Genomic DNA, 575044 nt, shown 5'->3' on the forward strand with positions numbered 1-575044 from the left:
TGTCCAGGGGTGCCTTTCCCAGCCAGCGCCCTCTCCTGGCTGTGGGAAGTGTCGCAGTGACTTTGCCTCAGTTTCCCCCCACCATGCCAACAGCTATTTGGCCCTGTGCCAGGTAGCTTCCATTTCTGACTCCAGCTCTCTGGCCAAGTCATGTATTGTCTCTCCCCTTTTGGGACAATAAAACGTCTGATAGACCAGGAGTCCTAGCAAAAGGTGGATAATTGCAGGGCCCTGCAGAGTCCTGACCCCTTTGCTTCAAGGCATTTTACTATCACCTTTCTGGGAGATGGTAATGGAACCCAGACTCTTCCATGCCCTTGGGTTCTAGCCCAGGGACCCTGCATTACTCAGCTGGGACCAGCTCCTCACCATTGCTTGCTTTTTTCCTGGGCTGCTTCCTACCTCACCTCTCCTGTAGGCCTTTTCTAGACTCACATTCTCTGATTCTCCCTCACTGGAAGTCCAACATGCTGGACAGCTTCCTGTCAGTCTACTGCTGAAGGAGTCTTCTCTCCTAGTCCCTCAGTTTGTCCCTCCCCTCTAATCTGCAGCCTTCTTATCCCCCAGCTGTTGCTGGCCCAGAAATTAACTGCAGCTGAGGAGATAGCCAGCCAACCTGATAACCCCTGCATGGGCCATGGTAGAACAGGGTCTATACACCCCTGGCAGAGGTGTAATAGTTTTAACCCAGTAAAGGCAATGGAAGCTACGTGGAAGCCTGTAACATTGAAATATGTGCTTTCCTTCCTATATTATGCCCAATATGCTACATATAGTTGTAACATATGCTTACATCTTTTATTCCTCTTGTACAGATACACTAGAATACATGCAAGGAGGCGGAAGATGCGTGTCCACTATTTAATCTGGATTTGGATTCACTTCTCCTTTGGCGAGTCTGAATTTCATTACCCATGTCAGGAAATCTGCCTTTGCAAAGAAGGGGCCAAGTTTGTGAACTGCTCTGGAGTCAATGTGACTGACAACCTCATCTTCCCACCTGAGACTGAGCACTTGGATTTGTCCATCAGTAACCTGTATTCTGTTCCAAGCAAAGTTCTGAGATCCCTGTGGAAGTTACAAGTTCTACTTCTGAGTGGGAACTACATCACCGAAGTTGGAGAGAGAGCATTTAGCTCTTTAGAGAGACTCCAGAAGCTTGATATCCATAGAAACGAGATTACAGTGCTTGGAAGCAGTTTTTCCACAGGGCTCACCTCTCTCAGAGAGCTGAATTTGTCCTATAATAGGCTCCAGGAACTATATTACAGGAACTTCCAGCATTTTGAGAACCTTCAGAAGCTCAGCTTCCAATATAACAACATCTCCTCCATAGAAATGGGAGCCTTCCGGAGTCTGACCCGCTTGAGGCAGCTTCATCTTCAAAATAATCACCTCTTGAACCTCCACAATGGGGTCTTCTCCATGCTGCAGCATTTAGAGTTTCTGAACTTGGAGGGCAACAGGATAAAGACGATTTCTCCTGGGGTCTTTACATCCTTGAATAGCCTAACGGTACTTAACTTGGTGCACAATGAAATTGAACATATCCGATTCAAAACCTTCCTAACAATCCAGACCCCTGGGACACACATCTTGCTCTCCTACAACCCGTGGATCTGCGACTGTGACCTGCAGAGAGTCTTTGCAAAGCTGCACAGTGTCAAGCGGCTGATCTTGGATGACTACGACAACATGACATGCATGGAGCCGCAAGTCCTGAGAAACCTGTCCCTGTCATCAGTGGACACCCAGCTCTGCGTCGCAGAGACTGTGACGGTTCTCGTCATTACCTTCACAGTGTTCATTACTGTGGTGGCAGCTATTGTGATGGCTGAGAGGAACAGGAAGAAAAGGACAGGCAAGCACTGGAGTGAGGACAGTGACATCTCTTACGAATCACAAGACTGAGCTTGCTATCAGGGCCTTTCTCCAAAACTTTTATTACTTGAACATGTAATAAGCAATCTAGGTCAGACTTTGCGGTTTCTTTTGGAGGATGGTTATGAGAAAACATTGGTGGCTGTAGCCTGAGCTCTGTCCTGCCAGATGGTGAAGAACCTCACCTGAAAGGAAGGCAAAAGTTTGAAACAACTTCCTCAGAAGGGACTTGTTGGACAGGTTGTTTCTGCCCCCGGAGACATGCCTGCTGCTTGTTCCTTGTGATTTTAGCACAAGCTCCATGACACCAGAGGGTCTGTACTGAATCTTCCACTACAGTGAAAAGAACAAAACTTAACTGCCAATTATAGAGATAACCTCAAAGTTAAAAATCACATCCGATAGTTAAAGAAAGAAGTTCTTGCCTTGCTACTGAGTCATGTCACTGCAGATTATTAAAATAGAGTGTCCTCTCCAGAGCCTTCTATATCTCTTTACCTCTCGTCTTCCTTGCCTTGCTCTACACCCACAGTGCTCAAGAAGACTATGCCCTATATGATTGTGATTTGCATCAAACTATTGCAGGTGATTGCAACTCACCTCCCACAATTCTCTTGCAACTCCCCTATCCTCTGGAGGTGTGGCAAGAGGTGAGCATTTGGCAAGGTAATCCAAAACCGAAAATCCAAAACCAAATGGAATCAGGGTCTGAATCATTCCACCCAGAGACTCTCTCTCCCTCATGGGATTCTGTGTGGTGAGTAGTGTGAGGCTATCAAGCAGATGACACAACATTCATCACCCTCGTTTGTAAGACCGCTCATGCCAACAGTAATTCTTAGTGGGACCAGGTGGGGAAGGGAATATCTTTTATTGCACCAACTTCTGTTGGTGAAGGAGACAATCTTTCAAGCTACACAGAGCTCTTCTTCGGGTCTTTGTCTCTCTAATATCCTGGGACCGACACAGCTGCAACAACACTGGAAAAAAAATTCTTATCACAACCAAATGGACCTGAATCTCACTTTTATTTCTTGGACTGTAAAGGGTTCCTGTTTCTAGATAAATTTGCATAAAAAACATTGAGATATTTCAAAGAATGCCAGACTTCCATTCCACCTTATCCCCCCCCCCCCGCATTCCCCTCCTTCCCTCCTCTGCCTATTCATGTATGTCTTCCCCTATTTTGTTACTGGTACCACCACCCTAGCACGTTATGCATATATAGGATTGTCTGGTCTTGCAATTTCAATGAGTTGTAAAATTGCATAGATATGTAATTCTCTTGGCGGTCCTGTGAAGCATGCAGTATTTGGGAATTTACACAAGCTGTAAATTGTATAAATTTGTACTTTTCATTGTCTGTTTCTCTAAGAAAATTAATCATCATAAAAAACCCTACCAGGGTGAATTTGAAAATCTCGTTGATTGTTTTCACCAGTTCTGCTGTTTCCCTGTTGCATTTGACTCAGCCTCGACAGTGAAAGTGGACTGATGTGCTTCTCTGTTTTCATTTTCTGGTCCAGGTTCTTATCTGGGGCTGAGAACTAGGCGTAGTTTTGCGGGAGGACACAAAGGCCACCTTGGAACCTCCCAATCTTGGAATCACTCAGCACCAGTGCATATTAGAGCAGTCTTCAGGCAGCTCTGTTGTTCACTGGCTACACACAGCCTCCAGGCCTTGTTCTGGTAGCACAGGATACAAAGACACCCCAATTATAACCCCTTTCCTCCAGCCATGCCCCTACACTATCTGTAGGGAGGGGATGGTGTCAAAGCCACTACACAAGTGGAGACCCTCTGTCTAGGCACTAGGTATGCAAGCTTTGGGGCAGCTTTGGGCCTCAAGAACATTGCAAACTTGCCTTAAAACAAGGCAGGATTTGGCAACTTTCTTTAGTTAGTCTCACTTTCTAGTGACCGTATACCAGCCCAATGCTGCTCTGTTTCAGTTTCCAACACTGCAGGAGAATAGTTGGTTACAAATGCTGCTGCTTATTTTTAATTATTTATTTATTCAGGAAGTTTCAAGGGGTTTATTACCAGAGAAAACTCTCCAGTCTCTACTTTGTACCTCTGATCTCTATTCTTAGTGAGCAGAAATCACTCCACTCTGAGATGGATGCTGCAGACCATTGAGCATGCTCAGTAAGAATATAGGATTTCTTTTAAAAAAGTGTCCCGGCAAAGAGCCAAGTGGGTGTGGCTCAGCAGAACCACAGCTCTGAGGTGAAGGACATCAGTGAGCATGTGCAAGATTGGCAAGTATTGAACATGTGCAGTAAGGTGACAGAGAGGTCCATCAGCTAAGCCTCTAACTGGTCAGAACCCACTCAGACCAGTCACAGCTTGTTTTAAAGGTCAGACCTGTCAATCAGAATTCTGAGGTAATGGTCAAGACTGAGCATGTGCAAGTGAGGTAACTAGCTAGGAATAGGAATCTATATAAAGAAAGAGCTACAATGTAGCATAAAAGGCCAGCTGCCAGCAGCATTTTTGGAGTCCAGAAGCTGCATCTGAGAGGCAGAGAGCCATGCAGGGAGAGCTGGTAAGCCAGGAAGAGAAGCCAAAGAAAAACGGCTGCAGAGTGAGAAAAGAAAGCTGGAGTGGAGCAGAACTGCCTGACCAGGCGCTGAACAGCAGCAGCAATAATTTGATTTTTAAAGGAAAGCAGCAACAAATTTATAGATTAAGCTTAATAATATTCTTTTAGTTATCATTTTAGTATATGTACAGTTTAGGTTAGTTTATTGTAGTATTTCATATGTATGTGCATGAAATGTGTCTGTGTGTTTTAATTGTTTTTTATCTATGTAAACTTTAAAGCAATTTAAGATCTGCTGTCAGCCATTTGTTGCAAACTGGCCACTTGCAACAATTTGCTTCACTTAATATATTTGAACTTCGTGCTATTGTAGTATAAGTGCTCTTTAACATGCAATAAGGGATTTGTGTCTCTGGAATTTTGTGCCTTATTTAGGATTTTTAGGATACATGATATTAGGGATTATTAGTTACTTTAATAAAAAGATACCTTGTTCTGGAAGGATTATTGCCTGTGTCAATTACTTTATCAGAAGGTTATATCCATGTCCTTTAGCATTTCCTTAGCAACCCCGGGAACTTTGACCTCGGGAAGAACAGATTAAGGGGGCAATAGGCAGGTTAGTGTAGCTGTGCCCCAAAACTCACTTTTCAGGGTAACAGGTTTACAGTTCCTTGCCACGTAAGTATCAGAGACAAGAGAATCATTACAAGGGTGAGCAATTTGTTTAGAGAACCGTTCTGCACTAATCTTATCATCAGATCTCTGTACTTAACCGAGTGTTCGCATTTACAGAGTGAATTTCTTTTCACTACCCACGACATTTGTTTCTGGTGATTTTGTTAAATGGAGTGAAAGCTCCGATTACACATATTTAACAAACCAGGGACATCTATCAAATGTTAATACTCACACAAATTGGACTGGTATGCTGCATTTTTTTTTTTTTTTTTTTGCACATGAGTGTATCAATCTCTGCAGACAACCTTCCTAACAAAAAAATGTTTGTATATGACCGGGATGGGGTATCCAGACCCCACACTGGAGAAGAAGGGGTTAAGGAGCTGCTGTGGCACACCTGGCCCCACCCCACTGCAAAGCCTGAACAGGCTGTAGGAGGATCTTAAAAAGGAGGAGGCAGAGCAGCTCCATGGCAAGCAGACAGGGGAGGTGAGCTGACTTGTGTGCTGAGTTCCTGGGAAGGAGCACTACAGGGGCTCTTGTTGCCTGAAGCGTGGTGCTACTGACCTGACCAAGCCTGCAAAGGAAGGACCGGTGACATTTGCAAGGTCAGAAACTTTGTATGTGTTCAGTTATTTACTCTACCCCTTGGGAAGAGAGAGCACTGGTAGGAAGTGAGCCAAGGAAGCAGCTGCATAATACACCAAGGTGCAGCACTCAGCCGCCTACCATTGGGCCCTGGATGGGAATGTGGTGAAAAGGTTTGGCCTGGGCTTCCCTACCAACCCCTAAAGAGGGGACAACAACAGAAATCTATCCCTTGGCAGGGACCACTCTGAAGGTAGAAGGGTCCCGATGCCAAGATGTGGACCCAAAGGGGATGCTGTCAAGCCTTTGCTGACTTCTAAAGACCTTGCCATGCATGACTTGGCCAGAGGCCTATGCCACTAAAAGGATATCTCCACCACAGGGTGGAGATATAGTGAGAAAGGGGAACTCCCTAGTGGAATACAACTTGCCACACCCCTGCCTGACCACTAGGTGACACTGGCAGGGAGTGTTCCCCTTCACGATGACGCTCTGGAAAAAGGATCTGGAGAGACAAATTACACCAGAGGAAAGGGGTTTGATCTGGAAAAGAGGACTAGCAACCTCACTCTGTAGCACAATTAAATAAAATTTCTTTAAGATACTATATCAAGGGTACCTGCCAGGTTAAAACCAGTCACATTAAAAAAAAATGCAGAGATTGAAGGGGGATAAGTGTTAGAGAAACTGGGGTAAAGGAGGAGATTTTTATGCAGATATAGTGGATGTGTCCAGACATCAGAGGGTATTTGAACTGTAATTCAGAGTCAAGTATCACAAATGGTTGGGTATTTATTACCAAATGATTCTTTGGTAATCCTCCTGGGGCTTCCTAGCTAAGATGGTCACACAGAAGGAAATGAAGAATTAGTCACTCATCTGCTAGTCAGCATCTCATTGGAAAAAGATAAATAGTCCAACTCTAAAGGAATGGCTCAAAAATATGGGAGGTTGTTTTGGAAAAATTAACACACCCATTATGTACCCAGAAAAATAGACAGAGTACAGGTAGACACTTAGATATTTGATTACCATTTATTCTATAAATACCTATTCCTGATTTTATTGTTTTTACATTCCTGAAAACATTCCTGTTCATATTAGGCTTTGTAACTAATCCACCTTCTTAGCAAAATCTAAACTTAGTGCCTGAGTTGCTTGATGGTGACACTTCTTGTCTTTTTCAGAATTATTTCATTTAAGGTATCCTACGCTCCTTCAGACTCAACCCAAACTTGTTTTCAGGCCAATCCCCGTGGGCATTACAAAGCTGATATATTTTTATAAGTGTTTCATGCTGCAAACGAAGTATGGGTAGCATGGCCAAGTGAATGAGCCTTTGCAAAATTGCACTTTGTGTGCATGTGCTGTAACAAAAGTGACTGCTCGAGACATAGTTATAGACTTGGGACTAAATTTTTAGCTGGTGCAAATTAAATAATAGCACTGTTTACAGCAGTGCCTCAGGATCCTAGTTTCAAACCCTGCTCTCCACGGTGCTTGAGAAGCAGTGTTGACTATTACACCACACCAGTTCACCAGACTGACAGAATTCACAGACTTGGGTGGGCCAGCTTCCAGGGCTCCAAAACCTGCTTCCTGATTGGCCACACAGTCTTGACCCTCATTGGCTGGTGACCATGTATAAACTTCCTGCTTCTGCTCTGGCCTTGTCTGAGCACCAAGCTGCTGCTGGCTCTTACTTGGAGCCTGCTTTGGTGCTTCACCTGACCCTGGCAGTTGGCTTGCTGTGCCTTCCCTTGGGCTCAGGGATCTTCTGGCTGTCAGACCTCTTGCATGAACTCCAACCATGGATCTGGACTGCCGTGTGACTCACCTGACTCCTGGGCATTACACGATGACTTCAGTGGAGGCAGCTCACTGACACTAGCTGCAGATCTGACCCCTGAACTCTCAGGGCATGTCTTTCCAGCAGAGTTAACCTGAATGACCTACTCTGGAGTTACTCCTCTTGACTTAGCCTAGCACAAGTGAGAGCAGCCGCACCGTAAAATAAACCGTGAGCTGCTGTGTCCATACTGGCATTACAGTCTTTCTTGTACGGCATAAGATTTATGGGGGCTCATCCCCTGGTTCTTAGCCCTGCAGCAAGCTGAGCATCTGTATGCATTCTTTCTTGTCTGTTCTCTCTGGGCATGGGGGGGAATTGTGGGAAGGCAGAGGAGGACTCAGCTGATGCTAGAGTACATCCACGGTACAGATGTCAGCAGTTAATAAGCTGCGCTCGTTCAGCTTTTAACCTATACCCCCTCAGCCAACTCAAGCTGAATTTGTATGTGTGGATGGGACTCAAGTTAAGGGCAGCCCTTGTGTTATAACTCAAGTTAACTCTGCAGTGAAGACAAGCCCTAAATCCAGGTAATTGCATTTTCTAGGGGATTCTTTTCTCAAAACCATGAAACTCTGTTAGATCACATCCTGCATGTAAAGCCACAGAGTTCCCCCCAACCCTATTTTTCTCCTTTGTTTCCCCAGACATCAAATCCAGTGGGTGCTGAGGCTTAAAGCTTAAATGTTTGTAAGTGCTTTGAGACTCATGGATAGACAGCATTTTACATATGCAAAATGGTATTAATATGATTCATAGCGACAGTCAGACTAAGGTTTGTCTACAGAGGGAAACTGAATAACTATAACAGACTGGTTGCTGTGTGTGTGTAATGATTGTGCATAAGGAGTCCAGATATGGCTGATGCTGCATAACTAGGTTTCCCCAAAGCGTTGCATCTTAGATGGCCACTCACAAATGCAAGCAAGAGCAAGGAATGAACAAGAAGCATTAGTACATCAGCTAAATTATGACTTAATTGTCATCAGAGAAACTTGGTGGAATAAATCTCATGATTGTAATAGTCGTTCAGAAGTGTATAGTTCATTCAGGAAGGACACACAGAGCAAAAAGGAAGAAGTATATTATACATCAAGAATAGATATATTTGTTCTGAGATCTAGAAGAAGGTGAGAGGTAAACCACTTGAAAGTCTCTGGGTGAAGATGAAGGGGGAAAAAACAGGGCTGATGTCATGGTAGAGTCTAGTATAGACAACTAAATCAGAAAGAGGAGGCATTTCTAGAACAAACAATAAAAATACCCAAAACACAAGACCTGGTAGTAAGGGGGGAATTTACTATCCCGATATCTGTTGGAAAAGTAATAGGGCAAAACACAAAATTTCCAGTATGTCCTTGGAGTGCACTGGGGACTATTTTTTGTTTCAGAAAGTCCCTCGGTCTAACCAGGCAGTCAGCCATTTTACACCAGATTCTGACCAGCGTGGGGGAATTGGTCGTGAATCTAAAGCTGAAAAGGGGATTTGAGTGAGAGTGATCATGAAATGATAGATTTGAGGATTCAAAGGAAAGAAAAGAGCAAAAGCAGCAGAATAAGGACAATGGACCTCAAAAATGCAGATTTTGACAAAGTCATAGCTGGTAGGTCATGTCCCAGGGAAGAAAATCTAAGGCATAAAGGAGGTCAGGAGAGCCGGCAGTTTCTCAAGGAGACAATACTAAAGGCACAACTCCAAACTATCCCAATGCAAAGGGAAGATTGGAAGAATAGTAAGAGGTCAATATGGCTCCATCAGAAGCTCTTTAATAACCTGAAAATGCAAAGGAAATCCTACAAAGAGTGGAAACATGGACAACTTGCTAAGGAGTACAATAGCACAAGCATATAGGGACAAAATGAAAAAAGCTAAGGGTTACACCCTAGTGAGGGATATAAAAGGCAATAAGCAGAGGTTCTCTAAATAAGAATGCAAAAAAAGTAGGAGAAGACACAGAGATTGATATTTGGTTTAGAATGTGCAGTAAAACAAAAAGAAGAGAATAGTGAGACTACAAGATTTGAAAGAAAGGTACACAGTAGTTCCCTGAAGGTATATTTTCAATCATATAATGAGAACAAGCAACTAGATTCCTGCATCTTGCAATAATATCTTCCAGAATAATTTTCAGTCTAAAAAACACCTCAAAGATGACTAAAAAATGAGTTTGCTTTAATCACACTAGTTTGCAGCAACTATATTTTACATGATTGAATCTCTCTCTAATGGTTGTAATTTCCCCCTAAAACTGAATAATATTGTATTGTTTTATTTAACATGAGAATGATAAATGCATGTTAACAAACTAAAGATAATTTTAAATGTTATCAGAAGATACAGTTTACAAACAGTTTATCTCTTTGTGTTTGTAACAATCACTGATAAGTAAAATTAACCCTGAAACATTAACAGGAAGAAATTGGCAAACACTGTCTTAGAAATTTAACTTCAATCCATAGTAAAATAATGTAAAAAAATGAGAGAAAATTCACCAAACACTAAAGGGTAATGGGAACCATGAGCAATAACTAGCATAGGTTTCTAAAGAACAAATCTTGCCAGGTAAGCTTATTTTCTATTTGTAATACACTTACAAATTGGAGGTGGCTCTAAGAAATGTCATAAATCTATTCGAGGTACTTTTATTTCTCTCCCATTATTATAGTTTTAAGCATCTCCACACATTTAAGCATCCGGGCGCACAGATATGCTTCCTTGCCCCAGGCAATAAAATGCCTAGTTACGGTTTCTGACATCAACCACCCTGTCCAGGTGTAGCAGGGTGGAGCTAACTGAAAGGGGTGTCTGGCTCCAGGTCTTCTGGCCCTGAAAGGGGCAGGCTGCCCTGTTACAGGATCCTATAAGTCCATAGCTCACCTTTCAACAACTCACTGTTCTCACCTTGTTATCTATTCATCTCGCATTATTGGCTGTGTGTTCTGGGATTCCATTTAATTTTAATTTATATGGTACTATGAGTAAAGTTGTGTAGAAGCTTGGACATCCCCATCCTACTTGACTATATTGCATCTCAACTTATTATTCATTTATTGTAGCTTTAGACATTCTATCCATTCAAGTCATTCTAAGGTCATTGCAAGGAAAAACCCCTGTGTTCTTCAGCACTGATACTGGAGGATAAATATGGATGTAGTCATAACAGAAAATCCAGCACCTGGAAATAAGCTCCCCTTTCTGCTTTTCAGCATAGAGAGCTTTATGTAATACCTTAAGACATTGTAATTTAAATGTTGATTTGAGTCACGCTTAGCTTTTAGCCATGGAATTTTCAATCAGTGCAACCTAAGCTGAACCTCATTTCCCTTAGTTTAAATGAGCCACAGCTGTGTTGCTATTGCATAGATTATCAGTGACTACACATCAGTGACTACACTAAATTGCCTTCCTTCCTTCCCTTCATATTTTAATCATTTAAATGCAAGTACAACAAACAGATGTGATTAAATGCCTGACATCTATTTAGGAGTACATTTTCTATATTGTGTACACCATGGGCTGCTTTTCTTCATATTGCTTATTTTGGGGATGGAGAGTCTTTTACTTTATTGGAAGTGTTGCATACAGCCACGAATATTACTAACTGGCCCTCTGGAAGATTCTCCCAACATGCTCTTGGCCTACTGGCATTTCAATCCAGGACCCTCACTATGTTCTGTCAATGCAATTCAATCGCAATCTGAAGTGGTTGCTGCTCTTCCAGTGACCCATTTCCACAGAACTCTCCCAATGCACTGCAGCCCTGATTTTCAGTGCTCCCTATTAGTTCAGCCCTTTGTCTCCAGAAAATGCTTCCAAAAGACTACAGACCCGATCTGTTGCACCTCATGTTACTCCGCTCCTATGTCACTCCACTGCTCTGCCAATGTATTTCAGTCTTGTCCCCTGCATTTTCTGCTACTCTAGTTCAGGGATTGTGTCAAAGTATTAGTGAATCTATGAATAAAGAACAAAATATGACAACTTCAGCACCGCTGGTATCTATCTCCTCATGGAGTGATGCTTTTGGCCCCTCCAAGTCTTATCAGATCTGCTAGGCATAGCTAATGAATGCATCTTACTTATAAGGAGTTTTAATTCTTTTTTGAGCTCTTTTATGTAAGGGGAGAATAGGGCTACCTTAGCTAATTCCTTTGATTCTGGCTGAGACTTCTTTCCAAAGCAACTGTGACACTTGCTCCCATTGACTTCAGTGGGGTTTGGATTGAAGCCCAGCAGAGATTATGTGCATGTTCATAGACAAGGGGGACTCCACTTGGATTCATTTGAGGATTCCTTCTCTCTGAGATGCTGAAGATGATAAATCTTAAGAGGAAATAGAGCTGTGAGAATAGCTGATTTTTCAAATAAAATGTTTCTGGTCAAATCAAACTGAAATGTTTTCGGAGAACCAAAATATTTAAAAAAACATTTTGGGTTGAACAAAACACTTCATTGTATTCTTGAGCTTTTAAAATTTTTTAAATGAAATTCCATACATTTTCTAAACAAAAAGGTGTTTCAAACTGAAAAGTCAAAACCTTTTCATTTTTTGAAAATGAAACATTTTAGATTTTTTTTTCTAATTTCTTTTGGGGAGGGTGGGGATTGACTGAAGCAAATTTGACATGAATTCACTAAATGTTTTGGTTGCCCCAAATCTGCATTTTTTTTCAGTGAGGGGATTAATATTCTGGCCAAAAAATTTGCCCAGCTCTAATGAAAAAGACATGGGCCACAAGGCAGAATTAGGAGAATTGACAACACAGGATGCAAGGCAGTGGAGAATCGAGACCAAACTTTTCCTTTTCTCTCCACTTCAATCATACTGAACACTTTTTGTTTAAAAGAGGGTCTAATAAGATCATGAGCCACCAAACAGAGGTACACATAAGCATAGGAAGAATGTTTTAATAGCAGGACACTGGCCTATGACTCGGGATAACCTGCCTTAAATTCCTGGTTCAGCCACAGGCTTTCTCCATTAAGTTGGGCCAGTCACTTCATCTGCTCGCTGCAACAGTTCCCCATCTGTAAAATGGGGATACCACTTTTCTCCCTTGCAGGGGTGCTGTGAGGATTAAATCTTTCAATGCTCAGGTGCTTTGCTGATGAGAACCAGATAAACACCTACATAGCTAGGAGAGAAAATACTGCCTTACCTGTGAATCTTCTTTCTAGGACACTCCATGTCAGTCTTCCTAGTGGACATTCCCTGTCTCCATAGCAACTGGAGGCTGACCAGATCTTTGCTCAGAGCCTGGGCTTAGACCCACCCCTCAGAAGGAATGCCCCAGCAGAGCGAGAGCTTCCAAAGCTGAAAGATACTAACTATAGATGGGTTGAAAAGCGCTATTCAATTTAAGCCCTTTGCAGCAGAACTTTGACATGAAATTTAGGGATTTCCTGGAGGAACACCCTCTTCCGTTTCAAACTAAATTAACAAATGAGGAATTGCCAGAAAATTCACAGGTAATTCAGACGTTTTCCCTTTCCCAGTCCCTTCCGTGTCAGCCTGTCATTGAAGTAGGATATACAAAGCAGTAAACCATCTTTACGGAGGAAGGGTTCAAATTACCCATGTAGAGTGGAAAAGGAATTTAAAGGTTACTGGGACGGCACATTCTGTAAACACCCTCCTAGCAAACGCTGCATCAGCATGGGTAAGGATATCAATAGAAGGCCCTGTAGTATCAAGCTGTGACCTAGGGACCACTTGGTGCCAACTGGCAAAGGGCACAAGGGGTGCCAAGGGTTTTACAGGAATCCCCTGGGCCAAATATATACTTAATAGTTCAGTGGCATGTGAGGTCTCTACCAAGAGCCAGTAGCCCTCTGGTTGTCATAATCATTGTGAAATGTATGTACAAATAATTTTCAGTATAGATACATGACTCCTTAAATGTTATGTTCTCAAGGTGTTGGAGTTAAGGCAAGTCACTAGGAGATGGCAGGGCAGCCTGGGCCCTGCCACTCCACCGAGCTCTGGCCCAGAGCCCTGTGAGAAGCAACAGTGTCTGACACCCCAGCGTGCCTTAAGGCAGCCTCCCTGGGCCTCTTCCTACCCCTCACTACCCCACCAAAGTCTTAAAGTTTGACACAGTAACAAAAGAAAACGGGAATAACTGAACCTTCAGCCCCTCTGAGTGCAGCAGGCAGGCTGTTTCTCCCCAGGAAAGGCTTCTGTAGTGTCTTTCTTCAGGAGCTTTCAGGGTAGGTCTCTCTCCCTGCATTGTCAGCCCTCTTCTGAGCTGTCTGACTCCCTTTGAAGCTCCATCTCTAGCTGGACCATGTTCTGCAGGTGGGGCTGGGTGGCCTGCCTTGTCCCAGAGTTGCCCCTTAAGCCCTTTGGTTCCAGTGTGGGGTTTATAAACCTCATCACACCTCGGATAGGAGGGACTCCTTTCCACATGGCTGGTCCAGGTGTTGGTCGTGCTTAGGATTCTGAAGCTTCTTGTATTGGGTTCAGTCAACTCTCTTGAGCATGATCAGTTCAGTTTATATACCCTTGTTTCAGGTCTCATAACAGGGAGGCCACTCTCTTATTCCTATTGGACACATGCCAAGTGAGTGATTTGGTTTTGAGCTCTTTCTTTGCTGCTTTCATTGATATCCAGTAGATGGTGATGCTGTACAACAAATGTCTTCAATCCTTTTCTTATCAGAGGCTTTTTAAATTCAATTCATTTCAAGGACTATAATTCATTATTGGCCCCTCCTAGCAATTGGGATCCTCCCTTTTAAACAATTTCTCTAAATATCCCAAAGCTATCCCCTGATTCATATCCTTTTACATTTTTTCTTCCTTCGGCCAGACAATTCCAATCTCTTCTAGAATGCAACAATTATTTACAATAAAAAGCAACAAAATCCTTATCGCCTACATTTCGAGGACATACTCCATACATTCTTTGATTGTACATAAACATTTCACATTTATTTAGGACTTACCAAGAACAAGAGACATCATTCACATATAGAAGGCTGTGGGTCTGACTCAAGGCAAAGAAATGTGAAGCTTCTAATTTGGGGTGAAAGATTATCCATGGTATACTTGATTTACAAGGAAAACGATGTATTGTTGGGGTGAAAACGTGGTTTGGGTTTCCTGGGGAAACTGGCAGTTAGCCCAATTTGACCTTCAACATCTACATTTTTGGTTTGCTTAACTTTCAGCTTCCCCACATATCTCTAGATCCACTCCATGTGCAATTTGCATAGGAAAGCAGGGTCTGACCCTGGCTTGGCAATTTGAAGTTCTTTTTAGCTAGGATGGGAAGGAAAATAAGAGATTCTTGCCAAGGTGATTAACAACACTTTCATTTAGCCATTTTAGTTTCTATTCTTGGGACGAGGACCACCTGGTCTTGGCTGATCTATGGGTCCTTAGACAAAGTGTCTCACCTGAGGTGAACCATTTTATTGTTTTCATGGTTGAATCCTATTTTAGGTGAAAGAGAGGTGGACAGCTTTCTAATTTCCGAGGGCCAGAAGGAACCATTCAAAGCATAGTGGTCCCATATATCCTTTAGCCAGCACAATTCTTGCTTTGTATCCACACATGAGACCCACTAGCCTAAGAGCTGAGTCAAAGATTTTATCCTAGAAGAGGTATGCTAATGTTCGGCAAATCATAATTCCATCTGATCGTCTGATTTTTGCTCCAGGGAGACTGTACACCATTCTGTTGCCCTTGTGACCTTCGCTGAATTCGCTGTCCATTCTCCTTAATATGGAGTCACTGATGACAATTGCTTGCCTTCTTAGGATGGTCTGCTGCTTGCTTCATACCAAAAGGATGCTCGCATGCTAGCTGGGAATGCAGCTTTGCTGCAAGCCTGTTCAACCATCTCAGCATGGACCTCACCCACACCCCGGTGGACTGCTTTGCCTTTGCCCCTGCAGCCTGCCTGGTGAGTGTGTGGGCGGATTGTCTGCCACGTCTGAGTGGGGAGAGGAGGAGAGGCACTGTCCTTCAACCCCAAAGGAAAATCCCATGAAGCCCTGGAGTCTGCTGTGCTCACTGCTTGGAGGCAGATGAGTGTGGGGAGTCCTTCCTGAGGGATGGCACTAAGCCCAGTCTCAGAGCCAAGGGCTGGCCTTCCTCCAGTTGTCATGGAGATGGGAAACACCTCACTGTGTACAGTGTCTGGCATGGAGGGGCCTGAGAGTGGCCCTTGTCCAGGTGATAACATTCCTGTTGTAATATAGTGTTTCTGCATTTTGCTTCCTATGTATATCTAGTGTGAGTGGTGGTAGTGGACAGTTAGGAGGGTTGGGCCCATTCTCAGTTCTGCCACCGATTCACTGGAGGAGCAGAAGCCCTATGACTCGGTTTCCCTGGCTATAAAACAGGTATGTTCCTACTTACTTTACCGAGTGTTGTGAGGTTTCATTAATTAACATATGTAAAGCACTTTGGAATTCTTGAAAAAATTGTTACATGAATGCAATTATTAGTATTAAGATCATTGTTAATATAGATACTCCAGATCCAACAGTTATGCTAAAAAGGGCTTTAAACCTCCTTGAAAAATTGTGGTAAAAGAAACAAAAACATTCTAAGCAAATTACTTGTACATAACAGGAGTAACCATTTTAACAGGTACTGCAGCATTACAAAGAGGAAAAATCCCATATTCATAGAATCATAGAATATCAGGGTTGGAAGGGACCTCAAGAGGTCATATAGTCCAACCTCCTGCTCAAAGCAGGACCAATTCCCAACTAAATCATCCCAGCCAGGGCTTTGTCAAGCCGGGACTTAAAAACCTCCAAGGAAGGAGACTCCACCACCTCCCTAGGTAACGCATTCCAGTGTTTCACCACCCTCCTAGTGAAATAGTTTTTCCTAATATCCAACCTGGACCTCCCCCACTGCAACTTGAGACCATTGCTCCTTGTTCTGTCATCTGCCACTACTGAGAACAGCTGAGCTCCATCCTGTTTGGAACCCCCCTTCAGGTAGTTGAAGGCTGCTATCAAATCCCCCCTCATTCTTCTCTTCTGGAGACTAAACAATCCCAGTTCCCTCAGCCTCTCCTCATAAGTCATGTGCTCCAGACCCCTAATCATTTTTGTTGCCCTTCGTTGGACTCTTTCCAATTTCTCCACATCCTTCTTGTAGTGTGGGGCCCAAAACTGGACACAGTATTCCAGATGAGGCCTCACCAATGTCGAATAAAGGGGAACGATCACGTTCCTCGATCTGCTGGCAATGCCCCTACTTATACAGCCCAAAATGCCGTTAGCCTTCTTGGCAACAAGAGCACACTGTTGACTCATATCCAGCTTCTCGTCCACTGTGACCCCTAGATCCTTTTCTGCAGAACTGCTACCTAGCCATTCGGTCCCTAGTCTGTAGCAGTGCATGGGATTCTTCCGTCCTAAGTGCAGGACTCTGCACTTGTCCTTGTTGAACCTCATCAGGTTTTTTTTGGCCCAATCCTCTAATTTGTCTAAGTCCCTCTGTATCTGATCCCTACCCTCTAGTGTATCTACCACGCCTCCTAGTTTAGTGTCATCTGCAAACTTGCTGAGAGTGCAGTCCACACCATCCTCCAGATCATTAATAAAGATATTAAACAAAACCGGCCCCAGGACTGACCCTTGGGGCACTCCGCTTGAAACCGGCTGCCAACTAGACATGGAGCCATTGATCACTACCCGTTGAACCCGACGATCTAGCCAGCTTTCTATCCACCTTACAGTCCATTCATCCAGCCCATACTTCTTTAACTTGGCGGCAAGAATACTGTGGGAGACCGTATCAAAAGCTTTGCTAAAGTCAAGGAATAACACATCCACTACTTTCCCCTCATCCACAGAGCCAGTTATCTCATCATAGAAGGCAATAAGGTTAGTCAGGCACGACTTCCCCTTCGTGAATCCATGCTGACTGTTCCTGATCACTTTCCTCTCCTCTAAATGTTTCATAATTGATTCCTTGAGGACCTGCTCCATGATTTTTCCAGGGACTGAGGTGAGGCTGACTGGCCTGAGGTTCCCCGGATCCTCCTTCTTCCCTTTTTTAAAGATGGGCACTACATTAGCCTTTTTCCAGTCATCCAGGACCTCCCCCAATCGCCATGAGTTTTCAAAAATAATGGCTAATGGCTCTGCAATCTCACCCGCCAACTCCTTTAGCACCCTCGGATGCAGCGCATCCGGCCCCATGGACTTGTGCACGTCTAGTTTTTCTAAATAGTCCCGAACCACTTCTTTCTCCACAGAGGGTTGGTCACCTTCTCCCCATGCTGTACTACCCAGTGCAGCAATCTGGGAGCTGATCTTGTTCGTGAAGACAGAGGCAAAAAAATCATTGAGTACATTAGCTTTTTCCACATCCTCGGTCACTAGGTTGCCTCCCTCATTCAGTAAGGGGCCCACACTTTCCTTGATTTTCTTCTTGTTGCTAACATACCTGAAGAAACCCTTCTTGTTACTCTTAACATCTCTTGCTAACTGCAACTCCAAGTGTGATTTGGCCTTCCTGATTTCACTCCTGCATGCCTGAGCAATATTTTTATACTCCTCCCTAGTCATTTGTCCAATCTTCCACTTCTTGTAAGCTTCTTTTTTGCGTTTAAGGTCAGCAAGGATTTCACTGTTTAGCCAAGCTGGTCGCCTGCCATATTTACTATTCTTTCTACACATCAGGATGGTTTGTTCCTGCAACCGCAATAAGGATTCTTTAAAATACAGCCAGTTCTCCTGGACCCCTTTTCCCTTCATGTTATTCTCCCAGGGGATCCTGCCCATCTGTTCCCTAAGGGAGTCAAAGTCTGCTTTTCTGAAGTCCAGGGTCCGTATTCTGCTGCTCTCCTTTCTTCCTTGTGTCAGGATCCTGAACTTGACCATCTCATGGTCACTACCTCCCAGGTTCCCATCCACATTTGCTTCCCCTACTAATTCTTCCCTGTTTGTGAGCAGCAGGTCAAGAAAAGCTCTGCCCCTAGTTGGTTCCTCCAGCACTTGCACCAGGAAATTGTCCCCTACACTTTCCAAAAACTTCCTGGATTGTCTGTGCACCGCTGTATTGCTCTCCCAGCAGATATCAGGGTGATTAAAGTCTCCCATGAGAACCAGGGCCTGTGATCTAGCATCTTCTGCTAGTTGCCAGAAGAAAGCCTCGTCCACCTCATCCCCCTGGTCTGGTGGTCTATAGCAGACTCCAACCACGACATCACCCTTGTTGCTCACACTTCTCAACTTTATCCAGAGACTCTCAGGTTTTTCTGCAGTTTCATACCGGAGCTCTGAGCAGTCATACTCCTCTCTTACATACAACGCAACTCCCCCACCTTTTCTGCCCTGCCTGTCCTTCCTGAACAGTTTATATCCATCCATGACAGTACTCCAGTCATGTGAGTTATCCCACCAAGTCTCTGTTATTCCAATCACATCATAGTTCCCTGACTGTGCCAGGACTTCCAGTTCTCCCTGCTTGTTTCTCAGGCTTCTTGCATTTGTGTATAGGCACTTAAGATAACTCATCGATCGTCCCCCTTTCTCAGTATGAGACAGGAGTTCTCCCCTCTTGCGCTCTCCTGCTCGTGCTTCCTCCCAGGATCCCATTTCCCCACTTACCTCAGGGCTTTGGTCTCCTTCCCCCGGTGAACCTAGTTTAAAGCCCTCCTCACTAGGTTAGCCAGCCTGCTGGCGAAGATGCTCTTCCCTCTCTTCGTTAGGTGGAGCCCGTCTCTGCCTAGCACTCCTCCTTCTTGGAACACCATCCCATGGTCGAAGAATCCAAAGCCTTCTCTCCGACACCACCTGCGTAGCCATTCGTTGACTTCCACGATTTGACTGTCTCTACCCCGGCCTTTTCCTTGCACAGGGAGGATGGACGAGAACACCACTTGTGCCTCAAACTCCTTTATCCTTCTTCCCAGAGCCACGTAGTCTGCAGTGATCCGCTCAAGGTCATTCTTGGCAGTATCATTGGTGCCTAATATTGAGCCTAATAACTTATTATGATTAAAGCATCTTCCAGAAATGCATTTGGTCTTGATTTGAAGACATCAAGAGAGACAAGAATCCACCACTTCCCTTGGTAGTTTAAGTTTTGCATCCCTCTTACTGAACCATTCCCAGTAGCTATTGCCAGCTCCGAGGGGCAGAGTTAAGGTTACATTGCAAGGTTGGCATACACCTTAACTTTGTATTTTCTGGTTTTCAGACGTTTTTAAGTTTACTCACTCTCCACATTTTGGAAGGGCACAAGACACCACTGTGCAACCTGAGCTCTGCGCAAACAAAGTTTGAGGGCATTTTCTATGGCTGCAGCTGGGGTTGAATGGCTACAGCATGTCTCCTTGAGTCGCCCAGTTACTATGACAACAGAGTGCCTGGAAACCCTCTTGCTGCACATGTACATTTGACTCCGTTTGGTTCACACCGACCGAGAGTGACAAACTTTACCCTTAATAACTTTTTCACTATGGCTTCTCCAAGGGAACTGTGGGGGACCATGCAGTAGTTGAAGTACACCCTGAATGACTGAGATCAATGTGGGAAGGATCAAAGCCGTAGCTAGAGCCCCAGGTGTGTGCAAAACACAAAACAAAATTTTTAAGAAGGAGATGATTTTGTAAAATGCTGTTTTCTTGGAGGGGCTGCACCTCAGGAACCCCTTGCTCAAATGACCCCAAATTTGGATCACTAACCCTAGCCAGCACCCCAATGAGGCATGGCAAATTTCAAGCCAATCCACTTCAGCATGTGGCTTGTAGAGCACTTAGAATAGTCCACATTTAAAAAGGTAGCAAACCTCAACCTTAACTGCAACAGAGCTGGTACTCTGCTATAGTATGGTAGGGATGGGGAGGATTGGAATGAAAGTGTGAATTATAGAATCATAGAGACTAACACATTTATTTGAGCATAAGCTTCCGTGGGCTACAGCCCACTTCTTCGGATGCATAGAATGGAACATATATTGAGGAGATACATATACACATACAGAGAGCATGAAAAGGTGAGAGTTGTCTTACCAACTCTGAGAGGCCAATTAAGTAAGAGAAAAAAAACTTTTGAAGTGATAATCAAGATAGCCCAGTACAGACAGTTTGATAAGAAGTGTGAGAATACTTACATGGGGAGATTGAATCTAAGTATTCTCACACTTCTTATCAAACTTCTTATCAAACTGTCTGTACTGGGCTATCTTGATTATCACTTCAAAAGTTTTTTTTCTCTTACTTAATTGGTCTTTTCATGCTCTCTGTATGTGTATATATATATCTCCTCAATATATGTTCCATTCTATGCATCTGAAGAAGTGGGCTGTAGCCCACGAAAGCTTATGCTCAAATAAATTTGTTAGTCTCTAAGGTGCCACAAGTACTCCTGTTCTTCAGACTAACACGGCTGCTACTCTGAAACCTGTCATAGAATCATAGAAGATTAGGGTTGGAAGAGGCCTCATGAGGTCATCTAGTCCAACACCCTGCTCAAAGCAGGACCAACCCCAACTAAATCATTCCAGCCAGGGCTTTGTCAAGCCAAGATTTAAAAATCTCTAAGGAAGGAGATTCCACCACCTCCCTAGGTAACCCATTCCAGTGCTTCACCACCCTCCTGGGTGAAATAGTGTTTCCTAATATCCAACCTGGACTTCCCCCACTGCAACTTGAGACCATTGCTCCTTGTTCTGTCACCTGGTACCACTGAGAACAGCCTAGCTCCATCCTCTTTGGAACCGCCCTTCAGGTAGTTGAAGGCTTCTATCAAATCGCCCCTCGCTTTTCTCTTCTGCAGACTAAATAAGCCCAGTTCCCTCAGCCTCTCCTCATAAGTCATGTGCCTCAGCCCCCTGATCATTTTTGTTGCCTTCCGCTGGACTCTCAATTTGTCCACATTCTCTCTGTAGGGGGGGGGGGGGGGGGCAAAATTTGATGCAATACTCCAGATGTGGCTTCACCAGTGTCGAATAGAGGGGAATAATCACTTCCCTCCATCTGCTAGCAATGCTTCTACTAATGCAGCCCAATATGCCATTAGTCTCCTTGGCAACAAAAGCACACTGCTGACTCATATCAGCTTCTCATTCACTGTAATCCCCAGGTCCTTTTCTGCAGAACTGCTGCTTAGCCAGTCAGTTCCCAGCCTATAGTAGTGCATGGGATTCTTCCGTCCTAAGTGCAGGACTCTGCACTTGTCCTTGTTGAACCTCATCAGATTTCTTATGACCCAATCCTCCAATTTGTCTAGGTCATTCTGGACCCTATCCCAAGCCTCCAGCCTATCTACCTCCCCCCAGCTTAGTGTCATCCGCGAATTTGCTGAGGGTGCAATCCATCCCATCATCCAGATCATTAATGAAGATGTTGAACAAAACCGGCCCCAGGACTGACCTCTGGGGCACTCCGCTTGATACCGGCTGCCAACTAGACTTCGAGCCGTTGATCACCACCCACTGAGCCCAACAATGTAGCCAGCTTTCTATCCACTTTATAGTCCATTCATCCAGTCCATACTTCTTTAAGTTGCTGGGAAGAATACCGTGGGAGACCGTATCAAAAGCTTTGCTAAAGTCAAGGTATATCATGTCCACCAGGCTGGCTAGTTTTATTCTGTCTTCTCGACAGTAAGTTGGCAGTACTGGTGGAAAATAGCCCACACTTTGTGGTCCTCCACCTCACAAAGGGGAATTCCCCTCATTCCAGCTATATAGTCTTGAAAGTCCTAAAATCCTTTAAGCCTCCCAATGCCCCCATGAGCTCTAGGCATTATCATTGCCATGATCCAGAAGCAAAGGGCCAAAGTGTAACTGACTTAGCCAAGGCCATGGAGCATATCGCGCCTCCCTTTGACTGTACTGAAGAGTAGGTTCAAAAACCATGAAAACCCGGAGAAAACAAAGGCCAAGAGTATCAGAGCCACCTGAGATGCCCAAATTCCATTAAAATCAATGGGAGCTGCACATCCTCTAGACCAGTGGTTCCCGAACTTTAACAACCTGTGAACCCCTTTCACTAAAATGTCAAGTCTCGCGAACCCCCTCCTAAAAATGAATATTTCCAGAGATTTTCTCCTTTACCTGAGTATAAATTATGAAAGTAGTGATAGTGGAAATATAAAAATTGTTTTTATGACATGCTTATTACTCAATATTTATTATTTATCATTACAGTATTTTTATTACATTATGAAAATGGCAACACACTTCCCAGATCTCACTTTCGTAGCTTATATCAAGGCGCCAATATTTCGTCAAGGAGTATCAGATGTGAAACAGCATGAAGGTATTTAAGAAGCCAACTCAAAGAATTCCTCCTACACAAGCAGTCAGGTCTTGAGCAGTCCATGCAAACAACACACGTTACAACAAAGCTTAAACTTGTTCTTCATAATAATTTAAAAAACAATACCAGCTGCCTATTTAATTTTAAAAACTGCAAAAACTTTCCACCTCCCTTTCCATTTCTTATAAGGAGTCTTGAAGTTTAAATCGCCTCAATGTGATAGAGATGCTTTCTTTGATCTGCTTAGCTCTTGGAAGTCCATGGGCTCCGGGCTGCTAGCCCCAGGCTGCTCGGGGTTCCTAGGGACAGCTCTGGCCGCCATTAGGAAACTTTTTCCCGAGAACCCCCTATAACATTTTGTGAACCCCCAGGGGTTCACAAACCCCAGTTTGGGAACCACTGCTCTAGACAGTTTTGAAAATCTCAGCCCCCTCCCCCTTAAAGTTGCACATTTTAAGTAGTTATCGCCTGGGATGGGATCAAAGCTTGAGGAGGGTTTTAATGCTGGGGCTCCATTCACTTCAGAAATGAATTCAGCCTCCACTTAGAGAGAATTTTCTCCCCTGAATTCATTCCAGTGGTAATGTCCTTTTGTTTAAATCTCTCCCTTCCAATAAATCAAAATGTTGGTAGTTGGCTACCGAACCCTGAGAGACTGAATTCCTGAAAAAAGAACAGGAGTACTTGTGGCACCTTAGAGACTAACAAATTTGTTAGAGCATAAGCTTTCGTGGACTACAGCCCACTTCTTCGGATCACAGATATATGCCATCATGTGCCAGCAATGCCCCTCTGCCATGTACATTGGCCAAACCGGACAGTCTCTACGCAAAAGAATTAATGGACACAAATTTGACATCAGGAATCATAATACTCAAAAACCAGTGGGAGAACACTTTAACTTGTCTGGTCATTCAATGACAGACCTGCGGGTGGCTATTTTACAACAGAAAAACTTCAAAAACAGACTCCAACGAGAGACTGCTGAGCTGGAATTGATATGCAAACTAGATACAATCAACTCAGGATTGTATAAGGACTGGGAATGGTTGAGCCATTACAAACGTTGAATCTATCTCCCCTTGTAAGTACTCTCACACTTCTTATCAAACTGTCTGTACTGGGCTAGCTTGATTATCACTTCAAAAGTTTTTTTCTCTTACTTAATTGGTTTCTCAGAGTTGGTAAGACAACTCCCACCTGTTTATGCTCTTTGTATGTGTGTATATATAGCTCCTCAATATATGTTTCACTCTATATGCATCTGAAGAAGTGGGCTGTAGTCCACGAAAGCTTATGCTCTAATAAATTTGTTAGTCTCTACGGTGCCACAAGTACTCCTGTTCTTTTTGCGGATACAGACTAACACGGCGGCTACTCTGAAACCTGAATTCCTGAACTGAATCACACCCAACAATGGGAGAGGAAAACAGATTAACGAGAAAGCTTTTAACTTGTTTTCAAAACAAATATTGACCTTGGATCATGTCAATTCAAACCACCCTCCTATTTTCTGCTCACTATGCTCACTTCCCCACCATTTAGTCCTGCTAGTGGAATTTTTTTAATCACCTTTTCCAGATATTTATCTGCCTTTGGCACCATTTTTCAGCCCGTTCTGACAACATAATATGGATCCTTTGCTTTTCAAAGAAACCATAGGAGTTTCTCTGGATGTACAATAAAAACAAGCTATAATTCATTGAACACATTCTCAAGGGCTTGGCTGATGGCCTAAAGTAAGTACACAACGTATTACGCAAACCTGCAATCCTAGACTTTGTATCACTAGGCAAGCAAAATAACACCTGCTTCTTTACTTGTTTTCTTATATTTAATCTTATTTTATTACTCTTTTATCTATTTTTACAAGCAGGTGAAGTGGTGAGACTTTAAAAATAAGTGGCATTTTTCTTCTAAGGTTCCCCAGGTGCTGAAAGGATGCATGCTGTCTCCTGCATTTCTGAATAAGCCCTTCAACATTATTATTATAATTAATTACTTGTATTACTGTAGGCGCCCTCGTAATAGACCGGGACAGCATTATGCTGGGTGCTATACAAACCCAGAACTAGAAGATGGCTCTTGCCGCAAGGAGCTTACAGTCTGGGGATATAGCTACACTTAAAACGCTGCTGCAGCTGCACCACTGTAGTGCTTCAGTGTAGACACTACCTACACCGACTGCAGGGCTTCTCCATCAGCATAGGTAATCCACCTCCCCAAGAGGTGGTAGCTAGGTCTAGCTAGACCTAGCACAGTCTACACCGGCTGTTAGGTTGGCATTGTGACGGTACCTCCAATAAGGCTTTATGGAAATATGCATATGAATGTATATATATATATAACATAACTAGAATGCGTTTTATACTACATATGCCATGTAACATATCTCTGTAAAGGTTATGATCTACTGAATCTATTAATCCTATTTGTATGCATGTATCATTTTTGTATTCAAAGTTATGAATATTGGCTGCATACTTGTTTGATTCTAAGTAGGCTGTAGTGAAGCAGTTGGTCAGCTTCCTGAGAAAAGACTATTCTCAGTAAGTGCCCAATCAGGAAACACTTAAGCCAACAATGAACTTGGAGACACCAATACACATCTGGGCTTTCCCAGGAATGTGGCTGGGCTGGTAAGGAACTCAGTCGTGCATGGACATGTGACTTGCCCAGGTGACTCCAAAACTCCATCTTGGAGCTGGACTTTACATAGGAGAGGGGAGGGGGTCTCCACCCACAAGAGAAAGTCTATTTAAGCCCGTGGGAGACCCCTCCATTTTGTCTTCAGCTGGCTAAAGAGAGAGCCTCTCCACCCCCAAGGATACCTGAAAGAAACTGGAACAAAGAACAGTGACTGCAAGGGGTGTGAGTGATTGCTGGACCCAGACTAAAAGGAGGTTAGTCTGTAAAAGGGAGCATTCTGGAACTGGTGAGATTATCTGTATTCAGTTTGATTAGACATAGATTTGCATGTTTTATTTTATTTTGCTTGGTGACTTACTTTTTCTGTTACTATTTGGAACCACTTAAATCCTACTTTCTGTATTTAATAAAATCACTTTTTACTTATTAATTAACTCAGAGTATCTGTTAATACCTGGCCGGGGGGGCGGGGGAACAGCTGTGCATATCTCTCTATCAGTGTTATAGAGGGCGAACAAGTTATGAGTTTACCCTGTATAAACTTATACAGGGTAAAATGGATTTATTTGGGTTAGACCGCACTGGGAGTTGGGCATCAGAGTGTTAAAGACAAGAACATTTCTACATTTCTGTTAGCTGCTTTCAGGTAAGCCTACAGCTGTTAGGGGACATGATTCAGACCTGGGTCTGGGTTTGGAGCAGGCTAGCGAGTCTGGCTCAAACCAGGCAGGGCACTGAAATCCTAAGCTGACGGGGCAGGAAGGCAGGGGCAGAAGTAGTCTTGGCACATCAGGTGGCAGCTCCCAAGGGGGGTTCTGTGATCCAACCCATCACAGGCAAAGCTATGTCTCTTGGGGTGTGGATGTAGCTGTACTGATGTAAGTTTCTTGTGTAGATCAGGCCTAGGTGTAGGATAAGAGACAACAGATGGATAGAGAGAGATTGGGGAGTACAGGGTAACAATGAGACACCACTAGTTAGCATGAAAGGCAGTGGTCTCAGCCTAACTGTTGTCAAGTGTTTAATAGACATAATGGAAAAGGAGAATTTTAAGAAGGGCTGTGGAGTAGGACAATAAGTTAATTTTGCACATGTTTAGAGGGAGAACTTCCCAAGCTTAAGGGCACTATGGGAGAAAGCACAAAGGGGCTTGTTTAAAAACTTAACAACTGGGCAATTATGACAGTCTGTACCCTTAAGTTTTACTAGCTGTAGTGAGGCCGTATTGGCAAACCGGGAAGTGGGCGGGCTTAGCCGCCCACTACTAAAAGCCCCTCCCCCAGCCTAGCGGGAGGGACCACTGAACCCAGTACCAAATGATTACGTGGGACAACCAATAAAAAAACAGGGAACAAGGTGACGGTCAAAGGTTCAAAATCAGGGAACCAAATGGGGACACCGAGCAGAGAACCCCGGACAGCGCCCACTGCTCCTCGAAGGTGGCAAGGGAGCCAGCGGACGCTGCCCAGTGAAACTCCGCACGGAGACGTGAAACCAAAGAGGTGTGAAAGTAGGCCCCACAGTCGCAAAGCACCCCCTCGTCCAACATCTTCTCCCTGGTATTATAGATGGTAAGTTTGGCCAGGGCCAGGAAGAGGTTGACGAGGAGGTCTCGCGACTTAGTGGGGCCATGGACAGGGTGTGCATAAATAAACAAGTGCGGGGAAAAATGTAGCCAGAACCTCAACAAGAGGTTCTGGAGAAGCCGGAAAAGGGGCTGCAGCCTGGCGCACTCAAGATAAGCGTGCGCCAGGGTCTCCCTAATGCCACAAAATGGGCAGGCCTCAGGAATAGGGGTGAACCGCGCCAAGTACACGCCCGTGCTCACGGCCCCATGAAGGAGCCGCCAACCAATGTCCCCGGCGGGCCTTGGAACTAAGGTGGAATAAAGGCTGGTCCACCGGGGCTCCTCACCCTCCACAGGTAACAGATAGTCCCTCCACTTGGTGTCGGGGCGGGACACGAGGGTGAGGTGATGCAACGTGTGAAGCACGAGCGCGTACAGATAGTACCTAGGCGCGGTTCGAAACTGGACCGGCTTCAAAGCGCGCAGCCGGCTCGGGTTATGGGAGCGGGAGAGCCGGGGGGGCTCATGGAACAGGGGCCCGAGAAGAAGGTCCGGAGGGCCCGGGGTGAGGGGTGGGCGGGGAACACCCTCCCGCAGGGCCCGCCACAGGAAGCTGAGAGCAGGAGGTGACAATGCAGCGCCCACCTCCTGGAGTACACGCAGAGGGGTCACGAGGGTGGAGAGCCCCATGCGCCGACCAAGCGCGCGGGGATCCACCCAGTCCCCTCTGGTGTAGTCCAGGAGGTCTCCGACCCTGGTGGTTTCCGCCAGGACCAACCTCCGGCTCACCGAGGGCGACTCCGCCACCTGCACACGAAGATCGGGATTGTGCAGCAGGGGCTCCGCGAGGAGATCCGCGCCCTCGGTGGCCACAATGGACCTGGTCGCCGAGAAAAGCTTCCAGGTCCGGAGAAGGTCCTGGTAGAAGACCGGCAGCTCCGAGAGGTCTCGCGGAAGACCTCTCGGATGAAGAAAAAGGAGCTGCCGGTCGTATCGGAGCCCTCGGAGGCGGCGGAGGAAGGCGTGCGCTAACGTGCTCCATGCCGGACTACCTTCACCATAAAGGAGCCTCTGCAGGGCCTGGAGGCGGAAGACATGGACCTTGCTACGAAGGCAGACCAGGCCCTGTCCCCCCTCCTCCAGGGGAAGACTCAGAACCCCCGCAGAGACCCAGTGCAGTCCAGGCCAGAAGAACTCCAGGGCTATCCTCTGGAGCCTGGCCAGGAGTCCCGGGGTCGGGCTCAGGGTGTTGAGCCGGTGCCAGAGCATGGACAGGACAAGCTGGTTCAGCACCAGCGCCCTCCCCCGCAGGGAGAGACACCGGAGCAGTCCCGTCCATCTCCGCAACCGCTCACGCACCCTGGCCTCCAAATCTAGCCAGTTCTCCGGCGGAGAGGGATGCGTGGCGGAAAGATAAACGCCCAGATAGAGCAGCGGGCCCGCGCTCCACCGAATGGCTTGAAGCGCGGGTGGGAGGGAGCCCGCCTGCCAACCGTCCCCGACCACCAGGCCAGAGCTCTTGGCCCAGTTGACCCGGGCGGAGGAGGCGGTCGAATAAACGGCCTGGCAGGCCTCCACCCGCACCAGATCCTCAGGGTCCTGGACCACGAGGAGCACGTCGTCGGCGTACGCCGACAGGACCAGCCGCAGCTCCGGCTCCCGGAGCACCAACCCTGCTAACCTCCGGCGGAGGAGGCAGAGGAAGGGCTCGATCGCCAGAGCGTACAGCTGGCCCGAGAGGGGGCACCCCTGCCGTACTCCCCGCCCAAAGCTGACCGGCTCGGTCAGGGTCCAGTTGAGCCTGACCAGACACTCCGCCTCAGCGTACAGCACCTGGAGAAAGCCCACAAACTGGGGCCCGAAGCCGAATGCCCGCAGAGTGCCCAGGAGGTACCCGTGGTCCATCCTGTCGAACGCCTTCTCCTGGTCCAGAGACAGGAGGGCGAACGACAGACCATCCCTACGCCCCAGCTCTAATAGGTCCCGGACCAAGTACAGGTTGTTAAAGATGCTCCGGCCCGGGACGGCGCAGGTCTGGTCGGGGTGGACCACGTCCGCCAGCACGGACCCCAGCCGCAGCGAGATGGCCTTCGCTACGACCTTATAGTCCGTGCTGAGGAGCGAGATGGGACGCCAGTTTCGTAAATCGCGGAGGTCCCCCTTCTTCGGCAACAGGGCGAGCACTGCTCGCCTGCACGAGAGAGGGAGGACCCCGCTCTGCAAGGACTCGGCCCAGACGGTGACGAGGTCTGGGCCGAGGACGTCCCAGAACACGCGGTAAAACTCCACGGTCAGCCCGTCCATGCCTGGAGATTTGTTAGTGGGCATGAGCCGGAGGGCCGCCGAGAACTCAGCCAGAGAAAGAGGCAGCTCCAGCCGGTCTCGGCCGCCCGCGCTGACCGTCGGGAGCTCGGTCCAGAGCACCCTGCAGGCCTCGGCGTCGGTCGGATCTGGGGAGAAAAGAGCGGCGTAGAAGGCCCTGGCCCTGCCACGCATCTCCTCCGGATCCGTGAGGGGGGCGCCGTCCTCCGCCAGGAGGCAGGTGACATGCTGTTTGGCCCCCCTCCGTTTCTCCAGAGAGTAGAAGAAGCGGGAGCCGCGATCCATCTCCCGAAGGAGACGGATGCGGGATCGAACAAACGCGCCCCGGGCCCGGTGGTCTTCCAGGGCCCGGAGCTCCTCCCGCTTCTCCCGGTACGCCGCGCGGAGGGGTGGATCCTCGGGGCCGGAGGCCAGACGCCTCTCCAGCTCCAAAACCTCCCGCTCCAACTGCCCTAACAACGCATCCCGCCGCCGGCTGGCGCCCCGGGTGTAGTTCCGGCAGAAGAGCCGCGCGCGGACCTTCCCCACATCCCACCACCGCCGCGCCGAGGGAAAGGCGCGTCGCTGCCCCCGCCAGGCCAGCCAGAACTCCCGGAAGGATGCCACGAAGCCCACGTCCTCCAGCAAACTATTATTAAAATGCCAATAGGCCGGCCCCGGCCGCTCGGAACTGAGAGAGGCCGTCACGGTCACCAGGTGGTGATCTGAGAACGGGGCCGGCCGGACGCTGGAGGCATGGGCCCGCGCCAGATGAAAACGGGACAAATAAATGCGGTCCAACCGGGAGTGGCGCGACCGGTCGTCCTCCACCCGGACATAGGTGAAGGTGGTGTCGTCGTCCGGGTGGTGGTCGCGCCAGACGTCCACCAGGGAGTGATGGTCTACGATCTCCCTGAGGACGCCCGCGGCTGCCTGGGAAGACTCAGGCCCGGAGCGGTCCCGGTCCTCGAGGGTGGTGTTAAAGTCCCCGCCCAGGACCAGGCACTCGCGAGAATCCAGAGTGCCGAGGAAGGCCGCCGCCCGCTGATAGAAAGGCACGCGTTCCGAGCCCGTGGTCGGGGCATAGACGTTGACCAAGTTCAGAACCAGCCCCTCCACACGGGCCCGGACGTGCAGCAGGCGGCCTGGCACGACCTCGGCGACCCCCAGCACCTCAGGCCGCAGCCCCAGGGAGAACAGGGTGGCCACTCCAGCCAAATGGGTGCTGAGGTGGCTAAAATAAACCCCGTCTCCCCACTCCAGCCGCCAGCTAGCCTCGACGGCCGGAGCCGTGTGGGTCTCCTGCAGGAAAATCACAGAGTACCCCCCCTCCCGAAGGAAGGAGAGCACCTGGCTCCTGCGGAAACCCACCCTACAGCCCCGGGTGTTCAACGACGCAAAGGTGGTAGCTGTCATACGGAGGGCTGGGGCAGATCCTCACGGGCGGAGGGATCATCGGCCCCCAGCGGGCCCCGCAAGATCCCGGTTTCGACTCCGAAGGTCAAAAGGGAGTCGCGGAATCTGCGGGCCCGCCGATAGGCCGCGATGTCCCGCCGACCGGACCCCCGCCCCTCCCCCAAAAGCGCCTTCACGGCCCGGAGGACGAGATGGAAGTCCCCCCAGCGCTGAAGGGCGAGCTGCACCTTACCCTGGGAACCACGGGAATCCGATAGAAAGAGGCTCAGCTCATCCCGCAGCGTGGAGGGGGAGGCAGCGGCCAAGCCGCCGCCATCCTCCGGCGGGGCCCCTGAAGGGTCCTCGCGGCCCACGGTGACGGACAAACAAGGGGCCGAGCTCCGGCGCTGCTGCGCTGGGCAGCCCGTCCCCATCCCCGGCAAAGGAGAGAGCGGCTGAGGGAACAACGCAGCCCCAACAGTAGCAGGAAGGGGAGACACGAAAACCGCCCCCTGAGGGTTGTCTGCAGGCAACGGAGATGCGACAACCCCGGGGGCGGCAGTAACACCAGAGGTGGCAAAAGGAGACACCTCGGGGACAGGATCTGGGGCAAGGGCGGGAGTAGGGGCGGGGCTCGAGACGGGAACAGGGACTTGGGCAGGAGAGGGGACAGGATCAGGGACGGGAACAGGAACGGGCTCCCCATCTCCCGCTGCCAAGCCGCTAGACTGCGGCTCCCCTCGGCCAAGGTCAGCATCCGAGGGGACGGAGGCAGCAGGGGCAGGGGAAGCCTCAGGGGCAGGAACGATGGAAGGGGCAGGATCGGGGATAGGAACCGGCCGCTCAGCAACGGCCGTCGCCCCGAGGGGCTCGGCGGCCGTGCACGAGATGGTAGTCGCGGCCGGGCTGGCGGGTAGGGCTAAGGGTTCTCCCAGGACTAAGTCGGGAGCGGCAGAGTGGGGCGAGGAACCGGGAGCAGGAGAAGGGGGCGGGACTAAGCCAGCACCCGGATCGGGGCCCGCTGGCAGAGGGTCGTCCTCCCCTTGGGTAACCGGGGTCAGACCCAGGGCCTCGATCTCATCGAAAATGGAGGCGAAAGCGGTCCCCTCGGCCCCGGCGACCTCCCCGCCAGTCACGGAGACAAAGGCCGCCCCGGCATCGGCGGCGGCGGCGGGGGGCACGGATGGAGCAAGGGCCGGGAGAACCGCTACGGAAGCCTCCTCAGGTGTGGGCTCAACAAAGGGGACAGAAGTTTCCCCAGCCACTGCCACGGCATCCACGGTCTCCATGGCCGGCACCTCCTGCTGGGCACCGTCCGGGGGCGCGGAAACAGAACTAACAACGTCGGCCCCCCGCGGCATCTTTCGGGGGGCCTGCTCTCCCTCCTCATCAGAGGGGAGGGAGAGAGCCCGCGACCTGCGGGCACCGCGCTTCCCCCGGACGGTCACCCAGCCCCCCGAGGTGGAAGAGGAGGTGGAGGGCCGGTCAGCAGGGGCAGGGCCAGAGGGCAAGGGCGATGGCTCCGGGGCTCGGGGCGGCAGGGTCGGAGGGACAGCAGGGGCGAGGGAAACCTCCCCCTGGGGCGGGCCCTTCCCCGCGGCCGGCGGAAGCCGCCCCGCCCTCTCCTCCACATGCCCCGCCGATCCAGGGTCGGCGACGGCAAGGCCCGCCCGCCCGGCCGTCTCCGCGGCCAGAGCGGGAACCGCGGCAGAAGGAGGAGGGGCGGCGGCAGCAGCAGTGTCCGAACCGCCAGGGTTGCCGGCGATGACAGGGCCGGCACCCTCCCGGGCCCCGGGGGTCTCGGACGCCCCTCCAGGCCGGGCCAGGGGACAGTCCCTCCGGACATGCCCCGGCGCCCGGCAGAGGAAGCACCGGGCCTCCCCCGTCGAATAGTGGACCCGATAATGGACCCCCCGGTAGGGCACCAGGAAGGACCCCTCGAGCGCCACTCCGGCACCCGCCGCCGGTGGCAGCTGAAGCTGGACCTGCCGGCGGAAAGACAGGATGTGCCGGAGGGCAGGGTCCTTACAGCCCAATGAGAGAGAGCTCAGAATGGAAATGGGCTTCCCCAGGGTGGAGAGGGCCGGCAACAGGGCGGCGTTGGGGAGGTAGGGCGGGACGGAGGTCAAGAGCACCCGTACGCCCAGGTCCTCCAGGGGTTCCAAGGGCACAAACACGCCTCCCACCGCCAGGCCTCGTTCCACCGCCTCCTGCGCAGCGGCCACCGACGCCAGGAAGAACACGGCCTTCCCGTACATCTTGGAGGCCGCCACGATGGCCGTAGGCCCCACCACCCTCGCCAAGGCCCGCACATAGGTCTCAATGTGGGGCGAGGCAGGCACCAAATGGCAACGGACGCCATGCCTCCTAGTCAGCGAGGGGAAGGGGCCGTGGTCACCAGGGACAGGCCCAAAGGCGGCGGTCGGGGCGGACGACGGGGCGGCACGCAAAGAGGCGGCGGCCACCTGGGCGTATGCTCTGGGGGCCGGAGGTGGAGCGCCACCAGAGCTGGTGGAAGGGACGGCAGGAGAGGGAGGGGCCGCGGCCGGTGTTGGGGCCGCAGCGGGGACCGTAGCCCTGCCCGCAGGAGGTCTGGCTCCACGGGCGGGGCCCTTGCCCTTCTTCCTCCCTTGGCCCTTCCTGCCGGTGGAGGGGGCAGCCGTGGCAGCGGCGGTATCCGGGACAGGGCCAGCCGAGGGGCCGGCCACTGGGGTGGGCGGGGACGACGGGGCAGGGGCAGGGGCAGGGGCAGAGTCCCCCGCCATCACAACCTGCAGCCGCTCCTCCCCTCTAGGCAAAAAACAACACAAAGGGGGGGGGGGTGAACAGTGCAAAAGGGGAGGGGGCAACAAAACGGGGGCACAAGCGCGCGCGGGGGGGGCGAAGGGGGGGGTGCACCGGAGCAGCGGCTCGGAAACAGAATGGAATGTCCAGCCAGCTGCAGCCCAAGGACAAGGAGGGGTAGGAGGAAAAACTCCAGCCAGCCGCAGCCCAAGGACAGGGCCGGGAACACAGCCAGCAGGCTAGGAACCGAGGGGGGGGGGAATGGGCACCAAACAAAATAAACCGAAGGGGCTCAAAAGGAGGGGGGTAGGGTAGGGCCAACTAATACAAAGGGGGCTACAGGGAGGGGACCCCACCAGCGAAACGTAGTTGGGGGGCAGGAGAAGTCCAGGGCGAAGGAAAAGGTGCACCCACAGCGTTCGCGAAGCGCAGGCTCCGCCGTTCACTGCTGCAAGTAAACAGTCCCGGACGATGGAAATGGCGGGGGGAGCAAACAGCCCTGCCGAGGGGCGAAAAGCAGGTCCAGGTGGCACGCGGGGCGGTGGAGGGGTTGTCGGCAGCTGTCGGCGGTGGGGGTGGTGGTAGAGGGGGAGTAGATGAACGAAGGGGGGGGCACCGCACCCCCCCCGCACCCCCTTCAACAGTCCGCTACGGGGGACGGGACAGCAGGATCCCAAGTCGACCTCGGAGCTTCCTGGCAAGCGACGGCTTCCAGTCCGAGGAATTACAAACGAGAGGCTCAGTACCGTCCACACTCCTAACGCGACTGGGGGCACCACCACCCCAGGAGCAAAGATGGCAAAGTCACTCAAAACACAGTCCTCAAACAACCCCCTCCACAATCTCCCGAACCAGGGACGCAGTCTCTTCGCACTCCGCGACGGAGGCAGCGGCTCCCACACAGGAACAGCAGCAGCAGCGAGCGGCAGTCAGCCGGCCGGGCAACCGGCCAGGCAGGCAAGCAAGCAGGCGGGTGGGCCCCCAGATGGTATCGGTGTTGGCGTTGGGGGGCCGATGCTTCTCCCTCCGGAGGCGAGGGCGAGGGGGGGGGCAGGCCGGCAAGGCCCCCCCCTCCGCACTCCTCACTCACGCACGCAGCAGCAGCAGCGGCAGCAAAAGCAGCAACAGCAGCAGCAGAAAGGGGCCAGGGAGGACGGAGGGAGAAGGGAGCACAGAAAACTCCAGCCGGCTCCCGACGGCCCCTGAGGGAGAGGAGCCTGAATTGGCACCCAAGTGGGCGGAGCCACCGCCACCTGTTCCCGCCCCCCGGAAGTCAAGGGGCGGGACAGGAAGTATAAGAGCCAGGCCCCAGCCCTCAGTTAGAGCCCAGCAGCCGGAGAGGCCAGACGTGCCGGTGCGAGCTCCGGCGAGACCAAGGCTTCCCAGAGCCAGGTACCCGGACACGGACGGACCGAGCTGCCCCAGAGCCAGATACCCGGACACCGACCGACCGGACCTCCCCAGAGCCAGGTACCCCGACGCGGATTGGCCAAGCCTTCCCCAAGCAAGGTACCCCGAGGTAGACTGGCCACCCTTGCCCCGAGCACGGTACCCCGAGGAGGGGCCCGAGCGCCCCCCTGACCGGAGACCGGAGGAGCAACCCGACCCGGACGACCCTCTGCGAAGTGAGGAACCCATGGTGTGGGACCCCGTTGCCGAGCCCAGCGGGGAGCAGGTACAAATGGAGGAGGAAATGGAAATCAGCCCGGGGGTAGCTGACCCCAGTCTAGCTACAACAGAGAGCGAACCCATGTTGGTGTGTTGCGGTCAGGACCCCACCAACACAGCGGCAGACTGACTGCCGCTCTTAGGGCCCCGGGCTGGGACACAGTGGAGTGGGTGGGCCTGTGTCCCCCCTGCCACCCCACTTAACGGGTGGCAGTCTCCCCCTCCAGCCAGCGCTCTGGCACCGCCACTGAGCTATTGCTTGCTGCCCTGAACGAGTGCTTGTTGCCCCACCCTGACTGAGGGTCTGGGGCGTCCCGAGTTTGTCCGTGCTCAGCTCCTGATACCCAGACCTGAACCCGAACCCCTGAACTTTTGTTTGTTGCCCCGCCCTGACTGAGGGCCTGGGCCTACTAACTTTGTCTGGGCTCAGCCTGAAGGAAGGTCCTGAGCCCCTGAACTATTGTTTGTTGCCCCGCCCTGACTGAGGGCCTGGGGCTACTAACCCTGCCTGGGCTCAGCCTGAAGGAAGGTCCTGAGCCCCCTGGACTATTGTTTGTTGCCCCGCCCTGATTGAGGGCCGGGCCTGAACCCCTGACTTTACTGCTCAGCCTGAAGGAAGGTTCTGAGCCCCCTGGACTATTGTGTGCTGCCCCGCCCTGATTGAGGGCCGGGCCTGAACTCCTGACTTTACTGCTCAGCCTGAAGGAAGGTTCTGAGCGCCCTGGACTATTGGGGGTTGCCCTCCCCTGAATAAGGGCCTGGGACGTCCTGAGTTTGTCAGGGCGCAGCTCCGGATCCACGGAGCTGAGCGCCCGAACTACTGTTTATTGCCCCGCCCTGAGCTAGCGCGGGGGCTTGACTGACTTTGTAATCCCCAGCTCCGGCAGTGAGGACCGGAGCCCGGGCCTGAGTTACTGCCGGACCCTGACGGAGAGCAGGAGCTCATTGCAGAGGCCGTGTACCTTTGGCCTAGTCCCTGCCAGAGGGGCGGAACCCTGAGACCGATCCAGGCCGTGTAGTGAGGCGGCCTGGGCCCCCGACGGCCCCTGAGAGGGCCCGACCCCCGCACCGGACGTTTACACGTGGCGCCCAACGTGGGGCCTCCTGCCTAGCATGTGGGCACGAGCCCTAGACACCGGTGAGAAGGGGGCAATGGGGGAGAGACCTCCCGCAAGGGAGGGGGATTTACCCCAGCTCCTGACCCGCATGACCGAGAGTCAGGAGCAACAACAGGCGGCCCCGGTGCGATACCAGCAGGAGTACCAGGCCGCCCACCTGCAGCAGCAGCAGCAACTCATAGAGCAGCTGGGGGCCCAACAACGGCAGCTGATCGCGGACCTGGTTACCCAACAGCAGGATTTCCAGCAGAAGTGTATCCAGCAGCTTGCCGCGGCCCTAGTCCGCCCGGGGGATCCCCTGTCCGGGGTCGCCCCAGGGGCCCCGCGACCCAGCCCCCCAGTACGGTTGACGAAGATGGGACCCGAGGATGACCCCGAGGCTTTCCTCGTGACCTTTGAGAGGGTGGCTATTGTGGCCGGCTGGGTCCCGGAGCAGTGGGCCACCATCCTGGCCCCCTACCTAACGGGGACTGCCCAGACGGTCTACCGAGGCCTGTCGGTAGAGGCGGCCAGGGACTACAACCTAGTGAAGGCCGCTATTCTGGACGCCCTGGACGTAAGCCCCGAGACCTACCGACGACGGTTCAGGGGCCTGGCCTACTCCCCGGGGGCCCGCCCGCGGATGGTGGCTCAGGAGCTACGAGAGACCTGTCGAAAGTGGCTACAACCTGAGCGCCGGACAGCGGAGGAACTGATGGAGCAGGTGGTTCTGGAGCAATTTACGCAGGTACTCCCGCCAAGGGGAAGATCCTGGGTCCTCCGCCACCGGCCGACGACGGTCTCTGCGGCCGTCACGTTAATGGAAGACTTCCTTGCGGCGGAGGTCCCGGCGGGGGCCGCTGGTCGGGCGGTCCCGGTTCGCACGGAGCACCCCAACCCAGAAAAGAGGGGGCCGCCCTCCCGGGCAGCCCCGAGTGCTCCCGCCCGTAGCATGGAGGGCCGGGCTCGGGTGGCCGCACCCTCCGGGAGGCTCACACGGACCCCGGCAGGCCCCGCCGGGGGATACCGTCGGACCCCCCCCGTGGATGACCCCGGGGCTCGGCCGCAGCTAGAGCGAGCCACGGTGGGACCCTGCTTCTCCTGCGGAAGGTATGGCCATTTGCAGCGGGAGTGCCCGGAACGGGGGTGTGCATTTGGCCAAGTCTATTCAGGAGAAGGCCGTGCCCGACGTCCACAGGGGACCAAGATCACCGTGCCCGTGGCTGTTGACGGCCGCCAAGCGATGGCCCTCCTCGACTCAGGCTGTGGCCAAACGCTGGTCTGCCAGGCCCTCGGCCCACCAGCGGACGACCACCTGGCGAAGATTCCCCTGCAGTGTATACACGGGGATGTGCGACGCTACCCCAGCACGCGGGCCCAACTAACCATCGATGGGGTCACCCGGCAGATGACGGTGGGGCTGGCGCCCCGGTTGGCATACCCGATGATCCTGGGGCGGGACTGGCCCACCTTTAACGCCGTTTTACGCCGCCGGCTCGAGGGTAACCCGCAGGCCACGCCAGCGTTGGGAGGGGAGTCCCCGGGGACTGAGGACGACGAGATAGACAACCCCGTCCCCGCCAATCCCCCGGGGGGGCGAGAAGACCCTCCTCGGGGGGGGGGACTCCTCGGCGCCCACAGATTTCTGCCGGGACCAACGGGCCGACCCCACCCTCAGACGGGCCTACGAACAGCTGGCCTCCGTAGACGGGACTATTCTTGACCCCCAGCGTGCGGCGCAGTGGCCGCATTTTGAGTTACGACAAGAACGCCTGTACCGCGTGGAGAAGGACCCCCGTACGGGGGACATCCGGACACAGCTTCTCGTGCCGCGGTGTCACCGCCGGGCGGTCATGAAACTGGCCCACGACGTCCCGGCGGCGGGGCACCTCGGGCATGACAAAACGCTGGCCAGGATTTTGGGGCGTTTCTTCTGGCCCGGGGTATATCAAGACGTAAAGGACAATTGCAAGTCATGTCCAGAGTGCCAGTTGGCCGCCCCTGCCCAGACCCCTAAGGCACCCTTGGTGCCGATGCCTCTTATGGAAACCCCCTTCGAACGCGTGGCCGTGGACCTGGTGGGGCCCCTCCCGAAGAGCAGCGCAGGGTTCCAATACATCTTAGTAATGATGGACTATGCCACCAGGTTCCCTGAAGCCGTTCCTCTCCGGAACATCTCGGCCCGCACCATTGCTATGGAACTGGTCAAGATCTTCGCCCGCGTCGGACTGCCCCGGGAGCTACTCACGGATCAAGGGACCAATTTTACATCCCGGCTGCTCAAGCAAGTCTGTGAGATCCTAGGGGTCAAGCAACTCCGCACCTCCATCTATCACCCCCAGACCGATGGACTAGTGGAAAGGTTCAACCGGACGCTGAAAGGGATGCTGCGTCGGTTTCCCCCGGAAGACCTTCGCCAGTGGGACCAGCTCCTTCCACCCTTGCTTCTGGCAATACGAGAGGTTCCCCAGGCATCGACTAAGTTCTCCCCTTTTGAATTGTTATATGGGCGACGACCCCGGGGCCTGCTGGATCTCATGAGGGAGACCTGGGAACAGGCTCCTTCCCCGGCCCAGGGTCTCCTGCAGTATGTGCTGCAACTACAGGAGCGTCTAAGGCAGGCGGGGGATCTGGCACGGGAAAATTTAAAAGCCGCCCAGGACACACAAGCCCAGACGTATAATCGAGGGGCACAGACTCGGGACTTCCAACCGGGTGACCGGGTATTACTCCTCCTCCCGTCCAGTGAGTCGAAGATCCTGGCCCGGTGGCAGGGGCCCTATGAGGTAGTCAGGAAAGTGGGCCCGGTCACGTATGAAATAAATCAGCCGGACCGGAGGAAGAAGAACCAACGCTACCACGTCAACCTCCTGAAGCCCTGGAAAGAGCGAGAAGGGCTGTTGATCAACCCCTACCCGCCCGAACCGGAACTGGGACCCCAGGTTCCCCTTTCCGGGGACACCGAGGAACCCCAGCTCGGGGAGAACTTAACCGAGGAACAGCTCCGCCAGACTCGGTGCCTCCTCCAAGCCTTCTCCCACACTTTCACGGACCAGCCGGGACACACCTCCCTCGTACACCATCGGATCCAAACAGAACCCGGGGTGGTGATACGGGGGACGACCCGGCCCCTGCCCTACCATAGGAGACAGGTCGTGGAGAAGGAGGTGCGGGCGATGTTGGATCTAGGGGTGATAGAGCCATCCCAGAGCGAGTGGCGTAGCCCCGTGGTGTTGGTGCCTAAACCCGACGGGTCACAGCGGTTCTGCATTGACTTCCGCCGCGTCAACGCCATCTCCAAATTTGATGCCTATCCCATGCCTCGGATAGATGAGCTGTTGGCCCGCCTGGGAGGGGCCCGCTACATCACCACCCTGGACCTGAGTAAGGGCTACTGGCAGATCCCCCTAGAGCCCGCCTCCCGTGAGAAGACTGCCTTTGCCACCCCCACAGGTCTCTATCAGTTCACCAGGATGCCCTTCGGCCTCCACGGGGCCCCGGCCACCTTTCAGCGCCTGATGGACCGCCTCCTCCAGCCCCATCAAGAATACGCGGCCGCGTATTTAGACGACGTTGTCATCTATAGTCCGCAATGGGAGACCCACCTGGAGAGAGTCGCAGCCGTCCTGAGATCCCTGCGGGAGGCCGGCTTAACCGCCAATCCAAAAAAATGCCGCATCGGCTGGCAAGAGACTAAGTACCTGGGGTATGCTATCGGGCATGGGCAGGTAAAACCCCTGATCGGGAAGGTCCAGGCAATTGCAAACTGCCCCCCGCCAACCACAAAGCGCCAGGTGCGGCAATTCCTAGGCTTGGCCGGATATTATCGGCGGTTCATCCCCCAGTTCGCGGCAATCGCAGCCCCCTTAACGGGGCTCCTAACAAAGGACAGCCCACGGCAGGTGATCTGGACTACCGAGTGCGACAGGGCCTTTCGGACTCTTAAGAAGTGCCTCTGCAGCGAGCCGGTCTTGTATAGCCCCGATTTTAACCTGCCATTTGTCTTGCAGACAGACGCCTCGGAAGTGGGACTCGGGGCGGTCTTATCCCAAGACGTAGGGGGCGAGGAACATCCCGTCCTATACATTAGCCGGAAACTGTTCCCACGCGAAAAGAACTATGCGGTGGTCGAGAAAGAGGCCCTAGCCGTGAAGTGGGCTTGTGAAGCTCTCCGCTATTACATCCTGGGAGTCCCCTTCACCCTAGTCACCGACCACTCCGCCCTTCAGTGGTTAGGCCGCATGAAGGACCACAACATGCGGCTGCAACGATGGTACCTGGCGCTCCAGCCGTTTGCTTTCACGGTCCGCCATCGGGCTGGTAAGGAGCACGCAAACGCGGATTTCCTTTCCCGGTTGGGGGGTGTGGAATGGGCTGGCCCCGCTGCACGGGAACCAGCCTTGGGGGGGGGGTCGTGTAGTGAGGCGGCCTGGGCCCCGACGGCCCCTGAGGGAGAGGAGCCTGAATTGGCACCCAAGTGGGCGGAGCCACCGCCACCTGTTCCCGCCCCCCGGAAGTCAAGGGGCGGGACAGGAAGTATAAGAGCCAGGCCCCAGCCCTCAGTTAGAGCCCAGCAGCCGGAGAGGCCAGACGTGCCGGTGCGAGCTCCGGCGAGACCAAGGCTTCCCAGAGCCAGGTACCCGGACACGGACGGACCGAGCTGCCCCAGAGCCAGATACCCGGACACCGACCGACCGGACCTCCCCAGAGCCAGGTACCCCGACGCGGATTGGCCAAGCCTTCCCCAAGCAAGGTACCCCGAGGTAGACTGGCCACCCTTGCCCCGAGCACGGTACCCCGAGGAGGGGCCCGAGCGCCCCCCTGACCGGAGACCGGAGGAGCAACCCGACCCGGACGACCCTCTGCGAAGTGAGGAACCCATGGTGTGGGACCCCGTTGCCGAGCCCAGCGGGGAGCAGGTACAAATGGAGGAGGAAATGGAAATCAGCCCGGGGGTAGCTGACCCCAGTCTAGCTACAACAGAGAGCGAACCCATGTTGGTGTGTTGCGGTCAGGACCCCACCAACACAGCGGCAGACTGACTGCCGCTCTTAGGGCCCCGGGCTGGGACACAGTGGAGTGGGTGGGCCTGTGTCCCCCCTGCCACCCCACTTAACGGGTGGCAGTCTCCCCCTCCAGCCAGCGCTCTGGCACCGCCACTGAGCTATTGCTTGCTGCCCTGAACGAGTGCTTGTTGCCCCACCCTGACTGAGGGTCTGGGGCGTCCCGAGTTTGTCCGTGCTCAGCTCCTGATACCCAGACCTGAACCCGAACCCCTGAACTTTTGTTTGTTGCCCCGCCCTGACTGAGGGCCTGGGCCTACTAACTTTGTCTGGGCTCAGCCTGAAGGAAGGTCCTGAGCCCCTGAACTATTGTTTGTTGCCCCGCCCTGACTGAGGGCCTGGGGCTACTAACCCTGCCTGGGCTCAGCCTGAAGGAAGGTCCTGAGCCCCCTGGACTATTGTGTGCTGCCCCGCCCTGATTGAGGGCCGGGCCTGAACCCCTGACTTTACTGCTCAGCCTGAAGGAAGGTCCTGAGCCCCCTGGACTATTGTTTGTTGCCCCGCCCTGATTGAGGGCCGGGCCTGAACCCCTGACTTTACTGCTCAGCCTGAAGGAAGGTTCTGAGCCCCCTGGACTATTGTGTGCTGCCCCGCCCTGATTGAGGGCCGGGCCTGAACTCCTGACTTTACTGCTCAGCCTGAAGGAAGGTTCTGAGCGCCCTGGACTATTGGGGGTTGCCCTCCCCTGAATAAGGGCCTGGGACGTCCTGAGTTTGTCAGGGCGCAGCTCCGGATCCACGGAGCTGAGCGCCCGAACTACTGTTTATTGCCCCGCCCTGAGCTAGCGCGGGGGCTTGACTGACTTTGTAATCCCCAGCTCCGGCAGTGAGGACCGGAGCCCGGGCCTGAGTTACTGCCGGACCCTGACGGAGAGCAGGAGCTCATTGCAGAGGCCGTGTACCTTTGGCCTAGTCCCTGCCAGAGGGGCGGAACCCTGAGACCGATCCAGGCCGTGTAGTGAGGCGGCCTGGGCCCCCGACGGCCCCTGAGAGGGCCCGACCCCCGCACCGGACGTTTACACTAGCCTATTGTAAACTTTGTACAAAGTATGCCTTCTGAGGTATCATTTGAAAGCTCGTAATTTGCTGAACATTATTGTCCTGGTAAATATGTATGGCAACATTGTATGTAAAGTTATAAAGATTCTACTGTATGACTTTACTGAGACATGCTCCAAGTTTAGAAAAGCAGGCACAAACCAGTTCCTCAGAGACAAAAGGCAAACTGATGCTTCAGCCAGGTATCAGCATAATCAAATGGACTATCGCCTGGGTAAGTGTCCATTTTGTGGCAGGAAGAAGGGTGTGAGCAAGAAATTTACATCTCGGCCGTGGAACAGCTGGAGATTCCCATGCAAACAGGCTGGCTGCCACCAGAACCCCAACTGGAGATGATTCTCAGAGGAGGAAGAGGCATAAAAATGAGGAACAGAGGCCCCAAATCACCCCTCTCCTCCCTTTCTCTCTACCCATGACACCCATGACTAATGAACAAGAAAAGGAACGGAACATTGAATTGGGGGAGGGGTCCAACAATGCAAAAGAACATGTGGTGAGAGACTTTTGTTTTGAATTCACTTTGCTTGTTAAGTTAGGTATTTGTTCGTGTTTTATCTTTTATTTATTTGTAACCAATTCTGATTTTTTATGTCTCATTACTTGTAATCACTTAAAATATTTCTATTTTATCTAAACATATGTGTGTTTGAAGTGTGTGGGAAGCTCCATTTGAGATACCAAGGTATGTGCATATTGTTTTCTATTAATGAAATGATGGACTTTCTATGAGCTTGTTCAGGAAGATACTGGGCAATACAAGCAGCACATTTCTGAGGACAAATTTAGGACTGGGAATTTTCTGGTGTCACTCTGAAATATAATTCAGGAGTGGCTGGATAAAAGCACTCCTATAACTCAGCTAGAATAATTTACATGCTAGAGGCTGGGTGTGAGAAGGCCAGGAGTGGTTGTTCTCACAGCAAAGCAGTATAAATGGCACTCCAGGTTGTAGAATTGAGGGGACATTGCTGTCCATCAGTCCAGATTGTACCCTGGGGAATGTCACAGTGATGACTATCATAGGATGAATGAAGGTAGGAGTTGACATTTGAGATGAATGAGAAATGATAGATAGGGTGAGGATAGGCCTTGAAAGTGAAGACAAGTAGCTTATGTTTGATAGGCAAGGAGGAGCTTGTTGAGGGTGACGGGGCACTTCCTTAAGAGTCTTCTACAGACAATCCCAAAGAAAACTATAGCAGCCTTAACCTGCATGCACTAGATTCACACTAAAAATACATATGCTGTTAAAGGAGGTGGGAGAGGACCATGTTTTTTTTTTTTTTTTTTAATGCAGTTGGGGGGTGAGGGGGCTGCTTTTTTCTTGTTACTTTAGGAATATCAAATCATGACTTGCACATGCCCTTGCAGGGTCATAAGAACTGGGGTGTCAGCTCTTGCAACCACTAATCGATTTACGTGGGTGTTGAATCAAGATCTTTCCTTCCAGCTATGTCAGGTTCAGTTAAACAGTCTGAATAACAATCACTCCCCCGCTTCGTTAACCAGGTTTCATTTGTATGGCAGCCGATACCTATCTAGGCACTTAGGCGGCCCTTATCACCGTAGTACCCGAGTGTAGAGCCCTGCAAATCTGCCGATATCTGCACACCATGTTTGCAGATTGTGGATTGGATGTGGATACAAATTTTATATCCATGCAGAGCTCTACCTGAGCACTTCACAGTCATCAATAGATTTTATCCTCACAACACCCCTGTGAGGTAGGAAAGTATTATCCTCATTGCACAGATGGGGAACTGAGAATGGAGAGGCTAAGGGGGGATATTTGCAAAGGTCTGAATCAGTTATGTACCCAACTCCCAGTAACTTTCAATGGGCATTCGGTGCCTAACTGTCCTCCGTGCCTTTGGAAATCTCTCCCAAGTAAGCACCAAGAAAGTATGTGGCTGACCCAAACACACATCTCCTGAGTCGCAGTCCTGGGCCGAGTCCACTAGACAACACTTCCTCCCATTTTTTGATTTCAGGATTTTGATAATCTTGTCACTTTCCCAGTTGTCCAAGTCTTCCGGGCCGGGAGAGACCTAAGGTCCCCATCCTGCAAGGGTTCACTACATGGACAGAGCAGTGTGATTGCATGGAGACCCAGTAGAGTCATGGGAGTTCTGCATTGCGGTCCACCTGAGCAGAGGTTATTGCAAGATGAGGACCCAGGCATTGTAAATGCCAGAAGGGAATTCACTAAAAGAAATAGTTTAATGAGGTTATTAATAAATAACTACTTGGTTCAATTCCATTACACGCTCCTGGTATCCTTCTTCTTGGGGAAGAAGACAACCTGGGGAACTATAGACCAGTCAGCCTAATTTCAATACCTGGAAAGATACTCGAACCATCAATATTAAATGGCCAATTTGTAAGCACCTAAATGATCAGGGGGTGGGGGGAGGGATAGCTCAAGTGGTTTGAGTATTGGCCTGCTAAACCTAGGGTTCTGAGTTCAATCCTTGAGGGGGCCACTTAAGAATCTGGGGCAAAATCAGTACTTGGTCCTGCTAGTGAAGGCAGGGGACTGGACTCAATGACCTTTCAAGATGGGATATCTCCATTAATTTAATTTTTTTTTTTTTAATCATGGGGTTCTAAGGAATAGCCAGCATGGATTTTTCAAGAACAAACCATGCCAACCAACCTAATTTCCTTCTTTGACAGGGTTACAAGCCTAGCAGATAGGAAGGAAGCAGTAGACGTGATATATGGTTATTTTTTGTAAGGCTTCTGAGACAGTCCCATGTGACATTCTCATAAGCAAACTAGGGAAATGTGGTCTAGATGAAATAATATAACATGGGTGCACAGCTGATTGAAAGACTGAACTCAGAGAGTAGTTCTTGAGGGTTCACTGTGAAACCGGAGCATATCTAGTGGGATCCCACAGGGGTCACTCCTGGGTCCAGTATTAGTCAATATTTTCATTACTGACTTGGATAATGGAGTGGAAAGCATGCTTATAAAATCTGAGAATGACACCAAGCTGAGAGGGACGGAAGCACTTTGGAGGACACGATTAGAATTCAAAATGACCCTGACAAATTAAAGAATTAGTCTGACCAGTCAGACCAATCAGCTTAATTTTGTTACCGGGAAAGATAATGGAGCAAATAATCAAAAAATCAATTTGTAAGCACCTAGAAGATAGGTGATAAATAACAGTCAACATGGATTAGTCAAAGAACAAATCATGTTAAACCAACTTAATATCCTTCTTTGACAGGATAACAAGCCTTGTAATATAACTCGACTTTAGCCTAAGGCTTTTGATACCATCTCACATGACCTGCTCATAAACAAACTAGGGAACTATCACTTAGATGAACCTACTATAAGGTGGGTGCATAACTGGTTGGAAAAGCATACTCAAAGAGCCACTCAACGCTTCACAGTCAAGCTGGAAGGGGATATTAAGTGGGGTCCCTCAGGAATCTGTCCAGGTCTACTCAATATCTTCATAAATGATTTGTATAATGGCATGGAGAATACACTTATAAATCTGCAGATGATACCAAGCTGGGAGGGGTTGCAAGCACTTTAGAAGACAGGATTAGAATTCAAAATGATCTTGACAAACTGGTAAAATAGTCTGAAATAAATGCAATGAAATTCAGTAAGGACAAATGCAAAGTACTACACTTAGGAAGGAATAATCAGTTGCACAAATACATAGTGGGAAATAACCACCTAGGCAGAAGTACTGCAGAAATGGATCTGGCTGTTAGCATGAATCATAAACTAAACATGAGTCACACGGCCCTTCCTGTTTTAATTTCAAACTTACTTCTCCGGGGAAGCTCAGCTCAGATGCAGCATCTAGTTTGTCAATGAAATTCCTGGGCTTTATCCCCATTTATGCTATGACCCCTTCACACTGCTCTGGCAGTATATTGGGGACTTTAAGTGGGAGTAAATTACACCTGCACCCACTTCAAAGCATTGTAACACCACCAAAATGGTGTAAAGGGGGTTTAGAGTAAAGGAAAATTAAACCTCTTTTGGTTTTTTTGTCCTGTTTTGTATGTCATTTGGTCATTAAGACAAAGAGATCAAGGTGGCCAAGATCAGTGTCAGAATGCAATGTATACTTAAAGACACATTTCAGAGTGGTAGCCGTGTTAGTCTGTATCAGCAAAAACAACGAGGAGTCCTTGTGGCACCTTAGAGACTAAATTTAGGTCCATCTGGACCCATGGAAAAGAAGTCCTTGAGGAATTCCACCAGGATTTCCACAATTTCCATCCCACCATCAACCTCAGCCTGGACCAGTCCACACCAGAGATCCACTTCCTGGACACTACACTGCAAATAAGCGATGGTCACATAAACACCACCCAATACCGGAAACCTACTGACCGCTATACTTACCTACATGCCTCCAGCTTTCATCCAGACCACATCACATGATCTGTTGTCTACAGCCAAGCTCTAAGATACAACCGCATTTGCGCCAATCCCTCAGACAAACACCTACAGAAACTCTATCAAGCATTCTTAAAACTACAATACCTACCTGCTGAAGTGAAGAAACAGATTGACAGAGCCAGAAGGGTACCCAGAAGTCACCTACTACAGGACAGGCCCAACAAAGAAAGTAACAGAACGCCACTAGCTGTCACCTTCAGCCCCCAACTAAAACCTCTCCAGCGCATCAACAAGGATCTGCTACCTATCCTGAAGGATGATCCCTCACTCTCACAGACCTTGGGAGACAGTTCAGTCCTCGCTTACAGACAGCCCCCCAACCTGAAGCAAATACTCACCAGCAACTACACACCACACAACAAAAAACACGAACCCAGGAACCTATCCCTGCAACAAACCCTGTTGCCAACTTTGTCCTCATATCTATTCAAGGGACACCATCATAGGACCTAACCATATCAGCCACACCATCAGGGGCTCGTTCACCTGCACATCTACCAATGTGATATATGCCATCATGTTCCAGCAATGCCCCTCTGCCATGTACATTGGCCAAACCACAGAGTCTCTACACAAAAGAATAAATGGACACAAATGAGATGTCAAGAATTATAACATTCAAAAACCAGTCGGAGAGCACTTCAATCTCCCTGGACACTCAATAACAGACTTAAAAGTGGCAATTCTTCAACAAAAAAAACTTGCAGGCACAGGCGGCTTCATTGGAGGATGGATTTTTTCCAAGGCTTTGAGGAAACGCCGCATGACCGGGTGTGCAAACACCAAGCACCCAGCCGCTTTTGGGTGGAATGCAGAAATGGCTGCGAGGTGAACCTTAAGGGATCCAAAAGCTAGGTGCTGGTCCTTCAAGAACATCAGGTAGTCCAGGATGCATGGGATTGAAGCCTGGAGTGGGGGCACCTGCCACTGAGCGCACCAACAGGAAAACCTTTTCCATTTAGCTTCATAAGTAAGTCTAGTCGAAGGCTTGTGACTTTGCAGGAGCACCTGCCTTACTGAGACCGAACAGGCATGCTCAGCCTGGTTCAACCACGGATCCTCCAGACCATGATGTGGAGTGACTGAAGGTCCGGGTGTAGGAGACGACCATGGTTCTGCAAGATGAGGTCAGGGCTGAGAGGTAGATGTAGGGGAGCCCAAATTGACAGGTCCAGCAGGATAGGGTACCAACACTGGCGCGGCCAGGCAGGGGCCACCAGTATGACGTTCGCCTTGTCCCGGGGGACCTTGAGGAGCACCTTGTGGACCAGCGGGAATGGCAAGAAGGCATAAAGTAGTTGGTCCGACCACGTGATCAGGAAGGCATCTGTGATTGAGCCCAGGCTATGACCCCGGAAGGAGCAGAACGCTGGGAACTTCTTGTTGGTCTGCGAAGTGAACAAGTCGATTCGGGGAAACCCCCAGATGCGGAAAACAGAGTGAATGATGTCCGGGCGAATCGACCATTCATGCGTGAGGAAACGCCTGCTCAAGCTGTCCGCCAGGACGTTCTGGACACCTGGCAGGTATGAGGCTTGAAGGGTGATGGAGTGGGCTAAACAGAATTCCCACAGAAGAAGGGCTTCTTGGCAGAGCGGTGATGACCAGGCTCCGGCCTGTTTGTTCAGATAGGACATGGCTGTGGTGTTGTCTGTTAGGACTGCTACACAATGGTCTTGTAAGTGGGGAAGGAACGCTTGGCACGCAAGGCAAATCGCCCTGAGCTCCTTGGTATTGATGTGCAGGGACAGCTCGTTTTCGTGCCATAAACCCTGTGTTGTCAGGGCAGATGCATCTGTAACCAGGGTCAGGGTGGGTTGAAGGGGATGGAACGGGACCCTGGCACCCACCATATGGGGATCCAGCCACCAACGTAGGGAGTCAAGTGTGTGTCTTGGAACTGTGAGCACCATATCTAGATTGTCATGGCCTGGTCGATATACCAACGCTAGCCACGTCTGGAGAGGCCTGAGTCTTAGCCTGGTGTGTTGCAGCACCTAGGTGCAGGATGCCATGTGACCCAGCAACCTGAGACACTGCCTTGCTGTGGTGGTGGGAAACCTGCAGAGGTTGGTGATTATGTTTGCTAGAGCCAGGTGCCGGGCCTCCGGGAGGAAAGCCCGCGCTTGGTTTGCATCCAGGACTGCCCCGATGAACTCTATTGTCTGGGTAGGGGAGAGGACAGATTTGCTGACATTCAGCATGATGCCCAAGCGACTGAACATGTCCATGACCAATTGCACTTGAGACTGGACTTGTTGGTGAGACCGGCCCCGTATAAGCCAGTAGTCAAAGTACGGGAAGACGTGCATGTGACATCAGCAAAGGAAAGCTGCCATGACCACCATGCACTTGGTGAAGATGTGGGGGGCTGTGCACAAGCCAAATGGGAAGGCTGTGAACTGATAATGCATCTTGTTCACCATGAAACTGAGAGAGCGTCTGTGGGGCGGGGTAATTGAAATGTGAAAGTACACGTCTTTCATATCGAGGGCAATGTACCAGTCTCCCGGATCCAGTGGGGGGATAACTGTGGCCAAGGAGACCATGCAGAACTTCAGGTTGACAATGTGCTTGTTGAGCTCCCTGAGGTCCAGGATGGGCCTAGGCCTCCTTTTGTCTTGGGGGCGAGGAAGTAGCGGGAGTAGAACCCCTTGCCCCTGAGCTCTCGAGGCACTTCCTCCACTGCCCCTAGGGCAAGGAGGGACTGAACCTCCTGGATGAGGAGTTGCTCGTGAGAAGGGTCCCTGAAGAGGGACAGGGAAGGGGGGTGGGAGGGTGGTGTGGAACGGAAATGGATAGAATATCCCGCTGTACCGTGCGAAGGACCTAATGGTCCAATGTAATAAGGGACCAGGCATGGTAGAAACGGGATAGACAGTTTAGAAAAGGATAACTGTCCGGGATGTGACCTGGTAGTCAGTCCTTGAACGTACCTTCAAAAGGGGTGCTTAGGGCCCGGAGGTGGCTTGGATTGCCCTTGACCCTGCCCGGGGGGGACACGTGATGGTCTACACCGAGGGTACCTGCATCTCCAATGGGAGAAGTCCTGTCTGGGTCTAGGTGGGAAGGGGCGTTGTTGGGTGGTCTGGGGCTTAAATGGCTTCCTTTGGTTAGCCGGGGTATGCATGCCCAAGGATTTAATAGTGTTTCTTGTGTCCTTCAGGGTATGCAGGCGGGAATCGGTTTGCTCCGCAAACAGGCCCTGGCCATCAAAGGGGAGATCCTGGATGGTGTGCTGCACCTCAGGCGAAAGTCCCGATGACTGGACCAGGTGTTTCGACGCATGGCGATGCCGGATGCCAGAGTGCGCGCAGTTGCGTCCGCAGTATTGAGGGAACCCTGGAGGAAGGTTCGAGCTACCAACTTGCCCTCCTCAGCATTAGCCCCCAGTTCTGTATGAGCCTCCGCTGGGAGAAGGTCTTGGAACGGGAGGGTCGCAGACCACGAGTTGAAGTTGTATCTACTGAGGGTCGCAAGCTGGTTCGCAATCCGTAACGAAAGGCCACCAGTAGAATAAACTTTTCTTCTGAAAAGGTCCAGCCACTTGGCGTCCTTTGATTTGGGGGCGGGCCCTTGTAGGCCCTGCCTCTCTTTTGCGTTCACCGTGTCTACCACAAGTGAACATGGGGCGGGGTGGGTAAAAAGGTATTCGTATCCCCTGGTGGGGACAAAGTACTTTCTTTCCACCCCTTTGGCTATGGGGGGGATGGAGGCCAGAGTTTGCCAGAGAGCTTTGGCATTGGTTTGGATGGTTTTGTTCATGGGGAGGGCCATCCTGGAAGGCCTTTCTGGGTCTGAGATATCCACCATAGGATCTTCCTCCTCCACAACCTCCTCAACTTGGAGGTTCATATTTAGGGCTATGCACCTAAGTACTCTAAAGTACATCGGGGGTGGGGCAGATGTGGACATGCCAGCCACGGTCTTGTCAGGGGAAGACAAGGATGACGTCACCGAGAAAGCCAGATCGGAAGTGGCCCCTTGGTCTGCTGTGGCTAATTCTTCCTGGTGTAGCCTCTACCACAGGGGCTGACTCCACGGGTTGCTCCGGGTCTGGAGGAGGGCGGCTGAGGGCGCCTGATCATTTCGATGCGTGGGCAATGGAAGGGGCGCCCTGGGCCTGATGAATGTCTGGGGAATGTCTGAAGCCCCTGAAGCTCTCCCCGATCTACTGGAAGGGGATTGGGAGCGTGATGGCCAAGGGGGAGCGGTGTGCGAATGGAGCGTGGGGGACACCGAGTCCCTTGACAGACGAGGATCGTACGGTGATCAGTGTCATAATGCTGACCGCAACCGGTGCCGTGTTGAAGAGCGGTGCTGCAATGGAGACTGATGTTGCACCAGGGAGCAGTGCCGCGATGGAGACTGGTGCCGTGCCGGTGACCAGTGCCACGATGGAGACTGGTGCCGCACCAGGGAGCGGTGCCACGATGGAGCATGGTGCCGCGTCGGGGAGTGGTGCCAGGAAGAGGATCGGTGACAAGTCGTGGGTCGGTGCTGTGGCGACAGCTGGTGCAGGGATCGGTGCCCTAAACGATGACGATCCAAATGGTGCCGCGAGGTTGCCGAGCACGATCTGGATCTCGAGTGGGACCATGTTCTGGCAGTCGACGGCGACCTCGAGCGTGAGCGGCTCCGAAGGTCGGGGCTGTGGGACCAGCGCCATCAGTCTAACCGGTGTCGTGAGTCAGCCCGGTATGTGGAGCGGTGCCAGGACTCCAAATGACGCCGGGACTCAGAGTGGCGTGGAGATGCTGGTCTGGGAGCTGACAATCCGAACATCGCTGGTTTACCCCTAGACGGTACCGGGACTTTGGCCGGAGCCAGCGCTTGAATCGTCGACACCGGTGCCGTCATTTCGATGAGCCCTCTGGCGGCCTTGAAGGTGTCTGGAGTAGAAGGCAATGTAACCTCCTCCACTTGTAGGGGCCCTTGTGGCGCAGGACTGTGGCGCAGGACTGGCTTGAGGATGGTGACAGATGGGGATCATTCACTCCTGTCAGAATTTCCTACCCCTGTGAAATCTCAATGTAAAATATGAATGAAAAAGATTATTCTAATTTAGAAAATGTTATTACTGTAACAGGGTGTTAATACAAGAACATTTACATTTACATTTCAACAGTATTTCAAAAACAAGCATCTGAACATATTTCTAGAAATGGAATTATTTACATTTATTTATTCTTCCCTCAAATCTATATTGAAGTTTAACTTCTCGACATAGCATCATTTGTATTTCAACAGTGTCATTTCAGGAAATCCAAAATATTTATCCTAATAAAATAATTATTAGAAACTATCAGACAGGGTTGTTCAGTTACAATGTACATGTGTCATAAACATCACAACTACACACGTGTGCAATTTCTTTCTTTCTTTCTTTCTTTCTTGTCTTGATTGGTTCTCTCTAGCAGGCCGGGCACACACACCCACCTCCTGTGCTACATCTTTGAAAATTAATGGGTGAAAAAATGACAGAATTAATTAAACAATATATTTCAGTTAACGCATACAAGATTATAAAATAGTCTTTGAACTTCTGTCAGCATTAATTCATGTGATTTTTAACTTTCTAGCTACATATAATCGGTAATCAAGACATGACCCTTCTTTTCTTGTTCTGACATCAGTTAACAAAACATGGTCCCAAACCTCAAATGCTATCTTCCAATATAAAGAAATCACTTCTACAATATCTTTTTTTTTAGTTTATTTTTCTTTAGAAATATTATTTGCAGGCAATGTACTGTCAGTGTCCACTGTTGACTTCAATGGACTGCCGGGATCTTCATGTTCTTGGTTCTAAGGATGCAACAAATGTAGTTTGGTAAAAAAAAAAAATAGAGAAGGGGGTGTATTCCTTTACTGAATCATCCCAAATTAACTTAATTGTATTAAAGATGCTGGCACTTAATGGCACAAAACATGAAATTTGGTGAAGCTTTATTGGAAAACCTTTCTTCTCAGCCATAAATCCGTCGAAAGGGTGATATTTTTGTTGTCATGTGAGGTTTAGAGTACAAAGAAAATAAAGTTGCTCCAGGAAATTCATCACATTTCCTCTGGGTTCCATTACAAAAGTGATTTTCCTCCTGCTGGTAATAGCTCACTTTAATTGAATTGTCTCGTTAAAATTGGTAAGGCAATCCCCATCTTTTCATGGGTTCATCTTTTCTGGGTTCTCTGTCCACCATCTTCTTGACTGCTCTGTAAAAATAGTGACTGATTGGTCTAATTGCTTGAAATTAGCAATTGAACCTAATTTCTTGAAGAGCTGCCTGAGCAGAGTATGAGAGGAGGCGCATCGCATGGCATCGCTAGGACTACTTTTGGTTTTAAACGTGATGCGGTATGAACATTTTCAATGTAATAATTCAGTTTTGAAAATGTATTTGTCCCCCAAACGTACCTTCATTATTTGAAAATAAATACCCTAAAATTACCTTGTGATGGATTCATTTGTGGTTTTATCCAGTCTGCTGGTGTCTAGGTCACATGGGCTGCTGAAGCGGTGTGTTTTTCCCAGATTTTAACACAGGGAAATGTTAATCTAAAAATAGATAATTTTCCCTGAGATTTCCTTCAGAAATATCTGTGTTCCTTTCCCTGTTTCTCACAGAATTACGTGTAATTACTATGGTTCTCCTTCAAGTGCTTGCTCATATCTATTCCAGTTAGGTGTGTGCGTGCGCCGCGTGCACTGATGTTGGAAACTTTTTCCCTAGCAGCTACCCGTTGGGCCGGCTGGGGAGCTCCCTGGAGTGGCGCCTATATGGCGCTCTATATAAGACCTTGCCGGCCCGACCCCCCTTCAGTTCCTTCTTACCGCCTGTGACGGTTATTGGAACAGTGGTCTCTTGTTATCAAGTGCTCCACTAATCCCTAGCTTCTCTTATGTGAATAGTTACCTGTGTTAGTTAATTGTTGATAGTTATCTTAGTATTAAGTGTAGTTTAGTAGTTGGGGGCAGTTCCGCCCTTCAACGACTGCCCTGTGGGGCTCAGGGGCCTTCCCAGGGCTTCAAACCCTGCAGTTCTTGTAACAAGCCCATGCCCACGGGCGATCCCCACGACTCCTGCCTTAGGTGTCTCGGGGAGGGCCATCAGGCTGACAAGCGTAAGATCTGCAAAGCGTTCAAGCCCCAAACAAGAAAAGAGAGGGCAATCCACCTCAAGCAACTCCTCATGGAGTCCGCATTGCGTCCCTCCCAAGACAAGGGACCAAGCGCCTCAGTGCGCAGTGCTCCCCCAACGGTACCGGCCACGGCATCACAAAAGATCCCATGCCCGCCTCGGGACTGACGATCTCCCGGGCTCCAAAGGTGTCCACCCCGGCACCGCTCCTACTCCCCGGTCGCTCGAAAAAAGCAAGCCTTGGGAGGACCCTCAATTAGGCCTGAAGCAGTCACTGCAGCCCCAACTGAGCAAACTTTGGACCAGGCCTCTAAACCTGACAAAGCCTGACAAAGCCTCACCTTTCCCCATCTGTCAACATCTGCTACCCCTGGGTCAGGGGACGGGGAAAGGTGAGGGCAGCAAAACCCACTCGCTGTCTGGCAGTATTTCTGACCATCATCACCCTGTGCCAGGGGTGGAGCAAACACAGGGGGAGTGGGGAAAAGCTGTCTGGGCTCTTTCCAGCAAGTGAGTCCTGTGACGGGTTGGATCACAGAACCCCCCTTGGGAGCTGCCAACTGATGTGCCAAGACTACCTCTGCTCCTGCTTTTCCTGCCAGCTCGGGACCCCAGCACCCTGTGTTATTGAGCCAGACTCACCCATCTGCTCCAACACAGACCCAGGGTCTGAACCACGTGCCCCAAAGCTGCAGACTTAACTGAAAGCAGCTAACAGAAGTGTTCCTGTCTTTAACACGCAGATGCCCAACTCCCAGTGGGGTCTAAACCCAAATAAATCTGTTTTACCCTGTATAAAGCCTATTATACCGGGTATGCTCATAAATTGTTCGCCCTCTATAACACTGATAGAGAGAGATGCACAGCTGTTTGCCCCCCCCCCCCGTATTAATACATACTCTGGGTTAATAAGTAAAAAGTGATTTTATTAAATACAGAAAGTAGGATTTAAGTGGTTCCAAGTAGTGACAGACAGAACAAAGTGAATTACCAAGTAAAATAAAATAAAAAACATGCAAATCTAAGCCTAATACAGTAATACAACTGAATATAGATAAAATCTCACCCTTACAGATGTTTCAGTAAGTTTCTTTTCTCAGACTGGACACCTTCCTAGTCTGGGCCCAATCCTTTCCCCGGTACAGCCCTTGTTCCAGCTCAGGTGGTAGCTAGGGGATTCCTCATGATGGCTCTCCTCTCGGAATCCTTTGTCGCCCTGGCTTCCCACCCCTCCTCACTGGAAAAGCACCAGGTTAAAGATGGATTCCAGTTCAGGTGACATGATCACATGTCACTGTGAGACCCTAAACCTTCATTCCTCCCAGCCTGACTCACAGGAAGGCTGCCTGCAAAGAAAGCCATCCACAGTCAATTGTCCTGGTTGATGGGAGCCATCAAGATTCCAAACCACCATTAATGGCCCACACTTTGCATAACTACAATAGGCCCTCAGAGTTATATTTCATATTTCTAGTTTCAGATACAAGAGTGGTACATTTATACAATAGGATGATCACACTCAGATTATAAGTTTTGTAATGATACCTTACAAGAGACCTTTTGCATGAAGCATATTCCAGTTACATTATATTCACTCATTAGCATATATTTATAAAATCATATAGACTGCAACATCATAGGTCCCATTCACCCAGCCTGGGCAAGGGTTGCCGGGTGTCTGGTTTTTGACTGGAACCTCCAGTTGAAAAGGGAAACTGGCAGTATCTGGTCAGCGCAAAAAGTCCAGTTGCCTGCAGTAACCGGCCCCCATTACAGGGGGGCAGGAAGAGCCGCAGCGCTGGGAGGGGCCAGTCTGTGCCGCGGGGGACCAGCCTGAGCTGGGACTGGGCAGATTATCAGGGGAGCCGCGTTTTTACCCAGAGCATTGACACCAGGGTGGAAACAAGGGTGGAGTGTCCCGGAGAAGGTGTCGGTGAAAGTGAAGAGATGGGACCTGTCAATCACATTGTAAAATGAGACCTCGCCCGCCTCATAGTCCAGGAAAATCCCCACCCACCAGGGCCTGACGCTCACAGGGAGGGGGGTCCTGTGGTAGGTGCAGGCCTCGTATTTCCCATTCCACAGCCGCACGGTCCAGTATCCATTCCCAGGTGTGTATGTGACCTGACCCTTCCTGCTCCCAGATTCCCTACAAACCCCCAGGTCCCAGCCAGGCTTGTCTCCCACCTCCACCTCCCAGTAACGCCGCCCGCCCGTGAACCCCTCAGTGCCCAGGACACAGGCACTACAATCAAATCTCTCAGGGTTGTTGGGCAGATCCTGGCGTTTGTCTCCGTATCTCACACGTTTCCGATCCTCAGACAGGACAAGGTGGGGATTCGCCATGTTGGGATCCAGAGTCACGTCCACTGTGGAGAGAGTCACAGAGTCAGAGCCAGGGGCAGGGGCCGGTCACTGGGATCAAAGGGAAATTAACCTGCTTCTCTGTTTATCGCTGTGCGGGGGGAGGGGGGGCAGTGGGGAGGGGGAAGGGGACAAGCTGATGTTAGAGAGGAAAGGGCAAAGGGAGGCAGGGGGAGGGGCAGGCACAAGGGCAAGGGGGGGGACAAGGGAAGAGGGGCACCAGGAGGACGGGATGGGGGAAGGGAAAAGCAGGTTGCAGGGGGTGGGGGGAGGGGTGGGTGCCAGGGCAGAAGACGGGGCAGACCCCAGGGGCACAGGGAAGGGGGGACACCAGGGGCACTGTAGGGGTGTGAGGGAATGGGGGGAGCTCCAATGGGGCAGGCACTGGGAAGGCAGGGGGGTACTAGGAGGGGCTGGCACCAGGGAAAAGGAGGGGCAGGAGAAGGCTCAGGTGACAAGGGGAGGGAGAGGGGTGAGGGGCAGGACGGGTGCCAGAGGGCCATACGGGGCAAGGGGTGGGGCAGACCCCAGGGGGCAGCAGGGGAGCGAGAGAAGGGGCAGTCATCAAGGGGGAGAGGGGCATGAGGGGTGGGTGCCAGGAGGACAGGGGGGTGAGGGCAGTCACCAGGAGGCAGAGGGGGCAATGGTAGAGATGGGCCTCAGGGGGGCAGAGGAGGAGTGAAGGGAGGGGCTGGCACCAGGGCACTGGAGGGGGGTGAGGGGTGCAGGTATCAGGAAGGCAGAGGGGGCGACAGGTCGGATGGGAGGAGAAATAAGGGGAAGGTGGCGGAGGGGGGTATAAAGGAAGGGACAGGCACCAAGGGTGGGGGAAACGAAGGGGCTTGTGCCAGAGGGTGAGGGGAGAATGGGGCCGGGGCAGGCACTGGCAGGACAGAGTGGGGGAGAGGTGGGCACTGGGAGGCAGGGGTGTGGCCTGGGATGGGTCGGGCACTGGGGCAAATGAAGGGTGAGGGAAGGGTGGTCATCAGTGGGTGGGAGGGCAAGGGAAGGGGTGTGTGACATGGGGCTAGAGGGGCACGAGGGGAGGGATGAAATCCAGGGGGCAGAGGGGGCGAGCAGATGGACAGGCAGCCATGGGGCAGGTGCCGGGGGACAGTGGTGCGGCGTGGAGTGGGGTTGGCACTGTGGCCAACAAGGGGCAAGAAGAGGTATTGGGTGTAGAGGGGTGGGCAAGAGAAGAGGTGGGTGCCAGAGGGGCAGGGGGAGGGGCAGGTGCTGGGGGCAGAAGGGAAAAGGACGGGGCAGGCAAAGGGAGGGAAGGGGGAGGGGAGCAGTGGGTGCTAGGAGCAGGATGATGTGAGGGCAGGGTAGGCACCAGGAAGGCAGGGAATGGGGGAAGTCATGGGTGATGGGGGCAGAGGATGGTGGCGGGGGGGACCAGGGTGGAAGTGGGGGAGGGGAGCAGCAGGTGCTGGGGGCAGTGGCAGTGAGGGAAGGGGCAGGCACCAGGAGGGTGCAGGGGGAAAGGGCAGGTGACAGGGGGATTGAGGGGGGTGAGCAGAGGGGCAGACACAAGGAGGGCTAGGGGGAGGGGTTGGCACCAGGGAACAGAGAAGGGCAAGGAGAGAGGCAGAGCAGATGGGTAGAGGGAGGTGTTAGGAAAGGGGTTGGGAAGGGGCAGGAGCCAGAGGGTCGGAGTGGGGCTAGAGGAGGGGTGGGCACAGGGGGCAAGGGAAGGGGCGGGTGCTGGGGGGCAAAGTGGGGCTAGAGGAGGGATGGGCACAGGGGGGCGAGGGAAAGGGCGGGAGCCGGGGGGCAGAGTGGGGCTTGAGGATGGGTGGACACAGGGGGGCAAAGGAAGGGGCAGGGGAAGGGGCAGGTGCCGGGGGGCAGAGAGGATGCGAAGAGGGGCATGTGCCAGAAGCACGGAGGGGAGTGAGAAGTGCAGGAGGAGGTGGGTGGAAGATGGGGTGGGCACTAGGGGCAGATGGGGTGTGGGGGGAGCTGGGATTCGTGAGCAGAGGGGGACAGGGGAAAGCAGCGGCCAGGGAGCAGGGGAGTGAAGTGATGGGTGGGCACCAGGTGCAGAGTGTTTGGAAGGGGGACAGGTGCCAGCCCAGGAGGGCAGGGTGAGAAGGGGGGTGGGTTCCAGGGGGCAGAGGTAGGTGGAGGGCAGGGGGCATGTGACGAAGTGTGTGGAGAGGGGCCCATGGGAGCAGACAGAGGGGAAGGGAAGGGGTGGGACAAAGTGGAGCCAGAAGCAGGGGCCAGGTGGGCACAGAGGCTGAGGGAAGGGGAAGGGAGGGGCAGGAGCTGGGGCCAGAGGGCGATGAGGAGATTGGCAGGTGCCAGGGGGCAGAGAGGGGGAAAGTGGGCCGGCCTGCATCCCTGTTGCTTTGGGGCCGTGTGTGGTTGGTTTGTTGCTAAGAGCAGGTCGGTGCTGTCCCCACACACACTGGCCGGGCAGCCCTGCCCCAGGGGTGGAGCTGGGACTCTCCATGGCAGCCGGCCCCACCTTCCAGCCAGGCAAACCCCACAGCCGGCCCCTCCCCTCGTCCAGCCCAGTCCCTCCCCCAGGCCAGGGGAAGTGGATCTGGGCTGGGCTCCTGGGTGGGGCAGGACAGTGGGGGGATGGGCAGGGGGGATGCTTGGAGGTGTAACTGGGTAATGGAGGGAACAGGGGCCATTACTAATGGGGCCGGGGCAGTGGGGAGGGATGGGGCATTTCCCCACTTCCTGCCCCCACCCTCTGGGAGAAGTTGCCCCGGGGGCCAGTCCCAGTTCACACCCACGCAGCGCGTCTGCACTAGGGGTTTGCACTGGGGCACCGACATACCTGAGACACTGTCACCCCTCCCCTCCCTGGGGTTATGGGTCAGTCATTACAGGGTCACTGGGGCAGGAGAGCTGGGCTCTGGGCTCCCAGGTGGGGCCCGACCCACTGGCCTGCAGAGTCCTTCTCACTTCCACGCTCTGGCCCATGGCCATGTTTAGACACTGGAGGGGGGGGGGGGGGGGCTTCAGCAGGAGAGATTGAGGGACCCCACATCAGACACCTGGAGCCCAGCGGTTCCAGCCCTCACCTGGAGGGGGGAGGGGAGACCCACCTTCCTATTCCTGCCCCACAACACACGGGGGGGATTGGACCAGGGGCTCCCAGCTGAGGGTGCAGCCACTGGGCTAAAGGCTAGAAGGGAAGCGGCGGCACCTTCTGCTCATTGAAACCATTCAGGAAACTCAACATGGATTCGGAAATAGTTTCTGTCGACCCAAAATAGTTTTTTTGCAGAAAAATTGTATTTGCACCCAAATTTCCCACAGCTCCACTGCAAACCTGTCTGAGCAACTTAGGAGCCAAAAATCCCAGGGACTTGCAGTGATGACTGTCAACATCCCCAGCAACGCACAGTGACAGGCAGGCCGGGCTCAGGACATCAGCTATGAAACACTCCAGAACTGCCATTAAATTTGCCCTTGGTAGGAAAATTCCCCCCCCCCCCACCCTGCAGCCCCTGATCTCACCTAGGGTGACCAGACGTTCCGATTTTATCGGGACTGTCCCGATATTTGCTTCTTTGTCCCGGACTGGACAAAAAAGAAATGTTGCACTCCGCTCTGGCGCTCGTGCCCCCCCCCCCGGCTCCGCCCCCTCCTTGCCCCATTGGCTCCCTCCCCAAATCCCCACCCTGGCCCCGCCTCTTCCCCAACCACGCAGCATTCCTCCTCCCTCCCAGGCTTGCGGCATGGCAGCGTAACCCTGGGAGGGAGGGGGTGGCGGCAGTGCCTGGATCCTGGAGCTGGTGAGTCAGCTTCAGCACCCGGGCACCGGGTGGGCAAAGGGGGGCTGGCAAGGGAGGGAGACAGGGCGCTCAGCTGTGAACCCCCCCGCCATGCCAGAGGGCTTCTGCCCGGGCTGCTGCACCCGGGGCCGGGAGCGCAGCCTGGAGGCTGCTCCAGCCCTGCAGCCCACGGGCAGCACGGAGCACGGAGCGGGCAGGGGCCAGGTGGGCGGCACGGGGGCGTGGGCCGAATCCCTGCTGCTGCCAGGGAGCCCCGCGCCTCTCCCTCCCGCTCGCGGCTGCGGCTCCTTCCCAGCGGGAGAGAGGCAGAGCAGATGGGTAGAGGGAGGTGTTAGGAAAGGGGTTGGGAAGGGGCAGGAGCCAGAGGGTCGGAGTGGGGCTAGAGGAGGGGTGGGCACAGGGAGCAAGGGAAGGGGTGGGTGCCGGGGGGCAAAGTGGGGCTTGAGGAGGGGTGGACACCAGGGGGCAGCTCCGCGCTGCTCCCGCCCGGACCCACCGCGCCCCGCATATGCCCGTGGCGGGCCGGGGGGCGGGAGGCTCCGCTGGGAGGGCAGCGTGCGGGGCCGGGGCCTGCTAATGCCCCAGGCCCCTTTAAAACTCATTTTTTTGCTCCCCCCCCCTTTTTTTTTGCTCCGCCCCTGTCCCGATATTTTATACTACTTATCTGGTCACTCTAACCACAAATCAGGCTGCAAATGGAGACTCGGCTCCAGCCTGAACTCTCTGCCCAGAGCGATTTGTCCCGTGGACTCTGCGAGCGGCACAGACCCTCTGCAGCTGCACCTGGGCGTCTCCCAGCGTGGATAATGGTCACAGAGAACGTCTCAGAGCACGTCTCAGAGGTCCAGGTGTCTCCATCTAACAACTGCATCAGCCACGCTCTTGCTCTGATTAACCGGCCCTGGGTCAGACACTGGGAACTTTCACACCCAGACTCTGGAGTCACTTTGGGTTTGTTTACACAGCCCGCGGCAGCGAGTCCCAGAGCCGGGGAGACGGGGCTTGCGGGATCCCTCTCTGGCACTGAAAATAGCCGTGTAGATGTTCAGGCTCAGGCTGGAGCTTGGGCTCTGAAGCCCAGGATGGAGCCAGGTCTGCCCCTCCCAGCGCATGCGGGGACATTGTCTGTGTCCACGTTCCCTTCTCCCCATTCCTGGGACAGGGAGCAGCAGCCCCAGGGCCCCTCCCTTCACCCCAGGGCAGAGGAATGAGAGCCCTCGGCCTCCTGGGCAGTGGGGCCTCCAGCACCGATTCCTGGGTGAGTGTGAAAGTGTCTCCGCCCGGAGAGCACTGCGCACCTGGCAAATACCCAGATGTGCCCCTGGGACCAGCGGCTGGGACTGGTACTCACCCCCTCCCACCCGAGAGGAACGGGGGCCGTGGGGCAGCATCAGTGAGTTCAGAGCTGGGGGTACGAATGGGGGTTACACCCGGCTGCTGGAGCTCTGCGTATCGAGGGTACGAGGACGTCACAGCGACCGTGTGAGCCCCCCACCGTCCTGCCGACTTGGCTCAGCCCTGACCCCTGCTGGAACCTCTCCCTGGGGAGGAACCGTCCCTGCGGCCTGGTCAGGCCTGGGCCTCCCTGCGGAGATGGCCGGGGAAGCTGCCGTTAATGTGAGTGATGATGTGACCTCCTGTGAGCCTGGGCTGGGATCAGTGACTGGGGAGTGAACGGCCCCAGCTCCCCTCACTGCCCCCCTGAGCCAGCTGGTCCCCTGCTCCCGCAGTGACCATGGCCCTCAGCCTCCCCACTGTTACTGAGCTCTGTGGACAGGACCCCCTAACAGTTCCCATGTAACGGGCCTGGGCGCCCCCTCCCTGCCCGCTCTGTGCGGTAGGATACCACAGCGCTCATTGACCCCCGGACTACTGGTGCCGCAAGGTGTGTGCAGGTCCCCTGGGCTCACTGACCCCTGCTGGAGCTGCCCCTTCTCCCCGCCTGCACCAGGGCACACAGGGCCAGGCAGAAGGCTGGGTGCAAATGACGAGCAGAGTGCAGCCACCGCTGAGAGGCAGAAACGCTGCCGCGGAGGCAGATTTACTTGTCCGTGAGCATCACAATCTGGTTCTAAAAACACCTGCCCCTGCAGTGGGGCCAGGGCCTGCCTCACCCCAGAGCCATGGAGACACCGAACAGCTCTTAGCCCTTCCTGTTATTACAGATGGGAATTACAGCTTTCAGACCTTATGACATGCAACCCCTGCTGTTGGAAGGGGAGATCTGAGCAGTTTAAGGCCTATTAAGGTTAGATGAGATAATGTCTGTGAGGCACGACTCAGGTACCACCCTGGGAAGGTGAAGCCCAGGGGAAATAGTCTCTCGTTATTCAGCACTTCTCCAAAGAAAAGGAGCAGGGGGCTCCCAGGACAGATCACATTTCACAGCACAGTTACCTGCATATTGTCGGGCTTTCTCCCAACCTGAAATCAAGCCAATAGAGAGAAATGAGAACTCCCCTGAACACAGACTTGCTGAATAGAAAACAATCTCTAACAACGTTTATGATAAGAGAAAAATATATTATCTATACGGTAACTGTCAATTAGGGAAATGCGCATTTATTTACCTGCGTTTAGTAGGGCTCTTCTCCACTCTGCAACCAAACACAGACAGAGAGATGAGACCTCCCCTGCACACAGACACTCCGAACAGGAGACAATTTTGCAGCAAGGTTTATATTAGGAATAAAAGAAAACTTACTGAGTTCACCCTGCAGTGTCGCTAAAAGTAAAGCAAAGAGAAACACGTAAACACATGTTAAAAGAAAAAGGAGGCTATTCAGTAAGATCCCACACCACACAAACCAAACTGACTCTTAAGGAACATCTGCCCTGGGGGTGTATGAACCATGTTGTAAAGTCAGATTCCCCCTCCCCTCCCAATGCAATGAACAAAGGGAGCTTACTGTTCTCTTAGGGTTACCATATTTTAAGTGTCCAAAAAGAGGACACTCCATGGGCCCCACCCCAACTCCGCCCCTGCCCCGCCCCTGCCCCGCCCCCGCCCCAACTCTGCCCCCTCCCTTGGACGCTTCGCCCCCTGCCCCTCCACCTCCCCTGCTTCCCACGAACATTTGATTCGTGGGAAGCCTGAAGCAGCAGGCAAGCTGGGGCGGGGGGGGGGGGGGGGGGCACGGCTCTGGCCCCGGTGTCTGCTGCCCGGCTTGGCTCAGGCCCCGCACCGCCGGCCCCTGGACCAGACCGCGGCCGAGCAGCGCCTGGCCCCGCACCCCCGGCCGGCCCCAGCCCAGCTCCCGGCCAGCCCCTGGCCAGCCCCAGCCAGCTCCGGGCCCTGCACTGCCGGCTCCAGCCCCGGCCAAGCACCCCGGCCCCCGGCTCCGCACCGCCGGCCCCAGCCCAACCCCCGGCCAAACACAGCGGGCTCTGGGCCCCGCACCGCCGGCTCTGGGCCCGGCCCCCGTCCGAGCACACCACCGGCTCCGGCCCCGCACCGCCGGCCCCAGCCCCACACCGCCGGCCCTGGCGGCTCCGGCCGAGCACTGCCGGCCCCAGCAGCTCCGGCCCCCGGCCGACCACCGCCGGTCCCTCCCTCCCTATTTTCCCAGACATGTCTGGCTTTTTGGGATTTCTTCCCGGACGGAGATTTGAGGCCCAAAAAGCCGGACATGTCCGGGAAAATCCGGACGTATGGTAACCCTAGTTCTCTGCACCATGTGCCGCTGGAAGTGAACAACAAGAGAGGAGTGTTACAAGGCAGAAGATTTAACTTCAATTGTTGCAAATTCATAGGAGTCAATTTTCTACTGGTAGGAAGTAGAAAAAACACAGGGGCGCTCTACCGAGCTATTCCCACTGCTAGCGTTACACTGGGGACACTAGGGTTACCATACATCCAGATTTCCCTGGACATGTCCGGGTTTTTGGTCCTCAAATCGCCGTCCAGGGGGAATTCCCAAAAAGCTGAACATGTCCGGGAAAATAGGGAGGCATAAGCCAGGGTCTGCCCGGCCCCAGCACGATCCGCCGGGTCCGCAGGGCAGCCCAGCCGCCCCGGCTACATTGTAGCGAGCTCGGGCGGTGGGGCACAGATGCAGAAGGCAGCGGAGGGGCCGCTGCTGCCCCCGCAGGCCGGGCGGACCGCGCACCCCAGCCGAGCCTGCAGGACCACGGGGAGGCTGGGCCTAGCCAGCGGCTTGGGCTTCCCTCGTGGGCGGGTACTCCCGGCCACTGGGGGACCCTTCCTGCTGCCCCATCGCCCCACGTAGCTCAGAACCCGGCACCGCGGGAGCTGTTTCCAGCGGGGACAGACAGGCCAGGGAACGTGCTCGGCGGCGGCAGGAAGGAGGCTGTGGCGCGGGGTGGGGAGTGCGGCGTGTGCCAGGGAGTGCGGCGTGTGCCGGGGCTACAGGGACCCGCGCCGCCCCGGTTTCCGCTGAGCGTCCGAAGCCCCCGCCAGGTACAGGCTGCTGGGTGAGCGAGGGAGCAGGGCAGGCAGGGGCATAGAGGCGGGCGGCGCAGAGGCTGCAGGGCAAGGGGGGCGCAGGGGTCACAGAGGCTGGAGGGCATGGGGGGTGCAGAGACTGCAGGGCGAGTGGGGAGCAGAGGTCACAGAGGCTGCAGGGGCGGAGAGGGTGCAGGGGCTGCAGGGCGAGGAGGACCAGGGCAGGCAGGGGCAGGGAGTGCAGGGGCAGGGCAGGCGGTGGGGTGCAGAGGCTGCAGGGCGAGGAGGAGCAGGGCAGGCAGGGCCAGGGGGGCGCAGGGGCAGGGCCTGCAGGGGCGGGGGGTGTGCAGGGAAGCACTTAGCAACCCCCAACCAAGATCAGAGCGGGAGGGAGGAGGGGGAATGCGGGGTGCTCAGAGTAGGGTTACCATTCGTCCGGATTCCCCCGGACATGTCCGGATTTTTGAACTAAAAATAGTGTCCGGGGGGAATTTGTTAATGTCCGGACTTCCCTCCCCTTCCCCATGCAGAGCACATGCGGCTAACAGGGCAGCCGGATGGTGCCACTTACATGGGGCTCCGACAGCGAGAGAGAGTCCCTCCTCCCACTGCAGCAGAGCTCACTCCCTCCCTCCCTCCCTCCCTGCATTCGCCTCCGGCAGTCTGGAGCTCCTCCCCCGCTGCTGCCCAGCGTGCCGGGAGAACGGCTCAGACTCAGCAAGCTCCCAGAGAGACCTTAGGCGAACCAAAGGCCAACGACAAGGGAGCCAGGGGGTCAGAGAAGGGGCAGGGAGGTTCTGGAGGGGGCAGTCAAGAGACGGGGGGGGCGGGCGTTTGGGGGGGGCTTTCTGGGAGGTGTGTGGATAAGGTTTTGGGCAGTCAGGGTACGGGTAGGGGGTAGGGTCCTGGGGGGCAGTTAGGGTGGGGGGAGGGTCTTAGGAAGGGGCAGTTAGGGGATAAGGAACAGGGAGGCTTAATGGCTCTCTTAATGGCTCTCCATGCGTCTCTGGACCCTCTCAGCTGTCGGGCTTGGACGGAAACATTGCCTGAGGGTAGTGAGAGAATGGGTTATCGGTGAGGTGGGGGTGGGCGTGAGCCCGGTCAATAGGGGCAACCCCTACCAAGATCTGAGCCTTTTCTCACACGCTCGTTAGAGCTCGACATTATGCTGTTTGGGACCCCTCTTTGAGGAAAGCCTCTGGATTGCAAGTCCAACCGCTACCTCCTCGTGGTGAGAGTCGGTAACTGGCTTGGATAGCCAGGCGGATTGCGGAGGACGAACCCACATCCCACATTCAGTGGGGTGTGGGACGGGGTTGGGCAGCCTCATATGGTGCCACATGGATGCCCCCCTGGTAAGGGTAGTCTCCCCCAGGCACGGGTTAGTTTCCCCCTGGAAAGGGTAAGTTTCCCCCAGGTACGGGTTAGTTTCCCCCTGGAAAGGGTTAGTTTCCCCCTGAGAAGGGTAAATCTTTTAGCTATGGAAAAAAGTAATTTATATTTTTATACCGGATTGGCGCTGGACCGGGTTAATAACGCCCCCGCTGTTGGCTTTGATGCCCCGGCTGACAGTGTTAAATATATTAGGGGTGTGATCAGGGTCGCTGGACCAATGGATAAAATGGTGTGGACTATAATGAAGTCTCATGAGCATGAGAGTGAGAATCAAGTCCTCCCAGTGGAGTATGGAGAGGAGGTAGAGGAGAATGTTTGTGATGATCATGGTGAGGAGATTTTATCTATCTTACCGATGGTTTTTACAAGGGACACTTTTAATGATTTAACTATGGACAGTTTTAATCCAGATTTTAAGTATTTAAGTACATTTGATGATCCATATGTTAGGGAATCAAGTACAGATTTTAATAGGGATCGTAATAAGGATTTTAACAGTACTGGTAGTAATATAAATATATTAGAAAGTAGTTCGTGGAAGGATGGGGTTTTTTATTTAGAGTATCCCGTTGATAGTTTTAATTGTCCAATATGTCCCCAGATATTACCAACATTTGGTAAATGGGCCAAACACATTAATGTGGTTCATAAAAGTAAAGCCATACGAGTTGTATGTAGTAAATGTGGAAAATCTTCTCAATATCATAATATAGCTTGCCACTACCCCAGGTGCATACCCAAGAAGGCGGATACCCCAATGAAGAGCCATACGTGCTCGGTCTGTGGGCTTGGTTTTCATACTAGATCTGGATTGAGCCAACACTGTAGACATAGACACCCTACTGTGAGGAATGAGCAAAGAAAAGAAGATATGGCTGCTAAAAGTAAGATCAAAGAGGGATCGACTAGATCTCGTATATGGACTAAAGATGAGGTTGCGCAGCTTATACAGTTGGAAAGGAAATATATTGGGAAAAGGAATATAAATAAATGTATTGAGAGCGAGATGAGGACCAAAACGAATAAACAAATATCAGATAAAAGACGAGAATTAGCAAAGAAGAAGTTAGTGGTAACAGGAGATAGGGAGGAAGTGACTGAGGTAGAGGACATTAGAGTAAATATATTAGAAATTCCGCCCCCAAGAGAGAGGATTTTCCCACTAAAAGGACATCCAGAAGTGGATTTAGTGGAGAAAATATGTAAACGGGGAAAACAAAGTAGGGAGGGAAGAGAAATAATAAATAGTTTAGGGGAAATTGAAGGATTATTAAAGGAGGATTTAACAAAAGCTCTCGGATGGGCAGTGTTGGAAAAATTATGTTATTCATTAGTAGAGGGACAGGACCCTAGAAATGAAAGTCAAATAGAGTTGAGGAATAAAGGAAAAGGGAAGATTAGAAAGGAGGGGAGAAGGAAGCAATTTAATGCAATTAGGAGATATGCTACAAAGAAAGCTAAGTATAAATTCTATCAACAATTATTTGATAAGGATAGAAGAAGATTGACTCGCATTATAATGGGAGAGCCAGATAAGGCTAAGTGTGCTATCCCTATGAAAGAAATTGAGGAATACTATGTAAATATTTTGGGAACAATTGGACATGGTAATATGATAGGGTGGCCATCATCCACAGAGTATGCGGATAATGATATATTAATGAGTCCGATCTCTGTGGATGAGATTAGAATAGCTTTAACAGAAATAAGAAAAGATAGTGCTCCTGGCCCAGATAAAGTAAAAGTGAGCAATTTGTGGGATATTTTTAATTTAGACTCCTTAATACTTACAAAAATTTTTAATATATGGTTTCTAAATAGACAGGTACCAGATGAATTTAAGAAAAATAGAACGATTTTAATACCAAAGACACAAGATGAGGAGGAAATGAAGAAGTTAACATCTTGGAGACCATTGACAATTGGGTCAGTTTGGATTAGAATCTATACCAAAATATTAGCAAAAAGACTGGTGGAAACAGTTAAGATATGTTGTAGACAAAAAGGATTTATATCCGCCCCTGGGTGTGAGGAAAATATTGCTATATTAGATAATTTGATTAAAGGGGCTAAACGAAATGGGAATGAAATTGCAATAGTGTTCGTAGATCTGGCTAAAGCATTTGATTCTGTGGGACACGGACATATAATAGCCGGGTTGAGAAGATTTGGTATAGATGAACATTTTATAGATATTATTAGGGACCTTTATGATAATTGCACAACTAGGGTATGGGTGGGTGATGAAGCTACTGAGTCTATTTTAATTAGGAGGGGGGTCAAGCAGGGTGACCCGTTGTCCCCAATTTTGTTTAATATTGCTATGGATCCCCTTTTAACTAGATTAGAAGTAGAAGGAAGTGGTTTTTATGTTAAGGGTAATAGTGTCACGTCATTGGCTTTTGCCGATGATGTGGCAATTTTAAGTAGCTCATATAAAGGAATGATCAAAAATTTGGGTATCTTAGAGGAGTTTTGTAAAAATACTAATCTCTCTGTTAATGTGAAGAAAACGAAAGGCTTTCATATTTTAACTAAACATAAAACCTATGTAGTTAATCCTAAGGATAATTGGCAGATAGGGTCAGAGAAGATTGATTATGTTCAACCAGGGGATTTTGAAAAATATTTAGGGGCTAGAATAGATCCCTGGATAGGTGTAGGGGGACCGGTACTTAAAGAAAAATTGAAAGATTGGAGTGAGAATTTAATTAAGGCCCCATTAAAACCGGCCCAAAAAATATTAATTTTACAGACATACATCTTACCGAAGCTATTTTATAATCTTCTTTTAATAGAACCCCCTTTTAATCTTTTAGACGATCTTGATGTGTTAGTTAGAAAAATAGTTAAAGAGATTTTACATTTACCTCAGTGTATCACAGATGGGATATTTTATTCTAGAGGTAGGGATGGTGGTTTAGCTCTCACTAAGTTTAGTGTGCAAATCCCAAATATGTTAATTCGTAAATGGAGGAGACATATTGTCTCGAGAGATGATTGGATGGACCTATCTTATCTATATGCAGGAGAAAATCTTGTGGATAAAATATTGTCATTTAGTGCAGTAACATCTCATCCCAAGAAATGGAGGGAAGAGGAATTTTTAAGATGGTCGGAACTGAGATGTCAGGGAATAGGGATAAAATATTTTAAAAATGATTTAATTAGTAATTCGATTTTTAGAAACTCTAGTAAAGTTAAATCGTCAGCGTATATCGCAGCATTGCAGCTTAGGGCAAATATTTATCCTACTAGGGAGACATTAGCAAGAGGAAGAGGAGGTGTGAATGCTCTTTGTAGATGGTGCGGTAAAGTGCGGGAGACTGTTCCCCATATCTCAGGACAATGTTATAAGACTAAGAATGCTAGGATAAAAAGGCATAATAGAGTAGTGGCTGCAGTTGTAGATAAGGTTGGTAAATTAGGGTGGAAGGCAATGATAGAGCCCCATTTGATAAATAGTAAGGGTGAGTTAAGAAAGCCGGATATTATATTTATAAAAGGAGATACAGCAGTGGTGGTTGATGTTACAGTGCGATGGGAGGATAATGCCGGAAGTTTGGAACAAGCCCACAGTGAGAAGGTGGCTTATTATCTTGAGTTAGAGGAAGAAATTAAAAACTTAACGGGAGGTAAAAATATCCACTTCTTTGGTTTTGTGCTTGGGGCGCGTGGCAAGTGGAGTGAAGGTAATAATGATTTGTTACAATTATTGGGAATGGACAGAAGTAAAAATTTTAAGGAGAGTATATGTAGACTTGTTTTATATTCCACTATTGGTATGATGGCTATATTCAGTGACAGGTAAAGATCCCGGAGTTTCCATTCCGTGTATCTTGCCAAAACTAAATTTTAGCTATTTTGGTTTCCATGCTCTAAATTTTCAAATTTTTAATATTGTTTTGAACATTAACATATTTAGTGTTATTTAATATCTGTCCTTCAATAGAATGGTTTTAACTATATAATAAATACTTATTAATGGATGAAATTCCAATTTAAATTATTAGTTTATTTTTTTTTTTAACTACTGGATGTGGATGCGGACTGGCCGCGTATAGTAACCAGGAAAGGGCAGGTAGTCACGCCTGTACATAAATAGGGGGTGGGGTTCTGGAGGGCAGTTAGGAGCAGGGGTCCCAGGAGGGGGCAGTCAGGGGACAAGGAGCGGGGGGGGGGTTTGGGAGTTCTGGGGGGGGCTGTCAGGGGGCAGGGATGGGGAGAGGGATCGGAGCAGTCAGGGGACAGGGAGCAGAGGGGTTTAGATGGGTCGGGAGTTCTGGGGGGGGGCTGTCAGGGGGTGAGGAGTGGTTGGATGGGGCATGGGAGTCCCAGGGGTGTGTCTGGGGGTGGGGGTGTGGATAAGGGTTGGAGCAGTCAGGGCACAGGTAGTGGGTAGGGTCCTAGGTGGCCAGTTAGGATGGGGGAGGGTCTCAGGAGGGGGCAGTCAGGGGACAAGAGGCAGGGAAGCTTAGGTAGGGGGTGAAGTCTTGGGGGGGCAGTTAGGGGCAGGGGTCCCAGGAGGAGGCAGTCAGGGGACAAGGAGTGGGGGGGAGGGTTGGGAGTTCTGAGGGGGACGGGGCTAGGGCAGGACAGGGGCGTGGCTCCTCCCGTCCTCTTTTTTGCTTGCTGAAATATGGTAACCCTAGCTCAGAGGACGGGGCAGAGTTGGGGCAGGGACTTTGGGGAAGGGGTTGGAATGGGGGCAGGGAAGGGGCGGGGTTGGGGCAGGGCCAGGGCCCCTGTGGAGTGTCCTCTTTTTTCAGTGTTGAAATATGATAACCCTAGGGGACACACAAATGCTGAGTAAGTGGCTGTCTCCTTTCCCTTTTGGCTGAGTGAAGCGAGGCCTCAAATCAGCGAAGTGTGCTACCCTTTCATTAAAGATTTGCCACATAATTGTTGTGCTCCATGATCTAAACTCTCAGGGTGAGATTCTGTGCTCAGAACCTGCAGCCCAGGGGCACATGGGGCTCAGGCAGCTTTAAGGGCCCCCTCCCCCTCATATCCTCCTGATCCTGGGTGCTCTGGATGCCAAATCAGCCCCCGTTGTAACACCGGGCTCGTCTGTATGAGAAGGTTACACCAGGAAAAAGTAAGGTGGGAATTTGAACTGCTCTTGTTACATCTGTATAAGGCTCCATGTCAATACACACATTCCGTACTACCCTGTTTCCCCGAAAATAAGACATCCTCCGAAAATAAGGCCTACTTACAGTTTTGCCTCTCGTTGTAATATAAGGCATCCCCCCGATAATAAGACCTCCCCGATAATAAGGCATCCACCGATAATAAGGCATTTTTCATTTCTGAAAAATAAGACATCCCCTGAAAATAAGACCTAGCGCATCTTTGGGAGCAAAAATTAATATAAGACACTGTCTTATTTTCGGGGAAACAGGGTAAGAGTGAGTTTTTCCGGCCTAGTTTACGTAGTGTCAGAAACTGCTCCTGATTGCCATGGGAGCACTGAAAACTCAGGGGCGATGTCTGGGGGGGGGGAGGGGGCAGATTTCTCCGTGCTTCCTCCTGGCAGAGGAAGGTGTGTATGTGGGGGGGTGGGGAGTGGGGGGGGAAGAGCTGTGACCTGGATGCAGGAAGCCCTGATGTCACTTCTCGCTCCCTCCTCAGAGCCCCTAGGGGTGCACAGAGAAGCAGTGTTCGAGTGGGGGGAGCGAGCAGCAATGCCAGGTGCTCCATGCATTCAGGTCAGTTTCCCCACGTGGACACAGGAGGTAGAGGCAAAGGGGGCACAGTGCAGGGGTTAGGGACACAGGATGGGGGCAGGGGTTAGGGACACAGGAGGTAGGGAGCGAGGGGATTAGGGACATGAGGGCAGAGATTGGGGTGAAGGGGGCACAGTGCAGGGGTTGGGATGAAGGGGGGATGAGGAGCCCGGGGAGCCCATGGGGCCAGGAGCAATGGGGGGCACCCACAGGGACCAAGGAGTATGGGGGGAGCACCGTGCCCATGGGGGTCAGGGGCACTAAAATACAAGTTCATCCAGGGCGCCATTTTCCTTGCACTGTGGTCTGGCCCTGACACACCCGTCGTGTTCCCAGTCCCATCTCCCACACACCCCTACAATAGGGCTTGTGAGGGGGCCCTCAAAGGGCAGCCTGCAGCTGTTTTCTGCACAGCCTGCAGTGGAGGAATCTGCCCCCAGCTGGATCCAGACTCCTGGTGCCCTGTTACTCTGCTCTGGGCCTTTGAATGACATAACGGGGTTGAAGTGGAAGTGAAAAATCTCATGTATTAAATGTATTAAATGTGTCCAGCCTTTCTGGGTGTGGAGGGGACATTGAGCAAGTGACCTGGCTGTGACCAGTGCACCAGCCCAGGGAGATCTGCCTGAGTCTGCAGGCAGCGCTGTTGGCTGCTCACACTCAGCACAGTGGGGCTGGGATGCTGACACTAAAGCCTGGTTGACCATTAAATGGTCACCATTTGCAGTTACCTCTCCGCTGATCATTTCAGCAGAAACACCCAACTCGTGAGCTTCTCCCTCACAGCTGGATAAGGACAGGTACTGGTGAGGGGGGCAGTGGGGCAAGGGCAGATATTGGTGGGGAGGGAGGCGGGGACAGTGGGGCAGCTACTTGTCATCAAAGATTGCTGGGGTGAGGAACAGTGAATTCAGGCCCCTCCTTCTTCCATCCAAATACAGTGTGATCTCTGGTCATGCTAAAACAGGGAGGGGAGAGAAAGGGAGATACATTTTCCCTCCTTTCCCCAAGTACCAAATGCCTCCTGGTCCTGGATACCACACACATGTACACACACGCACACACACACACCCGCACTGGTCACCGAGGGTGAAAGCCTGCCGCTTCCCTCTTTACATGGCTGTAAAGGGGGGATCCCATGTGAGGGATCCTGTGAGACAGTGTTTAACAATCCCCAGCAATGACCCTGGCCCGGCCGGGCTAGGACTACTCAGGTCTGGGCTCAGGGTTCTAGGTCTGTAATTTCCATGGGGTTTCTTAGGACAAATGGCCCCTCCCCATTCAGAGCCCGTCTGGGTCAGCGCGAGCAGCCCTGAGCTCACTGCTGGGGCTCTGGTGCTGTTACGGAGACATTCCCCCTCACCCGTTCAAACACTAGCACCTTCTTTGTCATTGTTCCACCCCACAGGTGTTTTGCACTTTCTCCAGCACACACATTTACTCTCCCTCTCCCCTCCCTCCCCATCAGAATCATTTCTGTGCAAATCCCTTCCCACCACAATGCCAGCTGAAATGGGGGGGGCTCTGCTCATTTCCCACCCATCACCACCCCCCATTACTCTGCAGTGTCCCTGCTGCAGCCCACGCAGCTCCCGTAGCCGAAGCCGGAGCCATTTCTTCCCACTGGCCCTCCAGGCACAGCCATGTCCCCAGGGTGAGGGAGGGAATCCCTGTCCTGTGACGATCTTTGCACTGAGTCCCAGTCTCCCTCTGGCTTCATTCCAAATGTCCCCCCGCCTGGCAATCTCTAGTTGATGGATCCACCACATTTTGGGGAAACATTCTCATATAAACATTATCCCACCCCATTGGCCCCACACACTGACCTTGCTCACTTTCCAGTTCAGATCGCAGAGTCTCTGCGGGGAGAAAAGGGGGAAAGATGAGATTTCACACTGTTGTGTTTATGGGAACAACCCTAATGTCAGTTAATGTAACTGGCCCAGTCACTGACCTTTCTCGCTCTCTAGTTCAGATCGCAGCGTCTCGGGGGAGAAAAGGGGGAGAACACATGTTAATGGTAAAATTCCTATTGTTTAAGGCAGCTCTGCTGTAGGAGATCCCTGCACTCCCATCCCAGGCCAACTTCTAATCTTGTGGGACAGTGACACATGGGAACAGCTCCCGCTGGGGCCTGGGTAGATGGGGGTGCCCCAGCTAAGAATGGGGTGGAGCTGGATGCTCAGGTCAGCAGGAGCCAGGGAGGAGGGTGTGGATGGGCCCCTCCAGGCATCATCTCTAAGATCAGCTCTGTCCCGCTGGGAGCTCGTCCCTTTGGTGTGTCAGCCCTGGGGTACCAGCACTGCTGGAAATGGAGGTAGCATCATGTCTGCCAGTCACTGCTGAGCACAGCCTGAGCGAGACCATCTTGTGCCCGGTGTGAGCAGCATCTCAGACCAGCCGTGCAAGTCCTGAGTGCGTTTGTGTTATTACAGCAGCCTAGCCACACAGCTCACCAGTGCACTCTCTGCAAGGCCCAGGGAACAAGACAGTGACAGTTCACTGTTCTGATTGTTTAGTGTTTGGAAACGAGCCCAACCTAGCTCTCTCTGGGCACAGACAAATTTTATACACGACTCAAAATGAGCCACCTAAACATGGGCTCAGTTTTGCCAACTCTCATGATTTGGACATGAGTCTCATGGTAATGATCGTTTTCCTTAAAGCCCCAGATCCTGGAGTCAGGTGGAGATGTGAGGATTTCAGGCTTCCTTCTTAAAGAAAAAGTACTTTTCTAGCCCTTGTGGCTGTGGAGAAAGCTTCAAAATGTGACCCCAGTGCACCCTAAATGCTCAAAAAGCAGAAGGCAAATAAAACGAACCCCAAATCTGTTATTCTTACACAATCTCATGATTTCAAAAATCCAGAGATTGGCTTTAGTGAGCCTGACTCATGATTTTTGAACATTTGGGGTTGGCAGTCCTGTGGACTCAAGCCACATAGAGCCATGGGCTGACCCAGTTCACACCTGGTGCTGACAGTGTGTGTAGGTGACAGTTCTAAAGGTGCAGCACCCAGTTCCAGCGTTCACAAGTACACTGCACAGCTCCTCTCTGCCTCTCTGAATTACCTGCTTCCATCCCCACTGGGAAATCATTGTACCAGACATTCCCCTTCCCAGTCCTTCCAACACTGGGACATTTCTCCATACACTTCACAGCCCTTCAGGCAAGAAACCCTCCGGGTGGGACTTTCACAGCTGCCTTGGGGATTTTAAACAAACCTGAGTATTTAGACCCTTAAGGCAGCTTTGAAAACCCCAGCTTCCCTATGAAAGTACAGTTCAGTGAAGGGCAGTTCTGCCTATTGTGACTAGAGAAAAACCTACAGCTGAGCACTTATACTACACTAGAGAGTTCACTGCCCTGTTCCTGTAGCAGGATCTCAGGCTGAGCAAAGCTTAGGCCATGTCTACACGGCCACTTCCCAGCGCCGATGCACTGTCTACACAGCCACTTCCCAGCACCGGTGCACTGTCTACACGGCCACTTCCCAGCACCGGTGCACTGTCTACACGGCCACTTCCCAGCACCGGTGCACTGTCTACACGGCCACTTCCCAGCACCAGTGCACTATCTCGCTCAGGAGTGTGAAAAAACACCCCCTCCCCGCCCCCCCCCGAGCGATGCAAGTTTCTGTGCTGTAAAGTGGTAGTGTAGACAGTGCCCCAGCGCTGGGAGCAGCTACTCCCCTCGTGGGAGAGCTCTCTCCTAGCGCTGGAGCCGCAACTACTCGGCCACGTTGAAGTGCTGTTGCGGCAGCGCTTTAATGTCGGCAGTGAAGACATACATTAGCTATGCTCAGGGTAACCGCTAACATTTCCATTTGCACAACCACTACTTCACCCATCCACAGTTCCTGCTCACCTAGGTGGAGGAATGGGAGGTGGGAGCGGTTCATGCACAGACTGAAGGGCAGAATTGGGCCATAAGTACCCCCAGTCTCAGCTTTGTGTTCTGGTTTTCCTGCAAGCAGCCAAGTTACGTATGTCGGGCTCTTAGCCCCGCTCACTGAGCCCCACATGGGTGTTTCCATCTGAGCCAGGCTGATCCCCATGGAACAGTTCAGAGTCACATTCACCTGGGATCCTTGAGTGAGAGCTGAAGGGGGGGAACCACTTGACACTTCTCAGTTCACATGTGAAGTCATAATTTATCCAGCTCTCCCTTCACCCTCAGCCCGGCTCCCACTGCCTGAAACGCCTCCGAACATTTATCCCTGTATCTCTCTCATCAAGTCCCCCCACCCCCCTCCTTACTTCACCTTTCGCTCTGTGTTGCCCCCAGAAGCAGTAACTGGCCAGGGCAATGAGAACAGCCAGGAGAGCTGTAAGGACAGACAGGAGAGGCAGGATCAGATCCAGAGCCACCCTCCAGTGACTGACCCTCGGGAAAAACAGCTCTGCAAGAGAAAGTGCCATTGAGTTGGGAGCAAACACGCGCAGAACGAAGGCAGGACACCGACAGTGGTGACACCGTGACTAGTTAAAAGACTCTCACAGGGAAATATACAGGGAGATGTGGCTCCTGGGCACTTTATTATTAAGACAATGAAACTCCAACCTTTAGCCTGGTTACTGAACATGGTTAATTAATAGGAGGGGGAAAGGGAGAGGACTCTGCTATGCTACACCTACCTCCCACTGGCATAATTTCAAGCATTTCCTAGGCCGGGGTAGTCAGTAGGTGGACTGCGGGACAAATCTAGACTGCTGGAGGCTTTTAAATGGACCCCAAAATCTTTTTATTTCCTTATTATTGTCAATGTTTTATTTTTTTATTTTATTTTCTCGGAGTCTGGACCTTGACCAAGAAATCTGGACCTTGACAAAAAATAATCCATTACCTCTGCCCTAGGCTGCTCTAAGTGATCCCAGGGCTGCAGGCAGTGCAGACTGGCCTCAGAATCAGAGAGCTGTGACCAGCTGCCTGACACCCCCAACTCCCCTGTGCTCACTGGGGCTCAGCTTCATCGGAGAGTCTGGCCCAAAATACATTCATGCAGGATTTTAATACAAACAGAAGTTGAGACTGGAGATTCAGAGTAAAAATTCCTCCAGAGTCCTCTTCCCTGGCCCTGGGGCAATGGCTGACTAGAGGGTCCTTTGCTAAGTGATTAGTGGGGTGTATTGAAAACTGTGTAAAAATTACATGCTGACACTTGAAATCCTGAGGGATTTCTTGGTGCTGTTTGCAGGCTAAAGGGCTGTGTAGGAAGCGTGCATCTGGGTCCTCTGCAGTCAGTCTGCAAAAAGCCACCCTAGAGCAGGGCGGGGTGAGTTCTGGTTCTCTGCCTTAGGGAGCAGCCTGCTTTGTCTCTTTCTGTATTTGGCTGTGGTGTGTTACAGTTCTGGATTCTTAGAAATAAAGCAGGGTGACAGTGCAACCTTTCAGGAAGAGTGTTTATGTTTTGTCGTCAACTCTCGGTGTGTATGCCATGGACACAACAATCAGGTAATACTGCGCATAGCGTAGACTAACCAGTAGTGCAACACTGTGAGACCTCAGATGAATAGTGCTTTACAAATGCAACATTCTTATTATTATAGAGTGATGAAATATCCATTGTGTATTAACCAAGTTATGTGGTAGATAATAGTACATAAAATCTGAACCTTTTTTTCCCCCTAACAATTAAGAAGTTCTTGGGTAAGATTTTGTTTTTCCATACTTTGGGCCTGAACTTCCATTGCTGGTATTTTCAGATGTAATCTAAATAGCGATGCTCAGGCCATATCCAGGGCTCTCTTGTTCTAGTCAGGAAAAATGACTTCATTAGCCAGATATCCATAAATACTCAGCACCCAGCACCTCTCACTGAGAGCAGAGAATTCCCTTCACCACCCCATTGAGAACTGCGATGGTCACAGCACACAGAGAGCAGTGAGACACAAACATAAATGTTCTGTCTGGAAGGCTGCAGCGTAACACAACTTTATGTCTTAGAATCCAGAACCTTAACCCACAAGAACCCACAACAGAGAGGGGGGCAGCTCCCTAAGGCAGCGGGCACAACTCACCCCATCTTGCTTTACGTTGGCTTGTCTATGGGAACAGTTCGTGCGCGGCAGGCTGGGGTGTCAATCTACCTTGCACGCACTAGCCTGCTACACACTAACTGGCTGGGTGCACCCTGCTGCTGTACATGGAAAGTTCCCTGGTGCACGTTGCTCTGTTCCTGTTTCAAAGCAGGGTAGATCGAAGCGCGCTACGGAATTGTTAGTGCGTGTAGCAGGGTCCACACAGACAGTTAGTGTGCGGCAAGCTAGTGAGAGGCAGATTGACACCCCAGCCTGCTGTGAACTAACAAGCCCTGATTCTGTTCACACACTTTGCTACGGAGACCTCTACCCTGCAAACAGGACCTGGAACACCCCCACACATCCCCTCCCACACACACACACATCTTAAAGTGACAGCCAGCAATTCCAACACAGTCCTCACTACACCACAACAAAGGAGAATTCCCTCCCCCAGTCCCACTGAGAAGAGTGATGATTACTGGGTACTGAGCTGTTACGAAAATCTGGCCAATGGCATCCCAGCCTGCAAGGTGCTAAACACCCTCAGTTCCTACTGGAGTTGAAGACTACTTCTACACTGTAATTAGTACCAGCAGCTGGCCCGGGACAATTGACTCAGCCTCACTGGGCTCGGGCGAAGGGGCTGGTTAATTGCAATGGAGACGTTCGGGCTCAGGCTGAAGCTCAGACTCTGGGACCCTCCCACCGCACAGGGTTGTAGAGCCTGGTCTCCAGCCCAAGCGCAAATATCTACATCGCAATTCAACAGCCCCTCAGCCCGAGTCAGCTGGCACAGGCCACCAGTGCTTTTTCAATCGCAGTGTAGACATAACCAAAGACAGCTGAGGTTGTTCAGGACTTTTCAAGACGTGCTCAGCACCTTGAAGGTCCAGGCCCATACATAGGAGACACAATGATAAATACTCTCCGCCCATGTCTGCAGCATCTCAGCCCATCCATGTGCGGCACGGACGGGCACTGACCTGCTATGGAAATCGCTGACTCTCTCTCCTGGTCGAGTCGGGGGCTCCTGACACAGCAGGACACTTTCTGGTTAGACTCTTCTGTTAGTTCATTGAAACCAGTGCACATGTATGTGCAGACAAGCCTTAAATTAATTCGCTAATAAAAAACCTTGTTACAGGGGAGTTCGGGTTGCCTTGACAGGGCCTTGTACCCTTGCAGAATGCAGACGTGAGTAGCAGAAAACTGGTACCTCCATAAGAGCTGGGACTGGTGGTGCTGCTGCATCCCTGGCTGGAAGTGGGTCCATCACCTCCAGGATTTACAGTTTGGTTCAATGGCTCTCAGCACCCCCCACCATACACATTGTTCCAGCTCCCCTGGGTACCTCTGAAAGCCGGGAAACACGCTCAGCAAAACAGAAACCCAAACACTCAACAAGGAACTGCAGGGTTAAGGTCACACACCTCCCCCACCAGATCACACGTGGGGGGTTATTACTGACAAGCTAAACTGAAACCAAATTATCTTAACTGACACAAGAGTCTTGTACCTTAGCCAAAGGTGCGAATTCAAACGGATTTTATATTGCAGGGTCAATCTGTGGGCAGAGAGGCCCTTAGGCTGTTTGGAAATTTCACAGACCAGCCTAGAGAGGGGAAAGAACCAAGGAGAGACAGAGACGCGACGAGTGTCTGGAGCCTTCCCTGAGTGGGATTCTTGACCAGAAGAGCACAGGCTACGAGTCCTCTCCCAGCAGGGGCGTGACTCACAGGGCTTTGGTCCGACAGACTCACGGGAAATGCCCAAGAGCCACAGACAGGAACTGAGGTTAAAGGTCTAAGGTGAAAATTATATGTAATTCCCCACCTCACCCCCCGTGCTTCTCTTGCTGTTCCTTTTAAACAGTAGTAGCCAGTATTGGTTTGGTTCCTGCCAGAAGGGTGGAGCAGCTGTCCACTGACTCCAGCTAGTTGGGGACTAGCCGGTAAACAAAGGAAAAAGTCCATGAGCCCTCACAGCATGTTCAGTGGGGCATTTCCAAGGGTGGGGCCAATTCCACGGCCAAGTGTAAAGAAAACAGGTGCCAAACTCTTCAGTTCGGGCTAGTCTACACTCGACGCACGACAGCGGCATGGCTGGGCTGATGCAGCTGCGCCACTGTAGGGTGTCAGGTGAAGACGCTCTATGCCGGTGGGAGAGAGCTCTGCCGCCAGCATAATAACGCCACCTCCATGAGAGGCAGGAGCAGCTCTCCTGCTGACACAGTGCTGTCTTACATCGCTCAGGGGTGTGGGTTATTTACCCCTGAGTGACATAAGTTATAGTTTTCAGAGTGGTAGCCGTGTTAGTCTGTATCAGCAAAAACAAGGAGGAGCCCTTGTGGCACCTTAGAGACTAACAAATTTATTTGGGCATAAGCTTTCGTGGGCTAGAACCCACTTGGTCAGATGCATGGAGTGGAAAATACAGTAGGAAGATCTATAGAGCAGTATGTGAAAAGATGGGAGTTGCCTTACCAAGTGGGGAGGTCTAGACAAATCAATTAAAGTGGGTTATCATCAACAGGATGAAAAATCACTTTTGTAGTGGTAATCAGGGTGGCTTATGTCAAACAGTTGACAAGAAGGTGTGAGTAACAGTAGGGGCAAATTAGCATGGGGAAATTCGTTTTTTTTTTTAGTTCTTGTAGTGACTCATCCACTCCCAGTCTTCATTCAGGCCTAATGTGATGGTGTCCAGTTTGCAAATGAATTCCAGTTCTGCCGTTTCTCGCTGGAGTCTATTTTTGAAGTTTTGTTGTTGAAGAATTGCCACTTTAAATCTTTTATTGAGTGTCCAGGGAGGTTGAAGTGCTCTCTGACTGTTTTTTGAATGTTATGATTCCTGATGTCAGATTTGTGTCCATTTATTCTTTTGCAGAGAGACTGTCCGGTTTGGCCGATGTACATGGCAGAGGGGCATTCCTGGCACATGATGGCATATAGCACATTTATAAAAACTATTCACAGTGCTCCTCAGTTTCCCCATCACTCCCCCCCACACTCACAGCTTGGACAATGAGGGCTGGAGCTCCACACAGTTGTGAGGTTTTAACCTTTTTAACAATAAATAAATAAATAAAGGCAAAGGTTTTTAATGGGACAATGTTTTTATTCTGTGTAACTTTGCGAGTAACTGTACTGCCATGTGCAATGTCCTCACGACGACAGCTAACAGCGCATAGGAGAGAAGTGCGGGATCCATCCTCTCTCACTGCAGATGCTGTCGCGCGCTTGCAAAGACTGACAGTTGGAAAAACGGCGCAAAAGGAAGCCGGAAACCATTGGAGGGCTGGGACACAAAGCAGTGCATGACGGGACATTTCGCATGTCCCAGGATGCACTTCGCTCTGTTTCCGTCTTCCCACAACACCTAGCGACAGATGGTGTCACCACGCACTCTGGGATACACACTCACAGTGCATTGCTCATCCTGTCGACAATGGTGCCCCGAATGTGGACACGATCTGTCGACACAGGGAGCAAATGTAAACTCGTATTGGGGACATGTTTTGTCGATTTTTTTTGTGTTGACATTAGTTTCATTGACAAAACTTGCCAATGGAGGCAGCAGCATCATGTAACAAGCTTATCACTAACTCAGACCCAGGAGCCGCAGGGTTTCTAATTCCTGTTCTTTATTCTCCACACTTCTCCCAGCACCAGCCACAACAGCTCTCAGCTGCTTCATCTCCTTCCCCTCCATCTCAACCTCAGCTGCCGCCCTCATTGGGACAGGGACTTTCTGAGGCTGGAAGGAACCAGCCCCCAGCCAGCCCCCAACTCTGCACAGACTGTCTGGGAGAGGAGCTGGTGTTAACCCTTCGCTAGCCCTGGCTCTGTCTCCCCTGCCCCCCCTCCCCCCGGGCTGTGACCAGGGCCAGCTCCAGCATTTTTGCTGCCCCAAGCAGCAAAAAAAAAAAAAAAAAAAAAAAAAGCCGTGATCGGTGGCAGCTCTACCGCCTCCGCTTCCTTCTTCACTTCTTCGGCGGCAGGTCCTTCCCTCCGAGAGGGAGTGAGGGTCCCGCTGCCAAATTGCCACTGAAGAGCCGGACGTGCCGCCCCTTTCCGTTGGCCACCCCAAGCACCTGCTTCCTGCGCTGGTGCCTGGAGCCGGCCCTGGCTGTGACATGGGGGTGACTCACCGCAGGCCCTGCTGAGAGCAGCTGGAAGGAAACACCTCAGCCCAACCAAACAGGCTCCTCTGAGCGCAGGAAAGTGAAACTAACCCACAGCAGCTGGGTCCTGGGTGCCGAGGGGCCATGGCTGCCGGGGACCTGGCCGGGAGCTTCCAGCACGAAGTGACTTGCTCCGTCTGCCTGGAGTATTTCACAGACTCGGTGTCTATTGAGTGTGGGCACAACTTCTGGCGGGCCTGCATCAGCCAGTGCTGGGGGGAGCCGGAGCCAGACTTCTCCTGCCCCCAGTGCAGAGAAATGGCCCCGCAGAGAGACCTGCGGCCCAACAGGCAGCTGGGGAACCTGGTGGAGTTAGTGAAACGTCTGAGGCTGCAGGCGGGGCCAGAGCCCGAGGGGCAGCGAGTGTGTGAGAGGCACCAGGAGGCTCTGAAACTATTCTGCGAGGAGGATCAAACACCCATCTGCGTGGTTTGTGACAGACTCCGGGCTCACCGCGCTCACGTGGTGGTTCCCATCTAGGAGGCTGCCCAGGAGTACAGGGTAGGGAACAGTTATCTGCATGGCTGGGACAGCTTCTCTGCAGCTACAAAGCTCCCTGCGTGTGTCTGACCAGCCCTGGGTTAGAGCCAGGGAACTGTCTGATAATGAGATTGTTGTGCAGAGGGAATTTTTCATAATATTTTGGATGAATAGTATGTGCACCTCAGTGTCCCCTAGGTGGTGCATGTTTAACACCAACAAACCCTAGTTGTCGTCAGCAGGGATCAAAGCTGGGGACCTGTGGAGCTTAATGCATGAGCTAAAAGACCTGTTTCTCTTCTCCACGGCTGTGGGAGGCTAATACATCTTTAGCTGGTCTAGGTGCCACTAAAGGGGGACAGAGCGCCACACCAAGCAGGCATGGGTTACACATGGCTAAGGCTATGAGTTTTTCACAGAGGTTGCAGAAGCCACGGAATCCGTGACTTCCAGAGACCTCGGTGACTTCAGCTCGCAGCGGCTGGGAGCTGCAGACAGCTGGGGAGCTCCTGGCTGCCACGGGCGGTGCAGGCCCTCGGAGCAACCAGCGAGCCCCCACAGCTGCCCAGCCGCTGCGAGCGGTGTGGGGACCCTGCAGCTGAGCTCCCCATTTTGTCAGGGATATTTTTAGTAAAAGTCATGGACAGGTCACGGGCTTCCGTGAATTTTTCTTTATTGCCCGTGACCTGCCGTGACTTTTACTAAAAATATCTGTGACAAAATCTTAGCCTTACCCATGGTTAACTAGGTGAGGCGTGTTTACTTGTAGAGACCCAGAGATTCAGGCATGAGGGACAGCTGGCTGCCTTGGGTCCCATGCCCATGGAGTGTCCCAGAAGACAGTGGCCTGTAGGGCTACCATATGTCCGGATTTCCCCGGACATGTCCAGCTTTTCGGTCTATAAATAGCCGTTCGGGAGGGATTTTTAAAAATCTACAAATGTCCGGGATTTCCCCCCGGTCGGCTATTTATAGACAGAAAAGCGGCGGCCAAGCGCCGCTGGGCACCCAAAGCCCCTTCCCGGCTCCCCCCATCCCCTGCAGCCTTACCACTCCGTCCGGCCCCGCAGCTGTCTTCCCCCTCCTCCCCTCCCCTGAACGCTCCCCCAACCTGCTCCTCCCCCTCCCCTGCTTCCCGCCAATCAGATCTTCCCGGGAAGTCTGAAAAGAAGCAGGGGCAAGCGGGAGGCAGCAGCAGGTAAGCTGGGGCCGGGGGGTGCGAGAAGGAGAGCTCTGGGGAGGCGCGGCCCTGGCCGAGCAGCGCCCGGCGGCCCCAGTGGCTCCGGCCCAACTCGGGCCCCAGCGGTTCCGGCCCAGGTTCCGGCCCCAGCACTGCCGGCCCGGCTCCGGCCCCAGCACCCCCGGCCCGGGCCCGGCCCCAGCACCGCCGGCCCCGGTTCCGGCTGAGCGCGCCAGCCCAGCCCCAAGCCCCGCAACCCCGGCCGGAGCGCAGCCCGATTCCTGGGCTCTTTAAAGCCAGCCCAGGTCAGGGGACAGGGAGGGGGGGTTGGATGGGTCGGGAGTTGGGGGGGGGCTGTCAGGGGGACAGGGGTGTGGAGGGGGTCGAGGCAGGCAGGTAGCAGAGGGGGTTGGATGGGTCAGGAGTTCTGGGGGTACTGTCAGGGGGCGGGGAGCAGTTGGATAGGGCATGGGAGTCCCCGGGGGTCTGTCTGGGCGCGGGGGTGTGGATATGGGGTGGGGGTGTGGATAAGGGTTGGAGCAGTCAGGGGACAGGTAGGGTCGTAGGGGGTTCTCAGGAGGGGGCAGTCAGGGGACAAGAAGCAGGGCGGCTTAGATAGGGGTTGGGCTCCTAGGGGGCAGTTAGTGGCAGGGGTCCCAGGAGGGGGCAGTCAGGGGACAAGGAGTGGGGGGGAGTTGAGGGTTCTGAGGGGGGCAATCAGGGGGTGGGTAGTGGGAGGGAGTGGATGGGGGTGGGGCAGGGGCGGGGCTAGAGCGGGGCTCCTCCACCCCCAGTGTCCTCTTTTTTGCTTGTGGAAATATGGTAACCCTAGTGGCCTGGACATTTGGCCCCAAACAACAAATGACCATGGATGGCCTGTCCTCTGTGGGAAGCCAGCCAAGTGTGCCCAGCTGAAGGACAAAGGACTGGGGTGGGGTTCTAAGTGTGGGCTGCTGGAGGCAGGAGAGCAGCTTCTGCACCGGGACTACAGGGGGGTGTCAGAGGGCTCTGGGACCGACCCAGATGGACCTTTCTGTTCTCTGTGTTAACTAATAACTGTCTGCGCTGTGTTCCAGACATGTAAAAAACCAGGGAGAGTCAATTATTTTTTATTAAGGTCCAAATTTCTTGGTCAAGGCATAGTCAAGGTCCAGACTTCAGAGAAAATAATAAAAAAAATCAACAATCATGATAATAAATAAATACAAATATTTCAGGATCTGCTCAAAAGCATCAGGTGGTCCAGATTTAGCCTCGGTCTGCCTGTTGACTACCCCGGTAAATAAACCCCTCTGCTTTTACAATGCTGGTTGAGTCACTCCAGAGTAAGGAAGTGGGGGTACATGGCTCCCTTGGGGCGTACAAGTCTCCCTTGGGTGTCCAGCTCAGGTGGACTTGCTGACTTGAAGCAGGGGTGCTGAAGGCTCTGAGATTCAGAGTCAGGAGGCGGTGAAGCCAAGTGGCTTTCCTCATTGGAAAAAGTGTGACCCTAAGGGGATTGCCACACTAAAGAGCTCCTCCCAGGGGCTGTTCCAGAGCACTGGACCTATGGCAGTGAAACAGCCTGGAGATGATGGTACTGGGGAGGGACTGGGCCAGGCCCAGCAGCTCTTCCTGGGGAGTTATCTTGGAGCTGGGGTCACTTTTTCAGCGGTCTGGAGAAGGGGGACCTGCTCCCACCACCTTACTCTGCTCGGTGATGATGTTGTCGCTGGGCACAAACCAGTGACCCCAAACCAGCCCCCAGAGCCATTGTCTGTTTGCAGGAGCAAATCCTGAGCCTCCTGCAGCGTCTGCGGGAGGAGAGAGAAGAGCTCCTGGGACTGAAATCCGACTGGGACAAGAAGAGTGAGAGGCTCCTGGTAGGTGCCCTGCCCTGCCCGGCCGGTTTGCACAGGGGTGTCAGTGAGAGCAGCGGAGGATCTCTGCTGGTTGGGGTCTGGGCGGTGCAGAAGGTTAAAGGTTTCCAGGGTCGATGCAGGGAGACGGTTCAGGGTCATTTTAACCAGTGCGGGGCAGCGTCTGCTCTCAGGTGCCTGGTGTACATCAGAAGTGACCCCACCGAAGTCAGTGGGGTCAGGGTCAGATTCCTCTGGGACCCTGGGGTTAGTTCCCACTGGAGTAAAAGGGTTCACCCCAGGGTAGCTGGGAGCAGTCTCTGGCTCTCTAGTGCTGGGGGGTGGGGAGGGCAGGGGGAGAGGCCAGTAAAATGGCTGAGCAGGCAGGGATGTGGCAGGGGTCAGGGCGGAGCAGGGGGAGATTTGTGCTGATCCCAGGGTTTGAGTGTCAGACGTTCCAGTGAGGCCATTGGGTGGTTTGGGCAGCACCATTTGCCAAGGCCTGGTCTGCACTTCAACCTGTTGCTGGTACAGCGATCGGGGGGGCGGTGATTGATTGTAGGGGGGTTGGTGATTTTTGGTGACATTTTCATATTAGCAAAAGGCCTAGTGCAGACACAGTTACACTGGCAAAGGTATCGAATGAAACGCTCTGTGCAGCCCAGACAAGGCCTTGTACCATTTCCCATGACCCCCACTCACCCCGTGTCCCTGCCCTGCCCCTGCGTCTCTCTGCTCACCCCAGAGGCAGACGGAAGTGGAGCGGCAGCTGGTGGCGTCCGAGTGCGAGCGGCTGCGCCAGTTCCTGGCTGAACAAGAGCGCCTCCTGCTGGCCCGGCTGGACGAGGAGATGGGGACGAGGAGGGAGGAAAATGCCACCCACCTGGGTGAGGAGATTTCCCGCCTCAGCGCCCTGATCACGGAGCTGGAGGGGAAGTGTCAGCAGCCCCTGCTGGAACTGCTGCAGGTGAGACTGTGTCAGATGCACCCAGAGCCCAGTGTCGGGAGGGGACGGTCCCCAAGACCCTGTAAAGCTCAGTGCAGAGCGTGCGGCCGGGATATCTGCAGGGCCACGGGCTGCAAAGAGAGAGGAGCTCGGACTGTCGAGGAGGTGGGGGGAGGCTGGTGAAAGGCTGTTCCAGTCCCAGGGCTCAGCGCAGGAGGCCCGGCCGTCCCTGGAGGGCAGCGCTGCTCCCCCTAGCACAGCCCTTTAGTGCCGCCACCCCACTGGGGGAGCAGCGCGTGGGGCTGGGGCTGGGGCTGGGAGAGCAGAGTGACCCAGCTGGGCCATGGGCACTGACTCTCTGCTCTGTCTCTCCTTCCCCTCTAGGGTGTCAGAAGTGCCATGAGCAGGTACATCCAGGCTCCGTCTGCCCCTCATGCCCCGTCGGGCTGGGAAGAGACTCAGAGCCCAGGCTGCAGACCCAGTGCCCCAACTATGGGAGGGTCTCACCCTCTGGATCCAGCCCCCCTCCGTCCCCATTTCCCTGGGGCTGCAGCTGCTGTGTCTGTGTGACCCACCCAGGGGAGGGGATTGCCCTACAGCTCTGGCTGGAGACCCCTCCCTGGGACCAGGCTGGCTTGGGTGATTATTCATGGGGCTGGGGGCCTGTCACCCTGAGGGCCCAGCTGGGACCTGGCCCCAGCTCTGTCATGGCCCAAAGCCTGTCCCGTGTGATGGGGCCCAGGGGCCTGTGGGGAGAGAGCCGAGTGTCCCAGCCCAGGCCCGAGTGGGGCAGAGTCCCCGTCCCAGAGCCCCCCACCCCATGGGGAGTGACAGGCCCCTTGGAGGCTGAGAGGAGAAGCTGAGGAGAGTCTGGGCCTGGAGAATGGGCCCCTCTCTCAGCCCTGGGATCGGCCCCTCCAGGCCCTAGTGGGGACGTGGGACTGGCCGGGTGTGAGGGGAGCCGGGGCTGGCCCTGCCTGGGCTGGGTTTTCTCTCTGGATGGAGAGAGGCCCCCAGTCCCCAGGCCGGCCCTAAATTCCCTGGGCAGTAGAGGTCATGGCCCCGTTAGCCCTGCCTATGGTCCAGCTTCCACCCGCTCCCCGTCTGGCTCTGGGGGGCAGGAACTTAGGGCTGACGAGGGGGAAGAATAAACACACGTCTCTGCAGGGGCGAAAAGGCGACGTCACCGCATCCAGCGCCCGAGTTCCCTGAGGTGGAAAAGAGAATCCGGGATTTCCCACGAGAGAACAATCTCCAGGAGGCTGTTATGGGATTCCTGGGTAAGGGGCGCTGCTGGGGGTTTGTCTCTCATTGTATTGGAGCAGGGCAGGGGAAGGGATTTGGCCCAGCAGGTTGGGCCCATATTACTCGTGGATCGGAGCTTAATTCAGAGCACTGTGACTGCCCAGCTCAGAGGGGCCCAGATCCTGGGAGAGCCCTGGGGGTCCCAGCTTCCCTGGCTGCTCAGAGCAGAGCCCAAAGGGGAAGATTTCAGGAGAGCAGGATAATCATGAATCTGTGTGCCCAGCGCTGCCTCCCCCATTTGACAGCACTATATCGATACATCGAGATGTACACCCCATAAACAGAGACCCTCTTGCACAGCTGTGCCAAGACAGTAGAAAACCTGTTACAGGTCAAAAAGAGAGTGATTTGGCCGTCTCATGGACATCACCAGTTTTTCTAGTCACAAGGGAAGATAAAGTACACTGCTTTTGTGGGGTTGTTAGACAGCTAAATACTGTTACAAAAAACATACACCGCCAATCCTACAGATTGATGGTGTTCTGGACCAATTTGGGGGTGCTCAGGAATCCAGTACTCTGGATTTGCCCAGTGGATATTGCCAGGTTCTCTTACGGAAGTTCTGCATAAAGATAACCTTCACTATTGGGCTGCGTCATTATAGTTCAGTTCAGCTTTTTGGGATGACCCAGGGGCCTGCTGCCTCTCAGAGATTAATGACTTAAGCAGATGTTTCTTCTACTTGGATGGTATCATTGTGTACACCATCCAGCTGGATGGAGCATCCACAATGTCTATGAGCAGCATAGGAATGTCGACAGTTAGAACCAATGAGGCCACCATCTTCAGGGGAAGTTGTGAGTGGCAGTTGGGCCCAGAGTTTTGCAGGTATTTATGTGCCTAACTCCCTGACTGAGTAAAGGTCAGAGTAAAGGTTAATCCATACTGGTTAACCACCTGCTCATAGGGAAAAGCAGGAATTTATGCCCCATTTTAGACAAAACCTTAACCTTAACTGGAGTCGCCACCAGGCACCTCCATAATACTTTATGTCGCTTATATGGTTAACAACCCTTGGTCCTTCCTTTATTACCCGCCCGTGTTCATGGCAACAATGACATAAGTGCTGCAGTGTGACCTCACAATGCTGTGATTTGAACACTGGGTCAGTTGGCCCTTAGTGTCAGTTGCTTTTACTTGGACAGAAGGAGAGGCTGGGTATTGTGCTGGCTAAAGTCGATTTCAGATCCAAGATCTAATCTATTACGGAGGGGAAAAAAGTAAGTGGGCTTTCTTACTCCCCATGGCTTTCCTACCTCTGACCAACAGAGACCCACTTTGCTTAAATTCTGTTTGAAAAGGGTCACCAAATTAAATTAGTTTTTTTTTGGCCCAGAACCTCAAAGGTATTTAGGCACTTAACTCCCACTGAAATCCATGGGAGTTAGGAGCCTAACTCCCTGACTGAGTAAAGGTCAGAGTAAAGGTTAATCCATACTGGTTAACCACCTGCTCATAGGGAAAAGCAGGAATTTATGCCCCATTTTAGACAAAACCTTAACCTTAACTGGAGTCGCCACCAGGCACCTCCATAATACTTTATGTCGCTTATATGGTTAACAACTCTTGGTCCTTCCTTTATTACCCACCCGTGTTCATGGCAACAATGACATAAGTGCTGCAGTGTGACCTCACAATGCTGTGATTTGAACACTGGGTCAGTTGGCCCTCAGTGTCAGTTGCTTTTACTTGGACAGAAGGAGAGGCTGGGTATTGTGCTGGCTAAAGTCGATTTCAGATCCAAGATCTAATCTATTACTGAGGGGAAAAAAGTAAGTGGGCTTTCTTACTCCCCATGGCTGTCCTACCTCTGACCAACAGAGACCCACTTTGCTTAAATTCTGTTTGAAAAGGGTCACCAAATTAAATTCGTTTTTTTGGCCCAGAACCTCAAAGATATTTAGGCACTTAACTCCCACTGAAATCCATGGGAGTTAGGAGCCTAAATACCTTTGAGAATCTCTCATTTTATGTCTCTCTCGCTCTGGCATGAAAAGTGCCATCCTAACAGAATCCAGGAGGGAATCCAGCTGTCTAATCAGGGGCTACTTGTGCCCTACCTCTCTCTTACACTCAATTCTTTAGTTCAGCTGTAAAAATTGTGGCAGATAGGGAATAACTCCAGAGTTGATAAGGCTGCATGGTAAGGTTATATTTCATTAACACAGCAGGGACTTCCGGAGATCACTGAGATCCCTAGAAAGACTTGCCCCCTCTGGGAGTCTCTTCCTCTGATCCCTCTCTGGGACCCTGTTCTAGGATCTCACATAGGGCCCTTGTCCCTGAAGAGAATGGAGAATGGAGAATGAAAGGAAGTGGGTTCTGTTCCAGGCCTCCATTCATCTGTAGACGAGCTCCATACGCACAGACCCCAGAGGACACAATCAGGCAAGTCGCCCACTAACTTCAATGGGCTTGGATCAGGCCCAGATATAGGCCCAATAAAAAGATGGCTCCTGCTGTCCCTGCAGCAGAGTGTGGAAAGGAGAGGCTCTTTGCTGTGGTATTATTTCCTCCAGGTGCAGAATGGACAGTAGGGGATTTCCACTTCAGTTCCTGGAGATTTAGGGAAGCTGATCCCCATTCGGTGGCCTCACCCTCACAGCTGGCATGAGAGGCAGCAATTGGGCTCGAGACATGGCCCTTAAAATCTGCCTTCAAGTTGATTCTCCATAATTCTCCATCTTGGATGAAGAATAACATTTTCTTTCCCCACTGTGGCAGATCATTTTGGTTTTGCGCTGCCCATTTCAATGTTTAAAATTTTCCAGGATTAGGAAGGAATGAGGAGATACATATATATGCTCTTTAATGCTTTTGGGGGGGTGTCAAGGCTGCTTCCCCACTTTGAACTTTAGGGTACAAATGTGGGGGCCTGCATGAAGACTTCTAAGCTTAACTACCAGCTTAGATCTGGTCCGCTGCCACCATTCCCAAATGGATTCCCTTCCCTGGGAAGCCTTGAGAAACTCTTCACCAATTCCCTGGTGAATACAGATCCAAACCCCTTGGATCTTAAGGCAGGGAGAAATGAACCATTCCCCCTCCTTCTCCCACCAACTCCTTGTGAATACAGTTCCAACCCCCCTAGGATCTTAAAACAAGGAAAAATTAACCATCCCCCCTCCTTCCTTTCACCAACTCCTGGTGAATACAGATCCAACCCCCTTGGATCTAAAAACAAGGAAAAATCAATCAGGTTCTTAAAAAGAAGGCTTTTAATTAAAGAAAAAGGTAAAAATCATCTCTGTAAAATCAGTATGGAAAATAACTTTACAGGGTAATCAAACTTTAAGAGCTCAGAGGACCTCCCTCTAGCCTCAGGTTCAAAGTATAGCAAACAAAGATAAACACTCTAGTAAAAGGTACATTTACAAGTTGAGAAAACAAAGGAAAACTAACACGCCTTGCCTGGCTATTTACTTACAAGTTTGAAATAGGAGAGACTTGTTTAGAAAGATGTGGAGAACCTGGATTGATGTCTGGTCCCTCTCAGTCCCAAGAGCGAACAACTTCCCAAACAAAGAGCACAAACAAAAGCCTCCCACCCCCCAAGATTTGAAAGTATCTTGTCCCCTTATTGGTCCTTTGGGTCAGATGCCAGCCAGGTTACCTGAGCTTCTTAACCCTTTACAGGGAAAAGGATTTTGGAGTCTCTGGCCGGGAGGGATTTTATAGTACTGTACACAGGACAGCTGTTACCCTTCCCTTTATAGTTATGACAGGGTGCAATTCTCCCCCTGGCTGAGGGTCAGCAAAAAATCATGTACCTCTTACATCCCACTAAAATCCAGAGCCTTGGAGAGTGCAATGAAATTTTGCAATGAATGTGAAGAGCTGTAATTTTTCTTGCTGTCTCCAGTGGAGCACAAGCAGCGGCGGCTCCAGGCACCATCGCTCCAAGCGCGTACCTGGAGCGGCAAGCCGCGGGGGGTGCCCTGCCGGTCGCTGCGAGGGCGGCAGTCAGGCTGCCTTTGGCGGCGCGCCTGTGGGAGGTCCGCCGGTCCCGTGGATTTGGCGGTAATTCGGCGGCGGGTACGCCGAATCTGCGGGACCAGCGGACCTCCCGCAGGCGCACCGCCAAAGGCAGCCTGCCTACCGTGCTTGGGGCGGCAAAAAAGCAAGAGCCTCCCCTGAGCGCAAGCATGTAGATTAAAATTTAAATCTTTGACAGAGGATTTAAGTAATATTGGAGCACAATGTGATATTTTGAATACAGCTAAACTTTGTGTTGCCCACTAGACTAAGAAGTATATTGTGATATTGATTGATGACCATCAAGCATGTAATCTTAGCTTTGTGAACTTCTTTCTCCATCTTTCTTCATAGCTCAAGTATTGGAGGAAACCAATGATTGTGAAATTAGTTAAGAGTCCCAACTTCTAAAGCAAGTAAACTTCGGGCTTAAAATGTGTTGGGTTTTATGGGCCAGATCTTCAGCTGCTATAAATGGACAGCTCCATTGACTTGAATGAAGTATTCTGATTTCCAGCGGCTGCGGATCTGACTCAACAAATGTATTATTCAAATGAAATGCGTATGCGATGGACAGTGTTCAATGCGGGTTTTTTTAGAAGCACCATAACTGAATTTTGGGTTGGCAAATATTGTGATACATATATATTTGTTTGGATTTTTAGGTGCTTTATAATTCCACTCTTGGTGCCGTCATTGTGTCAGATTAGTTTTGTCGCCTCTTTTCTCTTTACAAACATTAACTAAGTAACCTTCCTCATCCCTGGGAGGTACAGAAGGGTCAGTATCATCCTTTTTTGGTACATGGGGAAACTGAGGCACGGGGCGGGAACGTGAGTTGCCCAGCATCACACAGTGAGTGAGTGGCAAAGCCAGGATGAGAAATCTATTTCTGGTTTCCTGTCCCATACTCAAACCATTAGACCACACTGCTTATCCTTTGCATAGTTTTGAGTATATTTATTGACTTTATTAAAACAACAAAGTTCCAAAAGGAACCCCCAAACCTTTGCTAATATACAATTTGAGTCGAGGATTTATTTCTGTATTTAAAAGAACTAGATTCATTACATCTGAGCATTTACATGCTAAAAAGGAAGGTAATTCTCAACTGAGGTTCTGGCACCAACCTTTAATCTGGCCCCAGCTACTTCTCATTTTGTAGAATCACAGAACTGTGGGGCTGGACGGCTCCTCAAGAAATCATCAAGTCCAGCCCCCTACCCTGAGGCAGGACCAAGAAGGGTGCGATTCCCTGCTTGAGAAGACATCCCTGCGCTAGCTGTCATCAAGCTAGCGTGTTAAATAGCAGCGTGGCTGCGACAGTTCAGGCAGTGGCTTGGGCTAGCCGCCGGAGTACGTACTCATAGGGTCCGGGTGGGGTTGTACTCGGGGTGGCTAGCCCCTCTCACCGCTGTCCATGCTATCCTTGCTACAGTGCTATTTTAGCAAGCCAGTGCGAATATGTGTATGCGAGCTGGGTATCACACCCCCAGCTGCAAGTGTAGAGATACACTTGGTGGGGGGATTGGCAGGGGGTGCAGGGTCCCAGGCCCAGATTCTCAGAGGTATTTAAGCTCCTAACTGCCATTGATTTCCATGGAAGTTAGGAAACTCCATACCTTTGAGGATCTGGGCCCCACTTCTCGGGCTCTGCTGTCTGTGGCTCACATTTTTAGCTGGAGGACGACGCACACATTCTCACTAGCTTCAGGCTGGAAATTGTCCCGCAGACAATAAGATCGACTGAAACAAAACTGGCCACCCTTCCTGACTTGTTGCAGAATGGACGTGCACAGCTTGCCAAGGGAGGAGAAGGAGGAGGATGCGGCTGCTGAGGGCACGTCCACCTTGGGAAGAGAGGAACATTCCAGTGGGAGTCAGCGTGAGCTGGAGCTGGCTCGAGAAGATACTCAAGATGGCCCAGCCAAGGTCGTTCCTAAGCAGAGTGGGCCCATCCTAAGGTGTCTAAAGCGAATCTGCCAAAAAGTGAAGAGAGGCAAGACGCGATATCCCCGAACTGTCACTACAGGTAAAAGGAAAGGCTAAGGATGCGCTAAGGGGTGGGAATGAAGGGAGGCAAACTCAGTCTCAACCCCCATGTGTTCAAAGATTTGCAGTGATCCCAAAGGCTCTTGGGTTTGTGTTCCACTTAGGGGAAACTGAAGACAAGGCACAGAGAGTGGTGGTGGGGGGGGAAACATGGAAAAAGTGGAGGAGGGGAGAACAAATAGATGTGGCCGCATGGCTTTGCTAGTGGGTGGACGGCGCTCTTCCATGGCTGAGTCTGCATGCAGCTCGAGGGCAGCCCTCTGTTCTGCACGGGGGGCAGAGATCACTGCTGGAGCTTGGCAAATAAATAATGAGCTAGCAGTAATCAGTCCCAGTACTAATCATCCCGGAATCTCCCAGAGACTGGAATGACAGGAGACAGTGTTCCTGAATCAGGACCAGTTTGGTAAATGCTGGATCTCCGTGAGGTCCTTCCATCCCCAGTGTGAACACAATACTTACAAGCCCTGATACAAACACTAGACCCGGGTGACGGTCAGACCCCTGTATTTCTAAGGCTCTCCAGCACTGGTGGAGGTGATGATGCCCCCAGAGCCTGTATTTCTCTGGGAACCTCTGGCTGCTGGAAGAGGAAGGGCAGTTTCTATTTCTCTCCACCACACACTGCTCTCCCTTCTCTTTCTACCCTTGTAGTGAAGTCATTGCTTGGAGCAGGCAGAACAATACAACACTAGGGATGACTGACTAGCCCAATACCTGGGTTGGAATGGGAGTCCTATTTCTGGATCCTAGAGCCTGGTTCTCATTACACTAAGGCCTCTTTCCACTGCTCTGGCAGGTACATCTCTCTCAGGAACCATAAGGAGGAATGGGGAGGGAGTAAAATGGGGCCTAGGTGTGGCCACGCCTCTGCACCCAGAAGTGTGCAAAGGAGACACCCCCACACACACTCTGGGCCCAGCTGGTGCCTCTCCACAATAGGGCCCTGCTCTTGGAGAGCCCGTAGGCATTACTGTAATAAAAATCTTAAATAACAGCTAGAGACTTACATTGTTTCTAAATGAAAGCTTAGATGCTGCAGAACAAAAAGGCATTAGAAAAAAGAAGCCAATATGCCAGGCCACCGCAGCCCATCCCACGCTGAGCCCTGGTTTAGTCCAGTCTAGTTTTAAATGTCTTTAGCCAACGTTTCTCAAACAGTGGGTCTTGACCCCAGATGATTACACAGAGCAATCAAGGGAGTCAGGAGGCATTGAAAATTGTATTATAACCTAAAGCAAAAATAATCTTGCTCCCCCACTCCCTGCACACCTTTACCCTTCAAGGTCAAATATTCTTGGCCAACCTCTCACAACACACGTGCAGGTGAATTCTGTAGGGCTAACGTTGTTAGCAATGACACATTTCTAACTCTTATAGTGAGTGTAAAGGCGAAATTCTTTGACTTTGAATAAGTGGCCAACCTGAAAACCACAGACTTAAGCAATGGGTCTTCCACCACTTCCCTTGGGAGGATGTTATCCTGGCTGTTCCACCCATCACGAGCTCCTAGCTGCTTTCCCATGCTGCTGACGGCGGCAAAGCAGGATATGTGAACTGAATCCTAATTGCAAGAGCATCAGCCAGTCCTATTCAGCCATATTTGGCTGGCTAATGTTCATGCTGTCGGACAAATCTATTATTTGGTTGGCCCTATACAGTACAGCGAGTCCTGGTATTTCTTTGGGTCTGTGTTCATTCATGTCCAATCGGAGAGCACAAGATATTTATTGTGTAATGAATCAATAACATTTATCCAAGAAATAAAGGGGGTAGAGGATGTGACTGGAGTCAGGAGAACTATCTTCTATTCCCAGCATTGCCAGTGACCTGCTGTTTGACTGAGCCAGTCACTTCACCTCCCTGTGCCATGGTTTCTCCGGCCATAAAAATGGTGGTAATAATACCGGCCCACCTTTAAAAGCCATTTGGAGATCCTCCACTGAAAAACTCCATAGAAGTGCAAAGGAGTCTCATTCTGGGTCTCTCTTATTTTGTTTTTGTTTTTTAAGGAATCCCCAATTTGATTCTGATTTTGATCACACCAATCTCTCTTGCTTTGAGAGTCAGTGGCTTATTTCACCAGCATCACAGTTTCCTTCACTTCTTCCCTGCTCAAGCAGGATATAGATGTCTAGCCCTATTCAAAACAAACGGTAGGAATCAAACCAATCAAGCCAACAAACAAAAGATAACCCTACCCAGAGCAGAGATATCTTACCCCAAAAAGGGAGATGTGCCAGTGACGCCAAGCTTTCCACTAGGAACTTCGCTATTGCTCATTGATTTTAGCTGGAAGAAGCCCAGATACCACGGTGATGGGCAGCAGTATACAACCCCAAGACAGACAGACCGTGTCCTTTCTTTGGTTTAAATGAACTGTCTTTTGGGCACCAATCAGTCCATGAATGAAACCTCAGGGTGCGTTCGTTCCCCTTTAACCAGCAATGGCAGTAATTTCTTTCTTTCTGTCATTCCTTCTTTCTTATTAGTCCCAGATATCTCGTGCATGGAGACTATTTGGGAGGCGGATGAAAGTGGACGTGAGCAGCATGGCTGTGCTATGGAGGGAGCCATGCTCTTGCTGGAATCATGGAGAAACACTGTTGACTACTTCAATAGTAACAAAGAGGTATAAACCTTCTCCATCTAATCTGTAAACTAGTGTCCTCTCACGCTGTCCGTCCCACCTGACCCAGCCTGGGACATCCCAGAAGGTTTATCACATAGGGTCTGACTTCTCTTCAAACCCTTTGCCTACAGCACTCAACCTTTCTTCTTTCACTTACTCCAGACAATCCAGCCTCTGGATGCTTTTCTCCTATTATACATATTAGGTGCCTTCTCCAGATACATCCCACAAACTCTTTGGTGATCTCATGCCCCGTTTGTCGGTGGTATCCTTGATTTGCAGGGATTTCCCACCACTCTGTGCTAGTTTCAGTAGATTCTTGCCCGGCTACTCCCCTGCCTCACACTATCCGTTGGACTCAAGGACGAGACATTTCCACCCAAGGTCTCCCCTGGCGACTGCTCCTCTCTCAGGGCTGGTGTAACCTGGGGGGGGATCGATCTAAGATACGCAACTTCAGCTTCGAGAATAGAGTAGCTGAAGTCGACATATCTTAGATCGATTTACCTCGGGTCCTCACAGCGCGGGATCGACGGCCGCGGCTCCCCCGTTGACTCCGCTTCCGCCTCTCGCTCTGGTGGAGTTTCGGAGTTGACAGAGAGCGCGTTCGGGGATTGATTTATCGCATCTAGACGAGACACGATAAATCGATCCTCGATAGATCGATTACTACCCGCCGATCCGGCAGGTAGTGAAGACGTACCCTTAGACCTTCACTGACAAAACAAATGGGTCCAGCTTTGTCGCTTATACACATGGTGTCAAGGCTGAATCCCTACTCTGGCACTTCGAGTGCAGAAGGTGGAGGCTGGCAAGGATTTAAAAAATCAATACTTGCCACTCCAGGCTTGTATTACACTCCCAAGGTTACAGCTTTTCTCTGACCTTGTCTTGGTAAACGCTGCCACCACCCAAATGCAAAAAAACCCCTTGGACCCAGGAAGGAGCACTTGGGAATTCTTCCCTGTGGGGTATCCTCAAGCCCTTTCAAATCCCGCCCCTCCCCCCCCGCCCCGGGGAAGTTCTGAGAAAGAAAACAAAGGAAATCTGCTGTTGCCACCAGCTAATTAAACAACAGGCACAAACCTCTTAGGACACCAAAAATCCAATTCTGTTCTTAAAAAAGGTAAATTTTGTTAAAAACTAAAAGGAAGAAAGTACATCTGGAACTTAGGCTTTTTGCTAGATCTTAAAAGAAAACAATTACAAAAATTAAGCATCAAGATAGCTCTCTTGAGGTTCAGCTTCAAGGTTACAAGCAAAACAAAAGTATCTGGGGTTAGCACAGAGGAGATCCACAAGCCAAAATAAAGAAATAAACCTGATCGCGTCTAGTTAAACATTCCCTGTCCAATGATTTTTCTCGGTATGGAAGATGAATTTTCATACCTGGTTCCAGCCTTACACAGAATTGCTGCTCCGAGTCCCGTCTCCAGAGAACAGACACAGACAAAGAGAAGTTTTTTCCCCATTTTAAAAAGTTTTAGCCCTCTGTCACGGAGTATTGGGGGACTCAGGGCCCTGCACCCCCGGCTCCCTGCGATTCACCATGACTCTCAGCCAGCCAGTAAAGCAGAAGGTTTATTTGGATGACAGGAATACAGTCCAAGACAGGTCTTGCAGGCACAGACAACAGGATCCCCCTCAGTTAAGTCCAGCTTGGGGTCCCAGGGCATCCCAGCCCACCCCCCTTTGGGGGGTCAGAGCCATCTCTGCCTCCCAGCCATCTCTCCAGCTCGCTTCCAGCCCTCTGCCTTCAGCGACCCCTCCCACAGCCTTTGTTCAGTTTCCCGGGCCCCGGAGTCACCTGGCCTCCAACCCCTTCCTGGGTTCTCATGTTACAAGCTCAGGTATGTTCCCTCGGGCAGACTCCCATCCCCCGATGCAGACCATCCTAGTCACACTCCCCTGTCAGCATTCACACACCCCAGCAAGAACAGTCCCAGTTCGTCACATCTCTCCCCCCTTCGAGACCGAACTGAGCAGGGTCACTTTAGCCAGTGACCTGGGGAAGTTCGAACCTACCCCCGTTCCCATGGATGCCCCCGCATCCCTCCCATTCTTTGGTGGGAATTACACCAGGCCCCTCCAGTTTCACGCCCCCCCTTAGGTCGGGGGTGCTTGATGGCACTCGCAGTTCGCATGTGGGAAGGTTTATGCGGCCTGTGCCCTTTTTCCACCCCCATACCTCTGGGGTTCCAACTAGGCTGTGGTCTTCTCCCAGCGCTCCAGTCTGGAGGTCTGTGCTTTGGGCTCTCTTGGTTTAGAGCCGCCCTTTTAACCTTGGCCACCCTCCGGAAAGGATCCTTTATGCTGGGCAAGGGTCCTAAAGCTGTTTTCCCCTTGTCCCAGGCCTTCCTCCCCCTCTGACAGGGGTCACAGGATCCGCAGTACTGTCGGACAGTAACAAAGACCCCAGGCCAGTAAAAGCTCCGTAGCAGCCTCTGCTGGGTACGCCAGGTTCCCTGGTGCCCTGAGAGGGGAATGTCATGGGCCCGGCACAGCAGCTGGCGGCGATACTTCTGGGGTACCACAAGCTGCCTCCTGATCCCCCCTGACTCCATTTTCCCTGGGGGAGCCCATTCTCGGTACAGGAACCCCTTCTCCCACAGGAAACTTTTCCGGCCACCTCGTCCCATGGTCTGTACCACATTGAGGTCGGCCAGGTCCCTTATCTTCCGCAAGGAGGGATCTCTCTGCAACTCGGCCTGGAACTCAGCAGCTGGGACAGGGATGGCCACCTGCTCTTTCTCGCCCGCTGGGTCTGAAGCTGCAGCCTCCCTGAGCCGTGTCCCTGGGCGCTCCCTCCCCACCAGGTTAGGGTCCTGTGCCTCAGGCAAGGCACCCCCCCCAAGGCCAGGGCGCAGTGCCCCTCGCCGGCTCTGACTGCGGGTCACAACCAGTGCCTTTTGGGGGTTGCTTGGCCAGTTCTCCAGGTCCCCCCCCCATCAATACCTCAGTGGGCAAATACGGGTGTACCCCCACATCCTTGGGGCCCTCCTTGGCCCCCCACTTCAGGTGTACCCTTGCCACGGGCACTTTGACTGGTGTTCCGCCCACCCCCGTTAGGGTCAGGTAGGTGTTGGGCACCACCTGATCTGGGGCCACCACCTCGGGCCGGGCCAGCGTCACCTCTGCGCCCGTATCCCAGTATCATTTGACCTTCCTCCCATCCACCTCCAGGGGAACAAGGTACTCTCTCCAGAGGGACAGCCCCGCGCCCACCGTATAAACCAAAAACCCTGAGTCTGGGGCATCCAGCCCCCTAGAGGAGCTGGCCTGGGGCCCTTCTCTCTCTTGAGCAGTTGATAAGCTGCCAGCCCCTCTTGCGTGAGAAGCCTGCCCCTCGTCCGTCTGGGCCTCTACCAAGTTAACCCTGTGCGGGTTCGGTCTGCTCAGTCTGTCCCTGAGCCTGGGGCACTGGGCCCGTATGTGGCCTTTTTGGCCACAGTGGTAGCAGCCCATGTCCCATGGGTCCCCCTGGGTGGGTCGGATGGTCCTGACGCCGGATGTTCCCCTCTGATGGGGTTTTCCTGTATTTTCCCACGGGGATGTCCCATGGTGACTCTCTCTCTGCGTTGTGGTGGGACTGTTCCTTTGGGACTCCTCCCTGTTATCTCCTGACTGGCTCTTTACAAACTCATCGGCCAGCCGGCCTGCATGTCGCGGGTTCTCTGGCTTTCTGTCCACCAACCACAGCCTCAGGTCGGATGGGCACCGCTCATACAGTTGCTCCAGTACCAGCAGTTTGACCAGGTCCTCCTTCGTCTGGGCCCCATCAGCCCACTTGCTGGCGTATCCTTCCATGCGGACGGCTAGTTGCAGATATGAGATCTCAGGGGTTTTATCCTGACTCCGGAACCTTTCCCGGTACATCTCAGGAGTCAGCCCAAACTCACGTAGCAGGGCCTTTTTGAATAGTTCGTAGTCCCCTTTCTCTGCCTCTTCCAGTTGGCGGTACAATGCCACGGCTTTGGGGTCCAGTAAGGGGGTAAGGACCCGGAGTCTGTCCGCGGGATCAACCCGGTGCAGCTCGCAGGCCGTCTCAAAGGCCTCCAGGAAGTCATCCATGTCCTCCCCCTCCTTGCGTGGGGCCAGGATGCACTTATCAAAGCTCCGTGCAGTCCTGGGTCCCCCCTCACTCACCGCAGCCGGGGGTTCGCTGCCCTTCAATCTCGCCATTTCCAGGTCATGCTGACGCTGTCTCTCATTCTCCTATCTCTGTCTCTCATTCTCCTCCCGTTCATGCTGACGCTGTCTCTCTTCACGCTGATGCTGTCTCTCTTCATGCTGTCTCTGTTGTTCACGATCCTCCAGCTCTCTCAGTTTTAGCTCTTTCTCCCATTCCAGCCAATTCCGCTCCACGGATGCCGAACGTCGCCGGGAGGATCCTCTGCTGGCCGGCGAGCTTCGCCGGGAGGGTCCCCTGCTGGCCGGGGGGGCCACGGCGCCTTCGGTATTTGCTGGGCTCCTCCCCACCCTTCCCCTAGGCATAGGAAGGAGGGGTCTCGGGAAGCCCTCAGCAGCCGGCTGACCACTCCCAGCTGGGACAGACACTGGTGCCTGCGCTGCATTTGCCAGGCTGCTTCCCTGAGACACAGGGATCAGTTCATTCGCGCGATCTTCCGCCTCCAGCCGGGCAATGAGCTGTTCTTTGGTGAGCCTCCCAATGCACAGCCCCCTCTGCTTGCACAGCTCCACCAGGTCGCTCTTAAGCCGCTTGGCATACATCTTCCTGCTGGCCACTCACCGGCCTGTGTGCTCACAGCTCCCCACAGTTCCCAGGGGGCCCCCTAGTGTGCCAGCCCTTCTCGAGGTCACCACCTCTCTGCCAGGGTCGAGCTGCAGACTCCGTCGCCCCTGGGACCACTCGCTGCGATCCCCCCGGGGGGACCCTGTTACTGCAAAAGTCCTTCTCGCTGGTCACACACTCCCAGGGGTAATAACCGTCTCTCTCTCACTCTTCAGCACGCCTGGTCCCCGTCAATCCCCCTTCGTTTTACTGCTCCCCAGTCACTTACTGCAGGAAGCGCCGTCCACGGGGTGCAGTAGATCCCGCCGCTGCCACCAGTTGTCACGGAGTATTGGGGGACTCAGGGCCCTGCACCCCCGGCTCCCTGCGATTCACCATGACTCTCAGCCAGCCAGTAAAGCAGAAGGTTTATTTGGATGACAGGAATACAGTCCAAGACAGGTCTTGCAGGCACAGACAACAGGATCCCCCTCAGTTAAGTCCAGCTTGGGGTCCCAGGGCATCCCAGCCCACCCCCCTTTGGGGGGTCAGAGCCATCTCTGCCTCCCAGCCATCTCTCCAGCTCACTTCCAGCCCTCTGCCTTCAGCGACCCCTCCCACAGCCTTTGTTCAGTTTCCCGGGCCCCGGAGTCACCTGGCCTCCAACCCCTTCCTGGGTTCTCATGTTACAAGCTCAGGTATGTTCCCTCGGGCAGACTCCCATCCCCCGATCCAGACCATCCTAGTCACCCTCCCCTGTCAGCATTCACACACCCCAGCAAGAACAGTCCCAGTTCGTCACACCCTCCCATTGGATCTTTTGGTCAGGTGCCCACTCCTTTTCCTTTAGCTGGGGAACTTTGTTAACCCTTTACAGGTAAAGCAAGCAGAGAACTGCCACCAAGAGGGACTTTATAGCTAACTGGCTGGCTGGGTGTTCATAAAAGGGAGCCCCCCCCCTTCATTTATTACACATGGTCACGCTACATCTGGCTACTTGTCCTACAGAAAACAGGCCCTGTGTGGAGTCCTCCACATGGAGTCCCATTGCTGTTCTGCTTGTTCTCCTTGATCCAACCCTTCTCTGAACAAGTAGCTCACACAGTCAGGTCCTACACAATCCAACATTCTGCTGGAAGCCATCAGAACCCTTCTTAGACTGTCAATTCTTGGGAGCCGGGCCTGTGTCTTCCTTTGTTTGCAGACAGAGCCCAGTATATTGTAGGTGCTGCCCGGATACATCATCATCCTCAACTCACCACGATTTCTGATCCTGACTATTCATTGCTCTGCAACATTGTTAATTTATCTACCAGGTGTTCCGTGTGGAGGGGTTTTGAATGAAGGTAGAATATTCTACCCGATGATGTTCTCTATCTAAATCCCTTTCACCCTGATATATATTTTTTCTCATTTTGGTTTAGGATTTCATTATGAAAAAAAGTTTCTTAAGACTCTTGTTTGTTCTCAGCAAGAGCATCGACTGGCATAACATGCCTGACTTTTTTATTCACAACTTTGCATCAGACACTGCCGGAGCCATAGTGGTGAGTAAATAATATACACAGGGTCCGTGTTGTTGGTTGGAAAAGATTGATGAACTGTGGAGAATACTTAGCTGCTAAACCCACGCTAGGGTCCATGGAATCTGGAGAGTTGTAAAGAACTTTGTTGTATACACTGAAGCAATTATTTCAGTGTGTAAAATTGAGGTCAGTGCTGATTGACTGGAAATATTAGTGTGAATGGACAGAGAGAGGATGCTAGTTGGTGGGAAGTAGGAGATGAGTGAACAGAGATGGATGAGGAAATGAGGGAGTGAATTTGTGGCTGGGTAGAAACAGATGAGATCCCTTTGGACAACACCACTGGCTGAGCAGCTTCATGATCTGGGAGCTCTTCCATCAGAAAGGAAGATCCTGGGTTTTGGCTGGGCTCCTTGTTACTTTTGGAATATCTGATGTTCTTTTAGCTGGGGATTTATTGGAGACTCCGGAGAAGCCTGTGGCTAATTTAGCCTTTTTTGAGGCCTCCAGAGTTAGCTGTGATGCCAGGGCTTTGTATAACCTCCTCAATGAATGTGTGAGGGAGTAGGACTGATGCTGGGAGCACTTGTGTCTCATTTACTATGTTTGCCCCTTTGTGACTTACAGGAGATGATTAAGAAAGAACCCCGGGACTCTCTCTCCAGCACCATACGGCTCCAGGCCATGGCCATCATTATCGAGCTGAGGTAACGTGACTTCTCATTTAACTGCCCAGCCTTCACACCTGGCTTCTCACTCCATGCTCGGTGGGACCAGAGTTGCCAATAGCAGTCCCTCACTTCGTGCCTTTTTCTCTTTAGATGCTGAGGACTCTTTGGGGAGGAGCTGGGGGACTATTGCATGGCTGACTGATGATTTTCTACCCAGTAACTTTGTAATCCTCTTTACTCCACATGTGATTCAAAGCCAAGAGTCTCTGCAGACATTTTGAGATGATTTTCTTTCTGGAGATGTCAGCTGAGTCATTTCCTTCACTCTCTTCTGTAGCGTTTCTGAGCCGGATTTACTATTCGGGTCACCAGTCCCTGCCCTCCCGTGCTTTTCCTGTATTCTGTTAATCTTTACCAGTGTCTTACTCTTCTACATTGTTACTGTTCACATGATCTTGTTCTCTTGTATAGTCCAGATGTCTTTTAGTCTCACGCTCCTTCAGCATAACCCTCAGTTCATTTCCTCACCATCTGATGCCTCCGTTACGCTTCAGCACCTCAAAGTCCAATCCAGGCTTCTTCCTTTTACCAGCAAAAAGCATGTGGTGAAGGCCATGGGCTCCCACCAGAGATGGGTCCTGCTGAGAACATTCCTCAAGAGCGTGTTTTCCCTGCCACTTCTAATGACATTGCAGGTGCAAGGAGTAATCAGGGGTATAAGCGGCCAGTACACAAAGGTAACTCAAGAATGGTTTCCTGTTACTTACTTTGGGCCCATATTGGTGATATGTGACTACACTGTCAGCAAAATTTCTCATGGAACACCATTGTGGAGTATCAGTTGGGGACTTTAGCCCCGGTGACGTGGCCCTGATCATTCGTCCCATGCATACAGCAAGTAGCTGCCACATTCCCAATTATGAAAATGATCCATCCGTTTTCAATTTACTAGGGAACTACTGGGGATCCCAATCTGGGTGGTGAAGCTAGAATGAGGCATGTGGAATGAGGAAAACGTACTTAGTGCTTGCCCCAGAAATGGGGCTGGCTATTGTTTGATCACTGACCGGGTATTTCTGGTGTGTGGCACCTCCCACAGCTAGGTCCTCTTGCATGAAAGGGCTGAATAAAGTTGGGGTCCTGCGGCACTCGATACAGCCACATTTTCAGCCTGAACTTTACTTTAGTCCCTACTTTTGACCTGCAATTATTTGCAGTTACACCTTAGCTCACGTGGGCACCTGAAATACCTGATTTGACACCTAAATCCAGTACTTTGGCATCAAAGTGATCAACTTGATGGGTGAAAAGACCAGTAGGAGCAAAGCTGCGGCTGCAAATTGTGGGTGTAAATATGGTGGCAAATCTTTAAACATCTGACCCGTACTGTCAGAGTTGCTAAAGCTTTCAGTGCCTGCGCTTTTTTAATTCTGAAAAGCCATTTATGGCCCTAAAGTTGAGGGGAGAGAAATTACAGACACTGGACCAAATTCACTACCAAAGTCAATAGAATTTAGAACACTTAATTTGCCTCACATCCCGCATGCTCAAATATGCTCTGTCTAACCAAATCATTGGAGTGAATAGTATCTAAGACCCAGAGGAGTAAAGGGCAAAGACACAGGGCCGGCGCAACCCATTAGGCGGTCGCTTAGGGTGCTACAATTTGGGGGGTGGTGACCACAGCGGTATTTCGGCGGCGGGACCTTCTGCCGCCTCTGTGGGGGGCGGCATTTCGGGGCGGGACCTTCCGCCGCCTAGGGCAGCAGAAAAGCTGGCGGCACTCCTGCAAAGACAAGGTGATATATTTATTAAAGTGATATTTATTTCTAATGTTAAAAAATCTCATTTCAACGTAGGACTTTCTTTTGCTATAACATTTTCCTTACTCTCTGGTAAGGGCTTTGCTGCATGTTATCTTCCCAAGGGAGGCATTGATGAATTCATTACATCAGGTTTGGGGGATGATTTGGAAGATCAATTATAAGAAAAGGGTCATTTATACTGCAGATGTCTTTCTGTTCTCAGTTTCCTTTGGTTTATAATGGAAATGAGGCAGGGATATAACGATGCATCTGGCTTTCTGGGTGATTGTCAAGAGCACAGCTTTGAATCACGGCAGGCCAATATCATTTGAAACATGAGGCTAGTTTTCTCGAGATTCCTGAAGGATTCACTGCCCAGAACAAATCTAAATACGGTTTCTCTTGTGCTCAGGGCACCCACATTATTGGATAAGTGAAGTAGCTAATTATTTAGCAACTATTTTGCACAAGATGTATGGGCCAGACCCTTCGCTGGTATGAATCCGTGTAGCTTCACGCCCTCTGATGGAGCTATGTCAATATGCACTCATTGAGGATCTGGCCTTATTTTTATAATTAAATATTGATTATTTAACTGAACTATAAATTCTATTGGTTTATGACTTGGAAGCCAGAAAGGACCATTAGATCATCTAACCCAGGGGTGGCCAACCTGAGCCTGAGAAGGAGCCAGAATTTACCAATGTACATTGCTGAAGATCCACAGTAATATGTCAGCAGCCCCTCATCAGCTCCCCCACCCCACTCCCAGCGCCTCCTGCCCTCTGGCAGCCCCGCTGATCAGCGCCTCCCCCTCCCTCTCTGCATGTCCCCATCAGCTGTTTGGTGGCGTGCAGGAGGCTCTGGACGGGAGGAGCGATGGCACGGCAGGCTCAGGGGATGAGGCGGGAAGGGGTGGAGTGGGGGCAGAGCCTGTGGCAGAGCCAGGGGTTGAGCAGTAAGCACCAGTAGCGTAGCTAGGGTGGAAGCAGGGCAGCGGCCGCTCCCCCACCGAGCACAAGTGGCGCCTTTTTCATTTTACTCACCCGGGAGCAGAAAAAAAAAGGCTCCACCTGCTGCGGCGCTTTTACTGACGGGGTGGCGCTCCGGGTCTTGGCGGTACTTCGGCGGCGGGACCTTCACTAGCTCCGGGTGTCTTCGGCGGCACTGAAGCTTCATCGCCGAAATGACGCCGAAGACCCGCAGAGCGAGTGAAGGTCCCGCCGCCGAGGTGCCACCGAAGACCCGCAGAGCGAGTGAAGGTCCCGCCGCCGAGGTGCCACCGAAGACCCTCAGAGCGAGTGAAGGTCCCGCCGCCGAGGTGCCACCGAAGACCCGCAGAGTGAGTGAAGGTCCCGCCGCTGAGGTGCCACCGAAGACCCGCAGAGAGAGTGAAGGTCCCGCCGCCGAAGTGCCGCCGAAGACCCACAGAGCGAGTGAAGGTCCCGCCGCCGAGGTGCCGCCGAAGACCCACAGAGCGAGTGAAGGTCCCGCCGCCAAGGTGCCGCCAAAGGCCTGGAGCGCCGCCCTGTCAGTAAAAGCACCGCAGCGGGTGGCGCCTTTTTTTTTCCACTGCTCCTTTTCCCTCCACCTGGCTACGCCCCTGATGAGCACCCCCGGGCACATTGGAACATTGGCGCCTGTAGCTCCAGCCCCGGAGTCGGTGCCTATACAAGGAGCCGCATATTAACTTCTGAACTCCGGAGCCACAGGTTGGCCACCCCTGATCTAGCCTGATTTCTTGTATAATACAGGCCAAAGAATTTCACCCTGTGATTCTTGCCTCAAGCCCATAAGATAAATTATTTGTATAATCCACAGCTCTGTGGCGCTGAGCATAACGGTTCCCCCTCCTTTCAGGTTCTCTTCATTGAAACATTGCAGACCCTCAACGAGATGCTCCAGAGTCTGATTTTAGAAAATCCAGTTCCGGCTGAGCTAGAGAGGATCTTGCAGGTAAACAGGATCTGGAGATGCCGGTTGGAGGATGGTAAGGTAGGGAAGAGGAACAGGAAAATCTTGTCAAGAGCTTGTGAGGGAAAGGAGAGTTAAGGAAAGAACGGAGTGCCCCATCTCCACAGGGTTCTCCTATTAGGGCATATGTGACAAGGTTCATGTAGCACGGGGGGAGTCTTCTATTTCCATCTGTGAGGTCTGACAATCTCCTCCATTGTTACCCTCAGTTTCTTTCCTGTCTCCAGGTGGCCCTTACATCACAGTGTCCTTTCCAAATGAGGACGTTATTCCCTTTACTGCCCATCATTGCCACTCCTGATGCAATTGGAGGGGTCGCTGCCAGGACTCTAGTCCCCCGTGAGGGCTGGCACCTGGCCTCCACAGAACTCCCAGCTCCAGCTGTCCCACAGTGAGAACCAATGGGTGCAATGGGAACCAAGACTGCCGCTAACTACAGAGCATGAGGGCTGGCCCAAAGTCTGCAATCATGAAAGAATAGAAGTTTTCCTCCAGCTGCTCTTATTTTGCTGAATGAAATGCTGGATTGTGTGGCTTGTCCAGAGAAGACTTGGCCCTTCCCTTCCTTACATAGGACCCAATCCTGCATCCATTAAAGTCTCGATCCAATGCTCATTGAAATCAAATGGGGACCTTTCCGTTGACTTCAATGGGCATTGGATCGGTCCTTAGATCAATGTCAAAACTTTCATTGACTTCAGCGGGTGTGTGACTGGGCCCTCAGAGAGAAATGCACTTTGCTTTCGTTCGAAGAGAAGAATTCCATGTGTATTTTGAGTCTGCACAAAGCAGACGCAGCCTGTATCTGTAAGAGTGAGATGATTCAGCCAGAATAAAGATTATCCTTTGGGGATCACTTGTATACACCCTTTCCCCCTGTTATTTTTAACCTCTCTTGTTTTTCCTGCAGCTCATGGACTCCTGGATGCAGTCCAGGGAAGCTTGCCGGCGGGAGAGGGCTGTATGGAGCAGCATACTGCTCCTAAACTTCGTGGCCACAGAAGTCAAACTGGATGTGAGTAACTCTTGACTTCTAGTGACCTGATTGCAAACTAGACCTACAGGGCACTCTCCCATGCCAGAGAAACTTCCTGCTTAGAAGTATGTTGATGGGCCCCACGGTGCAATGCTCCCTAATAGGCGGAGGAAAAACCGATCTCGTTGCTCGTCCATCATCCTGACTGAGATGGGTTGGCGTCTGATACACTTGGAAAATAAATCCAGTGCCCTGGAGGAATAGGCCACCTCTTTCCAATGCAGGAAAGGCAGCTAACAAGGGGCACAGGAAGAATGGGTTTTTCTATGGTTGGATCTAATGAATTTCAGAGAAAAGAGATTTCAAAATCCTAGAGACTGAATACATTTCATCCCCAGCTGGTTCTCTGTTTGCCTCCATTCCTCATCCTAGTACCATGGAATACTTTCCTCTTGTGGAGCTGCAGGAAGAGGCCTCTCCATTTCAGCCCACCTCAGCCGTTACAGATCATTATGATCCTGATCTTGCTCCCACTGACGTCTGTGGCAAAACTCCAGTGGACGTCTGGTGCGGGATCGAGCCCTATATTCTTCTTCTGGCTCCCAAGCCTCTTCTGAAGAGGGAGAGCTGAGGATCACGCTCCATTATAGAAAGGGACTGTGTGGATATAGACTCCTTGCCTAGAAGACACAGCCCGCTTTACCTGCAGTGGTAATGGATTCCTCCTCTCCTCTTTTGTACAATTAGGAGGCGTCTCCATTCACCAGGCTCGGACACCTGGTTGCAGTGCTGGGGATCCGCTGTGGGGATCCCGTCAAGGCGATCAGCTCAAAGGCAGCAGGGGCTGTTCATTACCTCGTCTCTATTGCGTGGCGCCAAAAGAGTAAGAGAAGCACTGATGAGCATCTGAATCCCCCTCCTGGGAGCTAAATGCTAGAGACTTTCCTCAGGCAAAGCTCCCGTTCAGGATAGTGCCTGAGGAAGAAGTAGAGCATCTGGCTCGGTATTTGTTCCTTTGAACAGAGTGCTGTTTTTTTTGTGGCTCTAGAAACAAGCGTCTGATAGTCATCCCGTAATTCTAGCCCTGACTTTCAAAGAAAGGAAAGGGGAGGGGGGGAATACAGAGAAAGGCAACACACGTTACCGCAAACTGAGACTGGTAGAGCTCATTCCGTCAGTGGGAATGGGAAGGGTCAGTGGGACATGATGACAGGGGATTCAACGCCATCAGACCAATTAGTTCAGTTCGAGATGCCTGTACCCCGAACGCCCCAGAACTTTGATAGCTGTTGGAAATCTGGATCCAAATCTGGGGCTCGATTCATGACTGTGTTAATCCACTTCTATGCCACTGAAGTGTTTTGGCTAGATTCCAGTCACCACTTGATAGAGCCACTTTACTCTGGGGGTCAAGGCCCTGATCCAGCACAACATTTACGCACATCTGTAACTTTCATCAGGCGAGTAGTCCCACGGAAGTCCCTGGGATTATTCATCTGCTTAGAATAATGTACGTGCTTAAATGCTTTCCTGGATCAGGGCCAAACAAAGGGCTTTGTTCAGTAAAGAGGGATGAGAGCAGAAGCCAGGAAGCAGAATGGGAAGTTAAGAGTGTTATTAACATGTATTTCAGTTGCACAGTTGGACAGAAAGAATGTGGAATGGACTGAACAGAGGAACAAGGAATTTCTGGCTGCCTGGAGCCCCACTGTGGTTTGCAACAGCCCCTCCAGGATCGCAGAGGTAATCACATCCTGGCACTAATGACCATTCTACATTGGTGTCAGTACAATACGGTATCGCACAGCTCCAAACTACTTCCTGTCCCTGGATCGCCCATCTCTATTGTGTATGGCTTACCCAAGAATTACAGCTCCTGCCCTTACTCATGGCTAGAAATGACATGCTCAGAAAGAAACAAGATGGGTGAGGTCCAATTTTTTTATTGGATCAACTTCTGTGGGTGAAAGAGACAAACTTTTGAGCCATACAGAGCTCTTCTTCAGACAGAGACAGAAGAGCTCTGTGTAGCTCAAAAGCTGGTCTCTCTCACTACCAGAAGTTGGTTCAATAAAAGATAGAACCTCACCCACCTTGTGTCTCTAATATCCTGGGACCGACACGGCTACAACAGTGAAGATAACAAATGCTCATAAAGAGTGATCTACTCTGTAGCAAGTGGTTCTCAACCTTTCCAGACCATTGTACCTGATTTCAGGCCCAGGTGGCGAGGTTCGGGCTTCAGCTTGAGCCCCGGGCGGTGGTAAGGTGGCCGGGTGCCCGGTTTTCGACCAGAAAATCTAGTAGAAAAGGGGATCTGATAGTGTCCGGTCAGATCTACTGACTGGACACCCAAAGTCCAGTTACTGCGGGTGAGGGAGGTGGGGAGGTGCCAGGTCATCACCCGCACCAGCCCCTACTCAACCGGGGCCGCCACCTACCCACATCATGCGGCTGCAGCTCCTAGCAGGCAAATTGCTCCTGACCTGGGCGGGGAAGAGGGAAAGAGCAGTGAGCAACAGTGGAAGGGGAGAAGAGGACCAAATTGGGGGCAGGGCCTCGGGGGGAAGAGGCAGGGCAGAAGAGGTCCAGCACTCCTGCATGAGTGTCCGGTTTTTAAATATTACAAAGTTGGCAAACCTAGGCAGTGGGCTTGGCTTGGGCTTCAGCTTCTGCATGTATCTTAGATTTGTGGGGGCCCTGCTTGCCACCGCCAATGGCGACCCTAAACTTGTGACCCCCCTAAACCCATCCCATGACCCCCCTGGGGGTTGCCACCCCCACATTGAGAAACACTGATATAGTAGATAGTATAAACAAGTCATTGTCTGTATGAAATGTTAGTTTGGACTGACTTTGCTAGTGCTTTTTATGTAGCCTGTTGTAAAACTAAGCAAATATCTAGATGAGTTGATGTACCCCCTGTACCCCCAGGGACGGCAAGTTATATGGGCCCATGGTGCCCGGGCTTGAGAAAATTCAGGGCCCAGGGGACCCGGCTCCACCAATGTTCGGGGCCGGGTCTCTCTCCCAGCCCCGCCTGCCGCCCCCACGCACCTCTCCCGGCCCCGGCTGCCACCCCCGCGCGCCTCCCCCAAGCGCCCCTGCCTTCCCTGGGCAGCGGGCGGCTGCCCCCTGCAGCTCCGCACTGTGCTCCCTCGCCAGCCGCTGCCGCAGCCGGCTACAAGGAAGCGGCGCCGGGGGCAGGCTGAGGCGGCTGCTGCGCCTGCGGAGGGAGGAGGGGAGGAGCGCATGGCAGCCCTCCCCCCCGCCCCCCGGCAGGAGACTCCGAGTCGACTCGGGGGAGGGGAGGGGGAGGCTTATCCTGGCTGGACCTCCTGAGCAACAGCCTGGTGGGGCTTGGATGAGTGTCGTGTTGGGGGTCGGTGAGGAGCCCCCACCCTTCCTCTCCCCCAGAGTTCTCTGCCGCCAGCAGGGAGAGGGCTGGGGGGAGTCCTCATCTCTGTCCCCCTGCCCCAGCCCAGGGTCAGCCTGCCTGCTGCACCCCAAACTCCTCATCCTTGGACCAGCTGCACGCCCCCTCCCACACCCAAACCCTCTATCCCAGCCCAGAGCCTGCACCCAGCACCCAAACTCCATCTCAGAGCCTGCACCTCTCCTGCACCCAAACTTCCTCCCAGAGCCTGCACCCCAAACCCCTCCCACACCCAGACTCCCTCCCAGAGCCCGCAGCCAGTCCTGCACCCCAGCCCCCTGCCTCAACCCAGAGCCTGCACCCAGCACCCAAACTCCATCTCAGAGCCTGCACCCCTCCCGCACCCAAACTTCCTCCCAGAGTCTGCACCCCAAACCCCCTCCCACACCCAGACTCCCTCCCAGAGCCTGTGCTCAAACTTCCTCCCAGAGCCTCCACCCCAAATCCCCTCCCGCACCCAGACTCCCTCCCAGAGCCCGCACTCAAACTTCCTCCCAGAGCTTGCACCCCAAACCCCCTCCTGCACCCAGACTCCCTCCCAGAGCCTGCACTCAAACTTCCTCCCAGAGCCTGCACCCCAAACCCCCTCCCACACCCAGACTCCCTCCCAGAGCCTGTGCTCAAACTTCCTCCCAAAGCCTCCACCCCAAACCACCTCCCGCTCCCAGACTCCCTCCCAGAGCCTTAGGCAGGTGTAGGGGGAGGCGGGACTTGGACCCATTCTGAGCAATGCCAAAAATTATACAAACCTGCCGCCCCTGTGTGTACCCCCAGGTGTATGCGTATCCCTGATTGAGAACCACTGCTCTAGCAGATGGGTTCCCAACCTGGGGGGCACAGCCACCCTGCCCTTTCCTTATTGCCAAATGGGACAGGGTCTTGGCTAGTTTGGAAGGGGACTCTGGGAGGGTCCTAGTATAGGAAAGGGAGTGTCCATATGGGTAAGGTTGAACGCCTGCTGCTCTAGTACTTTGGGTTGTTAGAAGCTGTCACAACTAGGTCTATACTATATAGGCTTGATCCAAAACCTATTGAAGCCAATGGAAGTCTTTCCATTGATTTCAATGGTCTTTGGGTCAGGCTGCAAGCCAGGAAGTATGGTGATGGTGTCGTAATCAGGACTTGGGTGCTGTATTTATGCTGGGATGTGTTGTAGGAGGGTATCACATACAGTCACAGTCAAAGACCGAGTACTGTAACAGTCATTACTAATATTACTACATGGATCCCGCAACTGCTGATCTTTTAATGGTGACCCTTGCACCTCGGATGCCTGAGAAGTAGGTGTCTGACACCACTAAATGCACATCCTGACGTGCACGGCAGCACTCCTAGGTTGGCCACTGTAATGGTTTAACTAGTCCTCTTGCCTCACTGTGAGTGATATGGTTTCTCAGCAGAAGCCTCATCAGCCACTGGGGCCCTGTAATAGAAAGGAGTAAAACAGAGCCCCTGAGAAGCTGGAGAGGACCTGCAACCCCCAGACAGGGCTTTCTCTGGGCTCCAGTAGTTATCAGCCCCCCATGGAATCAGGACGAGGCCTTTTGTAAATTACACTTTTCCCTGTATGCTTCAGCTCTTTGGAGTCTATTTCAACCCAAGAGAGAGGACAGATTTCATTCTGACTGTTATGGATGGCCTGACGAATCACTGCAACAATAACTGCCAGCCAACTGCAGAGGGATTGCTGTCTGCCATGGTGAACAGCGGTGGGACTAAGGTGGAGAAGGTATGGGGCGCTGCTGCTGAGATGGACAGAAACTAGAATTCCCAGTGCTGGGAACAGTGATACGTTCAGAGAGTTTAAGGCCAGAAGGAACCATCAGATCTTCTAGTCTGATTCCTCTATGTTGGAAAACATAATCCCAACTATACATACAAACGGAGGGGGTCTAAATCGGCTGTTACCACTCAAGGGTGGAGTCATCATGGACAATTCTCTGAAAACATCCACTCAGTGTGCAATGGCAGTCAAAAAGGCTACCAGAATGTTAGGAAGCATTAGGAAAGGGATAGATAATAAGACAGAAAATATCATATTGCCTCTGTATAAATCCATGGGATGCCCACACCTATAAATTCATGAATGGTGTGGAGAAAGTAAATAGGGAAGTTTTATTTATTCTTTCACACACACACACAGACACAGACACAGACACACACAAACCTGGGTTAATACAAACCTAAGGAAATATTTCTTCACACAACACAACTTGTAACTCATTGCCAGGGGATGTCGTGAAGGCCAAAAGTATAACCAGGTTCAAAAAAGAATTAGAGAAGTTCCTGGAGGACAGGTCCATCAATGGCTATTAGCCAAGGTGGTCAGGGGTGCAACACCGTGCACAGGGTGTCCCTACGCCTTCTGATTGAAACTGGGACTGGGTGACGGGATGGATCACTCGATAAATTGCCCTGTTCTGTTCATTTCTTCTGAAGCATCTGGCACCAGCAGAAGACAGGATACTGGGCTAGATGGACAATTGGTCTGACCCAGTATGGCCATTCTTATGTTACCCCTGTATTGTGCCTAGATAGGACTCATCTCCTTTGAGCCATTGATATGTGGTCTTTGCGACAATGCACCTTGTAAGGCTCTGAAATGAGCCCTGCCAATAATATAGGAAATTGTGACTTTTAGGCAAAACCTAGAGGCTAACTCTGATTCTCCAGGGATGCTGAGGTTCCCTCTTGCCCCAGCTGCAGGATGGGATGAGAGTCTTGTCCCGTCTCATCTGGTTCCCTCTCTCTCAGGCAGCAGACCTTGTGGCTGGGGTTTGCAGCCGGTTGGATTCAGTCCAGCAGCCCAGCACCAGGACCCTGATGAAGAAGTTAGTGGCCCTGCTGGCTGGCGAGGCGGAGCATCTGGACACAGTGATCTCATGCCTTCTGGACTACTCCTTCCCTACAGACAGGTACGAAATGCCTCCACTCTTCAGGCCTCGCGTGATCCTTTGAGGCCCTATATGAGAACCTCACCACTGAGCACATTGTTTGGTCTTACTAAGGCAAAGTATAAAGCACTGACTGTTGAGGACTGAATCTCCCCCCTCTACATGGGACAAATTACCTGCCCTCTCCTCCTGATGGCTCTTCTCTTTTCAGCCACAAACCACAGCGAGCGAAATCCGCCTGTCAGAGATTCCTCTCCCCCATTCCCTGAATGTGTCTCCCCATGTGCAAGGCAGGAGCTCTCATTCCCAGTCTCCCTCTCCCGGCCCCTGGGACTTGTTAGAGATCTGCCTGTGGGAGAGGTTCTCAAAAGCACAGTCCCCCACACCTACGGTCAGTGCTCATGGGTCCTGGAGCAGGGGGTGGATTTAAGTCTGTGTTCTTGAGTTCACTATCCCTTTGCTACTCCGGCTGGCAAGCGCAGAGCTCATTCCGCTGTTCTCCTTCATCTGAACGTACAGATAGTGAGCCTAGGTGGAACGTTTGCTGTCTGAAGCACATTTGTGTTTGGGCAGGAAAAGTTGAGCAACAGTGATTACGCAAAGCGTGGTTTTATGATGGATGATCCCAAGCGGTGAGTTCCAAAAACAATCCATATCAGCAGGGCCGGCTCCAGGCACCAGCAAAACAAGCAGGTGCTTGGGGCGGCACATTTCTAGGGGCGGCATTCTGGAACCGGCCATCATAGGTGCTGACTCCGGGGCATGGGGAAAAAGTGCCCCCGCCACCCCAGCTCGCCGCCCCAGCTTGCCTCTGCTCCGCCTCCACCTGCTTCCCTGAGTGCACCGCCACCGCTCTGCTTCTCCCCCCTCCCTCCCAGGCTTGCTGCGCGTGAAACAGCTGTTTTGCGCAGCAAGCCTGAGAGGGAGGGGGGAGAAGCAGAGCGGCAGCGCACCCATGGGAGCAGGCGGAGCGGAGGTGAGCTAGGGTGGGAGTTCGCGGGGCCCCCAGGAAGCAATGGGGGGGGGGAAATGTGGCACACCCGGGGGAGGAGGTGGGGCTGGGGATTTGGGGAAGGGGTTTGGAAGGGGTGGAGTTGGGGCGGGGCTGGGGGAGGGGAGCACGAAAAAAAAAGTGGGGGCGGCCAAAATTTTTTTTGCTTGAGGCGGCAAAAATCCTAGAGCCAGCCCTGCATATCAGAGGACTCCACTGAAACCCTCCCTCACACAGTTGTTGGCTGAGCGCTGCGGAGATCTGAGCCACGCTGCTGCATGCCCGCTCCCTTTTTTTTTTAAAGGGAATTTAATGCTGGTGAAAGGTGCCCCATTGACACCCTTGGATAATGAAGACCTCAGCTGCAGCCCAGGAAGTGACGATGAAGCTTCCTCCACACTGCCCCTAACAACACTCTGAGCTCATAGCTGGAGGGGCTGCCGACTAGGCAAGAAAGGCTCATTCAGCCTCCATGTCCCGTTCAATCCCTGAACCTACCAACAAGGGCCACGTATGGTGGTTGACTCTGTAATGTGGACAGCGTGCACTGGGCACTGGTCCAAGACCCTTAGTTCATTTCATATAGGACATCTGCTGCCAGAGAAGCTGTATTAGCCATTAGCCATCAGCCTCTCGGTATTAGCCATCAGCCAGTAACAGGTCGTGACCAATTGAGGCCAGATTCACACTGGCAGCCTTGAGCTGAAATGCTCCATATCCTGTGTCAGTGATTCTCAATCTGAGGTCCATGGAGTCCTTGTTCATGCTCCACATTGAATTGCACAAGCTCTGGGGACTGGACTGCTGGGCAGGGCGTTGGCTCCACAGGAGGATTTCTCTTACAAAGAGGTTACATTGGTGAAGAGGTTTAATAGCTTTTCTCCTAAGCCATCCAGTCCCTCATGTTGCCGTATTTCTGAATTTCTAGCAATGCGGCCGAGCTATGGCAGTTCCTATCTGCTGACCCGGCCCTCGGAGGACAGGTGATGGAGAACCTGGTTGTGAAGCTGCAGAGTCACCACAGCTCTGAGCACCAAGCCTCTCACACGTCTGCTGCCGTAAGTCACTGTTCGAACATCCATAGCCCCATAAAGTAAAATCTATCCTATGTCTCTGTCACACGGCACACTCACCGCCAACGCGCCTCCTCATGCCAGGACATGATGTTGCAGGGCTTATTCCACACTGGTGTCCCCTTGTCCAGCCTCCTGGTTCTGCAACACTCCGCAGGTTCCATGGTCTGGCCCTCTGGCCACGTCACCTCTTCCAGGGTTAACAGAAAAGTCCAATATGGGAAAACCCAACATGTAGTGGCCTCTGTGCCAGGCCCTCAGTCCCCATCTGAGCCTCATTATTCTTGGTTTCTTAGTCCTGAGGTCGGTACTTTGCCTCTTGCTGGGGAACCCAGACCTGACCTCTGCTCTGGGTTCCAGCCCATGGACCCCATGATAGGCTGCTAAGGACTGTTCCTTCAATCCCTCACCACTTCCCTGAGCTGCTCCTCCCTTTTTCCTGCTTGTTAGCAACTCCCAGGGGTCTGCAGCTTCTGCTTTTCCCGCCCTGGATTTGTGGCTCCTTGTGACTTCTTCCCACCCAACTTCTGAGGAGCTTCCTCAAAGCTGTTCCCAGCCTCCCTGGCAGCAGCTGGGCTGTGTTTCAAACAGTCCTTCTGGTTTCCCTCCATAAGATAGGAGTCCCTGCCCCCTAGCCTTCCTCCTGGAGGTGGCATTTACTTCAGGCAGTCCCTCCACCTCTCCTGCAGGCAGGACTCCCCCAGTCTCCTCCTTTATGCTGGGTTGTAAGTTAGCCAACTGTGGGGCCTTAGCCAGATTCTCCTGGTGGCCCTTTTTCCCCAGTCAGTCCTCAGGCTCAGAGGGTTCAGGCATAGGTGCTGGAACTGGGGGAACGGGGGTGCTGTAGCACCCCCTGGCTTGAAGCAGTTTCCATCATATACAGGGTTTACAGTTTGGTTCAATGGCTCTCAGCACCCCCACTACACAACGTGTGCCAGCACCCCTGGGTTCAGCCTTCTCCTGCTGGTGTTTTCTCTGCTAGGAGGGAGGAGGCAGCATGTATGCTGATCCCCTTCCTAAAGCTCATCCCAATTCACTGGGAGAGAGGGGAGTCCTGGCCCTCCCATTTTGCAAGGCTCCTGGTCCCAGGTCCTTACAGAAACATAACAGGAGTTCCTCCTGAACACGACTTATTCCTTGGACCACTTCTTCCCTACCAGTATTTCCCAGCTCCTTACGTATATCAGACATCTCAAAATCTGACAGGGCCACGCCACGTGACAAGGGTGGGCTGACCCCTAGCACCGCTACCTTTACAGGGACAGACTATCCCCTCCGTTTTGGGGCTACTCCATAATGTCCTGACAAACCCTTGGGGGAGGGTTCCATTCATCGCATCCATGTTGGAGCTCTGAGAAACCCCTGTGACACTGTCTGCCCTGGTGCCAGCTCAGGATAGGGTTGCAGGCTAATTCACTCAGATGCTAACAGAAATCAAAGAAGTCAAAAGCTATTGTAGTGTAATCAGGCAGTTCACTTGTGTGTTTGTTTAGTTCAAAGGAAAAGTTAAAGGAAACACTTATCTTTATAACCTGTTGATTGCTATTGTATTGTGTATATCCCTGTAATTAGTTAACCCTAGATCAAAAGTGTGCGTTGGTGTTAAAAGATGAGAATGAACTTGATGTGTAAAGTTTATGAAAACTAATGAAGGATTCTTGTTACATTACATTGGCATCGTGTATATCCCTGTAATTAAATTACCCATCAAACACAATTGGAGCCTTGGAAATGTAAATGAAGAAGACTGCTAACTTCAAAGCAAGGGCTACTGTGTTTGACAACGGGAATTCACAGACTAAATCTGAATTTCCTACTCATCAAAACCCACTTGGGTAAAGACACTGTTCAGATTGGTTTCTGGAAAAGCTATAGAATAGATGTCAAGGAATGATCCTGTATCTCTGACTGTTTGGACTCTTACAGGGAAGATGCCAAATGCAAAATGGAGATCCCCAGAAACATCTGGGTTCCTGAAAAGACTTTTAGGAAACCAAGAGATTACTACATCTCCGCTATCATTTGGGATTTACAAATTTTGACTCACCTGTTAATGTATTTTACCTGCTTTAACCTCTCAATAACTCTCATTTATTTTTCCTAGCTAATAAATCTTTAGTTAGTTTACTAGAGAATTGGCTGCCAGTGTTGTTTTTGGTGTGAGATCCAGAGTACCAATTGACCTAGGGTAAGTGACTGACCCTTTGGGGTTGGGAGTAACCTGATGTGGTGTGATTTTTGGTTTTAATAACCTTTAATCACAAAGTTCAGTTTGTCTGGGTGGCAAGATAGGCTGGAGTGTCTAAGGGGACTGTCTGTGGTAAGACTGTCCTTGGTAAAACTGGTACTGTAATCCAGGAATGCACAATTGTTACTGGCTTTGTGAAATCCAGTGATAGAATATACTACTAGTTTGGGGTGCCTGCCCTGTTTTATGGCAGTCTGATCTAAGATTGGCACTCACAGTGGTGAACCACTCCAGAGAGCGTGACAATTGGCATAGTCAGCACAGGAGTCACATGCCACAGGTCAATTGAGCTTAAAGATCATAACCCAACACTATTTAAAGTTTAAATTTGATATGGAGAGTTTTAAGGGTTAAAGATGAGTTACAATGGGTGAATCACAATCCTATGAGAGTCTTGACTCAAAAGAACTTGAAAAAGTATGTAAAGAAAGGGGGCTATCTGTTAAGAAGAAAGCCGCAGAACACGAACTGAGAGATTTGCTCATGGACTTTGACCAAAAAGCAGGGTCTCAGCCCCCCTATACCCCAGATGCAGAAGAAAAGGTCCCTCTGAGGCACTTGGAAGCCAAGGAACAATGCAAGCATGAAAGAATGACGGTGGAAGTCCAAATGAGGGAGAAGAAAGATGCCGAGGAAGCTGATGAAAGAGCCACTCTTCTCTTCATTAATTTATTCTCTCCCATTCTTAGTCCCATGAGGCATTACCCCCACCCCAAGCATGCTGTCTCTGCAGCCCCTGCAGGTCAGGAAGCTCTGCGAGATCCGAAATCAAAGCTAGGTCCCCTGTGTGGCAATGCAGCCTAGTGTCACCAGACTCCACAAGGCAAAGCCTTCAACCTGCCAGTGCCCGGCTTCCCCCGCCCTGCTGCTCGGGGCAGTTTAACTCGGTTTGTTTCTCCATGAATCAGGGGAGTTTCATAGCACAGAAGCAGGAAGTCCTGAGAACTGACGCAGGAGGGAGTAGGATTTCCAAGTAAGCTTGTGTCTGTCTTGTTCCCTCTTCAGGCCACATGCGCCCTCTATGAGATGATCTCGGTGAGCAAGTCCAGAGATGCCACAACCCGCCTCTATCCTCAGCTGCTAATGGCTCTTCTTGTCGAAATCCATTTCAGCCTGGGACAGAGCATACCAGGGGATAAAGTCTCTGGAAGGGAAAGCAGCCGGCAGAGCCTCCACACCAGGTACTGCGCCTACTGGAAAGTCAACGGTCTAATTACATGGACAGTCATAGAGAAGTCATAGTTCTCTTCTCCAGCTCTCATGTGGCCCCTGCAGGTTTTCCATAACTCTCTAATTCTGAGGGAGTTAGCAGGCTGGGCTTAGGTTGCAAGGGTGTCTCTCAGTGGTAAATGACATACCGACCAATGCACTGCAGAGGAAGTAAAAAGACTATCCCAGCAGCTATGGGGAGAAATTAGTGGGAGCCAATTTGCCAGTGTGTCAAAGGAATGTGGGTCCGACACTAAAGAGCGGAACTTCTCCTGTTCTGTGACATTGACATGCCCTAGTGCTGATGTGCAATTGTCTGTAGGATTTGCTCAGAACTCTTTCTCTTTCTTCATATTATTAAATTGTATTACAATAGTGCCTAGGAACCCCAGTCACGAACCTGTGCCTTCCTAATCTCTATTTAAACCATTGGTGTGTCTTTCCACACACAAGTGAATCCGTCACTCCCTGACAGACCTACCATGAGGGGGCTCCTGGCACTCAGTCACGCTGGTGTGTTGTTTGAATCTAGCTCTGCAGTGGAGGCTATAAAGATGCTGCTTCTCTGTGTTGGCTGCCGTTCCGAGCTGACTGTTATGGAGAAGGAGCAAGGCTGGATCCTCCTACAAAGTCCCCAAGATCACCTCCGTGGGGTGAGCCTGCTGGCCAGGTAATACACAAGCGTTTTCCATGCAGTCAGTCCTGCTAGTGGGGGCAATTCCAGAATGAAACATTCCTCACTTCTGGGCTGCCATGTGGCCCCAAGCTGACCCCTCACCCCCTTGTTGCAGAACGTGCTTCTTCCCTTACTAACAAAGGTATTTCTGCTTTGTGTCACAGAGCCATGGTGCACTATGCTTGCCCTGAGACCACAAGGATGCTGCTGGACCTAGTGATCCCGCTCCTCGACAGAGGTGATAAGAAACACAGGCTGACCATGATGGCCTTCTTTGTAGAAGTAAGTTTCATTAGCTGATGAGAACAATTGGGTCTTGTGTCCTAGATTAGTGAGCAACTCCTTAAATCAAGCCTTTGAGACTCATTATTGCGCTACATAAATGATGAGCTTTATTGGTCATGTCCACATTGCCAGGTGTCCATGCAGCACTGACTAGGCTCCCCCAGTCCTGTCCCAGCACGCTCAGTGTAAAATCTGAGATGGATCCTTTAGGGGATCATCGGTTGCTCCAAAATTGTAATCAGGAGCCTGATGGGAATATCCAAGAAACTAAGGTTCTGTAGAACAGCATCAGCCTGGACTCTCCCGAAGGGCAGCTGGGTCTCCTGTCGGCATCAGCCTTTCTGCAGGTCCATGAAAGGTTCCTCCCTGCGAAGTCACTAAGGAAAAGCAAAGGGGGGCATTGAGAGTGGGTATGGAGGAGAGAGGATCATGGTAAAAGCTCCCCCAGATGCAGGATCATTAGCTCTGAATGTGGTGAGCAATCTTTAACCTTCTCTATTGGATGGGTTAGTTAGAGGCACATCACCAGGAATGAGGTGGCTCTATAGTCCATCGCTAGGTTGTCCTCCCCATTTCCACAGGTTCTGTCTGGCTAGTTCCTATTGACAGTTTTCAGGGATTGTCTCCTCATCTAACTCATTAAGGGATGGGGTTTATTTCTCTCCTCACCAGGAGTCCAATCCTGGGCCCATTGAGATCAATGGCAAAACTTCCACTGACTTCAGTGGGGTCAGGATTTCAACTCAGGGGTTTGATTTCTCAGTCCCAGCTTTCGCGTTATCTCAGAGCGGCTTGTTCTGCTTCACAGGGTCATCACGAGGGGTTCGGCTGCTCTTGGCAAACCCCCAGATGCACAAGAGTCCGCCATACAAATGGTCACTGAACATTTTGTTGCCCTACATGTTCTCCTGGAGGGTAGAGCAGCTCTGCTAACGCCTCTGGCTGAGTCTAGTGCTAACAGCCAGGAAGTCAGTGGGAGGACTGGGTGTCACACACAAAGTGGGGCTGATGTATAGCAATGGACGGTACAACATGGAGGTTATGATGCCTCTCCACAGAACCGACACACAAAGTTTTCCGGTAAGCACCTGCTGCTGATTCGCTCTGTGTTGTTTTCAGCTTCTGCGTTACGAAGAGGCCAAGAAGCTCCCACATCCAGACACTTTGGACCGTCTCGAGGAGTGGACAAAACACCCCAGCCCAGTTTTCCGTTCACTTGGTCTAAGAGGACTCAGCATCCTGGCAACCCAACCAGGGAAGGTGAGAGCCCAGGCTTGGTTAACTGGAAAACGACGAGGTGGCTGTGACCCAGTGGACTGAGTTCTGGGCAGGCAGTGAGGCACAGTGTTCTGAGCCCACCTCTGCTGCTGGCTTGCTGACCCTCTCGGTGCCTCCATTTCCCCAGCAGGAACGGGGATCACAACGGCCCCTCAATGCAGATCTTTCCTCGGAGAGTATTTTAGATGGGATTTTACTGCTTGGATTTCAGGTGGACGTTATCATTCTCCTAGGGCTACCACACGTCCGGGTTTCCCCGGACATGTCCGGCTTTTCGCTCTTTAAATAGCCGTCTGGGAGGGGGGGGGGATTTCTAAAAATGTCCGGGATTTCCCCCCAGTCGGCTATTTATCGACCAAAAAGCGGCTGACAGGGCGGCCAAGCGCTGCTCGCATTGGGGCCTCGGCAGCCAAAGCCCCTTCCCAGCTCCCCCCATCCCCTGCAGCCGTAGCACGCCGCCTGGCAGCGCTGGGGGGTGGGGCTGTGCACCTATGAGGGAACGTGGCGGCGGGGCTGGCAGCGGCGGCCAGAGCCCCTCCCCCGCTTCCCCCCCTCCTCCACAGCCACAGCACGCCGCTCGGCAGCACTCGGGCGGGGCGGGGCGCTCCTTGGGGCGTGGAGCCAGACACCTGCTCTAAGCCGAGTGGCACGGTAAGGGGGCCGGGGAGTTGGAGAAGGGGGGCAGTCAGGGGACAGGGAGCGGGGGGGGGTTGGATGGGTCGGGGGTTCTGGGGGGGCTGTCAGGGGGTGGGAAGTGGGAGGGAGTGGCTAGGGGGCGGGGCTACCCCCCCATGGAGTGTCCTCTCTTTGAAAGTTCAGATATGGTAACCCTAATTCTCCCCCATGCAAATTACCCCAGCAGCATTCCTGTTCCTTCTTGGAGAGACCATTCCTGGTGCTGTCACAAAGGAAGCCCTTGATTGGTCTAAAGACCTTAGCGAGCACACAGGGCCCTGTCTCATCGCCCCCTCCAGTGGCAAGACCCAACATTGCAGCACTGCCTCAGTTTTCCCCTCCTCGGCTTGACTTCACAAATACCTCGTTCAATAACACCCTTATTCAGGCTCATTTATTAAGACAAACAAGCCTTTGAAGGCCAAAGATAAAACCCTCAGAATCAAACCTGACAATGTCCAACAGACTAAAAATTAGAAACTGGATCTTCTGCCATTACCACATCTCCTCTTCTGAGCTCACTCAACAAAGGTTCCACCCTGTCCTTAGTAAACATAAGAAAACTTAACTTTGGCCCCCTTCCTGGGCACCCCTTCTGCAAGCTTTTTGTCCCCAGGCTCTGCGGAGTTCTTTGTTCTCTTGGGGGAGGACTGCTTCCCATGGCTTCCTCCCTGGAGGCCCTTTTCCCCCATCAGATTCCCCCTGCCTTCCCTCCCAGGGTACTCTAGGAGCCACTCCCCCCTGCTCCTGCTTCCCCTTCCTTCCTGACAGCCCAAAATAGTTCTCTCCTCCTCCGCTGCATCTGATTAATGCATGGAGCTGGCTGGCCCCAAAGTCTCTGGCCCTGAGAGAGGCAGAGCACTCTCTTAAAGAGTGTTTGTGACCCTGCCCCCAAATGATATTTCAATGCCTTGCCTATCAGGTCCAAGTTTCTCAAACTTTGCAGAGGGTTCAGCTCTCACCTAGGACTCCCCATGGGCCAGGTTTGATTTTTTCCCCAAGTTTCACCCTTTGGGGGATTGTCTGCATGGGAAAAGAAGGTGGCTAGAAGTTTTCGTTTGTTTGTTTGTAAGTGGAAAAACTGTCCTACAGCAATCACCCCAGGAAAAAATCACAATTGACTGGGGAGACAGCATGGAACATTTTCATCCAAAAAGGGAATGTTTTTAGGAGCGTATCAAAAGGAGCAACTAGAATGGAAACTGTGTACCAGCCTTAACTATGGAGATTGCTGCCAGCATCTGCTATAATAATAATTAATAGCACGTAGAAAAGAGAGAAAAGCCCCGAAGCAAACCACAGCTTTGCCCACTCTACACCAGAACGACCCGGGACAGGGTTAGGATTCACTGATTGCCTCGTCAGGCATCCCCATCGATTCTAAAGCACCACGCCTCCGACTGTGGAGACGGAGCTTCTCTCTGACTTGGTGCCACGGGGTAGAATAAACACAGCCCTGGCACTGTGGCGTGTACTCACTGGAGGGCTGGGAGATCTGATGAGCCCCCCCATGTGTGTGTGTGTGTAGGTGGAACAAGTCAAGGCCCTGCTGCCTGCCATCCTTTGGGGTTCGGATGAGATGGATGATGGGAGTATTCTGGAGGCCATCTCAGCTGTTCAGAACCTTCTGCAGAGCCTGAATGGGAGTGAGCTCACCAGCGTGGCCAGGAAGCTAATCCCCTTATTCGATGCTGTAAGTCAGGGTCTCTTGACCTGCCCATCCCCAGCCAGGCAGTGTTGTGACTCTGGAGTCGTAGTGGTGGCATATCTGACCTGATCAGTTCCGAGCCATTGCCTGGGCCTCAGGCATTGGTGACACCTTGGTCTCTCGTGTTCTCTGTGTGTGGCATGCAACCGTTTGGTCTCCTGAGGACTGATATGCTTTAATCTAACTCAAGTTAACATGCTCAATGTAGTGGTCATGGGGTGAAATGTAATGTCCTGTGCTTTGGAGTCTAGATGAATGAATGACCCTTAAATGCTATGAAACGATGAAAGTGTTGAACCCATTAAAGAAACCCTCCAAAGAGCCCTTCACTGTGGATGGAGTCAGCACTTACAGGAGGCCTCCAAGGAAATTTAGGAACCACTGTCCTAACCTGTGTTGTCTGCCCCTCCACCCAAACCTTTCTGCAAATGGGTGCCCTCTTGGTGGGCAGACCATGGAGTTATTAGTCAGACTGGCCCCTATCTGTGGTTTGCATTGTGCCGAGCTCACCCTGTAAGGAGAGTGTGAAGCTCCCTCGGTGAGATCCCCTCATGGTTGTGTGTCCATCACAGGTGAGACCCCAGGTGCGCTCTGCTGCCATCATGCTCTTTACAGAGTTGCTTAACACAGTGAAGAGGAGGCAGAAGCCCCTGCTGCAGGAGGAAGTGACCCGCAGCCTGGTCCCACTGCTCCTTCACTTACAGGACGAGGACCCTGACGTGGGCAAGGTGAGTCCCGCTGCCATGTGCTCCCTGGTGCAGCAGGCCCTGACTGCTCCAGCTCTCCTGCTAGATCTGTCTCCAGAGCCGCCTCCCAAAAGTGAAAAATCTCAGTCCTACCCGCTTACCCAAGCAAGTTCCCTGGCCTTCAATGGACACACAAGTGGAGATGTTTTATGGCTCCCAGCAGCCACTTCCTAAGTCACTGAACTGCAGCCACCATGAAGATCAAACTCCCAGAGCCTCCACTAATAGGAACAAAGAGACACCAAGGGTCAGCAGGATACCATGTGACCCCCACATTCCTTTCCCTCATTGATCATTTCAGCTGGCTTTTCACTGCAGAGTGACCACAGATTCTAGCTCTTCTCATGATGCAAACTCTCCTTGTCCCATTTTGTGTTGCAGAGGTGTCAGAAAGCCTTGGCTGGGTGTTTTCAGCTCCTGGGATGGTCTTGTCCTAAGCAGATTAACAGCAAGAAGGCTTGGCACACCCATCTCCGGGTGGTGGACAAGATCTGCCAGCACTCTGTAAGTGAACAATCGGCTTCTCGTGAGTGCTGCTTCTAGATGTGGGACCGGAAACGTGTTCCCTCACTCACTGCTCTGATTGCATGTCTAGTACTAGCATACTGCACTCTGGCTTCCTCTTAGAAGCACCCAGCTCCCCCACTCCTCCCAGTGCCTGTCAGATCTGAACAGCCAGACCTGGCCAGGAGTTCAGTACGGAGGTGAAAGCTCACAACATAAAGAATCAGTTGATGGCAAAAATGCCTTCCCAATCCTGCAGGAAACTGGATGTCCCCATTTTTCACCTTACCCCAGCCCATTGGCCACTTCTGCACCGTATTTCCTATGCTCTGCACCCTCTCTAATGTCCTCCCCAGATGAAGCCCATACAACCAGGCTTCAGTGTTCTCTAGTGCCAGGCTCCAGCCCTGCAGTGCCAGCAGCTCAGACACCAGCAATGTGTCTGGTGACACTTTGAAATGGTCATTTAATGACTGCCTGGCATGTAGATGGTCGCCCCCAGGATACATGGAGATGAGAGCTGCATTCTTCCCACCCCTCCAAGCCAAGCAGCTACCTGGAGATGAAATCTCTCTTCTCCTCACCCTGCGGCCCCAGCAACAAGAAGCTTCTTTGGTTTCTATTCCTAGGTGCTGAAGCTCAAGAGCGTATCTGACATCTTGCTCCAATGTCTGGATCACCTCCAAAGCCCCCAGGCTCCAATACGACGGGCAGCAGCCATCTTTATCGGTAACCATGACTTTTCTTAAGCAACTTCTATCTGAGAGGTTGTCCCGTGTTCTGCTTGGAGGGCACTAGCAGCAAGAATTAACCCCCTGGGATCCTAATGTCTAGATTTCCTGCCCTTGAGGCAGTTGGGCTGGGGATTATATCAAAAGGCCTGGAGCAAATTACAACCCTACCCTCCAGCTCCACCGACTGGAATCCCTGTGGGACTGCAGCAATACCATAGCCATTGGCAATCAGGCTCTCTGTATCTTCCAAGACATGAGCTTCTTTGTCTTGGAGCTTGTGGACTTGTCTGATTATCCCAGGGACCACTTGAAAGCTGTTTTGCTTGTTGGAAAGACTGACATTTTTTAAAAGGTAGCCCCAGGGTAGGTGAAAACTCCTGCAAGATTCATTTCCATTGTACGTTCCAGGTTGCACTGTTCAAAGCTCAGAGCCCGCCATGGTCAGGCAAGAGAAGGAGCTGATACTTCAGTGTAAGTAGTTGCCACATGGCTGTGTTTGCATGTGGAAGGAGAGCTCATGCTCCTTGTAGAATATCAGGGTTGGAAGGGACCTCAGGAGATCACCTAATCCAACCCCCTGCTCAAAGCAGGACCAATCCCCAGATAGTGTTTGTTTGTTTGTTAAACCCCAGTTCCCTAAATGGCCCCCTCAAGGATTGAACTCACAACCCTGGGTTTAGCAGGCCAATGCTCGAACCACTGAGCTATCCCTCCCACTTGTGAACCAGTCTAAGAAAAGTGCAACTCCCCCGCAATGCTGCTGCATTGAGTTCAATTTAGACGTGGCCAGAGGTAGCTGTTGAGAGAGCCTGGACATCAGTCCCAGCTTTGTTTTCTCTGATGTCAGGCATCACTTCCATTTCCAGGTGCCAGAAGGTTTTACCAGGAGAAAGTAAATGCCAGGCAGGGTGAGAGGCCCTGGCATGTGGCAGGGAGATGGTGCTAAGGAGGTGGATGCCCCAGAATGCAGTGGAAGATGGTGCTGCCAAGGGCAGATGTCCCTGAGGACTTAAGCGGTTATCAGCTGGCGATGACACTGATAGCCCTGGTGGGTCCAGAGCATCTGGGAGGAGTTAGTTGCTGTGGAAGATCAGGGGCGGCTCCAGGCACCAGCACAGCAAGTGCGTACCTGGGACGGCAAGCCTCGGGGGGGGCGGCGTGCCAGTCGCCGTGAGGGCGGCAGTCAGGCAGCCTTCGGTGGCATGCCTTGGGGAGGACCGCCGGTCCCGCAGCTTCGGCGGCAATTCGGCAGCAGGTACGCTGAAGGCGCGGGACCGGCAGATCACCGACAGAAACGCCGCTGAATCTGCGTGACCAGCGGACCGCCCGCAGGCATGCCACCAAAGGCCGCCTGACTGCCGTGCTTGGGGTGGCAAAAAACATAGAGCCGCCCCTGTGGAAGATACAGAGGCCCATGGTGCAGGTGCTAGGGCATGCTAATACGATATGTGTTTTGACCTGAGCTTCCTCTCTCTGTCCCAGCTCTCAGTGACCTACAGCAAGATCCGGATTCCTCTGTCCGTGTCAGTGTCTCACGGGCCATTCAGCAAGTTCGGGATGGTGGCAGAAACCAGTCACCTCAGACCCTAGGAGCTAGATTCAGGAACCTGTTCTGCTGCTTGACTGGCCAGGAGGAGAGGGAAAATGCTCCTGACAGAGATCTCTTGGGTGGCCCGGACCTTTCCCAAAGCCACCGATGGGACTCAGGAGGGCCCTGAGTTCCCACAGAGAAGTTGGTGACTGGAGGAGGTCAGCTGAGCCACCACCCCAGCCCCGAAGCCAGTGCCTGCATGATCCTGTGGTAATTACCTGCATTGTTCCCCATGAGATGCAGGCAGCTGGGGATGAGTTTAAGTGACCCCAGTACTCAGCAGAATGACGGCTACTGGCTCCAGCTAAACAAAAAGGTGACAAGACTGTTAGTGTAAAACCAAGGGCATTTGCTCTCACGTCTCTGTCTTCCTTCCATAATGGAACGAGTTGCAAGATAGCTGGTTCATTACATCAGCCACGGCATTAATGACCTTTTCCCTTTCTTCTGATTAGCCTCCGATCCGAAGATGGAATGCTGGGCTAGATGGACCACTGGTCTGATCGAATATGGCTGTTCGTATGATCCAGGCCTCTAGTTCCCCTTGGACAGTTAAATAAAACCCTTCATCTCTCCATCCATTGACATTATATAATCTCACTTTTCTTTAGACACTTGGGCCAGCACTTTCAAACATGGATGTCAATAGTTAGATACCTAAATCCATACTTCTTCTTCAACGCTTAGCCGAACGGTCGGCCGTAGCAATTGTTCACCATTGATCCGTTCCTGTGCTTGACGGGCCGAGAGCCCAACGTCGGAATAGACTTGAGGCACCCATGTAATAGGGGGCCTGCCTTTGGGCTGCCTGCACCCCTTGATTGGTGGAATTGTCTCTCGGATGTTACGAGCCACTCAGAGAACGGCGTTCGCCGGAACATCTTGTGGCATACTCGCGACATGTCTGAAAAGCATAAGACGCCATCTGCGGACAATGGCCCCAGTAGTCTGTAGACCGGAGCGACCATAAACATCTGCTTTACAAATGAAGTCATTCCACTCTATGCCCAATATACAACGTTGGCATTTTATGTGGAAAGCCTCCAGCTTTGCCCACTCTGAGTGGCGCAGTCCCAATGTTTCGCAACCGTACAGCAGTACAGAGAGGATACAGCTCGATTAGATCCTGAACTTGGTTGTCGTGCCGAGATGATGTTGATTCCGTATTCATTGTAAACGACCCATGGCAGCGGCTGCAATGCCACACTCAGGCACCTAAATAAATGGCCTGACCTTTCTCAAATGCTGAATACCAAGAACTTCTCACTCGAATCTGCCGAAGCCGTGGCTGTTCAGCTCCTCTGAAAATCAATCCACTCGTTTAGATGCCTGAATATGAATGTTAGTGCCAGACTTTGGACAGTGACATAGGAAGACATTGGCCTGAGCCTATGCATGGACTCTCATTCTACAATCCAGCCCCTCAACAGATACATCCCAGCTTCTGACTGTGAGCCATCCAGCTACAATGGGGAGGCCTAGATGCTGTAAGTGAATTAACATGTAATGATAGATAGACAGATAGATAGATAGTATAAGCTATTCTTTCTACTATCTGCCGTACGGATTTGCTCTGTAGAGCTTGCTGTCCCTGTTACTCATGGGTATTTATGTTGCAGAGCCCCACATGAGAGAGGGAAGGATTTCAGGCCCAAGGCCCAAGTGGGGCAGGAAGAAGCACACGCTCACCTCAGTTGCCATCTTTGCTGAGGTAAGTTTTGTTGACTTGTTGAACTGAGATTGCAAAGCGTTGCTCAGTCCCATATTCTCACAACTGGCAGTGCCCCATATATATGTCTGGGGCACCTTGCAATCTCATTTTTCTCACTTCTCTGTCTTCCTTCCATAACAGGATGAGTTGCAAGACAGCTGGTTCATTACATCAGCCACGGCATTATTGACCTTTTCCCTTTCTTCTGATTAGCCTCCGATCTCTGATACATTCTTTGTGACCTTGTAGGAAGAGATGGAATCTGTGCATTAGCCCTCTCATGCTACGGAGCCACGAGAAGGTTTGACAGCAGAAGTAGATGCAGTGTGGACGAATCTACGAGGGACTAACAGGTTCATGCCATATAGCAGGCCTGCACAACATACGGCCCGCGGTGGCGTGCCTGCCCGTCAACAGGAGCCAGCAATGCGGGCGGCTGAGTCCAGCCCAATCAGAGCTGCGGTGGCGGGGCTTTCAGGTGCCCCCCCCGACCCGATGCCGGCGCAAGGATATTTTTGCGCCCTCGCGCGCCACCGGCCCCCCTGCCCCAAGCAGGACACGGGCACGGAGCCCTCGCGCGCTGCCGGCCCCACCCCCGCCCCAAGAGGGACACGGGGATGGAGCCCTCGCGTGCCGCCGCACCTCCACCCGCCCCCGCCCTAAGCGGGACACGGGGATGGAGCCCTCGCACGCTGCCACGCCTCCACCCCCCCTCGCCCCAAGCGGGACACGGGGATGAAGCCCACGTGCACCGCCGTGCCTCCACCCGCCCCCGCCCTAAGCGGGACACGGGGATGGAGCCCCCGCGCGCTGCCACGCCTCCACCACCCCCTGCGCCGCAAGCGGGACACGGGGATGAAGCCCACGTGCACCGCCGTGCCTCCACCCGCCCCCGCCCTAAGCGGGACACGGGGATGGAGCCCCCGCGCGCTGCCACGCCTCCACCACCCCCCGCACCGCAAGCGGGACACGGGGATGGAGCCCTCGCGCACCGCCGCGCCTCCACCCGCCCCAAGCCCCAAGTGGGACACGGGGATGGAGCCCTCGCGCGCTGCCACGCCTTCACCCGCCCCGGCCCCAAGCGGGACACGGGGATGGAGCCCTCGCGTGCCGCCACGCCTCCACCACCCCCCGTGCCCGAAGCGGGAAACGGGGATGGAGCCCTTCCGCGCCGCTGTGCCTCCACCCGCCCCCGCCCCAAGCGGGATACGGGGATGGAGCCCTCGCGTGCTGCCACGCCTCCACCCCCGCCACCCCAAACGGGACACGGGGATGGAGCCCTCGCGTGCCGCCATGCCTCCACCCCCCCCGCACCCCAAGCAGGACACGGGGATGGAGCCCTCGTGCGCCGCCGCGCCTCCACCCCCCCCGCCCCAAACGGGACACGGGGATGGAGCCCTCACGTGCCGCCATGCCTCAACCCCCCCCCCTCCCGCGCCCCAAGCGGGACACGGGGATGGAGCCCTAGCGCGCTGCCACGCCTCCACCCCCCCCGCACCCTAAGCAGGACACGGGGATGGAGCACTCGCGCGCCGCCGCGCCTCCACCCGGCCCTGCCCCCGCCGCAAGCGGGACACGGGAATGGAGCCCTCGCGCGCTGCCACGCCTCCACCCCCCCCGGCCCCAAGCGGGACACGGGGATGGAGCCCTCACGCGCCGCCGCGCCTCCACCCGCCCCCGGCCCCAAGCGGGACACGGAGCCCGCGCGTGCCGCTGCGCCTCCACACACCCCCGGCCCCAAGCGGGACACGGAACCCGCGCGCGCCGCTGCCCCTCCCCACTGCCCCAAGCGGGACACGGGCACGGAGCCCTCACCCCCCCCCAGCGGGACACAGGGCTCAGCCACCGCCCCCATCCTGAGCGCTTTTTGGCCCACCCCCCCGGGACTCCTGCCCCATCCAACCCCCCGTGTTCCTTGATGCCCCCCCCGGGACCCCTGCTCCATCCACCCCCTTCCCTGTCCCCTGACTGCCCTCCATCGCCCCATCCAACTCCTCTCCTAATTCCCCATCCAAACACCCCTTCTCCCTGTCCCCTGACCACCCTTGGAACCCCTGCCCTTGACTGCCTCCCACCACCCCATCCAACCGCTGCTCCTTCCTGACTGCCCCCCGGGACCCTTGCCCCCATTCAATCCCCCTGTTCCCTGCCATCTGACCGCCCCGACCCCTATCCACCCCTCCACCACCTCCCTGAACTCCCCTGCCCTCTATCCAACATCCCCTCCCTGCTCCCTTACCGCGCTACCTGGAGGTGGCTGGCGGCGCTACAGCTGCACCGCTGGGCTGGAGCCGGGCCACGCTGCCACCGCGCAGTGCCTGGAGCACCGGGTCAGTCTGAGTTTGCAGCCCCCCTGCTTCCCACGAATCAGCTGTTCGTGCAGGAAGCCTGGGAGGGCTGAGAAGCAAGCGGCGGCTTCGCACTCAGGCCTAGGGAGGCTGAGCGGAGGTGAGCTGGGGCGGAGAGCGGTTCCCCTGAGCGCCCCTCCCCCTGGGTTACCTGCTGTGGCGCGGACGGCTCCCCCCACCCTAGCTCACCTCTGCTCCGTCTCCGCCTCCCTGGGCTTGAGCGCGAAGCCGCCGCTTGCTTCTCTGCCCTCCCAGGCTTCCCGCGCGAACAGCTGATTCACGGGAAGCGGGGGGGGGGGAGAAGCGGGGCAGAGTGTTCAGAGGCAGAGGCGGAGCGGAGCTGAGCTGGGGCTGGGGAGCGGGGCGGAGAGTTGGAGCACCCATAGGGTCGGCTCCTAAGGCGCCACTTTTGGATAATGTGCTCAGGGGGAGCAGCCGCTCCCTCTGCTCCCCCCCAGCTACGGTCCTGAGCACTTCAACTTACCGGTTGTTAAATTTAGAAGCCCTTTTAGAACTGGTCCCGCACAGGACAACTGGTTCTAAAAGGGCTTCTAAATTTAACAACCGGTTCCCGCGAACCGGCTCCCGCTCACCACTGGAGACTCCCCTTGCCGCTCTCACCCTAGGAGCCAGAGACCTCCCAGCAGGGCTGGTGAGTGCGGCCAGGGAAGGGGGAAAGGTGTGGTGGAGTGAGTGTCTGGGAGGTGTGCGGGGAGTGCTGGGCTGTGAGGGTCTGGAGGATGCTGGGCAGTGGGGGAGGTTTGTGTGTTTTGGGGTGCTAGGCAGTGGGGGCTTGTTGGGGGGTGCTGGGCAGTGACAGAGATCTCTGTGTGTCAGGGCACTGGGGGTCTGTGTGGGGCATTGTTTAGTTGTGGTGGTGGGGCTGTGGGGAAGGGCACTAGGAGGGAGAGAGGAGAAATCTGTGTGTATTGGGAAACTAGCGAGTGGGGGGTTCTATGTGGGGTGCTGATGTGTATTAAGAGTTACCAGCTGGATTGAGGACTGATAGATTTGGACAGAGTTTATATTGAATGGGCAAATGAAAAAGATCGCAGGGAAAAACAGTAAGGTTAGTTTAGCAGTCTTTGACATTTCGACCAATAAAGAAATTAAAATGCATTTGTAATTACATATCTTATTCTTGGCTGATAATCATTTATTGATATTTTTTAGGAAAATTTTCAATTTAAAACACAAATTTTTGTTTTTCTTTTTTTTACTTATGATGTCTCTATCTGAAAACCCATATAAATTGACACAAATTGCAAATTAAAACTTTTTAAATGTATAAGCATTTTACTCACTTGGGCGCATTTGCCTCATGGCACACAAATTTGAACTCTGCTTCAAAAATTTGCACAGAAGAAATTTTTCTTTTACCTTAATTATACTATCTTAGGAGCCCGCTATAACATAGTACCAAGGTTCAATACAAAGTCATATAAAAGTTATACAAAAATGCATAATGCAGAGAGTTATCTACAACTGCATTGATTGACTGCTGTGTGCAGTAATATAGTGACCCCTGGACCTACAGGCTTCCACACGCCGTCAGTGCCTTGCTAGTGTGCCATGCGCCATGAGATATCTCTTCTCTTTGTGTGTGACTGTGAGTGTTTCCCTTGTGTGTGAATTTATTCAACAAAATCTTGAGCTTCATAATGGATACCATGAGTGAAAAGAAAAAGAGAAAAATAGAATCAGAGCACAGAGTTTTCAACACTGAATGGACGAATAAATACTTATGTACTATTTCCAAAGACAAAATACTGTGCTTCGTGTGTCGCAAAACGTTAGCCGTTCTGAAAGAATACAACCTTCGGTGGCACTTTGAAACTAAACATCCCAATCTCGCCAAATTGAGCCCAAATGAAAAAATAATGAAAGCAGCCAGTTTAGCGAAAAACCTTAGTAGAGAACAGCAAATTTTCAAGAAAGTGAGCACTGAGAACGATACAGTTACTAAAGTAAGCTTTAAAACAGGCCTGCACAACTCGTAAAACGGCAAGGGCCATATTACTCCAAAGAAAACAGCTGAGGGCCGAAACCCCCCGACCCCGCGGAAACACCCCCCCCCCAGCGCCACCGAGCCCCGCGGAAACAAACCCTCCTTCCCCAGCACCGCCCCGCCGAAACAGCTAAGGTTTGGGGGGGAGGGGGTGTGATACTTTATTAAGAATTTTTCAATTAAATCAAACAATTTTTTAAATTATTTTAATTTTTTTTATTAATCATGGAAAAATGAAAAACATCTGTTCCGTTGAAAGAAAACATTTGTACTTTTCATAATTACCTTGCAAATTTAATGTGAAATATTACATCTCTTTTCCGCAACAAGCTTGTCGCATTCGGGGGTCATATTTGAAGTGGATATTTTCATAATGTCTTCCAAATGGTCATCAGTCAGAGAAGAACGTTGCTTGTTTTTATTCATGTTCATGATGGAAAATGTTTGTTCACATATGTAAGTGCGTCCAAAAATGCTGAACGTTTTCAGTGCAACTTCATTGTCCAGACTTTTGTAGAAGTGCCGCAAGCTGCTTTCTCTGTGCTTATTTCGGTAAACTGCCGAACACTGAAGTTCAATAACCTCCAACTGCAAATCTAGTGGCACTTCCTCTGGATCCACAGAAAAGGGATCTTCAATCAGCTTCAACTGGACGTCTTCTTCTTTAGACAAAGTAAGTCTTCTGTCAAATTCTTCAATCAAAAGAATGATGTGCTTTGCATATTTTTCTCCTAACTCGGCGTGTTTGTGCTGAGGGATACACTGTGCACAAGTGGGAAAGTGACACATTTCACCTTTTGACAGCTGACTTCTGAAAAGTTTCAATTTCATTTTGAAAGCTTTCACTGCTGCACACATTTGAAAGATAAGTTGATTTTTTCCCTGAAGTTGAATGTTGAGATCATTCAGGTGTGCTGTAATATCACAAAAGAAAAAGAGATCTTGATTCCAGGACTCATTTTCAAGCTCTGGGAATTTTATTGGCCCATTTTCTAGGAATTTTGCTACCTCCTCTTTCAAAGCAACGAAACGCTGGAGCACTCTTCCTCGACTCAATCACCTCATTTCTGTATGGTAGATTAAGTCATTGCACTCGGTGTCTACCCCTTCAAGAAAGGCTCGAAATGTCCTATGTTTTAGTCCTCTAGAACGGATGTAGTTTACAATGGAAACTACCACTGACATTACATGCTCAAATTTTAAGACTTTGCTACAAAAAACCTGCTGATGTATAATGCAGTGATGTTTGGTTATTTCTCTCCCGATAAATTCTTCAAGAAGAGTAACTGCTCCAACATTTTTTTGGCACATAGCTGGAGCACCATCAGTACAAATGGCCACCAAGTTTGTGAAATCTAATCCCGACTTATCATTCATGCACTTTATCACTTCACTGGAGATTTCCTTTCCGGTTGTGCGACCCGTCATGGAGCACATGCCAGCAAGTTCTTCAGTAATTTCAAAGTTTTTATCAATACCTCTAATAAAAATAAGAAGTTGGGCGGTGTCTTTTAAATCAGTGCTTTCATCCATAGCTAGGGAGTAAAAGCAGAATTCACTGACTCTCTGCTTTAACTGATCACTTAAATTGGTAGAAATGTCAGCTATTCTTCTCTGTACAGTCATGCGTGATAGACTGACATTCTCAAATATTCCCCTCTTTTCTGGACATAACTCAGATACAGCAATCAACATACACTTTTTTAATAACTCACCTTCTGTGAAGCATTTCCCAGCAGCAGCAATTTCCTTAGAAATTTTAAAGCTTACTTTAGTAACTGTATTGTTCTCAGTGCTCACTTTCTTGAAAATTTGCTGTTCTCTACTAAGGTTTTTCGCTAAACTGGCTACTTTAATTATTTTTTCATTTGGGCTCAATTTGGCGAGATTGGGATGCTTAGTTTCAAAGTGCCACCGAACATTGTATTCTTTCGGAACGACGACCGTTTCGCGACACACGAGGCACAGTATTTTGTCTTTGGAAATAGTACATAAGTATTTATTCGTCCATTCAATGTTGAAAACTCTGTGCTCTGATTCTATTTTTCTCTTTTTCTTTTCACTCATGGTATCCATTATGAAGCTCAAGATTTTGTTGAATAAATTCACACACAAGGGAAACACTCACAGTCACACACAAAGAGAAGAGATATCTCACGGCGCATGGCACACTAACAAGGCACTGACGGTGTGTGGAAGCCTGTAGGTCCAGGGGTCACTATATTACTGCACACAGCAGTCAATCAATGCAGTTGTAGATAACTCTCTGCATTATGCATTTTTGTATAACTTTTATATGACTTTGTATTGAACCTTGGTACTATGTTATAGCGGGCTCCTAAGATAGTATAATTAAGGTAAAAGAAAAATTTCTTCTGTGCAAATTTTTGAAGCAGAGTTCAAATTTGTGTGCCATGAGGCAAATGCGCCCAAGTGAGTAAAATGCTTATACATTTAAAAAGTTTTAATTTGCAATTTGTGTCAATTTATATGGGTTTTCACTCCCTGCCAGTGCCCTTCCCCACAGCCCCACCACCACAACTAAACAATGCCCCACACAGACCCCCAGTGCCCTGACACACACAGATCTTTGAGTGGGAGTTCCATTGGAGGAGAAGGTACCTGTATTTGCGTCTGTCTTTGTATTGCTTGTATGTGTAGAGGCCTGTAGGAGCAGCATGCTGGGCGGGCAGCTGAGCCCTGATTGGGGGTGGAGCTTGGCTGAGGAGAGGGCCTATAAAAGCGGCCACCCAGCCAGGCAGCGGCAACAGCTGCAAGCAGCGGCACAGGAGGCAGCGAACAGGGCTGCTAACGGGAGTTTGAGTGGGAGTTCCATTGGAGGAGGTGGAAGGGGAGGCAGGAGGGCATGGTGCCCTGTGTGCTGTGTTTCCCCAGGTGCAGAGGGCACAGCTGAGCAGGCGGGCCCAGGCAACAGCAGCCATGAGCCAAGCCGCAGGTGACACAATGCAGATGATTGCATGCGGCAGCTGCGGTATGTACATGGTCCTAGCAGCGGTACCTGAACAGAGGTATGTGTGCATGAAATGCCGCCTAATAGAACTGCTGGAAGAAAAGATCCGAGGCTTGGAGATGCAGGTAGATACCCTGATAGAGTTTAGAAGGGGGTTCGAGCACCTGATGGAGCAAAGGCAAGTGGGGGCTGAAGGGGAATGCTCAGGGGCACAGGTGGTAGCAGGGGCTAAGACCTGTGACGGGCGAATGTCGGGGGGAGAACAAGGGCAGTGGAAGCATGTGACTGTGTTCCTTCACGTAGGAACAAATGATACGGCTAGGTTCTCGCTAGAGTAATCAAGGGAGATTATGCCAGGCTGGGGAAGACGCTTAAGGAATTCGAGGCTCAGATCATCTTCAGTGGGATTCTGCCTGTTCCTAGAGAAGGGCAGTAAAAGGGTGAAAGGATTGTGATGACAAATAGTTGGCTAAGGGAGTGGTGCTATAAAGAGGGCTTTGGGATGTATGGCCACTGGGAGGCTTTCGGGGACAGAAAACTGTTCTCACGGGACAGACTTCACCTGAGTAGGGAAGGAAATAGACTTCTGGGAGGGAGGCTGGCTCATCTCATCAAAAGAGCTTTAAACTAGGAATTTGGGGGAGACGGTTGGGAGATGTCCAGTTAATCTCCACACCAGATTATAACATTGAGAGGGAGGACAATGAGATAAGAACAGATACAGCCAAGGGGGAAGAGATTGGACATAAGGGGGGGGGTGGATACCAGACTAATGGGTCATACTAGCAGTACGGTGTCCATATCAAATGGGAGAACGAATGTGAGAGAGGCCAAAAGGCATAAATTAAGATGTTTATACACCAATGCGAGAAGCCTAGGTAACAAAATGGAGGAATTGGAGCTCCTGGTCCGAGAAATAAAACCGGATATCGTAGGAATAACTGAAACGTGGTGGAACAGTAGTCATGACTGGAGTACAGATATGGAAGGGTATGTGCTGTTTAGGAAAGACCGGATCAAAGGTAAAGGTGGGGGAGTAGCATTGTATGTCAATAATGAGGTAAACTGTAAAGAAATAATAAGTGATGGAATGGATAAGACTGAGTCTCTGGGCAATACTCACACTGGGTAAAAGAACTACTAGAGCCTCCCCTGGGATAGTGCTTGGGGTGTGCTATAGACCGCTGGGATCTAGCCTGGATATGGACAGAGAACTCATTAACGTTTTTAGGGAAGTAAATACTAATAGGAACTGTGTAATCATGGGAGACTTTAACTTCCCAGATATAGATTGGGGAACAAATGCTAGTAACAATAATAGGGCTCAGATTTTCCTAGACGTAATAGCTGATGAATTCCTTCATCAAGTAGTTGCTGAACCGACGAGGGGGGATGCCATTTTAGATTTGGTGCTGGTGAGTAGTGAGGACCTCGTTGAGGAAATGGTTGTAGGGGACAACCTTGGCTCAAGTGATCATGAGCTAATTCAGTTTGAACTAAATGGAAAGATTAACAGAATTAAATCGGAGACTAAGGTTTACGATTTCAAAAGGGCTAACTTTAATAAACTAAGGAGACTGGTTAGGGAAGTGGATTGGACTAACATATTTAGGATCTAAAGGTGGAAGGCGCCTGGGATTATTTCAAGTTGAAGTTGCAGGAGCTGTCAGAGGCATGTATCCCAAGAAAGGGAAAACGGTTCATAGGCAGGAGATTTAGACCGAGCTGGATGAGCAAGCATCTCAGAGGGGTCATTAAGAAAAAACAGGAAGGGTACAGGGAGTGGAAGAGGGGGGGATCAGCAAAGAAACCTACCTTATTGAGGTCAGAGCATGTAGAGATGGAGTGAGAAAAGCAAAAAGCCGAGTAGAGTTGGACCTTGCGAGGGGAATTAAAACCAATAGTAAGAGCTTTTATAGCCATATAAATAGGAAGAAAACAAAGAAAGAAGAAGTGGAACCGCTTAAGACTGTAGATGGAGTGGAGATTAAGGATAATCTAGGCATGGCACAATATCTAAATGAATATTTTACATCGGTATTTAATGAGGCTAATGAAAGGCTGAGGAATAGTAGAAGCGAGACGGATGGGAATAAAGGAGTGGGGATTGACATTACCGTATCCGAGGTAGAAGCCAAACTCGAACAGCTTAACGGGACTAAATCGGGCGGACCGGATGATCTTCATCCGAGAATATTAAAAGAACTGGCGTGGGAAATTGCAAGACCGTTAGCGATAATTTTTAATGAATCCATAAACTCGGGGGTGGTACCGTTTGACTGGAGAATAGCTAATGTGGTTCCTATTTTCAAGAAGGGGGGAAAAAGTGACCCGGGTAACTACAGGCCTGTTAATCTAACATCTGTAATATGCAAGGTCTTGGAAAAAATTTTGAAGGAGAAAGTAGTTAAGGACCTTGAGGTCAATGCCAATTGGGACAAATTACAACACGGTTTTACGAAAGGTAGATCGTGCCAAACCAACCTGATCTCCTTCTTTGAGAAAGTAACAGATTTTTTAGATAAAGGAAATGCAGTGGATCTAATATACCTCGATTTCAGTAAAGCGTTTGATACGGTACCGCATGAGGAATTATTGGTTAAATTGGAAAAGATGGGGATCGATATGAAAATCCAGAGGTGGATAAGGAACTGGTTAAAGGGGAGACTGCAGCGGGTCGTACTAAAAGGTGAACTGTCAGGTTGGAGGGAGGTTACCAGTGGAGTTCCTCAAGGTTCGGTTTTGGGTCCAATTTTATTTAATCTATTCATTACTGACCTCGGAACCAAATGTAGGAGTGGGCTGATAAAGTTTGCGGATGACACAAAGTTGGGAGGTATTGCCAATTCGGAGAAGGATCGGAATATCCTGCAGGGAGATTTGGATGACCTCGTAAACTGGAGTAATAGTAATAAGATGAAATTTAATAGTGAGAAGTGTAAGGTTATGCATTTAGGGATAACTAACAAGAATTTTAGTTATAAGCTGGGGACGCATCAGTTGGATGTAACGGAAGAGGAGAAGGACCTCGGAGTCCTGGTTGATCGCAGGATGATTATGAGTCGGCAATGTGATGTGGCCATGAAAAAAGCTAATGCTGTCTTGGGATGCATTAGGCGAGGTATTTCTAGTAGGGATAAGGAGGTGCTGGTTTCGTTATACAAGGCACTGGTGAGACCTCATTTGGAGTACTGTGTGCAGTTCTGGTCTCCCATGTTTAAAAAGGATGAAATCAAACTGGAACGGGTACAAAGAAGGGCCACTAGGATGATCCGAGGAATGGAAAATCTGTCGTATGAAAGGAGACTCGAGGAGCTCGGTTTGTTTACCTTAACCAAAAGAAGGCTGAGGGAGGATATGATTGCTCTCTTTAAATATATCAGAGGGATAAATACCAGGGAGGGAGAGGAATTATTTCAGCTCAGTACGAATGTGGACACTAGAACGAATGGATATAAACTGGCGGTCGGGAAGTTTAGGCTTGAAATTAGACGACGGTTTCTAACCATCAGAGGGGTGAAGTTTTGGAACAGCCTTCCAAGGGAAACAGTGGGGGCGAAAGACCACTCTGGCTTTAGATTAAGCTTGATAAATTTATGGAGGGGATGGTTTGATGGGATACAGTGATTTTAGTCAATAGGTCAATAACAATGGTCGATGGGATATTAAAAGTTACTACAGAGAACTTTTCCAGGAGGACTGGCTAGAGAATCTTGCCCGCATGCTCGGGGTTCAGCTAATCGCCATATTTGGGGTCAGGAAGGAATTTTCCTCCAGGGTAGATTGGCAGAGGCCCTGGAGGTTTTTCGCCTTCCTCTGCAGCATGGGGCAGGGGTCGCTTGCTGGAGGATTCTCAGCAACTTGAAGTCTTTAAATAATGATTTGGGGAGTTCAACAGCTAAGTCAAGGGAGAGAATTCTTCCAGGAGTGGGTGGGTCAGGTTTTGTGGCCCACATCATGCGGGAGGTCAGACTAGATGATCATAATGGTCCCTTCTGACCTTAGAGTCTATGAGTCTATGAGATCTCCCTCACTGCCCAGCACCCCCCAACAGACCCCCACTGCCTAGCACCCCAAAACACACAAACCTCCCCCACTGCCCAGCGCCCTCCACACCCTCACAGCCCAGCACTCCCCGCACACCTCCCAGACACTCACTCCACCACACCCTTCCCCCTTCCCTGGCCGCACTCACCAGCCCTGCTGGGAGGTCTCTGGCTCCTAGGGTGAGAGCGGCAAGGGGAGTCTCCATTGGTGAGCGGGAGCCGTTTCGCGGGAACCGGTTGTTAAATTTAGAAGCCCTTTTAGAACCAGTTGTCCTGCGCGGGACCGGTTCTAAAAGGGCTTCTAAATTTAACAACCGGTAAGTTGAAGTGCTCAGGACCATAGCTGGGGGGGAGCAGAGGGAGCGGCTGCTCCCCCTGAGCACATTATCCAAAAGTGGCGCCTTAGGAGCCGACCCCATGGGTGCTCCAGCTCTCCGCCCCGGTCCCCGGCCCCAGCTCACCTCCGCTCCGCCTCCGCCTCTGAACACTCCGCCCCGCTTCTCCCCCTCCCCCCCACTTCCCGCGAATCAGCTGTTCGCGCGGGAAGCCTGGGAGAGCAGAGAAGCAAGCGGTGGCTTCGCGCTCAAGCCCAGGGAGGCGGAGACGGAGCGGAGGTGAGCTGGGGTGGGGGGAGCCGTCCGCGCCACAACAGGTAACCCGGGGGGAGGGGCGCCCAGGTGAACCGCTCTCCGCCCCAGCTCACCTCCGCTCCGCCTCCCTGGGCCTGAGCGCGAAGCCGCCGCTTGCTTCTCAGCCCTCCCAGGCTTCCTGCACGAACAGCTGATTCGCGGGAAGCGGGGGGGCTGCAAGCTCAGACTGACTCAGTGCTCCAGGCACTGCGCGGTGGCAGCATGGCCCGGCTCCAGCAGAGCGGCGCGGCTGTAGCACCGCCAGCCACCTCCAGGCAGCGGGGTAAGGGAGCAGGGAGGGGGTATTGGATAGAGGGCAGGCGAGTTCAGGGGGGTGGTGGAGGGGTGGATAGGCGTCGGGGCGGTCAGATGGCAGGGAACAGGGGGATTGAATGGGGGCAAGGGTCCCGGGGGGCAGTCAGGAAGGAGCAAGGGTTGGATGGGGTGGTGGGAGGCAGTCAGGGGCAGGGGTTCCAAGGGTGGTCAGGGGACAGGGAGAAGGGGTGTTTGGATGGGGAATCAGGAGAGGAGTTGGATGGGGCGGTGGAGGGAAGTCAGGGGACAGGGAAGGGGGTGGATGGGGCAGGGGTCCTGGGGTGGGCATCAAGGAACGCGGGGGGTTGGATGGGGCAGGAGTCCCGGGGGGGCCAAAAAGCACTCAGGACGGGGGCGGTGGCTGAGCCCTGTGTCCCGCTGGGGGGGGGGGCGAGCGCTCCATGCCCGTGTCCTGCTTGGGGCAGTGAGGAGGGGCAGCAACGCGTGCGGGCTCCGTGTCCCGCTTGGGGCCTGGGGGGGGTGCGGGTGGAGGCGCGGCGGCGCGCGAGGGCTCCATCCCCGTGTCCCGCTTGGGGCGGGGGGGGGGGGCGGCAGCGCGCGAGCGGGGGGTGGGGGGGGGCCCGGCAGCGCGCAAGGGCTCCATGCCCGTGTCCCGCATTGCTGGCTCCTGTCGGCGGGCAGGCATGCCACCAGGAGCTGCCCCAGGAAGTGCCGCCACACCAGCCTCGGGACTTTGTGTGCGTGGGGTTTAGAATCCCCCCGCGGGCCGCACAGTGAGCCCCCACGCGCTGCATGCGGCCCGCGGGCTGTATGTTGTGCAGGCCTGGTCTTGTGGCATACTCGCGACATGTCTGAAAAGCATAAGACGCCGTCTGCGGACAATGGCCCCAGTAGTCTGTAGGCCGCAGCGACCATAAACATCTGCTTTACAAATGAAGTCATTCCACTCTATGCCCAATATACAACATTGGCATTTTATGTGGAAAGCCTCCAGCTTTGCCCACTCTGAGTGGCGCAGTCCCAATGTTTCGCAACCGTACAGCAGTACAGAGAGGATACAGCTCGATTAGATCCTGAACTTGGTTGTCGTGCCGAGATGATGTTGATTCCGTATTCATTGTAAATGACCCATGGCAGCGGCTGCAATGCCACACTCAGGCACCTAAATAAATGGCCTGACCTTTCTCAAATGCTGAATACCAAGAACTTCTCACTCGAATCTGCCGAAGCCGTGGCTGTTCAGCTCCTCTGAAAATCAATCCACTCGTTTAGATGCCTGAATATGAATGTTAGTGCCAGACTTTGGACAGTGACATAGGAAGACATTGGCCTGAGCCTATGCATGGACTCTCATTCTACAATCCAGCCCCTCAACAGATACATCCCAGCTTCTGACTGTGAGCCATCCAGCTACAATGGGGAGGCCTAGATGCTGTAAGTGAATTAACATGTAATGATAGATAGACAGATAGATAGATAGTATAAGCTATTCTTTCTACTATCTGCCGTACGGATTTGCTCTGTAGAGCTTGCTGTCCCTGTTACTCATGGGTATTTATGTTGCAGAGCCCCACATGAGAGAGGGAAGGATTTCAGGCCCAAGGCCCAAGTGGGGCAGGAAGAAGCACACGCTCACCGCAGTTGCCTTCTTTGCTGAGGTAAGTTTTGTTGACTTGTTGAACTGAGATTGCAGAGCGTTGCTCAGTCCCATATTCTCACAACTGGCAGTGCTCCGTATGTATGTCTGGGGCACCTTGCATCCTCATTTCTTGACCTGTAAGTGGGGTGGCCTGGGGTTTATGTAAAAGGCAGGGATTTTGTTGAAACCATAATCATCCAGATATTTCTGAGGAAATCCCTCTGGAACAGTGGAAATAGCGCAGCATTCGGCCATCAGTCCCTCGGTAATTTCCCAGATTGTGACTGCGTTTGATTTCCTGTGAGACGTCTTGAAAACTGCTCTCTTTGTTGAGAGGCTGAAACTCTGAAAGTTCGCCCTGGAGAATGTAAGCATTGACAGGAGAGCCATTGTGTTGATTCCCTAGGGCGCACTGTCCAGCACGCCGGCAGACAGACCCAGATCAGAAGGCCTGGACTTGGTACGTGAACGTAAGTAATATCCTTAGGTAAGTGCAGTGAGGAAGCAGAGGTCCCAGGGTGTGGGTCAAGGAGATGGCAATGGGGACGCAGAGGCCCTGTCATCTTCCAAAAAAGTAAGGCAGAAACTAGTCATGTAAGCCACTCACCAGAGGGTGGCGTTGATGCTCTGCCTCCCCTACATTTTTCTCCTCTTAGGTCCCTTTGCAGCGAATCAGATTATGTCCGGTCTCTGTGCCCATTGATGCAGTCTGAGTAGCAGGAGCCCTTCAGCCCCACGGTGACATGGGCTGTTATGTGTTTGAATGATTAATCCTTCCTCTTCCTATTCCAGGCCAGAAGGGCTGAGGTGCTGTTTCCCGAGGAGCTGTTCCAGGACTAGCGAGGTAAGCACAGACACGGGCCGTGCACTACAGCTCTAGGTACACCCAGGAGCGCCGCCAGCGTTTTTGCTGCCCTAGGTGGTGGAAGGTCCCGCCCCCGAAATGCCGCCTCCGACAGGCGGCAGAAGGTCCCGCCCCCAAAATACGGACGACAACGGGGGCAGCCGAAGATCCGGCCGCCGCGGTCGCCGCCCCCCAAATGTTAGTGCCCAAGGCAACCGCCTAGGTTGCCTAATGGGTTGTGCCGGGCCTGGGTACACCCCTATAACTCTAGAGGGGCAGGAAACGTGGTCCTTTCAGGTGGAAACGATGGTCGTTTTAATATGAGTGTCGAGTGTTTAGATGCAAGCTGGATGGCTAGAAACAGAGCTTGGAAGATCAATATATAGCTGAAGATCATTGCTTTTATTGTGTTTTTTTCCCCCTCTCATAGGAGCCTTTCCAAGCGTCACAGAAGTACGGGCCAGAGTTAACATGACATCTAGTTGTTTGTTGCATAATAAAGCTGCTGCTGATTTCCAAGTGTGTGCGGCCAACTTTCCTCACTGCGCACTAGGCTGCGTGTAGCCATGTGACTGAGATGTCGGCCTTCTCTTTTCTGGGCACTGCACCTTTAATAGTAGAGGAATCTTGCTGGCTGCCAGCATCCTGGCTAGGGTTCCCAGGTGTCCGGTTTTCGACCAGAACACCCGCTCGAAAAGGGACCCTGGCGGCTCCGGTCAGCACTGCTGCCTGGGCTGTCAAAAGTCTGGTTGGCGTGGGGCTGGCAGGCTCCCTACCTGGCTCCGCGCATCTCCCCGCAAGCAGCGACATGTCCCTTGGCTCCTAGATGGAGGGACGGCCGCAGCCCCATGCACAGCCCCCACCCCGAGCGCTGGTTCCGCATCTCCCATTGCCTGGGTGGAGACAGCGTGCAGAGCTGCCTGACTGCGCCTCCACCTAGGAGCCAAGGGACATGTCGCCTTTTCCCTAGAACCGGCTGAGGTAAACACCACCCGGAGCCCGCACTCCAAAACCCCTCCTGCACCCCAACCCCCTGACCCAGCTCTGAGCCCCCTCCTGCACCCAAGCTTGGGGATTGGTCCTGCTTTGAGCGGGGGGTTGCACTAGATGACCTCCTGAGGTCTCTCCCAACCCTGATATTCTATGACTCTATGATTCCCTCCCAGAGTCTGCACCCCCCCAACACCCCAACACCCTACCCCAGCCCTGAGCCTCCCCTGCACCCCAAGCCCCTCATCCCCAGCCCCACCCCAGAGCCCGCACCCCTAGCCGGAGCCTTCACCTCCCGCCACCGCATTCCAACTGCCTGTCCCAGCACTGAACCCCTTCCCCCACCCGTCATCCCCAGCCCCACCCCAGAGCCCACACCCCCAGCTGGAGCCCTAACCTCCTCCCGCACCCCAACCCCCTGCCCCAGCCTGGATCCACCTCCCACACCCGGAACCCCTCATTTCTGGCCCCAGTCCAGAACCTGCACCCCCACCCCAAAGCCCATGTCCCCTCCCACACCCCAACCCTCTACCTCAGCCCAGACCCCTCACACACTCCGAACCTCTCATCCCTGGCCCCACCCCAGAGCCCACACCCCCAGCCAAAGCCCTCACCCCCTCCCACTCCCCAACCACCTGCCCCAGCCCGGTGAAAATGAAGGAGTGGAGTGAGGGTGGAGGAGAGCGAGCGACAGAGGGCGGGGGGAATGGAGTGAGCGGGGCTGGGGCCTCGGAGACGGGGCGGGGCAGGGCCTCGGTGATGGGGTGGCAATGGAAGGGGCCTTGGAGAAGGGTTAGGGCAGGGGTGTTCGGTTTTGTGTGATTAGAAAGTCAGCAGCCCTAACGCTGACTTTCGGGGGCAGGGGGCAAAGCCGGGGGGGCCTGCTGTAGTCTGATCAATGGCTGGAGTTCCAAGTGGTGCCTGTTGGCTCACAGTGGAGCAAGTTCAGCCTTTCCTTTCGAAAACTCAGCCGGGCATTTTGAAGGAGAATCTCAGCTTTCTTCTTCCTTTCTTTCAAGTGAGTCGCTCTAGATTTTATGGCTGTGGGTAAATACTTGAAAATGTGAACTCCAAAGGCTCAAAAACCAGAGAGCAAATCATTTATTGATTTATTAACCTCATGATTTGGGGGGACATGACATGATTTTTGAACATGGGGTGTTGGCCCTACTGCCTCTGCGTCTAACCCTTGGCAGGGGGAAAGGTACTTTGTGGGTTGCCAATTTAGGTTGGACATATTCCTGAAGGTTTCATAACATGACATAATCCTTAATTAAAGATTAATCTTGAATTCATGGAGACACCAAGCCAATCCTGGAGGCTTGGCAACCCTACCTGCAGCACAAGCCGCCTTCTCTCAAGAAGAAACACCTACAAGCGATGTCCCCCAGCTCTGCCCACTCTGTTTTCTTGCTCCATTTTATCATTCTGTCTTCATCACAAATCACCCTTTCCCCTGCCCTGTGGGTCATTCTATCTGTTCCTCTTCCTTACGTGTCTCTCTCCCTCCATCTTTGTTCCTCGTTCTCTGGTCCCACCTGTTTCCTCCCTCCCTTGTTCTCTACCTCATCGTCTGCTTTGCCCACTCTTGATTCATCTCCTACCTAGAAATTTAGCCAGGAGAGTGGGGGTAACCCCCCAATTCTGGCAAAAAGTGGTGTGGGATCTTCAGCAACGAGCCCTGATTGGGATCTCAGTTTTACGGCTCCTCCGGCAGGTGGTCCAGCAGCAGAGCGCCCCCTAGCCCCACTGGCTCAGTATTGACACAAAGGACCTCCAGCTCCTGCATTCCAAGCAGTGCAGGCTGGAAGATTCATAGTTGGCCAGGGGGAAATCAGACCAAATCTGAGTGACATTTGATGAGGAGGTAAACAATCATGAGTTAAAAGGTCTTGCAAAAACAAATCCTCAGGTGCCCACAGATGCTCCTACACATTGGCATTCTCTGACTTCACGGCCTGCTCCTGTTCCTCCTCCTGTTCATGTGTAGATAAAAGCCTGAAACACTTGGAGAGCTTTAATTTTCTCTGCCCCATGCAGAGGTAACAGGATAAATGATCCACACCTCTGCTTACTCCTCTGTGGGGAAAACACACCTGTTCTGCCTTGCTCGAGCCGCAGGGTGACTCATGGGAATGCAAACGTTCTCACTGACCTCCCGAGAGCCACATCAAACACGGAGCCGTGGCAGGAAACAAACCTACCAGACTGTAGGTCACGGCAAGTTCGGCTCTGGACTGTATTTCACCTGCAAACTGTTAACAATACAGGCAGCTCCAGAGGGAGTGCCACCAAAACACCCCCGGTTCAGCTTTGTGTTGACAAGAGCAGCTAAGGACACGGACAATAACAGACCCAGAGCTAGGTTCTTGACACCACTGGTTCCCTAGGGCATAGGTTTCTGGCCCTATGCCCTTTGCAATTCAAATCTGTTGTTGTTATTATTTATTTGGATTTCAGTAGGACCTAACGGCCCCAGTCCACTGTGCCAGGTGCTGTATATCTGTTTGTTATTTATATTACCATACGATTTAGGCGCCCCAGACATGGACTAGCCCCCATTGTGCCAGGTGCTGCACAAACACAACACAAAAGACAATCCCTGCCATGAAGAGCTGACAATCTATCAATGGGATCAGTCTTCACACTGTGCACAGTCTCTTCACAAGCGCACAGTCAACCTGTGGAACTCCTTGCCAGAGGATGTTGTGAAGGCCAAAACTATAACAGGGTTCAAAAAAGAACTAGATAAATTCATGGAGGATTAGGGTTGCCACCCGGCCAGTCCACATTCCGGCTTGTGTGTCCAGGTGCCATTTGACAAGACCTGATATCTGGGTTTTTTGGATCTGGAGTGGAAGAGGTGGATCAGAGGGTGTGGTCTGGGAGAGAGGTTTATCTCACGGTGACACTAACACTTTTGACTGGCTGGCCAGGAAGTACCACCCCCTCATAGCTGAGGACTTCCTGAAACAATCAGAAACACAGATGGACTGGGGCTGCAATTGCTCTCCAACAGTCCCACCTCTGGGACCCACTTCTGGGATTCACAGCATGGCAGTCAGCACGTCCCAGAGCGCATGTGGGTGTCCAGCGCCATGGGGCTGGAATTCCACTCTTGCCCATCATAAATGCCAGCTGCCACGCTGCTGCTGGAGGGATTAGGAGCATTAGATCCCAGGCTGTGATTAGGTCGCTGACGTTCCTTTGTACAGACTAACACCTTTCACCTGGGATTCGGGGCAGGACTGCTAAGGGCGCAGCCGCAGAATGCGCCTGGTCCAGTGAAGCTGCCTGCAGAAAAGAGCATCTGAGTGGCAAGGAATGGCTTAACTGGGCAGGGTAAGGACGCGACAGGTGAAGCCTCTGGTATGGCACTCGAGGTGTATATGTTCTGTATGTGGCTCCTCCAATACATTACGTAAAGAAGAACCCCACTGACTAGACAGTGCCATATAGGCACAACCCTGCGCAGGGCAAATCCACTGCCCATAGGAGTATGAGGCCCAAAGCTTGCAGAGCTCCCCAGCCTGGGCCCACGGCTGTGCCCCACAGGAGGGTGCAGGGTGCCCTCCCCTCTGCTGCTCACCAGCTTTGTCTCTCCACTCCAGTCCTTTCACCACGGTGGTCAGTGTCCACAAGGCTACTAGCCGGGAGCAGACCCTGCACCCTCCAGCAGGCCTGTTTCAGGACGGCATCAATGTGCATTAGGTACCTTTAGTTCCCACCAGCGGGGTCTACACGGGCTGGCTAGAGTGCGACGTGCGAGTGCTGCACAACTCACACACCCCTAGAGCGGACTGCGGCGCCGTGTAGACAACCCCGTCGGTGCCTAAAGGGACAGTTAGGCACCTAAATCCAACAATTAGGCACCACTAGCATTCACAAAAGCCCACTCAGCTGCTACCCTGTAGGCACCTAAAGCCCCTAGGCATCTACTTTCCCACTGTTGAAGTCTGTGAGGCGCTTACACTTGGTGGTGGTGGCCCCTGCGCAATAGCCCAGGAATCAGAGCTCTCACCCGGATCCAAATCCCACCTCTGCCTGATGTGGGGCAGGGCCTCGAACCCTGCTCCCACCTCCCAGGAGAGTGCCCAGGCCCCTGGGGTCTCTCTCCTGGTGAAGCTGTTCCCAGTGGTGCAGAAGCAGGCTGCGGAGCCTGGCATAGCACTGGCCAATGCTCGGCTTTGGCGCCCGTCTCCCGCGGGGGAGTTGCTGCCGTGTTGTGCAGCAGATGCTCGGCTGTGACTTGGAGACGGGGCTGAAGATGCCTCACGCACTGGGCCCTACAGGCTCCAGCATCTGGTGGGCTCATACCCAAGGGACCAGTTAGGCTCTATGATACACACAGTAATTCCTATCTTGGCCTGTAGGGGGCAGTCCAGTAGAGGGGTACAGGATAACCCTGCCCCAGGGTGTTTCTCACGTCTGTTGCCTGGGGTGCCCCTTCCAGGCCGTCCCTATGTTAGAGGGCAGGTTTCCATGTCCGGGGCTCAGTCAAGCAGCCTGGTCTCATTGGGGCCTCACCTCATTCTCCTCCTGTCTAGCTGCAGCGGTTGGATCACATCTGTTATTGCAGGCAGCTCCCCCTGGGAGAGACCATTAGGCTGCAAGCCCCAAACTCCCACCCCATTGACGATGCACGACCTGCCCCAGGCCCTTTCCATGCAGAGACGTCCCTTCGCTGTGGTCAGAACACACTGCCCCCGTCCCAGGCTAATCCCTGGTGGCTGGGGCACTGCACTGCACCATTAGTTCACATTAGTGCCCCATTGAGAGACTTGAAGGGCACCTGCCTCTGTGCTCCTGCTGCAGCTTCTGCAGCCTCCTCTCCTGGCTGCATCCCCTTCCCTTCCTCTGCCTCCAGTTCCCAGGCTGCTGGACCCCTCACGCCCTCTGGCTCCCTAGTCCCCCTCCACTAGGCCGTCATAGCGCCTTCTAGAGGCTGAAATGAATCCCTGCCCCTCCAGGAACGACCCATGGTCTGTCCCTTGCCACCAGCCCGTTCTGAACCGCTACAATGGGCTCTGTGCAGTCAGGGGCGGCCCTAGGCGAGCTGCCAGGAACTGGCGCCCTAGGCAAACCATGCAATCGGCGCCCCCCACCCCCAAGGGCAGATCTAGGCTGAGGTTTTTGGTAAACTGGGAAAAATTTTGCCCCTTTTTTCCTTTTAATGTTTTTTAAGTGTTTGTTTGTTTTTTAAACAGAGACTTAATTATTCGGTTTGTCCATCCGTCCAACCAATGTTTCTGAGATCAGATAAAATAGAGACACACAATTTTCAGAATAGATTTGTACACGACAGCTAGATGATATTTCAATCCGATTTCAAATAAAAATGCATTAAAAATGTTAATTATCATTTTTATTATTACAAATCCAAAATCATCCATTACGCTATCCTGCTTTAACTGCCATTACCACCACATCCGTTATAGAAAGAAATAAGAAAACTCTGCAATGAACTTTAACCTGTATTTACAAAACACTCAGAATAAAAAACACTCTGTGCTCTTAAAACATGACTTTTCTTGCTTTAAGTTTTGAAAATTCAGTCACTGGTTCTTTTAGATCCAGTTTTCCAGCTCTTTCATGCTCTATTGACATTGTGGCAAGTCCAACAAGTCTCCACCATTGTCGAACACAGATATGTTTTTACCAATTTTAACTTTGAGAAGCCATGTTCCCCACTAGCTACGGAAACTGGCAAAGTTAAAAGAGCTATAAAAATGTTTGGAAAACTGTCTGAGTTTATTTTCACAAACAAACTTCAGGAGTGGAATGTTTCTTAAGTCGTCCGGAAAAAGCCTGAATGAAGCTCACTACAGAAATCTGTAGCATCAAAGTCTTCTGAATTTTCATGAGTCAATGCCAACACCAGTTTTATACAAAATTCTCTTCTCTGTTTTGCTGTTTTCTTTTGCAAGCTGTGGATATCATATAGAAAGCCAAATACTGACTCTAACTGCTGCATGTATTGAAATCTTTCATCAACTGAGTCAATAGCAGTATCAAGGACTGCGAAGTAGAAATTCACTTTGAACCTTTGTTTTGGATTCTGAATGGGTGTGTCTCGTCCTTCATACGAAAACTGCTGTTTCTTTTGCCGAATCAGAACCGGCTCTGCTTCAAATTCTGTCGGAAAGTCTATTTCTTCAGCAAGCTCAAGAGAATCTACCAGTGTTCTTTCGAACCCTTCATCACTTCTGAATTCCTCCAGAATATTTTTATTTTGCTGCAGTTTTTGAATAGCAGAATGTACGTTCAAGTTCTTTTCCTGAAGCTGCTTACTAGTGAGGTTAATCTCAAAAAGGATATTATACCACAAAATGAGTGAAAAGTCACAAATTTGAACTTGGAAAGACCATTTGCAAGAGCTTCTGCATCTGAACGTGCCATATTTCCGGATGATCCAATAAAGGTAGTATCATCAGAAAATTCAATTAGGGCATTATAAATGTTTCCAAGTTCATAGTGAAGAGGCTTCAAAGCATCAATGCGACTCTCCCATATTGTCTGACTAAGTGGCTTCACAGTTAGAGAATTCACATGGCGAGTCAGAATCTCCCAACGGCGTGTTCAGCCTGAGACAAACACATAAACACGTTGCACCAGGTCAAAGAAACTGCTTGCCTCCAAACAGCATCTAGCAGCATCATTGACAACCAAATTCAGAGAATGCGCACTGCAAGGAACGAAAAAGGCCCTAGGATTGATTTCCATCATTCTCCTTTGCACACCATTGTCTTTACCCTTCCTATTACTCACATTACCATAGCCTTGGCCACGTAAGTTTTCAACAGATAATGACATTGTTTCAAGCTCTTGTAGAATAGTTTCAGTCATAAATGCTCCAGTTGTCTCCTTCAGTGATACAAAACCCAAAAAATGTTCCTTTATGAGCACTTCAACATTATCTTCATCTGCAGACTTTTCCATATTCACAAAACGAATGATCATCGTCATTTGTTCAACATGACTCACATCTGGTGTACAGTCCAGTATTATTGAAAAGTATTTTGCAGAATGGGCAACTTCTACAATTTTATTTTTAATGGCATTTGCTAGGATTTGAATCAGTTCATTCTGCATATTTTTTCCTAAGTAATGAACCTGTGTTTCATGATTAGTTATTTTACGTAGATGCTCCTTCATGACTGGATCAAACAAAGCTAGGTATTCAACACATTTTTAAAAGTTTCCATTACCTGGAGTATATAATTTTTCATTTCTACCGCAGCTGCGGAATGCTACATTTTGCCCACCGAGAACTCTCACTAAAACTATCAGACGCTCTAATATTTGTTGCCAATATTCTTCTTTTTCCTTGATCACATGTAAATTTTCTTCATCGATAGTTTTCCTTTTTTCAATCATAATTCAAGTTCTTTCCAATTTTGAAAACATTCCAAATGTTCTGTATTTCTTTCATGTGAAGAGAGAATTGAAGATATATTTTTCCAGTCCTTTGAACCATTTTCAGTAAGTGATGTACCAATTGCTTGATTTCTAAACAACTTGCAGCAAAAGCAAAACACAGAGTTCTTCGCCACTGAATATTGTAACCAGTTTAGATTAATTTCTTCCCCATTATGAGTTTCCTCTTGTAATGCTGAGCAGAGAATTTTCTTTTATTTCCATCATTAGGTAAGGGAAATTCATGAACTTGTTCGGGTCCATGTTCCACAAGAATTTGCCGCATGCTGTCATTACATCTGGGCCATGAAGCTGGGTCCCCATACTGTAACTTGTTTGTAACGTCCTGATCCTTTCTTCCAGAATTCTACTTCATTTACTTCAATTTCTGCATGTGTCCGAAGGTGAATACATTTTTTCCACTTCCATATCAGTCTGATGCTGTGAGCTGCCTTCATCTAGAAGTAAGTTTCCATCATCTTGATGTTCCAAACTGCTTCCATGCGGATGTGAGATAACCTTCTCTCCAAGTAAAATTCCTTCATCTGCATGCTGGGAACTGCTTCCATCTTTATTTGGATTAAAGAGAAGATATTTCAGGAAGGATCCCTGCTGTTTTGCTTGGTCCTTTTCCTTCTCAGTCTTTTGTTTACGATACTCAGCTCCGGAGGGTTTTCTTTTTCCTCTTTCTGCCATGGGGCACTTGAATATTGTTATGTACTGTGCTCCCGACTGCAAGCCTTATAGTGTTAAGGATGGCTGTTGCACCACATGGTTGGTGATTTAAACCACATTGCAGCCATTCCAACATGTCTTTTCACTGCTTAAAGGTTCAATAATTAGTAACATACACTCACTTACCTATTAAAACAGTTAGTGACAGCGTTTACATGGAAACAAAATGACCTTTTTTGACGTTATAACCTGACACCAGTTGTTTGGAAAGTAATCCCCTTCCTCACGGTTACCCGCTTGGAGGGGGACGTCATCACTTTCGTAGTCTATTAAGCGTTAACGCTGTCACTTTTCTTTTATGGACCTTATTTATTACATGTGAACCAGTTATAACAAAGAAAAGTTCATAATTATACAGCCCGATAATAACGCTAAGATTTAATAACGCTTAAAGATACTCACATTTTGGATTTATAATGCTGAAAGACATTATTCTTTATTCTTTGGCACCAGGAAACACAATTTTCCACAGTATTCGCTCGATTCTTAACCACTTACCTGCGATGTGTGTTAAAATGACCGTTTGACATGTATCAACTCGTGATATCTCCGCTCTACATTCATTTCTGGCTATGCGACCTTGATGTATATTCGAGTTAGGTGTCACTAGCATTGTAGCTCTTGCCACTGGCGGATGTGTTTCATTATGGCTGAGTTATTGCTTATCAAAATTGCGGAGTGGGTCATCTTGACCCTACGTCGCAAATTGAAAAAAAAATCGCTAAAATATTATTTATTTTTGCAGTAAATAAAAGATTTGACATATTAATAAATTCTCAAAAATGTAGAGAAATTAATTATAATTCCTATTCCCTCTGTATGCACATGGGAATTGAAATAATGACATCTTCCTTATTTTATTTGTATTTTTTTCATCTTTTTCATTTTTTCCCCCTTTTATTTTTTTTTATTTGATTTTTTTCCTCGAATTTGGCACCCCATTTAACTTGGCACCCTAGGCGACCACCTAGTTCACCTATATGGACGGGCCATCCCTGCTTCCAATATATTAAGAAATATGTTAGAAAGAGGCCAATGATCAGTTGTTCTCCATGTCCACTGAAGGGAGGACAAGAAGTAATGAACCTGCAGCAAGGGAGATTTAAGTTAGATATTAGGAAAATTTAATAAGAGTTAAGCTCTGGAATAGGATTTCAAGGGAGGTCGTGGAATCCCCTTCACTGGAGGTTTTAAGAACAGGCTGGACAAACACCTGTCAGAAATACACCAGGGTTACTTGGTCCTGCCTCAGCGAAGGGGGCTGGACTGGATGACCTCTCAAGGTCCCTTCCAGGCCGATATTTCTGATTCTGTTGGGCTCTATTGTAAATGACTGGATAATTATAGTCACTTGAAAAAAAAACCAAGACCCATTTGTCTTGTAACCACCCATTTCGTTGTCACTTTATTTCATTCAATTAAAATTTTTGAAGAAAATCCATTCTATAAACACCTGCATTTTTAAGCACCAGAAAGGTCAGTGAGCCCCTGTCATTCTTACCCTCGCTAACCCATGACTTGAGACCTACTGCTACTCCAGCTTTTTTGCCACCCAGAGTGGCGAAGCCAAAAAAAAAAAAAAAAAAAAGATAAAGCTGCGATCGGCGGCACTTCAGCGGCAGCTCTACAATGCCGCTTCATTCTTCGGCGGTAATTCAGCGGCGGGTCCTTCCCTCCGAGAGGGAGAGAGGGACCCGCCGCCGAATTGCCGCCGAAGAACCGGATGTGCTGCTCCTTTCCATTGGCTGCCCCAAGCACCTGCTTCCTTTGCTGGTGCTTGGAGCCGGCCTTGCTGCTACGGGGCTACATTACAAGACTATGGGCTGGATCCTTAGGTGGTGGAAAGCGGTGTCGCTCCATTGACTTAACTAAAGCTATGGCAATTTATATCAGCTGAGAGTCTGGCCCCATGACCCCAGTGGAGTTACACGAGGGATGAATTCGACCCATAGGTTTAGTTTTACATAGAAGACTGGACTTCACACTTCTTTCCAGCTACAAGTTTCAACCTGCAGTCTACAAAAGCAATCAGCATTCCAGCACAGTTTAATAGTGTAATAAATGGGTTAGCGCATTCATGTGCACCACTGCCCTCTACTGGATGGAATCCAAACTACTCAACTTAAAATTTATTATTTCGGGGGTGCCATATTTACATACTACCTTATTAAAAAACGTTTTGGCCACTACCCTGATGCTATTATTTTTAGTAGGAAATGCTTCACTCATTCTGAAAAGGAATTAATTATTACCAATAAATACTGGAATCTTTCCTTACTTCTTGGCAATTTATTAATAAAATCAATTTGAACCCTGTGCCACGGCCCAAGCCTTCGTTGGTGCATCATGGGTTGCCAGTGCAGAGGACAAGCCTCGTCCTGAATGTACCGCACACAATTCCGCACCCATATTTTAATATTATTCTTTCCAGGGGTCGGCAACCTTTCAGAAGTGGTGTGCCGAGTCTTCATTTATTCACTCTGATTTAAGGTTTCACGTGCCAGTAATACATTTTAACATTTTTAGAAGGTCTCTTTCTATAAGTCTATAATATATAAACTAAACTATTGTTGTGTGTAAAGTAAATAAGGTTTTTAAAATGTTTAAGAAGCTTCATTTAAAATTCAATTAAAATGCAGAGCCCCCCGGACCGGTGGCCAGGACCCGGGCAGTGTGAGTGCCACTGAAAATCAGCTCACCTGCCACCTTTGGCACGCGTGCCGTAGGTTGCCTACCCCTGATTCATACACTCCCATTCTGCTACTTGTTTTAGCCTTTTTAAAGTCCCTTCCACTTTTTCATGCATAAACTGATGGGCTACATCAAGTAACTTCTGGTTTTTTGGAACATGGTTAGGGTGATTTGCAGTGCCATCTGTTGGCTCAGATGTGTCAGCACAGACATTGTCGGGCTATAGTATCTACCTGATTATTCCAGGCGGTTTTTATACCCGTTTCTTTACTGTGTGCCCTTGCATGTCGCCCCTTTAACTGTTTAGGGTTTTTTGTTACCCACTGGTAAATCTTTTTTTGAATATGCAATTTTTTTTTATTTGCTGCTTTTCACCTGTTCCTATACCAATGCTGTATCCAAAACTGTATTCCCTTCACACAAAAATCACTGTCAGCATAAATATATACGGGCTGTGGAGAATTTTCATATTGCCTTCAAACCTGATAAATTGTGTGAAGCTCGGCATGCTGAGCTGATCCATGATCTAAATGTCACTGAATGACTTCCTCTTCTAAGTTAATGGCAGCGTATTTTACACCCCTTTTCCTTTTTACTACCATTGCACTCCCATCAGTAAACCAGACGTGCTTTTCTTGACCCACAGTATCTAATTCTTCCAGTGGGGGGCCTCTACCAAGGCAATTCTTTGCTTCAGAGTGACCTCTGGACATTCATGTTGGGTTTTTTTTTATATTAGGGCATGTGTTACCATGTCCAGCTTGGACACTGTTTCTGTTGTCATCCCTGTTAACTAAAATAAGTGTTCATTGGGCCATTCGGGTGTTTGAGACTTTACCTCCCATTAATCTTCCTGATAAAATGTACTTTAGAGGACTGTGGGTGCTTTGAATAGTACTAGGGGCTGTTCCTGTAAGAGGCTGAAAAACTGGTACTGCCCATTTGTCCGCCCCGTGGCCTGTTCTGGTGGGCACAGGATGGCACCGTGAAGTGTTTGGTTCAGGGCCTTCAGCATTGACTGCAGGCTTTGGTACCACATCTCCGTCAGGTTTCCCACCTCCATGTCCTCGCAACTCCCAGGAAACTTTCTGCCAGGATAAAGGGGGAAAAGTGACTTCAGTAAGGCCTCACTGGGGCATAGGGGGACACACGTACACAGTAAAGAAAGACCCACTGCAACGAGTCTCAGAACCTGGGTTAACTACCTGGGATTGCGCTGCAGGGCTACATATGGCAGTGTAGACGTCCGGGCTTGGGCTAGAGCCTGGGCTCTGAAACCTGGCGACGGGGAGGGTCTCAGAGCCTGGGTCCGACCTGAGTCTGGATGTCTACACTGCTAGTTTTAGCCCTGCAGCACGAGCCTCAGTCAGTTGACTCGGACTCTGAGATCGCAGGTTATTTCACAATGCTTTGAGGGAACTTACAAGTCACACAGCATCACTGCTGCAAGCCAGGCCCTGCGGTCATGCTGGCTGATTAGCACCAGTGTACAACTTGTGCATATTGGTGAGATGGAATCAAAGTGCAGCTCCCAGATAACATAACATTGTGATGTCACCTTCCCCCGAAGGATCCCAGGGGGCTGGGGCCGGAGGGGGTAAATAGAGCCCACTGACAGTAACTGCCTCTTTAGGCCTGGTGGGACAGGAAGCTATTAGGGTTCAGCACAGCTGGAAGGATTTTCCCCCATCATGTCTCTGTCTCCCACTCTGCGCTACACCAAAGCTCTGGTGATCCCTCACCAGGTGGGAGCCTCGGCAGAGGTTCTCCTCGTATTTCTGTTCCCTGCTTTGCACCGCCCCTCTGGTAGCCACCCTGGGGACTTTCCCTCGGCCAAGAGTGACAAGCTACAGATCGGTCCCTTCCTTCCCCACCCGGGGGTCTAGCTTCAGCCTGCCTTCTGAAGGCCCCCGGAGCAGAGTGCAGCACAGAGGAGACCATCTGGCAAGGTCTACACCTCCATCCACATGGCCCCTGTAACTGGGTGATCACCAGTGCCGACAACACGCTCCCTTCATTGTGCTCCCAGCTGGGAGGGGCACCGTGGAAGACCCTGGTTAGACAGACGCGCTATCAGCCCCTGTCCATCATGTGCTGGGGCAGCCGGAGAGCAGTCATCCCTGGGGGCCTAACCCCATGTCAGGTAAGCCAGGGTAAATTCTTTGTACTTACACAGCATCTCCCATCCAAAGAGCGAGACAAAGGGGCCATGTGGTGTTGGCATCCGTTCCGTTGTGGAGATGGACAGGTACCGAGATCCCCAAGGTCACACAAGAAGTCACAGACGTCCACAGATAAGCTCCCTCAGGGCAGTCACCCTCAGAGAGGCCAGAGACCGAGTAGGCCTGCAGTGTGGGTAGCCCAATGGTGAGGTGGGGCGGAGGAGCTGGTCCCGTTGCTGCCTTCACAGGGCCTGTCCTGTGGACAGACAGAGGATGAGTCTCCAGGGCTGTCAATCAGGCACCATCATTTAGTTAAACTAAACATTAAAGTGGGAGAGCTCTCTGGGGCAGGTACCACCTTCTTGGTTCTGCGTCTGTACAGCGCCGAGCACAACGGGGCCCTGATCTTACACGGGGCCCCAGTTTAACCCATGCCATGTGTGGCTCTCTGCCCCTCTCTAGTGGCTCAGCCCCAGAGATTTCAGATGGTGCCACAGCCATTTTGCTAACGGATCTGTTCATTTCACTCAAGCAGTGGAGACTGACGCTCTTCGATTCAGAGCTTCAATCCCAGCAGACAACCTGCCCGGGACACTGTCACGCGAGGCACTGTTGTAATGCAACAAAGCAACCACCTGATCAAACCACCCGAGATTTCAGAAAAGCTTTCCGCTTGCTTAGGGGCTACGCTGTGAGTCTGCTCCGGTTCTAGCTGCTCCCCAGCCCGGAGCTGGTCTCTCCTTCCCAACATGTCGGGAAAGGATGTAAAAGTCAAACGAACCGAACAGTGACTCTGGGGAAAGGTGAGCCCCTGGCGTGAGTGGAGGTGCAGGGAAACCCTGAAATAAGGGGGGTGGAAGTGTGAACACAGGGGCCTTGTGGGAGGGGAATGGAGAGATGCCAGGAGCGCCTGGCGTGTGCAATACACTCATCCCACAGCAGCACCAAAGCGTGCGCCCCTCTAATTAAACTGCCCCCCAGAAACACTGCAGAGTGGGGCAGCGTTGGGCACTCAAAGCTCGAGCTAGGGAGTTAGTCACAGCTAATTGCCAGGGGTTGATCCTCCTTCCAACTACTGAGTGAGGCCGAACACCCTCGAGTCCCAAGGACTTGTGGAGCATGGAGGAAGCTCCCGGGATCAAGCCCGTGGTACTAATTGGGCCTAGCTGTGAGCTCAGCTGTAAGGAGTGAACGTTCCTACAACAGCACCACACCTACTGTAATAAATGTTGATGGGGAAAGGTGCAAAGGGAAGCCACAGAGAGGGAAGGAGTCCAAACAAAAAGGCCTGTTGATATAGCTCAGGGACTGTGTTAACGCCATGCCCCGTAACCAAGAGAAGGGTTGGACCGAAAATCAATGGACCAAAATTGGTGTGTCGGAAATTAGGTCTAATTGGTGAACAAATTCACGAGGGAAGAGCTGTTGACCCATTGCATCCTTCTGGGGTCCTCAAAAAAACCCAACACTTTTGGGAGGAGTGTGGGGGGGAGAGTCAAGAGGATGAAACTGGCTGCCAACAACCGCTGGCTGAGAGACCGGAGAACAGGAATGGAGTGAGATTCCCCATCACGGCTGCCACCCCCACCAGCTCCTGGGACCCAGAACCCACCATGACACTGTTAGGTCTTCATTGTCCTGATTCTCAGCAACGTCCCGACAGGGCCAGGCCAAGAGAAGGACCCAGACTCAGGCCACATCTACTCTACAGATCTGTATCGGGATCACTACATCACTCAGGGATGTGAAAAATCCACCCCCCTGAGTGACGCACTTCTACAGACCTAGCTCCTCGTGTAGACAGCGCGATATCGATGGGAGATCTTCTCCCGCCAACATAGCCACCGCCTCTCGGGGAGGTGGATTAACTACGCCACTGGGAGAAACTCACCTGTCGGTGTAGGAGCGTCTTCACGTAAGCGCTACAGCGGCGCAGCTGTGCCGACGCAGCGTTTGAAGTGTAGACCTGCCCTCAGTGCTGCAGGTTTTGATTTCAGCCCTGGGGCACAGCGTTCTGGCTGGCCAGGCAGTTGCGTGAGAGCAACGGGGGCCCAAGCAGTGCAGGCCCTTGTGCAGCTGCACAGGTCGCACAGACCCACGACGGTCACTGCTGCTCTGGCCGAGATTCCCCTCCACCACACAAGGTCTGTGCCGGTCAGCTGATCTGCACAGGATGGCCTTGCGGCTCAAGCGCAGCGCCAGGGCTCAGGAGATCTGGCTTCTATTCCCCGCGCTGCCACAGAATGTCCCAAAGCAAGTCCTGTAGCCGCACTCTGACTCAGTTTCCCCATCTGAGACCCAGGGATAACAATACTTCCCTGCCACGTAGGGGCACGGCGAGGCTTAATTCACTAAAGTTTTGGAAGCGCTTAGAGCTCCATCAGTGGTCAGGCCGAATTGAAGTGTGGTGTAAGCAGGTCTAACTCCTGCTCTACTGCAGAGGCTCACAATTGCTCTATTGCTGCATTGCAAGGAGATGGCTTTGGCAGATTACACCCGGGGGTGGGAGGTGCCAGCAGTTAAGGCCTCCTTTAACCCCCCGAGAAGTTTCACCTGCTCACGCGGATGCTGCAGCCCTTTGTTCCTTCCCAGACAAACGATGGCAGCTGCCCATTGTTCGGCCCCTCACCAAGGCTGTAGCACAGAGGTGGGCAAACTACACCCCGCGGGAACATCCTGCCCGCCCTTGAGCTCCTGGCCAGGGAGGCTACCCCCGGTCCCTTCCCCGCTGACCCCCCTCCCCCACAGCCACACCGCCGCAGCGTCCAGACATGCTGCTCTGAGAAGCATGGTAAGGAGGCCGAGGCCAGGGGGTTGGATAAGGGGCGGGGGATCCCGAGGGGAAGTCAGGGGACAGGGAGCAGGGGGCGGTTGGATGGGGCAGAGGTTCTGGGGGGCGGTCAGGGGATGGGGAACATGTGTGTGTGGGGGGTGTTGGATAAGCATGGGAGTCTCAGGGGGTGGGGATAGGGGTCAGGGGACGGGGAACAGGGGGGGTTGGATAGGTGTGGGGTCCCAGGGGGCCTGTCAGGGGGCGGAAGTGTGGATAGGGGGCGGGGCAGTCAGGGGACTGGAAGCAGGGGGGTTGGATGGGTGGAGAGTTCTGAGGGGGGCAGTCAGGGGGTGGGAAGTGGGAGGGGGTGGATAGGGGGCGGGGGCCAGGCTGTTTGGGGAGGCACAGCCTTCCCTACCCAGCCCTCCATATCATTTTGTAACCCCGATGTGGCCCTCGGGCCAAAAGGTTTACCCACCCCTGGTGTAGTAGAACATCTGGTGTGGTTATTAGTCATGTGAAAGTTACTAGTGACCCCCCCTTAACAGAGCAGCCTTTATGTCAACCAGTGGCCATTAGGGGGAAGCAGACACTTCAAGTACACAGTAGCCTGAACTTTTCAACTGTCTTCCCTTCAAGGCCTTAAGGTAGTTGGAGCTGGTCCCAAGCCGGTTTTCACTGACCAGATAGCAAAAGCACGGGTCTGACAACCACCAATCAAGTGTTAACACTGCAAGGACCTTTGTCTGAATGTGTATAAAGGATCTGTAAAATGTGTGTAGGACAGAGTTTTTGTACTAAGGTGCAAAGCTCTCCTTTCTTCTGCAGAATAAAGCAACTCTTCCTTATCCCTGTCTGGCTGTTATTGGTTCTCAGCTAGGTGGACCCGATATTTCGGTAACAGTCAGCACATGGCAACGCCCTCTCTCCTTCCCTCGCATCACTGGTACCCCATGTCCCAGCACTCAGGGGTCACAAGAGCCGAGGAACGACCGACACAGGGGGCTCAGCGCCTGCATTCGATCAGTGACCGGACAAAGGAAGGAACTGCCGAGCCCAGGCAGAGGTGGGACGCAGACAGTAGAGAAAGGGGAGGATGTCATGCAGCCAGGGCTCCTGAGGACTTGTTCCCTCTGCTTCCCCTGCCCCAGAGCTCAGCACCATCTGCACCATGCGTCCAACGTGCATCCACCAGCATCAATGGGAATCTGTCCTTCTCCCAGGCTGGCTAACATTTCAGCTCCTCCCTTACACGCAGACCAGAGACAATAAACACAGCTTTGGCTAACCATGCCCTGGCCTTGCAACAGCTGGTCAGCTCCTACTTAAAGGCTGGCTAAAGACATACTCTTGCCAAATAATCCATTTCACTGGATCCCATAAGTATTTAATGATGGTATTTTATTACAGATCACCTGGCGGGGCTGGCCCAAGGAGGCACTACAGGAATTCACAGGGCCTCATAATGCATTAACCAATGAGACGAATTACAGCATATTAAAGTCCATTTACAAATACAGCAGCAATGTCTATTATTAACGTAACAAGCCCCTAATAAGCAGCGACAGGTCAGTCCTGTTAGAAACAGTGGCAGGCAAACCTTGGATCTGGATTTTGCATTTGGCCGGGAGGTTCCAGCTGCAAACAGCAGCCCCATTGCTGGAGCAGGAGATTAGGCCTCAGTTTGCCCCTGACTCTGGTCCCATTGCCAAGGAAGGGAACCGAGCTGGCCCATAAGTTGTAAACATGTGCAGGGCCCCCAAGCTGCCCTTATGCTTAAGGTCCCCTCTGATCAATGCACTCACAGGGAGACAGACCCATCCACAGCAAGTGTCACTAATTATACTAGTGAATGCCCCTGCCCCGCCTGTTTGCTGAGGTGACACATCACATCTCTTTTACAAAGCGAGACCCAGGCACAAAGAGGCACTTGCCGCAGGTCAGAGACAGAGCATGTCCCACCCTGCCAAGGAACTGCCCCGCAGCAGCGCCGGTCAGATGGGCTCAGCTGAGCCCCCTTGGCGGTCTACGGCACTCAAGAGATGAAGGAGCAAAGCAGGAGGGGAACAGTAGGGGATTGCCAGGGGAGATGATCCACTCCAGGAAGTTTCACACCATCTGCATAATGAAGAGGCTGGAGAAGCCCTGGCCCAGGGGCTCCTATTCTAGTTTGGTAGCAATATTATTGCTTCCTGCGGGCTGCTGGTTTGCACCGACCCTGCAGGGAGGGAGCATTTGCCACAGTACCAGCTAACCCCTAATCTCTTTTGAAAAGCTCCATGTAAAAGGTCACTTCTCCCTGGCCAGCCTTCAGAGATGGGCAGAAGAGACCTTGGTTTAACATCTCATCGGAAGCATGCCATCTCTAAGGGCTTGTCTACATGGAGAAACTTACTGGTATAATCATACTCTACAGTTATACCCGTGAGCCATTTTTAAATGACTCGCGCTGGTGAAAGGGGTCATACGGCCCCTTCTGTAGATGGACGTTTGCTGCCCACAATAGAGGTAGCAGTAGACCTGTAACCATCCACCTGTAACCCCAGAACCAACTCGGCCCCGGACCTGCTGTGGCTGGGAGAGGGGCAGCCCAAACCCAGTCCCGGCTCAGACCTGCCGCGGCCAGGGGGGGCACCTATCCCATGGCCCCAGCCCCGGAGCTGCGGCGGGGAGAGGCGCCTCTCCCCACAGCCCAGGTGCTGCAGTGGGGAGAGAGAGCTGGGGGGAGTTCTCTCTCCGCGCCGTAGCCCCGGAGCACCCTTCTGCACCCAAAACCCCTCATCCCCGGTCCCACCCCAGAGTCCATACCCCCAGATGGAGCCTCCATCTCCTGCACCCAACCCTCTGCCCCAGCCCTGAGCCCCTCATCCCTGGCCCCACCTCAGAGCCCGCACCCCCAACCCACAGCCCTCACGCCCCAGCATCCCAACCCTCTGCCCCAGCCCATAGGCCCCTCCTACACTCCAAACCCCTCGGCCCCACCCCCACCAGATAAATTTTGTTATGTGCACCTATATGAAGATGATGTGTCACACATCACCTCCATATTCGTGCACGTAACAAACTTCATTCCGCGCATGGGAGGGAAAAATTAGAGGGAACGCTGGCCCTGTGTATAGAAACAATTTGGAGTTTGTGCCTGGCTCATAACAGACTGAGGTTGATACTCAAGCTCTTAAGACACCGCAGGACAGCTTGACACAGAGGCCACAGGCTCAAGCCCTGCTGCTGCTCACACGCTCGGGGTATCACGTGATAAGTGGTGGCCCTTCCAGGAAGCTCAGCTGAGCAGAGCTCTCAGCTCAGGATGAGCGTCCCCAGAGGGGGAGGTCTCTTAGCTCAAAGCCAGAGGCAATGTCAGAATTCTCTGTGGTCCAGCCGCTAGAGGGAGAGAGCCACACTCAGTGGTTTGAGCATTACCCCCCTAAACCCAGGGTTGTGAGTTCAATCCTTGAGGGGGGGCCACTTAGGGATCGGGGGCAAAAATCAGTACTTGGTCCTGCTAGTGAAGGCAGGGGGCTGGACTCAACGACCTTTTGAGGTCCCTTCCAGTGCTATGAGATAGGTATATCTCCATATATTATTATATTACTAAGCAAGCATGGACTGTTGACATACTCATGTGCCCCAGCCACACCCTAGAGGAACTACCAATCTCCCCACTGGCGGAAAGAGGACCAAGTTAGCCCCTGACTTCTTGGGATGGTTGTTGTGGCCTAGACCAAGGCCAAGTTTATTTCATAGCTGGCTGAGTAAGGCATCAGATGGTAACAACCATCAGCCAACTCCCAACACAGGCTGGGTTTGAACTGCTGCCCTAGAGCTGGGAGGAGCTGCAATTCACGACCAATCCCACAAGCTAACGAGTTCCCAGCTACACCTCTCTGAAAGGACAACAAGGCTGTGTAGTGACAACAGGGCTGGTGCACCTGAGCTTCCTGCCCGGGCCAGACACTGGCTTCTGCAGCTCTCCCAACAAAGGAAAGGATAATTGTCCCTACCCTGTTTCCCCGAAAATAAGACATCCTCCGAAAATAAGGCCTACTTACAGTTTTGCCTCTCGTTGTAATATAAGGCATCCCCCCGATAATAAGACCTCCCCGATAATAAGGCATCCACCGATAATAAGGCATTTTTCATTTCTGAAAAATAAGACATCCCCTGAAAATAAGACCTAGCGCATCTTTGGGAGCAAAAATTAATATAAGACACTGTCTTATTTTCGGGGAAACAGGGTATTATTCAGGGTCCTGCCTGGGGGCGGAGTTGAATACCTGCCCATGTCTCTCATGAATGCAGCAATTGTTCTGTCAGAGGGTAAACTGATATCTTGGGATGTCAACGGCTTAGTCACCTGCTAAGGAGCTGTATCTATACACTTGTCAGGCCTATTGTTGCAATCCCCTTTCTAATGCCTCAGTCAAAGTGAGGCCTGGTCTACACTACAGGGGTAGGTCACCGTAAGCTTCCTTGCGTCCACCGAGCTGTGGAAGTGTCTTCACTTAAATTCGGCTCCCGTTGATGTAAAGTGCCTCCCTACACCGATTTAGTAATGTCACCTCCCCGAGTGGTGTAGAGTCATGGTCAATGTCATTAGGTCGACACAGTGTCAGCGTAGAGCTGCCTAGGAAGGAGTACTGCGGAAAGGGATCTGGGCGTCATAGTGGATCACAAGCTGAGTCAACAGTGTAGCACTGTTGCAAAAAAAGCAAACATCATTCTGGGATGTATTAGCAGAAGTGTTGTAAGCAAGACATGAGAAGTAATTATTACACTCTGATTAGGCCTCAACTGGAGTATTGTGTCCAGTTCTGAGCACCACATTTCAGGAAGGATGTGGACAAATTGGAAAGAGTCCAGAGAAGAGGAACAAAAATTATTAAAGGTCTAGAAAACATGACCTATAACAGAAGATTGGAAAAATTGGGTTTGTTTAATCTGGAAAAGAGAAGACTGAAGCAATGGGCTTAAATTGCAGAAATGGTAGTTTAGGTTGGATATTAGGAAAAACTTCCTAACTGTCAGGGTGGTTAAGCAAATTGCCTAGTGAGGCTGTGGAATCTCCATCATTGGAGATTTTTAAGAGCAGGTTAGACAAACACCTGTCAGGAATGGTCTAGATAATTAGTCCTGCCACGAGTGCAGGGGATGGACTAGATGACCTCTCGAGGTCTCTTCCAGTTCTGTGATTCTTCAGGTCTTGGAAAAGTTTACAGGGAGAAATCATTAGCTGGCTGCAGGGTACAGGATAAAAACCCGATCGGATGTCCTGCTCTTCTTTGCATGGAACCATTTCAACTAAATGTTTGCTCGCTTAATCTTGAAAGCCCTTATTTCAGTGGATCTTGAATCTCCTACTTCATATGAACAGCCATAGTGGGCCAGACCAATGGTCTATCTAGTCCAGTGTCTTGCCTCTGACAGTGGCCAGTGCCAGGAATGAACAGAACAGGGCAATTATTGAGTGATCCATTCCCTGTTGTCCAGTCTCAGCTTCTGGCACTTGGACGTTTAGGGACATCCAGAACATGGGGTTGCATCCCTGATCATCTTGGCGAATAGCCATTGATGGGCCTATCCTCCAGGAACTTCTTTAATTCTTTTTTTAACCCAATTATACTTTTGGCCTTTACAATGTCCCCTGGAGGGAAGGAAAGGGGCTTTCAGAGGATGGATCTATGAGAGAGTTGTGGGTCCCACTTGACATAAGTAATAAAACATGGGGGAAGCCTTATTTCTTGGGAGACAGGATTAGGGAGGTAAATGAATCAGCAGGCTGGAAACAGAACATCTGGACTAGCTAAGATAAGGGGGACACCCAGGAAACCATTTATAATGGGCAAGATAATGGATAAGCTAAGCCTGGAACATAAGATGGGGTACAGAGTAAGTTGCGCATGGACAGTGCACACTGTACAGAGATTGGTTTCTGGAAAGTGACCGTGCCAATCCCAAAATGTGTGATTCAACATACAGTAAATGCCATATAACGTGTAATTATATATAAAGGAAGAGATTTGCTATGTAACTTTGGATGTGTGGTACGCCCTATGCACAGTCTCGGGAGCCCATCCGCAGGCCCTTGGGGCTGCATGCACGTTCCCAACCCCACATCATATTTACCCTTATGCCCAGCTTAGGGGGCCAGAGCAGAAAGGAGAGCCTGCCCCTAAGGTCCAGGCCTATGCCCATGGCAGTCACGGGGGTTGGCACTGATGACAGTGGGGACGCGGGAAAGTCCCATGCCCAAGAGCAATCGGAATAAGTAGGACTCATGTCACTCAGCTGATCACTTATCACTGCTGAGCCGTGAGAGGAAGTGACCACCCCTCCCCTCCAGCCTCGGCACCTACTTAGAGCCCTGCGCGGGACTAGTATAGAGCACTGCAGCGGGATTAAACAAAGTCCCACGCAGGGCTCTGCGCCAGCCCTTCTCAGCCCAGTGCGACCTTCGCGCTTCACCTGGGAGTGGAGAATTGACTTCATGTTCGTACATAGCACCAGGGCCTGGCAACAAGGGAGGCAAGAGGTGAGAAGCCAGTTACGCAGTTTTATTGTACTCAGCCCTGCCCACAGCATCTCTGGTGCTCTGCGCGCCCCACCTGCTCACTGGCTCAGCCGACGATGGGCGGGGGGGGAGCGTATTTAAGGGACTCGTGGTCTGTTCTGTCAGCACATTTGAGCCGGACCGGCGAGAGCAGCCACAGGGAGCGGCGTCTGTGTAACCGTCTCGTGCTGGTATCGTAGGCAGTTTTGTTTCGTAGCTGTAGTCTGCTTGCTAGGCTTGAAATAGTATTGCTCCTTGCAACACTTTCCCCAGCCATGGTGTGAATGTGTGTGTCTCAGTGTGGGAGTCTGTGAGTGTGGGTGTGGGTGTGTGGGGGGGTATGTGTGAGGGTGCATGCACCTGATACAATTATATAATTTAAAGATTCAAACGAAGGCAGTACAAGTGCTAATTGTATTGGAAGTTTGGAAGTTGCTGTTTTTAGCAAAGGGCGGGGGTGGGGGGAATTTTTTTTTAATTTTGAGGCAAATAAAATAGTTTTGTTTGATTTTGGGGTGTTTTTTAATATGTAACCCTTCTGCCCATCTAAGTTGGCAGCAACAAGGGCTGGGTTCTGTATCTAGGGGTTCCACTTCAATAACGCAATGCAAAACCGGCTCGAGCCCCCACCCAGTGACCTGGGACAATTACATACCACCCCCTGGGTGCCTCTAAGAGGCAATACTTCCCCTCTCGCAAGCACGGAGTCTGAGTGTAACAAAAAATGTTTAATAACATGAGGTAAACGACATCAGCATTAAATTGGAAAAAACACCACAAACAGGATTCATAACACAAACCTTGAGCAAAAAAAACCCACCCCAGCAAGTTGGGCTGTGTCCTTTCCCTTGGGTTCTTGAAACCAGCAACCCAAGGATCACCAAAGTCCCAAAAGTCCAACAACCCCAAAGTCTCTGTCCCTGGTCAGTGCAGCCCCAGAGTTCGGGGGGGAGGGGGGGCACACAAGGCGTTAAGGGGCACCTTACGTGATCCGAGGCCGACGGGGTTCCGCCGCAGCCTTCACCACGAGCCGCTCCACTCCACCAGCTGTCCCATGAGCTGCTCCCGCCGTCCCACAAACTGCTCTGGCAGCTGCTCCACTCTGCTCACCGACCTGTGAGCCGCTCAGCTCTGCTCCACTTCAGCCATCCCTTGGGCCGCTCCCACAAGGGTCCACTCTGCTCTGCTCGCTGCTCCTCCAGCCGCTCCGCTCTGCTCCACTCACCGACAACCGTCCCGCAAGGCTCCACTCTGCTAGCTGCTCTGCCAGCCACTTAGCATTATAGCTTCAGGCTCCCCCACTAATTAACACAGCCTCAGTGATCTCATCTCTTTTGTGATTTCAGCTCTTAGCAATTTCAGCTCATAGTAGGGGAGCCCCAGTACTAGTGCACCATTGGCCCAAAGTGAATTCAATTCAGCAGTCTGTAACTAGACTTCTAATAGAATCAAAGTTAGCTCTGATATTCAACAGTGGAGAGAGGAAATAGTGCAATTGGTGTTTCAACCCCTCAGACAGGGGCCCATACCATCAAATACAAATATCTATCCCCATCCTCTCTCTATTCATTGGGTTTTGTAACCCATGCCCCTTGTCAAGCAAGTGCTACTTAGGTAATGGTGAAGGACTCACTCAGTCCTTCTGTCATACAACAGGTTCACTGCCCTTGATTCACAGAATCAGGGTAACAAAACTTTATTCTTCCTGCCCCAATAACAAAGAAACTGGGGATCCCACACCAGCCAAAGTAACCACTTTCAGTTGCTGTTGTTTCATGCCAGGCGAGTGGGTGTGCCTATGCAAAGAAGATCAGCCCCTGGAGTTCTTTTCCACACTCGCCATAATTCACCACCAGATGTCAGGGTAGAGCTCATCCTGACTCTGCTTACAAATAAAAGCAAAGGAAATTGGGAAATGGGGGGCACCTAGATGCCATTCATGCACCCGAGGAGTTGGCGTTGCCCCCTTTGTGTCCCTAGCCCAGTGGTTAGGGTACCCACCTGGGAGACTTGCATTTGTTGTGGGTTTGCACCGGGTCTCTCCCGTCCCAGGTAGGGGCCGTAACCCAAAGACTACTGGGCATAAGGGGACACCAGCCTGCCTCACTTTTGTGAAAGGCACCTTGGTCGCCTTGTCAACGGAAATCAAAAAATCAAATGCTTTTGTTTTGCACATGTCCAAATGAACCGTATTGACATTTCCAAGATGTTTTTTTCATCCGGAACAATTAGTCAGAATCAACAAATTCACTAAGGTTCCCGTCAACTGGAATCTGCATTTTTCAATGGAAAAACAGTTTTGGCTAAAACATTTTGCCCAGCTCTAGGCCTGAGATCCGTACGTGCCACAGCTACTGAAATCAAAGGCAGCTGCACGCACAGAGGGGCTTAAACGAAACAAAAAATGGTGGAACTTTGCCACTTTCCCTTTATTCCCACAGCTCATATGTTCGATCCCTTTCTCCCAGCCTTCGTCTGTCTAGTCTGTTTAGACCCTAAACTCTTTGGGGCATGGTCTCTTAGACTGGGACTGTGCAGTGCCAGGCACGGGCGGGGCACTCTTGGCTGGTGCCTGGGCACTGCTGAAATGCCAAATGACAATCATATCTCACCTATTCCATGTCTACAGCAGCAGAACCATTTCTGCCAGAGCCAGCCATGCAGTCAGATTTCTGAGATTAGATCAGAGGGGTGTTGGCATGACAGTGGCCCCGGGGCAGTGCCATGTATGTACCAACCAGTGCCCACGGCTGTGCACAAACCACAATCTATCCCAGAGCTGCTGGCTGTGGCGAGGCCGGTCTGGACACAGCAGGGCTGCTAGCTGCTGCGCTGCAAGGAGCCTGGGGCACATGGTGCAACGGGCAATAGGAATGCCAGGCTGGCAGAGTGCGGTGGGCATTGCGTGGCAGCAGTGCCAGGCTGCACGGGATTGGCAGCAGGGGCATTAACTGCATGACGCCAAGAGGGTTGGACACACGGTGCTGCTCAGGTGCTCCAGGCTGGTAGCTCAGAGCCAATGCCCCGTTCCAAAAGGCAGAGAAGTACACGGCCCTGCTCCTGGGCGTTCCCGCAGCCGCTGTGTGAGTGGGCACGGGACAGGGCAGCATGGGGCCCCACAGGCCCGTGCTGCCCGAGCTGCCCCAGGCCCTTTGGAGCCAATGGCAGTTTTGCTGCGGGGATGTGGGCGCAGCTGGCTTTGCGGGTTTGCTGCTCCTGTTCCTTGCGCTGTGTATTCCAGCAGCCCCACGAGGCCCCAGCTGAGCTGAGTCCCTGGTGCTGGGCGCTGTACATGCACTGGGACAGGCCCTGCTCTGAAGAGCTGCTGCCCAAGGCAGACCAAGGTGGCAGGGGAAGTGCCCAAGGTCACCCAGCAGCTTGTGGCAGAGACAGGACGGGCGCCCAGGCTGCTGGCGCAGGGCACGTGGGTGCGGTGCCATCTCACGCTGGCCGCACCTCCCCTCGTCGTGCAGGTGGGGGTAGGGTGACTACCCATCCTGAACTGGGTGGGACAGTCCCGAAATGCAGAGGTCTAGTCCCGGTCCCGGGCTGAATGACTCCAGGACTGCATTTGTCCCGGATTCCCTGCAGCGCCGCTCCGTAGCTGCCTGAGGCTCAGGGGTGGTGCCAGCCTCTACCTGCGGGGAGAGAAGAAGGGGCTGAGGTGGGCGTTTGCCCCCCTCGCCATGAGGCCCTGCCCCTGCTCCTCCCCTTCCCCGGAAGCCCTGCCCCCTGCCCAGGAGCCGAGGAGCTGCCACCTGTCCTGGGCAGCATACCCCCAGGGGCGGGCACTCGGGCCGGGGGCTGCTCTTGTGCCCCTCGCCCAGGGCAGGTGGAGGGTCCAGGGCTCCTCACAGTGGCCCAGGCTTCCAAGGTGGCTCTTCCCACTGCCCACCTCTGGCTTCTGGCCTGAGCAGGGGGCAGGGCTTTGGGGATGAGGAGGAGCAGGGGCGGGGCCACAGAGGGGGCGGGGCTTCTGTATGTGTCCCGCTTTTGCCTTTTGAAAAGGTGATCACCCTAGGTGCAGGCTGCGGGCGGGGACCGTTCTGCCCCCCTGCTGCGGGTACTTTTCCGTGGTTTGCTGCGCTGGTGCAGAGAGTGCCTCCAGGGGCGGGAGGCAGGTGACTGGAGGGCGGGCGGGCGGGAGAAACCTTCTGACCAGGACTCTCCTTCCCTTGGAGGTGCTGACGGACCCGGCATGCGGAATGCGAACGCAGGTGAGATCCTGGCTCAGCACAGGCTGGCCTGCCGGGGGAGCCGGGACGGGCTGTTTCCGGCTGCTTTGCTTAAAGCTGGGGAACTCGAGGGCTGTTTCCTGGGCCGAAGGCTAAGGCCAGTTCCTCTGTTCTACGGGGACACAGACGGGTTTCAGGACTCTCTGTGTGGGGCCATGGCTAAAGCGGGGATCGGCTGGGAGCCAGACAGCGTGGCTGTCTCTGGGAGATTTGCCTGTGTAAGGACTGCAGCACCCAGCCCTCCAGTAGCGTGACATGTGTACATATACATGTGTAGTATTCATGGCCCGGTTTGAAAGTTACTCCACATGCTGGCCCCATTCTGCCTCCTCGCCTCCCCCAGCCTAGGGTTACCATACATCAGGATTTTCCCGGACATGTCCGGCTTTTTGGTCCTCAAATCCCCGTCCGGGGGGAATTGCCAAAGAGCCAAACATGTCCAGGAAAATACCAGTCCCCTGCTTACCTTAGAGCGGCTCCGGCAGGCTGCGAGCTGCAGGCGGATTCCCCCGCGGCGGCGGCTGCTGCTGCTCCCCCTAGACACCTCAGCTCTGTGCAGCTGAAGAGCCGAGCTGCCCGAGCGCTACCGGCTTCACGGTTTGCTGGGGAGCCCCCAGACCTCCAGACCCTGCGCCCCCGGTTGGGCGCTTCCCCAGCGCAGCCGGAGCCTGGGAGGGGAAGTGCCTGGCCAGGGGCGCAGGGTCTGGAGGTCTGGGGGCTGCCCGGCAAACTGTGAAGCCGGTAGCGCTCGGGCAGCTGTTTCGCGTGGCTGGGAGGGAGGAGGGGGAATGCGGGGCACTCAGGGGAGTGGGCGGAATTGTTAAATGGTAAAACAGTCACATACATACAAAGACTTCAAAGTCCATATATCAGGTTCTTAGCAGTATTGGTGAGTTTGCTGGCTTGAAAGTCCCTCTGGAACACATCCACAGCTTGGATGGGTCATGCAATCCTTTGTTCGGAGCTTCAGTTTGTAGAAGAGTCACTCCAGAGGTAAGAAGCAGAAATGAAGACAAAATGAAGAAGATGCAGCTGCCTTTTATATCCTTTGCCATGTGGCTTGTACTTCCTTTATCCCAAACACAAGCTGCCCTGCACATGGCATGGAAAAGCCTTAGAATTCTCTGTCCGCAGGCATACCACATGCCTTGCTGACTCATAAGGTATCTTCCCTGGTTCCTTTCAATGGATTCTTTGTACAGCTGATGACCCCTGATGGGCCATCGAACAGGCTAGGCAATGCTGATGCCAATCTGTCTGGGGGTCACCCAGAAACACAGCACTAGTTTGGAAATACAGATATACCCACATATCTATGGCCTGGTCCACACTAACCCCCAACTTTAAACTAAGATACGCAACTTCAGCTATGTGAATAACGTAGCTGAAGTTGAAGTACCTTAGTTCGAACTTACCGCGGGTCCAAACGTGGCAGGCAGGCTCCCCCGTCTATGCCGCGTACTCCTCTCGCCGAGCTGGAGTACCGGCATCGACGGCGAGCACTTCCGGGATCAATCCCAGAAGATCGATTGCTTACCGCCGGACCAGGAAGTAAGTATAGACCTACCCTTAAACTCATAATACAAAGGTGATACGAACATATAAACAAGAATAAAAAAAGAACAAGTTAAAAATCACTTAGAAAAGTTGGATGCCTGCAAGTCACCAGGGCCTGATGAAATGCATCCTAGAATACTCAAGGAGCTAATAGAGGAGGTATCTGAGCCTCTAGCCATTATCTTTGGAAAATCATGGGAGACAGGAGAGATTCCAGAAGACTGGAAAAGGGCAAATATAGTGCGCATCTATAAAAAGGGAAATAAAAACAACCCATGAAACTACAGACCAGTTAGTTTAACTTCTGTGCCAGGGAAGATAATGGAGCAAGTGGTTAAGGAAATCATCTGCAAACACTTGGAAGGTGGAAAGGTGATAGGGAATAGCCAGCATGTTATAAGGAGGAGGGAGAAAACTTGTTCACCTTAGTCTCTAAGGATAGAACAAGAAGCAATGGGCTTAAACTGCAGCAAGGGAGGTTTAGGTTGGACATTAGGAAAAAGTTCCTGACTGTCAGGGTGGTTAAACACTGAAATAAATTGCCTAGGGAGGTTGTGGAATCTCCATCTCTGGAGATATTTAAGAGTAGGTTAGATGTCTATCAGGGATGGTCTAGACAGTATTTGATCTTGCCATTAGGGCAGGGGACTGGACTCGATGACCTCTCGAGGTCCCTTCCAGTCCTAGAATCTATGAATCTATATCATACTTGGCAAATTATAACATTTCCGCAGATACCTCACACGGCATATCTGGTTAGACTCATTGCAGTTTTATAACATTGGTGTCAACAGTATTATTAATGTTCTCCCCTATTCCATACAGCGTCACACCTTGTATGAAATATACCAAATGACAGGGTGGCTATGGGAGTTCCAGGGTGCTGCTTTGAGGCACAGAGTGCCACAGTTGCCAAGGGCTGCTTTGTGGCCAAGACGTCACTGCAGTCTGCCCTGGACATTACAGACACTTTGGCCAGGATGATGGCCTCTGCGGTTACTATGATGCAGGCCTCCTGGGGGGCAGGGTAGCTCAGTGGTTTGAGCATTGGCCTACTAAACCCAGAGTTGTTAGTTCAATCCTTGAGGGGGCCATTTAAGGATCTGGGGCAAAAGTCTGTCTGGGGATTGGCCCTGCTTTGAGCAGGGGGTTGGACTAGATGACCTCCTGAGGTCCCTTCTAACCCTGTGATATTCTATGAAAACTCAGGGATCACTTTGTATGTCCTTGCTAACTAGACCTTGTTTTCAGATAAGAGAGATGACACCCTGCATTCTTTTAAGGATTTCTGGATTACCTGAAGATCCTTCTGGGTGTACACGCTGCCCAGGCAGAGATTCCATTATGGGGCATGGCAACAACAACAGTATAGGCCACAGCATCCCTTCGTGCAGCCCTTTCGTCCGAAACAGCAAGACTATCCCAGGAAAAGGAAACACTCAAGTTTGGGGCTCGGCCGATCCCCTCGCCCTCCTCTGGTGCCTGCTAAGATCCCATTTTGACTCCTTGGTCCAGAGCACCATTCCAGTTGCTGTTCTTCTGCCCTTGTTGTACTTCCATTCCTTTGGGGACAGGCAGGTTCATTTTTACAATGCCTGGGTCTCGATCATCTGCAACAGGTGGGTCCTAGACACTCTTAGATCAGGCTACTCCATCCAGTTTCTCTCCACGTCTCCTCCGCATCCAATCTCCCCATCCCTCTTCAGGGACCCTCTCACGAGACACTGCTCATTGAGCAGGTCAGCTCTCTCTTGACGTTGGCAGTGATGGAGGAAGTCTTGCCAGAATACTGGGGTCACAGCTTTTACTCCCGGTAGTTCCTGATACCAAAATCCTAGGGCAGGATGAGACCCATCCTCAACCTTCACGGCCTCAACAAATTCATCAAGTACATGAGGTTCCATATTATCACTCTATCGGCTGTCCTCCCTGCACTGTCTCAGAACGACTGGTTTGCTGCTCTGGACCTTCAGGACGCTTATTTCCATGTGGCGATTCTACTGAGTCCTGGGAAGTTTCTTCGTTTCATGGTAGGAGAATGCCATTTTCAATGCACAGTTCTCCCTTTTGACCTTTCTTCTGCCCCCAGAGTTTTCACCAAATGCATGGCAGTGGTCATATCTCAGGAGGAAAGGAATCCACATCTTCCCGTACCTCAATATCTGGTTGCTGAAGGGTGGCTCCAGAGAGGAGGTTCTTGCACAAGTCAACACTATATTGCATTTGCTCAACCATCTTGGAATCATTTTAAACACCAAAAAGTCAACCTTGGTTCCCGCTCAAAAAATCGAGTTCATTGCAGCACTGTAAGATTCCATGAGGTTGAGAGCATCCCTACCGACTGACTGCTTCAAGGCAATTCGACAGCTTTTCCTCAGTCTGCAATTTCAGCCCTCCAAAACTGTCTGAGTGTGCCTGAGCCTGTCCGCTTGTACACGGGGGGTCCAGGTCACCAGTCTGCACCTTTGCCCCCTTCACATGTAGCTTGGGATGGTTATGGCCCTGCCCTGTACTCCCTGGACAGATTGGTGCACCTCCCACCATTAGTCCTAGACTCCTGGTGCTGGTGGACATCTCTGCGCAATGCGTGTCAAGGAGACTTGTTCATTCAGCTCTCTCCAACCAAGACAGTGTTCATCGACACCTGCCTTCTGGTTTGGGGGGCGCGTCTGGACTCACTGAAGTGCAGGGCCTGTGGACAGAACAGGAAGCCTCACTCCATATCAATGTGCTGGAACTTCGGGCCATGCACAATGCATGTCGTGCCTTCTGGGACTGTATCAGGCATTCAGCAGTTCACATACTCACCAACAATACCACCACAATGTACTATGTGAACAAACAAGGGGGAGGCCACTCCAGATTACTCTGCCTAGAGGTGATCCACCTGTGGCAGTTCTGTATTGAAGAGGACATCACCCTGGTAGCTGCCCACTTACCAGGCGTGCAGAATCGTCTTGCCGACCATCTCAGCAGGACCGTCTCCCTGAGTCACGAGTTGTCACTGAAGGCAAGTGCCCTTTGGATCATCTTCGCAACGTTTGGCATCCCCACGATCGACCCATTTGCGATGAGGGAAAGCAGGAAGTATCGTCTATTCTGCTCTTGGGGGACTCAGCCCGGGCTCCCTCTCTGCCGCCTTCCTCTGCAGCTGGCATTCGACCCTGCTGTGTGCCTTTCTTCCTATCCCAATCATTCCTCAGGTCATCACCAAACACAAGGCGGATCGAGCCAGGCTCATCCTGATCACTCCTGTGTTGCCAAGACAGTGCTTGTCCTCGGAACTCCTTGCTCTGTCAGTTCAGCCTCCTGTATCACTTCCTCTCCATCCCGACCTCCTCGCACAGGACCATGGCCTCATGCTGCATCGGTCATCAGCTCCCTGCACCTTATGGCATGGCTGCTGTATGGCTGAATGAAGAAGAAGAGTGTTGCTTGGAGACTGTCCAACAGGTCCTACTTAACAATAGGAAGTTGTCCACTAGGACGACGAACTTAGCAAAGTGGAAGAAGTTTTTGGTGTGGTCCTTGGCCTGTGGGACCCATCCGGCGGAAGCTTCCATCCAGGACATCTTAGAGTACCTAATACACCTTCAGAAATTGATCTTGGCCCTCAGTTCTCCGAGAATGCACTTGGCAGCAATATCAGCATTGCATCCTCCTATCCAAAGGAAATCAGTTTTTTCCAACACCATGGTGACGAGATTTCTGAAAGGACTTCTCCACCTGCATCCTCTGGTCTGAGAGCCGGTCCCACTGTCTTAGTGCCTCTAATGAGGACTCCATTTGAGCCTCTTGCATCCTGTCCACTGCCCCTCCTGTCTCAGGAAACAGTGAGTGGATGCAAGGAGGGTGGGTGAGTTGCAGGCCCAGGTGGCTGGGCCTCATTACATGCAGTTCTCGAAGGACAAGATAATGCTTCGGCCAGACCCAAAGTTCTTATCCAAAGTGGTCTCTCAGTTTCATTTGAACCAGGTGTTGTACTTGCCTGTGTTCTTCTTTAAGCCATATTCCCCCCTGGAGGAGCTTCATCTCCATATGTTAGACTTTACATGGGGTCTAGCCTGTTACCTGAACGGGATGGAACCGTTCTGTGCTTCGCTTCGCCTGTTTGTGTCATATGTGGACCGCATGAAGGGACAAGGGGTCTCTGCACAGGCCATCACTAGATGGATAACATCTTGTATCAGGTCTGCATATGAGATAACTTTGGCTACACCTCCTCAGCAGCTATGGGTTCATTTGGCGAGAGCACAGGCAATGTTGGTAGCAGCCCTCAATGACATTTCTATATTAGACATTTGCAGGGCGGCCACTTGGTCATCCAGCCATACATTTGCAGACCATTATGTTATCACTGCATTTTCCAGAGCAGATATTAATCTCGGAAGAGCAGTCCTGCAGTGCCTACTCCGATAGACTCTGAGCCCCACCTCCTACAAGGGTTTCTGCTTGCGAGTCACCTACCTGGAACACGCGCCTGCATCCATGTGAAGAAGAAGAAATGGTGACTTACGGTATCAGTGGTTCTTTGAGATGTGAGGCAGACGTGTATTCCACGAAGCAGCCTCCATTCCTGCTGCATCTGAGTCTTTCCCTGGATGTTGAGTGCAAGGGAACTGAGTGGGGCTGGGGTGGTGCTCCCCATATAGCCACGGGAGGGGCTACGGACATGAGGTGTGAGTGCTGCCCCTCTATGGGTACTGTACTGCTAGGCAAAAGTCTCTGACTCTATTAATGACTGGTCTAGAGAAGTTAGCATGGAAGCTTCCGTTCTCTGTACCTCATAACACAAGAACAAGGGGATATTCAATGACAATGAAAGGCAGAAAATTCAAAAGTAATGAATAAAGCTAAGATTTTGTCCTGGATATTTTTAGTAAAAGTCACAGGACAGGTCACAGGCAAGAAAGAAAAATTCATGGAAGCCGGTGACCTGTCTCTGAGGTGGGGGCTCATAGCTCCAGGGCCCTCCTCCGCCTGCCGCTGGGAGCTGCGGGGTCCCCCCGGCCACCTATGGTGGCTCAGAGCTCAGGATACCCCACAGCTCCCGGCTGCCGCAGGCAGCAGTGGGACCCTGCAGCTCCCAGCCTCGGCAGGCTGAAGTCACGGAGGTCTTTGGAAGTCACTGATTCTGTGATTTCCGCGATCTCCATGACAAAGTCGTAGCCTTAGTAATGAAAGGAAATACTTTTTCACACAACATGTAATTAGACTGTGGAACTTACTGCCACTGGATGCTGTTGAGGCCCAGAACATAACATGAATCAAAGACAGATTGGATTTTTGTATGGCGATCCCGAATATCCAGGGTAATTACAGTTAATGAGTAAACCGTAAAAGAGTATTGGAAGGGAGATAAAACATCTGGCTCCAGGGCTTAATCTCTAGCTATTGGAGACCAGGATGAGACGTCTATAGGGGTAGGTTATCCCATATCTGCCTGTGCAGGGTCCTTTTGAAGGCCCTGGTGCTGGTCCCTGCTGGAGACAGGACACTGGGCTGGATGGACAGTGTGTCTGATCCGGTCTGGCTGTTCCTTGTTCCTCTCACTATTTTCCAGTTCGTTTTCTTTCTGACTACTTTTCTCCCTCGTGTCACTGTCCCCCTTTCCCTCTCTCTGCCAGCCCACTCCTCTGCTTCTTTCTGTTTTATTCTCCCCCAGGCGCCTTCATGAGAGGTCTCTCTCCTCCTCTTCCCCCAGGATCTCCTCCCCCACTTATGGTCACTACCCTGAGGTCTCTCTTCTCATATGCACTTAGCCGAGCCCCTCTCCTCTCCGCTCCTCCTTAGGTGTGTCTCCCCTTTTGATCGCTGCCACCTCTCTGGGGGGCTTCCCTTCCACCTGGATCACTAGCCTTGGGATAAATCTCCCCCATACCTCTCCCACCAAGAGTCGCTCCCTGTCCCCTTTCCCTGCTTTAGGGGTCTCTGGTCCAGAAAAGACGGGAAAAGGAAAAATGATCAAAGAAAAACATTTTTAAGCAATTAAAAAATCCACGCAATATTTTGAAAAATGTAAAGTGGGTCCATTTAACCAGATACCGTTCAACAGCCATCTGGGTTAGAGCATATCTTGCCTCCGCTGTTTCCTCATGCTATGGCTGGCTAGCCCTCTCGACTGGGCAGAATGGTGTCATTGTCTCTCCTCTTCATGTTTTGCAGCTGACATTATGGTAGACTACAGCTATGTGGAGCGCACTTCGTCAGTCATGCAGGCGCTGAAACACTTCCAGGAGAAATTCCGGAGCACGGGGCCTAGGAGATCAGTTACTGGGGAAGAGAAGAGAGAGGGAGGGGAAGTGTTAAACTGAGATGACTGAAACCTTCAATTCAGAGTTTATTGTCCCTGGGAGAGAATTTGCACCCTGTGAAGGCTGCTGATATTAATGCAAATAAGCTTGTGAAAATAATAGAGCTGGTTGAATTTACTGGGTGAAGAGTAAATTTGCAAACAAATGCATTTTGGGGGGCGTCAAAACTAGTCATGAATTTGGGGCAAAGTCAGCAAATAGTTTCACCAAAACAAAACAATGCCGCAAACAAAAAATTAGGAAATATCAAAACTGTTTGTTTTGAAAAAAAAAATTGAAATATTTGGACTCATCATTTCATTTTCAAAAGGTCATTGTGATTTGACATTTCATTTAGGAAATGTTGGTTTCTGTTTGACATTCACAATGGTTCATTTTGAGCTGAATGAATTTTTTTAAAAATTTGTTTAGTCACCAAAAAAATTCAGTTTTGGTTCGAAATGAACCAATTTTTTTTTTATTTTTCCAGTTCAGCCTCGGAACCCAAAAATCCATTATTCCCTCAGCTCTAGAAGCACAGGTAGAGTTTGCTCTATCTGGTTGGACCAGTGAACCAGGTGGTCTGAGATCTTGCACCTGTGTCAGACCAGGAAGATGAAGCCTCCCCCAGTGCACCTGATCAGTTGTGTAGTGCGACACATAGAGGAAACTATTCTTCCTAAATCCCAGTAGAGCAAATGATAAACCAACTTGTATAAGAACTGGAGCTGGGAAACGAACACACTTCAGGTGCAAGCTAAACACAACAGCATGCATCTCCGAAACAGAGTCATTTAAAGAAATATACCAGATTAAAGTATAATCATGGACCCATGCAATATTATCTCTCTGATATACTTCTGCTGCAAGTCAGATGCGAATCTGCCCACAGAAATGCTGGGTCACTACTCTCAGTGTATTTACTTATAGATTCTAGGACTGGAAGGGACCTCGAGAGGTCATCGAGTCCAGTCTCCTGCTCTCATGGCAGGTCCAAATACTGTCACCATCCCTGATAGGCATTTATCTAACCTACTCTTAAATATCTCCAGAGATGGAGATTCCACAACCTCCCTAGGCAGTTTATTCCAGTGTTTAACCTGACAGTTAGGAACTTTTTCCTAATGTCCAACCTAAACCTCCCTTGCTGCAGTTTAAGCCCATTGCTTCTTGTTCTATCCTTAGAGGCTAAGGTGAACAAGTTTTCTCCCTCCTCCTTCTGACACCCTTTTAGATACCTGAAAACTGCTATCATGTCCCCTCTCAGTCTTCTCTTTTCCAAACTAAACAAACCCAATTCTTTCAGCCTTCCTTCATAGGTCATGTTCTCAAGACCTTTAATCATTCTTGTTGCTTTTCTCTGGACCCTCTCCAATTTCTCCATATCTTTCTTGAAATGCGGTGCCCAGAACTGGACACAATACTCCAGTTGAGGCCTAGCCAGCACAGAGTATAGTGGAAGAATGACTTCTTGTGTCTTGCTCACAACACACCTGTTAATGCATCCCAGAATCATGTTTGGTTTTTTTGCAACAGCATCACACTGTTGACTCATATTTAGCTTGTGGTCCACTATAACCCCTAGATACCTTTCTGCCGTACTCCTTCCTAGACAGTCTCTTCCCATTCTGTATGTGTGAAACTGATTGTTCCTTCCTAAGTGGAGCATTTTGCATTTGTCTTTATTAAACTTCATCCTGTTTACCTCAGACCATTTCTCCAATTTGTCCACATCATGTTGAATTATGACCCTATCCTCCAAAGCAGTTGCAATCCCTCCCAGTTTGGTATCGTCTGCAAACTTAATAAGCGTACTTTCTATGCCAATATCTAAGTTGTTGATGAAGATATTGAACAGAGCCGGTCTCAAAACAGACCCCTGCGGAACCCCACTTGTTATACCTTTCCAGCAGGATTGGGAACCATTAATAACTACTCTCTGAGTACGGTTATCCAGCCAGTTATGCACCCATCTTTTAGTAGCCCCATCTAAGTTCTATTTGCCTAGTTTGTCGATAAGAATATCATGCGAGACCATATCAAATGCCTTACTAAAGTCTAGGTATACCATATCCACCATTTCTCCCTTATCCACAAGACTCATTATCCTATCAAAGAAAGTTATCAGATTGGTTTGACATGATTTGTTCTTTACAAATCCATGCTTGCTGTTCCCTATCACCTTTCCACCTTCCAAGTGTTTGCAGATGATTTCCTTAACCACTTGCTCCATTATTTTCCCTGGCACAGAAGTTAAACTAACTGGTCTGTAGTTTCATGGGTTGTTTTTATTTCCCTTTTTATAGATGGGCACTATATTTGCCCTTTTCCAGTCTTCTGGAATCTCTCCTGTCTCCCATGATTTTCCAAAGATAATAGCTAGAGGCTCAGACACCTCCTCTATTAGCTCCTTGAGTATTCTAGGATGCATTTCATCAGGCCCTGGTGACTTGCAAGCATCTAACTTTTCTAAGTGATTTTTAACTTGTTCTTTTTTTATTTTATCTTCTAATCCTACCCCCTTCCCATTAGCATTCACTATGTTAAGCCTTCCTTCAGACTTCTCTGTGAAGACCGAAACAAAGAAGTCATTAAGCATCTCTGCCATTTCCAAGTTTCCTGTTACTGTTTCTCCCCCCTCACTGAGCAGTGGGCCTACCCTGTCCTTGGTCTTCCTCTTGCTTCTAATGTATTGATAAAAAGTCTTCTTGTTTCCCTTTATTACTGTAGCTAGTTTGAGCTCATTTTGTGCCTTTGCCTTTCTAATCTTTCCCCTGCATTCCTGTGTTGTTTGCCTATATTCATCCTTTGTAATTTGTCCTAGTTTCCATTTTTTATTACTCCTTTTTATTTTTTAGATCATGCAAGATCTCGTGGTTAAGCCAAGGTGGTCTTTTGCCACATTTTCTATCTTTCCTCCCCAGCGGAATAGCTTGCTTTTGGGCCCTTAATAGTGTCCCTTTGAAAAACTGCCAACTCTCCTCAGTTGTTTTTCCCCTCAGTCTTGATTCCCATGGGACCTTACCTATCAGCTCTCTGAGCTTACCAAAATCCGCCTTCCTGAAATCCATTGTCTCTATTTTGCTGTACTCCCTTCTACCCTTCCTTAGAATTGTGAACTCTATGATTTCATGATCACTTTCACCCAAGCTGCCTTCCACTTTCAAATTCTCAACAAGTTCCTCCCTATTTGTTAAAATCAAATCTAGAACAGCTTCCCCACAGTAGCTTTTTCAACCTTCTGAAATTAAAAGTTGTCTGCAATGCAGTCCAAGAACTTATTGGATAGTCTGTTCCCTGCTGTGTATTTAGTTGTCTAAAAAAAGCCTCATCCACCTCTTCCACCTGGTTAGGTGGCCTGTAGTAGACTCCTAGCATGACATCACCCTTGTTTTTTACCCCTTTTACCCTAAACCAGAGACTCTCAACACTTCCGTCTCCTATGTCCATCTCCACCTCAGTCCAAGTGTGTACATTTTTAATATATAAGGCAACACCTCCTCCCTTTTCCCCCGTCTATCCTTCCTGACCAAGCTGTACCCATCCACATCAACATTCCAATCATGTGTATTATCCCACCAAGTTTTGGTGATGCCAACAATGTCATAGTTGTATTTATTTATTAGCACTTCCAGTTCTTCCTGCTTATTACCCATACTTCTCGCATTTGTATATAGGCATCTAAGATACTGGTTTGATCTTGCCTTCCAGTTTTGCCCTGACCCTCTTTTCTCTCTGCCATTATAGCTCAAACTTCCTCCTATTTCCGACCCATCTCCCAGGTCTCCATGTTCTCCACTTACCTGTGGGCTTTGCTCACCTGTCCCCGTTGAACCTAGTTTAAAGCCCTCCTCACTAGGTTAGTCAGTCTGTGTCCAACTTCATATGTTGCCCTTGTTCTTGCACTTGACATCAGGTCCTGTGTCTTGCACTGGATGCCAGCTGATTTCCAAGTGAAATTCAAGGTGCTAGTTTTGCCCTAATAAGCCCAACCTGCTTTGGATTCTGTCTACCTGAGAGTCTGCCTCTCTCCCATGTGATTCTGCAGCAGATACAGTCTCCAAGAGTTTGGAGCTGGCAAATCCTCAGGCTAAAAATGGGAGAACACCCTAACATGGGCCCACCCCAATTTTATCTGGAGGATATGTCTGCTCAATACTCCCAAGGCCTGTACAGGCTGCAGCACCAGGTGGGAGAGAGGCGGCCTCTCAAGTGTCAAGTTTTGTGCTGAGAAGATGGGTGGAGTGTGGCATAAAGGACATTGGCCACAGGGCCTGGTGAGCCACGGCAGGACCTGCTGATGTTCTTACACACACTCTGTCTACTTGTTCAGGCCAAAATATTCAAATCCAAGTGCCTAAAGTCAAATACCCAGATCTGGATTTAGATACCAAAATAAACCTGGCCTGATTGGATATTTGCAACTGTAAAGAAAATACTTACATTCCTTTCTCTAGCGAGATGCTCCAGAAGGGCCTGGAATACTGTCGGAAGGTGCAAAGAGCCGATGGATCATGGGAAGGGTATGTAATGTTATGCAGTTATGGGGTATTGTAGTGAACTCCAAGTATAACGGGTGTTGGGGGCAATCAGACTGACTGTCAGGACCAAACAGATTTCCCAAGGAAGGACTGACACGCATACAGTCAGGAAAGTGTAAATCCGCACTGACAGCAGGCATCCAGATGTGCAGTTTATGGGAGCGCAGAGCAGAGCCCACAGGGGAGGGAGCTGGGATCCATCCTTTCCCTCCCAATGGAGGGGCTCCTTCCTAGTGGCTGCTCTAAGTGCCGCGCAGGGGGCAGAGAGGAAGCAGCAGGGGCTCTCGGAGCAACTGGCAAATTACAGGGAGGAGGAAGTGGGTTAGATCTTGGGGGAAGGTTAGCAACACGATTCTTTGGGACCACCCGAAATGGAGTGGACTTGTCTTATATAAAGGAAGCCTGGGATGCTCGGGGGAATCTTCATGCCACGATGAGCCTCAGGCTGCAGGAGAGGAGTGTGGCAGGAGCCACACCTAGTCACCTATATTTAGAAAAGTTTTCCAAGGGACAGTTCTGTAAATTGTCCTGAGAGGAGGTGGCTGCTTTGTGTGTGTTGCAGTGAAGCGTAACATTTATACAGCAGCAGATCGTTCCATGGCACAGAGCCCCTGTGAGCTAAGCGCTGCTAGCTCCACGTGCCACTGTTAGAATCCAAGGTCAGGGCTGACCGGAGTCCCTTGCTGTCAGACCCTGTGTAGTGCACTAGAACAGACTCCGGATCTCCTCCATCCTGCAGGGCTCGCCAATCTGTCACTGACAGCCCTTCCGCCTGCCTGGCAGCTGGGAGGCAGAGCCAGCTCTGTCCATGGGGCCAGGATCCCACGTGTTACTGAGAGGTACAGTATGTCTGGAGAATGTAAAGTGACCACCTGGTGCAGGTGAGAACACACCTCACTCACACTCACAACTTAAATTATTCCTGTAAGCTTCGACGTAAGAGAAGGTCAAAGGAATTCTTCCCAAGTAAAATTAATGTGCTTGGGACTCACATGGGACGACCTGTAAAGATGCCCTGCCCTCTACGGACGATTTGCAATACAGCACTGCCATCTACGGGACACTCTGGGGAACAGGGGGTGGGGGCAGAGGGGGGGCACGTTCAGACTATTCCCTCTCTCATCTGGCAACCTGATCAGTGGAACCAACGTGGCTGGACGCCCCCACAACCTGCCTCAGGAAGGGTCCTGGAACAAGGCATTGAAGGCAAGCCGCAGAACCACTGCATTCCAAGGCACAAATAGCAGAGCCAAGCCATTGCTCTGAACTCGCCCCAGAACAGCTGGGAACACAAGGTCCTGGCACTATCTGAGCGCACAGCGTGAATTGGAAGCAACGGAAGAGGTCAGAGAGCAGTGGTGCCATGAGCACAGGAAGTTACCTTCTTGTACAGTTTTAACACACAGCACCATCCCGGATCAATGTTTAAATTGCTAAGGTCCACAAAGGTATTTAGGCACCTAACTCCCTTTGAAATCAGTGGGAGTTAGGCACTTAAATAGCTCTGAGGATCTGGGCCCAAGTGAATGAGTTTGGCGGGTCACTTAGAAGGCCTAGTCATAGAGGGACTTATCTGCTTTGTGTGAGTCTAGAGAAACAAGCTGTGGGGCTAGTCGACCTGTCAGAGAGCAGAAAAATGGAGCATTCCTCTTAAGCAATTCCCTGGGCTTGTGAATGTAAATGTAAACCCCAACGCCTCCTTTGTAGTCAATAAATATGGTGTGGGTGTGGGATCTGGAACCTGAGCACACAGCAAACTGTGCCTGAGTTTGACTGGCCCCTTAGTCCTCATCATACTGCCTCATCAGATTAATTGTATTGCATGATCGCAGATTACGGAAGAAGTTTCCATGCGTGTTTTGGTGTGTGATCAAAGAACCCATATTTGTTGCCTTTCCTTTTTCTCCCATGCTGCATGTCCTGGTTCCTGTGCTCATGGGGCTATGAGCTATTCTTTTAACTATTATTGAGTTATTTAATTATGTGTAGCAAAGGACTAACTCTTAACTGGTTAAGAAAAGAATAACTGTCCAGACCTAAAGTTACTGACTGATTCCAGTGGCAGATCACAAGGTTTCAAGGGTCCTGGTCTGACCAGGTCTGTTCCAGGCCACAGGTTGTGGGGGACCCTGGTCTGACCTGGTCAGTCTGTTCCAGGTTGCTGGGTGTGAGGGCCCTGGGTCTGACCTCGTCTGTCTATTCTAGCGCACAGGGCATGAAGGGCCTTTGGTTTGACCTCGTCTGTCTGATGCAGGTCACTGGGTGTGAGGGGCCCTGGGTCTGACCCGGTCTGTCTGTTCCAGGTTGCTGGGTGTGAGGGCCCTGGGTCTGACCCGGTCTGTCTATTCCAGGTTGCTGGGTATGAGGGGCCTGGGTCTGACCTGGTCTGTCTGTTCCAGGTTGCTGGGTGTGAGGGCCCTGGGTCTGACCTGGTCTGTATGTTCCAGGTTGCTGGATATGAGGGGCTTTGGGTCTGACCTGGTCTGTCTGTTCTAGGTTGCAGGGTGTGAGAGGCCTGGATCTGACCCGGTCTGTCTGTTCCAGGTTGCAGGGTATGGGGGCCCTGGGTCTGACCTGGTCTGTCTGTTCCAGGTTGCAGGGTGTGAGGGCCCTGGGTCTGACCTGGTCTGTCTGTTCCAGGTTGCAGGGTATGAGGGGCTTTGGGTCTGACCTGGTCTGTCTGTTACAGGTTGCTGGGTGTGAGGGCCCTGGGTCTGACCCAGTCTGTCTGTTCCAGGTTGCTGGGTGTGAGGGGCTTTGGGTCTGACCTGGTCTGTCTGTTCCAGGTTGCTGGGTGTGAGGGCCCTGGGTCTGACCCGGTCTGTCTGTTCCAGGTTGCAGGGTGTGAGGGGCCCTTGGTCTGACCTGGTCTGTCTGTTCCAGGTTGCTGGGTATGGGGGCCCTGGGTCTGACCTGGTCTGTCTGTTCCAGGTTGCAGGGTGTGAGGGCCCTGGGTCTGACCTGGTCTGTCTGTTCCAGGTTGCTGGGTGTGAAGGACCTGGGTCTGACCTGGACTGTCTGTTCCAGGTTGCTGGGTGTGAGGGCCCTGGGTCTGACCCGGTCTGTCTGTTCCAGGTTGCAGGGTGTGAGGGGCCCTGGGTCTGACCTGGTCTGTCTGTTCCAGGTTGCTGGGTGTGAGGGCCCTGGGTCTGACCCGCTCTTGCAACTCCAGGTTTCCTACTTTAAATATTTTGCCGGTCATTTAAGAGTATTATTGATTCCTGTGTTTATTAACGAGGGACCTGAACAAGCCCTCACTGGCTCTGGTATGAAATGAATGCTGGCTAGGGCTGTACCTGTGGCTGGGATAAGCCCTTTTCACACCTTCAAGGCGTTAAGGGGACACTGTCAGTTTACAATTCATGGTGAGGTATTTACAAAATGGCTGCTACAGTTCAGCTCCTCTGTCCATATTTAGGCTCTTTAATAAGTGGCCTGAGGCGGGGAGCTGCATTGCCACTGATTCCCGACTGAGGGGTTTGCCTCAGGGTCAGTGTGCCGAGGGAGCTCTGCCTGCCACAACAACCCCAAATCTACAGGTATCAGAGTAGCAGCCGTGTTAGTCTGTATCCGCAAAAAGAACAGGAGTACTTGTGGCACCTTAGAGACTAACAAATTTGTTCTTTTTGCGGATACAGACTAACACGGCTGCTACTCTGATACCTGTCATTATGCAAGGCACTGCATTTAGCCGTATGGAGTGGAAATCCATCAACCTCATGAAAAAACTCATACAGATACAGAAATTTGTTAGTCTCTAAGGTGCCACAAGTACTCCTGTTCTTTTTCCCAAATCTACAGTGCGTTCCGCTTGTTAGCAACCCCTCGGCTGGCAGCAAGAAGTTGCTGTGATGCAACAGTTGCTAATAAGCAGAAGGCAGGTTTGTGAGCAGCAGCCAGGGATGGTAGGTCTCAGCATGGCCTTTCCTGGCTGCTGCCTCACAAACCTGCCTGCCGGTGGAGCCTTTCATCCAAAAATGTAGCTACCAAGCAGCATGCCATTTATCCGCTAATGTGGCTAATAGGAAGCACTAGCCAACTGCCATGAACATTCAAGTCAATGGGACAGGATTGGTTCATGGCAAAATGTTGCTATTAACCGGAAGTTGTGACTATCCAGACGGCTATTAAATGGAATCAATCGTATTGGCAACTGGAGCCAGTCAGAGCAGACTGAAGGGCCTGGCCCAGGACCAGGCTCAAAGCCACCTTCGCTCACATACACCCTCCTGAGGGCACTGAGCATTCCTGGACCAAAGCCCAGGCTCCAACTCGGTGTTAAGGGTCTTGGGAGTTTGTGTTGCCCAGTGCTGCCTGATGCAGTCGAGGAATGGGATTCAGCACATCTTCAGAACACCCTTTAACGTATCCTCTACCAAAGCCATTGAGCCCAGGGGCTTTCCTGGCGTTCGGTACAGATTGACTGCAGTGGTCATGGCGATGAGAATTGCTGTTCAGTCAGGGCGGTAGGGAAGGAGGCTGAGTTTGAGACAATGGCAGAAAAGATTAGGGAGACTAACAAGCAGGTTCTTATAAAGAAGACGTGATCCTCTCTGTGCTGTATTGAGCAATGCTAGCAAGTTCTTTAGCAAGGATGTAGAAGTTGGATTTCTCAAAGAGTAGGGTGTGATTCCAAGCTGTAAATCAAGAAATTCTTGTAGTAGGGCTGTTATATTGACGGAGGATTGTGCAATAATAGACCTGAGCTTTAAGAATTTCCCAGGAGCTGGTTAGCTTGTCCAAATGAGGGCACTTGTCTCGGAGCAAGGAGAATGCTTATAGGGTGCCTGTAACCTGTAGCTACCATGTCTTTCTTTTCCATGTGACATTTTGCTGTCATGGTGACTGCAGCTCATTGCAGAGACAATCGCAGAAAAGATTAGGGAGACTAACAAGCGTGTTCTTATAAAGTAGTTATAAGAAAACACAGTCCGGGTATTATCTTCCTATGTAAGAAGGCAGTTCCAATAGGGTTTGTCATTCTTGGAATAGAATAGACTCCAGGAGTCTGCACCTGAGGGACCCTACAGTGATAAGCTGCCAAAATCTGAACAACCGGTTCCCTCCTCACCCCACAAGGGGGTCGTGGCCCGTCCCCGCTCCCCGGGACTCCTGCCCCATCCAACCCCCCGCGTTCCTTGACTCCCCCCCCCGGATTCCTGCTGCATCCACCCCCCTTCCCTGTCCCCTGACTGCCCCCGCCGCCCCATCCAACCCCTCTTCTCATTCCTGATGGTCCCCCGGGACCCCTGTCCCATCCAACCACCCCTTTTCCCTGTCCCCTGACCACCCCTGGAAACCCTGCCCCTGACTGCCTCCTGCTGCCCCATCCAACCCCCCTCCTTCCTGACTGCTCCCCCGGGATCCCTTGCCCCCATTCAACCCCCCTATTCCCCACCCTCTGACCACCCCGACCCCTGCAAATGCCTTGAGTTGTGGCCATGGGTCTTCTGGCTAATGAGGACTAGATTAGGGTCCTTTCGGAACCTGTCAGCTCTTCTTCTTTCTCTTTGTTGGCTAATGCAAGGCACTGCCGAGGACAGGAGACCCTTCCTCCCACTTCTAGGCTGACAAACAGTTCTGCCTCCACACTCCTATCACCCCAGCTGAGTGGTGGAGTCAGCGGGACACCGGAGACCAAAGTGCAAGTAATGATCACAGACTGAAAGAACCTGTGTTATTCTTGTGTTTGATAGAGACGCACGCTGGATGTGTGACAACTCACTGGCAAAAAAACCTTTGGCCCAAGATACTCTGGCCATAGAATATCATCCAGTGTTTCCTGTATCAACCCCAGTAACCCGTGACTGAGCTAGAAAGAGACATCCAATCTTGTTTTAAAGACTCCATGTGATGTCAAATTTACTACATCCCTAGGTGAGCTGTTCCAGTGGTTAATTTCCTTCACTAATACAAATTTATATCTTATTTCTAGTGTTAACTTAGCTGATTTCTACTTTCATCCTTGGTAATCTGGGCGCAATCAAACACATGCATTTAACACAGCCAAATGCAAGGTCGTACATCTAGGAACAAAGAAAGAATGTAGGATACAATTACAGGATGTGGCACTGTGTCCTGGACTTACTGAAGAGTAACTAGGGGTCATGGAGGAAACCAAGTGAATGAGCTACCAGTGCGATAATGCTGGGCCAAAAATGGTTACCACAGGCCTTGGAAATATAGACAGGAGAAGTATGAACAGGAGTAGAGAGGTGCTATTACCTCTGCATAAGGCATCACTGAGACCATTTAAGAGTCCACCCTTTAAAAGGGATGTTGAAAAATTGGAGAAGGTTCCAAGTTGAGCCACAAGACTGCTCTGAGGTCTGGAAAACATGTCTTGCAATGCGAGACTAAAGGAGCTCAGTCTAGAGGTGACTTGATCACATTCTACAAGTACAGATGCAGGGAGAAGATTTCTGATAGTGGAGAGCTCCTTGATGTAACACACAAGAGCAGAACAAGGGAGAGAGTCTGGCTGGGCTGAAGTTGGCTTCCCCCCAACCATCTCCAGACCCAGCAATCCAAACACCCCTTTGGGAAAACAGCCTTCTCCTGCTGCCAGCGTGTCCTGTAGCTTACATACCCTGTTTCCCCGAAAATAAGACAGTGTCTTATATTAATTTTTGCTCCCAAAGATGCGCTAGGTCTTATTTTCAGGGGATGTCTTATTTTTCAGAAATGAAAAATGCCTTATTATCGGTGGATGCCTTATTATCGGGGAGGTCTTATTATCGGGGGGATGCCTTATATTACAACGAGAGGCAAAACTGTAAGTAGGCCTTATTTTCGGAGGATGTCTTATTTTCGGGGAAACAGGGTAGTACCAGTGTGCTGCAGTGCTGAAGGTTCAAACCCCAATGATAATGCCCTGTGTGTGTTAACAATTGTATTTAATAGACTTTTAGTTTAGTTTTTACATTCTTAAAAAAACCACCTAGGAAATTACACTCAAACAGTGTAAACTGTTCAAAGAATGTTATTTAGGTTGCAAAGTCAAACACTCAGAAGTTGGGAAATGCCAGATCCGCAGTTTTCTATTCAATTTTAATTTGTCACCCCTGTGCATGCATTATGATATGGTCTTTAATTACATGATCACATCTTATCTTACGCACAGGACCCCTGCCTCATTCGGTGCACAGACTGGATGTTACGTGGGCTAGTGTAAAGCTGGCTGTAAACACGTGTCCTGAGGGCAGCCCCACAAGTGGCCAGCACCTCAGTTTCCATCTTAATTCCTCAGATAAACTGAGTTCAGCCTTCAGAGTATTTCAATAGCCCTTTTTGCGGGGTTTCCTTCTTACCAGAATCCCCACAGTGCAGCCCAAACAGTACATTCGTCCCAACAGTCCAGCACCAAGTCCAGCTCCAGTATCTCTACCACGCCCCAGCGCCCAGGTGCAGCGCTGGCTACTCTCCCCCATCCTAGCTTCCAGGTCTGGCTCCAGTGTCTCTCCCCACACCTGACCCCAGACCCTCTAGCTTGGGTGTTTCTCCACCCTGTTTCCTTGCCAGGCAGGGCTCCATCTCTTGCCTGGAGACATCAGTGGACACACCCCTGCATCACTCCCCAGCCTTTAGCCATCTGAGTTCAGGTCTCTGGTTCAGAGAGCCAGCAGGCACCTTCCTCTGCTGTTATCAGCCTTCAGCCCTCTCTAGGCTCTCTGGCCTGTGGAAGTTTGTAGGTGACCCCCTGCCTGCCTGTCTGCAGCTTTCACCAGCCTGCTCTGGCTCCGCTGCGGAACTGACTGCTCCCCCTTCAGGGACAGCCCCCCTGAAAGCTCGGCGCCCAGCTCTGCTCTGCCTCTGAGCTGCCGTTACTCTCTGGGTGTCAATTTCAGGAGAGGAAAATCTGCTTCTGTAATGAGCCAGCCACTCCCAGTCCCTATTCAAGCCCAGATTAATGGTGTTAAATTTGCAAATGAATTTTAGTTCTGCTGTTTCTCTTTGAAGTCTGTTTCGTAAGTTTTTTTTGTTCAATGATAGTGACTTTTAAATCTGTAATAGAATGATCAGGGAGACTGAAGTGTTCACTTACTGGCTTATGTATGTTACCATTCCTGATGTCCAATTTGTGTCCATTTATTCTTTTGCGGAGGGACTCTCCGGTTTGGCCAATGTACATAGCAGAGGGGCATTGCTGGCACATGATGGCATATATAACATTTTAGTGGATGTGCAGGTGAATGAGCCCTTGATGGTGTGGCTGATGTGGTTGGGTCCTTTGATGATGTCGCCAGAGTAGATGTGGGGACAGAGTAGGCAACGAGGTTTGCTACAGGGATTGGTTCCTGGGTTGGTGTTTCTGTGGTGTGGTGTGTAGTTGCTGGTGAGTATTTGCTTCAGGTTGGGGGGTTGTCTGTACGCGAGGACTGGCCTGCCTCCCAAAGTCTGTGAGAGTGAGGGATCATTTTCCAGATAGGTTGTAGATCGTGGATAATGCGCTGGAGAGGTTTTAGCTGGGGGCTGTATGTGATGGCCAGTGGTGTTCTGTTATTGACCTTGTTGGGCCTGTCCTGTAGTAGGTGATTTCTGGGTACCCGTCTTGCTCTGTCAATCTGTTTCCTCACTTCCCCAGGTGGGTATTGTAGTTTTACGAATGCTTGATAAAGATCTTGTAGGTGTTTATCTCTGTCTGAGGGGTTGTATCTTAGGGCTTGGCTGTAGACAATGGATCATTAACTAACAATGGACTTTGGGAGACACCAGTCCACATCTGAGCTTTCCTGGGAACATTCAAACTAATGTGTAAACAATGATGTCGGCCTGCAAAAAGCAGAATCATCCACAGACATGTGACTTGCCCAGGTGGCTACAGACTCCATCTTGTTGCTGTGATCTTGCACAGGAGAACAAAGGGGTTTCTGCCCACGAGAGAGAATATAAAAAGCCCTGGAAACCACGCCATTTTGTCTTCAGCTGGCTCAAAAGATAGTCTCTCCAACCCAAAGAGATGCCTGAAAGAAACTGTAACAAAGGACAGTAACTACGGGGATGTGAGTGATTGCTGGACCCAGACTAGGAAGGAGCCTAGTCTGTCAAAGAAGCTTATTGGAACATCTCTGAGGGTGAGATTTACCTGCATTTAGTTTCCTACTATATTAGGCTTAGTCTTGCTTGTTTTTGTTTTATTTTGCTTGGTAATTTACTTTGTTCTGTCTGTTATTACTTGGAACCACTTAAATCCTACTTTTTCTATTTAATAAAATCACTTTTTCCTTATTAATTAACCCAGAACAAGTAATTAATACCTGGGGGAGCAAACAGCTGTGCATATCTCTCTATCAGTGTTATAGAGGGTGAACAATTTATGAGTTTACCCTGTATAAGCTTTATACAGAGTAAAATGGATTTATTTGGGGTTTGGACCCCATGGGGAACTGGGTATCTGGGTGCTGGAGACAGGAGCACTTCTTAAGCTGTTTTCAGTTAAGCCTGCAGCTTTTGGAGACGTGGTTCAGACCTGGGTCTGTTTTTGCAGCAGGCTAGTCTGTCTGGCTCAACAAGACAGGGTACCGAAGTCCCAAGCTGCCTGGGAAAATGGGCTCAGAGGTAGTCTCAGCACATCAGGTGGCAGTCCCAAGGGTGTTTCTGTGACCCAACCTGTCACAGCGTGTGCTTCCTAATTATTTCTACACTGATTGTTATTAATGCAACTTATGAAAAGCAGCAGCTCCCTATGCATCTGACACGCGCTAAATATACTATCAAATGGTTATCACTGTGGTCATCATTGTCTTATTGGTACCTGTGCTTCCTGGCTGTGTGTTGTATCCATCTGTGTTTTCTGTCTTACCCTGCAAGCCCAATACCTACGTGGGCCTAGGACCAGGCCCTGCAGCCTGGGGAGTTGCTGGCCTAGGGCTTCCCAGCCCCCAAGGCCATTCCCCAGCCCTGCCTCACTCTAGGTGCCCCGTGAGCCCCCTGCAGCCAGGCCTGTCTCTCTCTCCTGTCAGAGGGAGACTCCTCAGCTTCTGCCTGCCCTGGCCTTCTTATCAGACTGAGTGGCTCCGTTTGGGGCATGGCCCCAGCTGCAGCCACTTCCCCAATCACCCAGGGTTTTGCTACTCTACACAGCCCCAGTCCTCGGCAGGGCTTTTCCAACCCCGTCAGGGCTGCAGCGGCGTTCACCCCGCTACAGTTCCCCATGTAGATACTTACAGTCTATAACCAAGTCACTTCTTAACCTTCTTTTTGTTAAGCTAAATAGATTGAGGTCCTTGAGTCGATGATTATACGGCATGTTTTATAATCCTTTAATCAGTCTTGTGACTCTTCTCTGGACACTCTCCAATTTATCAACATCCTTATTAAATTGTGCACCCCAGAACGGGACACAGCATTCCAGCAGTGATTGCACCAGTGCCAAATACAGAGATAAAATAACCTCTCTGCTCCTACTTGCGATTCCCCTATTTAGGCATCTGGTCACCCTATTTCTGTATGCATTTCCCCAGGTTTTTTTGTAAAAATCAAAATTGAACTGCCCCAGAAATTCTGTCATGTGGAATCATCGTGAAACTCGCATGGCTCCAACCCTGCCGATGAATCTTTAGATCCACTGCACAGACTTCTGCCACTTGAGCTAATGGAGTAAGTGATGGCAGAGGCAGTAGGTTGTCATCCTATATGTGATAGATCAGCTCTATAGGGGTGTTGCTGGCCCAGAGGGCCCCGAGGGGGCAACAGGGTTCGTTGCCCAGTGTGCGTCGCACCAATAGACACACCAGGGTGGAGAAGCAAACCAAGTTTGTTCGAGATCTCGAAAAGGCACTCAGGAGACCAGCATATCTCAAATCATAAGCGCAGCAAATACAAGCAAGTTTTCCCTTTTATATTCCAAGCTGTTTTCAGTAAGCCTTTTGTTCTGGTTTCTTCCTACCCCTCCCTCCGCGACAACAGTTACAGCAGGCAGTACATTAGAAAAGTTCCCGTTCGCATGCTTATCTTCGACCTTGCAAGCTCTACGCACTAGGCCTTTCCCTCCCCCTTTCCCCGCATTATCACGGAAAGTTCTGCTAGTGTGAGCGAAACTGCAGCTGTCTGCTAGAAAAAGCTGACCATTACATATTCTGCTTCAGCATTAAGCTGTGAGCATGTAGGTAGGTGAAAGTTCACAAGATGGAGTTACTGTGGCTCACTTAGACCCAGAGCAGGGGAGTTTCATCGGCACTTATGGCCTTCCACTCCCCCAAGTTACCTGGTAGCTATGTCTAGTGACGTCAACAATTCCCTCCTTTGAGAACACTCAACAAACCTTTGGCAGAGTTTTCTCATACTCTAAAGACAACATGCGATTAAGTTCCATGCAATTGGGATCATCAATGAGAGAGTATAAAGGAACTTCTGGGGAATGGGAGGTACAAATCTTATGTATGAGCACTTTACAGCAAGCTAGCAAAAGGAAAAGAACAAAACATATCACAACACCTGTGAGCAAGATGTGAACAATGCCTCCCCCTAGTCCTCCTAGACCAGGTAACCAGCCCCAAAGGGAATCAAAAATAGTGGGTTCTCCTTCCTGGGCCTTCCACTGGTTCAAGGCCTGTTCGGCTGACAAGATGTGCTTGTTAATATCCTGTGAAAACTCTGGGACATAGGTACAACATTCTTCTCCAATAAGGGCACAGACCCCGCCCCGTGAGGCTAACACATAATCTAGGGCCCGGCGGTTTTGTAGAGACAGCAATCGAAGCTGGTACAGCTCAGAGCTTATGCCTTTTTCTATGGCTAGGGTATCATTGGCAAACTGAGTGAGAAATTTAGAAAGTCTTCTGTAGAGTTGGGCTAGCCGTCCCACCCCATAAGTAGGGAGGAATATCATTCCAAACCTGTCTTCTTCTCCGATGGGTTCAATGGTAGCTCTCAAGGATCGATAGTACCGAGGGTGACCTGAGGGAGCCTGGGGTAGAACACGGAGTGGAGGAGCGAGATAGCCTTTGTAACAGCTACCATGCCAAGCATGAGGAAGCCATTTGTAGGCACTATTACCACAAATCCAGAATGCTTCACCATAACTAGCCTTTCCATTGTTACCTTGTAGGTCCCGTAGGGTGGCTTGTGGGGAAAGGGCAAAGAATGCAGTGCCAGTTTGCCAACTGGTGGCATTTAGTACAGGAATAGTGAGACTTATACCAGGACTAATATAAAATTTACATCTACTAATGCCTGCAAACCAGGTATGATTACTTGTACTGGCTTGCTGATAAGATATGAGACCAGTGGGTGGAGGGCGTAGACGAATAGGCTGGGGCTTAAGAGTGCTACTATAGTGGGAATTCCAGGAGCCATTGTGTAGGCCATAAGGAGCTTCTGCTATACAGTTGGATCCCAACTTAAATTGTCAGAGGTGCTGCTGCTGGTAACCATCCACCTTTGACAAAAGTCTGACCAATTTTGGGGAACTACTCTCCAGGGCAATCCCGCCGAATGGTGGGGAGTCTGGGCACATATCCAACAGTGGGAGAGATTGAACTCATGGGCAAAGGCAATTTTCAGGGCCTCATAGGTATTGGTAGCCATGTCTGTAGGGATAGCTCCCCATCCTGCATGCGAGGTGGGTGAAACAGTAGGTAACAGAAGGATTGCTTCTGTGACAAAAAGGAATGTTGTGAGAGACCCTAAACCTGAATCTATATTGTGATTACAACAACCCCAATGCCCAGAAGATAAGAATCAGTGACACCAAACAAATCAAGAAATAAAAGGACCAGGACCATAGGCTAGGTCGGCCTACTGTGAATAGACAGAACCAATGCTCAGGGTTTTCACGGGGAGTGCACTGTGGCTGTTCAGAGAGATCACCAGGCATTCCCAGTGACCCTTACTGTCTTTTGAATAACAGCTTAAGTCCCAAATCGTCCCTGGCAGTCTTCTCTGCAGGCTGGACAGTCCACTGTTCAGGAGTGGGTACTGCTTTCAGTCGAGAGTGATGAATCCAGTTCTTGTGCCCTTCGACCTTTGCTGCCGTGTGGGAGACCAGCAGGCCGGTGTGGGGTCCCTTCCACTTCTCTTGGAGAGGTTCGTCCTTCCAGGTCCGAACGAGAACGGAGTCACCAGGCTGTAAGGAGTGGACAGGGGCATCCAGCAGAAGAGGCTGTGAATCTTTTGTGTATCTGTGAAGAGAAGAAAGAACAGCAGACAGAGAGCACATGTACTGAGACAAAAAACCACACCGCATTTCCCACTCTCCTGCCAGAACCGGTGTACCGTTCAGAGGCCATGCCCTTCCAAATATAATCTCGAAGGGACTAAGCCCTAACCTGCCCTTGGGGAGAGCGCGAATATGGAGTAACACAAGGGGCAAAGCATCAGGCCACCTAAGAAAGGCCTCCTGACAGACCTTTTAGAGGTGTCGCTTAAGTGTCTGATTTGTGCGTTCCACTACTCCGCTGGCTTGTGGTCGCCAGGGTGTGTGGAGCTTCCAGAGGATTTGCAAGGCACTTGATATCTTTTGAACAACTTGAGATGTGAAGTGTGTTCTGTTATCAGATTCCATCCACTGGGGGAGTCCGAAGCGAGGAATGATCTCCTTGACAAACGTAAGAGCCACCGTTTTGGCAGTGTTGTTACGACATGGGAAGGCTTCGGGACATCCGCTGAATCGATCCACCAAGACAAGGAGGTACCTGTACCCTTGGGTCCTGGGAAACTCAGTAAAGTCTATTTGCCACACCAATCCTGGGCCTGGGGTAGGTTCCAGAGTGGCTGGCAATACTGCTACTCCTGGTCGAGATTATTCTTTTGGCAGATTAAACATTCAGCCTGTATCTGTGGTGCTAGGGGTTTAAGTCCAGAGGTTAGAAAATATTTATTCATAAGCTGGATAAGAGCCTCTCTGCCTGCGTGGGTGGTTTGATTCAGTTTCTGCAACACTGGTCGGATCAGGCCCTTGGGCAGGAGGATTTTTCCCTCTGTGGAATAAAGCCATCCCTCCTTTTCCAGAGACCGAGCCTGTCAGCCAGGTTTCTGTCCTCTTGGGAGTACTGAGGGGCTGCAAGCTCACCTACTGATGGGATGAGGGCATGCATTTGGGCATTCTCCTCTGGTGGTGATTTCAGGGTAGCAGCACGCTTGGCTTCCCTGTCTGCTCTGGCATTGCCCTTGGTTACATCTTGATCTTCCTTTTGATGGGCTTTGCAGTGCACCACTGCTATTGCTGAGGGGAGTTGTACTGCCTCTAACAGCCGGAGAATTTGAGACCCAAGCTTAACCAGGGAACCTTGGGCTGTGAGCATTCCTCTTTGCTTCCACAGACCAGCATGAGCATGCAATACCGCAAAAGCATACGTTGAGTCAGTAAAGATATTAACCCGTTTGTCTTTTGCCAGCTCGAGTGCACGAGTCAGGGCCACTAGTTCAGCAAGCTGGGCAGATGTCCCAGCAGGGAAACTTTCAGCTTCCACGGTATCATGAAGGTATCATGAAGGGTCACAATAGCATAACCAGCCCTCCTTTGCCGATCTACAACGGCACTACTGCCATCTGTATACCATTCCAAGTCAGCATTTGGGAGTGGCTGATCTTTTAAATCTGGGCAGCTGGAGTTGTGGGCATCTATGATTTCCAGACAGTCATGTTCCTGCTTTTCTGTCTCTGGTAGCAGGGTAGCTGGATTAAGGGAGGGACAGGTTTGCAGGGTAACTTCAGGATTCTCTAACAGTTTTGCCTGATACCGAGCAACCCGAGCCTGTGTGAGCCAGAGACCACCCTTAGTATCCAGCAGGGCTCGGACCATATGGGGAATATACACTTGCACAGTTCCTCCCAGTGTCAGTTTTTCAGCTTCCCCAAGCACTAGGGCAGTGGCTGCGACCGCCCTCAAGCATGCTGGTCACCCCTTTGAAACTTGATCCAGTTGTTTAGAGAACTATGCCACGGGACGTTTCCAGGTGCCTAATAACTGAGTAAGCACTCCCAGGGCTATCCCTTTCCTTTCATGCACATACAGTTGGAACGACTTAGAGAGATCCGGCAGACCCAGGGCTGGGGCTTCCATCAGCTTCCTTTTCAAGATTTTAAATGCCCTGTCCACTTCTGGGACCAGTGAAAGGGGTCATGATCCGCTCCCTTAGCACATTCATACAGAGGTTTAGCCCACAGTCCAAACTCTGGGATCCATATTCTGCAAAAGCCTGCCATGCCCAAAAATGCCCTGAGCCGTTTGCGGTTGCTAGGGATAGGAACTTGGCAGATAGCCTCCTTTCTGTCATTTGATTGCTACCTCTCCCCCTGTCTTATGTGAAATCCCAGATACTGTACTTCTGAGAGAGCAATTTGAGCCTTGCTTCGAGCTAGGCTCTATCCTTGGAGTCCAACAAAGTTCAGGAGACTCACAGTGGCTTTGAGACAAGGGATTAGACCCATGGCAGCAATTAGCAAGTCATCTACATATTGCAGGAGCAGGGATCTGTCTGAATTATTCCACTCCTCCAAGTTTCTGGCCAGAGCCTGGCCGAACAGAGTGGGGGAATTTTTAAATCCCTGGGCCAATACTGTCCAGCAAAGCTGCTTTTTAACCCTTTTGTTGTCCTCCTTATGCCTTGCAGTATTTTGCAGATCTCATAGTTGATTGGGCCCATTCAGGCCCCCCTTTTCTTGGTTGTCAGCCAAGTCTTAGCTGTGAACAATGTCCTTGGATGGGGCCAGCATCTTATCTTTGGACTGAGCTTGCTAGCTATATTTTCCAGTTAACTCGTTCTGTTCTTTTTCCTTCTCCCTTTCTTGACTTTTAACCTCCAAAGGAACCTTCCACTCTTCACTCATACACCTTTTCCCAACAATGAACACATACACATTGCCATTATACACCCTTCCAGTAACATAACTTCTATACAAAGCTTTGGAGCAACAAACCAGGACAAGCACACCCACTTCTGAAGATTCTACTCGGTACAACCTCTGGTGTCCAATAGCTTTCCGTTTTAAAACCTTATATGCCTTCTCTGTGCCTCCTCCTTAGCCTTGGCTATAACCTAATTCCGCTCCACCTCAGACAACAAGGTTCTCATCAGTATATTGCAATCATCCCAGTCAGGCTTATGGCTTGCTAGACACCCTTCAAAGATTGAAATAAAACGATTTGGATTCGTTGAGAATTCCCCTGCTTCTGCCTTAAAGGCAGCTAGGTGCACTGGGTTAAAAGGCACATGAGAATACACTGGCACAATCTGGGCTGCACGATCCTGTGTTCCTGGACGGGCTACCACATTCTCAGTAATCAACGGATACAATCCCACCGAGGGGGCACTCTCTAGAGCCGGTGGGGGTGCTGGAGCCGAAGGGGACACCGATTCTGCCATTACAACTGTAGGAGGGTGCTGGGGATTAGCAGCAGGTACTACCGAGTCTGTCGGAGTCAAATGGCACTTGTGAAAAATATCAGGCCTATTTCTTAACAGCATAACCGTATACGCATAGAGATGTTCATTCCATTTACCTGTTCGCTGGGAACATTGCTGGGGTGGTGTCAGGGCTGGTCTGCAGAGGCATTCTGGCTGTTATGTGCATTCTGTCTTGGCTTCACTGGAGAAGAGTGTCTTTCCCGTCTCTAGGAGGAGGGTCTGTGATCAGAGGCCTTGGTGAAAGGGAAAGAAATCATGGTAGAAACGTACGCCTGCACTGCCAGCTCTCTGCCATTGTCTAGACAGGTTTCCCTATTCCAGCGGAGGTGAGGGGGACCCAGAGGAGCACTAGGAAACGAGGGAGAATGTTCAAAACTGGCTCATTTTCTGTGTCTCACCTTCAACCTATTAAACAAAATCCCTGAAATCCCACCAGCCCCCAAGCTGGCCCCTGGGAGGGAAACACTCTGATTTCATTAACAAATCAAGCCCCGCTTCATCGGCATTTCTGGGTAGGTTTGCCCCAATAAAACCAGTCTCGGTTGATTGCACGAGCGCTCGGCCATGTCTGACTTCCCTGCTCTCTGTATGTGGCAGGCACGTGGAAGACAAATGGACAGTGTTTGGCACAGTGCTCAACTACACGTCCCTGAGGATCCTGGGGGTTGGGCCGGATGACCCGGACCTCGTGAGGGCTCGGATCAACCTCCACAGCAAAGGTCAGCATGTGGCTGGAGCTCTCCGGCATCCTGTCCTCTCCCCAGCACCATGGGGCTGGGACTGTTGAGAAGGGCTTGCCCAGCTCCGAAGGGGTGAGTGGTAGGCGAGGGGACATGCGGCCAGAGTGGCATGAGCCTTTGCAATGGCTTGTCCTTGGCTGTCTGGCAGCATGTGCAGTTCGCACATTAGTTTCTGCCCTGCTGCCCTTAGCTTCTCCCAGCGTGGCCTGGCTGTCGCAGCACGTGTGGCATGTCACAGCCCATGCTGCATCCTGCTGTGCCAGCCCCCTGCCGCGCTTACCTTCTGGGGTGACGGTGAAACCTCAGCTCCTTCACTGCTTGCAAACGCTTCCCAGATGTCGTTTCTGAATGGCTGTGTCTGTCGGTGTGTAGTGCCCGTTGAGTGCCCGCCGCACCGGCTTGCCGCTCTCCAGGGTCCCTGGCCTGCCACACAACCAGACCAGACCAGGATTCAGGAGCCTCTGTTCATGCCCTGTCACATGGCAGGGTCCGTGTCCCTGGCCCCCGTGGCCGCCATCAGAGCCCAGATCTGTGTCTGTCTCTCCAGGGGGTGGTGTGGGAATCCCGTCCTGGGGGAAGTTTTGGCTGGCCATCTTGAACGTTTACAGCTGGGAGGGAATGAACACGCTGTTCCCTGAGCTGTGGTAGGTGCTATTCTGTATCTGCAGAGTGTATTGATTTTCAGTCCCAAGCCACAGCCCTGTCCCCTCGCAGCAGCACCCAGCAGAGAGCCCGACGCTGAACACCAGGAACCTGAGAGTAATCCCGGCCTGCACCAGTCCCCCATTCTCCCACTCAGCCTGGGCCAGGAGGCTTCGAGCACGGAAGCATGCACAGGCACCATTCCTGGCACGGGGCGTGGGCTGATGCGGGAGGGATGTTCTGTTGATGACCTTCCCTCCCCCATCCAATCTTGGCCCACCTGCTCGACCTCCAGCCTTCCTGCCCTCTCTGCCAGCCTCCAGACCCACACGTTGCGCTCTCCCCAAGTCCCTCCCTCCTGGGGCTGAACCTGTGCTGGGTCCTGACATGGTTCCTCCCCATTTGGCATGCCATGGCTGTCCCTGTCCTGGAGCTGGGCGTGCCGCAGACTTCCCCAGCCCTCAGGGACAGCTGGTGCCCGAGCTGGCCATGGGGCCAGGAGCAGGGGGCAGTGTGAAGCGAGGGAGTTCAGGCAGCTGGCTGATTACAGGGAAACTAGTGGCAGCATTGCCCACTGGCATGTTCCCCACTGGAGAGGCAGTTTATTCCCTGCGCCTCCCTCCTCACCCCGTTAACACGAACCACAGGGAATCAGATGCAGTCTGTCGGCAGAGGCCCTGTCCAGGATAACAGCCTCGCTGGGTTGCTGGGAGAGCCCAGAACGCTGTCCTCGGGCTGGAGGAGACAGTCTCCTGGCTCCAAACGAGGGCTCCAGCTTCTCTTCCAGGTCCCCCACACCCAAGGAGCACAGAGCAGCGATCGCCTGGGGTCGGTGCGTTGTCCTGTAGGGCTGCTCTAACGCTGAGGCAGCAGCTATCCTGGGCCCCGTGTGTCTCCTGGGCACATTACCCCTCTGACTGCCCACACCCCTGTCCTTAACTGTGCCGTGTCCCTGCGGCTCCCCACTCCCCATCCCGCACGCTGCTGACAACGTCCCTCTGTTGTGTGACAGGCTGCTTCCGGCGTGGATGCCAGCCCAGCCCACCCCTCCACGCTGTGGTGCCACTGCCGCCAGGTGTACCTGCCGATGAGCTACTGCTATGCCACGCGCCTGACTGCCGAGGAGGATGAGCTTGTCCAGAGCCTCAGACAGGTAAATGAACTCCCTGAGCACCCTCCCCACTCCTCACCCTGTGTAACGGTGGCCTGGAGACCCTTCCCACCATGGCCCAGCTGTGGCTTATCGCATGGACCCGAATCTCCTCATTGGGCGCAAATCCCAGGGGCTGCAGCCTCTGGCAGTGCTTTGGTGGGGATCCCTGTGGGCTCGTTGTGATGTGATCCCCACATCAGCCCCTTGTCCCCCTGTCCTTCTGGGTCTTCCCCTTGCCTGGGCACTAACTGCGACGGCCCTGAGCCATGTCTCAGCAGCCCCGTGTCTGACACCTCTGTCCCTCATTTCTGTTACCAAAGAGGAGCACAGGGGTGGGAATCTCCCCTCATTCTCTGTGGTGAATCATAGAATATGAAGGGACCTCAGGAGGTCATCTAGTCCAACCCCCTGCTCAAAGCAGGACAAATCTCCTGACAGATTTTTGCCCCAGATCCCTAAATGACCCCCTCAAGGATTGAACTCACAACCCTGGGTTTAGGAGGCCAGTGCTCAAACCACTGAGCTATCCCTCCCCTCTGAAGACTTTAGCAACCCTGCTGCTCAGTGTCTCGTCCTCTCTGGTTGTTCCGCTCACCCTCTGCTGATCTAGCAGGGCCAGCGACTCTCACCAGCTTTCTGGTTCTCCGAGACTTACAGAAGTTCCTATTTGCTGCTGGCCATTCTGGTTCCCTCTGAGCCTCCTTACGCCTTCCCTGTCACAGCTGATGCTTCTGTACATTGACGTAGTGTGGGCTGCATTTCTGCTCCTTCAGGGGGATGTTGCTTGAGTGAGCCACGTGGTCCTTCCATGCTTTCCCTTTAGCTTAGGGCTGAGGTACGACTGGCCCGTGCTGAGGTATGACTGGCCCGGGCTGGGTTGGGCCCCTCGATGTCGGTATGTGGCCACTGGCATGTTACCTCTATGCAGCATCCCAGCTCTCATTAGCAGATGGAAAGGCTTTGCCTTCATAGGCGCAGTAGTAACCTTCCAAACAGGAGCTGCATGGAACCGATGCCCTGCTGTCTGCGTGACGACCCAGAGCTCAATTCATCGTGTCAAGGGACCGGTAGATCATCTAGTCAGGCTCCTGTGTAACGCAGGCCAGAGAATGTCACCCAGTTGCTCTGGACTGAGCCCAGCGACATGTCTGGCTGCAGTACAGTGTGCCCTCCAGAAAGGCAGCCGGTCGGGAGCTGAAGACATCGAGAGATGGAGAGTCTGCTAGTTCCTTGGCAGCACATTCCGGTGGTTGATCACCCTCGTTGTTCACTGTTCGGGCCTTATGCTTCAGCCACTGGTTCTTGTTCTGCCTTTCTCTGCCCTTCGGTACCTGGTATCTTCTCCCTGTGAAGGTTCTTCTACCAGTCACCTGCCAGTCTTATTTCTGATACTCAGTGGTGAGGACAGTCACGGGGGGCCTGGGAGTGCCCGCCTTAAACAGCCCATGTAGGTGCCGCATTAATGCTCTTCCAGTGCTGGTAACCTTGGCTGATGGGAGGAGTGGAGGGAGCCCTATGGGGCAGAAATTGGGGTGGGCTTTGGGGAAGGAAGGAGAGAGCTGGGAGGGCAAGGTAGGAAGGAAAGCCAAGGACAGAGTGTCTGGGGTCGTGCAGGGAGCAGGCTTTCCCTGTGAATGCCACGGCAAGGTACTTGCCACACACTTGTTCACAATGCCTAAGGCCTGCACTTTCCAAAGGGAGGAGTGATTTTTGGGAGGCCCCGTCGGCCCCCCGGGAGGGGTCTGATTTGAGAGCACTGAGCTCTGCCCTTTGCGAATCAGACTTGGTGTCTCAGGCTGGGCACCTGACACTCCTAGGCCTGAAGGGGAGTTACGCCTTAGGGGCTGTCTTCTCCCTGCCCACTGGGCTCCGGGAGCCCTGCTGTGAATTGGAGCGGGGTGGAGTCCTGCACACAGGCCTCCAGCCAGAATTAAGCCCTCCCTATTCCATGAGCATGCTCCAGCATGGTCCCCCATTCTGGCCTGTGTGGGCTCTGGACCCCCCCCTTTCGGGCTCTGTGCCCCCCCAGGCCACATGGGGCCCCGGTGCCCCCCTCAGGTGCTCTGGCACTATCTGAAGGTGCTTTCTCCTCTTGTTAACTCTCCTTAGCAAAAGGTGCTGGGAGCAGCTCCCACATGGGACCTGTCCCGGTGGCTGGTGTGGAGCCACAAAGCGGGCCAGGCAGCGCTGCCCTCCTTCCCCAGTGCTGCCCTGCGTGCTCCGTGCTGTACTCCCCCTGGCTGCCAACGCCACCAGCCTGACACTTGCAGCTGTCTCATGGGTCTGCTCCCATGGCGCGCTAGTGAGCGGATGGCTAATCTCCCGCCTGCTCCCTGCCAGGAGCTGTACGTCCAGGACTACTCCAGCATTGCCTGGCCGGCCCAGAGGAATAACGTGGCTGCCTGCGATCTCTACACCCCGCACAGCTGGCTGCTCACACTCGCCAATGGTGAGTAGGCCACTGGCTGGGCCTGGCCAGGGCAGGGCGGGGGATAGTTGATGTGCTGGTTGTTTTCTGACCCCACTGCCGTGAGTCGCTGGCGGAGTTGAGAGCTGCCCCACATCCAATGCCAGTGCAGCCCCCAAGCTTCCTGTCAGCCTTGCCCTGCCCGTGGGATCTCAGAGTGGCCAGGGACCAGAAGCTGGCAAGACTGTACATTACTAACCCGGGAGGAAATGCTTGTGCCTGACAAAGCAGTGCCCACCTGGCCTCAGCATGGTGCCACAGTTACTGCCCTGCCCAGTGGGCATGAGGGCAATCTGTGTGCGGCATTGGCTCGCTCACTTCGGCCACGAGCCAGCAGCAGCCACCTGGATCCAGCACGTAGGAAAGGCGCTGGGCTCTGTGCTGATTGCCGCTGGAGGAGGCTGAACCCAGGCCCATCCTGACTGTCTGGTGCCATTGGTGCCGAATCAGGGCTCATAGAACAACTCCAAACACTCTGTCTCTGAGGTGTCTGCGGAGGCTGAGTCCAGCGTGGGCTGTGTGCTGGGGCACTGAGTGAATCTTAATACCTCGGGTTCTGTCCCCCACTCAGCAGCTTCCCACCTTCCCTCTGGTCCTGTCTTGGGCTGAGCAGAGGTGAAACAACCAGGGTTCAATCCAGGTGTGGAGCGTTCTGGGGCTGTGTCCCTGGGGCTCTCGCCCTGCTCTCCCCAGAGCCCTGGCCAGCTGGGGAAGGGATGTGGGGAGCTCTCTGGGGCTAGGGGCCAGGCCCTGCTCGCACAGGAGTTGGAACCAGGCAGCTGGTAAGAGTTTCCTTATTGTGTCTCTCTTGTTCCCGTCTCAGCCATCCTGAACGTGTACGAAGCCCACCACAGCGCCCGGCTGAGGCAGCGAGCCATCGCGGAGCTGTACGACCACATCAAGGCTGACGACAGATTCACCAAGGCCATCAGCAGTGGCCTGGTAGGCTGCTCGTTACCGTTCCCAACGAATCAACGGAGCTGGCTCCATTTCCTGCCCAGGTGCGGGAGAGTCCGGCCTGGGACTCCCCAGCTCTGCACAGATGCCCTGCTGCTGGCACGTAACCATAGCAACCAGCAATCCAGGCAGGCTCAGGGCCTGTTGTGCTGGGCGCTGCACACAGGAGAGTTCACGGTGGATGACAAGGGCATGAGCAGGCTGGTGGGAGAGGAGAGCGTGAGCAGCCGCTTGGACATTGTACAGTGGCAATGGAGGCTGGGCGTGCCAGATGCCCCCCTCTGCAGAGTCTTTGCTGGGGACAGCTGGGGGGTGTGGAGTCAGCCGGGGGAAGGCCGTGGCTGGAGAGTGATCTCCTGCCCTGTGATGGGGAACGGACATGGGGATGCCAAGGGGTCCGTTCTGTGACCAGAGCCCCATGTAGACGTGCTCGCTCGCCTGCAGACAGCCCCCAGCCTGGGGTTTGCTCTGGGGCTGGTCACGTGGTCAGGTCATGCTGTGCAGGCCCAAGCTGAACACCACTGCGCTCTGCAGGGGAGTGACGCCTTCTCTCTCGGCAGATTTCCAAGACCATTAACATGCTGGTTGGCTGGTACGTGGATGGGGATGTTGGGGTCCACTAGGCATAGCTACCAGGTAACTCGGGAGAGTGGAAGGCCAAAAGTGCCGATGAAGCTCTTTTGCTCTGGGCCTATCTGAACCCCCAAACCCCATCTTGTGAACTCTCACCTACTTCTATGCTAACTGTTTACATGCTCTGAAGTAGGCTGAAGCAGAAATGTAATATCAGCTTTTTAGCAGATGGCTGCAGTTTCACTCACACTAGCAGAAATAATAGAGATAAGAAGCAGGGTAGTTAGTTTGCAGGCGTCTAATCCAAGGTCGCAAAGACTGAGAAAGTTTTCTCACAAGCTTATGTAGAGTTTATTCTAACAGTTGTCTGGAAGGGAGGGGTAAGGAGGAACAGCCAGACAAAGAGATGTATGCAAACAGTTTGGAGTATAAAAGGTAAAATTTGTTTGTATTTGTTGCACTGGATTTGAGACATGCCGGTCTCCTAGTGCCATTTCAGAGCTCTGAAATAAACTTGGCTTGCTTTCTCCCCTCGGTGTCTTTATTGGTGCCAAGCACACCGGGTGACGGACCATTGTTGTCCCCTCGAGCCCTTTAGGGCGGGCAACAGGGAGAGCTCTCCAGCCTTCCAGGAGCATGTCTCCAGGATCCCTGATTACCTCTGGTAAGGCCAGGCCCATGAACCTCCCTAGCCCTGGAGACAGCGCAGGGCTCAGCTAGAGAGAGCCACTCTGCCCCGCGCCGGAGTCTCCAGCCCCTAGCAGGGAACCTACTGCCCAGACCTGCCATGGGGGACCCCGCTCTGCCCCCAGGGCCACCACGCTGCGTAGGCCCCACGAGCAGGGAGCTCTGTGCAGGGGGCATGCGAACGGGGGGGTCTTGCACTGATCAGCAGCCAGCTCCAGACACTGGCTCCTTATTAGTGAGTCCCACTCGCTCCAGTTCTCCCAGTCAGGCTGGGAAGGGGCAGGCCAGGGCCCCCTGGGAACCTGCTGCAAGGCTGCCCCTGAAGCTCAGTACTCCGTGCCCCAGCAGCAGTGTTAGACGCCTGGGGGCTGCGGGAGGTTGGGGACAGCACCACGCTCCCCAGGCTGCTGCAGTGATGTGCTCTCTCTCCACGTAGGCTGGGACTCGACGGCATGAAGATGCAGGTAAGGCGCTGTGGCCCTGGCAGTGACCGCAGGGACCCTGGGCACCCTCTCGCTGCTGCTGAGGCAGCTCACAGGGCTGGGCAGGGACCCCTCACCCGGGGACTGAGCGCGTACTGCAAAGGGGGTCTCGCCAGGCTGCTCTGCCTCGGGGGATCTGCCACCCCTGCAATGTCTCCCTTTGCTGCCGGGCTGTTAATAGTCATAGGACCAGCCGTGGCCCAGCTGTGCGGCTCACAGCAGCAGCTTCTCCCGTCCCTGCTCCTCCTCCTGGCTGAGGGTAGAAGGGGTTGGTATCAGGAGCAGTGTGTGTCCGTGCTCTCGGGCAGCTGCTTCCCCTGCACCTCTGGGGGGTGCTCTGCACCCGCCATCCCGTGCCCAGCCCCTTCGCTCCGGCCTTCCGCCCCTGCCACACACGCATTGCCCCTGGGGTGGAGCCTAGGGGAGGAGTCCCATCCTGTCCTGTCTCTGCTGTGCGGTTCTGGCCCTACGTTAGTGGACAGCCCCTCTGCTACCTGCGCTGGGGGCTAGAACCGAGCACTAACGGCTGCTTGGCCCCTGCTGAGTATCCAGCAAGGAAAGGGGCTGCGTGCTGCTCCCCCATGCCCTGGCCACGCAGGCCTGCTTCTCTGTCCCACTTCCTGCAGCTCAGTGTCTTCGGCTGCTAATGAAGAAGTGCACTGTAGGGGCCGCGGGCTAGCCCTTCTGAAGGCCTGATTGAAATGAATCCTTGAAATGATTCCTCCCAGACCCCAGTGGATGTTTGTCCATCTCTCAGCATTGCCACACAAATCTCCACATTGTACCTCTTTACTCAAGAGAGGCTAAGAACTGGGATAGCTGGGGGGCTGCAGGTCAGGAGTGAGGGGCATGGACAGGGCTGTGTGGGGAGCCCAGGGCTGGGACAACATAGGGTTACCATATGTCCGTTTTTTCCCGGACATGTCCGGCTTTTTGGTAATCAAACCCCTGTCCGGGGGGAATTGCCAAAAAGCCGAATATGTCTGGGAAAATACCGGCCGGGCACTTCCTCTCCCGTGGCTGCTCTGCTCCTCCCCTGACTCTTCGGCTCTGTTTAAGAGCCGAACTGCCTGAGCGCTACCGGCTTCGGGCAGCCCCCTTGCCTCCGGACCCCAGCCGCAGGCCGGGCACTTCCCCTCCCGGGCTCCAGCTGCGCTGGGGAAGCGCCAGCCGGGGGCGCAGGGTCTGGATGCTGCCCAGCAAACCGTGAAGCCGGTAGCGCTTGGGCAGCCCTTTTCGCGTGGCTGGGAGGGAGGAGGGAGAGTTAGGGTGGGGACTTTGGGGAAGGAGCGGGGAAGGGGCAGAGGTGGGGCGGGGAAGGAGTGGAGTTGGGGCGGAGACGGGGTGGGGAAAGGGGCGGGGCCAGGGCCCCGTGGAGTGTCCTCTTTTTTTATTTTTTAAATATGGTAACCCTAGGACAACAGGGGGGCTGCAGGTCAGGAGTGAGGGGCATGGACAGGGCTGTGTGGGGAGCCCAGGGCTGGGACAACAGGGGGGCTGCAGGTCAGGATTGAAGGGCACCAGCATCCAGGCTGGAAACAGTCGGAGGGCCAGGCAGGCTGCGGGGCAGGGAGCCCACCAGGACTGTGGAAGCAGGCGCTGGAGGTTAAAACAAGCCCACTGACGACTTCCATTTAGTTTTGCTGTGAGCGCTGCTGTTTGCTAGACAGAGGCAGCAGCCGCCCTGCATAATGCCAGATAAGCTCATCTGGGCTGAACAATGCATCTGGAAGGGCAGGTGTGATTTGCCTGCACAGCCCTCCCCAAGCAGGGAAACCTCTACCCTCCCCAGGGCTGGTTCAGCTTTTAAAAGCTCGATTCATTTCTTGGCCCTCCAGCTGCTGCCCAGTTCTCCTCTCTCTCACCGGCCCCTCCCCCATCTAAAATAAATATTTAAAGACATCACAAGGAAAGAACGTTTCCTGCCTCCATCAATAAAGCAGACTCCCCCCCCCCCCAGCTTTCCAACACTGACAGCACCCACCCACCCCACCCTGCCCTGGCTGCTTCCTCACGTCTCGCTGCTTTCGTGCCGGCTATTCCCATCTAGTAATGCAGGGGAAGCCACCTGGGAACCCCCGGGCCAGGCCCCTGCAATCCCGTCCCACCCCAGCTGGCTCTCAGGTGGGGCTGCCCCCAAAAGCGACATCCTCGGGGCATGTTCCGGAACTGGGAGTGACGCTAACTGACCCCACTCAGGGCTAATGGAGTTTTCCACCCAAAGGTGGGTGGGGTGCGTGGACAGGGAGGCAGGGATTTGCAGCCCTCCTCTCTGCCAGATGGGAAGTGGGATCAGAGACCCGCCTGTGCTCTGGGTACAGCCGGCGAGCCTTGAACTCAACGGGCCTGATCCTGATCCCACGTACACTGAGTTTACCCCCATGTAAACTCACTTCAGTGGGGCTACTCCTCGTTTACACCAGCTGGAGATCAGAATCAGGCCCAATGCACCTATTGTGGGGTTGAGAAGGAAAGAAAACACAGAGAGAGAGAGAGAGAAACCCCCATGCAATCCAGTTATGGCTAGACAGATTAGTAGGAAAGAAAACGTCAAATATACAGAATCCAGCCCCAGAGTAAAGACTGGCCCCCACTTTTGAAAGGAAAGAACCAACCAGTGCATTCAGATTTGGACTCTCTGCACTTTCTCCCTGCCCGGGTGGATGCACCCACCAGCTGGGCACAGGCAGCCCTGCTCCAAGCACAGATGAGCTCTGGGATGATGATAAGGAAGGAGCTGGCGCCCAGCTGTTGGGGTGGAGCTGGGCGTCTCTCTTGGAGTGGTCCAGTGGCTACCACTCCTGGATGCTGCTACAGGCACTGGAGCCTGCATCTCGCCAAGCAGCAAAGCAAAGTGGGCCCTCCCAAGGGGTGAGAGTGAGCCAGCACGTGGGAGTCAGACAGGACACACAGACAAAGAGGGAGCCTGCAGTTGCACACACCCAGTGGCGGGGAGCCACTCTGCATGGGGGGGTGTGTTCATCCGGTTCTGGGGCTGGAGAAACCCAGCCCTGGGGAACCTAGGTCCTGCAGGATAGCTCCATTGGGAAGGGACTTGCAGAAGGGAGAAGTAGAGCTCCATATAAAAACACAAATGACACAAACAGTACACTGATAGAATTACAGAATCCCCTTCCCCAGAAGAGTAACCCGAATAAATGAGCATACCCCAAAGTAATGGGCAAATCTTGTAACAAGACCCAATCCACCCAGTCCTAATTGCAATCCATTCATAGTCAGCCATGTCAAGCAATGATCCCCAGCCCTACATCTCCAGGGGACTGTGTATGGACATGCACTGCTGTCCTCTGTTGCACAAAGCACATCAGACCAGATTAAGTATCTATTAGATTTTATTGTTTTCCTCTGAATAGCGGAGGAGCTGCTCCTTTCCCTCCTCAAGGGCTGCATTTCCAGAGCTCAGGGTCATGGGCCCCATTTCCAACTGCCACAGGTAAGTGGGTGGCTAACGAGTGTGATGCCGCCTGCGTATCCATCCATGGAGCATTATGAATGGATCTGCAGAGCAGTGGGTTCGAGAGGAACTTGATTAATGGCAGGAAAATGCCAAACAGTCTAAAAACAATAAAACTGATAAACCCTGGGATGAAATGTAGCAAAAGCCATTCCTATCCGCTCCGGGTTTCTAAATAAATAAATAAATTATTAATTTATAAATTTATTAAATTAATGGAGATATCCCATCTCCTAGAACTGGAAGGGACCTTGAAAGGTCATCAAGTCCAGCCCCCTGCCTTCACTAGCAGGACCAAGTACTGATTTTGCCCCAGATCCCTAAATGGCCCCCTCAAGGATTGAACTCACAACCCTGGGTTTAGCAGGCCAATGCTCAAACCACTGAGCTATCCCTCCCCCCTTGGGATATTCAGAGGACCAGAAAATGTAAGTGGGTGATTTAAATTGTCTGCAGTTAATTTAACTTCATAGTTAATCCATGGACCACAAATCTTCAATTACTGGAAGAAACTCTTCCACTCAAGAGAGAAAAGTGAATGACGCGGGTGGAACTGAGACTGGATTGATTATAGCCTGATCAGGCATATGTGTGACTTGGGTTTGAGGGCAACAGTCCTGAGGTTCGTTCTCATCATAAAAAATACCAGGTCTAGAGTCGCCAAAGGTGCTGCAGAGCCGAGCAGAGCTGGATGCAGCAGCAGAGCTAAGCGGAGAGGGGCAGAGCAGAGGGCAGTTGCACATCAGGACTGAGAGTTGTGTGTTCAAGCCCATCACCCTCCAGGTGCATTGTTTGGACTGGACTAGCAGGGGCGTGGCAGGCTACGGAGGATGGGTGATGCCTTGACACAGAGCTGTGTTGATGGTGCCCGCTGGATGCTAGGGAGATGGTGGAATTTGTGGGCCCCTTTTGTTAGTGGGCATGCTGGCAGGGTGGGATTCAGTAGTATGGAAAACGGAAGTAGTATAAGGACCCTACCACCAATCAAACCATATCATCTCCCCTTGGCCCCTTAAACCCCACCCCTTGACCCCTTAAGCCCCGACCATCTGTCACCTGAAGTACCACCCAAGGCGGACACATGACCGGAAGCAAAGTGTGTCATGTGACCCCTCTAAGAACTCCTCCCACTTCCCTCTACCAATCAGGAGGGGTTTCAGCCACATAGGACTGCACCGAGAGCAGATTTGACCAATCGGGGGTGTCCTGGGGCGGGGTGACCCGTCCGGAAGTGGATAATGTGACCTCTCTAAGAACTCTTCCCACCGGCCTCTACCAATCGTGATGGGTTTCGGTCGCATAGGACCACCCCGAGAGCAGATTTGACCAATCGGGGGTGTTCCAGGGCGGGGTGACCCGCCCAGAAGAGGGTCGTGTGACTCCTTTAAAAACTCCTCCCAGCGCCCTCTGACAATCAGAGTGCAGCACCATCACCGCATAAGCCCCAGCACCCCGGCAGAAGAGGCCATCTTTTACCAAGAACGCGTGCTTTAGAAATCGTGGAAACATGGACTCCTTCACCACCCCCGTGAGAAATTTGGACTTTGTTTTAGCCCCGAGGGCCTTTGACCATCCGTGAAGAAAGCGCTACATCAGCAACAGTTCTGAGGAGGAGGAGGGAGCGACCGAGGGGAGCCCTTTGGCCCAGCCGTTGATGGATACGCCAGAACCCGAAACCCAACTGCTTGTGAGACACCCCGATGAGCATGGTGACCTCTTGTCGTCCACCCCCATGGAGGAGGAAGGTGAAGACAGCTCGGGGTAGTCACCGGAGGACAAGGTGAATGGAAAAGACGTCACTCAGGTAAATGAATGATTAAGAAGTGACGGTTGATGATGGGGTGTAATGGGGTTAGGAACCAGCGGGTTGTGTAAATCTAAAAACAAGCAGTGGGGTGCTTACTTTCTTTTCTGAAAATCTCTCAACAGCTCGACGATGCCTTTCTATAGGCCTTTGAGAACTTACACATCGGTAGCCCCGTGGGAGTAAATAGACATAAGCAAAAACAGCTGATGCATGATATGAGACACAGATATCAAGACGAAAATCTGGAAAAGGACAAAATGGAAGAATGAACCAGCTCAGACTTCCTTATGGAGTCCATTTTTACAGGCGGCTGTAAAAGGTCGTGTTAAACCAGGCGATTAATAAAACGTATTTATTGAAATGTGTCAATATGAATGTGTCCCCTTTCATATTTGTGTTAGTAAAAGACGGTGCCAGTAAAAGTCATGTCTAGGCAGCTCTGTTAAAGAAAATATATTACACCCCCAAGGAAGTTGGGAGCTTGAGCGCTATTTCTGAAATGGCCGCTGCTAAATCGTCAGAGGCCGAACATAGTCTAGCCCTCCTTTGCTGCGGGGACGATTTGCTAAGTAATTTTAAAAGGACCAGGTTTCTCTTTACACAGCTAGACATGATTTCGGTCAGCAACCCCAGCTGCTACAAAGGGGCCTGCCAATAGTTCATCTCTTTTTATACCAGGCTGTTGTTCTTTTCAAAGTATAAACCACTAGCCAGTTTGGAGGGAAAACACCAGTTCTTAGTCTATAAGCTTCTGGTGTGGAAGCATTTAAATCCACCACCAGGTAGCCACAAGGTCTTTTGGTAGCATCCTCAAAAGCTTCTAGAAAGAATTCAGCTTTGCAGGGGTACATTTGCCGAGCGAGCGTAGCGATTTGTAATTTATCCCTGGGGTTTTTGCGTTTAGATTAATCGTGTGACTCTTTTCCCCCTGACAAAATACGTTTTGAACTATAAACAATGCTCAGGTTTCTGTGATGCACGTACTTGGTAAAACCTTTCTCGATTTCACAAGCAGAGTTCATCAGATCGTCTATGATAATCATATTTACTTGATTGGTAGGAAACAAACGGTCATCGTCAAAAGCATCAGGCAGCCCCTCCACAAAATTGATAAAGGGATATTTACAGAGCAGTTCTTTATACAGAGGTTGCCAACAACTGTAACACCACACAATATTCTCAAGCATAACAGATAGTGTTTGTTTGGCATTATCCAACACATTTTTTATAAAGTAACTTTTCCCGCAGTTGCTAGGCCCCGCGAGAATTGCAGAAAAGAGGTGTTTCCACCTCGTATCCATTTCTAAAAGCCGTAGGGCAGGGTTTTAAACCCTTCTTCTAGGACCCTCTTGTTGTAAACGACTTTCAAGTGAGTTTAGGACCCTGCAGTGGTGAGCAGCAGCTGGGCGGGGGGGTTGGGAATCCCAGTGGGGCCTGATTCTGGCAGTTAGGTGCCTAAACCATCAGTTAGGCACTTAAGCCCTTTGGTGAATCTGGCCCCAAGAGGTACCCTGAGTGATCAGTTCTAGGCACATCTTTTCCTTCAGTAACTGTCTAACGATGAAGTACGCATCGTAACCTTTGGAATTGTGAGCTAGGAACGTGTAGTCCTGGAACTCTTTGCCAATAAAGGTCTCAACAAACATAGAAAGACACTTGTTGCCCTTAAATTCCCAGGATTTTCCCGGCTTTAGGGACATAACAAAAATGTAATTGGGCGTGTGCAACCCAGTCTCCTGCGTGCATTCAAAATCATAAAAAAGATACTTTTCTGATGATTTGGGCTTTCTAAGGCTGTCCATAAAACACAGGTGACTGTCTACATCACCAGCGATCAAACCCTGACACTGCTTACACCGCCTCCCTTTACACCTGTGCCGCTTGTCCACATAAGACTGACACTTATCACACAAAGTTTTAGACAGGCATTCGACTTGTTTTTTCGATGCACAGTCGATGTGTCCGTTTATACACTCTTTGGATCGACAATACAGTCTACAGCTAGGACACCTCAGCTGCACGCCCATGCTGTCCAAGCACGTTACACTCAAACAGAGGCGGCAACGATACCTGCAAGAGTGGTCGTGACTGTACTCCATGTGGCAAAACTCACAATAATTTTTCACACCAAACAACTTTTTCACATCCAGAACCCCACAGTAATGCTCATCGTGCAACAGGATGAAAAAAGTCTTGGGGTACACTGGGCCCCCCGTTTTAAAAAAGCCCCATCCACTTTTCGCCGCATACAGCACCACCTGTATATTGACTCCTAAATGCTCTTCAAACGTTGCTACGTCACTGAGCAGAACCTTTTTTTGATCTGACCACCCCAGTTTCTCCTGCAACTTTCTCGCCCCCGCTAATAATTCCGCGTCCGTAGGTTTACGGTCGGACATAACGGCGAAGAGCCCACCCGCAACACACAGATTGGTACCGGTGTAAATCAGGTCTACTAAGCATTGTCAAAACCTAGGTGGTCGCCTAGGGCGCTACAATTTGGGGGGCGGCGACCGCGGCGGTATTTCAGCGGCGGGACCTTCCGCCGCCTCTGTGGGGGAGCGGCATTTCGGGGCGGGACCTTCCGCCACCTAGGGCGGCAGAAAAGCTGGCGGCGCTCCTGCTTGTGCTGTTTTGTGTTAGCGTTGTTGAAGGTCTCAAAGCAGATTCCTGGTTCTGGTGGAGGTGTCCCTGTAGCTTCGACTACAGCATTGTCAGGAAAGCTGCCCGTGCCTATGAGGGGGGGGAGAAAAGACATTTTACAAAACTGAACTTTACCATCTTTCTCACCCACACCTATGGATTTACTTAAAATACAAAACCTCATGAAACAAATAAGCAAAATATATTTACTGGGCTTCATCCATTCATCAGTCATTGATGCTGGTGAATTTTCCTTTTCAGCTGTCTCTTTCCTTTTTCTTCTGAGCTTGTTTACCCTCTCGTGTTTTGACCGTACTGTGAAGCAAACAACATTATAAAACACATGAAACTGTCTTGTAAACTTAAAAAAATAAAATATTCGTTAGGGTGTTTTTCTATTTGAAAAGTCACAGCTTTAAAACAAAATCATCCATTTCAGGCTGTACAACAAACACAGGTTTTGAGTTTATTTCTACCGCTTTAAAAAACAAACCCACAAACATTTTTTAAAAAGACATCTCATTTTGCAAAATAAAAACCAAACTGCTTTTAAAATCCATTGAAAATACATTTCAATAAACCCACATGCATTTAAAAGGCACATGGTTGTTCTGTCCACCACCACTCCGCCCCCACCCCTGCCATGTGTGTTTGGGCCTTCAGGTTAAAGAACAAGCAAACATGCTAAGTTAGGATTACCCCCAAATCCCTATACAACCTGTGTAATACCTGAAGGTTTTTTTTTTTGTTTGTTTGTTTTTTTAATTTAACAGTATTAAGCACATCTATAGTTAAAATGGTTTTTACCTTGGCCTGGTGGTGAAATGCAGCTTAAAGTTCCTGGTTCCATACTAAACAGATCACACTGCAATAAAGGCAGGCACCATTATTTACTAAGACAGCATGGCCAAAGAATGGCATTATAGAATATCTATTTTCAGAGTTAAAAAGAGGGCGCATACCTCCTCTTGGAGTCCAGCAGCAATTCAAGAGCGTTTCTGTTGAAAGAGACAGGCTCCAAGCTCCCTGAGGTTTTTATACCATCCTAACTCTTTGTTTCAAAATAGTCAGCAGGTTGATTGGCTCACCCCTCCCTCGCATTCCCTTTTGTGGTCTGGTCTGGGGGAATACGTTGTCTGCACAACTGGGCTGCTTTTCTTTTCTTTTTTTTTCTTTTAGTTCAAATACATTTTTCTGTAGGGCCTCTTACAGTACCCGTTCCAAGTGGGGGCCCTTTGCAGATCTCAATGAATGTCTTGGGGCTTGTTTTTTATCAAGGCCCCCCTGGCGATAAATGTTCTTGGGTTAGGCACAGACATTGCATAGCATAACCAATGGCAATAACAGTGTTTAATATTATTTCCAAGCACAGCTCAGCACACAGGCCCCCGAGTTTGCAGTTTATATCCACTGAAGTCCAAGTCACACAGTCATGGTGCCGCTGGGCTGGCGCATCTATGACACAGCCCTCACAATCTTCAAAAAGCTTTTCCCTATGGCAGTGATTAAGGACAGCATAAACAGCAACGCGTACAATAGTCCGCAGGACTTTTTTTACGCTCACGACATGGCACTGGCTCAATTAGTTCGATGCCAAGACTCCTCCTAAACTCCTCAGAGCCGTCATCCTCGGAGTCCTCTTCAACAATGTGTATCGGCATTGAGCAGAACCAAGGTGGGCCCAGTTCATCTTCGCTGCTTGATGCAACGCTGTCCAGGGCCTCCTGCTCCTCTAGAAAGGCATCGTCGAGCTGTCGAGAGATTTTCAGAAAAGAAACAGTGTAAATTCCCACTGTGTTTTTTTAAATTTACACAACCCCTCCGCCCCCCGCTTCCTAACCCCATTACACCCCATCATCAACCATCACTTCTTAATAATTCATTTACCTGAGCGACGTCTTTTCCATTCACCTTGTCCTCCGATGACTCCCCCGAGCTGTGTTCGCCTTCCTCCTCCAGGGGGATGGACGACAAGAGATCACCACGCTCATCGGGGTGTCTCACAAGCAGTTGGGTTTCGGGTTCTGACGTATCCATCAACGCCTGGGCCAAAGGGCCCTCCTCGGTCGCTCCCTCCTCTTCCTCGGAACTCTCACTGATGTAGCGCTTTCTCCGCGGATGGTCAAAGGCCCTCGGGGCTAAAACAAAGTCCGAAGTTCTCATGGGAGTGATGAAGGAGTCCATGTTTCCACGATTTCTAAAGCATGCATTCCTGGTAAAAGATGGCCTCTTCTGCTCCAGCACTGGGACTTATGGGGTGATGGTGCTGCGCTCTGATTGGCAGAGGGCGCTGGGAGGAGTTTTTAAAGGGGTCACATGACCCTCTTCTGGGCAGGTCACCCCACCCTAGAACACCCCCGATTGGTCAAATCTGCTCTTGGGGCGGTCCTATATGACCGAAACCCATTGCGATTGGTAGAGGGCGGTGGGAGGAGTTCTTAGAGAGGTCACATTATCCACTTCCGGACCGGTCACCCCGCCTCGGGACACCCCCAATCGGTCAAATCTGCTCTTGGGGCAATCCTATGTGGCTGAAACCCCTCCTGATTGGTAGAGGGAGGTGGGAGGAGTTCTTAGAGGGGTCACATGAACCCCTTCCGGATGGGTCACCCTGCCCCAGAACTCCCCCATATTGGTCAAATCTCCTCTCGGGACAGGACTACGCGGACGAAAACCATTCTGATTGGTAGAGGGCAGTGGGAGGAGTTCATAGAGGGGTCACATGAACCCCTTCCGGATGGGTCACCCTGCCCTAGAACTCCCCCATATTGGTCAAATCTCCTCTCGGGACAGGCCTACGCGGGTGAAAGCCATTCTGATTGGTAGAGGGCAGTGGGAGGAGTTCTTATAGGGGGTCACATGACACACTTTGCTTCCGGTCATGTGTCCGCCTTGACACTGGAAGTAATACCCCCATGTGTGGGACTTCCGGTGACAAGTGGTCGGGGCTTAAGGGGTCAAGGGGTGAGGTTGACGGTTGGGCTTTATACTACAACCAAACACCCTTGGAGGCCCTTGCCTTCCAAAAGGGTGGCTTTGTAAATTTAGTATCAGGTGTTCTTGAACGAGGGTCCTTAGACATTTGAGACTTCACTGTGTTTTGAAATTTGGCGAAGGTTTGCCTGAGGCACATTAAGAGCCGTTTGAGAATTGGAACTTTGTTCCTTGAAGGGGATGGTGTCCTAGCTCTGGAGGCCTTTTCTGGCTTTGGAGGAGAACCGTCAGGACTCCCAGTTGCTTTCTCCCCGGCTTGTGAAAGCCCTGTTGTACTTGTAGCAATGGACACCATCTTTGGTTGCTTGGTGGGGGCCGTTTTCCCCATTCCATCCTGCGTCTTGCTCCTGTCTGCTGGAAGGAGCCACACCACTGGCATCTTGTTGTGGTTGGATGACGCTGAGGAGTCTCCTGGGGTCCATCGCTTTGGAATACCATGGGATCTTCTGGGCAAGTCAGCACCTGCAGAGCCAGCAGGTCTCTTCCGTCGAACCTTATTGCACTTGCAGACTCTGATTGGCGGCTGGTCCCTGGAGAGCTTTGAATTCACAGTTCCATTGAACCCGTGTGGAGCCGTGATGTCTCGAAGACCATGCAGCTCAGCAGATACTTGTGTCTCCTCCTGAGTTTTCTGACCCTTCATCTTTCCTGGATGTGCCTTGCGGCACAGCTGGCAGACTGAGACCTGGCCCGCCAAGGGGTGGGAGCTGCTCAACATTTCCATCAGGTGCTTGATCTGCAGGTCGTGCGCAGCCTGCCCAGCAACGAGAGAGTCAAGAATGGATCTTGTCAGCTGCCCAGAGCCTGGTGTCTGCCCTGCTCTCACCTGCCTGTGCCCCTGGCCTCAGGCAGGAGCCTTCTCCCGAGATAACCTTCCTCTCCATGTGCAGCTCCAGCGTCTCTTCTGTCCCTTTGGTGCTGCTCATACCGGTAAGGGGCTTTCTCAACTCACTCCTATAAATGTGGAGTGTCGCTGCGAGCAACTTCTCTGTTCCTGCGGTTTCTGGAGGTGGTGATGTCAGATCCACCCCTGCTGGCAGAGTGCAGCGATCTGGGTTAGCCTGGTTTCCTGCCACGCCCTCACTCCTACCCATCTCCATGGTGGTATCTTCCACTGGCATTGGAGGACGTGTGGAACAAGAGGAGCCTGTGCTTTGCTTCCCTGTCTGCGATACGCTGCCATGGTCTGGGGTTTCTTTCCCTTTCGAAGCTGCTGCCCCAGGATGCTTCCAGGAGTAAGACCTGGCCATTTGCTGCCTTCTGTTGGTGGGTAGGGCATGTACATCCTCTAGCCACCTCTGACAGGGGGCCCTTAGAGGCAACTGAATAGACTTAGCCTTCTTGGAACGCACCTGAAACGGTGACCGGTACGGAGTCATGATGCCCCCGCAGATAGGGTGAGAGAGCCGGCCTCTCTCCTCTGGGGAAGGAGACATGAACCTCCTCAGGGAATCCTGGATCCTCATGGGCAGTCCCCATCTTTGCTGCACTTGCATCTTTATAATGTGGAACTCCAGCTGCTTTTTAACGTCCCTCCCAAGGAAGAGCGGCTCCCCAAGGATGGGAACCACCTCAAACTCGGGCTTTGCCTTCAGGGAGGACACCTTGGGAACCGGGGGTAGGAAAGCCCGCAGGGATTTCCACTGGACATCCGGCAAACCCCACTCCTTCTGCAGCGTCTTCCGCTGCGTGTGCCAGTCCAACTTCTCCCTGACCTCATCAAGCAGGAAATCGGTCTCCATCTCACTGAACTCCACCCCAGCTCCCTTGGCTGGGACGGTGTGAGGCACCTTTGCCGTGGGCTCTGGGTCCAGGGTGAGCAGCCCCCACTGCATGACGAGATGCTTACGCCTTATGTGGAGTTCGATGGGGTGGGCAGGCTGTTGTCCCATCGTTGGCAATGCCGCTGTCCTGGGCTTGCCTGGCTCCCTAGGGGGGCGGAGTGGCCCAGGCAAGGCAGTCTCTCTCATGAGGGGAGAATCTCTGTGCGACTCTCCCACCATCTTAGGAAACGCCTTCATTTGGATCTCCAGGCATTTCTGAGCCACGTGATCCTGCAGCTTGACCACCGCCGTGGGCACAAGCCTGGCCAGGATGGCATCAGGGGATGCCATGATCCTGTGGGCCTTTTGGGGCAGGGATCCCGAGGGGCACACACATGGTTCCTGGATCTCCTGTCCACGCTGAGGGCCGTCATCGGATCTCAGGGGCGTTGGGACCTTTGCTGGAAATCCACATTTGGGCCGATCTGTGTGGAATTCCCATTGCTGCTTGGTGTCCCGCTCCCCCAGCAATGGCTCCCCCAGGATGGGGGTTTGTGGAGCTGGAGGCAGAAGAGCTGTGTGGGGTTTCTGGGGGGTGAGGGGTAAGCCCTGCTCGTGTTGGAGTCTCTTTGAGTGCAAGTGACAGTCCAGCTCCTCCCGGACTTCAACGCTTAGGAAAAGGCCCCTGCTCATGTTGAACTTCACCCTGGGGTCTCTGTCCGGTGGGCGTAGAGCAGGGGCGTTAGGGATCACCTTGGCCAGCGACTCAGTGGATAGGGTAGGTGCCCCCAGTTGGCTCTGCAGATGCTTCTGTGGGATGTTGAAGTCTGAGCCATGGGCTGACGTCTGGTCCAGACCCGTGATCTGCTCTCGCCGGTCTTGTCTGCTGTGGGCAGGAGGCCTGGGGAGAGGCTGGGCTTGGATGGGATGAGTGGATCCTTCCCAGCCCGTGACAGGCGTGATCTCCCTTGTGCAGCAGAGGGGCTCTGACCGAGTCACAGAGGCTTCTCCCAGGAAAAAGGAGCTGTGACTCCAGAGGGAAGAGGGGATGGATTCCATAGAGGAATAGGAGAACTGGCTCGCCGCAGATGTCGTCACACTTGGCCTGTGGGAGAGAGCAGACAGGGACAGATGGGACATGGCCCTGCTGAGCTAAGCCTTCCAACTGTACTGCAATGGGGCAATGCCTAGGCATGTATGGCACACCACACTCTGACACAAGGACATCAACTGTCTGACGAAAGATTGAGAGGGGGAGCTGGCACTCAATTGATCTATAATGATAACCCCTTCATCACACGCACATGTGCAGCACCTAGCACAATGGGGCCTTGAGCGTGATTGGGGACCTAGTGCTATTTTAATAGAAAGATTAGCTAACAAAAATTGGTTTGGGTGAGGAAGATGTGAGCATGTGTGTGTAACCCTTGCCAGAGCATGTTGTGAAAGCCAAGACCATAAACAGGGGTCAAAAAAGAACTTTACACCGGATTCCAGGCCAGGGATCCTCAACCCAGCAGTTCTGGGCTTTCCTCTCCCAGCCTTCCCTGCTACTTCCCTGGACTGCTTCCTTCCACTCCTGGTTCCCCTCCTTGCTCTGGGTGCACCAGCTCCAAACACGTCCCCCTCTGGCCAGGGAGGGGTGCCCTTTCCCAGCAGCAGCCGCTGTCTGTTGCCAGCTTCCTCGCTTTATGGGTCCTGCCTATTCCTGCCCAGCTGAGCCTGCTTGCCATCAATTCCCTGCTCCCTGGCTCTTCCTCCAGGGGCACCCTGTGGAGTTAATGGGTCTGCCTGGCCACCTTAGCCCCTTCCAGTCCTGTGTGGGGTGGACACCCCATTCCAGGGGGTCATCTGATTGCTGTTTCTTTCAAACACAGCAGGGAGCAGGGGCAGGTTCTAGACAGTTGCCTGCTGGGAGATATTGCCGGATAGAAGGATTTGATCCTATTCACAATCCAGCTTGTGGTCTCTGCATTTAATTTCTGATAGTCCCTCACCTCACTGTCACTGATATCTCACCTTGGAATCTAAAGAATCTTAGTGGCTTTTTCCCTGTTATTTTAGGATCCTGGAGTGTCTGGTTTTCTCTGCTCCCTCCTCTCTCTATTCACTATCCTCTCCCACCCAGTCCCCAGTCTGGTGCCGCCCCGTGCAGTTGCCTTACGGTATCAGAACTTCATCCAGGTGTCTGGCCACGTACTCTATCCTCCTCTCAACGATCCTGAGGGTGTGAGCCAAGGGGAGCTTCTCCAGGTGCATGCGGCAGCTGTGGAACAGAGAGAGCAGGTAGCTGAGTGCCGGCCCTGCTCTCAGGCCCTCTTTTACCCAGAGGGGTGGCACTGAAAGGCTCCCTGTCCCATTCTCCACGGAGGCAGCCTCCTCCTCTGCAATACCCAGGCCTTGGATGTTCTGGTTTTGGGTTAGCTGGATTGTTAGGTGTCCCCTGTCTAGTGTGGAGAAGGAGAGAGTGTATCCTGCTGGCAGCGTGTATGTCATGTCCCTTCCACAGAAGCTATCAACATATAGGATAACAGCCTACTACAGCTACTAACTAATGCAGCTGCCTCTTTAGCTCTAAGGGGTGCTTTCTGCTGCAGAGCTGAAGGTCCAGGGTTCAAATCCTACTGGGAACCCATGCTGGGGGACTGGAGGTGCAAGAGGGGCCATTACACAAGTGCTGCCGGATCCCTTTCACCCTAATCACCATACCAGAAAGGCCAGCCTTCCTCCTGACCTCTCCACCTCACCTACCTGGTGTGCACAGGGCTGCTCCCATCAAACATGTTTTCCCCCTCTTGGGAGGGGAGGATGGTCCACTCCAGTCGACACAATCTACCGCCGCCCCCCGTCCCCCGCAGGTTAAATGATCCGCATGATGCTAGAGTAAGGGAATGACCCACTGTACGATGCATGGGGGTGGATTAGAGATGGCAGCTTCTGCTGGGTGGGAAAGAATTGCATGATTCTAACGAGAATAGTTGCTTGCCTGGTCTATAGGTCGGGGCAGGGGAGGGATTACTAGGGCTACTGCCCCTGGGGGTGGGGATGAATTGCATGACACGAGAGGAGGGGACTGACCCACTGCAGATTTATGGAGCCGGGCATTGCTTACCATGCCTCTAGACGTGCACAAGCCTCCTCCAAATCCTCCTCACAGCGTCCAAAACCTGCCAGAAGTGAGACATAAAGGAGACGTTGAGCTGCTTGGGCACCCTCTGCTTCCTAGTGCCCCAGAGCCCCAGATTTCAGGGGCCCCAGCCAGTGCCTCTGCACGACTGTGGGCATGACTGTGCCTTCACAGGAATAGACCCTATTTCTCTGCTTTGGGTGGGGCCCGAGTTTGCCACCGCAGCTGTGGGGTCAGGGGCTGCTTACCTTTCGGTTTCTTCCTTTTGTCCCTGAGCCTCGTCTTCCTCCGAGAAGCCTGCCACACACAGAGAAAGCAGCAGGGTTATAAGAGAACTCCTCAATAAAACGGGGATAACAATGAGCCAGAGGTGATTGCCATGTGGGGCCAGAGGGAAGTTTTTCCTTGTGGGAGAGTATTGCACTAGGAGGCATCATGGGTAGGCATTGTGCTTTTCTATGATGCAGCCAATATACGGCACACAGCACAACCCATAACAGGGGTCACTGGAATAATCCAGGGGTTGGAGAAACAGGGATTGCTGGTACCAGGAGCCTGCAGAGTTTAGAAGCATTGCAGGAGAGAATAGAAGTGCTGTTGCTGGGTCTGGTTCTCTCCCCCCCTCCCCCGCCAGTTATGAATTGCAAAACTGGTTTTTAGAATAAACCAAAACCAAGTTTATTAACTACAAAAGGTAAATTTCAAGAGATTATAAGGGATAGCACACAGATCAAAGCAGATTCCTGAGCAAATCAAACAAAACACGCAACGTAAGCTTAATATGCTAAATTAACTGGTTAATAGTAGCACATTCTCACCCTAAATGTTGTTTTGTGCAGGTTGCAAAGTTTCTTGATGGTGAACTGAACTGATTGCATCTTAAATATCCAGGTATTCCTTTCACAGGCTAGATCTTTCCCCACTGGGCTCAGCCCCCACCCTCCTCCCCCTCAGTTTAGTTCCTTTGTTTCTCCAGGTGTTTTCAGCAGTCTTCCATTTTGGGCAGGGAGGAGATGGAGAAGAACCTAGATTAACTCACTTCCAAGCCTTCAATAGGATTGGGATATGACAGGAATCCTTTGTCTCCCAGTTTGACCCCCACCCCCAACTCCCTCCTAGTGGAAAAATACCACCAGTCCAAAATGATGTCCAGTACCAGGTGACATGATCACATGACCCTGCAGTGTCAAAGCAGCATCCCAGGAAACTTCTCAGGAAGGAGGAAGTTTAGTATCTTCAAAGTCCTAATGGCCCATCCAGGCTGATTGCCTACCGTTTGGTGGGCATTCCCCTGGTGCAAGCACTTTTGTAATTGATACAGAGCCCGTATTCCTAACTTCAGATACAGAAATGATACATCCATACAAATAGGATAATCACATTCAGTAAATCAGAACCTTTCCAATGATATCTCACATGACCCATCTTGCATAAAACATACCTTGGTTATGCCATATTCATAGAACAATATTTCTATGAAGAATATAGGGCATAATGTCACAGGAGTGAAGAAGCATGTGGACAAGGGCAATCCAGTGGATATCGTGTACCTGAACTTTCAGAAAGCCTTTAAGAAGATCCCTCCCCAAAAGTTCTTAAGCAAAGTAAGTTGTCAGGGGATAAGAGGGAAGGTCTTCTCATGGACCAGTAACTGGTTTTAAAGATGGGAAACAAAAGGTAGGAATAAATGGTGAGTTTTTGGAAGAGTGATAAATAGCAACATCCCCCAAGGATCTGTACTGGGACCAGAGTTGTTCAACATATTCATAAATGATCTAGAAAAGGGGGGAAACAGTGAAGTGGCCGGATTTGCAGATGATACAAAACTAAAGATCGTTCAGTCCAAAGCTGAATATGCCCTCCTTGTTCCTAGATGTAGAACTCTGTGTTGGGCTGTATGAAACCACATTTTGTTTGAATGGGCCCCATTTGCCAAATAAACTCTCCAGAACTCTGTATGATTGCCCTATCCTCATCGTTATTTCCCATTCTGCAATCTTTGTGTCATCAGCACATTTTTATCAGCAGCAATTTTATATTTACATCCAGGCTACACCTGATGGCAGGTTGCTGCTCTGGCATCTGGCAGGCGCTGATGTCGTCTCTAGGTCAGAATGGGGCTGCCCTCCTGCAATTTCCCTGTGAGCTGTCAATGCTGTGCTTCCATCAGGAGATAGGATGTGGCAACAGCCCAAGGGGGCTGAGCTGCTGAGCTCAGAACTAGGCAGGAGAGAGGGCATCAGATTTCCCAGGAAAACCCTGGGTCTTTTCAAAGCTTTATGACTCTCAAGCCCCTGGGCAAGGGACGTTTTTTCCCTACTTGTGAAGCAGAATCTCCCAGCCTGAAGTGATAATCTAGTGTTACAAGTGCAGAAAAACGTTCATGGTATCGCCTGCCCAAGCATTCCAAAACCATGCGCTGGGCCCCACCAAAATCATGAGATTGACTTCAAAATAACGATATCTTAAAAAAAATTCATCTGGGGAACTCTTTGTTTGCCTTCTGGTGTCTGAGCCGCTAGGGTGCACTCAATTTCCATTTTCCAGCTTCTCTTTGCAACCAATGTGCTAACAAATAAAATGAAATCAAATCAAATCAAATAAAAAGCCGAGATTCTCAGATAAATCACTTGACTCCAGCAGTGGAAGCTTTAAGAAAAGCACCCTATATCATGAGATAATAAAGAGCCCTACCTCTTATCTAACACTTTCAGTCAGTGGATCTCAAAGCACTTTACAAAGGAGGTCTGTAGCATTAGCCCCCTTTTAGGGATGGGAAACTGAGGCACAGAGAAGAACAGTGACTTACCCAAGGTCACCCAGCAAGACAGTAGCAGAGACAGGACTAGCACTTAAGTCTCCTGAGTTCTGTCTAGTGCTCTATCCACTAGGCCACAGTGCATTTGAAGTAAGGGGTCATAGTCAGTACATTCCTGTGGTGTGTGGTGGTTATTTTGGCTCTCCCAATGCCATAGTTGTTGAAGTGACACATTTTGACCTGTGACCTGTGCTGGCCCAGGGGCATCATTGTTAAAACGAGTTTCTCACAGCAGGTTCTTGTTAGGCCTGAACACAAGTTAACTGGACCATGTCTCCAATGTCCCATTGGGAAAGTTTAAAAGCCACTGAAGGCCTTGCAGTGCACTGACATACTGGGATTTTCAGAAAGCCTTTGTCAAGGTGCCTCCCCAAAGGCTCTTAAGCAAAGTAAGCTGTCATGGGATAAGAGGGAGGGTCCTCTCATGGATCAGTAACTGGTTAAAAGATAGAAAACAAAGGGTAGGAATAAATAATCCATTTCTCCGAATGGAGAGAGGTAAATAGTGGTGTCCCCCAGTGGTCTGTACTGGGACCAGTCCTATTCAACATATTCATCAATGATCTGGAAAAAGGGGTAAACAGCGAGGTGGCAAAATTTGCAGGCAATACAAAACTATTCAGAATAGTTAAGTCCAAAGCAGACTGTGAAGAGTTACAAAAGGATCTCAGAAAACTGGGCGACTGGGCAACAAAATGGCAGATGAAATTCAAGGTTGATCAATGCAAAGTAATGCACATTGGAAAACATAATCCCAACTCTACAGATAAACTCATAGGGGCTAAATTAGCTGTTACCACTCAACAAGAGCTCTTGGAGGCATTGTGGATAGTTCTCTGAAAACATCCACTCAATCAGCAGTGGCAGTCAAAAACAGAAACAGAAAGTTGGGAATCATTAGGAAAAGGATAGATAACAAGACAGAAAATATCATATTGCCTCTATATAAATCCAGGGTACACCCAGATCTTGAATACTGCCTGCAGATGTGGTCTCCCCATCTCAAAAAAAGGCCAATTAAGTAAGAGAAAAAAACCCTTTTGAAGTGATAATCAAGATAGCCCAGTTGTTTCTCTTACTTAATTGGCCTTTCAGAGTTGGTAAGACAACTCCCACCTGTCTCTGTATGTGTATATATATATCTCCTCAATATTATGTTCCATTCTATGCATCCGAAGAAGTGGGCTGTAACCCACAAAAGCTTATGCTCAAATAAATTTGTTAGTCTCTAAGGTCCCACAAGTACTCCTGGTTTTTCTATCCTACTTGTTGCTTAGAGGTAATGAATTATTCATTTGATCTTATAATAAATATTTGAACTTGTAATATACCTGTAAATGCCAATTAGAGGCTGCTCTGCATTTTAATCGGAGCAAAACAAGTCTGTATTTGCATGCTCTTTTCAGACATTTTGTTCTTTGCGATTTTGCTGAATTTAAAGTGTTCATGAAAACTGGAGGATTCAAGAAGAAGCCTCTTCTTACTGGATCACAATATATGGAGTGATCCCAGCAGGGACAAAATGCCACAGGTATGTCTTATATTAGGTAGCAGCAAATGTTCTATCATCGCTAGCTGGGGTGGTCGGGGCAGTAAGGAACAACCAATGAATGGAGCCACGAGCTCGGTCTGTGGCCCTGTCTCTCTCTGTGGATGTGTCCTGCCAGCCCAATGGGGCCTGGTCAGATCAGGGCGCCTCTGGCCACCCTCCCTCCCTTCCTTCCATGGGGCTGTGTCCAGGCAAGCTCTGCTGAGAGTGTAGGATGGCTGCAGGGGGGTTGGGGGGTGTGTCCTCCTACCATCCTGCTTCTCCTGGAGAAACTGTGCTGGGTCGCCATGGCCATCCAGATGACCAGGACCAGAAGGACGCAGGTGTACAGCACCCAGGGGCTGTCCCAGCAGGCACAGAACCAGCTCTGTGTGATCCCCATCCTCGTGCTGGGGAGGACGGTCTGGACACTGGGCTCCCTGCTGGTGTTGCCACTGGATCTCTCCGGAGAGGCTGTTTGTTCCAGTAACGCATCATAAAGGGCCAGGACCAGGCGGGTCCTGACATCACAAAGGGACTGCACACATCAGAGGTGAGCAAGATCCTCAGCTCCCTACAGCCCCTCCCCAGTGTTAGGGGGCTTATGTTTTTCCCCTTTTACTTTCCTGGTTCTTCTCGCATGAACAGAGCAACAATACCCCAAGTTCAAAGGCGCAAACAATTTGATGTTTATTGGGGTAAACTTTTCGCAAGCATCATTTTAGTTGCCGTTCTATTTTCAGGTACCATGGTAGCTGTTACACAGGTGCTGGCCTCCTCGTTGAGCATTTTGTGTTTTCGTACACATTTTCCACCCCGTCAGCCTTTTGAAGCCACCCCCCACCCACGTCATGCTAGCAACAAGACAAACAACACAGACAAACAACGCAAAACATAGATTCATAGCATTCTGGGTTATTCTTTCACTGGCGCCAGCATGCTTGTAGAGTGTCTGAAAGACAAAAGAAACAATTTTTACCCCCTTTGGTGGGGACAGATTATTGCTTAATAATAATACCAATTCCTTTTACAAATGTCCTTGCTAATTGCAGGAAAACCAGAAGAATTACCTTTAGGCTGTTCTTATTTTGTTTTATAGTCAGGCTAGTGAATTACCCCACTCACTGGGGTATGTTTTATGAGGTGGCGTGCCTCAGTTTCCCCTCTTGTACAACAGACCAGGTTTGCAATAGTTTTTTTGCTGTACCAAGCTTTACTTTTATTTTCAGGTAATAGCTGAGAGACAGCTTTAGATTTTGGCTTTGTACACAAACCCCCCCTCCCCCCATACACACACACACACCCCTTAGGGTTAACCTGTCCCCCTTATTTTCAGGCTTGACTTGTTTTTTCACCTCCCTCTTCTGGAGGGCCATAATCTGAGTCTTCTAGTAGCTTGTTTGCTGACCAGATGGATTTATTATTTCCAGATTTTTTGTGCTGCTACTTATGGGTAGTTTTCTTCTTCCCCCATCAGTTAGGTAATTTGCATTTACACAGAGGCTTTCTTGGCTTGCCTCTGGATCCAAAGCAATCAGCAGCTCAGAGACTGTCTTAAAAGGGACACATTTCACTTCCACCAGAGTTCTCATTACTTTTCACTTTCATCTCCTGCTTTAAAACACACAGAGATTTGACAAAGAAAGCACAATTTATACACTGCACATGTCCTGGGAAATAGTTTAATTTCCATAACATTATATTAGTCATATTAATTTTACACAAGGTGTAACTGCCTTCCCGTGCCCACAGAGTTTTCATGCACCCCCACCAAAGCGACAGTCCAATCCCCCAGAGCCCCCCCAAGGCTCAGTGTTCCCATCATTGCTCCTCTTTTCCTTTTCCTATGCATGCACAAAACTATTTTTGCCTAACATTTTTTGCACTGTGATTACTTTTTTTTTTTTACACAACTGTACCCCAATTACACTCCCATCTTGTACAACCAGAGACAGCCAGGGGCAGTCAAGTTAAGTTCCAGTAGAAATCCCTGACATTCCTTTAGTGATTTTGATCACATTACCCAATAGTTAAATAATTTGATTAGATTATTTCTCCTCCTGCTGCCTGCAGCAGTCCCCTATAGACCATTTTTGTGGGAAAAGGGCCCATTTTTTCTCAGAATAGCTGTAAAGGCTTCTGGGGACAGAAGCATCGTGGTGGTAGTAGCCACTCTTCCTGACCCCCGGTATAGTTTAATTACCAAGCTTCCATCCAATGTGATTGCACAGAGTTGCACATACAGTTACATTTATAGAACTGGGTTTTATTATTAAACCAAAAACTTGCTTCTTGTAACACCACAACTGTTACCTGTACCATTTTCACAACTCCCAAATGTTTACTTTCCTCCAAACCCTGATTTATTAATTTTTGCAAAAGGTATTTGTAACTTTTTACTTACTTACTTACTCCTACATTTAGTTTTTGAAATAAAAGGAAGTTCTTCACGCAGTGCACAGTCAACTTGTGGAGGCTGTGAAGGCTAGGACTATAACAGAGTTTAAAAGAGAACTGGATAAATTCATGATGGTTAAGTCCATTAATGGCTATTAGCCAGGATGGGTAAGGAATGGTGTCCCTAGCCTCTGTCTGTCAGAGGATGGAGATGGATGGCAGGAGAGAGATCACTTGATCATTGCCTGTTAGGTTCACTCCCTCTGGGGTACCTGGCATTGGCCACTGTCGGTAGAGAGGATACTGGGCTAGATGGACCTTTGGTCTGACCCGGTACGGCCTTTCTTATGTTCTTAAGTAGCCATACCAACTGTAAGAGGCCAATCAATTGAGATGAGCTATCATCAGCAGGAGGGGAAAAAAAACCTTTGAAGTGATAATCGAGATGACAATGTCCTGTTGGAAGAGTTTTCTACCACCAGAGAGGAATTTTGGTGGATTGGGGTATATATTTGAACAGTACAATTCTTACTCGTTTATTATCTTGAGCTGATGATGTTCATTGCTGGGTTGTAGCCATGTCTAAAGCAAAGAAGTAAAAACTGAAGAAAATGTCCTCATAAATAGGAAAGGTTTGCACATGCTACACCATGGTAAGCGCTGTGGCGCTTTGTGGTCTTGAGATGCCCTGTTTGTGAGTTAACTGAGTGCTAATTGTTTGCAACTAAATGCCTTGTTTCTTTCTTTAAGTGGGGGGGGGGGGGAACAAACCAAGAAACTACTGTGAGAGGAAGCAGGGCCCTTGTGCCTTGCAGAGTCGGGGGGGTGGGGGTGTGTCACATCCTTCATGGTGGGAATGCTGCGTGGAGGAGAGGGGGCTCCTGCCCTTCAATGTCATGGGGGGAGGGCATTGTGTGTGGGAGGGAGGGGGCTCATGTACCTTAGGGAGACAGTGCTGGGGGGGGGGGGGAGTGGACCAAGCCCTGCGATGTCCCTAGGGGGTTCATGCCCCTCAGGGGAATGGTGGGGCGGGCACCTATGCTCTGCAGTGTTGGGGTGGTCCATGCCTCTGAGCAGGGCCAGCTCTAGGTTTTTTGCTGCCCCAAGCAAAAACATTTTTGGCTACCCACCCCCCCCCAGCCCTGAGCTTTCCCCCTGCCCACCAGTGACCCCTCCCCACACCCCCTGCCACCCCAGCACTGGGCTCCCCCCCAAAACGTGGGATCCGATACCAGCACATGGGGGCCAAGCCCTGGCCCAGCCGTGACTCTGTCCCCATGCGGGTGGAGCTGCTGGGTGGCGCGCAGTGGAGTACTTCCAGGTGGCGGTGCGGCGCGGAGAACACGGCCCCCTCCCTGGGCTTCGTGGTGCTGCTGGTGGCCAAGGTGGATCAGTTTGTGCTCACCGCCCTCACCCCTGACATGTTGGCAGCCGAGGACCTGGAGAGCCCCCCAGACCTGCTGCTCTTCAGCCTCACCGCGCCCTGGCCCAGCCCCGGCGGGCGGGAAGGCGAGGATCTCCAGCTGCGGGGCTACCTGCTCAGCACCGACGAGCCCAGCCGGACGCTCACCTCTTCACACATTCCGGGAGGCCCTCTCGCCGCCGCTGCAGCCCGGGCTTGGCTCCAGGGGACCCCACTTCCCTCCCTCCCCGGCTCCTCACACACTCTCAGCAGGGCTGCCCAGAGAATTCAGGGGGCCTGGGGCAAAGCAATTTCCGGGGCCCCTTCCATAAAAAAAAGTTGCAATACTATAGTAACATGTATTTGGAAATGTAAAAAATAACTAGTGAAATACATTCAAAAATTAATTTGTAATAATTTGAAAATACACTAAATACATTATTTAAAAACATGAAATGCTTTAATGGTATGTATACATTTGCAGTTACATAATGGGCTGTTGCTGGGTGATGGTGACGGTTGGTGCTAATGGGCGGTCGCTGCCTGGGGGTAGCGCTGCTGTTGCCCTGGGCTGGGTGGGGAGCTGGGCTCTGGGTTGGGGGGTACCTGGCTCACAGGGGCTGGGCTCAGGGCTGTGGGGAGATGGGGTCGGGGGCTGGGCTTATCGATAGGCGTCAGGGCAGTGGGGGGGATGGGGTCGGGGGGTGCCCGGATCAGAGGGGCTGGGCTTGGCGATGGGCGTCAGGGCTGTGGGGTAGATGAGGTCGGGGGGTGCCCGGCTCAGAGGGGCTAGGCTCGGCGCTGGGGGTCAGGGCTGTGGGGGATGGGGTCGGGGGATGCCCGGCTCAGAGGGGCTGGGCTTGGCGATGGGGGTCAGGGCTGTGGGGGATGGGGTCGGGGGATGCCCGGCTCAGAGGGGCTGGGCTTGGCGATGGGGGTCAGGGCTGTGGGGGATGGGCTCGGGGAGTGCCCGGCTCAGAGGGGCTAGGCTCCGAGCTGGGGGTCAGGGCTGTGGGGGATGGGGTCAGGGGGGTGCCAGGCTCAGAGGGGCTAGGCTCCGAGCTGGGGGTCAGGGCTGCGGGGGGTGGGGTCGGGGGGTGCCCGGCTCAGAGGGGCTGTGGGGGATGGGGTCGGGGGTGCCCGACTCATGTAGATAAATCTCTGACAATTTTCATATGACTTTACATTGTGCCTCTTCATATAACCTTGTGGTGGGTCTACCCACGTGTGACCTCTGTTTTCATGGGACTTTGTATCAAAGCCTCATTTAAAAACTTTGCATTGCCCTTGGTATAATATTATAGCCCCTAAGGATAAAATAAGATAGAAGAAAATTTTCTTTTTGCTAGCAGTAGAACAAGAGCTCTCCCCCCCCACACACACACTCTTAATCAATTGCCCTGTTGAATGAATGAGGTGTGAATGAGCAAGGCATGGAAGGCAGCACCTCCAGACAGCCTCAACTGTTGGAGAGGGGCTGGGAGCCAGACCCAAGGACAATAAAACGTGTCAAGTGGGCTCATTAAAAACAAGCAGACATACCGTCGGCCTCGGGGGTTAGAAGCAAGCACCTTCTTTTGGAAACACCCTCTTTGCAGCATTGGGACAACACTCAAAAGAAAGCAGCACAAAGGACCAATGGACACAGACACAGAGTTTGAATCTGGTATAGATTTGCTTGAGAGGAAAGCTGCTATAAAAGTGAGGTGTCTTGCAGAGGACCCCGGGTCTCGTCTTGTCAACATGGGAGCATCGATCCGGATCGGCAGAAGCCCAGCTCCACCCCCTCCCCCATCTAACTCACCTGGCCAGTGAAGTTAAGGGGAGCAACTAATTGGTAACAACAAGACGGAGTGTGTGTGTGTGTGTAAGTGTAATATATTATATGCATATAATACAGTGTCAATGAATACATGTATTACTAATAAATGTGGCGTTTTACCTTATTCCCCCTGAAAAGATCCTGTGCAGTACTTTAAGTACAACATTTTGGTGGAGAATGCGAAAGGGGGAACAAGCATAGAATCCACAGTTATTATAAAACTGGTGTGCACACCGCCAGCTTTAGCAAGCCTGGCACTAGAGGAAAAAAAGTGTAAACTTTCAGTTAATTAACCAAACTCTGAAGGATATAGGAGTTTAGGTTTAAATTGTGTTATAAAGGAACATACACCCTCAGCCGTAGCAAGACTGAGCTAAAGAGGAGAACTTAGTGTTTCTCACTCTGATCCGGGGAAGGATTAACCAAACTCTAAAGAATATAGGAGTTTAGGTTTAAATTGTGTTATAAAGGAACATACACCCTCAGCCGTAGCAAGACTGAGCTAAAGAGAAAAACTTAGTGTTTCTCACTCTGATCCAGGGAAGGATCTAATCCGGGAAAGGATTTGTATAATTGGTGTATGAACCCTCGGTGGTAGCAGACCGAGTAATATAGAGGGAAGCTTAGCGTCTCTCCCTCTGGCCCAGAGTGGGTTAAAAACATAAGATGCAGATCTTGTTCTGTCAAACCAAACTCTGAAGGATATAGGAATTTGGGCAGTGTAGTGTGGTTTATGTTTGTTTGTTTTATTTGTTTTGTTTTTTGTAAGTAATATTGTGGTAATTTCACAATTTTAAAAAAAATGTTTAAGGAATGGGACCAGGAAGGGTGGGGGCTAGTTAAAAAGCCCACCCTCCTTGCTAAATTAGTAGTGGAACAAGGCTTGTGCCCATGGAAAAAAAAACTGTTTATTGGAAAAAGCAGGATCGGGCCCAGGCAAGCAACAGATAGAGAAACTGGAAAACAGGTTGGGTACAGAAAGTTAAAACAGCACTCTCAAATCTTACAGCAGCAGTAACATCAGGAGAAGAAACATTTGAGACCCCAGAATGGGGCAGACCTTTGGGACCCCTCTGGAGATTGGGAAGGGGGATATTTGGGATATTTGGGTAAATTCCTCCTCCCAGGGCCAAAATGCCATTGAAACAGTTAACAACAGTACCTGCTTCTGCCTCAGATCTCCAGGCCATGGCAAAATGGCTGGAGATTTTTAAAACAGATTTTTTTTTTCTAGATGGAGTGTTAACGCCCTTTTACTGAAAAAAAGGAAAAATTTACACTCACAAAAAATGCACCACTTAATTAGCATTTGTGCAGCCCCAAGTACCAAACACACTGTGGCAGAGACCAAGCAGGTTCTTCCAGGGTAAAAACACTGTGCTAATTTGTTTCCAAGCTTCTATCTTTCAGGCTCTAAACCAAAACATTAGGAAAGCTGGTACCAGCTAAAAAGTTATAAAATACCATGGCTATAGTGTCATAACAAAGTCTGTGTTCAGTGTTCTGTGTTGCATGTTCTGTGTCTGTCTCTAGTGGTGTCCTGTGCTAGCAGTGGGACTAGAAAAAGAGGGAATACTACACTAGACAGGGCAAATGTCTTTTCCTCTCTCTACTTCCCCCATGTCCATCCAATTTATCAATCACCCCTTGTGTCCAAAAAACTTTGGTTCCCAGTGCATCAGGTTTATTTGTTGTTAGGTTCTCTAATAATCATTTTGTTGTTAATTTTTGTTATTAATACATTTGTATTGTTAGTTACATTTGCTTGTATTATTATTAATTCCACACTTTCCTCTATGCACTCTGGTTCTATTTCCCCAAGCCCTAAAGGGTAGTTCTTGGGCCCCCATAACCTGTAAAACCTTGGCCCATGATTGTAGGGCACCATCTTTCAGGTCCCCAGAAACCTCTTAGGCCTTGTCTACACTACGAGAGTAGTTCGATTTTACTTAAATCGAATTTTTGGAATCGATATTGCAAAGTCGAACGTGTGTGTCCACACTAAGGACAGTAATTCGACTTTGTGAGTCCACACTAACGGGGAAAGCGTCGACATTGGAAGCTGTGCACTGTGGGCAGCTATCCCACAGTTCCCGGAGTCCCCGCTGCCCATTGGAATTCTGGGTGGAGCCGCAAATGCCTTCTGGGTAAAAAAAATGTGTCCAGGGTGCTTTTGGGTAACTGTCGTCATCCATCCATCACTCCCGCCCTCCCTCCCTGAAAGCGCCGGCGGGAAATCAGTTCGCGCACTTTTCTAGTCAGTGACAGCGCGGACGCCACAGCACTGCGAGCATGGAGCACACTGTGACCATCGCTGCAGTTGTGGCCGCTCTCAACGCCTCGCAGCTTATCATACACCTTTCCCTGAGGCAGATGCAGATAAGTCAGGCGAGGAGGCTACGTCACCGCGGTGATGGCCTGAAGTCTGAGAGTAGCACAGACCTCTCAGAAAGCAGGGGACCCAGCGCCGAGGACATCACGGTCGCAATGGGTCATGTTGATGCCGTGGAACGGCGATTCTGGGCACAGGAAACAAGCACTGAGTGGTGGGACCGCATAGTGCTGCAGGTCTGGGATGAATCCCAGTGGCTGCGAAACTTTCGCATGCGGAAGGGAACTTTCCTGGAACTTTGTGAGTTGCTGTCCCCTGCCCTGAAGCGCAATGACACCCGGATGCGAGTAGCCCTGACTGTCCAGAAGCGAGTGGCCATAGCCCTCTGGAAGCTTGCAACGCCAGACAGCTACCGGTCAGTCGCGAACCAGTTTGGGGTGGGCAAATCTACCGTGGGGGTTGTTGTGATGCAAGTAGCCAAGGCAATCGTTGATGTACTGCTGTCAAAGGTAGTGACCCTGGGAAACGTGGAGGCGATCATAGATGGCTTCGCAGCGATGGGATTCCCAAACTGCGGTGGGGCCATAGATGGAACTCACATCCCTATCCTGGCACCGGACCACCAGGCCAGCCAGTACATTAACAGAAAGGGCTACTTTTCCATGGTGCTGCAAGCACTGGTGGACCACAGGGGATGTTTTACCAACATCTACGTCGGATGGCCGGGCAAGGTTCATGACGCTCGTGTTTTCAGGAACTCTGGTCTGTTTAGACGGCTGCAGCAAGGTATTTACTTCCCGGACCACAAAATAACTGTTGGGGATGTGGAGATGCCTATAGTCATCCTCGGGGACCCAGCCTACCCGCTAATGCCCTGGCTCATGAAGCCCTATACTGGCGCCCTGGACAGTGAAAAAGAACTCTTCAACTACCGGCTGAGCAAGTGCAGAATGGTGGTGGAGTGTGCTTTTGGACGTCTCAAGGGGAGATGGAGAAGCTTGCTGACTCGCTGTGATCTCAGCGAAACCAATATCCCCATTGTTATAGCAGCTTGCTGTGTGCTCCACAATCTCTGTGAGAGCAAGGGGGAGACCTTTATGGCGGGGTGGGAGGTTGAGGAAAATAGCCTGGCTTCTGATTACGCACAGCCAGACAGCCGGGCGATTAGAAGAGACCAGCGGGACGCGCTGTGCATCCGGGAGGCTTTGAAAGCTAGGTTCCTGAGTGAGCAGGGTAACCTGTGACTGTAAAGTTTGTGTACAGAGAAGCCGAACCTGCCCCCGTTTCTTTACCCAGTTAATGTTGACTATCCTCTCCAGTTACATACCCCCTTCACCCCCCCTTCCAACACACGTTTCGAAATAAAATCAGTTCTACTTTGTTAATGAACACCGTTTTCTTTACTACTGTTTTCGCGGGAATTTTTTAAAACTGGGACGCGGATTGTGGTGCGGAGCGGGTGTAGTGTAGTGACGCAAAGAAAGCTTCTAAACTCAAGGATTGACAGGCTCCGCTGTGGTGGGCTGGTTCTTTCAACGGAGCCTGTCACCCCTCCTGATTGGGACTGTGTGTATGGGGGGGCTATGTGACTTTGTGGCAGGAGGAGGACGGTTACAGATCTCCTGCTGCGTGGCTCTGTGATCCTGCATAAGGACCGCCGCTTAAGATCTGTAACTGCCCTCCCCCGCCACAAAGTCACAGAGCAACCCACCCCCCACTACAGAACATGAAAACCACCTCCCAGACTGACCAGGGCAACTAGTCACTGCACTGTGTATGTGCCCTGCTGCTGTACCTGCCCCCGCCTATGTACCCTGCCAAAGGTGACTGTCCTGTCCAATTACCATCCCCCTTTCCCCCCCTCCTCCAAAAGAACATGATGGAAACATTAGTTAACAGAAATGTATTTTTTATTATCAACTACACATGGAACTGGGAGGTGAAACTTGGACGGGGGCTTGTGTCAGGCGGGAAGGAAAGAACTTGTCAAATTTTGGGGAATGAGAGCCTTCTGCTACTAGAGCTCTCTGCAGGGGTGCAGTAAGAGTTTGCGTGGACTCTGCCGCCTCTCCTTCTGTGCACTTTGGGTGAGGGGGGTATGGGACTTGGTGGCGGGGGAGGGCGGTTAGAGATGGACTGCAGTGGGGCTCTGTCCTCCTGCCTCCGTTCCTGCAGAACATCCACAAGGCGCCGGAGCGTGTCCGTTTGCTCCCTCAGTAGTCCAAGCAGGGTTTGAGTCGCCTGCTGGTCTTCCTGCCGCCACCTCTCCTCCCGATCCATGTTTGCTTGCTGCATTTGGGACAAGTTCTCCCGCCACTGGGTCTGCTGTGCTGCCTGGGCTCGGGAGCAGGCCATAAGCTCTGAGAACATGTCCTCCCGTGTCCTCTTCTTCCTATGCCTAATCCTCGCTAGCCTCTGGGAGTGTGATGCCAGGCTAGGTTGTGAGACAGTTGCAGATGGGGCTGTGGGAATGGGAAAAAGGGAGTGAATTCCTCAGAAAGATAAATGTAGTTGTGAACAAAGAACATAGTCTTTCTCTGTGAACAAGACCATGCACAGCACCTATCACATGCGCACTCAGCACAAGGTCGAATTCTCAGCCTTCGCATTCAGTGCCTGGGGTCTTGCACAGCACATTTGAGAAGCGTGTCAGGACAACGGAATTTCTGTTGCAGGCAGACATGGTAAGCTGTAGACTTGTGGCAGCTTAAAACTTTAATATTAGCAATGGCCTCATTTCACATTGAAATCAATGTCGGTCCCTGCTGCCAGCAATCCGGCAAGCAGGAACTCTACTCCTGTCCCACACCCTCGCGGCTGTCCCCGGGAACGATCCCTTTCGGCTGCCCCTCTCCCGCCTCCACCGCGTGGCTGCAAACCAGCGGTTACAGTTCTGTAAAGGAACGGTAAAGCAGTCCCAACACTAACATTCCCCTACCTCATTCAAAGCAGGTCACCATGAGCGACATCACCCTCATGAGGATCTCTGACAGCGAGAAAGAGAGAATGCTCCGGGAAAGCCTCCAAAGACCAGGGCCGTATGCCGCCCTGCTGTGCAGAGCAATGATTCCCGAGTACTTGCTTGTCTCGTGGCGCGGCAACGTGTCGTACTACGGAGGACCCAATAAGGCCGCTCTCCCCAGGAACCTAATGCAACGGATTTCCAATTACCTCCAGGAGAGCTTCCTCGAGATGTCACAGGAGGATTTCTGCTCCATCCCTGGACATATAGACCGCATTTTACTCTAGCTGCTGTAGCAGTGACTAAACAGTAGAGCGGCTTGGGCAGGACAATCATGCAAAACTGGACATTGCTAGATTTTTTTTTCAATAGTTGCACTGCCCATGACTGAACCGTTAAGCGCCTAGGGCAAACTAATCATGAGAAACCCATTTTTTTTAATTGTTAATATTCCTGTTCTGTTAAAAATAAATGTTTAGATGTTTACAACACTTACTGGCTGATCCTTCCCCAGATTCTGTGTCCGGGGTAACGGCTGGGGACGGTTGGTAGGGGATCTCTGTAAGGGTGATGAAGAGATCCTGGCTGTCGGGGAAATCAGCGTTGTGAGCACTGTCGACTGCCTCGTCCTCCTCTTCTCCTTCCTCATCTTCCCCGTCCGCTAACATGTCCGAGGATCCGGCCGTGGACAATATCCCATCCTCAGAGTCCACGGTCACTGGTGGGGTAGTGGTGGCGGCCGCACCTAGGATGGAATGCAGTGCCTCGTAGAAACGGGATGTCTGGGGATGGGATCCGGAGCGTCCGTTTGCCTCTTTGGTCTTCTGGTAGCCTTGTCTCAGCTCCTTGATTTTCACGCGGCACTGCGTTGCATCCCGGCTGTATCCTCTCTCTGACATGTCTTTAGAGATCTTCTCGTAGATCTTTGCATTCCGTTTCTTGGAGCGCAGCTCGGAAAGCACGGACTCATCGCCCCACACAGCGATGAGATCCAAGACTTCCCGATCAGTCCATGCTGGGGCCCTCTTTCTATTCTGAGATTGCACGGCCATCACTGCTGGAGAGCTCTGCATCATTGCCAGTGCTGCTGAGCTCGCCACAATGTCCAGACAGGAAATGAGATTCAAACTGGCCAGACAGGAAAAGGAATTCAAATTCAAATTTTCCCGGGGCTTTTCCTGTGTGGCTGTTCAGAGCATCCGAGCTCGTACTGCTGTCCAGAGCGTCAACAGAGTGGTGCACTGTGGGATAGCTCCCGGAGCTATTAGCGTCGATTTCCATCCACACCTAGCCTAATTCGACATGGCCATGTCGAATTTAGCGCTACTCCCCTCGTCGGGGAGGAGTATAGAAGTCGAATTAAAGAGACCTCTATGTCGAACTAAATACCTTCGCGGTGTGGACGGGTGCAGGGTTAATTCGATGTAACGGCGCTAACTTCGACATAAACGCCTAGTGTAGACCAGGCCTTAAAAACAACTGTTAAAAATAGAAAATTCTGCAACATTTTGGCAACTAAACGTTAGTTTAAGTCCAAATCAGCTTAACCTTGCATAACAACTGTGGTACTCCTACAAAATCTTATTTGTTGTGTGTGCTTAAGAAGGTCCTGACCTCAGTGACTTTTATTGTTTAATGGCTATTGCAGCATCAAACTTGGGCCTCATTTTGTTTGTCAATGTACCCAATTATTATAATGGTAATGGTTTTGTTGTATTTCCAATTATTATAATTGTTTGCATTTGTGTTTATGTTATATCTGGTGTTTAGTCAATTGTAATGGTTTTAGTTATATTCACCTGGTTATAATTGTTTGGTTTGTTTGCAACAAATACAAAAGATTTATATGGTGACCACTCAAGAATTGTTCTTGAGAGGTCAAAAGGGGGACAATGTAGATAAATCTCTGACAATTTTCATATGACTTTACATTGTGCCTCTTCATATAACCTTGTGGTGGGTCTACCCACGTGTGACCTCTGTTTTCATGGGACTTTGTATCAAAGCCTCATTTAAAAACTTTGCATTGCCCTTGGTATAATACTATAGCCCCTAAGAATAAAATAAGATAAAAAAAAATTTTCTTTTTGCTAGCAGTAGAACAAGAGCTCTCCCCCCCACACACACACACTCTTAATCAATTGCCCTGTTAAATAAATGAGGTGTGAATGAGCAAGGCATGAAAGGCAGCACCTCCAGACAGCCTCAACTGTTGGAGAGGGGCTGGGAGCCAGACCCAAGGACAATAAAACGTGTCAAGTGGGCTCATTAAAAACAAGCAGACATACCGACGGCCTCGGGGGTTAGAAGCAAGCACCTTCTTTTGGAAACACCCTCTTTGCAGCATTGGGACAACACTCAAAAGAAAGCAGCACAAAGGACCAATGGACACAGACACAGAGTTTGAATCTGGTACAGATTTGCTTGAGAGGAAAGCTGCTATAAAAGTGAGGTGTCTTGCAGAGGACCCCGGGTCTTGTCTTGTCAACATGGGAGCATCGATCCGGATCGGCAGAAGCCCAGCTCCACCCCCTCCCCCATCTAACTCACCTGGCCAGTGAAGTTAAGGGGAGCAACTAATTGGTAACAACAAGACGGAGTGTGTTTGTGTGTGTGTGTGAGTGTAAGTGTAATATATTATATGCATATAATACAGTGTTAATAAATACATGTATTACTAATAAATGTGGCGTTCTGCCTTATTCCCCCTGAAAAGATCCTGTGCAGTACTTTAAGTACAACACTCACAGGGGCTGGGCTCGGTGCTGGGACTCAGGGCTGTGGGGGATGGGGTTGGGGGGTGCCAGGGGAGGGGGGAAGACGGAGGCGGGGGGAGCCTTGGACATATTCGTGGGGCCCCTGCGGGACCCGGGGAAATCACCCCACTTGCCCCCCCCCAGGCGGCCCTGACTCTGGGAGCCCCTCTTGCCGCCGCCGCCGCCCAGGCTCGGCTCCGGGGAACTCTGCTTCTCCCCCCCTGCTCCTCACACACTCCGGGGCCCGGGCTGCGGCGGGCGCGAGAGGGGCTCCCGGGGGTGAGGGGGGGGAAGTGGCGCCTGGGCTCAGGGCCGGCTTTAGAAAGAGCGGGGCCCGGTTCCTGGGGGCGGGACTTGCCGCAAGCCCCGCCCCCAGGAACCGAGCCACACTCCGGCCGGGGTCGCCGGGCTCGGGGCTGGGCCGGAGCCGCACCTCGGGGGCCGGGCCAGGGGGGCCGGGACGGAGCCGCGCCGCGGGGACCAGGCCCGAGCTGAGCCGGACCTGAGCCCTGCGTTGGGCGGGGGCAATAAGCGGCCCCCCCACGCGGCATGCCCGGCAGCGACGCCCCGCCCCCTTGGGCGGAGCCCGGCACAGGCAGCGCTCGGGGTGGGGACGGGGCACTGCTCCACTCTCTCCAGCCCTCAGCAGCTGGGAGGCGGAAGCTGGGCGCGAAGCTGGAAATGGAGCCGTGGGCGGGGCCGCTCCCCTCCAGGCTCTGATTGGCCGCCCGCTCCTCAGTGCCCACCCTCCCCCTTGCCCGGCGCCAACATGCATCGCGGCTGTTCTCGGGCCTGGGGGGGCGGGGCGAGGCGAGGCGAGCGGCTTTCTCGCCATGTGGGGCTCTGCCTGGAGTCAGCCCTGTGGGGGGAGGGGCGCTTTGGGGGAGCAGCCCCAGCGCGGGGCTCAGCAGCGCCTGACTCTGGCTGGGTTTGGGGGATGGCGCCACTCGGGGAGTCGGGGTAGGGGAGCTCCCTGGAGCTGCCTTCCCCATAGGACATGGGGGAGCAATAGCACCATCTTCCCCCTAGGAACTGAGTGGGGGGAAGGGACTGGAGCTGCCTTCCCTATAGGAATGGGGCTGGGCTGGGGATGACTAAAGCTGTCTTCCCCATGGGAACAGGGGTGGAGGCAAGAGCTGTCCTCCCCATAGGAACTGGGGGGACTGGAGCCACCTTTCCTGTAGGAACTGGGGGCAGGGAGAACCGGTGCTGCCTTCCCTGTAGGAACTGGCGGGGGTGTTGTGTGGGAGCCACCTTCCCCATAGGAACTCAGCTGGGAGGACTGGAGCCACCTTCCCCATAGGAACTGAGGTGAGGGATTGGGGACAACGGCTGGAGCTGCCTTTCCCATAGGAACTGGTTGGGGGAAGGGACTGGAACCGCCTTCCCCATAGGAATTGGGAGGTCTGGGAGCTACATACACCTCCAAATGGCCCTGTACCCACAGGCCATGGCATAGATGCTGAACTGCCCTGGAGGAAGAGAGGGTGACTGTCTGGTTGACATGCGCATACTGGGCTCCTTCCTTGTTGGAGGGAGAGATGTTAGATAGAAACGCTCTGGCGCCCTTCCTCGCTCATCCTGTCCGCTGGCTTATAATGTGGGTATTTTGAAAAGTGTATGCTGACATCTAGAATTGACAGGGCAGGCAGTATTGAAATGTGTTAGCTGGTCAAGCTGAAACTTTGGCTCTCCTCCTAAGCACCTTGTCTTCGCTTGGACCTTAGCCACATTTTTTAAAAGCACTTTGGTCCCATTTTCAGAAGCGACGGAGGTGCTTAAGAGCTTGTTTCATTGAAAGTCAATGGGCCTTAGGCTCTTAAGAGCCTGTCACTTTTGAAAATGGGACGTGGGCACCTAAGTCACTTAGGAAAATACAACTTCCCTGACTACACTCGAATTTAAAAATGTATTAGTTAAAACAGGCCCAGAGTATTACCCTGACTGCAATGGGACTACTTATGGTATAAGGTACTATTCAATGTGAATGAAGGTATCACATTGACCCCTAAATTGTACATTCTTTAGGGCAGGGGTCTTCTTTTCATTATATGCATTTTCACAGTGTCTGATACGATGTGACCCTGATCCTGACTGGCCTCTACAGGCTATTGTAATAAAAGTAATCATAAAATGGAGAAATTACCTGGAATGAGAAGTTCCTCCCTTCAGATGTGTGGGGCTTGGCGGGTCTCATGTTAGGATATCATTAGATGTTACATCCCAGTAATAAAAAGTCTTGGATTAGGAATCATTGTTCACGTGACCTGCCCCTCTTCAAGCAACATATGTATGTGTGTGATTTATTATTTATTTTCGTTATTAACGGGAACAAGGATCTTAACTTATTCCCAGAGAAACCCATCCTCTTTTTCCTGCATCCAGATTGCTTCAGCCCCAATTTATCTCTGGTATTGAATAATCTCATGCACATACTGGGCCAATTTAATCCCAGGAGTATTTATTATTATTTACTATCTTTATTACAGTGGTGGCTTGGGGCCCAGCACTCCCTGGTGCTAGATGCTGTATGTACACATAGTAAAACACAGCCTATGCCATGAAGATCTTACAATCTAAATAAACTAGACAAAGGATAGAAAAAGTGTTCTCAGCTTTGGACAGATGGGAAACTAAGGCAGAGATTAAGGCCTTGTCTGTACTAGAAAAATTGCATTGGTTTGACTAAATTAAACTGGTGAAAATCCCTAATATAGAAGCACTTAAACTGGTTTTTCGTTGATTCCAAGGCCAAAAGGGGCCACCATGATCATCTAGTTTGACACAGGCTACCGCTAGAAAACCTTCCCTAAATAATTCTTAGAGCAGATCTTTTAGAAAAACATCCAGTCTTGATATAAAAATTGCTAGGATGGAGAATCCACCACAACTCTTGATGTAAATTGTTCCAGTGGTTAATTACCCTCACTGTTAAAAATTGATGCTTTATTTACAGTCTGAATTTGTTTAGCTTCAGCTTCCAGACATTGGATTGTGTTATACCTTTCTCTGCTAGATTGAAGAACCCATTATCAAATATTTGTTCCCCATGTAGGTACTTTTAAACTGTGATTAAGTCACCCCGTAATCTTTGGTTTGTTAAACTAAAGAGATTGAGCTCCTTTAGTCTATCACTCTAAGATATGTTTTTCTAATCCTTTAATCATTCTCATGGCTCTTCTCTGAACACTCCCTAATTATAGATTTATAGATTCTAGGACTGGAAGGGACCTCGAGAGGTCATCGAGTCCAGTCCCCTGCCCGCATGGCAGGACCAAATACTGTCTAGACCATCCCTGATAGACATTTATCTAACCTACTCTTAAATATCTCCAGAGATGGAGATTCCACAACCTCCCTAGGCAATTTATTCCAGTGTTTAACCACCCTGACAGTTAGGAACTTTTTCCTAATGTCCAACCTAGACCTCCCTTGCTGCAGTTTAAACCCATTGCTTCTTGTTCTATCCTTAGAGGCTAAGGTGAACAAGTTTTCTCCCTCCTCCTTATGACACCCTTTTAAATACCTGAAAACTGCTATCATGTCCCCTCTCAGTCTTCTCTTTTCCAAACTAAACAAACCCAATTCTTTCAGCCTTCCTTCATAGGTCATGTTCTCAAGACCTTTAATCATTCTTGTTGCTCTTCTCTGGACCCTTTCCAATTTCTCCACATCTTTTTTGAAATGCGGTGCCCAGAACTGGACACAATACTCCAGCTGAGGCCTAACCAGAGCAGAGTAGAGCGGAAGAATGACTTCTCGTGTCTTGCTCACAACACACCTGTTAATACATCCCAGAATCACGTTTGCTTTTTTTGCAACAGCATCACACTGTTGACTCATATTTAGCTTGTGGTCCACTATAACCCCTAGATCCCTTTCTGCTGTACTCCTTCCTAGACAGTCTCTTCTCATTCTGTATGTGTGAAACTGATTTTTTCTTCCTAAGTGGAGCACTTTGCATTTGTCTTTGTTAAACTTCATCCTGTTTAACTCAGACCATTTCTCCTCATTTATTCTCCTCATTCTCATTTATCAACATCCTGGAATTGTGGACATCAGAACTGGACACAATATTCCAGTAACAGTTGCACCAGTCTGAAGATAGAAGTAAAACAGCTTCTTTACTCCAACTCAAGAGTCCCTTGATTATGTATCCCAGGATGGCGCTAGCCCTTTTGGCCACAGCGTTGCACTGGGAACCCATATTCGGCTGATTATCCACCACAACTCACAAATTTTTTTCAGAGTCACTGCTTCCCAGGATAGAGTCCTCCATTGTGACCTACATTCTTTGTTCCTAGATGTATACATTTACCCATATTAAAACACATTGTTTACTTGCACCCAGTTTACCAAGTGATCCAGATCATGCCGTATCAGTGACCTGTCCTCTTGCTGTTTACCTCTTCCCCAATTTTTGAGTTGTGTGCAAACTTTATCAGGTGATGATTTTGTTTTCTTCCGTTGATAAAAAGGTTAACTAGCATAAGGCCAAGAACTGACCCCACTAAAAACAATCCTGCTTATTTTGGTTCCCTGTTTACAGTTAAATTTTGAGACCTATCAGCCAGTTTTTAATCCATTTAACGTGTGCCATATTAATTTTATATCATTCTAGTTTTTTAATAAAATGTTGAGCAGTATCAAGTCAATTTAAGCATATGTCTTAGAAGTCTACTTTTAACCCTTGATAAAGGGCTTTCACCCTGGATTTTTCTAAAACAAAGTCAGTGGATTTATACAGAGTTGAGAAACTTTGGCAGCTAGAAACTGAACCAAATTCCTCAGCACCTACACTGTTGCTTGCTGCAGGCAAGGATTCACTCTGAGCTAACTCAATCAACTCACTTCCATACCCATCAGTTGCAGCAAACTGCTTGCAAAAGCTAGCATGAGGTTTTACTCCTTCAGGAGCACTTTTAGGCAACAATCCATTTCCCCCAGAAATTTTGTCCTTTCCCTTTTCAGCTAGGGGTTGCTCTACAGAAACATCTTCCTGAGCATCTTTCTGGGTTTCAGTTGAGTTCAGAATGACTTCTGAGACAACTGACATATCCTCAATCAGTATAAGCTGAGAGGCACATTCTGTCTGCTCCTCACACAGAAGATTGGAGACAAACTCTCCCCCAACAGATAAACTGCCATTCTTAAAAAAAACAACAAGGAGTCTGGTGGCACCTTAAAGACTAACAGATTTATTTGGGCATAAGCTTTTGTGGATAAAAACCTCACTTATTCAGATGTTTTTGTAGATACAGACTAACATGGCTACCCCCTGATACTTGATGCCATTCTTAATTTGATTAATGGCAGGAAAATGCCAAACAGTCTAAAACCAATAAAACTGATAAACCCTGGGATGAAATGTAGCAAAAGTCATTCCTATCCGCTCCAGGTTTCTGTCGGGATATTCAGAGGACCAGAAAATGTAAGTGGGTGATTTAAATTATCTGCAGTTAATTTAACTCCATAGTTAATCCATGGACCACAAATCTTCAATTACAGGAACAAACTCTTCCACTCAAGGGAGAAAAGTGAATGACGTGGGTGGAACTGAGACTGGATTGATTATAGCCTGATCAGGCGTATGTGTGACTTGGGTTTGAGGGCAACAGTCCTGAGGTTAGTTCTCATCATAAAAAATACCAGGCAGTTCGGCAAGATGATCTGTTCCCTGCGCAGGTCTAGAGTTGCCAAGGGTGCTGCAGAGCCAAGCAGAGCTGGATGCAGCAGCAGAACTCAGCGGAGAGGGGCAGAGCAGAGGGCAGTTGCATGTCAGGACTGAGAGTTGTGTGTTCAAGCCCATCACCCTCCAGGTGCATTGTTTGGACTGGACTCGCAGGGGCGTGGCATGCCATGGAGGATGGGTGATGCCTTGACACAGAGCTGTGTTGATGGTGCCCGCTGGATGCCAGGGAGATGGTGGAATTTGTGGGCCCCTTCTGTGAGTGGGCATGCTGGCAGGGTGGGATTCAGTAGTATGGAAAACGGAAGTAGTATAAGGACCCTACTGTCAATCAAACCGTAACACCTCCCTTTGGCCCCTTAAACCCCACCCTTGACTCCTTAAGCCCCGACCACCTGTCACCTGAAGTCCCACCCATGGGACTTCAGGTGACAGGTACTTTTGGGTTCAAGGCGGACACATGACCAGAAGCAAAGTGTGTCATGTGACCCCTCTAAGAACTCCTCCCACTTCCCTCTACCAATCAGGAGGGGTTTCAGCCACATAGGACTGCCCCGAGAGCAGATTTGACCAATCGGGGGTGTCCCGGGGTGGCGTGACCCATCCGGAAGTGGATAATGTGACCTCTCTAAGACCTCCTCCCACCGCCCTCTACCAATCGTGGTGGGTTTCGGTCGCATAGGACCGCCCCGAGAGCAGATTTGACCAATCGGGGGTGTTCCAGGGCGGGGTGACCCGCCCAGAAGAGGGTTGTGTGACCCCTTTAAAAACTCCTCCCAGCGCCCTCTGCCAATCAGAGTGCAGCACCATCACCCCATAAGTCCCAGCGCCGGGGCAGAAGAGGCCATCTTTTACCAAGAATGCGTGCTTTAGAAATCGTGGAAACATGGACTCCTTCACCACCCCCGTGAGAACTTCGGACTTTGTTTTAGCCCTGAGGGCCTTTGACCATCCGTGGAGAAAGCGCTACATCAGCAACAGTTCCCAGGAGGAGGAGGGAGTGACCGAGGGGAGCCGTTTGGCCCAGCCGTTGATGAATACACCGGAACCCGAAACCCAACTGCTTGTGAGACACCCCGATGAGCGTGGTGGCCTCTTGTCATCCACCCCCATGGAGGAGGAAGGCGAACACAGCTCGGGGTAGTCACCGGAGGACAAGGTGAATGGAAAAGATGTCACTCAGGTAAATGAATGATTAAGAAGTGACAGTTGATGATGGGGTGTAATGGGGTTGTGTAAATCTAAAAACAAGCAGCGGAGTGCTTACTTTCTTTTCTGAAAATCTCTCAACAGCTCGACGATGTCTTTCTAGAAGCCTTTGAGAACTTACACATCGGTAGCCCCGTGGGAGTAAATAGACATAAGCAAAAACAGCTGATGCATGATATGAGACACAAATATCAAGACGAAAATCTGGAAAAGGACAAAATGGAAGAATGAACCAGCTCAGACTTCCTTATGGAGTCCATTTTTACAGGCGGCTGTAAAAGGTTGTGTTAAACCAAGCGATTAATAACATTTATTTATTTAAATGTGTCAATATGAATGTGTCCCCTTTCATATTTGTGTTAGTAAAAGACGGTACCAGTAAAAGTCATGTCTAGGCAGCTCTGTTAAAGAAAATATATTACACCCCCAGGGAAGTTGGGAGCTTGAGCGCTATTTCTGAGATGGCCGCTACTAAATTGTCAGAGGCCGAACATAGTCTAGCCCTCCTTTGCTGCGGGGACGATTTGCTAAGTAATTTTAAAAGGACCAGGTTTCTCTTTACACAGCTAGACATGTTTTCGGTCGGCAACCCCAGCTGTTACAAGCAGTTCTTTATACAGAGGTTGCCAACAACTGTAACACCACACAATATTCTCAAGCATAACAGACAGTGTTTGTTTGGCATTATCCAACACATTTTTTGTAAAGTAACTTTTCCCGCAGTTGCTAGGCCCCGCAAGAATTGCAAGAAAGGGGTGTTTCCACCTCGTATCCATTTTTAAAAGCCGTAGGGCAGGGTTTTAAACCCTTCTTCTAGGACCCTCTTGTTGTAAACGACTTTCAAGTGAGTTTAGGACCCTGCAGTGTTCAGCAGCAGCTGGGCGGGGGGGTTGGGAATCCCAGTGGGGCCTGATTCTGGCAGTTAGGTGCCTAAAGCAGCAGTTAGGCAATTAAGCCCTTTGCTTAATCTGGCCCCGAGAGGTACCCTGAGTGATCAATTTTAGGCACATCTTTTCCTTCAGTAACTGTCTAACGATGAAGTACGCATCGTAACCTTTGGAATTGTGAGCTAGGAACGTGTAGTCCTGGAACTCTTTGCCAATAAAGGTCTCAACAAACATAGAAAGACACTTGTTGCCCTTAAATTCCCAGGATTTTCCCGGCTTTAGGGACATAACAAAAATGTAATTGGGCGTGTGCAACCCAGTCTCCTGCGTGCATTCAAAATCATAAAAAAGATACTTTTCTGATGATTTGGGCTTTCTAAGGCTGTCCATAAAACACAGGTGACTGTCTACATCACCAGCGATCAAACCCTGACACTGCTTACACCGCCTCCCTTTACACCTGTGCCGCTTGTCCACATAAGACTGACACTTATCACACAAAGTTTTAGACAGGCATTCAACTTGTTTTTTCGATGCACAGTCGACGTGTCCGTCTAAACACTCTTTGGATCGACAATACAGTCTACAGCTAGGACACCTCAGCTGCACGCCCATGCTGTCCAAGCACGTTACACTCAGAGGGGGCAACGATACCTGCAAGAGTGGTCGTGACTGTACTCCATGTGGCAAAACTCACAATAATTTTTCACACCAAACAACTTTTTCACATCCAGAACCCCATAGTAATGCTCATCGTGCAACAGGATGAAAAAAGTCTTGGGGTACACTGGGCCCCCCGTTTTAAAAAAGCCCCATCCACTTTTCGCCGCATACAGCACCACCTGTATATTGTCTCCTAAATGCTGTTCAAACGTTGCTACGTCACTGAGCAGAACCTTTTTTTGATCTGACCACCACAGTTTCTCCTGCAACTTTCTCGCCCCCGCTAACAATTCCGCGTCCGTAGGTTTACGGTTGGACATAACGGCGAAGAGCCCACCCGCAACACACAGATTGGTACTGGTGTAAATCAGGTCTACTAAGCATTGTCTCTTTTTATGGAGGATTTGACTACCGCGGATAGAATTTAAACCTCTACGAGCGCCCCCACCCCTGTTTTTTACAACTGTCACAACGAGGCGCAACGTCCCATCGAGATGCAGCTCTCTATTGCTCTGTAGCAGCTTTGAGGCCTGAGTTAAGAAATCCTCAGCAGACAGCTCATCCCTAGTTCTTCTGACTGAAAACAAAGGGTTAGTTACATTTCGGCTCTCTGAACGTAACTGAACATAATCATCATAATCACCATTAATGTCATCTAGAACTAACTGTATTCCCCTGTGTATGGCTTCAACAACCTGCTGAGCTGAATTTATTCACTCAGGATTGACAAAACAAAATTCCTCACAATACACCGACCCCCCAAATCTAGGTAATTCACGTTGCCAACTTCTCACTCTCTCCATATACACCTCTGCATTTTCAGGGTTACTTGGGGATTCCTCTATGGGACCGTCAGCGGCATCTTCTACATCAGATGCTATTTGAGAGTCAGACTCCGAGGGGCCTCCGTGAGGGTCATCAGGAGGAGACGGGGACCTTCTAGAGAGCCCTCTGGGGAATTTTCTAAATCAGACTCTGCGTGAGAGTCGGGTTCCACCTCCCCATTTTCAGACAAGCCAGTTGGAGAGCCTCCAGTAGGGGCATCTCTTTTTGCTTTTTTCCTCATTACCTCTTTAGCCTTTTTTAAAATTTTTACTGAGACCCTGGCCTGGAACTTTTTGGCCGCCATTTGTTTGTCCACCAAGAGCTGTCCCCCCTTTTGTTTACACCTGAGCTGATGTGTACCCTTGAGGGTGCCCTTTTTACCCAGGCCCCTTTCCACGGCTAGTCACGCCTGCTCAGAGCCACCTTTTGGAAAAATTGAAGTGTTTTTCAAAAAGTCACCTGCCAGAGCTTTTGCATTTTTGACGTGGTTTCCAGCTCTCCTTTCTTTTAGACCCCTGAGGATATAGCAGCCACCAGTATTCTGAACAAAGCCTCCTATTTTCCCCAAATCTTCATCAGTTTTCTGAATGAAGCATCATACTTTTCCCAAATACTAGAATATGGGGGAGCTGTGACGAGCTTATGGTGTTTGGAGAATGGTCCGTCAGTCCTGGGTTTTTTATTCACAACCCCTAGAGCGCGTGCTCCAGGTTTGTGAATGTGTGTATTTTTGCTCACGTTCACAACCCCTAGAGCGCATGCTCCGGGTTTGTGAATGTGAGCGTTTTTGCTCAGTTTTCTCAGGGCTTGGTGTGGTGATGGCCGCTGAGGAACTGGAGTTGTGTTTGCGTGATTGGTCTTTACCAGAATCTTTTGTTTTGTCCTTGGGTTTGACGTATATGAGGTTTGGACTGCCCTGATGCTTCATCTGCACTCTCGTGCTCAGGGCCGGCGCAACCCATTAGGCGACCTAGGTGGTCGCCTAGGGCGCTACAATTTGGGGGGTGGCGACCGCGGCCGTATTTCAGCGGCGGGACCTTCCGCCGCCTCTGTGGGGGGGGCGGCATTTCGGGGCGGGACCTTCCGCCGCCTAGGGCGGCAGAAAAGCTGGCGGCGCTCCTGCTTGTGCTGTTTTGTGTTAGTGTTGTTAAAGGTCTCAAAGCAGATTCCTGGTTCTTTGGCGGTTCTGGTGGAGGTGTCCCTGTAGCTTTGACTACAGCATTGTCAGGAAAGCTGCCCGTGCCTATGAGGGGGGAGAAAAGACATTTTACGAAACTGAACTTTACCATCTTTCTCACCCACACCTATGGATTTACTTAAAATACAAAACCTCATGAAACAAATAAGCAAAATATATTTACTGGGCTTCATCCATCCATCAGTCATTGATGCTGGTGAATTTTCCTTTTCAGCTGTCTCTTTCCTTTTTCTTCTGAGCTTGTTTACCCTCTCGTGTTTTGACCGTACTGTGAAGCAAACAACATTATAAAACACATGAAACTGTCTTGTAAACTTAAAAAAAATAAAATATTCGTTATGGTGTTTTTCTATTTGAAAAGTCACAGCTTTAAAACAAAATCATCCATTTCAGGCTGTACAACAAACACAGGTTTTGAGTTTATTTCTACCGCTTTAAAAAACAAACCCACAAACATTTTTTAAAGACATCTCATTTTGCAAAATAAAAACCAAACTGCTTTTAAAATCCATTGAAAATACTTTTCAGTAAACCCATGTGCATTTAAAAGGCACATGGTTGTTCTGTCCACCACCACCCCGCCCCCACCCCTGCCATGTGTGATTGGGCCTTCAGGTTAAAGAACAAGCAAACATGTTAAATTCGGATTACCCCCAAATCCCTATACAACCTGTGCAATACCTGAAGTTTTTTTTTTTTTTTAATTTAACAGTATTAAGCACATCTATAGTTAAAATGGTTTTTACCTTGGCCTGGTGGTGAAATGCAGCTTCAAGTTCCTGGTTCCATGCTAAACAGATCACACTGCAATAAAGCCAGGCACCATTATTTACTAAGACAGCATGGCCAAAGAATGGCATTATAGAATATCTATTTTCAGAGTTCAAATCAGGGCGCATACCTCCTCTTGGAGTCCAGCAGCAATTCAAGAGCGTTTCTGTTGAAAGAGACAGGCTCCAAGCTCCCTGAGGTTTTTATACCATCCTAACTCTTTGTTTCAAAATAGTCAGCAGGTTGATTGGCTCACCCCTCCCTAGCATTCCCTTTTGTGGTCTGGGCTGGGGGAATAAGTTGTCTGCACAACTGAGCTGCTTTTCTTTTCTTTTTTTTTTCTTTTACTTCAAATACATTTTTCTGTAGGGCCTCTTACAGTACCCGTTCCAAGTGGGGGCCCTTTGCAGATCTCAATGAATGTCTTGGGGCTTGTTTTTTATCAAGGCCCCCCGGCGCTAAATGTTCTTGGGTTAGGCACAGACACTGCATAGCATAACCTATGGCAATAACAGTGTTTCATAGGATTTCCAAGCACAGCTCAGCACACAGGCCCCGGAGTTTGCAGTCCATAGCCACTGAAGTCCAAGTCACACAGTCATGGTGCCGCTGGGCTGGCGCATCTATGACACAGCCCTCACAATCTTCAAAAAGCTTTTCCCTATGGCAGTGATTAAGTACAGCATTAACAGCAACGCGTACAATAGTCGGCAGGACTTTTTTTACGCTTACGACATGGCACTGGCTCAGTTAGTTCCATGCCAAGCCTCCTCCTAAACTCCTCATAGCCGTCATCCTCGGAGTCCTCTTCAACAATTTGTATCGGCATTGACCAGAACCAAGGTGGGCCCAGTTCATCTTCGCTGCTTGATGCAACGTTGTCCAGGGCCTCCTGCTCCTCTAGAAAGGCATCGTCGAGCTGTCGAGAGATTTTCAGAAAAGAAACTGTGTAAATTCCCACTGCGTGTTTTTAAATTTACACAAACCCCCCGCCCCCCGGTTCCTATCCCCATTACACCCCATCAACAACCATCACTTCTTAATAATTCATTTACCTGAGCGACGTCTTTTCCATTCACCTTGTCCTCCGATGACTCCCCCGAGCTGTGTTCGCCTTCCTCCTCCAGGGGGATGGACGACAAGAGGCCACCACGCTCATCGGGGTGTCTCACAAGCAGTTGGGTTTCGGGTTCTGGCGTATCCATCAACGGCTGGGCCAAAGGGCCCTCCTCGGTCGCTCCCTCCTCCTCCTTGGAACTGTCGCTGATGTAGCGCTTTCTCCGCGGATGGTCAAAGGCCCTCGGGGTGAAAACAAAGTCCGAAGTTCTCATGGGGGTGGTGAAGGAGTCCATGTTTCCACGATTTCTAAAGCACGCATTCCTGGTAAAAGATGGCCTCTTCTGCCCCAGCACTGGGACTTATGGGGTGATGGTGATGCACTCTGATTGGCAGAGGGCGCTGGGAGGAGTTTTTAGAGGGGTCACATGACCCTCTTCTGGGCGGGTCACCCCGCCCTAGAACACCCCCGATTGGTCAAATCTGCTCTCGGGGCGGTATTATATGACCAAAACCCATTGCGATTGGTAGAGGGCGGTGGGAGGAGTTCTTAGAGAGGTCACATTATCCATTTCTGGACGGGTCACCCCGCCTCGGGACACCCCCGATCGGTCAAATCTGCTCTCGGGGCAATCCTATGTGGCTGAAACCCCTCCTGATTGGTAGAGGGAGGTGGGAGGAGTTCTTAGAGGGGTCACATGAACCCCTTCGGGATGGTTCACCCCGCCCTGGAACTCCCTCATATTGGTCAAATCTCCTCTCGGGACAGGCCTACGCGGGTGAAACCCATTCTGATTGGTAGAGGGCAGTGGGAGGAGTTCTTACAGGGGTAACATGACACACTTTGCTTCCGGTCATGTGTCCGCCTTGACACCGGAAGTAATACCCCCCATGTGTGGGTCTTCCGGTGACAAGTGGTCGGGGCTTAAGGGGTCAAGGGGCGGGGTTGACGGTAGGGCTTTATACTATAACCAAACACCCTTGGAGGCCCTTGCCTTCCAAAAGGGTGGCTTTGTAAATTTAGTATCAGGTGTTCTTGAACGAGGGTCCTTGGACATTTGAGACTTCACTGTGTTTTGAAGTTTGGCGAAGGTTTGCCTGAGGCACATTAAGATCCGTTTGAGAACTGGAACTTTGTTCCTTGAAGGGGATGGTGTCCTAACTCTGGAGGCCTTTTCTGGCTTTGGAGGAGAACCGTCAGGACTCCCAGTTGCTTTCTCCCCGGCTTGCGAAAGCCCTTTTGTACTTGTAGCAATGGAAACCATCTTTGGTTGCTTGGTGGGGGCCGTTTTCCCCATTCCATTCTGCGTCTTGCTCCTGTCTGCTGGAAGGAGCCACACCACTGGCATCTTGTTGTGGTTGGATGACGCTGAGAAGTCTCCTGGAGTCCATCGCTGTGGAATTCCATGGGATCTTCTGGGCAAGTCAGCACCTGAAGAGCCAACAGGTCTCTTCCGTCGAACCTTATTGCACTTGCAGACTCTGATTGGTGGCTGGTCCCTGGAGAGCTTTGAACTCACAGTTCCATCGAACCCGTGTGGAGCCGTGATGTCTCAAAGACCATGCAGCTCAGCAGATACTTGTGTCTCCTCCTGAGTTTTCTGACCCTTCTCCTTTCCTGGATGTGCCTTGCGGCACAGCTGGCAGACTGAGACCTGGCCCGCCAAGGGGCGGGAGCTGCTCAACATTTCCATCAGGTGCTTGATCTGCAGGTCGTACGCAGCCTGCCCAGCAACGAGAGAGTCAAGAATGGATCTTGTCAGCTGCCCAGAGCCTGGTGCCTCTGGGTCAACCTGGTGGCGTTGGGTCTTGGGACGATCTGCCCTGCTCTCACCTGCCTGTGCCCCTGGCCTCAGGCAAGAGCCTTCTCCCGAGATAACCTTCCTCTCCATGTGCAGCTCCAGCGTCTCTTCTGTCCCTTTGGTGCTGCTCACACCGGTAAGGGGCTTTCTCAACTCACTCCCATAAATGTGAAGTTTCGCTGCGAGCAACTTCTCTGTTCCTGCGGTTTCTGGAGGTGTCGGTGTCAGATCCACCCCTGCTGGCAGAGTGCAGTGATCTGGGTTAGCCTGGTTTCCTTCCGCACTCTCACTCCTGACCATCTCCATGGTGGTATCTTCCACTGGCGTTGGAGGACATGTGGAACAAGAGGAGCCTGTGCTTTGCTTCCCTGTCTGCGATACGCTGCCATGGTCTGGGGTTTCTTTCCCTTTCGAAGCTGCTGCCCCAGGATGCTTCCAGGAGTAAGACCTGGCCATTTGCTGCCTTCTGTTGGTGGGTAGGGCATGTACATCCTCCAGCCACCTCTGACTGGGGGCCCGTAGCGGAAACTGAATAGACCGAGCCTTCTTGGAACGCACCTGAAACGGTGACCGGTACGGAGTCACGATGCCCCCGCACGTAGGGTGAGAGAGCTGGCCTCTCTCCTCTGGGGAAGGAGACATGAACCTCCTCAGGGAATCCTGGATCCTCATGGGCAGTCCCCATCTTTGCTGCACTTGCATCTTTATTATGTGGAACTCCAGCTGCTTTTTAACATCCCTCCCAAGGAAGAGCGGCTCCCCAAGGATGGGAACCACCTCAACCTCGGGCTTTGCCTTCAGAGAGGACAGCTTGGGAACCGGGGGTAGGAAAGTCCGCAGGGATTTCCACAGGGCATCCGGCAAACCCCACTCCTGCTGCAGCTTCTTCCGCTGCGTGTGCCAGTCCAACTTCTCCCTGACCTCATCAATCAGGAAATCGGTCTCCATCTCACTGAACTCCTCCCCAGCTCCCCTGGCTGGGACGGTGTGAGGCACCTTTTCCGGGGGCTCTGGGTCCAGGGTGAGCAGCCCCCACTGCATGACGAGATGCTTACGCCTTATGTGGAGTTCGATGGGGTGGGCAGGCTGTTGTCCCATCATTGGCAATGCCGCTGTCCTGGGCTTGCCTGGCTCCCTAGGGGGTGGAGTGGCCCAGGCAGGGCAGTCTCTCTCACGAGGGGAGAATCTCTGTGCGACTCTCCCACCATCTTAGGAAACGCCTTCATTTGGATCTCCAGGCATTTCTGAGCCACGTGCTCCTGCAGCTTGACCACCGCCGTGGGCACAAGCCTTGCCATTATGGCATCAGGGGATGCCATGATCCTGTGGGCCTTTTGGGGCAGGGATCCCGAGGGGCACACACATGGTTCCTGGATCTCCTGTGCACGCTGAATGCCCTCATCGGATCTCAGGGGCATTGGGACCTTTGCTGTAAATCCACATTTGGGCCGATCTGTGTTGAATTCCCATTGCCGCTTGGTGTCCAGCTCCCCCAGCAATGGCTCCCCCAGGATGGGGGTTTGTGGAGCTGGAGGCAGAGGAGCTGTGTGGGGTTTCTGGGGGGTGAGGGGTAAGCCCTGCTCGTGCTGGAGTCTCTTTGAGTGCACGTGACAGTCCAGCTCCTCCCGGACTTCAACGCTTAGGAAAAGGCCCCTGCTCATGTTGAACTTCACCCTGGGGTCTCTGTCTGGTGGGCGCAGAGCAGGGGCATTAGGGATCACCTTAGCCAGCGACTCAGTGGATAGGGTTGGTGCCCCCGGTTGGCTCTGCAGATGCTTCTATCGGATGTTGAAGTCTGAGCCATGGGCTGACGTCTGGTCCAGACCCGTGGTCTGCTCTCGCCGGTCTTGTCTGCTGTGGGCAGGAGGCCTGGGGAGAGGCTGGGCTTGGATGGGATGAGTGGATCCTTCCCAGCCCACGCCAGGCATGATCTCCCTTGTGCAGCAGAGGGGCTCTGACCGAGTCACGGAGGCTTCTGCCAGGGAAAAGGAGCTGTGACTCCAGAGGGAAGAGGGGATGGATTCCATAGAGGAATAGGAGAACTGGCTCGCCGCAGATGTCGTCACACTTGGCCTGTGGGAGAGAGCAGACAGGGACAGATGGGACATGGCCCTGCTGAGCTAAGCCTTCCAACTATACTGCAATGAGGCAGTGCCTACGCATGCATGGCACACCACACTCTGACACAAGGACATCAACTGGCTGACGAAGGACTGAGAGGGGGAGCTGGCACTCAATTGATCTATAACGATAACCCCTTTGTCACACGCACATGTGCAGCACCTAGCACAATGGGGCCTTGAGCATGATTGGGGACCTAGTGCTATTTCAATAGAAAGATTAGCTAACAAATTTGGTTTGGGTGAGGAAGATGTGAGCATGTGTGTGTAACCCTTGCCAGAGCATGTTGTGAAGGCCAAGACCATAAACAGGGGTCAAAAAAGAACTTTACACCGGATTCCAGGCCAGGGACCCTCAACCCAGCAGTTCTGGGCTTTCCTCTCCCAGCCTTCCCTGCTACTTCCCTGGACTGCTTCCTGCCATTCCTGGTTCCCCTCCTTGCTCTGGGTGCACCAGCTCCAAACACGTCCCCCTCTGCCCAGGGAGGGGTGCCCTTTCCCAGCAGCAGCCCCTGTCTGTTGCCAGCTTCCTGGCTTTATGGGCCCCGCCTATTCCTGCCCAGCTGAGCCTACTTGCCATCAATTCCCTGCTCCTTGGCTCTTCCTCCAGGGACACCATGTAGAGTTAATGGGTCTGCCTGGCCACCTTAGCCCCTTCCAGTCCTGTGTGGGGTGGACACCCCATCCCAGGGGGTCATCTGATTGCTGTTTCTTTCAAACACAGCAGGGAGCAGGGGCAGGTTCTAGACAGTCGCCTGCTGGGAGATATTGCCGGACAGAAGGATTTGATCCTATTCACAACCCAGCTTGTGGTCTCTGCATTTAATTTCTGATAGTCCCTCACCTCACTGTCACTGATATCTCACCTTGGAATCTAAAGAATCTTAGTGGCTTTTTCCCTGTTATTTTAGGATCCTGGAGTGTCTGGTTTTCTCTGCTCCCTCCTCTCTCCATTCACTATCCGCTCCCACCCAGCCCCCAGTCTGGTGCCCCCGTGCAGTTGCCTTACGGTATCAGAATTCATCCAGGTGTCTGGCCACGTACTCTATCCTCCTCTCAGCGATCCTGATGGTGTGAGCCAAGGGGAGCTTCTCCAGGTACATGTGGCAGCTGGGGAACAGAGAGAGCAGGTAGCTGAGGGCCAGCCCTGCCCTCAGGCCCTCTTTTACCCAGAGGGGCGGCACTGAAAGGCTCCCTGTCCCATTCTCCACTGAGACAGCCTCCTCCTCTGCAATACCCAGGCCTTGGATGTTCTGGTTTTGGGTTAGCTGGATTGTTAGGTGACCCCTGTCTAGTGTGGAGAAGGGGAGAGTGAATCCTCCTGGCAGCGTGTGTGTCATGTCCCTTCCACAGAAGCTATCAACATATAGGATAACAGCCTACTACAGCTACCAACTAATGCAGCTGCCTCTTTAGCTCTAAGGGGTGCTTTCTGCTGCAGAGCTGAAGGTCCAGGGTTCAAATCCTACTGGGAACCCATGCTGGGGGACTTGAGGTGCAAGAGGGGCCATTACACAAGTGCTGCCGGATCCCTTTCACCCTAATCACCGTACCAGAAAGGCCAGCCTTCCTCCTGACCTCTCCACCTCACCTCCCTGGTGTGCACGGGGCTGCTCCCATCAAACATCTTTTCCCCCTCTTGGGAGGGGAGGATGGTCCACTCCAGTCGACACAATCTACCGCCGCCCCCCCGTCCCCCGCAGGTTAAATGAGCCGCATGATGTTAGAGTAAGGGAATGACCCACTGTACGATGCATGGGGGTGGATTAGAGATGGCAGCTTCTGCTGGGTGGGAAAGAATTGCATGATTCTAAGGAGAATAGTTGCTTGCCTGGTCTATAGGTCGGGGCAGGGGAGGGATTACTAGGGCTACTGCCCCTGGGGGCGGGGATGAATTGCATGACACGAGAGGAGGGGACTGACCCACTGCAGATTTATGGAGCCGGGCATTGCTTACCATGCCTCTAGACGTGCACAAGCCTCCTCCAAATCCTCCTCACAGCGTCCAAAACCTGCCAGAGGTGAGACATAAAGGAGACGTTGAGCTGCTTGGGCACCCTCTGCTTCCTAGTGCCCCAGAGCCCCAGATTTCAGGGGCCCCAGCCAGTGCCTCTGCACGACTGTGGGCATGACTGTGCCTTTGCAGGAAGAGGGGAGGCAGGTGGGGGAATAGACCCTATTTCTCTGCTTTGGGTGGGGCCCGAGTTTGCAACCCCAGATGTGGGGTCAGGGGCTGCTTACCTTTCGGTTTCTTCCTTTTGTCTCTGCGCCTCGTCTTCCTCGGAGAAGCCTGCCACACACAGAGAAAGCAGCAGGGTTATAAGAGAACTCCTCAATAAAACGGGGATAACAATGAGCCAGAGGTGATTGCCATGTGGGGCCAGAGGGAAGTTTTTCCTTGTGGGAGAGTATTGCACTAGGAGGCATCATGGGTAGGCATTGTGCTTTTCTATGATGCAGCCAATATACGGCACACAGCACAACCCATAACAGGGGTCACTGGAATAATCCAGGGGTTGGAGAAACAGGGATTGCTGGTACCAGGAGCCTGCAGAGTTTAGAAGCATTGCAGGAGAGAATAGAAGTGCTGTTGCTGGGTCTGGTTCTCTCCCCCCCTCCCCCGCCAGTTATGAATTGCAAAACTGGTTTTTAGAATAAACCAAAAGCAAGTTTATTAACTACAAAAGGTAAATTTCAAGAGATTATTAGGTACAGCAAACAGATCAAAGCAGATTCCTGAGCAAATCAAACAAAACACGCAACGTAAGCTTAATACGCTAAATTAACTGGTTAATAGTAGAAAGCAACAGAGGGTCCTGTGGCACCTTTAAGACTAACAGAAGTATTGGAAGCATAAGCTTTCGTAGGTAAGAATCTCACTTCTTCTGATACTTGGTTAATAGTAGCACATTCTCACCCTTTAAATGTTGTTTTGTGCAGGTTGCAAAGTTTCTTGACGGTAAACTGCACTGATTGCAGTTTAAATATCCAGGTATTCCTTTCACAGGCTAGATCTTTCCCCACTGGGCTCAGCCCCCACCCTCCTCCCCCTCAGTTTAGTTCCTTTGTTTCTCCAGGTGTTTTCAGCAGTCTTCCTTTTTGGGCAGGGAGGTGGTGGAGAAGAACCTAGATTAACTCACTTCCAAGCCTTCAATAGGATTGGGATATGACAGGAATCCTTTGTCTCCCAGTTTGACCCCCACCCCCAACTCCCTCCTAGTGGAAAAATACCACCAGTCCAAAATGATGTCCAGTACCAGGTGACATGATCACATGACCCTGCAGTGTCAAAGCAGCATCCCAGGAAACTTCTCAGGAAGGAGGAAGTTTAGTATCTTCAAAGTCCTAATGGCCCATCCAGGCTGATTGCCTACTGTTTGGTGGGCAATCCCCTGGTGCAAGCACTTTTGTAATTGATACAGAGCCCATATTCCTAACTTCAGATACAGAAATGATACATCCATACAAATAGGATAATCACATTCAGTAAATCAGAACCTTTCCAATGATATCTCACATGACCCATCTTGCATAAAAAATACCTTAGTTATGCCATATTCATAGAACAATATTTCTATGAAGAATATAGGGCGTAATGTCACAGCGGTGAAGAAGCATGTGGACAAGGGCAATCCAGTGGATATCGTGTAACTGAACTTTCAGAAAGCCTTTAAGAAGATCCCTCCCCAAAAGTTCTTAAGCAAAGTAAGTTGTCAGGGGATAAGAGGGAAGGTCTTCTCATGGACCAGTAACTGGTTTTAAAGATGGGAAACAAAAGGTAGGAATAAATGGTGAGTTTTTGGAAGAGAGATAAATAGCAACATCCCCCAAGGATCTGTACTGGGACCAGAGTTGTTCAACATATTCATAAATGATCTAGAAAAGGGGGGAAACAGTGAAGTGGCCGGATTTGCAGATGATACAAAACTAAAGATCGTTCAGTCCAAAGCTGAATATGCCCTCCTTGTTCCTAGATGTAGAACTCTGTGTTGGGCTGTATGAAACCACATTTTGTTTGAATGGGCCCCATTTGCCAAATAAACTCTCCAGAACTCTCTGTATGATTGCCCTATCCTCATCGTTATTTCCCATTCTGCAATCTTTGTGTCATCAGCACATTTTTATCAGCAGCAATTTTATATTTACGTCCAGGCTACACCTGATGGCAGGTTGCTGGTCTGGCATCTGGCAGGAGCTGATGTCGTCTCTAGGTCAGAATGGAGCTGCCCTCCTGCAATTTCCCTCTAGCCTGTGAGCTGTCAATGCTGTGCTTCCATCAGGAGATAGGATGTGGCAACAGCCCAAGGGGGCTGAGCTGCTGAGCTCAGAACTAGGCAGGAGAGAGGGCATCAGATTTCCCAGGAAAACCCTGGGTCTTTTCAAAGCTTTATGACTCTCAAGCCCCTGGGCAAGGGACGTTTTTTCCCTACTTGTGAAGCAGAATCTCCCAGCCTGAAGTGATAATCTAGTGTTACAAGTGCAGAAAAACGTTCATGGTATCGCCTGCCCAAGCATTCCAAAACCATGCGCTGGGCCCCACCAAAATCATGAGATTGACTTCAAAATAACGATATCTTAAAAAAAATTCATCTGGGGAACTCTTCGTTTGCCTTCTGGTGTCTGAGCTGCTAGGGTGCACTCAATTTCCATTTTCCAGCTTCTCTTTGCAACCGATGTGCTAACAAATAAAATAAAATGAAATGAAATCAAATAAAAAGCTGAGATTCTCAGATAAATCACTTGACTCCAGCAGTGTGAGCTTTAAGAAAAGCACCCTATATCATGAGATAATAAAGAGCCCTACCTCTTATCTAACACTTTTAGTCAGTGGATCTCAAAGCACTTTACAAAGGAGGAAAGGAGGTCTGTAGTATTAGCTCCCTTTTAGGGATGGGAAACTGAGGCACAGAGAAGAACAGTGACTTTCCCAAGGTCACCCAGCAAGACAGTAGCAGAGACAGGACCAGAACTTAAGTCTCCTGAGTTCTGTCTAGTGCTCTATCCACTATGCCACAGTGCATTTGAAGTAAGGGGTCATAGTCAGTACATTCCTGTGGTGTGTGGTGGTTATTTTGGCTCTCCCAATGCCATAGTTGTTGAAGTGACACATTTTGACCTGTGACCTGTGCTGGCCCAGGGGCATCATTGTTAAAACAAGTTTCTCACAGCAGCTTCTTGTTAGGCCTGAACACAAGTTAACTGGACCATGTCTCCAATGTCCCATTGGGAAAGTTTAAAAGCCACTGAAGGCCTTGCAGTGCACTGACATACTGGGATTTTCAGAAAGCCTTTGACAAGGTCCCTCCCCAAAGGCTCTTAAGCAAAATAAACTGTCATGGGATAAGAGGGAGGGTCCTCTCATGGCTCAGTAACTGGTTAAAAGATAGAAAACAAAGCGTAGGAATAAATAATCCATTTCTCCGAATGGAGAGAGGTAAATAGTGGTGTCCCCCAGTGGTCTGTACTGGGACCAGTCCTATTCAACACATTCATCAATGATCTGGAAAAGGGGGTAAACTGCGAGGTGGCAAAATTTGCAGGCAATACAAAACTATTCAGAATAGTTAAGTCCAAAGCAGACTGTGAAGAGTTACAAAAGGATCTCAGAAAACTGGGCGACTGGGCAACAAAATGGCAGATGAAATTCAAGGTTGATCAATGCAAAGTAATGCACATTGGAAAACATAATCCCAACTCTACAGATAAACTCATAGGGGCTAAATTAGCTGTTACCACTCAACAAGAGCTCTTGGAGGCATTGTGGATAGTTCTCTGAAAACATCCACTCAATCAGCAGTGGCAGTCAAAAACGGAAACAGAAAGTTGGGAATCATTAGGAAAAGGATAGATAACAAGACAGAAAATATCATATTGCCTCTATATAAATCCAGGGTACACCCAGATCTTGAATACTGCCTGCAGATGTGGTCTCCCCATCTCAAAAAAAGGCCAATTAAGTAAGAGAAAAAAACCCTTTTGAAGTGATAATCAAGATAGCCCAGTTGTTTCTCTTACTTAATTGGCATCTCAGAGTTGGTAAGACAACTCCCACCTGTCTCTGTATGTGTATATATATATATCTTCAATATTATGTTCCATTCTATGCATCCGAAGAAGTGGGCTGTAGCCCACAAAAGCTTATGCTCAAATAAATTTTTTAGTCTCTAAGGTCCCACAAGTACTCCTGGTTTTTCTATCCTACTTGTTGCTTGGAGGTAATGAATTATTCATTTGATCTTATAATAAATATTTGAACTTGTAATATACCTGTAAATGCCAATTAGAGGCTGCTCTGCATTTTAATCGGAGCAAAACAAGTCTGTATTTGCATGCTCTTTTCAGACATTTTGTTCTTTGTGATTTTGCTGAATTTAAAGTGTTCATGAAAACTGGAGGATTCAAGAAGAAGCCTCTTCTTACTGGATCACTATATATGGAGTTATCTCAGCAGGGACAAAATGCCACAGGTATGTCTTACATTAGGTAGCAGCAAATGTTCTATCATCGCTAGCTGGGGTAGTTGGGGCAGTAAGGAACAACCAATGAATGGAGCCACGAGCTCGGTCTGTGGCCCTGTCTCTCTCTGTGGATGTGTCCTGCCAGCCCAATGGGGCCTGGTCAGAACAGGGGGCCTCTGGCCACCCACCCTCCCTTCCTTCCATGGGGCTGTGTCCAGGCAAGCTCTGCTGAGAGTGTAGGATGGCTGCAGGGGGGTTGGGGAGCGTGTCCTCCTACCATCCTGCTTCTCCTGGAGAAACTGTGCTGGGTCGCCATGGCCATCCAGATGACCAGGACCAGAAGGACGCAGGTGTACAGCACCCAGGGGCTGTCCCAGCAGGCCCAGAACCAGCTCTGCGTGATCCCCATCCTTGTGCTGGGGAGGACTGTCTGGACACTGGGCTCCCTGCTGGTGTTGCCACTGGATCTCTCCCGAGAGGCTGTTTGTTCCAGTGACGCATCATAAAGGGCCAGGACCAGGTGGGTCCTGACATCACAAAGGGACTGCACGCATCAGAGGTGAGCAAGATCCTCAGCTCCCTACAGCCCCTCCCCAGTGTTAGGGGGCTTATGTTTTTCCCCTTTTACTTTCCTGGTTCTTCTCGCATGAACAGAGCAACAATACCCCAAGTTCAAAGGCGCAAACAATTTGATGTTTATTGGGGTAAACTTTTAGCAAGCATCATTTTAGTTGCCGTTCTATTTTCAGGTACCATGGTAGCTGTTACACAGGTGCTGGCCTCCTCGTTGAGCATTTTGCGTTTTCGTACACATTTTCCACCCCTGTCAGCCTTTTGAAGCCATCCCCCACCCACGTCATGCTAGCAACAAGACAAACACCACAGACAAACAACGCAAAACATAGATTCATAGTATTCTGGGTTATTCTTTCACTGGCGCCAGCACGCTTGTAGAGTGTCTGAAAAACAAAAGAAACAATTTTTACCCCCTTTGGTGGGGACAGATTATTGCTTAATAATAATACCAATTCCTTTTACAAATTTCCTTGCTAATTGCAGGAAAACCAGAAGAATTACCTTTAGGCTGTTCTTATTTTGTTTTATAGTCAGGCTAGTGAATTACCCCACTCACTGGTCATTTATGAAATTTATGAGGTGGCGTACCTCAGTTTCCCCTCTTGTACAACAGACCAGGTTTGCAATAGTTTTTTTGCTGTACCAAGCTTTACGTTTATTTTCAGGTAATAGCTGAGAGACAGCTTTAGATTTTGGCTTTGTATCTCCCCCCTCCCACACACACACACCCCGTTAGGGTTAACCTGTCCCCCTTATTTTCAGGCTTGACTTGTTTTTTCACCTCCCTTTTCTGGAGGGCCATAATCTGAGTCTTCTAGTAGCTTGTTTGCTGACCAGATGGATTTATTATTTCCAGATTTTTTGTGCTGCTACTTATGGGTAGTTTTCTTCTTCCCCCATCAGTTAGGTAATTTGCATTTACACAGAGGCTTTCTTGGCTTGCCTCTGGATCCAAAGCGATCAGCAGCTCAGAGACTGTCTTAAAAGGGACACATTTCACTTCCACCAGAGTTCTCATTACTTTTCACTTTCATCTCCTGCTTTAAAACACACAGAGATTTGAAAAAGAAAGCACAATTTATTGTGGCTTCTTTTGGAGCCCTAATAGGATTTTAATTAAGTACCATGTTTTGTTTTCATTTCTTTTACCTCTTTTCCAATATACACTGCACATGTCCTGGGAAATAGTTTAATTTCCATAACATTATATTAGTCATATTAATTTTACACAAGGTGTAACTGCCTTCCCATGCCCACAGAGTTTTCATGCACCCCCACCAAAGCGACAGTCCAATCCCCCAGAGCTCCCCCAAGGCTCAGTGTTCCCATCATTGCTCCTCTTTTCCTTTTCCTATGCATGCACAAAACTATTTTTGCCTAACATTTTTTGCACTGTGATTACTTTTTTTTTTTACACAACTGTACCCCAATTACACTCCCATCTTGTACAACCAGAGACAGCCAGGGGCAGTCAAGTTAAGTTCCAGTAGAAACCCCTGACATTCCTTTAGTGATTTTGATCACATTACCCAATAGTTAAATAATTTGATTAGATTATTTCTCCTCCCGCTGCCTGCAGCAGTCCCCTATAGACCATTTTTGTGGGAAAAGGGCCCATTTTTTCTCAGAATAGCTGTAAAGGCTTCTGGGGACAGAAGCATCGTGGTGGTAGTAGCCACTCTTCCTGACCCCCGGTATAATTTAATTACCAAGCTTCCATCCAATGTGATTGCACAGAGTTGCACATACAGTTACATTTATAGAACTGGGTTTTATTATTAAACCAAAAACTTGCTTCTTGTAACACCACAACTGTTACCTGTACCATTTTCACAACTCCCAAATGTTTACTTTCCTCCAAACCCTGATTTATTAATTTTTGCAAAAAGTATTTGTAACTTTTTACTTACTTTTTTAAATCACTTACTCCTACAGTTAGTTTTTTAAGGTAGCGCACTTTGTTTTTAACAACTCAGCCACCAAGTACAATTATTGCCACACAGCCGCCTTAACCTGTGCTGTCTTTACCTTGAGACTGTTCAAAAGGCAGTAAAACATTTGTCTCCATGGTTGCCCATGGATCTGTTACTCCAAAAATTCCAGTGGACTACAGCAGACCTCCGTCGTACTTTGTCCCAAACAAAACAAACCACCAAAAACATTTCACATAAGTATCCAAAGTCCCCTCCACTAAAACTTCAGAAAAACAAAAGTATGGAACGGCCGGGGGAGAGGAGGGGGAAGAGGTGGAAAGAAACCAATGAAGCCTGTCAGGTCAGTTTAAAGTACAGGCTACCAGCAGCAAATTAAGTAAACTGAGGGAAAGAAGAAGGAAAAGAAGAAAAGGATATACTTAGCGCTGAACCAAGAGTAGACTCCCCGGGTTGGAACAGTTGGGAACCCTTCCCCCAGGTTCTCAGCCTGGCTCTGGGAGAAGACTGGGGGTCATTACCTGCTCCTGCAAACCCGGCCATTTTTCAGGTTGAAACCTTTTCTTTTTTCCTCCACTTCCCCAGGGCCAAGTCCCAGCTCCTGTCTCTAAAGGTGGTCTGTTAACTCTGCTTCTGACTCTAAACCCTGATGGGCCAAATCATCTTTAACCACCCGAACTACTCTACACCCCTTCAGCAGCCCTTGCTGAAACAGCACCAACCTTGAAAGTTTACTGGCAGCTTCCCATAATGCTGCCCTTACTTCAAACCTCTCACAAGTGGACTGAAGTGCCTCCTTTCCCTGGAGGGCATCCAGTCCCCATGGGCAGGGACCTTCTTCCACTACCCATATACCAAAGGGGGGGGGGGGGCTCCGCAGCCACCCCCATCCCTCTGGGTCCCCTAACACTGCATCCATTTCCTTTTTAATCTCATCCCAGGCTGACCGCTGCTCCTGGTATGGGCCCTGGTTCTTCCTTATCCATTTATCCAAAAAATCCTTTTCCCTGGCTTGCCAAAACCCGCAACTACCATCACGAGAGTTCGCTATATCCCCTCCAAGCAGAGCTGCGTGGACTGTTGGGGGTGGGCGGGGGGGACTTACAGGCTGCCACTCACCTATCCGATGCGATGCATCTGAGTCACGGCACCAAGATGTTAGGGGGCTTATTCCTTCACCCTCTCACTTCCCTGGTCCTTCTCGCATGAACAGAGAGCAACAATACCCAAAATCCAAAGGTGCAAACAATTCGATGTTTATTGGGGCGAACTTCCAGCAAGCTCAAATCCAAGTTTCCTTCCTCAGTGTCCCCCTTCCCAGCTTTGACACCACAGAGCTATCCCTGTTCCCATTCACTGTTCCTATTCCCCCCTTAGCAAAACATGATTCCAATTTCCCCACCCTCATTCCCTGTTCCCATTCGCCCCCCCCCTTACTTCCTGATTGACTGTAGGCTATATAGTAAAACTTGAGTTGTGCTTAGCTATACCTTAACCAATCATGTTACTGAAATTTAACTAACCAATTCTAACATACTCTACCATGGTTCTTTAACCAGTTATATCCCACCACCTTAACAAACCCAACAAAATTAATTATACAGCAGACAGAAACAATTACAGAACCAAACAAACCATGCAAATAAACATACAAAACAATACAGAAGCAAGAATTTTACACCCCAGCTATTGATAAGTGAGTTCTTGCCAGACAGGATGCTATTAAACTAAGTTTCCTTTTACATCTTCTAGGCTCTTCCCTTTCTCTGGAGGTGACAGGAATATCAGGACAGGATTGGATTCCTAACCGCCAATAGCACCTTATTTCCATGGGACTAGTCTGGAATGTGAGGATGTGACCGCTCACTTCTCAGCTTAGGGCTGCCTCTGCTGCTTAGCCGAAGGCCTTACTTAGCCTAAGAACAGAGCCTCAGACTGTCCCTTACACCTAAAAAAAAGGAATTAAAATCACTTTTTTTCTACCTCGATAACAGCTAAGTGATAAGAATACACCTAAATTCTTAAAGTATAGGCCTTTGTAGACAGGCCTGAATATCTCTATCCTAACACCCAGCACCCCATGTAGGTACTTAGAGACTGTGACCGAGTCACCCCGTAACCTTCTCTTCATTAAGCGAAAGAGATTGAGCTCGGTGAGTCTCTCACTAAGAGGCAGGGTTTCTAACCTTTGAATCATTCTTGAGGCTTTTTTCTGACTTCTCTTTCATTGAGAACAACCTTCTGGAATAACAAGGAGTCTGGTGGCACCTTAAAGACTAACAGATTTATTTGGGCATAAGCTTTCGTGGGTAAAAACTTCACTTCTTCAGATGCATAGAGTGAAAGTCACAGCTGCAGGCATTATATACTGACACATGGAGAGCAGGGAGTTACTTCGCAAGTGGAGAACCAGTGTTGAAAGGGCCAATTCAATCAGGGTGGATGTAGTCCACTCCCAATAATAGATGAGGAGGTGTCAATTCCAGGAGAGGAAAAGCTACTTTTGTAATGAGCCAGCCACTCCCAGTCCCTATTCAAGCCCAGATTAATGGTGTTAAATTTGCAAATGAATTTTAGTTCTGCTGTTTCTCTTTGAAGTCTGTTTCTCGTCCCCTAGTGCCCCTCCTCTACTTGCGCTACATTGATGACATCTTCATCATATGGACCCACGGAAAGGAGTCCCTTGAAGAATTCCACCTGGACTTCAACAATTTCCACCCCACCATCAACCTCAGCCTGGACCAGTCCACACAAGAGATCCACTTCCTGGACACTACAGTGCAAATAAGTGACTGTCACATAAACACCACCCTATACCGGAAACCTACTGACCGCTATACGTACCTACATGCCTCCAGCTTCCATCCAAGACACACAACACGATCCATTGTCTACAGCCAAGCCCTAAGATATAACCGAATTTGCTCCAACCCCTCAGACAGAGACAAACACCTACAAGATCTTTATCAAGCATTCGTAAAACTACAATACCCACCTGGGGAAGTGAGGAAACAGATTGACAGAGCAAGACAGGTCCCCAGAAATCACCTACTACAGGACAGGCCCAACAAGGACAATAACAGAACACCACTGGCCATCACATACAGCCCCCAGCTAAAACCTCTCCCGCGCATTATCCACGATCTACAACCTATCCTGGAAAATGATCCCTCACTCTCACAGACCTTGGGAGGCAGGCCAGTCCTCGCTTACAGACAACCCCTGAACCTGAAGCAAATACTCACCAGCAACTACACACCACACCACAGAAACACCAACCAAGGAACCAATCCCTATAGCAAACCTCGTTGCCTACTCTGTCCCCATATCTACTCTGGCGACACCATCAGAGGGCCCAACCACATCAGCCACACCATCAAGGGCTCATTCACCTGCACAGCCACTAATATTATATATGCCACCATGTGCCAGCAATGCCCCTCTGCCATGTACATTGGCCAAACCGGACAGTCCCTCCGCAAAAGAATAAATGGACACAAATCGGATATCAGGAATGGTAACATACATAAGCCAGTAAGTGAACACTTCAATCTCCCTGGTCATTCTATTACGGATTTAAAAGTCACTATCATTGAACAAAAAAACTTCAGAAACAGACTTCAAAGAGAAACAGCAGAACTAAAATTCATTTGCAAATTTAACACTTGTAGTGCCCATCTTTAAAAAAGAGAAGGAGGAGGATCCGGAGAACTACAGGTCAATCAGCCTCACCTCAGTCCCTGGAAAAATCATGGAGCAGGTCCTCAAGGAATCAATTATGAAACACTTAGAGGAGAGGAAAGTGATCAGGAACAGTCAGCATGGATTCACCAAGGGCACCAAGTCATGCCTGACTAACCTAATTGCCTTCTATAAGGAGATAACTGGCTCTGTGGATTAGGGGAAAGCAGTGGATGTGTTATTCCTTGACAGCAAGTTAAAGAAGTATGGTCTGGATGAATGGACTATAAGGTGGGTAGAAAGCTGGCTAGATCATTGGGCTCAACAGGTAGCAATCAATGGCTCCATGTCTAGTTGGCAGCTGGTATCAAGCGGAGTGCCCCAAGGGTCGATCCTGGGGCCGGTTTTGTTCAATATCTTCATTAATGATCTGGAGGATGGCGTGGACTGCACTCTCAGCAAGTTTGCAGATGACACTAAACTGGGAGGCGTGGTAGATACGCTGGCGGGTAAGGATAGGGATACAGAGGGACTAGACAAATTAGAGGATTGGGCCAAAAGAAATCTGATGAGATTCAACAAGGACAAGTGCAGAGTCCTGCACTTAGGAAGGAAGAATCCCATGCACTGCTACAGACTAGGGACCGAGTGGCTAAGCAGCAGTTCTGTAAAAAAGGACCTTGGGGTTACAGTGGACGAGAAGCTGGATATGAGTCAACAGTGTGCCCTTGTTGCTAAGAAGGCTAGCAGCATTTTGAGCTGTATAAGTAGGAGCATTGCCAGCAGATCGAGAGACATGATCATTCCCCTCTATTCGGCATTGGTGAGGCCTCATCCGGAGTACTGTGTCCAGTTTTGGGTCCCACACTACAAGAAGGATGTGGAAAAATTGGAAAGAGTCCAGCGGAGGGAAACAAAAATGATTCGGGGGCTGGAGCACAAGATTTATAAGGAGAGGCTGAGGGAACTGGGATTATTTAGTCTGCAGAAGAGAAGAATGAGGGGAGATTTGATAGCTGCTTTCAACTACCTGAAAGGGGGTTCCAAAGAGGATGGATCTAGACTGTTCTCAGTGGTACCAGATGACAGAACAAGGAGTAATGGTCTCAAGTTGCAGTGGGGAAGGTTTAGGTTGGATATTAGGGAAAACTTTATCACTAGGAGGGTGGTGAAGCCCTGGAATGGGTTACCTAGGGAGGTGGTGGAATCTCCTTCCTTAGAGGTTTTTAAGGTCAGGCTTGACAAAGCCCTGGTTGGGATGATTTAGTTGGGGATTGGTCCTGCGTTGAGCAGGGGGTTGGACTAGATGACCTCCTGAGGTCCCTTCCAACCCTGATATTCTATGATTCTATGATAGTTTGTTAAGATAGGCACTAGAAAGCATTTTTCTCTTTATTTTCTCATAACCATTTCTGACTTTTATACCTCACTGCTTGTACTCACTTAATAGCTCTCTCTTTGTAGTAAATAAACTTGTTTTATTGTTTTATCTACACCAGTATGTTTAAGTTAAAGTGCCTGGGTAACTCTATTTAAGATCATAAGCTGGTGTCTATCATTCCCTTTAAGCAATAACAGACTTAATATATTTGGACTGTCTAGGAGAGGGTGGGCTGTACAGGACATACATTTCTGGGGGGAAATATGGGACTGGGAATGTGTTGGGGTCACCCTGAAATATAACCCAGGCTGGTGAGAGCCGGGGTGTGACTGGCAGTACGCAGTTACATACAGGCACATCTGGGAGTGACCTACATGCTGGCAAGCTGTTTTTGAGCAGCCCAGGTTGGGCATTACAACAGTCAGGCATTGCAAGGCACCCCAGGTTTCAGGGCAAGGGTGACACAGCCCCCCACTAGTCTAAACTGCACCCAGATATGTCACAGAGGGGATGGGTGGGAAATCCCTTCCTGACCCCTACTGGTGGCCAGCAGAAACCCTGAAGCATGAGGTTTTAGGAAAATAAGACAAAAACCGGAAGTGATCCCCATGGCTGCTGAGCCCTGCCCCCCACCATGACAAACAATCTTGTCAGGTAATCACATTCTTAAATTTGTCCAGATTGCTCTTAAAACTAAGTTATTTGCCCTGACAACGCCAATTGAGAGGCTGTTCTAGAACTTCACCTCTCTGGGTTATGTCTATTTGTTCTTGTGCCAACATTGTCCTTTAGCTTAAATAACTCACTTTTCTCCCGAAAGTATTTAGAGAGAGCAATGATATCCTCTCTCAGCCTTCTGTTCCCTAGACTAAGCAAGCCAAGCTCCTTCAGTCTCATAAGATAGGCCCTCCGTTCCCCTGCTGATCCTAGTAGCTCTTCTCTGCTGTCACTATCGCATCATCACTGCCACATTGTACAGTCCTTTCTTAATTGTCACACAGACATCCCATCACCCAAACAGAGGACTTTGAAGATGCTGAAATGTCAGACACACAGGATCCATCCAACATGTGACTTCACAAACAGAATCATCTTCTGTCAACTGATTACACAGACTGATAAAACTATTCACCCATGCAATATCATTGCCATGGAAAAACAGCATCAGCAGGTCACTCATTTCTGTTTTATAAGAGGTATGCAATGCTTTGGGGTTTTTTTTTTTTTTTTTACAATTGATCTTAAGTCCCATAGGGTCAGCAAATATTCTATATTGGATGACCAGCTGTCTACTGTGGAAGAAGAGTGGACTTCATTTTAGGATTCTATCACAGAGTTTGCTGGACAAAAACTGGGATTTAAGAGAATAAAAAAACAATGTTGGATTACAGATGATACCATCAAATTATGAGAAAGAAAGAAAGAGGCCTGTTGGAATGATCATAAGCAATGGTGGAATAGTATGACTCAGTGCTTTGAGGAAGCCTCTGAAAGACATGACCAGAAATGTAAATTTGAGATTTTGAACATCCTAACTGGTGTCCATTCTCGCAGCTTCTGCCAGTGAAGGACAAAAATTTAGCAAAGGTATAACAAGAGCCAATGGCTGGAAGTTGAGGCTAGATAAATTCAGAGAGGAAATAAAGTGTAAATTTCAAAGCGTGAGGGTAATTAACCATTGGCACAATTTATCAAGGGTTATGCTGGATTGTCCATCCCTGTCAAATTTTAAATCAAGATTAAGTGTTTTTCTACAAGCTCCACTCTAGGAATGATTGTGGGGCGGGTCTCTGGCCTGTGCTGTGCAGAAGGTCCCTTTGGGCTTTGGAGACCGTGACTTATCATCCCCATGTAGAGGTGGAGATCCGAAATACAGAAAGAGTGACTTGCTCAGCATCATATATGGACTTGGGCTAATCAAAGCCTTGAACCCCCGTCTTAGGGAGCTAAGGCTAATGTTTGACCCACCAACCAATCCTCCCTTCCTGCTAAACAGTACCCTGAGATATGACTCATGCCTTTCTCTCAGGGTATGTCTACACTACGAAATTAGGTCGAATTTATAGAAGCCAGTTTTATAGAAATTGGTTGTATACAGCCGATTGTGTGTGTCCCCACATAAAATGCTCTAAGTGCATGAAGTCGGCGGACCGCGTCCACAGTACCAAGGCTAGCGTCGAGTTCCAGAGTGTTGCACTATGAGTAGCTATCCCACAGTTCCCACAGTCTCCGCCGCCCATTGGAATTCTGTGTTGAGATCCCAATGACTGAATGATGGAAAACAGTGTCGCGGGGGGTTCTGGGCACATGTCGTCAGGCACCTCCCTCTCCATCAGAGCAACGGCAGACAATCGATTCGCGCCTTTTTACCTGGGTTACCTGTGCAGACAACATACCACGCCAAGCATGGAGCCCGCTCAGCTCAGCTCACCGTCACCATATGTCCTCTGGGTGCCGACAGACGTGGTACTGCATTGCTACACAGCAGCAGCTAATTGCCTTTTGGCAGTAGATGGTGCAGTATGACTGGTAGCCTTCATCGGCGATCTGGGTGCTGGCAGACGTGGGGCTGCATTGCACACAGCAGCAGCCCCTTGCCTTTTGGTAGAAGATGGTATATTACGATTGATATCCTTCGTCGTGGTACTGCAGTGGCTGTCATTCATGGGCACCTGGGCAGTCTTGACGATGATGGCTATCAGTGGTAGTATGCTATTTTCTGCCAAGCGCCCAGTATTTTCTGCCAAGCACCCAGAAGATGACGAGGGCTATCAGTCATGCTGCACCGTCGTCTGCCAGCTTAAGATGTAAAAAATAGATTTGTTCTGTATTCATTTGCTTCCCCCTCCCCCCGTGAAATCAACGGCCTGCTAAACCCAGGGTTTTGAGTTCAATCTTGAGGGGGGGGCATTCTGTGTGACAATTGTTTGTGTTTCTCCCTGATGCACAGCCACCTTTATTGATTTTAATTCCCTGTACCTGTATGCCATGTCGTCACTCGCCCCTCCCTCCCTCCCTCCTTCAGTCAGATACTAGTTTCGCGCCTTTTTTCAGCCCAGACGCCATAGCACTGGGATCATGGAGCCCGCTCAGATCACCGCGGCAATTATGAGCACTATGAACACCACGCGTATTGTCCTGGAGTATATGCAGAGCCAGGACATGCCAAAGCAAAACCAGGACCAGCTGAGGAGGCGACTGCAGCGCGGCGACGAGAGTGATGAGGAAATTGACATGGACATAGACCTCTCACAAAGTACAGGCCCCAGCAGTGTGCAAATCATGGTGTTACTGGGGCAGGTTCATGCCGATTCTGGGCCCGGGAAACAAGCACAGACTGGTGGGACCGCATCGTGCTGCAGGTGTGGGACGATTCCCAGTGGCTGCGAAACTTTCGCATGCGTAAGGGAACTTTCATGGAACTTTGTGACTTGCTTTCCCCTGCCCTGAAGTGCCAGAATACCAGGATGAGAGCAGCCCTCACAGTTGAGAAGCGAGTGGCGATAGCCCTGTGGAAGCTTGCAACGCCAGACAGCTACCAGTCAGTCGGGAATCAATTTGGAGTGGGCAAATCTACTGTGGGGGCTGCTGTGATCCAAGTTGCCAGGGCAATGAAAGACCTGGTGATCTCAAGGGTAGTGACTCTGGGAAACGTGCAGGCCACAGTGGATGGTTTTGCTGAAATGGGATTCCCAAACTGTGGTGGGGCGATAGACGGAACCCATATCCCTATCTTGGCACCGGAGCACCAAGCCACCGACTACATAAACCGCAAGAGGTACTTTTCAATGCTGCTGCAAGCCCTGGTGGATCACATGGGACGTTTCACCAACATCAACGTGGGATGGCTGGGAAAGGTACATGATGCTCGCGTCTTCAGGAACTCTGGTCTGTTTCGAAAGCTGGAGGAAGGGACTTTCTTCCCGGACCAGAAAATAACCGTTGGGGATGTTGAAATGCCTATGGTTATCCTTGGGGACCCAGCCTACCCCTTAATGCCAATGCCGGTTTGATGTGAGAGATCACTCACGCAGTGCCAGGCAACAGATTTCAGCTTGCAGGCAGCCATGGTAAGCCACAGTCTTTTGGCTTTTTTCACCTTCTTAACATGTGGGAATGGTTTCAAACTGTAGCGCCCTCATTTCCCATACCAAGCACCCGTTGGGTTGGCCATTTAAAATGGGTTTGCAATGTAAAAGGAGGGGCTGTGGTTCCCAGGTTAACATGCAGCACAAACCCAACTAACCCTCCTCCCCCCCAACACCCAATTCTCTGGGATGATCACTTCACCCCTCCCCCCACCGCGTGGCTAACAGCAGGGAACATTTCTGTTCAGCAGAGTAGGAATGGGCACCTCTGAATGTCCCCTTAATAAAATCACCCCATTTCAACCAGGTGACCGTGAATGATATCACTCTCCTGAGGATAACAAAGAGTGATAAGGAATGGATGTTGTCTGCATGCCAGCAAACACCGGGACCATACGCTGCCATGCTTTGTAATACAATGATTCCAGACTACGTGCTACTGGCCTGGCGTGGTAAAGTGTCCTACCATGGTGGACGGGATAAGGCAGCCCTCCCCAGAAACCTTTTGCAAAGGCTTTGGGAGTACATGAAGGAGAGCTTTCTGGAGATGTCCCTGGAGGATTTCTGCTCCATCCCCATACACGTTAACAGACTTTTCCAGTAGCTGTATTGGCCGTGATTGCCAGGGCAAATTAATCATTAATCATTAAACACGCTTGCTTTTAAACCATGTGTAATATTTACAAAGGTACACTCACCAGAGGTCCCCGGTGTGCCCTCAGGGTCTGGGAGCATGCCTTGGGTGAGTTCGGGGGTTACTGGCTCCAGGTCCAGGGTGATAAACATATCCTGGCTGTTGGGGAAACTGGTTTCTCCGCTACCTTGCTGCTGTGAGCTATCCACATTATCTTCATCCTCCTCTTCCTTGTACCCCGAACCCTCTTCCCTGTGTGTTTCTCCAGTGAAGGAGTCATAGCACACGGTTGGGGTAGTGGTGGCTGCACCCCCTAGAATGGCATGCAGCTCCGCGTAGAAGCGGCATGTTTGCGGCTGTGCCCCGGACCTTCCGTTTGCCTGTCTGGCTTTGTGGTAGGCTTGCCTTAGCTCCTTAATTTTCACGCGGCACTGCTGTGCGTCCCTGTTATGGCCTCTGTCCTTCATGGTCTTGGAGACCTTTTCTAATATTTTGCCATTTCTTTTACTGCTACGGAATTCAGCTAGCACTGATTCATCTCCCCATATGGCAAGCAGATCCCGTACCTCCCGTTCGGTCCATGCTGGAGCTCTTTTGCGATCCTGGGACTCCATCACGGTTACCTGTGCTGATGAGCTCTGCGTGGTCGCCTGTGCTCTCCATGCTGGGCAAACAGGAAGTGAAATTCAAACGTTCGCGGGGCTTTTTCTGTCTACCTGGTCAGTGCATCTGAGTTGAGAGTGCTGTCCAGAGCGGTCACAATGAAGCACTGTGGGATAGCTCCCAGAGGCCAATAACGTCGAATTCCGTCCACACTACCCCAATTCTGACCCGCTAAGGCCGATTTTATCGCTAATCCCCTCGTCGGAGGTGGAGTAAAGAAACCGGTTTAAAGGGCCCCTTAAGTCGAAAGAAAGGGCTTCGTCGTGTGAACGTGTCCAGGCTTAATTCGATTTAACGCTGCTAAAGTCGACCTAAACTCGTAGTGTAGACCAGGCCTCAGAAAGTGCTCTGTCTCAGAAGAGAGGCAATCCACATGGAGATTATGACTGACTCACTTTAAGGCATAGGAAATTACTAATGTAAACTGTGCTTAAAGAAACTTGTCACCACCCATTTTGCATCTAGCCCTATGGTTTAGTTTGTATTGCACAGCAGCGTGGATGCTCATTATAGTACGCCTAGGATTTGCTTCTTTGCCGATGCCACTTGCTATTCTTTTGGCCGGCTTTGAGAAACATGTGTGTCTTTGTGCCAAGGAGACGCTCATTTGGGGCAAAAGCTCACACTCTCATATTGGTCCAAAGCACACCCATGGGGCTTCCCAATGTTTAATTTGACATTAAAATGTTACTGGCCATATAGCCCTCTCCATTATTTGCTTCTTCGCTAGATGGATGAATTTCTCCATCACAGCTTCCTGTGGAGAGAACCATTGCTGAGATAATGCCATGGGAAGTTTAATTATTATCTTTGTAGAGACCACAAAACCACACTATTTTTGATGGGGTTTTGTGTTGGCATAGCTGAAACCATAAAGAAATGTTCAGTCAAAAGCCACAGCTGTTCCCATTCTGTAGATTATAGGTGTTGGCATGTAACTGTAGCACCCTCAGCTAGAATCAGCCAACTGTACAAACAAGATAGTACAGTTACAGGAAAATTTGGAAACACAAGAGGAATTCTACTGACTGGTGGAGAAGATGATGATTTGTGTCGTTCTGCGACTCCAGAGGTAATGTGTGTCCCCGGCCCTGCATTGAACAAGTGGAAGCCAGGAAATAACACTGCTTCTTCCACCTACAAGTTAGTCACTCTGAACTCTTCATAAGCCTTGGCTGTTTCTTTCACCAAGAAAAGAAGTGTGACTCACTTTGGGGGGAGGGATACCTCAGTGGTTTGATCATTGGCCTGCTAAACCCAGGGTTGTGAGTTCAAACCTTGAGGGGGCCACTTAGGAATCTGGGGCAAAATCAGTACTTGGTCCTGCTAGTGAAGGCAAGGGGCTGGACTCAATGACCTTTCAAGGTCCCTTCCAGTTCTAGGAGATGGGATATCTCCCTTATTTATTCAGACAGGTTAGGGTAACAGACACAGATTTCTGTTTTGTATGGTGGAGACCAGGGAAATTCAGGTACCCAAGAAATTCTGGTGTCTCCAAGGAAAGTACACACACGGCAGCCAGCACTGACTTCAGAAATGCAGCAGTGGAAATCTGGGCAGCTCCAGTGAAAGGAACAGGCCAGACTGAGTCACTTTGACTCACACTTGCTTTCAGTGAGGCTCATCAGGGGTAAGATGGTCTTTTATGGGGTCTGGCTTGGGGAGTAAGGAAGTGACCCTTTTGGGAGCATATATCTAAAGCTAGCTTGTGGCTTGGGCACAGCCCCGAACAAGGGGTGGTGTATTCGCTGCACTGGCCCAGAAGCAGCCCCAGGAGGTGCTGCCACTCAGACACCCTGCCACAGGATACACTCACTGCTGGGGCACCTCCTTGTGGCCGCGTCTGGGGATTAGCTGCACTTAGGTCCGACGCCCCTTTCCTCACCCCGTGGTTTCTCTCTCTCTCTCTGGGACTCAGGGTACTCCTTCTTTGTGACTTAGCCCTCCAGCCAGGTCACTATGGTCATGCCCTTCTGGGGTAGCAAAGTCCCACTGGACGACTGTCCTAGGAAGTCTTCTGCCCCACTGACCAGACTGGGCCACTTCCCTCAGTGGCTGGTAGGGGAACCCAGGCCTTCCCCTCCACTCTGGGGTCCAGCCCAGGGACCCTACAACCGGTAGCTGAGGTCTGCACAATCCCAAACCTTGCTACTGTTTCCCTGGGCTGCTCCTACTTCACCTCTGCCAGGCTCTTTCTCCACCCTCGTCTGGGTACGCCCTTCCCTCAGGGCTGGGACTCCAGAGCTGCTGGTCTCCCCATGGTTTCCTCCTTTCCCTCGCCAAGGCTGGAGAGTGACGGCAGAGCTCCACACTGCAGCCTCTGTCTGCTGCAACCTGCCTGGCTTTAGCATACCCCACCCGTTCCTTCTCAGCTGGGCTCTCCTCCCAGTCAGGGGTTGCTTATCCAGCCCAGTTCCCCTCAGGTGTAGCCTATCAAGTTAATTGACCCCCTTTTCAGCCTCATTAACCCTTTCAAGGCTGGTCAGGGTTGAGCACCCCGTCACACACCCCTCCGAGACACAATCCCTCCCTGCTTCCTCCTTATGCTGCTGTTGTGGGATAGTACGTGGCTACTGGCCTACACCAGAATAAATTACACCTCCTGGGCACTAGACAATATGATGGGCTGTCAGGAGTCAAGGCTCCACCCACTGTACCCTGACCCCAAGGCCTGGCTATTCTACGCAGGGGTGGGGGTGTTCTTATCCTCCTGCACCAGTGGAGGAGCTCATGAGCACATCCCTGGGGCTGGTCAGCGACCCTCAGCCTGTCTAAAATATCAATATTTGCCAAACTGAAAAGGACAAAATGGGGGGATAGGCAATGTGTGGGACTGGGTGTGTGTGAAAAGTGCCTGCCCGATAGCCAGTGTGTGCGGTACTGTACGGCAAGGGGTAGTGTGTGTGTGTCAATCAGACATGGGGTCAGAGACAATTCCAGTGGGACACTATAGGCGCTGGGTCTCTATCCCACACTAAAGGGGCTTGGAACAACATAGCAATTCAGGGCTCAATCATAAGCCACCCTGTGTCCTGCACAAGGGATAAATGGGCATTGCCATTACTCCCACGCCTGGGCAGGGAGCGGGCAGGCAGGGGCAGGGAGCCTGCAGTGCCTTGACACCCCCTGCCCCCAGTGTGCTGGACATGGCAGCGGAACTGGCACAGCGAGGGAAGTGACCTCTGCTAGGTAGAGGGCTGGCACCGCTCAGTCCCAAGGAGCCAGGAACCAGGCTGTCCCACTGAGAGTCAGCTGCTCCTGGGGCAGCACTGAGACATGCTGCCCCTCCCAACATGCTTGTGCCAAATCCACCAGAGGCAGCAGCTCACATGGTGAGATTGAGCCCACCCTTCCCTGGCACTGGGCACAAGGGCTGGTAGTTGTCCTAAGGTAGCGAGCCTGCACCTACTCCTCTCTGGGTCAGGCATTAGATTCCCCCTTTGCTTATGTGTTTCCGGCAGCACCTGAGCCAAAGACCCAAGTGCACACACAGGAGTTCTGAGACCATCCATATGGAAGGATATTAGGCCAGGGAACGGACCAACAGGCTGATGGGATGGGAACTGAAAGGAATTCAACAGCAACGGTGAAAAAACAATGCACAATCCCTTCCCCCACCTCCAGGGGTGCCGCTAATCCATCCGGTGGTGTGCGCACAGCTGAGTTGCGCTAGCTGGGTGAGATGTCTGCTCAGTTTGGACCTCCGGCCTGGTGGGGTGCTGCTCCTCGGCCTCCACCTTCCCTTGGGACTCGCCCAAAGTGCTCGCACCAGCCCCAGCCTAGCTGTGCCAACCACAGCTTTAACCCCTTCCACCCTGCTACACTGACCATACCGCAAATCCCCCATCTTTGGTAATTTAGGGTATGACTCAGTATTGCTACAGTCTGTGGAAGTCACTGGGGTCATTGTATGAGTGGAAGATTAGCTGTGGCATTGAATACACAATGGTTTAGCCACTGTAACATCCCCTTGCTTGGGGTTCTTTGGAGCTTGGCTCCTTAGCTAAAGAACAGATTTCAGAATCCTTAGAAATCGATCCGATTGATTACTAAAATGGTTATTTAGTTTTTAAATTCGAATGACAGAATGTAAAAATGTTGGCTACAGGATAGTATTTACAAGGTTTAAGAGAATGGATGTAGCATAGAATATTAGAACTTAACAAGCAATAAGAAATCAAATCCCAATACATCAGTCTTATCAAAGAGTCTGATTTTAGTCCTGTACTCTTCTGGGCAGGTGTTTTGGTACAGTAACTCCCCACTTAACGTCCTCTCGCTTAACGTCGTTTCGATCTTACGTCCCTGCTCAGTTACAGAACATGCTCCATTTAAAGTTGTGCAGTGCTTCGCTATAACGTCGTTTGGCTGCCTGCTTTGTCCACAGCTGGCAGCCCCCCATCAGCTCCCCTATGCCCCCCACCAGCGCCTCCTGCCCGCCGGCAGACCCCGCGGATGAGCGCCTTCCCCCTCCTCCCCCCGCCTCCTGCCCGTGGCAATCAGCTAGCTTGCGGCGTTCAGGAGGGAGCGGGGAGGAGCGAGGACTCCGCGCGCAGGCTCCCCTTCCCTCCTGCCTCCTGAACACCGCAAGCCAGCTGATTGCCACGGGCAGGAGGCAGGGGAGGGAGGGGGGAGGACGCGGTGTGTGGAGTAAAGGGGGAGGGGGGAAGAAGAGGAGGGTTAAGGGTGGGGGTTTGGGGAAGGGGTGCAGTGGGCGGGCCGAGGGTTGAGCCCCCCGCCCCTGGTGCTTGCAGAGTAGGGGAAGCTGCCACTGGTGCTGTGCAGTGTGCTTCTAGTCTACAGCACCTTCAGCCTCCTTGCCTGCCTCATTGTCTCTAGTGCCAATGGGCTGTGCCTGTGTGGGGTAAGGCGGGGGCACCTCCCAGCTATAGTATTGCACTGTACTGTATGGCAAAAAAAATTTCCCTGGAACCTAACCCCCCATTTACATTTATTCTTATAGGGAAATTGGATTCGCTTGACATCGTTTCGCTTAAAGTCGCATTTTTCAGGAACAGAACTACACCGTTAAGTGAGGAGTTACTGTATACGTTTACACTTGACTTGCCAGAGTGTGTGCTCCTTTCTATTTCCCTCAGTAGGGTATGTCTTTCCATTTTTAATGCCTCTAACCACCTTTTTTACTCTGCTGTTTAGCCACGGTGGCATTTCTTTGAGCCTCTTACTTTTTTTTATTGGGAGTTCACATTTAGTGTGAGCCTCTGTTATGGTGTTTTTAAATAGTTTCCATGCAGCTTACAGGCATTTTACTCTTGGGACTGTTCCTTTGAATTTCCATGTAACTCGCTTCCTCACATTTGTGTAGTTCCCCTTTTGGAAGTTACATGCTAATGTAGTGGGTTTCTTTGGTATTTCTCCTCCTATTAGGAATGAATTACATTATGGTCGCTATTATTGAGCGGTCCAGCTATATTAACCTCTTGGACCAGACCCTGTGCTCCACTTAGGACTAGATCAAGAATTGCCTCTCCCCTTGTGGGTTCCAGGACTAGCTGCTCCAAGCAGCAGTCATTACTGGTGTCTAGAAGTTTGATCTCTGCATCCCATCCTGAGGTGACCTGTTCCCTGTCAATATGGGGATAGTTTAAATCCCCCATTATTATTGTTTTTTCTGTGGGTTTTTATAGCCTCTAATCTCCCTGAGCATTTCACAGTCACCTGCAGCATCCTGGTCAGGTATTGGTAGTATATTCCTACTGCTATTCTCTTCTTATTCAAGCATGGAATTTCTAGCTATAGAGAGTCTGTGGTACAGTTTGATTCATTGAAGATTTTTACTATACTTGACTCTGCTTTCTTTCTGACATAGAGCCACCCTTCTCCCCCTCCGGGTGATCTACTCTGTCACTTCTATGTATTTTGTACCTGGGTATTAACTGTGTCCCACTGATTATCATTGTTCAACCAAGTTTCTGTGGTGCCTATTATATCAATATCCCCATTGAATACCAGGCACTCAACTTCACCCATCTTAGCCTTTATACTTCTAGCACTTGTATACAAGCACTTATAAAATCTGTCAATATTTTGTTGTCTGCCTTCATGTGGTGTAATTGAATGGGACTCTTTTCTGTTTGAGTTTTTCTCTTCTGCTCCTACCTGTACATTACCAATCTCTATCCTCTCCTCTTTACTAGGATATAGAGGCTCCCCATGAATAGATACACCCCTTAGTATGTGCCTATCTGACCTGTGTGATCCTCCGCACCTGTCAGCTTTCCCCCAGCCCTTAGTTTGCAAACTCCTCTATGTCCTTTTTAATTTTACATGCCAGCAGTCCGGTTCCAGTTTGGTTTAGGTGGAGCCCATCCTTCCTGTATAGGCTCCTCCTTCCCAAAAGGTTCCCCAGTTCCTAACAAATCTAAACCCCTCCTCCCTACACCATCGTCTCATCTATGCATTGACACCCTGCAGTTCTGCCTGTCTAACTGGCCCTGCGCATGGAACTGAAAGTGTTTCAGAGCATGCGCCTATGGAGATCCTGGACTTTAATCTCTTCTTAGCAGCCTACATTTGGCCTCCAGGACCTCTTTCTTACCTTTCCCTATGTCACTGGTGACGAATATCCCACAATCACCAGCTCCTCCCGAGAACTGCACATTAGTCTATCTAGATGACTCAAGAGGCCTGCAACCTTTGCATCCAGCTGACAATTCACCATGCAGTTCTCCCAGTCATTGCAAACCCAGCTATCTATATTTCCAACAATCAAATCCCCCATTACTACTACCTGTCTCTTCCTATTAACTGGACTTTCCTCCCTCGGAGAGGTATCCTCCATGCAAGAGGACACCATGACATCATCTGGAAGGAGCATCCCAATTATGGGATCGTTTCCCTCTGCTCCAGTTAGATGTTCTCCTTCCCCAAGACCTTCATCTTCCTCAACAGCACAGAGGCTGTCAGGCGGTCGGTGGGACTGGTCTACTGTGTCCCTGAGAGTCTCATCTATATACCTCTCTGTCTCCCTTAGCTCCTCCAGTTCAGCCATTTCTGGCTCAAGAGCCCATACTGTGTCTCTGAAGGCCATGGGTTGCTTGCACTGAATGCACACACATGTCACCTGCCCACAAGGTAGGTAATAGTACATGCTGCATTCAGTGCAATAAACTGACTATCCCCGGCCCTGCGGCTGGACTGCTCCCCCCCGTATTTTTATTCTTGTGGGGGGGGTTGGGCGGGGGGTTACTGACCTAAGTTTAAAATATGTATGTTGGGGTATCTGGCTCTTATGTTCCCTTTCTAAACTCCCTCACAACTCCTCTGTTTGCTGCTCCTGTTCATTAGCTCCTCTGGTTGTTTAGCCAATATTTAATAATGGCCTCCTCAGTCTAGCAGAGGAACGTCTAACAGGCTCCAGTGGCTGGAAGCTGAAGCCAGACAGATTCAGACTGGAAAGAAGGGGTCAATTTTTAACAGTGAGAGTATGTAACCACTGGAACAACTTACCAAGATTGGCTGTTTAACGAACAGATCTGCTGTAGGAATTACTTGGGGGAAGTTCTCTGGCCTGTGCTATGCAGGAAGTCAGAGGAGATGATCACCGTGGTCCCTTCTGGCCTTGAGATCTATGAATCTATGGATAAATTACTGTGTTAACCTCCATGAGCAAACCTGGCCACCACACTGGGTCTGTGTCCCTGGGGATAGCACAGCAGTGCTGGATAGAGTTCTCTGCCTCAGCCAAGTGATGCTCCTTCTCCAAACAACAGCCTGCTTTTCCTCATCGCCATGGTCACAGGACCACTCGTTCCCAACACAGACTCAGGAAAAGGTCACCTCTTGGAACTCAAGGACATACAGTTCATTAACACCCACTCCTGATTCATAGCAGCTTTGGTGAACTCCCATGGCTCCTGTGAGCCTGTGTTTGGATTCAGTGACTTTGGGTAGAAAGGAATTGTGTTTGGCTATTTACTTTTCAGTGGCTCCTCTGTAGCATTTTTGTGGTGCCACTTCTGCCTTCTCCAACGAAAACAGGCAATAAAGCGATGTCTCCTGATTTGATTATGAATCTCGTAATAACCGGTGTCTTTCTCAGAGCTCCTGCTCCCAGGCTCATGGGATGGCAGGAGAATCTCAGCTGTCGTTACAAAAAACAAGGAAGTTTCTAGCCCACATGGTTGTGAGAAGCTGGGCAATGTCATTCAGGGGCACCCTAAAAGGGTCAAAATCAGAAGGCAAATAGAGAACCCCCCATTTATTAGCTTGAAAATCAAGCGCTTTTTAAAAGCCAATCTCATGATTTTGGGGGCTGACCTGTGACTTGAACGCTGTGGGTTGTGAGGACTGAGGAAGTCACCTCCTGTGCTCGGTGAAGAGGGAGCTTTGCAGTGCAGGGCAGTGGATCTGACAGCGCACCCCAAGCCCCCCAGTGCCTAGGCCTCACGAGGACAGCGGGCAGGATGCTGATACATGGCACTGCCATTTCTTAGTGCAGTGCATGGGCACGGGGTGTGATGGGTACCCTGGGAGCCCTGCCTGTCGCCTACCCAGCCCCCGCAGGCCTCTGGCACATTTTGGGGGGCTGCTGCTAGCTCACAGGGCTGGTGCAGTGCTGGGCTCAGGTGATCTGTCTGACCTGCCCATTGTGTGCCAGGCAGCGTGGAACCCCAGGGCAGTGGCTGGCAGGGTGGGAAGGGGCGGGGAGTGAAGCAAGAAGACCAGCCGGGCAGCCTCAGCTTTGGCAGCCCTGCCGATGAGTCACAGTGCAGGGGTTGGGGCTGGTTTTGGGGGGCCCTGCACTCCTTGGGGATCTGCCCAAGCCACCTGCAATTCCCGCGTCAGCTGCTAGAGGTTGCTGTCATGCCAGTGCTGCAGGGGGCCATGGCCACTGGCAGCCCCCTGCCCCCCACCCACCCCCAGCAGAGGCTGCTTCTGTTCATGGTGCCAGGCAAGGGAGGCAATGGAGACACAGACCCCTTCCCTGCTGGCTGGAGACAAAGGGTGGCTGCAGGAGCTGCTGTGGACGTGAAGCAGGAGGCTGGAGGAGCCAGTGTTGGCAGGGCTGTCCGCCCTCGTGGCTTCATTACTAGGCCCATGACATTTCCTTTTGACTCCCAGCCCAGCCCTGGAGGCGATTCATTACATGGGAATCTCAGCTTCCATTTGAATGCACAGGGAAGTTTCTAGCCTTCGTGGCTGTGCAGAAGTGCCGGGAAACGTGAGCCTAGTGCAGCCGCATGGCTCACCCCCGGAGGATCGAATCACCGTGGCTTGGAGTCTGAGACTAGATGAACATTTTCCGGATCCAATTAATCCAGTTCCTGGCACAGGTGCTGTGGTGTGTTGATAAGAGGATGGGGGGTGGTCAGTCTGGGTGACTGTCTCACTCCTCCCCTGGCTCTGGAGTGAGTGAAGCTTCTTTCATGAGCCACGGGGAGAACAGGATTATCTGCATTGCCCTGAACATGCTCATAACACTTGCAGCTCTGCATTATGACATTGACTCTAATAAAATCTCATGCTTCAAGGCTTCACCCTTCACCTGCAGGGATCAGGAAGATATTTACTTCTCCATGCACAATCATAATCTGGATTTTTTCTTTCTGAAGTATCAGGGATTGGCCAGAGCTGGAGACAGGACACAGGATGTGGTGGACCAGTGTTCTGAGAACCCTCTTTCGAGACGCCCGGCTGGTGTGCCTTGTTCACATTCTTGGGGTCAGACTGATCACCACATTTGGGATTAGGAAGGAATTTTCCCCGGGTCAGACTGGCAGGGAGCATGAGGGTGGAGGGTGTCACCTTCCTTGGAAGCGTGAGGCCGGGATTGCCTGCTGGTATCATCTGGGCATGTCCACCCGATCAATCCCCTGCCATTGCAGGGGCCTCGCGCTCTCCTGGTCTCTGCTTGTGGCTCACAACAGTTTAGTCTCCTGAGGACAGAAATGCTTTAGTCTAATTAAAGTCACTGGGCTCAAAGCCGGGGTAACTGGATGAAATGTAAGAGTTTGACTTATACAGGAGCTCAGAGCGCTGGTCCCCCCTGTCTGGGGTCCCGTCTCCAGCTGTGGCCAATCCCCGATGGTTCAGAGGAAGGCCCAATCTGGACTTAAATTCTATAAGCTATAAATGGGAAATATGAAAACCCTGAACCATTTTTCTTTTGTAAATCGCTCCTGGTTTTTAAGCCTGGTGGTGCCGCACTGAGGAGCTGGAGAGGGCGGTGGGCTGGAGGAGGAAGGGGCGGCTGTGTAGGGGGCTGTGGCCTGCATTTGTGCAGATGCACCTTTTGTAGGTGTTCTCAGATTGAATTTCCCACCTGTGATTGTCTCCATGTGGCATGTGTGGCCAGGGAGTTCACAAACTAGCAGCCAGACTGGGAAACATCTTTTCCAAAAACCCTCTTCTTTTGGGGCCAATCGTGGGATTTATTAATGCTTGGGGTTGGCAGTAGGGGTTCCCTCACCCCCCACCCCCTACAACTCCCACATCCAGCTCCCAAGGCCTCCCCTCAGCAACTCCCTTCTCAGGCTTAGGTGGGAAGAAGTAGCAGTGGGACATATCTTTGGCTATTGAAACTCACTCACAGCTGCACACTTATTTTTCATAAGATTCTGAGCCTTGGAGGAAGAATATGAAAATCAGGGGACTCTTTTTAGATCTTTGGGAAGCTTAATTTGATTTCAAGACAGCCCCTTGCAGCACGCTGGTATGCACCGGGATTGCGACATCACTGGTCAGCCAGCCAGCCATCAGATGGTTGCCATTATTCGCTGGCCAGCTGTGCTGCAGACCAGTCAGCTGAAATTCTGCAAAACTCCCTTGGCGTTTTCTGGCACTTTCATCTGCGTTCCCGGGGGATGATTATTTAATGCTGCTGGGATTTTGTGTAATTAAAGATGTTAAGAAACTTGGCTACGTAACTTCTTATTTTAAAATAAACAAATCACATGGCCAGATGAGACAACACTGCCCTGAATTTTTAACAGAGGCTATTGGACCTCCTAGGTTAACAGCTACAATCGTTTACTAGCTGACAGATGCTGCATTAGGGCTCTCTGCTGTACCACACATATGCCCAGGATTGCAAGATCCCCCAGGCAGGGACTCTGCTTTTCCGGGTGCTATGTAAATAGTCATTAACGCTATGGATTAACTGCGGGCAGGAACAGACACAGTGGTTTGAGTGCTTTGATCATACCTGATTTCTCTTTCCTAACGTGCAGGCTGCACCATCCACGGGGCTGCTGTCCCTGGGGCACACCCTCCCCTCAGCACAGGAGCTGCCATTCCCCTTGATTCAGCAGGGAGCATGCCCCAGGACACTCGCTAGGGAGAGCGAGCTGCCCCCCTCCCCACACACACTTTTCATGCCATCTCCACCCACCAGTGAGGAAGAGCCCCCAGGTCAATCCGCCCCGCTCCCTACTGCGTCACAACCTGTCTCCTGCTTGTTTGGCTGTACAGTGACAAGGTGGGTGTGGAAATATCTTTTATTAGACCAACTTCTGTTGGTGAGAGACACATGCCTTCCAGCTTACACACAGCTCTTCTTCACGTCTGGGAAAGGTACTCACAATGTCACAGCTAAATACAAGGTATGTCAGCAGGGTCTGAATGAGCTCTCCCCTGACATCTAATGATGGACTGGGGGAGAAGATGTCAGGAACTAACCTTGTTTGCGTAGACACACTGGCTCTGTCTAGGTGTGCAGCGTGATGGAACTGCTTTGCCCAAATGATCACTTTTGGCTGGTTTTAGATTGCAAGTCACTTTGTTATTGGGAGCAGGGGTAATAAGGTGTTGTTATCCTTGTGTGAATCAAGGGGAGCAGAACTTGGCATGCCCTGATTGAGGGGCTCACCCGCAACTGAACTGCACTCACTAAGCAGGGGTTGGGGTGCCAAAGCCAAGAGGAGATGAGAAAGGGTAAGAGTAGGTGTTTCTGCTTGGGGGTGTGGTTGCTGCATAAGGGTCCTAGACACTATTTGACCCTTCCCCTCTCCACTGTTCAATGACAGAGCTGATTAAGACTCAATTGAGAGTCTTTTGTTATGGATCACGAGAGCTGAAATCACTGATAACCAGGTCTAAGCATTAGCTCTGCTCTGGGACAGGATCTCTGGTAAAAGAGATTGTCCTAGTGTGAGGCTCCCCCACTAACTGCTGAAATCACTGAGAGCAGTGTTAAGCGGTGGGACCTCAAGATCTTCCAGAGGTTGCAGCGGAGAGGGCAGTGATGGAGTGAGTGATGGCGGAGTGGCCGACAGCAGAGCGAGCGGCTGACAGTGGAGTGAACAGTTGACTGAGCGGCTGAGGGTGGAGTGAGTGGCTGACCGAGGAGCAAGCAGTGGCGGAGTGAGCGGCCAATGAAGCAGCTGACAGCAGAGTGAGCAGCTGATGGTCAAGCGGCAGCTGAGGCATTGCTCGCTGCTTCCCCTCTCCTCCCCGGAGTGGGAGGTGAACTCCTCGCTCTAGGTCTTCGCTGACCAAGGACAACTGTGAGTGGGGTGTGGTGGGGGGAGAGGGAAGTGGCAGGGTAAAGGGACTTTTGTTAGTTGAACTCTCACACTGCAAGGTGAGAGATTGAGGAAAAGGACACTGCCCAGTGTACTCTGGAGTGGGTGTTTTGTTCATGGTTATATGTTTTCAAATCATGCTTGTGACATGTGACAGGTCCCTGGGGCAGGTTCGTGGGGATGAGATTGTAAAGTTTCTCTTGGAGTTGTTTGGGAAGGATTTAATGACCTCCTCTAAGCACTGGGTGAACTGTGGCCGGGCTGGTAGAGGGGGTGGTGCTGCAGTGCTGTGGGCTGAGTGGTTAGCCCAAGCGTCCCAGATGACGGTGCTCCAGGTGCGGGCCCAGGGATCCCTCCCATGTGGGCGGCTGTCCAGCCGGTAGCGCTGTCCTGGCAGCTGGCGCGCTTGTGAAGGGTTTCTCTGCCAGGGCACATGCTGTGCCGGCGGGGGTGGGGCTGGCAGGGTGGCCAGGGAGGGGTCTGTCGCTGCTGCCAAGCAGCCAGAGCTGGGGCACCGCCAGGCAGTAGCACAGCGGGGCAGGGCCGGGGGCGAGGAGGCGGAGTTGGCACTGCCGGGCACGCATGGGCCCATGTCTGCCGAGCTGGGGAGCCAGTTTCTGTCCCAGCGGCTCCCGGAGGCCGCAGTCGGGCCGAGCCCCTGTGCTCGGAGCTGTACGGCTCTGTGTAATGCTGCACAGCATGGTGCCACGGCGTCACTGGCCTGTGCAGTGCAGCACCCACCTGTCAGCAGGGGCCGGGGCTCTTAGGAATCCAGAGACATTTTAAATCCATGAACTGCCCCACTGCTCCCAGCATGGAGGGAGGTGACAGAGCTGCCACATGGGTCGATGGGAAGCTCTCCTAGAACTTGGCGCTCTGGTTGCTGCGAGGACAGCGTGGGGTGGGAAGGTGCCAAGAAAGGGGAGCGCTGTCAGAAGTAGCCCCCCTGTATGGGACCGGTTGAGGGTCTGTCAGGTGCTTGCTCCGATAGCATGGTGTGGAGTGGTCAAAGCCAAGCAAAATGACATTGGCCCAGCTGTTGCTCCGAGGACTTTCCACTTCCCTCTTGTTATTTTGCAAAGTTTGCAAAGTTTAAGTGTTGGCAACCAGCTGATGGCTGAGTGCAGAGCTCTCTGGGTTCCATGTCTATTGCTAATGCTGCAGCAGGCATCTGCACTGGCCCTGCACGTCCCAGGGCACTGACTGCCCGATGCTCAGAGCTGGCAATGCTTGGTGACATGCCTGGGATTTGTCTGGTTCCCTGTGGTCTCTCCAGGTGTTTGCGGAGAAGGGGCGGCCCGTATAAAACAGAACCTGCGAGTGACCTCACCCGCTGGTGACTGAGCAATGACTGGCGACTGGCGGCAGAGTTGGCGCTACCTGGAGGCTGGCGAGGCACGTGAGCGAGAGCAGAGCGGGCTGGAAGCTCACTGCCTAGGCTTGGACACAGTGAGTGGCTGATTTTCGCTCGCAGCGCAGTGTTTGACAAGGCTGGGAAAGGGGCACCCACCTGAACCCCATGCTCATATGGCCGGCTGTAAATTCCCCTATTGCTGCCATTGTCTCCTGCCCCCAAATGCTGAGTCGTTGTCTCTGAAGCAAGGCTTCTTTTCAGTGACTGTCTTGGATTCACATGCTTGCTAATTCCACCGGGCAGGCACAGGTGGTGCTGGCATCAGGGGCAGAATTCACAACCTCATGCCAACCTGGTTGTATTTGTTACTGGGGAAGAGGGGAGGTGTCACAGCCCCCTGCCTGGAGCCCTGGAATCTGGCCCCTGAAAAAGGGAGCGGGGGGCACGGGGGACGGGGACTGTTTTCACTGCTCCCTGCGTGCCTGCTGACCCACGCTGGGCTAGGCAGGCCTGTTCCTCTCTGCGGATTACACTGCTCTACAGCCAAAATGCTTCTGAAATAAATGTAGTCAAACTTTACTAATTCTGGGTCACTGAGAACGAAAATGATGCTTAAAATTGTTGAATGGCTCTAGTTTTCAAGATATGCTATTGGGTCAGTATATACGACTCTTGACTTGGGAACGGCGGAGGATAAGTGAGTTATAAAGGGAAGGGATCTCAATTTAAACCAGAAATGACTAAAATACATCTTTGACTGGATCTATGAATAAATCTATGACTAGGTTTGGACAGTACTTGCTTTTTAGGCAAAACAATGAATGATGCAATCTGAAGCTGGTATTGCGTCATACATGATATGAATTGCATCATGTTATTCCTAGAAGTCATGGATGATGCAATCATAACGAAGCTTACATCACTCTGCTGAACAAATTGCCCTATATCAGCTCTAGAAATCATACAGTGCCATGCTCTCTTATTTGTCAGTGTTTGATTTTTGCAAAGGGACACATTTCTGTTTAGCCAAAGTGAGCAGAGATGCTTCGTACTTGTGTGAACAGTGCAGATAACTTCTGCTATGTTTGTGGTGAAGTGACTTTTGCATCACAAAAGCGCAGTATAACCACTATGGTTAAGAAAGCCTATCACCTTTATTTTGGCTGCAAAATTGGAGATCAGGACAAGAGGTGGGCCCCACACATATGCTGCAACACTTGTGCAACAAATCTTCGCCAGTGGTTGAACAGGAAAAGGAAATCTATGCCTTTTGCAGTGCCAATGATTTGGAGAGAGCAAGAGATCATACCAGCAATTGTTACTTCTGCATGGTGCCTCCAGTTGGGAAAGGCGTGTCAAAGAAGAAAAAGTGGACTGTGCATTATCCAAACATTCCATCAGCTATATGCCCAGTACCCCACGAGGAAGGACTGCCGGTTCCTGATGCACCAGAATCATTCTCACTTGAGTCAGACAGATGTAAGCAGAGTCAGGATGAGCTCTACCCTGACATCTGGTGGTGAATTATGGCGAGTGTGGAAAAGAACTCCAGGGGCTGATCTGGTTTGCATAGGCACACCCACTCGCCTGGCATGAAACAACAGCAACTCAAAGTGGTTACTTTGGCTGGTGTGGGATCCCCAGTTTCTCTATTATTGGGGCAGGAAGAATAAAGTTTTGTTACCCTGATTCTGTGAATCAAGGCCAGTGGAACTGTTGTATGACAGAAGGACTGAGTGAGTCCTTCACCATTACCTAAGTAGCACTTGCTTGACAAGGGGCATGGGTTACAAAACCCAGTGAATTGAGAGAGGATGGGGGCAGGTATTTATACCTGATGGTGTGGGTCCTCTTTGAGGGTTTGACATGCCAATTGTACTATCTCCTTTCTTCCCTGTTGAATGTCAGAGCTACCTTTGATTCTATTAGGAGTCTAGTTGCTGACTGCTGAGCTGAATTCACTTTGGGCCAATGGTGCACTAGCAGTGGGGCTCCCCTACTATGAGCTGAAATTGCTAAGAGCTGAAATCACAAAAGAGCTAAGGTTATTAAGGGCTGAGATCACTGAGACTGTGTTAACTAGTGGGGGAGCCTGAAGCTATATTGCTTAGCAGAGTGGAGCCTCATGGGGATGGTTGGAGTGGAGCTGAGCGACTCACAGGTTGGTGAGCAGGGTGGAGCCTTGTGGGAGCGGCCCAAGGAACAGCTGAAGTGGAGCAGAGCTGAGTGGAGCAGCTGCCAGAGCAGTTCGTGGACGGCGGGAGCGGCTCACGGGACAGCTGGTGGAGTGGAGTGGAGCGGCTCGTGGAGAAGGCTGCGGCGGAACCCCACGGAGAGGCAGCCAGTTGGCCTCGGATCATGTAAGGTGCCCCTTAACACCCTGCGTGCCTTCCCTCCCCCCCCCCCTGCTTGAACTCTGGGGCTGCACTGACCAGGGACAGAGACTTTGGGGGTTGTTGGACTTTTGGGACTTTGGTGATTCTTGGGTTGCTGGTCTCAAGAACCAAAGGGAAAGGACACAGCCCAATTTGCTGGGGTGGGTTTTTTGCTCATGAAGCCTGTGTGTGGTGTTTTCCCAATTTAATGCTGATGTCGTTTACCTCATGTTATTAAACATTTTTTGTTACACTCAGACTCCGTGCTTGCGAGAGGGGAAGTATTGCCTCTTAGAGGTGCCCAGGGGGGTGGTATGTAATTGTCCCAGGTCACTGGGTGGGGGCTCGAGCCGGTTTTGCATTGAGTTATTGAAGCGGAACCCCTAGATACAGAACCCGGCCCTTGCTGCTGCCAACTTAGATGGGCAGAAGGGTTACATTAGCATCTGTCCTCGTATGGTGATTTCCACTCCCCAAACCCCCGATTTAGGAGAGGTGGGTGGACTCGCCCTCCCACTCCCGGGAGACGCTGTGTGTTGCCAATCCCTCTTGACGAACACATTTTATTGGAGGTCCTCACCACACAGGCAAGTGGTTCCCATCCCAGCTCACATGGCCGCTTTCTCCCCTCGCTTCCTTTCCTGCTGGTGTCTAGCCATAGTTCCTTTCCACCACCCTCTTCTAGCAGAGGGGACCAGCAGGGCACCAGCAGGTGGCTCTCTCCCAGATTGCTACTGAGGGCTAGACCTTGCAAGGACTTGCGACATTTGGATTTTTAACACTCCCAAACATCACAGGGGTTTGAAGGCTGGGGATTTGGGTTAAACCACTCGCTAATGCATGTGATGTCAGGCTTTACATGTACGTGAGCATTTAATCATTGAAATACACAGTTCATTTCAAGGGGTAGCGACCCACATAGGGGTAGGTATCTGCACAATCACCTTCAGTAACCCCACAAGTCAGTCTTTGTCCCCCTCTTGTGGCTGATTCACAGAAGGGGTTGAAGAGTCTGTGGTTGCTAATTGAGGGTACATCTAGACTGGCATAAAGGCATCTCTTTAAAGCAAGTTAGCTGACACATTTTAAAATCCTGCTGTGGACGGGACAAGCTGTATTTTAATGTGTGTTAGCTGGAATTGTTAAAATACCTCTTGTTCAGTTCACAGCACTAGGGTTTGAAAACATGTTACTAAATTGCTTTAACCAACATGTTTTGAAAATACACCTTTTATCTGAGCCTAGACAAGCCCTAAGGGATTTAATTCTTTATTCAATTGTTTGAGGCTTATGCTTTCGTTACTGAAGGTCCCATCTAACTCACCTGATTGGTCCACGCTGGTTCAAGTTACATATGCCCAATATAGTATTTCCAGTCTCCTGTAACAAAACCATAGTCACGTAGGATTTCCCAGTGCCCACGACACAGCTACTTAGAACTTCACTGTGACATGTGAAAGCCCAGATCCTCCTGCTCCCAAAGCACTAGCCCACACTTTTTATTATTATTTGTATATGATAGTGCCTAGGAGCTCTAGTCACGGACCAAGACCTCATTGTGCTAGGTGCTGTACAAACACAGAACAAAACAGTCCCTGCCCCCAAAGAGCTTAAAGGAGAATCTCCATTAGCTATTAGCAGCATAATGTTTATGACCCAGTTGAGTAGTTCTCACTCCACCCAGTAGAGGGCAGTCCTGCATACACTCTAGACAGGACATTCAAGTAACAACTAATAATTATTCAACCAATTCCCCCCTTCAAACTTTGCAGTGCCTGCACACCTAGAGTTACCTCTACCCTGAGAAAAGTCTTCAGTGTGAAAAATACCTCCCCTCGCCCTGCTACTACAAGGGTGGCAAATCAAGGCTTTGCCAAGCTCCCTCAAGAGGACATTCAAAGCCAACAAGTATGACAATTATTTTTGCCCAAATGTTAAAACTTCTGCGAAGAAGTTAAGTGCCTGAAAAGGTGCTTTTGTTAGGATACGCTCCTCATCCCAGCATCACTTGTCATCCACACCCACTCTGGCTTTGTATCACCCCAGTTCCAAAGCAAAGGCACTCTCCACAACACACACAGGGCCAGAACGTCTCAATTAGGACAAATCTCCCTTCCCCCAACTCACACATGTCAGGTATGTGTCACCCCTGGGAGTCCCCTAAGCAGTTTGGTTCTCCCTGAACCCCCCAGTGCCTCCTGCAGCAAAAGGACAGGGGGCTGGGGCACAGGGATATGGGTTGGGAGGGATTTGGGGACAGGGGTGAGGGGGGCAGGTGAGGGACCGTGGGTCAAGGAGTAGGTAGTAGGTGATGTCTGAAGACAGGTGGTAAGGGCTCTTTCGGGGAATGTGCAGGGGCTTTGGAGGGTCCCCTGGGACAGGGGATAGGAGCTCCATGGGGAAAGTGTGGGGGGGAGAGTCAGGGCCTCCTGGGACATTGGGGGGGGATCGGGGATCCTCTGGGGAAGGAGGGAGAGTCAAATATCCCCTGGGACACCAGATGGGGGCTCCCTGGGGAAGGTGAATGGAGGTTCGGGGCAGGGGAGGTCCCGTAGGACTTGGTATGGGGGCTCCCTGGCAAAGATGAATGGCGGTTTGGGGTTCCCTGGGTGGGTCGGGGGTCCCCGGGGCAGTGGATTGAGGCTCCCTGGGGGTGGGATCAGGGGTCCCCAGGGAACGGGAAGGGGGAGCCCTGGGGGAGATCGGGGGTCCCTGGGGCAGGGCATGGGGCTCCCTAGGTGGGAATTCGGGGGATCTCCAGGGAGGGGCTTCGGAGCTCCCTGGGGAAGACCCGGGGATCCTGCGGCACCTCTCGAGCCCCCAGGCTGTGGCAGGGGCAGCGAGCCCTGGCTCCCCGCAGCGTCGTCCCGCTCCCCGCCCGCACTAACCCGCCGCTCGCTCCCTACCGGTTGTGGCTGCAGCACGTGGGGGCCGCGCTCGGAGCCGCTGCCCCGGTCCCAGCCCCGCCCCGCCCAGGCTGGGAGGGGAGCGCGGTGCAGCGTCCCCCAGCTGCGGCCATCAGCACCGCCAGTCCCGGGGCAGGGCCACCTGTTGCTACTGCCCCACACTGCCGCCTGGGGGAGCCTCTGCCCCAGCTCGGGGCCCGGGGCTCCTCTCCCCTGATCGAGAGGATAAATACGTATGGCAACATTGTATGTAAAGTTATAAAGATTCTACTGTATGACTTTACTGAGACATGCTCCAAGTTTAGAAAAGCAGGCACAAACCAGTTCCTCAGAGACAAAAGGCAAACTGATGCCTCAGTCAAGTATCAGCATAATCAAATGGACTATCGCCTGGGTAAGTGTCCATTTTGTGGCAGGAAGAAGGGTGTGAGCAAGAAATTTACATCTTGGCAATGGAACAGCTGGAGATTCCCATGCAAACAGGCTGGCTGCCACCAGAACCCCAACTGGAGATGATTCTCAGAGGAGGAAGAGGCATAAAAATGAGGAACAGAGGCCCCAAATCACCCCTCTCCTCCCTTTCTCTCTACCCATGACACCCATGACTAATGGACAAGAAAAGGAATGGAACATTGGATTGGGGGAGGGGTCCAACACTGCAAAAGAACATGTGGTGAGAGACTTTTGTTTTGAATTCACTTTGCTTGTTAAGTTAGGTATTTGTTCGTGTTTTATCTTTTATTTATTTGTAACCAATTCTGATTTTTTATGTCTCATTACTTGTAATCACTTAAAATATTTCTTTCTGTAGTTATTAACATTATTTTATCTAAACATGTGTGTGTTTGAAGTGTGTGGGAAGCTCCATTTGAGATACCAAGGTATGTGCATATTGTTTTCTATTAATGAAATGATGGACTTTCTATGAGCTTGTATTGTTCAGGAAGCTACTGGGCAGTACAAGCAGCACATTTCTGAGGACAAATTTAGGACTGGGAATTTTCTGGTGTCACTCTGAAATATAATTCAGGAGTGGCTGGATAAAAGCACTCCTATAACTCAACTAGAATAATTTACATGCTAGAGACTGGGTGTGAGAAGGCCAGAAGTGGTTGTTCTCACAGCAAAGCAGTATAAATGGCATCCCAGGTTGTAGAATTGAGGGGACATCGCTGTCCATCAGTCCAGATTGTACCCTGGGGAATGTCACAGCAATGAATATCATAGGATGAATGAAGGTAGGAGTTGACATTTGTGATGAATGAGAAATGATAGATAGGGTGAGGATAGGCCTTGAAAGTGAAGACAAGTAGCTTATGTTTGATAGGCAAGGAGGAGCTCGTTGAGGGGGACGGGGCACTTCCTTAAGAGTCTTCTACAGACAATCCCAAAGAAAACTATAGCAGCCTTAACCTGCATGCACTAGATTCACACTAAAAATACATATGCTGTTAAAGATGACTGCAAAGGAGGTGGGAGGGGACAATGTTTTGTTTTTTTTAAAATGCAGTTGTGGGGTGAGGGGCTGCTTTTTTCTTGTTACTTTAGGAATATCAAATCATGACTTGCACATGCCCTTGCAGGGCCATAAGAACTGGGGTGTCAGCTCTTGCAGCCATTAATCGATTTACGTGGGTGTTGAATCAAGATCTTTCCTTCCAGCTGTGTCAGGTTGAGTTAAACAGGCTGAATAACAATCACTCCCCCGCTTTGTTAACCAGGTTTCATTTGTATGGCAGCCGATACCTATCTAGGCACTTAGGCGGCCTTTATCACCGTACCTGAGTGTAGAGCCCTGCAAATCTGCCGATATCTGCATACCATGTTTGCGGATTGTGGATTGGATGTGGATACAAATTTTGTATCCATGCAGGGCTCTACCTGAGCACTTCACAGTCATCAATAGATTTTATCCTCACAACACCCCTGTGAGGTAGGAAAGTATTATCCTCATTGCACAGATGGGGGAACTGAGAATGGAGAGGCTAAGGGGGGATATTTGCAAAGGCCTGAATCAGTTATGTACCCAACTCCCAGTGACTTTCAATGGGCATTTGGTGCCTAACTGTCCTCTGTGCCTTTGGAAATCTCTCCCAAGTAAGCACAAAGAAAGTATGTGGCTGACCCAAACACACATCTCCTGAGTCGCAGTCTTGTGCCAAGTCCACTAGACAACACTTCCTCCCATTTTTTGATTTCAGGATTTTGATCATCTTGTCACTTTCCCAGTTGTCCAAGTCTTCCGGGCCGGGAGAGACCTAAGGTCCCCATCCTGCAAGGGTTCACTACATGGACAGAGCAGTGTGACTGTATGGAGACCCAGTAGAGTCATGGGAGCTCTGCACTGCAGTCCACCTGAGCAGAGGTTATTGCAAGATGAGGCCCCAGGCATTGTAAATGCCAGAAGGGAATTCACTAAAAGAAATAGTTTAATGAGGTTATTAATAAATAACTACTTGGTTCAATTCCATTACACGCTCCTGGTATCCTCCTTCTTGGGGAAGAAGACAACCTGGGGAACTATAGACCAGTCAGCCTAATTTCCATACCTGGAAAGATACTCGAACAATCAATATTAAATGGCCAATTTTTAAGCACCTAAATGATCAGGGGGTAGGGAGGAGGGCTAGCTCAGTAGTTGGCATTGGCATTGGCCTGCTAAACCCAGGGTTGTGAGTTCAATCCTTGAAGGGGGCCACTTAGGAATCTGGGGCAAAATCAGTACTTGGTCCTGCTAGTGAAGGCAGGGGGCTGGACTCAATGACCTTTCAAGGTCCCTTCCAGTTCTAGGAGATGGGATATCTCCATTAATTTAATTTTAAATTTTTTTTAATCATAGGGTTCTAAGGAATAGCCAGCATGGATTTTTCAAGAACAAACCATGCCAACCAACCTAATTTCCTTCTTTGACAGGGTTACAAGCCTAGCAGATAGGAAGGAAGCAGTAGATGTGATATATGGTTATTTTAGTAAGGCTTCTGAGATAGTCCCATGTGACATTCTCATAAGCAAACTAGGGAAATGTGGTGTAGATGAAATAATATAACATGGGTGCACAGCTGATTGAAAGACTGAACTCAGAGAGTAGTTCTTGAGGGTTCACTGTGAAACCAGAGCATATCTAGTGGGATCCCACAGGGGTCACTCCTGGGTCCAGTATTAGTCAATATTTTCATTACTGACTTGGATAATGGAGTGGAAAGCATGCTTATAAAATCTGAGAATGACACCAAGCTGAGAGGGACGGAAGCACTTTGGAGGACACGATTAGAATTCAAAATGACCCTGACAAATTAAAGAATTAGTCTGACCAGTCAGACCAATCAGCTTAATTTTGTTACCGGGAAAGATAATGGAGCAAATAATCAAAAAATCAATTTGTAAGCACCTAGAAGATAGGTGATACGTAACAGTCAACATGGATTAGTCAAAGAACAAATCATATTAATCCAACTTAATATCCTTCTTTGACAGGATAACAAGCCTTGTAATATAATTCAACTTTAGCCTAAGGCTTTTGATACCATCTCACATGACTTGCTCATAAACAAACTAGGGAACTATCGCTTAGATGAACCTACTATAAGGTGGGTGCATAACTGGTTGTAAAAGCATACTCAAAGAGCCATTATCAACGCTTCACAGTCAAGCTGGAAGGGGATATTAAGTGGGGTCCCACAGGAATCTATCAATATCTTCATAAATGATTTGTATAATGGCATGGAGAATACACTTATAAATCTGCAGATGATACCAAGCTGGGAGGGGTTGCAAGCACTTTAGAAGACAGGATTACAATTCAAAATGATCTTGACAAACTGGTAAAATGGTCTGAAATAAATGCAATGAAATTCAGTAAGGACAAATGCAAAGTACTACACTTAGGAAGGAATAATCAGTTGCACAAATACATAGTGGGAAATAACCGCCTAGGCAGAAGTACTGCAGAAATGGATCTGGCTGTTAGCATGAATCATAAACTAGACATGAGTCACACAGCCCTTCCTGTTTTAATTTCAAACTTACTTCTCCGGGGAAGCTCAGCTCAGACGTAGCATCTAGTTTGTCAATGAAATTCCTGGGCTTTATCCCCATTTATGCTATGACCCCTTCACACTGCTCTGGCAGTATATTGGGGACTTTAAGTGGGAGTAAATTACACCTGCACCCACTTCAAAGCATTGTACCACCACCAAAATGGTGTAAAGGGGGTTTAGTGTAAAGGAAAATTAAACCCCTTTTGGTTTTTTTGCCCTGTTTTGTATGTCATTTGATCATTAAGACAAAGATCGAGGTGGCCAAGATCAGTGTCAGAATGCAAAGTATACTTAGACACATTTCAGAGTGGTAGCCATGTTAGTCTGTATCAGCAAAAACAACGAGGAGTCCTTGTGGCTCCTTAGAGACTAAATTTATTTGGGCATAAGCTTTTGTGGTCTAAAACCCACTTCATCAGATGCATGGAGTGGAAAATACATTAGGCAAGTATATATACACAGTACATGAAAAGACGGGAGTTGCCTTACCAAGTGGGGGGTCAGTGCTAACGAGACAATTCAATTAAAGTGGTATGCCAACATTTTTATGGCTGACTTAGAACAACGCTTCCTCAGCTCTCGGCCCCTAACGCCCCTACTCTACTTGCACTACATGGATGACATCTTCATCATCTGGACCCATGGAAAAGAAGCCCTTGAGGAATTCCACCAGGATTTCAACAATTTCCACCACACCATCATCCTCAGCCTGGACCAGTCCACACAAGAGATCCACTTCCTGGACACTACAGTGCAAATAAGCGATGGTCACATAAACACCACCCAATATCGGAAACCTACTGACCACTATACTTACCTACATGCCTCCAGCTTTCATCCAGACCACATTACACGATCCGTTGTCTACAGCCAAGCTCTAAGATACAACCGCATTTGCGCCAATCCCTCAGACAGAGACAAACACCTACAGAAACTCTATCAAGCATTCTTAAAACTACAATACCTACCTGCTGAAGTGAAGAAACAGATTGACAGAGCCAGAAGGGTACCCAGAAGTCACCTACTACAGGACAGGCCCAACAAAGAAAGTAACAGAACGTCACTAGCCGTCACCTTCAGCCCCCAACTAAAACCTCTCCAGCGCATCAACAAGGATCTGCAACCTATCCTGAAGGATGATCGCTCACTCTCACAGACCTTGGGAGACAATCCAGTCCTCGCTTACAGACTGCCCCGCAACCTGAAGCAAATACTCACCAGCAACTACACACCACACAACAAAAAACACGAACCCAGGAACCTATCCCTGCAACAAACCCTGTTGCCAACTTTGTCCACATAGCTATTCAAGGGACACCATCATAGGACCTAACCACATCAGCCACACCATCAGGGGCTCGTTCACCTGCACATCTACCGAGGTGATATATGCCACCATGTGCCAGCAATGCCCCTCTGCCATGTACATTGGCCAAACCGCAGAGTCTCTACACAAAAGAATAAATGGACACAAATCAGATGTCAAGAATTATAACATTCAAAAACCAGTCGGACAGCACTTCAGTCTCCCTGGACACTCAATAACAGACTTAAAAGTGGCAATTCTTCAACAAAAAAAACTTCAAAAACAGACTCCAATGAAAAACTGCAGAACTGGAATTAATTTGCAAACTGGACACCATCAAATTAGGCCTGAATAAAGACTGGGAGTGGATGGGTCACTACAAAAACTAATTTCCCCCTACTGTTACTCACACCTTCCTGTCAACTGTTTGAAAAGGGCCACCCTGCTTACATTGGCCTCATTACCACTACAAAAGTGATTTTTCCTCCCTTGGTATCCTACTGTTGAGAATAGCCCACTTCCACTTTAATTGAATTGTCTTGTTAGAACTGACCCCCCACTTGGTAAGGCAACTCCCATCCTTTCATGTTCTGTGTATATATTCTGCCTACTGTATTTTCCACTCCATGCATCTGATGAAGTGGGTTTTAGCCCATGAAAGCTCATGCCCAAATAAATTTGTTAGTCTCTAAGGTGCCACAAGTACTCCTCGTTGTTTTTTTTAAAGACCCATGTATACTTAAAGACACAGCAGCTCATTTTTACAAAAGCAAGAAATATGTTTCAAATGCGAGAAGTACAGTTTGTTACACTTATTTAATTGCTGATAGGAAGATGGAACAAGCAAGCTGGATTTCTAGTAACACCATGAAAGCACTAAAGAAATATTCACATTTCCACAGGTAAGTGAGGCACTCGGAGCTCTTTATCCAATAGATTCCTCATGGGAAGCACTGAAACACTTCTTCAAAAGCGTCCAGAAAAGGCTCAGTGATTTCATCAACTGTGACATGTCTCTGGAGTTCTTCGCTCAGGGAGGTGACACCCATCCCTTCGAGTCCACAAGGAACAATGTGATCAAACCACGTAAGATCTGTGCAGCAGTTCAGCGCCAGCCCATGAGAGGTTATATGCCTTCCACAATGGACACCTGAAAAGCAAAACATACATGTCACCTCGTTCAGTGCTATGTACCACACACCACCCCTCCCCCGAAGTCATCTTAAATGTCAGATTCCAAGGCCAGAAGGGACCATCGTGATCATCTAGCCTGACTTGTATAACACAAGCTACAGAACTTCCCCCAAATAACCCCTAGAGCAGATCTTTCAGAAAAACATCCAATCCTGATTTAAAAATTACCAGTGATGGACAATCCACTACAGCCCTTGGCAAGTTGTTCCAATGGTTAAATATCCCCTTCACACTAAGACTCCTATCCACCTTACCACATAAGTTGCCCAGCTGATGAGGCACCAATGCTGTAGTGCTTATCAGCAGCGAGGGCGCTGAGACCATAGCTTATCACGTTCACCAATACGGTCTCAATGTTTCCTTGTACTCCCCCACCATCTGTTATCTCATCTTACACTTCAACTGTAAGTTCTTTGGGGGCAGAGACATGCCTGTCTGCACTGTATTTGTGACTGGGGTTCCCAGGCTCTAATATAATACAAATCTAGCCCAGGGCACTGGGTTCATTGTTATTGCAGAGACATGCAGGCATGGTGTGCAGTCCCTCATGAGGAAGTGAAATTCTTGTAAATATCTGCTTGTTAACCGGGCAAATCCTGCCTATTAGCAGGATTGGCTCTGGTAGCGAATGAGGACAAAGGACAGCATGATGTGCATGTTCACAGTCATACATAGTAGATCCCTGATTTTCCTGCTTTGCACTGCACAACAGGAGAGCTGGGATTCTACACTACTGTACTGTGACCATTGTTTTTAGAGAATCATAGAGCTTTTCAGTAGCAGAAAATTTCCAGGAATTATTAAGGCCCACATCCTGAAAGATTTACACATGTGCACAATTTTAGTCAGATAATCCAATGAGATTACACACGTGAGTAATGGTACACACGTGCAGAAATCTTTCCAGGACTGAGGCATAAAAATGTAGTTCCAGTGATTTACAAGTAACCCCTAAGATTATTAGAATTGAGATTAGCGTGCAGGGGGATCTCTATTATTTCAGTATGTGGACTGCCTTTAGCCACACTCCATGTATAATCAGGTCACACTCTACCTGCTATTTTCCATGGATCTTTCAGACAGCAGCACATGAAAGGAGAAGCAGTTTAATAAAGGCTACGCTACGGCCTTGTCTCTGCTAGAAAAGGATCTGCCAGTGTAACTATACCAGCAAACCATCTTAGTGGAGGTGCCGTTTGTACCAGGAAGAGTGCATTTGCTGGTATAACTTATATCAGTTCCCTAAATGAAATAAACGATATCAGCAAAAGCATGGTTTTGCTTGTATAACTGCATCTACACTTGTGCTTTTGCCAACACCATCAGGTCAGTTATGGGGTGTGGTTTTTTCCACGCTTGATAATATAGCTACACTGGCAAAAATTTTAAGGGTAGACCAGGTCTACGCTAGGAGCTATACTGTCAAAAACCTCTAGTGTGGATATATTTATATTGGTATAGAAGTGCTTATTGGATTTCCCTGACCGGGATGAACGATACCAGTATAAACACTGTTATAACTGTGTCTATACTACCGCTTTACTGGCATATCTACGTTAGTAAAAATCACACCCCAAACCAACACAACAATGCCAGTAAGACTCATTAGCGCAGACCAGGCGAAGCAGAAAAGCATGGCCTTGATCCTGCACTGAAAACCCCATGGGTGGATCCCTACATCCGTGCTGAGCCCCACTGGAGTCTGTGCGGTTCATTGCTGCATCAGGGCTTGTGATCATAAAACCACGAACACTGGTGGGGCACTTGGGCGGGTGCAAACCCTGAAACTACTCTTAACTCACTCAAGGCTGCTCAGCCCCATCTCCTGCCAACTTCCCAGGAGCTCCCCAAGTCTCCACTTGTCCCCTGATCCTCTACTTCTCTGCTGCCCCCCATGACCTCCTGCCTTCTCCTCAGGGACCCCCCTGAACCCCTGCATCCCCCGACTGCTACCCCCATTTCCCCTGCACCCCTCTTCCTGTCTCCTCCCCAGGGACCCTGAGCCCCCAACATACCCCAACCCCCACCTCTCTCCTGCCTCCCATTTTACCCCCACTCCTCTTCCTGCCTCCTCCCCAGGGACCCTGAGCCCCCCACATACCCCAACCCCCACCTCTCTCCTGTCCCCCATTTTACCCTCACTCCTCTTCCTGCCTCCTCCCCAGGGACCCGGAGCCAACTACATCACCCAACCCCCACCTCTCTCCTGCCCCTCATTTCCCCTGCACCCCTCTTCTTCTGCACCCCTCTTCTTGCCTCCTCCCCAGGGACCCCGAGCCCCCCCCCCGTGCCGCCCTCACTCCCTTCCTGCCCCGGGACCCCCCGAGACCCCCACCCCTCTCCTGCCCCCCACCCCTCTTCTTGCCTCCTCCCCAGGGACCCTGAGCCCCCCACATACCCCAACCCCCACCTCTCTCCTGCCCCCCATTTCCCCTGCACCCCTCTTCTTGTCTCCTTCCCAGGGACCCTGAGCCCCCAACATACCCCAACCCCCACCTCTCTCCTGCCCCCCATTTTACTCCCACTCCTCTTCCTGCCTCCTCCCCAGGGACCCGGAGCCAACTACATCACCCAACCCCCACCTCTCTCCTGCCCCCCATTTCCCCTGCACCCCTCTTCTTGCCTCCTCCCCAGGGACCCCGAGCCCCCCCCCGGGCCCCCCTCACTCCCTTCCTGCCCCGGGACCCCCCAAGCCCCCCACTAACCCCACCCCTCTCCTGCCCCCCACCCCTCTTCTTGCCTCCTCCCCAGGGACCCTGAGCCCCCCACATACCCCAACCCCCACCTCTCTCCTGCCCCCCATTTCCCCTGCACCCCTCTTCTTGCCTCCTCCCCAGGGACCCTGAGCCCCCAACCCCCACCTCTCTCCTGCCCCCCACCCCTCTTCTTGCCTCCTCCCCAGGGACCCTGAGCCCCCCACATACCCCAACCCCCACCTCTCTCCTGCCCCCCATTTCCCCTGCACCCCTCTTCTTGCCTCCTCCCCAGGGACCCCGAGCCCCCCCCCCCCCGTTACCTCCTCACTCCCTTCCTTCCCCGGGACCCCCCGAACCCCGCACTTCTCCCAGCCCCCTGCCTCCCCCCGGATCCCGGCCCGGCGCAGAGCTGGCGGCCCCACAGCCACACGCCGGTGGAGGGCAGGGGCAGGGCGCGCGGGGCGGGCAGGCCCAGGCGGCGGCAGAGGCCGAGGCGCTGCGGGTCCAGCCCCGGGTAAGCCAGCAGCTGGCCCGGGCCGTGGAAGGTGAGCAGCGCCCAGCGCCCGCAGCCGCCGCTCCTCGCCCGCCGGGTCGGGGCCACCCCGCAGCCCGCGTGTGTACACGGGCCCCGCCGGCTCGGAGAGCAGCAGCCAGCCCGCCGCGCCCGGCCCCACGCAGCGCTCCTGCGCCGCCAGCGACTCCACGTAGGGCAGCCGGCCGGGCCCGCATCGCCCCGCCACTGCCGGTCAGAATGCCTGCCTGGCTGCCTGGGGGAGCGCGGGGCGGCGGGCGACTCGAGGCGGGGCTGGGAGTGGGGTAGGGGAGTGTGGGGTAGGGCTCAGAGGCGGGGAAAGGCAGGGTGGGGTAGGGCTCAGAGGCGGGGGAAGGCAGGGTGAGGTAGGGGTCAGAGATGGGGTAGGGGAAGGCAGGGTGAGGTAGGGGTCAGAGATGGCACTGAGGTGGAGGCTGGGGGAAGGCAGGGTGAGGTAGGGATCAGAGATGGCACTGGGGTGGAGGCTGGGGGAAGGCAGGGTGAGGTAGGGCTCAGAGGCGGGGGAAGGTAGGGTGAGGTAGGGGTCAGAGATGGCCCTGGGGTGGAGGCTGGGGGAAGGCAGGGTGAGGTAGGGGTCAGAGGTGGGGTAGGGGAGGCAGTGTGGGGTAGGGCTCAGAGGCGGGGGAAGGCAGGGTGGGGTAGGGGTCAGAGATGGCACTGGGGTGGAGGCTGGGGGAAGGCAGGGTGAGAGGGCTCAGAGGTGGGGTAGTGGAAGGCAGGGTGGGGTAGGGCTCAGAGGCGGGGGAAGGTAGGGTGGGGTAGGGTTCAGAGATGGCACTGGGGTGGAGGCGGGGGGAAGGCAGGGTGAGATAGGGCTCAGAGGTGGGGTAGTGGAAGGCAGGGTGAGGTAGGGGTCAGAGGTGGGGTAGGGGAGGCAGGGTGGGGTAGGGGTCAGAGATGGCACTGGGGTGGAGGCGGGGGAAGGCAGGGTGGGATGGGGTCAGAGGTGGGGTAGTGGAAGGCAGGGTGGGGTAGGGCCAGGTGGATCTGGGGGTGGGGTCAGAAGCAGGGGAAGGTAGGGTGGGGTAGTGTTCAGAGATGGCGCTGAGGTGGAGTCGGTGGTGGGGTAGGGGGCAGGGGGTGGAGCTGAGGTTAGGCTGGGATGGGCTGTGAGTTGGGTCAGGTGGGTGAGGGGTTGGGGTGGGGTGTGGGATGCGGTAGGGGACAGAGGAAGGGTAGGGTGAGAGTAGAGATTAGGTGAAGCTGGGGATAGGGTGGGACGGGGAATCAACGTTGGGGTTGTGTGATGAAGTGGGGGAATTGTCTTGTTTTTTTCTTGTTTTTCCAATGGTTTGCATGCAGAGGGGGCGGGACTCAGTTTCCCTGGGTGTTACTGGTTTAACGAGGTGATGGGAGAGGGAGTTTGTTGTTACAGAGGACCAGCTAGGGAACTTGGGACACCAGCCAATGGCCTGGAGAATGGATACCCCAGCGACTGGCGACCTGGTGACCCAGAGGCCCAGCTCAGGAGTCGCAGCCAGTTCTGGCCAGTGGGAGGACAATGGGCTGTAAAGAGAGGACCCCCGATGACCTAACAAGCCGATTCCAGGCAGAGGTTGCCAGAGGACGGAAGAGAGGAGAGGAGGCCCAGGCGACCCTGTTTACCTGGAGAGAAGACAATGAACAGAGGCGGGGCTTGAGGGTGGTGATATCAGATGCCCATCTGGGAAGCAGGAGGGCTCTGGGCTGGAGAGGGAGAGCAGGCAGAGCCCACCTGGATGCAGGGGAGACTTGGATGTGCTGTGCTGAGGGAAGCCAGGCTCGAGGGCCCTAAGAGTTTCCTGTGCTATGTTCAGACGCTCAATAAACCTTCCTGTTTTACACTGGCTGAGTGTCACTCCAGTCTAGAGAACAGGGTTACATTATTCCCTTTGGGGAGTGGAGGCCCTGGGGTTCCAGAGCGAATGGACTCCCTGAGGGGGCTCACAGCAAGAAACAGGTGTGCTAAGGCTCCAAGAGGTGCGGCTCCAGGAGGTGGAGGGGCTTAACCCCTGAGAGAGAGTGGACCCCCGACAAGAGCTGGCACACTGAAGGGGGTTCCTCCCAGGGACCGCACAGGGCCAAGAGTGGGCACGATCTGTGAGTCCGTGACAGGTTGATTTCACATAGAATAGGGATCTGATGCATAAGGAGGGCAGGGGTGGGAGTCTGGGGGGGGAGCAGGAGGTGGGGGGAGCAGGAGGTGGGGTGGGGTGAAGTTAGGTAAAATGTAGTGGGTTATTCCGTGCTCTTAGCCCCATGCCTATATGCCAAGTGTGTGACCCATCAACAGATGAAGCTTTGCTTTCCCCACCATTGCATCACCTCTCTTATTATTTAATTTAAGTGGAATTGATGCTTTCCAGTGGTTTACATGTAATGTCCTTTTAACTGACTCTGGTGAGTTAGAGTCATAGAGATTAAGGCCAGAAGGGACCATCAGATCATCTAGTGTGACCCCCCTGTATATCACAGGCCACCAACACCACCCAGCACGCGTATACTAACCCAGCAACCCAAATTAAACCGAAGTATTCCAGCCCACTGGAGACTAGACTGTTATGTGCCACAGGGAGACAATACAAGGGACCAAGATGCATCAGTGCCTGAGGCCCCTGCAATGGCAGGGACATGATTAAGTGAGATAGACCCAGATATAACTTTGGCAAGTGACCCTCATTCCACGCTGCAGGGGAAGATGAAAACCCCTCAAGGTCACTGCCAGACTGACCTGTGGAAAAATTCCTTCCCTATCCCACGTATGGCAATCAGTCCCTGAGCATGTGAGCAAGAATAGCACCTGAGAGAGCGTGCTTGGTGCCGCCCACCTCAGAGCCCTGGCCCTCCTTATCCAGTGTCCATTTCCAGCCCAGGCCATCTCTGGTGTTTCAGAGGAAGGAGACAAAAACAAATAAACAAAACAATAAAAAAAACCCAAAACAGAATACATTGGGTGGGGGAGAAAAATAATCCCCTTTTGATCCCTACAGGTGGTTGGCTGAAACCCTGATGAAGGAAACATAAACTGGAAGTGAGCCCTGCCCCTTACCATCAGAAGCAACCCTGTCAGACAATTGCACTCATAAATTTGTCCAGCTCTGTCTTAAAACTCATGAAGTTCCACAACTCCTACTGGGAGCGAGCTGCCCTGGAGATTCTTATACAGTGCACAGCCCCTGTTCTGTGCTCCATTGCACATTAGAACAGTACAGAGAATGGCCAGCAAATCCTAAGAGCAATCCCAGCAGGCACAACTAGTGGGTGCATGGCACATGTGTCAGGTTATGACCGTGCTAGCAGCACAGACTGCTGTTGGCACAGTGCAGGGCCTGTGACTTGTGCAATTGTAAGCCCCGTGAAATGTAGGTTTCATTTCAGCCAGAAGTAAGGAAAGGAGCTTCCCAGCCTGAGAGGGTATATTCCCCACATGACATTTAGTATAGCTTAGTTAATGTTTTTTTTTTTTAGAAGGCAGCAAAATATATTGTTTGAGTTTTTTCTTAAACAAAAACAAAACTGCAAGCAGCTCATCTCACAGCAACAACTCTACAGCAACACTCCAGTGTTCCCCTTACCCAGCATTCACAAGCACGCTCCAGGAACATAGCAACCTGTGATGAGTAACCCTGCCATAATAAAACCAGAGCAAAACTCCCCAGCACTCATGAGCAGCCTTATAATAACAAACCCATTTGTACAAAATGGAGCTAAAGAATTTTAATAACAAAATCAAGTCTAGAATTATATTGTAGTTAAATTTACAAATGATTATTGTGAATCATAGAAGATTAGGATTGGAAGAGACCTCAGGAGGTCATCTAGTCCAACCCCCTGCTCAAAGCAGGACCAACACCAACTAAATCATCCCAGCCAGGGCTTTGTCAAGACGGGCCTTAAAAACCTCTAAGGATGGAGATTCTACCACCTCCCTAGGTAACCCATTCCAGTGCTTCACCACCCTCCTAGTGAAATAATGCTTCCTAATATCCAACCTAGACCTCCCCCCTGCAACTCCATCCTCCTTGTAACCCCACTTCAGGTAGTTGAAAGCTATCAAATCCCCCCTCACTCTTCTCTTCTAAACAACCCCAGTTCTCTTCCTCGTAAGTCATGTGCCTCAGCCCCCCTGATAATTTTCGTTGCCCTCCGCTGGACTCTCTCCAATTTGTCCACATCCTTTCTGTAGTGGGGGGCCCAAAACTGGATGCAGTACTCCAGGTGTGGCCTCACCAGGGCCGAATAGAGGGGAATAATCACTTCCCTTGATCTGCTGGCAATGCTCCTACTATTGCAGCCCAATATGCCGTTAGCCTTCTTGGCAACAAGGGCACACTGCTGACTCATATCCAGCTTCTCATCCACTGTAATCCCCAGGTCCTTTTCTGCAGAACTACTGCTTAGCCAGTCGGTCCCAGCCTGAACCAGTGCATGGGATTCTTCCGTCCTAAGTGCAGGACTCTGCACTTGTCCTTGTTGAACCTCATCAGATTTCTTTTGGCCCAATCCTCCAATTTGTCTAGGTCACTCTGGACCCTATCCCTAGCCTCCCGCGTATCTACCTCTCCCCCCAGCTTAGTGTCATCTATGAACTTCCTGAGGGTGCAGTTCATCCCATCATCCAGATCATTAATAAAGATGTTGAACAAAACCGGCCCCAGGTCCGACCCCTGGGGCACTCCGCTTGATACCAGCTGCCAACTAGACATCGAGCCGTTGATCACTACCCATTGAGCCCGACAATGTAGCCAGCTTTCTATCCACCTTATAGTCCATTCATCCAATTCATACTTTTTTAACTGCTGGCAAGAATACTGTGGGAGACCGTACCAAAAGTTTTGCTAAAGTCAAGATATATCACGTCCACCGCTTTCCCTATATCCACAGAGCCAGTTATCTCATCATAGAAGGCAATCAGGTTGGTCAGGCATGACTTGCCCTTGGTGAATCCATAGTGACTGTTCCTGATCACCTTCCTCTCCTCCAAGGGCTTCAAAATGGTTTCCTTGACCGGTCTGTAGTCCCCTGGGTTCTCCTTCTTCCCTTTTTTAAAGATGGGCACTATATTTGCCTTTTTCCAATAAGAGTAAATAGTTTTAATTATGGTTTGTTTTAAAAATCAGGACTAAGATCCTGAGTGGGTTGAAATTAACCATGTCGGGCCTTTAGAGAATAACCAAATGATCCAATCTTAGCTTTTAAGTACTATTCTATAAAATATTCAAATGTCACCGAACTGCTAAATGAGTCAATCATTAAAAACAAAATAAACTGTACCCAGTGAGCTCTTGTAAAGCTGTTGCTTCAAATGATCAATTAGATTAATCATATAAAAGTTACAATTCATGCATTTAGTGTTTATAGAGCTATCAACTGCATTAGTAAACTCTGACTTTATCACAAATCTTATTTTCTGGATATCTACTCTTAGTAATTCTAAACAAATTAGCTCTCACCTCAGCCAACAGCCTTTTTGCAAGTACTACAGTGGGGTTACTGTTGTACTGGAGAAATTACAAGAAAGGCAGAAGTGAATGATAAGAGGCACTTTCTTCTGTTTACCTACTCCTTTGTTGAAAAGGAGTAAAGGTAACAAAGGTCTACAAGATTAGTGTAGCCTGGGAAAAAGCACCGTCAAATAAACACAGTCGTACTGTGCCAGGTCACGCTCGACCACATTTAGCCAGTTTCTTTAAACAACTGCACTGGCTTGCCTCCATTCAGTTCAGGATCCAGTTTAGTTCAGCACTGCTCTCTTTATTACCAATTCCTGATCTCACTAATTGACTTCAGTGGAGTTACTCTGGATTTACACTACTGCAACTGAGGCTATAGCGCTTCACTGTAGATGCTAGGTACGTAAATGGGAAAAGCCCTTCCCGTCAGTGTAGGTAATCCACCTCCCCCCGAGGCGGAAGATAGATCAACAGAAGAATTCTTCCATCAACGTCGCACTGTCTACACGGGGTGATTTAGGTCAGCTTAACAACGCTGCTCAAGGTCGTGGATTTTTCAATCCCCAGACCAAAGTAGTTAAACTAAATTAATTTTCTAGTGTAGACCAGGCCTGAGATCAGAATCTGGCTTGCTGTGTCTGCCCTTAGCAGAAGAGATTTGCATATTGTGCCAAGATTTTGTGTGTGTCTGTCTGTATGTATATCAAGTTATTTCCTTTTTTGTGATTAATCATCAAATTTTTGCTGGACATCAAAGCCAAATGCTCTTCCTTTTTGGCTTGCTGTGGTGGTGCATGCGTAAGATCAGGAAAATGGTATGTAATAGGTCTGGGATCCTTTGTAAATAAGAAGCCAAGAATTAGCTTGGTCGTATACTTACAATATTTACTGTCAATATCCGGCTTTTGAAGCCGAGAGGATATGGAGAATTTGCATGGAACACAGCAATAGATGGCTCAATGTTTCTCCAGATATAAGGGCATAATAATTTTTGTAAAGAGTGCGTACAGTGTTGCATTTTTCCAGAACATGACTCACCATTCAGGGTAACTGCACCTGTATTTCTCCCCCTCCCCTGAGGTCCAGCAAGGGCACTCACTCTCGGCTTCCCCAGACTGTTGCCTGCGTCTCAGTCCCATCTGAGCAGGGTATGGCTCTGCTGCACAGTTCTCTGCCTTCACTGCAGAGACTAAATAGACTTGCTTGTTTTCTCTTCAGATACTGATAACAGAGAGTTGTTGCAGATATAAGGTAAAAAGCACGACAGTGAAAACATTAAAAACGAGAACAGAACCTCAACCTATACACATGCTAACATGCATTCTGGCAGGCCCTATCCTTCCAACCCTACATTGAGGATTGGGACCCTCTGTGGACCAAAGGTCACATCTGTTTGCTGGATCAGGAAGAAGACCCTGAGTCCATTTAAACCCAGATCATTTATCCAAAAGATTTCTCCTTGTCTCTTGGTCCCTGGAGAATCCAGTTTGAACTAGGATAGGCATATGTCTGCAGGGGGGGTGGTTTCAAAGGGTTGGTAAGGAGGAAGTTCATTAGTATCCTCCTGCTACTAGAGAAGATACATACAATGCCACAATAACATATACACAATTGCATTTTTAATGCAATGTACAAAGGTATTTACCCTAATCCAGTAAGGTTTAGTTTAATTCAGTAAAGTTTAGCTTAATTCCATAAAGTTTGTTCAGGATATTACAGGATCTTGTCAGTCTGCCACAACAGAAGCACACAATGTTATTACCGTAGTGCAGTGATTCTCAAACTTTTGTACTGGTGACTCCTTTCACATAGCAAGCCTGTAAGTGCGACCCCCCATATAAATTAAAAACCTGTTTTTATATATTTAACACCATTATAAATGCTGGAGGCAAGGCGGGGCTTGGATTGGAGGCTGACAGCTCACTACCCCCCAGGTAATAATCTCATGACCCCCTGAGGGGTCCCGACCCCCAGTTTGAGAACCCTGGCCATAGTGCCTTCATCTGAGTATCACAACGCACTTTACAAACAACCGTGCCTCTTGAAACCTCTATAATTGTTTTTTATTAAAATAGCAGCGTCCCATTGTGCTAGGCACTTTACCGGAAGTAGAAGTCCTTGCCCTGAGGAGCTTGCCATCAAATTCAAGACATGGATCCACAGAGTATATAACGAAGTAGGAAGGTATAACAAGTAGGAAGGAGCAGGAGAGGGAGGACAAGGGTCACAGCAATGAGAACAAACATTAATATAGGCCAGCTTTGTAAAGCAGGTATCCTCCTCATTTTATACAGCTACTAAATGAGACTCAAAGGGTGAAATCCTGGCTCCATTGAGGTCAATGACAGACCTAAACTGAGCCTTTTAAGAAGAATCCAAATCTCCTTTTAAGAACATCACATCTGAGAAGTGTTGTGACTTCTTGACTCCCTGCACTCAAAGGGCCCCCTTTGTGCCACATTCCAAGCCTGGCAGAGATTCCAATTGCTTCATCCGTCTCTTTATTACTGTTTTTATTGTTTGTATTGTAGTAGCCCCAGACCTGGACTGGGCCCCATTATGCTAGGTGCTGTACAAACACAGAACAGGAAAAGGATCCTTGCCTGAACGAGTTACAGTTGACGTTTATTTCGCCAACCAGAGCGTCTTCATCTTTTTTTCCTAGCATGTTGGAAGCATGAAAGGTTTTGTATTAATAACCTTGGACTGTGAGATTCCTTTAACACACCTTACAACTGTGACCGTGTCCAGCTTCTCTCATGATTTCATGCACTGTGGTGCACTTCCTGTCTCCAAACTCAGGAACTGGTTACAGTGTGATGGCCTGTGAAGTCCCAGCAGAATGGCACTTCTCTGTGAAGGACCCCATCTCCATTCATGGAGATACTGAAGATGCTGACAGCTAGTTCCAAACACTGCTTTGAAAATTCATATTTTTCTCTATAGATTTAGGCCCAGCTCCACAAAGGTTAAATGCCTTTGTGGATTAGTGCTTGGCAAATATTGAACTACCTACGGCAATTAGAAATAACCATCCGGACTGAATGCATAGAACATCTTAAGGGTCCTGGTGAGTTGTGATTAGAGCCAAAACCATTATGTACAGCATATTCATTGACCCAAAACTACATTCCTGAGGCTGTGACAGAAGCAAAGAAACACAAGGATATCCACAGTTAAGGCTGACCTCCAGGCTGCACGCACAGCAGGGTGTATTAAGGAAGTAGTTAAGGAAATTCCCTGCTGTGGCTGGGGATTGGAGGTCAGCCTGTGGAGTGAATTTCCTTATTTTTCTTTGCTGCCATCACCACCCCAGCAGACTTTTGATTCCATTAGGGCCCAATCCAGCAAGCTGCCAAGCTGCCTTAAATCACATTCAAGCCAATGGGATCTGAGGACATTCAGCATCTCACAGGATCGGGCTTTTTATGAATTTCATTCTGAGCGGGCATGAGGTTCACTGCCTTGGAGACTGAAGTAATCTCTTTATTCGCCAAATAGTGGATCAACTTCAAAGAGCAAGCCACCCCACCCCCCGCCCACAGCCCTGTCAATGTGTCTCAACAATGACCAAGAGTCACCTGCTGTGGAGTCAGAGGGGAATTCACTTTCCATATCCAAAAGCCGTCCAGGGTACTGATTAATGCTAACTGTGGTGGTGTTTTTGTGATAGGTGCACCTGTCTGCATGGAACTAGAGTGAGACCCACCAAACTAATTTACCATAAGCCACACTACAGACCAGAGTGAGGTTTAGATCCAAAACCTGCAGGTGAAAGGCTCTGTATCTCATTACCAGTTCCCTGAGCCTCCCCTTCCCACAGACATTTGCACTGATGACATGTAGCTTTTAAAAATGCCTTTTTCCAATGTAATTAACGAGGTCTATTCCAGTCTTCGGGCTGGGGGTTTGTTATTTAATATTTTTATATAGCACCGTAAGTGGGGATTGGGGACATGTTTTGTCGACTTTGTATAGCACCATAAATGGGGATAGTGCTTTATAAAGAGAATAAATATATCCCCCATATTTCTCTGCACTTACTATCTCAGATCCTGATGCTTCCAAAGTAATGCACATTTGAAAACATAATCCAACTATATGTACAAAACGATGGGAGTTTTGCTCCCTTTGTCAACAGATCGTGTCCACATTCAGGGCACCATTGTTGACAAGATGAGCAATGCACTGTGAGTGTGTATCCCACAGTGCCTGGTGACACCATCTGTCGCTAGGTGTTGTGGGAAGGCGGAAACGGAGCGAGGTGCATCCTGGGATGTGCAAAATGTCCCATCATGCACTGCTTTGTGTCCCAGCCCTCCAATGGTTTCCGGCTTCCTTTTGTGCCGTTTTTCCTACTATCAGTCTTTGCAAGCGCGCGACAGCATCTGCAGTGAGAGAGGATGGATCCCGCACTTCTCTCCTATGGGCTGTTAGCTGTCGTGAGGACATTGCACATGGCAGTACCGTTACTCGCAAAGTTACTGACAGAGAAGGAATTGCAGGCGCCCGAGTGTGATATGGACAGCAGTAACTTATCAATGCTTTTGGCATTCACAGAGCAGCTGCATACGATAGACCGTCGCTTTTGGGCTAGGGAAACAAGGCCTGGTTGGTGGGATCGCATTGTCATGCAGGTGTGGGTTGATGACCAGTGAGTACAGAACTTTAGGATGTGTAAAGCAACCTTCCTGGAGCTATGTGCTGAGCTGGCCCCTGACCGGCGGCGCAAGGACACCGGAATGAGAGCTGCCCTTTCAGTAGAGAAGCATGTTGCAATCGCTGTATGGAAGCTGGGGAATCCAGACAACTACCGGTCAGTTGCAAATCAATTTGGAGTGTGGAAGTCCACTGCTGGGGCTGTCTTCCTCCACCTGTGCAGGGCAATAAATCGCATGCTGCTGCAGAGGACTGTGACTCTGGGAAATGTACATGAAATAGTGTCTGGCTTTGCAGAGATGGGTTTCCCTAACTGTGGCGGGACGATTGATGGCGCACACATTACAATTTTAGCGCAAGATCACCTTCCCTCTGAATACATCAGTAGGAAGGGATACTTCTCCGTGATGTTGCAGGCGTCTGTGGATCACCGTGGGCGTTTCAGAGACATCAATGCAGGCTGGTCTGGAAAGGTGCATGACGCTCGTATCTTCAGGAACAGTGGCCTGTACAGAAAGCTGCAGGCGGGGACTTTCTTTCCAGACCAGAAGATCACAGTGGGGGATGTGGAAATGCGCATAGTAATCCTGGGAGACCCGGCTTACCCCTTACAGCCCTGGCTCATGAAACCTTACACAGGGCCCCTGGACAGCAGCAAGGAGCGGAGCAGATGATGCATGATAGTTGAATGTGTCTTTGGCCATCTGAAAGCTCGCTGGAGGTGTCTCTGTGGCAGGTAGACCTTACTGAGGATAATATTCCTGTGGTCATAGCCGCGTGCTGCACTTTGCATAATCGGTGTGAATCTAAGGGTGAAATGTTTGCTGAGGTGTGGAGCACTGAGGCAGAGCGCTTGGCTGCACAGTTTCAGCAGCCAGATGCTAGGGCTGTCAGAGGAGCCCAGAGGGCGGCTATTAACATCAGAGAGGCTTTGAGGAACCACTTTGACAATGAGGGGCACTAACACATGTCTGCCGTGGAGGTGCTTCCCTGGGGCATCCATGTTAAATTTTGGGGCCCAAGATCCATGTGAGAAAATGCTTTAGAAGCCTGTTCCCGATCGTATAGCAATAAGTGCACTATTTTGTAGAACACAGAATAAAAACATTGTCCCATTAGAAACCTTTTCCTTTATTTATTGTTAAAACCTCACAAGTGTATTGAGCACCAACCCTCATTGTCCAAGCTGTGAGAGGGGGTGGAGTGATGGGGAAACTGAGGAGCACTGTGATGTGAAAAGGAATGTGTGGGCGTGGGGGGGGGGGGGGGGGTTGGCAAAGAATTGTGCATGTGCACATGCTGCAGTGGAGGTCGACCCCAGATCTGTTCAGTCTGCAGATGTATTAAAGACTTGAGCATCTGTGTCTGATCCTCCATAACTTTTATCATCCACTCTGTCACTTGCCTAGCAAATGCTGCATTCTCTTTTCTGTCCTGTCTTTCGGCTTCCCAGCACTCTTTGTGTTCCGTAGTCTGTCTCTCATCGCGCTGCGGCACCTCTCTGAACATATCTTCTTTGCTGGGTCTTGGCTTCTTCCTTATCTGCCAAAGCCGGTCGGCAGGGGTGCGTGGTGCGTTCCTCGAGGTCTCGGCTGCTGTGGACAATACATAGAAGAGGGATTGTTACAGGGGATGGATCACTTGATGTTTACCTGTTCTGTTCATTCCCTCTGGGGCACCTGGTACTGGCCACTGTCGGAAGACAGGATACTGGGCTAGATGGACCTTTGGTCTGACCCAGTATGGCCATTCTTATGTTCTTACATTCCAGCGAACGATTGAAACATTTTGTTAACAAGGGCCTTTTGCAGCTAGTAGCAATCACTTTATCACTGGCTCTGGGCAGGCACACAGCTCCGCAAGCACCCCAGTCATGGTGAGTGTCGGGATCGGGGGGAGGGTGGTTGTGCGTATGGAGAAAACAGTCATGGCTTGCAGTGCAGCTTTGCAGGGAACTCATTCTAAAATTATCCAACTATGGGAGGGTCTCACCCTCTGGATCCAGCCCCCCTCCGTCCCCATTGCCCTGGGGCTGCAGCCGCTGTGTCTGTGTGACCCACCCAGGGGAGGGGATTGCCCTACAGCTCTGGCTGGAGACCCCTCCCTGGGACCAGGCTGGCTTGGGTGATTATTCATGGGGCTGGGGGCCTGTCATCCCAAGGGCCCAGCTGGGACCTGGCCCCAGCTCTGTCATGACCCAAAGCCTGTCCCATGTGATGGGGCCCAGGGGCCTGTGGGGAGAGAGACGAGTGTCCCAGCCCAGGGCCGAGTGAGGCAGAGTCCCCGTCCCAGAGCCCCCCACCCCATGGGGAATGACAGGCCCCTTGAAGGCTGAGAGGAGAAGCTGAGGAGAGGCTGGGCCTGGAGAATGGGTCCCTCTCTCAACCCTGGGATCGGCCCCTCCAGGCCCTGGTGGGAACGTGGGACTGGCCGGGTGTGAGGGGAGCCGGGGCTGGCCCTGCCCAGGCTGGGTTTTCTCTCTGGATGGAGAGAGGCCCTCAATCCCCAGGCCGGCCCCGGCAGATGGTGCAGCCACTAAATTCCCTGGGCAGCAGAGGCCATAGCCTCGTTAGCCCTGCCTGTGGCCCAGCTCCTACCCGCTCCCCATCTGGCTCTGGGGGGCAGGAACTTAGGGCTGACGAGGGGGAGGAATAAACACACGTCTCTGCAGGGGCGAGAAGGCGACGTCACCGCATCCAGCGCCCGAGTTCCCTGAGCTGGAAAAGAGAATCCGGGATTTCCCGCGAGAGAACAATCTCCAGGAGGCTGTTACGGGATTCCAGGGTAAGGGGCGCTGCTGGGGGTTTGTCTCTCATTGTATTGGAGCAGGGCAGGGGAAGGGATTTGGCCCAGCAGGTTGGGCCCATATTACTCGTGGATCGGAGCTTAATTCAGAGCACTGTGACTGCCCAGCTCAGAGGGGCCCAGATCCCGGGTGAGCCCTGGGGGTCCCAGCTTCCCTGGCTGCTCAGAGCAGAGCCCAAAGGGGAAGATTTCAGGAGAGCAGATAATTCATAATCATGAATCTGTGTGCCCAGCGCTGCCTCCCGCTCTCTCCCTGGTTATCTGAGCGCAGGGGCTGATGCTCTTGGTTAACGTGAGACGTTATCACAGACTCAGGGCCGGATTCCCGCCTCCCTGACTGACACCAGCTGAGCATCAGGGCCCTCATGTTTGAGCACCTTGGGCCAGACTTTCAAAGTTATTTAGGTGTCTGGTGGGAACCTCCAAAGCTCCTACTCCTATGGACTTGCCTAACCTGCTTCAGCACATTTGAAAATCCCACTCAGTGACTACCTGCATCTCTAGGTGCCTAAATATCTAGGAGAAGCTCCCTCCTTTTGCCTTGGTCGACAGCCTGCGCTGGGATATTGTATCAGCTTGAAAGAGCTGTGGCTCTAGTAGTGGTGAGACAGGGGTTGTGGCTAATTACTCTCTCTCTCTCTCCTTCCAGAGGGGCTGGCTGCAGAGAGAGGGGAGACTCCTGGGTCGCTGTGCTAGGGCAGGGCACGACAGCTGCTGGGAGCCTGTTCCCCTGTCTGGAGCAGCCCCTGGGCTGGGCGGGTGTGACGGGATCTGCACGGGGGAGAAACCCAGCCGGGAAACATGGGACAGAAAAGCCGAGGGGGAGTCGGAGCCTGTTGAGCCCTGGTCTGTTGTGAGATGGTGCAGAGCCAGGTGCTGTGGGGAGGGGCAGTGTACGTACCTGATCCCCGCTCCGGGTGACTCTGCTGTGTGAATTCTCACCTCTCTTTCTCTGCTGGTTGTTCCAGGACTCAGAAGAGCCCGAGGATTCGCAGGTAACTGTGGTCAATTCTGTATCAATGACTCCAGCCCCCAACCTTGGAAGAGATTCACTCCCTGCAGCTGCTCCTGGCACCACCCCCCCAGTGGTGCCTGCAACCTGGGCTCCCTTCTGGGCAGGGCCCCAGGTCCTGGGAGACGCGCTGGCCAGGCCCAGGGTCTCCAGGGGCGGCTCTAGGCACCAGCAAATCAAGCACGTGCTTGGGGCAGCCCATTTGCAGGAGCGGCAGGGATCCAGAATGGGAGGTGAGAGCCAACAGGGGGCCCTGGGAGCTGTAGTTCCTTGGTTAGCTCCCTGCCTATAGAGGAGCAGGGAAAGAACTATGTTTCCCAGCATTCCCTTGGCCACTAGCAACAGGAAAGAGGGGGAGGGAGTGAGGAAGCTGAGACCTCATGCTGCAGCCTGCAGTGAATGGAGAGTTGCATTGTGAGTAGGGATTCCATATTTTAACATTCAAAAAATAGGACACTCCACGGGGAGGGAGGGTAGCCCCACCCTGCCCCACCCTGCCCCCATCCACCCCCTCTGACTACCCCCCACAGAAACACCGACCCATCCAACCCCCCTGCTCCTTGTCCCCTGATCACCCCCTCCTGGGACCCCTGCCCCAACTGCCCCCCAGGACCCCACCCCCTATCTAAGCGTCGCTGCTCCTTGTCCCCTGATTGCCCCCTCCCGGGACCCCACCCCCATCTAAGCCTCCCTTCTCCTTATCCCCAACTGCCCCCTCCTGAGACCCCCCCAACTTCCCCCCTAGGACCCCACCTCCTACCTGTCCCGTGACAAACCCCTGGGACTCCCATGCCTATCCAACTGCTGCCTGTCCCCAGACTGCCCCCCCAACCCCTGACCTATCTAACCCCCCTTCTCCCTGCCCCTGACTGCCCCCCCGAACCCCTGACCTATCTAACCCCCCTTCTCCCTGCCCCTGACTGCCCCCCCGAACCCCTGACCCATCTAACCTCCCCTTCTCCCTGCCCCTGACTGCCACCCCGAACCTCCGCCCCATCCAACCGCCTCTGCTCCCTGTCCCTTGATTGCTCACCCGGAACCGCCTACCCCTTCTCCAACCCCCTTATCGTACCACTCAGACCAGCGTGTTCCCCTGCGGAGCCACAGTCCCCCCCTCCCCCGCCCCAGCACCTGCCTTCCAGATTTGAACACCTCAAAATTCAGGAGTGCTCAAGCTCAGCTTGGGCGGCTGTTTCTTCATTTCTCCCAAATCAAATGTACTGATCCACTGTAACTTGCTATAGAAAAGGTAGGATAAAATTGAGCAAGAAATGCTTCCTAGGGGTTATTAGGACTGGAATTGCTATTGTCAACAGCCATTGCCTTTTGTTTGTTTGTTTAAAAGGAAGACAGTGATATCGCATTGGCAAATTCCCCATAGAAAGAAAGAGAGGAACAAAAGAATAATAAAGGCACCTCAACTTTTCCTCATTTATGGAGGACAGTCTTATAATTTGCATCTAGATATCCTCCAATCACACAAGCTGAAAATTGTTCCACTTCACTGCACTTCTGTAACCATATGGGAACCAATCCTGTCTGTGTTCTGTGCACATCTAAAATTCCTGCTGAATGACCTGCCCTGGGAGTGAGTTACCAGTGACCCAAGGCTGTGGATGAAGGAGGGTGCAGGTGGGGGGAAAGAGGGGAGAGCCCAGGGCTGGGGCGGCGGGGGGTGCAGCAAGGCGCCTAGGGCTGGGACGGGGGGCAGCCAAAATTTTTTTTTCTTGGGGTGGCAAAAAACCTAGAGCTGGCCCTGATTGGTGCTGGTACTGCGCTCGCTGCCAGAGCTCCCAGCCCCTGACCCAGCCCGGCCTGTTGTCCCAGCGCTGACCCCTGCCCTGCAGGTGGGGACCCTGCTGTTTGCCTGGCTGAGCCCCCCTCTCTGCCGCTGCCTCTTTCTCTGCACTCGCAGGTTCAGCCCGTGCCAGGGCCAATGCGGCGCTGCTGCGGCTGCTCCTTCCCTCGGCACCTGGATTCTCTGTGTCTGGGGCAAATGGCCGGGCGAGGGGGCAGGGATCTGCTCAGAGACACAAGCCCTGTGCTGCACCCAGAGGGCAGAGACCAGGCAGGGCCATGCAGCAAAGTGCCACCACGCTGGGATTAACCCTTTCCTTCCACCCACCCCACCAGCCCCCGACCGGTCAGTGCCACTCGACTGCCCGCGCTCTGATCCCTGGGACCTGCGTCCAGCAGCTCGGGGGAGTCACTGGGTGAATATGTGGGGCAGTAACCAGGCCTCCCTGCACCTCAGGGTCCCCGTGTGCAATGGGGAAGGCCCTGCACTGTCACGCAGCCCTTAGGGGCTGGGCAGTGAGTGTTATTATTGGTATCACGCCCACGAGTGCGCCAGGCGCTGCAGAGACAGAACAAGGGGCTGCCGGCCCCGGAGGGCTCCCGGTCTGAGTGTGGAGCAGGCCCCGCAAATGCTGAGCTGGTGCCAGGATCCCAGTGCACCCTGATGCCTGTCCGGCTGGGTCTGACAGTATTGTAGTGACCCTGCTGGTGCCGTGCTGGGCCCTGGGCCATCCCAGTTCAGCATCCAGCCATCAGGGGGCTCAGGACCTCCAGGGCAGGGCAGGGCATGGGCAGCCAGAGGGAGCAGGCTCAGACAGCCACAGGCTGCAGGGAAGAGGGAACCGCCAGGAAGCTGGGATGGGGAGGCCAGGAGTCAGGTGGGAGGCACCACCCTGTGCTCAGCTGCTCCAGGTTCACACTCAGGGACGCAGGCTCCATTGGGCCCACGCAGACAGACCGGAGAGAGGGAGGCTTTGTCCCCATGGGGAACGGGCAGCAGTTCTGTTAAAGGGGGGGCACTTGTGCAGACTCATCATGGTGTGGCACCCCAAAGCTCCCCCTCAGCTGGCTCTGGGTGGCCCCGCCTCAGTTTACCCTCTTCAGCACTCCTTAAACTGCTCCACACAGTCCAAAAGCTCTGAGACAAAAGTCCCCTGCTGGGGTCCACTCTGAGTTCAATTAAACCCCAAAATAAAATCTTTTCCTTCACTCTGCTCCAGCCTCTGGCTTTACCTCAAGGCCCTCACTCTCCTTGAGTCAGGAGCCCCCAGCCCTCCTTCCCAGAGCTGGGTTCAGGTCAGACTGTACCTCTATTCCCTGCAGCCCTCACGTGCAGGGCTCTGTCTTCATTCAGCTGCTGTTTCTATCAATATCATCTCTAACAGCTCCTCTCTTTAGGCTCACCCCTTCCAGGCTCCTTGCTCTGGGAGCTCTCCTGGGGTTCCCTCTCCTCAGCGGCTTCCTGTTTCTGGGATCCCTTCAGCTGAGCCCGGGTAACCCTTTATCAGGCTCATTAGCTGTTTAGCTGCCAACCAGCCATCTAGGGATTTAATTACTTTCAGGTAGGGCTGGATTGGCTGGTTCTCCCTTACAGGAGCCTGTCATAGGTAGGCTGGGCCCTGACTCCCCCTAAAGGGCCGGCCCCCATAAGCTCCCTTCCTCTGGTCCCCCAAAGCCGACCTCTTCCTAAAGGCAGGCTTGACCGTTGCTAACACTTGGTTGTGTTCTGCAGCCAGGGGACACTTCCTGGCCGGCTGCCACAAGGAAACCTACAGGGCCCTTGGCCATATTTTTATTCTTGTCACTGAATTGTGAAAAAATGAAGAGACCAGGAGTTGTGTTCCCCACAGTCCTGTGTAGTTCATGTGGTGGGCAAAATCCCCCCTAGTCTTCAGCCTGGCGTAGTTCAGAACAGCTTGTACTCTGTAAGTCAGAGTCTCCTCTGGCCGTAGCAGAGGTAGGCAATAGCACCCGGCTTCCACCATTGCCCTCATCCTGCTATGGCAGATACGCACTGTCTACAGAGCTTCCCTCTCAGCCAGATACACACCAGGTGTGTCCATCACAAGGCCCTGTAATGCTCTGCTAGGTCTGGCTGGGGTCTGTTACACACAGCGCCACCTCGTGGCTGCACAGTACAATACAGGTTAGCGTTCCCCGAGAATTGGTAACTGGCCTCAGGCTGCCACAAGGTCCCTGCAACAGCCACCCCCAGGACACTCACACCCCTCCCCTCCCCCCCGAGTGATGTTTGTGTTTCACTCAGATAGCTCCTTATTATCCTCTCTAATTACTGCTGAGCGTAGCTTTTATTCCTGCAACCTTGAGTAAATGAACTCTGGGAGCCCATTTCAGATCCAATTCTGTCCACATGACAGGATGGACTTTGTTTTAGCCTCAGTCTGGTTGGGGTTTGTGTTGCTCTTTCAGGTCTCTCGGGGGAGAGGTCCCCAGTCTTTTCCTTTTCTATTTCAACTTCCTCCTGGACGTGTGTTTTTATGGTGGCTTTTCCCTCCCGCAGGTGGAATCAGACAGTCCATCTTCCACACGATGGTCCTGTACCTCTGCACCCACCGCAGCGCTGTCCTTGTCTCCAGCCGGCTGGCGTAGCTCGCTGCCCAGCGGCTCTGTTTTGTGGAGACGCTGCGCCTGCTCTCTCTGGCATAATTTCATCTCTTTCTACAAGACCTCTGGGCTCTCCTGCTTCGTATGCATCTCAGAGCCGAGCTTTGTTCCACACTCGATCTTAAGCTGGTTCTGGAGCTCAGTTAGCTCTTTCTGCAACAACAAACACTGCTGTCCCCCGGTCACCTTCCAGTGCTGAGACGGGCCAGTTCCTGCTCCGCTGGATGGCTTGGGCTGAGATCCAGTCCCTTGTCAGCGCATCTCCTCTAGCCCCTGCTGGGGCTCAGCCTTTGGGCCTGGGGGTGTTCAGCTGTGCGAGGCCCTCTGCCCTGCTCCCCTCGGCTGCAGCAACCTTTTCTTCTCGCTCTCTCCAGGCCATTCGTGGGTGGGTTTGCTGGGTCCCTGTAGAGGACACAGCCACTAGGGCAGCTTCCCTTATAGCCAGCACCTCTGTATCTGTGCCCATTGACATCCAGCCCTTCAGTGGGTGATCAGCTTGTTCCCCTAAAAAACCTCCCAGGACACCCCCCGCATCACTCCCCTCCCCTGTGTAAATGCAGCCTCCTGGTGATGTATTGCTGGGCTCTCTCTTATCGCACTCACCAGAGCCCTCAGCCTGCACCTCGGCCCCCTCCTGAGCCATCAGCTTTAGTCTGTCTAGTTCTGTAACTAGTTCCAGGAGCTGTTCCTTCTCCTGTCTTAGGAAACGTCTACATCTGAGCTAAGAGGTGCGATTCCCAGCTCGTGTAGACGTAACTGAGCCAGCTCCTAACAATAGCCGTGTGGCTAGGGCAGCGCAGGTGGCAGCTTCAGCCACTGCCTGAGGACAACGCCCCCCAGCCCCCTTGGTACGTACTCAGCCAGCTGTCCTGAGCTGCCCTTCCTAGCCAGGCTACACGGCTACCTTCAGCATGCTGGCCTGAGCAGAGCTAGCGCAGGTACGTCTACATGAGCTGGGAATCGCCTCTCCCAGCTCTGATGCAGACAGACCCTCAGTTCCAGCTTCTCCAACTTTCTTCCTTCTGACCGGTGTGGCAGGATCCTGAGTCCCAGCAAACCCTTCCCTAGTTTCCCAGCCACACCACTCACATCCTGCAGCCCATTCTGGGGCCCCTCCTTCACTAGGCCTAGGGCTTGTTCAAGCCCTTCCCGTTTTGGCTCCTGGGTAACTTTCCTCTTTTGGCTCATTTTCTACCCTGGCTGCCTGCAGCTTGGCTGCCTTGAGACTGTTGCTCCCCATCTGCCTGTTGCTTTGCGCCTCCCTTGGCTGAACTATTCTGGTCTCCTCTGGGGCCAGGGCTCCTGGGCCCGGGGTATTGGCCATTCCAACCCTGCGGTCTGGTGCCTGGCACTTGGTACATTCAGCAGCTGTGAATTTCTCCTGCAACCCTCTGCCCCCCTGGGGCATGCCCTTCCCCTCTCTCCCTTCCTTGCATCTGCCCCTCTGCTCAACCCCCCCGTCCCTCCTGGTGACTACCCCTTCCCTCACTCCCCCGTTGCCCCCTGGGGTCTACCCCACCCCTTGCCCCCCTTTTACTCCCCTTGTCACCTGCACCTTCCCCCCACACCTCCTTTTACCCTGGATGCAGCCTCTCCGTCTACTACCCCTCTGCCTCCCTAGTGCCTGCCCCTCTGTTCATCCCTTGTGTCCCCTGGTGTGAGCCCCTTCCCTCTCCCCCCTCTGTGCCCCAGTGCAGCTCCCCCCTTCTCCTGACCCTCTTTGGCCCTGGTGCCCACCCATCCCATGTCTCTCTCTCTCCCTTGGCACAAGCCCCTGCCCCTCACTCATGCTCTACGGCCCTGGTGCCTGCCCCTCCTCTTCCTCCTTACCTCCCCTGTGCCCCCCTTCCCATCACCCTCTGCCCCCTGGCACTTGCTCCTCTCCTCACCCCCCCAACCCCCTGGCATCTGCCCCGCCTCTTGCCCTCCTCAGCCCACTGATGACTGCCCCTGCTCTAGCCAGCCCCTCTGTCCCTCGGATCCTGCCTCACTCTGTCCCCCTGGTGCTGCCCATTCACTCCCCCCCCATTGTCTTGGCACCTGCCCCACTCCTCATCCCCCACACCCCTAGCACCTGTCTGACCCCTTGATCCCCCCTGCCCCATTGGAGCGCCCCCATTCCCTCACACCCCTCTGCCCCCTGGTGCCCATCCCTTCCCTGGCTTCCCTGTGCCCCTGGGGTCTGTCCCCTTCTTCTCCCCTGGTGCCCACCCCTCCCCTCATCCCCCGCAGCCCCTGGAACCTGCCCCTCCCTTCACCCCCCTCTGTCCTCCTGGTGCTTGCTCCTCTTACCCCCCATTGCCCTTGTGCCTGCCCCCCTCTGCCCCTCCAGGTGCCTCTGCCCCATCATCTGCCCCTCCCCTTCCCTCTCGCAGCATCAGCCTGTCCCCTCCCCTCCCCCGCTGACACCTTCCCACCCCTGCCCCGCTCCCCCTGCCCTGACTCCCCTCAGCCAACAGCCCCCCTCCCCACTCAGCGATTAACGGGGATGCAGGTTAAATTCCCTTTGATCCCAGTGACCGGCCCCTGCCCCCAGCACTGACTCTGTGACTCTCTCCCCAGTGGACGTGACTCTGGATCCAGACACGGCAAATCCCCACCTCATCCTGTCTGAGGATTGAAAACATGTGAGGTACGGAGACACATGCCAGGATCTGCCTGACAACCCTGAGAGATTTGGTACGTGTCCCATTGTCCTGGGTGCTGAGGGGTTTGCGGGCGGGCGGCGTTACTGGGAGGTGGAGGTGGGAGACAAGACGAGATGGGCTCGGGGGGTTTGTAGGGAATATGTGAGCAGGAAGGGGCTGGTCACAGCATCACCTGGGAATGGATACTGGGTCGTGTGGCTGAGGGATGGAGGGTACAAGACCTGTACCTCCTCCATGATCCCCCTCCCTGTGAGCGTCAGGCCCTGGCGGGTGGGGATTTTCCTGGACTATGAGGCAGGCGAGGTCTCATTTTACAATGTGACTGACAGGTCCCTTCTCTTCACTTTCACCGACACCTTCTCCGGGACACTCCGCCCTTGTTTCTGTCCTGGTCTCAATGCTGAGGGTACAAACGTGGCTTCCCTGATAATCTGCCCGGTCTCAGCTCAGGCCACAGGGAATTAGGGTGGCCAGGTGTCCGGTTTGGAACCATACACCTGGTTGAAAAGAGACCCTCTCCAGCCCAGTGAAAATGAGCGAGTGAGTGAGGGTGGGGGAGAGCAAGCGACAGAGGGAGGGGGGTGGAGTGAGCGGGGTGGGACCTCAGAGAAGGGGGTTCAGTTTCGTTTGGTCAGAAAGTTGGCAACCCGGGAGGGAATCTGTGTCACTGACAGTGACCCCGCGGCAGAGACTGGCCCTCCCAGCGCTGACCAGCCCCCAGGCCTGTTCCCGGGGGATCGTCTAAAGGGCATCACCTGTCTGACCCCCCTCCCCGTCCCCTCTCAGTTCCCAGCCCCAGGCCTGTGAGCTGGGGGAGGCGAGAGGGGAAGAGAAGGGGGAAGCCGCCTGCTGGGCTGTGGGGGCTGGGGTGTGGATGGGTGGGTGCAATGTTGGGTGGATGCTGAGGGTCAGGAAGGGAAGAGCCCAGATCACCGGACGAAGATGGGGGGGGGGGATGCAAGAAGAGGGAGGGGAGAGAGGCCCCAAGGAGGAAGCCCCTGGCAGAAATGACAGAGGGGGGAAGAGGAGCCCAGTGAGTGCGACAGGGCCAGTGAGCGACAGGAAGGTCCTGGCATTTCCGGCCCTGGGGGAGTCTCTGCCCACGGAGGGGAGTGAAACGGTCCCAGGGGGCAGGAGTGAGAGCGCCGGGGCCCTGCTGTACGGGCTGCTCTGCGTGCGTGTGTGTGTGTGGTGGGAGTGGGGAAGAGCTGGGGAAGGGGATTTGGTGGCTGGGCCAGGGGACATGGAGTGAGAGCCCAGCCCCAGGGCTATGTGACCAATGGGCCCAGGCTGGATGTATGGAACCCACTTGCTGGAAGGAGCCCAGGCAGCTTCTCCCCCTATTCCCTTGCTCCTCACTTGTGCAGTGAGACGGCTCCCAGCGCAGGGCGAGACTGGTAAGAAATACTGAGCGGCAGCTAGTGGTTGTTGCTGCCCCTCAGACTACCCCGTCCCCTGTCCTGGGGTAGCGGACGGTGACGGACGGGAATCAGTCACTCCTGTCAGAATTTCTACCCCTGTGAAACCTCAATGGAAAATATGGAGAGAAACAAAAATGAGAAATTGTTCTAATTTAGAAAATGTAATTATGCAAGATTGAAATACAAGAATATTTTAATTTCCATTTCAACAGTATTTCAAAAACAAGCATCTAACCATATTTTTATAAATGGAATTATTTACATTTATTTTTGATTGTTCACTCATATCTACATTAAAGTTTATCTTCTCTATATAGCATCACTTGTATTTCAACTGCATCATTTCAAGAAATTGAAAATATTTATCCTAACAATGTAATTATTAAACTGTCAAACTGGGTTGTTCAGTTACAATGTACATGTGTCAGAAACATCACAACTACACAAACGTGCAGCTCCTCTCTCTCTCTCTCTCTCTCTCTCACTTCTTTTTGTCTTGACTGATTCCCTCTGGGAGGCAGGGCACATGCACCTGCCTCCTGCAGGGCTCACACTGCACCTCTGAAAAGTAATACAGTAACTCCCCACTTAACGTCCTCTCACTTAATGTTGTTTCGATCTTACATCCCTGCTCCATTACAAACATGCTCGTTTAAATTTGTGCAATGCTTCGCTATAACGTCGTTTGGCCGCCTGCTTTGTCCACGGCTGGCAGCCCACCTATGCCCCCCCCACCCCGCAGCGCCTCCTGCCCGCTGGCAGACCCCGCGGATCAGCGCCTTTCCCCTGCTCCCCCGACCTCCTGCCTGCAGCAATCAGCTGTCTTGTAGCATTCAGGAGGCAGGGGAGGGAGGGAAGGGGGAGGCTGCCTGTCTTGTCCTCACTCCTCCCCCCAGCCTCCTGAATGCTACAAGACAGCTGATTGCTAAGGGCAGGGGGAAGGCGCTGATCTGTGGGGTCTGCCAGCAGGTGGGAGGCACTGGGGGGGCGAAAGGGAGCTGATGGGGGGCTGCCAGCCTGTTTAATACCTGTATTAAATTGCTTCTTTAAAATGTATATAATGCCTTTTGTTGGGCAAAAAAAAAAAAAAAAAAAAATCCCTGGAACCTAACCCCCCCTATTTACATTAATTCTTCTGGGGAAATTGGATTAGCTTAACATAGTTTCGCTTAAAGTCGCATTTTTCAGGAAAATTAAGTTAGGAGTTACTGTAGATGAAAAAAATGATGACACAGACTAGAGTTAATTAACCAAACATTTCAGTGAACTCACAAAAGATTATATAATAATATTCCTAGAACTTCTGCTAGAATTAATTCATGTGATTTGTAACTTTCTAGCTACATATAATCGGTAATTAGGATATGACCCCCCCTTCCTTGTTCTTCTTCTCACATCAATTAACAAACCTGGTCCCCAACCTCAAATGCTATTTTCCTATATATAGAAATCTCTTCTACCAAATCCTTTTGTGTTTGTTTTTCTTAGCCAATGTGCTGTCAGTGTCCACTGTTGATTTTAATGGGCTCTTTGTGTTCTTGGTTATCATCCAGGACACAACAAATGTAATTTGGTAGAGAAATAGAGCGGGGGGGGGGGGGGGGGAGGGAAATACGGCTTTTGTTGATGTTCTCAGGATTCCGCCGGCAGGTCAGTCACAGACGGATGCTCCGAGTTGGCAGCTCAGCCATGAAAGCCATTACCCTGGGCCTCAGACTCCTCTTCCAGTCTGTGGTCTGGGACATCATCTGGCGGGTCTGGTCCCTCTCCTCTCCAGTGTCCCTTAGGCAGGGCAGAGCCGGATGGGCCATCTTCTCTTCCTGTGCTGGTGCCGTGTGGGTGGCTGGTCTTAGGATCAAATGGAAAGCCAGGAAAGAGCGCGGGAGAGAGACAGAATGACAAATAGTGGGGGTAGATTGACCACACAAGGGAAGGGGAGACAGAGCAGGATCTCACGTGTCTCCAGCTGGTGTGTCTGCTGGTCTGGCAGTGCTGGCTGGGTGTTCCCACTGATGTGCAGAGGTCTGGGCTTCATGATGATGTGATGACTTTTGAGATCCCCGGGTGAAGGACAAAGTCCCTGGGGTGGCGGTGACAGTTGCCCCCCTCTGGAAATCCCACAGTCCCTCCACATGTTCCTGCCCCACAAAGTATCTTTTGAAGGGCCCTGAAAGAGGGTGATGGACAGAATCATCCATCCTCTCGTTCTTCTGTTTGCCAATTAGGCCTCACTTCCAATTTTTGGCTCTTTAACTTCTGGTTCCCAACTCTTTTTGTTTACCAGAGATGGTCTCAACACCATCCTTCAGGTGCATCAGAAAAGCCCTGCTTGTTTAGACTCATTTAGTTTTCCTGTTTTTCACTTTTACTGTTTTTTTTATAAACAGTCTCATGTAACAGGCTGAGTTGGACTTTCGTTACCTTTTCCCTTCGGTGTTTATTATTGCAGGTGATTAAACCATTTCAGAACCTTCCATCCACTTTCCCATAGTTAGGCCTACCTCAGCTCTGAGCCTAATAGGCCCCAACTATGACAACAGCGTCACCTCATCCTTCTGTGTCCTGCTCATGGATCTGGAGGATCTGTGCTGTGCCCCCACAGGAGCCCCTTCTGTGTGGCAGACCCCCAGGGGGTCTCACTCTTCCTGGAGGGTTGATCACATGGCCTCACTGAGGGTTGATCACATGGCCTCTGAGACTCCACTTCTGGCTCCAACACTCCCATTTCATACTAGCAGCTCTGCCCAGTGAGTCCAACTGAGGCAGGCTCCTCGTCAGACAGGCACTCTACAGGGACCAATGCCCCTCAGCAAGTATCTGCAGTGACACCTGGCAGCCCTTTCATAATGGAATAGGGGTTATTAGTCAAGCAAAGACAGCAGCAGGATTCCTTAGGTTGGCAGAGAGAAATAAAGCTTCAGAGACATCATCCACCTGGCCAAGCCAGTGCAATCACCAGCCACGCTGCTATGGCCGCCATTGGCTCTGTCTCTGTCAGACCAAGGTGAGAGCCCCCTGTCTCTCCAGAGGCCAGCACTTAACCCCTCACCTGACATCTTTTCCTTTGTTCTCAGGCTGGGGCTTTGCTCTGCTTCTCTGCAGACAGGTGGGGAAAAAATCTCCTTCCTCTTGGTCACTGATTGCTAGGTGTGAATGATCTGGCCTCTGTGGTTTTCACTGCCTCTCCGGATTCTCCATGGGCGTGGTTGGCCTTGGGCAGTACCAACCATGGCACCAGGCCCACGCTCCAAAGGAGCCCCGGCCTGGCCGCTTTTCTCCACCCCCTGCCCACCGCTCTCTCCTGCGGGGGCAGGGGGCAGAAGCTCGATCCTGCCGGCTTCTGCAGCAGGGCAGGCTCCACCGGTAGCCAAGCTCCCCCCTCCCCCATCTCTTCCCCTGAGTGCCCCGCATTCCCACCCCTCCCGCTCCCAGCGCTTCCCCCACCACTGAACAGGGGGGAGGAGCGGGGCCACAGCGTGCTCGCCACTGGGGAAGGAGGCGGAGAGGAGGCAGGGGTGGGGCCTTGGGAAAGGGGGTACAATCGGGGCATACCCCCTCCAGCCCCCTGCCGTGAGCTGCTCAGGGCAGGGGGCTGGGAGAACCCCCACGACCCCAGCCCACACCCTCAGCCCTCTGCCCTGACCCCTGCACACCCCTCACACACACTCAGCCCCCTACACCCCCACACATACTCAGCCCCCACACCCCATGCCCTCACTCCTGCACCCCCCCACATCCCCACCCCCACCCTGAGCACCAAACGGGAGCTCCTGCACACACACCCCACATTCCCACCTGCACCCCTTGCACCAAATGGGAGCTGCCCCAGGTAAGCACTCCACACCCCAAGCTCCTGCCCCAACCTGGAGCCCCCTCCCTCACCCTAGCTCCTGGCCAGACCCTGCACCCCAACCCCCAGGCTGCTCCTGCATCCTAACTCCCTCCCAGACCCTGCACCCCCAGCCCTGTGCTCAGTGCACACCCACCCTCAGCTCAGTGCAGAGAGAGACAAAGAGAATGGGCTAGAACCAGGGAGAAGGTAGGTACCCACTCTATGTGGGCAGGGGCGGGAGGGATCCTGTTTATCCCCTCCCCAGCCCTGCTGCACTTGCAGTTTACCCATGGCCCCTCCCTTGCTCCAAGGACCAACCCTAGCTCCTACCCCGTTGTGCTCCCCCCCCCCCACCCGCACCATGCCCCGCTGTCAGGGTGGATAAAAATCAATGACTTTTAAAAAAAATTGGATTTTTTAAATTTAAATCGGATTTTTGAGGGAAAGATAGTTTTAATTAAGATACATTATATCTCATCATGGAATAGGAATTCTAAATTCTAAATCTGTAGTATGAGACAATATATTCATGTCATGTTTAAGAAAAGTTTTGTAAATGAGTTTCAATAGTTCATGGATTAGGGACCCAATCTTATGGGGTTCCAGAGGCTTCTGTATAGATTATTTAGGTTAATCTTTCTATCTACCCAATGGGACTCAGTGCTCAGGCTAGAAGATACCATCAGAGATGCTTAGTTTTGCAGTTCTCAAACTGTGGATTTGTTTCTCCAGAGGTAACATGCTTGTTAACAGCAAAAATGTTTTAAAATAAATAAATAATATATAGAGGTGAGAAATAACAGACCTCAACTCTATTGTCCCTCTGCAGAGTTGTGTACACAGAGTCAATCCCTTACCTCGCTTTAAAAGTGAAAAGTTTCAGAACGTTAAATGAATAGAAGATTGTTGGGGGTGGAATAGATCTGGACAAGGAGAAGAAGTCTGGAGATAAATGTGAGAAGCCAAGGACATATGCTTTTTTTTGTTAAAATCTGATATGTTTGCTGTTGAAGAAAAAAATCCAAAATACTGAACATTGTTTTAGTTAAATAAAACAATTTAAAGGTCTGTCTGGTGATGTTCTCCTCCTAATACAGCCTGTCAAGAAAATCCTCCAAATATTAATTGTTGAACTGGAGATATTTATGAAGTCATTGGGAGGTGAACTATCTGCTTCAATTAACTTTGGTAAATGAAATAACCAAACAATCATTCATTTTCTGATATAGCTGTAAAACTCATCTGAAAAGTTTTTAAAATAAATCACTGTTTAAAAATGTATAGTGTGTACCTTCTAAAAATGAAACCTACATCTATCTCTGAGTTGTGAAGAATATGTATTAAGGTTATAACCAGGTTGGATGGGGCATGGGAGTCCTGGGAGTCTGTCTGGGGGCGGGGGTGTGAATATGGGGTGGGGGTGTGGATAAGGGACAGGTAGGTTCCTAGGGGGGCAGTTAGGGTGGGGGGAAGGTCTCAGGAGGGGGCAGTCAGGGGACAAGAAGCAGGGGGGTTTGGGGGTTCTGAGGGGGCAGTCAGGGGGTGGGAAGTGGGAGGGAGTGGATGGGGGCAAGGCAGGGCGGGGGCAGGGGTAGAGCGGGGCTCCTCCCCCCTCCCGTGTCCTCTTTTTTGATTGTGGAAATATGGTAACCCTACTGGGGCCTGATGTGTTGCCGGCTGGCTCAGCAGTGGGGCAGGGAGACTTTGCGGGGGCCTTAGTGACCAAACAGACACCACAGAGGTTACGGCAGCCTCGGCGGGTGGCCGGGCAGAGACGGTTCAAACCCCGGCCCCCTCGTGTGTGTGGATTAGTGTCACTGGCTCTGGGCACGGGGGGTGTCTGCCATTGCTGGGGTTTTTGTCCAGCTGAGTGGGGCTGTGAGGCAGAGTGAGAACTGGGCACATCTTTAGGCAGTGAGCATGGTGTCCGTGTGGGGGGGTGGCCCCCATTAGCTCTCAGGAGCCACCGCCCTTGGAGTAGTAGAGCAAAGAGCCTGGCTCACCCGTGGGGAGCAGGGGGAATTCAGCAGGGAGACGCCTCCCCGTCTGTACCGGCCAGGGGCCCGGGTACATGGAGCTGGGCTTTGCATGGCAGTTGGGAGGGGCAGCAGCGGGGGAGAGGCAGGTAACTGTCAGTTGGTCGGGGCTGGGCTGGGAGGGGGCAGCAGCAGGGGGGGCGCAGATAACTGGCAGTTGGTCGGGGGGGCTGGGCTGGGCTGGGCTGGGCTGGGCTGGGAGGGGGCAGCAGCAGGGGGGGCGCAGGTAACTGGCAGTTGGTCGGGGGCTGGGCTGGGAGGGGGCAGCAGTGGGGGAGGCGCAGGTAACTGTCAGTTGGTCGGGGAGGGGGGCTGGGCTGGGAGGGGGCAGCAGTGGGGGGACGAAGGTGTTGACGTCACTAGGCATAACCCTAGGTAACTCGGGAGGGTGGAAGGCCACAAAGTGTCAATGAAGCCTTCCTGCACTAGGCCTATATGAACCAAACTCTATCCTTCCATGTTTAAACTCTAATCAACCTCAAAAGCCAGGTGCAATTGGAATATGTAAGCAACCAGTTATCTGTGTGCAACCTCCTGCTCACACCGGTATCAAGCGGTAATAATGAGGCCTGCATGTTTCTGGCTGAAGGGAAAAAGGACAAGATAACGGTTTAAAGAAGTTACTAACGAGCTCAACTTATAGCTGCCAAGAATGACTTAACTGCTTAAATGTAATCGTTATTTGCTTAGTAACTGTTACCAGGGAAGGGAGGGGTAAAAGGGGAGGAAGGGAGGGAAAGGGGGGGGTGAGGCTTAACTGCAAAATGTATAAAAGAAGAAAAACTGTTCCTGTTAGTGTGCTTGATTTGAGACCTGCCAGTCTCCTTGCACCGCTTTGGGATCCCAAATAAACTTTGTTTGCTTCTCCCCGGTGCGTTTATTGGCGCGAAGCACACCGGGCAACGAACCCCGCTGCTGCTGTCCTCGGGCACTCTGTGCCGGCAACAGTTTTGGCGCCCAACGTGGGGCTTGAGGCTGAAATTTAGCCTTGCCCGGACCCCTCTCGGAAGTTGACAGATTGTGGCGATGCCCGACGCCCAGTGTGCACCGGTGACTTTACTGGGGGCCTCGGCGAAGACGTGGTTTGGTCAACCCCAGAGGGCACAACGGTGCAACACGCTCGAGTAGTGGAGAAGCAGCTGCGGGCGACGGTGGGGAACCGGTCCTGTGGATAAGGTAGGAACAGTCCAGTGGGGACTTTATCTGTCTTGACCTGGGGACGTCCAGTGTCTACCTGTTTTGACCTGGGGACGCCCAGTGTCTCCCTATGGGGCAGGGACAGAGTACTGCAGGCAGGGCAAGGTGTACACCCTTAGAATGCATTCTAGCAAATTGGAAAGTGTTTGGCGCAAATCCAATAACTAAAAGTAAACTGAAAAGGTTCTGTACAGTAGACTGGCCTCAATATCAGCTAGAGGACCAGGAAAGGTGGCCACCGGAAGGATCACTTAATTATAACACGATCCTTCAATTACTTCTGTTTTGTCAGCAAACGGGTAAATGGAATGAACATATGTATGTACAGTTGTTTATGTTGCTAAGAGATAGGTCAGATATTTTGCAAAAGTGTAATTTGACTCCGACAGGTTCGGTAGTAGCTACTGTTAGTCCCCATCACTCCCCCCCCACCCCCAGCTGTAATGGCAGGTCCAGTGTCCCCTTCGGCTATCACACCCCCACCATATAAAGACAGGTCCCAGAGATTGCCCCCTCGGTGGAATTTTATCCGTTGATCACTGAGACCGTGGTGTCCAGACATGGCTCAGATAGGAATCAGGCCACTACTATGCAGGTTTACACCCATGTGCCTTTTAACCCGGTGGACCTAGCAGCCTTTAAGGCACAGGCAGGGGAATTCTCTACGAACCCAAGCAAGTTTATCTGATTTTTGAAGGGTGCCTGGCTAGCTGACTGGGATGATTGTAATGTCCTTATGCAGACCCTGCTGTCTGAGGTGGAGCGTAATCAGGTTGTGTCTAAAGAAAAGGAAAAGAGGCAAGCAAAAATGATGGTCGCAGCAGTACAGGCTGGTGGCAGGGGAAAATTCCAGGAAGGCGGAAGGGGCCGGGGAATGAGAGGACGTGGGCGCCCTGGCTGACAGGAAAGGCGTCTGGGTCGCAACCAGTGTGCCATATGCCGAAAGGAGGGACATTGGAAAAATGAGTGCCCCGAAAGGGAAGGTACCCCTATGATGGCAGCGGAGGATCAAGAATAGGGGTGTCAGGGGAGATGAACTATCCTGCTCCCGGAACCCCGAGTAAAAATGCGGGTGGGAGATTCAGACATAGACTTTTTAATAGACTCTGGAGCAGAACGAACCCCAGTAAACCAACCCCTGCAGCTGCCCGTGTCAGAGTCCCTCACTGTGGTGGGAGCCACAGGGAAAGGAACCAAGTGCCCAGTATATGCCCCAGCGGAATGTGCTTTGGGAAACAGAACTCTATTTCACAAACTGGTTTACCTCCCCGATTGTCCAATGCCACTATTAGGACGGGACTTGCATTGTCGCTTAGGAGCCACCCTGCATTTCACCCAAGATGAAATAACCCTCACCTTACCCCCAGAGAATACCTGGATAATGACCCTTGCAATTGAGCCCTCAGCCATGCAAGCCTCAGAGTGGAGCCAGTGGGAAGACAAAAGGAGGGTTAAAAAGTAGCTTTGCTGGACAGTGCTGGCCCAGGGATTTAAAAATTCCCCCACCCTTTTCGGCCAGGCCCTGGCCAGAGACTTGGAGGAGTGGGACAATGCAATATGTGGATGACTTGTTAATTGCCGCTGTGGGTCTCACCCCTTGCCTTAAAGCCACTTTGAGCCTCCTGAACTTTGTTGGACTCCTCAGAAGTGGGTGTGCTCGTCCTGGTTTGTTGCTCCAAAGCTCTGTATAGAAGTTATTTTACTGGAAGGGTGTATAATGGCAATGTGTATGTGTTCATTGTTGGGAAAAGGTGTATGAGTGAAGAATGGAAGTTTCCTTTGTAAGTTAAAAGAAGCCAAGAAGGAGAGCAGGAAAAAGAACAGAATGAGTTAACTGAGGAAAAAGAATATAGCTAGCAAGCTCAGTCCAAAGATAAGATGCTGGCCCCATCCAAAGGCATTGTTCACAGCTAAGACTTGGCTGACAACCAAAAAAAGGGGGGCCTGAATGTGCCCAAGCAACTATGAGATCTGCAAAACACTGTCAGGCATTAATGAAATGTGTTAGGCTTCTTTTCTCACAGATAAAAGAAGAGCTAACCAAAGACCCTAGCAGCCCTGCCATTCATTGAAACAAGGAGACTGAGTCTATGTAAGGTCCATCAACGAAAAACTGCTTTGGCTCCACACTGGAAAGGCCCTTTCCAAGTCCTGTTAACCACCAACACCGCTGTGAAGTGCCAAGGACTGCCCACCTGAACCCAGGCTTCTCACTGTAAACCTTCCACCTCAGGAGAACTCTCCAACTAATGTTAAGCCTATTTCTCCTTCTAGCTCTGCTGTGCCTTCTGGACAGCAGGAAAAAAAAAAAGACAAGGTGAAGTGCTAGTAACCTCTCTCTTGTCCACTGACAGAGCTACTGTGCCTTTGGATTTTTCTAAAAGAAGCAAACCCATTACAGGGTGATGTGCTAGTAACCTCTCCCTTGTATGATGCTGAACCACACTGTTTCAGGAAAAGAGAAGAAGGAACACTTGCTTCATTGAAACCACAAAGTCCAGGAATTCCTGACTGCAAAAGACATTAAGAACTGACCCTGGTGAAGAAACAAAGAATTATACGCTGGCAGGGAGGCTCTTACCCAGCTTATGAATAAATATTTTCTAACCTCTGGACTTAGACCCCTGGCCTCCCAGGTACAGGCCGAATGTCTAGTCTGCCAAAAGAACAACCCTCGACCAGGAGTGTCGATCCACTGACACTTTCCATCTTGTCGTCAATCCTGCTTCTTACCTCTGGAGGGACTTTGCTACAAACAGAAGCTCTACACAAAGGACTGAGGATGTATTCCAGAGATTTGATTTGAACCTGCAGTTTATTCTATCACTGCTACAAGCCTGAACCAAGAACTTTGCCATTACTGTATGTAATTGATTGCATTTAACCAATTCTAACTCTCATCTCTATCTTTTTCCTTTTATGAATAAAACTTTAGATTTTAGATTCTAAAGGATTGGCAACAGCGTGATTTGTGGGTAAGATCTGATTTGTATATTGACCTGGGTCTGGGGCTTGGTCCTTTGGGATCGAGAGAACCATTTTTCTTTTACTGGAGTATTGGTTTTCATAACCATTTGTCCCCATAACGAGTGGCACTGGTGGTGAGACTGGGAAACTGGAGTATCTAAGGGAATTGCTTGTGTGACTTGTGCTTAGCCAGTGGGGTGAGACCAAAGTCCTCTTAGTCTGGCTGGTTTGGTTTGCCTTAGAGGTGGAAAAACCCCAGCCTTGGGCTGTAACTGCCCTGTTTTAGCAATTTGTCCTGAATTGGCACTCTCAGTTGGGTCCCGCCAGAACCGCATCGTTACACCCTGTAAGAGAATTTTGTCTTTCCCCTCCCTTTATTGTCGACAAACAGCCAGTGTAGACAGCATGCCTGTCTTTTTTTGCTTTTATTGGCTTCCAGAAAGTGTCCCACAATTCCCATGCTGCCGCTCTGGTCAGCAGTTTGAACTCCGCTGCCCTTTAGGCAATCCGCCCCTCCCCCTTGCAAGCCCCAGGAATTTGAAATCCCATTTCCTGCTTGCTGGCTCAGCGTGAAGAGGTGTCCTGGCATCTTCCCAGGTGAGCATGGCTGGCTATCGCACCACACGCGCTCCCACTTGGACCACTGTGGAGCTGTTGGATCTGATCAGTATATGGGGAGAGGAGTCTGTTCAGTCACAGCTGTCGAGTGACCCCGTAGGAATCAGGACACATATGGGCAAATTTCTCGAGGATTGTGTGAAAAGGGCTCTGATTGGGACACGCAGCAGTGCAGAGCGAAGATAAAGGAGCTGAGGCAGGTGTACCATAAGGCGCGGAAGGCAAACCATTGCTCCGGTGCTGCACCTAAGAAGTGCTGCTTTTATAAGGTCCTGAATGCTATCCTCGGTGGTGACTCCACTTCCATTGTCGATAGCCCCTTGGATACTTCAGAGGCAGCAAAAAGAGTAGCTAACCCGGAGTCTGAAATTCTGGATGAAGAAGTGGAGGTAGAAGAGGATGTGTAGCTCCCAGAGGGGTCTTCAGGTGGGGCAGGCAGCCAGGAACTTTTCTCCACTCCAGAAGTGCTCTCTGGGGAGCAGGAAGCAGCTGAGACACCAGGTAAATTGCTGTGGCTTGTGTAGGGAATAGAAGAGTGGGAGGCAGGTTGTGTTTCTATAAGAGCTGGACATCGTCCTATGCAGCTAATCTGCATTGCCAAGCAGGGTGTCGATGGACATCAAGATCTCCATGGAAATCTCCAGAGAGGGGCTCTGGAAAGTTTCCAAGAGGTACTTGTTAATCCTCTGCCACAGATTCCATGGGATTGCAGCCTTGTTAGTTCCCCCATTGTAGGAAACTGTCCCCTGCCATCTGGCAATCACTGAAGCTGGGAACAAAGCGGCACATAGCTGAGCTGCATATAGACTGGGGTGAAAGCCACAAGCATGCAGTAGTTGCACCCTGGTTTCCCTGCTTACCTGCAGCAGTGAGATGTCAGCTAGAGGTGTGCCCGCCTGTGGAAAAGTGTGATAATTTTAGAATGAGTTCCCTGCAAAGCTGCACTGCAAGCCGTGACTGTTTTCTCCATACGCACAACCACCCTCCCCCGGATCCCGACACTCACCATGACTGGGGTGCTTGCGGAGCTGTGTGCCTGCCCAGAGCCAGTGATAAAGTGATTGCTACTAGTTGGAAAAGGCCCTTGTTAACAAAATGTTTCAATCGTTTGCTGGAATGTAAGAACATAAGGATGGCCATACTGGGTCAGACCAAAGGTCCATCTAGCCCAGTATCCTGTCTTCCGACAGTGGCCAGGTGCCCCAGAGGGAATGAACAGAACAGGTAATCATCAAGTGATCCATCCCCTGTAACAATCCCTCTTCTATGTATTGTCCACAGCAGCCGAGACCTCGAGGAACGCACCATGCACCCCTGCCGACCGGCTTTGGCAGATAAGGAAGAAGCCAAGACCCAGCAAAGAAGATATGTTCAGAGAGGTGCCGCAGCGCGATGAGAGACAGACTACGGAACACAAAGAGTGCTGGGAAGCCGAAAGACAGGACAGAAAAGAGAATGCAGCATTTGCTAGGCAAGCGACAGAGTGGATGATAAAAGTTATGGAGGATCAGACACAGATGCTCAAGTCTTTAATACATCTGCAGACTGAACAGATCTGGGGTCGACCTCCACTGCAGCACGTGCACATGCACAATTCTTTGCCAACCCCACCCCCCCCATGCCCACACATTCCTTTTCACTTCACAGTGCTCCTCAGTTTCCCCATCACTCCACCCCCTCTCACAGCTTGGACAATGAGGGTTGGTGCTCAATACACTTGTGAGGTTTTAACAATAAATAAAGGCAAAGGTTTCTAATGGGACAATGTTTTTATTCTGTGTTCTACAAAATAGTATAGCAATAAGTGCAGTATCGGGAACAGGCTTCTAAAGCATTTTCTCACATGGATCTTGGGCCCCAAAATTTAACATGGATGCCCCAGGGAAGCACCTCCAAGGCAGACATGTGTTAGTGCCCCTCATTGTCAAAGTGGTTCCTCAAAGCCTCTCTGATGTTAATAGCAGCCCTCTGGGCTCCTCTGACAGCCCTAGCATCTGGCTGCTGAAACTGTGCAGCCAAGCGCTCTGCCTCAGTGCTCCACACCTCAGCAAACATTTCACCCTTAGATTCACACCGATTATGCAAAGTGCAGCACGCGGCTATGACCACAGGAATATTATCCTCAGTAAGGTCTACCTGCCACAGAGACACCTCCAGCGAGCTTTCAGATGGCCAAAGACACTTTCAACTATCATGCAGCATCTGCTCCGCTCCTTGCTGCTGTCCAGGGGCCCTGTGTAAGGTTTCATGAGCCAGGGCTGTAAGGGGTAAGCCGGGTCTCCCAGGATTACTATGCGCATTTTCACATCCCCCACTGTGATCTTCTGGTCTGGAAAGAAAGTCCCCGCCTGCAGCTTTCTGTACAGGCCACTGTTCCTGAAGATACGAGCGTCATGCACCTTTCCAGACCAGCCTGCATTGATGTCTCTGAAATGCCCACGGTGATCCACAGACGCCTGCAACATCACGGAGAAGTATCCCTTCCTACTGATGTATTCAGAGGGAAGGTGATCTTGCGCTAAAATTGTAATGTGTGCGCCATCAATCGTCCCGCCACAGTTAGGGAAACCCATCTCTGCAAAGCCAGACACTATTTCATGTACATTTCCCAGAGTCACAGTCCTCTGCAGCAGCATGCGATTTATTGCCCTGCACAGGTGGAGGAAGACAGCCCCAGCAGTGGACTTCCACACTCCAAATTGATTTGCAACTGACCGGTAGCAGTCTGGATTCCCCAGCTTCCACACAGCGATTGCAACATGCTTCTCTACTGAAAGGGCAGCTCTCATTCCGGTGTCCTTGCGCCGCCGGTCTGGGGCCAGCTCAGCACATAGCTCCAGGAAGGTTGCTTTACACATCCTAAAGTTCTGTACTCACTGGTCATCAACCCACACCTGCATGACAATGCGATCCCACCAACCAGGCCTTGTTTCCCTAGCCCAAAAGCGACGGTCTATCGTATGCAGCTGCTCTGTGAATGCCAAAAGCATTGATAAGTTACTGCTGTCCATATCACACTCGGGCGCCTGCAATTCCTTCTCTGTCAGTAACTTTGCGAGTAACGGTACTGCCATGTGCAATGTCCTCATGACAGCTAACAGCCCATAGGAGAGAAGTGCGGGATCCATCCTCTCTCACTGCAGATGCTGTCGCACGCTTGCAAAGATTGATAGTAGGAAAAATGGCGCAAAAGGAAGCCAGAAACCATTGGAGGGCTGGGACACAAAGCAGTGCATGATGGGACATTTTGCACATCCCAGGATGCACCTCGCTCCGTTTCCGCCTTCCCACAACACCTAGCGACAGATGGTGTCACCAGGCACTCTGGGATACACACTCACAGTGCATTGCTCATCTTGTCGACAATGGTGCCCCGAATGTGGACACGATCTGTTAACAAAGGGAGCAAATGTAAACTCGCATTGGGGACATGTTTTGTCGATTTTTTTTTGTGTCGACATTAGTTTCATCGGGGGGAGGGATAGCTCAGTGGTTTGAGCATTGGCCTGCTAAACCCAGGGTTGTGAGTTCAATCCTTGAGGGGGCCACTTGGGGATCTGGGGCAAAATCAGTACTTGGTCCTGCTAGTGAAGGCAGGGGGCTGGACTCGATGACCTTTCAAGGTCCCTTCCAGTTCTAGGAGATGGGATGGGATTGCCAAAACTTACAATGGAGGCAGCAGCATCATGTAACAAGCTTATCACTAACTCAGACCCAGGAGCCGCAGGGTTTCTAATTCCTGTTCTTTATTCTCCACACTTCTCCCAGCACCAGCCACAACAGCTCTCAGCTGCTTCATCTCCTTCCCATCCATCTCAACCTCAGCTGCCGCCCTCATTGGGACAGGGACTTTCTGAGGCTGGAAGGAACCAGCCCCCAGCCAGCCTCCAACTCTGCACAGACTGTCTGGGAGAGGAGCTGGTGTTAATCCTTCGCTAGCCCTGGCTCTTTCTCCCCTGCCCCCCCAGGCTGTGACCGGGGCCGGCTCCAGCATTTTTGCCGCCCCAAGCGGCAAAACAAAACAAAAAACCCGCGAGCTCTACCGCTGCTGCTTCCTTCTTCATTTCTTCGGCGGCAGGTCCTTCCCTCCGAGAGGGAGTGAGGGACCCGCTGCCAAATTGCCACCGAAGAGCCGGACGTGCCGCCCCTTTCCGTTGGCCACCCCAAGCACCTGCTTCCTGCGCTGGTGCCTGGAGCCGGCCCTGGCTGTGACATGGGGGTGACTCACCGCAGGCCCTGCTGAGAGCAGCAGGAAGGAAACACCTCAGCCCAGCCAAATAGGCTCCTCTGAGCGCAGAAAAGTGAAACTAACCCGCAGCAGCTGGATCCTGGGTGCCAAGGGGCCATGACTGCCGGGGACCTGGCTGGGAGCTTCCAGCACGAAGTGACTTGCTCCGTCTGCCTGGAGTATTTCACAGACTCGGTGACTATTGAGTGTGGGCACAACTTCTGCCGGGCCTGCATCAGCCAGTGCTGGGGGGAGCCGGAGCCAGACTTTTCCTGCCCCCAGTGCAGAGAAATGGCCCCGCAGAGAGACCTGCGGCCCAACAGGCAGCTGGGGAACCTGGTGGAGTTAGTGAAATGCCTGAGGGTGCAGGCGGGGCCAGAGCCCGAGGGGCAGCGAGTGTGTGAGAGGCACCAGGAGGCTTTGAAACTCTTCTGCGAGGAGGATGAAACACCCATCTGCGTGGTTTGTGACAGATCCCGGGCTCACCGCACTCACATGGTGGTTCCCATTGAGGAGGCTGCCCAGGAGTACAGGGTAGGGAACAGTTATCTGAATGGCTGGGACAGCTTCTCTGCAGCTACAGAGCTCCCTGTGTGTGTCTGACCAGCCCTGGGTTAGAGCCAGGGAACTGCCTGATAATGAGATTGTTGTGCCGTGGGAATTTTTCATAATATTTTGGATGAAGTGTGTGCACCACAGTGTCTCCTAGGTGGTGCATGTTTAACACCAACAGACCCTAGTTGTCGTCAGCGGGGATCAAAGCTGGGGACCTGTGGAGCTTAATGCACGAGCTAAAAGACCTGTTTCTCTTCTCCATGGCTGTGGGAGGCTAATACATCTTTAGCTGGTCTAGGTGCCGCTAAAGGGGGACAGAGCGCCACACCAAGCAGGCATGGGTTACACATGACATGGCTAAGGCTATGAGTTTTTCACAGAGGTTGCAGAAGCCATGGAATCCGTGACTTCCAGAGACCTCCGTGACTTCAGCTCGCAGCGGCTGGGAGCTGCAGACAGCTGGGGAGCTCCTGGCTGCCACGGGCGGTGCAGGCCCTCGGAGCAACCAGCGAGCCCCCACAGCTGCCCAGCCGCTGCGAGCGGTGTGGGGACCCTGCAGCTGAGCTCCCCATTTTGTCAGGGATATTTTTAGTAAAAGTCATGGACAGGTCACGGGCTTCCATGAATTTTTATTTATTGCCCATGACCTGCCATGACTTTCCTAAAAATATCTGTGACAAAATCTTAGCCTTACCCATGGTTAACTAGGTGAGGGGTGTTTACTTGTAGAGACCCAGAGATTCAGGCATGAGGGACAGCTGGCTGCCTGGGGTCCCATGCCCATGGAGTGTCCCAGAAGACAGTGGCCTGTAGGGCTACCCTATGTGCGGATTTCCCCGGACATGTCCAGCTTTTTGGTCTATAAATAGCCGTCCGGGAGGGATTTTTAAAAATCTAAAAATGTCCGGGATTTCCCCCCGGTCGGCTATTAATAGACAGAAAAGTGGCGGCCAAGCGCCGCTGGGCACCCAAAGCCCCTTCCCGGCTACCCCCATCCCCTGCAGCCTTACCACTCCGTCCGGCCCCGCAGCTGTCTTCCCCCTCCTCCCCTCCCCTGAACGCTCCCCCAACCTGCTCCTCCCCCTCCCCTGCTTCCCGCGAATCAGATCTTCCCGGGAAGTCTGAAAAGAAGCAGGGGAAAGCGGGAGGCAGCAGCAGGTAAGCTGGGGCGGGGGGGGGGGGGGGGGGGGCGCTGGGAGGAGAGCTCCGGGGAGGCGCGGCCCTGGCCGAGTGGCACCCGGCGGCCCCAGTGGCTCCGGCCCAGCTCGGGCCCCAGCGGTTCCGGCCCCAGGGTGGTGGTCCTGGATCCAGCCCCAGCACCCCGGCCCAGCCCGGCTCTGGCCCCAGCACCCCCGGCACAGCCCGGCTCTGTCCCCAGCACCCCGGCCCGGGCCCGGCTCCGGCCCCAGCACCCCCGGCCCGGGCCCGGCCCGGCTCCGGCCCCAGAACCCCTGGCCCGGGCCTAGCCCCAGCACCGCCGGCCCCGGTTCCGGCTCCGGCCCCAGCACCGCCGGCCCGGCCCCAGCACCGCCGGCCCCGGTTCTGGCTGAGCGCGCCAGCCCAGCCCCAAGCCCTGCAACCCCGGCCGGAGCGCAGCCCGATTCCTGGGCTCTTTAAAGCCAGCCCTGGTCAGGGGACAGGGAGGGGGGGTTGGATGGGTCGGAAGTTCGGGGGGGCTGTCAGAGGGGCAGGGGTGTGGAGAGGGGTCGAGGCAGGCAGGTAGCAGAGGGGGTTGAATGGGTCAGGAGTTCTGGGGGTACTGTCAGGGGGCGGGGAGCAGTTGGATAGGGCATGGGGGCAGGGGTGTGAATATGGAGTGGGGGTGTGGATAAGGGTTGGAGCAGTCAGGGGACAGGTAGGGTCGTAGGGGGTTCTCAGGAGGGGGCAGTCAGGGGACAAGAAGCAAGGCGGCTTAGATAGGGGGTGGGCTCCTAGGGGGCAGTTAGTTTCAGGGGTCCCAGGAGGGGGCAGTCAGGGGACAAGGAGCGGGGGGGGGGAATTGGGGGTTCTGAGAGGGGCAATCAGGGGGTGGGAAGTGGGAGGGAGTGGATGGGCTGGGACAGGGGCGGGGCTAGAGAGGGGCTCCTCCCCTGCCAGTGTCCTCTTTTTTGCTTGTGGAAATATGGTAACCCTAGTGGCCTGGACATTTGGCCCCAAACAACAAATGACCATGGATGGCCTGTCCTCTGTGGGAAGCCAGCCAAGTGTGCCCAGCTGAAGGACAAAGGACTGGGGTGGGGTTCTAAGTGTGGGCTGCTGGAGGCAGGAGAACAGCTTCTGCACTGGGACTACAGAGGGGTCAGAGGGCTCTGGGACCAACCCGGATGGACCTTTCCGTTTTCTGTGTTAACTAATAACTGTCTGCGCTGTGTTCCAGACATGTAAAAAACCAGGGAGAGTCAATTATTTTTTATTAAGGTCCAAATTTCTTGGTCAAGGCATAGTCAAGGTCCAGAGAAAATAATAAAAAATAACAACAATCATGATAATAAATAAATAAACATATTTCAGGATCTGCTCAAAAGCATCAGGTGGTCCAGATTTAGCCTCGGTCCGCCTGTTGACTACCCCGGTAATAAACCCCTCTGCTTTTACAATGCTGATTGAGTCACTCCAGAGTAAGGAAGTGGGGGTACATGGCTCCCTTGGGGCATACAAGTCTCCCTTGGGTGTCCAACTCAGGTGGGCTTGCTGACTTGAAGCAGGGGTGCTGAAGGCTCTGAGATTCAGAGTCAGGAGGCGGTGAAGCCAAGTGGCTTTCCTCATTGGAAAAAGTGTGACCCTAAGGGGATTGCCACACTAAAGAGCTCCTCCCAGGGGCTGTTCCAGAGCACCGGACCTATGGCAGTGAAACAGCCTGGAGATGATGGTGCTGGGGAGGGACTGGGCCAGGCCCAGCAGCTCTGCCTCGGGAGTTATCTTGGAGCTGGGGTCACTTTTTCAGGGGTCTGGAGAAGGGGGACCTGCTCCCACCGCCTTACTCTGCTTGGTGATGATGTTGTCGCTGGGCACAAACCAGTGACCCCAAACCAGCCCCCAGAGCCATTGTCTGTTTGCAGGAGCAAATCCTGAGCCTCCTGCAGCGTCTGCGGGAGGAGAGAGAAGAGCTCCTGGGACTGAAATCCAACTGGGACAAGAAGAGTGAGAGGCTCCTGGTAGGTGCACTGCCCTGCCCGGCCGGTTTGCACAGGGGTGTCAGTGAGAGCAGCGGAGGATCTCTGCTGGTTGGGGTCTGGGCGGTGCAGAAGGTTAAAGGTTTCCAGGGTCAATGCAGGGAGACGGTTCAGGGTCATTTTAACCAGTGCGGGGCAGCCTCTGCTCTCAGGTGCCTAGTGTACATCAGAAGTGACCCCACCGAAGTCAGTGGGGTCAGGGTCAGATTCCTCTGGGACCCTGGGGTTAGTTCCCACTGGAGTAAAAGGATTCACCCCAGGGTAGCTGGGAGCAATCTCTGGCTCTCTAGTGCTGGGGATTGGGGAGAGCAGGGGGAGAGGCCAGTAAAATGGCTGAGCAGGCAGGGATGTGGCAGGGGTCAGGGCGGAGCAGGGGGAGATTTGTGCTGATCCCAGGGTTTGAGTGTCAGACGTTCCAGTGAGGCCATTGGGTGGTTTGGGCAGCACCATTTGCCAAGGCCTGGTCTGCACTTCAACCTGTTGCTGGTACAGCGATGGGGGGGCGGTGATTGATTGTAGGGGGGTTGGTGATTTTTGGTGACATTTTCATACTAGCAAAAGGCCTAGTGCAGACACAGTTACACTGGCAAAGGTATCGAATGAAACGCTCTGTGCAGCCCAGACAAGGCCCTGTACCATTTCCCATGACCCCCACTCACCCCGTGTCCCTGCCCTGCCCCTGTGTGTCTCTGCGCACCCCAGAGGCAGATGGAAGTGGAGTGGCAGCTGGTGGTGTCCGAGTGCGAGCGGCTGCGCCAGTTCCTGGCTAACCAAGAGCGCCTCCTGCTGGTCTGGCTGCAGAGCTGGACGAGGAGATGGGGAGGAGGAGGGAGGAAAATGCCACCCACCTGGGTGAGGAGATTTCCCGGCTCAGCGCCCTGATCACGGAGCTGGAGGGGAAGTGTCAGCAGCCCCTGCTGGAACTGCTGCAGGTGAGACTGTGTCAGATGCACCCAGAGCCCAGTGTCGGGAGGGGACGGCCCCCAAGACCCCGTAAAGCTCAGTGCAGAGCGTGCGGCCGGGATATCTGCAGGGCCACGGGCTGCAAAGAGAGAGGAGATCAGGCTGTCGGGGAGGTGGTGACAGGCTGTTCCAGCCCCAGGGCTCAGTGCAGGAGGCCCGGCCATCCCTGGAGGGCAGCGCTGCTCCCCCTAGCACAGCCCTTTAGTGCCGCCACCCCACTGGGGGAGCAGCCCGTGGGGCTGGGGCTGGGAGAGCAGAGTGACCCGGCTGGGCCATGGGCACTGACTCTCTGCTCTGTCTCTCCTTCCCCTCTAGGGTGTCAGAAGTGCCGTGAGCAGGTACGTCCGGGCTCCGTCTGCCCCTCACGCCCCGTCGGGCTGGGAAGAGACTCAGAGCCCAGGCTGCAGACCCAGTGCCCCAACTATGGGAGGGTCTCACCCTCTGGATCCAGCCCCCCTCCGTCCCCATTGCCCTGGGGCTGCAGCCGCTGTGTCTGTGTGACCCACCCAGGGGAGGGGATTGCCCTACAGCTCTGGCTGGAGACCCCTCCCTGGGACCAGGCTGGCTTGGGTGATTATTCATGGGGCTGGGGGCCTGTCACCCCAAGGGCCCAGCTGGGACCTGGCCCCAGCTCTGTCTTGGCCCAAAGCCTGTCCCGTGTGATGGGGCCCAGGGGCCTGCGGGGAGAGAGCCGAGTGTCCCAGCCCAGGGCCGAGTGGGGCAGAGTCCCCGTCCCAGAGCCTCCCACCCCATGGAGAGTGACAGGCCTCTTGGAGGCTGAGAGGAGAAGCTGAGGAGAGGCTGGGCCAGGAGAATGGGCCCCTCTCTCAGCCCTGGGATCGGCCCCTCCAGGCCCTAGTGGGGACGTGGGACTGGCCGGGTGTGAGGGGAGCCAGGGTTGGCCCTGCCCAGGCTGGGTTTTCTCTCTGGATGGAGAGAGGCCCTCAGTCCCCAGGCCGGCCCTAAATTCCCTGGGCAGTAGAGGTCATGGCCCTGTTAGCCCTGCCTATGGTCCAGTTTCCACCCGCTCCCCGTCTGGCTCTGGGGGGTAGGAACTTAGGGCTGACGAGAGGGAGGAATAAACACACGTCTCTGCAGGGGCGAGAAGGCGACGTCACCGCATCCAGCGCCCGAGTCCCCTGAGGTGGAAAAGAGAATCCGGGATTTCCCGCGAGAGAACAATCTCCGGGAGGCTGTTACGGGATTCCTGGGTAAGGGGCGCTGCTGGGGGTTTGTCTCTCGTTGTATTGGAGCAGGGCAGGGGAAGGGATTTGGCCCAGCAGGTTGGGCCCATATTACTCGTGGATCGGAGCTTAATTCAGAGCACTGTGACTGCCCAGCTAAGAGGGACCCAGATCCCGGGAGAGCCCTGGGGGCCCCAGCTTCCCTGGCTGCTCAGAGCAGAGCCCAAAGGGGAAGATTTCAGGAGAGCAGATAATTCATAATCATGAATCTGTGTGCCCAGCGCTGCCTCCCACTCTCTCCCTGGTTATCTGAGCGCAGGGGCTGATGCTCTTGGTTAACGTGAGACGTTATCACAGACTCAGGGCCGGATTCCCGCCTCCCTGACTGACACCAGCTGAGCATCAGGGCCCTCGTGTTTGAGCACCTTGGGCCAGACTTTCAAAGGTATTTAGGTGTCTGGTGGGAACCTCCAAAGCACCTAACTCCTGTGGACTTGCCTAACCTGCTTCAGCACATTTGAAAATCCCACTCAGTGTCTACCTGCATCTTTAGATGCCTAAATATCTAGGAGAAGCTCCCTCCTTTTGCCTTGGTCGCCAGCCTGTGCTGGGATATTGTATCAGCTTGAAAGAGCTGTGGCTCTAGTAGTGGTGAGACAGGGGTTGTGGCTAATTACTCTCTCTGTCTCTCCTTCCAGAGGGGCTGGCTGCAGAGAGAGGGGAGACTCCTGGGTCGCTGTGCTAGGGCAGGTCACGACAGGTGCTGGGAGCCTGTTCCCCTGTCTGGATCAGCCCCTGGGCTGGGCGGGTGTGACGGGATCTGCACGGGGGAGAAACCCAGCTGGGAAACATGGGACAGAAAAGCCGAGGGGGAGTCAGAGCCTGTTGAGCCCTGGTCTGTTGTGAGACGGTGCAGAGCCGGGGGGCTGTGGGGAGCAGGCCCATGTAGGTACCTAGCTAGAGCTGCTGCTGAACAGTCCGTTCTGTTTGTGTCAGGACGTCGGCTCTGCCCCACAGTCTCTGCAATGAGCCCCGCTCCGGGTGACTCTGCTGGGTGAATTCTCACCTCTCTTTCTCTGCTGGTTGTTCCAGGACTCAGAAGAGCCCGAGGATTTGCAGGTAACTGTGGTCAATTCTGTATCAATGACTCCAGCCCCCTCCCTTGGAAGAGATTCACTCCCTGCAGCTGCTCCTGGCACCACCCCCCAGTGGTGCCTGCAACCTGGGCTCCCTTCTGGGCAGGGCCCCAGGTCCTGGGAGACGCGCTGGCCAGGCCCAGGGTCTCCAGCAGGGCCATTTGTGCTGGTACCGCGCTCGCTGCTAGAGCTCCCAGCCCCTGACCCAGCCCGGCCTGTTGTCCCAGCGCTGACCCCTGCCCTGCAGGTGGGGACCCTGCTGCTTTGCCTGGCCGAGCCCCCCTCTCTGCCGCTGCCTCTGTCTCTGCGCTCGCAGGCTCAGCCCGTGCCAGGGCCAATGCGGCGCTGCTGGGGCCGCTCCTTCCCTCGGCACCTGGATTCTCTGTGTCTGGGGCAAATGGCCGGGCGAGGGGGCAGGGATCTGCTCAGAGACACATGCCCTGTGCTGCGCCCAGAGGGCAGAGACCAGGCAGGGCCATGCAGCAAAGTGCCACCACGCTGGGATTAACCCTTTCCTTCCACCCACCCCATCAGCCCCCGACCGGTCAGTGCCACTCGACTGCCCGCGCTCTGATCCCTGGGACCTGTGTCTGGGAGCTCGGAGGAGTCGCTGGGAGAATGTGTGGGGCAGTAACCAGGGCTCTCTGCACTCCTGGGTCTCCGTGTGCCATAGGCGCCGACTTCCCCTCTGTCCCGTGGGTGCTCGTTGCTCCCCCCCATGGCCCCGCCCCTGCACCACCCTCGCCCCACCCTAATTCTACCCCCTTCCCCAAAGTCCCCGCCCCGCCTCTTCTCCGCCTCGTCCCCTGAGCGCGCCGCATCCCTGCTCCTCCCCCTTCCTCCCGGAAAGTCCTAAGCGCTGCCAAACAGCTATTAGGTGGCGGGAAGCGCTGGGAATGAGGGAAGGAGTCGGGATGCGGAGTGCTCGGGAGAGGGGAGGACGCAAGGCGAGGGGAGCTTGGCTGCTGGTGGGTGTGGAGCACATGCTAATTTTTCCCCAAGGGTGCTCCAGCCCAGCAGCACCCATGCAGTCGGTGCCTATGCCGTGTGAAATGGGGAAGGCCCCGTGCTGTCACGCAGCCCTTAGGGGCTGGGCAGTGAGCGTTATTATTGGTATCACGCCCACGAGTGCGCCAGGCGCTGCAGAGACAGAACAAGAGGCTGCCGGCCCCGAAGGGCTCCCAGTCTGAGTGCGGACCAGGCCCCGCAAGGGGAGCCGTAAACGCTGAGGTAGTGCCAGGATCCCAGTGCACCATGATGCCTGTCCGGCTGGGTCTGACAGTATTGTAGTGACATTGCTGGTGCCGTGCTGGGCCCTGGGTCACCCCAGTTCAGCATCCAGCCATCAGGGGGCTCAGGACCCCCAGGGTGGGGCAGGGGGAGCAGGCTCAGAGACAGCCACAGGTTTCAGGGAAGAGGGAACCACCGGGGAGCTGGGATGAGGAGGCCAGGAGTCAGGTGGGAGGCACCACCCTGTGCTCAGCTGCTCCAGGTTCACACTCAGGGACGTAGGCTCCATTGGGCCCATGCAGACAGACCGGAGAGAGGGAGGCTTTGTCCGCATGGGGAACGGGCAGCAGTTCTGTTAAGGGGGGGGGGGGGGGGGCAGTTGTGCAGACTCATCATGGTGTGGCACCCCCAAGCTCCTCCTCAGCTGGCTCTGGGTGGCCCTGCCACTGCCCTGCCTCAGTTTACCCTCTTCAGAACTCCTTAAACTGCTCCACACAGTCCAAAAGCTCTGAGACAAAAGTCCCCTGCTGGAGTCCACTCTGAGTTCAATTAAACCCCAAAATAAAATCTTTTCCTTCACTCTGCTCCAGCCTCTGGCTCGAACTCAAGGCCCTCACTCTCCTTGAGTCAGGAGCCCCCATCCCTCCTTCCCAGAGCTGGGTTCAGGTCAGACTGTACCTCTATTCTCTGCAGCCCTCACGTGCAGGGCTCTGTCTTCATTCAGCTGCTGTTTCTATCAATGTCATCTCTGGCAGCTCCTCTCCCTTAGCTCTCCTGGGATCGGATCGGATCGGATCGGATCGGATCTCCTCTCCTCTCCTCACCGGCTTCCTGTCTCTAGGACCCTTCAGCTGAGCCCGGGTAACCCTTTATCAGGCTCATTAGATGTTTAGCTGCCAACCAGCCACCTAGGGATTTAATTACTTCCAGGGTGGGGCTGGATTGGCTGGTTCTCCCTTACAGGAGCCTGTCATAGGTAAGCTAGGCCCTGACTCCCCCTAAAGGGCCGGCCCCATGACCTCCCTTCCCCTGGTCTACCCAAAGCCGACCTCTACCTAAAGGCAGGCTTGACCATGGCTAACACTCGGTTATGTTCTCCAGCCAGGGGGCACTTCCTGGCCAGCTGCCACAAGGAAACCTACAGGGCCCTTGGCCATATTTTTATTCTTGTCACTGAATTGTGAAAAAATGAAGAGACCAGGAGTTGTGTTCCCCACAGTCCTGTGTAGTTCATGTGGCGGGCAAAATCCCCCCTAGTCTTCAGCCTGGCGTAGTTCAGAACAGCTTGTACTCTGTAAGTCAGAGTCTCCTCTGGCCGTAGCAGAGGTAGGCAATAGCACCCGGCTTCCACCATTGCCCTCATCCTGCTGTGGCAGATACGCACTGTCTACAGAGCTTCCCCCTCAGCCAGATACACACCAGGTGTGTCCATCACAAGGCCCTGTAATGCTCTGCTAGGTCTGGCTGGGGTCTGTTACACACACGCCACCTCGTGGCTGCACAGTACAATACAGGTTAGCGTTCCCCGAGAATTGGTAACTGTCCTCAGGCTGCCACAAGGTCAGGGCCGGCTCCAGGCACCAGCTGACCAAGCTCGTGCTTGGGGCGGCACCTCCGGAAGGGGCGGTCAATCTTGGGGTGGCAGGGGGGCGCTCGGAGTTTTTTGTTCTTGTTTCAGCGGCGCAGCACGGGGGTGGCGGGGGCTTCGGTGGCGCTGGGGGGGGGCGGGGGTTGGCGCAGCGCGGCCTGGCGCTGGGGGGGGCGGAGGTTTCGGCGGCCTGGCGCGGGGCGGGGGAGAGGCTTTGGCAGCCCGGCACAGTGCGGCGTGGCGCTGGGGATGGGGGTGGGGGTTTCGGCGGCCCAGTGCAGCACGGCGCTTGCGGGGGCAGGGGTTTCGGCGGCGGTGCTCTTTTTTTTTTGCCTGGGGCGGCAAAAAGGTTAGAGCCGGCCCTGCACAAGATGCCTGCAACAGCTGCCTCCCAGGACACACTCACCTTCCCGCCCCCCTCCTTGGGAGTGACATTTGTCTTTCACTCAGATAGCTCCTTATTAGCATCTCTAATTATTGCTGAGCACAGCTTTTATTCCTGCAGTCTTGAGTAAATGAACTCTGGGAGCCCATTTCAGATCCAATTCTGTCCACACGACAGGATGGACTTCGTTTTAGCCTCGGTCTGGTGAATCAGACTAGAATAGGGACTAACTGAAGCAGAGCAAAGGCCATTTACTGAAGTAGCATTACCTCTGTTGCTGGTGTTGTATGGGTCACTGTGAATCAGACAGCTGCTGCCTGGTTTAGTGGCTATGGGAGCTGCTGTTTCTCTAGTGACTTGAGAACTTTGAGCAAATATCCCCCTGACCTATCCTCATCAGCTTCCTGTCCACAGAACTGAGGGCCAAGAATTGTCAGTTAAAGGCAAGGCAGATCTCACTGTACATATTGGTGCCTCAGCAGGGGACACCCATTTGTGGTCACTGATATGGTCCAGTTTGGGAGTAGATTTTTGTAGACTGGAATCCGATGGCAATTCCATGTGCGTAATCAAACATCAGGGTGAGATGAAGATCGTGCTGAATTACACACTAACACCAATGTATCAATTTCATCTTCTGTGACTGATACAACAGTGCCCTTGGAGGATGTGAATATCCTGTTGTCCAGTTACAAAGGCATCTTAATTATAGGACTTACCGCCAAGCTGGGATGGGCTCATTTGACAGCACTATATCGATACATCGAGATGTACACCCCATAAACAGAGACCGTCTTGCACAGCTGTGCCAAGACAGTAGAAAACCTGTTACAGGTCAAAAAGAGAGTGATTTGGCCATCTCATGGACATCACCAGTTTTTCTAGTCACAAGGAAAGATAAAGTACACTGCTTTTGTGGGGTTGTTAGACAGCTAAATACTGTTACAAAAAACATACACCGCCAATCCTACAGATTGATGATGTTCTGGACCAATTTGGGGGTGCTCAGGAATCCAGTACTCTGGATTTGCCCAGTGGATATTGCCAGGTTCTCTTACGGAAGTTCTGCATAAAGATAACCTTCACTATTGGGCTGCGTCATTATAGTTCAGTTCAGCTTTTTGGGATGACCCAGGGGCCTGCTGCCTCTCAGAGATTAATGACTTAAGCAGATGTTTCTTCTACTTGGATGGTATCATTGTGTACACCATCCAGCTGGATGGAGCATCCACAATGTCTATGAGCAGCATAGGAATGTCGACAGTTAGAACCAATGAGGCCACCATCTTCAGGGGAAGTTCTGAGTGGCAGTTGGGCCCAGAGTTTTGCAGGTATTTATGTGCCTAACTCCCTGACTGAGTAAAGGTCAGAGTAAAGGTTAATCCATACTGGTTAACCACCTGCTCATAGGGAAAAGCAGGAATTTATGCCCCATTTTAGACAAAACCTTAACCTTAACTGGAGTCGCCACCAGGCACCTCCATAAATACTTTATGTCGCTTATATGGTTAACAACCCTTGGTCCTTCCTTTATTACCCGCCCGTGTTCATGGCAACAATGACATAAGTGCTGCAGTGTGACCTCACAATGCTGTGATTTGAACACTGGGTCAGTTGGCCCTCAGGGTCAGTTGCTTTTACTTGGACAGAAGGAGAGGCTGGGTATTGTGCTGGCTAAAGTCGATTTCAGATCCAAGATCTAATCTATTACGGAGGGGAAAAAAGTAAGTGGGCTTTCTTACTCCCCATGGCTGTCCTACCTCTGACCAACAGAGACTCACTTTGCTTAAATTCTGTTTGAAAAGGGTCACCAAATTAAATTTGTTTTTTTGGCTCAGAACCTCAAAGGTATTTAGGCACTTAACTCCCACTGAAATCCATGGGAGTTAGGAGCCTAACTCCCTGACAGAGTAAAGTTCAGAGTAAAGGTTAATCCATACTGGTTAACCACCTGCTCATAGGGAAAAGCAGGAATTTATGCCCCATTTTAGACAAAACCTTAACCTTAACTGGAGTTGCCACCAGGCACCTTCATAATACTTTATGTCGCTTATATGGTTAACAACCCTTGGTCCTTCCTTTATTACCCGCCCGTGTTCATGGCAACAATGACATAAGTGCTGCAGTGTGACCTCACAATGCTGTGATTTGAACACTGGGTCAGTTGGCCCTCAGTGTCAGTTGCTTTTACTTGGACAGAAGGAGAGGCTGGGTATTGTGCTGGCTAAAGTCGATTTCAGATCCAAGATCTAATCTATTACAGAGGGGAAAAAAGTAAGTGGGCTTTCTTACTCCCCATGGCTGTCCTACCTCTGACCAACAGAGACCCACTTTGCTTAAATTCTGTTTGAAAAGGGTCACCAAATTAAATTCGTTTTTTTGGCCCAGAACCTCAAAGGCATTTAGGCACTTAACTCCCACTGAAATCCATGGGAGTTAGGAGCCTAAATACCTTTGAGAATCTGGGCCTTTGTTCCATTTTATGTCTCTCTCGCTCTGGCATGAAAAGTGCCATCCTAACAGAATCCAGCAGGGAATCCAGCTGTCTGATCAGGGGCTTACACTCAATTCTTTAGTTCAGCTGTAAAAATTGTGGCAGATAGGGAATAACTCCAGAGTTGATAAGGCTGCATGGTAAGGTTATATTTCATTTACCCAGCAGGGACTTCCGGAGATCACTGAGATCCCTGGAAAGACTTGCCCCCTCTGGGAGTCTCTTCCGCTGATCCCTCTCTGGGACCCTGTTCTAGGATCTCACACAGGGCCCTTGTCCCTGAAGTGGAGAATGAAAGGAAGTGGGTTCTGTTCCAGGCCTCCATTCATCTGTAGACGAGCTCCATACGCACAGACCCCAGAGGACACAATCAGGGGAGTCGCCCACTAACTTCAATGGGCTTGGATCAGGCCCAGATATAGGCCCAATAAAAAGATGGCTCCTGCTGTCCCTGCAGCAGAGTGTGGAAAGGAGAGGCTCTTTGCTATGGCATTATTTCCTCCAGGTGCAGAATGGACAGTAGGGGATTTCCACTTCAGTTCCTGGAGATTTAGGGAAGCTGATCCCCATTCTGTGGCCTCACCCTCACAGCTGGCATGAGAGGCAGCAATTGGGCTCGAGACATGGCCCTTAAAATCTGCCTTCAAGTTGATTCTCCATAATTCTCCATCTTGGATGAAGAATAACATTTCCTTTCCCCACTATGGCAGATCATTTTGGTTTTGCGCTGCCCATTTCAATGTTTAAAATTTTCCAGGATTAGGAAGGAATGAGGAGATACATATACATGCTCTTTAATGCTTTTGGGGGTGCAATTCTCCCCCGGGCTGAGGGTCCGCAAAAAGTCATGCACCTCTTACATCCCACTAAAATCCAGAGACTTGGAGAGTGCAATGAAATTTTGCAATGAATGTGAAGAGCTGTAATTTTTCCTGCTGTCTCCAGTGGAGCACAAGCAGCGGCGGCTCCAGGCACCACCGCTCCAAGCGCGTACCTGGAGCGGCAAGCCGCGGGGGGTGCCCTGCCGGTCGCTGCGAGGGCGGCAGTCAGGCTGCCTTCGACGGCGCGCCTGTGGGAGGGGCGCCGGTCCCGTGGATTCGGCAGTAATTCGGCGGCGGGTACGCCGAATCTGCGGGACCGGCGGACCTCCCGCAGGCGCACCGCCGAAGGCAGCCTGCCTGCCGTGCTTGGGGCGGCAAAAAAGCTAGAGCCTCCCCTGAGCGCAAGCATGTAGATTAAAATTTAAATCTTTGACAGAGGATTTAAGTAATATTGGAGCACAATGTGATATTTTGAATTCAGCTAAACTTTGTGTTGCCCACTAGACTAAGAAGTATATTGTGATATTGATTGATGACCATCAAGCCTGTAATCTTAGCTTTGTGAACTTCTTTCTCCATCTTTGTTCATAGCTCAAGTATTGGAGGAAACCAATGATTGTGAAATTAGTTAAGAGTCCCAACTTCTAAAGCAAGTAAACTTCGGGCTTAAAATGTGTTGGGTTTTATGGGCCAGATCTTCAGCTGCTATAAATGGACAACTCCATTGACTTGAATGAAGTATTCTGATTTCCAGCAGCTGCGGATCTGACTCAACAAATGTATTATTCAAATGAAACGCGTATGCGATGGACAGTGTTCAATGTGGGTTTTTTTAGAAGCACCATAACTGAATTTTGGGTTGGCAAATATTGTGATACATATATATTTGTTTGGATTTTTAGGTGCTTTATAATTCCACTCTTGGTGTCGTCATTGTGTCAGATTAGTTTTGTCACCTCTTTTCTCTTTACAAACATTAACTAAGTAACCTTCCTCATCTCTGGGAGGTACAGAAGGGTCAGTATCATCCCTTTTTGGTACATGGGGAAACTGAGGCACGGGGCGGGAACGTGAGTTGCCCAGCATCACACAGTGAGTGAATGGCAACACCAGGATGAGAAATCTATTTCTGGTTTCCAGTCCCATACTCAAACCATTAGACCACACTGCTTATCCTTTGCATAGTTTTGAGTATATTTATTGACTTTATTAAAACAACAAAGTTCCAAAAGGAACCCCCAAACCTTTGCTAATATACAATTTGAGTCGAGGATTTATTTCTGTATTTATAAGAACTAGATTCATTACAGCTGAGCATTTACATGCTAAAAAGGAAGGCAATTCTCAACTGAGGTTCTGGCACCAACCTTTAATCTGGCCCCAGCTACTTCTCATTTTGTAGAATCACAGAACTGTGGGGCTGGACAGCTCCTCAAGAAATCATCAAGTCCAGCGCCCTACGCTGAGGCAGGACCAAGCAGGGTGCGATTCCCTGCTTGAGGAGACATCCCTGCGCTAGCTGTCATCAAGCTAGCGTGTTAAATAGCAGCGTGGCTGCGACAGTTCAGGCAGTGGCTTGGGCTAGCCGCCGGAGTACGTACTCATAGGGTCCGGGTGGGGTTGTACTCGGGGTGGCTAGCCCCTCTCACCGCTGTCCATGCTATCCTTGCTACAGTGCTATTTTAGCAAGCCAGTGCGAATATGTGTATGCGAGCTGGGTATCACACCCCCAGCTGCAAGTGTAGAGATACACTTGGTGGGGGGATTGGCAGGGGTGCAGGGTCCGAGGCCCAGATTCTCAGAGGTATTTAAGCTCCTAACTGCCATTGATTTCCATGGAAGTTAGGAAACTCCATACCTTTGAGGATCTGGGCCCCAGTTCTCGGGCTCTGCTGTCTGTGGCTCACATTTTTAGCTGGAGGACGACGCACACATTCTCACTAGCTTCAGGCTGGAAATTGTCCCGCAGACAATAAGATCGACTGAAACAAAACTGGCCACCCTTCCTGACTTGTTGCAGAATGGACGTGCACAGCTTGCCAAGGGAGGAGAAGGAGGAGGACGCGGCTGCTGAGGGCACGTCCACCTTGGGAAGAGAGGAACATTCCAGTGGGAGTCAGCATGAGCCGGAGCTGGCTCGAGAAGATACTCAAGATGGCCCAGCCAAGGTTGTTCCTAAGCAAAGTGGGCCCATCCTAAGGTGTCTAAAGCGAATCTGCCAAAAAGTGAAGAGAGGCAAGACGCGATATCCCCGAACTGTCACTACAGGTAAAAGGAAAGGCTAAGGATGCGCTAAGGGGTGGGAATGAAGGGAGGCAAACTCAGTCTCAACCCCCATGTGTTCAAAGATTTGCAGTGATCCCAAAGGCTCTTGGGTTTGTGTTCCACTTAGGGAAAACTGAAGACAAGGCACAGAGAGTGTGGGGGGAAACATGGAAAAAGTGGAGGAGGGGAGAACAAATAGATGTGGCCGCATGGCTTTGCTAGTGGGTGGACGGCACTCTTCCATGACTGAATCTGCATGCAGCTCGAGGGCAGCCCTCTGTTCTGCATGGGGGGCAGAGTTCACTGCTGGAGCTTGGCAAATAAATAATGAGCTAGCAGTAATCAGTCCCAGTACTAATCATCCCGGAATCTCCCAGAGACTGGAATGATAGGAGACAGTGTTCCTGAATCAGGACCAATTTGGTAAATGCTGGATCTCCATGAGGTCCTTCCATCCCCAGTGTGAACACAATACTTATGTAACCCTTCTGCCCATCTAAGTTGGCAGCAACAAGGGCCGGGTTCTGTATCTAGGGGTTCCGCTTCAATAACACAGTGCAAAACCGGCTCGAGCCCCCACCCAGTGACCTGGGACAATTACATACCACCCCCTGGGTGCCTCTAAGAGGCAATACTTCCCCTCTCGCAAGCACAGAGTCTGAGTGTAACAGAAAATGTTTAATAACATGAGGTAAGCGACATCAGCATTAAATTGGAAAAACACCACAACTAGAGTTCATAGACCAAACCATGAGCGAAGACCCACCCCAGCAAATTGGGCCGTGTCCTCTCCCGTTGGTTCTTGAAACCAGCGACCCAAGAATCACCAAAGTCCCAAAAGTCCGACAACCCCCCCAAAGTCTCTGTCCCTGATCAGTGCAGCCCCAGAGTTCAAAAGGGGGGGGGTGTGAGCAGGGTGTTAAGGGGCACCTTATGTGATCCGAGGCCAACCGGCTGCTTCTCCGTGGGGTTCCACCCAGCCTTCACCACGAACTGCTCCACTCCACCCGCAGTCCCACTCCTGCCGTCCCACGAACTGCTCTGGCAGCTGCTCCGCTCCGCTCCGCTCCCCGACCTGTGAGCCGTGCCGCTCCGCCCTGCTCCGCTCCGCTCACCGACCTGTGAGCCGTGCCACTCTGCCCTGCTCCGCTCCGCTCACCGACCTGTGAGCCGCGCCGCTCCGCCCCGCTCCGCTCACCGACCTGTGAGCCGTGCCGCTCCGCGCCGCTCCGCTCCGCTCCGCTCACTGACCTGTGAGCCGTGCCGCGCCGCTCCGCTCCGCTCACCGACCTGTGAGCCGCGCCGCTCCAGCCGTCCCTTGGGCCGCTCCCACAAGGCTCTGTTCTGTTAGCTGCTCCTCCAGCCGCTCCACTCACCGACCTGTGAGTCGCTCAGCGCCACTCCAACCGTCCCACAAGGCTCCACTCTGCTAGCTGCTCTGCCAGCCGCTTAGCATTATAGCTTCAGGCTCCCCCACTAGTTAACACCGCCTCAGTGATCTCAGCTCTTTTGTGATTTCAGCTCTTTTGTGATTTCAGCTCATAGTAGGGGAGCCCCAGTGCTAGTGCACCACTGGCCCAAAGTGAATTCAGTTCAGCAGTCTGTAACTAGACTTCTAATGGAATCAAAAGTTAGCTCTGATATTCAACAGTGGAGAGAGGAGGTAGTGCAATTGGTGTTTCAACCCCCTCAGAGAGGGCCCATACCATCAGGTACAAATACCTGTCCCCATCCTCTCTCAATTCACTGGGTTTTGTAACCCATGCCCCTTGACAAGCACATGCTACTTAGGTAATGGTGAATGACTCACTCAGTCCTTCTGTCATACACAGTTCCACTGGCCTTGATTCACAGAATCAGGGTAACAAAACTTTATTCTTCCTGCCCCAATAACAGAGAAACTGGGGATCCCACACCAGCCAAAGTAACCACTTTGAGTTGCTGTTGTTTCATGCCAGGCGAGTGGGTGTGCCTATGCAAACAAGATCAGCCCCTGGAGTTCTTTTCCACACTCGCCATAATTCACCACCAGATGTCAGGGTAGAGCTCATCCTGACTCTGCTTACATCCTCCCCCCAGCCGAAAATTTGTCGTCCCGACAAATCACACTCCCTATTATAACAACTCACTGGTTCCCTCCAAAGGGCCTCAGATAGCCCACTTTAGCTTCCACAAGCCTGTGTGCTAAACATATTGGTTCCTCACTAGTTACCCTAGGTGCATCATAAGTCAACCGTTTTACTGGTCTTATTACCCTGTCTCGTCTATTGAGAATTTCTGTTGCCGTGGTGGGCGGGACAGCCTCTTGAACGATGGATGGAGAGGTTTCCTTTGAGGGTCCCTCGGCTACTGGCATAGGCCCCTGCATTTCTAGTTCTAACAGTGGAGGGTCCAAGGTGCCCAGGACATCCTCCACCTGTATGTCTCCACTGTCCAATAACCTGGGTGTGTCATCACATGGGGGTCGCACCAGTGGCTCAGGGGTGTCAGGAATGGGCCTAAATACTTCTGCCATGGGGTTTAGGGTGGAAGAAGAGGAGCTCTCTTTTGATTCAGCCGATCGAGACTGAAATCTTGTCTCCATCCCAGGATACACCATGGTTGTATCTTCCTCCTCAGACTCACTCTCAGATGTGCTGCATGGGGGTAGGTTAGCTGCAGGGGGCTGGCTGTCCACGTTGGAGGGCGGCTTTGGTCCAGCACCCTCGTTCTGCCCAGTTGCCCTGTTGTGGCCCATCTCATACGGGGTGCCTACCAATTCCCCCACAGGGAGCAAAAGGTTTCTATGCACTGTCTTTGTCTGCCCTGGACCCTCTTCAGGTTTGATCTTGTAGACCGGCAGGTCTCCTAGCTTTTCCATCACCAAGTAAGGTATTGCCTTCCATCTGTCGGCTATCTTGTGTTTGCCAGCAATACCCAAATTTCGCAGCAGAACTCTGTCCCCCGGCTGGAGTTCTTGCAGACGTACCCTAGCATCATATCGATGTTTGTTGCGGACTGCATTCTTCCGAGCCGCAGATGTAGCTAAGTGATAAGCATCCCGCAGCTTTTCTCTCAGTCGGGATACATATTGCTGATGAGTTTCATAGCTATCTCCATCCTCTGATACACCAAAGCACAGGTCTATGGGTAATCTTGGTTCTCGTCCAAACATTAAGAGATATGGGGTGACTCCTGTAGCATCATTCTTTGTGGCATTGTAGGCGTGCACCAGATATGCAACATGTTGGCTCCAGGTTGCTTTCTGCTCTGGTCGCAAAGTCCCCAACATATCTAATAGGGTTCGGTTGAACCTCTCTGGCTGAGGATCACCTTGCAGGTGATAAGGCGTTGTTCTAGACTTCTTAATTCCCGCTATCCTCAGCACCTCCTTCAGAAGATGACTCTCAAAGTCCCGCCCCTGATCCGAGTGTATCCGGGCTGGAAATCCATAAACTGAGAAATATTTCTCCCACAGTACTCGAGCAACAGTGGTGGCCCTCTGATCACGCGTGGGATATGCCTGCGCATATCGTGTATAATGGTCAGTCACTACTAGAATGTTCCCAATATTCCTCTTGTCTACTTCTAAAGACAAGAAATCGATGCATACCAGTTCCAAAGGTTTGGTGCTGGTGATGTTCTTGAGATATGCAGCCCTCGTGGGCAGAGGTTTCCTTTGAACACATCGAGCGCAAGTCTCACATTTCCTACGAACATCTTCAGCCATCCGGGGCCAATAGAATCTACTACGAAGAAGTTCCAGGGTCCTCTCCATCCCTAAATGTCCAAAGTCATCATGCAGGGCCCTCATGGCCAGGGCTCTGTACTCTTTTGGCAGCACTAGTTGTGCTCGTTGCTTTTGTAAAGGGTCGGTGGTCATTCGATGTAACACTCCCTGGATCAGTTTTAGTTTGGTCCATTCTCTCAATAGTAGTTTACCCTCCGGGTTAGGAGGGACAACCGCAGCTGGGCTTCGCCCCTCCCTTTTGGCAAGTAGTGTATCACGAATGTCAATATCTTGCAGCTGGGCTTCCTGCCAGTCAGCCGCATTGAGCACGGGCAAGGGAGATTGGTCCAATGCAATATAGTTCACAGAAGCAGAAGGCACGCAGTCAGGGGGCAGGCCCAAAGCTTCAGCAACACATCCATGAAGACTCTCATGGGCCTCTGGCTCTCGGCGACTCACACTGCAAATAGCCCTCACTCCATCCACGGGTATCATAGCCACTTCTGGTGCCTGCGGACGCCGGGACAATGCATCTGCATCTACATTGCTTCTCCCTGATCGGTATTGAATGCTGAACTCATAGCTAGCCAAGGCGGCCACCCATCTCTGCCCTGTAGCATCCAACTTACCACTTGTTAACACATAAGTCAATGGGTTGTTGTCTGTCCACACCTGGAACTGAGCACCATACAAGTAGTCTCGAAATTTCTCAGTGATGGCCCATTTCAAGGCCAAGAACTCCAGCTTGTGGATGGGATAGCGAGTTTCACTGTCAGACAGTCCTCGGCTGGCAAAGGCTACAGGTTTACGTCTTCCTTCCACTTCCTGGTACAGTACTGCTCCCAGACCCTCCAAACTGGCATCAGTATGCAGGATAAATGGCTTGCTTGGGTCAGCAAAGACTAGGACCGGAGCATGAGTTAGGCATGTAATGATTTCTCTAAAAGCCCTTTCACATCTCTCATCCCACCGTGGCCCAAATGGTTCGAAGGGGCCATAGTGTCTCTGCACAGGAGGCTTTGGGGACCTCCCCTTATTCTTTGTCTTAGGTTTGTTCCTGCTGGACTGGTATCCCCTGGTAAGATCATTCAGAGGTTTTACAATCGTAGCATAGTTCTTCACAAATCTGCGGTAGTAGCCACTAAACCCAAGAAAGGTCTTGAGTTCTCTGTAGTTACTTGGACATGGCCATGTAGTGAGGGCTTCTATTTTATCGGGATCAGTACTCACACCCTCTTGGGACACGATGTGCCCCACATACTTCACTGAGGTCCTGCAGAGCTGGCATTTGTCAATTGAAAGCTTCAAACCATAATCCTCTAACCTATCAAGCACTTTAAGAAGTCTTTCTTCATGCTCCTCCAAGGTTCTTCCAAACACAATCAGGTCATCCAAATAAACTAACACTTGCAGTAAATTCATGTCTCCCACAACTTTCTCCATAAGACGTTGAAATGTGGCAGGTGCTCCAGAAATCCCTTGGGGCATGCGTTCAAACTGATAAAACCCTAATGGGCAGATGAAGGCTGTCTTCTCCTTATCTTCTTCACCCAGAGGGATCTGGTAGTATCCACTCCGAAGATCCAACACAGAGAACCACTGGCTTCCCAGCAAACAGTCTAAGGCATCTTGGACTCGGGGCATTGTGTACTGGTCAACCACAGTACGGCGGTTTAGGGTGCGGTAGTCAATACACATCCGGATTTTCCCATTCTTTTTACGGACCACCACAATGGGTGAGGCGTATGGACTGCGGGACTCTGTAATGATGCCATTCGCAGCCAGCTCCTGAAGATGTTGTCGCACATCTTCCATCTCGGAGAGGGCAATCCTCCTAGATCTCTCCCTGAAAGGTCGAGAGTCATGTAGTCTGATGTTGTGCTCTACTCCTTTTGCACATCCCACATCCCACTCATGCAATGAGAACACTTTGGATCTTTCACAAAGTTTCCTCCTCAGGCGATCTTTCCACTCCTCAGACAATGGTGAATCTCCAAAGTCAAACTTTGCAGGGTCTATTGTCGGAACTTGAGTCTCACACTGGGGTTTTACAATTGATTCAGGCTCGAAGAGATCTGCTATCTTTTGTCCTTGCTTCACAACAACATCTCGACTTGTTTCATTAGCAATCAGTATAGTCACCTTTTCTTGGGCTTCAGAAGGTAGGGTTATGACTCCACTGGGGACCAGCACTCCTTCTGGGAGCTCTCCTTCAACTGGCTGCTCTACCATTGCTAATGTCCCTTTACTGCCTTTCAGCCGAGTACTCATGACAAGCACTTCTTGCTCCGTCCTTGCAGGCACTACTAAGGGGGTTGTGCCCATGTACTTCAGTGCCCCAATCGGTAGCTCAGATGTCTCCTTTTTAGCACCCTCAATCTTCCTATAGGCTTCAGCACAAAGCGTATGGATCATCAGGGTATTCAGGTACTGGTCCCCAGCCCGTCGTCTGCAGTAATCCGCGAGCACCTTGAAGAGACTGGAGTTGGTCCCTATCAGCACAGACACATCAGAGGTCCCTTTAGGGTCAGGGCATATTAATGCAGCTGTGTCCACCTCTTCTCTTACCCCAGCAACCTCCTCTGGGAATTCCAGGTGCACTATGACATACCCTTGGTAGGGGTATTCATCCATGCTGAGGCCACACAGACCAACGCCAGTCAGTGGCTGTATAGGCAGGTGCCTAAGCATTTGTTGGTAGAATGACTGAAATATAATAGTCACTTGAGATCCAGTGTCAAGCACGGCTTTACACTCCTCCCCTTCAATCTTCACCATGACCTCTGCTCGAGGCCCTATCAGTCCTGCGGGGATCCCAGCTGGACGGTCTTTTCTGGGGGAATCTTCAAATCCTGCAGGCCTGGGTGGTCCCCGTCCCCTCTGGCAACTACCGGATCTCTCCCAACTGATCCTCAGCTTTCCATACACTAAGGAGGGGTTTTCTTCATTATGGCACTTGGCAGCAGTGTGTCCATCCTGACCACATCGGTAGCAAAAGAATTGTCCTTTCCCCCTTCGCCCAGATGGGATGGTGGCTCTAAATGCTGACTTCTCCATCGCCACAGTCAGAGGCTCCTTATTCCCGGAAGTCTTAGCTCGGTCAATGGTGCTTTGCAGTTCAGCTATCCGTTCTGTCAGGACCTGCACTTGTTGGGCAAGTTCCTCTGTGGTGCTCACCATCAGTACACTGGCCGTTTGCAGTGGTGTTGTGCCGGCTGGCTCCAATGTTTGGGCTTCCCAAAACTCGCTGGCAGCCTGCCTTTCTTCCTCTTCTCTGATCTCCTTTATCAGCTGGGAATAACTTGGGGGATGTTCCCGTCGTTCTCTTAGCCGGAGATGAAGTAGAATCGGGTTCTGATACTGAGCTCCTCTTACAATTTGAACCAGTCTGGTCCGATCCATCTGTTCAGCAGTCACTGCACCCCTCATGACAGCTCTCTGAAGCAGTCTCTCCAGCCTCTGTATATAGGCTGAAATCTTCTCGCCAATTTGCTGTCGGGAATTAAGGAACTTACAGTAACTGTCTTCAGGGCCCTCTACACTCCCAAAGGTATGATCAAGGGCCTCCAGGCAGTCCTTCACACTGACCCCAGGGTCAATGAGCTTCAGGGTGCGAATCACATCTAATGCTGGGCCACTAAGGCTCTCTATTAGACATCTTCGCTTTTCTGCATCAGGTACGGCCCACTCCTGCAGCATTTCAGTGGTATGCTCCAACCAGGGTTCGAACTCCTCTGCCCCAGCAAATAACCTTAACTCACGACAAGAGTTTGACCTAGCATGGGACAACACAACCTTTTCCAATATTTGCCCCAGTGCTTTTGCCCAATCATTAGCTGAGGCTGCGGCCCCTGAGCTAGAGGCTGCAGGGCCGGGGCCCAACAAACCCGACATATTAGCCATTATACAAACAGTAATTTCCTCAAAATATAAACACAATTGTTTCCCAATGCAGTGGGACACTCAACTGGTGCTTGCGAGGGGTACTGACCCAGGGTATCCCGGACGAGCCCCCAAAAATGTAACCCTTCTGCCCATCTAAGTTGGCAGCAACAAGGGCCGGGTTCTGTATCTAGGGGTTCCGCTTCAATAACACAGTGCAAAACCGGCTCGAGCCCCCACCCAGTGACCTGGGACAATTACATACCACCCCCTGGGTGCCTCTAAGAGGCAATACTTCCCCTCTCGCAAGCACAGAGTCTGAGTGTAACAGAAAATGTTTAATAACATGAGGTAAGCGACATCAGCATTAAATTGGAAAAACACCACAACTAGAGTTCATAGACCAAACCATGAGCGAAGACCCACCCCAGCAAATTGGGCCGTGTCCTCTCCCGTTGGTTCTTGAAACCAGCGACCCAAGAATCACCAAAGTCCCAAAAGTCCGACAACCCCCCCAAAGTCTCTGTCCCTGATCAGTGCAGCCCCAGAGTTCAAAAGGGGGGGGGTGTGAGCAGGGTGTTAAGGGGCACCTTACGTGATCCGAGGCCAACCGGCTGCTTCTCCGTGGGGTTCCACCCAGCCTTCACCACAAACTGCTCCACTCCACCCGCAGTCCCACTCCTGCCGTCCCACGAACTGCTCTGGCAGCTGCTCCGCTCCCCGACCTGTGAGCCGTGCTGCTCCGCCCTGCTCCGCTCCGCTCCGCTCACCGACCTGCGAGCCGTGCCACTCCGCCCTGCTCCGCTCCGCTCCCCGACCTGTGAGCCGCACCGCTCCGCCCCGCCCCGCTCCGCTCACCGACCTGTGAGCCGTGCCGCTCCGCGCCGCTCACCAACCTGTGAGCCGTGCCGTGCCGCTCCGCTCACCGACCTGTGAGCCGCTCCGCTCCAGCCGTCCCTTGGGCCGCTCCCACAAGGCTCTGTTCTGTTAGCTGCTCCTCCAGCCGCTTAGCATTATAGCTTCAGGCTTCCCCACTAGTTAACACCGCCTCAGTGATCTCAGCTCTTTTGTGATTTCAGCTCTTTTGTGATTTCAGCTCATAGTAGGGGAGCCCCAGTGCTAGTGCACCACTGGCCCAAAGTGAATTCAGTTCAGCAGTCTGTAACTAGACTTCTAATGGAATCAAAAGTTAGCTCTGATATTCAACAGTGGAGAGAGGAGGTAGTGCAATTGGTGTTTCAACCCCCTCAGAGAGGGCCCATACCATCAGGTACAAATACCTGTCCCCATCCTCTCTCAATTCACTGGGTTTTGTAACCCATGCCCCTTGACAAGCACATGCTACTTAGGTAATGGTGAATGACTCACTCAGTCCTTCTGTCATACACAGTTCCACTGGCCTTGATTCACAGAATCAGGGTAACAAAACTTTATTCTTCCTGCCCCAATAACAGAGAAACTGGGGATCCCACACCAGCCAAAGTAACCACTTTGAGTTGCTGTTGTTTCATGCCAGGCGAGTGGGTGTGCCTATGCAAACAAGATCAGCCCCTGGAGTTCTTTTCCACACTCGCCATAATTCACCACCAGATGTCAGGGTAGAGCTCATCCTGACTCTGCTTACACTTACAAGCCCTGATACAAACACTAGACCTGGGTGACGGTCAGACCCCTGTATTTCTAAGGCTCTCCAGCACTGGTGGAGGTGATGATGCCCCCAGAGCCTGTATTTCTCTGGGAACCTCTGGCTGCTGGAAGAGGAAGGGCAGTTTCTATTTCTCTCCACCACACACTGCTCTCCCTTCTGTTTCTTACCCTTGTAGTGAAGTCATTGCTTGGAGCAGGCAGAACAATACAACACTAGGGATGACTGACTAGCCCAATACCTGGGTTGGAGTGGGAGTCCTATTTCTGGATCCTAGAGCCTGGTTCTCATTACACTAAGGCCTCTTTCCACTGCTCTGGCAGGTACATCTCTCTCAGGAACCATAAGGAGGAATGGGGAGGGAGTAAAATGGGGCCTAGGTGTGGCCACGCCTCTGCACCCAGAAGTGTGCAAAAGAGACACCCCCACACACACTCTGGGCCCAGCTGGTGCCTCTCCACAATAGGGCCCTGCTCTTGGAGAGTCCGTAGGCATTACTGTAATAAAAATCTTAAATAACAGCTAGAGACTTACATTGTTTCTAAATGAAAGCTTAGATGCTGCAGAACAAAAAGGCATTAGAAAAAAGAAGCCAATATGCCAGGCCACCGCGGCCCATCCCACGCTGAGCCCTGGTTTAGTCCAGTCTAGTTTTAAATGTCTTTAGCCAACGTTTCTCAAACAGTGGGTCTTGACCCCAGATGATTACACAGAGCAATCAAGGGAGTCAGGAGGCATTGAAATTGTATTATAACCTAAAGCAAAAATAATCTTGCTCCCCCACTCCCTGCACACCTTTACCCTTCAAGGTCAAATATTCTTGGCCAACCTCTCACAACACACGTGCAGGTGAATTCTGTAGGGCTAACGTTGTTAGCAATGACACATTTCTAACTCTTATAGTGAGTGTAAAGGCGAAATTCTTTGACTTTGAATAAGTGGCCAACCTGAAAACCACAGACTTAAGCAATGGGGCTTCCACCACTTCCCTTGGGAGGATGTTATCCTGGCTGTTCCACCCATCAGGAGCTCCTAGCTGCTTTCCCATGCTGCTGACGGCGGCAAAGCAGGATATGTGAACTGAATCCTAATTGCAAGAGCATCAGCCAGTCCTTTTCAGCCATATTTGGCTGGCTAATGTTCATGCTGTCGGACAAATCTATTATTTGGTTGGCCCTATACAGTACAGCGAGTCCTGGTATTTCTTTGGGTCTGTGCTCATTCATGTCCAATTGGAGAGCACAAGATATTTATTGTGTAATGAATCAATAACATTTATCCAAGAAATAGAGGGGGTAGAGGATGTGACTGGAGTCAGGAGAACTATCTTCTATTCCCAGCATTGCCAGTGACCTGCTGTTTGACTGAGCCAGTCACTTCACCTCCCTGTGCCATGGTTTCTCCGGCCATAAAAATGGTGGTAATAATACCGGCCCACCTTTAAAAGCCATTTGGAGATCCTCCACTGAAAAACTCCATAGAAGTGCAAAGGAGTCTCATTCTGGGTCTCTCTTATTTTGTTTTTGTTTTTTAAGGAATCCCCAATTTGATTCTGATTTTGATCACACCAATCTCTCTTGCTTTGAGAGTCAGTGGCTTATTTCACCAGCATCACAGTTTCCTTCACTTCTCCCCTGCTCAAGCAGGATATAGATGTCTAGCCCTATTCAAAACAAACGGTAGGAATCAAACCAATCAAACCAACAAACAAAAGATAACCCTACCCAGAGCAGAGATATCTTACCCCAAAAAGGGAGATGTGCCAGTGACGCCAAGCTTTCCACTAGGAACTTCGCTATTGCTCATTGATTTTAGCTGGAAGGAGCCCAGATACCACGGTGATGGGCAGCAGTATACAACCCCAAGACAGACAGACCGTGTCCTTTCTTTGGTTTAAATGAACTGTCTTTTGGGCACCAATCAGTCCATGAATGACACCTCAGGGCGCATTCGTTCCCCTTTAACCAGCAATGGCAGTAATTTCTTTCTTTCTGTCATTCCTTCTTTCTTATTAGTCCCAGATATCTCGTGCATGGAGACTATTTGGGAGGCGGATGAAAGTGGACGTGAGCAGTATGGCTGTGCTATGGAGGGAGCCATGCTCCTGCTGGAATCATGGAGAAACACTGTTGACTACTTCAATAGTAACAAAGAGGTATAAACCTTCTCCATCTAATCTGTAAACTAGTGTCCCCTCACGCTGTCCGTCCCACCTGACCCAGCCTGGGACATCCCAGAAGGTTTATCACATAGGGTCTGACTTCTCTTCAAACCCTTTGCCTACAGCACTCAACCTTTCTTCTTTCACTCAAGCCTCTGGATGCTTTTCTCCTATTATACATATTAGGTGCCTTCTCCAGATACATCCCACAAACTCTTTGGTGATCTCATGCCCCGTTTGTCGGTGGTATCCTTGATTTGCAGGGATTTCCCACCACTCTGTGCTAGTTTCAGTAGATTCTTACCCGGCTACTCCCCTGCCTCACACTATCCGTTGGACTCAAGGACGAGACATTTCCACCCAAGGTCTCCCCTGGCGACTGCTCCTCTCTCAGGGCTGGTCTACATTGGGGGGGGATCGATCTAAGATACGCAACTTCAGCTTCGAGAATAGAGTAGCTGAAGTCGACATATCTTAGATCGATTTACCTCGGGTCCTCACAGCGCGGGATCGACGGCCGCGGCTCCCCCGTCGACTCCGCTTCCGCCTCTCGCTCTGGTGGAGTTCCGGAGTTGACAGAGAGCGCGTCCGGGGATCGATTTATCGCGTCTAGATGAGACACGATAAATCGATCCTCGATAGATCGATTACTACCCGCCGATCCGGCAGGTAGTGAAGACGTACCCTTAGACCTTCACTGACAAAACAAATGGGTCCAGCTTTGTCGCTTATACACATGGTGTCAAGGCTGAATCCCTACTCTGGCACTTCGAGTGCAGAAGGTGGAGGCTGGCAAGGATTTAAAAAATCAATACTTGCCACTCCAGGCTTGTATTACACTCCCAAGGTTACAGCTTTTCTCTGACCTTGTCTTGGTAAACGCTGCCACCACCCAAATGCAAAAAAACCCCTTGGACCCAGGAAGGCGCACTTGGGAATTCTTCCCTGTGGGGTATCCTCAAGCCCTTTCAAATCCCCCCCCACCCCCCGGGGAAGAGCTGAGAAAGAAAACAAAGGAAATCTGCTGTTGCCACCTGCTAATTAAACAACATGCACAAACCTCTTAGGACACCAAAAATCCAATTCTGTTCTTAAAAAAGGTAAATTTTGTTAAAAACAAAAAGGAAGAAAGTACATCTGGAACTTAGGCTTTTTGCTAGATCTTAAAAGAAAACAATTACAAAAACTAAGCATCAAGATAGCTCTCTTGAGGTTCAGCTTCAAGGTTACAAGCAAAACAAAAGTATCTGGGGTTAGCACAGAGGAGATCCACAAGCCAAAATAAAGAAATAAACCTGATCGCGTCTAGTTAAACATTCCCTGTCCAGTGATTTTTCTCGGTATGGAAGATGAATTTTCATACCTGGTTCCAGCCTTACACAGAATTGCTGCTCCGTGTCCCGTCTCCAGAGAACAGACACAGACAAAGAGAAGTTTTTTCCCCATTTTAAAAAGTTTTAGCCCTCCCATTGGATCTTTTGGTCAGGTGCCCACTCCTTTTCCTTTAGCTGGGGAACTTTGTTAACCCTTTACAGGTAAAGCAAGCAGAGAACAGCTACCAAGAGGGCCTTTATACCTAACTGGCTGGCTGGGTGTTCATAAAAGGGAGCCCCCCCCTTCATTTATTACACATGGTCACGCTACATCTGGCTACTTGTCCTACAGAAAACAGGCCCTGTGTGGAGTCCTCCACATGGAGTCCCATTGCTGTTCTGCTTGTTCTCCTTGATCCAACCCTTCTCTGAACAAGTAGCTCACACAGTCAGGTCCTACACAATCCAACATTCTGCTGGAAGCCATCAGAACCCTTCTTAGACTGTCAATTCTTGGGAGCTGGGCCTGTGTCTTCCTTTGTTTGCACACAGAGCCCAGTATATTGTAGGTGCTGCCCGGATACATCATCATCCTCAACTCACCACAATTTCAGATCCTGATTATTCATTGCTCTGCAACATTGTTAATTTATCTACCAGGTGTTCCGTGTGGAGGGGTTTTGAATGAAGGTAGAATATTCTACCCGATGATGTTCTCTATCTAAATCCCTTTCACCCTGATATATATTTTTTCTCATTTTGGTTTAGGATTTCATTATGAAAAAAAGTTTCTTAAGACTCTTGTTTGTTCTCAGCAAGAGCATCGACTGGCATAACATGCCTGACTTTTTTATTCACAACTTTGCATCAGACACTGCAGGAGCCATAGTGGTGAGTAAATAATATACACAGGGTCCGTGTTGTTGGTTGGAAAAGGTTGATGAACTGTGGAGAATACTTAGCTGCTAACCCCACGCTAGGGTCCATGGAGTCTGGAGAGTTGTAAAGAACTTTGTTGTATACACTGAAGCAATTATTTCAGTGTGTAAAATTGAGGTCAGTGCTGATTGACTGGAAATATTAGTGTGAATGGACAGAGAGAGGATGCTAGTTGGTGGGAAGTAGGAGATGAGTGAACAGAGATGGATGAGGAAATGAGGGAGTGAATTTGTGGCTGGGTAGAAACAGATGAGATCCCTTTGGACAACACCACTGGCTGAGTAGCTTCATGATCTGGGAGCTCTTCCATCAGAAAGGAAGATCCTGGGGTTTGGCTGGGCTCCTTGTTACTTTTGGAATATCTGATGTTCTTTTAGCTGGGGATTTATTGGAGACTCCGGAGAAGCCTGTGGCTAATTTCGCCTTTTTTGAGGCCTCCGGAGTTAGCTGTGATGCCAGGGCTTTGTATAACCTCCTCAATGAATGTGTGAGGGAGTAGGACTGATGCTGGGAGCACTTGTGTCTCATTTACTATGTTTGCCCCTTTGTGACTTACAGGAGATGATTAAGAAAGAACCCCGGGACTCTCTCTCCAGCACCATACGGCTCCAGGCCATGGCCATCATTATCGAGCTGAGGTAACGTGACTTCTCATTTAACTGCCCAGCCTTCACACCTGGCTTCTCACTCCATGCTCGGTGGGACCAGAGTTGCCAATAGCAGTCCCTCACTTCGTGCCTTTTTCTCTTTAGATGCTGAGGACTCTTTGGGGAGGAGCTGGGGGACTATTGCATGGCTGACTGATGATTTTCTACCCAGTAACATTGTAATCCTCTTTACTCCACATGTGATTTAAAGACAAGAGTCTCTGCAGACATTTTGAGATGATTTTCTTTCTGGAGGTGTCAGCTGAGTCATTTCCTTCACTCTCTTCTGTAGCGTTTCTGAGCTGGATTTACTATTCGGGTCACCAGTCCCTGCCCTCCCGTGCTTTTCCTGTATTCTGTTAATCTTTGCCAGTGTCTTACTCTTCTACATTGTTACTGTTCACATGATCTTGTTCTCTTGTATAGTCCAGATGTCTCTTAGTCTCACGCTCCTTCAGCATAACCCTCAGTTCATGTCCTTACCATCTGATGCCTCCGTTACGCTTCAGCACCTCAAAGTCCAATCCAGGCTTCTTCCTTTTACCAGCAAAAAGCATGTGGTGAAGGCCATGGGCTCCCACCAGAGATGGGTCCTGCTGAGAACATTCCTCAAGAGCGTGTTTTCCCTGCCACTTCTAATGACATTGCAGGTGCAAGGAGTAATCAGGGGCATAAGCGGCCAGTACACAAAGGTAACTCAAGAATGGTTTCCTGTTACTTACTTTGGGCCCATATTGGGGATATGTGACTACACTGTCAGCGAAATTTCTCATGGAACGCCATTGTGGAGTATCAGTTGGGGACTTTAGCCCCGGTGACGTGGCCCTGATCATTCGTCCCATGCATACAGCAAGTAGCTGCCACATTCCCAATTATGAAAATGATCCATCCATTTTCAATTTACTAGGGAACTACTGGGGATCCCAATCTGGGTGGTGAAGCTAGAATGAGGCATGTGGAATGAGGAAAACGTACTTAGTGCTTGCCCCAGAAATGGGGCTGGCTATTGTTTGATCACTGACCGGGTATTTCTGGTGTGTGGCACCTCCCACAGCTAGGTCCTCTTGCATGAAGGGGCTGAATAAAGTTGGGGTCCTGCGGCACTCGATACAGCCACATTTTCAGCCTGAACTTTACTTTAGTCCCTACTTTTGACCTGCAATTATTTGTAGTTACACCTTATCTCACGTGGGCACCTGAAATACCTGATTTCACACCTAAATCCAGTACTTTGGCATCGAAGTGATCAACTTGACGGGTGAAAAGACCAGTAGGAGCAAAGCTGCGCCTGCAAATTGTGGGTGTAAATATGGTGGCAAATCTTTAAACATCTGACCCGTACTGTCAGAGTTGCTAAAGCTTTCAGTGCCTGCGCTTTTTTAATTCTGAAAAGCCATTTATGGCCCTAAAGTTGAGGGGAGAGAAATTACAGACACTGGACCAAATTCACTACCAAAGTCAATAGAATTTAGAACACTTAATTTGCCTCACATCCCGCATGCTCACATATGCTCTCTCTAACCAAATCATTGGAGTGAATAGTATCTAAGACCCAGAGGAGTAAAGGGCAAAGACACAGGGCCGGCGCAACCCATTAGGCAGTCGTCTAGGGCGCTACAATTTGGGGGGTGGCGACCACAGTGATATTTCGGCTGCGGGACCTTCCACCGCCTCTGTGGGGGGCGGCATTTCGGGGCGGGACCTTCCGCCACCTAGGGCAGCAGAAAAGCTGGCGGCACTCCTGCAAAGACAAGGTGATATATTTATTAAAGTGATATTTATTTCTAATGTTAAAAAATCTCATTTCAATGTAGGACTTTCTTTTGCTATAACATTTTCCTTACTCTCTGATAAGGGCTTTGCTGCATGTTATCTTCCCAAGGGAGGCATTGATGAATTCATTACATCGGGTTTGGGGGATGATTTGGAAGATCAATTATAAGAAAAGGGTCATTTATACTGCAGATGTCTTTCTGTTCTCAGTTTCCTTTGGTTTATAATGGAAAGGAGGCATGGATATAACGATGCATCTGGCTTTCTGGGTGATTGTCAAGAGCACAGCTTTGAATCACGGCAGGCCAATATCAGTTGAAACATGAGGCTAGTTTTCTCGAGATTCCTGAAGGATTCACTGCCCAGAACAAATCTAAATATGGTTTCTCTTGTGCTCAGGGCACTCACATTATTGAATAAGTGAAGTAGCTAATTATTTAGCAACTATTGTGGACAAGAAGTATGGGCCAGACCCTTCGCTGGTATGAATCTGTGTAGCTTCACGCCCGCTGATGGAGCTATGTCAGTATGCACTCATTGAGGATCTGGCCTTATTTTTATAGACCTTGTCTTAGGACAAGGTCTGAACTATACATTCTATTGGTTTATGGCTTGGAAGCCAGAAAGGACCATTAGATCATCTAACCCAGGGATGGCCAACCTGAGCCTGAGAAGGAGCCAGAATTTACCAATGGACATTGCTGAAGATCCACAGTAATATGTCAGCAGCCCCCCATCAGCTCCCCCACCCCACTCCCAGCGCCTCCTGCCCTCTGACAGCCCCACTGATCAGCGCCTCCCCCTCCCTCTCCGCACGTCCCCATCAGCTGTTTGGTGGCGTGCAGGAGGCTCTGGAGGGGAGGAGCGATGGCACGGCAGGCTCAGGGGATGAGGCGGGAAAGGGTGGAGTGGGGGCAGAGCCTGTGGCAGAGCCAGGGGTTGAGCAGTAAGCACCAGTAGCGTAGCTAGGGTGGAAGCGGGGCAGCGGCCGCTCCCCCACCGAGCACAAGTGGCGCCTTTTTCATTTTACTCACCCGGAAGCAGGAAAAAAAACAGGCGCCACCTGCTGCGGCGCTTTTACTGACGGGGCGGCGCTCCGGGTCTTGGCGGTACTTCGGCGGCGGGACCTTCACTAGCCCTGGGTGTCTTCGGCGGCACTGAAGCTTCATCGCCGAAATGATGCCGAAGACCCGCAGAGCGAGTGAAGGTCCCGCAGTCGACGTGCCGCCGAAGACCCGCAGAGCGAGTGAAGGTCCCACTGCCGAGGTGCTGCCGAAGACCCGCAGAGCGAGTGAAGGTCCCGCCGCCGAGGTGCCGCCGAAGACCCGCAGAGCGAGTGAAGGTCCCGCAGTCGACGTGCCGCCGAAGACCCGCAGAGCGAGTGAAGGTCCCGCAGTCGACGTGCCACCGAAGACCCGCAGAGCGAGTGAAGGTCCCACTGCCGAGGTGCCGCCGAAGACCCACAGAGTGAGTGAAGGTCCCACTGCCGAGGTGCCGCCGAAGACCCGGAGCGCCGCCCTGTCAGTAAAAGCGCCGCAGCGGGTGGCGCCTTTTTTTTTTCCCACTGCCCCTGTTCCCTCCACCTGGCTACGCCCCTGATGAGCACCCCTGGGCACATTGGAACGTTGGCGCCTGTAGCTCCAGCCCCGGAGTCTGTGCCTATATAAGGAGCCGCATATTAACTTCTGAAGAGCCGCATATGGCTCCGGAGCCACAGGTTGGCCACCCCTGATCTAGCCTGATTTCTTGTATAATACAGGCCAAAGAATTTCACCCTGTGATTCTTGCCTCAAGCCCATAAGATAAATTATTTTTATAATCCACAGCTCTGTGGCGCTGAGCATAACGGTTCCCCCTCCTTTCAGGTTCTCTTCATTGAAACATTGCAGACCCTCAACGAGATGCTCCTGAGTCTGATTTTAGAAAATCCAGTTCCGGCTGAGCTAGAGAGGATCTTGCAGGTAAACAGGATCTGGAGATGCCGGTTGGAGGATGGTAAGGTAGGGAAGAGGAACAGGAAAATCTTGTCAAGAGCTTGTGAGGGAAAGGAGAGTTAAGGAAAGAACGGAGTGCCCCATCTCCACAGGGTTCTCCTATTAGGGCATATGTGACAAGGTTCATGTAGCACGCAGGAGTCTTCTATTTCCATCTGTGAGGTCTGACAATCTCCTCCATTGTTACCCTCAGTTTCTTTCCTGTTTCCAGGTGGCCCTTACATCACAGTGTCCTTTCCAAATGAGGACGTTATTCCCTTTACTGCCCATCATTGCCACTCCTGATGCAATTGGAGGGGTCGCTGCCAGGACTCTAGTCCCCTGTGAGGGCTGGCACCTGGCCTCCACAGAACTCCCAGCTCCAGCTGTCCCACAGTGAGAACCAATGGGTGCAATGGGAACCAAGACTGCCGCTAACTACAGAGCATGAGGGCTGGCCCAAAGTCTGCAATCATGAAAGAATAGAAGTTTTCCTTCAGCTGCTCTTATTTTGCTGAATGAAATGCTGGATTGTGTGGCTTGTCCAGAGAAGACTTGGCCCTTCCCTTCCTTACATAGGACCCAATCTTGCATCCATTAAAGGCTCGATCCAATGCTCATTGAAATCAAATGGGGACCTTTCCGTTGACTTCAATGGGCATTGGATCAGTCCTTAGATCAATGTCAAAACTTTCATTGACTTCAGCGGGTGTGTGACTGGGCCCTCAGAGAGAAATGCACTTTGCTTTCGTTCCAAGAGAAGAATTCCATGTGTATTTTGAGTCTGCACAAAGCAGACACAGCCTGTATCTGTAAGAGTGAGATGATTCAACCAGAATAAAGATTATCCTTTGGGGATCACTTGTATACACCCTTTCCCCCTGTTATTTTTAACCTCTCTTGTTTTTCCTGCAGCTCATGGACTCCTGGATGCAGTCCAGGGAAGCTTGCCGGCGGGAGAGGGCTGTATGGAGCAGCATACTGCTCCTAAACTTCGTGGCCACAGAAGTCAAACTGGATGTGAGTAACTCTTGACTTCTAGTGACCTGATTGCAAACTAGACCTACAGGGCACTCTCCTACGCTAGAGAAACTTCCTGCTTAGAAGTATGTTGCTGGGCCCCACAGTGCAATGCTCCCTAATAGGCGGAGGAAAAACCGATCTTGTTGCTCGTCCATCATCCTGACTGAGATGGGTTGGCGTCTGATACACTTGGAAAATAAATCCAGTGCCCTGGAGGAATAGGCCACCTCTTTCCAATGCAGGAGAGGCAGCTAACAAGGGGCACAGGAAGAATGGGTTTTTCTATGGTTGGATCTAATGAATTTCAGAGAAAAGAGATTTCAAAATCTTAGAGACTGAAGACATTTCATCCCCAGCTGGTTCCCTGTTTGCCTCCATTCCTCATCCTAGTACCATGGGATACTTTCCTCTTGTGGAGCTGCAGGAAGAGGTCTCTCCATTCCAGCCCACCTCAGCTGTTACAGATCATTATGATCCTGATCTTGCTCCCACTGACGTCTGTGGCAAAACTCCAGTGGACATCTGTGGTGCGGGATCGAGCCCTATATTCTTCTTCTGGCTCCCAAGCCTCTTCTGAAGAGGGAGAGCTGAGGATCACGCCCCATTATAGAAAGGGACTGTGTGGATATAGACTCCTTGCCTAGGAGACACAGCCCGCTTTACCTGCAGTGGTAATGGATTCCTCCTCTCCTCTTTTGTACAATTAGGAGGCGTCTCCATTCACCAGGCTCGGACACCTGGTTGCAGTGCTGGGGATCCGCTGTGGGGATCCCGTCAAGGCGATCAGCTCAAAGGCAGCAGGGGCTGTTCATTACCTCGTCTCTATTGCGTGGCGCCAAAAGAGTAAGAGATGCAGTGATGAGCATCTGAATCCCCCTCCTGGGAGCTAAATGCTAGAGACTTTCCTCAGGCAAAGCTCCCGTTCAGGATAGTGCCTGAGGAGGAAGTAGAGCATCTGGCTCGGTATTTGTTCCTTTGAACAGAGTGCTGTTTTTTTTGTGGCTCTAGAAACAAGCGTCTGATAGTCATCCCGTAATTCTAGCCCTGACTTTCAAAGAAAGGAAAGGGGAGGGGGGAATACATAGAAAGGCAACACACGTTACCGCAGACTGAGACTGGTAGAGCTCATTCCGTCAGTGGGAATGGGAAGGGTCAGTGGGACACGATGATAGGGGATTAAACGCCATCAGACCAATTAGTTCAGTTCGAGATGCCTGTACCCCGAACGCCCCAGAACTTTGATGGCTGTTGGAAATCTGGATCCAAATCTGGGGCTCGATTCATGACTGTGTTAATCCACTTCTATGCCACTGAAGTGTTTTGGCTAGATTCCAGTCACCACTTGATAGAGCCACTTTACTCTGGGGGTCAAGGCCCTGATCCAGCACAACATTTACGCACATCTGTAACTTTCATCAGGCGAGTATTCCCACGGAAGTCCCTGGGATTATTCATCTGCTTAGAATAATGTACGTGCTTAAATGCTTTCCTGGATCAGGGCCAAACAAAGGGCTTTGTCCAGTAAAGAGGGATGAGAGCAGAAGCCAGGAAGCAGAATGGAAAGTTAAGAGTGTTATTAACATGTATTTCAGTTGCACAGTTGGACAGAAAGAATGTGGAATGGACTGAACAGAGGAACAAGGAATTTCTGGCTGCTTGGAGCCCCACTGTGGTTTGCAACAGCCCCTCCAGGATCGCAGAGGTAATCACATCCTGGCACTAATGACCATTCTACATTGGTGTCAATACAATACGGTATCGCACAGCTCCAAACTACTTCCTGTCCCTGGATCGCCCATCTCTATTGTGTATGGCTTACCCAAGAATTACAGCTCCTGCCCTTACTCATGGCTAGAAATGACATGCTCAGAAAGAAACAAGATGGGTGAGGTCCAATTTTTTTATTGGATCAACTTCTGTGGGTGAAAGAGACAAACTTTTGAGCCATACAGAGCTCTTCTTCAGACAGAGACAGAAGAGCTCTGTGTAGCTCGAAAGCTGGTCTCTCTCACTACCAGAAGTTGGTTCAATAAAAGATAGAACCTCACCCACCTTGTGTCTCTAATATCCTGGGACCGACACGGCTACAACAGTGAAGACAACAAATGCTCATAAAGAGTGATCTACTCTGTAGCAAGTGGTTCTCAACCTTTCCAGACTATTGTACCTGATTTCAGTCCCAGGGGGCGGGGTTCGGGCTTCAGCTTGAGCCCCGGGCGGTGGTAAGGTGGCCGGGTGCCCGGTTTTCGACCAGAAAATCTGGTCGAAAAGGGGATCTGATAGTGTCCGGTCAGATCTACTGACTGGACACCCAAAGTCCAGTTACTGCGGGTAAGGGAGGTGGGGAGGTGCCAGGTCATCACCCGCACCAGCCCCTACTCAACCGGGGCCGCCACCTACCCACATCATGCGGCTGCAGCTCCCAGCAGGCAAATTGCTCCTGACCTGGGCAGGGAAGAGGGGAAGAGCAGTGAGCAACAGTGGAAGGGGAAAAGAGGCCCAAATGTGGGGCAGGGCCTCGGGGGGAAGAGGCAGGGCAGAAGAGGTCCAGCACTCCTGCATGAGTGTCCGGTTTTTAAATATTACAAAGTTGGCAAACCTAGGCAGTGGGCTTGGCTTGGGCTTCAGCTTCTGCATGTATCTTAGATTTGCGGGGGCCCTGCTTGCCACCGCCAATGGCGACCCTAAACTTGTGACCCCCCTAAACCCATCCCATGACCCCCCTGGGGGTTCCCACCCCCAGATTGAGAAACACTGATATAGTAGATAGTATAAACAAGTCATTGTCTGTATGAAATGTTAGTTTGGACTGACTTTGCTAGTGCTTTTTATGTAGCCTGTTGTAAAACTAAGCAAATATCTAGATGAGTTGATGTACCCCCTGTACCCCCAGGGACGGCAAGTTATATGGGCCCATGGTGCCCAGGCTTGAGAAAATTCAGGGCCCAGGGGACCCGGCTCCACCAACGTTCGGGGCCGGGTCTCTCTCCCAGCCCCACCTGCCGCCCCCACGCACCTCCCCCGGCCCCGGCTGCCACCCCCGCGCGCCTCCCCCAAGCGCCCCTGCCTTCCCTGGGCAGCGGGCGGCTGCCCCCTGCAGCTCCGCACTGTGCTCCCTCGCCAGCCGCTGCCGCAGCCGGCTACAAGGAAGCGGCGCCGGGGGCAGGCCGAGGCGGCTGCTGCGCCTGCGGAGGGAGGAGGGGACGAGCGCATGGCAGCCCTCCCCCCCGCCCTCGGCAGGAGACTCCGAGTCGACTCGGGGGAGGGGAGGGGAGGGGGAGGCTTATCCTGGCTGGACCTCCTGAGCAGCAGCCTGGGGGGGCTTGGATGAGTGTCGTGTTGGGGGTTGTTGAGGAGGCCCCCCCTTCCTCTCCCCCAGAGCTCGCTGCCGCCAGCAGGGAGAGGGCTGGGGGGAGTCCTCCTCTCTGGCCCCCTGGCCCAGCCCAGGGTCAGCCTGCCTGCTGCACCCCAAACTCCTCATCCTTGGACCAGCCGCACGCCCCCTCCCACACCCAAACCCTCTATCCCAGCCCAGAGCCTGCACCCAGCACCCAAACTCCATCTCAGAGCCTGCACCTCTCCTGCACCCAAACTCCCTCCCAGAGCCTGCACCCCAAACCTCCTCCCGCACCCAGACTCCCTCCAGAGCCCGCACTCAAACTTCCTCCCAGAGCCTGCACCCCAAACCCCTCCCACACCCAGACTCCCTCACAGAGCCCGCAGCCCCTGCTGCACCCCAGCCCCCTGCCTCAACCCAGAGCCTGCACCCAGCACCCAAACTCCATCTCAGAGCCTGCACCCCTCCCGCACTCAAACTTCCTCCCAGAGCCTGCACCCCAAACCCCCTCCCGCACCCAGACTCCCTCCCAGAGCCTGCACCCCTCCTGCACCCAAACTTCCTCCCAGAGCCTGCACCCCAAACCCCCTCCCGCACCCAGACTCCCTCCCAGAGCCCGCACTCAAACTTCCTCCCAGAGCCTGCACCCCAAAACCCCTCCCACACCCAGACTCCCTCCCAGAGCCCGCAGCCCCTCCTGCACCCCAGTCCCCTGCCTCAACCCGGAGTCTGCACCCAGCACCCAAACTCCCTCCTAGAGCCCGCAGCCACTCCTGCACCCCAGCCCCCTGCCTCAACCCAGAACCTGCACCCAGCACCCAAACTCCATCTCAGAGCCTGCACCCCTCCCGCACTCAAACTTCCTCCCAGAGCCTGCACCCCAAACCCCCTCCCGCACCCAGACTCCCTCCCAGAGCCTTAGGCAGGTGTAGGGGGAGGCGGGACTTGGACCCATTCTGAGCAATGCCAAAAATTATACAAACCTGCCGCCCCTGTGTGTATCCCCAGGGGTATGCGTATCCCTGATTGAGAACCACTGCTCTAGCAGATGGGTTCCCAACCTGGGGGGCACAGCCACCCTGCCCTTTCCTTATTGCCAAATGGGACAGGGTCTTGGCTAGTTTGGAAGGGGACTCTGGGAGGGTCCTAGTATAGGAAAGGGAGTGTCCATATGGGGAAGGTTGAACGCCTGCTGCTCTAGTACTTTGGGTTGTTAGAAGCTGTCACAACGAGGTCTATACTATATAGGCTTGATCCAAAACCTATTGAAGCCAATGGAAGTCTTTCCATTGATTTCAATGGTCTTTGGGTCAGGCTGCAAGCCAGGAAGTATGGTGATGGTGTCGTAATCAGGACTTGGGTGCTGTATTTCTGCTGGGATGTGTTGTAGGAGAGTATCACATACAGTCACAGTCAAAGACCGAGTACTGTAACAGTCATTACTAATATTACTACATGGATCCCGCAACTGCTGATCTTTTAATGGTGACCCTTGCACCTCGGATGCCTGAGAAGTAGGTGTCTGACACCACTAAATGCACATCCTGACGTGCACGGCAGCACTCCTAGATTGGCCACTGTAATGGTTTAACTAGTCCTCTTGCCTCACTGTGAGTGATATGGTTTCTCAGCAGAAGCCTCATCAGCCACTGGGGCCCTGTAATAGAAAGGAGTAAAACAGAGCCCCTGAGAAGCTGGAGAGGACCTGCAACCCCCAGACAGGGCTTTCTCTGGGCTCCAGTAGTTATCAGCCCCCCGTGGAATCCGGACGAGGCCTTTTGTAAATTACACTTTTCCCTGTATGCTTCAGCTCTTTGGAGTCTATTTCAACCCAAGAGAGAGGACAGATTTCATTCTGACTGTTATGGATGGCCTGACGAATCACTGCAAGAATAACTGCCAGCCAACTGCAGAGGGATTGCTGTCTGCCATGGTGAACAGCGGTGGGACTAAGGTGGAGAAGGTATGGGGCGCTGCTGCTGAGATGGACGGAAACTAGAATTCCCAGTGCTGGGAACAGTGATACGTTCAGAGAGTTTAAGGCCAGAAGGAACCATCAGATCTTCTAGTCTGATTCCTGTATCTTGGAAAACATAATCCCAACTATACATACAAACGGAGGGGGTCTAAATCGGCTGTTACCACTCAAGGGTGGAGTCATCATGGACAATTCTCTGAAAACATCCACTCAGTGTGCAATGGCAGTCAAAAAGGCTACCAGAATGTTAGGAAGCATTAGGAAAGGGATAGATAATAAGACAGAAAATATCATATTGCCTCTGTATAAATCCATGGGATGCCCACACCTATAAATTCATGAATGGTGTGGAGAAAGTAAATAGGGAAGTTTTATTTATCCTTTCACACACACAAACACAGAGACACAGACACACACACACACAAACCTGGGTTAATACAAACCTAAGGAAATATTTCTTCACACAACACAACTCGTAACTCGTTGCCAGGGGATGTCATAAAGGCCAAAAGTATAACCAGGTTCAAAAAAGAATTAGAGAAGTTCCTGGAGGACAGGTCCATCAATGGCTATTAGCCAAGGTGGTCAGGGGTGCAACACCGTGCACAGGGTGTCCCTACGCCTTCTGATTGAAACTGGGACTGGGTGACAGGGGATGGATCACTCGATAAATTGCCCTGTCCTCTTCATTTCTTCTGAAGTATCTGGCACCAGCAGAAGACAGGATACTGGGCTAGATGGACAATTGGTCTGACCCAGTATGGCCATTCTTATGTTACCCCTGTATTGTGCCTAGATAGGACTCATCTCCTTTGAGCCATTGATATGTGGTCTTTGCGACAATGCACCTTGTAAGGCTCTGAAATGAGCCCTGCCAATAATATAGGAAATTGTGACTTTTAGGCAAAACCTAGAGGCTAACTCTGATTCTCCAGGGATGCTGAGGTTCCCTCTTGCCCCAGCTGCAGGATGGGATGAGAGTCTTGTCCCGTCTCATCTCGTTCCCTCTCTCTCAGGCAGCAGACCTTGTGGCTGGGGTTTGCAGCCGGTTGGATTCAGTCCAGCAGCCCAGCTCCAGGACCCTGATGAAGAAGTTAGTGGCCCTGCTGGCTGGGGAGGCGGAGCATCTGGACACAGTGATCTCATGCCTTCTGGACTACTCCTTCCCTACAGACAGGTACGAAATGCCTCCACTCTTCAGGCCTCGCGTGATCCTTTGAGGCCCTATATGAGAACCTCACCACTGAGCACATTGTTTGGTCTTACTAAGGCAAAGTATAAAGCACTGACTGTTGAGGACTGAATCTCCCCCCTCTACATGGGACAAATTACCTGCCCTCTCCTCCTGATGGCTCTTCTCTTTTCAGCCACAAACCACAGCGAGCGAAATCCGCCTGTCAGAGATTCCTCTCCCCCATTCCCTGAATGTGTCTCCCCATGTGCAAGGCAGGAGCTCTCATTCCCAGTCCCCCTCTCCCGGCCCCTGGGACTTGTTAGAGATCTGCCTGTGGGAGAGGTTCTCAAAAGCACAGTCCCCCACACCTACGGTCAGTGCTCATGGGTCCTGGAGCAGGGGGTGGATTTAAGTCTGTGCTCTTGAGTTCACTATCACTTTGCTACTCCGGCTGGCAAGCGCAGAGCTCGTTCCGCCGTTCTCCTTCATCTGAACGTACAGATAGTGAGCCTAGGTGGAACGTTTGCTGTCTGAAGCACATTTGTGTTTGGGCAGGAAAAGTTGAGCAACAGTGATTACGCAAAGCGTGGTTTTATGATGGATGATCCCAAGCGGTGAGTTCCAAAAGCAATCCATATCAGCAGGGCCGGCTCCAGGCACCAGCAAAACAAGCAGGTGCTTGGGGCGGCAGATTTCTAGGGGCGGCATTCTGGAACCGGCCATCATAGGTGCTGACTCCGGGGCATGGGGAAAAAGTGCCCCCGCCACCCCAGCTCACCGCCCCAGCTTGCCTCTGCTCGGCCTCCACCTGCTTCCCTGAGCGCACCGCCACCGCTCCGCTTCTCCCCCCTCCCTCCCAGGCTTGCTGCGCGAAACAGCTGTTTTGCGCAGCAAGCCTGAGAGGGAGGGGGGAGAAGCAGAGCGGCAGCCCACCCAGGGGAGCAGGCGGAGCGGAGGTGAGCTAGGGTAGGAGTTCGCGGGGGCCCCCAGGAAGCAATGGGGGGGGGGAAATGTGGCACACCCGGGGGAGGAGGCGGGGCTGGGGATTTGGGGAAGGAGTTTGGAAGGGGTGGAGTTGGGGCGGGGCTGGGGGAGGAGGGCACGAAAAAAAAAGTGGGGGCGGCCAAAATTTTTTTTGGGGCGGCAAAAATCCTAGAGCCAGCCCTGCATATCAGAGGACTCCACTGAAACCCTCCCTCACACAGTTGTTGGCTGAGCGCTGCTGAGATCTGAGCCACGCTGCTGCATGCCTGCTCCCTTTTTTTTTTAAAGGGAATTTAATGCTGGTGAAAGGTGCCCCATTGACACCCTTGGATAAGGAAGACCTCAGCTGCAGCCCAGGAAGTGACGATGAAGCTTCCTCCACACTGCCCCTAACAACACTCTGAGCTCATAGCTGGAGGGGCTGCCGACTAGGCAAGAAAGGCTCATTCAGCCTCCATGTGCCGTTCAATCCCTGAACCTACCAACAAGGGCCAAGTATGGTGGTTGACTCTGTAATGTGGACAGCGTGCACTGGGCACTGGTCCGAGACCCTTAGTTCATTTCATATAGGACATCTGCTGCCAGAGAAGCTGTATTAGCCATTAGCCATCAGCCTCTCGGTATTAGCCATCAGCCAGTAACAGGTCGTGACCAATTGAGGCCAGATTCACACTGGCAGCCTTGAGCTGAAATGCTCCATATCCTGTGCCAGTGATTCTCAATCTGAGGTCCATGGAGTCCTTGTTCATGCTCCACATTGAATTGCACAAGCTCTGGGGACTGGATTGCTGGGCAGGGCGTTGGCTCCACAGGAGGATTTCTCTTACAAAGAGATTACATTGGTGAAGAGGTTTAATAGCTTTTCTCCTAAGCCATCCAGTCCCTCATGTTGCCGTATTTCTGAATTTCTAGCAATGCGGCCGAGCTATGGCAGTTCCTATCTGCTGACCTGGCCCTCGGAGGACAGGTGATGGAGAACCTGGTTGTGAAGCTGCAGAGTCACCACAGCTCTGAGCACCAAGCCTCTCACACGTCTGCTGCCGTAAGTCACTGTTCGAACATCCATAGCCCCATACAGTAAAATCTATCCTATGTCTGTGTCACACGGCACACTCACCGCCAACGCGCCTCCTCATGCCAGGACATGATGTTGCAGGGCTTATTCCACACTGGTGTCCCCTTGTCCAGCCTCCTGGTTCTGCAACACTCCGCAGGTTCCATGGTCTGGCCCTCTGGCCACGTCACCTCTTCCAGGGTTAACAGAAAAGTCCAATATGGGAAAACCCAACATGTAGTGGCCTCTGTGCCAGGCCCTCAGCCCCCATCTGAGCCTCATCATTCTTGGTCTCTTAGTCCTGAGGTCGGTACTTTGCCTCTTGCTGGGGAACCCAGACCTGACCTCTGCTCTGGGTTCCAGCCCACGGACCCCATGATAGGCTGCTAAGGACTGTTCCTTCAATCCCTCACCACTTCCCTGAGCTGCTCCTCCCTTTTTCCTGCTTGTTAGCAACTCCCAGGGGTCTGCAGCTTCTGCTTTTCCTGCCCTGGATTTGTGGCTCCTTGTGACTTCTTCCCACCCAACTTCTGAGGAGCTTCCTCAAAGCTGTTCCCAGCCTCCCTGGCAGCAGCTGGGCTGTGTTTCAAACAGTCCTTCTGGTTTCCCTCCATAAGATAGGAGTCCCTGCCCCCTAGCCTTCCTCCTGGAGGTGGCATTTACTTCAGGCAGTCCCTCCACCTCTCCTGCAGGCAGGACTCCCCCAGTCTCCTCCTTTATGCTGGGTTGTAAGTTAGCCAACTGTGGGGCCTTAGCCAGATTCTCCTGGCCAGGAGTTCAGTACGGAGGTGAAAGCTCACAACATAAAGAATCAGTTGATGGCAAAAATGCCTTCCCAATCCTGCAGGAAACTGGATGTCCCCATTTTTCACCTGACCCCAGCCCATTGGCCACTTCTGCACCGTATTTCCTATGCTCTGCACCCTCTCTAATGTCCTCCCCAGATGAAGCCCATACAACCGGGCTTCAGTGTTCTCTAGTGCCAGGCTCCAGCCCTGCAGTGCCAGCAGCTCAGACACCAGCAATGTGTCTGGTGACACTTTGAAATGGTCATTTAATGACTCCCTGGCATGTAGATGGTCGCCCCCAGGATACATGGAGATGGGAGCTGCATTCTTCCCACCCCTCCAAGCCAAGCAGCTACCTGGAGATGAAATCTCTCTTCTCCTCACCCTGCGGCCCCAGCAACAAGAAGCTTCTTTGGTTTCTATTCCTAGGTGCTGAAGCTCAAGAGCGTATCTGACATCTTGCTGCAATGTCTGGATCACCTCCAAAGCCCCCAGGCTCCAATACGACGGGCAGCAGCCATCTTGATCGGTAACCACGACTTTTCTTAAGCAACTTCTATCTGAGAGGTTGTCCCGTGTTCTGCTTGGAGGGCACTAGCAGCAAGAATTAACCCCCTGGGATCCTAGTGTCTAGATTTCCTGCCCTTGAGGCAGTTGGGCTGGGGATTATATCAAAAGGCCTGGAGCAAATTACAACCCTACCCTCCAGCTCCACCGACTGGAATCCCTGTGGGACTGCAGCAATACCATAGCCATTGGCAATCAGGCTCTCTGTATCTTCCAAGACATGAGCCTCTTTGTCTTGGAGCTTGTGGACTTGTCTGATTATCCCAGGGACCACTTGAAAGCTGTTTTGCTTGTTGGAAAGATTAACATTTTTTAAAAGGTAGCCCCAGGGGAGGTGAAAACTCCTGCAAGATTCATTTCCATTGTACGTTCCAGGTTGCACTGTTCAAAGCTCAGAGCCCGCCATGGTCAGGCAAGAGAAGGAGCTGATACTTCAGTGTAAGTAGTTGCCACATGGCTGTGTTTGCATGTGGAAGGAGAGCTCATGCTCCTTGTAGGATATCAGGGTTGGAAGGGACCTCAGGAGATCACCTAATCCAACCCCCTGCTCAAAGCAGGACCAATCCCCAGATAGTGTTTGTTTGTTTGTTAAAACCCAGTTCCCTAAATGGCCCCCTCAAGGATTGAACTCACAACCCTGGGTTTAGCAGGCTAATGCTCGAACCACTGAGCTATTCCTCCCACTTGTGAGCCAGTCTAGGAAAAAGTGCAACTCCCCCGCCATGCTGCTGCATTGAGTTCAATTTAGACGTGGCCAGAGGTAGCTGTTGAGAGAGCCTGGACATCAGTCCCAGCTTTGTTTTCTCTGATGTCAGGCATCACTTCCATCTCCAGGTGCCAGAAGGTTTTACCAGGAGAAAGTAAATGCCAGGCAGGGTGAGAGGCCCTGGCATGTGTCAGGGAGATGGTGCTAAGGAGGTGGATGCCCCAGAATGCAGTGGAAGATGGTGCTGCCAAGGGCAGATGTCCCTGAGGACTTAAGCGGTTATCAGCTGGCGATGACACTGATAGCCCTGGTGGGTCCAGAGCATCTGGGAGGAGTTAGTTGCTGTGGAAGATCAGGGGCGGCTCCAGGCACCAGCGCAGCAAGTGCGTACCTGGGACGGCAAGCCACGGGGGGCGGCGTGCCGGTCGCCGTGAGGGGGGCAGTCAGGCAGCCTTCGGCGGCATGCCTGCGGGAGGACCGCCGGTCCCGCAGTTTCGGCGGCAATTCGGCAGCAGGTACGCTGAAGGCACGGGACCGGCAGATCACCGACAGAAACGCCGCTGAATCCACGTGACCAGCGGACCACCCGCAGGCATGCCACCAAAGGCCGCCTGACTGCCGTGCTTGGGGTGGCAAAAAACATAGAGCCGCCCCTGTGGAAGATACAGAGGCCCATGGTGCAGGTGCTAGGGCATGCTAATACGATATGTGTTTTGACCTGAGCTTCCTCTCTCTGTCTCAGCTCTCAGTGGCCTGCAGCAAGATCCGGATTCCTCTGTCCGTGTCAGTGTCTCATGGGCCATTCAGCAAGTTCAGGATGGTGGCAGAAACCAGTCACCTCCGACCCTAGGAGCTAGATTCAGGAACCTGTTCTGCTGCTTGACTGGCCAGGAGGAGAGGGAAAATGCTCCTGACAGAGATCTCTTGGGTGGCCCGGACCCTTCCCAAAGCCACCGATGGGACTCAGGAGGGCCCTGAGTTCCCACAGAGAAGTTGGTGACTGCAGGAGGTCAGCTGAGCCACCACCCCAGCCCCAAAGCCAGTGCCTGCATGATCCTGTGGTAATTACCTGCATTGTTCCCCATGAGATGTAGGCAGCTGGGGATGAGTTTAAGTGACCCCAGTACTCAACAGAATGATGGCTACTGGCTCCAGCTAAACAAAAAGGTGACAAGACTGTTAGTGTAAAACCAAGGGCATTTGCTCTCACGTCTCTGTCTTCCTTCCATAATGGAACGAGTTGCAAGATAGCTGGTTCATTACATCAGCCACGGCATTAATGACCTTTTCCCTTTCTTCTGATTGGCCTCAGATCTCTGATACAGTCTTTGTGACCTTGTAGGAAGAGATGGAATCTGGATGATGAGGATGGATCACTTGATAAATTGCCCTGTTCTGTTCATTCCTTCTGAAGCATCTGGCACTGGCCACTGTCAGAAGATGGAATGCTGGGCTAGATGGACCACTGGTCTGATCCAGTATGGCTGTTCGTATGATCCAGGCCTCTAGTTCCCCTTGGACAGTTAAATAAAACCCTTCATCTCTCCATCCATTGACATTATATAATCTCACTTTTCTTTAGACACTTGGGCCAGCACTTTCAAACATGGATGTCAAAAGTTAGATACCTAAATCCATACTTCTTCTTCAACGCTTAGCCGAACGGTCGGCCGTAGCAATTGTTCACCATTGATCCGTTCCTGTGCTTGACGGGCCGAGAGCCCAACGTCGGAATAGACTTGAGGCACCCATGTAATAGGGGGCCTGCCTTTGGGCTGCCTGCACCCCTTGATTGGTGGAATTGTCTCTCGGATGTTACGAGCCACTCAGAGAACGGCGTTCGCCAGAACATCTTGTGGCATACTCGCGACATGTCTGAAAAGCATAAGACGCCGTCTGCGGACAATGGCCCCAGTAGTCTGTAGACCGGAGCGACCATAAACATCTGCTTTACAAATGAAGTCATTCCACTCTATGCCCAATATACAACGTTGGCATTTTATGTGGAAAGCCTCCAGCTTTGCCCACTCTGAGTGGCGCAGTCCCAATGTTTCGCAACCGTACAGCAGTACAGAGAGGATACAGCTCGATTAGATCCTGAACTTGGTTGTCGTGCCGAGATGATGTTGATTCCGTATTCATTGTAAACGACCCATGGCAGCGGCTGCAATGCCACACTCAGGCACCTAAATAAGTGGCCTGGCCTTTCTCAAATGCTGAATACCAAGAACTTCTCACTCGAATCTGCCAAAGCCGTGGCTGTTCAGCTCCTCTGAAAATCAATCCACTCGTTTAGATGCCTGAATATGAATGTTAGTGCCAGACTTTGGACAGTGACATAGGAAGACATTGGCCTGAGCCTATGCATGGACTCTCATCCTACAATCCAGCCCCTCAACAGATACATCCCAGCTTCTGACAGTGAGCCATTCAGCTACAATGGGGAGGCCTAGATGCTGTAAGTGAATTAACATGTAATGATAGATAGACAGATAGATAGATAGTATAAGCTATTCTTTCTACCATCTGCCGTACGGATTTGCTCTGTAGAGCTTGCTGTCCCTGTTACTCATGGGTATTTATGTTGCAGAGCCCCACATGAGAGAGGGAAGGATTTCAGGCCCAAGGCCCAAGTGGGGCAGGAAGAAGCACACGCTCACTTCAGTTGCCATCTTTGCTGAGGTAAGTTTTGTTGACTTGTTGAACTGAGATTGCAAAGCGTTGCTCAGTCCCATATTCTCACAACTGGCAGTGCCCCATATATATGTCTGGGGCACATTGCAATCTCATTTCTCTCACGTCTCTGTCTTCCTTCCATAACAGGATGAGTTGCAAGACAGCTGGTTCATTACATCAGCCACGGCATTATTGACCTTTTCCCTTTCTTCTGATTAGCCTCCGATCTCTGATACATTCTTTGTGACCTTGTAGGAAGAGATGGAATCTGTGCATTAGGCCTCTCATGCTATGGAGCCACGAGAAGGTTTGACAGCAGAAGTAGATGCAATGTGGACGAATCTATGAGGGACTAACAGGTTCATGCCATATAGCAGGCCTGCACAACATACGGCCTGCGGTGGCGTGCCTGCCCGCCAACAGGAGCCAGCAATGCGGGCGGCTGAGTCCAGCCCAATCAGAGCTGCGGTGGCGGGGCTTTCAGGCGCCCCCCCCCCCCCGACCTGATGCCGGCGCAAGGATATTTTTGCGCCCTCGCGCGCCACCGGCCCCCCTACCCCAAGCAGGACACGGGCACGGAGCCCTCGCGTGCTGCCGGCCCCACCCCCGCCCTAAGCGGGACACGGGGATGGAGCCCTCGCGCGCCGCCACGCCTCCAACCCCCACGCGCCCCAAGTGGGACACGGGGATGGAGCCCTCGCACACTGCCACACCTCCACCCCCCCCGACCCAAGCGGGACACGGGGATGGAGCCCTCGTGCACCGCCACACCTCCACCCGCCCCCGCCCTAAGCGGGAAACGGGGATGGAGCCCTCGCTCGCTGCCACACCTCCACCACCCCGCCCGCCCCAAGCGGGACACGGGGATAGAGCCCTCGCACGCCGCCACGCCTCCACCACCCCCCGCGCCCCATGCGGGACACAGGGATGGAGCCCTCGCGCACCGCCCCGCGTCCACCCACCCCCGCCCTAAGCGGGACACGGGGATGGAGCCCTCGTGCGCCGCTGCACCTCCACCCGCCCCCGCGCCCCAAGCGGGACACGGGGATAGAGCCCTCGCACGCTGCCACGCCTCCACCCCCCCCCGCGCCCCAAGCGGGACACGGGGATGGAGCCCTCACACGCTGCCATGCCTCCACCCCCCGCGCCGCAAGCGGGACATGGGGATGGAGCCCTCGCACACCGCCGGGCCTCCACCCTAAGCGGGACACGGGGATGGAGCCCTCGCGCGCTGCCACACCTCCACCCGCCCCCGCCCTAAGCGGGAAACGGGGATGGAGCCCTCGCTCGCTGCCACACCTCCACCCCCCACCCGCCCCAAGCGGGACACGGGGATAGAGCCCTCGCACGCCGCCACGCCTCCACCACCCCCCGCACCGCAAGCGGGACATGGGGATGGAGCCCTCGCGTACCGCCCCGCGTCCACCCACCCCCGCCCTAAGCGGGACACGGGGATGGAGCCCTCGCGTGCCGCCACGCCTCCACTCCCCCCCGCCCTAAGCGGGACACGGGGATGGAGCCCTCGCACGCTGCCACGCCTCCACCCCCCCTCGCCCCAAGCAGGACACGGGGATAGAGCCCTCGCACGCCACCACGCCTCCACCCCCCCCGCCCTAAGCGGGACACGCGGATGGAGCCCTCGCGAGCCGCCACGCCTCCAAGCCCCCCGCCCCAAGCGGGACACGGGGATAGAGCCCTTGCACGCCGCCACGCCTCCACCACCCCCCGCCCCAAGCGGGACACGGGGATAGAGCCCTCGCACGCCGCCATGCCTCCACCACCCCCCGCGCCGCAAGCGGGACACTGGGATGGAGCCCTCGCACGCCGCCATGCCTCCACCCCCCCCCGGCCCCAAGCGGGACACGGAGCCCGCGCGCACCTCTGCCCCTCCCCACTGCCCCAAGTGGGACACGGGCACGGAGCCCTTGCCCCCCACCGCGGGACACAGGGCTCAGCCACCGCCCCCGTCCTGAGCGCTTTTTTGCCCACCCCCCCGGGACTCCTACCCCATCCAACCCCCCGCGTTCCTTGATGCCCCCCCCCGGGACCCCTGTCCCATCCACCCCTTTCCCTGTCCCATGACTGCCCTCCGCCGCCCCATCCAACTCCTCTCCTGATTCCCCATCCAAACACCCCTTCTCCCTGTCCCCTGACCACCCTTGAAAGCCCTGCCCCTGACTGCCTCCCACCACCCCATCCAACCCCTGCTCCTTCCTGACTGCCCCCCGGGACCCTTGCCCCCATTCAATCCCCCTGTTCCCTGCCATCTGACCGCCCCGACCCCTATCCACCCCACCACAACCTCCCTGAACTCCCCTGCCCTCTATCCAACATCCCCTCCCTGCTTCCTTACCGCACTGCCTGGAGGTGGCTGACGGTGCTAGAACCGCACCGCTCGGCTGGAGCCGGGCCACGCTGCCACCGCGCAGTGCCTGGAGCACCGAGTCAGTCTGAGCTTGCAGCCCCCCCGCTTCCTGCGAATCAGCTGTTCGTGCAGGAAGCCTGGGAGGGCTGAGAAGCAAGCGGCGGCTTCGCACTCAGGCCCAGGGAGGCGGAGCGGAGGTGAGCTGGGGCGGGAGCGGTTCCCGTGCGCGCCCCTCCCCCCGGGTTACCTGCTGTGGCGCGGACGGCTCCCCCCACCCCAGCTCACCTCCGCTCCGTCTCCGCCTCCCTGGGCTTGAACGCGCCGCCGCCGCTTGCTTCTCTGCCCTCCCAGGCTTCCCGCGCGAACAGCTGATTCACGGGAAGCGGGGGGGGGGAACGGGAGAAACGGGGCAGAGTGTTCAGAGGCGGAGGTGGAGCGAAGGTGAACTGGGGCCGGGGAGCGGGGCGGAGAGCTGGAGCACCCATGGGGTCGGCTCCTAAGGCGCCACTTTTGGATAATGTGCTCAGGGGGAGCAGCCGCTCCCTCTGCTCCCCCCAGCTACGGTCCTGGTCACTTCAACTTACCGGTTGTTAAATTTAGAAGCCCTTTTAGAACCGGTCCCGCGCAGGACAACTGGTTCTAAAAGGGCTTCTAAATTTAACAACCGGTTCTCGTGAACCGGCTCCCGCTCACCACTGGAGACTCCCCTTGCCGCTTTCACCCTAGGAGCCAGAGACCTCCCAGCAGGGCTGGTGAGTGCGGCCAGGGAAGGGGGAAGGGTGTGGTGGAGTGAGTGTCTGGGAGGTGTGCGGGGGGTGCTGGGCTGTGAGGGTGTGGAGGGCGCTGGGCAGTTGGGGAGGTTTGTGTGTTTTGGGGTGCTAGGCAGTGGGGGCGTGTTGGGGGGTGCTGGGCAGTGACAGAGATCTCTGTGTGTCAGGGCACTGGGGGTCTGTGTGGGGCATTGTTTAGTTGTGGTGGTGGGGCTGTGGGGAAGGGCACTGGGAGGGAGGGAGGAGAAATCTGTGTGTATTGGGAAACTAGCGAGTGGGGGTGTTTTCTTTTACCTTAATTATACTATCTTAGGAGCCCGCTATAGCATAGTACCAAGATTCAATACAAAGTCATATAAAAGTTATACAAACATGCATAATGCAGAGATTTATCTACAACTGCATTGATTGACTGCTGTGTGCAGTAATATAGTGACCCCTGGACCTACAGGCTTCCACATGCCGTCAGTGCCTTGCTAGTGTGCCATGCGCCATGAGATATCTCTTCTCTTTGTGTGTGACTGTGAGTGTTTCCCTTGTGTGTGAATTTATTCAACAAAATCTTGAGCTTCATAATGGATACCATGAGTGAAAAGAAAAATAAAAAAATAGAATCAGAGCACAGAGTTTTCAACACTGAATGGACGAATAAATACTTATGTACTGTTTCCAAAGACAAAATACTGTGCCTCGTGTGTCGCGAAACGTTAGCCGTTCCAAAAGAATACAACCTTCGGTGGCACTTTGAAACTAAGCATCCCAATCTCGCCAAATTGAGCCCAAATGAAAAAATAATTAAAGCAGCCAGTTTAGCAAAAAACCTTAGTAGAGAACAGTGAGCACTGAGAACGATACAGTTACTAAAGTAAGCTTTAAAACAGGCCTGAACAATTCGTAAAGCAGCGAGGGCCATATTACTCCAAAGAAAACAGCTGAGGGCCAAAACCCCCCGGCCCCGCAGAAACACGCCCCCCAGCGCCACCCAGCCCCGCGGAAACAAACCCTCCTTCCCCAGCACCGCCCCGCTGAAACAGCTAAGGTTTGGGGGGGAGGGTATGTGATACTTTATTAAGAATTTTTCAATTAAATCAAACAATTTTTAAAATTATTTTAATTTTTTTTATTAATCATAGAAAAATGAAAAACATCTGTTCCGTTGAAAGAAAACATTTGAGCTTTTCTTAATTACCTTGCAAATTTAATGAGAAATATTACATCTCTTTTCGGCAACAAGCTTGTCACATTCGGGGGTCATATTTGAAGTGGATATTTTCATAATGTCTTCCAAATGGTCGTCAGTCAGAGAAGAACGTTGCTTGTTTTTATTCATGTTCATGATGGAAAATGTTTGTTCACATATGTAAGTGCGTCCAAAAATGCTGAACGTTTTCAGTGCAACTTCATTGTCCAGACTTTTGTAGAAGTGCCGCAAGCTGCTTTCCCTGTGCTTATTTCGGTAAACTGCCGAACACTGACGTTCAATAACCTCCAACTGCAAATCTAGTGGCACTTCCTCTGGAGCCACAGAAAAGGGATCTTCAATCAGCTTCAACTGGACGTCTTCTTCTTTAGACAAAGTAAGTCTTCTGTCAAATTCTTCAATCAAAAGATTGATGTGCTTTGCATATTTTTCTCCTAACTCGGCGTGTTTGTGCTGAGGGATACGCTGTGCACAAGTGGGAAAGTGACACATTTCACCTTTTGACAGCTGACTTCTGAAAAGTTTCAATTTCATTTTGAAAACTTTCACTGCTGCACACATTTGAAAGATAAGTTGATTTTTTCCCTGAAGTTGAATGTTGAGAACATTCAGGTGTGCTGTAATATCACAAAAGAAAAAGAGATCTTGATTCCAGGACTCATTTTCAAGCTCTGGGAATTTTATTGGCCCATTTTCTAGGAATTTTGCTACCTCCTCTTTCAAAGCAACGAAACGCTGGAGCACTCTTCCTCGACTCAATCACCTCATTTCTGTATGGTAGATTAAGTCATTGCACTCGGTGTCTACCCCTTCAAGAAAGCCTCGAAATGTCCTATGTTTTAGTCCTCTAGAACGGATGTAGTTTACAATGGAAACTACCACTGACATTACATGCTCAAATTTTAAGACTTTGCTACAAAAAACCTGCTGATGTATAATGCAGTGATGTTTGGTTATTTCTCTCCCGATAAATTCTTCAAGAAGAGTAACTGCTCCAACATTTTTTTGGCACATAGCTGGAGCACCATCAGTACAAATGGCCACCAAGTTTGTGAAATCTAATCCCGACTTATCATTCATGCACTTTATCACTTCACTGGAGATTTCCTTTCCGGTTGTGCGACCCGTCATGGAGCACATGCCAGCAAGTTCTTCAGTAATTTCAAAGTTTTTATCAATACCTCTAATAAAAATAAGAAGTTGGGCGGTGTCTTTTAAATCAGTGCTTTCATCCATAGCTAGGGAGTAAAAGCAGAATTCACTGACTCTCTGCTTTAACTGATCACTTAAATTGGTAGAAATGTCAGCTATTCTTCTCCGTACAGTCATGCGTGATAAACTGACATTCTCAAATATTCCCCTCTTTTCTGGACATAACTCAGATACAGCAATCAACATACACTTTTTTAATAACTCGCCTTCTGTGAAGCATTTCCCAGCAGCATCAATCTCCTTAGAAATTTTAAAGCTTACTTTAGTAACTGTATCGTTCTCAGTGCTCACTTTCTTGAAAATTTGCTGTTCTCTACTAAGGTTTTTCGCTAAACTGGCTACTTTAATTATTTTTTCATTTGGGCTCAATTTGGCGAGATTGGGATGCTTAGTTTCAAAGTGCCACCGAACATTGTATTCTTTCAGAACGACTAACGTTTCGCGACACACGAGGCACAGTATTTTGTCTTTGGAAATAGTACATAAGTATTTATTCGTCCATTCAATGTTGAAAACTCTGTGCTCTGATTCTATTTTTCTATTTTTCTTTTCACTCATGGTATCCATTATGAAGCTCAAGATTTTGTTGAATAAATTCACACACAAGGGGAACACTCACAGTCACACACAAAGAGAAGAGATATCTCATGGCGCATGGCACACTAACAAGGCACTGACGGCGTGTTGAAGCCTGTAGGTCCAGGGGTCACTATATTACTGCACACAGCAGTCAATCAATGCAGTTGTAGATAACTCTCTGCATTATGCATGTTTGTATAACTTTTATATGACTTTGTATTGAACCTTGGTACTATGTTATAGTGGGCTCCTAAGATAGTATAATTAAGGTAAAAGAAAAATTTCTTCTGTGCAAATTTTTGAAGCAGAGTTCAAATTTGTGTGCCATGAGGCAAATGCGCCCAAGTGAGTAAAATGCTTATATATTTAAAAAGTTTTAATTTGCAATTTGTGTCAATTTATATGGGTTTTCAGATAGAGACATCATAAGTAAAAAAAGAAAAACAAAAGTTTGTGTTTTAAATTGAAAATTTTCCTAAAAAATATCAATAAATGATTATCAGCCAAGAATAAGATATGGAATTACAAATGCATTTTAATTTCTTTATTGGTCGAAATGTCAAAGACTGATAAACTAACCTTACTGTTTTTCCCTGCGATCTTTTTCATTTGCCCATTCAATATAAACTCTGTCCAAATCTATCAGTCCTCAATCCAGCTGGTAACTCTTAATACACATCAGCACCCCACATAGAACCTCCCACTCGCTAGTTTCCCAATACACACAGATTTCTCCTCCCTCCCTCCCAGTGCCCTTCCCCACAGCCCCATCACCACAACTAAACAATGCCCCACACAGACCCGCAGTGCCCTGACACACACAGATCTTTGAGTGGGAGTTCCATTGGAGGAGAAGGTACCTGTATTTGTGTCTGTCTTTGTATTGCTTGTATGTGTAGAGGCCTGTAGGGGCAGCGTGCTGGGCGGGCAGCTGAGCCCTGATTGGGGGCGGAGCTTGGCTGAGGAGAGGGCCTATAAAAGCGGCCACCCAGCCAGGCAGCGGCAACAGCTGCGAGCAGCGAACAGGGCTGCTAACGGGAGTTTGAGTGGGAGTTCCATTGGAGGAGGTGGAAGGGGAGGCAGGAGGGCATGGTGCCCTGTGTGCTGTGTTTCCCCAGGTGCAGAGGGCACAGCTGAGCAGGCGGGCCCAGGCAACAACAGCCATGAGCCAAGCCACAGGTGACACAATGCAGATAATTGCATGCGGCAGCTGCGGTATGTACATGGTCGTAGCAGCGGTACCTGAACAGAGGTATGTGTGCATGAAATGCCGCCTAATAGAACTAATAGCTGGAAGAAAAGATCCGAGGCTTGGAGATGCAGGTAGATACCCTGATAGAGTTTAGAAGGGGGTTCGAGCACCTGATGGAGCAAAGGCAAGTGGGGGCTGAAGGGGAATGCTCAGGGGCACAGGTGGTAGCAGGGGCTAAGACCTGTGAGTGGGGAATGCCGGGGGGAGAACAAGGGCAGTGGAAGCATGTGACTGTGAGAAGCAGGCAAAGGAAAAGGAGGGCCAGTGAAGGAGAAATAGAGCTCAGGAACAGGTTTGGGTGTTTGGAGAACGAGGAAGGGGTGCAGCAGGTGGTAACTGAAGGGGGCAGAGTGAGGAAAAAGAGCCGAGCAGCTAGTCCCATAGAAAGAGGGGAGGAGTTGATGGAGACAGCACCAATTCTGGGCCCCGGGAGGATACAGGATGACGTAAGGGGGACTATAAGGGAAAATAGGAATGGACAGGGGTTGCAACTCGAGGGAACAGGGGATAGATTAGTAGATCGCACTGCCACCAGGCAAAGGCAAGTGTATGTGATTGGGGACTCCTTACTGAGGAGGTTGGACAGGCCTGTAACCAGGGCGGACCCAGAGAACAGAAGGGTATGCTGTCTCCCGGGCGCTAAGATACGGGATGTGGACTTGTGGCTGAAAAGGATCCTAAAAGGAGCAGGTAAGAACCCCTTGATCATCCTTCACGTAGGAACAAATTATACAGCTAGGTTCTCGCTAGAGAGAATCAAGGGAGATTATGCCAGGCTCGGGAAGACGCTTAAGGAATTCGAGGCTCAGATCATCTTCAGTGGAATTCTGCCTGTTTCTAGAGAAGGGCAGTAAAAGGGTGAAAGGATTGTGATGACAAATAGTTGGCTAAGGGAGTGGTGCTATAAAGAGGGCTTTGGGATGTATGGCCACTGGGAGGCTTTCGGGGACAGAAAACTGTTCTCACGGGACAGACTTCACCTGAGTAGGGAAGGAAATAGACTTCTGGGAGGGAGGCTGGCTCATCTCATCAAAAGAGCTTTAAACTAGGAATTTGGGGGAGACGGTTGGGAGATGTCCAGTTAATCTCCACACCAGATTATAACATTGAGAGGGAGGACAATGAGATAAGAACAGATACAGCCAGGGGGAAGAGATTGGACATAAGGAGGGGGGGTGGATACCAGACTAATGGGTCATACTAGCAGTACGGTGTCCATATCAAATGGGAGAACGAATGTGAGAGAGGCCAAAAGGCATAAATTAAGATGTTTATACACCAATGCGAGAAGCCTAGGTAACAAAATGGAGGAATTGGAGCTCCTGGTCCTAGAAATGAAACTGGATATCGTAGGAATAACTGAAACGTGGTGGAATAGTAGTCATGACTGGAGTACAGGTATGGAAGGGTATGTGCTGTTTAGGAACGACCGGATCAAAGGTAAAGGTGGGGGAGTAGCATTGTATGTCAATAATGAGGTAAACTGTAAAGAAATAATAAGCGATGGAATGGATAAGATGGAGTCTGTCTGGGCATTACTCACATTGGGTAAAAGAACTACTAGAGCCTCCCCTGGGATAGTGCTTGGGGTGTGCTATAGACCGCCGGGATCTAGCCTGGATATGGACAGAGAACTCATTAACGTTTTTAGGGAAGTAAATACTAATAGGAACTGTGTAATCATGGGAGACTTTAACTTCCCAGATATAGATTGGGGAACAAATGCTAGTAACAATAATAGGGCTCAGATTTTCCTAGACGTAATAGCTGATGAATTCCTTCATCAAGTAGTTGCTGAACCGACGAGGGGGGATGCCATTTTAGATTTGGTGCTGGTGAGTAGTGAGGACCTCGTTGAGGAAATGGTTGTAGGGGACAACCTTGGCTCAAGTGATCATGAGCTAATTCAGTTTGAACTAAATGGAAAGATTAACAGAATTAAATCGGAGAGTAAATTTTATGATTTCAAAAGGGCTAACTTTAATAAATTAAGGAGACTGGTTAGGGAAGTGGATTGGACTAACATATTTAGGGATCTAAAGGTGGAAGGCGCCTGGGATTGTTTCAAGTTGAAGTTGCAGGAGCTGTCAGAGGCGTGTATCCCAAGAAAGGGGAAACGGTTCATAGGCAGGAGATTTAGACCGAGCTGGATGAGCAAGCATCTCAGAGGGGTCATTAAGAAAAAACAGGAAGCATACAGGGAGTGGAAGAGGGGGGGGGGATCAGCAAAGAAACCTACCTTATTGAGGTCAGAGCATGTAGAGATGGAGTGAAAAAAGCAAAAAGCCGAGTAGAGTTGGACCTTGCGAGGGGAATTAAAACCAATAGTAAGAGCCTTTATAGCCATATAAATAGGAAGAAAACAAAGAAAGAAGAAGTGGAACCGCTTAAGACTGTAGATGGAGTGGAGATTAAGGATAATCTAGGCAAGGCACAATATCTAAATGAATATTTTGCATCGGTATTTAATGAGGCTAATGAAAGGCTGAGGAATAGTAGAAGCGAGACGGATGGGAATAAAGGAGTGGGGATTGACATTACCGTATCCGAGGTAGAAGCCAAACTCGAACAGCTTAACGGGACTAAATCGGGCGGACCGGATGATCTTCATCCGAGAATATTAAAAGAATTGGCGCGGGAAATTGCAAGCCCGTTAGCGATAATTTTTAATAAATCCATAAACTCGGGGGTGGTACCGTTTGACTGGAGAATAGCTAATGTGGTTCCTATTTTCAAGAAGGGGAAAAAAGTGACCCGGGTAACTACAGGCCTGATAGTCTAACATCTGTAATATGCAAGTTCTTGGAAAAAATTTTGAAGGAGAAAGTAGTTAAGGACCTTGAGGTCAATGCCAATTGGGACAAATTACAACACGGTTTTATGAAAGGTAGATCGTGCCAAACCAACCTGATCTCCTTCTTTGAGAAAGTAACAGATTTTTTAGATAAAGGAAATGCGGTGGATCTAATATACCTCGATTTCAGTAAAGCGTTTGATACGGTACCGCATGAGGAATTATTGGTTAAATTGGAAAAGATGGGGATCGATATGAAAATCCAGAGGTGGATAAGGAACTGGTTAAAGGGGAGACTGCAGCGGGTCGTACTAAAAGGTGAACTGTCAGGTTGGAGGGAGGTTACCAGTGGAGTTCCTCAAGGTTCGGTTTTGGGTCCAATTTTATTTAATCTATTCATTACTGACCTCGGAACCAAATGTAGGAGTGGGCTGATAAAGTTTGCGGATGACACAAAGTTGGGAGGTATTGCCAATTCGGAGAAGGATCAGGATATCCTGCAGGGAGATTTGGATGACCTTGTAAACTGGAGTAATAGTAATAAAATGAAATTTAATAGTGAGAAGTGTAAGGTTATGCATTTAGGGATAACTAACAAGAATTTTAGTTATAAGCTGGGGACGCATCAGTTGGATGTAACGGAAGAGGAGAAGGACCTCAGAGTCCTGGTTGATCGCAGGATGACTATGAGTTGGCAATGTGACGTGGCCATGAAAAAAGCTAATGCTGTCTTGGGATGCATTAGGCGAGGTATTTCTAGTAGGGATAAGGAGGTGCTGGTTTCGTTATACAAGGCACTGGTGAGACCTCATTTAGAGTACTGTGTGCAGTTCTGGTCTCCCATGTTTAAAAAGGACGAAATCAAACTGGAACGGGTACAAAGAAGGGCCACTAGGATGATCCGAGGAATGGAAAATCTGTCGTATGAAAGGAGACTCGAGGAGCTCGGTTTGTTTACCTTAACCAAAAGAAGGCTGAGGGGGGATATGATTGCTCTCTTTAAATATATCAGAGGGATAAATACCAGGGAGGGAGAGGAATTATTTCAGCTCAGTACTAATGTGGACACTAGAACGAATGGATATAAACTGGCCGTCGGGAAGTTTAGGCTTGAAATTAGACGACGGTTTCTAACCATCAGAGGAGTGAAGTTTTGGAACAGCCTTCCAAGGGAAACAGTGGGGGCGAAAGACCTCTCTGGCTTTAAGATTAAGCTTGATAAATTTATGGAGGGGATGGTTTGATGGGATACAGTAATTTTAGTCAATAGGTCAATAACAATGGTCAATGATGGGATATTAAAAGTTACTACAGAGAACTTTTCCAGGAGGTCTGGCTAGAGAATCTTGCCCGCATGCTTGGGGTTCAGCTGATCGCCATATTTGGGGTCAGGAAGGAATTTTTCGCCTTCCTCCGCAGCATGGGGCACGAGTCGCTTGCTGGAGGATTCTCAGCGACTAGAAGTCTTTAAATAATGATTTGGGGAGTTCAACAGCTAAGTCAAGGGAGAGAATTCTTCCAGGAGTGGGTGGGTCAGGTTTTGTGGCCCGCATCATGCGGGAGGTCAGACTAGATGATCATAATGGTCCCTTCTGACCTTAGAGTCTATGAGTCTATGAGATCTCCCTCACTGCCCAGCACCCCCCAACAGACCCCCACTGCCTAGCACCCCAAAACACACAAACCTCCCCCACTGCCCAGCGCCCTCCACACCCTCACAGCCCAGCACCCCCCGCACACCTCCCAGACACTCACTCCACCACACCCTTCCCCCTTCCCTGTTCGCACTCACCAGCCCTGCTGGGAGGTCTCTGGCTCCTAGGGTGAGAGTGGCAAGGGGAGTCTCCAGTGGTGAGCAGGAGCCGGTTTGTGGGAACCGGTTGTTAAATTTAGAAGCCCTTTTAGAACCAGTTGTCCTGCGCGGGACCGGTTCTAAAAGGGCTTCTAAATTTAACAACCGGTAAGTTGAAGTGACCAGGACCGTAGCTGGGGGGGAGCAGAGGGAGCGGCTGCTCCCCCTGAGCACATTATCCAAAAGTGGCGCCTTAGGAACCGACCCCATGGGTGCTCCAGCTCTCCGCCCCGCTCCCCGGCCCCAGTTCACCTTCGCTCCGCCTCTGCCTCTGAACACTCTGCCCCGCTTCTCCCCCCCCGCTTCCCGTGAATCAGCTATTCGCGCGGGAAGCTGGGAGGGCAGAGAAGTAAGCGGCGGCTTCGCGCTCAAGCCCAGGGAGGCGGAGACGGAGCGGAGGTGAGCTGGGGTGGGGGGAGCCGTCCGCGCCACAGCAGGTAACCCGGGGGGAGGGGCGCGCACGGGAACCACTCCCCGCCCCAGCTCACCTCCGCTCCGCCTCCCTGGGCCTGAGTGCGACGCCGCCGCTTGATTCTCAGCCCTCCCAGGCTTCCTGCGCGAACAGCTGATTCGCAGGAAGCGGGGGGGCTGCAAGCTCAGACTGACTCGGTGCTCCAGGCACTGCGCGGTGGCAGTGTGGCCCGGCTCCAGCCGAGCGGCGCGGCTGTAGCACCGACAGCCACCTCCAGGCAGCGCGGTAAGGGAGCAGGGAGGGGGTATTGGATAGAGGGCAGGCGAGTTCAGGGGGGTGGTGGAGGGGTGGATAGGCGTCGGGGCGGTCAGATGGCAGGGAACAGGGGGATTGAATGGGGGCAAGGGTCCCGGGGGGCAGTCAGGAAGGAGCAGGGGTTGGATGGGGCAGTGGGAGGCAGTCAGGGGCAGGGGTTCCAAGGGTGGTCAGGGGACAGGGAGAAGGGGTGTTTGGATGGGGAATCAGGAGAGGAGTTGGATGGGGCAGCGGAGGGCAGTCAGGGGACAGGAAAGGGGGTGGGCATCAAGGAACGCGGGGGGTTGGATGGGGCAGGAGTCCCGGGGGGGGTGGGCCAAAAAGCGCTCAGGACGGGGACGGTGGCTGAGCCCTGTGTCCCGCTGGGCGGGGGAGGCGAGCGCTCCGTGCCCGTGTCCCGCTTGGGGCCGGGGGGGGGGGGGGGGGCGGGTGGAGGCGCGCAGCAGCGCGCGAGGGCTCTGTGCCCGTGTCCCGCATTGCTGGCTCCTGTCGGCGGGCAGGCACGCCACCAGGAGCTGCCCCAGGAAGCGCCGCCACGCCAGCCTCGGGACTTTGTGTGCGGGGGTTTAGAATCCCCCCGCGGGCCGCACAGTGAGCCCCCACGGGCTGCATGCGGCCCGCGGGCTGTATGTTGTGCAGGCCTGGTCTTGTGGCATACTCGCAACATGTCTGAAAAGCATAAGACGCCATCTGCGGATAATGGCCCCAGTAGTCTGTAGACCGGAGCGACCATAAACATCTGCTGTACAAATGAAGTCCTTCCACTCTATGCCCAATATACAACGTTATAGTGGCCCAGTCCCAATGTTTCACAACCGTACAGCAGTACAGAGAGGATACAGCTCGATAAGATCCTGAACTTGGTTGTCGTGCCGAGATGATGTTGATTCCGTATTCATTTTAAACAACCCATGGCAGCGGCTGCAATGCCACACTCAGGCACCTAAATAAATGGCCTGACCTTTCTCAAATGCTGAATACCAAGAACTTCTCACTCGAATCTGCCGAAGCCGTGGCTGTTCATCTCCTCTGAAAATCAATCCACTCGTTTAGATGCCTGAATATGAATGTTAGTGCCAGACTTTGGACAGTGACATAGGAAGACATTGGCCTGAGCCTATGCATGGACTCTCATCCTACAATCCAGCCCCTCAACAGATACATCCCAGCTTCTGACTGTGAGCCATTCAGCTACAATGGGGAGGCCTAGATGCTGTAAGTGAATTAACATGTAATGATAGATAGACAGATAGATAGATAGTATAAGCTATTCTTTCTACCATCTGCCGTACGGATTTGCTCTGTAGAGCTTGCTGTCCCTGTTACTCATGGGTATTTATGTTGCAGAGCCCCACATGAGAGAGGGAAGGATTTCAGGCCCAAGACCCAAGTGGGGCAGGAAGAAGCACATGCTCACCTCAGTTGCCTTCTTTGCTGAGGTAAGTTTTGTTGACTTGTTGAACTGAGATTGCAGAGCGTTGCTCAGTCCCATATTCTCACAACTGGCAGTGCCCCATATGTATGTCTGGGGCACCTGGCATCCTCATTTCTTAAGCTGTAAGTGGGGTGGCCTGGGATTTATGTAAAAGGCAGGGATTGTGTTGAAACCATAATCATCCAGATACTTCTGAGGAAATCCCTCTGGAACAGTGGAAATAGCGTAGCATTCGGCCATCAGTCCCTCGGTAATTTCCCAGATTGTGACTGCGTTTGATTTCCCGTGAGACATCTTGAAAACTGCTCTCTTTGTTGAGAGGCTGAACCTCTGAAAGTTCGCCCTGGAGAATGTAAGCATTGACAGGAGAGCCGTTGTGTTGATTCCCTAGGGCGCACTGTCCAGCACGCCGGCAGACAGACCCAGATCAGAAGGCCTGGACTTGGTATGTGAACGTAAGTAATATCCTTAGGTTAGTGCAGTGAGGAAGCAGAGGTCCCAGGGTGTGGGTCAAGGAGATGGCAATTGGGACGCAGAGGCCCTGTCATGGCACCAATGGGGTCTAATTTGTACTGTGTGCTTTGGTCATCCACTGTGTGATGATCCTCTTCTGTAATGGGCGCCATCGGCCTGTTGTAATGGCTCCAACACCACCCTCCTCCCAGCCTCAGGAGAGGGAGGTGTTCCCAAGGGAGAGGGGGCATGGCTGCGGCATCCCCGAGGCTTCTCTGCTTTATGCTGGGGGCTGGCCCAGTGGCCAGATGGCCTCCAAGTTGGTGGGGGTGGTGCACAAAAGCGGCTTTCAGGCACATTCCCACGCAGCTGCCAGGATCTGCACTGAGCCTAGGATCTGCAGAACCATATCACAGGCTGGGCCTCAAGGCTGGCAGGTTGGCAGATGCTGCACTGAGCAGCAGAGTTACTCTGTATCCTGAGTCAGGAAGCTTTTCTGCTGCTTCGCTGATCAGAGGAGCCTGGTAGTTAAATGAGGCAGGAAGATACACCTGGTTAATGCAAAGACACAGATGGAGCCCTGGAAGCCCGTATTTCCTGGTGTTTAGTCAAAGAAGATCAGGCCAGGGCAATATGACTTGACAGTCCTCAGCAAGGACTCATCAGAGAGACCCTCAGATGTAAAGAGGGAGGAGGTGGGGGATATTGGGTACAAACTCCCCAGATCCAGTTCCTTAGTCCGGGATCTGAGTGAGGGTGAGACCAGCCCGTCAGTCAAAGGAAATAGTGGACAGTGAGATGGTTATAGGCTAAGCCTAGTGATGCAGGAATGAGTCCAACCCCTCTTTGTTCATGGTGGCCTGATCCAAACAAAGCTCACGGAAGTCAGTCTCTCTGTTGTCTTTAATGGGCTTTGGCCCAGGCCCATGGAGAAGAGAATGTGTTCGTTGAGCCCTACAAAGGACAGAGCAGAGACCATTTCCGTCATTAATAGTGTGATGATTGAGCTGGAATAAAGCTAATCCAGGGTTCCCCTTTCTCTGCTGTTGCTAAACTTCTGTTTTCCTTGTTGATCCCCCAACACACGAACTGCTGGGCACCGCCAAAGTCCACAAAGAGGAGAAAAGAGGGAGGAGCAGCGTCCGCCTGCTAAAATTCATGGCTGAGGACGGACCAAGTAACCTTTGACCCTGACTAGCTCATTATGCGTTCCACAGGGGACCCTTATTACATAACAGTACAGTGATTGGCCAGCCCCAGGCTGGCAGGATAAACCCAGAGCACAGCAACCTCTGTCCTCATGACTGAAATGGGCTAGTGCCACTAGATGGGCCATGCCTCCTTCACCTCTATTACGCAGCAGTAAGGGTGTGAATCACAGCAAGGAGATCAAAGCTCTGTAGAGCTAGAGACAAGCTCTCTCCTCGCCACCTTTCATATGGCAATTCTCACCCCTCCCCCACCCCTACCCTCACCCCTACCCCCACCTCCCCCACACACACACACATTTACAGAGGAGACTCTAGACAAAATACAGCAAAGGGCAAAATAACTGGTCCCTGGACTGTGGGAGGAGAGTTATGGGCAGGGAGTGAGGGAGCTGATGGCAAGGAGAAGGCTCCGGGCGAGTGTGATCACGGTGATTAGCGAGCCTATGGGAGTTATTCACATTCTCAGGAGGCCAGGACAATTGCTTAAAAGTAAGACAGGAAAGCTGGAGGCAAGACCACGCTAACCATGAAAGCAGGTTTGCCTGGCACGGGGACAGTCCAGTTCGCAGCGTAGTCCTACAGTCGCTCTGGACTGACTCTGACTCTTGTCCCCACTGAGTCTCCCACCCCAGCCACCATGCGCACATGAGCCCAGGGCGATTCTGAGGAGACCCCTATTTTCTGAACAACGGCTTCAGGAAGGACCTGGCTGGCTGGGAAAGCGCAGAGCACTACAGAGCCGGCTGGGCCCTTCATGTTTTTCAGCCTGTCAGCATATTGGATTCAGACTAATTCTCAGGCTGAACTCTATTTAGAACAGGTACCTTTGTTCCTTCCTGTGCTAACGTCACTCCGCTTTGGGGGAGAATAAGGACAGAGGCCTATTAGAGATCTGTAGAAAGCCCATCTGGGAGACAGATTCTTCCACAGCTGCTTCTGTGAGATTCTGACAGCTTCCTCTGAACCATCGGGTGCTGGCTGCTGTCAGAGATGGGGTCCTGGACTGGATGGAACTCAAGTTTTGATTTAGTCTGCTAATGCCTATAGCTAGTCCTTCACTAGTCAGTACCAGACTCCAAGAACCAGCTCCTCGGATGGTGCAAATTGGCTTAGCGCTATGGACAGCAATGGAGCTCTGCAAATTCCCACCAGCTGAGGATCTCTAGCCCTGCAGCATCAGTGACTCAGGACACTGGAGTGTGTTGGCCGAGGCTTTGAAATGATCATGGCAGTGAGAGATGGGCTCAGACTGGAAACCCCAAACCCAGCACTGGTGGACTTGGGGACGCTGAGATCTGGATCCGCAGCCAGAGCTGAATGATGTGGCTTGGGGCAGTCGCTGATTACAATAACCCCTGGTGTGTAGCTAGGCTGTGTGTACTGCACACTGGGTTCCCAACTGCAGGATTTGACTAGAAGCCTTAAAAAAAAAAAGTTTTGAGGTGCAGAAGGACAAGGAAAAATGTGACACCCTGTCCCAGACCCTGAGCTATTTCTGTAGTACAGGGGTCCCTTTACGAACACAGCAGCCATCTCCATACAGCAGCTAACAAAACAAAAAAGCTTCCATGATCCTTAAATCCTGACCCTGTCCCTCTTCCATCCTGCGCTGTCCTTTATTACACAAAGGCCTTGTCTACACTTACGTCAGCACGTAGGGTGCGTGTAGCTACACGTGAAAGGCTGTGGTAGGGAGGGCAGCCAGGCTCAGCTTGGGGAGCTGCCGGTGCCATTCCGCACTGCCTCCCCCCACCAGAGCCTTTCCCCACTGGAATCTTTCACTGCCGTGGGGAAAGGCTCTGGCAGCGGGGAAGGGGCAGGACTCTACCCTACTAAATATAGCAGCGTAGACACAGGAGCCCCTGCATGGGCAGGTAGGGTGCATAGCCATAGGGTTCAAGAGTCCCTTTACTTGCCTTAGCCAGGCCTCACCATCTACACTGCTGTTACACCCGTGCTAGCAGGGTCGAAAGAGCCTCAAGTGTAGACCTACCCAAAGCAACCACCTCTGTTCCTGGAGTCCTAATTGACTGCGCTTGAAGAGGCTTGGGGATTGCAAAGGAAGGCAGGGTCCAAGTTAACACCCTAGCCCAGCAGCAGCCCCTCTGGTGGGAATTCGTCCTGGGCTCACTGCAAGGAAACAGTTCCCCCTTAGTTAGGACTTTGTATTGTTCTTCCAAAAAAGTAAGGCAGAAACTAGTCATGTAAGCCACTCACCACAGGGTGGCGCTGATGCTCTGCCTCCCCTACGTTTTTCTCCTCTTAGGTCCCTTGCAGCAAATCAGATTATGTCCGGTCTCTGTGCCCATTGATGCAGTCTGAGTAGCAGGAGCCCTTCAGCCCCACGGTGACATGGGCTGTTATGTGTTTGAATGATTAATCCTTCCTCTTCCTATTCCAGGCCAGAAGGGCTGAGGTGCTGTTTCCCGAGGAGCTGTTCCAGGACTAGCGAGGTAAGCACAGACACGGGCCGTGCACTACAGCTCTAGGTACACCCAGGAGCGCCGCCAGCGTTTTTGCTGCCCTAGGTGGCGGAAGGTCCCGCCCCCGAAATGCTGCCCCCGACAGGCGGCAGAAGGTCCCGCCCCCGAAATACCGACGACAACAGGGGCAGCCAAAGATCCGGCCGCCGCGGTTGCCGTCCCCCAAATGTTAGCGCCCAAGGCAACCGCCTAGGTTGCCTAATGGGTTGTGCCGGGCCTGGGTACACCCCTGTAACCCTAGAGGGGCAGGAAACATGGTCCTTTCAGGTGGAAACAATGGTCGTTTTAATATGAGTGTCGAGTGTTTAGATGCAAGCTGGATGGATAGAAACAGAGAGTTTGGAAGATCAATATATAGCTGAAGATCATTGTTTTTATTGTGTTTTCCCCCCCCTCTCATAGGAGCCTTTCCAAGCATCACAGAAGTACGGGCCAGAGTTAACATGGCATCGAGTTGTTTGTTGCATAATAAAGCTGCTGCTGATTTCCAAGTGTGTGCGGCCAACTTTCCTCACTGTGCACTAGGCTGCGTGTAGCCATGTGACTGAGATGTCGGCCTTCTCTTTTCTGGACACTGCACCTTTAATAGTAGAGGAATCTTGCTGGCTGCCAGCATCCTGGCTAGGGTTGCCAGGTGTCCAGTTTTCGACCGGAACACCCGCTCGAAAAGGGACCCTGGCGGCTCCGGTCAGCACTGCTGACTGGGCTGTCAAAAGTCCGGTTGGCGTGGGGCTGGCAGGCTCCCTACCTGGCTCCGCGCGTCTCCCCGCAAGCAGCGACATGTCCCTCGGCTCCTAGATGGAGGGACGGCCGCAGCCCCATGCACAGCCCCCACCCCGAGCGCTGGTTCCGCATCTCCCATTGCCTGGGAGCCGCGGCCAATGGGAGCTGCAGGGGTGGCACCTGAGGGTGGAGACAGCGTGCAGAGCTGCCTGACTGCGCCTCCGCCTAGGAGCCAAGGGACATGTCGCCCTTTCCCTGGAACCGGCTGAGGTAAACACCACCCGGAGCCCGCACTCCAAAACCCCTCCTGCACCCCAACCCCCTGACCCAGCTCTGAGCCCCCTCCTGCACCCAAGCTTGGGGATTGGTCCTGCTTTTAGCAGGGGGTTGGACTAGATACCTCCTGAGGTCTCTTCCAACCCTGATATTCTATGACTCTATGATTCCCTCCCAGAGTCTGCACCCCCCCAACACCCCAACACCCTACCCCAGCCCTGAGCCTCCCCTGCACCCCAAGTCCCTCATCCCCAACCCCACCCCAGAGCCCGCACCGCTAGCCGGAGCCCTCACCTCCCCCCCCCCCGCATTCCAACAGCCTGCCGCAGCACTGAACCCCTTCCCCCACCTGTCATCCCCACCCCAGAGCCCACACCCCCAGCTGGAGCCCTAACCTCCTCCCGCACCCCAACCCCCTGCCCCAGCTCTGAACCCCATCCCGCACCCAAACTCTTTCCTGAAACCCATGCCCCACCTCCCTGCCGCAACTTGGACCCCCCTCCTGCACTCCAAACTCCTCGTCACCAGCCCGGAGCCCACACCCCCAGCCGAAGCCCTCACCCCCTCCCACTTCCCAACCACCTGCCCCAGCCCGGTGAAAATGAGGGAGTGGAGTGAGGGTGGGGGAGAGCGAGCGACAGAGGGCGGGGGGAATGGAGTGAGCGGGGCTGGGGCCTCGGAGACGGGGCGGGGCAGGGCCTCGGTGATGGGGTGGCAATGGAAGGGGCCTTGGAGAAGGGTTAGGGCAGGGGTGTTCGGTTTTGTGTGATTAGAAAGTCAGCAGCCCTAACGCTGACTTTCGGGGGCAGGGGGAAAGCCGGGGGGCCTGCTGTAGTCTGATCAATGGCTGGAGTTCCAAGTGGTGCCTGTTGGCTCACAGTGGAGCAAGTTCAGCCTTTCCTTTCGAAAACTCAGCCAGGCATTTTGAAGGAGAATCTCAGCTTTCTTCTTCCTTTCTTTCAAGTGAGTCGCTCTAGATTTTATGGCTGTGGGTAAATACTTGAAAATGTGAACTCCAAAGGCTCAAAAACCAGAGAGCAAATCATTTATTGATTTATTAACCTCATGATTTGGGGGGGACATGACATGATTTTTGAACATGGGGTGTTGGCCCTACTGCCTCTGCGTCTAACCCTTGGCAGGGGGAAAGGCACTTTCTCCTCGTGGGTTGCCAATTTAGGTTGGACATATTCCTGAAGGTTTCATAACATGACATAATCCTTAATTAAAGATTAATCTTGAATTCATGGAGACACCAAGCCAATCCTGGAGGCTTGGCAACCCTACCTGCAGCACAAGCCGCCTTCTCTCAAGAAGGAACACCTACAAGCGATGTCCCCCAGCTCTGCCCACTCTCTGTTTTCTTGCTCCATTTTATCATTCTGTCTTCATCACAAATCACCCTTTCCCCTGCCCTGTGGGTCATTCTATCTGTTCCTCTTCCTTGCGTGTCTCTCTCCCTCCATCTTTGTTCCTCGTTCTCTGGTCCCACCTGTTTCCTCCCTCCCTTGTTCTCTACCTCATCTTCTGCTTTGCCCACCCTTGATTCATCTCCTACCTAGAAATTTAGCCAGGAGAGTGGGGGTAACCACCCAATTCTGGCAAAAAGTGGTGTGGGATCTTCAGTAACGAGCCCTGATTGGGATCTCAGTTTTACAGCTCCTCCGGCAGGTGGTCCAGCAGCAGAGCGCCCCCTAGCCCCACTGGCTCAGTATTGACACAAAGGACCTCCAGCTCCTGCATTGCAAGCAGTGCAGGCTGGAAGATTCATAGTTGGCCAGGGGGAAATCAGACCAAATCTGAGTGACATTTGATGAGGAGGTAAACAATCATGAGTTAAAAGGTCTTGCAAAAACAAATCCTCAGGTGCCCGCAGATGCTCCTACACATTGGCATTCTCTGACTTCACGGCCTGCTCCTGTTCCTCCTCCTGGTCATGTGTAGATAAAAGCCTGAAACACTTGGAGAGCTTTAATTTTCTCTGCCCCATGCAGAGGTAACAGGATAAATGATCCACACCTCTGCTTACTCCTCTGTGGGGAAAACACACCTGTCCTGCACTGCTCGAGCCACAGGATGACTTATGGGAATGCAAACGTTCTCACTGACCTCCCGAGAGCCACATCAAACACGGAGCCGTGGCAGGAAACAAACCTACCAGACTGTAGGTCACGGCAAGTTCGGCTCTGGACTGTATTTCACCTGCAAACTGTTAACAATACAGGCAGCTCCAGAGGGAGTGCCACCAAAACACCCCCGGTTCAGCTTTGTGTTGACAAGAGCAGCTAAGGACACGGACAATAACAGACCCAGAGCTAGGTTCTTGACACCACTGGTTCCCTAGGGCATAGGTTTCTGGCCCTATGCCCAGTGCAATTCAAATCTGTTGTTGTTATTATTTATTTGGATTTCAGTAGGACCTAACGGCCCCAGTCCATTGTGCCAGGTGCTGTATATGTGTTTGTTATTTATATTACCATACGATTTAGGCGCCCCAGTCATGGACTAGGCCCCGTTGTGCCAGGTGCTGCACAAACACAACACAAAAGACAATCCCTGCCATGAAGAGCTGACAATCTATCAATGGGATCAATCTTCACACTGTGCACAGTCTCTTCACAAGCGCACAGTCAACCTGTGGAACTCCTTGCCAGAGGATGTTGTGAAGGCCAAAACTATAACAGGGTTCAAAAAAGAACTAGATAAATTCATGGAGGATTAGGGTTGCCACCCGGCCAGTCCGCGTTCCGGCTTGTGTGTCCAGGTACCATTTGACAAGACCTGATATCTGGGTTTTTTGGATCTGGAGTGGAAGAGGTGGATCAGAGGGAGTGGTCTGGGAGAGAGGTTTATCTCACGGTGACACTAACACTTTTGACTGGCTGGCCAGGAAGTACCACCCCCTCATATCTGAGGACTTCCTGAAACAATCAGAAACACAGATGGACTGGGGCTGCAATTGGTCTCCAACAGTCCCACCTCTGGGACCCACTTCTGGGATTCACAGCATGGCAGTCAGCACGTCCCAGAGCGCATGTGGGTGTCCAGCGCCATGGGGCTGGAATTCTACTCTTCCCCATCATAAATGCCAGCTGCCACGCTGCCGCTGGAGGGATTAGGAGCATTAGATCCCAGGCTGTGATTAGGTCGCTGACGTTCCTTTGTACAGACTAACACCTTTCACCTGGGATTCGGGGCAGGACTGCTAAGGGCGCAGCCGCAGAATGCGCCTGGTCCAGTGAAGCTGCATGCAGAAAAGAGCATCTGAGTGGCAAGGAATGGCTTAACTGGGCAGGGTAAGGACACGACAGGTGAAGCCTCTGGTATGGCTGTCGAGGTGAATATGTTCTGTATGCGGCTCCTCCAATACATTACGTAAAGAAGAACCCCACTGACTAGACAGTGCCATATAGGCACAACCCTGCGCAGGGCAAATCCACTGCCCATAGGAGTATGAGGCCCAAAGCTTGCAGAGCTCCCCAACCTGGGCCCACGGCTGTGCCCCACAGGAGGGTGCAGGGTGTCCTCCCCGTTGCTGCTCACCAGCTTTGTCTCTCCACTCCAGTCCTTTCACCACGGTGGCCAGTGTCCACAAGGCTACTAGCCGGGAGCAGACCCTGCACCCTCCAGCAGGCCTGTTTCAGGACGGCATCAATGTGCATTAGGTACCTTTAGTTCCCACCAGCGGGGTCTACACGGGCTGGCTAGAGTGCGACGTGCGAGTGCTGCACAACTCATACCCCCATAGAGCGGACTGCGGCGCCGTGTAGAGTCTCACGGGGTGGGGGTGGGGATAGGAGTCAGGGGATGGGAAACAGGGGGGGTTGGCTAGGTGTGGGGTCCCAGGGGGCCTGTCAGGGGGTGGGAATGTGGATAGGGGGCGGGGCAGTCAGGGGACTGGAAGCAGGGGGTTGGATAGGGGGCGGGGGTCCCGGGAGGGGGCGGTCAGGGGACAAGGAGAGGGGGGGTTGTATGGGTGGAGAGTTCTGAGGGGGGCAGTCAGGGCGTGGGAAGTGGGAGGGGGTGGATAGGGGGCGGGGGCCAGGCTGTTTGGGGAGGCACAGCCTTCCCTACCCAGCCCTCCATATCATTTTGTAACCCCGATGTGGCCCTCGGGCCAAAAAGTTTGCCCACCCCTGGTGTAGCAGAACATCGTGGTGTGGTTATTAGTCAGCACATGGCAACGCCCTCTCTCCTTCCCTCGCATCACTGGTACCCCATGTCCCAGCACTCAGGGGTCACAAGAGCCGAGGGACGACCGACAGAGGGGGCTCAGCGCCTGCATTCGATCAGTGACCGGACAAAGGAAGGAACTGCCGAGCCCAGGCAGAGGTGGGACGCAGACAGTAGAGAAAGGGGAGGATGTCATGCAGCCAGGGCTCCTGAGGACTTGTTCCCTCTGCTTCCCCTGCCCCAGAGCTCAGCACCATCTGCACCATGCGTCCAACGTGCATCCACCAGCATCAATGGGAATCTGTCCTTCTCCCAGGCTGGCTAACATTTCAGCTCATCCCTTACACGCAGACCAGAGACAATAAACACAGCTTGAGCTAACCATGCCCTGGCCTTGCAACAGCTGGTCAGCTCCTACTTAAAGGCTGGCTAAAGACATACTCTTGCCAAATAATCCATTTCACTGGATCCCGTAAGTATTTAATGATGGTATTTTATTACAAATCACTTGGCGGGGCTGGCCCAAGGAGGCACTACAGGAATTCACAGGGCCTCATAATGCATTAACCAATGAGACGAATTACAGCATATTAAAGTCCATTTACAAATACAGCAGCAATGCCTATTATTAACGTAACAAGCCCCTAATAAGCAGCGACAGGTCAGTCCTGTTAGAAACAGTGGCAGGCAAACCTTGGATCTGGATTTTGCATTTGGCCGGGAGGTTCCAGCTGCAAACAGCAGCCCCATTGCTGGAGCAGGAGATTAGGCCTCAGTTTGCCCCTGACTCTGCTCCCATTGCCAAGGAAGGGAACCGAGCTGGCCCATAAGTTGTAAGCATGTGCAGGGCTCCCAAGCCGCCCTTATGCTTAAGGTCCTCTCTGATCAATGCACTCACAGGGAGACAGACCCATCCACAGCAAGTGTCACTAATTATATTAGCGAATGCCCCTGCCCCACCTGTTTGCTGAGGTGACACATCACACCTTTTACAAAGCGAGACCCAGGCACAAAGAGACACTTGCCGCAGGTCAGAGACAGGGCATGGCCATGGCACCCAGGAGCACTATGGTAGCAACAGACCTTCTCCACATCGCCGTCACCAGGGTCAACGTCCTTTGTTTGTCTCGACTCAGCTGCCTTTAGAAGCACGTGTCCCACCCTGCCAAGGAACTGCCCCGCAGCAGCGCCGGTCAGATGGGATCAGCTGAGCCCCCTTGGCGGTCTACGGCACTCAAGAGATGAAGGAGCGAAGCAGGAGGGGAGCAGTAGGGGGTTGCCAGGGGAGATGATCCACTCCAGGAAGTTTCACACCATCTGCATAATGAAGAGGCTGGAGAAGCCCTGGCCCAGGGGCTCCTATTCTAGTTTGGTAGCAATATTATTGCTTCCTGCGGGCTGCTGGTTTGCACCGACCCTGCAGGGAGGGAGCATTTGCCACAGTACCAGCTAACCCCTAATCTGTTTTGAAAAGCTCCATGTAAAAGGTCACTTCTCCCTGGCCAGCCTTCAGAGATGGGCAGAAGAGACCTTGGTTTAACATCTCATCGGAAGCATGCCGTCTCTAAGGGCTTGTCTACATGGGGAAACTTACTGGTATAATCATACCTCTACAGTTATACCCGTGAGCCATTTTTAAACAACTCGCGCTGGTGAAAGGGTCATATGGCCCCTTCTGTAGATGGACACTTGCTGTCCACAATAGAGGAAGCAGTAGAGCAACAATCCTTACACCATCCACCTGTAACCCCAGAACCAACTCGGCCCCAGACCTGCCGTGGCTGGGAGAGGGGCAGCCCAAACCCAGTCCCGGCTCAGACCTGCCGCGGCCAGGGGGGGCACCTATCCCACGGCCCCAGCCCCGGAGCTGCAGCAGGGAGAGGCACCTCTCCCCACAGCCCAGGTGCTGCAGTGGGGAGAGAGAGCTGGGGGGAGTTCTCTCTCCGCGCCGTAGCCCCGGAGCACCCTTCTGCACCCAAAACCCCTCATCCCCGGTCCCACCCCAGAGTCCATACCCCCAGATGGAGCCTCCATCTCCTGCACCCAACCCTCTGCCCCAGCCCTGAGCCCCTCATCCCTGGCCCCACCTCAGAGCCCACACCCCCAACCCACAGCCCTCACGCCCCAGCATCCCAACCCTCTGCCCCAGCCCGTAGCCCCCTCCTACACTCCAAACCCCTCGGCCCCACCCCCACCAGATACATTTTGTTATATGCACCTATATGAAAATGATGTGTCACACATCACCTCCATATTCGTGCACGTAACAAAATTCATTCCGCACATGGGTGGGAAAAATGAGAGGGAACGCTGGCCCTGTGTATAGAACCAATTTGGAGTTTGTGCCTGGCTCATAACAGACTGAGGTTGGTACTCGAGCTCTTAAGACACCGCAGGACAGCTTGACACAGAGGCCACAGGCTCAAGCCCTGCTGCTGCTCACACGCTCGGGGTATCACGTGATAAGTGGTGGCCCTTCCAGGAAGCTCAGCTGGGCAGAGCTCTCAGCTCAGGATGAGCGTCCCCAGAGGGGGAGGTCTCTTAGCTCAAAGCCAGAGGCAATGTCAGAATTCTCTGTGGTCCAGCCGCTAGAGGGAGAGAGCCCCACTCAGTGGTTTGAGCATTACCCCCCTAAACCCAGGGTTGTGAGTTCAATCCTTGAGGGGGGGCCACTTAGGGATCAGGGGCAAAAATCAGTACTTGGTCCTGCTAGTGAAGGCAGGGGGCTGGACTCAATGACCTTTCAAGGTCCCTTCCAGTTCTAGGAGATGGGATATCTCCATTAATTTAATTTTAAATTTTTTTTTAATCATAGGGTTCTAAGGAATAGCCAGCATGGATTTTTCAAGAACAAACCATGCCAACCAACCTAATTTCCTTCTTTGACAGGGTTACAAGCCTAGCAGATAGGAAGGAAGCAGTAGATGTGATATATGGTTATTTTAGTAAGGCTTCTGAGACAGTCCCATGTGACATTCTCATAAGCAAACTAGGGAAATGTGGTGTAGATGAAATAATATAACATGGGTGCACAGCTGATTGAAAGAGTGAACTCAGAGAGTAGTTCTTAAGGGTTCACTGTGAAACCAGAGCATATCTAGTGGGATCCCACAGGGGTCACTCCTGGGTCCAGTATTAGTCAATATTTTCATTACTGACTTGGATAATGGAGTGGAAAGCATGCTTATAAAATCTGAGAATGACACCAAGCTGAGAGGGACGGAAGCACTTTGGAGGACAGGATTAGAATTCAAAATGACCCTGACAAATTAAAGAATTAGTCTGACCAGTCAGACCAATCAGCTTAATTTTGTTACCGGGAAAGATAATGGAGCAAATAATCAAAAAATCAATTTGTAAGCACCTAGAAGATAGGTGATAAATAACAGTCAACAAGGATTAGTTAAAGAACAAATCATGTTAAACCAACTTAATATCCTTCTTTGACAGGATAACAAGCCTTGTAATATAACTCGACTTTAGCCTAAGGCTTTTGATACCATCTCACATGACCTGCTCATAAACAAACTAGGGAACTATCGCTTAGATGAACCTACTATAAGGTGGGTGCATAACTGGTTGGAAAAGCATACTCAAAGAGCCATTATCAACGCTTCATAGTCAAGCTGGAAGGGGATATTAAGTGGGGTCCCATAGGAATCTGTCCAGGGTCCAGGTCTACTCAATATCTTCATAAATGATTTGTATAACGGCATGGAGAATACACTTATAAATCTGTGGATGATACCACGCTGGGAGGGGTTGCAAGCACTTTAGAAGACAGGATTAGAATTCAAAATGATCTTGACAAACTGGTAAAATGGTCTGAAATAAATGCAATGAAATTCAGTAAGGACAAATGCAAAGTACTACACTTAGGAAGGAATAATCAGTTGCACAAATACATAGTGGGAAATAACCGCCTAGGCAGGAGTACTGCAGAAATGGATCTGGCTGTTAGCATGAATCACAAACTAGACATGAGTCACACGGCCCTTCCTGTTTTAATTTCAAACTTACTTCTCCGGGGAAGCTCAGCTCAGATGCAGCATCTAGTTTGTCAATGAAATTCCTGGGCTTTATCCCCATTTATGCTATGACCCCTTCACACTGCTCTGGCAGTATATTGGGGACTTTAAGTGGGAGTAAATTACACCTGCACCCACTTCAAAGCATTGTACCACCACCAAAATGGTGTAAAGGGGGTTTAGTGTAAAGGAAAATTAAACCTCTTTTGGTTTTTTTGTCCTGTTTTGTATGTCATTTGGTCATTAAGACAAAGAGATCGAGGTGGCCAAGATCAGTGTCAGAATGCAATGTATACTTAAAGACACATTTCAGAGTGGTAGCCGTGTTAGTCTGTATCAGCAAAAACAACGAGGAGTCCTTGTGGCACCTTAGAGATTAAATTTATTTGGGCATAAGCTTTTGTGATCTAAAACCCACTTCATCAGATGCATGGAGTGGAAAATACATTAGGCAAGTATATATACACATTACATGAAAAGATGGGAGTTGCCTTACCAAGTGGGGGGTCAGTGCTAACGAGACAATTCAATTAAAGTGATATGCCAACATTTTTATGGCTGACTTAGAACAACGCTTCCTCAGCTCTCGTCCCCTAACGCCCCTACTCTACTTGCACTACATTGATGACATCTTCATCATCTGGACCCATGGAAAAGAAGCCCTTGAGGAATTCCACCAGGATTTCAACAATTTCCACCACACCATCAACCTCAGCCTGGACCAGTCCACACAAGAGATCCACTTCCTGGACACTACAGTGCAAATAAGCGATGGTCACATAAACACCACCCAATACCGGAAACCTACTGACCGCTATACTTACCTACATGCCTCCAGCTTTCATCCAGACCACATTACACGATCCGTTGTCTACAGCCAAGCTCTAAGATACAACCGCATTTGCGCCAATCCCTCAGACAGAGACAAACACCTACAGAAACTCTATCAAGCATTCTTAAAACTACAACACCTACCTGCTGAAGTGAAGAAACAGATTGACAGAGCCAGAAGGGTATCCAGAAGTCACCTACTACAGGACAGGCCCAACAAAGAAAGTAACAGAACGTCACTAGCCGTCACCTTCAGCCCCCAACTAAAACCTCTCCAGCGCATCAACAAAGATCTGCAACCTATCCTGAAGGATGATCCCTCACTCTCACAGACCTTGGGAGACAGTCCAGTCCTCGCTTACAGACAGCCCCCCAACCTGAAGCAAATACTCACCAGCAACTACACACCACACAACAAAAAACACGAACCCAGGAACATATCACTGCAACAAACCCTGTTGCCAACTTTGTCCGCATATCTATTCAAGGGACACCATCATAGGACCTAACCACATCAGCCACACCATCAGGGGCTCATTCACCTGCACATCTACCAATGTGATATATGCCATCATGTGCCAGCAATGCCCCTCTGCCATGTACATTGGCCAAACCGCAGAGTCTCTACACAAAAGAATAAATGGACACAAATCAGATGTCAAGAATTATAACATTCAAAAACCAGTAGGAGAGCAAGTCAATCTCCCTGGACAGTCAATAACAGACTTAAAAGTGGCAATTCTTCAACAAAAAAACTTCAAAAACAGACTCCAATGAAAAACTGCAGAACTGGAATTAATTTGCAAACTGGACACTATCAAATTAGGCCTGAATAAAGACTTGGAGTGGATGGGTCACTACAAAAACCAATTTCCCCCTACTGTTACTCACACCTTCTTGTCAACTGTTTGAAAAGGGCCACCCTGATTACATTGTCCTCGTTACCACTATAAAAGTGATTTTTCCTCCCTTGGTATCCTAACTGTTGAGAATAGCCCACTTCCACTTTAATTGAATTGTCTTGTTAGCACTGACCCCCCCACTTGGTCAGGCAGCTCCCATCTTTTCATGTACTGTGTATATATACCTGCCTACTGTATTTTCCACTCCATGCATCTGATGAAGTGGGTTTTAGTCCATGAAAGCTTATGCCCAAATAAATTTGTTAGTCTCTAAGGTGCCACAAGTACTCCTTGTTGTTTTTTTTAAAGACCCATGTATACTTAAAGACACAGCAGCTCATTTTTACAAAAGCAAGAAATATGTTTCAAATGCGAGAAGTACAGTTTGTTACACGTATTTAATTGCTGATAGGAAGATGGAACAAGCAAGCTGGATTTCTAGTAACACCATGAAAGCACCAAAGAAATATTCACATTTCCACAGGTAAGTGAGGCACTCGGAGCCCTTTATCCAATAGATTCCTCATGGGAAGTTAGGGTGCACTGAAACACTTCTTCAAAAGCGTCCAGAAAAGGCTCAGTGATTTCATCAACTGTGACATGTCTCTGAAGTTCTTCGCTCAGGGAGGTGACACCCGTCCCTTCGAGTCCACAAGGAACAATGTGATCAAACCACGTAAGATCTGTGCAGCAGTTCAGCGCCAGCCCATGAGAGGTTATATGCCTTCCACAATGGACACCTGAAAAGCAAAACATACATGTCACCTCGTTCAGTGCTATGTACCACACACCACCCCTCCCCCAAAGTCATCTTAAATGTCAGATTCCAAGGCCAGAAGGGACCATCGTGATCATCTAGCCTGATCTGTATAACACAAGCTACAGAACTTCCCCCAAATAAACCCTAGAGCAGATCTTTCAGAAAAACATCCAATCCTGATTTAAAAATTACCAGTGATGGGCAATCCGCTATAGCCCTTGGCAAGTTGTTCCAATGGTTAAATATCCCCTTCACACTAAGACTCCTATCCACCTTACCACATAAGTTGCCCAGCTGATGAGGCACCAATGCTGTAGTGCTTATCAGCAGCGAGGGCGCTGAGACCATAGCTTATCACGTTCACCAATACGGTCTCAATGTTTCCTTGTACTCCCTCACCATCTGTTATCTCATCTTACACTTCGACTGTAAGTTCTTTGGGGGCAGAGACCTGCCTGTCTGCACTGTATTTGTGACTAGGGTTCCCAGGCTCTAATATAATACAAATCTAGCCCAGGGCACTGGGTTCATTGTTATTGCAGAGACATGCAGGCATGGTGTGCAGTCCCTCATGAAGAAGTGAAATTCTTGTAAATATCTGCTTGTTAACCGGGCAAATCCTGCCTATTAGCAGGATTGGCTCTGGTAGCGAATGAGGACAAAGGACAGCATGATGTGCATGTTCACAGTCATACATAGTAGATCCCTGATTTTCCCGCTTTGCACTGCACAACAGGAGAGCTGGGATTCTACACTACTGTACTGTGACCATTGTTTTTAGAGAATCATAGAGCTTTTCAGTAGCAGAAAATGTCCAGGAATTATTAAGGCCCACGTCCTGAAAGATTTACACATGTGCACAATTTTAGTCAGAGGAGTAATCCAATGAGATTACACACATGAGTAATGGTACACACGTGCAGAAATCTTTCCAGGACTGAGGCATAAAAATGTAGTTCCTAGTGATTTACAAGTAAGCCCTAAAATTATTAGAATTGAGATTAGCGTGCAGGGGGATCTCTATTATTTCAGTATGTGGACTGCTTTTAGCCACACTCCATGTATAATCAGGTCACACTCTACCTGCTATTTTCCATGGATCTTTCACACAGCAGCACATGAAAGGAGAAGCAGTTTAATAAAGGCTACGCTACGGCCTTGTCTCTGCTAGAAAAGGATCTGCCAGTGTAACTATACCAGCAAACCATCTTAGTGGAGGTGCCGTTTATACCAGGAAGAGTGCATTTGCTGGTATAACTTATATCAGTTCCCTAAATGAAATAAACAATATCAGCAAAAGCATGGTTTTGCTTGTATAACTGCATCTACACTTGTGCTTTTGCCAACACCATCAGGTCAGTTATGGGGTGTGATTTTTTCCACGCTTGATAACATAGCTACACTGGCAAAAATTTTAAGGGTAGACCAGGTCTACACTAGGAGCTATACTGTCAAAAACCTCTAGTGTGGACATATTTATATTGGTATAGAAGTGCTTATTGGATTTCCCTGACCGGGATGAACGATACCAGTATAAACACCGTTATAACTGTGTCTATACTACCGCTTTACTGGCATATCTACGTTAGTAAAAATCACACCCTAACCAACACAACAATGCCAGTAATGACAGGTTTCAGAGTAGCAGCCGTGTTAGTCTGTATCCGCGAAAAGAAGAACAGGAGTACTTGTGGCATCTTAGAGACTAACAAATTTATTAGAGCATAAGCTTTCGTGGACTACAGCCCACTTCTTCGGATGCATATAGAATGGAACATATATTGAGGAGATATATATACACACATACAGAAAGCATAAACAGGTGGGAGTTGTCTTACCAACTCTGAGAGGCCAATTCAGTAAGAGAAAAAAAACTTTTGAAGTGATAATCAAGATAGCCCAGTACAGACAGTTTGATAAGAAGTGTGAGAATACTTACAAGGGGAGATAGATTCAATGTTTGTAATGGCTCAGCCATTCCCAGTCCTTATTCAAACCGGAGTTGATTCTGTCTAGTCTGCATATCAATTCTAGCTCAGCAGTCTCTCGTTGGAGTCTGTTTTTGAAGTTTTTCTGTTGTAATATAGCCACCCGCAGGTCTGACATTGAATGACCAGACAGGTTAAAGTGTTCTCCCACCGGTTTTTGAGTATTATGATTCCTGATGTCAGATTTGTGTCCATTAATTCTTTTGCTTAGAGACTGTCCGGTTTGGCCAATGTACATGGCAGAGGGGCATTGCTGGCACATGATGGCATATATCACATTGGTAGATGTGCAGGTGAACGAGCCCCTGATGGTATGGCTGATGTGATTAGGTCCTATGATGATGTCACTTGAATAAGACTCATTAGAGCAGACCAGGCGAAGCAGAAAAGCATGGCCTTGATCCTGCACTGAAAACCCCATGGGTGGATCCCTACATCCGAGCTGAGCCCCACTGGAGTCTGTGCGGTTCATTGCAGCATCAGGGCTTGTGATCATAAAACCACGAACACTGGTGGGGCACTTGGGCAGGTGCAAAACCTGAAACTACTCTTAACTCACTCAAGGCCGCTCAGCCCCATCTCCTGCCAACTTCCCAGGAGCTCCCCAAGTCTCCACTTGTCTAGGGTTACCATATTTTGAGCCTCCAAAAGGAGGACACTCCACCGGGCCCCAGCCCCGCCCCCAGCCCCACCCACGCCCCAACTCCGCCCCTTCCCCAAAGTCCCCGCCCCAACTCCGCCCCCTCCCCTGCTTCCCGCGAACATTTGATTCGCGGGAAGCCTGAAGCAGGTAAGGGGGGGTGTGGGGGGAGGAGGCACAGCCCAGGCTTGCCCCCCTGGCGTTTCCAGCCTGGGTCGGCTCGGGCCCTGGGGTGCCGGTCCCCGGGCCCCCGGCCGAACACCCCTGGCCCGCTCAGCACCCCCCCGCCCAGACCCCCGGCCAAGCACCCCCCGGCCCGCTCAGCACCCCCCAGCCCCGCCGGCCCCCAGGCCCCCGGCCGAACACCCCTGACCTGCTCAGCACCCCCCAGCCCCGCCAGCCCGCTCAGGACCCCCCAGCCCGGATCCCGGACCCCCGGCTGAGCACCCCCCCGGCTCCGCCGGCACTCGGCCCCACCAGCCCCGCCGGCCCCCGGCGCTCGGTGCCCCTGGTCCCCGGCACCGCCGGCGCTCGGCCCCGCCGGCCCCCGGCCCCTCTGGTCCTCGGTGCCCCCAGTCCCCGGCACCTCCGGCGCTCGGCCCCGCCGGCCCCCAGCGCTCGGCGACCCCGGTCCCCGGCACCGCTGGTGCTCGGCCCCGCCGGCCCCCGGCCCCCCTGGTCCTCAGTGCCCCCAGTCCCCGGCACCCCTGGCGCTCGGCCCAGCACCGCCGCCCGCATGTCCCGATTTTCCCGGACATGTTCGGCTTTTTGGGATTTTCCCCCGGACGGGGATTTGGAGCCCAAAAAGCCGGACATGTCCGGGAAAATCCGGACGTATGGTAACCCTACCTTTCTCCTCTTCTCTTGCTTCTTTTTCCCCTTTCCCCGGCTTCCCTCCCTCTACCAAGGAGGGGTGTGTGTGGAGTGTGGATGGGATGGAGGGTGCTCTCATTGCGGGAGGTCCTCACAAAGAGGTGGGGCTGGATCTGAGAGTGATCCCCTCTGATGGTGACCTGGGCCGTCCTTTGGGACATCTGGTGAGACCTCTCAGCCTCCCGTGCCTCAGAGTCTCAGTGCCGATTGGCCGAGCAGGGGGCTATCGCCAGCGAGGAGACTCAGGTCCTTTTGGCCTCTTTTCAAACCAGGCAAATAAGTCAGAACCAATCCAATATATGGGATTAATCTTGCTGCTTCTCTCCATTAATTGTCTCTTAGCAGGTCATGATTTCCTCTAATGGTCGAGGTCTTCTAAAATACTTGCTGAATAATTACTATGAACCACTGTTGGTCTGTAGCTCACTTGAGAGTACTTTATTCTGATCAGTCACTGTATGAAATTCAAGATGTGACAGATAGGTTGAAAGTCAGGAGCAGTGTTTCCTCAAATTTTTTATGTCTGTGTGCGGAATGAATTTTGTGGTGTGCACCAATATGGGAATTTTGTTATTTGACACATCACTTGTATATTCATTCTGCACATGGATGGGGTGTGGCAGGGGTGAGGCTGAAGGGTTCGGAGTGTGGGAGGGGGCTGAAGTGGGATAGAGGGTTGGGGTGTGGGCTCTGGGATGGGCCTGGGAATGAGGGGCTCACGGCTTGGACAGAGGGTTGGGGTGCAGGGGGGTGAGGGCTCCGGCTGGGGGTGTGGGCTCTGGGGTGGGGCTGGGAATGAGGGCCTCAGGGCTGGGGCAGAGGGTTGGGGTGCAGGGGGTGAGGGCTCCGGCTGGAGGTTTGGGCTCTGGGATGGGGCAGGGAATGAGGGGCTCAGGGCTGGAGCTGAGGGTTGGGGTGCAGGGGGTGAGGGCTCCAGCTGGGGGTGCAGGCTCTGGGCTGGGGCTTGGAATGAGGGGTTTGGGGAGCAGGTTGTCCCAGGGAGAGAGGACTCCCCCCAGCTCTCTCTCACCATAGCAGCAGGGCCAGGTGAGAGAGCAGCTGTCTCCTGGCCGCAGCAGCTCTGGTGGGGCTGGGCTGGGACTGGGGGATGGGACAGGATTTATTTTTCCTAAATCAAAAGCGGGAAGGGAAGGAGTTATGCTTCAGTTTTTACCTTATAAACTTACTTCCTATCTAATATACAAGACACTATGGGAATAAGACACCGTGTCATGTGGTGACATCACAAGAGCAGAGGGTGTGAGAACTACAGCCACCGAGAGGGCAGGGGATTTATAGTCAGATTGCTTCAAATGCTGGATTCGTCGGCTGACATTTCATAGAATCATAGAATCATAGAATATCAGAGTTGGAAGGGACCTCAAGAGGTCATCTAGTCCAACCCCCTGCTCAAAGCAGGACCAATTCCCAGCTAAATCATCCCAGCCAGGGCTTTGTCAAGCCGGGCCTTAAAAACCTCCAAGGAAGGAGACTCCACCACCTCCCTAGATAACGCATTCCAGTGTTTCACCACCCTCCTAGTGAAATAGTTTTTCCTGATATCCAACCTGGACCTCCCCCACTGCAACTTGAGACCATTGCTCCTTGTTCTGTCATCTGCCACCACTGAGAACAGCCGAGCTCCATCCTCTTTGGAACCCCCCTTCAGGTAGTTGAAGGCTGCTATCAAATCCCCCCTCATTCTTCTCTTCTGGAGACTAAACAATCCCAGTTCTCTCAGCCTCTCCTCATAAGTCATGTGCTCCAGACCCCTAATCATTTTTGTTGCCCTCCTCTGGACTCTTTCCAATTTTTCCACATCCTTCTTGTAGTGTGGGGACCAAAACTGGACACAGTATTCCAGATGAGGCCTCACCAATGTCGAATAAAGGGGAACGATCACGTTCCTCGATCTGCTGGCAATGCCCCTACTTATACAGCCCAAAATGCCGTTAGCCTTCTTGGCAACAAGAGCACACTGTTGACTCATATCCAGCTTCATATCCACTCTGACCCCTAGGTCCTTTTCAGCAGAACTGCTACCTAGCCATTCGGTCCCTAGTCTGTAGCAGTGCATGGGATTCTTCCATCCTAAGTGCAGGACTCTGCACTTGTCCTTGTTGAACCTCATCAGGTTTTTTTCTGCCCAATCCTCTAATTTGTCTAGGTCCCTCTGTATCCGATCCCTACCCTCTAGTGTATCTACCACGCCTCCTAGTTTAGTGTCATCTGCAAACTTGCTGAGAGTGCAGTCCACACCATCCTCCAGATCATTAATAAAGATATTAAACAAAACCGGCCCCAGGACCGACCCTTGGGGCACTCCACTTGAAACCGGCTGCCAACTAGACATGGAGCCATTGATCACTACCCGTTGAGCCCGATGATCTAGCCAGCTTTCTATCCACCTTACAGTCCATTCATCCAGCCCATACTTCTTTAACTTGGTGGCAAGAATACTGTGGGAGACAGTATCAAAAGCTTTGCTAAAGTCAAGAAATAACACATCCACTGCTTTCCCCTCATCCACAGAGCCAGTTATCTCATCATAGAAGGCAATTAGGTTAGTCAGGCACGACTTCCCCTTCGTGAATCCATGCTGACTGTTCCTGATCACTTTCCTCTCCTCTAAATGTTTCATAATTGATTCCTTGAGGACCTGCTCCATGATTTTTCCAGGGACTGAGGTGAGGCTGACTGGCCTGTAGTTCCCCGGATCCTCCTTCTTCCCTTTTTTAAAGATGGGCACTACATTAGCCTTTTTCCAGTCATCTGGGACCTCCCCCGATCGCCATGAGTTTTCAAAAATAATTTAACAGCAAGGCTTAGCTAACAGAATGGAGAAAGGAATTCTCTGCTAAAGATTCAACCTGCCCCTTTGGCCAACTCCACCCCTTCCTTCCCTGAACAGAGTGTGCTCAGAACAACACCCGCCCGCCCCCCCCCGCCCCCCCACACACACAAGCCCACAGCTGGGCACCCAGCACAAAGCAAGGGAGGGGGTTGCTTGGCTTGTTTTATTTTTACTTTGCAAAAGTTTTTTTTCAAAAGCATTTTCTGCCCCTGTTACCCATGGTAAGGAAGCAGATGGTTGTGGGGAAGGGAACCTGAGAGTGGTGGAGCCAGGGCAGGGGGCGGAAGTTGCGGGAGGCTGAAGAGGGCAATGGGGGGCTGAATGTGACCAGGTGCGGTGGGGGAAAGGGAACAGTTGGCGGAGGCTGAACGGGGCGATGGGGGGCAGTTGGAGGAGGCTGAAGGGGGAGATGGGGAAAGGGGACATTTGGGGGGAGGCTGAAGGGGGCAATGGGTTGAAGGAGGCCAGGGGCAGAGAGGCAGTTGGGGGGGCTGCTCATCCCCACGGGAGGGGAGGAGGAAGAGGAGCTGCCCTTGTATCAGAAGCTGTTTCCTATTAGAACTTGTAACTTCACTGTTCCTGAGCAGAGTCCTGTGATCAGAGGGGAACTAGATGGGTTCATGGAGGACAGGTCCAGCAATGGCTTAGCCGGGATGGGCAGAGATGTGTCCCTAGCCTCTGTCTGTCAGAAGCTGGGAATTGGGCCACAGGGGCTGGGTCACTGGATGATTCCTATCTCTTCATTCCCTCTGGGGCACCTGGCACTGGCCACTGTTCGCAGACAGGACACTGGGCTAGTAGACCTTTGGTCTGAACCAGTCTGGCCGTTCTTATCTTCTAATGTTCTTCTCACATGCTCAGTAACGTCTGCAAGTTGCTGCCCTCACGCGCCATCAGAATCTGCTCCCTGCAATCAAAGGCAGGGAAAATCCCCCTGAAGGGGGGAAATCGGAGGGGAGGGATGGGCAGAGGGGACAAAACTGGGATAAGATTAGGGGTTCAGATGGGGGGGGCGGCCTGCCCTGTCCGGTAGGTGCAGAAGGGAAAACCCCCAGATAGAGGGAGGCAGAGGGGATAAAAGTTACCACGGGTGGGGGGAGCCGTCAGCAGCAGTTCCAAACTAGGGTGTGGTGGAGGGTAGAAGGATTTGTGTTCCTCACTGGATGGTCCATCTCAGCACCCCCTCCCCAGGGCTGTGGTGTTAAAGGCCCCGGGTGGCCCAGTGCCCAGGTACCGCAGCTCTGCTCTAGTTGAAATGGTGACTGAGCTGCCAAAGGAGACTTGATTCAGGGAAATAGTTTACACCCTCCCCCCACCCCTCTGGGCTCTGCTGGCATCAGCTCCTGAGCCACAGACTGCAGGTGAGACGAGAGATCTGGGGTAAGTGCTGGGCCCAGGCTGGAAAGTGACTCTGCAGAAATGGCTCCTGCTCGCCCCATCCCTGCCCCGGAGTTTCTGCGCGGCTCAGAGCTGCTGCCCAGCGCCCCCAGGCTCACCCCGTTAGCAGTTGCTGTAGCTATTGGCGAGGAAACGCCCACGGGAATGCAGACAGTGACCGGCTCTTCATGCAGGAGGGAGAGGGGAGAGACTGGACGGGGCAGCTGGAGCAATCAGTGGGGAGGGCGGTTCCGGGCACCCAGCCTTGCCCAGCTCCATTCCCTGCAGCCTCCCAGGGCAGTGACTTTCCTGGGAGAGGTGAGGGGCAGAGAGAGGAAAAGCCAGTTCCTGCCTCTGCCTGGTCCCTGCGCTGCTGAGGGAATGGGCTGTTCTGGGGACAGTGTCGGGGGATCCCCCAAAGCGGCTCCTTTGATTCTGCTCTTTTCTGGCATTTGGCTCAGAGACTCTTTTCCTAGGAGAGTGTATTAGCGTCTGGTGGGTTTAGTCCCGGGGGAGAGGTCGGGTCTGTGCTGTAATAACGTCACTGAGGCTTTTCCCAGCATGGCAGAGTCTAGAGTGTCTGTCTACAGGGACAGAGCCTGGGGGAATCGGGGTGTGAAATGGACTAACACTCATTCAGAAACCTCACGAACTTCCCTTCTCGCCCTGACAGGCTGCAGAATAACGACCCCATTTTGCTCCAGACCGTCCCATCTTCCTAGGGGCCGGGGAAGGGAAATAGCTGTGGTGGATCCAGATCAGGAAGGGGATTTTGGGGGAGCTGCTGGGGAGGGTTGTTGTAGACGGGGAAGGTCATGAAATCAGAGAGTTCACAGTTCTAAGGAAGGGTAGAAGGGAGTACAGCAAAATAGAGACAATGGATTTCAGGAAGGCGGATTTTGGTAAGCTCAGAGAGCTGATAGGTAAGGTCCCATGGGAATCAAAACTGAGGGGAAAAACAACTGAGGAGAGTTGGCAGTTTTTCAAAGGGACACTATTAAGGGCCCAAAAGCAAGCTATTCCGCTGAGTAGTAAAGATAGGAAATGTTGCAAAAGACCTCCTTGGCTTAACCACGAGATCTTGCATGATCTAAAAAATAAAAGGAATCATATAAAAAATGGAAACTAGGACAGATTACAAAGGATAAATATAGGCAAACAACACAGGAATGCAGGGGCAAGATTAGAAAGGCAAAGGCACAAAATGAGCTCAAACTGTCTACGGGAATAAAGGGAAACAAGAAGACTTTTTATCAATACTGTCGGAGAAAAACACAGTTCTCACTCTTTGGTTGGGTACAGCAAAGTCAGATACTTTATTTTCTCTCTATCAATTGCATAGAGGGAGAGAGTGCACTAGGACACAGGGTCTCCCTCTCCTAGGCAGGTCTCTCTCAGGTAAACAATTACAGCAAGCATTTATACCTTTTGTTACAGACAATAATGAGCAACAGCTGCATTTTGTTTATACATAGGTCATCCTGATATCTTATTTTCCTCACTTGTTTAGACTCTAGTCTACATACAATATTATCTACACATTATCTACACAAGGTCTCAACAACTTCTCACACAGTTCTTTCCCACTCGCCTCACACAATCCTCGCTTCTACAAATCTCCCGTTATTAGGGTTACAGTTAGCCTAACTCTTGCTAACAAACTGTCAGGCATTGCAATCCCCTTCCTATCCGTTCTTTCTCTGCTTCCACAATACATTAGAAGCAAGAGGAAGACCACGGACAGGGTAGGCCCACTGCTCAGTGAGGAGGGAGAAACAGTAACAGGAAAGTTGGAAATGGCAGAGATGCTTAATGACTTCTTTCTTTTGGTCTTCACCGAGAAGTCTGAAGGAATGACTAACATAGTGAATGCTAATGGGAAGGGGGTAGGTTTAGAAGATAAAATAAAAAAAGAACAAGTTAAAAATCACTTAGAAAAGTTAGATGCCTGCAAGTCACCAGGGCCTGATGAAATGCATCCTAGAATACTCAAGGAGCTAATAGAGGAGGTATCTGAGCCTCTAGCTATTATCTTTGGAAAATCATGGGAGACAGGAGAGATTCCAGAGGACTGGAAAAGGGCAAATATAGTGCCCATCTATAAAAAGGGAAATAAAAACAGCCCAGGAAACTACAGACCAGTTAGTTTAACTTCTGTGTCAGGGAAGAGCAAGTAATCAAGGAAATCATCTGCAAACACTTGAAAGGTGGTAATGTGATAGGGAATAGCCAGCATAGATTTGTAAAGAACAAATCATGTCAAACCAATCTAATAGCTTTCTTTGATAGGATAACGAGCCTTGTGGATAAGGGAGAAGCGGTGGATGTGGTATATCTAGATTTCAGTAAGGCATTTGATAGGGTCTCGCATGATATTCTTATCGATAAACTAGGCAAATACAACTTAGATGGGGCTACTATAAGGCAGGTGCATAACTGGCTGGATAACCGTACTCAGAGTGTAGTTATTAATGGTTCCAAATCCTGCTGGAAAGCTATAACAAGTGGGGTTCCGCAGGGGTCTGTTTTGGGACCGGGTCTGTTCAATATCTTCATCGACGACTTAGATATTGGCATAGAAAGTACGATTATTAAATTTGCAGATGATACTAAACTGGGAGGCATTGCAACTGCTTAGGAGGATAGGGTCATAATTCAAAATGATCTGCACAAATTGGAGAAATGGTCTGAGGTACACAGGATGAAGTTTAACAAAGACAAATGCAAAGTGCTCCACTTAGGAAGGAACAATCAGTTTCACACATACAGAATGGGAAGAGACTGTCTAGGAAGGAGTACGGCAGAAAGAGATCTAGGCGTTACAGTGGACCACAAGCTAAATATGAGTCAACAGTGTGATGCTGTTGCAAAAAAAGCAAACATGATACTGGGATGCATTAACAGGTGTGTTATGAGCAAGACATGAGAAGTCATTCTTCCGCTCTACTCTGCGCTGGTTAGGCCTCAACTGGAGTATTGTGTCCAGTTCTGGGCACCACATTTCAAGGAAGATGTGGAGAAATTGGAGAGGGTCCAGAGAAGAGCAACAAGAATGATTAAAGGTCTTGAGAACATGACCTATGAAGGAAGGCTGAAAGAATTGGATTTGTTTAGTTTGGAAAAGAGAAGACTGAGAGGGGACCTGATAGCAGTTTTCAGGTATCTAAAAGGGTGTCATAAGGAGGAGGGAGAAAACTTGTTCAGTAAATACTGGAATAAACTGCCTAGGGAGGTTGTGGAATCTCCATCTCTGGAGATATTTAAGAGTAGGTTAGATAAATATCTATCCGGGATGGTCTAGACCGTATTTGGTCCTGCCATGAGGGCAGGGGACTGGACTCAATGACCTCTCGAGGTCCCTTCCAGTCCTAGAATCTATGAATCTATGAAAGAGGCACCAACCTGTCAAGTGTGATCTAAGGAGCAGGAAAAGAATCTGGGAATTACCTTTTGTAAAATCTCATCTTCTTTCGAAAACCTGTGGAAATAGCTGATTCAAGAAGTTGTTGATAGATGGATAGTACACGTCTATCAGCTCCTGGGTTCACCTGCCGTTGTCAACCAAGCAAGTTGGCAGACTGAAGGCAGGACAAGAATGCTGAACCAGAACGGTCTTTGCTCTTGTCACACGACATCACAATAAACTTATGCATACACACACACACACACACAGACATACAGACAGAGGCTGGTACCATTAGCAACACTGAGAGACTCGGCCAAAATCTCTAGGAATTTTGATTTCTGGGAGGGGATGCACAAAGGACTGATACTTTGCATGTACAGAATATATCACATTGTACCTGGGGAGTCACAAAGTAGTTTACACACTTGAATTCAAGGAGCTTGACAGCTGCCCGGAGCAGGACCAGGTGATGGTGGGGCTGCGAGCTGCAGCGGGATGCGCTGGACTGGGTTTCACTCTGGCGGAGCAGATGAGAGGGTCTGGGGGCCAGTGCACTGGGGGAGGGGCTGTCACCCCAGTGACTGAAGCCCGGAGCACTGACCCTCTCACCCCTCTTGTGGCTGAAGTCCAGAGCCCCAACCTTCCTCCCTGCTCTCCAGTGGATGAGTCGCAGAGCCCAGACCCCCCACTCCCTTCCACCTCCCCAGCGGCTGAAGCTTGGAGTCCTGACCCCCTCCCATGGCAGCCAAAGACCAGGTCTCTTCCCTTCATCTCTCTTGGTGGCTTGAACCTGGTCTCTGCTGTTCTCAATCGCGTGTCGCCTTCGCGCCTCCGCGCGCCACGAGCAGCCCGGCCCCGCCCCCCCGCCCGAGTCTGCGCCCGTGGGGCCCCCTCAGCCCCTCCCCCACCCGCTCCCTGCTCCCTAGAGCCCCGACATCCCCCTCAGCCCCCCTCCCCTCCCCCACCCGCTCCCTAGAGCCCCGACACCCCCCTCAGCCCCCCATCCCCTCCCCTCCCCCACCCGCTCCCTAGAGCCCCGACACCCCCCCTCAGCCCCCATCCCCTCCCCTCCCCCACCCGCTCCCTAGAGCCCCGACATCCCCCTCAGCCCCCCATCCCCTCCCCTCCCCCACCCGCGCCCTAGAGCCCCGACATCCCCCTCAGCCCCCCATCCCCTCCCCTCCCCTCCCCCACCCGCTCCCTAGAGCCCCGACACCCCACTCAGCCCCCATCCCCTCCCCGCGCCCTAGAGCCCCGACATCCCCCTCACCCCCCATCCCCTCCCCTCCCCCACCCGCTCCCTAGAGCCCCGACACCCCCCTGAGCCCCCATCCCCTCCCCTCCCCCACCCGCTCCCTAGAACCCCGACATCCCCCTGAGCCCCCCATCCCCTCCCCCACCCGCTCCCTAGAGCCCCGACATCCCCCTGAGCCCCCATCCCCTCCCCTCCCCCACCCGCGCCCTAGAGCCCCGACACCCCCCTCAGCCCCCCATCCCCTCCCCGACCTGCGCCCTAGAGCCCCGACATCCCCCTCCCCCCATCCCCTCCCCCACCCGCTCCCTAGAGTCCCGACACCCCCCTCAGCCCCCCATCTCCTCCCCGACCTGCGCCCTAGAGCCCCGACATCCCCCTCCCCCCATCCCCTCCCCCATCCGCTCCCTAGAGCCCCGACATCCCCCTCAGCCCCCCATCCCCTCCCCCACCCGCTCCCTAGAGCCCCGACATCCTGCTCAGCTCCTCCATCCCCTCCCCCACCCCATGCGCCCAGCCCTTTGCCCCATCCACCCCCTCTCCCACTGCTCCTTAGAGCTGTGACATCCCCCTCAGCCCCCAACCTGCCCCGTCCCCCCCCAGTCCCCCTTCCACCGCCTGCGCCCCGGCCTGTCCCCGTGGGGCCCCCTCAGCCTCACCATCCTGCCCCCCACCTGCTCCCGGCTCCCTAGAGCCCCGACATCCCCCTCAGCCCCCAACCTGCCCTGTCCCCCCCGACCCCCAACCCCCCCATCCACCAACTGCGCCAAGCCCCGCCCTGTGCCTGTGAAGACCCCTCAGCCCCCCCATCCCCTCCCCCACCCGCTCCCTGCTCTGTAGGGCCCTGACATTCTCTTCAGCCCCCCAACCTGCCCCGTCCCTGGGCCTCCCCAGCGCCCCATCCACCCCCAGCCCTGTCCTGGGGCCATGGGGACCCCTCAGTCCTGCTCCCCAAACTCCCCCTAGTTCACCCCCCAGCCCTCCCCTCCCCTCCCCCACCCTGTCCTCTCTCCTTGGCCTTTCCCTTTGACTTGCCAATGTGCTGCCTCCCTCAGCGTCCTCCTCCCACCCCGCCCCAAAATCGACTCCAGCCCATTTCTCCAGTGCTGGGCCCCACGTCCCTGTCACCCCATTGCTTTCTCCATCCCCAGTGTGCGAGTCCCTCATCTCCACTCTCTGCTACCCCCCAACCTGCCGGATTCCCCTTTTCAGACCCCGTGGGGCCCTCCAACCTGCCCCACCTTTCCTCTCTGGGCTCTCTAAATCCCCCAGTCCCACAGTGCACTTGGTAATCCTACTCTCTTCTACCTCTAATCCTCCTAGTCCCTTACCTTGGGTCCTCCTGGACACCTCAAACCCACAGTCCCGCCGCTCACATATATCCCAGTCCCTGTGTCTCAGGGAAGCAGCCTGGCAAATGCAGCGCAGGCACCAGTGTCTGTCCCAGCTGGGAGTGGTCAGCCGGCTGCTGAGGGCTTCCCGAGACCTCTCCTTCCTATGCCTAGGGGAAGGGTGGGGAGGAGCCCAGCAAATACCGAGGGCGCCGTGACCCCCCGGGCCAGCAGGGGACCCTCCCGGCGAAGCTCGCCGGCCAGCAGAGGATCCTCCCGGCGACGTTCGGCATCCGTGGAGCGGAATTGGCTGGAATGGGAGAAAGAGCTAAAACTGAGAGAGCTGGAGGATCGTGAACAACAGAGACAGCATGAACGGGAGGAGAAAGAGAGACAGAGACAGCATGAAGAGAGACAGCATCAGCGTGAAGAGAGACAGCGTCAGCATGAACGGGAGGAGAATGAGAGACAGCATCAGCATGACCTGGAACTGGCGAGATTGAAGGGCAGCGAACCCCCAGCTGCGGTGAGTGAGGGGGGACCCAGGACTGCACGGAGCTTTGATAAGTGCATCCTGGCCCCACGCAAGGAGGGGGAGGACATGGATGACTTCCTGGAGGCCTTTGAGACGGCCTGCGAGCTGTACCGGGTTGATCCCGCGGACAGACTCCGGGTCCTTACCCCCTTACTGGACCCCAAAGCCGTGGCATTGTACCGCCAACTGGAAGAGGCAGAGAAAGGGGACTACGAACTATTCAAAAAGGCCCTGCTACGTGAGTTTGGGCTGACTCCTGAGATGTACCGGGAAAGGTTCCGGAGTCAGGATAAAACCCCTGAGATCTCCTATCTGCAACTAGCCGTCCGCATGGAAGGATACGCCAGCAAGTGGGCTGATGGGGCCCAGACGAAGGAGGACCTGGTCAAACTGCTGGTACTGGAGCAACTGTATGAGCGGTGCCCATCTGACCTGAGGCTGTGGTTGGTGGACAGAAAGCCAGAGAACCCGCGACATGCAGGCCGGCTGGCCGATGAGTTTGTAAAGAGCCGGTCAGGAGATAACAGGGAGGAGTCCCAAAGGAACAGTCCCACCACAACGCAGAGAGAGAGTCATCATGGGACCTCCCCGTGGGAAAATACAGAAAAACCCCATCAAAGGGGAACATCCGGCGTCAGGACCATCCGACCCACTCGGGGGGACCCATGGGACATGGGCTGCTACCACTGTGGCCAAAAAGGCCACATACGGGCCCAGTGCCCCAGGCTAGGGGACAGACTGAGCAGACCGAACCCACAGAGGGTTGACTGGGTAGAGACCCAGCCCGGCGAGAGGCAGCATTCCCAGGGAAGGGGGGCTGGCAGAGTACCACCTGCTAAGGAGGGAGGAGAGCACCAGGCCAGCTCCTCTAGGGGGCTGGATGCCCCAGTCTCAGGGTTTTTGGTTTATACGGTGGGCGCGGGGCTGTCCCTCCGGAGAGAGTACCTTGTTCCCCTGGAGGTGGATGGGAGGAAGGTCAATGGATACTGGGATACGGGCGCAGAGGTGACGCTGGCCCGGCCCGAGGTGGTGGCCCCAGATCAGGTGGTGCCCAACACCTACCTGACCCTGACGGGGGTGGGCGGAACACCAGTCAAAGTGCCCGTGGCAAGGGTACACCTGAAGTGGGGGGCCAAGGAGGGCCCCAAGGATGTGGGGGTACACCCGTATTTGCCCACTGAGGTATTGATGGGGGGGGACCTGGAGAACTGGCCAAGCAACCCCCAAAAGGCACTGGTTGTGACCCGCAGTCAGAGCCGGCGAGGGGCACTGCGCCCTGGCCTTGGGGGGGGTGCCTTGCCTGAGGCGCAGGACCCTAACCTGGTGGGGAGGGAACGCCCAGGGACATGGCTCAGGGAGGCTGCAGCTTCAGACCCAGCGGGCGAGAAAGAGCAGGTGCCCATCCCTGTCCCAGCTGCTGAGTTCCAGGCCGAGTTACAGAGAGATCCCTCCTTGCGGAAGATAAGGGACCTGGCCGACCTCAATGCGGTACAGACCATGGGACGAGGTGGCCGGAAAAGGTTCCTGTGGGAGAAGGGGTTCCTGTACCGAGAATGGGCTCCCCCAGGGAAAATGGAGTCAGGGGGGATCAGGAGGCAGCTGGTGGTACCCCAGAAGTATCGCCGCCAGCTGCTGTGCCGGGCCCATGACATTCCCCTCTCAGGGCACCAGGGAACCTGGCGTACCCAGCAGAGGCTGCTACGGAGCTTTTACTGGCCTGGGGTCTTTGTTACTGTCCGACAGTACTGCGGATCCTGTGACCCCTGTCAGAGGGGGAGGAAGGCCTGGGACAAGGGGAAAACAGCTTTAGGACCCTTGCCCAGCATAAAGGATCCTTTCCGGAGGGTGGCCAAGGTTAAAAGGGCGGCTCTAAACCAAGAGAGCCCAAAGCACAGACCTCCAGACTGGAGCGCTGGGAGAAGACCACAGCCCAGTTGGAACCCCAGAGGTATGGGGGTGGAAAAAGGGCACAGGCCGCATAAACCTTCCCACATGCGAACTGCGAGTGCCATCAAGCACCCCCGACCTAAGGGGGGGCGTGAAACTGGAGGGGCCTGGTGTAATTCTCACCAAGGAATGGGAGGGATGCGGGGGCATCCATGGGAACGGGGGTAGGTTCGAACTTCCCCAGGTCACTGGCTAAAGTGACCCCGCTCAGTTCGGTCTCGAAGGGGGGAGAGATGTGACGAACTGGGACTGTTCTTGCTGGGGTGTGTGAATGCTGACAGGCGAGTGTGGCTAGGATGGTCTGCATCGGGGGATGGGAGTCTGCCCGAGGGAACATACCTGAGCTTGTAACATGAGAACCCAGGAAGGGGTTGGAGGCCAGGTGACTCCGGGGCCCGGGAAACTGAACAAAGGCTGTGGGAGGGGTCACTGAAGGAGAGTGTGGGAAGCGAGCTGGAGAGATGGCTGGGAGGCAGAGATGGCTCTGACCCCCCAAAGGGGGGTGGGCTGGGATGCCCTGGGACCCCAAGCTGGACCTAACTGAGAGGTATCCTGTTGTCTGTGCCTGCAAGACCTGTCTTGGACTGTATTCCTGTCATCCAAATAAACCTTCTGCTTTACTGGCTGGCTGAGAGTCATGGTGAATCGCAGGAAGCCGGGGGTGCAGGGCCCTGACTCCCCCAATACTCCGTGACACATATATCTTGTCTTTTCTTTCTTTTATTATATTTTATGGGTAGCTAAATCCACCGGTGACAGACACGGAACGGAGCCGAGTCTGCAGCTTCTGAGAAAAGGGGCTTTCCCTGTTATATCTTCCCTCTACCATCTCTCTAGTATTTCCTTTGAAGCGTTACCTTCTTCCCCTTGAGGTAACACTCCCAATTTGGCTGGGCTTAGTTGTGTGTGTGTATGTGTGTGTGTGTGTGTGTGTGCTGGGCTCACAAAGGCGTTTTGCTCCCTTGGGTTGGGGTGTGGTTTTTGGCACAAGGTGACATGGTTTGGTAGCCCTGTGGATGCCATGTGGTGTCTGGAATGGGGCATGTGTGTTCCCATGATGCCCCTTCCCCTCTGCCTGCAGAGCTGAGGAAAGACAGGTCTGAGGAGCAGAGCAGGAGCTCTGGGAAGGAGAAGAGCAATATGAAGATGGAGTCTAAGATGACACCAGGTGACTTCTGTGGAGGGAGACTTGCTGGACAGCGCCAAGGACTGGGGAGACAACCAGGTATGAGCCCAGGGCGCAGAGAGAGCTGGGGGAGGGTCTCTGAGTCTGTAACACTTCCCAGTCCTCTCTCACAGATGGAGTCCAAGAGGGATAGGAAGGAGAGAACAAGAGCCCCAGTACTAAAGAAAAATAAGGTGCATCCTAGCTGGACCTGGGGCTCTGTGGGGTTAAGACTAGTGGAAGGGACAAGAGTCTCCTGTGCAGTGTGACTATGTTGGGTGCAGGTGCAGTTGGGTGCTTTCTAATTGTAGCTCTGACAACATCATGGGAAGGGGGTTCAGGGTAGAGCCCTGAGGTGTGGGAGATGCGAGGAGAGTCTGGCCATCACGGCAGATTGTGATGATAACTTTTGTTTTTCCTTCTTGTGTTGTGTTTGGCACCAAGGGAAAAGAAGTGTGTGCTGGGGGTGGGGGACAGACTCCGTCTCGGTGGTGAGATGGAAAGCGAGCGAGAGTGCAAGCGTTGTTGATGCCAGGCAAGACCTGTCCAGCTGGGAGCAGAGCAGCTGTCACTGTCTGTGAGACCAGTGTCTGGTTTGGTGAGGGCTCTGGTCACAGCCCCCCTGGCTCCAGGCAGGGACTTCCCGTTAGCTGTGTGTGTGTGTGTTTAAAAACAAACAAACGAAAAAAAACAAGAAAAAGGGTTTCCTGACTAGCTGTAGAGTCAAGGGAGATGATGTTGCCATTTGCGGGGGCTGTTCATCTCTCTGGCCAGCAGTGGTGTTTGCTCACTAGCAGTAGGTTGGGTCCGTGAGGGTGACTCCTTGTTCTGAGTTTGGTTCCTTCCTCCTAGGTTTTCTCTCTCTCTCTCTTCTCTGTGTTGGCCAACTCACACTCAAACTCTGTCCCTCTCCTTTCGTGAACACCTGTCACGTTCAGTTGCCTGCATCCTCTTCCTCTGCGTCCAGTCCCCCCACCCCCCCACCCCAGTCTCCTATGGGCTAGTCTGGGTCTATCTGCCTATCATAGAATCAGAGAATATCAGGGTTGGAAGAGCCCTCAGGAGGTATCTAGTCCAACCCCCTGCCTAAATCAGGACCAATCCCCAACTAAATCATCCCAGCCAGGGCTTTGTCAACCCTGACCTTAAAAACCTCTAAGGAAGGAGATTACACCACCTCTCTAGGTAACCCATTCCAATGCTTCACCACCCTCCTAGTGAAAAAGTTTTTCCTAATATCCCACCTAAACCTTCCCCACTGCAACTTGAGACCGTTGCTCCTTGTTCTGTCATCTGGTACCACTGAGAACGGTCTAGATCCACTGTAACCCCTAGGTCCTTTTCTGCAGAACTGCTGCCTAGCCACTCGGTCCTTAGTCTGTAGCAGTGCATGGGATTCTTCTGTCCTAAGTGCAGGACTCTGCACTTGTCCTTGTTGAACCTCATCAGATTTCTTTTGGCCCAATCCTCTAACTTGTCTAGGTCCCTCTGTATCCTATCCTTACCCTCCGGCGTATCTAACACTCCTCCCAGTTTAGTGTCACCCGCAAATTTGCTGAGGGTGCAGCCCACGCCATCCTCCAGATCACGAATGAAGACATTGAAGAAAAGCGGCCCCAGGCCCGACCCTTGGGGCACTCCGCTTGAGGCATGGTCTCTGCCATACTGGGAAGAATGCGTACTGCCTGCCAGGCTAAGGGGGTTGCTCTTCCCACTCCTATCTTTCTAGAGAGTTTGGGGAGCCATCCTAGCTGTAACTGGGGCACAGCGTGAGTGGCCAGTCATGTCTTTGGGGCTGTGGGGTCTGAGACTGAGAGGGGTGGGCTCACGGTCATGGCTTTGGGCACTGGAGAAGTGGGGCTGGGATTAGAGATGCCTAGAACCCCCCTTATCACTTCCTAGCTCCATTACTGCGGCACCCAAAAGCCTTGCTCAGGGGCCACGCCCAGTACCGGGTTTCCGATGGTGCCCTGGCCCAGCCCTCTTCACTTGTGATGCACCCTGAGGCCCCCCTGCCCGCTGACTCCTCTCCCCTCTACTCCTCCTTGTCCCCTGCTCGCTCCTCTTGGCCGGCCAGGCCCAGGGCTCCTCTCTGCCCCCTGCCCCCCACCCACTGCCACTGCTCGCTCCTGTCCGCCGCGGGTGGTGAACGCTATAAGGGTATGGCTCTCTTATCGGGCACTAGCTCTCCTAGCTCAGCACGTGGGGCTCCTTCCTCTGCCCAGAGTCTCCCAACGACCTGTGTCTTGTGGACATGAGCCTGCTCCTGTCGCCAGGTGGCTGGCAAAGGAGTCTCCTGCCTGGGGAGGCTGTGGCATTGTGATGCAGACACAGTGCAGCAGGCAGTTAACACTAGGGCAGTAGTTCTTCCTTCCCAGAAACAGGAAGTACGTGCTTGCAAAAGGGGACAGTCCCCCCAGCCCCCCAGTGCAGAGCAAAGTCGGTGTATCTCAGCAGGGAGCAGCAGGAACTCCTAACCCTACATGGGCTGGGATTGATACCTGGCTGGCCTGGGCCCCTAGAGGTGTGAGAGCAACGTGAAGATTTGTTTGTGGCTTTTCCCCTTCAGGGTGCCTAAGGAGCTCTTTCTCCCAGAGCTGCATGGGAGGAAGTGAAGGCTCAGCCCTGAGCTGGAGGCTGGCAGCGATATTCTGTTCAGGGCTGGTGGGGGGGAAGCTCCCTGTGGTGAGGCTTAGAGGCTCTCTGGTGCAATCGGGCCTGTGCGATATTAGTCTTGCAGTATTTGTTCAGTGCTGATGGATTGGCTGTAGGAGCTGGGTCGTCTGGGAAGTCCCCACAGAACTGCCTGGAGGAAAGAGGGGGCTGTTCAGTTCTGCTGACTTTGCAGCTGGACGCAGCCTTTTGGGTCCTAGTGCCAGTGGTGCTCCCCGTCTGTGTGCTGGGAGGGGCCATCCTGTTCTCTGTACAGCAGGGAGTGCATGTGCTGGGGCGGAGGGGTGGGCTGGGGGAAATAAGCAGTAGGGAAGGAAGGGGGTGGGATGGGGAGGAGATGGGCAGTGGGGAAGGGGCATGGGATGGGAAAGAGAAGGGAATGGGGGATGCGGGGACAGGGGAAAATCGGGAGCCTGGCATGCAGCATCCCCTTGGCAGCAGCTAAGGCTCGCCCGTTAAGCAGCCCCATCGAACCCTCCCCCTAACTAGCCCCACCTCCCCTGCATGTGTACCACCCCGATAAGCCCCCGGACACACACTCTACAGAGCCCCAGCTGCACTTGGACCCCCACCCCAATGAGCCCCACCTCCCCTGCACCCGCCCTGCCGCTGAGCTCACCATACCTAGACACCCCCTGCTGAGCCCCAAGCACCTTCACCTGGACCCCTCTACAGAGTCCCACTGCCCCATCAACCCCCAACGAGCCCCTGTGCATCCAGATCCCCCACTGAGCCACCTGCACCCCGACTGCTCCACCCAGAACCCTGTTAGCCCCACCTGGATCCCCCCACACTGAGCCCCTCCACACTTGGATCCTGCTGGGCTGAGCCTGCCTCCCACACCCGGTGCACCTGGCACAGAAGGGCAGTGGCCAAAGGTGTTCCTGGGGCAGGCCCATCCCTTACACTGTGTCAGGGTCAGGTGCAGCCTCACTGTCGAGTCCCTGTCCTGGGAAGGGAGGGGGGAGGCTGCAGGGTGATCTCCCACCTCCATGCAGCCAGTGGCCTGGGCTCCCCCTGCCAGGCTGCAGCTTCCACGTTTATTTATTGACAAATAACATTTGCAGAATTTTAAAATAGTGCACAGAATTTGTAATGTTTTGGTGCTGAATTCCCTCAGGAATATGGAGTGCTGGGCAGTTGTGGGGGGGCTGTGAGAGGAGCACTAGGCAGTGGGGGGTGCTGGTTAGAGGGCTCTGTGGGACAGCGGGGCACTGGACATGGGACTTGCCAGGCATAAGGGGGTGGGGGTAATGGGCGGGGGGTAGTATGACAGAGCATGCTGGCAGGGCTGGGTGGGCCAGTGGCCTCTGGCGGGGCTGCGTGGACCGTGGCTGTACCTCCGTTCTCCCCCCATGCCTTGCCCCTGGCCAGCCACTCACTCTGGGGATCAACCCCCCTCGTGCCATGCCCCATTCCCCCATGGGAGCCCACAAATCTGTTTGGCGCCGGCCCTACAAAAGGTTAATCGGGCCCTGTCCACGCTTCCTTGTGCTGGGCAGTGCATGGACAATCGGAGGGACAGCAGGATGATGTGGAGATAGATGAGTGTGTGAGGCAGGCAGATGGATGAAGGGGTGTGTGGCATACAGTGGGGGCTGGCCCTGTCATCTGCTGCCCCCGTCTGACTCCGCCCCTGTCTCTCGCAGGCAGCACTCAGCAGAGTGTGGCTCTGTAGCGTTACACTGGTGCCTACATCCAGTGCGTACACCTGGGCGTAATGTGCTCCTGGAGAGCTCAGGCAGGGACAAGCGTGGGGCTCATGGCTGCTGAACCAGCTACTCCAGAGATTGCCACAGATCTCACCCCCGCCCAGCCTGGCTGGAGCTGCTCCAGCCCCGAATTGCTGGTATCCAGCCTGGCTGGAGTTGGTTTGATGTGCTAGCGGAGTCTGTTCTTTCTCCCAGGTAGATGATGATTTTCCCCACTGCGGTTAGTTGCTCTTTCTCTGCTTCCCCATAGTCCCTCCCCAGAGTCTGTCACTGCTTCACCTAAAAGCTGCTTCCCCTTTGGGGCAGTGTGTTCTGGGGTCTCTGCTGGCAGCAGGGACACTGCTCTGGCTTTGGGCAGGTGCTTGGCAAGGTAGGGTTGTAACTTAGAGCTTTCTTCAGCAGAAACTTTAGTAAAATTAGCCTTTGCCTCATTTCTGAAAGTGCAGAATAACACTCAGGCACACGCCTGCTCCCCGGGGGTATGTGTGGGTAGGTGTCAGGGTGCAGTGCCCCCTGCTGCCCAGGTGGGCTAGTGCCATATGTGTATCTTCCCCCCCAACACTGTAATAGTGACCCCTGCTGGCCAGGCACGGGAGTGCCCTGTCCGTGCCTTCTTGTTGGAGCAGTGACCCCTGGTGGCCAGGTGCGGCAATGCCTGGCATGTATCCCCCCCTATTGTTGCTGCAGCGACCCCTGGTGGCCACTGATGGCAGTTGCCTATGTGACCCCACCACTACCATTGCGCCTGTGATGGTTGGTGGCTGGGTGAGGCAGCACCCTGTATGTATATCAGCCATTGGGGCAGTGCCCTCTGGGTATCCCAGGCTCATCTCGGTGACGCGTGTTGCCCAGGTGGGGCCGTCCCCTGTGTGTATTTACACACCCCAGTCCCTGCACTGGGGTAGTGACCACTGGTAGCCAGAGGAGTTGGTACCCTAGGCCAAACCGGACAGTCCCTCCACAAAAGAATAAATGGACACAAATCGGACATCAGGAATGGTAACATACATAAGCCAGTAAGTGAACACTTCAATCTCCCTGGTCATTCTATTACGGATTTAAAAGTCACTATCATTGAACAAAAAAACTTCGGAAACAGACTTCAAAGAGAAACAGCAGAACTAAAATTCATTTGCAAATTCAACACCATTAATCTGGGTTTGAATAGGGACTGGGAGTGGCTGGCTCATGACAGAAGCAGCTTTTCCTCTTCTGGAATTGACACCTCCTCATCTATTATTGGGAGTGGACTACATCCACCTTGATTGAATTGGCCCTGTCAACACTGGTTCTCCACTTGCGAAGTAACTCCCTGCTCTCCATGTGTCAGTATATAATGCCTGCTTCTGTAACTTTCACTCTATGCATGCGAAGAAGTGAGGTTTTTACCCACGAAAAGTTATGCCCAAATAAATCTGTTAGTCTTTAAGGTGCCACCAGACTCCTTGTTGTTTTTGTAGATACAGACTAACATGGCTACCCCCTGATACTTGCCCTAGGTATGTTCTTCACCTCCCCCAAGGTGGCAGGGGCCTGGGTATCAGGCAGTGCCTGGGTATCTTCCAACCCCGCCCTGCTCCTGGTGTGCATCACTCCCCCACTAGGGATGTGCCCTGGTGGCCACGTGGGACAGTGCCCTGTGTGTAGCCCCCCCTCACCCTCTGTGCCAGGTATGGCAGGCACTGATCCCTGTGGGGCAGTGCCCTCTGTGTATCCCCCCAACTGGGGCAGTGACCCCTGCTGGCCAGCTTGGGCAGTGCCCTGTGTGTGTGTGTCCTATTTGGGTAGTGACCCCTGGGGGCTAAGTGAGGCAGTGGCCTTTGATTTCCTCTTCTCTCCACACACACACACACCCCTCCCTCTCTCTCTCTCTCTCTCTGTCTGACACAGTGCCCCCGTTGGCCAGTTGGGTCACTACCCAATGTGTATCTCTACTAATTGGAGCAGTGACCTCCTGGTGGTGGCCTGGTGTGCCAGTGCCTTATTGGTATCTCCCTCCCCCCCAACACACCATTGTGGTAGTGGCCACTTCAGGCAGTGGCCTGTTTCATTCCCCTACCACCACCATTGCAGCAGTGACCCCTGGTGGCCAGGTGAGGCAGTGCCCTGCATGTATCCCCCCAGCCAGTGCCCAGTGTGTGACCTCTAGTAGCCATGTGGGGCAGTGACCTGTGTGTACCATCTCCACTGGAACAGTGACCGCTGGTGTCTTGGTGCTAAGATGCAGCCACCTCTGGGTTACACAGTGGGGCTGTTTATAGGCCAGTGGGGACAGGCCCCCTCTGTTCCAGGAAGTACGGGAATGGCTGGGACTCGGGGCAGAGCGCTCCATCTTGTATGTACATGTGACGCGCTGAGCACCTTTCCCTGACGTGAAGAAGACCCTGTGTGGCTCCAAAGCTGGTCCAGTAACAGGTATCACCTCACCTGCCTTGTCTCCCTGGTATTCTGCAAGTGTCCAACTTCCCCTTCGCTGCTGTTGTCCAACCCCCCCAGGCAACACCCCCCAGGTCCCTTCACCTGCCAAACCTCCCCTGGACCCTGAGCACGACTCCAACCCTGGGGGGGCTCCCCACCTGCAAACCCTATGGAGCCTGGGGGGCGGCCTGCTCCAAGGAGGGGAGGGGAATCCTGGGGCCACAAACTCAGTCACGGGGTTGAGGCTGCCCCTGGAAGGAGAAGCGGGGTGGGAGGGGAGAGAAGAGTGAAGCAATGCATGCTGGGAAGTAGACTCGTAGAACTGGAAGGGACCTCGTGGGGTCTCTAGTCCAGTCCCCTGCACTCAAGGCAGGACAAAGTATTATCTAGACCAGCCCTGACAGGTGTTTGTCCAACCCGCTCTTCAAACTCCCCAAGGATGGAGATTCCACAACCTCCCTGGGCAATTTATTCCAGTGCTTTACCACTCTGACTGTTAGAAAGTTTTTCCTAATGTCCAACCTAAACCTCCCTTGCAGCAGTTTAAGCCCCTTGCTTCTTGTCCTATCCTCAGAGGTTAAGAAGAACAATTTTTCTCCCTCCTCCTTGTAACAACCTTTTAGGTACTTGAAAACTGTTGTTATGACGCCTCTCAGTCTTTTCTTCTCCAGACTAAACAAAATCAATTTTTTCAGTCTTCTCTCAAAGCTCATGTTTTCTAGACCTTTAATCATTTTTGTTGCTCTTCTCTGGACTTTCGCCAATTTGTCCACATCTTTCCTGCAATGTGGCGCCCAGAATCGGACACAATGCTCCAGTTGAGGCGGAATTAGTGAAGAGTAGAGCGAAAGAATTACTTCTCGTGTCTTGCTTACAATACTCCTGCTAATACATCCCAGACTGATGTTAGCTTTTTTTGCAACAGCGTTACACTGTTAACTCATATTTAGTTTGTGATTCATTATGACCCTCCGAGATCCCTTTCCGCAGTACTTCTTCCTAGGCAGTCATTTCCCATTCTGTAGGTGTGCAACTGATTGATTGTTCCTTCCTAAGTGGAGCACTTTGCATTTGTCCTTATTGAATTCCATCCTGTTTACTTCAGACCATTTCTCCAGTTTGTCCAGATCATTTTGAAGTTTAATCTTATCCTCCAAAGCACTTGCTCCCAGCTTGGTATCGTCCGCAGGCTTTATAAGTGCACTCTCTATGCCATGATCTACATTGTTGATGAAGATATTGATGTAGCGTCTCCTTGGGGCTCTATCTCCCCTCAGCCATATCGAGGGTGGTGTGGTGTCTCCTGCCTCCATCTCCCATCAGCCACTGTGAGGCCCATGGCACCATGGGAGTGGTTGTGTCTCCTGCCTCCATTTCCTGTCAGCCACTGCAATGCCCAGCCCAGACTTCCCATTTCCGGTGCGAGTCCGGAAGCAGAAGTTTCCATGATGTGGTGCCGGGAAGGGTGATGCTGTTGTCAGGAGAAAGCAGGAGGAGTAGGTGGGGTCCGTGCTACCGTGGGGAAGTGCTGTCCTTGCTGTGAAAGGGCCCAGCCGTTATGGGAGATGTCGTCTCCCTGCCCTGCCATGCTCTGCACCAGCCCCTGCCTGTCACAGGAGGTGCAGGCTACAGGCTGCGGAGCTGCAGCTGGGAACCCCACAGCCCAACGTGTGTCAGGCACCCCCATTCTCAATGCCCCTAGTCCCTGCCGCTACCCCACCCCATCAGTTATAGAATAGGAGGTAATTTAACTTCCGTTCACTGTTCCCGGTTGGACTCTCATAGATCGCTTACCGGAGCATCTTAACTTCCGCTCATTGTTCCTGGTTGGACTCTCATAGAGCACAAATTGGGAAACAGATTTTTTTTCCAGTGGCTATTTACCACTGGTGGTGTATGTGATGGAGGCTTTACAGAGTAGGTAGATCATATCATGCGTTGACTTTTGCTGCTGCTATGTGTTAACCCTTCTTGTACAATATCCATCAAAAGAATAGTAAACAAGACACCAAAAAACACACAACATAATTTTGGTCATGACAGTAGACCATTGGTGTTCTAGGTTGTTCTGCTGGCACCAGCTTGCCTGCAGAGTGTCTGAAAAACAAAAGAAGCTTTTCCTAGCCCCTACGTCCCCTCGTGGGGACAGATTATTGCTTAAAAATCTCTCTCTTTTACAAATCTCGTTGCTGATTGCAAGAAAAACAGAGGAATTACCTCCATACTTTCCTGTGATTTGTTTTATAGACAGGCCAGATTTCAATGGCTTCTACCCTTAAAGAAAAGGGTGAATTATCCTATTGTTCATTTACGAAATTCAGGAGGTGGTGTACCTCAGTTTCCCTTCTTGTACAGCAGACCAGGTTTGTAGTGGCTTCTCTGCTGTGCCAAGCTTTAAGTTTATTCACAGGTAATAGCTGAGAGTATTACTATGAGATCTTTGAACATGAGATTTGTTTTCAATTACCATTTTTAGCATGCTTAAAATTACACACCTTATACATTGTTACAAGGTTACTCACTGGCATTTATTTCAAGGTTTAATATTGTGACAGTCTGATTACTTAGAGCCACTGCAAGGCTGGCTGTTTCTGACATTGCTTCTTTTGTACATTTCACCCCTGCTCTTGCTTCAGAGGTACACTGTCTTTTAACTTGTTGTGTCCCTCCTGCAGTACTTAGCTGCTATGTATTAGCAAAGTAAAAAAAAAAAAAATAGATCCACAATCTCTCTCCATTTTCCCAGTTGTGGCTGCCCCTGCCATGGCCACACTTAAAAAGATATTGAACTTCATAAACACCTGGAAGTACCCAAAGGGTTAAATGCTAAATCCTAAAGCCACCTCACACTAGCTGGCCATGTCTGGCAAAAGGGTCTGTCAATGTTGCAACTTTGGATGTGAGATTTAAATGGAGTTTTAGCGGCATTTAAAAAAAAAAAAAAAAAAACAGAACAAAACAAACCTAATTTATCTCAAACCTACAAACAGGATTTTACAAACCATGAGTGTGGTTTAGGTCCTTAAAACCTTGCATAATTACACACAAATATTTACACACACAAATTATTTTTTGCTTAGTATGCCTTGCACAGCTCTAATTGTTTTTTTTATAATGCTGTATACTGATTACATTCCCATACACCTATCTAGTGATTTTGATTACAAACTATTCCCATTTCTCCTCAGAATAGTTGTAAAGACTTCTGGGGATAACATATCGTGGTAGCAGTAGCCACTCTACCTGACCCCCTTGTATAATTTGTTTAACTACCACAGTTCCACTCAATGTGACTGTACCGCATTGCACATATATTTACATTTACATAACTGCATTTTATTATTAAACCAAGAATTCCCTTTTTATAACACCACAACTGTTACTTTTTAACATTTTCACAACTCCTAAGTGTTTACTTCCCTACAAAGTCTGTAGTATTCATTTTTGCAAAAGCTACATGTAACTTCACTTATTTTAAATCACTTACTTCTGCATTCAGTTCTTTAAGGTGCAATACAGCTGTCTTACCCAGTGCTTCCCCCCCCCTCCACCCCACTTTTATTTGCACCTCAGTCAGGGCCGGTGCAGGGATATTTTGCACCCTAGGGGAAACTTCCACCTTGCACATACCCCTCCCCCTTGCACATCAGTTCATTGAGGGGCAAATCCCAATGAGCCTTTATAGACCCCAGGGGCCAGCCATGCCCAGGGGCTGCTCCCCAGACCAGGTTCCCCCGCCCCCTGAACTCCCCTGGAGGGGGCACAACCCCTGCGTGAGCCCTCCCCACCCTAAGGAGCTTCCATACAATCCCACTGTAATACAGAACCATTTGCCTATTCACTACAATGATCTCCTAAAACACTGAACCTTAGTTCAATCAGGATTAACCTCATTCAGCAGGGATCACTCAGATACTGCAGGAAATCGCCATCTATCTCACTGCCACTGAATTGTGTGGTAGCCACATTTCACTCAGACAAGAATTGCTACAGGCTCAGGGGCAGAGACTGTGTTCCTGCCCCTTCCACCCACTGCCAGCTCAGCCTCTGGTAGCTCCCAAGCGTTCCACCCTCTAGTTATTCACTTTGAAGACTGAGCAACAATTCAGAACAAAGATAAGTTTTTTGCCACCTTCTCTCCAATAATGTCTGGGAGGTGTTTGATTGTTAGTTCTTCCAAATTACTTGCTGACTCTTTTCAATCTACAATTTTTGTAGCTCATTTGAGAGCACTTTATTGTGGGCATTTGGTGTCTAAAATTTGAGCAGTCAGTAAGTTTGGGAGTCAGGGCTCCTGGGTTCCATTCCTCCTAGAGCCTGGGGAAAGTCTTGGGTTCTAATCCTAACTCTGCCACCGCCTGCCCATTTGATATTAGAGAAGTCACTTCACCTTCCTCTGTCCTAGTGTCTCCCTCAAGAAATGGGGGACAATAATCATCCCCTAGCTCTCTCCCTGGGCGGGGGCGGCTGTGAGGCTCCATTCAAGAGTCTGTGCAGCTTTTGGAACTCCCCCGGCTCATAGGAAGTGCAAACAAGGGCAGTAAATGACGCCTGTCCAGCCTAGGGAGGATGATCTGGGGGGAAGACACAGGATTTTGTGCAGCTCGGGAAGCAGGGGAGTGCAGTGATTACAGCAGGGTGCAGGCACTCCTGGGTGCTAGCCCTGTCTTTGGGGGCATTTATCCTCTATGGGCGAGAACAGGAGTCTGGCCTGGAACCCTCTCTGCAGCTGGTGGTTCCTGACACATTGCACTAAAGCTGGAGGTGGATTAAGATTATTGGGACCCTGGGAACAGAGAACATTTGGGCTCCCCACACTCCATTATAAACATGAATTATCAAAATGCCTTAAAACAAAGACTCCATTCAGTGTTTGCACACGGCATTAATAATAAAGCAAATCATAGCCCAGTTCATTCTGCCTAAATTAACGGCTCAGTTTTTTCACATGGAAAATGAATATGGCTAAATATTATTCACACCATTATACAAAGGTGCTCACTGCTAATATGGACAACACTGGTGGTACACGAATCAGTCATTCACAGGTCAACAAGTGGTTCTTTCATCTCCCCCAATTTTCTTAAACCCTGACCATTATGCGTTTTCCCCACCTCTTGATCCTGTTACAGTCCAGTTTTTCCACTGTGGAAGCGAAGACATCTGAAAGCTGACAGTCACAGTTCCAAAAGTAAATTAATTAAAAGAAATAATCCTAACCTGAGGAGAAATTAACTCTATCATTAGAACTTTAATTTTCAGCCAATGGTGAAAACTGGTTTAAAAGAAAGTTTGCAACTGATCACATAAACTATGAACAAATGTTGAAAGAATCTGATATGTGCCATAGTGACTCTCTTGGCTTTCTCCCCAAGGCAGTTCATGGCAAACCATTTTACCAATTAAATTTTAGGACTAACTATTTCAGCTAATCAGAAACTAGTTTATACATACATTAAATCTCACTTTTAATAGGCCAGTTTCTGATTAGCCAGTGCACACAACAGATGTTCGGTCATTACTAAGCCAGTGAGAATATAGTTTTTCCAATAATCCTGCAGGGAGAGAGACTATTCATCACTCCATTATAGCAATGCCTCCTCATCGGTGTATTGGAGGGAACATGTCACTGGAATGTCTCACAAGAGAAATTTCCCCCACTTCTATAACTATCTGGGTTTGTCCTTTCTGTTTTATCCCCCAACCCGGCTTGGTGTTGGCATGCACGTAGCAACAGACGGCCATTAGCCCATGACAACAGTCGATTCCACTGACCATCTTTGTTCGGTAAACTTGGGCGGGCCACAATTCATTTGTGAAATTCGTAGCTGAGTGAGTTGGGGCTGGAAGCTGTGGCCCAGTGTAAACAGAGCCACATCAGTCCATGCTGGGTGAGGGGAAAACACACACAAAGATCTGAAACGTCTGGTCTGTGGTAAATAGCACTATGGCCTTTCCTCCACTGCTAAGTGGGGAGAACTGTACTGCAGAAGGTCTCATAGCAGCTGAGCACGGGCTGAATAATGCCCTGTCACAATGGACCCAGCAAGAACCCACACTAAGATCCCAAGGCTGTGAACCACGTGCATGGGAGGTGGGCTCCACAAAGGTCTCGGGGTGCAGGGGGGTAAATGGGGCTACATCATGACATACTAGGATGGGGTAAATAATGCTGCATTGTGAGACGCAGGGGTAGAGGCATCCAAAGGCCTCGAAACTGTGGCTGGCGGCATAAAAAACCCAAACCAAGCTTCTGTCTCACCATACATTTTGCAATCAGCAAAAGAGACAGGAAAAAAACCTGGAAGAGAAGCGGAGAGAATGGTCACGTCTGGGGGTGATTGAACATTGAGAGGCGAGGAAGAGGTGATGGGGGCTTCCACAGGGTGTGCGTGTGTAGGAGGGTGGAGGGTTTCCATGATCCCCCCTTGAGCACGACAGCAGAGCGTTTCCCCCGCCCCCGTGCTCGTGGGGGTTGCAGTTCCCTGGGGACTGCCCTTGTGGGTTGAGGTCGTGAGGATTTCCCCAGCTGCCCTGGCTGTGGGGAGCTCCCCATCCCAGCGGCCTCACACCCCTCTTTCGTCTCTGTTCTCCCGGTTGCTGATGTGCTGCAGGTTACAGCCCGTGTCCTCGCGGCTCAGCATGGGTTCGGAATGGTCTGACTCCAGCCAGGAGTGCGCATTCCCACCAAGGGCACCAGACACCTCCCACCCTTGGCCAAGTTGGAAGCCGGAGCAGGGCTGGGGAGTCTCCCCCCCACACACCGGGGTTGGGCGAAAGCAGGCCCCTGCCGGTGTCCCCTCCCCCCGGAGCCCCCGCCCAGGGCAGGTGGAGGGTCCACGACCCTGTGGCTCCTCACAGCTGCCCTTGTGCTCCGGGTCAGGGAGAGCTGCGCAGGCAGCTGTGAGAAGACGCGGAGTTGCAGATCTGCCATCTGCCGTGGGCAAGCAGGGAGCCCGGGAGATGGGGACACAGGGCAGGGGATGCTCTCAGCCCCCCTGCACCATGGGCAGGTGGAAGGCCCACCCCAGTTCCCCACAGCACCCCGGGGTCCCTGGCCAGGCTCTACGTTGGCCTGGCTGGGGGGGTGGGGCTTCGGGGGGGAGGGAGCAGGGTCAGCCCTGATGAAAAGTGGATGGGCAAGGGCCATCCCTCCTGAGGTCCCTTCCAACCCTGATATGCTATGATTCTATGATTCTATCCCCTTCAATAAGTGGGTGGGCCCTGGCCCCCGGCCCCCCCAAGTCCATCACCACTGATTCCCACGCAGCTTGGGGCTGGAGGAGACACCACAGGAGGCAATACTCCCCATCTTCCTTCGCCGCCTAGCCCTGGCTGCCCGGACAGGCCTGGGAGGATGCAGAGGGGGCCCGTCACCAGTGATGGTGAGAAGTCATGGGCAGCAGCAAAGAAAACAAGCAGAAGAGGGAGGCAGCATCTGTTGCTGCTCCCCCAGCCCCACTCACTAACTGATCCCCCACCGGCTCATCCAAGAAGCCTTACCCCAAGCACGGCCAGCACGGCCGGCAGAAGAGAGGACGTAGCAGCGAAATCATCCTGCCCGAGCATCATGAGATTTTCCCAGGGTCCCCCAAGTTGCTCGAGGCACCTGGGCATGGGCCCCCTGTACATTGATCCACCACTGCAATGGCTGCGGAGCTCAGGATCCCGCTTCCCAGAATGCCCGGAATGCCAGGCGGAGACGGAACACGCGGGGAGCGACCACCAGAGCCAATCAGAAGCCAGCGCTCGGAGACAAAGGGCTCGGTTTACATTCGGTTGTTGGCTGTTGGTGGAGTGGAGCGGAGGGAGACGCATCACAGCCTGGGAGGTGCCCATTGACACTGAGACCGAAGACCTGGTAAGAATCCCCACCTGTGCTTGTTTTCCTTGTGAATTTCAAGCCGGCCAAGGAATACAGGTTTCAGAGTAGCAGCCGTGTTAGTCTGTATCCGCAAAAAGAACAGGAGTACTTGTGGCACCGTAGAGACTAACAAATTTATTAGAGCATAAGCTTTCGTGGACTACAACCCACTTCTTCGGATGCATATAGAGTGGAATAAATATCGAGGAGATATATATACACACATACAGAGAGCATAAACAGGTGGGAGTTGTCTTACCAACTCTGAGAGGCCAATTAAGTAAGAGAAAGAAAAAAAACTTTTGAAGTGATAATCAAGCTAGCCCAGTACAGACAGTTTGATAAGAAGTGTGAGAATACTTACAAGGGGAGATAGATTCAATGTTTGTAATGGCTCAGCCATTCCCAGTCCTTATTCAATCCTGAGTTGATTGTGTCTAGTTTGCATATCAATTCCAGCTCAGCAGTCTCTCGTTGGAGTCTGTTTTTGAAGTTTTTCTGTTGTAAGATAGCCACCCGCAGGTCTGACATTGAATGACCAGACAGGTTAAAGTGTTCTCCCACTGGTTTTTGAGTATTATGATTCCTGATGTCAGATTTGTGTCCATTAATTCTTTTGCATAGAGACTGTCCGGTTTGGCCAATGTACATGGCAGAGGGGCATTGCTGGCACATGATGGCATATATCACATTGGTAGATGTGCACGTGAAGGAGCCCCTGATGGTACGGCTGATGTGATTAGGTCCTATGATGATGTCACTTGAATAGATATGTGGACAGAGTTGGCATCGGGCTTTGTTACAAGGATAGGTTCCTGGGTCAGTGTTTTTGTTCAGTGATGTGTGGTTGCTGGTGAGTATTTGCTTTAGGTTGGGGGGTTGTCTGTAAGCGAGGACAGGTCTGTCTCCCAAGATCAGTGAGAGTGAGGGATCATCTTTCAGGATAGGTTGTAGATCTCTGGTGCTGCGCTGGAGAGGTTTTAGTTGGGGGCTGAAGGTGACAGCTAGTGGTGTTCTGTTATTTTCTTTGTTGGGCCTGTCTTGTAGGAGGTGACTTGTGGGTACTCGTCTGGCTCTGTCAAACTGTTTTTTCACTTCAGCAGGTGGGTATTGTAGTTTTAAGAATGCTTGATAGAGATCTTGTAGGTGCTTGTCTCTATCTGAGGGATTGGAGCAAATGTGGTTATATCTTAGAGCTTGGCTGTAGACAATGGAATACAGGGCGGCATCAGCCCATAGAGAACTGATACTCAACTCCCATTCTGCTGCGCAGGGGCTGGGAGGGAGCTGGTTGTGGGGGGGTCGGGCCCCTTGTAAATGCTGTTATTGTTGATGGGTTATTAGTCTAGTTGCTCCTGTTCTTTCCTTACCACAGGCCTTTCTTCCCTCTGCCCAATAAGCTCCCTCACTTGTTGTGTTGTTCCTGGGGGGATTGTGATAGATTTGTACCCCTTGTGCCTGGACGATGATCCTAGTCTGTTATTGGGCACTAAACACTTCCCCAGGGCACAGTAGCCCTTGTGACTCAGGCACTAGGAGGGGCCCCCTGGGGTGGAGTCAACAGATGCCAAGAGAGTCCTGCACTTAGGCCGGAAGAATCCCATGCACCGCTACAGGCTGGGGACCGACTGGCTAAGCAGCAGTTCTGCAGAAAAGGACAGGGGGATTACAGTGGACGAGAAGCTGGATATGAGTCAGCAGTGTGCCCTTGTTGCCAAGAAGGCTAACGGCATATTGGGCTGCATTAGTAGGAGCATTGCCAGCAGATGGAGGGACGTGATCTTTCCCCTCTATTCGGCACTGGTGAGGCCACATCTGGAGTATTTTGTCCAGTTTTGAGCCCCCCACTACAGAAGGGATGTGGACAAATTGGAGAGAGTCCAGTAGAGGGCAACAAAACTGATCAGGGGGCTGGGGCACATGATTTATGAGGAGAGGCTGAGGGAACTGGGGTTATTTAGTCTGCAGAAGAGAAGAGTGAGGGGGGATTGGACCTCAGCCTTCAACTACCTGAAAGGAGAGTCCAAAGAGGATGGAGCTCGGCTATTCTCAGTGGTGGCAGATGACAGAACAAGAAGTAATGATTTCAAGTTGCAGTGGGGGAGGTCTAGGTTGGATATTAGGAAACACTGTTTCACTAGGAGGGTGATGAAGCACTGGAATGGGTTCCCTAGGGAGGTGGTGGAATCACCTTCCGTAGAGATTTTTAAGGCCTGGCTTGACAAAGGCCTTGGTGTTGGTCCTGCTTTGAGCAGGGGGTTGGACTAGATGCCTCCTGAGGTCAACAAACCAATGTACAACTTTAGAGCCCACAAGTCCACTCAGTCTTACTTCTTGTTCAGCCAGTCGCAAAGACAAACAAGTTTATTTACATTTCCAGGAGATAATGCTGCCCACCTCTTATTGACAATATCACCTGACAGTGAGAACAGGCATTTGCATGGCACTAGCGTAGCCGGCGTTGCAAGGAATTTACGTGCCAGTTATGCTAAACATTTGTGTGCCACTTCATGCTTCAACTTGTAGATTGCACTATCGTTTTTTTTTTTACAGTACAAATATTTGTAATCAAAACTAATAATTAGGGCTATCAATTAATTGCAGTTAATGCATGTGATTAGCTCAAACCAAGTTAGTGCATTGTTTTTTGTTACGAGAATTAATTGCACACCAGGGCACCGTACTCGGGGGTGCCACTGTGTGCCTCTGGGGCAAGGGTGCCCCTCCTCCCACCACGCTGCTCCACTGCTGCTCCCACCTCCTGGCCCCCGCCCCCATGGAGCCGCCCCGACCAAGCTGCCTGCCCACTGTCTGCTGTGCAGAGCGGGGGTAGGAGTGGGGGGCTGATGTCAGGGTGTCCCTGATCTGGTAGCTGCTGAGCTGGGGTTGGGGAATGGGGGCACCTGTCTCATGTTGCCACTGGCTCAGGAGTGAAGCCTGGACACCTGGGTTCTCTGCCTTCTCAGGCCAGGGAGGGGGTGTGGCCCGGGGCTACAGGAGGACGATGCCTGTCCAGACTGACTACAGGTCTCTGTCACTGACTCCATTGCTCTAAGGGATGAGATTCCCTGGGGGTCCCAACACCGGGGGAGCTTTGGGAGCAACCTGCAGGGTGAGTCCTGCCAGTGTGTGCAGAGCCCAGTCCAGGTGCCCCCCGGGGCGCGTGGGATGAGAGGGAGTCGCCCCAGCTGGGGGGCAGACAGGCCCATTGGTGAGAGGCTGCGTTGCCCCAGACTCACGGCTGCTCCCTGCTCAGTTCCAGGATGGACGTGCTGAGGAGGATTCTCAGGAGAAAGGCTCCGCAGCTGGCCCCGGAGCCAGAGCGGGGCAGCTGCCAGCATCCCCAGACAGAGAGCCACCCCTCCATCCCCATGGCATGGGAAGCATCTCCCGGCCACCCCAGGAGATGGACCTGCTCGGCCTTGCTCACCAGGAGGAAACCAGCTCCCGGGGCTGGTGCCGAGCGGAGAGAGACGACATCCAGGCCGAGATGGAGGTGGCCCACGTTCAGTCTGGGCAGGCAGGACACAGCCCATGAGAGGAGCCAGGCAGCGCAGCTCTGGGTTTGCTTCTGCTGGAAGGCCAGCCCTCAGCCCAGCCGCGTGGGCCAGCAGGAGGCATCCCCAGGGCAGGAGCTGGGGGATCGCTGCCCCAGCAGCTCAACTGGTGCCGGAGGGGAGAGCAGCCGCTCCCTGGAGGCTCCCTGCAACATGGAGGCCGAGTGCTCCTCCACTGCAGGTGAGGAGACCCCCTGGGCATGGGGAGGAGCAAGAGGCCATTAACACCCAGTCACTCTGTCAGAGTCATTGGGGAGATCCCTGCCCAGGGGTTTGGCCTGAGCCACGTGAGCCCAATGACGTCAGCAGGAGTCACAGAGCCGCCCCTGCAGTGGGGCATGGGGGGAGCTGCTGGGAAGTGGGTCCCTGATGCTTTGGGGCAACTCCCAGGAAGGATGGGACAGTGAAGGGCCTCATCTGTCATGGGGCCATAGGGCTGAGGGGTCTGTGGGAGGGGCAGTGTGGGGATCTCTCTGCCATGAGGCCCTGGCACTGAGGGGTCTGTGAGAGGGGCAGTGTGGGGATCTGTCTGCCCTGGGGCCTGGGGCTAAGGGGTCTGTGAGATGGGCAGTGTGGGGATCTCTCTGCCATGTGGCCCTGGCGCTGAGGGGTCTGTGAGAGGGGCAGTGTGGGGAATCTCTCTGCCTTTGGGTGCTTACATGGGAGGGGGAAACATTAAATCTTCTCTCCCCATCCCTTCACACCCCTGTCCTTCCTCTTCCCCACTCCCCAGCGAGAGTCACCCTCTGCCCTTGTCTCTCTGACGCAGAGACCCCCACGGACCAGTCAGAGAAGAAGGACCTTGCCCCTGAGGAAAAGGCAGAGGAGGATGAAGATCTGGCCACAGAAGGAGAGGAAGAGGAGGAAGACCTAGAGACACAGGAGGAGGAGAAGCAGGAAGAGGAAGTTCTGACCACAGAAAAAGAGGAGGAGGTGGAGGACCTAGCCATAAAAGAGGAGGAGGACATGACCACAGAGGAGGAGAAAGACCTGGACACAGTGGAGAAGGAGGAGAAGGAGAACGTGTCTGCAGAAGAGGAAGAAGAGGAGGAGGAGGAGGAGAACGTGTCTGCAGAAGAGGAAGAAGAGGAGGAGGAGGAGGAGAACGTGTCTGCAGAAGAGGAAGAAGAGGAGGAGGAGGAGGAGAACGTGTCTGCAGAAGAGGAAGAAGAGGAGGAGGAGGAGGAGAACGTGTCTGCAGAAGAGGAAGAAGAGGAGGAGGAGGAGAACCTGTCTGCAGAGGAGGAGGAGAACTTGTCAGCAGAGGACGAGGAGGAGGAGATCTCCATAGAAGAGGAATAGGACTTGACCACAGAGAAGGAGGAGGAAGAAGAAGGTAAAGGAAGAGGAAGAGAAGGACGTGGCCCTGTTGGAGGAACACCTGATCATGGAGCAAAAGGAAGAAGAGAAGGACCTGGCCATGGAGCAGGAAGAGGAGGAAGAGGAGCACCTGCCTATGGAGGAAGAGGAGGAGGACCTGGCCATGGGAGTGGAGCACCTGGCCATGGAGCAGGTGGAAGAGGAGGAGAACCTGGCTACAGAGGAGGAAGAGGAGGACCTGGCCATGGAGAAGGACCACACCACAGAGGAGGACAAGGAGGACCTGGACCAGGAGGAGGAGAAGGAAGAGGACCTGCTAATAGAGGAGGAAAGAAGAGAAGGAAGAGGGGGTACTGGCTACGGAGGAAAAAGAAGTGGAAGAGGATTAGGACTTGGCCACGGAGAAGGAGCAGGAGGAAGAGGACTTGGCAACAGAGGAGAAGGAGGAGGATGTGGCTATGCAGGGGGGGAAGAAAAAGAGGTGGAAGAGGAAGTAGAGGACCTGGCTATAGACTAGGAGGACCCAGGAATGGAGGAGGAGGAGGATGTGCCGATGCAGGGGGAAGAGGAGAAGGAAGTGGACCTGGCCATGGAGGAGGAGGAGCAAGAGGACCTGGCCAGAGAGGAAAACGAGAAGGAGGAAAAGGAGGAGGAGAACCTGGCCACGGAGAAGGAGCAGGAGGAAGAGGAGCTGGCCACAGAAGAGAAGGAGGAGGATGTGGCCATGCAGGGGGAAGAAGAAGAGGCAGAAGAGGAGGAAGAGGACCTGGCTATAGAGTAGGAGGACCCAGGAATAGAGGAGGACAGGGATGTGCCGATGCAGGGGGAAGAAGAGAAGGAGGGGGAGGACCTGGCCATAGGAATGGAGCACGTGGTCATGGACAAGAAAGCGGAAGTGGATGACTTGGATGAGGAGGAGGAGGGCAAGGCCAAGTCCTCCTCTACCTCCATGGCCAGGTCCCCCTTGCCCAGATGCGTAAATAGGGCAGTAATGAGTAGGAGCAGGGAGGGGATCTTACCTCTCTCTATAGCATTGGTGAGAGAGATGATGGAATAGTGACAGCCAGTTCTGGTGTCTGTGTTTTAAAAGGATGGTGTTAAATTGGAGAGGGTGCAGAAAAGAGTCACACTAATGATATGAGAGCTGGAGAAAATGACCTACAGTGAGAGACTCAGACTATAGGTTGGTGAAATTTAATGGCCTGGAACATTCAGGAGGTAAGATGAGATGATCCAATGGTGCCTTCTGGCCTTAAGCTCTATGAAACTCTATGAAGCATCGTCTCCCCCCACCCCTCCACCCCCAGCTCCGATCTGCTTCACCGCACAGAAGGGTGGCCGGACAGCCTGGAATGGCCCTGCTCCAAAGCGGCGCTGGTGGAGAAGACAGCGGTGAGTGAGAGACGGCTGTGGGGACCTGGCGGGAGGGCAGGAGACCTCGGACAAGGAGGGGGCTCCCCTTGGCAGGGCACTGGAGAGAACAGCAGAAAGCAGGGATTCCTGGGGCTGAGGACTGGGCACCGCCAAGAGGAAATTCTGGGCGTAAGCGCTGGGGGCAGGTGGGGAATCGTGGGACTGGAGGGTAAGCTGAGGCTGGGGGAAGAAAGGTAAGGGGCAGCTGCGAGAGGCTGGGTAAGGGCCAAGTTGGAAGGGAAGGAAGGAATCGGGAGGACAGGGCCCAGCTGTGTTGCCAGAGAATCCTGCTGGCTGTGTCTGGGCAGCCTCTCTGGGAAGTGCCCAGGGGTCAGTGGGGCCTGAATCTGACCTTCTCCTTTGGGTCTTACAGGAACTAACTGAGGAGCTGCCCCAGGACTCTGGGCCCAGCTCTGTCCTCTCCAGCTCCATGGACCGCACGTGAAACCAAACCTCCCGTACCAGAAGCTCTCGTCCGGCTCCCCCAACTCCGGTGCTGCTCAGACCAAGGAGACTCTGCCTCCTCCATGGCCAGATTCTCCTCCACCTCCTGCACAGCCTGCAGTGATGGGTAAGGGAACCCATGGCCACACAAAGACCCCATAGGCACGGGTGGGGATTGAATCTGGGCCCTTCACCACCATGGGCACAAGCTCTGTCAGGCTCCCATTCAGAAAGCCAAGGAAGGATCTGCCGGCAGACACCCCCTCTCCATTCCCACTGCCAGACTCTTGCCCGCGGTGACAATGAAGAAGCAGGAGAACTCCTGCCAGAGAACCCCCGGGCTGCACAGTCAGGTGTCACTGGGACGTCTCTGGGAGCCATTTCCAGAGTGTTCTGGTGGGGTCATTTTCCTTCTCGAACCCGGGGTTTCTCTGCTCCCAGAAGCTCAGCCAGGGAGGCCACCCTGCAGAATATGGCCCCGCAGTTTAGCGATGGGCTGCAGGAGTCACCACGTAGGTGTGCAGCAGCCGTAGCGCCTGCATTGACCATGGGCCAAAACCTGCAGCCCTGACAGCCTAGGATACCTCCACGGATGGCAACGGGAGCGTAACCTGGGTAACTAGCTGCTGGGCCTGGGCCTATAGAGAGAGGACTCAGAGATGTAGCAAACCAATGGCCAGAGAAGTGAAGGATGTAAGGGAAAGAGAAGAGCTAGGACATCTGGGGAGCTCCTGCAGTCAAGGGATCCCAGCCGGAAGAGAGAAGATGGGTGGGTTAGACTAGATGAACCTTGCCAGGGGCGGTGAGTTATATGGGCCCGTGGTGCCCGGGCTCCAATAAATTCAGGGCCCAGGGGGTCTGGCTCCACCAATGTTCTGGGCAGGGTTTCTCCCCCCGTCCCGCCTGCCCCCACACGCCTCCCCCGAGTATCCCTGCCTGCCCCCTGCAGCTCCGCGCTGCGCTCCCTGGCCGGCCGCTGCCACTGCGGGCTACAAGGAAGTGCTGCCGGGTCAGGCTGAGGCGGCTGCTGCGCCTGCGGAGGGAGGAGGTGCATGGCAGCCTCCCCTCTCCCGCCCCGGCAGGGGATTCTGAGTCGAATCCGAGGGAACCGGGGGCTTATTCTGGCAGGACCTCCTGAGCAGAAGCCTGGCGGGGCTTGGGTGAGTGCCTTGTCCCTGGGGGGATCCTCCCCTCTGGCCCCCACCTTAGCCCCAGGGCAGCCTGCCTGCTGCACCCCAAACTCCTCATCCCTGACCGAGCCTCATCCACTGCACTCCCTCCCGCACCCCAACACCCTGTCCCAGCCCAGAGCCTGCACCCAGCTCCCAAACCCCCTCCCACACAACACCCTGTCCCAGCCAGAGCCTGCACCCAGCACCCAAACCACCTCCCGCACCCCCTCCTGCACCCCAACCCCCAGCCCAGAGCCTGCACCCAGCACCCAAACCTCCTCCCGCACCCCAACACCCTGTCCCAGCCCAGAGCCTGCACCCAGCCTCCAAACCCCCTCCCGCACCCCTAACCCCTGTCCCAGCCCAGAGCCTGCATCCAACCCCCAAACTCCATCCCAGAGCCTGCACCCCCTTCTGCACCCCCTTCTTAACCCCAACCCTCTGCCTCACCCCAGAGCCTGCACCCAGCACCCAAACTCCATCTCACACCCCCTCCCGCACCCCAACCCTCTGTCCCAGCCCAGAGCCTGCACCCGGCACCCAGACCCCCTCCCAGAGCCTACACCCCAAACCCCCTCCTGCACCCAAACTCCCTCCCTGAACCTTGCAGTCCCTTCCAACCCGATGGGTCTATAATTCTTTGATTCTAGCATCTGTCACCTAAAAAGAAGGGCTGGCGCGTATGGATTTCCTCCGCATCCTCTGCACTGAAGACAGAAGTTTCTCCGCAATGGCCTGGTCTTCCTGGAGTGCTCCTTTAGCGCCTCGATTGCCTAGTGGCTTTGCTGACTGGCAGACTTCCTGCATCCCATGTACTTAACCAATGCTTTGCTGTTAGTTGTTGTGCCTTAGCTAGTTGCTCTTCACGTTCTTTTTTGGCCTTATTATACTTTTCATTTGACTTGCCAGAGTTTATGCTGCTTTGTATTTTCCTCATTAGGATTTGACTTCCAAAGTGCCTCTTTTACTCGGCTGTTTAGCCCTGGGGGCATTTTTTTTATCCTCGCACTGGTTTGTTTTTTATTTGCGGGATACATGTAGTGTGAGCCTCTAGCATGGTGTTTTTAAACAGTCTCCGTGCGCTTTGCTGGCATTTCACCCTGGCGTGTTGTTTTTAATTTCCATTTAACGAGCCCCCTCACGTCTGTGCAGTTCCCCTTTCTGAGTTGAATGCTCCTGTGGTGGGTTTCTTTGGCAGTTTCCCCTCCAGGGCTGTGCCATGTAATTCCATCATGGCTGCGATTCCTGAGAGTAACTACTCCAGCGTGGAGGCTGCACGGTGAGAGCTCACACCGTGCACTGTCCTAAGCAGAGAATGTCTCCCAGGGCCGGTGCTGCGGTACTGCTCCTCGCCAATGCCGCCCGGCTCCGCTGCATGTGCCCCGTCAGGTAGCAGGGTTTTGTTCTCGATTGTCACAAACGGGGGATAAAAGGACTCTCCTCATCTGTGTGAGGGGGACATTACCAGCATTCAGCCAGTAGTAACAGAGGCGCTGGGCGTCATCTGGCCCCTCGGCAGCTCGGAGCACAGGGCAGAAAGTGAGGTCACAGCCTGCGCTGATTCAATGTACTGCCCACCCGTTGCTCCCCTTCCCGACACAGTCTGTTCCTTTTCCCCTCCCTCGCCTGTCCCCTGCAACGGGGCCTGTTTGCAACAGCAGCAGGTGCGGGGACAGGGGCAGGAGCAACATTGACCCACGTATGTCACGGGGTCGGATAAGCTCAGATGAATGCACATGGCCCCATTACTCTCTGGGAGGGGCCGGCAGGGGTAGGTCAGTGGCGGCGGGGGCACAGGATCCTTCGCTCAGCTCAGGGCACTGTGCGGTTAACAGGTTGCTTGTTTTCCTTGGCAACGGTGTCGTCTGGCCGTTTGTCCGTGACGCTCCCCAGTGCAGCAGGGCTCTACCCCTGCACCAATGAACTACGCCAGGCCGTGCTGCAGTGACGGCGCGAGGAGAGGTGGCCGGGCAGCTTCCCCTCAGCAATCAGCCCCACGGCCATCGAGATGCTCTTTTAAAGTCACTTTCCCAGTCAGGAAGCTGCAGAGGGGCCGGAGTGTGAGACAGAGCACCTGCCCCCACAGGCCAGCCCATGCTATGCCGGCAGCTCAGTGCAGGGCACATTCCTGGTCACTGAGCTCAATGCCCATCGGCTCACCTGGATGGTGTGTCCCTCTGCTGAGGACGGCAGCTCAGCCCCTTAGCATGGGGCTCTGCAGACCCCACCCACGAGAGGGGTCCCACAGGGCAGAGAGCGGAACACACTAGTGCAGGGGCATCAGGTAGCAACCAGAGGGGAGCATGGAGATGAAATGTCCAGCTACCTCTGTGGTGGAAAGGGTCTCTGAGGCTCAGGACAGGAGGCTACCAACCCTCAGGGACCTGCTCTGACTCCTGCACTCACGGTCCTCCAGGGGCTAGTGCAGATGGGAGAGGGGCACAATTGGGGGGGGGGAAGGGGCACACTAGTGATAAGGCACCTGCGAGGTCAGAGGTGCAGAGCACCTCCGCCATCCGGAGACCTGAACTGCCCTCCATACCAACCACATCACTGCTCCAAAATCCCAACCCGGCCTGGCCTCTCCCTGCTCCTCTCTGGAACACTCAGTGCTGGGCTAGAGCGCTGGCAGCCACCGTGCGAGGAGATCGTCTGCACACAGGGATCTCGTTCACCGTCCTCCCTCACCCTCAGGAGGGGACACAGCACAGACCCGCCGAACCCCATCGCCCCTCCGAAGGGGGCTCAGGCCCAGCCAGATGTTCAACAAGGACAAGTGCAGAGTCCTGCACTTCGGACGGAAGAATCCCATGCACTGCTACAGGCTGGGGACGACTGGCTAAGCGGCAGTTCTGCAGAAAGGGACCTGGGGATTACAGTGGATGAGAAGCTGGATTTGAGTCAGCAGTGTGCGCTTGTTGCCAAGAAGGCTAACGGCATATTGGGCTGCACTAGTACGAGCATTGCCAGCAGATCGAGGGAAGTGATTATTCCCCTCTATTCGGCACTGGTGAGGCCACACCTGGAGTACTGCGTCCAGTTTTGGTCCCCCCAGTAGAGAAAGGATGTGGACAATTGGAGAGATTCCAGCGGAGGGCAAGGAAAATTATTAGGGGGCTGGGGCACATGATGTACAAGGAGAGGCTGAGGGACCTGGGCTTATTTAGTCTGCAGAAGAGAGGAGTGGGGGGGGATTTGATAGCAGCATCTCCTGTATGTTCAGGAGTTCCACTGAATGAGGATGTGAAATGAATTTAAACATCAACATTTTTCCTGTTAAAATGTACAAACACCGAGCAAACCTGTCCATCGTCTAAAATCAGTTCTGGTCCTCTGAGGCTCTAGTTTGCTTTCATCGATTAAACAAAGATAAGTTTCAGAGGGGGAGCTGTGTTAGTCTGTTTCAGCAAAAACAATGAGGAGTCCTGTGGCACCTTAAAGACTAACAAATCTGACAAAGTGGGTTCCAGCCATGAAAGCTTATGCCCAAATCGTGTTAGTCTTTAAGGTGCCACCAGGACTCCTCCTTGTTCAAACATTGATAGAATATGAATGCACATTTGCAGGTCCTTGTTCTCCATGAGCGATGCTCTGCAGAAGAACAAGAACCACATCCAGTTGGGGCTCAGGGGTTAGCAGAGATCACCAGCACCTTGGCTCCTTCACAGTCAGCCAGCAGTAGCTGGGCCCCAGGACAAGCCACAAGAACCAGCCAGTGGCTCTGAGCAGGAAAATAGCCACCAAGAAGCTGGCTAGAGCTGCCAGGATCCCCAGAAAGGCCACCATGCCCAGGTCCAGGAATAGTCCTAAGAAAGTGGTGGCTGCAGCAGGGACCAAAAAAGGCAGAGTAAAGCCCCGCAAAGGTCACTGCTGACAAACCCAGAAGGTGGTTGTCATAAACAGACAGTTAAGGGTTAATGCCTCTCGTACCTGTAAAGGGTTAAGAAGTTCACCTAGCCTAGCTGACACCTGACCAGAGGAACCAATGGGGGGACAAGATTTTTCAAGAGGAAGGAGGGAAGTTTTTCCTTTGTTCTCATCATTAAGTTCTGTGCAGGAGTGAAAAGATCCAGGAATCAACCAGGGTAGTGAGTATTAGAGAAGGAATAAATTAGCTTATGTTTATTTCCTTTTGTAACTTCGTTTTGCATAAGAGGGGGAATTAAATTGGGGTTTTCTTTTGTGTAACTAAGGCTTTTGCCCAGAGGAAAATCCTCTGTGTTTTTTAATCTGTTGTCTGTGAGAATAGCTGGCATGCTAATCTCACAGAGGTTTTCCTTTCACCCTTTTTCTTTAATTAAAAGTCTGTTCTTTAAAACCTGATTGATTTTTCCTTGTTTTAAGATCCAAGGGGTTTGGATCAGTGTTCACCAGGAAATTGGTGGAGAAGTCTCTCAAAGCTACCCAGGGAAGGGTTATAGTACGTGGGAAGGAGATATTTTGGGGGGAAGACAAAGTTCCCAAATAACTTGTAAATGGTTTGGTGGTACCTTAAAGACTAACCAAGTTAGTTAGTCTTTAAGGTGCCACCAGACTCTTTGTTGTTTTTGTAGATACAGACTAACACGGCTACCCCCTGATACTTGTAAATGGTTGTTTAAACAATTTGGTGATGGCAGTATACTGATCTAAGGTGGTAATTAAGCTTAGGGGTTCTCATGCAGGTCTCCACATCTGTACCCTAAAGTTCAGAGTGGGGGTGACACCTATAACATGGTGGTAGAGGTGGGATTCAAAGGAACCAAAAGCCAGTAGATTTTTTTCTCTCCTTTGAACTGCTGGGGAAGCAGTGAAGAGAGATACAGATCTTATCTCTCTTCACCTGAAGGCAAACAGATTAAGTTTTTCTAACAAGGGCTTTGTTAGAATAAGGTCCAGTGGTGATAGCTAGCATATAATTAACACTGGCAAAAGAAATCACAAAACTGGTTTTCCTTGTTTCTTTCTTACTGGGGGGGGGGGGAGGGGGGAGATGACAGAAAGGGACGCACAAAAGAAGCTAGAATTGGCCAGATTTGAGGCTGAAGAAAAAGCAAAAGAACACAATAGACAGATGGTCAAATTTGAGGCTGAAGAAAAAGCAAAAAGGGAGGCAGAGGCAACTGCCCATGAAAGAGCTTTGGAAATTGAAAAGGCAAGGGATGAAGCAGAAAGGGCCAAGGAAGAGGCTGACCACTAGACGGCTACGGAGATCCAGAGGGAATCCCAGAAGCATGCACTGGAGTTAGCCGAGTGGCTAGGCAGAAGTTCTGCAGAAAAGGACCTAGGCCCTAGGGGTTACAGTGGACGAGAAGCTGGATATGAGTCGACAGTGTGCCCTTGTTGCCAAGAAGGCTAACGGCATTTTGGGCTGTAGAAGTAGGGGCATTGCCAGCAGATCGAGGGATGTTATTATTCCCCTCTATTTGGTATTCGTGAGGCCTCATCTGGAGTACTGTGTCCAGTTTTGGGCCCTACACTACAAGAAGGATGTGGACAAATTCGAAAGAGTCCAGCGGAGGGCAACAAAAATGATTAGGGGGCTGGAGCACATGACTTATGAAGAGAGGCTGAGGGAACTGGTCTGCAGAAGAGAAGAATGAGGGGGGATTTGATAGCTGCTTTCAACTACCTGAAAGGGGGTTGCAAAGAGGATGGATCTAGACTGTTCTCAGTGGTAGCAGATGACAGAACAAGGAGCAATGGTCTCAAGTTACAGTGGGGGAGGTTTAGGTTGGATATTAGGAAAAACTTTTTCATTAGGAGGGTGGTGAAGCATTGGAATGGGTAACCTAGGGAGGTTTGTAAGGTCAGGCTTGACGAAGCCCTGGCTGGGATGATTTAGTTGGGGTTGGTCCTGCTTTGAGCAGGGGTTTAAACTAGATACCTCCTGAGGTCCCTTCCAACCCTGATCTTCTTTGATTCTATGATTGGGGGAGGTCCCAGAGGATTGGAAAAAAGGCAAATATAATGCCCATATTTAAAAAAGGGAAGAAAGAGAACCCTGGGAACTACAGACCGGTCCGCCTCACCTCAGTCCCCGGCAAAGTCAATACAGAGGAGAACCAGTTCAAGAGACAGAAATGAAAGGTCCTTCCAGGCATCTTGTAACGAGAGCATGGAGTAATGAAGCCCTTTCAACACAGTTGAGCAGTGAACACCCTGAACTCAATGTGGTGGTGTAATTTTTGATAGTTATTTCTCTCAAGCTGGAAGAAAACAATAGTCACTGAAAATGTGCAGATGGTAAACAATGAAGAGGACAGGTCACTGATACAGAGTGATCTGGATTGCTTGGTAAACTGGGTGCAAGCAAACAGTGTTTTTAATATGGCTAAATATAAATGTGTACATTTAGAAAAAGGGGGGGGGAAGTGAGCCAAAAACTTACAGAATGGGGAATTCTATCCTGGATTGTCCACCACAACCTCCAAATCATTTTTCAATCAGCTGAACATGAGTTCTTCTTCGAGAGATGTCCCTGTGGGTGCTCCACTACAGGTGTTGGTGCGTCCCTGCGCCTTCGCCCGGAGATTTTTGCAGCAGTACTCATAGCGGCCACGCATGCTCAGAAGCTGCCCCCCGCTGTGACTCTAGGTTAATAGTACGCATGCGTGGCCGGTCTCCTCAGTTCCTTCTCAACCGTCCCTGGCCTGAGACGGAGCTCAGCAGACTCATTAGAAAATCCTTCACTCTTGCCACAATTACCCTTTAGTAACCAGTTCTTGTCAGTTTTCTCTGTTAGTATAGTTACTTACCCCGTTTATCTGTTAAAAAAAAAAAAAAAAAAAATTCTGTCAGCCGCGGCTATGCCGGGCTCCACAGGTTTCAAGTGCTGTGCTACCTGCAAGGAAGCTATCCCATTATCGGACGGACACTCAAAGTGTATAAAATGTTTGGGGGAAGCTCACATTCCCCAAAAATGTGCCCATTGCTGTAAACTCAGCTCCAGGGCATGGAAAGACAGGGAGCTTAAACTTAAACTGCTCCTCCTTCAAAAGTCTATCGGGTCAGTTTCAGACCCAGGCGTTGAAGCCGGCTCCGCTGCCCGACACAGCCCCCCCGCCTCAAAAAAACTGAAAAAATCTACGAAGAAGGGGCACCCTTCTTCACCAAACAAGACTATGAGGCACAAAGTATCTCCAGGCAGATCAACGATCTCTCTGCCTGTGTTTCCTCGCCTCAGCAACTTTCATGAGCCGGGCTCTTCGGGAACCGCGCAAAAGCCGCCTGAGGCTCCAGCGGCGCCGCGAGGCTCCGGTGCCGAGGCATCAGGCTTCCAGTTGCCTGCCTCTGTTACGGCACCGTTCGGCACCGCGAATGAGACGGTGCCGACATTCCACAGCATGCCTGACCCCAGGCAGCCTGATATTGCCCGCCCGGCACCGACCGCGGCACCGACCCCTGCGGTGCACTCTGACACAGAGATCACAGGCAGAAACCCCGATCGCGGGAATGCTCCTGTGCGGCAGCCTCTCCCGGCTCAGCTTTCATCTCCCACAGGAGCTTCATTAACTCACTTTACCCAGACAGCAGATCTTCTGGTATCACCTACCTTGCAGTCTCCGCTCATGAATGAATATTCTTTTTCAATACCTGAGTCAGGATCTGAGCAGTTTTCCTCCAGTGAGGAGGAAACAGATCCACAGGGAGTTTTTTCTCCATATCATGACTCCCAGCCCCGGACCCAGGGCAATAGGGGTTATGAGAAAACTACCTCATCCCACTCTCAGGACCCTGCCTCCTGGGGGGTGAACCTCTGGATGGCACCACCTATGCCCTACCCGCCACCATGGCAATACTGGACACCATGGGCATCATACCCTTGGGAATGCATGCCCCGTGGCCACTCGACCAGGCGCAACACTGATCCAGCGCCGTCTCCTAACGAATGTGCCAGTGACACGAGATGCCTGGCAACACAGCCACGCTCCCAGGATAAACCTAGCCCTACTCCTGTTCCAACAGAACCGGAGCTGGCACCTGAGGAAGCATTACTTCCCCTTCCTCCTACTCCCTCAGATGAATATACAAAATTCCAGGACCTCTTTAAAAGAGTTGCCAGTGACCTGAGAATTAACCTGGACGTGGTCACCGAACAACAGCATGAGCTAACGAACATCCTACAGCCCCCTTCTTCCTCCAGAGTGGCACTCCCAATTAACGCAGCCCTTTTAGAACCCGCTAAGTCCATCTGGCAGACTCCAGCGACAAGCCTACCTACCTGCAAGCAAGCAGACAAGAAGTATTTTATTTCTCCAAAGGACTCTGAATTCCTTTTTACCCACCCAGCACCAAATTCATTGGTAGTAGACGCTGCGAACCAGAGGGCTAGACAACAGTATTCTCGTTCTGCCCCACCCAACAAGGATAACAAACTATTGGACCTTTTTGGTCGCAAGGTCTATGCATCCTCCACCCTCCAATTTCGTATAGCTAATTATACTGCAGTCCTGGCAAAATACGACCATAAAAACTATAATAAGTTAATGGATTTTATTGATGACATTCCAGAACAAAGAAAACAACAGTTCAGAGCTATGGTTTCTGAGGGACAAGCCATATCACGCACCGCTCTCCAAGCAGCCCTCGATGTAGCCAACACAGCGGCAAGATCGACCGCTACAGCGATAGTCATGCGACGGGGCTCATGGCTCTCCTCTTCCCTTCGACGGTGACAAACTCTTTGCTTCTAACACGAATGAAGAGCTTCATTCAATGAAGGACTCCAGGACAACCCTCCGGTCTCTAGGTCTCCAGGCACCTACGACCAGAAGACGGCAATATCGATACCAACCGTACCACCGGCCACGTTATCCTGCATTCACACAACATTCCCATAGACCGCAGGAACAGCAACAACCACAACGTCAAAGACCAAGATTCCAGCGACGTCACCCAAACTCTGCAGGGGCACCTCAACCCCCACCAGCTAATAGGCAGATTTGAAGACTTGGTCGAGGGTTTAGAAAGCAACGCCCCCACTTCAGCCGACACACCTATCTTTGGACACCGCCTACGACCTTTCTTCCATCAATGGAGGAAAATTACCTCCGACAAGTGGGTCTTAGAGGTAGTTACAATTGGATACGTCATCCCCTTCCTCTCCTTACCTCCCACCCACCCACCCTCCCCGTCCCTCTTCAGGGACCCTTCTCACGAGCAGCTACTCCTCCAAGAAGTGCAACATCTCCTTCATCTGGGAGCAGTAGAAGTCGTGCCAGAACGACACAGAGGGAAGGGTTTTTACTCCCATTATTTCTTAACGGAGAAGAAAAATGGGGGATGGCGACCAATCCTCGATCTCAGGCGGCTCAACAGATTCATCAGAAAGCAAAAGTTCAAGATGGTTACCCTCACTACCATAATCCCAGCGCTGGAGCAGGGCGACTGGTTTTCTGCCCTCGACCTACAAGATGCCTATTTCCATGTCACTATACATCCGGCCCACAGACGTTTCCTCCGATTTACCCTCGGTTCCACACATTTCCAATACAGGGTACTCCCCTTCGGACTATCTACAGCCCCCCGTGCTTTTTCCAAGCTTCTAGCTGTAGTCACTGCCTACCTCAGGAAACAAGGGGTCATAGTGTTCCCTTACCTCGACGATTGCCTCCTCAAAGCTTCAACATTCGACGAGGCGCTCCGGTTCACACGGCTCACAGTCGATTGCTTTCTATCTCTCGGCCTACAAATAAACAGAGACAAATCCACATTACGCCCCACCCAGCACCTGCAGTTCATAGGCGCAGACCTCGACTCCCGGACAGGGCTAGCATCGCTCCCACCCGATCGCTTCAATTCCATAAACCAACTGGCCACAATTATTCGCAACAGCCCTCAGGTAACTGCCCGAGACTGCCTGCAACTACTAGGTCACATGGCCTCGTGCACTTTTGTCGTCCAGAATGCACGCCTATACATGAAGTGCTTCCAAGCGTGGCTGGCAACGGTCTACAAACCGAATATGCACTCTTTAAACAAGACTCTCTCCCTGCCTACTCCAGTCAAAGATTCGCTACATTGGTGGACCGTCCACTCCAACCTCTGCTCTGGAGTCCCGTTTCTTCAACAGGCTCCATCACTCATTCTGACCACCGATGCATCTATGACAGGTTGGGGTGCACATATGTCTCATCACACAGTACAGGGGCTATGGTCACCAACCGAGACCTCCCTGCACATAAATGTTCTAGAACTTCGAGCCATTCGCAACGCGTGCCGTCACTTCCTGCCACTAATCAAGCATCATCACGTACGCATAATGACGGACAACATTGCATGCATGTTTTACGTAAACAGGCAGGGCGGAGCTCGATCCCATTCGCTGTGCACAGAGGCTATGAAGCTCTGGAATTGGTGCATTGCGAACAACATCCGGGTATCAGCAGCCTATCTTCCCGGAATCATGAACACCACAGCGGACGAACTAAGCAGACGCTTCCCATGGGACCACGAGTGGGAGATAGACGAGAAAACCATTCACGATGTATTCAGCACCTGGGGTTACCCAACCATAGACCTTTTTGCAACTGCAAAAAACAAGAAATGTCTCAATTTCTGCTCCAGAGCAGGACTGGGCAAACATTCCCTGGGGGACGCATTCATGATCTCATGGCACCAAAACCTATTTTATGCGTTTCCCCCGATACCAGTTCTCAACAGGGTTCTGATAAAAATACGAACGGACCGAGCCAAGGTGATCCTCATTGCCCCATCGTGGCCCAGACAACCGTGGTTTCCCTTCCTCACCAGAATGTCAATCCAACCACCAATCTCCCTGCCGCTTATCCCAACCCTTCTATCTCAACAGCACGGCCGTTTTCTCCACCCCAACCTGTCCATGCTTCACCTCAAGGCCTGGTTCCTACGTGGTTCTCCCAACGCGAATTAGATTGCTCCGAACAAGTTCAGGAGGTACTCCTACATAGCAGAACGCAATCTACTCGCAAGACCTATCTTCAAAAGTGGAAGCGATTCACACATTGGTGTTCTGCTAAACACCTTTGTCCTACCTCGGTACCTCTTTCAATTATACTGGACTATCTCTTGGGCCTTAAGCAATCCGGCCTTTCGTTCAGCTCCATCAGGGTCCATTTAGCTGCTATTACGACTTTCCACGACAGAATTGATGATACGTCTGTCTTTGCTCACGCTATTACGAAGCGTTTCCTCAAGGGACTACAAACCTTATACCCAGACATTAAACCACCGACCACCCCGTGGGATCTTCATCTGGTACTGTCTGCCCTAACTCAACAACCTTTCGAACCCCTAGCCACGTGCTCCCTTTTACACCTCTCGATGAAAACAGCGTTTCTAGTGGCAATTACCTCTGCCAGACGGGCAGGAGAAATAGCAGCTCTTATGGCACACCCACCATATACGATATTTTTTAAAGACAAGGTTACCCTCAGATTACACCCCAAATTTCTTCCAAAGGTACACTCGTCATTCCATATTAATGAACCCATACACCTGCCGACTTTTTTTCCGAAACCACATGCGAACTCCTTTGAAACCTCAATGCATACACTAGATGTTCGCAGAGCCTTGTCATTCTATTTGGATAGAACCAAACCTTTTAGAACCTCCTCCAGACTTTTTGTCTCTATTGCAGAGCGCTCCAAAGGCACGCCTATTTCTACCCAGAGACTCTCAAACTGGATCTCCCAGTGTATCCGACTGTGCTATCAGATGAAGGGGGTTACACCTCCAGACGGCATTAGAACACACTCCACTAGATCTCTGGCTGCCTCTGTCGCGTTCTTACGCAAAGTTCCCTTGGCTGACATTTGTAAAGCAGCCACCTGGTCCTCTGACCACACTTTTGTTAAACACTATGCCCTTACTCAAGGCCCTCTATCTGACATACGCTTGGGCAGGGCGGTACTTTCAACGGTGTTCCTACCAGATCCGAAGTCCCTACCTCCTTAAGGTACACCGCTTTTAAGTCACCTGTAGTGGAGCACCCACAGGGACATCTCTCGAAGAAGAAGAGGAGGTTACTCACCCTGTGCAGTAACTGACGTTCTTCGAGATGAGTGTCCTTGTGGGTGCTCCACTACCCACCCTCCTCCCCTCTACTTCGGAGTTGGGGGGCCTCCGTGGTAGAGAAGGAACTGAGGAGACCGGCCACGCATGTGTACTATTAACCTAGAGTCACAGCGGGGGGCAGCTTCTGAGCATGCGTGGCCGCTATGAGTACTGCTGCAAAAATCTCCGGGCGAAGGCGCAGGGACGCACCAACACCTGTAGTGGAGCACCCACAGGGACACTCATCTCGAAGAACGTCAGTTACTGCACAGGGTGAGTAACCTCCTCTTCCCACTGTGATGCTGTGGCCAAAAGAGCTAATAAAATCCTGGGATGCACAAACAGGGGAATCTCAAGTAGGAGTAGAGAGGTTATTTTATCTCTATAGCTGGCAACAGTGCAACCACTCCTGGAATACGGTGTCCAGTTCTGATGCCCGCGATTCAAGAAGGATGTTGATACACTGGAGAGGGTTCAGAGACTTGATTAGAGACTATAAGAATTTACATGGGGAATAAATGTTTAATAGAGGGCTCCTCAATCTATCCGAGAAAGGTATAACATGATCCAATGGCTAGAACAGGGGTCGGCAACCTTTCAGAAGTGGTGTGCCAAGTCTTCATTTATTCACTCTAATTTAAGGTTTTGCATGCCAGTAATACATTTTAACGATTTTAGACGGTCTCTTTCTAGAAGTCTATGACTACTGTTGTATGTAAAGTAAATAAGGTTTTTAAAATGTTTAAGAAGCTTCATTTAAAATTAAATTAAGAAGCAGAGCCCCCTGGACCAGTGGCAAGGACCCAGGCAGCGTGAATGCCACTGAAAATCAGCTCGCGTGCCGCCTTTGGCACACTTGCCATAGGTTGCCTACCCCTGGGCTAGAAGTTGAAGGTAGATAAATACAGACTGGGAAATAAGGCATACCTTTTAACAGCTGGAGCAGTTAACCACTGGAACAACTTATTAAGGATTGTGGTGGATTCTCCATCACTGATGATTTTAAAATCACAATTGGATGTTTTTCTAAAAGATCTGCACTAGAACTTTCCCAAAATAATTTCTATGGTCTGTATTATACAGGAAGTCAGATTAGATGATTACAGTGGTCCATTCTGGCCTTGGAAATATATCAGTCTATGAAAGCTGTAACCAAGGTCTGGTTTACCTAAAACTTCAGTCAGTCAGTTTAGCTATATTGCTTAGGGAGTGTGAAAAATTCACACCCAAGAGACATAGTTAAGCCAACCTTAGTCATGGTGCAGACACTGCTAGGTTGATGGAAAAAATTCTTCCATCAACCTAGCTACCACTTCTCAAGAGGTACTTGAGGGTACTCATTACTACTGCAATGGAAGGGGTTTTCCCATCGCTGTAGTAAATGTCTACACTACAGTAATACAGCAGCACAGCTGCGCCACTGCAGCATTTGTAGTGTAGACACAACCCAAGACTCAAAACTGACTCACCAACAATGCAGATTGAGCTGCAATACAATTAATACACAGCTATAAACACAATTAAGTCTTGTGATAATCAGACAGCCCAACTGTACGTATACACTGGGTACAGTATGGCTTAGACTAGAGAAGCAGTTCTTCAGAGAGTAGCTTAAGGCAGTGTCCTGAGCACAGGTTAAAAAAAGGCAACTGGAATCTGAAAGATTGAGTGAGCACCGCTGACATTTACCACACGAAGGTCAGCCAGTGGCTAGAGCTAGCACTGCCTGGCACGGCTCGGCTTCTGATACACTTAAGAGAAACGCTGTAGAGAGGATTAAAATAGCCTAACATTTTTGTCCAATCAAAACTAATGATCCTTCATTAGACTGTTCAACCAATGGGAAATAAGCCCTGAATGGTAGAGAATAATGTAACGTTTAGTTTAAATGCACAAAAAGACGAATGCCACAGTGTGCGAGTTCTCTCAGCTGACCGTGCAACAACAGCTAGTTCCCCTCGAAAGTGTGCCAACACCAATAATGCTGGTGCACCAAAAAGGAATTTCATCTAGTTTAGATTCATTTTTCCTATTTGAACTGGTTGCCGGGACAGAGCCAATACTGGCCACACGGCAGGTGTACCAAAGAAGAGGGTTTTACTTTTGAGCTAAAAGAGAATTTCATTTCATGCTAATTGGAAGACTCATTGCAGATTACCACATTTTTGCTTGCTTAAGGTTCTGCAAGCCAGTCAACCCTAAGAAGCTGAAAGACGCTACGTCACATAATACTATTTAGTCATTTATTCTGATAAATACTTTCGTTTTATCATAACACTTGACAGTATACTAGGAAATGTACTGTAGCACTGAGACACTTTGGAAGTTCACCCTGACCAGTAAGAGGTTTTGTCCCACCTGCCCTCTAACTCTGGATGCCTCTGGGCTGCGCAGCTTTGGCACAGAATCCTGACACAAGCAGCACGCTCACAGCACAATGGTTTCACCCCTGCTTCCACCAGACCAGCTACGCCTTGCAGGGTGACCCCAACACCTCCTCTGGTCCCAATTCTCCCCAAAACTGTCTCCCCTGCAGTGTCCAGTCCCTCTTATCTCTGAGTGCTCAGTAACACCAATTTCCCTACCTCCAAAAAGCCAGTACACACACCAACCTGTTAACTCAGCTGGAGTTATACACTCCACCCCAATACACAGCACTGAGATGATTTGCAGTAAAACTAAGAATAGGTTTATTAAAAAAAATCTCTCTTAAATTTGTTTGTTAAAGTGCAAGAGATATGAAAGGATTATAAACAAAATAATAGTATTTCTAGTGTCTAAAACTTAACTCTAGCAAGATACATCTTTGCCTAATCTAGTTTCTTATTCACATCAAGGGGTCAGCGTTCTCCAGCTAGATTATCAGGAGAACCCATCTTTCATAGGTCAAAGAACGTAGCATTTTGCTTCTCTCACTTGGTAGATCCCCAAAAGTCTTTCAAGCAGATCTTTATATCCCCAAAGTTTTTGTCTTCAAAGTCAGAAAGCCCTCCTGGAGGCTCAGCTTCCCATATCCATTAGGGAGCAGATACCACATTACTTTTGCAGTCTCCTGTGGTTTACAGTGCAAATGGTCTTCCTACAATCTCACAAGCAAGTGAACAGCCCATTGTTCCAGTCCCTGGTCACACCTGGCTCTGTTTGCAATTGAGACAGAGGTTTTTGCCCTTCTCCTTTGTCTGGAAAAAAGCCTGGTTTGTCTCCTTTGTCTGTTTACAGTCTCCAAAACACAGTATTAGAGCATCCATACTTCCACACACAATGTTATTACATACATTTCCCAGTGATATCAACAACCAATGTGTTATTAGTTTTCAAATGATAGATTACAAGACAACTTTTAAATGAATATCATGGCAACAGTGTGAGGTGCATTGAGCTGGTCAGGCCAGCTGAGATTTACTGTTAAATACCAGAGAGCCCTTTGCTATCTGGCACTGGGATGCTCTTACAGTCACAAGTACAGGCTGTAAAATTAATTAGCTTTTAGTATTGCAACTTAAACCATAGCACGAATGCATATTTTACCAATACAAGTGTGCCATTCCCACAAAAGCGTGCTAAAACCAATAATGCTGGTGCACCAAAAAGGAATTATCCGATGTGTATTACACAGAAAGAAAAGCAGCCAAGAATTTCCAAAATGAATTCTAAATTTGTTAGGGTCTTGTTCAATAGCTAGGCGATTACTAGAATATATTTTTTAATTTACCAGTTATGAGCCAAAAATTAGTAAATCCCAAAGCTTTCAATAGATGTTTATCATAGCCCTAGGGGGGTATGGGGCCCAGAACATAGAAACTCTGGGCTTATCTGCCAGGGGGTATTCCCACCCGGATCCACCCAAGGCCCCACCCCACCTCTTCCCCACCAGTTCTGCCCCTCCCCCTCACACATTGCACCCTCGCTCCTCCCTCCTAGCACCTCCAGACACAGCAAAACAATTGATTAGCAGTAGGTGCTGGGAGTCAGGGAGGGGGAGGTGATGATCGGCAGGGCTGCTGGCAGGCAGGAAGCACTGGGGAGAGGAGGAGGTTGGTGGGGGGCTTCTCCTCACCCCCACCCCTGCTCTCCTTCCCCCCGTCTTCTCCTCACAAAGCATGGGGCCCCTCAAAGTGCAGGGCCCGGGGCAGTCGCCCCGATTTGCCATACCCTAGGGACGGCTCTGGCTGGAAGGGACCTCAAGAACTTATCTAATCCAGCCTCTTGCGCTGAGGCTGGGCCAAGTAAACCGTTCTACACCATCCCTGACAGGTGTTTGTCCAAGTTGTTCTTTAAAACCTCCGATGATGAAGATTCCACAGCCTCCCTTCATAACCTATTCCAGTGCTTAACTACCCTTATAATTACACAATTTTTCCTAATAGCTAATCTAAACCTCCCTTATCGCAGATGAAGCCTTAGTTCTTGTTCTACCTTCAGTGGTCATGAACAATCAATCACTGTCCTCTTTATAACATATTTGAAAACTTATCAAGTCCCCCCTCAGCCTTCTTTTCTTGAGACTAAACATGCCCAGGTGGGTTTGTTTTTTTTTTGTTTGTTTTTCAAACTTTCCTCATATGTCAGGTTTTCTAAACCTTTTACCATCTCTTCTGGGCTCTCTCTACTTTGTCCACGTTTCTTGATGTCTGGCGCCCCAAACTGGACACAGTACGCCAGCTGAGACCTCACCAATGCCTAACAGAGGGGGACCATTACCTCCCATAGCTTACATACAACCCTCCTGTTACTACACTCCTGAATTATATTAACCTTTTTTTGCAACTGCATCATCATTGTTGGCTCATGTTCAGTTTCTGATCCACTATAGGTCCCAGATACTTTTCTGCAGAACTACTACCTTGACAAGTATCAGGGGGTAGCCGTGTTAGTCTGTATCTACAAAAACAACAAGGAGTCTGGTGGCACCTTAAAGACTAACAGATTTATTTGGGCATAAGCTTTTGTGAGTAAAAACCTCACTACTCCGGATGCATAGAGTGAAAGTTACAGATGCAGGCATTATATACTGACACATGGCAGTGCCACTGACTTGAAGGTATAACCCTGGACGCCCCATCATCTCAGGCATTGGCACTCTTACAGCAGGATTATCTGGCTATTTGGACTCTCTCCTCAGACCCTACGCTACCAGCACTCCCAGCTATCTTCGAGACACCACCGACTTCCTGAGGAAACTACAATGCATTGATGTTCTTCCTGAAAACACCATCCTGGCCACCATGGATGTAGAAGCACTTTATACCAATATTCCACATGAGGATGGACTACAAGCTGTCAGGAACAGTATCCCTGATGAGGCCACAGCACACCTGGTGGCTGAGCTTTGTGACTTTGTCCTCACCCACAACCACTTCAGATTTGGGGACAACTTATACCTTCAAGTCAGTGGCACTGCTATGGGTACCCGCATGGCCCCACAGTATGCCAACATTTTTATGGCTGACTTAGAACAACGCTTCCTCAGCTCTCGTTCCCTAGTGCCCCTCCTCTACTTACGCTACATTGATGACATCTTCATCATATGGACCCACGGAAAGGAGGCTCTTGAAGAATTCCACCTGGACTTCAACAATTTCCACCCCACCATCAACCTCAGCCTGGACCAGTCCACACAAGAGATCCACTTCCTGGACACTACAGTACAAATAATTGATGGTCACATAAACACCACCCTATTCCGGAAACCTACTGACCACTATACGAACCTACATGCCTTCAGCTTCCATCCAAGACACATCACACGATCCATTGTCTACAGCCAAGCCCTAAGATACAACCGAATTTGCTCCAACCCCTCAGACAGAGACAAACACCTACAAGATCTTTATCAAGCATTCGTAAAACTACAATACCTCACTGGGGAAGTGAGGAAACAGATTGACAGAGCAAGACGGGTACCCAGAAATCACCTACTACGGGACAGCCCAACAAGGACAATAACAGAACACCACTGGCCATCACATACAGCCCACAGCTAAAACCTCTCCAGTGCATCATCCACGATCTACAACCTATCCTGGAAAATGATCCCTCACTCTCACAGACCTTGGGAGGCAGGCCAGTCCTCGCTTACAGACAACCCCCCAACCTGAAGCAAATACTCACCAGCAACTACACACCACACCACAGAAACACCAACCCAGGAACCAATCCCTGTAGCAAACCTCGTTGCCTACTCTGTCCCCATATCTACTCTGGCAACAGCATCAGAGGACCCAACCACATCAGCCACACCATCAAGGGCTCATTCACCTTACATTCACTAATGTTATATATGCCATCATGCGCCAGCAATGCCCCTCTGCCATGTACATTGGCCAAACCGGACAGTCCCTCCGCAAAAGAATAAATGGATACAAATCAGACATCAGGAATGGTAACATACATAAGCCAGTAAGTGAACACTTCAATCTCCCTGGTCATTCTATTACAGATTTAAAAGTCACTATCATTGAACAAAAAAACTTCAGAAACAGACTTCAAAGAGAAACAGCAGAACTAAAATTCATTTGCAAATTCAACACCATTAGTCTGGGCTTGAATAGGGACTGGGAGTGGCTGGCTCATTACAGAAGCAGCTTTTCCTCTCCTGGAATTGACACCTCCTCATCTATTATTGGGAGTGGACTACATCCACCCTGATTGAATTGGCCCTGTCAACACTGGTTCTCCAATTGTGAAGTAACTCCCTGCTCTCCATGTGTCAGTATATAATGCCTGCATCTGTAACTTTCACTCTATGCATCCGAAGAAGTGAGGTTTTTACTCACGAAAGCTTATGCCCAAATAAATCTGTTAGTCTTTAAGGTGCCACCAGACTCCTTGTTGTTTTTACTACCTTGACAGTTATTCCCCATTTTGTAGTTGTGCATTTGATTTTTCCTTCCTATGTATAGTGCTTTGCGCTTGTCTTTATTGAATTTCATCTTGTTGATTTCAGACCAATTCTCTTAATTTGTCAAGGTCATTTTGAATTCTGATCCTGTCCTTCAAAGTGCAGCTCCTCAGAGCTTAGTGTCATTTGCAACTGTTATAACCATAATCTCTGCTCCATTATTCAAGTCGTTAATGAAAATACTGACCAGTACCAGACCCAGGACAGACCCCCAGGGGAGCCCACTAGGTAAGTCCTATTAATAAACTACTCTGAATAAAGCAACAGAGGGTCCTGTGGCACCTTTAAGACTAACAGAAGTATTGGGAGTATAAGCTTTTGTGGGTAAGAACCTCACTTCTTCAGATGCAAGTACATCTTGCATCTGAAGAAGTGAGGTTCTTACCCACGGAAGCTTATGCTCCCAATACTTCTGTTAGTCTTAAAGGTGCCACAGGACCCTATGTTGCTTTTTACAGATTCAGACTAACATGGCTACCCCTCTGATACTCTGAATAGGATTCTTCAAAGAGTTATGTGCCCACCTTACAGTAATTTCATCTAGATCACATTTCCCCAGATTGCTTATGAGAATGTCATGTAGGAATGTATCAAAAGCCTATTAAAACCAAGATATATCACATCTACTGCTTTCTCTCATCCACTAGACCAGCGTACTGTGGTTAAAAAATGGAAAGATTTGTTATATTAATGAGTCATCTACATCAATTTATCCAAAGGCAATTAAAGCTATGATTTTATGGTCAACATTACACATACCTTGAAGGTAAAAACCATTACACCATTGTACGCACAGCTGGCAACATTTTAACTCTAAGGACTTGTCTACACTTAAACTGCTACAGTGGCCCAGCTGCAGCTGTGCCGCTGTGGTGTGTCGGCATAGACACTATGCCAATGGGAGAGGTTCTCCAGTTGGGGGAGGTGGATTACTTATGCCAAGAGGTAGTAGCTAGGTCAACAGAAGAATTCTTCCATCGAATTAACTCAGTCTACATCGAGGGATAGGCCAGTGTAGCTATGTCTCTTAAGGGTGTGGATTTTTCACACCCCTGAGAGATGTAGCTATGCCCATGTAAGTTCCCACTGTTGACTAGCCCTGAATCTTTTTCAGGGATCTCTGACTGCTATAAAATTGTGGCCTGGGATTGGAACTTTTCAAAATCTGGTTAGCCATGTTTAATTCCTTGTGCTCAATGTTGGCACCAGGGGGCACTACTACCCCTGAAATGGATCTTTAATGGCTCCCATTGGAGCAGATTACTGTCATACCAATGAAAAAGGTCCACAATAATTATCTTGCATGCGCAGCAGTTTATTGAGAAGGAATTACACAAGAGGTAAAGGGTTACATTATGCACATAACTCCTATGTTAAACATTAAGAACTATACGTTAAGAGCTATACATTCCTCTTAGCGAGCCTCTCTTTCACAAACATACACAAACAGGCCCTGCACTAGCTTCACGCAATCCCTGCTTTGCAAACAGAGAAGGTGGTCACCAATTCTATGGATGGCTTCTTCTCTCCAGGTCTGGTCTCCTCAGCCCTCTGGTCTGTCTCGGATTCCCTGGAGGCAAGGCCTTGGCTGCCTGGAAAACCCTCTGGTCACAATCCTACTCAAGCCCACAGAGCAGAGTTTTGGCTACTCTGTCTAGCAGTTTCTTCAAGCGTCAATTAAGGAATCCCCAACAGTAATTTAATTGACTTGATTTTTATACTTTTTCCTCAAAGGATTCACATGTCTTAAAAGCATGCTCAATGGGAATGTGGTTATTAATTTTTACCTAATACTTTAGGAGGAGACTGCAGAGTGGTGCCAACTGAACATTACCCCACATTCACTCCCTGATGAATCATTCACTTTAGCCCCCTGCGTGATGTCTTTCTACAGGGTCAAGATGCCCCAGTCAGCCCGTGCTCCACTCAAGATGTTCTACACGTGTTGTTTGCTTTCAAGTGGACATATTTGCTGACACAAAGATCAGTATTCATCATACACGCAGCATGGAGCCAGTCAGTTTCACTTCTGGCATCTGCCTGATGCTAAGAAAAGGATTCTTCTCCCAGAATCCTCTTTCACAGTTCAGTCATGTCAAGCCATGTTGTCACTGTTCATTCAGTACAGTCACACCAGTATGGCACCATCTCAACACTCAATACTGTACTGTACACGATATTCAAAAAATATACATACAAATGTGTTTTGTAAGAGCAGAGTCTTACATTATTAATCCCTTACTACAGCTTGTGTTATTATAGCTTCACTGAGAAGTGGAATGAGACCACCAGGTTTTTGTTGTTTTTTTAAAGAGATGTGTATTAAATAAATTCTACTGTGCTCAGTTTTACAGGTGTGCAGTGGCTCACTTATAAAGGTTCAGTTCTTAGATCCATAAGACAAACAGGAACCAGCAATCAGCATACTCATTGAAAATTAAGATTTTTGTGGCATGGATTTAACACCGCAGACCACAAGTGCATGAAGTAAAGGAAAAACCTGACACACCCTATTTCAAAGACACTGTATTGTGCAGGAAAGCTTTCAGCATCACTGCACCATTACGCTTCCCACTGAGAGTAACTTTAGCACTGGCTGAAAATGAATATAGGGCTCAGGAAAGATGTAGGGGATTAGTAAAACTATGTAGCATTCCATTATATTTCTGGGGTACAAGTAAACCTTAACTCAGACTAGACACACAGCTGAGAGATGCTTGGATGAGAGCCAAACCCTTTGTACAACAGACCTTTTTCTATAACCACCTTTATTAAGTTTATTTATTTGAAGTTAGAGAATACCTTTTACTGAACTAACCAAAAGCATAGAGGATGTTGCTACTTAGAATCACGCTCTTCAGGCTACAGAAAACAAGCATTGTAGAATCAGACACAGGCATGAATTCAGACCAAATTCAATTAAAATAAAATAGAAGGGTCAGAAGAGAATAGTTAAAATAAATCAAATACAGATGTAGACTGACATGCCTCCTCTTGACAGCTGCCAGAATTACTATGACAGGAGGCTTTACTGAAACCCTTTAAAGTGAAAAAACCTAGGTTGTTTTGATATAAAATAGCAGTTGCTCCTCAATGATTTTTAAATTTTCCTTATTTTATAAAACAGATGCTCCGGGACGCTCTAGCATCCTTAAAGGCCCCAACAGAGCAACCTTCCTTCTGCTAAGGGCTTGGATTCAGCTATTTGAAGAGTTTGTGCTGTTCAGTCGGTTGTCTAAACATTGTTGGGGATAAGGGGTCTTGTTCAAAGGCAGTGCAAATATGACACCCCCACAAGGCAAATGAGCATGCTGCCCTCAGCACTCCCACACCCTGCCTGGTCAGCAGAGATCAAATCCCTGCACGGGATCAAGTGTTCCCTTCCCAATGGGTTTAGTGCTCCATTCCCTCTGATTATTTCTGTCCAGGTTTGCAGTTAGACTAAAGGTTTGGACTAATGGAGAAGCCACCTAGCATTCTATTACATCGTTATTTTAACCCTACTGTTAAGATTTGTTTCAAAACCTACTATGAGGTATATAAATCCAACAATATTTATGTATAAAAGCACAAACTAGTCATAAAAATTCCTACCATTTTCACCTTGTAGGCATTCTCAGTAAGCCCTCCAAACAAGATCTCAGAAAGCTAAAGAAAAAAAATATTTTAAGAATATTCTTTGGAAACTGAAGGGAAATCCCATTTGGAAGAGAAGAGGAATAAGACTGAATTGTTAGGTAAATATAATCGATAGTAACATAAAAGCTTTTTTTAAAAAGAAGGCTCTCGTCTCAAATGGTTTTCGAAACCAGATTTGAGCGTTTAACTGGACAAACCAGATAAGGTGTCTTAAACCCATTTTAGCTAAACCTAATTTTAATTGAATTTAACATTCAATTCAGTTTGCATGGCACTTCCTAGTTCAAATGACGTTACTGGTCTTATCAGACACTGACAAAGATTTCATATTAAAGACAAAATAGTCGTTGCAAGAGCAGGTATTCTGAGAGTAAAAGCAAAGACAATAATTCAACCACTGTTAGAATCTACAAAGTTTTACCCCTTCCAAAACAATTTTCAGGTCTACTGACATCAGGATCCCTTGCAAATTTCATCAGATTCTCTCCCTGAGGTCTGCAAATTGATGCTTCTGGCCTTTTATTCCACCTCACTGACTAAGCAATAGTGTTTTTAATAGCTCATTTCACGTGGACTCGGCTAAGGATGCTCAGAAAAATCTTCCAACGTCAACTCCGGAAAGAGAAGCATTTTGCATCGTCACCAAGTTTGCTACTTGACAGTGTGAAAAAGGCGGCAGAAGTTGCTTCTCAACAGGCCATGATTAATTTCAGGTCTGATGTAAACAGAAGAGCGCAGGGGAATGAATTAGCACATGAAATGAAAAAAAAAAATCAAACATGGGGCAGGAGGATCAGTGACAGGATCCAACCTTGTCCCTGGATTTGAAGAAGGTATTACAAAAAGAAAGATGTGCTTTACCTGAAAGTGTTCTCTATGTAGGAAGATATTAAATCCTCTGTACCCCCTACACATCCAGATTTTGTCCAGGGAAGTTAGAACATTTGCAGAAAGTATACTGCTCTCGACTGACATTCTGAAGCTCTATTCCAAGACTAATGATCAGGAGGAGCAGACTTACTGTTTTCATTCTTCAATACAAAATTACTTTTGCTTACGTTGTAGGTATTGTGGAACTAATTCTGAAGTGTGACTCTACAATTGACAGTAGATGTATAGATCCCTTCTCCCTCCTCACACACGTATCAGGTTTAAATGCCCACTTATGAAACCCCGCAAGCAGAGTCACATATTCCATGGCAAAACCACGGAACCCTGAGACATTCCAGGGTTGGAAATTCTGTGACATCTTCAACTAGAGTAACAAATTAAGATCTTACTGAATATCAAATTGAATAGTACAATCAGAATATACCCTCAGTTGAATTCAGTTTTCTGCTACTCCATTTTTTAATTTTCAATGTGCTGCACAATTTGTACTGAAGACCAGGGCCGGCTCCAGGGTTTTGGCCGCCCCAAGCAGCCAAAACACCAAAAAAAAGAGCCGCGATCGCGATCTGCGGCGGCAATTCGGTGGGAGGTCCTTTGCTCCCAGCGGGATTGAGGGACCGTCCGCCGAATTGCCACTGAATACCTGGACGTGCCGCCCCTCTCAGGGGCAGCCGCCCCATGCACCTGCTTGAGAAGCTGGTGCCTGGAGCCGGCCCTGCTGAAGACAAATCGATGAAGTATAAAAATCAGGGGAAACCTGAAGGTTTTGGAAGCAGAGGAGACAGTTGGGACTTTTGGGACCTGAGAAGGTGAGTGATGCCAACATGATCAGCAGTGAAAGTTGCATTTTTAACTGCCATAATTAAGTTTCAAAACAAACACTAATTGAGATAATAGGACAGTTCACGCCTCAGAACTATTGTTCCTATCTTTCTGCAAACACTGCATTAGATACACTGTTCGCATTTATGTTTTCTTCCCATCCATAAAGGACTAGAAGCTTTTTGTTTTTTAAATAAATAAAAAAATACTCATTCTAGAACACAATTCTACAATAAATTGCACAGCCACAGAATTTCAGAGTACATAAATCCATGGCCACCAGCCTATACAAAACGTACAATTCCTGCTACGAGGGTAGAGCCAATTCCTGCAATTATTGCAGGTCAATGGATGTTTTATTAATGTTTTCAAATGGAAGCAGAATCAGCCCCTAAAAATCCAATATGACTGTAGTATGGAAAGTATTTTATCAATGTTCCTGAGCGACAGGGAATTTAGAATTTTCTGTGACACAACTAATTAATCTCTAGCATATAGTTTAAAGCATTATCACCCTGATAGTACCACTTATACCACGCTCTTGATTTTTAAATTCTATTGTAGAAAAAAATCCAAAGACCTGTTTATTCTTTATTAATCATCTCAGCTTACTAGCATTTGCACCTGCACAGTAATACAAGACCTAAAGATAGGTTTTTAGCCTATTAAAGTTTTGTTTAAAACAGCTTATCTCATGAATGCAAAATGCACTGTTCTTTTTGCTTCCTCAGCGAATGAAACCAAAATGACTTTGTGCATTTCCCAAAACTCATTGTTTTTGTCCCCATGGTCAGGATGACCCCCAGTGATTCCGTTCCTGGTGTGCTGACTTTAAGTTGTTTTCACATCCTCCTGTTGACACCATATACAAAACAGAGCTTCCAATGCTTAATCTACACATGAATCAAGGCCGATAGCTGAAGCTACATCCATTTGTCTGGCAAAACCTGTTTGCCCGCAGATTTTAAAGCTTTTTTCGAGTACATATACACAACTCAAATATCCCATGTACATACATCTTGCAATGAATACAAGAATCAGTATGACAAATTTTTATTAGATGCCTCACACTTTACCTTCTTTGGATAAATACTAGGAGAGCAATATGTCGGGTGTAGTGAGTTTGTCAGATGTGCCAGAAGGTACTGTTACAGAACAATGAATCCTTTACCAGAGGGATTCTTAGGATCTCAGCAAAACCTAAACATTGCTGTATTGAGAACCTTGAAGTGAAATTAACAATGAAAGGGAAATTGATTTCACTGATTTTCACTGAAAGAGCTGAAGGAAATGAAAAAGGAAGTTGCATAAAGACTTAAAAAGCAAATAAGATATTTAATTTTTTTCTAGTATTTTCACCTGTTAGAAATAATACACAGTTTAAGTCGATCAAAACTAAAGTATCTCAACTCCTACATTTACTTCAAATTACTCTAGTCAGCTTGATACCTCCATCTCTTCCTTATTCTGTTTAAGCTAAATTATTCTACTCTTTTTAGTTTCTCCTTGTACACAAGATCTTTGTAGACCTTTTCTATTTCTGTTACAAGATGTCCTCAGAGATAAAGTGCTATTTAGTTCTCAACATCAATTTTAGTTCACTACATCACCTGAATCTACACAGAACAGCAGTTCTTTTAACCAGGGATCCTTATGGACTCTGTTACATATCATTTAACATTTGTCCTTTTAACCTCAGAAATAATTCAAAGCATCAACATGTTTGCCTAAGTTGACATGGCAGACATCTGTTGACTTGTACACTCCAGTGTGCAATAGACCATAGTAATGCATTTGTCAAGCCTCTCCGCAAGTCTGGCTTAAATAGCACCAAGGATTCTTCACTAACAAATACTAATAGTGTAGCGGTTTTAATTTTTTGAAGATTTGGTTGCCAGTACATCTTAGGCTCAGTTTTAAGAAACTAATACCAAAGTATTGCCTTGCCTTACAGCCTCTTATTTAATTGAACTGCTAATTCCCTATGGCCTTCTTTGCACTTTGAGATGCTTTTGCTATCCCCAAAATACACCTGCAGCGAGTTATGGCTAGGATTTTTGTCCTTCAACTTTATAATAATCTTCTTTGGCCACTGAAATGCATATGGAGTGATTTCAGAATATTTCTTCTCTTTGGTTTCTGACAATTAGTTGTGCTCAATTTGTCAGTGTTGCTTGGAGAAGTGTGCTTTAAAGGTTTTGTAAGGAGAAAGATCTTCTATTAGTTACACTGTCAGCCTTTAGAAGACAATTTCATCAATGCCCGTATTTTAGTTTTATCTTTAAATGCAAACTTTACAACAACAAAAATAAGAAAACTACAGTACAGTTGCACTGCAGCATCTTTTCGAAGTGAAACAGCTCATCTGTCATAATCTTCCGTGTATACACAGCCACCACTACCAGTCCACATCAAGGATCATAGCCACCAACCAAGGCCCGATTCTGCAATAAGCTCGGTGCAAGTGCACCACTATGCTGGCAGAGCCCCCACTGAAATCAATGGGACTGCTCACAGGGGTCTGCACATCCAGAATTACTGCAGTTCCACAAGTCAAGCAAGTTTTCGCCACTTGTTGTTCAGATAACAGCTTTGCAGTTTGTGCTGCTTGACACCAGTATAATAATCCCTCTTCTCAGGCACAGAATGACATCCATATTCCCATTATGGAGACTCTCCATTTACCCACCCCCAGAACTTAATATCACATATAGCCAAGACTGATAAAGTTAAGACTACTCCACTGAGCATGCTCAAGTAATCAGACCTCCATTAGAGCAGGGGTGGGCAATTTTTTTGGCCCGAGGGCCACATCTGGGTATGGAAATCGTATGGCAGGCCATGAATGTGCACAATATTAGGGGTTGGGGTGCAGGAGGGGGTGAGGGCTTCAGCTGGGGGTGCGGGTTCTGGGGTGGGGCTGGGGATAAGGGTGCAGGAGGATTGGAACTGAGGAATTTGGAGGGTGGGAGAGGGATCAGGGCTGGGGTAGGGGGATGGGGCACAGGAGGGGATGAGGGGTGCAGGCTCTGGGCAGCGCTTACCTCAAGCAGCTCCCAGAAGCAGTGGCATGTCCTCCCTCTGGCTCCTATGCGGAAGCACAGCCAGGCAGCTCTGTGCGCTGCCCTGTCTGCAGGCGCTGCCCCTGCAGCTCCCATTGGCTGTGGTTGCTGGCCAGTGGGAGCTGTGGGGGCAGTGTGCAGAGCAACCCTAGCTGCCCCTACACATAGGAGATGGAGGGGGGACATGCTGCTGCTTCCGAGAGCCGCACGGAGCGGGGCAAGCACCCAACCCCACTCCCCAGCTGGAGCATTGCTCTCCACAACAGGTTCTCAGACACTATGGTGACAGGGGCCTTATAAGAGGATTATATCAGATCTTCAGTGAAAGAATCTTGTTTTCATACCACTCGAGAAGCATATTCCGACACTATATAAAGTCAGCTAATGAAAACACGCAGCCCACCTACTCCCAACTGAGGTTGGGACCCTACAGTGAGCTCCATGTGGGAGATGTTCTGCTCAAAAAAACCCTATCCTGGGGCCCCTTTTTGAGAAGTCTGTACATGCCCAAACTCAATCTTGGGAGAGCAAAGAGAAAATAAAAAGAATTCAGACATGAAAAATGGGACCAAGGGGGGGGGGGGGGGGGGGAATCCTCATAGCAGAATAGGCTAGTGTTTCATTTAGTCAAGTATGTGGCCTACAGATGAGGAGGAGTGAAGGCGGGGTGGGGGGGGGCGCGGAGAAACAGGATGCTGTTGTACCTTGTAAACTTGAAAGAGCTAATTTCTCAGCAATAGAAATATGAGACGGGATCAACCAAAAAACCTGACAAAAAGAGAGGAAACTGAGGAAAAAGTAAATGAGCAGAAAAGGAAACAAATGGAAAACCATGATGGAAACAGAATTTAGATTAGTGAAAGTTCCCTTTGTACGAACGCCTACGTGTGATGTTATTCTTTGGAAAATATCCTACAACTCTTAATCTGAGAGGAAAAAAAGGAAAAGTCAATATTAGCAAGCTAGTGCTATTTAGCCTGGAGTCAAATGGTTTCCTGTTGTTCCTCTTGGGCACTGCAGATTAATGGCTAAAGTGGATGTTTGTTAGCCACAGGCAGTTGCAGGGACATTAAAAACCTAAAATGATAACAGTCCAAAAGGCTCAGGGTTGTGTATTAATTAGGCTCCAGAAACTGGTTTTAAAATGGAGACAGCAAGTATCTGTTTACAATGACCATGCTATGGGATGAAAGCTTCGCAGAAGTAAATCAATCATGTATGTGCAAGGCATGTTTTGCTTTGTCTTTGGCATTTGACCAAAGGAAAGCTATCATAATTAAGGAGTTTAAAAGCAAAAACAAGAGAGACCATATATATAAAGATTCTAATTTAAAAAATCTAATTCACTATATTCGTTTTTGATAAGGATATCATACTACATAGCTGCAATAGCAAAAAATCTTATCAAAATATTTTCCCATTAAAATTTAGTATTTAAAAAACCTGTTTTTAATGTTCTTCTATCTAGCATCATTTCAGGAGACAAGAAGCAAAAATCCTGCACATTTTACCTTAATGCTTTGTTCAAATACATTCATTCAATGAGATGTTTGTTGAATAAGGTCTGGTGTTTGGATTTTAAGATGTTGCACTTTGGGCTGCAGTTGCATGAGAATTCTGGAAATCAGGCACTAGCACAAAGTGAAACTGACCTAAAAGCAAGTGTAAACCAAGTGATTTTGACACTTTATTCCCACTGTCTAAAATTAAAAGTGTAAACTTCATAAATTAGATGTTTTAAAAATTCATTATTAATCTTAGGTATTTAGTAACACAGGTCAGGAAGCTTTTTAAAAAGCAAACAATTTTTAACCTGACAACGTACCTAGGAATTACTTTGTGGAAGTTCTATGCCCTGTGTTGTACAGGAGGCCAGACTAGATGATCATAATGGTCCCTTTTGGTTTTAGAATTGATGACTCTCTACATGAAAAATGATTAGCCAGATAAGCCACAATATTGGATCCTGACTACATTCTAGAATTAAATTTTAGTGTTTTGTGAAAACTGGAATAGTTGTGCAGCCCTTTTGGTGCCTAGTTCTATTTTTAAAATAGCATGCTACAACTCCAATCTCCATGTTTAATGTTGAAAGAATGACGCAAGTCTACATTTACACATTAGTTTTCTAGATTCAAGACAAATAAAAAGTTACAATGGCCTCACATAATTCCGTGTAAATATACTTTAGGAACATGGATAATTACCAGTATATTGTTTTTAAACTCCTTGAATGTCAATACAAGGTATTCTTCACTTCTTGTCCCAAGCAGCTGTGCATGTGCTATTAAGCAGTTGCTAGGTTTCAGATGACTACATTCAGTACTAGCCAAAATATTCTCTTTACAAAGAGTTCTTACAATCAATGAAATTTATAAGAGCTTTGATATCCTAAAACGAGCCAAATCCTACAAAAGCTTATCACATGCATGCAATTTTGGCTTCAGCAGGAGACAAGTCTTTGCAGGATCAAGCCTAACAATGGAACTCTCATATCAAAACAAATTAATAAGCCATCTAGTCTGTTATCAGGGACAACAGCCAATACTCAATGCTTCAGATGAAAGCATTCCAACACCATAATGCATCTAATTATGTAATACCATTGGATACGCTGGCTCATTGACCCCAGCTGGTGGTGAGCTTGTGCCATGAAGTATTATAGCCTTTATTTTTTTTAGGCTAGACAGAGTAAGTGTAAATGCTATCCCTGTTTATATAGATGCCTAATCCTTTTTAGTATTTACAACACTATATTCTACGGTAGTGTATTCCTTTAGGTTAGTTACACATTGCATTAAAAATATGTTTGCCCGTTTAAATTTTTTGCCTTTTTCATATTGAATGCCCCCCTCAGAACCTGTCAAATCACCACAAAGAGTTTCTTATGTTGTCCTTCTACATTAGGGCCAGATTAATTCTCTCTGGGATTTATCTGAAAAGAGAAACCATTGAAGTGTTCGCTTCGCCACATAAAGCAATGCATTCAGTAATTTATCTGCCAATCAATGCATTTATTGCCAATCATCAACATTCCCCTTAATATCTTCTTATAGACTGCATTATGTGCTAAACAGATTACAACAGAACATAGTGTTTACTCCCATCTTCATATGCCACATTCCTCCCCCCATATATTTTTCAAATGACTGCTCTCACCCTTCTCCCTTGTTGCATGAGAGCTCAGCTCATCACCATCTGAGCAGTCAGACAACCTCATAAAAGGAGCATCAGTTACTGGGCAAGGGAGAAGGAGAACTGGAATGAGATGTCACGAGACCAGATCTGACACTTGTTGGCAGAAAACAAGAGAGATGAGGAGGATAAATACATTACCAAGAGCAAAGCCAACTAATGCCAAATTAATGTGTCCTCAGAGGGAACAAAGACACCCACACCCACACAGAGTGGTCATGTTTGTTTGGTGCCTTACGTTAATCGCGGTTTCTATAATGTAACCACCATTGTTAGTTGTGATATTAAGTTTTCTGTGCCTATATGGACTGTACAACATTTCAATGCTGATCCTGAGCTCAACAAGGAGGTTTCCCCCATTTCACTGGGAATGGGTCTCATTGCCATTAAGGTAAATACACAGGCCATCACTCTTGGTGGGAGACTTTGCTTGGGTGGAGCCCCAGAGCAACAGGTTTTTAAAATTTCATGCTTCACCCCATTGTGGTGATCATCTGTTTCCAAATTATATTAGCAATTGGTCTGGTTCTGCTGGTTTGTCGGATACAACGATGCGGTGGCTGCAATGGATGGAGGATCAGACCCGGTACCACAGAGGAAGGATGTGATGGGGATACTCGCTCAGCGCAAGCACCCCATCAATGACGGGACTTGATACCAGACACCTCTGCGTTCTTGGGGAACCAGGGTGCAGTATACAGCCTGACTCATGAAAGACACTCCCCCTCCCCCCATCCTCTGCATAAACCAAAACATATCAGAGGACAAAACTTGCAGAGAGCAGTGAAGGGCGTTGGGAGACACACCTAGACCCCTCCTGACAAGGGTGACAAGATTAAGACCTCTCCATTAGCATACAGAATGGAGAGCAGAGACAACTCCCCCAGCCTCATCTGCATGGAAGATGGGACAGGAAGACATCTCAGTTTATATACAGAATGGAGAACAGAGAACCACACTGAATTCTGGGACCAGAAAAAGCAGGGAAGCACTGCATCCTGGGAATCTCTGCTCCAGATGCTAAAGAACCTATGTCTGCACACACCCAGCTCAGCAATTATCAGACCAATTCTAGTAATGAATCCTTAATTGATATCCAAATACTGAAGCAGCCTAGTTGCATTGTGAGCTCCCTGGAAGAAAACACCACCCATAGCCAAGAGGGATCAGCTCCTAATGTGTAGCCTAAAGAAAACCCTTGAGTCATCAGCTTAACTATAAACAAATCTAGTGTTCTCCCTTCAAACATTGTAATTTCTCTACAAAAATCCCTACTCACCCTCTAGTCAGGGTTCTGATGCTTAGATCCAAACTATGCATCAGTTCCATTGGAACTCCATCTTCTCCTGACTGATCGTGCTGGGGGCTCTGCCTGTCTCCAGCATTCAGGACCCTCAGCTACCACCATCATCTGGGAACCCCTACCAGTTCAAGCCTCATGGAGTGGGTGAGATCCCCCCTCTTTCTCTCTCTCGGTTTTCCTTTCTACCTTAGGTATTAACCTTTAATCATGTATGTTATGTTGGTTTAGCCCTCCTTCTGTAGTTATCATTATTATTCAATAAATAACTTTTATGGTTAAGTTGGTTGCTTCCCTCTCTCTTGCTGAACTTTACTCGTTTGTGTTTTTAGCTTCCCCCATTCACTCTACAGCAACGCTTCTTTTACCTAACCTAAAGATCCCTGTGTGACGTTGTGCAGTCTATATGGTTTTATAAAAACATGATAATAAGTGAATATAATGTAACTGGGATAGTTTTATAATGATTTGATAATAAGTGAATATAATGCAACTGGGATATGCTTCGTGCAAAAGGTCTCTTGTAAGGTATCATTACAAAGCTCATAATCTACTGAGTGTGATCATCCTAGTTGTAGAAATGTACCACTCTTGTATCTAAAACTAGAAATATAAAACATAACTCTGAGGGCCTATTGTAATTATGTAAAGTATGGGTCATTAATGATGGTTTGGAATCTTGACGACTCCCATTAACAAGGACCATTGTCTGCAGATGGCTGTGTTTACCTTTTAGTCTTCCTGTATATGTGTGTGCTGGCAAGTGGGCAATGAAGTCTTGCAGTGACATGTGATCATGTCACCTGAACTGGAATCCATCTTTAACCTGGTGCTTTTCCAGTGGGGGGGGGGGTGGAAACCCAGAGGGACAAAGGGTTCCCGCCTTATGCAAAAGATATATAAAGGGGTGGAAGAGAACAGAGGGGAGAGGAGCCATCATGAAGAATCCCCTAGCTATCACCTGAGCTGCAACAAGAGCTGTACAAGGAGAAAGAATTGTGCCTAGGCCTGGAAGGTGTCCAGTCTGAGAAAAAGCTTACTGAAGCATCTCTGAGGGTGAGATTATCTGTATTCAGTTTGATTAGACATTGATTTGCGCATTTTATTTTATTTTGCTTGGTGACTTACTTTGTTCTGTCTGTTACTACTTGAAACCACTTAAATCCTATTTTCTGTATTTAATAAAATCACTTTTTATTTAGTAATTTACTCAGAGTTTGTATTAATACCTGGGGGAGCAAACAACTGTGCATATCTCTCTATCAGTGTTATAGAGGGCAAACAATTTATGAGTTTGCCCTGCATAAGCCTTATGCAGGGTAAAATGGATTTATCTGGGTTTAGACCCCATTGGGAGTTGGGCATCTGAGTGCTAAAGACAAGCACACTTCTGGGAGCTGTTTTCAGGTAAACTTGCAGCTCTGGGACAAGTGATTCAGACCCTGGGTCTGTGTTGGAGCAGACGGGAGTGTGTGGCTCAGCAAGACAGGGTGCTGGAGTCCTGGGCTGGCAGGGAAAACAGGAGCAGGGGTAGTCTTGGTATATTAGGTGGCAGCTCCCAAGGGGGTTTCTGTGATCCAACCCGTCACACCCTGCAACGCCCAAAATACTGTGGGGTTTGCTCATCAAGTAGGTTACTGCCAGTACAATTGTGTTCTGAGATTGGGGATAGGGACGTGCTGAATCTGGGACACATAAGGGTAACAGCTTGAAAGTGCTGCTTGACCCAGTCCATGGAACCCAGGGGCATATAAGGGGGGACAGCTTGAAAGTGCTGCTTCATCCAGCCCAGTGAGTCCAGAGACATATAAGGGGTCAGCTTGACAGTGCTGATTGACCTGGTCTGCTCAGACTTTCTCTGTTAATGTATGTGTGGGTGGGTGGGTTTTATCTGATTCTGGGGCTGGAGAAACCCAGCCCTGGGGAACCTAGGTCCTGCAGGATAGCTCCATGGGGAGGGGACTTGCAGAAGGGAGAAGTAGAGCTCCATATAAAAACACAAATGACACAAACAGTACACTGATAGAATTACAGAATCCCCTTCCCCAGAAGAGTAACCCGAATAAATGAGCATACCCCAAAGTAATGGGCAAATCTTGTAACAAGACCCAATCCACCCAGTCCTAATTGCAATCCATTTATAGTCAGCCATGTCAAGCAATGATCCCCAGCCCTACATCTCCAGGGGACTGTGTATGGACATGCACTGCTGTCCTCTGTTGCACAAAGCACATCAGACCAGATTAAGTATCTATTAGATTCTATTGTTTTCCTCTGAATAGCGGAGGAGCTGCTCCTTTCCCTCCTCAAGGGCTGCATTTCTGGAGCTCAGGGTCATGGGCCCCATTTCCAACTGCCACAGGTAAGTGGGTGGCTAACGAGTGTGATGCCGCCTGCGTATCCATCCATGGAGCATTATGAATGGATCTGCAGAGCAGTGGGTTCGAGAGGAACTTGATTAATGGCAGGAAAATGCCAAACAGTCTAAAACAAATAAAACTGATAAACCCTGGGAAGAAATGTAGCAAAAGCCATTCCTATCCGCTCAGGGTTTCTGTCGGGATATTCAGAGGACCAGAAAATGTAAATGGGTGATTTAAATTATCTGCAGTTTATTTAACTCCATAGTTAATCCGTGGACCACAAATCTTCAATTACTGGAAGAAACTCTTCCACTCAAGGGAGAAAAGTGAATGACATGGGTGGAACTGAGACTGGATTGATTATAGCCTGATCAGGCGTATGTGTGACTTGGGTTTGAGGGCAACAGTCCTGAGGTTCGTTCTCATCATAAAAAATACCAGGCAGTTCGGCAAGATGATCTGTCCCCTGTGCAGGTCTAGAGTCACCAAGGGTGCTGCAGAGCCAAGCAGAGCGGGATGCAGCAGCAGAGCTCAGAGGAGAGGGGCAGAGCAGAGGGCAGTTGCACGTCAGGACTGAGAGTTGTGTGTTCAAGCCCATCACTCTCCAGGTGCATTGTTTGGACTGGACTAGCAGGGGCGTGGCAGGCCACGGAGGATGGGTGATGCCTTGACACAGAGCTGTGTTGATGGTGCCCACTGGATGCTAGGGAGATGGTGGAATTTGTGGGCCCCTTCTGTTAGTGGGCATGCTGGCAGGGTGGGATTCAGTAGTATGGAAAACGGAAGTAGTATAAGGACCCGACTGTCAATCAAACTGTAACACCTCCCCTTGGCCCCTTAAGCCCCACCCCTTGACCCATTAAGCCCCGACCACCTGTCACCTGAAGTCCCACCCATGGGGGGTATTACTTCTGGGTTCAAGACGGACACATGACCGGAAGCAAAGTGTGTCATGTGACCCCTCTAAGAACTCCTCCCACCTCCCTCTACCAATCAGGAGGGGTTTCAGCCACATAGGACTGCCCCGAGAGCAGAATTGACCAATCGGGGGTGTCCTGGTGTGGGGTGACCCGTCCGGAAGTGGATAATGTGACCTCTCTAAGAACTCCTCCCACCGCCCTCTACCAATCGTGATGGGTTTCGGTCACATAGGACCGCCCCGAGAGCAGATTTGACCAATCGGCGGTGTTCCAGGGCGGGGTGACCCGCCCAGAAGAGGGTCGTGTGACCCCTTTAAAAACTCCTCCCAGCGCCCTCTGCCAATCAGAGTACAGCACCATCACCCCATAAGTCCCAGAGCCGGGGCAGAAGAGGCCATCTTTTACCAAGAACGCGTGCTTTAGAAATTGTGGAAACATGGACTCCTTCACCACCCCCGTGAGAACTTCGGACTTTGTTTTAGCCCCGAGGGCCTTTGACCATCCCTGGAGAAAGCGCTACATCAGCAACAGTTCCGAGGAGGAGGAGGGAGCGACCGAGGGGAGCCCTTTGGCCCAGCCGTTGATGGATACGCCAGAACCCGAAACCCAACTGCTTGTGAGACACCCCGATGAGCGTGGTGGCCTCTTCTCGTCCACCCCCATGGAGGAGGAAGGCGAACACAGCTCGGGGGCGTCACCGGAGGACAAGGTGAATGGAAAAGACGTCGCTCAGGTAAATGAATGATTAAGAAGTGACGGTTGATGATGGGGTGTAATGGGGTTAGGAAACAGCAGGTTGTGTAAATCTAAAAACAAGCAGTGGGGTGCTTACTTTCTTTTCTGAAAATCTCTCAACAGCTCAACGATGCCTTTCTAGAAGCCTTTGAGAACTTACACATCGGTAGCCCCGTGGGAGTAAATAGACATAAGCAAAAACAGCTGATGCATGATATGACACACAGATATCAAGACGAAAATCTGGAAAAGGACAAAATGGAAGAATGAACCAGCTCAGACTTCCTTATGGAGTCCATTTTTACAGGCGGCTGTAAAAGGTCATGTTAAACCAGGCGATTAATAAAACGTATTTATTTAAATGTGTCAATATTAATGTGTCCCCTTTCATATTTGTGTTAGTAAAAGACGGTACCAGTAAAAGTCATGTCTAGGCAGCTCTGTTAAAGAAAATATATTACACCCCCAGGGAAGTTGGGAGCTTGAGTGCTATTTCTGAGATGGCCGCTACTAAATCGTCAGAGGCTGAACATAGTCTAGCCCTCCTTTGCTGCGGGGACGATTTGCTAAGTAATTTTAAAAGGACCAGGTTTCCCTTTACACAGCTAGACATGTTTTCGGTCAGCAACCCCAGCGGCTACAAAGGGGCCTGCCAATAGTTCATCTCTTTTTATACCAGGCTGTTGTTCTTTTCAAAGTATAAACCACTAGCCAGTCTGGAGGGAAAACACCAGTTCTTAATCTATAAGCTTCTGGTGTGGAAGCATTTAAATCCACCACCAGGTAGCCATAAGGTCTTTTGGTAGCATCCTCAAAAGCTTCTAGAAAGAATTCAGCTTTGCCGGGGTACATTTGCCGAGCGAGTGTAGCGATTTGTAATTTATCCCTGGGGTTTTTGCATTTAGATTAATCGTGTGATTCTTTTCCCCCTGACAAAATAAGTTTTGAACTATAGACATAATGCTCAGGTTTCTGTGATGCACATACTTGGTAAAACCTTTCTCGATTTCACAAGCAGAGTTCATCAGATCGTCTGTGATAATCATATTTACTTGATTGGTAGGAAACAAACGGTCATCGTCAAAAGCATCAGGCAGCCCCTCCACAAAATTGATAAAGGGATATTTACAGAGCACTTCTTTATACAGAGGTTGTCAACAACTGTAACACCACACAATATTCTCTTCTAGGACCCTCTTGTAAACGACTTTCAAGTGAGTTTAGGACCCTGCAGTGGTGAGCAGCAGCTGGGCGGGGGGGTTGGGAATCCCAGTGGGACCTGATTCTGGCAGTTAGGTGCCTAAAGCAGCAGTTAGGAACTTAAGCCCTTTGGTGAATCTGGCCCCAAGAGGTACTCTGAGTGATCAGTTCTAGGCACATCTTTTCCTTCAGTAACTGTCTAACGATGAAGTACGCATCGTAACCTTTGGAATTGTGAGCTAGGAACGTGTAGTCCTGGAACTCTTTGCCAATAAAGGTCTCAACAAACATAGAAAGACACTCGTCGCCCTTAAATTCCCAGGATTTTCCCGGCTTTAGGGACATAACAAAAATGTAATTGGGCGTGTGCAACCCAGTCTCCTGCGTGCATTCAAAATCATAAAAAAGATACTTTTCTGATGATTCGGGCTTTCTAAGGCTGTCCATAAAACACAGGTGACTGTCTACATCACCAGCGATCAAACCCTGACACTGCTTACACCGCCTCCCTTTACACCTGTGCCGCTTGTCCACATAAGACTGACACTTATCACACAAAGTTTTAGACAGGCATTCGACTTGTTTTTTCGATGCACAGTCGACGTGTCCATCTAAACACTCTTTGGATCGACAATACAGTCTACAGCTAGGACACCTCAGCTGCACGCCCATGCTGTCCAAGGATGTTACGCTCAAACAGAGCCGACAACGATACCTGCAAGAGTGGTCGTGACTGTACGCCATGTGGCAAAACTCACAATAATTTTTCACACCGAAGAACTTTTTCATATCCAGAACCCCATAGTAATGCTCATCGTGCAACAGGATGAAAAAAGTCTTGGAGTACACTGGGCCCCCCGTTTTAAAAAAGCCCCATCCACTTTTCGCCGCATACAGCACCACCTGTATATTGACTCCTAAATGCTCTTCAAACGTTGCTACGTCACTGAGCAGAACCTTTTTTTGATCTGACCACCCCAGTTTCTCCTGCAACTTTCTCGCCCCCGCTAATAATTCCGCGTCCGTAGGTTTACGATCGGACATAACGGCGAAGAGCCCACCCGCAAAACACAGATTGGTACCGGTGTAAATCAGGTCTACTAAGCATTGTCTCTTTTTATGGAGGATTTGACTACCGCAGATAGAATTTAAACCTCTACGAGCGCCCCCACCCCTGTTTTTTACAACTGTCACAACGAGGCGCAACGTCCCATCGAGATGCAGCTCTCTATTGCTCTGTAACAGCTTTGAGGCCTGAGTTAAGAAATCCTCAGCAGACAGCTCATTCCTAGTTCTTCTGACTGAAAACAAAGGGTTAGTTACATTTCGGCTCTCTGAACGTAACTGAACATAATCATCATAATCACCATTAACGTCATCTAGAACTAACTGTATTCCCCTGTGTATGGCTTCAACAACCTGTTGAGCTGAATTTATTCACTCAGGATTGACAAAACGAAATTCCTCATAATACACCGACCCCCCAAATCTAGGTAATTCACATTGCCAACGTCTCACTCTCTCCATATACACCTCTGCATTTTCAGGGTTACTTGGGGGTTCCTCTATGGGACCATCAGCGGCATCTTCTACATCAGAGACTATTTGAGAGTAAGACTCCGAGGGGCCTCCGTGAGGGTCATCAGGAGTAGACGGGGACCTTCTAGAGAGCCCTCTGGGGAATTTTCTAAACCAGACTCTGCGTGAGAGTCGGGTTCCACCTCCCCATTTTCAGACAAGCCAGTTTGAGAGCCGCCAGTAGGGGGCATCTCTTTTTGGTTTTTTTCCTCATTACCTCTTTAGCCTTTTTAAAAATTTTTACTGAGACCCTGGCCTGGAACTTTTTGGCCGCCATTTGTTTGTCCACCAAGAGCTGTCCCCCCTTTTGTTTACACCTGAGCTGATGTGTACCCTTGAGGGTGCCCTTTTTACCCAGGCCCCTTTCCACGGCTAGTCACACCTGCTCAGAGCCACCTTTTGGAAAAACTGAAGTATTTTTCAAAAAGTCACCTGCCAGAGCTTTTGCATTTTTGATGTGGTTTCCAGCTCTCCTTTCTTTTAGACCCCTGAGGATATAGCAGCCACTAGTATTCTGAACAAAGCCTCCTATTTTCCCCAAATCTTCATCAGTTTTCTGAATGAAGCATCATACTTTTCCCAAATACTAGAATATGGGGGAGCTGTGACGAGCTTATGGTGTTGGGAGAATGGTCTGTCAGTCCTTGGTTTTTTATTCACAACCCCTAGAGCGCGTGCTCCAGGTTTGTGAATGTGTGTATTTTTGCTCACGTTCACAACCCCTAGAGCGCGTGCTCCAGGTTTGTGAATGTGTGTATTTTTGCTCACGTTCACAACCCCTAGAGCGCGTGCTCCGGGTTTGTGAATGTGAGCGTTTTTGCTCAGTTTTCTCAGGGCTTGGTGTGGTGGTGGCTGCTGAGGAACTGGAGTTGTGTTTGCGTGGTTGGTCTTTACCAGAGTCTTTTGTTTTGTCCTTGGGTTTGACGTATATGAGGTTTGGACTGCCCTGATGCTTCATCTGCACTCTTGTGCTCAGGGCCGGCGCAACCCATTAGGCGAGCTAGGTGGTCGCCTAGGGTGCTACAATTTGGGGGGCGGTGACCGCGGCAGTATTTTGGCGGCGGGACCTTCCACCGCCTCTGTGGGGGGGCGGCATTTCGGGGTGAGACCTTCCGCCGCCTAGGGCAGCAGAAAAGCTGGCGGCGCTCCTGCTTGTGCTGTTTTGTGTTAGCGTTGTTAAAGGTCTCAAATCAGATTCCTGGTTCTTTGGCGGTTCTGTTAGAGGTGTCCCTGTAGCTTCGACTACAGCATTGTCAGGAAAGCTGCCCGTGCCTATGAGGGGGGAGAAAAGACATTTTACGAAACTGAACTTTACTATCTTTCTCACCCACACCTATGGATTTACTTAAAATACAAAACCTCATGAAACAACCAAACAAATAAGCAAAATATATTTACTGGGCTTCATCCATCCATCAGTCATTGATGCTGGTGAATTTTCCTTTTCAGCTGTCTCTTTCCTTTTTCTTCTGAGCTTGTTTACCCTCTCATGTTTTGACCGTACTGTGAAGCAAACAACATTATAAAACACATGAGATTGTCTTGTAAACTTAAAAAAATAAAATATTCGTTAGGGTGTTTTTCTATTTGAAAAGTCACAGATTTAAAACAAAATAATCCATTTCAGGCTGTACAACAAACACAGGTTTTGAGTTTATTTCTACCGCTTTAAAAAACAAACCCACAAACATTTTTTAAAAAGACATCTCATTTTGCAAAATAAAAACCAAACTGCTTTTAAAATCCATTGAAAATACTTTTCAATAAACCCACATGCATTTAAAAGGCACATGGTTGTTCTGTCCACCACCACCCCGCCCCCACCCCTGCCATGTGTGTTTGGGCCTTCAGGTTAAGTTAGGATTACCCCCAAATCCCTATACAACCTGTGTAATACCTGAAGGTTTTTTTTTTTTAATTTAACAGTATTAAGCACATCTATAGTTAAAATGGTTTTTACCTTGGCCTGGTGATGAAATGCAGCTTAAAGTTCCTGGTTCCATGCTAAACAGATCACACTGCAATAAAGATAGGCACCATTATTTACTAAAATGGCATGGCCAAAGAATGGCATTATAGAATATCTATTTTCAGAGTTCAAAACAGGGCGCATACCTCCTCTTGCAGTCCAGCAGCAATTCAAGAGCGTTTCTGTTGAAAGAGACAGGCTCCAAGCTCCCTGAGGTTTTTACACCATCCTAACTCTTTGTTTCAAAATAGTCAGCAGGTTGATTGGCTCACCCCTCCCTAGCATTCCCTTTTGTGATCTGGGCTGGGGGAATAAGTTGTCTGCACAACTGGGCTGCTTTTCTTTTCTTTTCTTTTAGTTCAAATACATTTTTCTGTAGGGCCTCTTACAGTACCCATTCCAAGTGGGGGCCCTTTGCAGATATCAATGAATGTCTTGGGGCTTGTTTTTTATCAAGGTCCCCCCTGGCGCTAAATGTTCTTGGGTTAGGCACAGACATTGCATAGCATAACCTATGGCAATAACAGTGTTTAATAGGATTTCCAAACACAGCTCAGCACACAGGCCCCGGAGTTTGCAGTTTATATCCACTGAAGTCCAAGTCACACAGTCATGGTGCCGTTGGGCTGGCGCATCTATGACACAGCCCTCACAATCTTCAAAAAGCTTTTCCCTAAGGCAGTGATTAAGTACAGCATTAACAGCAACGCGTACAATAGTCCGCAGGACTTTTTTTATGTTCACGACATGGCACTGGCTCAGTTAGTTCCATGCCAAGGCTTTTCCTAAACTCCTCATAGCCGTCATACTCGGAGTCCTCTTCAACAATTTGTATCAGCGTTGAGCAGAACCAAGGTGGGCCCAGTTCATCTTCGCTGCTTGATGCAACGCTGTCCAGGGCCTCCTGCTCCTCTAGAAAGGCATTGTCGAGCTGTCGAGAGATTTTCAGAAAAGAAAATTCCCACTGCTTGTTTTTAAATTTACACAACCCCCCTGTCCCCGTTTCCTAACCCCATTACACCCCATCATCAACCGTCACTTCTTAATAATTCATTTACCTGAGTGACGTCTTTTCCATTCACCTTGTCCTCCGGTGACTCCCCCGAGCTGTGTTCGCCTTCCTCCTCCAGGGGGGTGGACGACAAGAGGCCACCACGCTCATCGGGGTGTCTCACAAGCAGTTGGGTTTCGGGTTCTGGCGTATCCATCAATGGCTGGGCCAAAGGGCCCTCCTCAGTCGCTCCCTCCTCCTCCTTGGAACTGTCGCTGATGTAGCGCTTTCTCCGCGGATGGTCAAAGGCCCTCGGGGCTAAAACAAAGTCCGAAGTTCTCATGGGGGTGCTGAAGGAGTCCATGTTTCCACGATTTCTAAAGCACGTGTTCCTGGTAAAAGATGGCCTCTTCTGCCCCGGCTCTGGGACTTATGAGGTGATGGTGCTGCACTCTGATTGGCAGAGGGCGCTGGGAGGAGTTTTTAGAGGGGTCACATGACCCTCTTCTGGGCGGGTCACCCCGCCCTAGAACAACCCTGATTGGTCAAATCTGCTCTCGGGGAGGTCCTATATGACCGAAACCCACTGCGATTGGTAGAGGGCGTTGGGAGGAGTTCTTAGAGAGGTCACATTATCCACTTCCGGACGGGTCACCCCGCCTCGGGACACCCCCGATCGGTCAAATCTGCTCTCGGGGCAATCCTATGTGGCTGAAACCCCTCCTGATTGGTAGAGGGAGGTGGGAGGAGTTCTTAGAGGGGTCACATGAACACCTTCCGGATGGGTCATCCCGCCCTGGAACTCCCCCATATTGGTCAAATCTCCTCTCGGGACAGGCCTAGGCGGGCAAAACCCATTCTGATTGGTAGAGGGCAGTGGGAGGAGTTCTTATAGGGGTCACATGACACACATTGCTTCCGGTCATGTGTCCACCATGACACCGGAAGTAATACCCCCCATGTGTTGGACTTCCAGTGACAGGTGGTCGGGCCTTAAGGGGTCAAGGGGCGGGGTTGATGGTAGGGCTTTATACTACTACCAAACACCCTTGGAGGCCCTTGCCTTCCAAAAGGGTGGCTTTATAAATTTAGTATCAGGTGTTCTTGAACGAGGGTCCTTGGACATTTGAGACTTCACTGTGTTTTGAAGTTTGGAGAAGGTTTGCCTGAGGCACATTAAGAGCCGTTTGAGAATTGGAACTTTGTTCCTTGAAGGGGATGGTGTCCTAGCTCTGGAAGCCTTTGGTGGCTTTGGAGGAGAACCGTCAGGACTCCCAGTTGTTTTCTCCCCGGCTTGTGAAAGCCCTGTTGTACTTGTAGCAATGGACACCATCTTTGGTTGCTTGGTGGGGGCCGTTTTCCCCATTCCATCCTGCGTCTTGCTCCCGTCTGCTGGAAGGAGCCACACCACTGGCATCTTGTTGTGGTTGGATGACGCTGAGGAGTCTCCTGGAGTCCATCGCTGTGGAATTCCATGGGATCTTCTGGGCAAGTCAGCACCTGCAGAGCCAGCAGGTCTCTTCCGTCGAACCTTATCACACTTGCAGACTCTGATTGGTGGCTGGTCCCTGGAGAGCTTTGAATTCACAGTTCCATCGAACCCGTGTGGAGCCGTGATGTCTCGAAGACCATGCAGCTCAGCAGATACTTGTGTCTCCTCCTGAGTTTTCTGACCCTTCATCTTTCCTGGATGTGCCTTGCGGCACAGCTGGCAGACTGAGACCTGGCCCGCCAAGGGGCGGGAGCTGCTCAACATTTCCATCAGGTGCTTGATCTGTCAGTCGTGCGCAGCCTGCCCAGCAATGAGAGAGTCAAGAATGGATCTTGTCAGCTGCCCAGAGCCTGCTGCCTCTGGGGCAACCTGGTGGCGTTGGGTCTTGGGACGATCTGCCCTGCTCTCACCTGCCTGTGCCCCTGGCCTCAGGCAGGAGCCTTCTCCCGAGATAACCTTCCTCTCCATGTGCAGCTCCAGCGTCTCTTCAGTCCCTTTGGTGCCGCTCACACCGGTAAGGGGCTTTCTCAACTCACTCTTATAAATGTGGAGTGTCGCTGCGAGCGACTTCTCTGTTCCTGCGGTTTCTGGAGGTGGTGATGTCAGATCCACCCCTGCTGGCAGAGTGCAGCGATCTGGGTTAGCCTGGTTTCCTGCCGCACCCTCACTCCTGCCCATCTCCATGGTGGTATCTTCCACTGGCGTTGGAGGACGTGTGGAACAAGAGGAGCTTGTGCCTTGCTTCCCTGTCTGCGATGCGTTGCCATGGTCTGGGGTTTCTTTCCCTTTCGAAGCTGCTGCCCCAGGATGCTTCCAGGAGTAAGACCTGGCCATTTGCTGCCTTCTGTCGGTGGGTAGGGCATGTACATCCTCCAGCCACCTCTGACTGGGGGCCCTTAGAGGCAACTGAATAGACCGAGCCTTCTTGGAACGCACCTGAAACGGTGACCGGTATGGAGTCACAATGTCCCCGCACGTAGGGTGAGGGAGCCGGCCTCTCTCCTCTGGGGAAGGAGACATGAACCTCCTCATGGAATCCTGGATCCTCATGGGCAGTCCCCATCTTTGCTGCACTTGAATCTTTATAATGTGGAACGCCAGCTGCTTTTTAACATCCCTCCCAAGGAAGAGCAGCTCCCCAAGGATGGGAACCAACTCAACCTCGGGCTTTGCCTTCAGGGAGGACAGCTTGGGAACCGGGAGCAGGAAAGTCCGCAGGGATTTCCACTGGGCATCCGGCAAACCCCACTCCTGCTGCAGCTTCTTCCGCTGCGTGTGCCAGTCCAACTTCTCCCTGACCTCATTGAGCAGGAAATCGGTCTCCATCTCACTGAACTCCACCCCAGCTACCCTGGCTGGGACGGTGTGAGGCACCTTTGCCGGGGGCTCTGGGTCCAGGGTGAGCAGCCCCCGCTGCATGACGAGATGCTCATGCCTTATCTGGAATGCGATGGGGTGGGCAGGCTGTTGTCCCATCATTGGCAATGCCACTGTCCTGGGCTTGCCTGGCTCCCTAGGGGGGCGGAGTGGCCCAGGCAGGGCAGTCTCTCTCACGAGGGGAGAATCTCTGTGTGACTCTCCCACCATCTTAGGAAACGCCTGCATTTGGATCTCCGAGCATTTCTGAGCCACGTGATCCTGCAGCTTGACCACCGCCGTGGGCACAAGCGTGGCCAGGATGGCATCAGGGGATACCATGATCCGGTGGGCCTTTTGGGGCAGGGATCCCGAGGGGCACACACATGGTTCCTGGATCTCCTGGGCACGCTGAGGGCCGTCATCGGATAGACAGGGGGAAAAGGGAGGAGGTGTTGCCTTATATATTAAAAATGTACACACTTGGACTGAGGTGGAGATGGACATAGGAGACGGAAGTGTTGAGAGTCTCTGGTTTAGGGTAAAAGGGGTAAAAAACAAGGGTGATGTCATGCTAGGAGTCTACTACAGGCCACCTAACCAGGTGGAAGAGGTGGATGAGGCTTTTTTAGACAACTAAATACACAGCAGGGCACAGACTATCCAATAAGTTCTTGGACTGCATTGCAGACAACTTTTAATTTCAGAAGGTTGAAAAAGCTACTGTGGGGAAGCTGTTCTAGATTTGATTTTAACAAATAGGGAGGAACTTGTTGAGAATTTGAAAGTGGAAGGCAGCTTGGGTGAAAGTGATCATGAAATCATAGAGTTCACAATTCTAAGGAAGGCTAGAAGGGAGTACAGCAAAATAGAGACAATGGATTTCAGGAACGCGGATTTTGGTAAGCTCAGAGAGCTGATAGGTAAGGTCCCATGGGAATCAAGACTGAGGGGAAAAACAACTGAGGAGAGTTGGCAGTTTTTCAAAGGGACACTATTAAGGGCCCAAAAGCAAGCTATTCCGCTGGGGAGGAAAGATAGAAAATGTGGCAAAAGACCACCTTGGCTTAACCACGAGATCTTGCATGATCTAAAAAATAAAAAGGAGTCATAAAAAATGGAAACTAGGACAGATTACAAAGGATGAATATAGGCAAACAACACAGGAATGCAGGGGAAAGATTAGAAAGGCAAAGGCACAAAATGAGCTCAAACTAGCTACAGGAATAAAGGGAAACAAGAAGACTTTTTATCAATACATTAGAAGCAAGAGGAAGACCAAGGACAGGGTAGGCCCACTGCTCAGTGAGGGGGGAGAAACAGTAACAGGAAACTTGGAAATGGCAGAGATGCTTAATGACTTCTTTGTTTCGGTCTTCACAGAGAAGTCTGAAGGAAGGCTTAACATAGTGAATGCTAATGGGAAGTGGGTAGGATTAGAAGATAAAATAAAAAAAGAACAAGTTAAAAATCACTTAGAAAAGTTAGATGCTTGCAAGTCACCAGGGCCTGATGAAATGCATCCTAGAATACTCAAGGGGACTCCCGGCCAGGCTGAGCCAGCAGGAAGGAGGCGGGAGGGCTGCAGCCCTGGCCCCCGAGCATGCCCAGTGTGATGAGAAGGCCCTGGGCACAGTGAAAGCAGTGGCCAGGCCCAGCAGGACGGGCACCTCACCATGCTAAACAACGAGCTCACTGCACAATATTGGTTGCCAACCAGGACGCTGCTTCACCTTGGAAAGGAATCGCCCGGCAGAGATGGGCTGCGCAGGAAGACACTGAAACGGCCCGACCTGCAACCCCTGGCACTGCGGGGGGAGGCCGGGCTTTAAGTCCAGTTCTCAGCCCCGAACCTCTGCACCCGCCAATGCTGCTGGGCTTCTCAACACCCGCCAGGTGATTCCAGGGGCAGGTCCCCGCTCCTGAGCCCAGCCAAGTAGAATTGCCACTAACTGCACCACACTTGCGTAGTGAATAAGATAAATGGACACAAGTCAGATATCAGGAATGGCAATATACAAAACCTGTAGGAGAACACTTCAACCTCCCTGGCCACACAATAGCAGATGTAAAGGTAGCCATCTTACAGCAAAAAAACTTCAGGACCAGACTCCAAAGAGAAACTGCTGAGCTCCAGTTCATTTGCAAATTTGACACCATCAGATCAGGATTAAACAAAGACTGTGAATGGCTATCCAACTACAGAAACAGTTTCTCCTCCCTTGGTGTTCACACCTCAACTGCTAGCAGAGCACCTCACCCTCCCTGATTGAACTAACCTCGTTATCTCCACACTGATATATACCTGCCTCTGGAGATTTCCATTACTTGCATCTGAAGAAGTGAGGTTCTTACCCACGAAAGCTTATGCTCCCAGTACTTCTGTTAGTCTCAAAGGTGCCACAGGACCCTCTGTTGCTTTTTACAGATTCAGACTAACACGGCTACCCCTCTGATAATTGTATCAGGTGCATGCACCCTCACACATACCCCCCCACACACCCACACCCACACTCACAGACTCCCACACTGAGACACACACATTCACACCATGGCTGGGGAAAGTGTTGCAAGGAGCAATACTATTTCAAACCTAGCAAGCAGACTACAGCTACGAAACAAAACTGCCTACGATACCAGCACAAGACGGTTACACAGACGTCGCTCCCTGTGGCTGCTCTCGCCGGTCCGTCTCAAATGTGCTGACAGAACAGACCATGAGTCCCTTAAATACGCTCCCCGCCCCCGCCCATCGTCGGCTGAGCCAGTGAGCAGGTGGGGCGCACAGAGCACCGGAGATGCTGTGGGCAGGGCTGAGTACAATAAAGCTGCGTAACTGGCTTCTCACCTCTTGCCTCCCTTGTTGCCAGGCCCTGGTGCTATGTACGAACATGAAGTCAATACTCCACTCCCAGGTGAAGCGCGAAGGTCGCACTGGGCTGAGAAGGGCTGGCGCAGAGCCCTGCGTGCGACTTTGTTTAATCCCGCTGCAGTGCTCTATACTAGTCCCACGCAGGGCTCTAAGTAGGTGCCGAGGCTGGAGGGGCGGGGTGGTCATTTCCTCTCACGGCTCAGCAGTGATAAGTGATCAGCTGAGGGACATGAGTCCTACTTATTCCGATTGCTCTTGGGCATGGGACTTTCCCGCGTCCCCACTGCCATCAGAGCCAACCATAGGCATAGGCCTGGACCTTAGGGGCAGGCTCTCCTTTCTGCTCTGGCCCCCTAAGCTGGGCATAAGGGTAAATATGATGTGGGGATGGGAACGTGCGTGCAGCTCCAGGGGCCTGCGGATGGGCTCCCGAGACTGTGCATAGGGCGTACCACACATCCAAAGTTACATAGCAAATCTCTTCCTTTATATATAATTACACGTTATATGGCATTTACTGTATGTTGAATCACACATTTTGGGATTGGCACGGTCACTTTCCAGAAACCAATCTCTGTACAGTGTGCACTGTCCATGCGCAACTTACTCTGTACCCCATCTTATGTTCCAGGCTTAGCTTATCCATTATCTTGCCCATTATAAATGGTTTCCTGGGTGTCCCCCTTATCTTAGCTAGTCCAGATGTTCTGTTTCCAGCCTGCTGATTCATTTACCTCCCTAATCCTGTCTCCCAAGAAATAAGGCTTCCCCCATGTTTTATTACTTATGTCAAGTGGGACCCACAACTCTCTCGTAGCTCCATCCTCTGAAAGCCCCTTTCCTTCCCTCCAGTGGACATTGTAAAGGCCAAAAGTATAATTGAGTTAAAAAAAGAATTAAAGAAGTTCCTGGAGGATAGGCCCATCAATGGCTATTAGCCAAGATGATCAGGGATGCAACCCCATGTTCTGGATGTCCCTAAACGTCCAAGTGCCAGAAGCTGAGACTGGACATCAGGGAATGGATCACTCAATAATTGCCCTGTTCTGTTCATTCCTGGCACTGGCCACTGTCAGAGGCAAGACACTGGTCTGGCCCACTATGGCTGTTCATATGAAGTAGGAGATTCAAGGTCCACTGAAATAAGGGCTTTCAAGATGAAGCGAGCAAACATTTAGTTGAAATGGTGCCATGCAAAGAAGAGCAGGACATCCGATCGGGTTTTTATCCTGTACCCTGCAGCCAGCTAATGATTTCTCCCTGTAAACTTTTCCAAGACCTGAAGAATCACAGAACTGGAAGGGACCTCGAGAGGTCATCTAGTCCATCCCCTGCACTCGTGGCAGGACTAATTATCTAGACCATTCCTGACAGGTGTTTGTCTAACCTGCTCTTAAAAATCTCCAATGATGGAGATTCCACAGCCTCACTAGGCAATTTGCTTAACCACCCTGACAGTTAGGAAGTTTTTCCTAATATCCAACCTAAACTGCCGTTTCTGCAATTTAAGCCCATTGCTTCAGTCTTCTCTTTTCCAGATTAAACAAACCCAATTTTTCCAATCTTCCGTCATAGGTCATGTTTTCTAGACCTTTAATAATTTTTGTTCCTCTTCTCTGGACTCTTTCCAATTTGTCCACATCCTTCCTGAAATGTGGTGCTCAGAACTGGACACAATACTCCAGTTGAGGCCTAATCAGAGCGGAATAATTACTTCTCATGTCTTGCTTACAACACTTCTGCTAATACATCCCAGAATGATGTTTGCTTTTTTTGCAACAGTGTTACACTGTTGACTCAGCTTGTGATCCACTCTGACGCCCAGATCCCTTTCCGCAGTACTCCTTCCTAGGCAGCTCTACGCTGACACTGTGTCGACCTAATGACATTGACCATGACTCTACACCACTCGGGGAGGTGACATTACTAAATCGGTGTAGGGAGGCACTTTACATCAACGGGAGCCGAATTTAAGTGAAGACACTTCCACAGCTCGGTGGACGCAAGGAAGCTTACGGTGACCTACCCCTGTAGTGTAGACCAGGCCTCACTTTGACTGAGGCATTAGAAAGGGGATTGCAACAATAGGCCTGACAAGTGTATAGATAAAGCTCCTTAGCAGGTGACTAAGCCATTGACATCCCAAGATATCAGTTTACCCTCTGACAGAACAATTGCTGCATTCATGAGAGACATGGGCAGGTATTCAACTCAGCCCCCAGGCAGGACCCTGAATAATAGGGACAATTATCCTTTCCTTTGTTGGGAGAGCTGCAGAAGCCAGTGTCTGGCCCGGGCAGGAAGCTCAGGTGGACCAGCCCTGTTGTCACTACAGAGCCTTGTTGTCCTTTCAGAGAGGTGTAGCTGGGAACTCGTTAGCTTGTGGGATTGGACGTGAATTGCAGCTCCTCCCAGCTCTAGGGCAGCAGTTCAAACCCAGCCTGTGTTGGGAGTTGGCTGATGGTTGTTACCATCTGATGCCTTACTCAGCCAGCTATGAAATAAACTTGGCCTTGGTCTAGGCCACAACAACCACCCCAAGAAGTCAGGGGCTAACTTGGTCCTCTTTCCCCCAGTGGGGAGATTGGTGGTTCCTCTAGGGTGTGGCTGGGGCACATCAGTTCATGCTTGCTTAGTTATATAATAATATATGGAGATATACCTATCTCACAGAGCTGGAAGGGACCTCGAAAGGTCATCGAGTCCAGCCCCCTGCCTTCACTAGCAGGACCAAGTACTGATTTTTGCCCCCGATCCCTAAGTGGCCCCCTCAAGGATTGAACTCACAACCCTGGGTTTAGGGGGGTAATGCTCAAACCACTGAGTGGGGCTCTCTCCCTCTAGCGGCTGGACCACAGAGAATTCTGATATTGCCTCTGGCTTTGAGCTAAGAGACCTCCCCCTCTGGGGATGCTCATCCTGAGCTGAGAGCTCTGCCCAGCTGAGCTTCCTGTAAGGGCCACCACTTATCATGTGATACCCCGAGCGTGTGAGCAGCAGCAGGGCTTGAGCCTGTGGCCTCTGTGTCAAGCTGTCCTGCGGTGTCTTAAGAGCTCGTGTACCAACCTCAGTCTGTTATGAGCCAGGCACAAACTCCAAATTGGTTCTATACACAGGGCCAGCGTTCCCTCTAATTTTTCCCACCCATGTGCGGAATGAATTTTGTTACGTGCACCAATATGGAGGTGATGTGTGACACATCATCTTCATATAGGTGCACATAACAAAATTCATCTGGTGGGGGTGGGGCCGAGGGGTTTGGAGTGTAGGAGGGGGCTACGGGCTGGGGCAGAGGGTTGGGATGCTGGGGCGTGAGGGCTGTGGGTTGGGGGTGCGGGCTCTGAGGTGGGGCCAGTGATGAGGGGCTCAGGGCTGGGGCAGAGGGTTGGGTGCAGGAGATGGAGGCTCCATCTGGGGGTGTGGACTCTGGGGTGGGACCGGGGATGAGGAGTTTTGGGTGCAGAAGGGTGCTCCGGGGCTACGGCGCGGAGAAAGAACTCCCCCCAGCTCTCTCTCCCCACTGCAGCACCTGGGCTGTGGGGAGAGGCGCCTCTCCCCGCCACAGCTCCGGGGCTGGGGCCGTGGGATAGGTGCCCCCCCTGGCCGCGGCAGGTCTGAGCCAGGACTGGGTTTGGGCTGCCCCTCTCCCAGCCACGGCAGGTCCGGGGCCGAGTTGGTTCTGGGGTTACAGGTGGATGGTGTAAGGATTGTTGCTCTACTGCTACCTCTATTGTGGGCAGCAAGTGTCCATCTACAGAAGGGGCCGTATGACCCCTTTCACCAGCACGAGTCGTTTAAAAATGGCTCACAGGTATAACTGTAGAGGTATGATTATACCAGTAAGTTTCCCTGTGTAGACAAGCCCTTAGAGACGGCATGCTTCCGATGAGATGTTAAACCAAGGTCTCTTCTGCCCATCTCTGAAGGCTGGCCAGGGAGAAGTGACCTTTTACATGGAGCTTTTCAAAAGAGATTAGGGGTTAGCTGGTACTGTGGCAAATGCTCCCTCCCTGCAGGGTCGGTGCAAACCAGCAGCCCGCAGGAAGCAATAATATTGCTACCAAACTAGAATAGGAGCCCCTGGGCCAGGGCTTCTCCAGCCTCTTCATTATGCCGATGGTGTGAAACTTCCTGGAGTGGATCATCTCCCCTGGCAACCCCCTACTGCTCCCCTCCTGCTTCACTCCTTCATCTCTTGAGTGCCGTAGACCGCCAAGGGGGCTCAGCTGAGCCCTTCTGACCGGCGCTGCTGCGGGGCAGTTCCTTGGCAGGGTGGGACACGTGCTTCTAAAGGCAGCTGAGTCGAGACAAACAAAGGACGTTGACCCTGGTGACGGCGATGTGGAGAAGGTCTGTTGCTACCACAGTGCTCCTGGGTGCCATGGCCATGCCCTGTCTCTGACCTGCGGCAAGTGTCTCTTTGTGCCTGGGTCTCGCTTTGTAAAAGAGATGTAATGTGTCACCTCAGCAAACAGGCGGGGCAGGGGCATTCGCTAATATAATTAGTGACACTTGCTGTGGATGGGTCTGTCTCCCTGTGAGTGCATTGATCAGAGAGGACCTTAAGCATAAGGGCGGCTTGGGGGCCCTGCACATGCTTACAACTTATGGGCCAGCTCGGTTCCCTTCCTTGGCAATGGGACCAGAGTCAGGGGCAAACTGAGGCCTAATCTCCTGCTCCAGCGATGGGGCTGCTGTTTGCAGCTGGAACCTCCCGGCCAAATGCAAAATCCAGATCCAGGGTTTGCCTGCCCCTGTTTCTAACAGGACTGACCTGTCGCTGCTTATTAGGGGCTTGTTATGTTAATAATAGACATTGCTGCTGTATTTGTAAATGGACTTTAATATGCTGTAATTCGTCTCATTGGTTAATGCATTATGAGGCCCTGTGAATTCCTGTAGTGCCTCCTTGGGCCAGCCCCGCCAGGTGATTTGTAATAAAATACCATCATTAAATACTTATGGGATCCAGTGAAATGGATTATTTGGCAAGAGTATGTCTTTAGCCAGCCTTTAAGTAGGAGCTGACCAGCTGTTGCAAGGCCAGGGCATGGTTAGCCCAAGCTGTGTTTATTGTCTCTGGTCTGCGTGTAAGGGAGGAGCTGAAATGTTAGCCAGCCTGGGAGAAGGACAGATTCCCATTGATGCTGGTGGATGCACGTTGGACGCATGGTGCAGATGGTGCTGAGCTCTGGGGCAGGGGAAGCAGAGGGAACAAGTCCTCAGGAGCCCTGGCTGCATGACATCCTCCCCTTTCTCTACTGTCTGCGTCCCACCTCTGCCTGGGCTCGGCAGTTCCTTCCTTTGTCCGGTCACTGATCGAATGCAGGCGCTGAGCCCCCTGTGTCGGTCGTTCCTCGGCTCTTGTGACCCCAGAGTGCTGGGACATGGGGTACCAGTGATGCGAGGGAAGGAGAGAGGGCGTTGCCATGTGCTGACTAATAACCACACCTCAATGTTCTGCTACACCAGGCGTGGGCAAACCTTTTGGCCCGAGGGCCACATCGGGGTTACAAAATGATATGGAGGGCTGGGTAGGGAAGGCTGTGCCTCCCCAAACAGCCTGGCCCCCGCCCCCTATCCACCCCCTCCCACTTCCCACACCCTGACTGCCCCCCTCAGAACTCTCCACCCATCCAACCCCCCCTGCTCTTTGTCCCCTGACCGCCCCCTCCCGGGACCCCTGCCCCCTATCCAACCCCCCTGCTTCCAGTCCCCTGTCTGCCCCGCCCCCTATCGACACTCCCGCCCCCTGACAGGCCCCCTGGGACCCCACACCTAGCCAACCCCCCCTGTTTCCCGTCCCCTGACTCCTATGCCCACCCCCACCCCGTGAGACTCTACATGGCGCCGCAGTCCGCTCTATGGGGGTATGAGTTGTGCAGTACTCGCACGTCGCACTCTAGCCAGCCCGTGTAGACCCCGCTGGTGGGAACTAAAGGTACCTAATGCACATTGATGCCATCCTGAAACAGGCCTGCTGGAGGGTGCAGGGTCTGCTCCCGGCTAGTAGCCTTGTGGACACTGGCCACCGTGGTGAAAGGACTGGAGTGGAGAGACAAAGCTGGTGAGCAGCAGAGGGGAGGGCACCCTGCACCCTCCTGTGGGGCACAGCCGTGGGCCCAGGCTGGGGAGCTCTGCAAGCTTTGGGCCTCATACTCCTATGGACAGTGGATTTGCCCTGCGCAGGGTTGTGCCTATATGGCACTGTCTAGTCCGTGGGGTTCTTCTTTACGTAATGTATTGGAGGAGCCGCATACAGAACATATACACCTCGAGTGCCATACCAGAGGCTTCACCTGTCGCGTCCTTACCCTGCCCAGTTAAGCCATTCCTTGCCACTCAGATGCTCTTTTCTGCATGCAGCTTCACTGGACCAGGCGCATTCTGCGGCTGCGCCCTTAGCAGTCCTGCCCCGAATCCCAGGTGAAAGGTGTTAGTCTGTACAAAGGAACGTCAGCGACCTAATCACAGCCTGGGATCTAATGCTCCTAATCCCTCCAGCGGCAGCGTGGCAGCTGGCATTTATGATGGGCAAGAGTGGAATTCCAGCCCCATGGCGCTGGACACCCACATGCGCTCTGGGACGTGCTGACTGCCATGCTGTGAATCCCAGAAGTGGGTCCCAGAGGTGGGACTGTCGGAAAGCAATTGCAGCCCCAGTCCATCTGTGTTTCTTATTGTTTCAGGAAGTCCTCAGCTATGAGGGGGTGGTACTTCCTGGCCAGCCAGTCAAAAGTGTTAGTGTCACCGTGAGATAAACCTCTCTCCCAGACCACACCCTCTGATTCAGCTCTTCCACTCCAGATCCAAAAAACCCAGATATCAGGTCTTGTCAAATGGCACCTGGACACACAATCCGGAACGCGAACTGGCCGGGTGGCAACCCTAATCCTCCATGAATTTATCTAGTTCTTTTTTGAACCCTGTTATAGTTTTGGCCTTCACAACATCCTCTGGCAAGGAGTTCCACAGGTTGACTGTGCACTTCTGAAGAGACTGTGCACAGTGTGAAGATTGATCCCATTGATAGATTGTCAGCTCTTCATGGCAGGGATTGTCTTTTGTGTTGTGTTTGTGCAGCACCTGGCACAATGGGGCCTAGTCCATGACTGGAGCACCTAAATCGTTTGGTAATATAAATAACAAACACATATACAGCACCTGGCACAATGGACTGGGGCCATTAGGTCCTACTGAAATCCAAATAAATAATAACAACAACAGATTTTAATTGCACTGGGCATAGGGCCAGAAACCTATGCCCTAGGGAATCAGTGGTGTCAAGAACCTAGCTCTGGGTCTGTTATTGTCCGTGTCCTTAGCTGCTCTTGTCAACACAAAGCTGAACCGGGGGTGTTTTGGTGGCACTCCCTCTGGAGCTGCCTGTATTGTTAACAGTTTGCAGGTGAAATACAGTCCAGAGCCGAACTTGCCGTGACCTACAGTCTGGTAGGTTTGTTTCCTGCCATGGCTCCGTGTTTGATGTGGCTCTCGGGAGGTCAGTGAGAACGTTTGCATTCCCATAAGTCATCCTGTGGCTCGAGCAGTGCAGGACAGGTGTGTTTTCCCCACAGAGGAGTAAGCAGAGGTGTGGATCATTTATCCTGTTACCTCTGCATGGGGCAGAGAAAATTAAAGCTCTCCAAGTGTTTCAGGCTTTTATCTACACATGACCAGGAGGAGGAACAGGAGCAGGCCGTGATGTCAGAGAATGCCAATGTGTAGGAGCATCTGCGGGCACCTGAGGATTTGTTTTTGCAAGACCTTTTAACTCATGATTGTTTACCTCCTCATCAAATGTCACTCAGATTTGGTCAGATTTCCCCCTGGCCAACTATGAATCTTCCAGCCTACACTGCTTGGAATGCAGGAGCTGGAGGTCCTTTGTGTCAATACTGAGCCAGTGGGGCTAGGGGGCGCTCTGCTGCTGGACCACCTGCCGGAGGAGCCGTAAAACTGAGATCCCAATCAGGGGTCGTTGCTGAAGATCCCACACCACTTTTTGCCAGAATTGGGGGGTTACCCCCACTCTCCTGGCTAAATTTCTAGGTAGGAGATGAATCAAGGGTGGGCAAAGCAGAAGATGAGGTAGAGAACAAGGGAGGGAGGAAACAGGTGGGACCAGAGAACGAGGAACAAAGATGGAGGGAGAGAGACACGCAAGGAAGAGGAACAGATAGAATGACCCACAGGGCAGGGGAAAGGGTGATTTGTGATGAAGACAGAATGATAAAATGGAGCAAGAAAACAGAGAGTGGGCAGAGCTGGGGGACGTCGCTTGTAGGTGTTTCTTCTTGAGAGAAGGCGGCTTGTGCTGCAGGTAGGGTTGCCAAGCCTCCAGGATTGGCTTGGTGTCTCCATGAATTCAAGATTAATCCTTAATTAAGGATTATGTCATGTTATGAAACCTTCAGGAATACGTCCAACCTAAATTGGCAACCAACGAGGAGGAAGTGCCTTTCCCCCTGCCAAGGGTTAGACGCAGAGGCAGTAGGGCCAACACCCCATGTTCAAAAATCATGTCATGTCCCCCCCAAATCATGAGGTTAATAAATCAATAAATGATTTGCTGTCTGGTTTTTGAGCCTTTGGAGTTCACATTTTCAAGTATTTATCCACAGCCATAAAATCTAGAGCGACTCACTTGAAAGAAAGGAAGAAGAAAGCTGAGATTCTCCTTCAAAATGCCCGGCTGAGTTTTCAAAACGAAAGGCTGAACTTGCTCCACACAGGCACCACTTGGAACTCCAGCCATTGATCAGACTACAGCAGGCCCCCCGGCTTTGCCCCCTGCCCCCGAAAGTCAGCGTTAGGGCTGCTGACTTTCTAATCACACAAAACCGAACACCCCTGCCCTAACCCTTCTCCAAGGCCCCTTCCATTGCCACCCCATCACCGAGGCCCTGCCCCGCCCCGTCTCCGAGGCCCCACCCCCGCTCACTCCATTCCCCCCGCCCTCTGTCGCTCGCTCTCGCCCACCCTCACTCCACTCCCTCATTTTCACCGGGCTGGGGCAGGTGGTTGGGAAGTGGGAGGGGGTGAGGGCTTCGGCTGGTGACGAGGAGTTTGGAGTGCAGGAGGGGGGTCCAAGTTGCGGCAGGGAGGTGGGGCGTGGGTTTCAGGAAAGAGTTTGGGTGCGGGATGGGGTTCAGAGCTGGGGCAGGGGGTTGGGGTGCGGGAGGAGGTTAGGGCTCCAGCTGGGGGTGTGGGCTCTGGGGTGGGGATGACGGGTGGGGGAAGGGGTTCAGTGCTGCGGCAGGCAGTTGGAATGCGGGGGGGGGAGGTGAGGGCTCCGGCTAGCGGTGCGGGCTCTGGGGGTGGGGCTGGGGATGAGGGACTTGGGGTGCAGGGGAGGCTCAGGGCTGGGGTAGGGTGTTGGGGTGTTGGGGGGGGTGCAGACTCTGGGAGGGAATCATAGAGTCATAGAATATCAGGGTTGGAAGAGACCTCAGGAGGTATCTAGTCCAACCCCCTGCTAAAAGCAGGACCAATCCCCAAGCTTGGGTGCAGGAGGGGGCTCAGAGCTGGGTCAGGGGATTGGGGTGCAGGAGGGGTTTTGGAGTGCGGGCTCCGGGTGGTGTTTACCTCAGCTGGTTCCAGGGAAAGGGCGACATGTCCCTTGGCTCCTAGGCGGAGGCGCAGTCAGGCAGCTCTGCACGCTGTCTCCACCCTCAGGTGCCACCCCTGCAGCTCCCATTGGCCGCGGCTCCCAGGCAATGGGAGATGCGGAGCCAGCGCTTGGGGTGGGGGCTGTGCATGGGGCTGTGGCCGTCCCTCCATCTAGGAGCCGAGGGACATGTCGCTGCTTGCGGGGAGACGCGCGGAGCCAGGTAGGGAGCCTGCCAGCCCCACGCCAACCGGACTTTTGACAGCCCAGTCAGCAGTGCTGACCGGAGCCGCCAGGGTCCCTTTTTGAGCGGGTGTTCCGGTCGAAAACTGGACACCTGGCAACCCTAGCCAGGATGCTTGCAGCCAGCAAGATTCCTCTACTATTAAAGGTGCAGTGTCCAGAAAAGAGAAGGCCGACATCTCAGTCACATGGCTACACGCAGCCTAGTGCACAGTGAGGAAAGTTGGCCGCACACACTTGGAAATCAGCAGCAGCTTTATTCTGCAACAAACAACTCGATGCCATGTTAACTCTGGCCCGTACTTCTGTGATGCTTGGAAAGGCTCCTATGAGACGGGGGAAAAAACACAATAAAAACAATGATCTTCAGCTATATATTGATCTTCCAAACTCTCTGTTTCTATCCATCCAGCTTGCATCTAAACACTCGACACTCATATTAAAACGACCATCGTTTCCACCTGAAAGGACCATGTTTCCTGCCCCTCTAGGGTTACAGGGGTGTACCCAGGGCCAGCACAACCCATTAGGCAACCTAGGCGGTTGCCTTGGGCGCTAACATTTGGGGGGCGGCAACCGCGGCGGCCGGATCTTCGGCTGCCCCCGTTGTCGTCGGTATTTCGGGGGCGGGACCTTCTGCCGCCTGTTGGGGGCAGCATTTCGGGGGCGGGACCTTCCGCCACCTAGGGCAGCAAAAACGATGGCGGCGCTCCTGGGTGTACCTAGAGCTGTAGTGCACGGCCCGTGTCTGTGCTTACCTCGCTAGTCCTGGAACAGCTCCTCGGGAAACAGCACCTCAGCCCTTCTGGCCTGGAATAGGAAGAGGAAGGATTAATCATTCAAACACATAACAGCCCATGTCACCGTGGGGCTGAAGGGCTCCTGCTACTCAGACTGCATCAATGGGCACAGAGACCGGACATAATCTGATTCGCTGCAAGGGACCTAAGAGGAGAAAAACGTAGGGGAGGCAGAGCATCAGCGCCACCCTGTGGTGAGTGGCTTACATGACTAGTTTCTGCCTTACTTTTTTGGAAGAACAATACAAAGTCCTAACTAAGGGGGAACTGTTTCCTTGCAGTGAGCCCAGGACGAATTCCCACCAGAGGGGCTGCTGCTGGGCTAGGGTGTTAACTTGGACCCTGCCTTCCTTTGCAATCCCCAAGCCTCTTCAAGCGCAGTCAATTAGGACTCCAGGAACAGAGGTGGTTGCTTTGGGTAGGTCTACACTTGAGGCTCTTTCGACCCTGCTAGCACGGGTGTAACAGCAGTGTAGATGGTGAGGCCTGGCTAAGGCAAGTAAAGGGACTCTTGAACCCTATGGCTATGCACCCTACCTGCCCATGCAGGGGCTCCCGTGTCTACGCTGCTATATTTAGTAGGGTAGAGTCCTGCCCCTTCCCCGCTGCCAGAGCCTTTCCCCATAGCAGTGAAAGATTCCAGTGGGGAAAGGCTCTGGTGGGGGGAGGCAGTGCGGAATGGCACCGGCAGCTCCCCAAGCTGAGCCTGGCTGCCCTCCCTACCACAGCCTTTCACGTGTAGCTACACGCACCCTACGTGCTGACGTAAGTGTAGACAAGGCCTTTGTGTAATAAAGGACAGCGCAGGATGGAAGAGGGACAGGGTCAGGATTTAAGGATCATGGAAGCTTTTTTTTTTGTTAGCTGCTGTATGGAGATGGCTGCTGTGTTCGTAAAGGGACCCCTGTACTACAGAAATAGCTCAGGGTCTGGGACAGGGTGTCACATTTTTCCTTGTCCTTCTGCACCTCAAAACTTTTTTTTTTAAAGGCTTCTAGTCAAATCCTGCAGTTGGGAACCCAGTGTGCAGTGCACACAGCCTAGCTACACACCAGGGGTTATTGTAATCAGCGACTGCCCCAAGCCACATCATTCAGCTCTGGCTGCGGATCCAGATCTCAGCGTCCCCAAGTCCACCAGTGCTGGGTTTGGGGTTTCCAGTCTGAGCCCATCTCTCACTGCCATGATCATTTCAAAGCCTCGGCCAACACACTCCAGTGTCCTGAGTCACTGATGCTGCAGGGCTAGAGATCCTCAGCTGGTGGGAATTTGCAGAGCTCCATTGCCGTCCATAGCGCTAAGCCAATTTGCACCATCCGAGGAGCTGGGTCTTGGAGCCTGGTACTGACTAGTGAAGGACTAGCTATGGGCATTAGCAGACTAAATCAAAACTTGAGTTCCATCCAGTCCAGGACCCCATCTCTGACAGCAGCCAGCACCCGATGGGTCAGAGGAAGCTGTCAGAATCTCACAGAAGCAGCTGTGGAAGAATCTGTCTCCCAGATGGGCTTTCTACAGATCTCTAATAGGCCTTTGTCTTTATTCTCCCCCAAAGCGGAGTGACGTTAGCACAGGAAGGAACAAAGGTACCTGTTCTAAATAGAGTTCAGCCTGAGAATTAGTCTGAATCCAATATGCTGACAGGCTGAAAAACATGAAGGGCCCAGCCGGCTCTGTAGTGCTCTGCGCTTTCCCAGCCAGCCAGGTCCTTCCTGAAGCCGTTGTTCAGAAAATAGGGGTCTCCTCAGAATCGCCCTGGGCTCATGTGCGCATGGTGGCTGGGGTGGGAGACTCAGTGGGGACAAGAGTCAGAGTCAGTCCAGAGCGACTGTAGAACTACGCTGCGAGCTGGACTGTCCCCGTGCCAGGCAAACCTGCTTTCATGGTTAGCGTGGTCTTGCCTCCAGCTTTCCTGTCTTACTTTTAAGCAATTGTCCTGGCCTCCTGAGAATGTGAATAACTCCCATAGGCTCGCTGATCACCGTGATCACACTCGCCCGGAGCCTTCTCCTTGCCATCCGCTCCCTCACTCCCTGCCCATAACTCTCCTCCCACAGTCCAGGGACCAGTTATTTTGCCCTTTGCTGTATTTTGTCTAGAGTCTCCTCTGTAAATGTGTGTGTGTGTGTGGGAGGTGGGGGTAGGGGTGAGGGTAGGGGTGGGGGAGGGGTGAGAATTGCCATATGAAAGGTGGCAAGGAGAGAGCTTGTCTCTAGCTCTACAGAGCTTTGATCTCCTTGCTGTGATTCACATCCTTACTGCTGCGTAATAGAGGTGAAGGAGGCATGGCCCATCTAGTGGCACTAGCCCATTTCAGTCATGAGGACAGAGGTTGCTGTGCTCTGGGTTTATCCTGCCAGCCTGGGGCTGGCCAATCACTGTACTGTTATGTAATAAGGGTCCCCTGTGGAACGCATAATGAGCTAGTCAGGGTCAAAGGTTACTTGGTCCGTCCTCAGCCATGAATTTTAGCAGGCGGACGCTGCTCCTCCCTCTTTTCTCCTCTTTGTGGACTTTGGCGGTGCCCAGCAGTTCGTGTGTTGGGGTATCAACAAGGAAAAAAGAAGTTTAGCAACAGCAGAGAAAGGGGAACCCTGGATTAGCTTTATTCCAGCTCAATCATCACACTATTAATGACGGAAATGGTCTCTGCTCTGTCCTTTGTAGGGCTCAAAGAACACATTCTCTTCTCCATGGGCCTGGGCCAAAGCCCATTAAAGACAACAGAGAGACTGACTTCCGTGAGCTTTGTTTGGATCAGGCCACCATGAACAAAGAGGGGTTGGACTCATTCCTGCATCACTAGGCTTAGCCTATAACCATCTCACTGTCCACTATTTCCTTTGACTGACGGGCTGGTCTCACCCTCACTCAGATCCCGGACTAAGGAACTGGATCTGGGGAGTTTGTACCCAATATCCCCCACCTCCTCCCTCTTTACATCTGAGGGTCTCTCTGATGAGTCCTTGCTGAGGACTGTCAAGTCATATTGCCCTGGCCTGATCTTCTTTGACTAAACACCAGGAAATACGGGCTTCCAGGGCTCCATCTGTGTCTTTGCATTAACCAGGTGTATCTTCCTGCCTCATTTAACTACCAGGCTCCTCTGATCAGCGAAGCAGCAGAAAAGATTCCTGACTCAGGATACAGAGTAACTCTGCTGCTCAGTGCAGCATCTGCCAACCTGCCAGCCTTGAGGCCCAGCCTGTGATATGGTTCTGCAGATCCTAGGCTCAGTGCAGATCCTGGCAGCTGCGTGGGAATGTGCCTGAAAGCCGCTTTTGTGCACCACCCCCACCAACTTGGAGGCCATCTGGCCACTGGGCCAGCCCCCAGCATAAAGCAGAGAAGCCTCGGGGATGCCGCAGCCATGCCCCCTCTCCCTTGGGAACACCTCCCTCTCCTGAGGCTGGGAGGAGGGTGGTGTTGGAGCCATTACAACAGGCCGATGGCGCCCATTACAGAAGAGGATCATCACACAGTGGATGACCAAAGCACACAGTACAAATTAGACCCCATTGGTGCCATGACAGGACCTCTGCGTCCCAATTGCCATCTCCTTGACCCACACCCTGGGACCTCTGCTTCCTCACTGCACTAACCTAAGGATATTACTTACGTTCACGTACCAAGTCCAGGCCTTCTGATCTGGGTCTGTCTGCCGGCGTGTTGGACAGTGCGCCCTAGGGAATCAACACAACGGCTCTCCTGTCAATGCTTACATTCTCCAGGGCGAACTTTCAGAGGTTCAGCCTCTCAACAAAGAGAGCAGTTTTCAAGACGTCTCACGGGAAATCAAACGCAGTCACAATCTGGGAAATTACCGAGGGACTGATGGCCGAATGCTACGCTATTTCCACTGTTCCAGAGGGATTTCCTCAGAAGTATCTGGATGATTATGGTTTCAACACAATCCCTGCCTTTTACATAAATCCCAGGCCACCCCACTTACAGCTTAAGAAATGAGGATGCCAGGTGCCCCAGACATATATATGGGGCACTGCCAGTTGTGAGAATATGGGACTGAGCAACGCTCTGCAATCTCAGTTCAACAAGTCAACAAAACTTAACTCAGCAAAGATGGCAACTGAGGTGAGCATGTGCTTCTTCCTGCCCCACTTGGGCCTTGGGCCTGAAATCCTTCCCTCTCTCATGTGGGGCTCTGCAACATAAATACCCATGAGTAACAGGGACAGCAAGCTCTACAGAGCAAATCCGTACGGCAGATGGTAGAAAGAATAGCTTATACTATCTATCTATCTGTCTATCTATCATTACATGTTAATTCACTTACAGCATCTAGGCCTCCCCATTGTAGCTGAATGGCTCACAGTCAGAAGCTGGGATGTATCTGTTGAGGGGCTGGATTGTAGGATGAGAGTCTATGCATAGGCTCAGGCCAATGTCTTCCTATGTCACTGTCCAAAGTCTGGCACTAACATTCATATTCAGGCATCTAAACGAGTGGATTGATTTTTAGAGGAGCTGAACAGCCACGGCTTTGGCAGATTCGAGTGAGAAGTTCTTGGTATTCAGCATTTGAGAAAGGTCAGGCCATTTATTTAGGTGCCTGAGTGTGGCATTGCAGCCGCTGCCATGGGTCGTTTACAATGAATACGGAATCAACATCATTTCGGCACGACAACCAAGTTCAGGATCTAATCGAGCTGTATCCTCTCTGTACTGCTGTATGGTTGTGAAACATTGGGACTGGGCCACTATAACGTTGTATATTGGGCATAGAGTGGAATGACTTCATTTGTAAAGCAGATGTTTATGGTCGCTCCGGTCTACAGACTACTGGGGCCATTATCCGCAGATGGCGTCTTATGCTTTTCAGACATGTTGCGAGTATGCCACAAGACCAGGCCTGCACAACATACAGCCCGTGGGCCGCATGCAGCCCGTGGGGGCTCACTGTGCGGCCCGCGGGGGGATTCTAAACCCCCGCACACAAAGTCCCGAGGCTGGCGTGGCGGCGCTTCCTGGGGCAGCTCCTGGTGGCGTGCCTGCCCGCCGACAGGAGCCAGCAATGCGGGACACGGGCACAGAGCCCTCGCGCGCTGCCGCGCGCCTCCACCTACCCCCCCCCCCGGCCCCAAGCGGGACACGGAGCCCGCGCGCGTTGCTGCCCCTCCCCACTGCCCCAAGCGGGACACGGGCACGGAGCGCTCGCCTCCCCCCCCCCAGCGGGACACAGGGCTCAGCCACCGCCCCCGTCCAGAGCGCTTTTTGGCCCACCCCCCCGGGACTCCTGCCCCATCCAACCCCCCGCGTTCCTAGATGCCCACCCCGGGACCCCTGTCCCATCCACCCCCTTCCCTGTCCCCTGACTGCCCTCCGCTGCCCCATCCAACTCCTCTCCTGATTCCCCATCCAAACACCCCTTCTCCCTGTCCCCTGACCACCCTTGGAACCCCTGCCCCTGACTGCCTCCCACTGCCCCATCCAACCCCTGCTCCTTCCTGACTGCCCCCCGGGACCCTTGCCCCCATTCAATCCCCCTGTTCCCTGCCATCTGACCTCCACCACCCCCCTGAACTCGCCTGCCCTCTATCCAATACCCCCTCCCTGCTCCCTTACCGCGCTGCCTGGAGGTGGCTGGCGGTGCTACAGCCGCGCCGCTCGGCTGGAGCAGGGCCACACTGCCACCGCGCAGTCTCTGGAGCACCAAGTCAGTCTGAGCTTGCAGCCCCCCCGCTTTCCGCCAATCAGCTGTTCGCGCAGGAAGCCTGGGAGGGCTGAGAAGCAAGCGGCGGCGTCGCACTCAGGCCCAGGGAGGCGGAGCGGAGGTGAGCTGGGGCGGGGAGCGGTTCCCGTGCGCGCCCCTCCCCCCGGGTTACCTGCTGTGGCGCGGACGGCTCCCCCCACCCCAGCTCACCTCCGCTCCGTCTCCGCCTCCCTGGGCTTGAGCGCGAAGCCGCCGCTTGCTTCTCTGCCCTCCCAGGCTTCCCGCGCGAACAGCTGATTCACGGGAAGCGGGGGGGGGGAGAAGCGGGGCAGAGTGTTCAGAGGCGGAGGCGGAGCGAAGGTGAACTGGGGCCGGGGAGCGGGGCGGAGAGCTGGAGCACCCATGGGGTTGGTTCCTAAGGCGCCACTTTTGGATAATGTGCTCAGGGGGAGCAGCCGCTCCCTCTGCTCCCCCCCCCAGCTACGGTCCTGGTCACTTCAACTTACCGGTTGTTAAATTTAGAAGCCCTTTTAGAACCGGTCCCGCGCAGGACAACTGGTTCTAAAAGGGCTTCTAAATTTAACAACCGGTTCCCGCGAACCGGCTCCTGCTCACCACTGGAGACTCCCCTTGCCGCTCTCACCCTAGGAGCCAGAGACCTCCCAGCAGGGCTGGTGAGTGCGGCCAGGGAAGGGGGAAGGGTGTGGTGGAGTGAGTGTCTGGGAGGTGTGCGGGGGGTGCTGGGCTGTGAGGGTGTGGAGGGCGCTGGGCAGTGGGGGAGGTTTGTGTGTTTTGGGGTGCTAGGCAGTGGGGGCCTGTTGGGGGGTGCTGGGCAGTGAGGGAGATCTCATAGACTCATAGACTCTAAGGTCAGAAGGGACCATTATGATCATCTAGTCTGACCTCCCGCATGATGCGGGCCACAAAACCTGACCCACCCACTCCTGGAAGAATTCTCTCCCTTGACTTAGCTGTTGAACTCCCCAAATCATTATTTAAAGACTTCAAGTCGCTGAGAATCCTCCAGCAAGCGACCCCTGCCCCATGCTGCGGAGGAAGGCGAAAAACCTCCGGGGCCTCTGCCAATCTACCCTGGAGGAAAATTCCTTCCTGACCCCAAATATGGCGATCAGCTGAACCCCAAGCATGCGGGCAAGATTCTCTAGCCAGACCTCCTGGAAAAGTTCTCTGTAGTAACTTTTAATATCCCATCATTGACCATTGTTATTGACCTATTGACTAAAATCACTGTATCCCATCAAACCATCCCCTCCATAAACTTATCAAGCTTAATCTTAAAGCCAGAGAGGTCTTTCGCCCCCACTGTTTCCCTTGGAAGGCTGTTCCAAAACTTCACCCCTCTGATGGTTAGAAACCGTCGTCTAATTTCAAGCCTAAACTTCCCGACGGCCAGTTTATATCCATTCGTTCTAGTGTCCACATTAGTACTGAGCTGAAATAATTCCTCTCCCTCCCTGGTATTTATCCCTCTGATATATTTAGAGAGAGTAATCATATCCCCCCCTCAGCCTTCTTTTGGTTAAGGTAAACAAACCGAGCTCCTCGAGTCTCCTTTCATACGACAGATTTTCCATTCCTCGGATCATCCTAGTGGCCCTTCTTTGTACCCGTTCCAGTTTGATTTCGTCCTTTTTAAACATGGGAGACCAGAACTGCATACAGTACTCTAAATGAGGTCTCACCAGTGCCTTGTATAACGAAACCAGCACCTCCTTATCCCTACTAGAAATACCTCGCCTAATGCATCCCAAGACAGCATTAGCTTTTTTCATGGCCACGTCACATTGCCGACTCATAGTCATCCTGCGATCAACCAGGACTCCGAGGTCCTTCTCCTCTTCCGTTACATCCAACTGATGCGTCCCCAGCTTATAACTAAAATTCTTGTTAGTTATCCCTAAATGCATAACCTTACACTTCTCACTATTAAATTTCATCTTATTACTATTACTCCAGTTTACAAGGTCATCCAAATCTCCCTGCAGGATATCCCGATCCTTCTCCGAATTGGCAATACCTCCCAACTTTGTGTCATCCGCAAACTTTATCAGCCCACTCCTACATTTGGTTCCGAGGTCAGTAATGAATAGATTAAATAAAATTGGACCCAAAACTGAACCTTGAGGAACTCCACTGGTAACCTCCTTCCAACCTGACAGTTCACCTTTTAGTACGACCCGCTGCAGTCTCCCCTTTAACCAGTTCCTTATCCACCTCTGGATTTTCATATCGATCCCCATCTTTTCCAATTTAACCAATAATTCCTCATGCGGTACCGTATCAAACGCTTTACTGAAATCGAGGTATATTAGATCCACCGCATTTCCTTTATCTAAAAAATCTGTTACTTTCTCAAAGAAGGAGATCAGGTTGGTTTGGCACGATCTACCTTTCGTAAAACCGTGTTGTAATTTGTCCCAATTGGCATTGACCTCAAGGTCCTTAACTACTTTCTCCTTCAAAATTTTTTCCAAGACCTTGCATATTACAGATGTTAGACTATCAGGCCTGTAGTTACCTGGGTCACTTTTTTCCCCTTCTTGAAAATAGGAACCACATTAGCTATTCTCCAGTCAAACGGTACCACCCCCGAGTTTATGGATTCATTAAAAATTATCGCTAACGGGCTTGCAATTTCCCGCGCCAATTCTTTTAATATTCTCAGATGAAGATTATCCGGTCCGCCCGATTTAGTTCCGTTAAGCTGTTCGAGTTTGGCTTCTACCTCGGATACAGTAATGTCAATCCCCACTCCTTTATTCCCATCCGTCTCGCTTCTACTATTCCTCAGCCTTTATTAGCCTCATTAAATACCGATGCAAAATATTCATTTAGATATTGTGCCATGCCTAGATTATCCTTAATCTCCACTCCATCTACAGTCTTAAGCGGTTCCACTTCTTCTTTCTTTGTTTTCTTCCTACTTATATGGCTATAAAAGCTCTTACTATTGGTTTTAATTCCCCTCGCAAGGTCCAACTCTACTCAGCTTTTTGCTTTTCTCACTCCATCTCTACATGATCTGACCTCAATAAGGTAGGTTTCTTTGCTGATCCCCCCCCTCTTCCACTCCCTGTATGCTTCCTGTTTTTTCTTAATGACCCCTCTGAGATGCTTGCTCATCCAGCTCAGTCTAAATCTCCTGCCTATGAACCGTTTTCCCTTTCTTGGGATACACGCCTCTGACAGCTCCTGCAACTTCAATTTGAAATAATCCCAGGCGCCTTCCACCTTTAGATCCCTAAATATGTTAGTCCAATCCACTTCCCTAACCAGTCTCCTTAATTTATTAAAGTTAGCCCTTTTGAAATCGTAAACCTTAGTCTCCGATTTAATTCTGTTAATCTTTCCATTTAGTTCAAACTGAATTAGCTCATGATCACTTGAGCCAAGGTTGTCCCCTACAACCATTTCCTCAACGAGGTCCTCACTACTCACCAGCACCAAATCTAAAATGGCATCCCCCCTCGTCGGTTCAGCAACTACTTGATGAAGGAATTCATCAGCTATTACGTCTAGGAAAATCTGAGCCCTGTTATTGTTACTAGCATTTGTTCCCCAATCTATATCTGGGAAGTTAAAGTCTCCCATGATTACACAGTTCCTATTAGTATTTACTTCCCTAAAAACGTTAATGAGCTCTCTGTCCGTATCCAGGCTAGATCCCGGCGGTCTATAGCACACCTCAAGCACTATCCCAGGGGAGGCTCTAGTAGTTCTTTTACCCAATGTGAGTAATGCCCAGACAGACTCCGTCTTATCCATTCCATTGCTTATTATTTCTTTACAGTTTACCTCATTATTGACATACAATGCTACTCCCCCACCTTTACCTTTGATCCGGTCGTTGCTAAACAGCACATACCCTTCCATACCTGTACTCCAGTCATGACTACTATTCCACCACGTTTCAGTTATTCCTACGATATCCAGTTTCATTTCTCGGACCAGGAGCTCCAATTCCTCCATTTTGTTACCTAGGCTTCTTGCATTGGTGTATAAACATCTTAATTTATGCCTTTTGGCCTCTCTCACATTCGTTCTCCCATTTGTTATGGACACCATACTGCTAGTATGACCCATTAGTCTGGTATCCACCCCCCCCTCCTTATGTCCAATCTCTTCCCCCTGGCTGTATCTGTTCTTATCTCATTGTCCTCCCTCTCAATGTTATAATCTGGTGTGGAGATTAACTGGACATCTCCCAACCGTCTCCCCCAAATTCCTAGTTTAAAGCTCTTTTGATGAGATGAGCCAGCCTCCCTCCCAGAAGTCTATTTCCTTCCCTACTCAGGTGAAGTCTGTCCCGTGAGAACAGTTTTCTGTCCCCGAAAGCCTCCCAGTGGCCATACATCCCAAAGCCCTCTTTATAGCACCACTCCCTTAGCCAACTATTTGTCATCACAATCCTTTCACCCTTTTACTGCCCTTCTCTAGGAACAGGCAGAATCCCATTGAAGATGATCTGAGCCTCGAATTCCTTAAGCGTCTTCCCCAGCCTGGCATAATCTCCCTTGATTCTCTCTAGCGAGAACCTAGCCGTACCATTTGTTCCTATGTGAAGGATGATCAAGGGGTTCTTACCTGCTCCTTTTAGGATCCTTTTCAGCCACAAGTCCACATTCCGTATCTTAGCGCCCGGGAGACAGCACACCCTTCTGTTCTCTGGGTCCGCCCTGGTTACAGGCCTGTCCAACCTCCTCAGTAAGGAGTCCCCAATCACATACACTTGCCTTTGCCTGGTGGCAGTGCGATCTACTAATCTATCCCCTGTTCCCTCTAGTTGCAACCCCTGTCCATTCCTATTTTCCCTTATAGTCCCCCTTACGTCATCCTGTATCCTCCCGGGGCCCAGAATTGGTGCTGTCTCCATCAACTCCTCCCCTCTTTCTATGGGACTAGCTGCTCATCTCTTTTTCCTCACCCTGCCCCCTTCAGTTACCACCTGCTGCACCCCTTCCTCGTTCTCCAAACACCTAAACCTGTTCCTGAGCTCTATTTCTCCTTCACTGGCCCTCCTTTTCCTTTGCCTGCTTCTCACAGTCACATGCTTCCACTGCCCTTGTTCTCCCCCCGGCATTCCCCACTCACAGGTCTTAGCCCCTGCTACCACCTGTGCCCCTGAGCATTCCCCTTCAGCCCCCACTTGCCTTTGCTCCATCAGGTGCTCGAACCCCCTTCTAAACTCTATCAGGGTATCTACCTGCATCTCCAAGCCTCGGATCTTTTCTTCCAGCAGTTCTATTAGGCGGCATTTCATGCACACATACCTCTGTTCAGGTACCGCTGCTAGGGCCATGTACATACCGCAGCTGCCGCATGCAATTATCTGCATTGTGTCACCTGCGGCTTGGCTCATGGCTGTTGTTGCCTGGGCCCGCCTGCTCAGCTGTGCCCTCTGCACCTGGGGAAACACAGCACACAGGGCACCATGCCCTCCTGCCTCCCCTTCCACCTCCTCCAATGGAACTCCCACTCAAACTCCCGTTAGCAGCCCTGTTCGCTGCTCGCAGCTGTTGCCGCTGCCTGGCTGGGTGGCCGCTTTTATAGGCCCTCTCCTCAGCCAAGCTCCACCCCCAATCAGGGCTCAGCTGCCCGCCCAGGACGCTGCCCCTACAGGCCTCTACACATACAAGCAATACAAAGACAGACGCAAATACAGGTACCTTCTCCTCCAATGAAACTTCCACTCAAAGATCTGTGTGTGTCAGGGCACTGGGGGTCAGTGTGGGGCATTGTTTAGTTGTGGTGGTGGGGCTGTGGGGAAGGGCACTGGGAGGGAGGGAAAACCCATATAAATTGACACAAATTGCAAATTAAAACTTTTTAAATGTATAAGCATTTTACTCACTTGGGCGCATTTGCCTCATGGCACACAAATTTGAACTCTGCTTCAAAAATTTGCACCGAAGAAATTTTTCTTTTACCTTAATTATACTATCTTAGGAGCCCGCTATAACATAGTACCAAGGTTCAATACAAAGTCATATAAAAGTTATACAAAAATGCATAATGCAGAGAGTTATCTACAACTGCATTGATTGACTGCTGTGTGCAGTAATATAGTGACCCCTGGACCTACAGGCTTCCACACACCGTCAGTGCCTTGTTAGTGTGCCATGCGCCGTGAGATATCTCTTCTCTTTGTGTGTGACTGTGAGTGTTTCCCTTGTGTGTGAATTTATTCAACAAAATCTTGAGCTTCATAATGGATACCATGAGTGAAAAGAAAAAGAGAAAAAGAGAATCAGAGCACAGAGTTTTCAACACTGTATGGACGAATAAATACTTATGTACTATTTCCAAAGACAAAATACTGTGCCTTAGCTGTTTCGGCGGGGCGGTGCTGGGGAAGGAGGGTTTGTTTCCACGGGGCTGGGTGGTGCTGGGGGGGGGTGTTTCCGCGGGGCCGGGGGGTTTTGGCCCTCAGCTGTTTTCTTTGGAGTAATATGGCCCTCGCCGCTTTACGAATTGTGCAGGCCTGTTTTAAAGCTTACTTTAGTAACTGTATCGTTCTCAGTGCTCACTTTCTTGAAAATTTGCTGTTCTCTACTAAGGTTTTTCGCTAAACTGGCTGCTTTAATTATTTTTTCATTTGGGCTCAATTTGGCGAGATTGGGATGTTTAGTTTCAAAGTGCCACCGAACATTGTATTCTTTCGGAATGGCTAACGTTTCGCGACACACGAGGCACAGTATTTTGTCTTTGGAAATAGTACATAAGTATTTATTCATCCATTCAGTGTTGAAAACTCTGTTCTCTTTTTCTTTTCACTCATGGTATCCATTATGAAGCTCAAGATTTTGTTGAATAAATTCACACACAAGGGAAACACTCAGAGTCACACACAAAGAGAAGAGATATCTCACGGCGCATGGCACACTAACAAGGCACTGACAGCGTGTGGAAGCCTGTAGGTCCAGGGGTCACTATATTACTGCACACAGCAGTCAATCAATGCAGTTGTAGATAAATCTCTGCATTATGCATTTTTGTATAACTTTTATATGACTTTGTATTGAACGTTGGTACTATGTTATAGCGGGCTCCTAAGATAGTATAATTAAGGTAAAAGAAAAAATCCCCACTCGCTAGTTTCCCAATACACACAGATTTCTCCTCCCTCCCTCCCAGTGCCCTTCCCCACAGCCCCACCACCACAACTAAACAATGCCCCACACAGACCCCCAGTGCCCCGACACACACAGATCTCTGTCACTGCCCAGCACCCACCAACAGGCCCCCACTGCCTAGCACCCCAAAACACACAAACCTCCCCCACTGCCCAGCGCCCTCCACACCCTCACAGCCCAGCACTCCCCGCACACCTCCCAGACACTCACTCCACCACACCCTTCCCCCTTCCCTGGCCGCACTCACCAGCCCTGCTGGGAGGTCTCTGGCTCCTAGGGTGAGAGCCGCAAGGGGAGTCTCCAGTGGTGAGCAGGAGCCGGTTCGCGGGAACCGGTTGTTAAATTTAGAAGCCCTTTTAGAACCAGTTGTCCTGCGCGGGACCGGTTCTAAAAGGGCTTCTAAATTTAACAACCGGTAAGTTGAAGTGACCAGGACCGTAGCTGGGGGGGAGCAGAGGGAGCGGCTGCTCCCCCTGAGCACATTATCCAAAAGTGGCGCCTTAGGAACCGACCCCATGGGTGCTCCAGCTCTCCGCCCCGCTCCCCGGCCCCAGCTCACCTCCGCTCCGCCTCTGAACACTCCGCCCGCTTCTCCCCCTCCCCCCCCGCTTCCCGCGAATCAGCTGTTCACGCGGGAAGCCTGGGAGGGCAGAGAAGCAAGCGGCGGCTTCGCACTCAAGCCCAGGGAGGCGGAGACGGAGCGGAGGTGAGCTGGGGTGGGGGGAGCCGTCCGCGCCACAGCAGGTAACCCGGGGGGAGGGGCGCGCACGGGAACCGCTCCCCGCCCCAGCTCACCTCCGCTCCGCCTCCCTGGGCCTGAGTGCGAAGCCGCCGCTTGCTTCTCAGCCCTCCCAGGCTTCCTGCGCGAACAGCTGATTCGTGGGAAGCGGGGGGGCTGCAATCTCAGACTGACCCAGTGCTCCAGGCACTGCGTGGTGGCAGCGTGGCCCGGCTCCAGTGGCGCGGCTGTAGCACCGCCAGCCACCTCCAGGCAGCGCGGTAAGGGAGCCGGGAGGGGGTGTTGGATAGAGGGCGGGGGAGTTCAGGGAGGTGGTGGGGGGGTGGATAGGGGTCGGGGCGGTCAGATGGCAGGGAACAGGGGGATTGAATGGGGGCAAGGGTCCCGGGGGGCAGTCAGGAAGGAGCAGGGGTTGGATGGGGTGGTGGGAGGCAGTCAGGGGCAGGGGTTCCAAGGGTGGTCAGGGGACAGGGAGAAGGGGTGTTTGGATGGGGAATCAGGAGAGGAATTGGATGGGGCGGTGGAGGGCAGTCAGGGGACAGGGAAAGGGGTGGATGGGGCAGGGGTCCCGGGGGGGGGCATCAAGGAACGCAGGGGGTTGGATGGGGCAGGAGTCCCGGGGGGGGTGGGCCAAAAAGCGCTCACGACGGGGGCGGTGGCTGAGCCCTGTGTCCCGCTGTGGGGGGGCGAGGGCTCCGTGCCTGTGTCCCACTTGGGGCAGTGGGGAGGGGCAGCGGCGCGCGCGGGCTCCGTGTCCCGCTTGGGGCTGGGGGGGGCGGGTGGAGGCGCGGCGGCGCGTGAGGGCTCCATCCCCATGTCCCGCTTGCGGCGCGGGGGGTGGTGGAGGCGTGGCGGCGTGTGAGGGCTCTATCCCCGTGTCCTTCTTAGGGAGGGGGGTGGTGGACGCGTGGCGGCGTGCGAGGGCTCTATCCCCATGTCCCGCTTGGGGCGGGGGTGGTGGTGGAGGTGTGGCAGTGTGCGAGGGCTCCATCCCCGTGTCCCGCTTAGGGCGGGGGCGGGTGGAGGCGCGGCGGCACGCGAGGGCTCCATCCCCATGTCTCGCTTGTGGCGCGGGGGGTGGTGGAAGCGTGGCGGCGTGCGAGGGCTCCATACCCGTGTCCCGCTTGGGGCGGGGGTGAGGGTGGAGGTGTGGCAGCGTGCGAGGGCTCCATCCCCGTATCCCGCTTGCAGCGCGGTGGGTGGTGGAGGCATGGCAGCGTGCGAGGGCTCCATCCCCATGTCCCGCTTAGGGCGGGGGGTGGTGGATGCATGGCGGCGTGCGAGGGCTCTATCCCCGTGTCCCGCTTGGGGCGGGGGGGGTGGAGGTGTGGCAGCGTGCGAGGGCTCCATCCCCATGTCCCGCTTGCGGCGCGGGGGGGGGTGGAGGCGTGGCGGCGTGCGAGGGCTCCATCCCCGTGTCCCGCTTGGGGCGGGGGCGGGTGCAGGCGCGGCGGCGCGCGAGGGCTCCATCCCCGTGTCCCGCTTGGGTCGGGGGGCGGTGGAGGCGCGGCGGCGCGCGAGGGCTCCATCCCCGTGTCCCGCTTGGGGTGGGGGTGGGGCCGGCAGCGCGCGAGGGCTCCGTGCCTGTGTCCTGTTGGGGCAGGGGGGCCGGTGGCGTACGAGGGCGCAAAAATATCCTTGCGCCGGTGCCGGCATTGGGTCGGGGGGGCGCCTGAAAGCCCCGCCACCGCAGCTGGACTCAGCCGCCCGCATTGCTGGCTCCTGTCGGCGGGCAGGCACGCCACCGCGGGCCGTATGTTGTGCAGGCCTGCTATATGGCATGAACCTGTTAGTCCCTCGTAGATTCGTCCACACTGCTTCTGCTGTCAAACCTTCTCGTGGCTCCGTAGCATGAGAGGGCTAATGCACAGATTCCATCTCTTCCTACAAGGTCACAAAGAATCTACGACAACCAAGTTCAGGATCTAATCGAGCTGTATCCTCCCTGTACTGCTGTACGGTTGCGAAACATTGGGACTGCGCCACTCAGAGTGGGCAAAGCTGGAGGCTTTCCACATAAAATGCCAACGTTGTATATTGGGCATAGAGTGGAATGACTTCATTTGTAAAGCAGATGTTTATGATCGCTCCGGTCTACAGACTACTGGGGCCATTGTCCGCAGACGGCGTCTTATGCTTTTCAGACATGTCGCGAGTATGCCACAAGATGTTCCGGCGAACGCCGTTCTCTGAGTGGCTCGTAACATCCGAGAGACAATTCCACCAATCAAGGGGTGCAGGCAGCCCAAAGGCAGGACCCCTATTACGTGGGTTCCTCAAGTCTATTCCGACGTTGGGCTCTCGGCCCGTCAAGCACAGGAATGGATCAATGGTGAACAACTGCTACGGCCAACCGTTCGGCTAAGCGTTGAAGAAGAAGTATGGATTTAGGTATCTAACTTTTGACATCCATGTTTGAAAGTGCTGGCCCAAGTGTCTAAAGAAAAGTGAGATTATATAATGTCAATGGATGGAGAGATGAAGGGTTTTATTTAACTATCCAAGGGGAACTAGAGGCCTGGATCATACGAACAGCCATATTGGATCAGACCAGTGGTCCATCTAGCCCAGCATTCCATCTTCTGACAGTGGCCAGTGCCAGATGCTTCAGAAGGAATGAACAGAACAGGGCAATTTATCAAGTGATCCATCCCCATCATCCAGATTCCATCTCTTCCTACAAGGTCACAAAGACAGTATCAGAGATCTGAGGCCAATCAGAAGAAATGGAAAAGGTCATTAATGCCGTGGCTGATGTAATGAACCAGCTACCTTGCAACTCGTTCCATTATGGAAGGAAGACAGAGACGTGAGAGCAAATGCCCTTGGTTTTACACTAACAGTCTTGTCACCTTTTTGTTTAGCTGGAGCCAGTAGCCATCATTCTGCTGAGTACTGGGGTCACTTAAACTCATCCCCAGCTGCCTACATCTCATGGGGAACAATGCAGGTAATTACCACAGGATCATGCAGGCACTGGCTTCGGGGCTGGAGTGGTGGCTCAGCTGACCTCCTCCAGTCACCAACTTCTCTGTGGGAACTCAGGGCCCTCCTGAGTCCCATCGGTGGCTTTGGGAAGGGTCCGGGCCACCCAAGAGATCTCTGTCAGGAGCATTTTCCCTCTCCTCCTGGCCAGTCAAGCAGCAGAACAGGTTCCTGAATCTAGCTCCTAGGGTCTGAGGTGACTGGTTTCTGCCACCATCACGAACTTGCTGAATGGCCCATGAGACACTGACACGGACAGAGGAATCCGGATCTTGCTGTAGGTCACTGAGAGCTGGGACAGAGAGAGGAAGCTCAGGTCAAAACACATATCGTATTAGCATGCCCTAGCACCTGCACCATGGGCCTCTGTATCTTCCACAGGGGCGGCTCTATGTTTTTTGCCACCCCAAGCACGGCAGTCAGGCGGCCTTTGGTGGCATGCCTGCGGGCGGTCCGCTGGTCACGCGGATTCAGCGGCGTTTCTGTCGGTGATCTGCCGGTCCCGCGCTTTCAGCGTACCTGCCGCCGAATTGCCGCCGAAGCTGCGGGATCGGCGGTCCTCCCGCAGGCATGCCGCCGAAGGCTGCCTGACTGCCGCCCTCACGGCGACCGGCACGCCGCCCCCCGTGGCTTGCCGTCCCAGGTACGCACTTGCTGCGCTGGTGCCTGGAGCCGCCCCTGATCTTCCACAGCAACTAACTCCTCCCAGATGCTCTGGACCCACCAGGGCTATCAGTGTCATCGCCAGCTGATAACCGCTTAAGTCCTCAGGGACATCTGCCCTTGGCAGCACCATCTTCCACTGCATTCTGGGGCATCCACCTCCTTAGCACCATCTCCCTGACACATGCCAGGGCCTCTCACCCTGCCTGGCATTTACTTTCTCCTGGTAAAACCTTCTGGCACCTGGAGATGGAAGTGACGCCTGACATCAGAGAAAACAAAGCTGGGACTGATGTCCAGGCTCTCTCAACAGCTACCTCTGGCCACGTCTAAATTGAACTCAATGCAGCAGCATGGCGGGGGAGTTGCACTTTTTCCTAGACTGGTTCACAAGTGGGAGGGATAGCTCAGTGGTTTGAGCATTGGCCTGCTAAACCCAGGGTTGTGAGTTCAATCCTTGAGGGGGCCATTTAGGGAACTGGGGTTTAAAAAACAAACAAACACTATCTGGGGATTGGTCCTGCTTTGAGCAGGGGGTTGGATTAGATGATCTCCTGAGGTCCCTTCCAACCCTGATATTCTACAAGGAGCATGAGCTCTCCTTCCACATGCAAACACAGCCATGTGGCAACTACTTACACTGAAGTATCAGCTCCTTCTCTTGCCTGACCATGGCGGGCTCTGAGCTTTGAACAGTGCAACCTGGAACGTACAATGGAAATGAATCTTGCAGGAGTTTTCACCTCCCCTGGGGCTACCTTTTAAAAAATGTCAGTCTTTCCAACAAGCAAAACAGCTTTCAAGTGGTCCCTGGGATAATCAGACAAGTCCACAAGCTCCAAGACAAAGAGGCTCATGTCTTGGAAGATACAGAGAGCCTGATTGCCAATGGCTATGGTATTGCTGCAGTCCCACAGGGATTCCAGTCGGTGGAGCTGGAGGGTAGGGTTGTAATTTGCTCCAGGCCTTTTGATATAATCCCCAGCCCAACTGCCTCAAGGGCAGGAAATCTAGACACTAGGATCCCAGGGGGTTAATTCTTGCTGCTATTGCCCTCCAAGCAGAACACGGGACAACCTCTCAGATAGAAGTTGCTTAAGAAAAGTCGTGGTTACCGATAAAGATGGCTGCTGCCTGTCGTATTGGAGCCTGGGGGCTTTGGAGGTGATCCAGACATTGAAGCAAGATGTCAGATACGCTCTTGAGCTTCAGCACCTAGGAATAGAAACCAAAGAAGCTTCTTGTTGCTGGGGCCACAGGGTGAGGAGAAGAGAGATTTCATCTCCAGGTAGCTGCTTGGCTTGGAGGGGTGGGAAGAATGCAGCTCCCATCTCCATGTATCCTGGGGGCGACCATCTACATGCCAGGGAGTCATTAAATGACCATTTCAAAGTGTCACCAGACACATTGCTGGTGTCTGAGCTGCTGGCACTGCAGGGCTGGAGGTGGCACTAGAGAACACTGAAGCCTGGTTGTATGGGCTTCATCTGGGGAGGACATTAGAGAGGGTGCAGAGCATAGGAAATACGGTGCAGAAGTGGCCAATGGGCTGGGGTAAGGTGAAAAATGGGGACATCCAGTTTCCTGCAGGATTGGGAAGGCATTTTTGCCATCAACTGATTCTTTATGTTGTGAGCTTTCACCTCCGTACTGAACTCCTGGCCAGGTCTGGCTGTTCAGATCTGACAGGCACTGGGAGGAGTGGGGGAGCTGGGTGCTTCTAAGAGGAAGCCAGAGTGCAGTATGCTAGTACTAGACATGCAATCAGAGCAGTGAGTGAGGGAACACGTTTCCGGTCCCACATCTAGAAGCAGCACTCACGAGAAGCCGATTGTTCACTTACAGAGTGCTGGCAGATCTTGTCCACCACCCGGGGATGGGTGTGCCAAGCCTTCTTGCTGTTAATCTGCTTAGGACAAGACCATCCCAGGAGCTGAAAACACCCAGCCAAGGCTTTCTGACACCTCTGCAACACAATATGGGACAAGGAGAGTTTGCATCATGAGAAGAGCTGGAATCTGTGGTCACTCTGCAGTGAAAAGCCAGCTGAAATGATCAATGAGGGAAAGGAACGTGGGGGTCACATGGTATCCTGCTGACCCTTGGTGTCTCTTTGTTCCTATTAGTGGAGGCTCCTGGAGTTTGATCTTCATGGTGGCTGCAGTTCAGTGACTTAGGAAGTGGCTGCTGGGAGCCATAAAACATCTCCACTTGTGTGTCCATTGAAGGCCAGGGAACTTGCTTGGGTAAGCGGGTAGGGCTGAGATTTTTCACTTTTGGGAGGCGGCTCTGGAGACAGATCTAGCAGGAGAGCTGGAGCAGTCAGGGCCTGCTGCACCAGGGAGCACATGGCAGCGGGACTCACCTTGCCCACGTCAGGGTCCTCGTCCTGTAAGTGAAGGAGCAGTGGGACCAGGCTGCGGGTCACTTCCTCCTGCAGCAGGGGCTTCTGCCTCCTCTTCACTGTGTTAAGCAACTCTGTAAAGAGCATGATGGCAGCAGAGCGCACCTGGGGTCTCACCTGTGATGGACACACAACCATGAGGGGATCTCACCGAGGGAGCTTCACACTCTCCTTACAGGGTGAGCTCGGCACAATGCAAACCACAGATAGGGGCCAGTCTGACTAATAACTCCATGGTCTGCCCACCAAGAGGGCATCCATTTGCAGAAAGGTTTGGGTGTAGGGGCAGACAACACAGGTTAGGACAGTGGTTCCTAAATTTCCCTGGAGGCCTCCTGTAAGTGCTGACTCCATCCACAGTGAAGGGCTCTTTGGAGGGTTTCTTTAATGGGTTCAACACTTTCATAGTTTCATAGCATTTAAGGGTCATTCATTCATCTAGACTCCAAAGCACAGGACATTACATTTCACCCCATGACCACTACACTGAGCATGTTAACTTGAGTTAGATTAAAGCATATCAGTCCTCAGGAGACCAAACGGTTGCATGCCACACACAGAGAACACGAGAGACCAAGGTGTCACCAATGCCTGAGGCCCAGGCAATGGGTCGGAACTGATCAGGTCAGATATGCCACCACTACGACTCCAGAGTCACAACACTGCCTGGCTGGGGATGGGCAGGTCAAGAGCCCCTGACTTACAGCATCGAGTAAGGGGATTAGCTTCCTGGCCACGCTGGTGAGCTCACTCCCATCCAGGCTCTGCAGAAGGTTCTGAACAGCTGAGATGGCCTCCAGAATACTCCCATCATCCATCTCATCTGAGCCCCAAAGGATGGCAGGCAGCAGGGCCTTGACTTGTTCCACCTACACACACACACACATGGGGGGGCTCATCAGATCTCCCAGCCCTCCAGTAAGTACACGCCACAGTGCTAGCGCTGTGTTTATTCTACCCCATGGCACCAAATCAGAGAGAAGCTCCGTCTCCACAGTCGGAGGCGTGGTGCTTTAGAATCGATGGGGATGCCTGACGAGGCAATCAGTGAATCCTAACCCTGTCCCGGGTCGTTCTGGTGTAGGGTGGGCAAAGCTGTGGTTTGCTTCAGGGCTTTTCTCTCTTTTCTACGTGCTATTAATTATTATTATAACAGATGCTGGCAGCAATCTCCATAGTTAAGGCTGGTACACAGTTTCCATTCTAGTTGCTCCTTTTGATACGCTCCTAAAAACATTCCCTTTTTGGATGGAAATGTTCCATGCTGTCTCCCCAGTCAACTGTGATTTTTTCCTGGGGTGATTGCGTCTCTGAGCTGTAGGACAGTTTTTCCACTTACAAACAAACAAACAAACGAAAACTTCTAGCCACCTTCTTTTCCCATGCAGACAATCCCCCTAATGGTGAAACTTGGGGAAAAAATCAAACCTGGCCCATGGGGAGTCCTAGGTGAGAGCTGAACCCTCTGCAAAGTTTGAGAAACTTGGACCTGATAGTGCAAGGCATTGAAATATCATTTGGGGGCAGGGTCCCAACACTCTTTAAGAGAGTGCTCTGCCTCTCTCAGGGCCAGAGACTTTGGGGCCAGCCAGCCCCATGCTATAATCAGATGCAGCGGAGGAGGAGAGAACTATTTTGGGCTGTCAGGAAGGAAGGGGAAGCAGGAGCAGGGGGGAGTGGCTCCTAGAGTACCCTGGGAGGGAAGGCAGGGGGAATCTGATGGGGGAAAAGGGCCTCCAGGGAGGAAGCCTTGGCAAGCAGTCCTCCCTCAAGAGAACAAAGAACTCCGCAGAGCCTAGGGGCAAAAAGCTTGCAGAAGGGGTGTCCAGGAAGGGGGCCAAAGTTAAGTTTTCTTATGTTTACTAAGGACAGGGTGGAACCTTTGTTGAGTGAGCTCAGAAGAGGAGATGTGGTAATGGCAGAAGATCCTGTTTCTGATTTTTAGTCCGTTGGACACTGTCAGGTTTGATTCTGAGGGTTTTATCTTTGGTCTTCAAAGGCTTGTTTGTCTTAATAAATGAGCCTGAATAAGGGTGTTATTGAACGAGGTATTTGTGAAGTCAAGCCGAGGAGGGGGAAACTGAGGCAGTGCTGCAATGTTGGGTCTTGCCACTGGAGGGGGCGATGAGACAGGGCCCTGTGTGCTCGCTAAGGTCTTTAGACCAATCAAGGTCTTCCTTTGTGACAGCACCAGGAATGGTCTCTCCAAGAAGGAACAGGAATGCTGCTGGGGTAATTTGCATGGGGGAGAATTAGGGTTACCATATCTGAACTTTCAAAGAGAGGACACTCCATTGGGGGGGTAGCCCTGCCCCCTAGCCACTCCCTCCCACTTCCCGCCCCCTGACAGCCCCCCCAGAACCCCCGACCCATCTAACCCCCCCTCCTCCCTGTCCCTGACTGTCCCAACCCCTCTCCACACCCCTGCCCCCCTGACAGCCCCCCCGAACTCCCGACCCATCCGAACCCCCCCCCGCTCCCTGTCCCCTGACTGCCCCCCTTCTCCAACTCCCCGGCCCCCTTACTGTGCCACTCGGCTTAGAGCAGGTGTCTGGCTCCACGCCCCAAGGAGCGCCCCGCCCAAGTGCTGCCGAGCGGCGTGCTGTGGCTGTGGAGGAGGGGGGGAAGCGGGGGAGGGGCTCTGGCCGCCACTGCGAGCCCCGCCGCCGTGTTCCCTCATAGGTGCACAGCCCCGCCCCCCAGCGCTGCCAGGCGGCGTGCTAAGGCTGCAGGGGATGGGGGGAGCTGGGAAGGGGCTTTGGCTGCCGAGGCCCCAATGCGAGCCGCGCTCAGCCGCCCTGTCAGCCGCTTTTCGGTCGATAAATAGCTGACTTGGGGGAAATCCCGGACATTTTTAGATTTTTAGAAATCCCCCCCGGACGGCTATTTAAAGAGCGAAAAGCCGGACATGTCCGGGGAAACCCGGACGTGTGGTAACCCTAGGAGAATGATAACGTCCACCTGAAATCCAAGCAGTAAAATCCCATCTAAAATACTCTCCGAGGAAAGATCTGCATTGAGGGGCCGTTGTGATCCCCGTTCCTGCTGGGGAAATGGAGGCACCGAGAGGGTCAGCAAGCCAGCAGCAGAGGTGGGCTCAGAACACTGTGCCTCACTGCCTGCCCAGAACTCAGTCCACTGGGTCACAGCCACCTCGTCGTTTTCCAGTTAACCAAGCCTGGGCTCTCACCTTCCCTGGTTGGGTTGCCAGGATGCTGAGTCCTCTTAGACCAAGTGAATGGAAAACTGGGCTGGGGTGTTTTGTCCACTCCTCGAGACGGTCCAAAGTGTCTGGATGTGGGAGCTTCTTGGCCTCTTCGTAACGCAGAAGCTGAAAACAACACAGAGCGAATCAGCAGCAGGTGCTTAACGGAAAACTTTGTGTGTCGGTTCTGTGGAGAGGCATCATAACCTCCATGTTGTACTGTCCATTGCTATACATCAGCCCCACTTTGTGTGTGACACCCAGTCCTCCCACTGACTTCCTGGCCGTTAGCACTAGACTCAGCCATAGGCATTAGCAGAGCTGCTCTACCCTCCAGGAGAACATGTAGGGCAACAAAATGTTCAGTGACCATTTGTATGGCGGACTCTTGTGCATCTGGGGGTTTGCCAAGAGCAGCCGAACCCCTCGTGGTGACCCTGTGAAGCAGAACAAGCCGCTCTGAGATAACGCGAAAGCTGAGACTTATAAGTCAAAGCCTTGAGTTGAAATCCTGACCCCACTGAAGTCAGTGGAAGTTTTGCCATTGATCGCAATGGGCCCAGGATTGGACTCCTGGTGAGGAGAGAATTAAACCCCATCCCTTAATGAGTTAGATGAGGAGACAATCCCTGAAAACTGTCAATAGGAACTAGCCAGACAGAACCCGTGGAAATGGGGAGGACAACCTAGCGATGGACTATAGAGCCACCTCATTCCTGGTGATGTGCCTCTAACTAACCCATCCAATAGAGAAGGTTAAAGATTGCTCACCACATTCAGAGCTAATGATCCTGCATCTGGGGGAGCTTTTACCATGATCCTCTCTCCTCCATACCCACTCTCAATTCCCCTCTTTGCTTTTCCTTAGTGACTTCGCAGGGAGGAACCTTTCATGGACCTGCAGAAAGGCTGATGCCGACAGGAGACCCAGCTGCCCTTCGGGAGAGTCCAGGCTGATGCTGTTCTACAGAACCTTAGTTTCTTGGATATTCCCATCAGGCTCCTGATTACAACTTTGGAGCAACCAATGATCCCCTAAAGGATCCATCTCAGATTTTACACTGAGCGTGCTGGGACAGGACTGGGGGAGCCTAGTCAGTGCTGCATGGACACCTGGCAATGTGGACATGACCAATAAAGCTCATCGTTTATTTAGCGCAATAATGAGTCTCAAAGGCTTGATTTAAGGAGTTGCTCACTAATCTAGGACACAAGACCCAATTGCTCTCATCAGCTAATGAAACTTACTTCTACAAAGAAGGCCATCATGGTCAGCCTGTGTTTCTTATCACCTCTGTCGAGGAGCGGGATCACTAGGTCCAGCAGCATCCTTGTGGTCTCAGGGCAAGCATAGTGCACCATGGCTCTGTGACACAAAGCAGAAATACCTTTGTTAGTAAGGGAAGAAGCACATTCAGCAACAAGGGGGTGAGGGGTCAGCTTGGGGCCACATGGCAGCCCAGAAGTGAGGAATGTTTCATTCTGGAATTGCCCCCACTAGCAGGACTGACTGCATGGAAAACGCTTGTGTATTACCTGGCCAGCAGGCTCACCCCATGGAGGTGATCTTGGGGGCTTTGTAGGAGGATCCAGCCTTGCTCCTTCTCCATAACAGTCAGCTCGGAACGGCAGCCAACACAGAGAAGCAGCATCTTTATAGCCTCCACTGCAGAGCTAGATTCAAACAACACACCAGCGTGACTGAGTGCCAGGAACCCCCTCATGGTAGGTCTGTCAGGGAGTGATGGATTCACTTGTGTGTGGAAAGACACACCAATGGTTTAAATAGAGCTTAGGAAGGCACAGGTTCGTGACTGGGGTTCCTAGGCACTATAGTAATACAATTTAATAATATGAAGAAAGAGAAAGAGTTCTGAGCAAATCCTACAGACAATTGCACATCAGCACTAGGGCATGTCAATGTCACAGAACAGGAGAACTTTAGTGTTGGACCCACATTCCTTTGACACACTGGCAAATTGGCTCCCACTAATTTCTCCCCATAGCTGCTGGGATAGTCTTTCTACTTCCTCTGCAGTGCATTGGTCGGTATGTCATTTACCACTGAGAGACACCCTTGCAACCTAAGCCCTGCCTGCTAACTCCCTCAGAATTAGAGAGTTATGGAAAACCTGCAGGGGCCACATGAGAGCTGGAGAAGAGAACTATGACTTCTCTATGACTGTCCATGTAATTAGACCGTTGACTTTCCAGTAGGCGCAGTACCTGGTGTGGAGGCTCTGCCGGCTGCTTTCCCTTCCAGAGACTTTATCCCTTGGTATGCTCTGTCCCAGGCTGAAATGGATTTCGACAAGAAGAGCCATTAGCAGCTGAGGATAGAGGCGGGTTGTGGCATCTCTGGACTTGCTCACCGAGATCATCTCATAGAGGGCGCATGTGGCCTGAAGAGGGAACAAGACAGACACAAGCTTACTTGGAAATCCTACTCCCTCCTGCGTCAGTTCTCAGGACTTCCTACTTATGTGCTATGAAACTCCCCTGATTCATGGAGAAACAAACTGAGTTAAACTGCCCTGAGCAGCAGGGCGGGGGAAGCCAGGCACTGGCAGGTTGAAGGCTTTACCTTGTGGAGTCTGGTGACACTAGGCCGCATTGCCACACAGGGGACCTAGCTTTGATTTCGGATCTCGCAGAGCTTCCTGACCTGCAGGGGCTGCAGAGACAGCATGCTTGGGGTGGGGGTAATGCCTCATGGGACTAAGAATGGGAGAGAATAAATTAATGAAGAGAAGAGTGGCTCTTTCATCAGCTTCCTCGGCATCTTTCTTCTCCCTCATTTGGACTTCCACCGTCATTCTTTCATGCTCGCATTGTTCCTTGGCTTCCAAGTGCCTCAGAGGGGCCTTTTCTTCTGCATCTGGGGTCTAGGGGGGCTGAGACCCTGCTTTTTGGTCAAAGTCCATGAGCAAATCTCTCAGTTCGTGTTCTGCGGCTTTCTTCTTAACAGATAGCCCCCTTTCTTTACATACTTTTTCAAGTTCTTTTGAGTCAAGACTCTCAGAGGATTGTGATTCACCCATTGTAACTCATCTTTAACCCTTAAAACTTTCCATATCAAATTTAAACTTTAAATAGTGATGGGTTATGATCTTTAAGCCCAATTGACCTGTGGCATGTGACTCCTGTGCTGACTACGCCAATTGTCACGCTCTCTGGAGTGGTTCACAACTGTGAGTGCCAATCTTAGATCAGACTGTCATAAAACAGGGCAGGCACCTCAAACTAGTAGTATATTCTATAATTAGATTTCACAAAGCCAGTAACAATTGTGCATTCCTGGATTACAGTACCAGTTTTACCAAGGACAGTCTTACCACAGACAGTCCCCTTAGACACTCCAGCCTATCTTGCCACCCAGACAAATTGAACTTTGTGATTAAAGGTTATTAAAACCAAAAATCACACCACATCAGGTTACTCCCAACCCCAAAGGGTCAGTCACTTACCCTAGGTCAATTGGTACTCTGGATCTCGCACCAAAAACAACACTGGCAGCCAATTCTCTAGTAAACTAACTAAAGATTTATTAGCTAGGAAAAATAAATGAGAGTTATTGAGAGGTTAAAGCAGGTAAAATACATTAACAGGTGAGTCAAAATTTGTAAATCCCAAATGATAGCGGAGATGTAGTAATCTCTTGGTTTCCTAAAAGTCTTTTCAGGAACCCAGATGTTTCTGGGAATCTCTATTTTGCATTTGGCATCTTCCCTGTAAGAGTCCAAACAGTCAGAGATACAGGATCATTCCTTGACATCTATTTTATAGCTTTTCCAGAAACCAATCTGAACAGTGTCTTTACCCAAGTGGGTTTTGATGAGTAGGAAATTCAGACTTAGTCTGTGAATTCCCGTTGTCAAACACAGTAGCCCTTGCTTTGAAGTTAGCAGTCTTCTTCATTTACATTTCCAAGGCTCCAATTGTGTTTGATGGGTAATTTAATTACAGGGATATACACGATGCCAATGTAATGTAATAGCAAACAAGAATCCTTCATTAGTTTTCATAAACTTTACACATCAAGTTCATTCTCATCTTTTAACACCAACGCACACTTTTGATCTAGGGTTAACTAATTACAGGGATATACACAATACAATAGCAATCAACAGGTTATAAAGATAAGTGTTTCCTTTAACTTTTCCTTTGAACTAAACAAACACACAGGTGAACTGCCTGATTACACTACAATAGCTTTTGACGTCTTTGATTTCTGTTAGCATCTGAGTGAATTAGCCTGCAACCCTATCCTGAGCTGGCACCAGGGCAGACAGTGTCACAGGGGTTTCTCAGAGCTCCAACATGGATGCAATGAATGGAACCCTCCCCCAAGGGTTTGTCAGGACATTATGGAGTAGCCCCAAAATGGAGGGGATAGTCTGTCCCTGTAAAGGTAGCGGTGCTAGGGGTCAGCCCACCCTTGTCACGTGGCGTGGCCCTGTCAGATTTTGAGATGTCTGATATACGTAAGGAGCTGGGAAATACTGGTAGGGAAGAAGTGGTCCAAGGAATAAGTCGTGTTCAGGAGGAACTCCTGTTATGTTTCTGTAAGGACCTGGGACCAGGAGCCTTGCAAAATGGGAGGGCCAGGACTCCCCTCTCTCCCAGTGAATTGGGATGAGCTTTAGGAAGGGGATCAGCATACATGCTGCCTCCTCCCTCCTAGCAGAGAAAACACCAGCAGGAGAAGGCTGAACCCAGGGGTGCTGGCACACGTTGTGTAGTGGGGGTGCTGAGAGCCATTGAACCAAACTGTAAACCCTGTATATGATGGAAACTGCTTCAAGCCAGGGGGTGCTACAGCACCCCCGTTCCCCCAGTTCCAGCACCTATGCCTGAACCCTCTGAGCCTGAGGACTGACTGGGGAAAAAGGGCCACCAGGAGAATCTGGCTAAGGCCCCACAGTTGGCTAACTTACAACCCAGCATAAAGGAGGAGACTGGGGGAGTCCTGCCTGCAGGAGAGGTGGAGGGACTGCCTGAAGTAAATGCCACCTCCAGGAGGAAGGCTAGGGGGCAGGGACTCCTATCTTATGGAGGGAAACCAGAAGGACTGTTTGAAACACAGCCCAGCTGCTGCCAGGGAGGCTGGGAACAGCTTTGAGGAAGCTCCTCAGAAGTTGGGTGGGAAGAAGTCACAAGGAGCCACAAATCCAGGGCGGGAAAAGCAGAAGCTGCAGACCCCTGGGAGTTGCTAACAAGCAGGAAAAAGGGAGGAGCAGCTCAGGGAAGTGGTGAGGGATTGAAGGAACAGTCCTTAGCAGCCTATCATGGGGTCCGTGGGCTGGAACCCAGAGCAGAGGTCAGGTCTGGGTTCCCCAGCAAGAGGCAAAGTACCGACCTCAGGACTAAGAGACCAAGAATGATGAGGCTCAGATGGGGACTGAGGGCCTGGCACAGAGGCCACTACATGTTGGGTTTTCCCATACTGGACTTTTCTGTTAACCCTGGAAGAGGTGACGTGGCCAGAGGGCCAGACCATGGAACCTGCGGAGTGTTGCAGAACCAGGAGGCTGGACAAGGGGACACCAGTGTGGAATAAGCCCTGCAACATCATGTCCTGGCATGAGGAGGCGCGTTGGCGGTGAGTGTGCCATGTGACAGAGACATAGGATAGATTTAACTGTATGGGGCTATGGATGTTCGAACAGTGACTTACGGCAGCAGACGTGTGAGAGGCTTGGTGCTCAGAGCTGTGGTGACTCTGCAGCTTCACAACCAGGTTCTCCATCACCTGTCCTCCGAGGGCCGGGTCAGCAGATAGGAACTGCCATAGCTCGGCCGCATTGCTAGAAATTCAGAAATACGGCAACATGAGGGACTGGATGGCTTAGGAGAAAAGCTATTAAACCTCTTCACCAATGTAATCTCTTTGTAAGAGAAATCCTCCTGTGGAGCCAACGCCCTGCCCAGCAGTCCAGTCCCCAGAGCTTGTGCAATTCAATGTGGAGCATGAACAAGGACTCCATGGACCTCAGATTGAGAATCACTGACACAGGATATGGAGCATTTCAGCTCAAGGCTGCCAGTGTGAATCTGGCCTCAGTTGGTCACGACCTGTTACTGGCTGATGGCTAATACCAAGAGGCTGATGGCTAATGGCTAATACAGCTTCTCTGGCAGCAGATGTCCTATATGAAATGAACTAAGGGTCTCGGACCAGTGCCCAGTGCACGCTGTCCACATTACAGAGTCAACCACCATACTTGGCCCTTGTTGGTAGGTTCAGGGATTGAACGGGACATGGAGGCTGAATGAACCTTTCTTGCCTAGTCGGCAGCCCCTCCAGCTATGAGCTCAGAGTGTTGTTAGGGGCAGTGTGGAGGAAGCTTCATCGTCACTTCCTGGGCTGCAGCTGAGGTCTTCATTATCCAAGGGTGTCAATGGGGCACCTTTCACCAGCATTAAATTCCCTTTAAAAAAAAAAGGGAGCGGGCATGCAGCAGCGTGGCTCAGATCTCCGCAGCGCTCTGCCAACAACTGTGTGAGGGAAGGTTTCAGTGGAGTCCTCTGATATGCAGGGCTGGCTCTAGGATTTTTGCCACCCCAAGCAAAAAAAATGTTGGCCGCCCCCACTCTTTTTTTCGTGCCCCTCTCCCCCAGCCCTGCCCCAACTCCACCCCTTCCAAACCCCTTCCCCAAATCCCCAGCCCCGCCTCCTCCCCCGGGCGTGCCACATTCCCCCCCCATTGCTTCCTGGGGGCCCCCGCGACCTCCCACCCTAGCTCACCTCCGCTCCGCCTGCTACCCCGGGTGCGCTGCCGCTCTGCTTCTCCCCCTCCCTCTCAGGCGAAGGAGGGGGGAGAAGCGGAGCAGCGGCGCGTTCAGGGGAGTAGGCAGAGCGGAGGTGAGCTAGGGTCGGGGAGCGCAGGAAGTAACGGGGGGTACAGGAACCACTCCCCACTCCAGCTCACCTCCGCCTCCCCTGAGCGCCCCCCGCTCAGCTTCTCCTTCCTCCCTCCCAGCCTTGCTGCGCAAAACAGCTGTTTCACGCGTGGCAAGCCTGGGAGGGAGGGGGGAGAAGCAGAGCGACGGCGCATTCAGGGGAGCAGGTGGAGCGGAGGTGAGCTAGGGTGGAGGGGGCACAGGAAGTAAAGGGGGCTAGAGGAACCGTTCCCCACTCCAGCTCACCTCCGCTCCACCACCGCCGCCTCCCCCGAGCGCCCTGCTGCTCGGCTTCTCCTCCCTCCCAGACTTGCTGCGCGAAACAGCTGTTTCGCACGCAGCAAGCCTGGGAGGGAGGGGGGAGAAGCGGAGCGGCGGCGGTGCGCTCAGGGAAGCAGGTGGAGGCGGAGCGGAGGCGAGCTGGGGTGGCGGGGGCACTTTTTCCACATGCCCCGGAGTCAGCACCTATGATGGCCGGTTCCAGAATGCCGCCCCTAGAAATGTGCCGCCCCAAGCACCTGCTTGTTTTGCTGGTGCCTGGAGCCGGCCCTGCTGATATGGATTGTTTTTGGAACTCACCGCTTGGGATCATCCATCATAAAACCACGCTTTGCGTAATCACTGTTGCTCAACTTTTCCTGCCCAAACACAAATGTGCTTCAGATAGCAAACGTTCCACCTAGGCTCACTATCTGTACGTTCAGATGAAGGAGAACGGCGGAATGAGCTCTGCGCTTGCCAGCCGGAGTAGCAAAGTGATAGTGAACTCAAGAACACAGACTTAAATCCACCCCCTGCTCCAGGACCCATGAGCACTGACCGTAGGTGCGGGGGACTGTGCTTTTGAGAACCTCTCCCACAGGCAGATCTCTAACAAGTCCCAGGGGCTGGGAGAGGGGGACTGGGAATGAGAGCTCCTGCCTTGCACATGGGGAGACACATTCAGGGAATGGGGGAGAGGAATCTCTGACAGGCGGATTTCGCTCGCTGTGGTTTGTGGCTGAAAAGAGAAGAGCCATCAGGAGGAGAGGGCAGGTAATTTGCCCCATGTAGAGGGGGGAGATTCAGTCTTCAACAGTCAGTGCTTTATACTTTGCCTTAGTAAGACCAAACAATGTGCTCAGTGGTGAGGTTCTCATATAGGGCCTCAAAGGATCACGCGAGGCCTGAAGAGTGGAGGCATTTCGTACCTGTCTGTAGGGAAGGAGTAGTCCAGAAGGCATGAGATCACTGTGTCCAGATGCTCCGCCTCGCCAGCCAGCAGGGCCACTAACTTCTTCATCAGGGTCCTGGAGCTGGGCTGCTGGACTGAATCCAACCGGCTGCAAACCCCAGCCACAAGGTCTGCTGCCTGAGAGAGAGGAAACCAGATGAGACGGGACAAGACTCTCATCCCATCCTGCAGCTGGGGCAAGAGGGAACCTCAGCATCCCTGGAGAATCAGAGTTAGCCTCTAGGTTTTGCCTAAAAGTCACAATTTCCTATATTATTGGCAGGGCTCATTTCAGAGCCTTACAAGGTGCATTGTCACAAAGACCACATATCAATGGCTCAAAGGAGATGAGTCCTATCTAGGCACAATACAGGGGTAACATAAGAATGGCCATACTGGGTCAGACCAATTGTCCATCTAGCCCAGTATCCTGTCTTCTGCTGGTGCCAGATGCTTCAGAAGAAATGAACAGAACAGGGCAATTTATCAAGTGATCCATCCCATCACCCAGTCCCAGTTTCAATCAGAAGGCGTAGAGACACCCTGTGTACGGTGTTGCACCCCTGACCACCTTGGCTAATAGCCATTGATGGACCTGTCCTCCAGGAACTTCTCTAATTCTTTTTTGAAACTGGTTATACTTTTGGCCTTCACGACATCCCCTGGCAATGAGTTACGAATTGTGTTGTGTGAAGAAATATTTCCTTAGGTTTGTATTAACCCAGGTTTGAGTGTGTGTGTGTCTGTGTGTGTGTGTGTGTGTGAAAGGATAAATAAAACTTCCCTATTTACTTTCTCCACACCATTCATGAATTTATAGGTGTGGGCATCCCATGGATTTATACAGAGGCAATATGATATTTTCTGTCTTATTATCTATCCCTTTCCTAATGCTTCCTAACATTCTGGTAGCCTTTTTGACTGCCATTGCACACTGAGTGGATGTTTTCAGAGAATTGTCCATGATGACTCCACCCTTGAGTGGTAACAGCTGATTTAGACCCCCTCCGTTTGTATGTATAGTTGGGATTATGTTTTCCAACATAGAGGAATCAGACTAGAAGATCTGATGGTTCCTTCTGGCCTTAAACTCTCTGAACGTATGACTGTTCCCAGCACTGGGAATTCTAGTTTCCGTCCATCTCAGCAGCAGCGCCCCATACCTTCTCCACCTTAGTCCCACCGCTGTTCACCATGGCAGACAGCAATCCCTCTGCAGTTGGCTGGCAGTTATTGTTGCAGTGATTCGTCAGGCCATCCATAACAGTCAGAATGAAATCTGTCCTCTCTCTTGGGTTGAAATAGACTCCAAAGAGCTGAAGCATACAGGGAAAAGTGTAATTTACAAAAGGCCTCGTCCTGATCCCATGGGGGGCTGATAACTACTGGAGCCCAGAGAAAGCCCTGTCTGGGGGTTGCAGGTCCTCTCCAGCTTCTCAGGGGCTCTGTTTTACTCCTTTCTATTACAGGGCCCCAGTGGCTGATGAGGCTTCTGCTGAGAAACCATATCACTCACAGTGAGGCAAGAGGACTAGTTAAACCATTACAGTGGCCAACCTAGGAGTGCTGCCATGCACGTCAGGATGTGCATTTAGTGGTGTCAGACACCTACTTCTCAGGCATCCGAGGTGCAAGGGTCACCATTAAAAGATCAGCAGTTGCGGGATCCATGTAGTAATATTAGTAATGACTGTTACAGTACTCGGTCTTTGACTGTGACTGTATGTGATACCCTCCTACAACACATCCCAGTAGAAATACAGCACCCAAGTCCTGATTACGACACCATCACCATACTTCCTGGCTTGCAGCCTGACCCAAAGACCATTGAAATCAATGGAAAGACTTCCATTGGCTTCAATAGGTTTTGGATCAAGCCTATATAGTATAGACCTCGTTGTGACAGCTTCTAACAACCCAAAGTACTAGAGCAGCAGGTGTTCAACCTTCCCCATATGGACACTCCCTTTCCTATACTAGGACCCTTCCAGAGTCCCCTTCCAAACTAGCCAAGAGCCTGTCCCATTTGGCAATAAGGAAAGGGCAGGGTGGCTGTGCCCCCCAGGTTGGGAACCCATCTGCTAGAGCAGTGGTTCTCAATCAGGGATACGCATACCCCTGGGGGTACACACAGGGGTGGCAGGGTTGTATAATTTTTGGCATTGCTCAGAATGGGTCCAAGTCCCGCCTCCCGCTACACCTGCATAAGGCTCTGGGAGGGAGTCTGGGTGCGGGAGGGGGTTTGGGGTGCAGGCTCTGGGAGGAAGTTTGAGCGCAGGCTCTGGGAGGGAGTCTGGGTGTTGGAGGGGGTTTGGGGTGCAGGCTCTGGGAGGAAGTTTGAGCGCAGGCTCTGGGAGGGAGTCTGGGTGCGGGAGGGGGTTTGGGGTGCAGGCTCTGGGAGGAAGTTTGAGTGCGGGAGGGGTGCAGGCTCTGAGATGGAGTTTGGGTGCTGGGTGCAGGCTCTGGGTTGAGGCATGGGACTGGGGTGCAGGAGGGGCTGCGGGCTCTGGGAAGGAGTCTGGGTGTGGGAGGGGTTTTGGGGTGCAGGCTCTGGGAGGAAGTTTGGGTGCGGGCTCTGGGAGGGAGTCTGGGTGCGGGAGGGAGTTTGGGGTGCATGCTCTGGGAGGAAGTTTGGGTGCAGGAGGGGTGCAGGTTCTGGGAGGGAGTCTGGGTGCGGGAGGGGGCTTGGGGTGCAGGCTCTGGGAGGAAGTTTGAGCGCAGGCTCTGGGAGGGAGTCTGGGTGCGGGAGGGAGTTTGGGGTGCAGGCTCTGGGAGGAAGTTTGAGTGCGGGAGGGGTGCAGGCTCTGAGATGGAGTTTGGGTGCTGGGTGCAGGTTCTGGGTTGAGGCAGGGGGCTGGGGTGCAGGAGTGGCTGCGGGCTCTAGGAGGGAGTTTGGGTGCTGGGTGCAGACTCCGGGTTGAGGCAGGGGACTGGGGTGCAGGAGGGGCTGCGGGCTCTGGGAGGGAGTCTGGGTGCGGGAGGGGGTTTGGGGTGCAGGCTCTGGGAGGAAGTTTGGGTGCGGGAGGGGTGCAGGCTCTGAGATGGAGTTTGGGTGCTGGGTGCAGGCTCTGGGTTGAGGCAGGGGGCTGGGGTGCAGCAGGGGCTGCGGGCTCTGTGAGGGAGTCTGGGTGTGGGAGGGGTTTGGGGTGCAGGCTCTGGGAGGAAGTTTGAGTGCGGGCTCTGGGAGGGAGTCTGGGTGCGGGAGGGGGGTTGGGGTGCAGGCTCTGGGAGGAAGTTTGAGTGCGGGAGGGGTGCAGGCTCTGAGATGGAGTTTGGGTACAGGAGGGGTGCAGGCTCTGAGATGAGTTTGGGTGCTGGGTGCAGGCTCTGGGCTGGGATAGAGGGTTTGGGTGTGGGAGGGGGCGTGCGGCTGGTCCAAGGATGAGGAGTTTGGGGTGCAGCAGGCAGGCTGACCCTGGGCTGGGGCAGGGGGCCAGAGAGGAGGATTCCCCCCAGCCCTCTCCCTGCTGGCGGCAGCGAACTCTGGGGGAGAGTAAGGGGGGGCCTCCTCACCAACCCCCAACACGACACTCATCCAAGCCCCCCCAGGCTGCTGCTCAGGAGGTCCGGCCAGGATAAGCCTCCCCCTCCCCTCCCCCGAGTCGACTCGGAGTCTCCTGCCGAGGGCGGGGGGGAGGGCTGCCATGCGCTCCTCCCCTCCTCCCTCCGCAGGCGCAGCAGCCGCCTCGGCCTGCCCCCGGCGCCGCTTCCTTGTAGCCGGCTGCGGCAGCGGCTGGCGAGGGAGCACAGTGCGGAGCTGCAGGGGGCAGCCGCCCGCTGCCCAGGGAAGGCAGGGGCGCTTGGGGGAGGCGCTTGGGGGTGGCAGCCGGGGCCGGGAGAGGTGCGTGGGGGCAGCAGGCGGGGCTGGGAGAGAGACCCGGCCCCGAACATTGGTGGAGCCGGGTCCCCTGGGCCCTGAATTTTCTCAAGCCCGGGCACCATGGGCCCATATAACTTGCCGTCCCTGGGGGTACAGGGGGTACATCAACTCATCTAGATATTTGCTTAGTTTTACAACAGGCTACATAAAAAGCACTAGCAAAGTCAGTCCAAACTAACATTTCATACAGACAATGACTTGTTTATACTATCTACTATATCAGTGTTTCTCAATGTGGGGGTGGCAACCCCCAGGGGGGTCATGGGATGGGTTTAGGGGGGTCACAAGTTTAGGGTCGCCATTGGGGGTGGCAAGCAGGGCCCCCGCAAATCTAAGATACATGCAGAAGCTGAAGCCCAAGCCAAGCCCACTGCCTAGGTTTGCCAACTTTGTAATATTTAAAAACCAGACACTCATGCAGGAGTGCTGGACCTCTTCTGCCCTGCCTCTTCCCCACGAGGCCCTGCCCCCCATTTGGTCCTCTTCTCCCCTTCCACTGTTGCTCACTGCTCTTCCCCTCTTCCCCGCCCAGGTCGGGAGCAATTTGCCTGCTGGGAGCTGCAGCCGCATGATGTGGGTAGGTGGCGGCCCCGGTTGAGTAGGGGCTGGTGCGGGTGATGACCTGGCACCTCCCCACCTCCCTCACCCGCAGTAACTGGACTTTGGGTGTCCAGTCAGTAGATCTGACCGGACACTATCAGATCCCCTTTTCAACCAGATTTTCTGGTCGAAAACCGGGCACCCGGCCACCTTACCACCGCCCGGGGCTCAAGCTGAAGCCCGAACCCCGCCACCTGGGCCTGAAATCAGGTACAATAGTCTGGAAAGGTTGAGAACCACTTGCTGCAGAGTAGATCACTCTATGAGCATTTGTTGTCTTCACTGTTGTAGCCGTGTCGCTCCCAGGGTATTAGAGACACAAGGTGGGTGAGGTTATATATTTTATTGAACCAACTTCTGGTAGTGAGAGAGACCAGCTTTTGAGCTACACAGAGCTCTTCTGTCTCTGTCTGAAGAAGAGCTCTGTATGACTCAAAAGTTTGTCTCTTTCACCCACAGAAGTTGATCCAATAAAAAAATTGGACCTCACCCATCTTGTTTCTTTCTGAGCATGTCATTTCTAGCCATGAGTAAGGGCAGGAGCTGTAATTCTTGGGTAAGCCATACACCATAGAGATGGGCGATCCAGGGACAGGAAGTAGTTTGGAGCTGTGCGATACCGTATTGTACTGACACCAATGTAGAATGGTCATTAGTGCCAGGATGTGATTACCTCTGTGATCCTGGAGGGGCTGTTGCAAACCACAGTGGGGCTCCAAGCAGCCAGAAATTCCTTGTTCCTCTGTTCAGTCCATTCCACATTCTTTCTGTCCAACTGTGCAACTGAAATACATGTTAATAACATTCTTAACTTTCCATTCTGCTTCCTGGCTTCTGCTCTCATCCCTGTTTACTGGACAAAGCCCTTTGTTTGGCCCTGATCCAGGAAAGCATTTAAGCACGTACATTATTCTAAACAGATGAATAATCCCAGGGACTTCCGTGGGACTACTCGCCTGATGAAAGTTACAGAGGTGCGTAAATGTTGTGCTGGATCAGGGCCTTGACCCCCAGAGTAAAGTGGCTCTATCAAGTGGTGACTGGAATCTAGCCAAAACACTTCAGTGGCATAGAAGTGGATTAACACAGTCATGAATCGAGCCCCAGATTTGGATCCAGATTTCCAACAGCCATCAAAGTTCTGGGGCGTTCGGGGTACAGGCATCTCGAACTGAACTAATTGGTCTGATGGCGTTGAATCCCCTATCATCGTGTCCCACTGACCCTTCCCATTCCCACTGACGGAATGAGCTCTACCAGTCTCAGTTTGCGGTAACGTGTGTTGCCTTTCTCTGTATTCCCCCCCTCCCCTTTCCTTTCTTTGAAAGTCAGGGCTAGAATTACGGGATGACTATCAGACGCTTGTTTCTAGAGCCACAAAAAAACCAGTACTCTGTTCAAAGGAACAAATACCGAGCCAGATGCTCTACTTCTTCCTCAGGCACTATCCTGAACGGGAGCTTTGCCTGAGGAAATCTCTAGCATTTAGCTCCCAGGAGGGGGATTCAGATGCTCATCAGTGCTTCTCTTACTCTTTTGGCGCCACGCAATAGAGACGAGGTAATGAACAGCCCCTGCTGCCTTTGAGCTGATCGCCTTGACGGGATCCCCACAGCGGATCCCCAGCACTGCAACCAGGTGTCCAAGCCTGGTGAATGGAGACACCTCCTAATTGTACAAAAGAGGAGAGGAGGAATCCATTACCACTGCAGGTAAAGCGGGCTGTGTCTCCTGGGCAAGGAGTCTATATCCACACAGTCCCTTTCTATAATGGGGTGTGATCCTCAGCTCTCCCTCTTCAGAAGAGGCTTGGGAGCCAGAAGAAGAATATAGGGCTCGATCCCGCACCACAGACGTCAACTGGAGTTTTGCCACAGACGTCAGTGGGAGCAAGATCAAGATCATAATGATCTGTAACGGCTGAGGTGGGCTGGAATGGAGAGGCCTCTTCCTGCAGCTCCACAAGAGGAAAGTATCCCATGGTACTAGGATGAGGATTGGAGGCAAACAGGGAACCAGCTGGGGATGAAATGTCTTCAGTCTCTAGGATTTTGAAATCTCTTTTTCTGAAATTCATTAGATCCAACCATAGAAAAACCCGTTCTTCCTGTGCCCCTTGTTAGCTGCCTTTCCTGCATTGGAAAGAGGTGGCCTATTCCTCCAGGGCACTGGATTTATTTTCCAAGTGTATCAGACGCCAACCCATCTCAGTCAGGATGATGGACGAGCAACGAGATCGGTTTTTCCTCCGCCTATTAGGGAGCATTGCACTGTGGGGCCCATCAACATACTTCTAAGCAGGAAGTTTCTCTGGCGTGGGAGAGTGCCCTGTAGGTCTAGTTTGCAATCAGGTCACTAGAAGTCACGAGTTACTCACATCTAGTTTGACTTCTGTGGCCACGAAGTTTAGGAGCAGTATGCTGCTCCATACAGCCCTCTCCCGCCGGCAAGCGTCCCTGGACTGCATCCAGGAGTCCATGAGCTGCAGGAAAAACAAGAGAGGTTAAAAATAACAGGGGGAAAGGGTGTATACAAGTGATCCCCAAAGGATAATCTTTATTCTGGCTGAATCATTTCACTCTTACAGATACAGGCTGCGTCTGCTTTGTGCAGATTCAAAATACACATGGAATTCTTCTCTTGGAACGAAAGCAAAGTGCATTTCTCTCTGAGGGCCCAGTCACACACCCGCTGAAGTCAATGAAAGTTTTGACATTGATCTAAGGACCGATCCAATGCCCATTGAAGTCAACGGAAAGGTCCCCATTTGATTTCAATGAGCATTGGATTGAGCCTTTAATGGATGCAGGATTGGGTCCTATGTAAGGAAGGGAAGGGCCAAGTCTTCTCTGGACAAGCCACACAATCCAGCATTTCATTCAGCAAAATAAGAGCAGCTGGAGGAAAACTTCTATTCTTTCATGATTGCAGACTTTGGGCCAGCCCTCATGCTCTGTAGTTAGTGGCAGTCTTGGTTCCCATTGCACCCATTGGTTCTCACTGTGGGACAGCTGGAGCTGGGAGTTCTGTGGAGACCAGGTGCCAGCCCTCACGGGGGACTAGAGTCCTGGCAGCGACCCCTCCAATTGCATCAGGAGTGGCAATGATGGGCAGTAAAGGGAATAACGTCCTCATTTGGAAAGGACACTGTGATGTAAGGGCCACCTGGAGACAGGAAAGAAACTGAGGGTAACAATGGAGGAGATTGTCAGACCTCACAGATGGAAATAGAAGACTCCCCCGTGCTACATGAACCTTGTCACATATGCCCTAATAGGAGAACCCTGTGGAGATGGGGCACTCCGTTCTTTCCTTAACTCTCCTTTCCCTCACAAGCTCTTAACAAGATTTTCCTGTTCCTCTTCCCTACCTTACCATCCTCCAACCGGCATCTCCAGATCCTGTTTACCTGCAAGATCCTCTCTAGCTCAGCCGGAACTGGATTTTCTAAAATCAGACTCTGGAGCATCTCGTTGAGGGTCTGCAATGTTTCAATGAAGAGAACCTGAAAGGAGGGGGAACCGTTATGCTCAGCGCCACAGAGCTGTGGATTATAAAAATAATTTATCTTATGGGCTTGAGGCAAGAATCACAGGGTGAAATTCTTTGGCCTGTATTATACAAGAAATCAGGCTAGATCAGGGGTGGCCAACCTGTGGCTCTGGAGCCATATGCGGCTCTTCAGAAGTTAATATGCGGCTCCTTGTATAGGCACCGACTCCGGGGCTGGAGCTACAGGCGCCAACGTTCCAATGTGCCCGGGGGTGCTCATCTGGGGCATAGCCAGGTGGAGGGAACAGGGGCAGTGGGAAAAAAAAAGGCGCCACCTGCTGCGGCGCTTTTACTGACAGGGCGGCGCTCCGGGTCTTCGGCGGCACCTCGGCGGCGGGACCTTCACTCACTCTGCGGGTCTTCGGTGGCACCTCGGTGGCGGGACCCTCACTCGCTCTGCGGGTCTTCGGCGGCACCTCGGCGGCGGGACCTTCACTCGCTCTGCGGGTCTTCGGCGTCATTTCAGCGATGAAGCTTCAGTGCCGCCAAAGACACCCGGAGCTAGTGAAGGTCCCGCCGCCGAAGTACCGCCAAGACCCGGAGCGCTGCCCCGTCAGTAAAAGCACCGCAGCAGGTGGCGCCTTTTTTTTTCTGCTCCCGGGTGAGTAAAATGAAAAAGGCGCCACTTGTGCTCGGTGGGGGAGCGGCCGCTGCCCCGCTTCCACCCTAGCTACACTACTGGTGCATACTGCTCAACCCCTGGCTCTGCCACAGGCTCTGCCCCCACTCCACCCCTTCCCGCCTCATCCCCTGAGCCTGCCGTGCCATCGCTCCTCCCCTCCAGAGCCTCCTGCACGCCACCAAACAGCTGATCGGGACGTGCGGAGAGGGAGGGGGAGGCGCTGATCAGCGGGGCTGTCAGAGGGCAGGAGGCGCTGGGAGTGGGGTGGGGGAGCTGATGGGGGGCTGCTGACATATTACTGTGGATCTTCAGCAATGTACATTGGTAAATTCTGGCTCCTTCTCAGGCTCAGGTTGGCCACCCCTGGGTTAGATGATCTAATGGTCCTTTCTGGCTTCCAAGTCATAAACCAATAGAATTTATAGTTCAGACCTTGTCCTAAGACAAGGTCTATAAAAATAAGGCCAGATCCTCAACGAGTGCATATTGACATAGCTCCATCAGAGGGCGGGAAGCTACACGGATTCATACCAGCGAAGGGTCTGGCCCATACTTCTTGTGCAAAATAGTTGCTAAATAATTAGCTACTTCACTTATCCAATAATGTGGGTGCCCTGAGCACAGGAGAAACCGTATTTAGATTTGTTCTGGGCAGTGAATCCTTCAGGAATCTCGAAAAAACTAGCCTCATGTTTCAACTGATATTGGCCTGCCGTGATTCAAAGCTGTGCTCTTGACAATCACCCAGAAAGCCAGATGCATCGTTATATCCCTGCCTCATTTCCATTATAAACCAAAGGAAACTGATAACAGAAAGACATCTGCAGTATAAATGACCCTTTTCTTATAATTGATCTTCCAAATCATCCCCCAAACCCGATGTAATGAATTCATCAATGCCTCCCTTGGGAAGATAACATGCAGCAAAGCCCTTATCAGAGAGTAAGGAAAATGTTATAGCAAAAGAAAGTCCTACATTGAAATGAGATTTTTTAACATTAGAAATAAATATCACTTTAATAAATATATCACCTTGTCTTTGCAGGAGTGCCGCCAGCTTTTCTGCTGCCCTAGGTGGCGGAAGGTCCCGCCCCGAAATGCCGCCCCCCACAGAGGCGGCGGAAGGTCCCGCCGCCGAAATACCGCTGTGGTCACCACCCCCCAAATTGTAGCGCCCTAGGCGACCGCCTAATGGGTTGCGCCGGCCCTGTGTCTTTGCCCTTTACTCCTCTGGGTCTTAGATACTATTCACTCCAATGATTTGGTTAGAGAGAGCATATGTGAGCATGCATGATGTGAGGCAAATTAAGTGTTCTAAATTCTATTGACTTTGGTAGTGAATTTGGTCCAGTGTCTGTAATTTCTCTCCCCTCAACTTTAGGGCCATAAATGGCTTTTCAGAATTAAAAAAGCGCAGGCACTGAAAGCTTTAGCAACTCTGACAGTACGGGTCAGATGTTTAAAGATTTGCCACCATATTTACACCCACAATTTGCAGGCGCAGCTTTGCTCCTACTGGTCTTTTCACCCGTCAAGTTGATCACTTCGATGCCAAAGTACTGGATTTAGGTGTGAAATCAGGTATTTCAGGTGCCCACGTGAGATAAGGTGTAACTACAAATAATTGCAGGTCAAAAGTAGGGACTAAAGTAAAGTTCAGGCTGAAAATGTGGCTGTATCGAGTGCCGCAGGACCCCAACTTTATTCAGCCCCTTCATGCAAGAGGACCTAGCTGTGGGAGGTGCCACACACCAGAAATACCTGGTCAGTGATCAAACAATAGCCAGCCCCATTTCTGGGGCAAGCACTAAGTACGTTTTCCTCATTCCACATGCCTCATTCTAGCTTCACCACCCAGATTGGGATCCCCAGTAGTTCCCTAGTAAATTGAAAACGGATGGATCATTTTCATAATTGGGAATGTTGCAGCTACTTGCTGTATGCATGGGACGAATGATCAGGGCCATGTCACCGGGGCTAAAGTCCCCAACTGATACTCCACAATGGTGTTCCATGAGAAATTTCGCTGACAGTGTAGTCACATATCACCAATATGGGCCCAAAGTAAGTAACAGGAAGCCATTCTTGAGTTACCTTTGTGTACTGGCCGCTTATACCCCTGATTACTCCTTGCACCTGCAATGTCATTAGAAGTGGCAGGGAAAACACGCTCTTGAGGAATGTTCTCAGCAGGACCAATCTCTGGTGGGAGCCCATGGCCTTCACCACATGCTTTTTTGCTGGTAAAAGGAAGAAGCCTGGATTGGACTTTGAGGTGCTGAAGCCTACCGGAGGCATCAGATGGTGAGGACATGAACTGAGGGTTATGCTGAAGGAGCGTGAGACTAAGAGACATCTGGACTATACAAGAGAACAAGATCATGTGAACAGTAACAATGTAGAAGAGTAAGTCACTGGCAAAGATTAACAGAATACAGGAAAAGCACGGGAGGGCAGGAACTGGTGACCCGAATAGTAAATCCGGCTCAGAAACGCTACAGAAGAGAGTGAAGGAAATGACTCAGCTGACACCTCCAGAAAGAAAATCATCTCAAAATGTCTGCAGAGACTCTTGGCTTTGAATCACATGTAGAGTAAAGAGGATTACAAAGTTACTGGGTAGAAAATCATCAGTCAGCCATGCAATAGTCCCCCAGCTCCTCCCCAAAGAGGCCTCAGCATCTAAAGAGAAAAAGGTACGAAGTGAGGGACTGCTATTGGCAACTCTGGTCCCACCGAGCATGGAGTGAGAAGTCAGGTGTGAAGGCTGGGCAGTTAAATGAGAAGTCACGTTACCTCAGCTCGATAATGATGGCCATGGCCTGGAGCCGTATGGTGCTGGAGAGAGAGTCCCGGGATTCTTTCTTAATCATCTCCTGTAAGTCACAAAGGGGCAAACACAGTAAATGAGACACAAGTGCTCCCAGCATCAGTCCTACTCCCTCACACATTCATTGAGGAGGTGATACAAAGCCCTGGCATCACAGCTAACTCTGGAGGCCTCAAAAAAGGCTAAATTAGCCACAGGCTTCTCCGGAGTCTCCAATAAATCCCCAGCTCAAAGAACATCAGATATTCCAAAAGTAACAAGGAGCCCAGCCAAAACCCAGGATCTTCCTTTCTGATGGAAGAGCTCCCAGATCATGAAGCTGCTCAGCCAGTGGTGTTGTCCAAAGGGATCTCATCTGTTTCTACCCAGCCACAAATTCACTCCCTCATTTCCTCATCCATCTCTGTTCACTCATCTCCTACTTCCCACCAACTAGCATCCTCTCTCTGTCCATTCACACTAATATTTCCAGTCAATCAGCACTGACCTCAATTTTACACACTGAAATAATTGCTTCAGTGTATACAACAAAGTTCTTTACAACTCTCCAGATTCCATGGACCCTAGCGTGGGTTTAGCAGCTAAGTATTCTCCACAGTCCATCAACCTTTTCCAACCAACAACACGGACCCTGTGTATATTATTTACTCACCACTATGGCTCCTGCAGTGTCTGATGCAAAGTTGTGAATAAAAAAGTCAGGCATGTTATGCCAGTCGATGCTCTTGCTGAGAACAAACAAGAGTCTTAAGAAACTTTTTTTCATAATGAAATCCTAAACCAAAATGAGAAAAAATATATATCAGGGTGAAAGGGATTTAGATAGAGAACATCATCGGGTAGAATATTCTACCTTCATTCAAAACCCCTCCACACGGAACACCTGGTAGATAAATTAACAATGTTGCAGAGCAAAGAATAATCAGGATCAGAAATTGTGGTGAGTTGAGGATGATGATGTATCCGGGCAGCACCTACAATATACTGGGCTCTGTGTGCAAACAAAGGAAGACACAGGCCCAGCTCCCAAGAATTGACAGTCTAAGAAGGGTTCTGATGGCTTCCAGCAGAATGTTGGATTGTGTAGGGCCTGACTGTGTGAGCTACTTGTTCAGAGAAGGGTTGGATCAAGGAGAACAAGCAGAACAGCAATGGGACTCCATGTGGAGGACTCCACACAGGGCCTGTTTTCTGTAGGACAAGTAGCCAGATGTAGCGAGACGTGTGTAATAAATGAAGGGGGGGGGCTCCCTTTTATGAACACCCAGCCAGCCAGTTAGCTATAAAGTCCCTCTGTGGCTGTTCTCTGCTTGCTTTACCTGTAAAGGGTTAACAAAGTTCCCCAGCTAAAGAAAAAGGAGTGGGCACCTGACCAAAAGATCCAAGGGGAGGGCTAAAACTTTTTAAAATGGGGAAAAAACTTCTCTTTGTCTGTGTCTGTTCTCTGGAGACGGGACTCGGAGCAGCAATTCTGTGTAAGGCTGGAACCAGGTATGAAAATTCATCTTCCATACCGAGAAAAATCATTGGACAGGGAATGTTTAACTAGACGCGATCTGGTTTATTTCTTTATTTTGGCTTGTGGATCTCCTCTGTGCTAACCCCAGATACTTTTGTTTTGCTTGTAACCTTGAAGCTGAACCTCAAGAGAGCTATCTTGATGCTTAATTTTTGTAATTGTTTTCTTTTAAGATCTAGCAAAAAGCCTAAGTTCCAGATGTACTTTCTTCCTTTTTGTTTTTAACAAAATTTACCTTTTTTAAGAACAGAATTGGATTTTTGGTGTCCTAAGAGGTTTGTGCATGTTGTTTAATTAGCTGGTGGCAACAGCAGATTTCCTTTGTTTTCTTTCTCAGCTCTTCCCTGGGGATGGGGGTGGGGGGATTTGAAAGGGCTTGAGGATACCCCACAGGGAAGAATTCCCAAGTGCTCCTTCCTGGGTCCAAGGGGTTTTTTTGCATTTGGGTGGTGGCAGCGTTTACCAAGACAAGGTCAGAGAAAAGCTGTAACCTTGGGAGTGTAATACAAGCCTGGAGTGGCAAGTATTGATTTTTTAAATCCTTGCCAGCCTCCACCTTCTGCACTCGAAGTGCCAGAGTAGGGATTCAGCCTTGACACCATGTGTACAAGCGACAAAGCTGGACCCATTTGTTTTGTCAGTGAAGGTCTAAGGGTATGTCTTCACTACCTGCCAGATCGGCGGGTAGTAATTGATCTATCGAGGATCGATTTATCGTGTCTCGTCTAGATGCGATAAATCGATCCCCGAACGCGCTCTCTGTCGACTCCGGAACTCCACCAGAGCGAGAGGCGGAAGCGGAGTCGACGGGGGAGCCGCGGCCGTCGATCCCGCGCTGTGAGGACCCGAGGTAAATCGATCTAAGATAGGTCGACTTCAGCTACTCTATTCTCGTAGCTGAAGTTGCGTATCTTAGATCGATCCCCCCCCACTGTAGACCAGCCCTGAGAGAGGAGCAGTTGCCAGGGGAGACCTTGGGTGGAAATGTCTCGTCCTTGAGTCCAACGGATAGTGTGAGGCAGGGGAGTAGCCGGGCAAGAATCTACTGAAACTAGCACAGAGTGGTGGGAAATCCCTGCAAATCAAGGATACCACCGACAAACGGGGCATGAGATCACCAAAGAGTTTGTGGGATGTATCTGGAGAAGGCACCTAATATGTATAATAGGAGAAAAGCATCCAGAGGCTGGATTGTCTGGAGTAAGTGAAAGAAGAAAGGTTGAGTGCTGTAGGCAAAGGGTTCGATGAGAAGTCAGACTCTATGTGATAAACCTTCTGGGATGTCCCAGGCTGGGTCAGGTGGGACGGACAGCGTGAGGGGACACTAGTTTACAGATTAGATGGAGAAGGTTTATACCTCTTTGTTACTATTGAAGTAGTCAACAGTGTTTCTCCATGATTCCAGCAAGAGCATGGCTCCCTCCATAGCACAGCCATGCTGCTCACGTCCACTTTCATCCGCCTCCCAAATAGTCTCCATGCACGAGATATCTGGGACTAATAAGAAAGAAGGAATGACAGAAAGAAAGAAATTACTGCCATTGCTGGTTAAAGGGGAACGAACGCGCCCTGAGGTGTCATTCATGGACTGATTGGTGCCCAAAAGACAGTTCATTTAAACCAAAGAAAGGACACGGTCTGTCTGTCTTGGGGTTGTATACTGCTGCCCATCACCGTGGTATCTGGGCTCCTTCCAGCTAAAATCAATGAGCAATAGCGAAGTTCCTAGTGGAAAGCTTGGCGTCACTGGCACATCTCCCTTTTTGGGGTAAGATATCTCTGCTCTGGGTAGGGTTATCTTTTGTTTGTTGGCTTGATTGGTTTGATTTCTACCGTTTGTTTTGAATAGGGCTAGACATCTATATCCTGCTTGAGCAGGGGAGAAGTGAAGGAAACTGTGATGCTGGTGAAATAAGCCACTGACTCTCAAAGCAAGAGAGATTGGTGTGATCAAAATCAGAATCAAATTGGGGATTCCTTAAAAAACAAAAACAAAATAAGAGAGACCCAGAATGAGACTCCTTTGCACTTCTATGGAGTTTTTCAGTGGAGGATCTCCAAATGGCTTTTAAAGGTGGGCCGGTATTATTACCACCATTTTTATGGCCGGAGAAACCATGGCACAGGGAGGTGAAGTGACTGGCTCAGTCAAACAGCAGGTCACTGGCAATGCTGGGAATAGAAGATAGTTCTCCTGACTCCAGTCACATCCTCTACCCCCTTTATTTCTTGGATAAATGTTATTGATTCATTACACAATAAATATCTTGTGCTCTCCAATTGGACATGAATGAGCACAGACCCAAAGAAATACCAGGACTCGCTGTACTGTATAGGGCCAACCAAATAATAGATTTGTCCGACAGCATGAACATTAGCCAGCCAAATATGGCTGAATAGGACTGGCTGATGCTCTTGCAATTAGGATTCAGTTCACATATCCTGCTTTGCCGCCGTCAGCAGCATGGGAAAGCAGCTAGGAGCTCGTGATGGGTGGAACAGCCAGGATAACATCCTCCCAAGGGAAGTGGTGGAAGACCCATTGCTTAAGTCTGTGGTTTTCAGGTTGGCCACTTATTCAAAGTCAAAGAATTTCACCTTTACAATCACTATAAGAGTTAGAAATGTGTCATTGCTAACAACGTTAGCCCTACAGAATTCACCTGCACGTGTGTTGTGAGAGGTTGGCCAAGAATATTTGACCTTGAAGGGTAAAGGTGTGCAGGGAGTGGGGGAGCAAGATTATTTTTGCTTTAGGTTATAATACAATTTTCAATGCCTCCTGACTCCCTTGATTGTTCTGTGTAATCATCTGGGGTCAAGACCCACTGTTTGAGAAACGTTGGCTAAAGACATTTAAAACTAGACTGGACTAAACCAGGGCTCAGCGTGGGATGGACCGTGGTGGCCTGGCATATTGGCTTCTTTTTTCTAATGCCTTTTTGTTCTGCAGCATCTAAGCTTTCATTTAGAAACAATGTAAGTCTCTAGCTGTTATTTAAGATTTTTATTACAGTAATGCCTACGGGCTCTCCAAGAGCAGGGCCCTATTGTGGAGAGGCACCAGCTGGGCCCAGAGTGTGTGTGGGGGTGTCTCCTTTGCACACTTCTGGGTGCAGAGGCATGGCCACACCTAGGCCCCATTTTACTCCCTCCCCATTCCTCCTTATGGTTCCTGAGAGAGATGTACCTGCCAGAGCAGTGGAAAGAGGCCTTAGTGTAATGAGAACCAGGCTCTAGGATCCAGAAATAGGACTCCCATTCCAACCCAGGTATTGGGCTAGTCAGTCATCCCTAGTGTTGTATTGTTCTGCCTGCTCCAAGGAATGACTTCACTACAAGGGTAAGAAAGAGAAGGGAGAGCAGTGTGTGGTGGAGAGAAATAGAAACTGCCCTTCCTCTTCCAGCAGCCAGAGATTCCCAGAGAAATACAGGCTCTGGGGGCATCATCACCTCCACCAGTGCTGGAGAGCCTTAGAAATACAGGGGTCTGACCGTCACCCGGGTCTAGTGTTTGTATCAGGGCTTGTAAGTATTGTGTTCAGACTGGGGATGGAAGGACCTCACGGAGATCCAGCATTTACCAAACTGGTCCTGATTCAGGAACACTGTCTCCTGTCATTCCAGTCTCTGGGAGATTCCGGGATGATTAGTACTGGGACTGATTACTGCTAGCTCATTATTTATTTGCCAAGCTCCAGCAGTGATCTCTGCCCCCCGTGCAGAACAGAGGGCTGCCCTCGAGCTGCATGCAGACTCAGCCATGGAAGAGCACCGTCCACCCACTAGCAAAGCCATGTGGCCACATCTATTTGTTCTCCCCTCCTCCACTTTTTCCATGTTTCCCCCCCACCCACTCTCTGTACCTTGTTTTCAGTTTCCCCTAAGTGGAACACAAACCCAAGAGCCTTTGGGATCACTGCAAATCTTTGAACACATGGGGGTTGAGACTGAGTTTGCCTCCCTTCATTCCCACCCCTTAGCGCATCCTTAGCCTTTCCTTTTACCTGTAGTGACAGTTCGGGGATATCGCGTCTTGCCTCTCTTCACTTTTTGGCAAATTCGCTTTAGACACCTTAGGATGGGCCCACTCTGCTTAGGAACAACCTTGGCTGGGCCATCTTGAGTATCTTCTCGAGCCAGCTCCGGCTCACGCTGACTCCCACTGGAATGTTCCTCTCTTCCCAAGGTGGACGTGCCCTCAGCAGCCGCGTCCTCCTCCTTCTCCTCCCTTGGCAAGCTGTGCACGTCCATTCTGCAACAAGTCAGGAAGGGTGGCCAGTTTTGTTTCAGTCGATCTTATTGTCTGCAGGACAATTTCCAGCCTGAAGCTAGTGAGAATGTGTGCATCGTCCTCCAGCTAAAAATGTGAGCCACAGACAGCAGAGACCGAGAACTGGGGCCCAGATCCTCAAAGGTATGGAGTTTCCTAACTTCCACGGAAATCAATGGCAGTTAGGAGCTTAAATACCTCTGAGAATCTGGGCCTGGGACCCTGCACCCCCTGCCAATCCCCCCACCAAGTGTATCTCTACACTTGCAGCTGGGGGTGTGATACCCAGCTCGCATACACATATTCGCACTGGCTTGCTAAAATAGCACTGTAGCAAGGATAGCATGGACAGCGGTGAGAGGGGCTAGCCACCCCGAGTACAACCCCATCCGGACCCTATGAGTACGTACTCCGGCGGCTAGCCCAAGCCACTGCCTGAACTGTCGCAGCCACGCTGCTATTTAACACGCTAGCTTGATGACAGCTAGCGCAGGGATGTCTCCTCAAGGAATCGCACCCTGCTTGGTCCTGCCTCAGCATAGGGGGCTGGACTTGATGATTTCTTGAGGAGCCGTCCAGCCCCACAGTTCTGGGATTCTACAAAATGAGAAGTAGCTGGGGCCAGATGAAAGGTTGGTGCCAGAACCTCAGTTGAGAATTGCCTTCCTTTTTAGCATGTAAATGCTCAGCTGTAATGAATCTAGTTCTTTAAATACAGAAATAAATCCTCGACTCAAATTGTATATTAGCAAAGGTTTGGGGGTTCCTTTTGGAACTTTGTTGTTTTAATAAAGTCAATAAATATACTCAAAACTATGCAAAGGATAAGCAGTGTGGTCTAATGGTTTGAGTATGGGACTGGAAACCAGAAATAGATTTCTCATCCTGGCGTTGCCATTCACTCACTGTGTGATGCTGGGCAACTCACGTCCCCGCCCCGTGCCTCAGTTTCCCCATGTACCAAAAAGGGATGATACTGACCCTTCTGTACCTCCCAGGGATGAGGAAGGTTACTTAGTTAATGTTTGTAAAGAGAAAAGAGGTGACAAAACTAATCTGACACAATGATGACACCAAGAGTGGAATTATAAAGCACCTAAAAATCCAAACAAATATATATGTATCACAATATTTGCCAACCCAAAATTCAGTTATGGTGCTTCTAAAAAAACCCACATTGAACACTGTCCATCGCATACGCGTTTCATTTGAATAATACATTTGTTGAGTCAGATCCGCAACTGCTGGAAATCAGAATACTTCATTCAAGTCAATGGAGCTGTCCATTTATAGCAGCTGAAGATCTGGCCCATAAAACCCAACACATTTTAAGCCCGAAGTTTACTTGCTTTAGAAGTTGGGACTCTTAACTAATTTCACAATCATTGGTTTCCTCCAATACTTGAGCTATGAACAAAGATGGAGAAAGAAGTTCACAAAGCTAAGATTACAGGCTTGATGGTCATCAATCAATATCACAATATACTTCTTAGTCTAGTGGGCAACACAAAGTTTAGCTGTATTCAAAATATCACATTGTGCTCCAATATTACTTAAATCCTCTGTCAAAGATTTAAATTTTAATCTACATGCTTGCGCTCAGGGGAGGCTCTAGCTTTTTTGCCGCCCCAAGCACGGCAGGCAGGCTGCCTTCGGCGGTGCGCCTGCGGGAGGTCCGCCGGTCCCGCAGATTCGGAGTACCCGCCGCCGAATTACTGCCGAATCCATGGGACCAGCGGACCTCCCACAGGCGCGCCGCCGAAGGCAGCCTGACTGCCGCCCTCGCAGCGACCGGCAGGGCACCCCCCGCGGCTTGCCGCTCCAGGTACGCGCTTGGAGCGGTGGTTCCTGGAGCCGCCGCTGCTTGTGCTCCACTGGAGACAGCAGGAAAAATTACAGCTCTTCACATTCATTGCAAAATTTCATTGCACTCTCCAAGGCTCTAGATTTTAGTGGGATGTAAGAGGTGCATGACTTTTTGCGGACCCTCAGCCCGGGGGAGAATTGCACCCCCAAAAGCATTAAAGAGCATGTATATGTATCTCCTCATTCCTTCCTAATCCTGGAAAATTTTAAACATTGAAATGGGCAGCGCAAAACCAAAATGATCTGCCATAGTGGGGAAAGGAAATGTTATTCTTCATCCAAGATGGAGAATTATGGAGAATCAACTTGAAGGCAGATTTTAAGGGCCATGTCTCGAGCCCAATTGCTGCCTCTCATGCCAGCTGTGAGGGTGAGGCCACAGAATGGGGATCAGCTTCCCTAAATCTCCAGGAACTGAAGTGGAAATCCCCTACTGTCCATTCTGCACCTGGAGGAAATAATGCCACAGCAAAGAGCCTCTCCTTTCCACACTCTGCTGCAGGGACAGCAGGAGCCATCTTTTTATTGGGCCTATATCTGGGCCTGATCCAAGCTCACTGAAGTTAGTGGGCGACTCCCCTGATTGTGTCCTCTGGGGTCTGTGCGTATGGAGCTCGTCTACAGATGAATGGAGGCCTGGAACAGAACCCACTTCCTTTCATTCTCCACTTCAGGGACAAGGGCCCTGTGTGAGATCCTAGAACAGGGTCCCAGAGAGGGATCAGTGGAAGAGACTCCCAGAGGGGGCAAGTCTTTCTAGGGATCTCAGTGATCTCCGGAAGTCCCTGCTGGGTAAATGAAATATAACCTTACCATGCAGCCTTATCAACTCTGGAGTTATTCCCTATCTGCCACAATTTTTACAGCTGAACTAAAGAATTGAGTGTAAGAGAGAGGTAGGACACAAGTAGCCCCTGATCAGACAGCTGGATTCCCTCCTGGATTCTGTTAGGATGGCACTTTTCATGACAGAGCGAGAGACACATAAAATGGAACAAAGGCCCAGATTCTCAAAGGTATCTTAGGCTCTTAACTCCCATGGATTTCAGTGGGAGTTAAATGCCTAAATACCTTTGAGGTTCTGAGCCAAAAAAATGAATTTAATTTGGTGACCCTTTTCAAACAGAATTTAAGCAAAGTGGGTCTCTGTTGGTCAGAGGTAGGACAGCCATGGGGAGTAAGAAAGCCCACTTACTTTTTTCCCCTCCGTAATAGATTAGATCTTGGATCTGAAATCGACTTTAGCCAGCACAATACCCAGCCTCTCCTTCTGTCCAAGTAAAAGCAACTGACACTGAGGGCCAACTGACTCAGTGTTCAAATCACAGCATTGTGAGGTCACGCTGCAGCACTTATGTCATTGTTGCCATGAACACGGGCGGGTAATAAAGGAAGGGCCAAGGGTTGTTAACCATATAAGCGACATAAAGTATTATGGAGGTGCCTGGTGGTGACTCCAGTTAAGGTTAAGGTTTTGTCTAAAATGGGGCATAAATTCCTGCTTTTCCCTATGAGCAGGTGGTTAACCAGTATGGATTAACCTTTACTCTGACCTTTACTCAGTCAGGGAGTTAGGCACATAAATACCTGCAAAACTCTGGGCCCAACTGCCACTCAGAACTTCCCCTGAAGATGGTGGCCTCATTGGTTCTAACTGTCGACATTCCTATGCTGCTCATAGACATTGCGGATGCTCCATCCAGCTGGATGGTGTACACAATGATACCATCCAAGTAGAAGAAACATCTGCTTAAGTCATTAATCTCTGAGAGGCAGCAGGCCCCTGGGTCATCCCAAAAAGCTGAACTGAACTATAATGACGCAGCCCAATAGTGAAGGTTATCTTTATGCAGAACTTCCGTAAGAGAACCTGGCAATATCCACTGGGCAAATCCAGAGTACTGGATTCCTGAGCACCCCCAAATTGGTCCAGAACATCATCAATCTGTAGGATTGGCGGTGTATGTTTTTTGTAACAGTATTTAGCTGTCTAACAACCCCACAAAAGCAGTGTACTTTATCTTCCCTTGTGACTAGAAAAACTGGTGATGTCCATGAGATGGCCAAATCACTCTCTTTTTGACCTGTAACAGGTTTTCTACTGTCTTGGCACAGCTGTGCAAGAGGGTCTCTGTTTATGGGGTGTACATCTCGATGTATCGATATAGTGCTGTCAAATGAGCCCATCCCAGCTTGGCGGTAAGTCCTATAATTAAGATGCCTTTGTAACTGGACAACAGGATATTCACATCCTCCAAGGGCACTGTTGTATCAGTCACAGAAGATGAAATTGATACATTGGTGTTAGTGTGTAATTCAGCACGATCTTCATCTCACCCTGATGTTTGATTACGCACATGGAATTGCCATCGGATTCCAGTCTACAAAAATCTACTCCCAAACTGGACCATATCAGTGACCACAAATGGGTGTCCCGTGCTGAGGCACCAATATGTACAGTGAGATCTGCCTTGCCTTTAACTGACAATTCTTGGCCCTCAGTTCCGTGGACAGGAAGCCGATGAGGATAGGTCAGGGGGATATTTGCTCAAAGTTCTCAAGTCACTAGAGAAAAGACGGTTACTCACCGTTGTAACTGTTGTTCTTCGAGATGTGTTGCTCATATCCATTCCATTAGGTGTGCGCGCGCCGCGTGCACGATCGTCGGAAGATTTTTACCCTAGCAACACCGGCGGGTCGGCTGTGGAGCCCCCTAGAGTGGCGCCTTCATGGCGCTGAATATATACCCCAGCCGACCCGGCGCCCCCTCAGTTCCTTCTTGCCGGCTACTCCGACAGTGGGGACGGGGGGCGGGTTTGGAATGGATATGAGCAACACATCTCGAAGAACAACAGTTACAACGGTGAGTAACCGTCTTTTCTTCTTCGAGTGCTTGCTCATATCCATTCCATTAGGTGACTCCCAAGCCCAACTTAGGTGGTGGGGTCGGAGTGAGACATTGCTGTGTGCAAAACCGCTGATCCGAAAGCAGCATCGTCTCTGGACTGCTGCACTAGTGCATAGTGAGCTGTAAATGTGTGGACTGATGACCAAACCGCTGCTCTACAAATGTCCTGAATCGGAACTTGTGCCAGGAAAGCCGTCGAGGAAGCCTGGGCCCTCGTGGAGTGAGCGGTGAGGTGCGGTGCTGAGACACCTGCCAGGTCATAGCAAGTCCGGATGCAAGACGTAATCCAGGAGGATAGGCGTTGTGAGGAGACCGGTGAGCCTTTCATTCGGTCGGCCACTGCAACGAAGAGTTGCGTCGTCTTTCTAAAGTGCTTTGTGCGGTCAATATAGAAGGCCAGGGCCCTTCGTACGTCCAGGGAATGCAAACGTTGATCCTGGCGAGTGGCATGTGGTTTGGGATGAAAGACCGGGAGAAAGATGTCCTGGTTGATATGAAAAGGAGAAACCACCTTAGGGAGAAAGGCAGGATGTGGACGAAGCTGCACTTTATCCTTATGGAAAACTGTATAAGGGGGCTCGGATGTAAGCGCCCTGAGTTCAGAAACGCGCCTTGCTGAGGTGATGGCTACGAGGAAGGCTGTCTTCCAGGATAGGTACAAAAGAGAACAGGTGGCCAGTGGCTCGAATGGAGGACCTGTGAGCTTGGAGAGAACCAGGTTGAGGTCCCACGTCTGAACGGGCTGACGTTGTTGTGGGTACATCCGGTCTAAGCCCTTGAGGAATCTAACGACCATCGGGTTAGAGAATACCGAGGACGCGAGTTCCCCTGGGTGAAAGGCCGATATAGCGGCCAGGTGAACTCTAATTGAAGATATCGCCAACCCCTGCTGTTTTAGGGAGAGGAGGTATTCCAAAATGAGAGGAATGGGTGCCTGCAACGGGGACATGGCTCGTTGTTCGCACCAACAGGAGAACCGCTTCCACTTGGCCAGGTACGTGGTGCGTGTTGAGGGCTTCCTACTGCTCAGCAGAATCTGTTGGACAGAGTGCGAGCATTGCTGCTCTGCCTGGGTGAACCATGGAGCAGCCACGCCGTGAGGTGGAGTGATTGGAGGTCGGGGTGACGCAACCGGCCGTGGTCCTGAGAGATGAGATCCGGATCCAACGGAAGCGGGATCGGTGTCTGAACCGAGAGCTCCAACAGTGTGGTGTACCAATGTTGTCTTGGCCATGCAGGAGCGATCAGAATTACCTGTGCCTGGTCTCTGCGCAGTTTGAGCAGTACCTTGTGGACCAGAGGAAACGGAGGGAAGGCATAAAACAGGTGGTCTTTCCAGGGAAGCAGAAAGGCGTCCGAGAGGGAGCCCGGAGCTCGACCTTGTAGGGAGCAGAACACGTGGCACTTCCTGTTGTCTCGAGATGCAAACAGGTCTATCTGGGGAAACCCCCACCTCTGGAAGATGGAATGTATAATGTCCGGACGGATAGACCACTCGTGCGTTTGGAAGGACCTGCTGAGTCGGTCCGCTAGAGTGTTCTGGACTCCAGGGAGGAACGATGCCGTGAGATGGATTGAGTGGGCGATGCAGAAGTCCCACAGGCGAATGGCCTCTTGGCATAGAATTGACGAACGTGCTCCTCCTTGCTTGTTGATGTAGAACATGGCCGTGGTGTTGTCGATGAGAACTAACACACAGCGGCCACGTAGGAGATTGAGGAATGCCTGGCACGCCAGGCGTACCGCCATCAGTTCCCGAACATTGATGTGTAGGGCTAACTGGGATGCAGTCCACAGGCCCTGGGTATGGTGTTCGTTGAGATGGGCGCCCCACCCCAGAGATGACGCGTCTGTGACCAGGTGCAGGGAGGGTTGTGGGGCGTGAAATGGCATCCCCTCGCAGACTACAGTGTGATCTAGCCACCAGGTGAGGGAGGCCAGGACCGAGTCCGGGACCGT

The 575044-nt window shown here is 51.2% G+C and overlaps 4 protein-coding genes, 3 long non-coding RNA genes and 2 pseudogenes across 7 annotated transcripts; 5 read left to right on the forward strand and 4 right to left on the reverse strand.

Moving 5' to 3' along the window:
* The first annotated feature begins 846 nt into the window (after positions 1 to 846).
* Positions 847 to 2271, forward strand: LOC128845806 (slit homolog 3 protein-like). Its single transcript, XM_054044857.1, has one exon. It carries the CDS (start codon positions 847 to 849, stop codon positions 1909 to 1911), a length of 1065 nt encoding a protein of 354 aa, XP_053900832.1. The 3' UTR covers positions 1912 to 2271.
* A 53450-nt stretch (positions 2272 to 55721) lies between these two features.
* Positions 55722 to 73972, reverse strand: LOC128845212 (E3 ubiquitin-protein ligase TRIM39-like). The gene is made up of 5 exons (XM_054043604.1): positions 73903 to 73972; positions 73432 to 73464; positions 62781 to 62801; positions 62474 to 62500; positions 55722 to 56320 (listed from the first exon to the last, which is right to left on the reverse strand). Exons 1-5 carry the CDS (start codon positions 73970 to 73972, stop codon positions 55722 to 55724), a joined length of 750 nt encoding a protein of 249 aa, XP_053899579.1.
* Positions 73973 to 81894: 7922 nt separating this feature from the next.
* Positions 81895 to 328219, forward strand: LOC128845213 (zinc finger protein RFP-like; annotated as a pseudogene).
* Positions 202637 to 207772, forward strand: LOC128845547 (uncharacterized). Its single transcript, XM_054044353.1, has 4 exons — positions 202637 to 202925; positions 203106 to 203246; positions 205587 to 205695; positions 206537 to 207772. Exons 1-4 carry the CDS (start codon positions 202749 to 202751, stop codon positions 207076 to 207078), a joined length of 969 nt encoding a protein of 322 aa, XP_053900328.1. The 5' UTR covers positions 202637 to 202748; the 3' UTR covers positions 207079 to 207772.
* LOC128845549 (uncharacterized) lies at positions 265588 to 267743 on the reverse strand. The gene is made up of 2 exons (XR_008446669.1): positions 267521 to 267743; positions 265588 to 265875 (listed from the first exon to the last, which is right to left on the reverse strand). It is a non-coding gene; the product is annotated as an uncharacterized LOC128845549 (long non-coding RNA).
* On the reverse strand, positions 303189 to 319683 carry LOC128845196 (putative lipoyltransferase 2, mitochondrial; annotated as a pseudogene).
* A 45138-nt stretch (positions 328220 to 373357) lies between the features above and the next one.
* LOC128845552 (uncharacterized) lies at positions 373358 to 374769 on the forward strand. Its single transcript, XR_008446672.1, has 3 exons — positions 373358 to 373448; positions 374055 to 374134; positions 374691 to 374769. It is a non-coding gene; the product is annotated as an uncharacterized LOC128845552 (long non-coding RNA).
* A 4906-nt stretch (positions 374770 to 379675) lies between these two features.
* Positions 379676 to 384127, forward strand: LOC128845553 (uncharacterized). The gene is made up of 3 exons (XR_008446673.1): positions 379676 to 379755; positions 380505 to 380614; positions 384060 to 384127. It is a non-coding gene; the product is annotated as an uncharacterized LOC128845553 (long non-coding RNA).
* Positions 384128 to 540140: 156013 nt separating this feature from the next.
* On the reverse strand, positions 540141 to 552297 carry LOC128845214 (maestro heat-like repeat-containing protein family member 7). The gene is made up of 9 exons (XM_054043605.1): positions 552199 to 552297; positions 551013 to 551173; positions 548597 to 548726; positions 545146 to 545321; positions 544456 to 544593; positions 544168 to 544285; positions 542905 to 543045; positions 540419 to 540583; positions 540141 to 540152 (listed from the first exon to the last, which is right to left on the reverse strand). Exons 1-9 carry the CDS (start codon positions 552295 to 552297, stop codon positions 540141 to 540143), a joined length of 1140 nt encoding a protein of 379 aa, XP_053899580.1.
* Positions 552298 to 575044: the final 22747 nt, after the last annotated feature.

The sequence above is a fragment of the Malaclemys terrapin genome, chromosome 11, assembly GCF_027887155.1.
Source record: "Malaclemys terrapin pileata isolate rMalTer1 chromosome 11, rMalTer1.hap1, whole genome shotgun sequence".
Classification (NCBI taxonomy): Eukaryota; Metazoa; Chordata; order Testudines; family Emydidae; genus Malaclemys; species Malaclemys terrapin.

What these genes read in the sequence shown, in the direction of transcription:
- LOC128845547 (XM_054044353.1), top strand. Translation starts at nt 202,749, where the DNA reads ATGCAGTCTGTCGGCAGAGGCCCTGTCCAGGATAACAGCCTCGCTGGG. An exon ending in GCAGCGATCGCCTGGGGTCG is followed by an intron (nt 202,926 to 203,105) that starts GTGCGTTGTCCT and finishes GTTGTGTGACAG; the next exon opens with GCTGCTTCCGGCGTGGATGC. An exon ending in GCTGCTCACACTCGCCAATG is followed by an intron (nt 205,696 to 206,536) that starts GTGAGTAGGCCA and finishes TTCCCGTCTCAG; the next exon opens with CCATCCTGAACGTGTACGAA.
- LOC128845212 (XM_054043604.1), bottom strand. Translation starts at nt 73,972, where the DNA reads ATGGTCTCGCTCAGGCTGTGCTCAGCAGTGACTGGCAGACATGATGCT. An exon ending in CTCCATTTCCAGCAGTGCTG is followed by an intron (nt 73,465 to 73,902) that starts GTACCCCAGGGC and finishes TTCTCCCCGCAG; the next exon opens with AGACTCTGCGATCTGAACTG. An exon ending in TGAACTGGAAAGTGAGCAAG is followed by an intron (nt 62,802 to 73,431) that starts GTCAGTGTGTGG and finishes CTTTACTTTTAG; the next exon opens with CGACACTGCAGGGTGAACTC.
- LOC128845806 (XM_054044857.1), top strand. Translation starts at nt 847, where the DNA reads ATGCGTGTCCACTATTTAATCTGGATTTGGATTCACTTCTCCTTTGGC.
- LOC128845214 (XM_054043605.1), bottom strand. Translation starts at nt 552,297, where the DNA reads ATGGATGGCCTGACGAATCACTGCAACAATAACTGCCAGCCAACTGCA. An exon ending in GTGGGACTAAGGTGGAGAAG is followed by an intron (nt 551,174 to 552,198) that starts GTATGGGGCGCT and finishes CCTCTCTCTCAG; the next exon opens with GCAGCAGACCTTGTGGCTGG. An exon ending in TGGCAACCCAACCAGGGAAG is followed by an intron (nt 540,584 to 542,904) that starts GTGAGAGCCCAG and finishes GTGTGTGTGTAG; the next exon opens with GTGGAACAAGTCAAGGCCCT.